This window comes from Neofelis nebulosa, chromosome 1, assembly GCF_028018385.1.
Source record: "Neofelis nebulosa isolate mNeoNeb1 chromosome 1, mNeoNeb1.pri, whole genome shotgun sequence".
NCBI lineage: Eukaryota > Metazoa > Chordata > Mammalia > Carnivora > Felidae > Neofelis > Neofelis nebulosa.
The window spans coordinates 128,999,236-129,543,575 of record NC_080782.1 but is presented as its reverse complement, the minus strand read 5'-3'; the positions used below and the strand labels follow the sequence as shown (position 1 = coordinate 129,543,575).

Below are 544,340 nucleotides of genomic sequence, written 5' to 3'. Positions count from 1 at the left end.
TTTATTTTTTAATATATGAAATTTACTGTCAAATTGGTTTCCATACAACACCCAGTGCTCATCCCAAAAGGTGCCCTCCTCAATACCCATCACCCACCCTGCCCTCCCTCCCACCCCCCATCAACCCTCAATTTGTTCTCAGTTTTTAACAGTCTCTTATGCTTTGGCTCTCTCCCACTCTAACCTCTTTTTTTTTTTTTCCTTCCCCTCCCCCATGGGTTTCTGTTACGTTTCTCAGGATCCACATAAGAGTGAAACCATATGGTATCTGTCTTTCTCTGTATGGCTTATTTCACTTAGCATCACACTCTCCAGTTCCATCCACGTTGCTACAAAAGGCCATATTTCACTTTTTCTCATTGCCACGTAGTATTCCATTGTGTATATAAACCACAATTTCTTTATCCATTCATCAGTTGATGGACATTTAGGCTCTTTCCATAATTTGGCTATTGTTGAGAGTGCTGCTATAAACATTGGGGTACAAGTGCCCCTATGCATCAGTACTCCTGTATCCCTTGGATAAATTCCTAGCAGTGCTATTGCTGGGTCATAGGGTAGGTCTATTTTTAATTTTCTGAGGAACCTCCACACTGCTTTCCAGAGCGGCTGCACCAATTTGCATTCCCACCAACAGTGCAAGAGGGTTCCCGTTTCTCCACATCCTCTCCAGCATCTATAGTCTCCTGATTTCTTCATTTTGGCCCCTCTGACTGGCGTGAGGTGGTATCTGAGCGTGGTTTTGATTTGTATTTCCCTGATAAGGAGTGACATTGAACATCTTTTCATGTGCCTGTTGGCCATCCGGATGTCTTCTTTAGAGAAGTGTCTATTCATGTTTTCTGCCCATTTCTTCACTGGGTTATTTGTTTTTTGGGTGTGGAGTTTGGTGAGCTCTTTATAGATTTTGGATACTAGCCCTTTGTCCGATGTCTCATTTGCAAATATCTTTTCCCATTCCGTTGGTTGCCTTTTAGTTTTGTTGGTTGTTTCCTTTGCTGTGCAGAAGCTTTTTATCTTCATAAGGTCCCAGTAATTCACTTTTGCTTTTAATTCCCTTGCCTTTGGGGATGTGCCGAGTAAGAGATTGCTACGGCTGAGGTCAGAGAGGTCTTTTCCTGCTTTCTCCTCTAAGGTTTTGATGGTTTCCTGTCTCACATTCAGGTCCTTTATCCATTTTGAGTTTATTTTTGTGAATGGTGTGAGAAAGTGGTCTAGTTTCAACCTTCTGCATGTTGCTGTCCAGTTCTCCCAGCACCATTTGTTAAAGAGACTGTCTTTTTTCCATTGGATGTTCTTTCCTGCTTTGTCAAAGATGAGTTGGCCATACGTTTGTGGGTCTAGTTCTGGGGTTTCTATTCTATTCCATTGGTCTATGTGTCTGTTTTTATGCCAATACCATGCTGTCTTGATGATGACAGCTTTGTAGTAGAGGCTAAAGTCTGGGATTGTGATGCCTCCTGCTTTGGTCTTCTTCTTCAAAATTACTTTGGCTATTCGGGGCCTTTTGTGGTTCCATATGAATTTTAGGATTGCTTGTTCTAGTTTCGAGAAGAATGCTGGTGCAATTTTGATTGGGATTGCATTGAATGTGTAGATAGCTTTGGGTAGTATTGACATTTTGACAATATTTATTCTTCCAATCCATGAGCAGGGAATGTCTTTCCATTTCTTTATATCTTCTTCAATTACCTGCATAAGCTTTCTATAGTTTTCAGCATACAGATCTTTTACATCTTTGGTTAGATTTATTCCTAGGTATTTTATGCTTCTTGGTGCAATTGTGAATGGGGTCAGTTTCTTTATTTGTCTTTCTGTTGCTTCACTGTTAGTGTATAAGAATGCAACTGATTTCTGTACATTGATTTTGTATACTGCAACTTTGCTGAATTCATGTATCAGTTCTAGCAGACTTTTGGTGGAGTCTATCGGATTTTCCATGTATAATATCATGTCATCTGCAAAAAGCGAAAGCTTGACTTCATCTTTGCCAATTTTGATGCCTTTGATTTCCTTTTGTTGTCTGATTGCTGATGCTAGAACTTCCAGCACTATATTAAACAACAGCGGTGAGAGTGGGCATCCCTGTCGTGTTCCTGATCTCAGGGAAAAAGCTCTCAGTTTTTCCCCGTTGAGGATGATGTTAGCTGTGGGCTTTTCATAAATGGCTTTTATGATCTGTAAGTATGTTCCTTCTATCCCGACTTTCTCCAGGGTTTTTATTAAGAAAGGGTGCTGGATTTTGTCAAAGGCCTTTTCTGCATCGATTGACAGGATCATATGGTTCTTCTCTTTTTTTTTTGTTAATGTGATGTATCACGTTGATCGATTTGCGAATGTTGAACCAGCCCTGCATCCCAGGAATGAATCCCACTTAATCATGGTGAATAATTCTTTTTATATGCTGTTGAATTCGATTTGCTAGTATCTTATTGAGAATTTTTGCATCCATATTCATCAGGGATATTGGCCTGTAGTTCTCTTTTTTTACTGGGTCTCTGTCTGGTTTAGGAATCAAAGTAATACTGGCTTCATAGAATGAGTCTGGAAGTTTTCCTTTGCTTTCTATTTTTTGGAACAGCTTGAGAAGGATAGGTATTATCTCTGCTTTAAACGTCTGGTAGAACTCCCCTGGGAAGCCATCTGGTCCTGGACTCTTATTTGTTGGGAGATTTTTGATAACCGATTCAATTTCTTCGCTGGTTATGGGTCTGTTCAAGCTTTCTATTTCCTCCTGATTGAGTTTTGGAAGAGTGTGGGTGTTTAGGAATTTGTCCATTTCTTCCAGGTTGTCCAATTTGTTGGCATATAATTTTTCATAGTATTCCCTGATAATTGTTTGTATCTCTGAGGGATTAGTTGTAATAATTCCATTTTCATTCATGATTTTATCTATTTGGGTCATCTAAGGGCAGAGCTTTAAAATAGATTGTTACAAATTCAGGATCATAAATATAATCACATTGTAATCACAAAGAAAATATAGGATACATACAAAAGTCAATGAGAATAGATTCAAAGCAGGTCACTACAAAAAAAATCAACTAAACACAAAAGAAGGCAGTAAATAGAAGAATGAAGGACAAAAAAAAAGTATAAGACATACAGAAAAAATATACAAAATAACAGAAGTCCTTCCTAATCAGCAATTTTTTTTAAGTTTAATTATATTGAGAGACTGTGTGTGCACACACACAGAAGAGAGGCAGAGAGAAAGGGAGCGAGAAAATCCCAAGCAGTCTCTGCACTATCAGATTGATGTGGGGCTCAATCTCACAAATCACAAGACCATGATCCAAGCCAAAACCTACAGTTGGATCCTCAACCAAATGAGCCACCCAGGTGCCCCATTATCAGCAATTATTTTAAATGTTAATGGATCAAACTTTCCAAGTGAAAAGGCAGAGATTGGTAGGATGGATGTTTTATTTTAAAGCTTTATCCAAATACATGCTGTATAAACAAGAGGTTCACTTTAGATCCAAAGACATCAATATGTTGAATGTGAAAAGACAGAAAAAGATATTCCTTGCACACAGTAACCAAAAGAGAGCTGGGATACTTATAGTGATATCCAAAATACATCAAGTTAAAATTTGTTGAAAGAAACAAAGAAAGGTATTATATATTGAGAAAAGGGCCAGTTCAGCAAGAAGATATAACAATTATAAACATATATAAACCAAACAACAGAACCTCAAAACATATATAGCAAACAACAGAATTGAAAGGAGAAATTGACAGCTCTTCAATAACAACCACTTTCAGTAATGTATAGAGGGGCACCTGCCTGGCTCAGTCAGTAGAGCATGCAACTCCTGATCGTGAGGTCATGAATTCAAGCCCCACACTCAACCATAGAGATTACCGAAAAACACATACATACATAAAAATAATGGATAGTCAGACAGAAGATCAATAAGGACTTGAACAACACTGTAAACCAATAAAATTTAACAGACATATATAGAACACTCTATCCATCAGCAGCACACACATTCTTCCCAAGTACATATGGAGTATTATCCAGGAAAGACCAAATATTAGGTCACAAAACAAGTCTCAATCAACTTTTTAATTGAATTTAAACAAACTATTTTCCCAACCACAATGGAATTAAGCTAGAAATAAATAATTCAAAAAAGAAACTGAAAAAATCACAAATATGGAGAGATTTTAAAATATACAACACCAATGGGTCAAACAAGAAAGTACAAGAGAAATTAGAAAAGACATAAAAATGAATGAAAACGACAAACAACATACTCAACATATGGGATGCAGAGGAGGCCATGTTCAGAGAGAAAAGTATAGATGTAAATGCTTGCATTAAAAAAGAAGAAAAATTTCAACTTTATACCTTGAAGAACAAAAGGAAGAAGAAGAAGAAGAAGAAGAAGAAGAAGAAGAAGAAGAAGAAGAAGAAGAAGAAGAGGAAGAGGAGGTAGAGAAGGTACAGGAGGTGGAGAAGGAGGAGAAGGGGAGGAGGAGGAGGAGGGGAGGAGGAGGAGGAGGGGAGGAGGAAGGAGAAGGGAAAGGGGAAGAAGGAAAAGAAGGAGGAAGAGGAAGAAGGAGAAGGGGAGGGGAAAGAGAAAGGGGAAGAGGAGGGGGAGGAGGAGAGAAGAAAGAGAAGAAGAAAAAGAAGGAGGAGGAGGAGGGGGAAGAAAGCAAATTAAACCCAAAGCCAGCAAAGGGGGTGTCTGGCTGGCTTAGTCAGTACAGCATCTGACTCTCGATCCCAGGGTCATGAGTTCAAGCCCCATGCTGAGGGCAGAGATTGCTTAAGAAAAAAAAAAAAGCTAGCATAAGGAAGAAAATAAAGATTTTAAAAGAGGTAAAGAACAGAAAAATAATAGAATCAATGAAATTAAAATTCCATTCTTTGAAAAGATAACAGAACTGACAAAACTTTAGCTACACTGACAAAGAGAAAAGAGATAAGATACAAATAACTAAAATCAGAAATTAGGGAGGGGGAGTTAAGATGGTGGAGTAGTAGGGGGACCCTAGTCTTGCCTCACCCCTAGAACACAGATAACTATCAAAACATTCCAAACATCCAAGAGATCAATCTGAATGGTGAGAGAACAAACTGCAGAACTAGAGAGAGAAAAGAAGCTACATCATGGAAAGGTAGGAGGTAGGGAGTCGTGATTCCAGGAAGAAAAGAATCTAGGGTGCTGCAGAGGGGAGGGAGCCTTGATCTTGGAGAGAGGAGAGTGACAGAGACAGAGAGAGATAGAGAGAAGGCAGCATGCAGGGAACTGCATCAGAGAAACACTTACCTAAAACCATTGACTGGGAAGACTAGGGCAGCTGAGGATTACAAATGTTTACAAGCATTGGAGCCCATAGTCTGAAGTTTTTGAAGTCTGCACCACTGCTGGGTGGAGCCTGGCAGGCAAAGTGGTGCTCCTATGGGGAGGGAGGACAGAGGCCCAGAAGCAGACAGCATACTTCGAGGATCCCCTGGGTCTCAGAGGGAGAAACAGTTCCCCTTTGTGGATTTGGTAGAAGTGGCAAGGCCTCTCAGGAGACAAGAGTTGTCAGGTGCCAACTTGTGGCCCCACTTATTAGCTTAAGAACAGAGACATCAGGGGAACCTGGGTGGCTCAGTCAGTTAAGCATCCAACTTCGGCTCAAGTCATGATCTCACAGCTCGTGGGTTTGAGCCCCGCATCGGGCTCTGTGCTGACAGCTGGGAGCCTGGAGCCTGCTTTGGATTCTGTGTCTCCCTCTTCTCTCTGCCCCTCCCCTGCTTAGTCTCTGTCTCTGTCTCTGTCTCTCTCTCTCTCTCTCTCTCTCAAAAATAAATAAACAAATAAAATTTTTTTAATTAAAAAAAAAAAACGACATCTGCTGGGGACAGTAAACCTTGGTGCCAGCTTTTTGTTCCACTTTACCATAAACTCCCACTGCTGCACAGTCATGCAAACTGGCACCAGCCACAACATGGTAAGACCCTCTCCCACAGGATCAGCATAGGTCTGCACGTGCCAGTTCCTTAAAACTTGGAGTCTGGAGTTTTGAAACCCAGCTGGACACCCAAGATAAAACACAGCACTGTGCTTCCTGGCAGACAGCTCAGACACAGACAGGGTGAAGTCAGGGATCTGACTGAAGCCAGGACACAAGAGGGATGAATGTTTGCTCTTCTATGAAGGCTTCCTGAAGAGTGGCAGGGTACAAATTCCCCACTCCAAGGAGGAGAAAACAGGCAACACCATTCCCCCCACCCCGCGATCCCCTATCAGCACTGACCAACTTCAGTGTGCATCATAGCACCACCCAGTATATGCCTGAGGTGCTTATACCAAGCCCCATTCCCCTGCACCCTGCAGATGCATCTCCACAGGGCAAGCCCACCCAAGAACCAGAGCACCAGGCCCCTCCCGCAGAAGACCAGCACAAACTCCTCTCACACACACCTAGTCTACTGATCATAGAGTGCTACAAAGCTTTAGCTCTAGAGGAAACAGGATCTAGCTTTTTTTTTCCTATTTTTGTTACTGTTTTGCTTTGACCTCTTGTCAATATAGCCATTACTCTCAGGAGAAGGAATATAACAGGCTTTCCCTAAAAATCACACACACACACACACACACACATACACACACACACACACACACACACACACACACACACACAAACAGTGACTTAGGGGCTCTTGGGTGACTCAGTCGGTTGAGTGTCCACTTTGGCTCAGGTCATGATCTCCTGGTTAGTGAGTTAGAGCCCCATATCAGGCTGTCTGCTGTCAGTACAGAGCCTGCTTCAGATCTTCTGTCCCCCCCTCTCTCTCTTGCTTGCTTGCTCACTCTCTCAAAAATAAATTAACATTAAAAAAATAGTGACTTAGACAAAATGACAAGACCAAGGAATTCATCCCAAAAGAAAGAACAGGAAGAAGACACGGCCAGAGGTTTAATAAAAACAGATATAAGTAAGATGTCTGAACCAGAATGTAAAACAACAATTATAAGGATACAAGCCGGGCTTGAGAAAAGCACAAAAGGCACTAGAGAATCCCTTATCCCTTACTGCAGAGTTAAAAAGTACTAAAAATTAGCCAGGCTGAAATTAAAAGTGCTATAACTAAGATGCAACCCAACTGGATGCCATGACAATGAGGATGAACAAAGCAGAGGAAAAAATCAGTGATACAGAAGATAAAATTATGGAAAATAATGAAGCTGAAAAGAAGATGGAAACAAAGGTAATGGATCACAAATACAGACTTAGGGAACTCAGTGATACCTTAAAGCATGTAACATTCATATCAGCAGTCCCAAAAGAAAAAGAGAGAGAAAATGGGGCAGAAGGTCTATTTGAGCTAATGATAGCTGAAAACTCCCCTAATCTGGCAATGAAACAGACACTGAAATCCACGAAGCACAGAGAACTCCCATTAAATTCAACAAAAGCCAGCCATCACCAAGACATATCATAGTCAAATTCATGAAATACACAGACAAGGAAAGAATCCTGAAAGCAGTAAGGGAAAAATGTCCTAAACCTACAAGAGAAGACAGGTTCACAGCAGATCTGTCCACAGAAACTTGGCAGGACAGAAGGGAGCGCCATGATATAGTCAACATGCTGAATGGGAAAAATATGCAGCCAAGAATACTTTATCCAGCAAGGCTGTCATTTAGAATAGAAGGAGAGATAAAGAGCTTCTCAGACAAACCAAAGGTGTTCATGACCACTAAACCATCCCTGCAAGAAATATTAAAGGGGACTCTTTGAGTGAGGAAAAAAGACCAAAAGCAACAAAGAGTAGAAAGGAACAGAGAACATCACCAGAAACACCAACTTTACAGGTAAAACAATGGCGCTAAATTCATATCTAACAAATAACTCTGAATGTAAATGGGCTAAATGGTCCAATCAAAAGGCATAGAATATCAGAATGGATTTTTTAAAAAGACCCATCTGTATGCTGCCTACAAGAGACTGATTTTAGGGGCGCCTGGGTGGCTCAGTCAGTTGAGTGGCCGACTTCAGCTCAGGTCATGATCTCACGATCCGTGAGTTCAAGCCCCGCGTCGGGCTCTGTGCTGACAGCTCAGAGACTGGAGCCTGTTTCAGATTCTGTGTCTCCCTCTCTCTGATCCTCCCCCATTCATGCTCTGTCTCTCTCTGCCTCAAAAATAAATAAACATTAAAAAAATTAAAAAAAAAAAGAGACTGATTTTAGACCTAGAGACACCTGCAGATTGAGGGGATAGAGAACAATCTATCATGTTAATGGACATCAAAAGAAAGCCAGAGTAGCCATAATTATATCAGACAAACTAGATTTTTTTAACTTTATTTATTTTGAGGGAGAAATGCACTCAAGCAAGGAAGTGGCAGAGAGAGAAGGAAAGAGATAATCCCAAGCAGGCTCTGCACTGTCAGCGCAGAGCCCAACACAAGGCTTGATCTCACAAATGATCGTGACCTGAGCCAAAATCAAAAGTCAGACACTCAACCAATTGAGCCACCCCAGCACCCCTATATTTTAAAACAAAGACTGTAATAAGAGATGAAGAAGGGCACCATATCATAATTAATGGGTCTATCTATCAAGAAGATCTAACAAAGAAGGGGGGTACTGGGTGGCTCAGTCAGTAAAGAGTCTAACTTCAGGTCATGATCTCATGATTCATGGATTCAAGCCCCACACTGGGTTCTGTGCTGACAGCTCGGAGCCTGGAGCTTGCTTTGGATTCTGTGTCTCCTGTTCTCCCTACCCGCTCTGCCTCTCTTTCTCTCTCAAACAAATAAACATTTTTTAAAAATGTAACAACTGTAAGTGTTTATGCCCCCAACTTGAAATAACCCAAATATATAAATCAATTGATAAGAAACATAAAGAAACTCATTGACAATAATACAATAATAGGAGGGGACTTTAAAACCCCACTTACAACAATGGAAAGATCATCTAAGCAGAAAATCAATAAGGAAACAAAGGCTTTGAATGACACACTGGACTGGAGGGACTTAACAGATATATTCAGAACATTTTATCCTAAAACAGCAGAATACACATGCTTTTTGAGTGCACATGGAACACTCTCCAGAAGAGATCACATACTGGGTCACAAATCAGCCCTCAACAAGTACAAAAAGATTGAGATCATACCATACATATTTTCAGACCACAATGCTATGAAACTTGAGGTCAACCACAAGAAAAAATCTGGAAAGACCACAAATACATAGATGTTAAAGAACGACCAATTAAACAATGAATGGGTTAGCCAGGAAATTAAAGAAGAAATTTAAAAATACATAGAAACAAATGAAAATGAAAACACGAAAGTCCAAAACTTATGGGATGCAGCAAAGGCAGTCCTAAGAGGGAAGTATATTGCAACACAGGGCTACTTCAAGAAGCAAAAAAAGTCTCAAATATACAACCTAACCTTACACCTAAAGGCGCTAGAAAAGGAACAGCAAATAAAGCCGAAGCCAGCTGAAGAAGGGAAATAATAAAGACTGGAGCAGAAATAAGCAGTATAGAAACAAACAAAGAAAACAAAACAAAACAGAAAACAATAGAACAGATCAACAAAACTAAGTGCTGGTTCTTTGAAAGAATAAACAAAATTGATAAACCCCTAGCCAGACTTATCAAAAAGAAAAGATAAAGGACCCAAATAGATAAAATCATGAATGAAAGAGGAGAGATCACAACCAACACCACAGAAACACAATTATAAGAGAATATTATGAAAAATCATATGCCAACAAACTGAGCAATCTGGAAGAAATGGACAAATTTCTAGAAACATACAAACTACCATAACTAAAGCCGGCAGAAATAGAAAATTTGAACAGACCCATAACCAGGAAAGAAATTGAATTGGTAATCAAAAATCTCCCAACAAACCAAAGTCCAGGGCAGGTGGCTTCCGGGGAGAATTCTACCAGACATTTAAAGAAGAGTTAATACCTATTCTTTTCAAACTGTTCCAAAAAATAGAAATCAAAGGAAAACTCCCAAGCTCATTCTACAAGGCCCACATTACCTTGATTCGAAAACCAAACAAAGAACCCACTATAAAGGAGAATTACTGGCCAATATCCCTAATGAACATGGATGCAAATATCCTCAACAAGATACTAACACATCGAATCCAACAGTATATTAAAAGAATCCTTCACCACAATCAAGTGGGATTTATTGCTGGGCTGCAGGGGTGGTTCAATATTCACAAATCAATCAATGTGATACACCATATTAATAGAAGAAAGGATAAGAACCAGATGATCCTCTCAACAGAGGCAGAAAAACACAGCAGCCATTCTAGATTAAAAAAAAAAAAAAACCCTCAACAAAGCGGGATAAATGAAACAGACCTCAACATCATAAAGGCCATATATGAAAGACCCACAGCTAATATCATCCTCAATGGGGAAAAACTGAGAGATTTTCATCTACGGTCAGGAACAAGACAGGGATGTCCAGTCTCACCATTGTTATTTAACATAGTCCTGGAAGTCTTAGCCTCAGCAATCAGACAACAAAAAGAAATCAAAGGCATTCAAATTGGCAAGGAAGAAGTCAAACTTTCACTATTTACAGATGACATAATACTCTATGTAGAAGCCCTGAAAGACTCCACCAAAAAATTCCCAGAACTAATACATGAATTCAGCAGTTTCAGGATATAAAATCAATGTACAGAAATCTGTTGCATTTCTATATACCTATAGTAACACAGCAGCAGAAAAGGAAATCAAGGAATCAATCCCATGTACAACTGCACCAAAACCAGTAAGATACCTAGGAATAAACCCAACCAATGAGATAAAAGATCTGTACTCTGGGGGTGCCTAGATGGCTCAGTCGGTTAAGTGTCCGACTCTTGGTTTAGGCTCAGGTCATGATCCCATGGTTTTGAGCCCCACATCCGCCTCTGTGCTGGCAGCTTGGATTCTGTTTGGGATTCTCAATCTCTCCCCTACTTGTGCTGTCTCTGTTTCTCTCAAAATAAATAAATAGACTTTTTTAAAAAAAGATCTGTACTCTGAAAACTATAGAACACTTATGAAAGAAATTGACGAGGACACAGAAATGGAAAAGCATTCCATGCTCATAGATTGTAAGAACAAACATTGTCAAAATGTCTATACTACCCAAAGCAATCTACACATTTAATGTAATCCTTCTCAAAACACCACCAGCATTCTTCACAGAGCTTGAACAAATAAAAGACCCTAAATAGCCAAAGCAATCTTGAAAAAGAAAAGCAAAGCTGGAGGCACCATGATTCCAGACTTCAAGCTATATTGCAAAGCTATAGTCATCAAGATAGTATGGTACTGGCACAAAAAAAGACACATAGATCAATGGAACAGAATAGAAAACCCAGAAATGGACCCACAACTATATGGCCAACTCATCTTCGACAAAGCAGGAAAGAATATCCAATGGAAAAAGACAGTCTCTTCAACAAATGGTGCTGGGATGGCAACATGAAGAATGAAACTGGACCACTTTCTTATACCATATACAAAAATAAATTCCAAATGGATGAAAGACTTAATTTGAGACAGAAAACCATCAAAATCCTAGAGGAGAACACAGGCATCAATGGGGAAAGAAGTCTGCAGGAGCGACTTCTTACTACACACATTGCTGGAGGCAAGAGAAACAAAAGCAAAAATCAACTACTGGGACTTCATCAAGATAAAAACCTTCTGCACAGTGAAGGAAATAATCAAAAAAATTAAAACACAGCTTATGGTTTGGGAGAAGATATTTGCAGATGACATACCTGATAAAGGGTTAGTACCCAAAATTTACAAAGAATTCATCAAACACCAAAAAAAAAAAAATCATCCAGTAAAGAAATGGGCAGAAGACATGAATAGATATCTTTCCAAAGAAGACATCCAGATGGCTAACAGACATATGAAAATATGCCCAACATCACTCATCATCAAAGAAATACAAATCAAAACCACAATGGGATATCACCTCATACCTGTCAGAATGGCTAAAATTAACAATACAGGAAAAAACAGATGTTGGTGAAGATGCAGAGAAAGGGGAATTCACTTGCACTTTTGGTGGTAATACAAACTGGTGCAGCCACTCTGCAAAACAGTATGGAGGTTTCTCAAAAAGTTAAAAATAGAGAGCACCTGGATGGCTCAGTCGGTTAAGCATCTGACTTCAGCTCAGGTCATGATCTCACAGCTGGTGAGTTCGAGTCCTGCATTGGGTGAGCTTGAGCCCTGCTTTGGATGAGCATAAGCCCCACTTCAGGTGAACACAAGCCCCACTTTAGGTGAGCCCCACTTCTCTCTCTCTTTCTCTCTCTCTCTCCCCCCACCACTCCCCTCCTCCCACCCCTCTGCCCCTCATGGGATTCCCTCTCTCTTTCTGCCCCTGGCTCATTTGTGCCCTCTCTCTCTCTCAAAAAAAAAAAAAAAAAAAGTTAAAAATAGAACTACCCTACTACCTAGTAATTGTACTACTTGATATTTACATACAAAAACACAGACTCAAAGGGGTACATGCACCCCGATGTTTATAGCAGCACTATCAATAATAGCCAAACTATGGAAAGAGCCTAAATGTCCATCAACTGATGAATGGATAAAGAAGATATGGTATATATCCACACTGGAATATTACTCTTCCATTAAAAAGAATGAAATCTTGCCATTTGCAAAGACATGGATGGAGCTAGAGTACATTATGCTAAGTGAAATAAGTCAGTCAGAGAAAGACAAATACCATATGATTTCACTCATATGTGGAATTTAAGAAACAAAACAGATGAACATAGCAGAAGGAAAAAAGAGACAGGGAAGCAAACCATAAGAGACTCTTAACTATAGAGAACAAACTGAGGGGTGATGGAGGGTGGTTGGGGGTGGGCTAAAAGGGTGATGAGTATTAAGGAGGACACTTATTATGACGAGCAGTGGGTATTATATGTAAGTGATGAATCACAAAATTCTACTCCTGAAGCCCAGATTACACTACATGTTAACTAACTAGAATTTAAATAAAAATTTAAAGCAACTTTATTTACTTACTTACTTACTTACTTACTTACGACTATTAAAATGTAGTTTTTAAGCTCAATAGACTTGGGGCAAACAGGTATTTTGAATAATCAACACCTCTGAGACCATATGCCAAGTTTCAATGGCAAAAATGGCTCATTTATTGTGGGCACAGAGATGACCTTGTAACCACTGGACGCAGTATGCGTGTATGTGGAATGCGCCATACCCAGATGGTTGATACCTATTCTGTTTACTAAACTGTAAAGGTCTGAAATTCCTCTTATTACTTTGCCATGACAAAATTACTTTTTATTATTTTATTCATAAAAGTTGCTTCTATCATACATTAATAGACAGGTATCAGTTGAATGGATATTCTATCACTCCATAGCTTTACTATAAATAAAACAAGCATCTCTATTTATAAAACGTGCTATTTGACTCATTTGAGGTTTTTGTATATTTTTTTCTTTTTCCCTAATTGTGACAACAGAGTCTTTTTTTTTTAAATACTCTTTCTAAATAACCACAAACAAAAAGTAACACGTTTACCTGAGTCAAACCCATGGCTTTGTATTTATTAGGAACAAACTAGCTGAACTAAATATATTAAGACACCCACAATATGTATACAATATAAATACAATTAGATAGATAGATATGATTGTCAATATGTCTGCTAAATCTCTTTTATTCTGTTAAGATCATCCTTATCAGAAAAATAAAATAAATTATTAAATTCAAAAATTCATTCCTCTGATACACATTCTACCCCTAAATCTAGGAGGGGGGTGGGAACTAACAATTTTTATTCAATGTTTTTAAAAGCTTCAAATTTAACTCTGGACAAATCATTTTAAAATAAAACTATGTAACACCAAAATAAATAAATAAACAAACCAACAAAACAAATGTTCACAAAGATGTGGAGTTAGAACCCTCATACACTGGCTGTGGAAAAATGGGGCAGCTGTTATGGTAGTTTGGCAGTTCTTCAAAATGCTAAATATAACATTACCATATGACACAGCAATTTCACTCCTAGGTATATACCGAAAAGAACTGAAAACAAGGACCCAAATAGATATTTGTATGCCAATGTTAATTGCAGCAATATTCAAAAGAGCTGTAAGGTGATATCAAGCTAAGTGTCAGCCAACAAATGAATGGGTACACAAAACGTGGTATATACATACAATGGAATATTACTCATCTATAAATAAGAATGAGGTTCTGAGACAGGCTACAACATGAAAACATCATGCTAAGTGAAATAAGCTAGACACGAAAGAATAAATATTGTATGGTTCCATTTGTGTGAAATATCTAAGTAGGCAAACTCATGGAGACATAAAGTAGATTAGAGATAATCAGGGGTAGTGGGGAGCAGTTATCGCTTAATGATGGCAGAGTTTCTGTTGGGATGATGAAAAAGTTTGGGAAACAATTAGTGGTGATGGTTGCACGACAGTGTGAATGTAATTAATGCCACTGAATTGTATCCTTAATGGCTGAAATGATAAATTTTCTATTTTGCCATAGTTAAAAAGTTTGTCAAAAAAATGAGAGCAAAAAGTAAATAATCCAATTATAATATAGGCAAAAGACTGTATAGAATGTAGGCATTTCACCTAAAAGGATATACAGATGACAAGTACATGCAAAGGTGTTCAACATTATTATCTATTAAGTAAATACTAATTAAAACCATAATAAGATATTACTACAGGGGCGCCTGGGAGGCTCGGTCAGTTGAGCATCTGACTCTTGATTTAGGCTCAGGTCATGATTCCACAGTCGTGAAATTGAGCCCTGTGTTGGGCCCCATGCTGTGCTTGGCTCATACTTGTGCTTTCTCTCAAAACAATAAATAAATAAATAAATAAATAAATAAATAAATAAATAAATAAATGTTATCGAGGGAAATTGAGTAAAGAATACACAGAATATGAGCTTGGCTCACATTCATGCTCATTCTCTCTCTCTCTCTCAAAAAAACAATGTTATCAAGGGAAATTAGGTAAAGGAAACACAGGATCTCTATATTACTTCTTACATGCATATTAATCTACAATTATCTCAAAATTTAAAGTTTAGCATTATATATATTTACATTGTATATTTAATATATTAATTATTAAGTATCAGTAAGTTACTAAAATACATCATTCATATATTTAATATCTGTAGAATATATATTAAATCCAGATACAGATATATGGGTATATATCTAGAAACAATACAAATATCCATCAGTAAGAGAATGAATGAACAAATTGTGACCTAGTCATTCAACAAATACTACTCAGCAATAAAAAGCAATGGACTGCTGATAATGCCACAATAGGGGTGGATCTCAAGATACAAAAAAAGCATTATGTTGCCCAAAAGAAGTCAGACACAAGACAATGCATACTTCTTTTCCACCTATATGAAATTCTAGAACAAGCAGAACCATTCTGTGGTGATCAAAATCAGAATGTGATTAGCTCTATTAAATGCATAAAGAAGGGTATGGAAAGAGGCACTAGAGCACTTTCTGGGGTGATGGAAATACCATATATGTTATTTGAGGTGGCAGTTACTCATATATACACAATCGCCAAACGATTAAACTGAACATGTAAAATCTGTGAATTTATGTATGTAAAGTATACAAATAAAACAGCTATAATTTCCTCAAAAAACTTTAAGAACTTCTGTTCATCAAAAGACACCCTTAAGAGACTGCCAAGGCAAGCCAGACATAGAGTAAGAAAATGGATTTGAATAACCAACTAAGGGCTCATATCCAGAATAGAGAACTCCCACAAAACAGGAAAAAAGACGGATACTCCAATAGAAAAATAAGCAAGAGGGGTGCCTGGGTAGCTCAGTCGCTTAGTCGCCTGACTCTTGATTTTGGCTCAGGTCTTGATCTCATGGTTCTTGAGATGAAGCCCCGTGTCAGGCTCTGCGCTGACAGTACAGAGCCTGCTTGCACTTCTCTTTCTCTCTCTCTCTCTTTCTCTCTGTCCCACTGCCCCCTCTCAAGCTCTCCCTCCCTCTCTCCCTCCTTCAAAATAAATAAACATTTTTTTTAATGAAAAAGAAGAGACTTGAATAAGCACTTCATAAAACAGAATGTTCCAGGGGCACCTGAGTGACTCAGTTGGTTAAGTGTCCAACTTCAGCTCAGGTCATGATCTCACTGTTTGTGAGTTCGAGCCCCGCGTTGGGCTCTGTGCTGACAGCTTGGAGCCTGGAGCCTGCTCTCAAAAATAAACATTTAAAAAAAAAAAAAAAACATTCCAATAAACACATGAAAAAATTATTAATAAGACTAATCATTAGAAAAATCCAAAGTCAAACCACAATGCGATACCACTACACATATCCACAGAATAGTTTAAATTAAGGACACTAACAACGCCAAGTGCTAGCAAGGATGTAGAGCAACAGGAAGCCTCATGCACTGCTAGGAGTAGTACAAATTGGTTCAATCACTCGAGAAAATTGTTTGGCATTTGCTGTCCACGTTGAAAGTGTGCATCCAGCAAGTCAACTCCTAGGTATATCCCCATCAGAAATACACACACTGCTGCAAGCAACAAAAGACACATATATGTGCAAGAACATGGCTAACGGTGTCATCTGTAACAGTCTGAAAGTGGAAATAACTCAACCATCCATCGACAGTAGACTAGAAAAATACATTGCAGTATACTTCACAACAGAATACCATGCAGCAATGAAAATGAATGAACTAACATGATCAATCTCACCATCAGAACACAGAATGAAAGAAATCAGTCCAAAAGAATATATACAATGTATGCTATGGGATTCCAATTATATAAAAATCCAAAACTGCCTAAATTATGGTGTTAAGGCATATGTACTTAGGTGATGAATCCAAAAAGAAAAGCAAGGTAGTGATTGCCACAAAGGTCAAAATAATAGTTCCCTATGGGGACAGGAAAAGGATAGTTATGAGGAAGGGGAGCGTGGGAGCTGGCAAAGGTTTATTTCTCTGTCTGGGCGATTAGCTACACAAGCATTTGCTTTGTAATAATTGGTTAAGCTGAACATCTGCCTGATGCATTTTCCTGTGGTATATTCTGTTATATTCATAATAAAAGTAATTTTAAATGAAAGAAAAAGAGAATACACCTAAATGTTTAGGGCCTAAGGGGACAGAAACTCTGGATACTTTTTCTTCTTACTTCTCTGTAGCTGTCTCTTTTTCTCTAACAACAGGCAAATTAGTGATAAAGAACAAGGAGTCTGGAGTGTGACTTTATCTAAATTCAAATCCCAGCTCTCCCTTATCAGCTACAGGACCTCAGGCAAGTCACTTAACTCTGTAGGCTTCTGTTTCCTTATCTGTGAAATGGGGGTAATAACAGTAAGTACCTTATTGGGCTGGTGTGCACACACAGAACGAAGAGTGCCTGGCCCACCAGGCTGCTATTACAGTGCTAAGTCTAAAGTGAAGAAACACAAGTGAAATCCAGTTTTTGGTGTGTAATACTTTACTGCAATTTCTTAATTCTTGTCTTCTCTGACAGTGAGCACCGTGGGTACAGAGACGGTGTCTGTCTAGACCTACTGTCATCCCCGGGGGCAGCACAGGGACACCGTGAGAAGAGCCCAGGTATTTTGCTTTTAACACAATGCTCTGGTAATGGCATTATGTGGACGCCTGACAGCAAACCTTGGCACCCAAGCCCTGCCTCTGTCCTTGCTCCCCCGGGGGAGGATCAAGCCCCCTTAGCTCAGGCATACTAAGTGGCCTAAGAGTAGTTCTCTCCGGGGTCCTGGGTCCCACTGCCTCTAAGCAAAAGTTCTTGGGAACAGCCAGAGCATGGTGAGAAGGACCCTTTGGTCTTGATTCAGGAAAAGGATGAGGATAGGGAACAGGGAATGGGGTTGGGAGACTCCAAGGAAGCACCAAATGTCACCTAGCAAACTGAACATGCCTGGATGATTTGGGGTATACCCAGCTCTGATAAGCTGCATGCCTCAAGGGAGCTGGGAAGGCAGTCCCAGGACTGTGGGCAACTGCTGAGCAGCTCCATCAAGCTCTTGTTCCTTGTTGGGCCCAAGCCTTGAACTGGCTCTTTTGGGGTTGACATGTTGGAAACTCCTCCCTCTATACAAAGTCCTTTCTCAAACATAAATCCATTTTCTCTTCCTGACAAACCTGTGAGCTACTCACCTGTCTATTTTACAAGGTAGGAGGTTGATATAAACACAAAGAGCTTAGACCAAGGTCATCCAGACTTGACCTCATCCTACACTCCTCTTTCCCTTGTTCCATTTCTCCCCAGGTCTTCCTAGAAAGGCAGGTAGGTGCAACATGGGCCAGGACATCTTAGCCCCAGCAAAGCCTAGGGCATTCCACTTAGCCCTCAAGACCCCACACCGTTTCTCACAACCAAATGTATCAAGAAATGTGTTTGGCGTCTCCCTCGAGGCTACAAAATAGGGAGGACACAGCAGAGAGGTCAGGCCCAGACTGTTAATTCAACCCAGACCAGTCTGATTCCAGGGCCCACCAGGGATAGACCCTTTAGAAGGGTCCCACATGGGAATGCTGTCCAACCCATATGCCAAAGGGCGGCCTGGCACAAAAGCACAAAGGACCCTATGAGAAGAATATGCAGGAAGTAAAGGATTCCCAGAACATGCCGTCATCACCCAGCAGAGAAATGCAGCAGCTTGGGGGCTGTGAGAAAACGAAGCATAGGGTTTTAAAGCAAAGATATTAGGGTGTCAGGTGGAGAAACGCTACCTAAGGAGCAGGAATTTTAAACCTGGAGCTTCATCAATAGTGGCAGAGGGGTCTGGGGCTCTTCAGGAGGGAGCTGGAAGAAAGGTGGGCTTGGAGCTTACGGGGTAGAAGTGCTGCCTACTACTCCAGAATCAGGCTCCCTGAGGCACATAATCCAGACAGCAGGTCACTACCTCAGGGCTACTGAGATGGGGGGTGGAGGTCAAAAATGACCCCAGGTCCATTTCCAGAATCTATCCCGGCAACTTGCTCACGTCGAAATTAAAAACCCAGGAGACCATGAGCACTGGGTGGTACATGGAAGTGATGAATCCCTGGGTTCCACTCCTGAAACCAGTACTACACTCTTGGTTAACTAACTTGAATTTAAATTTTAAAAAAGTAACTATAAACCCACAGGTGAACAGAATCCTGTTCACAGACTGGACTTCACACCTCAGGACAGCCTCCTTTTCCATTCCCTTGGAAGACACCTAGCCCTCAGAATCCTTCCAACCTCTTGTACTTCTGCTGGGAAGGATGGAACTGCTCACCGCTGGACCCAGAAGGGAGGCAAACTGTTGCACCAGCAGACCAGGTTGAGAGAGGGCAAAGGGCAAAGTCAGCCAGAGAGAGAGAAAGACCTGAACACTGTGGGCAGCTACACTATCCCAGTAACCTTCTCCATCCCCTTTGCTTCCATGGGCAGCAGCTACTCTGATCAGAACCTGGGATTTGCAGGGAGGACTGAGATCTCACACAATTAATGTGGACTTTAGCTCCAAGTAGAAATGTGGCCGTTCCAACAAAGTGGACACACTACATCTTGGTTCTCCCCCACTGCGTGGAGTTCTGGGTCCCGGATGTCAATAGTATTAGCCCATATGCCAACTACATGCGCCAGAGCTGAGCCTGATACGACTGGATTTCCTCTTGATTTAATTTCACAGAGACATCACTGTACAATTTCCAGGGGCCTAGTAGGAGACAGGCAGTGCTGAATATGCAGCCAGAGATGAGTAACAGCCAGTCCTCTGTTTTCAAGCTTACATTCTGTGGTAAACTATAGAGAGAGCCACCTCTGCACACTTTCTACAAAAGACTGCATTCACCCACATGACATCACATCTAAAATCAAATCCCCGGGGTGCCTTGGGTGGCTCAGTTGGTTAAGCATCCATCCAGCTCTTGATTTCAGTTCAGGCCACAAGCTCACGGTTTGTGGAACCAGGCCCCATGTCAGGCTCTGCACCGACAGTGTGGAGACTGCTTGGGATTCTCTCTCTCCCTCCCTCCCTCCCTGTGACCTTCCCCAGCTCATGCTCTCTCTCTCAAAATAAATATTTTAAAAATGATAAAATTTTAAAAAATCAAAATCCCAGTTACAACATGCCTACCTGCACAAATTCAAAATGTCTGGTCTGTTTCCATCTGTCTCACAAATTTCAAAAGATTCCTTTTCAGGTAAGACACAGAAACAGAATCTAAAGGGTAACCTATTATGCTATTATTTCCAACATTCGGCGCAGAGCACCTAGTCTGCCCAGACTGTGACGTGGAGAGAAGAGAGCAGACAGCACACGTAAGTAGGCTATTCTGGTGCTTTCAGACTCAAATGTGGGTCTTGTTTGCACCATCCAGTTCTATTTGTGCCTCCTTTGCCTCATACAATCCAACAAATTGATTCCAATTCCAATTCCAATTCCAATTTCCAATTGATGAAAAGTTCATCACATTATTTCTGAATCAAAAATTGGAAACCATCGAAACAGGAAAAGAGCTAACTAAATTATATAGCTACTAGATGTTTTTAAAGAATATTAATGAGGGGCACCTGGGTGGCTCAGTCGGTTGAGCGCCGACTTCGGCTCAGGTCACGATCTCACGGTCCGTGAGTTCGAGCCCCACATCGGGCCCCTGTGCTGACAGCTCAGAGCCGGGAGCCTGTTTCAGATTCTGTGTCTCCCTCTCTCTGACCCTCCCCCATTCATGCTCTGTCTCTCTCTGTCTCAAAAATGAAAAACGTTAAAAAAATTTAAAAAAAAATATTAATGATATGGAAGATGTTCATGATTTTTTAGGTAACGAGCAAGACACAAAACCCTAGAGGAGATCAAATTTACTTAAAAGTTGTAACATACACCTGTATGTCTGAATTATATATATATTTATAGCCCAGCAGCTCAGGTGCCTAAGACTTGGACAGCATTTTCTTTTTTAAGATTTTTTATGTTTTTAAAGTAATCTTCACGTGGGACTCAAATTCACAACCCTAAGATCAAGAGTCGGGTGCTCTACCAGCTGAACCCGCCAGGCATCCTACTGGCAGCATTTTTAATCGATGTATGATGCGACACTCCAAACATCAAAGACTACTTGACTGCAGCACACTGGGGCTTAGAACGCAGAGACTGTGCTAAGAGGAAGAGCACAAGAACGCTAGATCCACTAAGAGAGGATGAGCCTCCTGATAGGGGAGCCTTCGACAGGGAAACAGGAAGGCCAGGATGCCAGAAAGTACACACTGATTTAGCTGCTTTACTTTTCTTTGCAATCCTACTTTACCACATTTTCAATAATCTTCACTACTCAGCAGAATATTGGGCCTAAAGTAGGATTTAGAAATCTAAGGGGAATTCATAGAGTACTACTACTAAAAGGAACAAAACCAAGCTGGCTTCCTCCCAAACAAAGCACTACCCCTCTGTCACCACCCATATGAAGGGCTCCATCATGCCATCACTAAAATGAAACACACTTATAAAATCATAGATTTATATTTTTGCCATTTATTTTTAAAATCTTATTCAAAATATTAAATAATACAATTTCAGATATGAAAAGTTACTGCCATAAAACAGTTCAGGTATATTTCCATTGTGCTGCCCTTCCTTATCAGGACAGTAAATTGTCCACCTGAAAGAAATGGTGGACTGCCCCGCTTCTTCCATCTTTACACAAAGCTCATGCCCACTGGCTCACCCGGACTTTCTGAGTGGGTGTTTAACATATATTAGGGGTTATGTTTTCTACAAAGTTGCAGTGACACTTGTAAGTCAACCATGGTTCAAATCACATATATACATATTGATCAATTCTTTATTATAGAAAGACAGGGTAAAACAAAATACAGTAAATAATTTCCAGTTGCTGTGAAAAACAAAACAGAAGAAAATAAAACAAGTACAGGGGGAGAAAAAGTCAGTGCACACATATACCCTCTATGTATACAAACCATTTCATTCAGGTATAATTTTAATTTGAAAGGCCTAGATACAGAATTACTTAAGTGATAATGACCCCTAAAATTTATTCAAACTTACTATAAAGTAATAGACAACATGAAAAAATCTGATATAATTTTAAACTCTGCTCCTTGCTTAGAAGCTTGGAGGAACCCGTGCTACAATCAATTGCTGACTGAAAGCAACTGTATGTGTATTTAATATTTTGCCACAATTTCTACCTCTAAATTTAATTCAGTAATTTAAGCCAAAATATGGTGTCTCTATAACATTTTATCTATATCCACTGCAAACTGCAGAGTCTCTCTATTGCCAGAATTTCTAGAGACATTTATTAATATGTTACCTAAAACTGTGGTCAGATTGAGCATTATCATAATCTTAAGTTATGTTTAAGTCATCCAAAAATATCCAAAGCAATTTTCCTGGAAGAAAAAATGTTACTTATATGCCAAGCGCTATTATACGCATCCTTGTACATTAACAGTTTGGGATCACAAAATGTGTGCTTATAAAACAGTATTTGGATGGCAGAAAGAGAATCGGAGCCAGCAGTACCAGATATGTTAGGATTCAGTTACAAGGTTGGGATCTTGTAAAACTAGTATTACTAACACTTCCAGAAGGAGAACAATAAAGAAATCTAAAACAAAACTAATATAATGCTTAGCTCCACATTCTGGACACCTGATTGAATTTACCTCTAAATGTGTAGATAAAAAATTATATACTCCTTGTTTGTGACATTTCATTTCGAAAGCACCAAGGCAAAATAAAGAGAGACCCACCTCTCATTTAAGTACCAACTGCCTATGGCAAACATCTGCACAATATTATATAAAAAAGTCAAGCAAATAAAGTTACATAATAAGCAAACTCAAATCACAGTGCTTTAAAAAATATAATCATTGGTAATCTTCAGCGAAGGCATTGCCTCATTAACATTCTGGTCTAGACGATGATATTCCACTGTTTTGGAACAAAGACCATCACGCCATTTCCTACTCTGAACCAGAAGGAAAATCTGGAAAAGAACAAAATAAATTAGATGTGGAAAAAACAAAGTGGAGGATATACTGAAAATATGTATAACAAGTGCACTCTCCCTCTCTCCTAGTTTCCTAAATATGGAAAATAAAATAACAACAAAAGGACTGTATTTTTCATCTTGTAAACAAAGTTAAACAGTGCTTCTCAAATTTTATGTACAGAGTGCTTGCTGAAGACTGATTCCTGGGTTCTATCTGCAGAGATGAGTTAGTAGATCACAGTGGAGCCCAGGAGCCCACTTGTTGGCCCAACATTCAACACTGGGTTAGAGTATCACTGGCATTCAAAATAAACATGTAGGGGTGCCTGGGTGGCTCAGTCAGTTAAGCCTCTGACTTTGGCTCAAGTCATGATCTCACAGTTCACGGGTTCAAGCCCCACATCAGGCTCTGTGCTGACAGCTCAGAGCCTGGAGCCTGCTTCGGATTCTGTCTCCCTCACTCTCTGCCCATCTCCCACTTGCTCTCTCTCTCTCTCTCTCTCTCAACAATAAACAAATATTTTTAAAATGATAATAATAAAATAAACGTGTAATACCTTTATAACAAGGAAAAAGTTATTAAAATATCATTAAGTTCAATGCTTAATTAAAAGTATTAAATTAACAATCTTTCTCCACATGTATTCCCACTGAAGTAGCAATGCTAACTTAAGACCTAAGTAGTTTTTTTTTTAAAAACCACTGGGCTTTGGATTTGTTCATTAAAAAACAATTTGACTTCTTTTTCAGAAGCATACAAGGTAAAGCATTCTAATTTGTAAAAATACACCAGAGATTTATATTGATTAGACGTCTTGATATTTTACCATCAATTTAAACTTGACTAAAAAAGAAAAAAATTCTGAATCATCAAAAATATTCATAAGAAATATAACGGAGATAATAAAGGACAAATAGAGGGGATGAAAACCCCAAACTTACCTTCCTTTTGTTGTGATATGTAATGTAAACAACAGCAATACAAAAAGCAAAAATAATAAGATGAAAAAAGAAATGGCTATCTTCCTCTTCAATATTTGAGGATGGGGTCTTAAAAGATCTCACTGACTGTTCAATTTCCATGTAGTTCCTGTTTTCTTCCAGAGCTTCACTGGACTCATCGTCCCTGGGGCTGGTGGTCCAGTCATAGTCTGGTTCTCCATAGTCTCCATTGTCCAGAGTGTCTTTGGCGGTAGACGGAGAACTATTGAGCGTAAGAAGATCCTCCTCCTCTATGCTGGGATCTTCATTGTTATCTGCCTCCTCTTGAGACAGGGAAGTAGTAGGTGAGGGATGAGGGGCCACAGATGCCCCTCCACCTTTCTCTGTACTAGTTGTGGGACGGAGAGTGGCGCTGATTTGGGAGACAGAAAGTTTGGTTTGGTTTTCATGTGTTAAAGCACTCATATTTGGAGCAGAGACATCTGGCTGGAGTACAGTTTGGCTCAGCAAATCAGTCTGTGGTACAGCTAAAATGGTGAATAAAAAACATTAAACGGAAATCTCCAACTTTATCTCCATCAAGCTAGAAGCATATTTGCCTAAATTTTTTTGCTAAGCATTTTTTTGCCAAATCCCTCTTTCTCTTGAGAATTTGTTAATAAGTCTCAACAGCCAGCCATCAGTCACATTTCTTCTTAGTCAATTATTCATCAGATAATAACTCTTTAGCCAGAAAGTAACAACTACATTACACAGCCTGTCACAGAAAGAAAAAGAATAGAGAGGGATGACTTTAGGTCACAATGGTGAAATCCACACAAAGTTGTTATGCATCCCCTGTTCTCATTTCACAAAGAGGTTGGACTCCAGTAATCCTTGCCTAGACTGCACCTCATCCCCAGAACAGAAAGATCGGTGGCTGATCCTAGCTCAAGTAGGTCACAAACCAGATATGGAATGTGAGCCTAAATATTTCCAATACAACAAATTTAAGAGAAGCTATAAGCAAGCTGTAGGTAGCATTTCTAAATGATACTAGAACCAGAACACTTCCTCTCCCAATTTTTTTTTTTTTTTTTTTTTTAAGTATTCTTAGGAAGGACTAAGGGAAAACTCCTGAAAGGGAAGAAATGGAAATTGGAAACTTGAAAACTAAGTGTGAACTAGACTTTTCACGATTGGGGAAGGCAATCCAGGTATGGGAATAACACCAAATACATACAAGCTCTTATTTCCCTGTACTCCTACCCACTCAGTGTGGTTTACTTAAGTGGTTTAAATTATTTAGAGAAGTAACTCTACACAGCAAAAGTTTAGAAGAATCCCTGCTGAAATTTAACAGTGTCTCTAATTTATAAGCTAATGTAATATCTGTTGAAGAACTTCAAGAATATCCATTATATTTGTAAAAAAGAAAAAAATGGGGAGGGGGGCGCCTGGGTGGCTCAGTCGGTTAAGTGTACAACTTCAGCTCGGGTCACGGTCTGGTGGTTTGTGAATTCGAGCCCTGCGTCAGGCTCTGTGCTGACAGCTCAGAGCCTCGAGCCTGTTTCAGATTGTGTGTCTCCTCTTGTCTCTGCCCCTCCCATGCTCATACTCTATCTCTATCTCTCAGTAATAAAATAAATGTTAAAAAATTTAAAAAAAAAAAAAAAAAGAATGGTCACGTGAGATCTAAAAATACACAGATACTATTTTAACATCTATCAAATTATAGTAAAATATTTTATAGGGGTAAAATTAAACCAAATAATTCCTGGGCTTTCACAAACATGTGCATGCACATAAATTAAGAATCTAACAGACCACTCTCTGTTCAAACATGTAATACCTGAATACATGAATACACTCTGGTTTGTGTATCATAGATGACACCTATTTTGTATAGAAAAAATAAATAGCTAGTATCAACTGGACTGAATGGAATCTCTTAGAAAAAATAATTTAATAAATTGGTAAAAAAAAATTAGTAAATGAGTAACACTCTCTTAAATATTTTCAACAATTGATTCCTTGAAACCTTCCATTAGAAGAAAGGAACAGGGGGGCGCCTGGGTGGCGCAGTCGGTTAAGTGTCCGACTTCAGCCAGGTCACGATCTCGCGGTCCGTGAGTTCGAGCCCCGCGTCAGGCTCTGGGCTGATGGCTCAGGGCCTGGAGCCTGTTTCCGATTCTGTGTCTCCCTCTCTCTCTGCCCCTCCCCCGTTCATGCTCTGTCTCTCTCTGTCCCAAAAATAAAAAAAATTAAAAAAAAAAAATGTTGAAAAAAAAAAAAAGAAGAAAGGAACAGGGCCTATAAGTGAGTACATTATTCAGAAAATTATTAACAGGAATTTGTTAAAATAATTTTTACATTTGTCACTTCAAATAAGTTATGATTCAGACATTTACAAATTATTATTTCTCTGGTATATTTAAATTTCCTGCCAAAGTTGGTGAAAATATGATTTAAAATATAATTTTTTTAAGTTGGGAGCGAACTAACTAACCTTGACTTTTTTTAAAAAATCGTTTTTCTATACATCACTTTTAGAATAATCATGTATAGTGCTCGCTTCGGCAGCACATATACTAATATAGAATTATCATGTATATCTAAAGGACACAAGCTGATAAGGGTGGCAGTGATTATAATTCTCCCCACCTCCTACCCATCTCCACGTCTAGAAACCCATCCACTGTGCACTCTAGAATTCAGTCAAATATCAGCAAATCCCTTCCTTTATCCTTCACTCTGTTGTGATAACTGAAACCTGGCTCTCCCTTAAAGATACACTTTCCCTGAAGCCCTTTTAATTAACAGCTGTTTTTTCACCCACATCCTTGCACCACTGAGTTTGGAAAAGGGGGGAAACTGTTCTGGGGTGGGGCATGGGGTGTGTGGGGGCAGGGGAACCTTCCAGACTATTCTCCCTTTCCCCTCCCTAAATGCACCAGCCTTGATTCTCCTATCATCAGCTATCACCCACTAACCTTTGTCCACCAACTCCCGGTCACAGTTCCTATTCTTCTGGCTCTAGAGTTCATGCTACCCAGGTGCTCCTGTCTTGATTTCAAATCCTTGCCCCCTCTTCTGATGACCAGCCCTCCCCCTTACCTCAACCTGTCACACCATGGTCACTATCATCACAACTCTTCCATAATCTCAATTTCATGCATCCTCCTACTTGCTGACGTAACCACCTATCCTTCTAATTCATTCCCTGGTATCCTGAATCTATCAGGACCTACAGTTCTGATTCTACCATCTTTTCAGTCCCTCATGGCCACCATCCCACCCTTGCCCGATATCTTTGCCCTCCCTCTTTACCCAGATTCAATTTTATAGTCAGCATTATGCATCCCTTACATATACCTCCAATCCCCATCCCCTTGCTCACTTTGTTCCACTCACTTGGCAAGGCTACATCCCAAGTAAAATCAAACTCTCTGACCACTCCCTGTTGCACCAACTGGCTGAACTTGGCTGGAAATAAATACAAAACCATGTCACCATTTTTATTTCATTTTAAATTCAGTGCCAAAAATTCAAGTGTATGTGTAATGCTACTGGCAATTATACTGTATTTTTCTAGTCCATTCACCCTCTTGCTCCCTTAGGAGACCATTCACAAGTTCCTCTGTTCTCCCAACACCTTCTCTGTTGTCCTCGTTTTCACTGGCATCACTTCCTAACTTCTCAGAGAAAAAGGAAGCCATGAGAAGAGAACTTCCATGAATTACCAGAACTCTAGACTCATAAATCCACTACTACTTGACATCTCCTCTTGATGTCTGACATTCAAATTAACATATTCAAAATGAATTCTTACTTTGGCTTCTAGGAAGATGGAGTAGAAAACTTTTCCCTATTTCTCCAGTGAAAAAACTAACTCTGCATATTATATGTAAAACAGCTTAAGAAGACTGAAAGGTGGAGAGAATACAGCAGAATGGTTAGAGACCTCAAGATTTGAGAAACAACCTAGTAGTGACTTTCCTGGATTTTCTTTTTACCTCATATATTCTAGACTTGTACCTGAAGAAGACAGCAACCTGGAAACAGCAAGGAGTATGGACAAAAACATGCCATCCCCTCCCCCCAAAAAAGCTCTCTCTCTAAAAGATCAGGAGAGACGCAGCCTCGTAAGAAAGAAAACTTCTAGACAATGACTGCTCTACTCGAGGCAAACACCCACAAAAAAACAAAAAACAAATAACAAAAAAAACTGTGGCTCTGCTCACATCCACACCAACAAAGGCCAAGTAGAAAGCCTAGATTTCCACCCTCAGCAGGCTGTAATAAGGTGCCTCTTCCCCTCCACAATAATGTTGTCAGAACAGGCCTAATGGAGAGTCAAGACTTTAACCATCACCCAACAGTAATGAGGCCACTCCCACCACTATGTAAGTACAGGCCATCAGTGGAGACAGAACTCCCATTCTTGTCTAGAAGTAACAAGAAAACTACCACTCTGGGTGACAACAGAGATCAAATGGAGACTCCAGATTCCTACCTCTACCTGACAATAATGTGCAGTAATTCCCTCCTCCCCTGCCAGAGTTATGTCATAAAAAGCTAACCAAAAGAGAAAGTTTAAATAAGACCAGAGTCCTGAAAATACAAACTACTACAACTCACTCAGTATGAAATACATCATTTGAATACCCCTATTATCATTAAGGAAACTGAATCCTTAATTTTAAAATTCCCAAAAAATTAATCTCCAGGCTCAGATGGTTTCATTGCGAATCCTACCAAATGTTTAAAGAAGAATTCTCACCAATTCTACAGAATCTCCTCCAGAGAATAGGAGGGAACATTGTTCAATTCATTTTATGAAGCTAGTATTATTATCCTGATACCAAAACTAAAAACCCTACAGAAAAAGAAAACTACAGACTGGTATTTTTCATGAAAATAGCTGCAAAAGTCCTTAGGAAAATATTAGCAAATAGAAACCAGTAATACATAAAAAGAATGATATTCTATGAACAGTGAGGGTTATTCCAGCAATGCAAAAGTGATTCAATATTCAAAAATCAATCAATGCAATCCACCATATTAAGCTAAATGAACCTTCATATAAGTCTCATATCTTCTACAAAACTTAACTAAAAATGGAACATGGGGGAACCTGGTGGCTCAGTCAATGAAGCATGTGACTCTTGAAGTAGGGGTCATATGTTCAAGCCCCACAGTGGGTGTACAGATTACTTAAAAAATAATAATAGTAATAATTACTAAATAAATAAAAATAAAAGTGGATCACAAATTTAAATGTAAAATGCAAAACTATAAAACGTGTAGAAAAAGACAAAGGAAAATATCTATGGAATCCAGGACTAAGCACAAATTTGTAGACCTGACACCAAAAACACAATACATAAAAGAAAAAAAAACCCATAAATTGGATTCTATCAAAATGAAAAACTTTTGCTCCATGGAAAGACTTTCATGGGAGGATGAAAAGACAAGCTACACAATGGGAGAAATATTTGTAAGGCCCAACCCAACAAAGGAAGAGTATCCAGAACACATAAAGAAATCTGAAAACTCGAGGTGCCTGGGTGGGTCAGTTGGTTAAGTGTCCGACTTCAGCTCAGGTCATAATCTCCCAGTTCGTGAGTTCCAGCCCCGCCTCGGGCTCTGTGCTGACAGCTCAGAGCCTGGAGCTTGCTTCGGATTCTGTGTCTCCCTCTCTCTCTGCCCCTCCCTTGCTCCCACTCTGTCTCTCTCATTCTCTCTCTCTCAAAAATAAACATTAAAAAATTTAAAAAAAAAGAAATCTGAAAGCTCAAAAATGAAAATGGAAACAATCCAATTAGAAAACAGGCAACAGACACAAAGGCACATTTCACTGAAGAGAATATACAGATGGCAAATAAGCATGTAAAAAGGTATTAGCCACTAAGGAAACACAAATTAAAACCACAATAAAGATATCACTACACAACTATCAGAATGACAGTAAAATAAAAAGTAATGACAACACCAAATATTGGCAAAGATGCAGGGAAGCTAGATCATTTCTATGTTGCTGGTGGTAACACAAAATAGGAAAACTATGCCAGAAAACACGTTGGCAGTTTCTTTTTTTTTTTTTTTTTTTAATGTTTTTATTTATTTTTGAGACAGAGACAGAGCATGAGCAGAGGAGGGGCAGAGAGAGAGGGAAACACAAAATCCAAAGCAGGCTCCAGGCTCTGAGCTGTCAGCACAGAACCCAACGTGGGGCTCGAACTCACAAGCTGTGAGATCATGACCTGAGCCGAAGTCAGACACTCAACCGACTGAGCCACCCAGGTGTCCCAGTTTGACATTTTCTTAAAAAACTAAGTATCTAACTACCACATGACCCAGCAATTGCACGCCTGAACATTTATCCCAAAGAAATGAAATCTTAGGATCACACAAAAAATCTGTACATGACTGTTTACTTCAGATTAATCATAACACTCAAAAACTGGAAACAACCTAGACATCCTTCAAAGGATGAATGGTTAAACAAAGTGTAGTGTGGCTACATAATGGAATATTACTCAGCAATTAAAAAAAAAAAAAAAAACTATTGACACATGAAACAACTTGATGAATCTCCAGAGAATTATGCTAGGTAAAAAAAGCCAAGTCCAAAAAGTTATATACCATATGATTTCATTTATATCACATTCTCAAAATGACAAAATTAAAGAAATAAATAACAGATTAGTGGTTGCCAGGATTTCAGGAGGGAGTAGGGAAAGGAAGGACATGGGAGTGACTATAAAAGGGCAACATGAGAGGTTGATGGAAATGCTCTTTATCTTGACTAGCAATGTCAGTGTCCTGACTATGATACTGTACTACAGTTTCTTAAGATGTAACCACTAGGGAAAATGAGTAAAGGGTATACAGGATCTGTATTACTTCTTACAATTGCAAGTAAATCTACAATTATTTCAAAATAAAAAGTTTTAAGAAATGAATTTTACTTCCCACACAAAAAGAAAAAAAAAAAAAACTTGCTCTACCTCCAGTCCAGATTTCAGTTAGTGGCAATTCCTTTTTTCTAGTTACTGAAGAAAAAACCCTGTAATCATTATGTTCTTAATATCCCACAACAAATCTGTTACCCTACCTTCAAAGTGTATTAAAATTTAAAGACTTTTCACCTTTTAACTGGTACTGCCTAGTCCAAGCCACTATCATCTTACCTGGCGTATTACGGTAGCCTTCTAACTAATCTGCCTGCTTCTACCCTGACTCCTACTGTCCACTCTCAACACAACAGCTCGAGTCATCATCACATTTGAGAATGTGATATAAGTTCAAAGTGATTAAGTTTGATGTTGCTCCTCTGCTTAAAACCCTCTGAGAGCTCTCCATCTCTCAAAAGTGAAATTCCAAGTCTTTGTAATAGCCTACAAGATCCTACAGGATCTGGAGCCTCAATCTTTTACTTATCTCCCAAACTCCTCTATCCCTGTTGCCTACTTAACGGATAGCAATCAATGTTTATAGAATATGCTTTTGACCCAATTCTCACCACAAACCCTACACCACTTCTCAAGTAGGATCTTTGCACCTATCACACCCTCTGAAAAGCCTTTCCCATAGTTTCAGCCAGGAAAAACCCACTCATTCTTCTAAGGGTATCGTCAATGTTAACACATTTGTTGTTGTAACTCCAAAACCTAGCACCAAGTAGGAGCAGATTAGTAAGTATTGTTCAAAGAGTAAAAACTTGGAAGTAATACACAGAAAACAAATGAAAAATTCATCTGAAACATTTGATGCAAATTAGATCAACCTCCTAGACCTCCACTCCTTCAAATCAGAGAATATGATCTAGTCAGAAATGAAGGGTATGCAGAACAAAGTGAGAACTCTGACTTCATGGATTTAATTGTTGAGCTTCTACAATCATATACAGTACTTTAGACTTCTAAATGTTCCATTTCTGTCCTTTCCTATTTGATATTACCTCCCTCATTAAAACAACATTTTAAAAATAACTTTCTACATTTAATTCTCTTCTATGGGTCCCTTTAAAAAACTGTCTTAATGGCCTGGCAAGACTTAATCAGAAGGTGATCATCCAGTGATCCAAAATAATGCTTATATTAATTTTTTTAGATTTTGTCAAAATAAAAATGTAGAACTTTAAAATCCTTACAGATTGCCAAGAATATACCTGAGAACTGAAATTTTAAGAAACCTAATATGGAACAAGTTTAAATACATCTAATGGAGTAACTTCCTAACTTTCTATGCTTATTTGAAGTTTGGGACTCAACATCTCCTATCTAGACTATAAGTTTCATATTAAAAGAGTAATTACTTTGAAATCACACTACTCCAAGGCATGCTTACAAAAAACACTTACACTACCCAAACCTTTACAAATGCTATGCTGTACTAAAATGTAGCTGCTTCCCCCTTAGAAGCATATATGTTAGTTTACATTTAAATTATTTTCAGTAGGGAATAATATGAATTTTAAATTGACATAAACACTTAATAAAAAAGAAAAAGATTACCTAAAATGTCCCAGTATGGTTGGAGCAATATTTATGAGGGTCTAATAAGTAAAAACAAAGACAAGAAGACACCTTAATACTCCAAACTACTCCCTCACTTGCCCCTCTCCACAAGATTTCCAACCATCTCTTAAAGGGAAAAGTTCTTCCTGCAACTACAGTTACCAGCTACATATCCCTCAGGCTATATGTCTTTAGCATCTCAGTAAGAAATATAAATGTTTAAATGTTAGTTGTTTTCTTAAATGATTAAATAACCAAAACAATTATGCTACATAAGTACTTTAGGAACAGGAATATCTGCATCGATCAGAGAAATCCTAGTTCTATTTTAGTCATTATTAAAGAGCTTTGGGAAAATGGACCTCAGTTCTTCCCCAGAGACTTACAAATGCTTCTGGGACAGTAGATGCCCCACCCTCAGTGCTGCTGAGGAAACCTAAGGAAGTAACCAGAGCACTATAGCAGAGAAACGTGTAGCTAGACAGCCCCTGTTGGCAAATAAGAAAATTGCTATCCCATTCACCATGTTTTTCATCTGAAAACTGAAAAAAGATTTAAGGAAAAAAGCAGGACCGTGTCTTGGCCTGAAAGAAAAAAGAGATTACTAAATAAAATATTGTTTAATCATTACAAATTCTTATTAATAGATTTGTTCCCCCGAAGTCTCAAGCCCTAGTTTACAGATTTATTTCCTGATAAAGGCTTCAATATCTTCATTCACAATGTAACATTTCTAAGAAAAGAAATATTTAATCATGCAGCATTATTTACAAAAGCCAAGATATGGGGACTCCTGGATGCGTCAGTCGGATGAGCATCCAACCCTTGATTTCAACTCAGGTCATGATCCCAGGGTCATGGGATAGAGTCCCACATCGAGCTCTACACTGAGCATGAAGCCAGCTTAAGATTCTCTCTCTCCCTCTTCCCCTCTGCCCCACTCATGCTCTTTCTCTCTCTCTCTAAATATAATCATAGCCAAGATATGGAAACAACCTAAATGCCCATGGATAGATGAACACATAAAGAATATGTGATATATATATACACACACACACACACACACACACACACACACGAGAATATTACTCAGCCACACACACCCAAAATGAAATTTTGTGACAACATGGATGGACCTTGAAGGCATTATGCTAAGTGAAATAAGTCATAGAAAGACAAATATCATATGATTTCACTTATATGTGGAGTCCAGAAAAAAATCAAAACAAAACAAACAAGCAAACAAACAAGCCATACTCATAGATATAGAGAAGAGACAGGTGGTTGCCAGAGGGGAGTAGATAGGAGGTTGGCGAAATGGATGAAGAGCATCAAAAGGTACAAACTTCCAGTTACAAAATAAGTAAGTCATGACGATGTAATATAAGGCTTGGTGACTACAGTCAATACTACAGTAATGCATATTTGGAAGTGGCTAAGAGAGTAAATCTTAACAGCTCTCATTACAAGAAAAAAAAATCTGTAACTCTGTATGGTGAATGGTAGAGCTGCGGTGGTGATCAGTTCCCAGTGTATACAAATAGTGAATCATTGGGGCGCCTGGGTGGCTCAGTCGGCCAAACTGGCTCAGGTCACGATCTCACTGTCCGTGGGTTCGAGCCCCTCGTCGGGCTCTGTGCTGACGGCTCAGAGCCTGGAGCCTGTTTCAGATTCTGTGTCTCCCTCTCTCTGACCCTCCCCCGTTCATGCTCTGTCTCTCTCTGTCTCAAAAATAAATAAACGTTAAAAAAAAATTTTTTTTAAATAAAAAAAAATACTGAATCATTATGCTGTACACCTAGGACTAACATAACGTAATATGCCAATCATACCTCAATAAATAAAAACTTTCAAATAAAAAAAAGTTTAATTTTAAAACTTTTTTTTTAATTTTAAATAGAAGTTTTTAAATGTTTTAAATGAAATAATCAAATCCTACAACTCTATTAAAAATGAAGCAGTCTTGGGGCTCCTGGGTGGCTTGGTCGGTTAAGCGTCCGACTTCGGCTCAGGTCATGATCTCTGGGTCCGTGAGTTCGAGCCCCGCGTCGGGCTCTGTGCTGACAGCTCAGAGCCTGGAGCCTGTTTCAGATTCTGTGTCTCCCTCTCTCTCTGCCCCTCCCCTGTTCATGCTCTGTCTCTCTCTGTCTCAAAAATAAATAAACGTTAAAAAAATTTAAAAAAAAAAAAAAATGAAGCAGTCTTGCCCAGCTAACCCAGGACACAGGGAACCATGTTTACAAAGAATCTCCCTTGTTGCATTCTCCCTCTCCTCCTCGTAAACGCCTCAGGAGCCCAAAGCCCCAGTATTCTGGCTCTTTACCAAGCACCAGAACCTCCCAGATCTGAGAGATGAAGCAGTACCTTAAGATAGCGTTTTCCCCTTCACTTTTGCTCTCCGAAATATTCCATCAGCTCAGTCTGGTCACTGCCCCTGCCCACCTTGATCTTTACCACTTACCCGCCCCGTTCTGGAAAACCCCCACACTCCCCTGGCCCTGCCAGACCGCTGGGTACCTCCCCCCACCTAGGGAACGTCTCTAGACACCACACCTCCTAACCACGGCCTTCTCCTTAGCATCTGTTCCCTCTGCCCCCTCATAACTCCTCCCTCCAAGCAATTTTGGAGACCCCCCACCACCGCCACTCCCTGTGCAACGCCTTCTTCAAGACTCTGTGGATAACACCACCACTCCTCCCTCACGCCCATCTCCATACTCTGCTGCCCGGATTCCCACATCTCTCAACCCCGCATCTCGGGCCTCTCAGAATCCCCACCTCCTTAGACTCCATCAGACAGCCTACCCTCCCTCCTCGGCGCCTAGAGACCCTGCCCCAACTGGACATCGCCATCTGCTCAGGACACTCGGAAGCGCCCTTTCCCTGGCCAAGCCTGTCTCTCCGCCCGCGCGGCCCTCCCGCGCCCGCCCTGCCGCCGCGCCCACTTTACCACTGGACAAGGTGGCGGACGCAAGCAGGAGCGCCAGGACGAGCGGCTGCGCCAACCCTCCCGGGACCTGGAGGCCGGGCGAGTACCGCAGTTTCGCTTGCACGGTTCCCCTCATCCTCCTCAAGACAGCAGCGGCCATAACGGACTCCGCCGGGAGCCTGCGTTGTTGCTAGGCTCTACGTCATGACATCAGACACTGCGTAAGGCACAACAGCACGTACGTCCCAACGTGATGACGTCGCAGCCCAGAGGGGCGCTCCGGAAACCGGGTTAAAGAGGAAGGGTAGTGGGAGTTTCAGCGAATGGTAGGTCTCGCCCCAGCCCCTTTCGGGTCGAGGTTGTAAAGTGAAAGATGTAGAGAGGTTCAGAGTGAGTCTCTTTCTGCCTGCCACGTGATGGGATACTATTACAGCTCATGAAAGTATTTTAAAACATTGAAGGGTTTTTGTTTTGTTTGTTCGTTTAGAGATTTTATTTGGGGGGCTCCTGGGGGGCTCAGTCGGTTAAGCCTCCGACTTCCAAGGGGGTCATGATCTCAGAGGTCGTGAGTTCCAGCCCTCCATCTGGCTGTCTGCTGTCAGCACAGAGCCCACTTTGGATCCTCTGTCTGCTTTTCTCTCTGCCACACCCTACCCCCACCCCGTCTCTCACAAAAATAAACTTTTTTTTTTATTTTTATTTTTTAAGTAATCTCTACACCCAAAGTGGGGCTCGAACTCACAACCCTGAGATTAAGAGTTGCGTGGTCTACACACTGAGCCAATCAGAGGCCCCTAAAATATTGTTAAAAGGAAGATCCAACTGGGTAATAGACTGGTCTGGAAGAGGAAGTAACCGCCTTCCCTCTCCCAAAGGCAACGGAAACACAGATGTTCACATTTGCCATATCTGGGTGGTGGAATTATAGGTAATGTTTTACTTTTTATCTTTTTCCTAACCATTTATTCCTTCAACAAATACTTAGCACCCTTTCATATTTCATTGTACAGCTGTTAACAATACAAACCACATACCTTTGTGGAGTTTATTTTCTTGTGAAGAAGAGGATAGTGTAAGATATACACTATACAATGGGAAAGGTGTTATGGAGAAAAAGCAGGAAAGCGGGGTAGGAAGTAGGGTGCAAACAGCTTCCAGATTTCCTAAAATAAGCTTGTTACTTTTTAAATTTAATCTTTAAAACCCCCAGCATATGAAAATGCAGATTTAGGAAGTTCCCTCATGGCCTTGGCACATGCTTTGGTCTGTATGTTCTGCAAATGTTTCTTAAATAAATGTCAGTAGGCTTAAAACCATGGAAGTTCCTTCCACTTGATTGATTTCCAGGAAAATCATTGTGGCATGAAGCAAGATATTTGTTGTACGCACAGTTTCACCACTCTGATCTCCATGATTCCCACAGAAAATTGCTACTATCTTCCAGAGACAAAGCTGAGCTGCCCCCCCTAAAGAGAGAAGGGCCCCTGTTCTCCTGAATCTTATTTCCCTTAACATTCATCTGGCCCCAGTGACAGCTCAGAAACACAACAAACTCTGTGTTGTTAAGAAAACTAAGAGGTCATTCATGTCCATTTCCCTAAGCCCACCACAAGCCCAGAGAGACTGAATGGTGCCCTTATTGCAAACCTCACAGGGTATCCAGGATACAAAGTCTTCCCAAATTCCCTTGGAGCTTTCCCTTCTGTGAGTACAGAAACCATCACTCAGTTTAATGAATAAGCCTCTCGATTCTAGCTTCTGCTTATTGGGAGATCCAGGCATAGGCCTTTTTTCTGTAATAAACACACCTTCAATCCTCTCTTCTTTGTTCCCTTTCTTCCTTTGTCCTCACACCAGAGTGTTTCAGTCCTCTTACTGGTGAGATATCATGAACCCAAGGCAGTTGCACAATATTCTGACATGCTGCATAGGCAGATAATATGTGAGGAGGGAAATATACCCTCAAAATTCAGAGGGCCCTGTGTACATTTCAAAATAGCAGTATGTATCTGGCATCTGACTGGATGTACCTAACAACCATTATGTGCCAAAGTCTCTGGACAAATTAAAAAGTTCACTTTGAAACATACAGATCCTCATAAACCTGATGAAGACAGTATGACAAATGCTGAGGCAAGCAAGTTTTGGGTAATCAGTTACACAAAATGTTCAAGTAATTGTGATACTTGTTTGGCATGGTCGCTTCCAAACATACATAAAAAGGAATTCTACCTTGGGACATCTGGCTGGTTCAGTCGGAACAGCATGCGACTCTTAATCTTGGAGTCATAGATTCATGCCCCACATTGGGCATGGAGCCTACCTAAAAAAAAAAAAAAGGAAAAAAAAATAGGAACTCTGCCTAAAAACATACATATTATTGGGGCACCTGGGTGGCTCAGTCATTTGGGATCCAACTTCAGCTCAGGTCATGGTCTCGCTGTTCCCGAGTTCAAGCCCCACATTGGCCTCTGTGCTGACAGTTCAGAACCTAGAGCCTATTTCAGATTCTGTGTCTCCCCTTCTCTCTCTCTCTGCCCCTCCCCCAGTCACTCTCTCAAAAATAAACATTTAAAAAAATGTGTATTATTGAACAGAAAAATGTTCATTTATTGAAGCTTGATAACGTAACAGAGTTTACTCTTCTACTTTGTAAATGTTTGAAATTGACACATTGTCATTTTTAAAAACTAAACATATTGCAGAATTCTAGAACGAACCCCAATGATCCATGCTGTTGTATGATCCCCTGCCCTTGAGTGTGGGAGGAACCTGTAAAAATGATGGGCTGCCACCGCTGTGGTTACGTTATTAAATGGCACAGTTGACTTTAAGAACAGATTTTTTTCAGGGCACCTGGGTAGCTCAGTCGGTTGAGCATCCAACTTCGGCTCAGGTCATAATCTTGAGATTTGTGAGTTTGAGCCCTGTGTCTGAGCCGACAGCTCAGAGCCTAGAGCCTACTTCTGAGTCTGTGTCTCCCTCCCCCTCCCCCTCCCCTGCTCGCTCGCGCTCTCTGTCAAATAAATAAACATTAAAAAATAAATTAAAAAAAAAAAAACAAGAATGGGAGATTTTCGTCAGAGGGCCTGACCTCATCAGTTGAGTCCTTAAAAGGATTGGGACACTTATAAAATGAGTAAGTGGTGAGGATGTCATGTACAGCATGGTAACTAGAGTTAATAATACTGTGTATTGTATATTTGAAAGCTGCTAAGAGAGTAGATCTTAAAAGTTCTTATCGGGGCGGCTGGGTGGCTCAGTCGGTTGAACGTCCGACTTCGGCTCAGGTCATGATCTCTCAGTTTGTGAGTTCAAGCCCCGCATCGGGCTCTGTGCTAACAAACAGCTCAGGGCCTGGAGCCTACTTCGGATTCTGTGTGTGTCTCTCTCTCTCCCCCTCCCCTGCTCATGCTCTGTCTCTCAAAAATAAATAAATGTTAAAAAAAAAATTTTGAAAAAAAAAAAGTTCTTATCACATGGAAACCAATTTGACAATAAATTTCATATATTGAAAAAAATAAAATAAAGAAAAAATAAAGAAAAAATAAAAATAAAAAAACAAAAAAAATTCTTATCACAAGGAAAAAGACATTGTAACTGTGTGGTGACGGATGCTAACTAGCCTTATTGTAGTGATCATTTCACAATATATACAAATATTGAACCATGTTGGGCATCTAATACAATTTTTTATGTCAATTATAACTCAGTAAATAAAATTAAAACTTTTAAAAGGGGAAAAGTATAGCTGGGGCTCTTCCTGGAGGAGATTTCAACTGTGAGAGGGATCTGACAGTAATGGAATTACTCCATTCCAGCTGTGAAGATGGGAGGGGGCCATGCAGCAAGGAAGGCAGGTGGTCTCTATTTGCTGAGAGGAGCCCCTAGCTGATGGCCAGCAAGGAAATAGGGGCCATTATCCTACAACTGAAAGGAGCTGAATTCTGCCACCCATGTGACCTAGGAAGGGGACCTCAAGCTCCAGACGGGAACACAGTCTGGCAGACATCCTAATTTCAGCATTATGAGAATTTTAACAGAAAATCCAGCCATACCATGCTGGAATTCTGACCTAGAGACCTGTGAAATAAATACTGAGTGTTGTTCTTTTTTTTTTTTTAATTTTTTTTTTCAACATTTTTTATTTATTTTTGGGACAGAGAGAGACAGAGCATGAACGGGGGAGGGGCAGAGACAGAGGGAGACACAGAATCGGAAACAGGCTCCAGGCTCCGAGCCATCAGCCCAGAGCCTGACGCGGGGCTCGAACTCACGGACCGCGAGATCGTGACCTGGCTGAAGTCGGACGCTTAACCGACTGCGCCACCCAGGCGCCCCATACTGAGTGTTGTTCTAAGCAACTGTATTTGGGTCATTTGTTATGCAACAACAGAAAACTAAAAATCCCCCTCTCATACACACACAACATACACACATACAGTGCAAACACAAATGCCAAATGCCCTGTTTATTCACACTTTTATTAATATAATAAAAACAACAGAAGGATGAGGTTTCAATATTTTATTCAAGTTTTACTTTAAGTGATGTTAATTACAGCATTTGAAGGGGAGGATCTAATTCCACACAAAATGGAAGACTCTAAAATGTACCCATTAAACTGCTAAAAAATAAACTGAGTGGCGAGAATATAACAGAAGTCCAATTTAGATTCCGAATGTTGTCACCATGTGATTACAGTCACAGAGACTCTTCCCAGCTTGCAGCTGGGACTCTTAGAAGCTATTTCATACTCTGGTGCAAGGGCAAAAAAAAAACACAACATGAGAGGGAATTAAGTCCTGAATTATTGGCTTCATCACATCCACCTTCTCCACCCCAAATGGCACAAAAGAAACAGCTACCAAGCCCTGCAGACTACTTTTGGTGTAAAAGAGGTGATGGACTGGGGTGGAAACAGGTCATGAAAATCTGTCTAAAAAAGTCTCTTTCAGATGATTTTGTACACACCATCAGTGAGTCTCTCCTTCATTAGGGTAGGAAACCAAAGTTAATTCTCAGGAAGTCATAATTTCATCCATTTACTCAATACCAGTTTACAAAGTGCCTACGAAGTCTCAGCTTCCACTTGCAGCCATTTCTAGATAAAAAGAAACCTGACAATTCTAGAGGGCCACCAAGGTCCCCCAAAGTCTACAGCTGAAAGGACTTTTCTTGGAATTGGGTTTCTTCTGTACCTCTGAAAGGGTAACACCTTAAAGCTGAATCATCTTTAACCTGGAGGTCTAACATGATATTTAACAATACTCGCATCCCAGACATACGACATTAAAAGGTACACTAAATTCTGAAGGTAGCTATGCTCAAAATAGTTTAAAATTAAACGATTGTACAGTATTTGTTTATGCCTGAAATTCCAGTCCTAGACCAAGCTTGTGGCCACCAGCATTGACATTCTTGCCATCCAGCAAAGCTGAGAGCGTCAGTTTGATACCTGCAAGGGGAATAACCAGGGACAAGGAAAGGGGAGGGATGGAGGAGAGAAACAAAAAGAAAGGTCAACACAGAGCAGAAAGGTTAACACAAGGAGGAGTACCTAAGCACAATGGCAAGACAACACCAGATTCAAAACCTGCTTCAGCTGTGTGTGATCAGCAGGAAAAAAAACCACACGGCCCATCAGTCCCTGTTACTGAACACCCATCTGATTAATTCCACAGGCTTTCCAAATCCACTTTAGGGAGTCCACTTTCCTTTGTCCTCTCATTGCCCCCTGCTACAATCATCTCTCTTCTAGTGGCACCATGCAGTAAGCTTCTTCAGCAAAAGTGCCTTGAAAGGAAGTCCAACCATAAATCAGACTCTGAGATCTCACTCTCGGCATGGACACAAACACACACACGTGCACGCGACTAACTGGTATTTGAAAGTTTGATTCTTTCATCATGTAATCTCAGATTTGTAGAGGTCAAAGACCCAACTTGACCAAACCAATCCCAAAGTGGTATTATCTCCCGTAGTTCTAACATACTATGGACCAGACTAGCCACCTGTGCAGAGGAAATCGGCACAACGGTTTTACAATGAGGATGACTTATGGGCTAGTTTTAAGAATCTGCTAGAAATAAGTATCAGACACTACGTACACAATGGAAAAACAGATGGAAGAAAATAACCAAAAGTGTAACACTCTAGCCTTGGCCTTTTTCTCTCCTACTTACTACTTCTATGCTCCAAATGTTTTATAACAATTCTGCACACTTTTATAAACATTTAATTATAAAACTTTCTCTCCACTCGTTTATAATGTACTATTCAGGCATTATATAAGCAGTAACATAAAGCAGCAAACCAGCACCACAATTTTTCTTTAAGGCAAAGAAACAATTTCACTAACTTTCAAAGCAACGCTTACCTGGCTTTAGGGTCTGAGTGTATCCTAAACCTATCAGGCTGGAGTTGTTCACTTTAGCCTAGTCAAGGAAAAGATAAGACAGAGTGAAATTGTTAAGTACTTTATGTTTTCATCTCCAAAATGAGTAAGAGCTTTGGAACCAACCAACTCAGACCTTCAGAATCAAATTCTCTTTTTTCATGACCACTTTGATTATGAAATTCATTAAATTCAACATGAAATATATCAAATTTGAGAGCAAAGTCTCAGAAAAGAAACTCAAAGAGTCAACACAACTGTCAGTTAAAGGAAAGTTATGGGGTGCCCGGATGGCTCAGTCAGTTAAGAGTCTCACTTCGACTCAGGTCATGATCTCACAGTTCATGGGTTCAAGCTCTCCATCGGGCTCTGTGCTGATAGCTCAGAGCCTAGAGCCTGCTTCAGATTCTGTGTCTCCCTCTCTCTCTGCCCCTTCCCCGCTCATACTCTGTCTCTCAAAAATAAATAAAACATTAAAATAAAATAAAATGCATCCTGGAGCAAAAGAATGACCTAGCCAGTCACTTAAATTTCAGCATTTTGTGAATGCTAATTAATAATTAAGTTCAATAAAGAAATTGAGTCAATGTTACCCTCATTCCTCTGCCTGAGTTGTAGGAAAATCTGGGCCTCCCCCTGACTCCCTTTCTAGTGAAACAAGGAGAGGTCAGGAGCAGAGAAGGCTCATGTCATGAGAACACCAAGTCCTGGCAAAAGCTGAGGCTGCCAAGGTACGTTTTCCTGCTTGAATGCTGTTTTCAGACCTGACAACTTCCATAAGAAAGAACAAAGCAGGGGGAAAGATTTCCTGGCAGTAAGGGCCCCATCTGGCTGTTCCTTTTTGCTTATACCATCTAATTAATAAGGCCCCTCTTCCTTTGTTTTTAACTGCCTAACTTTAAGGGAGCCAAATTCAGTTCCCATTTCAAATGGGCTGTTTGTAAATTACACAATAACCATCCTGCAACATGAGACTTCCGCATTCCACCCCAAAGGGAAGCAGCCAGCAGTGCCCTGTGACAACAGAGATGAGTTCAACAGGATTTAATGCAAAAATTGTGCAGCAACTCAACCTCGAGCAATGCCACCGAGTCTGCAAGATTAGATGCCAACTGCTAAGTGCCAGGGTCTGGTTTCTTAATATCCAATACAAGAGCTGGCAAGAGGATGAAAAATGAGAAGCATTAAATGAACATGAATCCTGAGGGTCCTCTCTCTCTCAAAAAAAATAATAATAGTAATAATTTTTTTAAGCCGGTGGGGAGATGCCTTGGTGGCCAGTCAGTTAAACAGCCCACTTTAGCACAGGTAATGACCTCACAGTTCATGAGTTTGAGCCTACACCAGGCTCTCCCCTGTCAGCGCGGAGCCTGCTTCGGATTCTCTGTCTTCCTCGCTCTCTGCCCCTCCCCTGACTGCCCTATCTCTCGAAAATAAACATTAAAACAAAAAAAATGAAAAAATAAAACCTTAGGGTTCAAGGTGACCCCCTTTAGAGTCTGCAGCATGGAACATGGGCTGATAAGAGCAGGCTCCAGAGCAAACCAGTGTGGGTCAAGTCCAGGCCCAGCACCCCAGCACTTACCAGATGTCTGCTCCATCTGCCCTCAGCCTCTCTGAATTTCCAGTTCCTCATTTGTGCAAACAGGGTTGGAATGATATTTCTTTTTTTTTTAAAGGCACCTGCCTCAAATAGGTTGTGTAAGAATTAAAGACAGTAACCTACACATAATGGGCTCCGCACAGTGGCTGGCATCTACAGTAAGAGCTATTACTATCATCACTTTCCTCATTTCAAACTCTTTGCATAGAGAAAAAAAATCTCTAGCTCCAGCATGGAACTCCAGCAATCCAGAAGGATTCCATCCTAAGCTTCAGGTGGAGCCTGGGTGATGCGTGATTCCACAGGTACTCACCGAGAAGCAGGCGTCAGGATCAATCTGATACTTGGCCGCTATTCCAAAGCGAGTGTTACTATTTCCTGCTGTCCAGGCCAGATTAACGGCGGTCTCTAACTTCTTGTTCACCTTCTGATAAATGGAGCCACCAAACTCTGTCCCATCGTTTCTGCAAACAATCAGAGCACAGGTGCCCATCCACCCCTGAAGGCAGGCTGGAGCTGGGCACAGTGGTCCAAGTCTGACAGAGGGCAGGGCTGCTATTAATGGACCAAAATGATCACAAAACGAGTACCAAAGTAGGGAAAAGCCTGATAGGAACGGAACAGACACCAGCTTTGGGAAGGTTCAAAGGAAGGGAGAGGCTAGTTTTCAACCACCATTGGGAACACCCAAAGGCAGGAAGCTGAGGCTGCATGGAATTTGAAATCTGCTTCCAAAATATTCTTTAAAATAGAAACAGCAACTAAGAAAATGGAATTCTGGGTGATTTTTTTTTTTTTTTTTTTTTTTTGCTGCTGCTGCTATGTTACCTCTTTTGTCAATGCATCTATCATAACAGTGGTAAGGGAGTAGAAGCAAATGAGAAGAGAACACAACCAGAAATGGTAAGAAAGGGTGGGCCACCCATGTTCTTCAGAAGGTTACAGCCCTTAGCACCACCAACTGCAGCCACTGCTGAGCGGGCACAGCCAAAACCCACCTAGCCCCCTGGAGGGGCAGCAATTACAGAAGAACTTGACCTGCAATTCAGACTTTTCCACCTGTGCAATACTCTTGGCCCAAACTGCAAAATCTCTACAGTTCTGATGGGATGAAAAGGAGACACTTGGTGCATTACAAAATGTTTCCGTCTTTCAAAAATGGAATGAAACCGAACTGGACAAACTCCTTCATCTCTTCCAAACACACCACAGTGTGATTTGGAAATATCCCTTTCCCCTCCTTTCCATTTTTAACATAAAACAATGTCAAAGTTCTGCCTTGTCATTTTGGGTGCTTCAAGTAGAAATGTCATCAGAAACTAGTAAGGCAGAGCCCACGTACTCCGGAATTCAGCAAAGAGCTTAGAACTCACTAATCCAGGGACAAACTGCTGATTCACTGCAAACTCCGCTCCTCACTAATATACTCTCCCTAAAGTAGATGCTCATTAAATACATTCTAAATGCTCAAGTTTTCCCCTGAAATTCAGTGATACAGACCTTGTACTTCCAGAAAGTACAAGGCCAGGACAGGCACCCCCTGATTTGCAGGGAACCAGAAAATCCACAGAACAGCAGCTTGTCACAGACAAAACTAAAGTTTTTGATTAACTTTAGTATAACTGAAATCGGGAAATTTTCTTGGGCTCACATGTGTATCTAAAAAATGTCAGATTTTTCATTATATTCTAAAACCAGCAACACTGCCTTCCTGTTGGGAGCTCTCAAAACCATAAACAGAGGGAAGTCATTGTTCAAATTCATCTACATGAAGCACAGAGCACAACTATGACACTTGGGCCTCTGCAAGCCCTAGGACAACCCAGATGGCTGTGTCGGCAGTTTCCACGCCAGCTAAAAATAAACCGTGTCCACTTAATAAAATCAGGTATGTGAGGCTCAGGTATGTGGGGAAAACAGTAAGGGCCATTGCTATTCCTAGAATTGGTGCCAATTTCCAATTCGACACCAAGGAAGGACTTTCCATTTCAGTCATAACTCTAACTTAAAAAACACTTCTAGGGGCGCCTGGGTGACGCAGTCAGTTAAGCCTCCGACTTCAGCCAGGTCACGATTTCGCAATCCGTGAGTTCGAGCCCCGCGTCAGGCTCTGGGCTGATGGCTCGGAGCCTGGAGCCTGTTTCCGATTCTGTGTCTCCCTCTGTCTCTGCCCCTCCCCCGTTCATGCTCTGTCTCTCTCTGTCCCAAAAATAAAAAAAATTAAAAAAAAATTAAAAAAACACTTCTATTGCTTGTGTCCTTTTTCCTGTGACATTTTTGTATGTTGCCTTTTTTGAATTTATATACCTTTTTTGACTTTTTTTTGGGGGGGTGTACATTTCTATGAATTTTAACACGTGTACAAGATTTGTGTGACCACCACCACAATCAGGATAAGGAACAGCTCCACCACCCCCAAATCTCCTCACACCACCCCTGGGCAGTCACATTCTCCCCCACTCCCACTCCAGAAACCACTGGACTGTCCATCACTCTGGTTTTCCTGTGACTTTTTAGCTTCAAAAAACTCAAAACTGGGGTGCCTGGGTGGCTTAGTTGGTTGGGCGTCCAGCTTTCAACTTCGGCTCAGGTCATGATCTCGCTGCTGTCAGCTAAGCCTGCTTTGGATCCTCTGTCCCCACCCCCCTCTCTTTCTGCCCCTCCCCCCCTCTCAAAAATAAACTTTAAAAATAAATAAATAAATAAATAAATAAATGGGGTGCCTGGGCGGCTGAGTCAGTTAAGCTTCTGACTTCGGCTCAGGTCATGATCTTGCGGTTCATGGGTTCAAGCCCCGCATCGGGCTCTGTGCTGACGGCTCAGCTCAGAGCCTGGAGCCTGCTTCAGATTCTGTGTCTCCCTCTCTCTCTGCCCCTCCCCCACTCACGCTGTTTCTCTCCCTCTCAAAAATAAACAAACATTGAAAAAATAAACTCAAAACTTATTATAATAGATCTGTTATATCATATTAATTCTGTTATGTTAACATAAATAAATAAACTCAAAATAGATCTGTTATATTAATTCTGTTATGTTAAAATAAATAAATATAAATAAACTCAAAACTCAAAATAATAGATCTGTTATATTAATTCTGTTATGTTAATTATACTAATTACAGTAGCCCTTCCCTATCTGTAGGGGATCCATTCCAAGACCCCTAGGGGATGTCTGAAACCACAGACAGTACTGAACCCTACATATAGGCTACATTTTTCTCCTATACATCCATACCTATGACAAAATTTATAAAGTAGACGCAGTAAGAGATCAGCAACAATAACTTTCATGATTTTAATAGAACAATTATAACAACATACTGTAATATAAGTTATATGAATGTGCTCTCTGTCTCAAAATACCTATTGTACTATGTATGGCCTTGTTATGATGATGTGAGATGATAAAATGCCTACATGATGGGATGAAGTGAGGTGAGTAACACAGGCCTGTGACGTAGCATCGGACTACCGCTGACCTTCCAAAAATACATCAGAAGGGGGATCATCCACTTCTGGACCGTGATTGACTATGGGTAAGTGACATCGCAAAAAGTGAAATGGCAGTTACGGGGGAACTACTGTATAAAAATTTTTCAAAAAACTTTGTAAGTGGAAATGTTATTAAATACTATACATGTACCACTTAACTTTAAGAAGTCACTTCTTTAGTGACCTCTAGTGGAAAGAAAGAAATCCGAAAAAGATGTCCCCCAATTGTGGCATCGGGATTTTAGAGATGAAACATCAGTTTCCCTTCACCTACATCAGCACTCCACTGCACTCCAATTCCCAAGCTTAACTACAAGGGGCTCTCTAAGCCAATCTGCACTTTTCTCTTCCCTTCACTGTACTATCTGGTAGTTAGTCAACTTTTGCATGCTCTGCCATGAGAAGACACTGTATGGAACTGAGATCATCATCCCCTAACCTGGTGTCTCAGATCTGTATTTCATTAAGCATGGCAAACTGACCTCAGGCTTCATACAGAGAAAGAGGGGCAGCCACACCTTTCCCCACTATTTTGTTACTAACAATGAAAGGAGTTCCAATGCCCACAAAGGGAAGGGACACTCCACTGGACTGACGTCATGCCCTTGCTGTAACTGATCAGTCATTCTGTACCAGTGACAGCTCCGACCGTCTCTAGAACACAAAGAGCCCAAACCACTTCCAGAATTGGACAGGTGGGAAACAGAAAAAGACCAGCAGGCCATGTGGCTTATGTGATGTCAAAACACTCACTTTAAAGTGATTAAAATGTGAGCTTGAAAAGCAATCCCCCTCCCGCACACACTTACACATGACACTCACGTACTTACACGTTAGTGTGGAGCTGGAATTCGTCAGTCTTGTAGCCAACTGCAAAGTTGCTCTGGGTCACTCGAGACTTTGCAGTCTCAAAATTCATCTGGTAGCCAGCCAGCCAGCCCTCATAACCCAGCACCAGAGCGCCCCGGATCGAAGGGCCGGCGATGTCGAAATCCACGTCACAGCCCAGGTTGATGTGCTCCCGCTTATACCCTGTCTTGATTTTAGCATTTTTTTTCCTGAAGGAAAAGAAATTGTATTAAAGTCATAAGCTAACTCACCTTGTGACAACGATACCAAAAGAATGCAAAAAAAAAAAAAAAAAAAAAAGTTTTAAAGCTCAGGTTATATACAGGGATGGAGGGCAAAGTCAGCACACCCCAGATCTCCCTTAAGCAGCTGCTGTGCCCCAATGGAAGAACACAACCTCTCTTCAACCACAAACCCATCTGCAGAAATGCCACAATAATCAAGTGAGAACATAGGCAAGGGGGGCACTAAGTAATTTTCCTTTACTAACCTCTCCCTATGCCTAATGTAAGAGCCTACACAGGCATTTATTAGGTAGAGCGCTCATGTAATTATGAAACAGATGTATCTTTGCTATTCTCCAAGTCTATGAAAAAGACACATTATATCTGTCATGAAGGCATCTATCTAAACAGCAGCTTTTTTTTTCAAGCTTTTATTTCAAGAGATACAGAGAGAGCATAAGTGGGGGAGGGGCGGAGAGAGAGGGAGACTGAAAATCCCAAGCAGGCTCCACACTGTCAGCATGGAGCCCGATGTGGGGCTTGAACTCACGAAACCCTGAGATCAGGACCTGAGCCAAAACCAAGAGTCGGATGCTTAACCAACTGAGCCACCCAAGCGCTCCTAAACAGCAGCTTTTAAGGAGATGGTTGCTTTCTTACTTTGTGGTTCACTTAGTAAGTAAATAAAGAAACAAATACTAGGTACATCCCTCCTAAGTAAATATGACAGATAGCTTTTAACTCGGTATTCATGAGATCCCAATGAGCATGTATTTCAGAGACCTGGGTACAGATGTAGAACCCGGGACCCTGTAGTCATGGGGGCTGGGAAACCTCAGAGCCTGGAGCCTGCTTCAGATTCTGTGTCTCCCTCTCTCTCTCTCTGCCCCCGCCCCTGCTCGAATTCTGTCTCGGTCTCTCAAAAATGAATAAACATTAAAAATTTTGAAAAAAAAATACTGGCAATGGATTGAAACATATCAAATATGTTTAAATCTATGAATTCATTCATACTGACACTTAAAACACACACATTGGGCATCTTTAGAGACTAGAGAACCAATGTGTTACTTTGAAACAGTAAATAAAAAGGAAGCAAACGTTTACTACCTTTGATACACTATCTCAGAGTAACCAATAGTTTAGAAGTTTCTTTTTATCGAAATAGTCTACCTAATAAATGAAGAATGAATGATTAAAGTGGAATTATCACCAGTCTGTAACCCCTGAGTGAACTGTGAATAGCACTAATGTACAAATAAAAAACCCAGCCTTCTATGCACATCCAATGGAAGCATACGTCACCACTTTTATTCTACCCTCTCCCCTCCCCAATGGAATCTAAATGCAATGAAGCCTGTAGACTTACCAATTCACAGTAAATATGAGGGACTGGGTAACAAGTTAAATGACCATAGAGAGGGGTGCCTGGGTGGCTCAGTCGGTTAAGTGTCTGACTTCAGCTCAAGTCATGATCTCACAGTCTGTGAGTTTGAGCCCTGCACTGGGCTCTGTGCTGAGAGCTCAGAGCCTGGAACCTGCTTCGGATTCTGTGTCTCCCTCTCTTTCTGCCCCTTCCCTGCTGATGCTCTGTCTCTCTCTGTCTCAAAAATATATATAAATATTTTTTAAAAAAATTTTTAATGACCATAGAGATACACACAGCATAGTTTAGTCTATGTGTAATCTTATGGGACAAATGACCTACTTTAAACAAATAAGTTAGAAGGGGGGGAGAAAAAGGCAGAGGAGAATCTAAAAATTAAAGAGATTTAAGGAGGCAAACGACCCAATTTTCACAATTTTGCACAGACAATTTTTGATTCTATAAATTAAAAATGAAATCATGTAGGAGCACCTGGGTGACTCTGTCAGTTAAGTGTCTGACTTCGGCTCAGGTCATGATCTCACAGCTCAGGAGTTTGAGCCCCACATCAGGCTCTGTGCAGATAGCTCAGAGCCTGGAGCCTACTTCAGATTCTGTGTCTCCCTCTCCCTGTCCCTCCTCCACTTGTGCTCTCTCTCTCTCTCTCTCTCAGAAATAAATAAACATTAAAAAAAGTTTTTTTATGAAACTATGTAAATTTGATCGGACTAGAGATTTAACAATATTAAAGAAAGATGATTAATTTTTTACAATGTAATCATATTGTGACTAAACTTTTTTTAAAAAATGTGTGCCTCAGCAGCACATGTATTAAAACTGAAACGATACAGGGAAGATTAACATGGCCCCTGCAGAAGGGCGACATACAAATTCGTGAAACGTTGCAAATCTTTAACTACAGAGAACAAGCTGACAGTTACCAGATGGGAGGGGGCCAGGGGTTGGGTGAAATAGGTGATGGGCTTAAGGAGTGCACTTGTCATGATCAGCACCAGGTAATGTATGGAATTGTTGAATCACTATATTGTACACCTGAAACTAATACACAAGACTGTTAACTACTGGAATTAAAATAAAAACAAGTGGCAGCTGGGTGGCTCAGTCAGTTCATCTGACTCTTGATCTCGGCTCAGGGCATGATCTCACAGTTCATGGGTTCAAGCCCCATGTCAAGCTCTGCACTGATGGCTCAGAGCCTGCTTAGAATTCTCTCTCCCTCTCTCTCTGCCCCTACCCCACTTGTGCTCTCAGAATAAACTAAAAAAAAAAAAAAAAAAAAAAAAAAAAAGAATCATCATTTAAAGATACATATTGGGGCACCTGGGTGGCTCAGTCAGTTAAGTGTCCGACTTCAGCTCAGATCATGATCTCACAGTTTGTGAGTTCGAGCCCCGTGTTGGGCTCTGTGCTGACAGCTCAGAGCCTGGAGCCTGCTTTGGATTCTGTGTCTTCTCCTGTCTCTGCCCCTCCCATGCTCATGCTCTGTCTCTCTCTCTGTCTCTCAGTAATAAATAAACATTTAAAAAAAAATTTAAAGATATATATTAAAACATCTACAGATGAAATTATGCAATAACTGTTATTCAAAATAATCTGAGGGTGGAAGAGACTGATTGTGAGTGCATAAATAAAACATAATTAGCTATGGGTTGATAATTATTAAAGCTGGGTGATGGGAACATGATGAAGGTTTATTTTTTTTTTTTAATGTTTATTTTTGAGAGAGAGACAGAGAGCAAACAGGGGAGAGGCAGAGAGAGAGGGAGACACAGAATTCAAACCAGGCTCCGCGCTCTGAGCTGTCAGCACAGAGCTCAAGGCAGCGCTTGAACCCAAGGACCGCAAGATAATGACCTGAACTGAAGTCGGAGGCTTAACTGAGCCACCCAGGCGCCCCCCTGATGAGTGTTTAATATGCCAGTCTTTAGTATGTTTGAAATTTTCTATAACAAAAAATTTAAGGTTAAACATTCCAAGTCATCGAGGAGATGAGAATTTCCAAGGTCATGGTTGAAAATAAAGCCAACACCCTTCACAAGTGACAATGATGCTTACAACTTTTGTTCAAGTTGCTTTGGTACATTTTCACAAGCTTTGAAGGAAAGGAATAACAACCAAACAAATTATCTGTCAATAAGAAAATCTCAAAATAGGGGCACCTGGTGTCATGATCTCATGGTTCGTCAGATCAAGCCCTGTGTAGAGCTCCAAGCTGACAGTACAGAGCCTGCTTGGGATTCTCTCTCTCCCTGTCTCTCCCTGCCCCTCCTCTGCTCATGCGTGCTCTCTCTCTCTCTCTTTCTCTCAAAATAAAATAAACCTCTTCTGGTCTGCCTACCCTTTGGAGGAAGCAACCTGGGTTTTGGCTTCTCCAACTGGCACCATGCTAGTGGGGTGATTGATGAAAGGCAGCTGCTCGGAGGCTGACATTTAGGAAGGGAGGGAGACCAGCACTGTAAAAATCAGGCATCTTATAACCACTGGGTAAAAAGCTGCTGCTGACCAAAGCGTGCTGCTTGTGGCAGGGCCTCTGACCAGTGGTGTGGACCAGCCATCCCAGACCATTTACATGGTGCCTCCTTACCCTGTCTCAATGAATTCTGGCCAGGAGCACAAAGTCCCCAGAGAATAGGCAGTGCTCAGGCAGTGACTCAGGTTTCTCTCCAGGCTTCTGCTCTAATGCAACACTCCACGTCTTTGGAGTTTTCCCTCTTTCAAGTATTACTGGGATTTTTTTTTTTTTAAGCTATTTAAACAATAGCACTAACTTGACAAGCACCTGAGAGAGGCATGACTCTGATATCCAGTTAACGATCTGGTTTTTCTGTGGTAGGTGCTCAATGTGGGGGCTGGTCCCTAGAGGAGTTTGCAGCCTCATCCATTTGTGGTCTACACTCAGCTCCTTCAGAAGCCACGATGCTTTCCCAGGCTATCCGCCTCAGTAGGTTTGGAAAGCCAGCTTTCACTTCCAATCTCCATAAACCGTCAAAACCTGCCTCAAATACCCAGGAGCAATGCGGACACACTGTGCCCACCATCTTGGTTTCTATATGCCATTCTTCAATAAAAGGAAATGAAGCTCCTTGCAGAAATGCCTGATGGCAGGACTAGAGCAAAAGATGAGCCTGCTATATCTTCCGAAGTAGAGCTCAAAAGAAGTGACAGGGGATTATCAAAAGCACACTTGGAGACACGCCCAATGGCCATATCTGAAACAAATGAGGAATCAAATATATTGTGGTAATAGGTTATAACCCACAGAATAAAATAAATGTCGGGGCGCCTGGGTGGCGCAGTCGGTTAAGCGTCCGACTTCAGCCAGGTCACGATCTCGCGGTCCGTGAGTTCGAGCCCCGCGTCAGGCTCTGGGCTGATGGCTCGGAGCCTGGAGCCTGTTTCCGATTCTGTGTCTCCCTCTCTCTCTGCCCCTCCCCCGTTCATCCTCTGTCTCTCTCTGTCCCAAAAATTAAAAAAAAAAATAAAAAAAAAAAAAATAAATAAATGTCTGTGGATCCATATCAATATAAATAAATGATTCAATAAATAAATGGAGAAGGAAGAGCTCCTCCTTAGAGTAGAATCCCAATTAATAAATGCAGAAGGCATGATGGGAAGAGAAAATCTTTACCAAACATAATAGTTGCAGGCAAGAATCACTATGCATACTAATTTTGTTTTTCAAAAAGTAAGAAACAGAATATTTACATAGTCTCACAGTATCTCCCGACATACCCATTTACAAAGAGAAAAGTAACTTCATAGAGAAACCTGGCAAAGACCACTTTCATCAAGTGATCAAAGTTAGTATCACCAGTAAAGAATACTGACATATACATCCTGATATCACGCACAAGACAGACCCAACATCACTTCTGTGGCTGTATAACAGAAGTGTTATAAGATAATAAAATAAATAATATAACAATAATATAACATAATAAAAATGCATAACCTGAGTTTGACCATGAGGAAACATCAGACAAATCCAAACTGAAGGATTCTACAAAATAATTCATCAATCCTATTTAACAGTGTCCAGGTCATGAAAGACAAAGAAAGACTACGTTCTAGATTAGAGGAGACCAAAGAGATTTGAGGACTAAATGCAATCTAGTATCCTGAAATGGGTCATGGACCAGAACTAAGACATCAGTAGGACAACAGATTAGTTAACTGTATGACAGCCATATAAATTTCCTGGTTCTGATAATTACATCATAGTTATGTAAGATGTTAACATTAGGAGAAGCTGGGTGTAGGATGTAAGGGAACCCGACATGCTATTTGTGCAACGTGTCCCATCTAGTCACTTTGAAAAGCACCAGGGGCTGAGGCAACCAACACACGGTCTTGCCTCCTGATGAGCCCAATAACAGTGAAGCATAATTGGTTTGTGGCTGGGGGACATGGGGCAAAAAGTGCAGCCTCAGGAGCCACGTTGCACTTAAAACCCATCTTCTCTCAGTGCTCCTATGTAGAAAACTGGGGAAAGGGCCCTCCCAGCCTGAAAACTGGGGCTGGCAACAATGATCGCTCAAGACACTGCTTCCCAACATCGCCGGCTGCCTACAGCCTTGGCCGCTTACATTCCCAGCAGCCTCACTCACATGAAACACAGCATTACTGGACCACACAAATCTTGTAGCCCTCCACAGATGAAGCCAGGATGGCCACAACACGCAGCACAGAATCTCACTATAAAACACTGTTAGGGGTGCCTGGGTGGCTTAGTCAGTTGGTTAAGCGTCCAGCTTTGGCTCAGGTCATGATCTCACAGTTCATGAGTTTGAGCCCCACGTCAGGCTCTGTACTGCTCAGAGCCTGGAGCCTGATTTGGATTCTGTGTCTCCCTCTCTCTCTGCCCCTCCCATGCTCATGTGCGCTCGCTCTCTCTCTCTCTCTCTCTCTCTCAAAAATAAACATTAAAAAAAATTTAAGGGGCGCCTGGGTGGCTCAGTCGGTTGAGCATCCGACTTCGGCTCAGGTCATGATCTCTCGGTCCGTGGGTTCGAGCCCCACGTCGGGCTCTGTGCTGACAGCTCAGAGCCTGGAGCCTGTTTCAGATTCTGTGTCTCTCTCTCTCTCTGACCCTCCCCCGTTCATGCTCTGTCTCTCCCTGTCTCAAAAATAAATAAAACATTAAAAAAAAATTTTAAAAACAGAAAAAACACTGTTAAACGTCCTTGCTAAGAAAACACGTGAGATTCTTACCCTGTGTTTGGTGAGAAGGATGAATCAAAGGTCAGCTTCAGTCCACGCGCAAGCTGAACAGAAAAGAAACGTGCCAGGTTTAGTCAAAGGCAGGGCAGCAGAATAAAACTGTGTCTCTTCGCAGTGACCACCATTACCTGATCCTCCACAGTAATCTCTGTGCCTAATGTGTTGTCAGTGTTCCATTTCTCCGTAAACGTCAGACCATATTCAGTCCATCTGTACTTGGTTTCCAGACTGCCCGTCACTTTGGTGGTCTCAGTGTTGGCAGAACCTGAGCTCGTAAATTCCTGTAAAGCAAAGAGAGAGTCACGGCCTGTTCCCCAGGGCTCCACTGAAGCATCCTAAATGGAATGGACTTTCCTTTATGCAAGAGGTGAGACCTGAATGCGTGGAGGCAAAGGCTACTTCTACTATTCAATTCAATATTTAAATACAGATGGGATTAAAGAGCCCTGTTAGTTAAAAGACTCTTACAGGGAATTCTCTGTCAGGAGAGAGCTTCCTTCCGCCCTGGTAATACATTAGTCTCGACAGGAAGACAATCCCGCTTCCACAATACTTCCAGCCAAATACAGACCAAAACCCCTGAGCTCAAGATGACACTGGAGTACATCAACCCCAAAACGTCCTCCTTCCAAAAATCCTCACACACACAGTCTAAAAGGGATTACTAATTTTTTTTTTTTGATAATCAGGTGGCATTGAAAACAGCTCAATTTTAAAAAGAAACAAGGAAAAATGAAACAGAGTTTATTAACTCAGTGAGTATTAACAGCTGCTAAACTAGGGACCTATCAGCAGCATGCCCCTGGACCACCCATCCCATACAGGATGCGATGAATGTGACAACCACAAACTGCCACAATCAAAAAGGTCCTTTCAGGGCACCTAGGGGGCTCAGTTAGTTAAGCGTCCAACTCTTGATTTGAGCTCAGGTCATGATCTCACGGCCGTGACATTGAGCCCCATGTCAGGCTCCTTGCTGAGCATAGAGCCTGTTTAACATTCTCTCCTTCTCTCTCCCTCTGCCCCTTCCCGACTTATGTGCGCACTCTCTCTCTCTCTCAAAAAAATAAAAAAATTTTTTTAATTTAAAAAAAGGTCCTTTCATTGGACTCTGCCACCCAGGACACGGTAGTTATCCTCTCCACTGATCTACGATAAACCCCCATGCTCCGTGTCGGTCAGACAACTTACGAGTCCATTCTCAGATTTTGTCTTCAAATCGAGTTTGATTAAGCCAAATCCTAAAGAAAGAACATGGGAACTGTTAATAGGCTAAATAACTAGCTCAAGAGCAGCATCTCTGCCTCCCTTCTCCTGTTTCAAGATGCCGTGAGTGTGCAGGGTGCCTGTCTCCACTGTTGCCTGCCTACGTGTGGAACTTTGGCTACCGAACAGTGGCTGTGCGCTCCCAGCAGAATGACAGGGAAAGGTACGGGACAGTGTGAGCACAGGCCTAAGGATGGGCAACACTTAGAAATTGCACTCCATGACCACGGCACACACAGAGCTGCTCCCGCCTGTGGGAGAGGAAACCAGGGCGTCCACTTGTCTGCAGCGATTTGTAAGCCTGCCCTTAGCAGGTATACAAACCAACACTGCTTTATTAGGCATAGTAGGCTTGTCTTTTTTTTCCCCCGACATCAAAGTTCTGAGAGTTGACCCACCCAGGCCTCCCGAACTGTGAGGGGTAAAATCCCAAACATGCCAACCCAGCCCATTAGCTCCGAAACACTCACCATAACCCTTGGTGAAGACATCCCTGGCACATTTGCCAAGATCAGCATACGTGGGAGGTACAGCCATCTTCTGCTACAATAAAAGAATCACCAGAAGACACACATCAGTAATTAGGGAAATTAGTTTTCCATCAATAAAAATTATTAGCTATAATTAACCACCAATAAAAATCATCAGCACAGAGTCCCAGGCACTTTATTCTCCCAGGTGTGCACAGAGAAGCCTTGCTCTCTCGTGCCTCCTCATGTCGAGAGGTGGAGACACCCAGGTAAGTTCTGTCGACAGCAGACCAGCCTGCCTTTAGACCTCTTCTTCCTTGGCACCCCCAGACTGAGCACAAGTGCAGAATATAGCAGCAGTCGGTAAACATTTGCTGAATGAATTAACTGTCAAAGACAAATTCCCACGAGCCAGCTACTTTACTGAATCGCAGGACTCTTGCCAATAAAACATATCTTCTTACAAAATGTCGGCTGCTATGGCATTCAGTGTACTGAATAGAAATCAGAGCTTTTCAGGCCATCCTATTTTCCATATGGTTCTGATTTCATCCATTACAACAAAATACTTACAGAGTACCTACTATGTGCCAGAATAAATGCAACTTTTCAAAAAACTTTGTATTTCAGGGGACCCCATTTTTTTGAGTATCAGATTCCTCACAGAGAATACAGTAAAACCTAACAATTAGGCAACTCTTCACATGGAAGGAGATATAACCACATCGCCTTGCCCCGCCAAAAAAAATCAATTCAAACAAACATCTATTGAGCTACAATGTGACTTTATTTTTTAAAGTACTACTTGAAATTGTTGCATATCACTAAGTCAAAAAGCATTTATTAAACACCTCAGGGTTCAAGGAAGGCAAGTAATTCAGAGTCCTTTCCCTAAGGCCACACTGTGTCCCTGAGAGGCTGTATTCTGACGCATTACATACACAGAATTAAAATCCTAATCCAGGACAGCACGAGCACACACGCACACGCACACACACACACACACACACACACACAGTGTGCTCCATCCAGGAGGAAAGGAGTCATGAGAAAGCACCATGATCTGCACCTTCTCCATTTCCCAAATCATCTGCCCTAATTAGCAGGAATCCAATTAACCCAAGGATGGTTCCATTAATTTTTAAAATATAGTATACCTAAATTTCCAAACTGAGCCTGCATATATCCCACCTGAAGTCACCGACGTATGCACTCACACAAGCAAACACCTGCACGGCATGTTCCTGGTAAGTGGGAACCCAACGAAAAATGTCTCAATCGGGACGCCTGGATGGCTCCGTCGGTTAAGAAAAATAGTTCAATCGGTCCCAGGGGGAGCAGCATCACCACAGGAAGCTGCATTCCTGACATAAGCTTTAACATCCTAGATGCTGCAAGGAGCCCACAGAAGCAATGAGTACGCTATAAAACAAACAATGACAAACTTCCACCACTTGAAGTAATAAAATTGTGGTCCAGGTCCTATGGTACTTTTTTCAGAGGTTCTGCTAATTCCGCCTCCATTCACTTTTTTGTCAGAGCAGAGTGGAGCAGCCCAGCGAGCTGTTTACGATCCTCTTTGTTGCTCTTGTTATCTCTTGCACGTGATCAGGCTGGAACCATGGACAGCTCAGTCCACATTAGGATCAGGGCACAAAGAGCATGGGGGAAGATCCATTTCAGGCTGTCCCCATTGGCTGTTTCAAGTCTGGGGACCCCCCCCCCCTCGATTTGTCCCCCTTCCACCCCAAGCGAACCTCACAGGCACATCCACCCCAGGGACAGCCAAAGAAACCATCCACCAGGTCATGCAGAATATCCCCAGCCTAAGGCGTGGATATGTCTCAGCCACAGATGGCCCTGGCCCCTCCCAGAAGCAAGGAAACAAACCTGCATCAAAGGCTGAGGTGATGGAGCCCCAAGGAAACTTGCAGAACATCTCACCAAAAGATCCAGAACATTCTCTACGGCCACCAGTGCCAACAGGTATCAGTGGACTGAGCACCCCTCTTCGGCGCTGCCCTTCCCCAGCTGGACTGCAAACTCAGCCCCAGGGTGAGGAAAGAGCAGTACAGTGGCAACCTCTCTGGGTCAGCCAAGACCTCCCTGTACCTCAGGGGCCAGGGCGTTCCAAAAAGTACCCTCTGCTGTGGCTCTAGGACCCACCTCACCAGACACGAACAGCTTTCACATCAGAGAAAAGCAGATCACTCATCATTTAATGTTCCCCAAATGCTCTCACTCATCACTAATCCCCCAAAAAAAGAACCAGCAAAACCACCTGTCAAAAAACACTCCACCACCGACAAACATCACCCTAAAGTACATGGCCACTAAGGAGATTACCATCCAAACACAAGGGAGCTGGGAGGTCAGAGGGAGCTTGGATGAGGCCAGGTTCTCCTTGCGGCTCCAGCTCGGCACCTGGCAGGGAAGATGCACAGGAACCCCCAGCTGAGCGGAGCCAAACCCACTCCTGGACCTGAGTAAACACCCACCCAGAAGCCAAGACGCTCCCTTCACCACAGGCCCACACCTGCTGTGCAACTGTAGCTTCCCCTAGGCTTTTGCTGCAGTCTTCTCTTTCCCCACCCAGTCGCCTCCTGCATTTATCTGACAGGACTGAGGCAAGGCCTGAGGCAGTGTGCCTCTGAAAAGCTCCGCTTTCTTACAACTGCCAACAGCGCCTAGAAAATGCCCATTTTTACACAGTTCTCAGCACCCGCTGCAAAAATCATCTTGTAGAAATGATTTCCATTCATGTTTTCTCAGGCCGGGACCGGGGGGTGTGAAAGAGACCTCAGCATCCTGCTTTCTCATTTAACACGCTGCCTGTGCTGATTCTAAGGCTGAACCCTGACCCCCTGGCCCCTACCTCCGCCTAGATCAGCTCCAAATCGCTCCAAATCGCTCACCATCTGTCTTGGTGGCATCCACCCCATGTGCCTTCAGAAGCCCAGCCTCTAGAGTCTGAGCGTGAGGCGGGGCACTTTGACACAGGAAAGCAGCCAGCCCTGGACAGATGGGAATCAGAAGCCGGCCTGAGTGAAGGCTTCAATGCAGAGCTTGCGAGCATGGTTCCCAAGGATAAGTGGAACATGAGGGACGGACAGGACTGGACTGAGCAGACCTTCCCACAGTCACTGATGACTTTGAGAAGGACCAGTAAGTCACAGTGGGAGACAGGAGTCCCTTGTTTCCCTCCACTGCCTGTTCGCCTACCTACCCAACCATTCGCTGGCTGACCTTGAACAGATTATGCAAGCTCCACTCCAGCCGAGGAATGAAAATCCAGCCCATACTGGAAACTCAGAGGGGAGAGATAGTATATCGCCCAGCACAGTCTGCATAACACTTACGTAACCTCCACCTTGGGGGGACATATCTTCCTTGACTCATCAGTTGCCTGTCAGTGACAGCTGCTCTGCTTCCAGCGCCCCCACCACACCCACATGTGCACACCTACCCCCAACTCACACCCTTGAACTCAAAGCAGCCCAGAGCCTGTCATGCATAAATTTATCCAAAATATGTAAAAAGCTATGTGTCAAAGATGACAAGCCCTGGCAAGTAGCAGGTATTCAATACAAAGGTCTGTTTAATGAGAAAATGTGCAAGGAGCATGAAAGTACTTTTATAGTAGAAGGAAAAAAATAGAAACTTAGTATCTGACAAGAGTCTAAGTAGACGGCGATGTCACCAAGCAGCAGGAGCGCCCTCTACAGGGAGGCTGCAGCACCGCCAGGAATGGGGGGTGGAGACAGCCACAACTAGTACCCTCTCCACCCGCCTTGGCCTAAGGAGAACTCAACTCGGGCTGATGAGACCACCAGGCTTCAGAAGGGAGCAGGGCCACTTACTACCTCAGAACAAGGTGTGGACTTTACTCTAAGGGCCTCAGGGAGCCACTGTAGAGTGAGTGACACACCTGTGTTTGAAAGGCTCACTCAACAAACAAATCAGCAAAAATGCAAATGAAAACATCCACTATTGGTGTGGAAAATGGTCACCCCTGTTCACGCCAGTATAGGACAGCCCCTTTGGAGACAACTACTGGCCAATGCGTAAGTGGGCATGCATTAACCTAGAGACAATTCGACTGCTAGGAACCCAGCCAAGGTCCCCAGAGAGGTGCACACGAGGATGCTCACTGCAGCATTAGTTCTGTAACACAAGCCAGAAGAAATCTAAATGTCCACCAATGGGGAAATGAATGAAAATTAAGGTACTTACAAAAACTAAAGAGCACCATGTGGTAATCAAAAAGAATGAGGTGGATTTATGCAAGGTGCCATAGAAAGCTATCTTTGACACATGGCTGACCCTTGAAAAACAAAGATTTGAACTTCGCAAGTCTACTTATATGTTGGATCTTTTTCAATAAATACAATACTGTAAATGTATTTTCTCTTCCTTATGATTTCGTTAATAGTATTTTTTCTCTAGGGGCGCCTGGGTGACTCAGTCAGTTAAGCGTCCAAGTTCAGCTCAGGTCATATCTCGCAGTTTGTGAGTTCAAGTCCCGCATCAAGCTCTGTGCTGACAGCTCGCAGCCTGGAGCCTGCTTCGGATTCTGTGTCTCTCTCCTTTCTGCCCCTCCCCTGCTTGTGCTCCATCTCTCTGTCTCTCAAAAATAAATAAACATTAAAAAAAAAATTTTTTAAGAGTTCTTTTCAAAAGTAGTAATATTTTTATCCAGCTTACTCTATTGTAAGAATACAATATATAATATATATGTATACATAACATACAAAATATGTGTTAATTGACTGTATAATATCAATAAAACTTGAGGTGAACAGTAGTAGTTAAATTGGGAGGGAGTCAAAAATTAGAGAAGGATTTTCAACTGCATGAGGAGTATGCACCCCTAACCCCCACAGTGTTCAAGGGCCAACTGTAACTGTAGTTCACTGCACAAAGCAAGTCACAGAAAATGTATAATTCTGCATTATTAGAGGAAAACCCTTTCACACACACGTTTATGCGCTCACACATTTGTGAATGATGGGAAAGCATGTAGGAAGGCTACAAGCCCATCTGTACATTGTGGCTGACTGGGAGCTGCTTCTGGAAACGAAGGGGGTTTAGGAAAGGAGGAGAGTTAAAATAGGATTTTCATTTCTTATTCCACTTTATTAAAGTTGTTTGTACATACTGATAACTTTTTTAAGGACATAAAATTTAAAAACCCAACCAACGTGTCTGAAACTGAGCTACGCTGCCTTCACGATGCCACAATAAGCCACATTCTAAAAGACTGCTGCAATAGAGGTGCCAGAAGGAAAAGGCCACGTGGGAAGTATCTATCCGGGTTCCAAGAACAGATTCCAACTACACTGAGATGGCAGGGTTAACAGGCAACGCCTGCAGGGGGAACATTCTACCCCCAGATGACCACCTGTGGCTCTGGCCACCCTGCCCAGGAGGCAGGAGTAGGGCAGGGCTCCCTAACTTTAATGTGCATGAGAAAGGCCTGAAGCACTTGTTCAAAAGCCTCCTTCCCTCCCTCTTAGCCTTTCGCAGCCTAAGAAACAGGCAGGACAGCACTTCTGTCGACAGAGGTAGAATCCTGGCACCGGAGCCGTGGTACCCTCAAAGAGCTAACAACGACTGCGGTGGGGGACACAGGGAGCAGAGTGGCCTTAAGTTCCCAAGACTCAGTCTTGTGAGCAAGGTAACACCTAATGGATTAAGAGACACAATCTTCAAGGGCAAGGGTACAACAGCACTAGGACCCAAACACCAGGAGCCACCCTGCCACGGATTGTCACAGCACAACTGGGTGCCCATGCAGCAACGCACAGTGACTATGAGAAGGAGCTATGAGCCTGGCAGAGGATTTACCAGCACCAGCCTTTACTAGCTGTGTAACTTTGGACAAGCCACTGATAACTTACACTCCCAGGGTCTCATTTTGCTCACCTATAAAATGGGGCTAACACTAGTGCCTTTCTACCAGAGCTACTGCAAAGATTAAGTAAGTTAGGTAGGCAGAGCACGTAGGAGTATCTGGCACACGGTGAGGGCTCCATAAATGGCAGTGCTAATCACAGTCCATTATTCTGGATATTCTCTGTCCCTTCAGATCCATTTTTCTCCTCCATCCTGCTCTGTGACCCAAGAGCTGATCACTATGGACTGCTATCAAAGGCTATGTATCGTTGGTTTTGGCCAACAGGAGGCACCAGCAGGAGATGGGAGAGAGAGGCTGGAGTGCTCATTTCCCAAGCTCCCTCCCTGCTGGGCCTCAGGTGGGCAGTCACTACTTTCCAAGGCCACAGCTCCTGCCAAGGAGCTCCACACTCTACTCACACCTTTGCAAATGGCCCCTTCATTATGCTTTCCTTTATCACCCCATGTAAGTGTGCAACTGATTCGTGCAAGGCCCCTGACCAAGAAAAGAGGGTAGTCACCTCCACCACCATCACCATGACCATCCTGGATTTCCCTTAGAAAGGGAAAATTGTAGGAAAGCCTTTGGTTCTGCTGTTTCTCTAACATCATTTGAGGTGGTTTGTCTGAGCAGAACTGGGCCAGCACATAGGAGAAGCACCAGACCAGCCAGGGATTAGAACAAAAGCACCTCCCCCTAACTCTGGGGACCAGGAAAAGCAACTTCCCCAGCAGGAGGTTAGCCCAGCTCTGAAAGCCAATATATCAAGCCAACACCATCAGAAGCCTCCTCACACCCCTATCCCTATCTCACGGAAAAGGCAGCCCCTGGTTATGTCTACCGGATGCTGGCAAAGCCAGTGACCTGTGCTCTGAAGCAAGTCTGTGCTCCCAGTACAGCTGCCCTCCCCTCCTACTCCACGAGAGGCTCACACGGGGGAGCCCGGCTTCCTAGGCATTGCTTCTATTTTAAAACACTCTGGGAGCTAGGCCACCACCAGCACAGCCTTCCATAAGAAGCCTCAAGGGAATGTAACTGACTTGGGGGCAGCCTGCAGGCCCACCCACCCATCAAGGGAAGAAAAGCCTGGGCTGGCAGGCAGCATGGCAAGGTCTGGGTCCCAGGTGCACCCAGGGCTCCTGTCTGACCTCAGACACCTCACATTTCCTGGAACCTCGCTGCCTGGCTTGACCCAGTGGGGTTTAAATAGACAGTGCTTGGGCAAGTAGATTTGAGAGTCAAGCAGCCCTGAGTTCCAATACCACTCCACGACTCTCCAGATATGGGACCCAGGGCAAGTCACAATGTATATGCATTTCACGTTTCTTCAGCTCGAATATGGGGAAAGAGTATCTGTCTCAGTATCACCGTGAGGACTGCTAATATGAAATACTTAATACAGTGACTGGTATGTGGTAAGTACACAACGACCAGAGAGAGGATTTTATTACAGGTTTACATTTTATAGATTTCTTAGTATAATTACCGCTGCTGTGCAGGTTATCAAAAGGCCACCCTCAACCACAAGGTCCAGAGTCCTCCCTGACCACATGAGGTACTCTTGAGCTGAATACTGTCCAGGTAAGTCCTGGAAGAATGTCTCCTACCTCATCCCAGTAAAAACTGACCTTTCTCCTGATAGACACTCAGTGTCACTGTCCTTGCAACAAAGAGGAGTGACTCCACTGATTACAATCCACTGCCAGGCAGCCTACACATAGCCATACACACGTTCACTCTGCTCAGCGTGAAAGGAGAACACTTCCCCTCTGAACAGCAAATTCGACCTTTCAAATGCATCCACATCTATTAGCTGGTGGCAATGGCCCCTTGCCGTGGCAACTTCAGTGTGGAATTACCAGCACTAGAACTAGCCAGACCAGGTCCCAAATCCCAACTCTGGGCTCAAGCCTCCTGACCCATGAACAAGAGTGCCTCTCTCCCAGGGTTTGCAGGATGGTACATTCAACGTCACACATATGTTAAGCCCCCGCAGAAGGGTGCTGAGCAGGCCCTCAATAAAGAATGACTGTGACGACGATGATGATGGTCACACTTTTATAAAGGAGACACTGAGGAACAAGACAGTGAGTTGACCTGTACTCAATCCTGTGGCTCTTGTCAGAGCTGTGTTGTGAGCTCAATCTGCTCCCCAGGACTCTTTCCAGGACAGTTCTGGAAAAAGGGCTTAGAAGCCCACTCACCCTCACCTCCCCGAGAGCAATCAGTAAAATGGAGGATTGTGCCCAGGCCCAGCAGAGGATCCCATTGCTCACTTTTCCTCAGTGGATACCAGAAGAGTCTGTGGGGAGCCCAAGGCCACAGACTCTGAGTTCCCTGAGGGGGCTGCCTGCAGGTTTGGGCTGCTGGCTCTCTCTCTCTCTCTCTCTCTCTCTCTCTCACACACACACACACACACACATCTCCCCCAGTCACCACCACCAACGATGTCAGGCCATTAAAATTCCATCAAGGGCAAAGTGAACTTCAGTGCCTTGGGAGCATCCCATCAGTAAAGATGGCGGGGGGGGGGGGGTGGTCAATGTCCCTCATTACCACCAGCTTGAAGGTTACTGTCCACATCTGCCCAGGGTCCAGCAGGATCGGCAGCCCACAGGCAACTCCTCACTATATGGTCTCCCGGAGCCCCTGTGTTTGTGTCTACAGACAGCCCTTGCCTCTACCCAATAGAATAAAAATAAAGAAATAAAACTAAGCAATCAACTGAGAGCAGTACCCCCCTCCCCAAGGTCAAGCATTTTATTCAGAACAACTCCAGCAGAAGTTATCGACCCACCCACCACCCACCATCAGAGAAGGGAAAAGCACTTAGGAGAATCCCATTCACCCTGGTCGCCCTCCCCTGCAGGCCCAGAAACACCAGTTCTACAACTTTCCCACAGGACCTGGTAAGTCACAGAATGAAGATAGCACGTTTAAAGCAGTTATGTCAAATTGGGAAACAGTTTTGCGTCTCAGTGCTCTAGGGCTGTACTTTCCGCAGGAGCTCTTTAAACAGGCGTGACCCTTGGCTAAGCAAGACTATTTTCTGGAAGTGAGTGAGATAGATGTGTGTGTCCCTCAGAAAGGATGTCCAAGATCAAGAGAATATGGTCTGGGGCTGCAGCCACTACATATGCCCATTCAATAACTTCACAAATACTTAATGAACAACTACTACAAGACATATGCTGCAATGGTAAAAAAACAAAAAACAAAAAACAAAAAAACAAAAACCACAACTATCCTCCTATCAGTAAGGGTAAGGTGACTCTTGGATAAAAAGGAAGAGCACATTTACCCCCACAGACCCTTCTCGAGTACCTACTGTGAGCCAAATGGCACCACCCCAGGCAATGAAAACAAAGCTGCAAAGGGCTTAAGCCTAACCCTGGAGAACTCATTCCAGAGCTGGGGTGGAGAAACAAGGCAAGCCCTGGGCAGCCTGCCCTGGCCTTGCCAACAGCACATTAAGGCAAAGTAGGGGCCCATTCTCTACCTCCTCTGCGGAGGTAAGGCTGGTCAGGGTGATGGAGACCTCAGGTGAAACCTTCCCTCAGGTCTGCACGCACTTCCTGCTTCAACCTGACCTTGTCCATAAACTTAAAAGAATTTTTCATTAATGATCATGGAAGTTACTCAATGCCTGGCACAGAAGTGTTTAGTAATAACGTTTAAAATAACAGGGGCTATATTTATTAAACGTTTTCCAGAACACCAAGTGGAGTAGAATGGTCTACAGAGGATGGGCTAAATCCTCCCCAAAAGCCTCAAGTGTCAAGGTTTCTACTGAAGGTTTGGCGTTCATCAACTCATATCATTCTTCCCAAAGATGAACGGCCGCTACAAGGAGAGCTACAATTGCTCCTATTGTACAGATGAGAAAACTTAGGCTTCGTATCGCCTCGGCTGTGTGACCTTGGGCAAGTCACTAGGATTGCAGCCCTGAAATCCAAGGGCTCCAATCAGTGTCGTGAAAGCACAGACGCACTCGGTGAATGAATGAGCAACAGAACCAGGATCTCTCCTAAGGCCAAGGAGGCCACATCCGCTCCCCGCAGGGCGTCCTTTCCCAAGGCCGAGCCTACTGCACAGGCTCCTGCGGCCTAAGTCGACTCTCAGCCTCTCGTTCCGCCCGGCAGGGAGCTGGCACGCGCGGAACAGCGCCGGGCGCCAGCTTCTCCGGGCGTGGACCAGACAGGCCGGACAGGGCGTGTGGGGCTGGGAGCGGGAGGCCGCGGTCGTCACAGGAACTCATGCCGGCGGCGACAGCGTGGCCCGCACAGATCCGTGCGCCCAGCCCGGTGAGTGTGGGGGCAGGCGGTTCCCCGCCCGACCCGCGCTGGCGGGATCGAGGGCCAGAGGGCGCCGCCGGGAAAGGTCACCTAGACCTGCAGCCGGCCTGGCCTTCACGCGGCGGCCCGTGCCCTTCCGCCCGCAGGTCCCCGAAGGATCGAGTCCCAGCCGCAGGCGCCCCCGGATGTCCGGCCTCCCGCTCCCGCGCCCCGGCCCGCTTGCCGCCCGCCTGTGCGGCCTGCTCTGCGCCGGGAGCTCCAGCTCGGCTCCTGGGGCCCGGTCCTCAGCCCCTCGCCCACGCCCGCTCCTCCCCCCCCACCTCCTGCTCAGCTCCCCAGGGCAGGGCCCGCGACCCCAGAGACCGGCAGATCGCGGGCCCATGTCCGCAGCGCCTACCTCGGGGGCGGTGGCGGCGGGCTCGGCGGCTGCTACCGCGGGGGCTGCAGCGCGAGGAACGGAGAGCAGCGGTGGGGCCGAGGGCGGGACAGCGCGGACGGCGGCGGCGCGGACCCGCCCCGACCCTGCGCGCCCGGCCTGGCGAGCTCCGCCCCTGGGCCCGCCTCGGACACCGCCCAGGCCTGGGCCCGGGTCCCCAACCAGCTCCTGGCCAGAACCCTTACCTTCCTGCGCCCTCAGTGCCCACCGCGGACGCGTGTGCCCGCGGGCGTGTGCGGGCACGCGTGGGTGCTGCGTGCGCCCGGACACGGGACCGGGGAGGCGTGGGGCTGACGTGTACAAGATGTGTGCGTGCGCGGGGACACGCGTGCCAGCCGCCCACGGGAGCCAGTTTTGGCTGGAAACGCGCCAGGTTGAAGCCCGCGTTGGGGGGCGGGGGGGCTTCCGGTTCTCTTAGCCGTGGCCCGGGGCCTCCTGCGCTAATGGAAGACGCACGGGATCCTGGGCCCCCCAACCGGTTATCGGGGCTGGGAGACAACGGCCCACCCCCAAGAGACGATGTGGCGTGCGGTGCCGGACCAGGACCTAGCCCGGTTCGACTAGTTGATCCCCGGACCCCCCACCTCGGCAAAGCCCGCACGGGTTGTTAAATCGGGCTCCGAGCCCCCGGGGGCGGTCCCTGGAGCGGAAGGTGGGAGGGACTGGGCGCTGGAGGCGCCGCGGATACGGAGGAGCAGCCACGACTGTCGCCACCCCCCCCCCCCCCCCGCTCCCGGCCCTAGGCTCCCAACCCAGTGTTTCCCGCGCCCCCGACACTTCCTCGCGCCTCTCCAGGCTCGCCGGAACCCTGCGGCCGCCGTGGGCGAAGCGCTGGGAAAACTCCCCTGTGCGCGGAGTTTGCGCTCCACATTAGCAGTTTTCCCCTGCAGCGAAGCTGCTAGTAGCCATTTTCGGAGCATTTGAGAAGTGAAAAAAGTAAATTGCGTTTTGCCAGAATGTCCCCTGCTCGGTCTGACAGCGCGCAGACGTGACGCAGGTTCCGGCCAGTGGAGGGCCCCTGGGGGAACCCGGGGCCTGCCTCCCCGCGGAGCTCGGTGAAAGCGTGTGTCGTCTCCGCGTTAGGCCTTAAGTGGGTGGTTTCCTTCACCAAGAATTACCACTGAGTGTCCCCAATATTAAACAATTCGTGGCTGGATGAAGCTTCTGCACCTCTTTAGACTCAGCCAACAGACGTGAGGCGTCTAGGGGCCCCGTGGAGGAGGCGCAGGGCTACAAAATCGGGACACTCGCTCCCAATCAGACGTAGCACAAATTCAAGGAGTAGGCAACTGGGGCGTGGGCAGAGGCAGTCAGGACAGGCTGCTGGAAAGAGATGGCAGCTTAAATAGGAAAGGGCACCTGTTCCAGTGGGGGCGGGATGTTGAGGAAGAGGGGAGTTTGGGGGGGGGGGGTTGCAGACAAGGCGCACTGGGCTCTGTAGAGGTCCCTAGTCTAACTGGCCACGTGAGCAGGCACAGCTAAACCCCTTGAGCTCATTTAGCGTGGAGGACGGATGCTAGAACTCTCCCCCGGCCCCCTGAGCTACTCCATGGCCAACTGGGAACTCGGAGCTTTCCAACCTGGTCATTCCCACTCTGCACACAAAGGCCTCAGCACACTCCGGGAGAGGGTGGGGCAAGGAAAGCCAGTGAGTCATCCATGAGTGCGGTAAAGCAGAGTTTGGGAGGGCAGATCCTCAGGGAGGCAGGGCAGAACCAGATGGCTCTGCGGGAAGATGGGGCTCCAGAAACCGCACATGAGCTAGGAGTCTTGCACTGGGTCAGTGAAGTCCAGATGTGATGCTTGGCCCAAATGTCCAAGGTGCTCCCTCCCCTCCAGCACCTCCTTGCCAAACCCCCTTTCAGGACCCTCAACCCCCATCCCCCACCTGCTCTGGGTCTCTTCTGGGGCTCTCCTCCGGGCTGCTTTCAGATTAATCACCTGAGTGCCATTTGAGTCACTGGCTGTGTGACTCTGGGCAACAGACCTAACCACTCAGCTGCAACTTCAGAGAGTTGTGGCAAGTCTAAAATGGGAGGCAAAAGGAGTAAGCACTCAGGAAACAGTGAAGGAATCTGGTGGGACATGGAATCAGGCCCTACTGTTGACCCTCCCCACCATAGCCCCAACAGAAGAGCTGTACAAGGCAGCCTGTTAACCAGGCTTAGCACCCCCACCTCCAGCCCCACCTCCACTCTGTCTTCCAGGGCTTTGGGCTGGGGGGTGGGCACCTGACCCAAGACTGATTGGCTAATCAGGTCCTCTCTTGCAATTATGAACAAATACACCCAGGTCAGGTCCAACAGTTTTTCTTTGGGGGTAATAACCACTTTCCCCTCCTCCTGTCAGTCCATAAGCTTTGATGGAGCTGACTCCACTCCAGGGCCTTTCTTGGATCAATCAAAGCACTGCACTCATAGGGATGGACCAAAGACCCCGGTCAGACTTCCTGGGCCTTTTGAAAGGCAGACCTGCCCTAAGAATGAAGCCAGCCCACAAAAGACAGACATAGACTAGATTCTGAGAACATCCCAATAAAATTTTTTTTCTCCTGCATATCCAGAAACATAAGGTGACCTAGATCTAAAACAGTTCCAAGATGTTCCAACATAATATCCATGGTTTTTAAAAATTATATGTACGTACACAGAGAGAGAAATATTGGAAAGAAATTTATTAAGCATTAGTGAAAGTTATGTTTCAATTTATGGGACTATGTGACTCTTGATCTCAGGGTTGTGAGTTCAAGCCCTGTGTCGGGTATACAGATTACTAACAATAAATAAACTTAAAAAAGTCATTTTATGGAACTATGAGTGTTTTTTTTCCTTTGCCCCTTTCTGTATTTCCCACATATTCTGTAATGAGATATAACACCTTTACTATAAAATGAGATAACTTTTTCTTAAGAAAGTCAAATGAGGGGAGGACGCCTGGTTGGCTCAGTCAGTTAAGTGGACTTCGGCTCAAGTCATGATCTCACAGTTTGTGGGTTCGAGCCCCACATCAGGCTCTGTGTTGACAGCTCAGAGCCTGGAACCTGCTTCGAATTCCATGTCTCCTTCTTTCTCTGACCCTCCTCTGCTCGCTCACGCTTGCTCTCTCTCTTTCTCAAAAATAAGCATTAAAAAAATAAATAAGTAAATTCATAAATAAATAAGAAAGCCAAATGAGAGGACACCTGGGTGGCTTAATTGGTTGAACGTCCAACTCTTGGTTTTGGCTCAGGTCTTGATCTCATGGCTCGTGGGTTTAAGACCCTCATGAGACTCCGCACTGTCAACGAGGGGCCTGCTTGGGATTCTCTCCTTCTTTCTCTGCTCCTCCCCGACTTGCACACTTCCTCTCAAAATAAATAAACAAACAAACAAAAAAACAGGGTCCCTTGTGGCTCAGTTGGTTAAGTGTCCAAGTCTTGATTTCAGCTCAGGTCATGATCTCCCAGTTCGTGAGTTCAAGCCCTGCATCAGACTCAGTACTGACAGTGCAGAGCCTGCTTGGGATTCTCTCTCTCTCCCTGTCTCCCTATGCCCCTCCCTGGCTCGCTCTCTCTCTCTCTCTCTCTCTCTCTCAAAATAAATAAAATTAAAAATTAAAAAAAAATAGGCCAAATGAGGTTGATTAGGAGAGGTAGTATAAACTGATACAATTCTGGAAAGCAATTAGACAATATGAAATAAGAATCATAAACCCACTCCTTTGATCTGTTCCCAGGAACCTATGTTAAAGCAATCCCAAGTAATGGGAATACTAGCTTCAGGAAGATGTGTTGCAGCCCAGAATGGAATACAGCCTGGTTTCTAGCTTGAGCAAATTGTAGCTTATACCCTCTACGGATCATTCACAGCCTTGAGGAAAGAAGGTTACAAAGACTTCCTGTGGGGAAATATTTCTGTTACAATGCTAATTGAAGGCAATCATGTATTACTATTACTGCAACCACAACATTAAAAACTGTAGAGACAGGGGAGCCTGGGTAATTCAGGTCGTGATCTCGAGGTTCATGGGTTTGAGCCCCACGTCGGACTGCTTGCTGCTGTCAGCACAGAGCCCATTTCAGATCCCTCTGCCTCTCCCCCAAATGCACTCTCTCAGAAATAAATAAACGTTTTTTTAAAAATGTAGAGGGGCACCTGGGTGGCTCAGTCAGTTAAGCATCCAACTTCAGCTCAGGTCATGATCTCACGGTTTGTGGGTTTGAGCCCTGCATTGGGCTCTGTGCTGACAGCTCGGAGCCCAGAGCCTGCTTCAGATTTTGTGTCTCCCTCTCTCTCTACCCCTCCCCAGCTCGTTCTTCCTCTTTCTCTCTCAAAAATTAGTAAACATTAAGAAAAAAAAAAAAAACGTAGAGATAAACAGTGGTAGACTGTTTTTCATTATCAGAATTTCATTATCAGAATAATGATCCCCCCCCAAGATGTCCACATCCTAATCACCTGAACCTATAAATATGTTACCTTGCTTGTCAGAAGGAACTTAACAGATGTGATTATGTCAAGGGTCTTGAAATGGAGACATTAACCTAGACTGTCCAGGTGGGCCCAATGTAATCACAAGGGTGTTATGAAGGAAGGCAAGAGACTCAGAGCAAGAGAAGGTGATATAACAACAGAAGCAGAGACTGGAGAGAAAGATTGGAAGATGCTTCACTCCTGACTTTGAAGGCGGCAGAATGGGCCATGAGCTACATGATACAGGAAGCCTCCAGAAGCTGAAAAAGACAAGGAAACAGACTCTCCCCTCAAAAACTTCTAAAAGGAACCAGCCCTTGCTGACGCCTGAACTTTTGCCCAGTGAGACTAATTTTGGACTTCTGACCTCCCGAACTGTAAAATAATAAATCTAAATGGTTTTAAGCCACTAAGTCTATGGTTTTTATAATACCTGAGGAAACTAGTGAACAAACCTGCAGGAGACGATACTATAAATGGTTTGTTAGAACGGTGTCTTAGCTCAGAATGCTGTAACAGAAAACCACAGACTGGGGGGCTTAAACAACAGGCGTTAGTTTCTCACCGTCTGGAGGCTACAAGTCTGAGACCAGGGTGCCAGCATGGTCGGGCTCTTGGTGAGAGCCCTGCCTCCGGGCTATGTCCTCACGTGGCCTTCCTTTGTAGGAGGAAAGAGAGAGAGGGAGAGGCAGGGAGACCCCACCTCCTTTTATAAGGGCATTATTCACAACATGGAGGCCCCATCTAACCCTAATGACCTCCCAAAGGCCCTGGCCCCTAACACCATCCTGTTGGAGGGGGGGCGGGGGTACGATTTCAGCATTTGAATTTGGGGGAAGACACAAGCATGCAGTCCACAATAAATGGCAAGTTTCTAAGTGGTGGGTGTTTGTTTTTTGTTGTAGTTGTTGTTTAATTTTCTCTAAGTTCCATCTTTTTTAAATAGCTTTCTTTTTAAATGTTTATATTTTTGAAAGAGCACATATGGGGGAAGGGGCAGAGAGATGGGGACAGAAGAGCCGCAGCAGGCTCCGTGCTGACAGACTGACAGGCTGACAGCAGCGAGCCCCACATGGGGCTCGAATTCAGCAACTGCGAGACCATGACCTGAGCTGAAGTCAGATGCTCAACTGACTGAGCCATCCAGGCACCCACTAAATTCCGACTTTTAAGCACTGTGGTAAACAAATTGAACTCAATCATGAAAAGAGGCAGGGAACCCTGCCTGCCGTACAAAACTACCTGTGATTTGGAATCCGAATCTACTATTATTGTATGGCAAACCTGGGCCTCAATCCAGGTCCAACTCTGGTACTTATAAAGACCCCTGAAAGGGACATCAATGTGTGCTCATGTGCACATGGGTGTGGGTGTGGGTAGGTGGGTTTCAGGGTGCTAAGGACAATTGACTTGGGCTGGAATCCTACCAGAGACTGCTAAGCTAAAAGAAGGCAAGAGTTTCCCCAGTGCTCAGCGTATACTGGGTCCTGCAAAAGATGAAGAAAGCCAGGAGAAGAATCACGTAGGATACCCTTTTATTGCAAGGAACAGGGAACCCCTTTTCTGGAGCCCACCAGTAAATGGATGCATGCAGTTTGCCCTGAAGACAGAAATAGAAATGCCTCTTGCCCTTAACTCGCACACACTGCTCAAGGATCTGGGACTTGATGAAGAATTTCCCAATTTCTGCACCATGGCCTCTGCTAACAGGCAAAATATTATTTGAAACGTGGACGAAGTCAGATGGAATTAAAATGGCCTGTACCTGGTACCAACCTGGTAGGACTGCCCAGGGGTGTTGCTTCCAGATGTTGTCTGTCCAAGGCTGCCATGTTGAGTCATGTGGCCTACACACTGCACCAGCACAGGCCAAGGGGATGTGTGGGACTGAGGTCCTGTCTCCACACAGCTCATGAAGCCCGGGGTCCTGACAACATTCTTGTCAGCCACAAGGAAGCAACTATGTTTCTGCTTCCAGGTGCCTTTCACAATCTGTGTGGGGGCATCAGCTGGCAGCTGAGGCCCACGTGCCCTGCACCAGACATGCTCCTTCTGCTGGCTTTTCCCACAGCTGGTTCCTTTCTCATTCTCAGCTAACATGGGACCTTCTCAAAGCTGCCTTTTCCTGCTTTGCAGTTAAAAAGCAGATTCTTTTCTCCTCTCTGTCCGTATTCTGAGATCAGTCCTTTGTTTATTTTATAGCATGAGCACACTTTAAAATTATTTAACCATGGGTTTGCTCTTTATTCTGTGTCTCCCTCCTTAGAATGCTGTTCATGTAGCAGGTGTTCAGTAAATGGGGAGTAAACAAATTTCTAAATAGATGGTGAGTGGCACACAGCGTAAAGGAGGTAACTGACTTGAAGTGGCTTACTCTCACCTCTATGCAGGGGGCACACTTCGGGGACAGCTATTCTCAGTCCTACTGTCCAGACAGCTAGGAATCGTGCCTGTGAGATGTCAATCATCCAGGAAGAATGGGATGACAGCCTTGTTGTGGGCTGTGGGCTGTTTAGTCTGCCTTTGTAATAAAGAATTTAACCAGGGGTGCCTGGGTGGCTCAGGCAGTTAAGCAGGTTATGATCTCACAGTTCATGGGTTAGAGCTCTGGATCTCTGCTTGGGATTCTCTCTCTCCCTTTCTCCCTGCCCCTCCCCTACTTGTGCTTTATCTCTCTTTCTCAAAATAAATAACTAAATAAACGTAAAAAAAAAAAAAAAAAGAAAAAAGGAAAAATAATTGAACCACACCTCATCCAAAGAGAGATCTGGAACTTGTCCTTAGCTTCTGGAAAATAATCTCTGAGCCCTTGCAAAGTCATGCCAGATAGGGTGAGGGCTGGCCACACAGGATAAAGTAACAATGTGATTTAGGGTGTGGACCAGCTACTAGATAAAGTAATAATGTGATTTAGGGTGGGTGCTTTGAGTCACACCGTATCAGCTGGACCTCCAGAGGGACTGGAAACTGATGTCAGCTCCGTGGACAGTTGACCACGGAGCCCCCAATAAATTTCTGGTCACCAAAGCTTGAGTGAGCTTTCCGGCTTGGCAATATTCCAAAACCGTAGTTGTGAGTACAATGGTCCTCGGTGAGTTCTATGAGTCTTTCTAGTAAATCGTTACATGTAAAGGTGACCTTGGAAACCCTGAAACTTGCAACTAGTGTCAGTGGGGATGGTTTGGGGGACTGTGCTCCCTCTCATGTTGCTTGTCCCTTAAACCACCCCCCACCCCACTCACAAACACATGTACAAACAGATATACTCTAAAGGAGGAGGACTGGCTTCTCCTGGTTTCTCCTGGCTGACTTAGGTCTGCTCTCAGACTAGGCTTCTGCCCCAAAGACCATGCTGCCTACTGCTCTTATTCCCAAAGGCGTCCTCCAGGTGCTCCAGGACAAGAGTTGTTTCCTCCCTGGCCCCACCAGCAGTCCTTCCCCCTGTGTCCGAGCTGCTGGGGGGGAATTCCCTGATGATGTGGGCAGTGACCGGTAGGTAGGCAGGCAACAAACCAGGTGGGCTACTGACCCCAAGTGCCCCTGCCATTGTCCCCACCCCAGCCTTTCATGCCCCACCTCCACCCCACGGCCTACTGTAGTCTTTGCTGGAGGAGACATTGTGGGGGTTGGGCTGACCATCAGGGTATTCTCTGGAAATGCCACAGCTTTCCTAAAACTAGTTAGGTGTCTCCTTCCTCTAATGCCCACCATCTCCCCCAGCTGCCCAGGTGGAGACCATGGGGCCAGAGACAGCCCTTCTGGCCAGGGCCAACACAGCCCAAGGGAGCAGCAGCCCAGATGCCTCCCGAAGTTTAGAAGTTTCAGGTTCAAATCTAAACTTAGCAGCCCTGCTGCCCTGGGATTACAAAACAAGTTCTTCCATGACTCTTACATAAGAAGATTAGGCCCTTTATCCCTCCCTTTCTCTCCCCAGTTCCTCCTCTCCCCTGGGGAAATGCTGGCTTCCCATTAACTGTGCCAAGGACCTCCCCACATCAAGGACCCCACCCCTTCTCTCTCTAAGCACCAGGCACAAACCTCATAATTTCACATAGAGTAAATCTACAGAAGGAGAGACCCAGTTTTCAGCTTCCTTTCTGCTTCTTGTAGTTTAAGCATGATCCTGCCCAACCACAGGGGATTGGACCATATGACCTCTCCATGACCCTAAGCATCAGCCTCCTCAAAAAGTAAGCAAACATGCCTCATTTTCCAGGGATTAGGGAACAGACTGCTTGTTCACAAAGCCTTCTGAGGGAAATAAATAAATAAAGCTACCAAGGACTCAAGAGACACAAGTGGTCTACAAGAAAACTCAGCCCCCAAAAAGCCCAAACATCGAAAACAGAAATGGAAAGCAGTATTTCTGAAAACACGGTACACATGAGAATCACCTGGAGGGCTGCTGGTACATGCAGGTGGTGGTGCCTCCCCCACTCAGGGCTCTCCATTAATATTTTTGTGGTGCGGCCAGCATCTGCATTTTTCCCAAGCACCGCTAGTGGTCCTGGAACAGCAGGATCAGAGAGATGCTGTGACCTTCCATAACCTCAAAGAAAGAAATTCAAGGTGTGGCTGCTCTGAACATCAACACCCTGAGGGGGTTAAAGAATATCAAGTCAGAACATTTTTTTTAATGTTTTTTTTTTAATGTTTATTTATTTTTGAGAGAGAGAGACAGAGCATGAGCAGGGGAGGTGCAGAGAAAGAGGGAGACACAGAATCTGAAGCAGGCTCCAGGCTTTGAGCTGTTAGCACCGAGCCTGACACAGTGCTCGAACCCACAAGCTGTGAGATCATGACCCAAGCTGAAGTCAGACCCTTAACGGACTGAGCCACCCAGGAGCCCCTCAAGTTGGAACATTTTTTAATGTTTGTTTTTGAGAGAGAGAGAGAGACAGAGAATGGGGGGGGGGGGGGGGCGGGCAGAGAGAGAGGGAGACACAGAATCTGTCTGTACAGAGCTCGTCGCAGGGCTTGAACCCATGAACCGCGAGATCATGACCTGAGCTGAAGTCAGAAGCTTAACCACCAAGCCACCCAGGCGCCCCAAGTCAGAACATTTTTATTTTCTTCTTCAAGATCCAGGGTCCATGTGCTGTAAAGAGGAATGACTTCATGGGAAGACACTTCACTTTTTGCCCTGAATCCTATCCCTCCACTCAGTGTTCATTCATTCAGCCAAAGCTCATGGCAGGTTGCTAGTTTCCAGACACTGCCCCCAGAACTGGCAATTTAACCTAATGGTGGATATAAACATACACTGTTCCTTTCTTTGTGGAAAAGACAGACTTTGCTCAAATCTCTATACAAATAAACACACAACAATGAAATTTGGTAAGTCCTATGGAAGAAAATTTCTTAGAAACATTCATTCAGGGGCACGTGGGCAGCTTAGTCAATTAAGGGTCTGACTTCAGCTCAGGTCATGATCTTGCTGTAGGTGAGTTTGAGCCTCATATCAGGCTCTGTGCTGACAGCTCAGAGCCTGGAGCCTGTTTCAGATTCTGTGTGTCCCTCTCTCTCTGCTCCTCCCCCACTCGTACTCCGTCTCTCTGTCTCTCTGTCTCTCTCTCTCAGAAATAAATATTAAAAAAACGTTTTTAAAAATTAAAAAAAAGAGTGCTCGCTTCGGCAGCACATATACTAAAAATTAAAAAAAAGATAAAAAGAAACATTCATTCATCTGACAAACATGTATTGAGTTCCTACAATGAGCCAGGTATTCTAGATGTTGAGGGCTCAGCACTGAACTCAACAGACACAATCCCTCCCCTCTTGGGGCTCATTGTCGAGCGGGCAAGACTAAAAGTTAGTCAATAAAGATGAACTATAATGTCAAGTGCTGGAAAGTCCTGTAGAAAATTAAGGCAGTGTAGGGACAGAAACCAATGGGGAGAGTGTTCACACAGGACAGTCCGGGAAGGCCTCTCCAAGGAGGTGACTTTTAAACAGAAATGAATGAAGTGAGAAAGTGAATCTTCAATGGAGAGGCTGACCTGACCTGAGGGAGGTGGGTTTGGTAGGTTGTCTGCAAAGATGGTGGCCAATTCCTCCCAACCACTTCTCTCATCAAGAGCTAGAGTCTTCTCCTCCTTTTTAAACTTGGCTGGGGGCACCTGGGTGACTCAGTTCGTTGAGCATCCAACTCTTGATTTTGGCTCAGATCACAATCCCAGGATCATGGGATCAAGCCCCACATCTGGCTCTATGCTGAGCATGGAGCCTGCTTAAGATTCTCTCTCTCTCTCTCTCTCTCTCTCTCTCTCTCTCTCTCTCCCTCCCTCTGCCCCTCTCCCTGCTTGTACCCTTTCCCTCTTTCTCTCTCTCTCTCATAAAAAAAATTAATAATTTAAAAATTAAAACTTGGGGGCACCTAAGTGGCTCAGTCGGTTAAACACCCAACTCTTGGTTTCAGCTTAGGTCATGATCTCACAATTTCGTGGGTTCAAGCCCAGCATGGGGCTCTGCACTGACAGTGTGGAGCCTGCTTAGCATTCTCCTTCTCTCTCTCTGCCCCTCCCCAGCTCACTCTGTCTCTGTATCTCTCAAAATAAATAAGTAAACTTAAAAAAAAAATTAAAACTTGGATGGCCTTCAGGCTCTGCTCTGACCAACAAGATGTGGTGGAAGGAACACTATGCGAGTTCCAGGCCCAGACTTGAGAGGTCAAGCAGCTTCCCTTCTCTGTCTTTTGTAGCCCCAGTCCCCCAAATAAGAAGTTCAACTACCCTGCAGGAGAGGGAGACTGGCCTGCTTTCCCACACCCACCCTCAGGCCCAGGTACCAGATATGTGAGTGTAGCATTTAGAACATCCCAGCCGTGGCCAAGCTTCCAGCTAAATGCAGCCACAAGTGTGACCTCAGACAACACTAGATGCATCACAACAGTCCAGCTGAGCCACTGCACTGGGATGAGCGGGGCTCAGACAATGACAAGAACAACAGTGGGGAGGCAGGAGAGTGGGTGAAGTAGACTGATAGTGGAACCTGTAGGAGTCAGTGATGGAGGGGGTGTTTCTCGCTGTGTAACTAGGGCTAGTACTGTCCCTATTGAGCTGGGAGCACAGGAAAGGGGCAGGTGTAGCAGAAGATGGTAAGTTTGGGTTTGGCCATTGGAGATGCCAAACTCCTGCCTTCCCCCCAACCAACCCCTACCCCCTAATCCCCCCCCCCACTCCCTCCTACCCCCACAAGGGCAGCCTGTGGGAATGGGCTATCTCTGGGATGACCAGCAGTCTGGCCAAGGGAAGTGATTGAGGAGCAAGAAGCTGGGCATGACTCCATCTCAAAGTGTCCCTGCCCTGACTGAAACCCTTGAGGGCCAGGCCCAAATCAGAGAATTTCAAAGGAGGAGGGATCATAGTGTCATCAAGGGAAAAGGAAGAAAGAAAGAATACGTTGGCTTGATTTTTTTTTTTTTTTAACAAGTACATCATGAAACATTTGACCAAAATGATAGGAAAATGTCCTGTTCCCACCTGGCTATTCTGGTTGCTGCACACCCTGGCTGGCCTTATTGGGGGTTTCCCTGGCCCATTCTTAAGGAGAGGCCCTTAATGGCCAGCCCCACTGCCCCCACCTGCCAGGCAAGTTTGTGTTGTCGTGGGTGCACTCCCAACAATCCACCAATAAGTGGCAGCACAGGCTGTGCCTGTCACCCAGCCGGTTCTGAATCAAATTCTCCAGAGAGCAGTTCCCACGTAAGACAGGCATTAGCATCCTTCTTTTACATCCCCAGCTCACCTTTATGCAAAGATTTCAGGCCCACTAGGATGCTGGACAGGTTTTCTGACACAACTCCATGGGCAATCCCCAGGGTGCATTTGGCAGCCTTTGGAGATATTTTTAATTGTCACAACAGGGGAGGATGTGGTATTGGCCTCTACTGGACAGAGGCCTGGGACGCTACTACACATCTTACACAAGACAGCCCCCCACAACAAAGAATTATCTAGCCCAAAACATCAACAGTGCCAAGGTTGAGAAACACTGATGTAATTACATGTTCAAGTGCTAGCCCATGAAGACTTAGACATCCCTGGATCAGAGCCCACTGAACTAGGCTGATCCCAGCCTCCCCACCCCCAACGAGCTGCAAGATGTCCCCTTGCCTCCTTCACCTGCAGCATCTCCCTCCTCCTTCCTTCATATCTCACCTCACTCAGGCCTCAATTAACAATTCCTGGGCAGCAAGCATGTCCAAGGCACTGTGCTGGCCCTAGAGAGACCATGGGGGACAAAAGCAGACAGTCCCTTCCTCTCTTCAAGGAGCTCTCAAGCTGCAGGGAGAAACAGATTTGCAAATGTGACAAGGGCTATATGGGCACAAACAAGGCACTAAAATACCAAATAATTCAGAGGAGACCAGGAGTGCCTGAGTGGCTCAGTCGTGGCTCAGTCGGTTGTGTTCCACTCTTGATTTCAGCTCAGGTCATGATATCACGGTTCATCAGATCGAGCCCCAAGTTGGCTCTGTACTGACAGAGGAACCTGCTTGGGATTCTCTCTCTCCTCTCTCTTTGCCCCTCCCCCACTTTCAAGCCCCCCCCCTCGCTCTCTCTCTCTCTCTCTCTCTCAAAATAAATAAATAAATAAATTTAAAAAACAGTACAGAGAAGACCAGCTTTAGCCAAGAAATTTGGAAAGGTCTCAAAAAAGGTGACAGGTGAGCTAAGTTCTGAGGGAGGAATGACCCTCTTTTATTGAAAAGACAACAGAATAGACAGTAATATGCATTTCTTTAAATTATTCACTGTCCAGTCCCGACCGACCTGCCATAACTGTAGTTGTGTTCTTTTTTGTATAATAAATGCATCTCCAGACTTTGTCCATGTATTGCTACAGCATTTCAGCCATTCCTCAAGTGTGTGCGTGTGTGTGTGTGTGTAGTAGCATATCTTCCCCCATTTCGCTATATGGTTTGGGGATGATCGTTCGTAACAGGGTTCAATATGATGCAGTGCAGTGAGGATTTTCTTTTTTTTTTTTTTTAATTTTTTTAACGTTTATTTATTTTTGAGACAGAGAGAGACAAAGGATGAACGGGGGAGGGTCAGAGAGAGAGGGAGACACAGAATCTGAAGCAGGCTCCAGGCTCTGAGCTGTCAGCACAGAGCCCAACGCGGGGCTCGAACTCACGGACCGTGAGATCATGACCTGAGCCGAAGTCAGACGCTTAACCGACTGAGCCACCCAGGCGCCCCAACAGTGAGGATTTTCTAAATGGTTCCCGGTTGTTGTTCATTTACACCACAGTATGGGACATCCATACAATCTAATAAAGCTTCAGGAATCATGCTCAGTTCACCGGTTCTGCTGGCCTGGAATCACCCTCCCTCCTCTTGCCTCCTGTGAGTGTCTACGGAAATAGATGAGGTGACCACCATCTCATGGTGGGAAGGGACTTTGAGGCCAGGCAAGCCAGTGATAGGCACACCAGGGGTCATCAGGAAATCTTGATAAAGTACGGATTCCCAGGCCCTGCTCCCTTTGCCCCACCAGGATCTCAGGTGTAGGCCATTGTGGAGAGTTTCCAATATGTCCACCTATCCCTTCACAATCCTGCCTTTAAAAAGGTGAATCCTAATCCCCCTCTTCTCCAATGTGGACCAGAGTTTTCAGGGACTTGCTTCTAATGACAAAACGCAGCAGAAGTGATGCTGTGTGGCCTCCAAGGCAGGTCTGAAAAGACACTGGAGCTTCTACCTTGTTCTCTCTAAGATTACTGGCTCTGAGAGAAGCTGACGGCCATGTCACAGGACAGGCCACTAGAACAGCCTTGTAAGAGGCCCACGTTGGGAGTCCTCCCATCAACAACTGTTCCCATTTGTCTCAGACAGCCCCACTTTTCACAGCCAAGTCCCACAATTCAGGCAACCTCTTAGTCTAGTCCTGCGTAAATGGAGACAACTGGTAACCCTAACAGCCAGCACTCATTTGCCAGCCACGTGAGGAACCACCTTGGAGGGGGCGCTCCTCCAGCCCAGCCATGCCTTCAGATGACTACAGCCCTAGCCAACATTTTATTTTATTTTATTTTATTTTATTTTATTTTATTTTATTTTAGAGAGAGAGAGCACGCATGCAAATGGGAGAGAGAAGCAGAGGGGCAGAGGCAGAGAAAATCTGCAGCAGGCTTCATGCTCAGTGCAGAGCCCGACGTGGGGCTTGATCCCATGACCCTGGGATCAAGACCTGAGATGAAATCAAGAGTCCAACACAACCAACTGAGCCACCCAGGCACCCCCACCCTAGCCAACACTTTACTGCTACTTCATGAGAGACTCTGAGCTCAATAACACAGCTGAATCACTCCTGAACCCTGACCAATAGAAAGTATGCAACATCATAAAGGTTGTTTTAAGCCACAACCTTTAGGGATAGTTTATTATTATGTACTAATAGGTAAGTAATATACTCAGGACTCTATTTCATCACATTCCTGGGTAATTTGTCTATGAATCAGCATTTGTGAATCACGGATCTAGTCTTATTCCCTAAAGTAGCGCTTTCCAATAGAACTTTCTACAATATTGGGACAGTCATATATCCGTGCTGTCCACTGACTGTCACTGGCCACCTGTGGCTACTAAGCATTAGAAACGTGGCTAGTATGACTAAGGAACTGAATTTAAATTTTGATTTAATTTTAATGAATTAAACTTTAAATAGCCCATGTGGGGGCTCCTGGGTAGCTCAGCTGGTTGAGCGTCTGACTCTGGATCGGCTCGAGTCATGATCTCACAGTTCATGGGATAGAGCCCCACGTCGGGCTCTGTGGTGACTCTGTGGAGCCTTCTTGGGATTCTCTCTCTCCGTGTCCCTCCCCCACTACTTCTCTCTCTCTCTCAAAATAAATAAACATTTTTAAAATAAAAATAAAAAATAGAGGTGCCTGGGTGGCTCAGTCAGTTAAGCATCCGACTTCAGATCAGGTCATGATCTTGCAGTTCCTAAGTTCGAGTCTCACGTCAGGCTCTGGGCTAACAGCTCAGAGCCTGAGCCTGATTTGGATTCTGTGCCTCCCTCTCTCTCTGCCCCTCCCCTGCTCACACTCTGTCTCCCTCTCTCTGAAATAAATAATCGTTGAAAATTTTTTAATAAAAATAAAAATATAAACTAATACATAAGTAGCACATGTGTGTGATTCCACTAATGTAACATTCTCAAAATGATAACATAATGGAGATGGGAAACAGTAGTGGTTACCAGGGACTAAGGGTGGGTGGTGGGAGAAAGGGTGGTAGGTGACTCTACAGGGGTGGCACGTGGGAGAGCTCTGTGGTGATGGAGTAGTTCTATATCTCCATTACGGTGGTGGTTACTCAAGTCTATACATGTAGGAAAAGCACATAGGACAATGCACACATTGTAGCAATGTAAAGTTCCTGGTTTTGATATTGTACTACAGGAATATAAAATGTAACCATTGAGGGCAACTGGGGGAAGGGTACATGAGACTTCTCTGTACTATTTTTGCAATAATCTACAACTACTTCACAAAAAAAAGTTTTTAAAAATGTAAAAATGACATAAGCATAAAGCATCAGCTAGCACGTGGCTAGTACCCACCATGTCGGACAGTGAGGGCCTAAATAATGTACAGGTTCCCCCAGAAGTATCTCCTGGTCCTTTAGCGTCTGTTCAGAACTTCTTGTGACAGGAAACTCACTGCCTCACAAGGTTCTATTTGGCAGTTCTAATAATAAGAACGTTCAGACTAGCAGGTCTCAGGGTAGAAAAGCTTTCCCCTCAGTTCTTTGTTTGTGCTGGAATCATGAATTAGGCCCAAATTTGCTGGAGCAGGACCTCTTCCCTAGGGAGCCCAAGGACCCAAAAGAAGATGCTCCAGGGGCACCCGGAACTCTCTCTTTGAAAAAGAGAGAGAGAGAGAGAGAGAGAGAGAGCAGGGGAGGAACAGACAAAGAGGGAGACACAGAATCTGAAGGAGGCTCCAGGCTCTAAGCTGCCAGCACAGAGCCCAACCAGGGTTCAAACTCATGGACCACCAGATCATGACCTGAGCCAAAGTCGAATGTTTAACCAACTGAGCCACCCAGGCTCCCCAAACAAACTTTAAAATAATGAAAACTTGCAGTAAATCTATAGGGATTACATTCAACCTAGTTCCAAAAAGCATTCATTACCTATGGTGAACTGAATAATGTCCCCAAAGATATCGAGGATCCAATCCCTGCCATCTGTGAATTTTACAGATTCCTTTTATATAGCAAAAGGGACTTTGCAGGTGTGTTTCAATTAAGGACCTTGAGATAAAAAGATTATCCTGGATTATCCAGATGGATCCTGAAGGCCATTGCAGTTGTTCTTATAAAAGAGAGTCAGAGCGGGGTTCTTTACAGGAGGAGGCCATGTGACAGTGACAGTAACACGCTGCCTGCTGGCTTTGTTGATGAAGGAAGAAGCCTGAAGCCAAAGAACACAGCTCCAGACCCTGGACAAGACCAGGAAACAGATTCTGTCCTAGAGTCTTGGAGGGAGCATGGCCTTGACAACCTTTGTTTGGGCTCAGTGACACCATTTCAGAGTTCAGGTCCCCAGAACCAGAAGATAATCAATTTGTGCCATTTTAAGCCACTAGATTTGTGATGATTTGTTATATAGCAGCCTTAACAAACTAATGGGTTACCTCACAAACCTACATCTGCACTCACCTTTTGACCCAACAACCAACTTCCAGGAATTTACTCTGAAGACCAAACTTCAACAACACAAATATGCATGCACGAGGCTATTCATTGCAGAATTATTTGTAGTGGCACAATACTGGAAACCACCTAAACGTCCATGAGCGGAAGAGTGGCTGCATAAACTATGGTAGGACCACATAGTGCAGCAGCTTGCAGCCAGAAAGAAAAATAAGGAACGTAATCCAAATAGATTCCCAAGAGATATTAAGTGAAAACAAGAAAAATGCAAGAGTACCTATGGCATACTACTTTTCATGTGAGAAAGAAGGGAAGTGAGTATAAGAAAATATGTAAAAACATCTGCTCATGGTGCAAAGAGAAATTGAGGAAGGAGAAACTGCCAATTCATGAGACTGGTAACCTATGGGAGAGAGTGGAAACAGTGGTGATAGGGAGGGAATGACAGCAGGCAGGAGTAAAGACGGCGGAGTGCTACTTCTTTGAGCCAATCTTTTTGCCTAGTTCTTTTTTTTTTTTTTTAGTGTTTATTTATTATTTTTGAGAGAGAGAGAGAGAGAGAGAGAGAGAGAGGGAAGGAGCAGGGGAGGGACAGAGAAAGCAGAACAAAAGATCTGAAGTGGGTTCTGTGCTGACAGCAGTGAGCCCCAATGTAGGGCTCAAACTCAGGAACTGCAAGATCTTGACCAGAGCCAAAGTCAACCAACTGAGCCACCCAGGAGGCCCTGTCTAGATCTAAGTCTTAAAACCATGGTAATACTTCACATACCAAAAAATAATAGTGATAATCATTCACATCAACCAGGATGCAGGGGAACCCCAAATGGAATAAAGATAGTAAGAAATTAATTTAATTCTTTTAGAAATAAATAACAAAGCCAACCACACCAGAGGAGTGGGGAAGAAAAAAGCTGGTCCAAGTAACTTTGGAAAGCATGATTGTGATAACACATGGTAAGACCAAAGACAAAAAAGAATAGGCACCCATATTTTAGTAAGTGAATTTGTTCTTCAGAATATTATGTGCAATTCTAAAACCATTTAATATGTGGGGTGCCTAGTTGGCTCAGTCAGAAGAGCATGCAAATCTTACAGCAGATGTTGGCGAGGATGCAGAGAAAGAGGATCTCTTTTGCACTGCTGGTGGGAATGCAAACTGATGCAGCCACTCTGGAAAACGGTATGGAGCTTCCTCAAAAAATTAAAAATAGAACTACCCTACCACCCAGCAATTGCACTACTAGGTGCAATCCAAGGGATACGGCATGCTGTTTTGAAGGGGCACATGCACCCCCATGTTTATAGCAGCACTATCAACAATAGCCAAAGTATGGAAAGAGCCCAAATGTCCATCGATGGATGAATGGATAAAGAAGATGTGGTATATCTATACAATGGAGTATTACTTGGCAATCAAAAAGAATGACATCTTGCCATTTGCAACTACGTAGATGGAACTAGAGGGTATTATGCTAAGTGAAATTAGTCAGAGAAAGACAAATATCATATGACTTCAGTCATATGAAGAATTTAAGATACAAAACAGATGAACATAAGAGAAGGGAAGCAAAAATAATTAAAAAAACAGGGAGGGGGACAAAAACATAAAAGACTCATAAATATGGAGAACAAATAGAGGGTTGCTGGAGGGGTTGTGGGAGGGGGGATAGGCTAAATGGGTAAAGGGAACTAAGGAATCTACTCCTGAAATCATTGTTGCACTATATGTTAACTAACTTGGATGTAAATTTTTAAAAATAAATAAATAGAAAAAAAAGAAAAAGCAGAGCATGCGACTCTTGATCTCTGAGGCAGTGAGTCTGAGCTCCATGTTGGGGGCAGAGTGTACTTAAAAATAAACAAACAAACAAATAAAAAGTATTTTTTAATTAAAACAAAATAAAACTACTTTATGTGTGTAGGATATTGAGTTGTGTCCCCCAAAAGGATATATCTGAGTCCTAATCCCCAGCGCCTATGAATGTGGCTTTATTTGGAAAGGGGGGGGTCTTTGCAGGTGTGATTAAGTTAAAGATATTGATGGGGCGCCTGGGTGGTTCGGTCGGTTAAGCGTCTGACTTCGGCTCAGGTCATGATCTCACAGTCCGTGAGTTCAAGCCCCGTGTTGGGCTCTGTGCTGACAGCTCAGAGCCTGGAGCCTGTTTCAGATTCTGTGTCTCCCTCTCTCTCTGCCCCTCCCCTGTTCACGCTCTGTCTCTCTCTGTCTCAAAAATAAATAAACGTTTGGGGCGCCTGGGTGGCTCAGTCGGTTGGGCGGCCGACTTCGGCTCAGGTCATGATCTCGCGGTCCGTGAGTTCGAGCCCCGCGTCGGGCTCTGTGCTGACAGCTCAGAGCCTGGAGCCTGTTTCAGATTCTGTGTCTCCCTCTTGCTGACCCTCCCCTGCTCATGCTCTGTCTCTCTCTGTCTCAAAAATAAAAATAAAACGTTAAAAAAAAAAAAAAATTAAAAAAAAAAAAATTAAAAAAAAAAAAAATAAGTTAAAGATATTGAGATGAGATTGGGCCCTGAATCCAATGATTGGCGTTCTAATAAGACAAAGGAGAGGGATATTTGACACACGGGGAGAAGACCATCTGCAAACAGGGCAGAGATTGGAGTTGTGCATGTCCATGCCAAGGAATACCAAGGGTTGCTTCAGTCACCAGCAGCCAGGAGAGGCATAGGATGGTTTCTCCCTCAGAGCCTCTAGAAGCAATCACCAACTCTGCTGACACCTTGACTTTGGACTGCTGGCCTCCAGAACTGTACAACTCCAGAAAACACAATTCTGTGTTAAGCCACCCAGCTTGTGGCAATTTGTTGCAATAACCTTAGGAAACAAACACAATGTATATACACTGAGATTGAGCACATGGGCTAATATATATGGATGAGGAGGGCCAGGTTTCTCACTTTTGAAGAAAAGAGTTACAAATAAGGAAAGGGGAAACGTTAACATAAGCCCATGGATACTGAACTGGGATCAGAGGTATGAGTATAAATTCAAGATTTTTTAAGAAAGAGAGAGAAAAAGAAAGACAGAGAGAGGAAGGAAGGAAGGAAGGAAGGAAGGAAGGAAGGAAGGAAGGAAGAAAGGAAGAAAGGAAGGAAGGAAGGAAGGGAAAGAGAGAGGGAAGGAGGGATTGGGCAGTCTACATGGACGTGTATTTCCCAGCTCTGTCCACGGAGAGGACCTAGAAGCAATGATGCTTCAGTAACAGCGAGTCCGCTTAGGAACCAGATCTTGGTTTCTACACACCATGCTCCAATAGACGAATCAGGGCTCCTTGAAAAAATGGCTGGCCCCAGGGCTGAGGCAGAGAAATTATAAGATGAGCCTGGTATATTTTATAGTTCCAGAAATTACAATTTTGCAAAGGAAAAAAAAAGGAGTGGGGGATAGGTGTGCATGGAACCAGCCTGAAACAGCACCCGACTGCCAAACGTGGAACAATTAGAGCAACAAAATACTTAATGATATTAATAGATTATAACCCACAGAATAAAATAAATATCCATGAATCCATACTGATATAAATAAATATTTTAAAAAATACATGGGGGAGAAGGGACAACTCTTCCTTACATTAGAATCTCCAAAAATAAGTTAATCATGGAAACAGAAAATCACCACTTCCAAGGGCACCTGGCTGGCCCAGTCGGTAGAGCATATGACTCTTGATCTTGGGGTTGTGAGTTTGAGCCCCATGTTGGGCATAGAACTTCCTTTAAACAAAAAAAAGAGTAATATTAAATCACATCTATGTGCCAGGGACTGTGCCAGAGATTGGAGGCATTGTAGTAAATGCTAGATATGGCCTCTACCCTCAAGGAGTTACAATGCATGGGGTTCACAACCCCAATAAACGATACATTTCGAATAGTGAAGAGTGCAATGGAGAACACAAAATGAGGAGAATTAGGCGAGGGTCCTAATTTACTTAGGATGGTTAGGAAAGGCCAGAGATGAGGTCTGAAAGGACTCAGAGAACACACCATGTAAATATCTGGGACAAGAGTGGTCCAAGCAAAACAAACAGCAGGTGCAAAGACCCTGAGGTGGGAACAAGTCAGACATGTTTGAGAAGCAGCAAAAAGTTGAGTATATGTAGAGTGAAGCCAGGAAGGGTGAAGTGGTAAGAAAGGAGATTTGAAGGAAGGCAAAGTGAGAGCCTACAGGGGTTTGCCTGCCATGATCAGGAGTAGTCACTTTATTTCTTGTCCAAATGCCTGTGACTTCTCCTCCCCATCCCACACAACATTCACAATGTGAACACATATAGGACAGCATGGGGCAGGTGATTATGAATTCAAAATAACTACAGTGTAGTTCTGAAAACATGAAAGGATTTTTGAAAAGCTGTCTCAATTCTCCCAAGCCCTTTCTTGGTTCAAAGTGCTATAAAACTTTCATTTGCAGAATGTTCTGGAATGTTCTCTGAGCTTTCACCTGATTCAAACACACTCTGCACCAATTAAGTTCTTTCACTCTTTGCTAATTACCCCACAACAACTAAAGTAGTTCTGTTTGGCATAAACATGATAGTAAGTTCCAAATCAACCTTGGATACCAAAACCTTGGGAGGGAGAGTTAGTTAATCGTCATCCAGGTAATGCAAGGTGTGTCTATGTTGACTTTTGAAAATTTTCACCGAGATAAGACACAAAATGAGCAAATGATCATAGAAACCCTGTGGACCTCAATGAAATGTCCACAGACACTAAGGCTCAATCACAGACAGAGTTCTTTATTCACAACATTCGCCATTGTGGTGATCATGACTCACTGGTCTTCCTGTCTCGGAGTTTTCAGAGCACTGAAGCGGGTCCGCACAAAGGGAGTGAAGCACGTTCTTCAGAAAATCTCTGGAATTTCGCCCACCCTACCCATCCTTCCTCACAGGTTAGCACAGGACCGGGGAAACAACCAACTGGTGCTACCGATTATTCCTAACCGGGGCTTCACTTTGGTATTATCTGGAGAGCTCTAAAAAACACTTATGCCGGCCCCACCCCCAGAGATGATGATTTAATTGTCCTAGGATGCCCCCAACAGGAGCATTGTGAAAAGCTCCCTCTGGGTGATTCCACATAGCAGTCAGGGTTGAGAACCCTCTGCAGCCAGGGGCAGACCTGGTTGCTATGAGAGAATAAGCCACCAGGTGGCGCTAGAAGCCGACCAAAGAAGTTTGATTGGGTTAGCACCTGCACCCCCACCCCCACCCCCAATCTGAGTCTCTGGGAGGAGGCTGAATCTTCAGAACTAGAGACGTCCGCACTAGCCTCTGGCCATTGAGGTTTTATTCACCCTAACAGTGTGGGATGTCAGCCCAGAGGCGTTTCCCCTAGATTTCTTTTTTTTATTTTTTTTTTTTCAACGTTTTTTATTTTTATTTTTGGGACAGAGAGAGACAGAGCATGAACGGGGGAGGGGCAGAGAGAGAGGGAGACACAGAATCGGAAACAGGCTCCAGGCTCCCAGCCATCGGCCCAGAGCCTGACGCGGGGCTCGAACTCACGGACCGCGAGATCGTGACCTGGCTGAAGTCGGACGCTTAACCGACTGCGCCACCCAGGCGCCCCTCCCCTAGATTTCTAAGCTGTTCCTGGTGGAGGCTCAGTGGGGGCTGCAAGGGGTCCCAGAAGCAGTACCCCCAGTGCATGCATAGCAAATTCCCAATCATCTAGGATCTGGTCAACTAAGAAAACAAAAGGGGCGGGGTCCCTGGCTGGCTTCATGGATAGAGCATGCCACTCTTGATTTCAAGGTTATGAGTTGGAGCCCCATGTTGGGTATAGAGATTACTTAAAAGCAAACTTAAAGCAAGTAACTTTGTTACTTAAAAACAAAAAGCTTGGTGAAGGAACATCAAAATAGACCCCTCGCAGGGCCTAGGGGTCAGGGCCTCCTTTCCTTGGGTCCACAGGAAAGTTACCTCCCTTTTGGTAACCAAGAGAGAGACTTCTAAGCAGGCACCGCACATCTTAAAAGAAACAACTGGTTCTACATCTCTCTAAAATGCCCTTTGAAAAAAAACCCAATTACCCCAAATGAGAAAAGGGGCACCTGAGGAAGTCATTTCTCCCTGAATTACCTCAACTTCCTAAAAGCTCAGCTTGAAGGTGTGTGAACCGCTTTAAATCTGGTGCAATATTCTATGTGCATGGTTTTTTTCCCCCCTTTTCTTTCTTTTTTTTTTAAGTTGATTTCTTTATTTTGAGATGGAGAGAGAGCAGGGGGAGAGGCAGAGAGAAAGAGAGGGAAAGAGAAAGAATCCCAAGAAGGTTCCACACTGTCAGTGCAGAGTCAAATGCTGGGCTCGAACTCACCAACTGTGAGGTTATGACCTGGGCTGAAGTCGGACGCTTAACCAACTGAGCCACCCAGGTGCCCCAATGTGCGTGGTTTTTTTCTCCAAAAAGAGAGCCTATAGGTTTCACAAGAAAGATGAAAAACACAAAAGATTAAGAACTTTACAAACAGATGGATTTTAACACAGAAATTTAAAACACTTAGGATCCAGTTAATTTATTCTGGAATAAATGTGCTCACTTTGTTCATCTCATTGCCACAGGCCCCACAGGAGGGGAAACTCTACACCCCTTCCCTTAGTGGTTCAAGGACTTGGCCAGCCTAGGACCCCCTTCTGAACATCTCCGGTCACCTGCAGGCTCTAGACATGATGGAGATCATTTTGCACAGGTGACTTCTTTCCTTGGGAGATGTCAGAAAAGAGACTTCTCTGCCTGTGGGCTGAAACTTGGACTAATCTTTTGTTTCAGGAAACTGTACACCCTACTGGAGGGGTCACGGGCCTAGTGGGGCACATCCACGGATCATAGACCCCAGACAGGGTGGGGGCCTCTACCAGACCAGAGGGAAGATGGTGAAAGGGAGCCTGGGCTGGAGGAGAGCAGATCTGATGGCCAAGGTCCCAGCAGATGTAAAGTGCTTTCCAGTGGGCCTAGGACTAGCTACTCCGGGTGGACCCTGGAAGTTGGTGTCATGAGTGTGTACGAATCAGTGGTGCCTCCCCTGCCCCCCACTAGGACAGACACAGGGTGGAACAGAGCCTCGCGGCTCATTTTACTAGGAAGGAAGCTGAAGTTCAGAGAGGGGCAGGCCTTGCCTAATGTCACACAGTGAGGGAACTCAGAGCCGTGACTCTGACCTAGGCCCCCTCCCTTCAATGTGGGGTCCTTTTGCTGGCCCCAGGGGGAAATCTCCAGCTCCCAGTATCCCTGTTGATGGGGGAACTCCATGGGGCAGAGTCCACCTGGGGTGGGCTGGCCAGCCTGCCCTTCGAGGGATGGGGACACCACCCCAGCCACCACCCACTCCTCCCTATACACCCCCACATTCCCTGACCGACCTGGCCACCCTCGAAGCTCCTGGTGTGACCCATTTCCCTCACTTTCCTCTCAGCTTCAAAACAAACCAAGATGCAGACCAACATCCTTTGTTTGTTTTGGGGGATCAGAGAAAGGGGAAAGCAGCTCTGTGGGTTTGTACTTAAAAACAAAACTGCTCTGAGCTGCCCAAGCAGAAACCAAACCAAAGGTGAATTCAGAGGCCAGAAACCCTCATGGCAATGCTGTCTCAGAATGAATCAAAGAGGGTGTGGCAGCCTCGGAAACAGGGCCGCCCAATGACCCAGCGCTAATGACTCGGGGTCAGATGGCTGCCAAAGTGGGCCCAAGGCCACAGCGACCCTGTGCTCACCCTGAACGGTGTGCACTTGGCAGAGGACCAGGCCCTGTTAGCACCGAGAGGGGAGGAGATGGGGCATGTCAAGGAAAACCAAGCCCAGTGAGTCTGAGCCTCACAGCCCCCACCTACCCCCATCTTAGCATCCCTTCAGCCCACGAGCTGGTGCTGAGTGCCCAGGAGCAGGTGAAGTGAACCTAGGCCCTACTGGGTGGGAATTCCTGGCCAGCAGGTGAGACAGCAGGGGCCCACCCAGCACTCAGCACTCAAAGGGGGATGGCCAGACACTGCCTCACCGCCTTGAACTTGTGTTTCCTGATGAAGCTGGACTCCCCCCGGCCCCATCTCCAGGAGGGAGCACGCCACAGGGCAGAAACCAGGCTGCTCCAGGCAGCTGAGGCTCTCCTGTCTCAGTACCCGACGTGTGCAGGCCCTGAGAGACAGGCCTAGGGCAGGGAAGGAGGCACTCTGCTTGGGCCTCTTTCTGAGTTTGGATGAAGGAATGGGAGTCTCAGAAGGCTGACCCACAGAGGCCCAGCTGGTGCTGTCAGATCCTGTCAAGAGCCCCGATGAGCACCTATGAGCCAGTGTGAGATGACAGGAGAACAATGGTCACAGAGAGACTCAGGGGGCAAACGGTGGGTCAGCTGACCTAGCGGAGTGGGATCATCATTATCTCATGTCCAAGAATGGCCAGAGATGTGCCCAGCTGAGTGAGAATTCCTTGCTTCTCCTGAGAGTTTCAGATACACAGTCTCATTTGAGCTTCACAACCCCCCAGGCTGGAGATGATGAGGCAACTGGGGTTCAGAGAGGCAAAGCTATTTACTCAAGGTCACCCAGCAAGCCTCACCAGGTCAACATGGGTTATACCCCTCCCAGAACCAACCCTCTCAGAGCAGGATTCTAGACTGTGAGACTGACTGGGGGGAATCAGGAGAGGACTGGAGAGGACTCCTCACCTACGCCCTGGTTATTCTGATCTAGGATAGGGTGAGTGCCCTTGGGTCAAGTGCCTCTATTTTCCTGAGCTACCATTTTTTAGCTGCTTGGCAATGAGCTGCTTGACTCTCATTCCCTCACCTAATCCTCCCTCAGCCCTGACAAGTAGGTACTTTCATTAGTCCACTTCAGAGATGATGAAGCTGTCTTTTCTGTTCACTACCTGCCTCCCTTCCCTATCTACCCCTTTACAAGTGGGATTTTAGCTTGCACCTCCTCCTTTCTAGGATAATTGCCCCCAAAGTTGGGCCTCCTCCAGGATCCACATGAGCAGTGATTCAGGATCTAAACTTCAGAGGCTCGTCTCCCCATGCAGGGAGGCAAACTCAGACATCTGTGCAGGGCCCCCAGTCCCCTCTCCATCCCTAGCTCCCACTGTATGCAGGTGTGTGTACCCACCAACGGCAGCCAGCATCTGGCTACCCACCTTCTATCACTGGGGGATCTGCCCCATCCTTCCTGCCTGGGTCCTCCTCAGCTGCTGGGCCCCACAAGGAAGCCTCCAGTGACCATGGATGTATTAAAACTGCCAAGGCCCTGCTAAGCGGCCTGGCATTTCAACTCCCTCCATGGGACAGGGTCCTGTCTTCCTTCAGATCGGGGCTCAGCACCACGTGTGTGCACACCTCTGTGCTGTGTGCACGTTCCTGTCTGAGCATGCATTTGTGTGTGCGCTTGTATGCAAGTGCAGGTCTAGGTTTGTGTGTGGGTATAGAAATGACTCTGATGTGCCCGAGCCGTGTGTGTCTCTGAATCATTCATTCATTCAACAGACATTTCTTGAGCACCTGCTCTGTGTAAGGTGCTGTGCCGGTGCTGGGAACACAGAAGAGGACCACATGGAGCTCAGAGCCCTCATGGAGGCACCCTCAACCCCAGGCATTCTGGGGAAGAGAGGCTGTAATTCTGCTCGGGAGCCAGAGGGCAGTTGGGGCCTTTTGAGGGGGGGAGTCTCAGGACAAGGCCCAACGCAAGGACCCAGCAACCCCCAACCACGCCTGCTTGGCAAAGCCATACTGTTTTCCTCCCCTGTGGGGTTTGGCCTCCTGAATCACAGGCCACAAGACACAAAACAACAGTTCCTTCCACAGAGGATAAAGAACAGCCAGGGATCGAGACTCCTAAACAAAGTCCACAAAATCATCAAAACAACCCCAGGCCCTGTGGCTGGGACTTGCAAGGCCTATGGAAAAAAGCACAGTGTGTACGTGGCCATCTGGCCAGCCACTCCACTTGTTTATAGAGGGGACAGCTGAAGCCCAGTATATTCATTTCCTGTTACTGCTGTAACTAATTACCACAAACTTAGTGATTCAAAACAACACAAATTTATCATCTTACAGATCTGGAGGTCAGAAGTCCTAAAATCCAGGTGTCAGCAGGCCTGCATTTCTTCTGGAGGCTCTAGGAGAGAATAATGTCCTTGCCTTTTCCAGCTTCTAGAAGCTGACTGCATTCCTTGGCTGGTGACCTCATCCACCATCTCTAACACCTGCAGCAATGCCAGCACGTTCTCATCTCTCTTAAACCTCTCCTTTTCTTGTCCCATCTCTTCTGACTGACCCTCCTACCTCCCCCTTGAAGAGCTTTGAGATTACCCTGGCCTCACCTGGATAGTCCAAGATGCTCTCACCAGCTCAAGGTCCTTAACTCATCACATCTGTGAGGTCTCTTCCATGTAAGGGAACATATTCACAGATTTTAGGGATTAGGACATAGACATTTTAGGATGGTGGGGAACATTATTCTGCCTTCCACAGCCAGAAATGGAAGGACCTACACAAGGTCTGAGGGGGGTGAGGCAAGGCCAGAACTCAAGCCGCAGGCTCCCCAGTTCTGTGTCCTTTGGGGCAGCCCCTCGAACTAGAGGAAAAGAGGCCTCTCCCAAAATCTAAGCTGGTCTCCGAAAATACGCTATGCAGAGTGGTCAGAAGCACCAGTTGTTCTTTTCATCCTGACTCCACCACCTTCCTAGTGGATGATCTTGGGGATGGAGCATAATGTCTCTGGACCTTGGTTTTCTGATCTGTGAAGTGGGGATGATGATAAGGAGCCACATTACCTGATTTGAGGGTGCACTGAGCCTGTGTTGTGGCTGCGCTGTTAGGGCTGGGTCAGTGACCTCAGCCACCCCTTCCCCCAACACACCCGTTTGGAAATGAGGGAAGTAAGTGCCCTGAGAAGGAAGGGACACACGCATGTGTACCCAGCTGGGCTGGGAACCAAGACCTTGACCCTTAAAGCCCTTCTCCTGCCCCTCCCCAGAGCAGTGGGGCTGCTGCTTTCCTGAAAACTCCCCAGGGAATGAAGCTTTTGATACCTAAGTAGGTCATAGAAAGGGAACAAAGGGATGCTTTTTGCCTGCAGAGCCACCTGCTGGGGCAGGGTAGAAACCTTGGTTAATAAAGGAGCGGAGTGTTGCGTGACTGCAGACACACAGGCGGGAGGTCCGTGCGGTGCCCCAGGGACAGGACCCACTGAGAGGCAACAGAGGTTTGTAGGTGTCCCCACAGCTTGAAGGGAGAGGCAAGGTCAGACAGGGGTGCTGCCAAGGTCTCTCCAAACAGGAGGTCGGGATGGGGTGAGGTTGGTCCCCGGGGGACCAACCGACAAGGCTTCCAGGACTGGGGCATGAGCAGGGCCTCTGAGGACCATACCTGTAGGAGAGAGAAAAGATGTGCTCCCCATCTGTCTCCACAGAGTCTCCATTCCGCCCCCACAGGGGGAAACTCAGGGCCAGCAGGGGCTACGGGGCCTCCTGATGGCCCCATGATGCTGCCTCCTGGCTGTCATATGGCCAAGAAGTATTTTATCAGCTCATGGCAGACCCCGCCATCAGCTACAATTCTTTGGAGTGTTTACTTTTTGCCTTGCTGTTTTCTGTTTTGATTCTGCACACTTTTTGTGCAATGTAAATATATTCAAAGCAAATCAACACAAGTGGTGTCGTTCCCTCATGGGGCAGTAAGGCTGGCTTGACAGTGCTGGGGGACGTGTGCGGGGGAGGGGGGCGGGTCTCAGAGGCACATCTCAGCATGGTGCCCTGCCTTTCACAACATCCACATCACAGCATGATATTGGGCCATAAAAGGCTAATCAACATACACCAGCATTTTCCTCTTTTTTCAATACATAGGAACTTCATTACTACTCATAAAAGAAATTCATACTCATTAATGAAAATTGGGTAGTAAGGACCAATCACCCAATGGCCTCACTACCCAAAGACAATTAGAACTAATATCTTGGTTTATTTCCTTCTAGTCTTTTTTTCCCCAGGCATCTTTTTATTTTTAACACAGCTGTGCTCAAGATGCATGCACACTTTCTGTTTCTTTCATTTAGCATTAACTCATTTACTATTGTAGCTCCGTACTTGGCACAAATATGACCTCAATAAATATTTGCTGAATGAATGAGTGAATGAATGAGCATGGATAATTGTCTACCTTATACAAAAGAATAATAATCATAACATGTGACAACTGAGGGCTTCCTTAGTGCTGACTACTTTATATATATTATCTCATATCATACAATATCCCTATGAAGTAGGTACTCTTATTGTCCCCATTTTGTAGATGTATACACTGAAATGTAGACAGAGATTAAGTCCCAAGTTTATACAGGTAGCCCCTGATTTCTATGCCAGGTCTGGCTTAGATCAAACCTATATTTCTGTTGCTATATGTCACTACCTCTCAGTGAACATTTTTATTATTTTTTAAGTTTATTTATTTTTAAAAATCTCTACACCCAACGTGGGGCTTGAACCCACAGCCCCAAGATTAAGAGTCACACATGCTTCAGGCTAAGCTAGCCAGGTGCCCCAAACAGTTTAGAAACATCATTTGAAATGATTTCAGGGGCACCTGGCTGGCTCAGTTGGTAGAACATGTGACTGTTGAACGCGGGGCCGTGGGTTCAAGCCCCACGTTGGGTGTGGAGATTGCTAAAATAAAATCTTTAAAAAACTCAAAAATTCAGGGGCACCGAGGTGGCTCAGTCAGTTAAGCACCAGACTTCGGCTCAGGTCATGATCTCTCATCTCATGAGTATGAGCCCCGCGTCGGGCTCTGCGCTGAGAACTCTGAGCCTGCTTCAGATTCTGTGTCTCCCTCTTTCTCTGCTCCTCCCCCGCTCGTGCTCTCTCTCTCTCAAAAATAAACATTAAGAATTAAAAAAAAATGCAAACATTCAAAAATAAAATGACTTCATCACATTCTTTTAAATGGACCTAGCCATTCCTCCATCACTGCATATGTAGGCTATTTTCTGTTTTTCTTCCCCCTGCTGTCATAAATAATTCTACAATAAACAACTTCATGTCTAACTCAACTCCATATTTAAGCGCTATTCATTAGCAGAGACTCAGTGTAAGTTGAACTACTGGTTCAAACAGTGCAAATGTTTTTAAAGCTTTTGAGGCATGTTTCTCCCTCAATTATGTTTTGTTTTGTTTTGTTTTTACACATGGAAATTTAGACGAATTAAATCTGCTATACCTTCTCTTTTATAATGTCATCCACCGTTTCCAGCTTTGATACACCTTCCCTTTCGAGACAAGTTAATAATTCTATTTTCTAGTGATCATACGGTTTGCTTTTAAATTATTCAACCCTTCAGTTCTTCCGGCATCCTTTGGGGGATGCGCTGCAGAGAAACCCCCATTTACACTTCCAAGCCCCCCCCCCCATTCCTCTGGGCAGGGGCAGAGGTAAAAAAGAATGTGAAATAAGGAGAGTGTCAAATACAGAGACTGCTGTTTTCCTAATTACAGGGGAATGATTGCCCTTCTTCTACACATGAATGACTTTCTCCCAAGGTCTTCCATTTCTTCTTAGAAGCTTCTAAAAAGCTTTTTTGGTTGACCTGGAGCTTAGGCAGAACTGTCCTGATGAGAACCGACTTAAGAATCCTCTGGAGGGGCGCCTGGGTGGCTCAGTCGGTTAAGTGTCTGACTTCGGCTCAGGTCATGATCTCGCAGTCTGTGGGTTCGAGCCCCGCGTCAGGCTCTGTGCTGACAGCTCAGAACCTGGAGCCTGTTTCAGATTCTGTCTCCCTCTTTCTCTGACTCCCCCCTGTTCATGTGCTCTCTCTCTCTCTCTCTCTCTCTCTGTCTCAAAAATAAATAAATGTTAAAAAAAAATTAAAAAAAAAAAAGAATCCTCTGGAAAAACTCAAAAGATGCAAAATTTCTTCCAATAGAATATTAGAAATAAGTCAAATTGGGAGTGGGGATGTTGCTGGGTATATTGATTTTGGTGAATGGGCTTTGGGCATGTGGGTGGTGCAGTCAGGATAAGGAAGGAGGCTGTGACCCAGATGGATAAAGACTTCCTCCCACCCCAAGCAAAAACTCCATGGGAACATCTGAAGGATCAGGGAAGCCAACCCACACCCACCCACATCCCTCCATGAACGAGGCCTGTGATGGGATGTATAGTCCTGGCTCAGGAATAGTGGGCAGATCATACCACATGTATGGTCTCTGGGTGATGCCCTGCATGAGGGCACATGGTCAAGGGAGTCGTGAGGCTGAAATCCAGCCAAGAGCCTCCAGCTAGGAGGATAGGGCACCTTCTTCCAGTTCTCTCAAAGGTGCCTAGGGGGCTAGTGGCTGCCTGGGCTGTAGCAGTGAACTCTACAAGGAGCACTGGACCAGGAGCCAGGAGGCTGGGCCCTGACTCCAACTCGGCCATAGCTCTCCAGATGGGAGCCCGAATCACCCACTCTGTGCCTCGGGTTCCCCAACTGTCTAGCCAGTTCCACTGGTCCCAACAGTTCTGATGCTAAGAGACCGTAAACAGCTCTTGAGTGTGCTCAGCTGCCTCTAGAAGGAAGACCCGAAGTGTGCTACCACAGGATAGGGTGACCAGGACAACCCACACTTTCCAGCACAGACTGTTGCAAAGTAACTTGCATTTTGGGTCTGGGGTCAGAGCTCCCCACGTTGCCTTTCCTGTTGGGCTCCTTTTCAGGGGTTTGATGATTTGTGAGAACTCATTGATAAAGTCAGCGGGTGCCCTTTGCTCACCGTCTGGATGTGGCACCAATCTGTTCCAATTTCTATTTCCCCTTCCTCTAAACCCAGTTGAAATATCATTGACAACCAATACCAATCAGTTTACTGAGCACTGCCCGTGTGCCAGTCACTGCGCTGGCTGTTTTATGAGCCGGCTCCTGGAAGCCCTGACCTCTGTGCCCTGAGGCCCGCTCCCCATTCTGCAAGGTTAAGGAAGAGAGGCCCCCAAATCCCACAATATATAACCAAGCAGGATTCAAACTCAATCACTCTGCTTCCAAACACAGGCCCTCCTAACACTTGAACTGCTTTCCTAGTTAAAGGAAACAGAAGCAAGGGGTGGCTGTGCCCCTTCCCCAGTTCAGGCAGCAGGCCAGCAAAAAGATACCTTCACTTCCCTCCATAAGACCCTTCAATGCCCCCTCCGAAGCCTGGGAGGTTCCCACGTTTTGTCAGTTTCCTCTGGATCAACAGACCTGCTGCCCAGCCCTGCACCAATCTCTAGGCTCCTCCCACCAGCCATTCCAGGGCCAGGTGCTCAGGGGAGAAGACCTGGCAACCATCCTGTACAAAGACCGGCTCAGGGTTCCTGCACGGAGTCACTCCGCAGGAGCTGGGTAGGGAGGAAGCGCTGTGGGGCGGGGTGGGTGGGAAAGAGATCAGGTCGTGCGTACTTTATCCTGCCAGCCACAGGGCACATTCCCAGAGAGCCTTGCCCAGGCCACCCAACACTGCACGGTGGTTCTCTCCAAAATCCACTTAGCTGGGCAACTTGGGGGAGTCACTCAACATCTCTGTGCTACCCTGAGGCCCCAGCCCACCCACAGCGGCGGATACTCAACCAATGCCTGCCACAGCCTCACCTGGGAACGAAGCGTTTTTTCTAAACCCCTAGTCAACCAGTCAGAAACAGGACTTCTTCCCATTCTTAATCTTTATGGTGGATTCCTCCCAGAGCTGGCATGTACTCATACGTATTAAAACTGCAAAGAAAAGAAGTACAACAGAGAAGTTATGACTTCCTGTGCATTACGGAGCCAAGAGAAGGGAACAATTAGCTCCTTTGTTGCCAGGGTTCCTGTTTGTCACTAACAATGGCATTCTTCAGGAATTATGATATTAAAGACTTAATAACCTTTTGATACATGCAGTAAAACATTTCAATGACGGCGTTTCTAGAAAGTGCTGTCCTCATCTATTACAGGAATTTACCAAGTTTCTTTTAATTAAGTCGGTTATAAATGAGACATGTCCTCAGTGAGGTAATTTTGTGAATGAAGCTACCCTGAAGTACTAATTAGTTTGTTTTTAATGCTTCGTTTACCCAGCCGACGACGTGGTGGTTAGGGCGGGGCTGTCCCGCTCCGACTGATGAGGTCCCGCAGGCAGGTATAATATGCAGCAGGCGGGGGGGAGGGGCTCTCCCGGCTGGAGAGAGGGTGGTATTGCATTTCGGGCTGTGAAGCTTCACAACTGCCTGCTGAACTGACCACAGACTTTACATTTACCTGGGAAACGCTGGAGCCACGGCCCCTCCCCATGATGAACGCAGGCAGCCGCTTACTCTGCATAGGAAGGGCCAGTGAGCTGCCTTGGACAGCAGTGGCTGCCTCGTCCTTGTGGGTGTCGGCAGAGGCATCTGGGCATTAGAGGGGAAAGTGGGCTGAGTGATGGCAGGGGTCCCTTCCCCCAGCATCCCTCTGCTGGCTGCTTTATTATCCATTCTTATATCACTCACCACGAACTTAACTGAGGCCCCTCTCTGTGCATATGAATGAAGAGCAAAGAGGGGCAGAATCCCACCTTAGCTGGTGCTGTGTGGGAGTGCAGTAGGGGGTAACCAGTGTGAAATGGCCACAAAGGAGATAGGCAGAGCGTTCTGGGAACACAGGGTGGGGGTACGCTCCCCCACCCGCCACCAAGGAAGCTACAGGGAGCGTTGGAAGGTGGAGACGGGAAGCTGTTTAGGAACGGGAGTTACACTTGGTAGTGGCACCCACTGGGTGATCTGACCTGAGGGAGGATGGGCTCTGGGAAGAGTTTTCAGCCCTGGGGGAGGCAGGAGGAATCTGGAATCCTTCCCCTATCTTGCATGCGTGTACATGTACGTACCCACACTCACATTTGGGTCCTCATCATGCGTGTAAGGACAACTGTTCATTTTGTATTCAATTTTTTTCTTTTTATTTAATTTCTTTTTCTTTTTATTTTGTATTGCAAAAATGTAACACAATAGGGGAATATAAAGATTACAAGTGGAAGTCTCCCATTATCTCAATCATCAAACTGTTCCAGGGAAAACCACCATTAGCAGCCTTCCAGACCTTTTCCTATGTGGATTTGTAATCCATGCACACGCACGCACACGTGTGCATACATGGGTTTTGCTTGTTTTACAGGAACATATTCCACACATGGTTTTGGGAGTTGTTTTTCACTTTATATCATAAACATCCTTTCTTAACAGTCAGTAATCTACCTTGTTCTTTTTAACAGCTGTGAGTATGCAAAAGTAGAGTCTAGTTTATTCATACATCACTCAATTACCCAATTAATGGTCATTAACTGTTGCTTTTTTTTTTTTTTTTTACAATTGCAAGCAAGAATACAGTGAGCATTCTTGAACATAAGCTCTTGTGTTATACACACCTACAGAGCTACTTGGAATTGCAAAATGTTTTTGTCTCATTTTCTAAGTTTTTTTTTTAAATGTTTGTTTTTATTTTTGAAGGAGACACAGAGTGAGCGGGGGAGGGGAAGAGAGACACAGAATCACAAGCAGGCTCCAGGCTCTGAGCTGTCAGCACAGAGCCCAACGTGGGGCTTGAACTCATGAACCATGAGATCATGACCTGAGCCGTAGTCAGATGCTTAACTGACTGAGCCACACAGGCACCCCAAGTGTATGTGTCTTTTAAACATTAGCAGGTACTACCAAGTGGCCCTTCCGAAATAGGCTCCTCACTCCCTGCCATTTTCATATACCAACACCACCTGTTTCCCTACATTCTTTCCAACACTGGGCATCATTAGTCCTTTTAAATGTTTTGCCAATCTGATGAGCAGAAAAAATTAAAAGCTGCTCCTCACTGTTTTCACTTCTGTCCTTATTTTCTAAGTGAATAATGAAGGAAGGTCAAGGGAGTGGCTGGGGGACCCAGGTCAGCAGCCTTGCTGTCCCCGTCTGACCCAGCATCCAGACTCTTAGGACCCTGGGCAGACTGGCCCAGCGCACCAGCCTTGATGATGGGGGGTATGTTCCAGTCAGGGCTGATGGGGAGCACAGTCCCAGGGACAGAGTGGACCCAAGATGACACAGCAGCACTGGCCTGGCTTCACACTTCTTCAAAGGGCTGTGGCCGCAGCAGGCGGGCTCTGCCCCCCATGAGCTGAGGCCAGCTCCACCCAGCAGTGAAGAGTGGGCTTCCCGTGCCCCTGCCGGTGCCTTTGGAGGGGGCTGCCCCACCCCTGGCACTCCTCGGCAGAACAGGCAAGCCCCAGTGACTCAGCACTGCCGGTGGTCAGAGACGGGCCATGAGTCACAAATTACCAGCCTTCTGCCCAAGCAGGCTTTGCCAGCCAGTGAGGCGGCAATGCTGGCAGGGAGCAACAGAGCTCTAGGCTTGGGGCAGCAGGGAAAGAGAGGCCGGCAGTCTTACGGCTTCCATACCTGCCAGCCAACATGAGGCTCTTGGGCTCTCGGGCCGCAGAGCCAAGGCTGTTTCAGGGATGCATGCCTGGGTGGAAGGCTTGGGCATGCTTGGACTCAGGTCTTCCTTGGCTCTTGACCAGGAGGAAACCAGCTGGCACCAAGGCCTGGTGGAGTTTCAAAGACGGCATCTTCCAACCAAAAGGGAGAATTTAATGCCAGGGCGCCTGCCCCGTGCAGTGGGTATTGGGTCCCAGGAGGCAGGCACTGCCTTGCCCTCCAAGACAGGCCCCACACCCAGAGCCTAGAGCAGCCTTGCACACAGTGCCAGGAGGCTAGGTTCAAAAGCTCCCCACTAACGGGAGCTGCAGCCTTCTGAGTGTTGGCACATCCTCCGGCCATTTTAGCATGGAAGGGCTTCCAGAACTTTCAGAGAACCGGATGATTCTTTTGTGCTCAAACAATGAAGCCAGACACACCCGCACCGCCACCCCCCTCCAATCCTGTCCCACACAAAATTCTTTTAGTTCCAGAACAGTTTCTCAGCAACAGCAAACCTAAATGCCACCCAGGTTTGATGTCTTGCTCATTTTCTTGTGTTACCCATATTTGATTATGTGGCTAAAGGTGACACAGAGAAGCACAAACGGCAAGAAATGAGAGCCAAAGCCAGGCCTGGGCAGAGGCCCTGGGGACTCTGTGTCTACTTCAGGAGCAATCACACCCCTGCCAGGGCTCCATCCTTCATCCCTGGATCCACGAAATCTACGGGCCTCCCTGTACCCTACATACTCTCCGGTGCCAGGGCTGCTCCACTAAGGGCCTCTGCTGGTGTGACTCATTTACACGCCGGGCCATGTGGAACAGGCTCAACACACACTCTAATGAACACGTGCTGGGAACAATAAGCCAAAGGCAGCTAATGAGAGACTGACTCTTTATCTTGGAAGCTGAAAACCTTGTGCCATTTCTCAGAGCCAGGAATAATAATGGTCACCTGTGCCGCAGCCACCATGCTTCACACACATTATCCCAGCCAACGCCCCCCTACCCACTCTGACACTAGGAGTCTGATCCTCCAGATCCGGCACAAAGCCTAGCACCAGGGAGGTGCTCGCTCAGGAAGTATTGTCCAATGAATAGTTAAGTGGTACAGATAAGGAAATGAAAGCTCTTCCCAGTACTCTTTCCAAAGAACCCCTTTTTTAAAGTTTTATTATGGGGCACCTGGGTGGCTCAGACAGTTAAGCATCCAACTTCGGCTCAGGTCATGATCTCGTGGTTGGTGAGTTCGAGCCCTGCATCTGGCTCTGTGCTGACAGCTCAGAGCTGGTAGCCTGGAGCCTGCTTCAGGTTCTGTGTCTCCCTCTCTCTCTGGCCCTTCCCCTCTCGAGCTCTGTCTCTGTCTCTCTCTCTCAAAAATAAATAAACATTAAAAAAAAATTTAAGTTTTACCATCATCATCATGTTTTTTGGTAATCTCTGCACCCAACATGGGGCTCAAACTCACAACCCCAAGATCAGGAGTCACATGGTCTTCCAACGGAGCCAGCCAGGTGCCTTCCAAAAATGCTTCTGAAGAATTATTTTTGAAAATCACTTTTCTTTGGAAGATTTTCACAAGACACCTTTGGCCACATTAATTGCCTTTTAATTTTGAAGCATTTCAAACACATGGAAAAGTATAAAAACTAATATGATAGATCAAACTCCATTTTAAAAAAGTAAAGAATTTATGGGGCACCTGGATGGCTCAGTCAGTTAAACATCTGACTCTTGATTTAGGCTCAGGTCATGATCTCGCAGTTTATGAGTTCAAGTCCCACATCAGGCTCTGCACAGACAGCATGGAGCCTGCTTAGGATTCTCTCTCCCCCTCTCTCTTTTCTGCCCTTCCTCTGCTCTCTCTCTCTCTCAAAATAAATAAATAAACTTAAAAAAATTTAAAGTAAAGAATTTATAAATGCAACATTCAGAATAGGGCTTACTTTTGCACTAAGAGACAAGGAATAAGGAAGGAGGACACAGGCAGTAAAATGGTGTTGGTAAAATTCTAGTTTTTCAGTTAGATGGAGGTGTGGTAGGGCTCATTTTTAAGTTATACTTCATAAATAGCATATATGTTGCATAAGTCATTGAATGTGTGTTATGTATATTACATAGAATGGTTTTTAAAAGAAAACAATGTAACATACTTGTACCCATCATCCAGATTTAACAAAGGAGACTATTTGTTTTGGATCTCCTCCATCTTTCTTTCTTTTAAGAAACAAACTTTATACATCTCAGGGCTCCTAGGTGGCTCAGTCAGTTGAGCATCTGACTTCGGCTCAGGTCATGATCTCACAGTTTGTGAGTTCAAGCCCCGCATCAGGCTCTGTGTCTGACAGCTCAGAGCCTAGAGCCTGCTTCTGTGTCTCCCCCTCTCTCTGCCCCTCCCCTGCTCACGCTCTGTATCTCTCTCTCTATAATAAATAAATGTTAAAACAAACAAACAAACTTTATACATCTGGCTAAAGACCATCCTTCACCCCATTCCCTATCTTCCCTCTGGGAAACAATTAAATGTTTTATATCACTTTTTTTTTTATATTAGCCTTATATGCAGCCATTACTGAGTGCTTCTTAGTTCAGTTCACCTGTAGATTTCCTTGAATATTTTATGTAGGTAATCATGTCATCTGCACATAAAACTGCAATTTTTTTCTTCCATTGTAATTTGTATTCTTTTCATTTCTTGTGTTACTGTGCTAGTGCTGATACCGTATGTTAAAGGAAATACTTCTGATATTGTACCATTAAGGATATCCATTGCTGTAGGTATTTGATGGCTATTTTGTCTCAGGTTCAGGAAGTTTCCTTCAATTCTGAGTTGGTCAAGAGTATTTACAATGAGTGATGTTAAATTTTTAACAAATGCTATTTCTGTTTGTATCTATTAAGATGATTATATGGGTTTTCTTTTTTACTATGTTAATATGATAAGTTACTTGGGATTTTCTAATTTTAAACTATTTTTGTATCCCTGCTGTATCAATTATATATATATTCAGTTTGCTAATATTTAGGATGAAGTAAGTGAGATTGGTGTATAATTCTTTTTTCATATTGTCCTTGACCACCTTGCATATTAAGATTATATTAACCTCATAAAGTTAATTAGGAAGCATTACTTCTTTTTCAATTTTCTAGAACAATTTATTATTTTTTAAGTTTGTTTATCTATTTTTGAGAGAAAGAGAGAGAGTGAGTGTAGGAGGGGCAGAGAGAGAGAAAATCCCAAGCAGGCTCTGCACTGTCAGCACAGAGCCTGATTTGGGGCTCAGATTCACAAACCGTGAGATCATGATCTGAACCAAAAACCAAGAGTTGGTTGCTTAACTGACTGAGCTACCCAGGAACCGCTAGAACAATTTATTTAATTTTTAACATAATTCTTTTTAGAAATAATTTTATAATTTTTTTTATTGTTAATTTATTTTTGAGAGAGACAGAATGTGAGTGGGGGAGGGGCAGAGAGAGAGAGAGAGAGACACAGAATCTGAAACAGGCTCCAGGCTCTGAACTGTCAGCCCAGAGCCCAATGTGGGGCTCAAACCCAGGCACTAAGAGATGATAACCTGACCCAAATTTGGATGCTCAACCAACGGAGCCACCCAGATGCCTCCAGAACAATTTAAGTAAAAGAGGAATATCTATTCCTTGAATTATTTGACAAAAGTCACCTGTAAAACGATTTGCCCAGCTGTTTTTCCAGTATGTTGCAGGACTGCTAGTTGTTTAAAATACACTTTTAATTTTGAAATAACTTTGATTTACAGTGAAGTTGTGCAAAGATTGTTAACAGGGTATCTATCACCTAGCTTCCCTTAATATTAATAGTACATAGGAGGGGCACCTGGGTGGCTCAGTTGGTTAAGCGCTCTACTCTTGATTTAAGCTCAGGTCATGATCTCAAGGTTGTGAGATCTGAGCCCCATGTATGGCTCTGTGCTGACAGTGCAGAGCCTGCTTGGGATTCTCTCTCTCCCTGTGTTTCTGCCCCACCTGCATTTGTGCCCGGGCTCTCACTCTTTCTCTCTCTCAAAATAAATAAACATTTTTAAAACATCTCTACAGGATTGGGGCGCCTGGGTGCCTCCCTCTCTGCCCCTCCCCCATGGGCACATGCTCATGCAGGCTCTCCCTCTCTCTCTCAAAAATAAATAAACATTTTTAATCTCCATAGGATCTTTTATTACATTCACTTTTTAATTATTTTAAATTAATTCAATTTGTAAATTAATGTAGTAAATTAATCAATCTAGTATTACTTATTCCTTTTCTCTTTTTTGGTTGGTCCATCTTGCTGGAGGTTTGTCTTCATCTTTTCAAAGAACTAACTTTTGCTCTTATCTGTCTGCTGCTTCTTTGTTTTTATTTTGCTTCCATTCTTATTTCCCTTTCTCTACTTTCTTCAGATTGTTCTGTTGTTTTTTTTCTAGTTCCTGTGTTGAACTTATTGTACTGAGCTTATTAATTTTTTAGTCTTTCTCAAATATATTTTTAAGGGATACAAATTTCTCTCTAATCATTGTTCTAGCTGACATTCCACAACACAAATTTTCTTATGTGATGTTTCCATATCCTCCACTTCCAAATATTTTGTAATTTCCTTTATGATTTCTTCTTTTCCATGTGAATTATTTGGACGTGTTTCCAAATGTAATGGGGTTATTTGGACTATTTCTTTTATTTTAATTTCTAATCTTATTTTGTTAAGATCAGAGAATGTGGTATGATCATTATTTTTTGATATGCCTTATGACATGTGGGGCTCATCTGGAATGGGGGAAAGCACCAGATGTGGGGTGCTCCAATCAGGTGATGGCCAGTGGGGTGGGGGTGGTGCTGGTGAAAGGATTCACCCAAGGCAAAACAAAAGAGATAGAAATTTATTGAATACACCCCAAGGGTTTAGCAGGCAGGACAGCAAAGGAGAAACTGTCCTGCGAGGAGGCAGGGCAGGAATGGGGGAGGAAGGTGGGGGCAGGCACAGTTATAGGGCAGAATGGGGAGGTATGGGAACGTATCGAATTTTCCCTTTTTCTGGTCACTATGCCTGGTTGTAAGTAGCCCATTGGGTAGGTAGAGCCTATGGCTACGGGTCTCATCATGAGGCTGTTTGCATTCAGCCCGGGGGTCACCGTGGGCCCTTTTTCCTTCCTCAGGCATTGCTCAAGCCTGTTGCCTAAAGGCAGCCTCTACATGACCTAGTTCAAGGGCCATCAAACTTTTTCCATAAAGGACAATGTAGTAATTATTTTTCACTTTGCAGGCCGTACAGTCTCTGTTGCAACTATTCAATCCTGGTAATACACTGTGAATATACATAACAAGCAAATGTGGCTGTGTTTATTTCAGTTTTGTTTTATTCTGACCTGAAAATCATTGTCTTTTAACTGGTGAGTCTAATTCATTCACTTTTACTGTACTTTCTCACATATCTGCATTTACACTTAGTAAATTAGTAAATTGATTCAGCTGCTTTTGCTAAGGTGTCAAATTTAAAATGGCTTAAACAACATGGAAATCTTTTTACCTTTTTTTAATGTTTATTTTATTTTTGAGAGAGAGAGAGAGAGACAAACAGAGCGTGAGCTCTGAGAGAGAGGGAGACACAGAATCTGAAGCAGGTTCCAGGCTCTGAGCTGTCAGCACAGAGCCCGACACGGGGCTCGAACTCACAAACTTTGAGATCGTGACCTGAGCCAAAGTTGGATGTTCAACCAGCTAAGCCACCCAGGTGCCCCATAATCTCCCTTCCTTTCAAATGGCAACCTACAAGTTGCAACATCACTTCTGGTCACTTGCCATCAGCCATGTCTATAATTAAAGAAGGATGAGAGATGTAGGTTTTAAATTCTCTTGGTTAAAAATTCTGTTAGCAAAAAAACTATTTTTAACTATATGTAGTGATGGATGTTAGCTAGACTGTGATCAGCATTTTGCAATATATACATACGCTGAATCATTATGTTGTACACCTGCAACTAATAGAAGGTTGTATGCCAATTACATCTCAATAAAAAAAACTTTATTATCAAGTGACAATAGGGGAATCTTTTTTTTTCTCTACCAAGTTAGAAGTTATGCATTTTGTTCCTTATACTTTCAGGAGGTCATCTTTATGTTTTGTTTTGTTTTGTTTTGTTTTTAATTTTTTTAAATGTTTATTTTTGAGACAGAGAGAGACAGAGCATGAACGGGGGAGGGGCAGAGAGAGAGGGAGACACAGAACCGGAAACAGGCTCCAGGCTCCGAGCCGTCAGCCCAGAGCCCGACGCGGGGCTCGAACTCGCGGACCGCGAGATCGTGACCTGAGCCGAAGTCGGACGCTTAACCGACTGAGCCACCCAGGCGCCCCATATGTTTTTAAAAATTTATACAACTCTTCTAATAAAATCATAAATAGAAAACATTAACCCTGGGGTGCCTGGGTAGCTCAGTTGGTTAAGCGTCCAACTTCCGCTCAGGTCATGATCTCACAGTTCATGGGGTTCAAGCCCCACATTGGTCTTTCTGCTGTCAGCACAGAGCCTGGAGTCTGCTTCAGATCCTTGGTCTCCCTCTCTCTCTCTCTCTCTTAAAAATAAAAATAAAAAATAAACATTAAAAAAAAAGAAGAAAAAGAGAACATTAACCCTACCCCAGAGGCAGGTCTAGGTCTTATGGAACCTGAGACTTATTCAACTTGGGAGACTTCTTTAAGAAAAAAGAGGCAAAAAAAGAAAAAAGAGTACACAGGCACCTGGGTTAGGCATCTGACTCCGATTTGGGCTCAGGTCATGATCTTGTGGGCATGGGTCCTAGCCCCATGTTGGGCTCCTTACGGAGCTTACTTGGAATTCTCTTTCTCTCCCTCTCTCTGCCTCTCAGCCCTCTCAGAATAAATATATAAACGTTAAAAAAGAGAGAGAAAGGGCGCCTGGGTGGCTTGGTCGGTTGGGCGGCCGACTTCGGCTCAGGTCACGATCTCATCACAGCTCGTGAGTTCAAGCCCCGCGTCAGACTCTGTGCTGACAGCTCGGAGCCTGGAGCCTGCTTCAGATTCTGGGTCTCCCTCTCTCTCTCTCTCTGCCCTCTCCTGCTTACACTGTCTCTCTCTGTCTCTCAAAAGTAATAAAATAAACATTAAAAATTTTAAAAAAAAAAAGAGAGAGAGAAAAGAGTACAAAGAATTGGCCTGCAGCTTACGCTCTCTTAGCATCATGATAAATTCACTTTCTATTCTACCCTCTTCAAAAACAACCAAAGAATCTTAGAATGCTTTACACCAATGACCCTGTCCCATCCTTTTTGGTTTTTTTGAAGATTTTATTTTCAAGTAATCTCTATACCCAACGTGAGGCTCGAACTCAAAAATAAGAGTCACGGGTTCCACCGATGGAGCCGGACAGGCACCTGCCCTGTTGCATCTCGTCATTATTGTTGCCTTGTACTTGATCCTTTCTTGTTTTTAAATGCTCCACAGTTAGTTGCCAGTTTTATTATTGCTGCTTTTTAGATACAGGCTTACTTCAATTTATCCACATGCATGCTTTTTCTCCATGTTGCTTTTCCCCTTCAATTCCTTCCTTCAAGGATTAATTCATTTGTTTCTGAGGAATATCCTTTAGCAGATCTTTCCATGAGGGCATGTAAGAGATCACTGGTTTTTGGGGGGGGTTTTTTGGTCTGAAATATCTTTATTTTGCCCTCATTCTTTTTTTTTCCATCCAAGATTTTATTCAAATTCAAGTTAGTTTAACATACAGCATAGTGTTGGTTTCAAGAGTAGAATTTAGTGATTCATCACTTACGTACAACACCTGTTGCTCGTCCCAACAAGTGCCTTCCTTAATACCCATCTAGCCCACCTCCTACCCTCCTCCACTACCCTCATTCTATTTTTTTTCTATAAATGTTTATTTATTAAGTTTTGAGAGAGAGTTTGAGTGGGGAAGAGGCAGAGAGAGAGAGAGGGAGAGATTAAATCTCAAGCAGGCTCCGTGCCATCATCTCAGACCCAGATGCAGGGCTCGAACTCACAAACCTGCAAAATCATAACCTGAACTGAAATTGAGAGTCAGATGCTTAGCCGGCTGAGCCACCCAAGGCGAGCCCCTGCCCTCATTCTTGAATAACAGGTAGTTTAGCATAAAATTTTAGCATAAAAGGGCACTTATTTCCCTCAGCACTTTGAAAATGGTATTCTTGTCTCTCATTGCTGATAAGAAGTCTGTTTCACGGTCATCTCTTTGTAGGGAATGTTTCTTCTTTCTGTGGTCTTCTTTATGGATCTTCTCATGGTCTCTGGTGTCATGACCTTTCACTACAATGTGGCTGAGTATAGAGAGATTCCATTTTTTCTGCTCAGAAATCCTTGTGCCTCTTCCATCTAAGGATTGAGATATAAGCGAACTTAGAACACAGAAAAGTTCTCCGGGAGGTGATTTTGTGTGTTTGAGTAAAAGCGAATTTTACTTAGTAGCAGTACCCTCTGGGGGCCCCAGCAAAACTCCCTCCCACACAGACACCCCCCAGGTTTTACTGTGCTTTCAGAGGAACGCAAAGATGAATGTTAAAGAACTCAGAGGCATAGAATGACTTATAAACTGCCAAGTTAGAAACAAGAACATCAAAAGATCACCAAAGCTAACTAGAGAAAAGGGAAATTTTTTTTAGTGTTCTCTAAACCTTATGATGAAGACTGAGGGGCCCATTTCAATGCCTGTAGCCATTTCACTGGGGCTCAAACCCTCTGAATACATCCCAAGACAACAGACCTCTCCTCCACACTTGTCCCCCCACCAGCCGTCCCCTGTTCTTAAAGTGGATGAGAGAGACCAGCCATAATGGATGGGGGGAGGGGGAGGGGATGATGACCTCACTGAAGTGGAGGGACTCTCCCACAGCTAACTAATTTTTTTTTTAAGCAAGCTCCATATCCAACGTGGAGCTTGAACTCATGACCAGAGATCAAGAGTCATATGCTCTACGGACTGAGCCAGCCAGGCACCCCAATAGCTAGCTAATTTTTTAGGAAGAAAGCTGACTAAAAAAAAAAAAAAAAAAAGAGGGGAGGGGGGAAAGGAAGAAAGCTGAATGTTTGACAAGTCCCAGTCTGGTGGAAGCTCCCTCCATCACCCTAAGGTCCCCTGAGTAGCGTCGGACCAGACCCAGGACATCTGAGAGACTGGACCGTGGTCTGGGACTCAAGTTCCTTTGCTTTAACACTATCTAATAATTCTCTTCATTTCACCATTGTTGCAGATTCGGTTGCAGTGGGGTGGTTTGCATGCTGAAGGTGGTAGGGAAGCCAAGAATGCTTGGGTCCTGGCCACACCCTGATGGGGCACCTGGCCTGTGGCTCTGGTCTGCACCCCACCCCTCCCCATTTCCACTCCATGACTCCACGTGTGCTCTGCCAGCTGGAAGGAGTTTTGTGCTGTGGAAGAACACCAGGTCTGGCCCTGCGCTGCCCTATACCTATAAGCTACCCATTACCTCCCAAGGCACCAGTCTTTCCTTCCTTGAAATGGGAATAATAATCGCCCACCCATCCCACAGACTGAATGCCTGTTTTGAAAAGAGAAAAATAGGGGTGCCTAGGTGGCTCAGTTGGTTAAGCATCTGACTTCAGCTCAGGCCATGATCTCACGGTTTATGGGTTTGAGCCCCATGTCAGGCCCTCTGCCTGCTGTCTACAAAGAGCTTGCTTCGGATCCTCTGTTCCCTCTCTCTCTGCCCTTCTCCTGTTCATGTTCTCTCTCTCAAAAGTAAATAAACATTAAAAAAGAAGAAGAAGAAGAAAAGATGGGGTGCCTGGGTGGCTCAGTTGGTGAGCAACTGACTTCAGCTCAGGTCATGATCTCACGGTTGGTGAGTTCGAGCCCGGTGGCAGGCTCTGTGCTGACAGCCCTGAGCCTGGAGCCTGCTTCTGATTCTGTGTCTTCCTGTCTCTCTGCCCCTCCCCCACTCATGCTCAGTCTCTGTCTCAGAAATAAATAAACATTAAAAAAAATTTTTAAAGAGAAAAGAAATTACTGAGAAGCCTGGTAAATTTTTGTTTTATAATCTTAAAACAGTAGTTTTATTTAAATAAAAATTATCTTAAAATACATGATTATGGCATGAAGCATAAAGAATCTCAGGAAAGCCTACAACAGTAATAGTCATCCTGTATCTCAGCATCCAGAGAAAACTAATAAGCTGGTATCCTATATTCTCCAGTCTTTTTTCCATACAGGGATATAGTGTTATTGCTTTTATTTAATATCAAGAGCATTTTTGGGGTAGTAAATATATCATCACTGCTAATGATTTGAAGTGGATTTTTCCAACCGTGTATGACCAGTGGTAAACTAATTAGAGAATATAACCAATCTCTACTGCTAGATATTTCCACGGTTTCCCAGTTCTAACTTCTTCGCACACATCTATGGTTGTTTTCATAGCAAAGGACTTGCTAGATCAAAGGTCTGCACTGGTACAACTATGTTGCCAAAAGGGCCTGTTGGATTTTCCGTTGAAAACTAGTTCCCGCATACCCCACAGCCCGCCCCATTTCCTCCAGAGGAGCCACTGAGGGACTCCGAAAGTCCCGCCCTAAGTCGGGAGGAGGTATTTAATCATGAAAGAAGCATGAGGGGGCTAACTGTACACACCTCGACCTCGGCACCCCGCAGGCGATCCCCCCTCCCCCCCCCCCCCGGAGCGGCCCCAGGGCTGGGCCTCCCCGGGGATGAATTTACAAAGAGTGCCCAGCGGGTGCCAAGGGCGCATTTCCATGCAAAGCACTCGGCCACTGCCAAGGTGCGGGCACAGCGGGGGCGGCGCCGCGAGGGGGAAGGGGGCTGAGAGCGCGGCCACTTCAAAGCGCTCCGTTTGGGGCGGGCGGAGGAAGGGGCCGGACTCGGAGGCCCACAAAGGGAAGCCTCCTAGGGCTGCCCCTTCCCCACCGAGCAGGCGAGGGGCGCGCGTGGCCGCCAGGCGTGCAGGCTCCGCGCAGTTGGGGACATCCTGCTCTCCCAGCCTCGGGGGACACCCTCCAAGTCCTCGACCCAGTCCCACTCGGGACCCCGACCTGCAGACTCTCAACGCCGTTCGCCCGGGGCGCCTCGGATCTGAGATCCGAGCTGCACAGGACCAGCCAGACCCAGAACAAAAGTAACACTCTGAGCTTTTCCACTGTGCAGAATTCCCCCAGCCTCGGCTTTCGCTTTTTGGGTTAGGAGCGGGTGTCTTGAAAGAAATCAGAAGTTAAGATTTGAGTCTGAAAGGATTAAAATTCTCTCCCTCCCAACCCCCCAGTTCCAGTATTACTGCAGAGTTAGCAAGTTAAGGCCGGTGGCTGATGGGATACTGGACAGAGCATGGCCATGACCGGAGCTCACGCCGCCAGAATAGGGCTCCCGCTGAGAGCCACTCTACCCCCTCCGTGGTGTCCCCTCTCCCACTCCCCCTGTGGTTAGGCCTGTTCCAGGGTAACCCCTGCACAGGCCACAGAGCTTGCCCAGGGCTCCTTTCACATCTGAGGTTGTGCAGTGGTTGTTCCTGCTGTGGGACTCAGACCCCCAACAGCTGCAGGGGTGCAGAGAGGGCCTCAAACAGCTTCCTAGCTGGCCCTACCATCTAGCCCCCATATCCAGGGATTGAGCAGCCTGAGCCCATCCTGCAGACACCTTCTAAGTATTATTTTACGTTCATTATTCACGCATTCAACAGACTGTGTTAGGCACTTACTATGTGCCAAGTGCTGGGAAGACAACCATGAACCCATCAGAGAAGGTATTCAAGATTTTAGACATCACCCCCGCGGACACCTGGGTGGCTCAGAGGGTTAAGTATCTGACTCTTGATTTCAGCTCAGGTCATGATCTCAGGGTCATGATCTCAGGGTCGTGAGATCAAGCGCCATGTCAGGCTGTGTGTTGACTGTGTGGAGCCTGCTTGGGATTCTCTCTCTCCCCCTCTGTCTCTACTCCTTACCCACTCATTCTCTCTCTCTCTCTCTCTCTCTCTCTCTCTCTCTCCCTCTCACATTTTGTCTGTCTCTCTTTCCCCCCAAGAGAGAGGCACAAAGGCATACCAGCCTGCCTCAAACAACATTTCTGCACTGGATTAGAGTTGGATCCAAACTTTGCCCCCACCAGAGAGGGGCCCGGAGCAGCTCTCCTGAGCTCCAAAGGAGCTCCCATCCCTCCCACCAGATGTGTGGCACAGTGGCTAGGGCTTCTTCTCTCCTGCCTTCTGGTAACTGCAACAGACAAAGAAGCCAGAAGTCTAGAGGAAGCTTCTTTCTGACGATCAAGGTTGCTGATGTTCATGAACAATATCCCAGGGGTCAAAGGGTAAGGAGACTGGTGGGCTGCAGGGTGTCCAAACTCAGCTCTAGCCAGAGGCACTGGCCAAATGCCTCTGAGGTCTGACCTTCAGCCTACAACTTGACCATCCTCAAGTGCAGTTGTGTCCCTCTCAAAGTCACCATGAAGGCCCAGGAAAAAAGGATGTTGTTAGTTCCAAGGGTCAGGGTTCCAGGTTCCCACACCCCCACCCAGTGATGCTTCCTCCCAAACCCCAGAGTGACCTCATGCAGTGCAGCAGGGAACAAAGAGTGCCTGGATGTCCTGAAACCTCAATGCCTTTAGAAGACCCTCTCTGGAGATGTGGTCTCCTGTCCTTTCAGGTCTCCTGTCCTTTCAGAGCACTTCCTCACCAGCCTCAGCCTTTCCTTAGGCTCCAGAGGGGAGAATGGGGTGAGGTGCAGGGGTGGGGGGTGGTGCCCAGAAAGGGCTGGCCTCGAAGGCTGTATCTAGAGATAAGAGGCTCTAGGCTTCCAGAACCAGCCAGAACATCTGCGGGGACAGCCTTGCTAGACAGATCTCTGGACCTACTACCAGTACCCTGAAGGGCCCTGCCACCCAGAGGGAAGCCAGTTGGAACACTCACTTCTCAGTAGAGTGAGAAGCCCAGAGTGAATTCTCCCTGAACATTGTCTCCCTAGGGTAATATGACACTTTAAGCAAGTGGAAGCCAAGCAGCCAACACCTTGAAGACAGTGATTCTCAAAATAAGTTCCCTCACCCAGCAGCCTCACCTGGGAACTAGTTAGAAATGCATATTCGCAGGCCAGCCCAGACCTCCTAACCCAGAAACTCCAGAGGTCTGGCTCAGCAATTGGTAGCTCAGAAAGCTTTCCAGGTAATTCTCATGTACAATAAATTTTGAGCATCACTGTTCAGCAGTGGAGAAGGCATGTCATTTCACCTTTTACTTGAATACCTCCCCTAACAGACATCTCATCACCAAACAAGACAGCTATCCTCGAGTTGAGCTAGGCTGAGAGTCATATACAAGTATGTTTGTCACAGTGTTGCTTGTGATGGTGACAATCCAGAAACAGTATAAATGAATATTCATCAGTGAGAGAATAGTTAATTAACCTATGGGAGTACACACTTGGGAAGACTGTGCTGTCATTATAAAAGAATGAGGTGGGGGGCACCTGGGTGGCTCAGTCGGTTGAGGGTCTGACTTCAGCTCAGGTCATGATCTCGTGGTTTGTGAGTTCCAGCTCTGTGTTAGGCTCTGTGCTGACAGCTCAGAGCTTGGAGCCTGCTTCCAATACTGTGTCTCCCTCTCTCTCTGTCTCTCTCTCTTTCTCTCTCTCTCTCAAAAATAAAATAAACATCAAAAAAATCATTTGAAAAAAAGAATGAGGTGGGTTTACATACAATGATGTGCAATGATGCTGTTAGAAAGATCTTCAAGATGTACTGTTAAGTGGAAAAAGAAGTTGCTAAATAATACACAGAACTCAGATTCATGTTTAAAAAAAACAGTATACCAAACAAACTATCTATCCTCATTATCTGTATACATATAAATGAAAAATGCGTTGAAAAGACTGGAAGAAGACCCACCCAGCGGGTAACTGGCAGGCCGGGTACTGGAATGGGAGAACCTTCACTTTAACCATGTTTCCCCCAGCCCTCAATGTCTGTATTACTTAAATCAGTAAAAGTCAATTTTAAAGAATGAATGAAAACTTTGAGGGGCACCTGGCTGGCTCCATCGGTATAGCATGTGACTCTTGATCTCGGGGTTGTGAGTTCAAGCCCCATGTTGGGGCATAGAGCTACTTTAAACAAAAATTTTTTTTAACTTTGAAATTAAATCCGATTTGAAAAAGGAAGTCAAACCGAGAAGCAAGCATGCAGGGGTGGGGGTGTCCTGCAACCTGATGTCAGGCAGAGAACCTGGGTGGGAGTCAGGTGCCAGAGTTCTGACGCCAGCTCAGGAACGCCAGGTCATTCTGAGAAGAGAGAAGTGCTGAGTAGTGTGAATGGAAGGCAGGACGTTTTGTTGCCTGAGGGGCTGCTGGTCAGGCCGAGTCAGTTTCACCTAGAAGGTGATTGTAGCAGCCTTACCCCTTCAGCTCCTCGTTCCCCCAAACCCACCTCCATCACTCCGTGGTGGGAAAACTGTTAGTTCCCTTTTCTGAAGAGCACTTGGAGTCTAAAAAAGAAATTAGGGAAGAAGGATGCTTACCCCACCCTGCAAAGAATCATGTGCTGATGGAGGGAACTCCAAGCAGGTAAGCGGAGATCTGGTATTTGATCATTCTCACATAAGCTGTGAAAACATCCACCAGGAAGCCTTGTTTTCCATGCAAACCTAGATGGAGCAAACAGAACAGTCATGGGTGTCGTGGTGACTGTCCCCAGAGGCCAGACCAAGCCCTTGCCCTCTTCCCCAGGTCACCTGTCACCTTGCACTATTGACAGTGCAACTCCTCCAGCTTTCCTTCCTTTCAACAGACCTCAGAACCTTTACACACACTGTGTCCTTGGCCTGCAATGCTTTCTCCCCAAACTCCCATTCACCAAGATAACTCCTTTGCAGGCTTTAGATCTCTGCTGAACAGTCACTTCTTGCGAAGTCCTTCTTGAGTCCCCAAGACGAGGTCATTTCATTTCCTGCTGAAGTCAGCACTTACTTTAGTCTTTTTGTGTGTGTGTGTGTGTGTGTGTGACCTCTAAGCCCAATGTGGGGCTCAAACTCATGATCCCGAGCTCAAGAGCCTCATGTTCTACTGACTAAGCCAGCCAGGCACCCAGCCTTCATTTTAGTCTTGGAAATCTCTTTTGTTTGTAGCACATGTTGCAATGATACGTTTATGTGTGCCTCATATTTGTTCTATGTGCATTTCCCCATTTTCCCTACTTGGTCCTGAGCCTTGGGCAGGCAAGGCTGAATCAGCTTTGCTCATCGCTCTCTCCCCAACACCCAGAACAGACTGCTACCTGGTGGATTCCACTCCAGGGAAGATCCATGGTATATGGGAGGGACTCCATGCCCAGGGTGAGAATTCTTACACTATGGCAGCCTTCGCAGGACTCACGACATGCCCTTCCTTCCATGTTGGCTGTGTGCCTCTAGTTGTGTGGCAGAGGGCTGGACCAAATAGCCTCTAGGGGCGTCATCTCATCTAAGGACACAAGGCCATTAGGTACCGGAGGCTAAAGAAGAAGCAGGAGAGACAACAAGAGAATCAGGTTGTCTTAAAGAAATGGCAATCTGCCCACTCTTAGCCCAATCGGGGCCTATGGGTTTACCTAACTGTTCTGGGGGGAGGTCTGACTTGATGGCCAGATAATAATTATTACTGATTAGCACTCCCCATATAAATAAGCACTTGAAGTGTTTCTTCTTTCAAGAGATTAAACCTCCTTAGTCTCCCATTTGCCCAGGAAAGCCTCCCTTCTCTGGCATAGGAGGAAAACCTCAGCTTGGTCTGAAAAATCAAAAACTCTAAATTCTTTCAATACACTCTTACTGAGTATCTACCACATGCCAGATGCAGCCTTTACCCCCCTCACAGAGCTGATTCCTCATGAGACAGGGATCTACGGCTCAGCCCCCTGTCCTGCCCTCCCCGCATCATGACTGTACATCTCCTACCGTGCTGGAATGCCCACAGGCCTTTGCCTTCATCGTCGTCATCATCATCATCAAGACCAACATACAGCAGTAACCAACTAACTAACGCTAACTAGCACTAACTAATGCTAACTAGCACTAACAAAAAGCATTTACTGTGTGTGCACCTCTGCTTAAGAGCTTACACGTATTCCCTCATTTGTGAGGCAGATACTCCCCATTGCACAGATGAGAAAACTGAGGAGAGAGAAGCCTCCCCTTTGCCTTCCCAGGTCCCGTACAGCTGAGGATGGGGGCACCTGTTTCTCCAGGTTTCTCTAGAAATACTTTCTTTGGAGTTTGGCAAAAATGGAATTTGGGTTGTCTGAGTGTTCCAGCATTGGCCACAGGTCAGATGTGCAGCTAAAGCTGGAGAAGGACATAAAAGGCATTCAGTGTCTGCAGAAAGTCCCCTGGAAAGAGACCCTTCCCCTTTGGCCCTGGCCCCTAATTATCAATGCCACAGGATGTGTTCCTTATAAAGCGAGCTGCAGCAGGGAGTCTGGGGAACAAGGGAGAGGTAGGGAGCTGCTGTCACATGCCAGCTGTTTCCAGACCTGTCAGATCCCCTGAGGTTATGAAAGGCACAGAAGTGGCAGTCCAGCACATAGCTGCCAAGCCCTCAGTCTGTGCTACACCCTCCTTGATGAGACAGGGCTGGGTGGCCTGCAGACACAGGGCTAAATCAGAGCCCTGCCCTCAGAGGCTGGAGATATACATGGGTAGCACATGCAAAACTGAGCCATATGCACATGTACAAGAGGGAAATCAACTCTCGCTCTCCCTCAGGAAAGGCAAAGGACTAGGGGAGTGGAGCAGGGCTCTGGGGTGACAGCTTTTACAGTGGAACGTCCAGGACAGGCAGGGACCTACTCAGAGCATGATGCAAAGCCTGGGGAGCCAGGCAGACTGAGGCTTGCTTAGGGAACCCCACATGAAGTGGCAGGGTAGCCTCAGCACACGGAGATCACTCTGGGGGCAAAAATGAGTCCTGAGAGATGGGAGGCCACCTTGGGCCTTGCAGGCCACAGTAGGGACTTGCGATTTACCACACAGGGTGTGCAAGGATAGTAAGCAAAGAAAGTCCATTTGTGATGTGGTCCGTCAAGCATCTAGGAAGGATGGCTCTGGCCACTGTGTGGTCTGTGGGTGGAATGGGGCCAGGTGAGAAGAGAGTGACAGCAACAGGCAAAGGAGGCCAGGAATCTGGATTCAAACCATCACGGAAAAGATGGGGAGGAGGGGACGGAGTTTGGAAACACCAAGGAGGACAGACTTAGTGTCCACCTGAGGTGGGGAACGAGGGGGCAGAAAGCCAGAAAGCTGCCTGCAGTGTGTCTGGCCCAGGTGAGCAGGGAGATGTTGCATTTGCTGGGTCAGGGACCTAGAAGGAGCTGCATTTGTTTGGGGACCTAGATCAGCTGAAGGCCCACTGTGTGCCTGACCAGACGTTCCCTTTGTTTACAAAGCCATACATGAACTAGGTCATTTTATCCCAGACTTTCCCAGGTGAGGAGCTCCTGGCCAAGGAATCTGCTGCTGGGGCCCCAAGAGCCACTGACACCCCAGATTTTCACCCCAAGAAACCTCCACAAGAGAGCCCAGAGGCCAGAAAAGAAAGAGAGAAATAAAGGCTGTTGTTGACATGAGAGGAAAAACCAGGCTTCCTGTTTGAACTCAGGCAGGTACTGGAAGCTGTGAGTAATGTCGAATCTTGGCCTGCTCCGAAGGCGGTCTGCGGTGGGGGCTTCTCACACTTGCTGTAGAGTGGCTTTGAATCACCCACTTGCAGGAGACCTGGGGCCCGGCCGAGGCAGGCGGTGTGTCAGGACTGCTGCATCCACACGGGCAGGCCGCAAGGGAGGCAACATCAACTTGCACTGCTTGCTACGGTCAGTTGTCCTCCATAAGGATCCAACACCAAATGCTGAGGGCTTCTCACATCTCGGTCCCCAGTGGCCTTGGTTCCTGCCAGCCACACACCATTCCCAGGTCCTTAGAGGCTGGGATGGGCCCCTTTGCCCCACCTGAGGTTAGACCAGTGCAAGATGCCATGGGGCCTGGGGTTCACTCTGGACCAGGAAAGCTGGCCTCCACTGCACAAACTCACCGTGGGACCTAGGGCAGAGTCCTTGGCCTCTTCCACCCCCGGCCCCTGTCTGTACAGGGACCTCATATGGAAGTAAAATGTGCAAGCCATCTACAGAGGTAAAATACCAGATGCTGGGCTAATGCCTTATCTCATGTGAGCCTCACAACAGCATTCCTGGGTCACAGACAAGCAAATCTTTCTATTCTAAAATGTACATATTTTTCAGTGTTGATGAGGTATAGCTGAAGTATACGAAACTGTAGATATTTAAAGTATACAATTAAGTTCTGACATGTTTACACCCATGCAATCGTTACCACAATCATCGTAACAAACGGTCCCATCTCCCTCCAAGTTTCCCGTGCCTGTCTGTAATCTATTCCTCCTTCCTTCCAACCCAGTCCCAGGCAACCTGTCCTGCTTGCTGACAATATAGATTCCTTTACATTTCCTACAGTTTTCTATAAATCCAGTCATAGAGCATGTACTCTCTTGTCTGCATTTTCTCATTCAACAGAAAGGTTGTGAGATTTAGCCACATTGTTACCTGTATCAACATTTAACTCCTTTTTTTTAATGTTAATTTATTTTTGAGAGAGACAGAGGCAGAACATGATTCGGGGAGGAACAGAGAAAGAGAGACACAGAATTTAAAGCAAGCTCCAGGCTCTGAGCTGTCAGCACAGAGCCCGATGGTAGGCTCATGGACGAAACTGTGAGATCATGACTTGAGCTGCAGTCGGACGCTTAACGACTGAGCCACGCAGGTGCCCTACTTAACACATTTTACTTGCTGAGTAGGATTCCGTTGTATGGATGTACCACAATTTGTTTATCCACTCACTTATTGGTGGACATTCGGGTTGTTTCCAGTTTCTATTTGTTACAAAATAAATCACTATAAGCATTTGAGTATACGTTATTGTGTGCATACGTTTTCACTTCTCTTTCATTTCTCTTGTAAAAGTGGTTTTACAGTCCCATCAACAGTACAGTTGATTCACATCCCCAGCAACACCCGACATGGTTAGTGTTGGGGTGTGTGTTTTTTTTTCAACCATTCTGATGGATATGGTAGTGGTATCTCACTGTGGTTATAATTTGCATTTCCCTAGTGACTAATGATGCTGAGCACTTTTTCATGTGCTTACCAGCCGTTTGTATATTTTCTTTTGTGAAGGGCCTTTATAAATCTTAACATCTTTGAAACTGAGATGCATCTTACAGTTGATGGCTTACTATCCTTTAACTGGCGGTGAACATTTTTTCTTAATTGTTAGGACATAAAATACGGTGCACCTTATGATAGATGGAGCCTTAGATTGATAAAATATGTGAAGTCACTTGCCCTGGGTCACACAGTGGATGTAGGACAGAATATCTAACCCTGACCCTGTGCTTTAAAACAGCACATTATTCTACCCAGTTAGAAGAATCAGGACCAAGTGAGTGGTCAACGTGAGAAAAGCAAAATGGGTTATGCCCTGCACTACTATGCTGTAAGTGCTAGGCCCCAGAGCCCTGGGACAGTCAGTGGCCTGGCCTCGTGGGACCCACTGGAAAGAGAAGCAGCCCCCAGGTGTAGGCCCCGGCTGGCCTTGGTGCCTCTCTGCACCACAATTCCTCACCATCTGAGCCTTCAACTGACAAGGGGTTACCAAGACTCACCATGTGCCAGGCAGCTGTGTAGAGTAGATGGCACCTGCAGGCCTCAGGGCCCAGAGAGGGAGTCAAGAGAGATTCACGGAACACACACTGTGCAGATGCTCAAAGTGCTAAGATAGAGGGGTGGTCCCCAGCTGCCTTGTGAATGGGATAAAATCATTGTTGTATGGTACCTTAGGGTCCAGAATGGGTCTTTTAAGTCATAAGGTTCAATTCCTGGCTCCAGCCCTTACTAGCTGTGGACCTCAGGCATGTGGCTTAACCTTCTGTGCCTCAGTTTCCTCCTCTGCAAAATGAGGGATAAATGATATGACCATGGGTCTTTCTATTCCTTTTACAAATAAATAAACAGGATTAAATAAGTAAGTGTATGTAGAGCGTTTGGCTCAAAGGAGGGCTCTTTGGTCTAGGCTTTAAGGATAGCTAGGAATTCAAGAACAAAGAGAAATGAGGGAATCAATCCCCGGATGGGAAACCTGTTTGATCCAAGGCAGGGCACGTGGACACATAAGAAAAGGACTGAGGTGGGAAGAGTCAGCTGGAGCAGGGATTCCTCTGCCTCTGCCTTGGAAAGACCCTACCAGCTGCCTCAGAGAGAATCGCCTGAAATGCTGTCAGGTGTTCAGTGGGTGGCTGAGGGTCTGGCAGTAGAGACGCACATTGCAAGGATGCACAGAGGGCCAGGCACTCAAAGGCAGATCCAGAAGCACACTGGCCTGCCTCTTAGTTCCTCCAGGGATCCCTTACCAAAGTGCTGCACCTCAATTTCTCCATCTCTCAAACAGTGATATAAAAATATGGCATGCCCACCTGCCCACCACACAGGGCTGTGGCTGAGATCAAATGAGTTGCTGAAAGACATGTGAAAGTGCCTCGAAGCCGGGAAGATGCTGTGCTTATGCAAATCCAGGGCAAGTCACAGAATCACAACGCCAACTGCCATGCCGTGGGGCAGGGACCCTAGAGAGCTTTTCCTAGGACACCCGTGCTTTCCTGACCAGGAAAGTGAGGCCCAGAGAAGTAAAGTAACTCACCTAAAGTCACATAGCTGGTAAGCCAGATTCGAGCCTCAGTTTGATCCTAGCCAGGCTGAATCCCTCTGGCTCCCGAGCCAGGTGTCTCTGTGATCTCTGGGATCCCTGGGCACAAGGCAAAGCTAAAAATGAAATCGAGACAGGGCACCTGGGTGGCTCAGTCGGTTAAGTGTCCAACTATAGCTCAGGTCGTGGTCTTATAGTTTGTGAGTTCAAGCCCGGCATCAGGCTCTCTGCTGTTAGCACTGGGCCCACTTCGGATCCTCCGTCACCCTCTCTCTGCACCTTCCCTGCTCTCTCTCTCTCTGTTTCTCAAATAAAAATAAACATAAAAAAATAAAAACAAAAATGAAGTTGAGAGCCAAGATGGTCTCTCCTAAGAGACTTGGGAAGCCACTGATTCCTCACAAAGTTTAGAGGTCTTGAAAATGCCTGTTCTTTGCAGACACAATTATGAGACCTCCACTGAAAAGCCCCTCCTTTGGCCTTGGGGTATTTTCTGCATTTGCCTCCCTAGTCACTCTTACTTCATCTGTAAAATGGGCACAGTATGACACTTATTGTGGTTTGTGCTGGCCGCCATGTTGATATCAACCTTCTTCACCGGGAGAGGAGATAAGGGATATGAAGTTGCTTTGAAAAACCAACCAAGGCTTACACAACACAAGGGTCTGTTTCTATCGTGATGTAATGACTCCAGGTGTGGGCAGTCCTTGGTAGATGCCAAATATTGATAAACTAACAGAAGAAGTCAAATTGAATGGCAGGAGATGCCGTGGCTGATGAATCCAGAACCTCAGGACCTCCCCAGGAGCATGCAGACATTCCCAAACCCTCTGGGCCACTTAACACAGCCTCACGGAATCTTTGCAATTAAGGAAAATTGATGGGCATGAATGTCCAGATTCTTGGCAACTTTTGTAGAGGGAAATAGCTCTTTCTAGGACTTGCCCCCCGCCATTTCTCCTCTCATAAAACCCCCTTCTGATCAGTGCCTGATTCTTTTTTCTTTCCTCTCTTCCCTCCTTCCATCTTTCCTTCTTTCTTTCTTTCCTTTCTTTCTTTCTGCATAATCTCCAATACATGCAGCAGAGAGAAGAATTCATACTCAGCACATTCCTATCCCACTTCTCATAAGTTCAGGCACCTGATTTTCCCTTGTGACGCGCATCCTAATGGTGAGCACGAGGTACAGTGAGTGGTTTTGAAGGCAGCTCCTTATCGTGGAGCGTTATCTGAGCCATCAAAGTACACTTTAAGAAAAAAAGCAGTTTCACCATCAAACTTGAAGGTTTGACTGTTAAAAGGAAGAGCCGGGACAAAGCGACCACAGCTTTTATCGCACATTTACGAGGGCGGCATGCGGTGGGAATACTATATATTTTGGGCCTGCTGCTGAGAATACCTCCATGGGCTTTGAACAGAAAACAAACCATGCTATGGAAATTGCCGGTAATTGTCTTTACCTACAGTTTCAGAGGGCGCACACCCGGCCTTGCGGTTGTGGGCGCCGTTTCATGCTGGGGTTCGCGTCCCCAGCTCTGCTTGGCACAAAGAGAGTGGAACAGATCAGGGCCTCAGATCTGTGCGCACCTGTGGTCGCTGCAAGAAGGCGAGGCGGACTGCCGCTAGATAAGGCAACAATGGAAAGTTTCTCACCTGAAAGGTCCGAGGAAGAGCCCGGAGGCCTGGGTGCTTTGGGGAGAATCATCTGCCCCCAGAAACAAGGAAGAGGAGGAAGCCAGCTCCCAGAGCCCAGCCCCCTCCCTCCCAGGAACCACCCCCCACACACAGAATTTATTTTCTTATATGGTTTCTTCAACACCAACATTGAGGGATTCCTTTTACCTTTGAAAGGCAATACCTGCCTTCATCTATCAATAGTTCTCCTTGAAGAAAATAAACAGAGTGAACAGAACTTTGAAGATCAGAGATTTGTTTTTCAACAAGCATGCATGCTCTATAGATCTGCCCTTCATTAACAGTGAAGGTACTCCAGGGTGTCCCTCAGAGACAGCTGATACTGTCAGGGCGGATTGCTGCCAGAAGCTACTGGATGGCCATCCCCAGAGGTCCTCTGGTCCATTTACTCAGCCTGCAGGCACTTCCAGAGTGGCCCGGGGACCCCACAGAAGGGGCCCCACAACTCCTGAGCTTCCGGGCTCTCTGAGGGTCAGGGAGCCGCCCTGGCCTGAGACCCCAGGGGTGCCAAGGAAGGTCTGGGCCTGAGCCAGTCTGGGTGGGACACTGCGGAGGGGGCTGACCAGAGGCACAGGGACCCTTGGAGAAAAGTGTGTTGGAGAGAAGAGGCAACCTGGGGAAGGCAGTGAGGGCTATGCTCCGTCATTTCATTAGCTCTGCTTTTGTTGTCTTGACCTTTTTTATTGTGATAACACATTCAGAAAAGGACACAAAGCATAAATGTACAGCATACGGAGTTTGGGTGAACACTCCAGTAGCCCCTCTAGGATCAAGAACTAGCAGGTGGCCTGCCCTGGGAATCATGCCCCTTGCCCCGCCCGACCCCGTCCCCTCTCTCCTCAGCAAAGCTCACCACTCTATCCCAGATTTTAGGGCAAACCCTTCCAACTTTACTTTTATCCCCTGAGCTTACCTCCTGTAACATTGGAGAAGAGTTCATTTTGCCTGGTTTTGAACTTTATGTGAATGGAATCAATCATACGTATTCTTTCAGTTTGTCTCGATCGACACCACGTGTTTGAGACCCATCCATATTGTTGCACGCAGCTTGGGTTCATCATCGCTGCAGCCTGCCTCCTGGCCTGCTCTGGTGCACTGCCTCCCGATTTGCAAGAAGCAATGCATGGGGGAGCCCAGAGTCATTGCTCCCTTGAACTAGCCTGTGGCGCCAGCCTATTGGGAGTTTGCCCAGATTCGGTCGTCTCCAGCTGGCTTCGCTCTGTGGGGACAGGCAAGGACAAAGAGCAGTGTGCTCCCCACTTCCTCCGCAGAGCTTCACATGGAGGCACACCGGAGGCTGTGAAGACTCACAACAGAGGTCCGCCCCGGCCTCGGCACAGACGCCTGGCAAGGGCAGTGATCCACGGCTGGCCTGCCACCTCTGAAACCCAGCTGGGCACGGGAAACCAACAATAAACCAAAGCACATCCCAAATGAGAAGCAGGTGGCTTCCTGGGACCAGATTGCTTAACATTCCATCCTCTTGGTTTACCCCTTCTCCAATGTGGTTCCCATTTGAAGGAGTCTGAGCCTTTGGAGCCCAGAACCCATATGAAAAATGATATAAATTATAGCTCACCATCCCAGCCTGGCTGTTTGGGAGTTTGGCATAAACATTAAGGAAAGGGCCACCCTGATTATAAGGTAGAGGCACTGGGGAGGGTGGGGAGGGCCGGGCAGCCCCCCAGCGTGCATTTCTCTGTTCCCCTCTCAGTGCAGGGCTTAGCCAGTTCACCTCTCCCAGGCGCCTTTGAAAATGAGGTTCAGTAGGAGTTGGTGAGGCCGGCTCTGAAGTGCTGGGAGCATGGGCAGGTCGCCTCCTGTCTCCTGCCCTGCCTCCCCAAATACCCCTCATTCAGGCCCAGCTGGTTTCTACCTCTCGGCCTTGGCCCACGCAGTCCTCCCACCTACCCAAGTTTAACCCTTCCCATGCCCCGGGAGCTATTCTCATTCTCCACAGACTATTCCTGGACACTTGGTGCAGAGAGCCACTGATGTCCTACTCCCAAATGCCTGGCATCACTCCTCCCCCTTCCCCGAACCGCACCAATTAGCTCTGATTGCAGAATACATGCATTGTTCTCTAACGGTTCCGTGTGTGCACGTCCTAAACCCCCAGATGGGAGTGGGGGTGGGGTGGACATTGGCCAAGCCCCTGCTCCTCTCTGGGCCTCAGCGTTCCAGACTCTGAAGGGAAGAGATGGAACCAGAGGTCTCACAGCCCCCAGCCGGCACACCCCTCTCCCCCCCACCCCCTGCAACTATATGGCCTGGGGGCTCTGGTCTTCAGGACAGCTACGCCTGCCACCCTCAGCCTCCATCCTCGGGTCCTCCGCCAGGAGACCCATTCCCACCGAGCCTCAGCTCAAGGTGGGAGCTCAAGGTGGGAGCCCTGGGCCTCCACTCCCAGCCACACCCCCTGCCACTGAAAGGCAGCGCTGGGGCAAACATCCTAAACCACTGAGTACTTCTAAAAATACGGTGTTTTTGTCAGAGAGCAACCTTCCACTTCCTTCAGACTTTGATCCCCATGCAACCCACAGAGGAGAAGACACACTTACAATAACAGTTTCCAGCTTTCATCTTCCTTCGGGGGCTACCTCTCAAGGGCTTTGAACCCCCAACTGCATGGTGGTACCCCGTGGCCCTTCTGAGCATGCTCAGATGCATCTGCCCTTGGCTGGGGGATGGGAGACTAACACATCTGTTCCCCTAGGTGGGTCTGTGCTCAGGGAGAAAAGTCCAGGACAGAGAGGTTGCCGGGGCACAAACTGGCCATGGAAACTTATGCAAGTTTACAAGGCCCTTTACTGTCTAAAATCTGGAGAGAAAATTAATGCTAGGACAGGGTGGAATAAATAAGGGCTCAAGTACAGACATGGGATAGAAAAAAAGAATGGAGGGGTTGATGCTAGCGCCGTGCTCGGAAAGAAGTAGGCACTCAATAAATATTTGTCAGACTTCCAGTGAATGTTTCTGACTGGTGAGATCAGGAAAGCTCTTCTCCCAATCTTACACCCTGCGGCTTGGAAGGATGCTGATAGGTGGAGACGGAAAAGTAAGGATTTCCTGGCTAAGAACAGCCTGGGCAAAGGCTCGGCCACCTGTTGAACAAGCAAAGTGCAAATTCACACCATATTTGGCTGAAACAGAGTTATGCAAACTCTTCCACTAGCTCTGTAGTCACATGAGCAGTTGCCACCCTGCAGAAAACAGAGGTACAGGCAGAAAGAAGAGAATAAAAGCAAAGAACAGTGGCAAAAAGGGTCATCTATGAGCACCAACTGTAAGCCAGGCACCGTTCTGAGCCCTGAACACGGAGGTCTCTGCAATAGACCTGTACTGTCATTATCCCCATTTAGTTTTCCTTCAGGGAAACAGCCCCAGGGAGGAAAAGTCCTTTGGCCCCAGGTCAGCAACAAAGGTGGATTTGAAGCCAGGCAGCCCAGCTCCTGACTGATAAGGGCAAGCAGACTCTGCCTGAGGCCTCAGTGATTCTGGCTGGTTCTCTGCTTACTGAGCAAGACCCTAGCCTTCCTGCTCAATCAAGTGGCCAGCGAATGACCCCAGTGCCCATTTACTCACGCCTCCTAGAGGCCACTGGCTCTCTGCTTCTGACTTTATTTTGTCCCCACCCACCTTTGAACTAAGTGCAGCTGTTAGTTACTAAAACCAGGTGAGGAAACTGAGGTTCAGACAAGTTTACTCACACAGTTAGCAAGAGACAGAGTGGAGCCTTGAACTCAGATCCATCTGACTCCAAAATCTGTGTCCCCCAACTTCTCTGCAGCCTCTCTGGGTTTCACCCCCTGCCTGGGAGTTCCAGACTGTGAGTAATTCAAACATGTCTGAAAAAGTCAAAATCACTATAATTTCCTAAAGACTTTAATGGAGGCCGAACATCTCACTTCAAAACAAAGAATTTATCAGCAAAACTGCCACGGAGGCCTCTGAGTCACTGTCTTGGGCTTCTCTCTGTTTTGGAGAGGGAGCTGTGTGTAGAAGCTCCAGCAGGGGGGCCAGGCTCAGAAAACCAACGTTGGGATTTGCCCTTCAAATGCCGTTCAGTCCTGGGGTAATGTCTTGAGCTTTCCGGCTCCGTGTCCTCATCTAGAAGATGCGCAGGTCTCTCGGGGTGATCTCCGGCACTGACTCTAGACCTCACAGCTCATGCCTGTTCCCCTCACTCATCTCCACTGCTCCCCTGCCACAGAACAGAGGTGCTGTACCTATAGCATGGACGTACGCTTCAGTACATTCATTCCCGTGCCTCAGGTTATCAGGGATTTTCATTTGAACCTTCTTTCCTGGTTGCAGCCTTTGCCTCTTCTCAGAGACCAGCAGAACTGCTGGAATTTCCCTGTCGGACGGTTCACAGATTTGACCAGGGTTTGCCAAAGACACCTGCAGCAAAGGCCTCTTTCTAGCTCCCGCGCAGTCATCCTTCCAGGGGATAAAGGTGATTTATGGATTCCCCGTCCTGAGTCATAAATCTGCTAGCGAACTGCTGTATTTGGGAATGGCAGTTGCCCTGGCCCCTGGCAAACCTGAAGGCACGTGAGTCATCAGAGCACAGGTGCACCTCACTGGATCGAGCTGCAAAGTTAGATGTAAATGGAATCTGCTTCAACTGCCCTGAGGGAAGCCATTTACTTCTCCTGTGGGTAAGATCACTGCCTAGTCTTCATCAGGCTGGACTACCACATATCGGGAGTACTGAAGTAGATTGAGGAAGTTGTACACCGTGACGAGACTGACACATGTGCACGGGTGTGTGTCCCCTACATGGTCACATGTGTCCCCTGTGAGCAGTACCCACAGAACTGCCACGATCGCCCTGCGTGTATGCACAGTGTGTCCACAGGAAAACAGGCCAGGCCGAGGGACTCCAGGCTGGGCCAGGTTGGTGCTACACAAGGCAGAGCTGAGAATCCCATCTAGTCCCAAGCCCTACAGACCTGTAATTGCCCAGAGGGCCTGACCAGGTCTCCTGGATGTGACTTTAGACTTTCCAAAGTCAGCCACAGGAAGCGTTCCAGAGTTCCCACTAATGTCCTTCATATCAGGCTCAGAGTAGTAGGGTGGGCAGGAGAGAATAGGTCTCCGTGCAAGGCAGAGACCTGCACGCACACAGTTCTAGGTGGAGTAGGGGTGACGGCACTCTCACCTCTGCCAAGAGGGGGATAGAAACCTCCAGAGAGGGATAGAAAGTGGCCACAGCAGCCCCTCTCCTGTTGGCCATTCCCTATTTTGGGAAACACTGTGGGAAACCTTTGATCGTGCCCCAGCTGGAATCCCCTGCATCATTTGAGAGTAACTGTTACTTTCCCGTAGTCCCAAGCTCCAGGCCCACTGAGGTGTCCCATAGATGAGGGCTGTGTGATCCCAGACCACGGGGGCCAGCGGAGACGTGCTGCTTGGTTTAAAGCACAATCAACAGGGCTGGGCACCACCTCGTCCCAACAAGAACGAATCATCTCCAGCAGGAGCTCGTGGACCCTCCTTGCAGGGACACACGGATTTAAGTCCCAGTCTGTTCTGGGCCTCGACCTCCAAACTGCCTACCTGGGCAAAAGGCGTGAGCACTTGACATACGCCTTGCCTGCTTCTCCTCTTTTCTCATCATGGTCCAAACAGCGCAGACACTGGGACAACGATAGAGCTTCTCCTAGTCCAACCTCCTTGGTCAAAGCCGTAGGATTGAAAAGACATGGGATGGGGTGGTTGCCTCTGTGCTTCCCACAAGAGAGACCCATGTCCCCACACTCTAAGGCAGGTGAACAGAGTGGGAAGGAGCTGCCCCTGGCCCCATAGCTGCCATGTCCAGGGCAGAGCGCACAGTGATGGGGCCTCTCAAGGCCACTGCTGGGTTTCTGGCCAGACTGGGAAGGGCTGTGACAACCCAGAGAAATGTTTTCAATTTTAACCAAGACCTCTGGCATTTCCTACACACAGGTGCAGGAACCAGGGGTAGCCCCATTTGGGAGCACTAGTTTCTCTTGGAGTCTAACCCCTTCCCCAGCATTTCAAAAGTATTCAACAGACGTGCCTTATAACAATGTAGTGCAGTTGAAAAAAAAAAAAAAAAAAAAAAAAAAAAATATATATATATATATATATATACTATAGTCAAATACATTTGGAAAATTGGAGCTTAAATAAAACCAAATGAGCTTCTTCTGAACAGAATATCTCAGAGCTTTTATTTAATGTGCTAATATGCATCTCAAAAATCTAAGAGGTCGGAGTAGGTGTTTCCTGGATTGCTTCTGACCTTTATCTCATGGAGTTTTTCACAAGACTGGGGTTTATTGAAATCACCAGGGGACCTGCTTCTATACCTAATGCGGCCATCCCCTCCCATTCTCCCAGGGCCCCAGTGTGCTGGGAGAGGCTGATGAGGCACAGGGACCAGAGCTGTGCTTCTCTGAGTAGTAGCCACTAGCCATGTGCAGCTCTTTTCACTTCAATTCATTAAAATTAAACCTAATTTAAAATGCACTCCCTCAGTCACACCAGCCCCATTCTAAGTGATCAGAAGGCACATGTGGCTGGTGGCTACCATACTGGATGGCACAGAGAACATTTCCATCGCTGCAGAAATTTCTATCGGACAATGCTGATGAGAGTCTCAGAGAGCCCAAGATATAAGCCCAGAGCCACACAGTAATTCCAAGAAAGAGCCAGAGCAGCTCTGGCCTTCTGCCCTGACCAGGGAATCTGACCACCACCCTCCCTTGAGCCCTAAGCAGCCATCGGACACTAGTTACCGAGTCAGACTCTACCCAAATGGAACAGAGGCTTGTCACTGGAACTTCAGTGAGGGGCACGCTTTCTCTGGAGAGGGCCTGACTCCCACACTGACTCTGGTTCCTTCTCAGGGCCTTCCCTGCCAGGCCCAGGGTGCCCTCACTCTTCATGCCAGGTGACAAGGCACCTAAAATGTTGCCTCTGCCTCCAGCCCAGGCCCCAGGTCTACAGCTTGACTGAGCAGCATTAGCTTTGGGATTTGAGGCAGGTTCCAGAAGCCATCTCTGCCAAGGCTCTCAGCATTATGAAATCCCTAGTCTGGGGGCTGGGCAGGGGTGTGGAAGGAGTGTGGGAGGGGTTTGTGGGCCATTTGTCTCCCATTCATGCAATCAAGGATACTCTGTTTTCATTGCCACAGGCTTTCCACCCCACCCTCCCATGCTGGCTTTTTCGGGAACATAGAAAAGGGGTTTTGGCTTCCCTAGGGAGTTCCACACCCTTTGCTGCCCAGGGCAGTGCTGCTCTGAGACTGGCAGGCCAGGTGGATGGGGAGCCGGTCTGGGGGTTAGCCTCTAGCAAGGCAGCGAAAGACCCCCTGCCCATTGTTCTCTCTGCGCATCTGGCAGGTCCAGGCACAACTGGGCTTCTGCTGAGGGATACTCTGGACTCCAGGACTGGACAAGCTGCCCCTACTTGTCAGCTCTCTGTGGACTTGGGACACACACAAGGCCCAGAGCAACCATCAGATCTACTGAGGTCTCCCCTACCGCCCACCAAACCCCCCCCCCCCCCCCCCCGCCCTTTCTGCCAGTTCTCAGATCTCAAGGCTTCCCTAAGGCGTCTGTCCTGCCTCAGGAAAAAGGATCGTGGGCACTCCCTTCCAGGTGAACTGGCAAGGCTGGGAAGCTAATCTCTGCAGGAAGCCAAGCCCACAACAACATAGACACCCCATGTGTCTGTCTTGTCCTGCCAAGATGTAGGTCAAGGCACCCATGAATATGAACTTACCCTGGCTGGAAGTAGGTCCTCAGGAAGTGACATGTCCTGCCCAGTCACAAGAAAGCAGAGACCAGTTCTAGCTGCCCATAGCTTGCTCCACTTGGGCCCAATAGGGCCACTGTGTCACATAACTCCAGGGGGCACCATTCACATTACAGTCTATGTAAATGACACTCCTGGAATTGTGCCTCTTACAGCAGCTTGGAACCAGGCTTGCTGTCTGTATTGCACGATGGCTAGTTTGACTTTTCTCCCTAGGAGTGGCTGTTTCAACCCAGAGTCCAGCCCTAGAGCAGGCAGTCCCAGGGCCTCCTCTCAGGGCCTCACCCAGTTCCTCATTGGGCCCTTAGCAGAGGCCTTCAGTAGAGGATGAGGGGCAGGGCACAGGCCTGGAAACTCATGCCCTGTGGCTCTTTCTCTAAAAAAGCATTTTAATCATAGGCATATTCCTGTATTTCAATAAGCACTCTTATGAACTCATAAGAAGTCTGCCAACCGCCCCAAAAATGGGCAAAGGATATGGGGGGGGGGTGGTGATTCACAGATAAGGAATTAAAAAATGGTTCTTAAACATACGAGAAGATTCTTACCTTCGGTACATGAGAGAAATGTAAATATAGCACAACGCTGTCTTTCCACTGTCAGAACCGAAATGACCAAAACATGTTATAAAAGTAAGCGTTGGTGAGGCAGTGGGGAGCCGGGACCATCCTAAGGGGGAACTGCCCATCTGGAGGCAACTTGACCATTGCCATTACAGTCAGAAGCACTCAACTGCTGGGGTGCCAGCGTGGCTCAGTCAGTTAAGCGTCCGACTTCGGCTCAGGTCATGATCTCAGGGTTTGTGGGTTTGAGCCCCGTGTCGGGCTCTGGGCTGACAGCATGGAGCCTGGAGCCTCCTTCACATTGTCTCCGTCTCTCCGCCCCTCCTGTGCTTGTGCTCTGTCTCCCTCTCAAAAAAAATAAACATTAAAAAAAATTTTTTTTTTTTTAAAGGAAGAAGGAGGAGGAGGAGGAGGCGAAGCACACAGTCTCTGTGACCTGGCATTTCCACAGCTGGGAATTCATCTCCAGATATACTTGCATGTGTGGGAAGTGCTGAGTGGACAACACGATCCACGGCCAGCACTGCTTGTCACCACAAATATGGAAACAACCTACATGATGATCCAAAGAGTCCTGAGTCATTAACGGAAAGTTCACGGACACAATGGAATGATCCGCCACTCCTGGAGCAGATCGACTGTCGCTCTGCAGACTGATAAGGGCATGATCTCCACAATGTGTTGTTAAGTGAAAAAAAACCAAAGTGCAGGACAGTATGTTTAATACGCTATTTGTGGCAGGAAAAGAAGATTGCACACAATGCAAACGCATATGCTTGTAGGTGCATGAACTATCTCTGAAAAGATATACAGGAAAGCAGAAAGAGCGGCAGCCTCAGGGAAGAGGTGGGGCGGGGGTAAGGGGTAGAAAGGAAATAATTTTCACTGCATAATTGTTTGTACCTTCTTTTTTGTACCTTTTGAAGTTTGTCCCTTACCTATGTCGCCTTCTTGTAAGATAAATGAAATAAAATGCAAGAAAAACTCCTTTGAGGCACACATTTCCCATTTTCCAGCCCCCAGGCTGGTCCAAGCTCCACCCTCTCATAGATTTCCCCCAGACTGTTTCTTTTCATTTTATTTTTTGTTTTTTTTTTAATGTTTATTTATTTTTGAGAGAGAGAGAAAGAGAGAGAGCAGGGAGGGTCAGAGAGAGAGGGAGACATAGAATCTGACTGATGCAGACTCCAGGCTCCGAGTTGTCAGCACAGAGCCCGACGTGGGACCCGAACTCGGGAACCATGAGATCATGACCTGGGCCAAAGCCAGATGCTTAACCAACTGAGCCACCCAGGTGCCCCCCAGGCTGTCTGTTTCTGTCTGGTCCCTGGAAGACCCTTGCCAGTGACTTGGAACATCGGTCTTTCCACAGCACCTGGACACCCCGCAAGGCACTGGGTGGGGGGTCAGGTGGAGGAGTGTGTGTGGTGTTACCCAACTTCAGGAAAAAGAGGCCAGGCCAGAGCCAAAAGCATCCTTTTTTCTTCTCTTGCACCTTTCAGACCTCCATAATTGACTGTTTTCTCTTCACATTATTTTTTATTGTGGTTAAAAAAAAAAAGCATAGCATACTGGGGTGCTTAGGTGGCTCAGTCGGTTGAACGTCTGACTTTGGTTCAGGTCATGATCTCACAGTCCGTGAGTTCTATGAGTTCGAACCCCACATCAGGCTCACTGCTGTCAGCATGGAGCCTGCTTCAGATCTTCTGACCCCCTCTCTCTGCCCCTCCCTCGCTTGTGCACTCTCTCTCAAAAAAAAAACAAAAAACAAAAACAAAAAACACATAAAACAAAAAAACAACTTTAAAAAACCCCACATAACACAAAATTGACTATATTAAGCATTTTAATTGTACAGGTCAGAAGTGTTCGGTATATTCACATCATTGTGCAACAGATCTCTAAGGCTTTTTCATCTTTCCACACTGAAACTCTATGCCCACAAAACACTGATTCCCCTCCTCATTCCTCTAGCCCTTAGCATCCACCTTCTTCCATTGGGCTTCTGTGCCAGAAGCACTCTCGATCCCAGCTGGGAAGATGGGCCCAGAACCAAAGGTCCCAGGGGGTCCTCGCAGAGTATGCACCCGTCCTTCACACACAGGCAAACCCACCCTGCCCTCCTTTAGAGACAGCATAGCTTCAGGGTTGAGAGTGTGCACATTCCGGCTTTCCACTCACAAGGCTGTATGTCCTTGGGCAAGTCTCAGCCTGTTTCCAGCCCAGTAAAATGGCAACTCGCTCAGATAATGGTACCTTTCTCTCCATCGGGTTGGGTGATGCAGAGCACAGTAGGTGAGTAGCCCAGCCCATAGTACAGGACCAGCCAGGGCGGGCTTTGTTCAGCATTCTCATGCTAGAAGCTCAGCTCTCAGTCCCGCTTCTCAGGATGCAGACATCTGGCACCCATCCTCTACTGACGTTGCTGTATTGTGAGGGAGGCACTGTCCTATGTGAGGTCAGAGCCTTCCCAGGGTCTTGACAGATATTCCTGGAAGAGAGAGGGTAAGACTCTAGGTCACCACAAGTCCCCAGAAAAATCCCTGCCCTCTGAAGTTCCTAACTTGGGGTCTGTGGAATTGAACGCACAGCTGGGCAGATGTGGGTGTTTTCCCTGAGAAAGGCTCCTGCCTCCCTGAGACACTCGGAGGGCCCGCAACCCATCGCATGGTCAGAGCCCTCCTTCCCCTGCTACCTGGCACCTGAGAGCTCCTGGCTGCCTTGGCCCACCCTGCACCCCCTCCTTGTGATGTGGGCTCTCTGCCAGGCCTGACCAGCAAAACCCAAGGCCATGCAGAGCACAGCCAGGGCTCTGGGCCAGGTGGAAACGGAGCTGGGGTGATATGATTGTAAGCAGCGCACTAGTGTGTATATGTGTCACTCCCCGCAGATCAGCTCTGGGTGATCACACCGGTCCTTGCACCCTTAAAGCTTACGATGAGATCCCACTGACGCTCCCCTGAAGAGGGGAGCTTCCAACAGAGCTTGAAAAGAAGGTGCAGCAAGGAAGCTCTGGCAATGAGGGGAGCTATCCACCGCGTAGCCTGTGCCTTGGCAAGTTAGAAAACAGCACACTCTGTGGCCTCAGTTTCACAAAAAGGCAAAAACACATACATGTGTGGAAGAGAAAGTCTGGAAAGAAGTACGTCAAAATCTTAACAGGGGTCAACTCTGGATACTGGAATTACAGATTACGTCTTAGTTTCGACAATAAATACATATTATTATTATTTTTTAAGCTTATTTATTTTTGAGAGAGAGAGAGGCAGAGTGTGAGCAGGGGAGGAGCAGAGAGAGGGAGGGAGCAGGCTCTAGGCTGTGAGCTGTCGGCACAGAGCCCAACACGGCGCTCAAACCTACGGACCGTGAGCTCATGACCTGAGCTGAAGTCGGATGTTTCACCGACTGATCCACCCAGGTGCCCCTAAATATGTATCATTTTTTAACTCAGTGGTTCTTAACTGGGGGGTACATCTGTCCCCAAAGGGACATTTGACAACATGTGGAGATAGTTTGGGTATCACAACAGTGAGGGAAGGGGTACATGTGTGCTACTGGCATCTAGTGGGTAGAGGTCAGTAATGTTGCTAAACATCCTACAACACACAGGCCTGTCCCCACAACAAAGGATTATCTGGCCAAAAATGTCAATAGTGCCAAGATTGAGAAACCCTGAGAAAAACAGCAGAACTTACCCTGACGGACAAACAGAGCTGGAGAGGCAAGAAGCCTTCAAGTGATTTAGCCCATCCGACTGCCTAAGCGGCCAGCTTCTCATCCACCTCACCTTGTTTAGTTAGACGTTTCATGGGCTCTCCAGCAGGCAAACCGAGGCCTGGCAAAGGGGCTGGCAGCCCCCAGTCAGGAAGCTGTGAATCTCCTGGGGCCTTGCCCATAGCTGGAAGGTCACAGCCCCCCAGCACCCCTTCCCCAAAGCCTCTCGAGTTTCACCTCCTCCCAGAGCTCATCCCTGTCTAATAAAAAGATGTCACCACACATTAGTACTGACTGCCAGGACCCTTAACATCATCGCAATCAATGAAACCCCCAAGTTCTCAAACATCCTGTTCCCAACATTATGACAATGACATCCTGTTTTCTTTGGGAAGGAAACCCAGGTTGGATTGATTAACAAATACAATCATTATTTAACCTCAGAACTTGGTTTTGAAATTAATTTACAATAAAAGAAAACGTCCATGCTAAATAATCTCTTTAATTATATGTTAAGGGTTCAGAAATGGAAAACATTCAGGAACACAAAAAGGCCCAATCGAGCTCATTAACTTTGCTTTGCCTCTAAAGTATCTCTATGGTAACTCACAGAGGGTGGGGGTGGGGGTGGGGTGGGGGGGGGTGGGGGGGAGAGGAAGGCTTTTAAAATCAGATCACCAAGAACTTCACCCAGAGCAGCCACAACACAAAACTCTTTTAAATAAATCTTCAAATGATGAAATGGTGAGGGTGTGTTTCCAGTTGCAGCTGGGCACAGGCATAGGGAAGCCGCCTCTTCCTAGAAGCCCTCTAGGTGAACCCTGGAGAGGTCAGTCCAGTGGCTGCTCTTTACACGCCCATCTATGGTGGAGAGGCTGACAGTGATTGGACCTCAAGGCGCTCCTCAGGGCTGAGGGAGAGGACAGGAGCAATAGTGTGTTTGTCCAGAATGAGGCCAACAGCCTCTGGAGACGATGGCTGCATTTTCCCTGCAACTGTGGTCCAGGGTCCTAGGGACTTTCCCATGGGGACCCGAACAGGACAGGTCTGGCCAACCCCAGCATTCTTTTCTCTTAGACCAATCCTTTGCCAGCTTCTGCCAGCACTCCCCTTTCACCCTCCAGCCCTCTGTGCCTGGACAGATGGTGATGCCCTGTGTGGGCCTGACCACGAGCCCCATCCTTGTCACAAAATGATCCTTGGCTCCAGGCTCCTGAAGCTTTCTGCATGAGCTTGGCCTGACTGTGTCATCCGAGCTGTCTGCAGCCAGCACGAGTAGCGGGTTAAGGTCATGATAACCAGCACCAGCCCAGCCCGGTGCCCACCCTAACCCCTGGAAGTTCAAATAGAAAGACTGGGGCACTGGGGAGGGGGCAAAGTCCAAACGGGGCATGTTTTAGTCCATAAGGGGCAGGAGAATAATCCAGCCAGGTTGGAAGTAAAAACTGCCCTGGATTTAAAGTTGTGATGTTGGTGTCTATGCAGCAGGAGTGAGCAGGCCAGGCCGGACCATAGGCTCTGATCCTGCAGCCTGATAAATAAACAAGGTCAGGTGCTCTGGGCCTGCCTGAGCTGGAGCAGGAAGGCAGGGTGGCGGTGGGGGTGGGGGGTAGGGTGGGGAACTCTGAGGCAGGAGAAACAGACCCTCGTGGAGAGAAGATGGCGGGAAAGAAGAGAAAGGAGGAGGGGAGAAGCAGACAGGCAGGAAAGACAGAACTCCTTGAAACTCACCAGCTCAGGGCTGAGTGTGCTTCAAGTAGAGCCCAGACTCTGAGAAGGAAAGCTGTTTGGAGGAATAAAATTTGGGCCACTAGAAAAAGCCAATATCTGGCTGGGCCTGGTTTGTGGGACAGACTATATTTTGACCTGCCCTTTGGTTGCCACAGAATTACCCTTTGATGAGACCTGCTCCTTAACTTCCCAGAAGTTAAAGCTTGTCTGGTTCTCTAGGCCCCGAAGGTCCCCTTCAGATATATGGTGAGGAGGCCAGGGCCCAGGGGTCTTTTTCACCCCCTTCTTCTCCACATTCCCTATTGGCTTATCTTCCCTGCACTGCCCACCCCACCACCCCTGTCTGAACAGCCTGGGACAGCCTTGGTAGAGCAGGATATCATGTGCGGGGAGTTTGCTGGGTCTCTGCCAGTTGCTAGACAGCCCCCATACCCCCTCCCTGGAGTCAGCTTTTCCCACCCTCCTTCCTTGTCTCACCAGAATCTGTGGGTCCGGTCCAGGGTTTGAGGCTGCATGGGAAGAGGGCCATCCCACATCTCCCAAGCTTTGCTGGGACATCCTGGCCCTTTGGCTGGCCCTGTCCATCCAGTAGGCCCTGTGTGCCCAGCCCTGTGCATAGGCCACAAGTGGAGAAAACAGAAGCATCAGGATCCTTTTTATTTGGTCATTTAGACTTTAAGCCCTACCTACTTCTCATAAAGATTTGAGGCCCCTGGAGAGTACTGAGTGCCCAGGGGTACAGACCCAGGCAGGCTTCCTGCAGGAGGAGGAGTAGGTGGCAGTGGATAGGCCAGAGGCTGTGGCTCTCCCTGCAGCCAAGTGGAGTGGACGGAGCGTTTTCTGGAAGGCACAGGCTAACCAGACTCACATCCCCTTCACATTTGACCCAGCAGAAGGGCTTCTAGGGCATAGGCTCATTGCTATGTCATTTGCATTCTGCTTTCATGTAATGCATAGGATGGAAAATCCCCCTCAGCACTGGGCCCGAAAATTATCGTCCCTAATGCCTTCCTCCCATAGCTGCAGCACTGGCTGGCAGATGGGGAGTCCTGCCCGTTCTCTGGGCCTCCTGCCTTGAGGTGGCAGCTGCTGTGAAGGTGGTGGCAGCAGCAGACACAGGCTTCGCAAAACAAGAGACTTTCACATGTGACTCACACTCCCTAGGACCAGAAGCAAAATGACGTGTGAAAACCAGAGCCGCCTGAGTCTTCTCAGGGGAATCCCCTCAAGTTTCCTCCCCATTTCACTCCTTTAAAAAAACCCTGGCATGGCCCAGCACTCGAACCCTCCAGGAAAGTGCCACATTCTCCCAGCCATACTGGGCAGGGGCCATGCCATCCAGGCTGGCTTCCTCGATGTTCTCCCCCAGGGTTCTAAGGTCTTGGGAAATACGTGGAAACAGAGAAATAGTGGGAAGTGGATGGGTCCCCAGGGGGGAGCCCAGATGGGCCCTCCTGAGCAGTTGTGCCTTGCAAGTCCCAGGCAGGGCTGCTCCATCATGTTCCCAGCCTGACTTCCTCCTCATGATCCATTCTGTGAGCCACCCCTTATCCTTGCAGTAAACTGCACTTCTGCTAAGACCCCTGAAGGGGATTTCTGTTGCTTGTGCGCAGTCATCTCATGGCCCATGAATGCAGGATGCTCCAAAGCCGTTAGCAAAGGCCACCTTCAGCTCCTGACATGCCTGAGGCTTTTCTGCCACCCTCAGTAGACCAGCCTGGCCCAAACCTTGCTCCTGTCAGCGGACAGTGGCCGGACCTTGGGGAGGCCCTTCCTCCCCCTCTAAGTCCCTGGTTCCCTCACCTGTAAGGAAGCTGGTCATGCAGAAACTGTAAAGATTAAATGAGATGATAGACAGCTGACATATCAGTGGGAACGCAGCATTTGATTTCCTTTAAATGTCATATCTCTTTTTTTTTATTAAAAAAATTTGTAATGTTTCTTTTTGAGAGAGAGATAGAGAGAGAGAGAGGCAGAGTAGGAGCAGGGGAGGGGCAGAGAGACAGAGGGAGACACAGAACCCGAAGCAGGTTCCAGGCTCTGAGCTGTCAGCACAGAGCCCGACACATGGCCCAAACTCACGAACCGTGAGAGCATGACCTGAGCCAAAGTTGGGCGCTCAACCAACTGAGCCACCCAGGTGCCCCACTAGTGATTTTTCTGATAGTGTCCTCTCATTATTATTTTCATTGTTATCGTTAGAAGCAAGAACAACATGGTGTTCTCAAGCATTATCCTGTGAAGTAGCAAAGCAGCCCTTATTATTCCCCACTTCACAGGGAGGGAAACTAAGATCCAGAGAGAGTGGGTTAGTGGTGGGCTCCCAAGTCAGGCTCCCTGGGTTCAAATCTCATCCCCATCACCATGAAGCTGTGTAACCTTGGATCAAGGTACTTGTCCCCCCAGAGTCTCTGTTTCCTCCTCCAAGAAATGGGGCAATAAGGCTGCCCACATCACGGGCCACGTATTAGAATAACACCAAGGAATTATCATTCACTTTTTGAGGAAGTGATGATGGCTTTGTGGTTATGTAAGAAAGTATTCTTATTTTTAGAAATATATACTGAAGCACACAAGGGTGAAATGACATGATGTCTGGGATTTGCTTTGATGTATTTAACTAAAAAAATTTTTTTTTAATGTTCATTCATTTTTGAGAGACAGTGTGAGTGAGCAGGGGAGAGGCAGAGAGAGGGAGACACAGAATCCACAGTAGGCTCCAGGCTCTGAGCTTTCAGCACAGAGCCCGACGCGGAGTTTGAACTCAGGTACTACGAGATCATGACCTGAGCTGAACTTGGATGCTTAACCGACCGAGCCACCCAGGTGCCCCTTTAATATACTTAATTTAAAAGAAAGAAAGAAATGAGCCAAACATGTGTGGCAAAATCTTGACAGTTGTGCAGTTGGGATGATGTGATTTATGTGGATCTATTCTCTCTGCCTGTGAGATTCTTCATTAACAACAAAAAAAGACCGCCTGCCTCATGGAGCTGTGGTGAGGCCTCCCCGGTGCCGGCCCCAGGAAGCACCTAGTGAACATGAGCTACCGTTGTGGCTACCGTTATCCTTGTCACTGTCCTGCCAGCCTGAGAAGGTGAGCCAGGGTACAGTCAGTGCTCCTGAACCCCGTCACTCCCAATGACACCTCGCCCTGCCTGTCACTATGAAGCCTCACCAGCTGTGTGCCAGGGCTCTGTCACCAACACTGAAGGCGGGGCTCAATCATGAGGTGTTACCCCCCTATGCCCCGTGTGAGCAACTCTGTTCTAAAAGACCCCCTTCAGGGGGAGCCTGGGTGACTCAGTTGCTTCAGCATCTGACTTAATTTTAGCTCAGGTCATGGTCTCCCAGTTCGTGAGTTCGAGCCCCGAGTAGGGCTCTTCACTGACAACGGCATGGAGCCTGCGTGGGATGTTCTCTTTCTCTCTCTCTCTCTCAAAATAAATAAATAAACTTAAAAACATTTTTTAAATAAAATAAATAAAGACCCCCTTTGGCGACTCACTTGAACCAGAACATCTGGTCACCAGGCCTCCTCCAGAGCCCAGATGAGAACCCTGTCACAGCTCCTTCATGAGGAAGATGAATTCTGCCAATCAGTCCAGTGCCATCCTCTGTGCAGTGGTGACAGCTGTGGGGGAGGCAGGGGCCCCGTGTTCAACTGTCAGCCTCCTTACTTTCCTGCCCTGCAGTTCAGACACAGCCTCTTCAGAGCTAGCCACCAGGGGGTGCTCTCCAGCGGAATCACAATCTCCCGGGGTTCCAGAGCCCTAGAGGCTGTGGAAGGAGCCACCTGGTAACACTGGGCTGAGGCAGTGAGCAAGTGAACTGCTTGTGATGGAGCGAGTCCCAAGCCCCCAACCTACCCCTAACGTTTTAATTTCCACCAGCATTTTTAAATAACGTTATGTATTTTGGGCATTTTTTGTTTGTTTTTGTTTTTGTTTCCAATAAAAGTAACTAATGCTTAACATGCTAAATGGGTTTTGAATTTCTGTCTTTTGTTGCTGCATGTTTGAAGATTTCCTGAGCTTAGGGCAGATGGCTCCTAAATTCTTGGGCTATGAAGCAGAGGAAGGGGAGCTCCAGCGGCCTGTGAGACCCAGGCAGATCCCTGGCCCCTCTAGGCCTCAGTTTCCCCTGTCTGCACGTTTGGGGGTGCTGGCTCACATTTCTCTGAGCTCTAGCAGGCCGGCCTTCCTCAGTGTTCAGGGCTGGTCTGGGGAAGGTGGGACAGGGGAGGCTCACCCCTCAACCTTTCTCTACAGGGCCCCCAACTATCTGCCTCCCAACTCACTTCCTCTTCATTGTGCAGTTCCGGCCCCTCCTTGGCGGACCCTCCTGACCACTCTGGGCTGTGCTGTTCTCCTCCCCTCTGAGGGGCTGCACGACCTTGACTCTGCCATTCGGGGCACCTTGTCCATACGGTATAATCTCTAACTTCCCACAGATGCCTGTTCATTCTCTGGGAGTTCTGGCCCCAGAAGTGAACAAGACAGGTCTAGCCTCGCCTGCGCAGGCATCAGAGCCCAGCTCCCTGACTAGCATTGCGAGCTGGCGCCCAGGGTACGTTTGGTACTTTCTACGGGTGCAAAGGAAAGGCCAAGACAGCATTTTCCATGCCGGGGTGCAGGCATGCCGTGGCTTTGCCTCGTGTACAAGTCCCAGCAACCAAAGGGGTTTTAAGAGCTTTCCCCCAGCAAACCTAGCTGGAGTAGTTCAGGGACAAGCCAGGCCCCACCCCTACCATTGTGTAGGAGCAGGATCAAAAAGCTTTGGGACCACACTTTGGGGTCCTGGGTACAGGGCTTAGCAGGAGGCAGGGAGCATTTCTTTGACTCCAAGGCTAACGTAGACTGGTGGTTCTCAGGTCTGCAGGCCTGGACTCCCAGAAACCAACTGCCAAGCACTAGCCCCACAGTCAGGAGGGAAAAGCTGTCTCAGCCCCGGGCCTATACCTAGAAATCCATTGCATCAGGTCTGTTGCTGTGGCCCAACCCGCTGCAACTGAAGAAACCCCCACTCAAACCAGAGGGGCTGTGAATTCCAGAAGGGGAGTTTTTGGCCACAGACCTAGTCCTACTCTGAATCAGGATGCGAAGAGCCCCGTGAAAGCCTTTTCTTATCCCCCAGTTTGTCATGTGCCCTTTTTCCCAGGGCACTATAGACCCCAAGAAGCAAGGTGACTTGTTTTTGGTCAGCGGGCTCAGCTGTGCCAGAAACTTCTCCAAGCAGGGAGGGCAGCCCTGAGAGGGAAGAATGTTGGAAAGAGAATGAATGGGTCAGGGCACAATGTGGGCTAGAGGCACCAGAACTCCCACTCAGAAAAGGAAAAAGAGTCCCCAGATCAAAGAGGAGGGTCCATCCTGGGGGCCCGTTAGGTCTGCTGGTAGCAGGGGCAAGGAGATGAGGGCTATAAGAGTAAGTTGCTTTGGAACCAGCACGCCCTGGGGTACCTGGGGGGCTCAGTCGGTTGAGCATCCAACTCAATTTTAGCTCGGGTCATGATCTTAGGGCTGTGGGATCTAGCCCTGTGCTGGGCTCTGTGCTGAGCTTAGAGCCTGCTTAAAATTCTCTCTCTCTCTCTCTCTCTCTCTCTTTCTCTCCCCCCCCCCCCACACCATTGCACTCTGTCTCTCAAAAAATAAAATAAATCTTTAAAAATAAATAAAAAAAATAACCCAGCCCCCTGCCTACCTCCTGCTTCAGCATCTTCCAAAACCATGGGTTAAGAAGAGAAAGAAAAGAGGGAGAAGAGAGAAGTTCTCAAATGGTAAGAACAAAGACCAAGCTTGACCAGAAGGGGAAACCCTTTAAAAGATGTCAGTAATAATAGAGCGTCAAACAAAAAGTAAAAACAGCAAAGCTGACAAAGAAAACCGCAGTAGTCAGCAGAGGCCCACCAGTGACCCAAAGGTGAAGAGAGGCACTTTCACCCCTGCAGAATGGAGACTGACTTCGGGAGCCACCCCCAGGTCCTAGCACAGCTCCAGCGGCCGGAAGCAAGAGAAGGGGGATCCCAAAAGGTTCTCTGGTGCTCTGTCTCCAGAGAGACAGGTGATCCACCTTTGGGACAGTGACTTGGACCCACCTCCCTGATAGAAAGCCCGAGGGCATGGACCTGTCTGTCCTGGCACCCAGGAGAGGCTGGGGAAGACCGTGGTACGTGAGAAAATGACCCCGGGCTACCTGAGGAGCGCCCTCCCCCTCCTGAAGCCCTGGAGGCTGTGACTCTGTCCCCTTGGTAGCCATTTCCCATTTCTGAAGAGTCTTCTGAAGGAGCCAACACCAACTTGGGGTTCCTTCTGTCCCGTCACTGTCCTCACACAAGGAAGGGGAAGACATCTCTGTGCGTTGCAGAGCTAAAGTTAATTTGGAGCCCCGAGACGGAGACCAGGGTTTGAGCTATGTGACCTTGGGCGAGTCACTTCCTCTCTGGGAGCCGCAGTTTCCTCATCTGTAAAATGGGGTTAAAAGATCTACCTCTCAGGGCTGTTGTGAGGATCAGATGAGATAACAGATAGGAAAGAGTTCTGTAAACAGTAGAGTGCCATGCAAATGTATGGAGATATTCTTGGGTCTAACGCATATTTATTGGACATCTGCTTTCTGCCAGATCCTGGCTCAGCCCACGGGATGTGGTCTTGAGTAAGACAGAGGGGTCCTACTAATACAGCAGAGAGAATGGGAGTGAGCAGGATACCCTAGAACGATAGCCTCACCCACACCCAGAGAGATTGTATAGGGAACCCAGGCCTCCCAGCTCCTGTCCCTGTGTCTGAAGGCTGTCTGGGGTGGTCCATCCCCCCTCAGCAAGATCATCGCCAAAGCAAACACCACCAGTCTGGAGCTCCAGCGGCTTCCAGAACCCCATGATGGAGATTACTCAGCTGGAGGAAGCAGGGTTGCAATTTGTAATTAGAGTCACCCAGCAATGTTGCCACAAATTAGTCCGAGAAATCTCTCCTGGGCAGTAGCAAGGAGAGGGGACTTCCCGCCTAAGAAGGGGCAGGGGGCTTCTCTGACCCCCTCCTGCCAGCCGATATGTTGACCTGCTCCGGAGGTCATTAAACCTACCTTAGAATGGCTACAAACCCTTGGTGCAGTTGAGCTGAGTGAGTGGTTGAGAGCCCAGGTCCAGGAGTCAGACCATCCTGACTTTAAATCTTAGCTTTGCTTCTCACTAGCTATGTGACCTTGGGCGAAGAACTTGACCTACTCAGATTTACTTTCCCTAATAATAGTATTTTCAACTTCATTAGCATTTTGTAAAGGCTAAACAAGACGATTGCTGTAAATCTCCGTGCATATAACTAGGCTAGGCATACATGAGTTGCTCAATTAATTTTTACCGTTTAACAAATATTTATATGGTACTTAATATGGACCACAAACTATTTCAAGTACTTTACAAACAATAACTCGCTTAATCTTTACAAGAACCTAGTGAGATAGGTATTATTATCGTTCCATTTTACAGATAAGAAAACTGAAGTGTGCGCACAGGCACACACACGAAAACTGAAGCACAGAGAGGTTAAGTGACTCGCCCAAAATCACAGAGCTAGCTAGTAGCAGAGTGGAAACTGAAACCCAGGCTCTCCTCTCCTCTGCTTCTTCCCATCTTTCTCCTTCCAGCCCATGGTTTTAGAAGTTGAAGCAAGTGAGGGAAAACTTATTTAAGAACAAACCCCCTCCTCATCACCAGTCTCTGTCTTCCTAGACCTCAGTAGGCCTAGGGGAAGCCTGGGCACAGATTGGGCTCAGGCTCCGTGCTGTCAGCCACTAGCATTAAGTTGCCTCCTGCAAAAGGTGATGTTGTTATTACCCTCCCTTGAGATCAGACCCCTACAACAACACTCCCCTGCAGCCTCCAGCCTCCAGCCTCCAGCCTCCAGCCTCCAGCCCCAATTTGGAGCCGGAGATGTCCAAGCTCTGCTCTCACATTCACCTCAGAGGCTGCCATAGCTTGGATGCCTGCTGTGGGCTCCACTGAGCCAAGTGAGGACCAAAGCTACATGGAAGTATAAGGGACTGACCACAGCCTCGGAGGAGCCTCAAGGGTAGAAACCCTCCTCAGCAGCTTCTCTCCCTTGGGAACTCCCAGTCTCTGCTCACACACCTCTGGTGACAGGGAGCTCACTGCCTCTGTTGGCAGCCTGAGCAGGCCACAGTTGGCCAGCTGTGACTGGTAGACGTGTTTCCTCAAGCTGAGATGAAATCTCTCCATGTAATTTCCTCCCATTAGTCCTGTCTCTGCCCTCAGGCCGCGCAGGCCAGCCGGCTCCCTCCAGCCTGTAGACATCTGGAGATGGCCATCTTTTGGCAGGAGGAGCCTCCTCTGGAGCTGAACACTAGGCAGCTTCAGGCTGGCCTCAGAAGGCAAGGTTCCTGGTGCCTTCCCCCACCCTGGTCCCCACTTTCTCACACATAGCAAGACTGTAGGGTTGAGGGACAGTCCCTTCTAAGGGTCTGGTCCTGAGCACAGCACTTCTGGGTGGGAGTGATAATAATAAATGACATTGCACACCACTTAGCAAGTACCTACTCTTCACTAGATCCTGTGCTGAGTAGTCTGCAAGCAAGAACTCATCCCATCTTCCCGGCACTTTGACTCAAGTATTATTATTGCCCCCACTGAACAGATGAGCAAACAAGGGCTCTAAGAGGGAGGTGACTGGCTCAAGTTCCCAACCACAATGAGAAGGTGGAGGATCCCAAGCTTACACACAGGCTGTGAGCCTCAAGTCCAGCTCTTGACTACCAGACGACAAAGACAGATAGCAGTGGAAAAACAGGAGACTCACTCCCAGGAAACAGAGAGAGAAAAACTCAAGAGAAGTTGAAAGACTCCAATTCTAAAGATGATGGGACTCTGGAAGGGATAGAGATCCCTGTGGACAGGAGCAGGTGGGAAAGTTTGCCAAATGAGGGAGAGACCAGAAACGAGCCCTGAAAAAATGAAGCATCCAGCCCCTTTGGAATTCCCAAAGAACAAACCAATAGGAATAGCCACCTCCCCCTGCCAGCCGCCTCCCCTCCCCACCACCCGCCCCCCCAGCTTGAGGAACCAAGTTGGGTTGGACCTTTCCACAACAGCTCCACCTCATGAGCAGCAAGCATTTATTAAGCACCACAGTATGCTTGGTCCATGTGAGCCCTCAGCAAGGACACAGATGAAGGGTTCATGATCTCAAGAAGCTGAGAATGAACCCAGTAGGGCAGGAGTGAAGCCCGGTTAGAGTGTGATGACCAGTGTGGGACTCCACTATGGCTAATTTCTTCCATATCGGGGACACAAGTTGGAGTCTGTTTTGGATAGGGAGTGCTCTTCCCTGCCTTCTGAAACCAGGGATACCAGCATTCCCCAAAAGACTTCCAGAGGAGGGGGGCACATGGGTGCCTCAGTTGGTTAAGCATCCCACTCTTTTTTTTTTTTTTTTTTTCAACGTTTATTTTATTTTTTTTTTGGGACAGAGAGAGACAGAGCATGAACGGGGGAGGGACAGAGAGAGAGGGAGACACAGAATCGGAAACAGGCTCCAGGCTCTGAGCCATCAGCCCAGAGCCTGACGCGGGGCTTGAACTCACAGACCGTGAGATCGTGACCTGGCTGAAGTCGGACGCTTAACCGACTGCGCCACCCAGGCGCCCCAAGCATCCCACTCTTGACCTCGGCTCAGGTCATGGTCTCACTGTTCGTGGAATTGAGCCCCACATTGGGCTCTGTGCTGACAGCATGGAGCCTACTTGGGATTCTCTCTATTCTCTCTCTGCCCCTCCCCCCACTCTCAAAATAAATTTAAAAACTTAAAATATATACATTTTTGAAAAAACTTCCAGAGGAATTAAGTTCTTGGGAAAATTATACATCAAAAAATAGTTTTATGGTTAAATCAGTTTGGGAGACACTTGGCTAAAGGAGGCTAGGCAGGACATTGCTGGTGCATGGCCTCTCAGAATCTTTACTGGCTGTGCACATTGGGACTGGCAGTGATTGAGGATCTGGCGTAGGCTCTCCTCAAGTCCTCCATGCCCACCGTGTCCCTTCGGTCTTTCTAGCAACACCCCAGGTTCTAGGAATAAAGGGGGTACTCTCCAAGTGGAAGATGGAAGATTATGCTTCCAGGAGTGTGTTCTACAAGAGAGGACAACCAAGGAGAGCTAGTGTCTGGGGAGGGGCTACTTGGGAGGAATTGTCCCAGGTGGCGGGGGTGGGGAGACTATGAGGCCTGGGACATGAAGATGTGACATTCTGGGTAAGGCGCCAATAGATGGCCAAACTCTCCCCCAGAATCCTGGCTCACCTAAGCTCCAGAGACCCTATGGGGTCAAAGTCCATCATAACCCAGCATATGCTACCACCTTGCTTTATCAAGGCTATGTCCTCTTTTATTTTTTTTTTAAGTAGGCTCTACACCCAACATGGGGCCTGAATTTACAACCCCCAGATCAAGAGTCACAGGCTCCACCAACTGAACCAGCCAGGTACCCTACCCCTGTTCTCTTTAATTCTACTTGCCTCCTAGCTTGACCTTCCTCCTCCAGGAAGCCCTCCCTGACTGCCAGGTATATGGCAAGACATATACACAATAGCCATATTTCTGAGCCCCTGGCTCTTAGAAACTCTATCTGGCTTGATGTCTCCCACAAGAATTCCTTGAAAGCAGGTACTCAGCCTAGTGCCTCCTCTCCGGATTTTAAGTGATCGTTGCTGTGAATGATTCAACCATCTACCCATCCATCCATCCATCCATCCAGTCCAAAAGTTCCCAAGCACTGCAATTTGTCAGCTCTGTAACAGGCCCAGGGAATAAGCAACAAAGCCCTTACAACCCTGTCTCAAAACTAGATATCTAATGGTATTTTCCTAGTAAGACATTCCTATGTCACTGTGGCTAGGGCTGTTCCTACAATCCAAACACAAGTTAATATGGATACATTCCTCTGTGAAACTGCAGGCAACTCCCACATGGACACTGGGCCTCAGTGTCCCCCACTTCCTGCTGCATTTGTGAGGCTGCTTTTCTCGCCTCTGGTCTCATTGTTGTGGGCTCCTCACTGCATCCCTGAAACTAGGTAAGGGGCACTGAGCCCAGAGAAGGCAGAGGACTTACCAGAGTTCACCCAGCAGGTCAGGGGGTGGTACAGTGACCAGGACACAGACCTCCCACTACCAAGCTCTTTTTTTTTTTTTTTTTTTTCAACGTTTATTTATTTTTGGGACAGAGAGAGACAGAGCATGAACGGGGGAGGGACAGAGAGAGAGGGAGTCACAGAATCGGAAACAGGGTCCAGGCTCTGAGCCATCAGCCCAGAGCCTGACGCGGGGCTCGAACTCACAGACCGTGAGATCGTGACCTGGCTAAAGTCGGACGCTTAACCGACTGCGCCACCCAGGTGCCCCACTACCAAGCTCTTTGAAGACCCATTCACTGATGGCACAGAGCCTGGCATATGACAGCCACTCCTGGCTTGCCTTTGCTGCTGACACATTGGCGCCTCTGAGTCCAGACCCTTTCCTGTGGAAACCCAGGATGATTTATTCCTCCTGGTGAGTGAATACCATCGCCACTCGCTGGGAACAGTGGCTGGCACACTGTGGGACATTAGCCTGCAGGAAACTGCCGTAACAAGCCCTCTAAAGCTGAGGGGCAGCTCTCTGTAATCGCACCACCACCCCTCAAGCCAATTTCACCAAACTTCCCTGGGGTGTCATCAGGATTAGCTAATATCCAGGTTTATCATTAAATTTTTTTCATTAAATTTTTATTTTAAGAGCAATTCTCAGTTATTGCATAAAGTCTAGGGATTGGGGTGGGGGGAGAACCCAGGGAAGGTTATAAAGAAGGAAGAAATGACCCCAAACCCTTCTTGCTTCATTTTATTTTATTTTTAAAAATGATTTTTATTTTATTTTTAAAAATTTATTTATTTAAGTAATCTCTCCACCCAACGTGGGGCTTGAACTCAAGATCCCAAGATTAAGAGTTGCATGCTCTACCAACTAAGGCAGCCGGGTGCCCCCTTGCTTAATTTTCTTTTCTTTTTCTTTCTCTCTCTTTTTTTTAAGATTTTATTTTTACATAACCTCTGCACCCAACGTGGGGCTCCCACTTACAGCCCTGAGATCCAAAGTTGCAGGCTCTACCAACTGAGCCAGTAAGATACCCCCTTGCTTCATTTTAAAGGCAGCTGCCTAATACCTGATCCAGAGCAGTCGCACCACAGAATTGTGTGTTTTTGCCATTCTGCAGGCCACAGCCACCTACCTAAGAACACACACACACACACACACACACACACAAACACACACACAAACACAAACATACAGTGAAACTACACAGTTTCCAGAGAGCAAACTGTGTTTCTAGTAACAAACCACAGTCTGCCTCTAGGACGTGTGGCCAGGCTTTGCCCTGAGAGAGGAGGCTTGCACGCGGAAAGTGTTCCCGCCCAGAGCCAGCAGCCAGGCCTCCAGGCTGCACTCGGTAAGCCCCAGCAGGATGCCAGGAGGGCTGGCAGGCAGGAAGACACGCTGCTCCGAACCTCTCCCCGTTGTAATTGACCAAACCCATCTGGGGCTCCTTTGAGTTGTTTTCTGGAAACACCACATTTCAAGGGTCTCCCTGTTAGAAAAGGTCATAGAGTTCACACAGGCCTTTCATGTTAAGGAACTTAAAAGAAAAGGAAAGGAAAAGTACATTTTTAGCCTTAGCTGTGATGAGGTGGGCCCGGGCCATGAGAACACTTAGATGACTTACATGACGTTACATGAAGAGCCAATTAGCCTAACAACTTCCGAAAACTGTCTAGCTCAAGAGCACCCATTTATTAGAGTGCATGGAATGTGCCCGGCCTTGTACTCAGCTCTTTTCCAGGGTGCGGAAATCATCTCAATCTCACTCAGTGCGCGGCAGCCTTGGATGTGATACTCATTTTACCCAAGAGGAAGCTGAGGCCCAGAGAAGGTCAGTGATTTGTCTGAAATCCCCCAGCTGGTAAAGAGTAGGGCAGGGAAACTCAGATAGGCCTGCCTAAATCCAAGCTGGCGCTCTTGTACTCAGACCCTCAACCCTTGTGAGCTCTGACTTTGTCCTATCTCCAGCCTCTGAGGAGAGCACACGTCCACCTGGTTTGATTGCATGAAGATGAAGACTCATGCTATCTTCAGCTCTGACCTGAACATCATGAGTCCAGAAGAGTCTGGGTCCTCCCTCCAGAAGATTCTGGCCCTCCTCCGGAAACTCCCTGGTCACCCCCAGAGGGGCAGCCGCAGCAGAGCTCACCCCCCATTCTGTGGAAGAAGCCCATAGTCACTGTGTGTGGGCCCAGAGGAGAGATGGTACAGACTGAAGTGTGATTCAAGGGAGATGCTCTGGGCCCTCCTACCTAGCAAAGGGCTTGAGCCATCTTATATGGACCAAGCAGGGAGATTCCCCAATCCTCATGCACCATGAGCCACCCAGAAAGCCAGGACTCTATTAGTAGCAGCTCATTCATCAGCATTTGCAGAAACCACAGAGCAGATAAGAACCGCACCCCCCACGCCCCCCCGGGACTTTAGAGGTCATGACAGAACACTAGAGTGTGGTAGTTAGAGTGTGGGCTCAGGATCCTGTCACTGTCAAGGTTTGGAATTCTGATACTCTCACTTCCAAGCTCTGAGATCCTAGGTGGCTTATTCAACCTGTCTGAGCTTTGCTTTCCTTGTTCATGAATGAGGATAATAGCTCCTATGTCATAGGATTTGTATGATGATTAAATGAGATAATGTGTGTGAAGCTCTTGACATGATGCCTGACACACAGCAATCACTCACTAAGATGAAGTCATTGAGAAGATGATAATAATGATGATGATGATGCAATCAGTGCCAACCAGACAAGGGGCTGCTGAGGGCCACACCTGCCTTCTTCCCTTTGTGGACAAGCCTGAACTCCTTTAACTCTCTACTGCTCTGAGCCCTAGAGAGCCTTCCAGGTCCAGATGAAGTCTGCCTCCTCCAGGAAGCCCACCTCACCACCCCAGCCACATTGATTTCACCATATCTGAGCTCCTTCTGCCCATGGTCTGTGTAGATGAATCACCAACAAGCTTGGCTCTAATAACTTCTCAGCTTCTCAAGCAGTGACCCCTGGAGAACAGGACCCCCTCCACTCTCTCTCCCCTCTCCACAGCTTGAGTCTGGATTAGGTACACACACAGTCAATTCTCCCTAGAAGGCATTCAACCTAGCTGTAGATGTCTGATACTCAGCTGGTTTGTCCCTGCCTTACTTCTCCTCCTCATTTCCCTATTCTCCCCGCTCTTCTGCCTCCTCCCCTGGTTCCACACCACAGGGCAAGAGGTTAAAGCCATGACCTTGTACAGCAGTGGTTCCCAGACTTTGGGATTTCACAGCTTTATAAAATGTCCAAAGAGATCTGGGGTGGGGGAGCGAATAGAACGGCCAAGTATTTCTTTTGCCAAATAAGAACATTTTAAAAAATCAATTTTCACCATTATTTTAGCAAAGAAAAGCTGTTTTTTACACCAAGAAAGCAGAAAATCCATAATCTCTGATTAAAAGTTAATACTTTAAGCTGAAAAAATTCAGCCTTATTGAGAAAAACAAACCACCTCACTGTTGCCCTGACTTCTCTCCTTTCTCCATGGACTGGAGATAACAACCCCCACTGTTCTATGTTCACTCATGGGTCTGGGGACCTTTTTGTCCTGGAGGAGGCTCCTGCTAAGCTGGGATCACTCTCAAACGCAAGAAGACCCCCAAAGCCTTTGAGTTGGGCAGATTCATCTTCCCATACAGCTTTCCCAAAGGAGGCTCATCCAAGCCAGATCCTATAACCTCAGAAGCTGAAGTGGGGGGGGGGGGCATGGGCCCCTCCTCCTGTACCCTTTCCCCTCCCTACTGGGCTAAGACTTGCTGGAGCCTCCCCCTAACCCCCACCGCCCAATGGGGACAACGTGAGACAGTAGCAAGCTCATATCCAGAAACGGAGACTGGGGGAACATAATGGGCAGGACCTTCTCCACATCTCCGTCGCCAAACTGAGCACTAGGAACCCCCAGCCCCCAACTCCCGGAAGGGAGGAAAAGTGGGCACTCCAGTCGTGAGGTAGGAGGCCGAGCCGCCCCGCTGAGCGGGCGCAGATAGAATCTGAACGCCGAGAAGGACGGCCCTGGCTCTTTGATCCGCAGCCAGCCAGGCTGGGCCTGGACCGGGAGGGGCGGGGCGGCCCTCTTCCGGCCCCGCTTTGCGCTGCTGCCAGGGGTCTTGTGGGGCTCTGAGCGGGAGAGGCGTCCAAGACACCGTCCCTCCCTAATACTCTCTGCCCCTGTGCCCTCGGGAGAGGTGGGAAAGTCGACACTGAATCCAACTCAGAAACCTGCTGGGGGCTGCGGTTCACTGCACAACGATCCTAAAGGATCTATGTTTTAACCAGATACAGTGGCCGAGCCAAGGCCAAGCGTCCTGTGGAGGCCCGAGTGGACATGACCCCGGGTGCCTTGTAGATGCGATGGAAGCCGGCACACGTTCCCGCGCTCCTCTGGCTCTAATAGAGCCTGCTGCTTGGATCTTGTAAGAGTCCGCCTGCGTCAGGCTCGGGGTCAATTGGCCCCATGGGAATACGACTTCCCGTGTTGAGTTGCTTCGGACGACCCACCCCTCGTCGGAATCCCGCGGCCCACGTGGCTGCCCAATGCCTCGCATCCCTGCGCTGCAGATTCTAGGCGTGGAACTTAGTTGGGAGGGAGGGAGGGGTGGGGGGCTGAAAGATCGGCACCGGGTTTGGGGGATCCTTCCTCCTTGTCCTCTTGGCTGTTCCACGCCTCAGAGATGCCACAGGGCTGAGAATCACGTCACAGGGTGTAATGCATTAGCACCGCATGCAACAGGCGCTCAGTAAACGTGTGAGGGGCATAATGCTTGTGTTCGCACTGTATGTGGGCAGCCTGGAAGGAAGTGCCAGATTGGTTTAGGGTTGCAGAATAGGGCAGAGAATGGGACTTTGAGGAACCTTAACCCCGCCAGCCGGTGTTGGAGAACAGCTTCGAACAGCCTTCAACCTCTAGAAGTCCCCATTTTCTTTTTTTTTTTTAATTTTTTTTTTCAACGTTTTTTTTTATTTATTTTTGGGACAGAGAGAGACAGAGCATGAACGGGGGAGGGGCAGAGAGAGAGGGAGACACAGAATCGGAAACAGGCTCCAGGCTCCGAGCCATCAGCCCAGAGCCTGACGCGGGGCTCGAACTCACGGACCGCGAGATCGTGACCTGGCTGAAGTCGGACGCTTAACCGACTGCGCCACCCAGGCGCCCCAAGAAGTCCCCATTTTCAAGCCTTTGACGTACTGGCCGACGCAATTCACACCTTGGCTTGCGTTCCAGGTCACTCCCACGGCCTAGGTGGAGAAACCTGGGCGCAGAGCGGGGAATCCCATATTGTAGGTGAGGAAGCAAGGTCAAGAGTCTCGTTCAGGGTCCCCGCGTTTCAGAAGGGTGAAGCCTGTCGGACGCCTCACAGCTACGCCCGCGAGAGCTAGCCCTTTAAGATTGCGCGCGCCGGTCGCGTCCCGGCCTCTCCGAGGAGAGGAGGGGCGGGGCGGCTGGCCACGCCCCCGGCCGGGCCCGCCCCCGGCGTCCCCGCCCCGCCCCCCGCACTGAGCCGGCGGCGCCTTTGATGTTCGGACCCGCCAGCTCCCGGAGCCGCTCAGCCTGGCGCCCGCGCCCCGCGCCCGCAGCCCGCCCAGGCGGAGTCAGCCCGCGCTCCGCCCGCCGCGCTTCGGGCTCGGAGGTCCGGACTCCGGGCTCGCCGCCTGCCGGGCCGGCTCCGCGCCCCGCACTCCCGCGCCCCGCGCCCCCGCGGGCGGAGCGCACCATGCCGCAGTTGGACTCGGGCGGGGGCGGCGCGGGCGGGGGCGACGACCTCGGCGCGCCAGACGAGCTGCTGGCCTTCCAGGACGAGGGCGAGGAGCAGGACGACAAGAGCCGCGACAGCGCCGCGGGCCCCGAGCGCGACCTGGCCGAGCTCAAGTCGTCGCTGGTCAATGAGTCCGAGGGCGCGGCGGGCGGCGCGGGGGTCCCTGGGGCCGGTGCCGGGGCCCGCGGCGAGGCGGAGGTCGGGGCCGAGGTGAGCGCCGGCCGTCGCCCTGCGCCTCCCGCTCGCCAGCCGCCCCCCGTGCCCTGCTGGCCCCGCCCCGCCCTCCCGGTCCCCTGGGGTACCCATCCCTCAGACCCCTCCTGCCCCGGGCCGCGAGCCCCGCGCCCCTCACGCCCCTCACGCCCCGTCTGGATCTCCCCGCAGGCTCTCGGGCGGGAACACGCTTCGCAGAGACTTTTCCCCGACAAACTTCCAGAGTCTCTGGAAGACGGTGAGTTACCGCTCGGTTCCCCTCCAGCCGCTAAGGCCCCGGTGGGAAAGGGGGTGGCACGGAGGACGAGGGTGGCGGGGGGGTGCACCCCGCACGGCAACTAAAGGAGGCGGCAAAACCGGGGGGTGGGGTGGGGGCGGGTTTCCCGGGCGCCGCCGGGCTCGAGTCACTTCCGGTGCCCTGACCTTTATAGGAGTAAACAGACCCCCGCCATCTCCGCCTCCCCTCCTGCCCAGGTGACTGACTAATCCCCAGTCTTGAGGAGAAAGCGTTGGCCCAGGTTCCTTGGCCGGCGGGCGGGCTGGGGGTCAACTAGGGGCCGCCCAGGGGAGGCCTGGACGCGGGGTCCTTCGTCGGAACTCGGTACCGAGGCACTCCCGGCGCTTTTTTTCTCAAGTCCCACTTGAACGGGACCCCTCGGCAGTTCTTACTCTGGAGAGCAGACCCCTCCGGCCCTGACAGCCCCTGCGGGCGCGTCTGACCCAGCTGTGGTTTTTCCAGGCCTGAAGGCCCCGGAGTGCGCCAGCGGCATGTACAAAGACACCGTCTACTCGGCCTTCAATCTGCTCATGCACTACCCACCCCCTTCGGGAGCAGGGCAGCACCCCCCGCCGCAGCCCCCACTGGTAAGTGGCCCCGGCATCCCGCAGGCCTTGTGCCTGCTACCTCCTTGACCAGGTAGGTGAGGCATGGGCAACAAGTGTCTTGTGCCTAGAACAAAATAGATAAGTGAGAACTCTTTTCTGGTGTCTTTTCCCATATACACCCAGTGGGATGGGAAGCAGGAGAACTTTGCTGAAGGAAGGAGAGACTGCCCTAGGCACCCCCTTCCCTCCAGCTGTTGGCCTTTGTCCTCCCAGCTTGCTCACAAGCAGGTGCAGGCCCTGTCTTGATGCTAGGTAATGCCAGGGTAGAGTCTTTTCCGAGAATTTTTGAGCTGACACCATTCCCTCCCCTCCTGAGGTGCTGGTGTTCTGGTGTGGTCTGAACTGTGAGCTTTGCAGTTGGCCTTTTCCCGGAGCCTGAGCCCCAAGCCTGGGTGTTTGGAGGAATGGGCAGAAATGCTGGTGTGCTTCAGAGCTCCCGGCTGTGCAGGACAAACAGACTCGACTCACTCTGTCCTTCTTGCCATGAATGCACTATTGCCAGAGAAAGACCACAAATGCAATGTGTAGAAAGTAGGTTTTTATGAGGCTGGTTTGCTTTCCTATGCACCAGGAAGGGCCTGCAGAGGTGTTTCAAATCAGTGGTGTGGGTAAGGGAGCTGTTGAATGATTTTGCTAATTAAATATATTTAAGCGCTTTGAAAGATTCCATGATCGTTACAAACCATGCTTTTCTGCCTCATTGGTACAGATGACCTGAAAGGTAGAAGAGCCTATTCTGAGTGCATTGGAGCAGTACAGCTGCACTTAAAAAAAAAAAAAAAAAATTGAGATTAGTGTTTCAGACTGTTCTCAGCTGGCCTAAATCAGGGGTGAGATTAGAGGTCCTACAGTACACTAAATGTTTGGGGGCTTGGGGCTGCAAGTGGAGGCCTCGTGCAGGAGGGGCCGGCAGGTAGGAGGCTCACATGGCTAGTGGGGGTCACCCTGAGGGAGGAGGGTGACTGCTGGGCCATTTCAGATCAGAAGTGAGGAGAGTTGGTTCTGAAAGCTGTTTTGATGCCGGAGCCGGTGGGAGGTGAGAAGACAGATTCTTCTCCCCAGAAACTCAGAATGGAAAACCTGATAAACTGTTGACTCTAGAAATGAGCTCCTTGGCCCTTGGACTCCCCATTTTCTCAAATGCAGAAGGAGCGTGATGGTTGAATGGTCTCTCTGCTCTAGGGTGGCTCCGTCTCTGAGGTGTTTGCTTCCTTCACGTCTGTGAGGGAGGTGGTTGCCCTTTGACCTCACCATCTCAGGCAACACCTCTTCCTAGAGACCTCCACCCTGCACCAGCAGATGCTTAACATAGATTCTTTTTGGGTCTCCTACAACAGGTAAACTCTTAGGTTTTGGGGCCAACTTGACATAACACAGCACTGCCAAACCACCGGCAGGTGAATTGCTTGGACAGGGCGCTGTGGTCACTGTGACAACCATGACTAGACAAAAGACCTAAGACCAAGAACAGTCCTAGGAGGGCAGGCTGCCCTCCAGCCTCTTGTGATTCCACAGTGCTTCAGGAAGGCGGTTGGATTTCTGTGTTCCTTTCATGGCCTGCGTGAGTGCAAGAGAGCCCAGAGTGGGAGGGCCCCCTTCTCTGTAAGGGTGTGGTGATGGGACCATTTGGTCTCCTTTAGCTCACACTGGTCAGAGTGTAGGCGGACGGATGGCCAACTCCAGCAATCAGGATTCTTGGTGGGGGGGGCGGGGAGAGGGGGCTGCTGAAGCAGGCACATCACTCTTCCCCTAGCCTGGGTCATTTGTTTTTTCAACCTCGGCATCTTTCTCTAGCTATAGCAGATGCTTTTCTGTCTCTTATACCCTCTCGTGTAGAGGTAAGTCCCCTTGTCCTCCTCCCCACCCAGCTCAGCCTCCCACTGCCTGGCTTCCGGGAACACGGGAGGAGGAAGACAAGGTCTGGAGATGACTTTCTTTGTGCTGGTATCAGCTGTTCCATGGGGCTGGGAACAAGGACAGAGGCATGGGCCTAAGTTGGGGTCACACTGGGTGAGGAAGATGTACATGAATACAAGGGAGGAGCCTCTTTTAAGCAAACCTGATAGTTAAAAATGAATAGCAAATAGAAGTAATTGTTGGTGTTACCCAAAAAGTTGTTGGACATTTAAATTAGGGCTGGTTTTAAAAGCAAAATTGATTGACTCCATGTTTTGGGAACACATTTATCAGAAAAGATACCCTTACAGTGGGGCAGGAGTCCATTGTAGGGGCCCTGAGGAAGAACTGCCTTGGGAGGTTTCTTCCCAAGCTCTGCTTTCCTGAGCCCATGGGACAGATGACACGCTGCCCAGCCCCTGCCCTTGAGCCTTAGAACTAGGCCCCCTCCCAGCTTTGCCCCCTCTGAGGGAATCCAGGTGGTCACCAGTTGTGCCAAAGAGCTTTTAAGGCCAGTTGCTTAACCTCCCCAGACAGTGGGAAGAGCCCATGCCGGGGTCGTCCTCTGCGCATGAGTGAGTAGCTACCATGTGGGATGCCTCAAAGCATGCAGACTCAAACCTTGCCAGGAGCGATGAACCAAATGACCACCTCACAGCCAACTGCCAGTGGGGAGAGGGGGATCTTTTACCTAAAAGGGTGCTTCTTTTTAGTACATGGCTTCTTGTGAATTCTTGTGAATTCTCCTTTTGGGAAAGGAGAATTGGTCAAAGTTTATTTCATGGCTGATGTTTGGCAGGCATCTAATGTAGGCTTGTAGACAGATCCTGGCCTAGACCAGTAGCCACGGCTTGTTTTTGTTTTGTTGGCTTTGTTCTGCTCTGAGATTGGGAGGGGGAAGTGGGAGGGCCAACTCTGGGCCTGGCTTTAAGGGAATTCTGGGATGAGTAAGGCTTCGCTCCCTAGGGAAACTCAGATTCTTGGATGTGCGTGACTGCCAGTCTGGTGTAAATTCTCTTCTCAAAAAGGATAGGAAGCCCCGTTGTTCTTGTGGCCCCTTCCATGGCTCCACTTGGAGTCTTGGGCCTGGAAGATTGCTGAGCCTTTTGCCATTTAGGTGAAGTGTCCAGAATAGGCAAATGTATAGAGATGGAACATAGATGAGTGGTTGCTAGGGACTGAGGAAAGGGGGGAATGGGGAGTGGCCGCTAATGGCTATAGCGTTTCTCTTTGAGGTAATGAATGTGTTCTGGAATTAGATAGTGGTGCAAGTTATACAACCTTGTGAATATGCTAAAAGCCACTGAACTGTATACTTTAAAACACTGAATTTTATGATATACAAATTGGATGTCAATTGAAAAAACAAAAAAACAGCTGAGCCTTTTGGCTCTTGCAGGGACTGGGGGCTGTTCCCCTGTGCCTGACCTCCACGGCCATCCTGGTGTCTGTGCATGCCCCAAGCCAGGGGTCAGGCATCCGTTCCAATGTTGGGGAGCCCAGTGGAGACAGTGGACTCTTGCTTGGACTCCTGACCGTGGAGCTCACATTTCTGGACTCCAGGGTTTGGGGTTAGATGAAAGCTGTGCTAATGAGCCCTGGGGGGATTAGGAGGTGCAGGTTTGAGCAAGAATTGAGCAGGGGAAGGAAGTGCTGCTGACCCATGGCCACTATGTCCAGTGAAGCTCTGCGGAGATATACTCAGCCAGCCCTCTATAGCCTCAGAGAGAGGGAGCCAGTGGGCCTTGCTGGGGAGGGTTAGTGATGGTTGATCACCAGCCCTGATTGGAGTGAAGCCTGTTAGGAGGAGTCTGGCACCAGGCTGGGCACCACATAGGTCACAGCCAGCCTTTCTGTCTCTGGGAATGCCTCGCTGAGTAGAAGAGACAGATGAACAGACTGGAACCAGGCCCTGGTCAGAGGAGTGCTGTCTCAGAAGGCCCTGCTGGGGCATCTTGGGTGGAGCCGGCCCTGGCTCCGACGTGGGCGGTGGGCTGTGGAGAAGGATCTGCCGGGCAGCTTTCTGAAGGTGCAGAGTTGGCCACCAGATAAGGACAGGGTACTTGGGCTCCCTTCCAAACATGCCAGATCTCCCACTTCTCTACCTCAGTTGCCACCCTAAAGCCCACACTGTCGCCGTCACTCACCCAGAAGGCGGTAATGGCTGCTTCCAGCCTCTCTCTGCCTCGACCTTGGCCCCCACCTGAACCCATGCCCTCACCCCCAGTCCAGGTTCCACATAGCAGCCAGGCATCAATCAGATCTCATTTCTTGCCTGATGAGACCCTGTAGTGGCTTCCCATTGCTCTTGGAGTAAAATCCAAATCTCACACCACAGCCTGAGTGCCTGGGTGGTCGGCCTCTGCTGACAGCCCCTCCTTCTCATCGCCATACTCTATCTCCATAGATAGCTTTAGTGTCCTGGCCTGTTTTATACCCGTCAGGTTCTTTCCCACCTCAGGACCTTTGCACTTGTTTCCTCAGCTTGGAACTCTCTTCCCTAGCTCTCATGTAGCTGCCACCTTCTCATTCCTCATTTGGGGCCTAATTCAAATATCACTTTACCAGAGACACCCCCTGTGAATATCCAGGTGGGACCTCTCTCATCCTCCCAGGCATCAGCTGCCTTGCCCACCTTGGCAGGTCTTCAGGCCGTGGTGGTTGGCATTGCTTTATGATGTACTCGCTAGTTATGCTTAGACCAAAGGCAGCCCATCTGCCAAAAGTATCTCTCAGCCTTAGTTTCCTCATTTGCACAATGGGGGTGGCGAGTCCTCTTCCCAGAGTTGGAGTGTAGACTGGAAGCAGCAGTGCCAGGGAAGTGCCCATGAAGGTGCCAGTGTGTCCTGGGCTTGAGAGGTAGCGGTTTGGTTGTGAGCGGTCCCTTCTTGCTCTCCTGGCTCCTCTGGGTTAGTGGTGGCTCACTGGTAGGCCGGACATAGACTCATGTCTGGAGGGCCGTATCTCTACTTTGGGCCACAAAGCTCCAGGAGTCTGAACCCTGGGGGCTGGCTCTGGGGTGGGGACTTAGGTATACAGGCCCATTGCTTGCTGCCCTACCTCATCTAGGGATTCTTGGGAGGGGAAGTACCATTCTTGGAGCCGGGATGGGAGCTCTCACTACTCACTCTGTCCTGAGATCCTCTCCTGCCACCTCTAGAGACTTATCTGAAAGAGGTCCCCCCTCCCACAGCCATGTGAAAGCCCTTTATGTAAGATGTCTGGGGCTTAAGCTGTTTTGTCAGAAAAATAGGGAAAAGGCCCATTTGTTTCTTAGCCTCCATGCCTCGCTCAGACCTTTTCTCACACGGTCAGCCCTGCATGCACCCCCTCATGTCTTGACCCAGTGTTTCCCTTTCCCCTGGTGTGAGGGTGCATGTTTGCAGGCCCTCAGACGGTGCCCACATATAGCATCTGTGTCATCCCTCCTGTAGCTTCTAGTTTGCTCAGAGCTTGCCTTCATTACAGCAGGAACTATGATGTGTACAAATCATTTCTTAGTTATTTTTTGATTTTTTTCCTGGAGCAGTACATTTCAAGAGAGTTATGGGGTCAAAAAGGAGGAGGAATCAGGGGCACCTGGCTGGCTCAGTTGGTAAAGCATGCAACTCTTGATCTCAGGGTTGTGAGTTCGAGTCCCACCCTCGAATCTAATCTAACTCAGGGTAGAGATTACATAAAAAAATAAAATCTTAAAAAAAAAAAATGTAGCAAGAACCATAGCATTTTGCTCCTCTGTGACCCCAGTTTGCAGCTTGTTCCTTGCAGTGCCTAAGTGTGCAAACCCCAACATGGAGTTTCTTCTTTGTTGTTGTTCGTTTAATAGGTTCATGGTGGGCAGTGGGACTTCAGAGTTCTTTTGACTTGCATTCCTTCCTGACTTGGAAGGCTGTGTGGTATTGGCTGTGGTGTTTGGAAAACCTGCAGTCGCACCCAAGGTGCGACTACCTTCAGGGCGCCCTTTTGCTGCCTTTCAGGTCCAAGACAGCAGCACCAAGGAGGCTCATCCCAGAGACTCTCGCCCCACTCTATCCCCAGGGGCTGGAGTTAGAAGACTGCCTGCCCACTCCTCTAGCTCAGCGGGGCGTAGGGACTGACCCAACCCTAGGTGACCAACCTAGGCCCAGGAATTCTTCATCCCACTGTACCTGGGTCTCACCACGCCAGTTTCCATAGCCAACAAATGGGGATGTTCCTACCAGCTCTGCCTACCTCCCCACGTGCCCCAAGACAGGTGTGAGTGGGGTTGAAGAGGGGAGGGCTTGGTGGTACCTTCCCTGAGACTAGCAGCTCGTGGCCTCTTGGTCTCACAAGACCATACCCCACCCCTTGTCTGTGCAGGAAAAGCGGTTTAGCTGAGCTCTGAGAAGGGGCTGCAGGGGCCCTGGTTGCAAGTCAAATGCCTGCGGAGGTCAGGCTGGATTAGGGTGGGTACAGCTGCATGAAGGGATAGGGGGATGCCACCGCCTCCCTGTGAGCCTCCTTAGGCAGCTGTGATCCTGAAGCCATAGTCACACTCTCTCATGCCTTGTGACTGGCTGCTTCCTGCCGCTGTGTACAAACAAGACTCTGGTGGAGGAAACAGGTGTTTTATCAGGTCACAGGGCTCCCCCTTCCCCAACAGTATAGTGCACAGATCTTTGAGTTACTACCCTCCTTCTACTGGTGGGGACAGGAAGGCCAGGTCAGGGAAGAGATCTATCCAAGGCCAATTAGAGACATGGAGAGGGAGGGCATTGTCTGGAAGTTCCACCCTCGAACACCGTATCTGCCACTCTTTGGCCGAGAGGCCCTGAGTAAGTTACTTAACCACCGGGAGGCTGAGTTTCCCCATCTAGAAATGAGGAGAATGAGGGTTCTGACCTCCTTGGGTTCCTGGGGCATGGAAGGAGGCACTCACTGTATATGGGTTCCTGCTATGTGGCAGATGTTGTCATTGCAAGCACTGGAGTGAACAGCTCTTGCAGAGGGTGCCGTGCCGGGTGGGTGGAGCACTTCTGAAGCCCCCACGTTTGCTCTTCCTCAACTCAGCAGCCAGCCCCCCTGCAGCAATGTGGAGCACAGCTGTCCAGCCTGTCTGGCCTCATGGCCTCAGCTGGCTGGTGACAGAGTGCCTCCTGTATCTAGAACCCTGGTTCCAGACCCCTACTGGAGTTTCTGGGCCCCTGCATGCTTGGCCTTGGCTTAGCAAGAGGGGTGGTAGTCTCTACCCTCCCAGAGGATCTCAGTCCCAATGAGGTAGAGATGCCCTCCAGGGCATTCACAGCTGGCTTTGAGGTTCTGCCCAAGTTGGATGAAGGGCAGTGAGGAGGGAGAGGCCAGTGGTGGGCAACCCGGAAGGCTTTTTGAGAGGTCACGGTTGCAGCTGGCCGGGACCTGCATAGGTGAAGTGAGAGAACGCTCTGCGGGGCAGGGTCAGAGCAGAGCAGATCAGGAATCAGTATGTTCTTGGTCATTGGAAGGGTGGCCCAAAGCCCAGGGTCTGTGAAGACTACAAGGTGAGGCTGGAGAAGAGCCAGCAGGGAGGACCCAGCAGGTGACCTTGATATGCAGGCAGCTCTGGTCCCAGAGCCTAGGAGTGGCTGGTAGGCACATGCATGTGTTGGCAGAATGAAGAGCCAGGTGGTGACCATTGGCGCATGGTTTGAGTTGGGCATGGAGGGGGAGGCAGGCAGAGCCAGCAGCTGGGGCAGTGTGGATGCTGGGAGGCCCAGAGCTGATAGGCGGAGTGTGAGCAAGGCCAAGGCAGGGGGTGGGCTTTGGGCAAGGGAGACCCAGCATGCTGGCACATGCAAGGCAACAGAGACTCAGGGGTGGAAGTTTCCATTTTCATGTTGTTTCATTTGTCTTTCAGTCTCTAGAGTCGTAGGTCCAGGGTCTTGGCCCCCTGTTTACTGAGAGGAACTGAACCCCAGAGGTCAGGTCCCTCAGCACATTGGTGATGTAGCCACAATGTAGAGAGCGCCTCTTACCAGCATCATCTTTAAAATTTTTTTTTTTAACGTTTATTTATTTTTGAGACAGAGAGAGACAGAGCATGAACAGGGGAGGGGCAGAGAGAGAGGGAGACACAGAATCGGGCGCCACCCAGGCGCCCCGACCAGCATCGTCTTTAGCAAGACTGTGAGGCCCCAGCAGTCTAGGGAGGGTCTCTGAGAATCCAGGACATTGTTAGCTTCTTCCTTCAGGCAATTTGATGCCTGTTTACAGGTCCACGAAGCCTGGGGTTTGGACCTGTCATCACCTCCCTCCCTAAAAAAATGTGGCCCACACCAGCCTTAGCATACACAAAGTCTCTGAACTGCAGCCTGGGTGGGTTTGTCTTGGTCATAGCGTTGTTTCCTGGTGCTGCTAGAACCTTGGGCTCCCCTTAGCACAGTCCCCTCATATGTGAGGGATGGTCCCTGCTGGGTAGGGGTCATGGCCAGGTGCAGAGCCAAGATGGGTGTGAGTCTGGCCCTCTCCTGTGGGGAAGCTGCCCATGGGAGTTTGTCCCACGGAGGTCGACTGCCTGGGCTTTGCCAGTACACACGGCTTTACCCCCCTGAGGAAGATGGGCATCACGGCTGATCCACAGCCAGAGTTCCCTGCAGGGCAGAGGAAGCAGACGTTCTGCCAAGTAAGCTTGCCTTACCCCTCACCCCTCCCAGTTGTTTCTCTGTCCAGAGACAGGAAAGTTGTCTGGGCCCTACACTATCTTCTTCTCAATGACGAGTGTGTGGCTGAGGCGTGGACAGGCAGGACGTGGCCTGCCCCAAGTACAGTGAGCTTTGGGGGTTGGCGTAGTTAAGCTGCCCCAGCCCACCATATCCGGGCTGGCCCACATGGGGCTGACAGATTCCCCCCTCCCAGAAAGCCCAGTTAGCCCGTGAGGGCAGGGAACTGTGATGGGCAGGGAAGCCAGAAGGCAGGCCCAACTTTTCTCCTTGCTGTGTGATCTCCAACAAATCTGTTAATCTCTCTAGGTCTCAGTTTCCTTCTCTCAGTCAGGAGTGGGGATCCCTGGCCATGAAGGATTGCTGACATTCAGATAAGTGTTGGCTGGAGACACTTGCTGCTCAGGTGGGCATCAGGTGGGGCTTGCTCGGCATTGCCAGGACTGCTCCAGGGCCAGCTTCCCCATCAGGCAAGAAGGTTGGGAGGGACAGAGGGACAGGTGATGGGAGTTCAGGCTGAAGGCATTCTGACTAACTCTGACCTGGCTCTGGTGGCAGAGGCCCAGCCTCCCGATCCGCTGGGCCGCCATCTGAAACGCATTACCAATGCTTTGTAAACTCTACATCATTTGGCCACATGAAAGCCTAGGATCTAAAAATAGCCACTCCCAGAGGACGCCCCGCATTGGTGGGGCTCAGCTGACCTCTGCACGCACACCCACCACCGGGCCGTCTTCCTTGCCAGGGAGCCCCGACTGGCAGGGCCACACCCACCCACCCTCCCAGTGTGGGCAGCTACTGCCTGGGGCCACTTTATCTGGGCACAGATCTGATCCAGCTGGTCAAAGCTTTAGGCCCTGAGGCTTTACCCGGGGCAGAATGTCTGGAGGAGCCAGAAGGGAGGCAGCTGAGGTTGTGTTGGTGGCCCCGGGACCCCTTTCCTAGTCCTGTCACATGCCTGGAATGGCTGCGGGAGGCTCATTGGGAAGCCAGCAGAACCGTCTTACAGATGAGAACACTGGGCCCCATGCAGGGGGAGCACGGGAAGGCGGACTTGGCCACTGTTAGGTGGTGGACAGGAGGGCTGCTGGCTGATGTGCTGGCATTTTGGAGGTCAGGGGCCTACCCAGGGCCCTGTAGTGTCTGTGGAAAGCCAACCCCAGCAGGAAGGCAGGATGGCTATGGATCTCCAGGCTGCTATGGTTGACTCTTTGCCCTGCTTTCTGTGGGTTCCCTCTCCCTATGGTCTCTATGACCAACTGCAAACCACTCTTTTCCCTAAAAATAAACATGCTTATGGGATTGGGGGAAGCTTTGTAGCTATCAAAGGAAATAATAGGGTGTTTAAGAAAATTACATTGCGTTTTAAATAACCAGCATGAAAGTCATTAAGTTTGAAGTTTCATTCAAATCAGATGGCTCTGTGGCTGGCCCAGTGGCCAGGCAGGCAGAGGGTGGGTGGGCCCTCAGGGATGCAGAGAGGCAGCCTGTGGAGAGATTTGTGCCAGCAGCAATGAGGTCTCTGTTGGGTACAGCCGGGGTCCAGGCAGGGCGGCTGCTTCGTGTGTGCCAGGCTGCGGCAGCCTCCCCACAGCGTGCTGGCCAGCTTTAAGCATTGTGCGGGTGGGAGCCGCCCAGCTGTGGTGGGCAGCCCCATGGGTGGGGCTTGGGGGGGACTGTAGTCCACAGGGTGTAGGGACAGACGACGCTGGGATTGCCGAGCCCACAAGGGGTGATGGCCATGTTGAGATGGGGTTTCAGGGATGGTGGTTTGGATCAGAAAGGGCTGGGGAAGATGTACTGGGCCAGGCCCATATCTGGCCTCCTTGCTGCGGGGATCTCAGTGCCCCACACAGGGTGTGACACAGAGTAGGTGCTCAGTAAATAGTTGTTGGGAGAATAACAACGGCGACAATTGTGTATGTGTTGAGAACTTCCCGAGTGCCAGGTCTGTGCCTGGGGCTTTCAATCCCAGTATCAAGGTCCTTGCAAGAAGCTGAGAAAATAGATGCTATTACTGCTCTCATTTTACAGATGGGGGATTTGAAGCTCAGAGAGGTTAAGAACATGCTAGTGCCTGGCATCAGGGCTTGGACTTAGTCTATTTTACCTCAAAGCCCATGTTCCCCATTGCTGTGCTCCTTTGCTCTCAAGTGTGTGGTGATGGGGGCACTGCAGGCCTCCAAGCTGAGTGGTACTCCCACTCCTGTTGTGTTCAGGAGCTGAATCCAGCTGGATTCTCTGACCCCAAGGACAGACTTGGCCCTCAGTGCCCCTCCTGGGCATGATGACATCACAGCTCTGGGCCTGGTCAGGGATGGATACTTTCCTCCTTGGATGTCTGACAAGGCAGGGCTTTTAGGACCAAAAGGGTTGTGTTTCTTGGTTGGAAGCAGGAGCCCAGGGTTTCCAGAATAAACATTGCCCTGGAAAATGTTTCCACATAACAGTTAAGATTGATCAGGTTTGATGCCTGGCAAAAGGATGCAGGATGATGCTTAACTGTCCATTGGTGGACCCCCTCTTCCATTGCTGGTCCTGGCTTAGGTTGGAGCTCACTGTTGGGTGTGTCTGTATCAGGTGCCCTCCTCTCTGTGACGTGGGGTTGGGCTGGAGGGTGTCCTAGGCCCTGAGTCACTGGGAATGGGCTGACTGAGGAAGCTGAGGTGTCCCTGGGGGTGTGTGGTGTCTGTTGTCATTGTGTCGTCTCACACCGCACCATGGGCAAGCCCTCCCGGGGCATTTTTTCTTGGATCGCCACCCTTCTTTGCCTCCAGTCCCCTGGCTCTGGTCACTGAAGGCCGGTCAGGAGCTCAGCAGTCTGGCCTGATAGCAATCAGGCAGGAGTCCAAAGGAAGTCAAGGACCGCGGCCCCAGCCTGGCACAAAGTTGGCTTTCCTGAAAAGCCTTGGTCTTTTTTTCTTTTATTTTGTTCCTTATTAATTTAATCCCAACGTCAACCCCGTGAGATGTGGACGGCCTACAGATGGGGAGCCAAGGCATGGGAAGACGTGCACCTTAGAAGTGCTGGTGGAGTGATTTGAACCCAGGCATGTGTTTCCTGCCCTTACCTCCATGCTCCCTTGCCTCTTAGACAACATATCTGTGCACTCCTTTTTGAAAAAAATGGGTTTTATAGCTCCAGCTGGGTCCCCTTGGCTGCCCCTATCCCCTCCCTCCCCACTCCTCACCCGCTCGGAATTTGGTATTTCCCTGTCTCCCATGTATTTTTATTCTGTTACACCCAGGTGAGTATCTGTAAGAACTGTTTGGTGTGGTTTTTGGAACCCCCTAACTAATCTCATTAGGGGGCTCTGCCTTCAGAGGGCCGCTGTGGCAGGTGGAGCAGCCCTGCCTCCCTCCCTGTGCGGACCCTGGGCCTGCAGGGCTTGGGTGTGAGCAGCGAAGCCTGCAGCAGCTCCTTTCCGCTCTGTGCCTTGTTTCCCTTTGGATAAACCGCTGGATTCGGTCCAGGCAGAGCCCCAAGGGTCTTAATTGGCAGTAGCTGTAAAAGTTAGACCCAAATGAGCTTCCTGACCATGGCCCCAGGGCAGGACTGTCCTCCTGGGGCTGGTACAGAGAGCTAGTACAGACCAGAGACCTCATCTTGTCTTTGCTCCTCAGAAGCTGGTTTGAATTCATCAGAGTCAGAAATGCAGGGCTGAGGCTGGGGACAAGATCTCCAAGTCTCCACCCCCGCCTGCCTAGGAGGTACCATCGCCCTCCGCCTTTCTGGGCTCTGCCTAGGCTCTCCGGCCTCTCCCTCCTGGGCAGTGCCAGGCCCTCGTGAGAGCCACCTCAGTTGCCAGCAGCTATCCTTACCCCCTGCTTTCACATGTGGAGGGATGAGCACAGGCCAGACCCTGTGGAGAGATGACCTCTCACATTTCCTTTAGTCATTGATGACTGAGAAACTGAGTCACCTCCTGTGAGGACAGGGTGAAGACATCCTTCATACAGGCTAGGTGGAGGTCACAGCCATACCACTAGTCGGTTTGTGCCAAGAAAGTTTCTTGGCAGGGTGTTAACTGGCAAAGTCAAAGATCCCAGGCCCCTATGGGCTGGACGTCTGCGTGGGGAGACCGAGTGGGGGAAAGGGAATCTGGGGACCACTGGGTTCACATGTGTGGTCTCCATGCTGGCACACTACCCCTGGACTGTGAGGCCTCTTGCAGAGTGGTGAAGATCTCTGGCCAGGAATCCCAAAGGGCTGGATTCCAATCCAGATCTGTCGCTACTTGCCATGAGGCGTTGGGCAAGTTGTTTAACCACTCTGGGCTTCCCTTTCCCCATCTGCAAGATCTGCACGTGTCCTAAAGTGACAAGGGAAGACTGGTCAGACTCTGGTCAGGGAGTAGAACTCGGTGTGCTGGGCATACAGCAGGCTGTTCCTAATGAGGGCTGCCATCTCTAAATGAGCATCTCTGCTCTTTTCTTCCTACCTTTCCTACACAGCCTGTTGGTTTTGCTCCTATGGGGAAAATCATCCTTGAACTCCTCTAGTGCCCCTTCTGCAGAGCCTTGCTTTCCCTACTGCCTGAGCTCTGAGATTGTCCTGGCCTGCCTTGGCCCACGGTGGGCTCCTGAACAGCTGGGCACTGAAGAGGAGCTGGCTAAGAGACCTCCCCGGGGCTGGGAGGGCCGAGGGGGCAGGGATGCCCAGCCCCAGGGCTGCTGTAGAATCACCACATACGGTGTGTCGGTAGCATCAACTAGCAGCTCAGCTGCAGCAGCTCCCGGAAGCTTATATTTTCCTCTAAAAACATCCTGTCCTGAGGGGCGTTCACCTCAAAGAGGAAGAAGGAAAGCGCAAGTAAACGAATGCATAGAAACCACTGGAGGCTGTGGGCCAGGCCACTCAGCTCGGTGAGGTTCAGCTAGCTCTGAGGGTGCCTTGGGGCCAGGCTAGGTCTAGAGCAGGCCTGTGGTTTGCCAAGGCCTCATGCAGGGACTCTGGTCCTCACCTCTGCTGTGGCAAGGCCCTGTTATCTGATGTTGAGGCCGGGCGACTGGTAGACTGGCCACACGCACCTGGCAGGGCTCTGTGCAACCATGGCAATGCACCGTGCTGGCAGGTGGGACCCAAGCCTCCTGGTCCACAAGGGTGTGGCCCAGCCACCCCCCAGGCCTCCAGCTCAGCTGACCAAACGGCCACGGCTCCGTGCTCTGCGGCGGGTGTCTGGCACAAGGCGTCCGGCACGCTGTGGGTGGGGAGCTCGCGGGCCGTCCTCTGGAGAGCACCATGTCCTGGGCATTAGGGCCCAGAGCGGGGGCTGGGGATAAAACCGCATGAGCCCTGCTGGGGTGTATCTGTAGAGGGAGGGTCTGCAGGAATCCACAAATCCGGGCTCAGTTGATACGTAGACAAGTCTCCTCTGGAAAGTCTTGGGGGGCTTGCTTTCTTCTGGGACACTCATCTTCCAGGTCCCAGGCCTTGAGGGAGCATCCCACCAGCAACTGGCCAGACTCCTTGGGACTTAAGCAACCACTGGTGCTGGACAGTGGGTCCCTAGCTCCACACACAGGTCTGAGGGAGCTGTGGGGCTACCTGGTGGGCCCTAGAGCTGGGAGAGGAACCAGGAGGAACTGATCAAGGTCAGAGTGTATGCTCAGGGCCAGGCCCTAGCTGGAGCCTGGCTCTTGACAGTGTGAGGAAGAGAAGGGAGAGCTATAGGGGGCTCTGAGCACGGCCAGTGTGTGGAATTGTGCAGGGCCGCTGGGCCACGGAACTGAAGCCCAGGCTATACTGTATCAGTAGCCCACCTTTCTGTCCAGTCAGCTTCTGCCCAGGAATGAGCATGAGGCTTGAGGTGTGGATCTGCCACTCCTGTGGGCTCGTCCCCACTGGCCTCTCTCCAGCTCCAACACAGGCATAGGGAACAAGGAGCCAGGAACTGGGTGACTGCAGTCGGCTCCATGGCAGATGAGTGGGTGGGGCACGCAGAGGTTCTGGAGCACCAGGGACTCCAGAGGCCTTCCCTCTGCCGAGTACGGAACCTGGACAGGTGGAGATGACTAACAAGCCAGTGCTGCCCTCCGGCACCCCCAGGCCCACCTCTGCACCATGTGGGCACCTCTGCCTGCTGGGCTGTGGATCCTCTGCCAGTCATTTGCAAGTCTGACCCTTAGACTGAGGTCAGAATGAGCAGTGAGGCTCGCAAGGAGCCGGAAGAAGCATGGAAAGTCATGAGGGGAGGAGGAGGGGTGGGTAAAGGCGCTGAGGCAGAGAGGAGCTAGGCACCAGGGCGGGAGAAGGGCAAGCCAGCGTGGCTGGATGGTGGCTGGTCGAGGATGAGTGGGGCGCACGTGCACTAAGGCCGGGGAGCCATGTCCAGCTATTGCCACCAGGCGGGCTCTTGGTTGCCAGCAGCCCTGGCAGGTAGGTAGGCAGGTGGTGTGGCCAGAACTCCCAATCCCAGGGGTCCCAGAACCCACTGAAGCATTTTTAGGGTCAGGGAGGGAGGCACTGGTTCAGGGAACTCTGACCAACCAGGCTGGAGAAAGGAAACTGGGGTGAGGACTGGCACGCCGTCCCCTCTACCCCCAGGTTTTGTCCATGACCAACCATAAGGCCTTTGTAGCACAGTAGGTAGAATCCCAGCTCTGCCACTTATTGTGTGATCTTGGGCAAGCTGTGTGACCTCTCAGTGCCTCAGTTTCCTCATCTACCAAATGGGTGTAATATACCTATATCCTAGGTTTGTTTAAAAGCATAGGAGTTAAACTCTGTAAGGTGTTCAGAACTGTGCCTGAGACATGGTAACCACTCATTTATCATTGGAAAATGTTTTTCTCTCAGCCTGAAACATTTTTTTGGCTGGCACACAGGCACTCAGTGATGAAAGCAGACTGAATGTGTCTGCCAGTTGTAATCAACAGAGAATCTGGGTGTGTGTGTGTGTGTGTGTGTGTGTGTGTCAGTGGGTGGGGGAACAGGAGGGCGGGAACTTCTGGCACCGTCTCTGCCACAGGGAGGCTTGCTGGAGGTGGCCAGCGCGGTGGGGGGGGGGGGGCACTCAGGCCTCACACACTCCCCCACCCCCAGGCGTGAGGCCCAAGGAAGCAGCAACTTTCTTCACTGGGAAAGTGTTGTGGGGCTCAAGCGTTTGGGGGTTTTCAGAGTCAACCGTCAGAGGTGAGGGAGTTTCTCTGCTGGTGGTGGCAAGGGCTCTCAGGGTGCACACAGCCTGTGAGCAGACCGCTGCGGTCTGCAGGGAAAATGCCGACTGTGTTTATTTTTCACCTGAGCCTGCAGGAAGTAGGGGGGCGAGGGGGTGAGGCAGGGCAGCCCAGCTGGGCCCAAGCTCAACCTCAGAGCAGAAGAGACCTATCCCGGAGTCCCTTATTTCTCCCTCCTCCTGTCCCACCCTACCTTTGGACGCCCCCCCCCCCCCCCCCCCCCCCCCCCCCGCCTTTCCTGGTTCCTGCCTACTCAACGAGAGGAATTTCTAGCCATGGGCTAATGAGAATGTCCCTGAAGGCTGAGAGCCACCTTTGGGACAACAGATTGGGAGTTGGAGTGGCTAGGAGCAGTCAAAGCAATGCAATAGCAGGAGGAATAGCAGACACAGCCTCCCAGCCCTAGGGTCTCCGGGTCCTGGCCCCGCTCTGTAGTGCTGCAGTCTGGCTATGTGTTTGGGGGGGACAGGGTGCAGACACAGGCAAAGAAGGGGATCCTGGAGTGTCCTCACCAAGGAGTATGGGCTGCTGTTGAGTCTTTGATTTGCTGATGAATTCCACCATGCTGCGAATACTTCCTGAGTGCCCAGGTCTATCCTTGGCCCTCTACCCTCACATAAGAGAGGTGAGGTTGTATAGTCGAGATGCTCAGGGCCCCATGGGGACAGTCAACCCAGGCCTGCCAGGCAGGTATCATCAGAGGGAGGACAGGAGAGGAGCTCCAGTCATCAGGTTCCTCATGCACATGCTAGTCCCCAGGCAACCCCACCTTGTCTGGGCAGCCTGGCCCCAGGACAGCCTTGTGCTGAGGCCGTGGAGCGGGACGTTCCACTGGCTGAGGGGGGTGTGGGGCACCAGGCCCTATGCCCGACATTCCCCCTGGCTACCACCACAGACACAGGGGGCCAGGGAGTGTGAGGCTGGGGGGCAGCATGCATAAACGTGGGAAGGACTGGCCGAGCCAGTGCCCTCCCCTGGATCCCTGGCCACCTCAGGGCCTCTAGCTGCTGGCATGTTCTCTGCCCCACCCCTGCCTACCTGGCATCTCTCCTGGGGTTTGGCTGCAGACTCCTGTTTAATTAGAGGCTTTTCCCCAGTTCCCAGGGAAGGCTGGTGGACAGGATAAGCCCTCTGACCATCGGGCAACGCCTCCTACCTCCCACCCCCTCCATACCCGTTGTCCACCTTCATCCCAGGCCAGAGACCGTAGGCTGAGCTGGATTCTGAGATTTCCAAGCCTGGCTGTGCTGCAACCTGGGGCTTAACCAGCCTGGCCAAGGAGAGTCAGCTCTGGTCCTCCCTCAGGTGAGGGGGCTCTCCATGGTTTCTTGGCCAAAGCTAGCTCTCCCCAAGAAGGGTGGTTTGCTGAGAAACGTACTGTGGAGGTACCCTCTCCTGCCTGGAAGCAGGCTTCCCTCCACCCGCCCCCCCCCACCACCACCCTTTTCCTAGGCAGAGTGGGACTGTCCTCCTGTAGCTGGCACCTTGGACCCCAGGCTCTGGTTCTAAGACTTCCTTCCCACGGTCCCACTCCCCAGCCAGGCTTACATTCCTGGGGGCCAAAGAGCCAGAACCAGGACTTAGATGGCAAGGCCTTCTCTGAAGCAGGAGCTTACTTACACTCAAAAGCCCCCAGGCCGGAGGGATCTTTGGAGGAAGTTCATTCCAACTAATGGGCCAGGGCTCCAGGCGTGGCAAATGGTGGAATGCCTTCTACCAGAGTCCCAGGTTCTTGAGGGAACGGTCTCTGCCCTGTCTCCCTGTCTCAAGGCCTGGTCAGGGCTGATGCTGTCTGGCTATTACTGTCCTGGTTGCCTATCAGGATAAATTGGTCCCAGAGGCTTCCAGGAAGCTTCCTAGGCCTTCGGCTGCTGCTCTCCAAAATTCTAACATAGTTTTTGCATCTGTGATCAGTGAGGTAATCAGGGCTGATTTTCTCATCGCTTTTCAAGGGGCATAATGACCCAGGATTCTATAGTGAAGAAGTTGATGTAAAGGTCAGGGAGCCTTAGAGCTAGGCTTCCCAGCCCACTTCATTGTGGCTCACTTAAAAATTATCACTAGACTGGGGTGCCTGGGTGGCTCCGTTGAGCATCCGACTCTTGGTTTGGGCTCAGGTCATGATCCCAGGGTTGTTGGATTGAGCCCCACATCAGGCTCCATGCTGAGCCTGGAGCTTGCTTAAGATTAATTCATTCTCGTTCTGTCTCTCCCTCCCTGCCTCCCTTCCTCTCTCACCCTCCCCCTCTCTCTCACCCTCCCTCCCTTCTCTCCCACCCCGCCCCTCTCCCCCCACTTGCATGTGCATGTGTTCTCTAATAAAAAAATTAAAAATATGTATCCTTACACTAACTGGAGAAGGAGGCTGGAGGCTGGAGGCTGAAGCACACATGGGAAATGCTGGGCATAGTGAGCAGGGAAGAGAGGGAGGCAGTCGGGTTAGGGAGAGAGTGGGCCTCACCACACACAGTTTTGTAGGTCATTTAAGGCTGTTTCTGGCTCTGGGCAGGGGAATGGTGTGATCTGAGGCACGGGTTTGCTGGATGGAAGAATGGCGGAGGGCAAGAGGCTACTGGAGTTGTCTGAGTGGGAAGCGACTGGGGCTTGGACTGAGTTGGGGATAGGAAGAAGTGGTGGGCTCTCAATTATCTTGAAAGTAGAGCCATTAGGATTGCCTGACAAATTGGAGATGTGTGTGAGAGAAGAGAGTCCAGGATTACTCCAAGATGTCTGAGCATCTGGAAGGACAGCATTGCCAGTAACTGGGGAAGACAGAGAGGAGCATTTGGTGCAGCACACCAGAGGCTCTGCTTTGGCCATAATGGGTTTGGGCAGCATTTCTGACTTTTGGGTAGACTTGGTGAGTATGCATTCGGGGAGGGGTGTTCCCTAGGGGAAGTAGGGGCTGAGATAGAAATGTCAGTAATCAGATGAGGACATTTAAAGCTACCACTCTGGATGAGAACACTCTGGAAAGGATGGTACATGGAAAGCCAAGGGCCCATCTTGGGTGGGGTCAGGAAGAAGATGAGGAGCCAGAAATTAGCCCAAGAAAGAATGGCCTCTGAGCTTGGAAGAAAATAGGTCAGTGTGGCATTCTGGAAGCCAAGCAAAGGAAGTCTTTCAAGGAGGAGGGAGAAATCGGTTGTGTCCAGTGCTGCTGAGAGGTCAGGTAGGAGGAAGACTGAGAACTGACCATTGAGTTCAGCAGCGTGGCAGTCACTGGGGACCTTGACAAGCACCATTTGGTGAAGTGATGGGGCAGGGGATTGGCTAGGCTGACAGGAGCACAAGACTAAGAACAGGAAGCCGAGGATGGCGATGGCTCTCCTGAGGTTTGCAACAAAAGGGAGCAAGACATGAGGTGGTGGCTGAGGAAGATGAAGATTTACAGATGGGAGAAATGGCAGCCTGTTGGTACCCTACTGGGAATGAGCCTGGGCTTGCAAAGTGCTTGGCACAGTACCTCACAGGTTGCAGGCAGTCAACACGTGAAGGATTCCACAGGTGTCCACATACCCCACAGCCTTTCGAACCCACTCTTGCCAGCCCGAGGATCCTACTTTCTACCTTCCATTCCTACACATACTCTGACTCTGACTCTGCGGTCACTTCTGGGGATAAAGAAGGCCAGAGTGTGGCATGAGCCTCTCAGCTTGCTCAGGAAACCTTAGAACAGGAGCAGTAAAGTCCCAGTACCCAGGGCCTGGAGACACCATGGCCTCCCCGGGTGATGTTGCCAAGTAGGCTACCAGGTGGGTCTTCCGTCCCCAGGCAAATCCCCTCCAGTGGATTCAGACCAAAACCGTCTGGCCCATGTGAGGCTAGCACCACAGGGCCAGGGAAGGACTGTGAGTAGCATTTCTTTGTGCAGGTAAGGGGCTTCCAGAACGTCCCTTCCTCGTGACTCTACACCTGGGTAATAGAGCTCTTGGGTATCCTGTGGCTTTACTCTTACAACAACCCTATGATCATCTCCATTTGACAAGAAAACAGATGCTCCGGTATTACAGTAAGTTCTTAAAGGCCACACACGTTAGAACCAGGATACAAACGTGGTCAGCTGACTCCTCCTCAGGCTCACAGTGGGGACTCCTTCCTAGGCTGCCCCAGGAAGCCAAGAGAAGGCTCCAGGGAGAGGTGCTCAGGAAGGGGTTGTGGTGCCACACATCCATGCCCACCACAAAGCTGCCACTGCTTTTGGGACACCAACCCCTGTCTGAGGACAGAAGGTCCTGGTATGTAAGGTTCTCAGTGGGCAGATGAACGAGCTCGGGATTGAACAGGTGGGCGGTGTCGGTAACTTCCCCAAGCCCTGCCGGGAGGGATGCTACAACTTGGAACCCAGCCTCAAGCTCCCCTGGAGGCAGGAATGTGGGGAAGAGGGCAGCCAGGGCAGTTGCCAGGAAGTGTGGGAGCCTGTATCCCCCTGAAGCCTCACACCTTGGCTGAGTCACAATTCATACCTGGCCTTTTCTCACCTCACCCTGGACCACAGACTGCCAAACCCAAGGGACCTGTGCCTCACCATAAGCTACCCTAAGCTTCCCCAAACCTAGTGATGCAGGGAGCGTGAACCCCATCCATTACACAAGAGAGGAAACTGAAGCCCAGAGATGTTAAGGAGTCTGGCTAAATTCACCCACAGGATGGCAAGGAGCCCAGGCCACAACCTCTCATGGCTGTCGTGCTCCAAAGCTGTCCCGTTTCTTCTGTGCCAGGAGTCAAAAGACACTTATCTGTGCTCCTAGCCAGCAGAATCCCCCCAGGTGAACTTTTCCAAGTGGAAGCTGAGCCTCAATTGTAGATGATGTTTCCAGGGTCCTGGACTGTGCAGATGTGCACTGGGGATGTGCAGAGCTGTGCCTTGGCCCCAAGCAGCACCTCCCTGTGGCTGGGTCGTACGGGGAGCCCCCTTCCCAGCATGAGTCATCTCCTGACAGATCCATGTGACTAGTGAGAAAAGTAAGAGTCCTGTATTGCTGAGGAGACAGGAAGTGTGGGGGCTGGGTGGGTCGGCCCTGGAGGAAGCCTGGCCCCACCTGACCCACCTGCTCTGAGTTAGAGTGCTAATGGGAACCTTCCTTGTGCCCACAAATCCTGTTAAGCTTGAGGTGGAACAGAGGGTCAGACTTAGGACCCCCAAGTCTGGGGGTGGAGAAGTAGGAAAAAGAACTCCAGGCTGTCTTGGGGTAAGCCAGGTCTTCAGACCATTACCTGGTGTCTGGGGCTGGAGGGTATGAGAAGCGCCCCCATACAAGCCACAGGGCCTCAGAGAAATGGGGGTGGGGGGTGGTCTCAGACCTAGAGGTAGGAAATTTCCTGGACAGGAGAGGTGCACCTCCTGGAACTGAGTATACAGAAACCAAGAGACTCTGTAGGTGATGGGATTGCTTGAGCAAAGTCTGGGGGGCTGTGGGCAGGGCCACTAGACATAGGATGTCTTGAGTGGTGCCCCTTCCCCTGAGGCCTGTGGTTTTAACCACCCCCACTTTCCTTTGACATTTGGGCTACCCACACAGCTAAAAGGGGCTCTGTTTATATGTATGCCCCCAGCCCTGTGCCTTCCTCCTTCGGGTCTCCCCACATTCACACCCTCCCTCCTCATTTTTCAGCACAACAAGGCCAGTCAGCCAGCCCACAGCGTCCCACAGCTCTCTCCTCTCTATGAACATTTCAGCAGCCCACACCCTACACCTGCACCAGCCGACATCAGCCAGAAGCAAGGTATGGATCTGGGAAGGGGAGGGGCCTGCCGGTCCCAGAGCCTAGGGGCCAAGTCCTAGGCTTCTGGGTCCAGGGGGGTTAGCCCCTTTTTAACAACTGGAAAGCCTGGGGCTGGGCAAACTCAAAACCCCAAGAAAAATGCCAGAAAGATGGCCTGGGAGCCTGAGAGCAGGTGGTACTAGGTCAAACTTGGAAGGTTTCGGGTTGAGGTAGGAGCCCACATCCTGAATGACCTCCCAGTGCCAGTATATGGGAGCAGGAATCTATGTAAAACTGAAGACTGTAAAACCTGTATCCTTCCCTCCCTGCCCACCCCCCCTCAATGAGAAAATGGAAAGTGGTGGTTGTGATGGCTGATTCACCTCAGCCTCAGGGAAAGTCATTCTGAAATCAGCCATTGTCGGCTGTGGGAAACCTGCTGACTCAACTCTGGGGAGCCAAAGGGGGCGGGTGGAACCCTGGCTGTCCAGGCCAGGGGGCCTGCCTCCTGCCCAGAAAGCCAGGCCAGAGCCCCCAGCTTAGAGGCCCCAGCTGAAGACCAGCAGCGGGCCGGGGCATGATGAGGCCCAGCCATCCCACTCCTGAGTGACTCCAGCTCTCCCACTGGCAGCCTGTATCCTTAGGCTAGTCACCCTGCCACTCTGCCCTTGCTTCCCTAGCCTATAAACGGGGTACCATTATCACACTGGAACAGTCCTCAACAAACCAGTATGTCTGGTCCTCTAGCTAATGGGAGGTGGGAGAGGCCCCACAGGAAGGCCTAGGAGGCAGTAACTAGCAGAAGTGGCTTCCAGGTCAGGATAGATCACTTACTCGGCCCCTCTCCACTGTAGGAGTTCACAGGCCTCTGCAGACCCCTGACCTCTCTGGCTTCTACTCTCTGACCTCAGGCAGCATGGGACAGCTTCCCCACACTGTGAGCTGGTGAGTGTGAACCCAGTGGGAAGAGGGCACCTTGCGCTGGGGAAACCCGTACCTGCCGTTTCCTTTTCCTTCTCCGTCCTTCTCACAGCACCCCGCTGCCAGGTCTTGCGTCTGTACCAGGAGCTGCCCGGCAGCTCTGTTCATTGCCCATGTAGCCCAGCACGCTGCCCTTGGCTCCTGGTCGAGACCTCCTGCATTCAACATCTGCCTCAATGTCTGAGAGACTTGGTAGGGGTGGGGAGCACCAAGCCACTCAGGGTTAAGAGAGTATGTAAGGAAGAAAAGGCAGGCCCACCTGAGCAGGGAGGGGCATTATGAATGGTCCCAAGAGGCTGTTGCCTCTCAGCCACCTGGTGGGCAGGGGGGATACAACACTCATCCCATTGCCTACTGGGGACTGGTCCCTTGGCTGAGCTTCCTGAGGAACAGTGTTCTTTGCCCCCTCTGGTGCCTGCCTGATTCCAAGCCCCTGGCCGGCTCCTTGAAAAGCTTGCTTAGAGGGTCAGTGAAGGCTGGGCCAGCAAAAGCCAGCCTGAACCTCGAGTCAGTAGACCTAGGTGTGGGCCAGAGGGCTGGTCTGGAGCTGGAGCCAGGTCTTGGCGGGCTGGTTGGTCCTTTGCTCATCAACCACAGTGTGTTCTGGATGCGTCTCTAGCCTCTCCAGGGTGGGGCAGCACCCCACAGCAGGAAATCTTGGTTTCCCGGGAAGGTAGGGAAGCCCAGAGGTCCAACCTGAGGCCCACCTGCCCTTTTCCACTTGCTCTTTATCCATATTCAGCTCACTCTTCTATTCCCAGATTCTCCTTGGACAGTGCTCCATCCTCAGTACCAGTCAGGAGTATACCCACAGATACTCCCAGGATTGGGGTTTGCCAATCCTTGGGTGTACTACCCAGGTCAGGGACCCAACAATTACAGGGCAGTATTAGCAGTGCTTTTATTGGGGACTGTAAGAGCCCAGAGGGGTGCCTCATCCAGCCTGGGATTTCCAGGGCTTTTAGGAAAAAAAGTCATTTAGCTAAGCAAGAGCTGAACAAAGACCAGGAGTTGAAAGGGAACAAAGCGGGCAGAACAGTCAGTGTCAACAGTGACTGCAAAAGCCCTAGGACAGGTATCAATGCTGTGCTGATGAGGAAATTTTAGGAAGTAAGGCTGGAGGTGAGCTGGAGGTAGGGGAGGTGGGGGGGGGGGGTGGTCTACTGAGCTGGGTCCCAGGAGAATACTGCCATTTCTGCCCTTTAAGCACCAGTACAAGTCTGTAGAGGGAAGTACATGCAGCACAGGTTGCCCTCTAGTGGCAGATGCTTCATATACATGCTGGAGGAGTCCTAGTGGAGGCCAAATTGCCGTACCCTATGGGTCAAGCAAGGTGGGGAAGTCTTTCCCTACATCTGGCCAGTAGCCAGACTGCTAACAGCTGTCTCTCCCAACCACAGGCCCAGCCCTCCTCTCTACCCCCTGTCCCCTTCCTGCGGATATAGACAGCACTTCCCTGCCCCCACTGCAGCCCCTGGCGCCCCCTACCCCAGGTGAGTCCCATACCTTGCAGCCAGGCTCCTGCTTCCTGTTGCCCAGGCTTCAGAGCCCACATGAGGCCGTGCCCAGGCCCGTGCTTGCCCTGTGCTAGTTGTCTGTCCATCCGTCCGTCTGTCATTCTGCAGCCCCCTGCTGCCCTGTGCCTGAGAATGAAGCCGGTGGGAGAGCCAGAGGCCTCAGCCCAGGTCATACCATGCAGCCGAGCACCCTAGAGCAGCCAGGGCCAGTGAGTGCACACCCGTGCTTGTGCTCCTGCCTCTGCACGTGTGAATCAGCCCATGTGCAGGTGTGTGTGCACTCACCTGTGTTGTGCATCCCTGCTGAAGGGCGGGACAAGCCAACTCTCCTGGGCATTCCGTGAGCTCTGCCCAAGCTGAGGCATCACCTTTTACATGGGTCTGTGACAGTAGGCCCTTGGGGACTGCCTGCTCAGAGAAAGGAGCAAGGGCAGGGTGGTTTCCACAGAACAACAAAAAAGTGAAGTAAAAGGTATGTGTGTATACGTTTGTGTCCCTTCACTTTGCACACTCCCTCAGTAACAGACTCAGACCTGGTGTGGAATAAGGAACTCAGCAGACAGTTCCAGCCCTATTGGAATTTACAGCCCAGGGTGGGAGGTATGGACCTAGCACTGACAGCTGAATGGGCTATCTGGGAGACGGGAAAACCCTAACCAGACCCCAGCCAGGGCAGGGACACAGATTGGAAGAACTTCATGACATCTGAGCACAGGGGACAAAGGGAACAGCACTAGTTGGGGATGGCTAGGAATGGAAAGTGATGGAAAACAGGGGAAAAGATGGAGCTAAGAAGTGTCAGCAGAGACGTTCATTCAAGGCAGGGCAGGTCCTTCGGAGGAGCCTGGGTTTTATTCTGTGAGCAACAGGGGGAGTTTCAGCAGGAGGGGCCAAGAGCACTCAAGTGTTTAAAAGGTCACTCTGGGAGTTGTGTGGAGGCCTGCAGGGCTCAAGCAGGAGAGTAAGGAAGCTCACGGGGTAGCTACAGGTTCAGGAGGCTGAGCTGGTGAAAGCACAAGGTAAGGGAACAGATTCAGAGCTACTTAGGACTTAGTAACCACCTGAATGACATGTATACAGATTTCTGCGGTGTCTGTAACATTCTGGAAGCAGGTGTTTGTGTTGGTGTGTATCTGTGTACTCGTGTGCCAGCCACTGGAGGTGGGGTGTCTGTTCATCTGTCATCGTGTACTGTGCAGGCGGCTCCGTGTGTCCAAAGCTCTGGACTCTACATTCCTGGCTCAATTTTAACTCTCCTTCTGCCTTTAGGTTCACCCACCCATCCCTGATGCTAGGCTCCGGTGTGCCTGGTCACCCTGCAGCCATCCCCCACCCGGCTATCGTACCTCCCTCAGGCAAGCAGGAGCTGCAGCCATATGACCGTAGCCTGTGAGTGAAAAGGCCCACAGTGTGGAAGAGGGAGGGGAACACGCGAGCAGATCTCAGGCTCCCATCTGTTGATCTGCCAGGGAAAACATTCCTCGTGCCAGGCTCCATGCCTGCTGCCTAGAAACTCCAGGGACTGCCAGAGAGGGCCTCTGGTCAAGCCATCTTGTTCTTGCCACTGACCAGAATTTTATTTTGTTTCAGTTTATTTATTTAAGCATCTCTACACCCATTGTGGGGCTTGAACTCACAACCCTGAGATCGAGAGTCACACACTCGTCCGACTGAGCCAACCGGGTGCCCCTGACCAGTGTTTTTTGATCCTTAGAAGCAGGAGGGAATGGATGGGGTGTGGAACAAAGATTTAGTTTGAGCCAACAGGGGAGGGGTTGTGAAGTCCTTAAACAGGTTTTTCTTACTTAGGTGCAGTATTTCTGTAAGGAAGTTACTTAGTTTTGATCACCCATTTTGGAGTAACTAACAAAGATACCATTTACAAAACCCTAGTTTCTATGCACTGGCACACACATTGGACACATGCTAGAAGAAGGTAGTAGCTTTAGCTGGATACTGGGGGCTCCTGTGTGATCTGGACTTGTGCCTCTCAGGAAGACACAGGCAGAATCCAAGGCAGAGAAAGAGGCCAAGAAGCCAACCATCAAGAAGCCACTCAACGCCTTCATGCTGTACATGAAGGAGATGAGAGCCAAGGTCATTGCAGAGTGTACACTCAAGGAGAGTGCTGCCATCAACCAGATCCTGGGCCGCAGGGTGAGGCCACGGGCAGGTGGGCTGGCAGGGTTGTCCCCTGGTGCTGCCTGTTGACTCCCTGATGCACCACCATCTCTACCTCTCCTTTCCCGCTGCAGTGGCACGCGCTGTCTCGGGAAGAGCAGGCCAAGTATTATGAGCTGGCCCGAAAAGAGAGGCAGCTGCACATGCAGCTCTATCCAGGCTGGTCGGCGCGGGACAACTATGTGAGTGTCCGATGACAGACAGGGATGGGTAGGGGAACCTTCAAGATGCCATGCCCCGGGCCACAGTCTCAACGGGGAAAGGCAGACCACTGTCCTGAAAGCACAGATACAGAGGGCAGGTGCAGTATAGGGCTCAAGGCCTCACCTGGCCAGCTCCGAAGCCAGCTAAACAAGGGAAGCTGCCCTAAAAGGCAGGCCCATGCCCTCTTTTCCACCTAGGACATACTCCCCCCACTCAGGGCTGTTGTGCAGCATTTGGCCACAAAGGCAGGAGGGGCGTATGGGGCCCTGTAAGTCTTCTCCATTCAAAATGGAGACCAGCATGGGAGAGGGAGGAGTCGTCTCTAACTCCCATGGTACCCTGGTAAAAATTGCAGTCAAATACTAGGCCTTCCATGTAGAAGGGATCATGTACCCAGAATCTCAGCAACAGGCAAGCAAGGCTGCAGGTCTTCCAACCACTCACTCAATGGAGTTATAAAGGGACCACCTGCCAGATCCAAGCATCCCTCCCTTTATTCCCTGCAGGGGAAGAAAAAGAGGCGGTCACGAGAAAAGCACCAGGAGTCCAACACAGGTGAGGCTTTCCCTCAGCAGTGCACACTCCCCTCCAAGCCCACATTTCATGAGCACCCTGCTCTGGCCCAGAGGGAGGGACAGAGTACTGAGCCACATACCTTCAAAGGCCTGGGCCCTTTGGAAACAAGGCCCACTTCTCGTAAGTCAAATACCCTTGTGAAGAATAGCTGTACTGAGTTCTTTGACCAGAATTAACACTGGTGTACTGCCTTGCCACACGTCTACTACCTTTGGTAGCGCTGCTAGGAGAAATGGACTCTACGATTCTGCCACAATGGGCAGCAGTCTGTATGGGTGGAGGTGCAGCCATGTCTAGGTCCAGAAGTCACACAGCTTAAGTTTCCATCTGAAAATGTGTGTAGACTAGGTTTAAGCTACAGCAGGAGGGGGATGTGGGTCAGGCAGATTGCGCAGGGAGTTGGGGGAGGGGGGCAGTGAGGCAGAAGAGGCTGGATCACCGTGGGCCTCCCTGGGCTCCTCTCCCACTGCTCCTGTGCTGCAACCTGAGAGGAGCCAACATGATAGGATCCCCTCCTTCCCCCACCTCCACCATTCTTCCCACTGCCTCTACCGCCTAGCTAGGTGTCCACCTTTCCTGATACCTTGGCTCTGGGTCTCGGGGCTCCCACCGGGGCTGGCTGTGCCATGGCGAGGCCCTGTGCCCATGGGACCTATGGGGTATCTGTGACTGGCTGACACTGATGTTACCTCTTCTTTCTGGGCCCTGCTCTGCCCTGCTGCCTGCCTGCTCGCCCTCTGCCCTGCTCTGCCCCTCTGGCATGGCTGTGAGCAGACCCTGGCTCGCCTAAGAAATGCCGTGCTCGCTTTGGCCTCAACCAGCAGACGGATTGGTGTGGTCCGTGCAGGTGGGTTTGTCCCCACCACCATCCTCCCTTTGCTTCAAGCTGCTTCCCCGATTCTGCACATGTTCTGCTAGGCCTGTAGCCCTCATTTGGTACCCCATCCCATCGCATACCACACACTGGGGAGCACCTGCCCTCCGAAGGATGAGGTGGAGAGACAGATTCAAGAAGGTAGTTCTGGTGCCTAGTGCCTGGAGTCCTCTGTTAATGATGGTCTGACGCTAAGCTTAGCATATCCACAGCAGGCCTTATCATCCACCTCATTCAGGTGACCTAAGCCCCTGCTACCAGGCCTAGAACTCACCATGGTCCACCAGTTCCCTCACTTCTTCAAATTGGGATTCCTGCTTGTATTATCCGGAACCCTTAAATCTAAGAAAATCAAGGTGACTGTAGTAGAGAACCACCTGGCTTGTACTGAGACCAAAGGATGGGAGAGGCAGGGAGACAGGAACAGGGGTGCACCTGGGCTGTCCTATCAAAAGGGCCATACCAGGCTCTGGGGCACTAAATGTGTGTTTTGCCATACAACAGAGAAATGCCTGTGTGAAAAGAAGGTATGCTTACCACATGGCAAAAGTTTGCCTGGTTGAGGCCAGGCCTGGTAGTTCCTCATGGACTCTAAGAAATATTGCCCAGTCCCTCAAAGTGCCTACATGCTCCTCTCCAAGGGCAAAAAGGAATTTGGGGAGTATGTGTGTATATGTACACACGTCGGGAGGCTATTTGTGTTGCTCTGCCTGAGCACCACTATGAGCACTGCAGTCCTTTGCCTTAATGCAGATATGAGCCCCACAAACACGTGAAGCAGGGGCTCAAAGGCCCAAACTAGGAGATGGCTCCCCTGGAAAACACGAGGCAGCCCACAGGGCTAGCCTACAGAAGGTTCCTGGGCCACCTTGTGGCTGCGCTGGGAACTGCACCTGTTCCAGGTTTGGGCCAGGCCCAGCAGAATCACAGTGCTACTAGGTGTGAAGGCACAGGCACATCACCCAAGTCCTGGGGAGGGGGGACAAGAGGTCAGGCCTGTGCAAAGACAGCATTTTCTGGTTGTGGTGTATGACTATGAATTCACCCTCTGTTTACAGATAACTCTCTTCACTATTCCTAGGAGGAAAAAGAAATGCATTCGGTACTTACCCGGAGAAGGCCGCTGCCCCAGCCCAGTTCCTTCCGATGACAGTGCTCTAGGCTGCCCCGGGTCCCCAGCCCCCCAGGACTCGCCCTCATACCTCCTGCTACCCCACTTTCCCACAGAACTGCTTGCTAGCCCTGCGGAGCCGGCGCCTACATCACCAGGTCTCTCGGCTGCTCTCAGCCTCCCAGCCCCCTGGACCCCAACAGGCCCCCCACAGCGTCCTGCAGAGTACACAGCTGCAACGACAGGAATCTCAGAGACAGGCAGCCTAGCATGTACAGGACACGTGGCTGCCACCAGGGGCTCATCCTCTGAGAGGAAGCGACAGAGCCCCAAAGCACGTGGGAACTGGCCAGAGGCCCTGTTACCTCCCTCTCAGGGACCGGGCCCAGGAGACTTCCGAGGCTGCACAACTTCTGCCTGAACCCCGGGGCCATCAGTTCAAACTACGCCAAATGGTGGGAATCAGATCTGCATTGTGTCATCTAATTAAGGGCATCCCTTGTGCCTACAGCAGCCTGCATCTGTTCCTTTTACCCTCTATCTTGCTGCCCAGATGCCCCTGCCTCCCTTGCTTTTCTACTATAGGTCACAGATAGGCTGGACTAAGCCCAGCTGCTTTCCCCACCCTACACCTCCTTGGTCCCATCACTGCCACACCCTCCCCATACCACACACTTCAAGGACCAAGAATGAGCTGGTTTACAAAACCACATGTGAGCATGGTCACAACCACATGCTCAAGACAATGATGCTTCTCTTAACCTGGAGAAGCCCTGTTGACAGAAAAGGAGTTATTCATAAACTGGACCAGAGTAAGCCTTTTGCCGTGTCCTCAAGAGCTTACAAGACTAGGAGGAAATGGAACAGGTTAAGTTTAGGCCTATTACCACAGGCACTAGGAATAACCTGACACTACCTTATCAGGCAAGTATGGGCAGTGAGAGGTATCTGGCTCTAGTTCGTATTACTTGGATATGTTTCCAAGAGCAACTCAACCTCCCAAGAAGCTCTGATACCAAGGTCCCATGCCTGTTACTAGTGACTGAACTCAAAAGAAATTATGGCCTCAAATCCAGCATGCATCCCTCCCTTACACCAAGAGCCTCTGTCACAGTTCTAGCTCCTGCTTGTCCAGGTCAGTCTAGCCAGCTCTTGGGCAGTTTTAAGAGGGCAAACCAAACCTCATGACCCCCAACGCTCACCTTACAGCACTGAAATCGCTTCAGCTTCACTTTCCCGAAGGGGCTGCAGGAAGGAGGACCATCAACATCCAAGCAAGGAGCCCAGAGAACCTCTAGTGGTGGTCAGTGGGTTTTCACCACCACCTAGTTTAACCCATTTCTGAGCCAAGCTTCAAGCCTGAGCCTTAAAAAACAAACTTTTAATTTAACTTTTTTTGTCTCCTCCTCACTGTATATAGCCTGAACCCAAAGAAAAAGGGCTGTTCCTATACCCACACACCCCTCAACAAAAGCCTTCATAGTTCCTACTTTAGCCACTGGCTTCTCAGAATCCAAAGATCATATATTCTAGTATAGTGTTGCAAGAAGTCTTGAGAAAAAGGACTATTGTAGTGTTCAAAATATTTTTGTATTGTTAATGCATCATACAAAAACTTTTTTTAACATGAGAATAAAGATACTTTTTACTGGGTTTCTTTTTCAAAATTGACCCTGAGGAATATGCTGTTTCAGTAACAGAGCATACAGACTACTTTTCTTCCCCACAGCCATAAAACTTGGGGTTTATTCTCTATTATGCTACACACATTCTAAAGACTTTCAGTCCACCTCACCTCCCTGCTGCAACCCCGAGAGCTAAGCTCATTCTAGGTGTAAACTACTAATCCAAGCCTTGGTCCTAACTCCCCAATCCTCGGACCTCACAAGTGATGCAGGTGCAGGCTAGCCTGCACAAGAGATTGCGCTGGAAACTGCCACCACGGACCCACATGACCACCAGGCTCCATCTTCCCCCTCCATTTTCCTTCCAAAGACTGAACACAAGTATACATCCTATTTCAAGGAAAACCAGGAGTCTTCTATAATTTGGGAGCAGAAATTTCAAAAGGGCATTTTAACAGCACCCTTTCTTCCCCAAAACTATTAAGGTGCTTGAGATATCTTGGTATTTTTATACAAAGCCTCTCCAGTTTGCTAAATCTACAGACTTTTATACAGCAGTTTCCATCATGTTTAAGAATACAGCTAACTCCTAAAACCCAACATGAATGTAAAAGGTGTCATAAAGCCACCTCAATAGGTCAATCAACTGTTAGATACAAATGCTGGACAAGAACATCACAACAGCCAGCCACTGGGCCACAATCATGCATTGTACTTTTCACTGAGTTCTATTTTTGGGATTTTATGTTTGAAAATATTTATAAATAAAGTAATCTTCCAGAGTAGTGTCTATTAAAGTAGGCCACTGGAAGCTGTAATCCCAGATGGGCTTTTTTCTCCAAAGAGTTAGAAGAAACCATTCTCTCCACATCTGTCCCATTTAAAGAATTCCACTCTGGCTAATGGCCTAGTTGTTTCAAAAACTACATTTTAAGGCTTATGCAAGACTGGGTTGCTACATCTGATTTGGTGTCTTATTTAGAGCACACTGGGTACAGGAACAATGCACCCTTTGTGTATGTGAGGGTGAAGAGGGGAGGCATTGGCAACTTTGTTACAATCAAACCAGCCTTTTAAAAGAAGTGATTTCAAAGAGGAAACAAATCCTCCCAGATCACACCAGCAAATTCCTGAGGCCACAGGTGACTTGAGAGTGTAGCCCTAAATTCAACTTCAAATAGCACACCAGTTCCATCTCACTGCGAGCCAAGAACTAGTCATTTTTAAGACCTCAGACAAGATACCTCAACCTCCCTTACACATTTCCCAGAAAACAAGCAAGCGGGCTTGGCATACAGATCTTGACCCTTCCCATGTTTCAGATGCCCCTCCTGTGCTCCTAATACGGTGAAGGCTCAGCTCAGCAAGCTGGCAAGACCTGCCCAAATCTCTCAGTTTGAACATGTTTCCCCTTTTTATAGAGGAAGCCCTGTGGCTATACTCTTCTAGCTGTGTGTTTTGAATGTCCCCAAAGCACTACTGCCCTGCTCTATGCAATGTACAGGAAGTCTGGCTAGGAAAGCCACAAGTGCCGGGCAGCAGACTGATTCTGTGCATTATTCCAAAGAAGAAATAAAATTGGTTCCTGCATGCATTTCTAGGAAAAAAAACAAAAAAACAAAAAAAAACAGCATAGAAAGGGCAAAGGTAACAAAGACCTGCCAGGTCTATATATCAAGTAAGATTTGAGACCAAAAACTAATTCCTTAATAAAAAAAGCTGACTGGCTTTTGTTTCAAGTTAGAAAGGCTACTTTATCAGGACTTTCTCAGGTCTACTCAGAGCTTACCACCCAAGGAGACCCTGGTTCCCAGGAACTCCCCCAGATCTCTAACTCAGGCTCTTGGGCTCTCTACTGGGCCAGGGCAGCTAATGGACCTTCACTGGTCTACCTGTACACAATGGGCAGGAGGGGTCTGAGAGGAGCCCTAACTGATGTAATTAAGACAGTGGAGAGACGTTAGAAGGGGATATTCCCATAGTCAGTTTGCTAGAATAAAAGGCTAGCTCAAGGCAGGACAGATTATGAAATTAACGCTAGTGTAGGCACAGAAGTAACTGGAAAAAGCAAATTCTGTGCTAGGGGTAGGAACTATCCTATCACCAGCAGTTGTCAAGAATTCAGTCACTGGCAATACAAGGTAAGAGGTATCTCATCAGCTATGAATTCTATAGCAAATAGTTACTAGTTCAAGTTGACACATTTTTCAAGTTCACCTGGGGCTCGGGACCAGGTCTTTCTTCTCCATTCAGATGTTCTTTCATTTCTTTATCTGAAGACTTGTTCTTTTGAGCATGTACAGTCAATCTCTGGGGTATGGGTGAGGGAAAGGGAGAAATGTGGAGGGGGAGTAAGGAGTAGGAAATGAAGGAAGAGAAGGAAAGGCAGGCCACCCTGGAAACTCCTCTTAAATATAGTTTTGTGACAGTGTAGCTCTCTGTATTCCCACCCATCCTAACAGCCTCCTGGGACACAATTATCTGCAAAGCAATTGAAATAAGTAAAAGAAGTTGTAGAAAAGCACACTCAGCACAGAAAGGTGCTCAGTAAGTACTTCTGAAATTTTTAAGTTAAGCAGTGTCAAAAACTCATGGGAACCACAGAATGTAGAAATAGATACTGTTGTAAGCAACTATATTCTATACGCTTCCCACAAAATGCCTCTCGGTTTTGGGACACAGATCAGATGTAGCCAAGGTGTAAAATACTACAAGGCAACAAGTATACCATCCAGGAGTTACATAAACTATCACTCAAATCAAGTCCCACACTGGAATTCCATCCAATAAGAGCATCCTGACCAACTCTTTTATGCCACCAATAAGGCTCATATCCACTGACAGCTCAACAGTAAGGACAGCATTCAGTCTATACTGCTTAGATGTCCAAAAGGCACTATGTTGGGCCAAGGATTATGTTCTAAACTTCCCACACTATCAGTCTTGATATGCACATCTCGTTCTCACTCTGCCTTGCAAAGAGTCATTTTTAACAGTAAACAAAGCATCAAATAAGACTGTCAAGCTCCCAAATTCACAATCCTTTAGTACAATACTAAAAAAATGTTTTTGTTCAAATACTCAAGAACTGCACTGCCTGACATGGGTCTAACTAATTACTACTCTTCCCAGAGTATCACAAAATTCTGTCAGCCCTCATGTCTCTTTTCAGCCTATATTCTCCAGCAGACCTACTGACACCCAACCTTTTGCTGGTAGTTCCACACTGAACACTGCCTTCCCCTCACCTTGGCATCACTCCACTCCCAACCAAAACAACTTCTGAAACCAAATTAGTTTCTCTCACAGCACTTTCATAGACTCTTCCAGCCCTGGGGCCCCCATTTACTCATTAATCTTGTTCTGTACAGGAACATTTTTTTTTTTTTTTTTAATTTTTTTTTCAACGTTTTTTATTTATTTTTGGGACAGAGAGAGACAGAGCATGAACGGGGGAGGGGCAGAGAGAGAGGGAGACACAGAATTGGAAACAGGCTCCAGGCTCCAAGCCATCAGCCCAGAGCCTGACGCGGGGCTCGAACTCACGGACCGCGAGATCGTGACCTGGCTGAAGTCGGACGCTTAACCGACTGCGCCACCCAGGCGCCCCGTACAGGAACATTTTTAATAGTTACTCATCCCCTCCTAGCAGTATTTATGCCTTGCCTCATGAGCTACGCCAAAAGCTCCCAAGAGGGCAACCATCTCTTACACTTCCTACAAAAGAGAAGCCAGAGGCTACACTTCAGGGATTCAATCATTTCAAATGTTTTCCCTTTACTTGCAGTCTTCTCCCTTACTCTCTTCTGTCCTAGCGTGAAATCAGTTTTCATACAAACCAGGTAACTGAAGATTACCATCTTTATAAAGCTCAAGTAACTTCTAGGGAGAACATTTGTTTGATTCCATTCCATTTAAATGTATAATGAGCTTTAGAACAACAAAGACTAGAAAGATCTTCAAGTGGAAGTGGTGGCACAAGTTAAGCTTGGAAAGATGAAAGTTTCTTAGGCCATGGATATGGTAAAGGGTACTGCTGTTCTCTCAGTTCTTTCCTCATGCAAGCCACTTCCTATCCCTGTATAAACTGCCCTAGTAAGAGTCTAGGCAACCTATACCTCATTTCATTTTTCTTCAGATATGGTATATATTCTTTTTTAAGTTGGAGGGAGAGGGAGAGGGAGAGAGGGAGAGGGAGAGAGGGAGAGAGGGGGAGGGAGAGAGGGGGAGGGAGAGAGGGAGAGAGAGGGAGAGAGAGAGAGAGAACACATATCCCAAACAGGCTCCACACTGGGTGTGGAGGGGCTCAATCCCACAACCAGGAGACCATGACCTGAATCAAAACCAAGAGTTGGATGCTTAACCGACTGAGCCACCCAGGCACCCCCTAATTTCTTAATTTACCCTGGATCAGCCAGCTATAGGACTGGCCAGTTTTTAAGTAAGCTAAGAGACCATGTGGTTTGGAATATCTGCCTGCTCTGAGTCACATGTTCATAGGAATTCATTGTTACTCTCCTCCTCCTCCAGCTAGTTCCAGTCTAAGCTCAGCATTACCATTAACTTCATATTACAGGGCTGCAGTCCTAACAGTGCACCAAATTACAGTATAAATCTTAATTCCAGGAGCTAATGTGTTCAAACAGTTGCAGAATAAACAAATCACAGCTATAATGCCACTCAATCTGTAACAATGTTAGGATGTCTCTGTGCATCTTTGGAAAAACATAAAAACTGCAAAGCAGCACCTACCTTTTGTATTAAAGATAGATTTATGAAGGCAAGCTAATAAAATATAGCAGCACTTCAAATGACATAACTTGCTTCTACAATACAACAATTATTAGAATCTGTTTGAGGAGGTATATATCCTTAATCCATGGCTATGTCAGGGAAAAAGAAGTAAGCGAACATTCAGAAGTAGTTTGGTTTCCTCTCAATCCTAAGTAACACGGTCAATGAAAAGCTGAGAAGCCAAAGAAATTACCATTTCGAACTTACCTAAGGACAGGTAGGCACTAAGAGGCAGAAACGGGGTCCGGCCTCACAGTATGACTTTATTCCACAGTTTTAGTTTAGAAAAGCTGGGAGAGTGGGAAAGAGTTTATCTCTGAAGATAGGTTTGGTTACTGTGGATAAGGAGAAAGGGCCACTGACTTTCCCTGCGTAAGGTAAGGGCACAGAAACTCTTAGTAGGCATATTAAAGAAATATTTATTGAGTTGCCAGCAGGTTAGAAGGAGTAAGGTAGGCCGAGTGCTGCAGCCAGCCTGAAGTGCCTCTGAACACCATACCTATGACTTCTGTGGGCACGCAATGTCCACAAATGGCCTATTTTCTATTGGATGAGCTGTCAGACTTCTATTAAACCTGAGAGTTTAACATTATCAGGATATTTTGTTTAAAGCCTAGGGCCATAATCTACACAAAATCAGGAAGGCGGCAAAAATCTTTACTATATTGTCTACTCGAGTCTTACCTATTCAGAAAGATCCTAGTGTCCTTTAAATATGGGTAGTGGTATTATTTAGTCCTGTAATTCCAACAATTCTTGGGGGTTATACAGACTGAGAACAGGTTTTGTTTCCCAGAAGCGGGTATGTTTCCTTCCCAAACTAAACATGGCACATGTGCTAACAATCCTGAACTTTCAAGAGTTTTGTTTTTCATAATCTTGCTAGGGATAGAATGGGGGGTGGGATTAAGCTTTTTACAAGAACTGACAGGCAGGAATTAGCAGAGGAGACACTGCAGCTAGGGTTCAATTCTGCCACCTTCCCAATTAAAACTAGGACAAATGGAAAACAAGTTTGATCCCTGGAATGAAGGGAGCCAGGGAGCCAGAAGTAGTCACAAAGGTTGGCAAACTTTTTCTCTCAAGGGCCAGAGAATAAACTTTTTAGGCTTTTTGGTCAAATACAGTCTCCTATATTGATTTTTTAACAATACTCTAAAAACATAAAAAACATTTTCAACTCAAAGACTGCAAAAACAGGCTGTGGGATGGATTTCACCCACACATGGATTGTAGCTTGCAATCTCTGGTACAGGCAACGAACAGGAATTCATGTAACACAGCATACGGGACTTTATTAAATAAGACAGACTTGGGGCAATGAGAGGTGAAGTATAAGGGCAAATTACTGTCAACAAATAATCTGAGCCAAAAAAGCTCACAGTAAACATGAAGAGAATGCAGGAAGATTACATGTGAATACAGGTGATGCTAAATGGGAAAGGAAGAAAAAAGGGAGCACATGGGAAGAAAGAAAAAAGATGATAAAACAATTTGTGAGCCATCTCAAGCCATCAAGAAAATATTCTACCGTAGGGCAGAGGCTGGCAACAAGATCAGGACATGCAGTCCTGTGTGGCCATGTACACAGATTAAGAACTAAAGCACTGGCAAAAAATAAAATAAATAAAAAATAAAGCATTGGCTCTAGCAAACCCTGTCATTGGCAATCAGAAAAGACACAAGCCTACCAGAACCCAATTGTTTTGTGAGCAGCCTCCAGTGAGTCAGGACACAAACTGACTATAAGCTGTCTCCAGCTACAAAACCATTCGTATATTTAACTCATTTAATAACAAGTGAAGAGACACAGTTAAGTACACAAAAGCAAACCATTTACCATCTACTATGTAACTTACTTTTTATTGAAAGTATCTTGCATTCATGATGGATACCTTCTAGGTTTTGCCAGACATTTTAATGTTAAAGGTTAAATTATTTTTACATGCAAGTAGTGTGACGTTTCCCCCACATGGGATCACTGATTATAAAAAGATGACATATCACACAGGTTATTTGTCCTTTTTAATTGAAAAGCTAACAGACCATCTAGTTATATTTCCCCCAAAACCACAAACTGAGGAGTAACTGACTCTCTAGCCAACATAGTCAAAGCTGAGGATTAAAAATGCAAAAACAAGTCCTTAGATCCAATTAAAGGAGCCCTGCTACATACAGGCTCATCAATACCAGTGGCACTCTTTGATTCCAGGAAACTGGAAGACATCCTAATAATCCCACTCAAAACATTTACCTCAAGTAGCCTTTTTCCAGTTTCCAACTCATGAATAAAGATAATACGTTGTTAATTCTAGTTCAGAAAACTTTTTGCAACTTGTTTTATTTACAATGCCAACTTTTAAAAGGTTATTAAACTAACATTAAATGACAATAAACTAGGTGGAAAACATTTTACAGAGAGGGAAATCCCAAAATGCCACCTTCTATAGCGAACCCACAGTTGAGTTTTATTCAGAGTGAAGAAACAAAAACTTTTGATCATACTGGAAGAAACTCAGCCATAAGTTTGGAATCTGTACTCAAACTACACATGCAAGGAGGACAATATTCTGCTAAAACAACTGATTTGCTGCTGCGTTTGTCTACGGTTTGTCTAATATTAACAATTATAAACAGAGCAGTGCAACTAGTATTTGGAACAATCCTTACAGTGTTACAGTGTCAGGCATAACATTTCACTTCTCTTCACACCACTGGTTCTCTTTGCGTACCTAGAAGAGACAGATATAAGGAAGCACCCTTAAGAAGTCTTTCCTCAGACTACTACCTAATGATTCATCAACAGACTATGAAGAGGGTCAGAAAGGGACAGACAAAAAACTGGAAAAATACCAGGTTACAAGTACACTTCCTGGTTATCCTTCTTTGCCTCCCCAGGTTTTTATTCTACCCTGCTGAAATTATCAAAAAAGCAAAGGCAATGGGCATTAAAGCTTCAGTCACCAGACATGACAACAAATTCAAACAGTTCATGCACATTATTTCAGTTTGTAGCTGTGTCAACATTCTGATCTTTTCATTCATTTCTTCCCCCACTCACTAAGATGCTCATAAGTGTCCTGGCCTAACACCATCCACAGGGGTTGCTTTTCTGAAGTCAAATATTTATGGCTTGCTTACATGTAAGGTCCCAGGTGCCAAAACTAGTAACTGCAAAGGAGTAAATATCAAAGAGCACCTATGATTGAAAACTAATCGTTCTTATGCTTAGGCAAGAGTGGTATTGTGCAAGTGTTTAGACTTAACAGACCACTCTCAAAACAAAACGAGTATTTTTATAACACAGAAGGTACCTACTAACCCTCAAGTAAAAGTCAAGATTCCCTGATAGACACACATCTTTTCTGAGCATGTCTGCATTTCATTCTTTTTTAAAAAGTGTGTGATCAAGAACAAGCTGTGAGCAACCTACCTGGGCTTCCTCTTCTTCAGTAAAATCATTTTTGATATTGAAGGTCTTGCGAATCTCCTCAGGAGTTTTCCCCTTGATCATATTGGCAACAGTCTTGCATGTAACATCAAGCAAACCTTTAATGTCTAAGTAGTTCGCAGCCTGTAAAGTGATTGTTTTCATTAAAGAATTATTTGAGGTTGTAACCTAAATCTAAAGGTAGTGACTGCCAATCCATATCTAATTAACTAAAATGCTAGTTAATTTTATGAAATTAAAGGGAAAATAAATCAGATTCTTTTGTGAAATATTTTTGTAAGTTCTTCTGTTATACCTTCTATAATATGGAGTCCTGCTGCTGCCTTAAGCGAACTACACTACCTCTAATACTAGAGAAGAGCCGCTACTTATGGGCGTGTATGTTTGTGCTCATGGGTGCACAAGCATATGTCAAATCTTGACAAAAATATTTCAAGAGGCAAAAGCAGTAATAGCATTACATTTTACTGATCTCAAACAATTTCTTTGCTTTCTTTGGTTTTCTCTATTTTCTACTCTTACCTTCAATATTCCCTTTCTTTGGCTTTAATTTCATCTTTCATTAGTTTAAGGTAAAAGCTTAGATCAGTGATCTTTTCCAATACAGGTGGTTTAGTGCTATCAACTTTTCTCTGAATACTACTTTAGCTGCATCTGCGATTTTTTTGTGTTGGGTTTTATTTCCATTCAGATCAAAATACTTTCTGGCATACAATTTTTAATTCTTTTCTAATTTTTCTTTTGATTTCTTCTTTGACTCATGGGTTACTAAGAAGTGTTAAGTTTTCAAATATTTAGATTTTCCAGATAGCTTTGTTACAGACTTCTCATTTAATTTCACTGTGATCAGATCACACAGTGTATGTGCCTTGACTCCTTTCAAGCCTTGACTCCTTTCAAAAATTTGGACTTTTTTCCTACCATTAACAGGTCTATCTTAGTAGTATACTTTTGAGAAGAGTATGTATTCTGCTGTCATTATATTTAACATACTAGAAATGTCCATCAGGATAAGTCAGTCAATAGTGTCGTTCATGGCTTCTACATCCTTACTGATTCTACTTGTTTTATCAATGAAGTAGAGACACGTGTTAAAATCACTAGGATTGTGGATTTGTCTATCCATCCTTTGAGTTCTACTGGTTTTTGTTTCACTTTTTGGAAATTCTTTTAGGCAATAAACACTTAGGACTATAATGCCCTAATAATGAACTGATCCCTTCATCATTATGTAGCAACCCTCTTTAATCCTGGTTGATATTCTTTGCTCTGAAATCTACTTTAATATAGTCACTGCAGTTTTTTTTTGATTACTGTTATCATAATTTAATCTTTTTCCACCCTTTAAATCTGTCTCTTTAAAGTGGGTGTTTTGGACACAGCATAGCTGAATTTTGCTTCTTAAAAATTCAATGTGACCATCTCCACCCTCTGTTGCATTTACATTTGATCACTTATTTAATATGGTTCTTAATATATAAATTCAAATATAGCACTGCACTGGAGTATATAGAGAATTAAAATTCAGTGTCAATGAATTTAACAAATTTAACTATTACAAGTGCTAGAAATATCTTAAAGAATGTATTAAGAACATACCAGAATAAGTTCAAAAAGTGTTCCTTGGTCAACTTTCAGGAATTCTTGGTCCCAAACAGGGATATCATCTGTTCGCTTTTCTTTGTTCTCATCATCCTCAGGAGGAGGGGGGTCATCCTTGTGGTGGGTGCACCATTGAATGACCTGTAACAATGAAAGTTTATTCCTCTGTGGCATTACATCACAAGGTACTCATTCCACTACTGGGGCAAAGTTATTTTTACACTGGGCTAAGAACTAGCTAGAAGTTGACTTGAATAACCAAGTTAGTAGTCAAACTTGAAAAGCAAAACCGAAGCTTGAGGAATCTTCATAACCCTAGGGGTTAGACGATCTTAAAAGCAAACATGTAGATAATTATACTTGACCACACTAAAAAGTTCCTGTGCAAAAAATACATAAAGTCAGACAGGACAATGACTAAAAAACACAAGCAACATGAGCAACCAGCAATGGATTACCCTCTAGAATATAAATCTTAAAAATCACTACAAAGTGGGGCACCTGGCTAGCTCAGTCAGTAGAGTATGTGTCTCTCTCTTGATCTCAGAATAGTGAGTTTGAGCCCCACACGGGGGATAGAGCTTACTTGAAGAAAATAAAAAAAAACAAAAAAAAAAACACACTAAAGAAATGAGCTACAGATATGAACAGGCTATTCACAAAAGAAATCTCAGGAGAAAATGCTCAGTCTTATTAGATGCAAAAACCAATACTACAGTTACTACTTGAGGCTGACAAAAAAAAAAACCTCAGGATTTTGATACTAATCTCTGGCAATAGTGTGAGGATAACATGAACCTTTATACTGGAGAGTGAGGTAATAACCCCTTTGAGGGGTGCCTGGGTGGCTCAGTCAGTTAAGCATCTGACTTCGGCTCAGGTCATGATCTCATCGCTTGTCTCTGTGCTGACAGCTCAGAGCCTGGAGCCTGCTTCAGATTCTCTGTCTCCCTCTCTCTCTGCCCCTCCCCACGTGTGTTCTGTCTCAGTCTCTCAAAATTAAATAAACATAAAAAAAAATTAAAAAAAAAAAAAAACCCTTTGGAAAGTAATCTATCAAATACTAGTGAGGATGAGGATGTGCACACATTATCACCAAGAAATTCTAAACATCCGTGAGATGCGCACAAGACTACTGGGCATAAGAACAAAGCAAGAAAAACCCACATGTTCCCTTAGAAGGGGAATAAACACATATAAAGTTTCAGAGAGTTGGTTAGACTCTATGTACCATCATAAAGACCAAAATCAACACTGAAAGAGTTATAGGCTACAGAATCTAGGTGGTAAATGGGTGTTTGCTGTATAGTTTCACTTTTCTGTATGATTAAAATTTATTCAGTATAATACTGGAGGAATAAGCAATGCTGAGAAAAAATGGCAGAACTGACAAACTATACTGCCAGGATGTATGAAAAGGAAAGAACTATTTCTAGAAGGGAAAGTCAAGCTATGGAGTTTTAATGAAAGAAACAATAGTTTTTTAAGTATTCCAGTTGTATAAGAAAACAACAGCAGTATTTGCTTACGTAAGCATTAAAAAAACTGGTAAGTATATGTAAGAAACTAATGTTGACTAGTATTACTTGAGGGGGTTGAAGGTTAGACAGAGCCAAGGATGAGAGGTTTTACCATATACTTTTTTGCAGTTTTGGATCATGCAGTTATTCAGTATGTAAGTTCAAATATTCCTAAGAATAGGCTTAAAAAACTTATTCTCTGAAGTGGCCCCGTATCACCCAGACCATTAACTCTGATCTTCTTTACTAACTCCTTCCTTGTTCATTATGCTCTAGTCACCACAATTGCTGCCTTCCCACCTTTCCTCATAGTAGAACATGCTCTTGTCTTAGGGTCACTGCACTTGCTCCCCATGCCCAGAACTCTCTTCCCCCACATAATCATATCTTTGTTCAAAGATCGACTTCTCAGTAAGGCATTTCCTAACCACCTTTATTTTAAAAATAGCTAACTCTCCATCGACCAACCCAGTTATGCTCCACAACTTTCTCATCTGACTTATTTATCTTGTATGTTTCCCCCACACCTTTCCCCCACACCTAGGGATGTTAATTCCCTAAGGGCAGACATTTGGTCTCTGGTTACTGCTATAACTCCAACACCTAAAAAATGGCATTTGAGGGGCACCTGGGTGGCGCAGTCGGTTAAGTGTCCGACTTCAACCAGGTCACAATCTCGCGGTCCGTGAGTTCGAGCCCCGCGTCAGGCTCTGGGCTGATGGCTCGGAGCCTGGAGCCTGTTTCCGATTCTGTGTCTCCCTCTCTCTCTGCCCCTCCCCCGTTCATGCTCTGTCTCTCTCTGTCCCAAAAATAAATAAAAAACGTTGAAAAAAAAAATTAAAAAAAAAAAAAATGGCATTTGAATAAAGTCCTTTTAGATGCATTTTACATTAGGATAAAACAGAATGTTTATTGCAATACCCAGAAAAAAAAATCTAACTAGATAAAATATAAAGCTTCTAAACCATAAAACACTATTAACTGACTTAAGTCAATGCAAAGTGATAGAAACACCACATAAACAACTCCTATAAAAAGTCCACTAGATTACAAAATGGATGAATCTTGAAAACATTATGCAAAGCCAGACACAAAAAGACAAATATCGTATAATCCCATTTATATGAGGTGCCCACAACAGTCCAATTCACAGACACAGAAAACAGTGGTTAACGGGCTGGAAGGGGTTATTGAGGAGTTATTGTTTAAGGAGTACTGAGTTTCAGTTTGGAATGAGGAAAAATTCCTTGAGATGGTGAGTCGTGGTGGCTGTACAACAGTGCAAATGTACTTAACGCCACTGAGCTGTAAAGTTAAAAAAGTTAAAATGGCAATTTTTAAAAAGAAATTTTAATGTTTATTTTTGAAAGAGAGAGAGCAAGCAAGCATGAGTGGGGGAGGGGCAAAGAGAGGAAGACACGAAATTCGAAGCAAGCTCCAGGCTCTGAACTGTCAGCACAGAGTCTGACGCAGGGCTCAAACTCATGCATGAACCGTGAGATTATGACCTGAGCCGAAGTTGGACGCTTAACCGACTAAGTCACCCAGGTGCCCCTATTTATTTATTCTTGAGAGAGAACAAGTGGGAGAGGGGCAGGGGGAGAGGGAGAAACATAATCTGAAGCAGGCTCCAGGCTCTGACCTGTCAGCAAAGAATCCAACACAGGGCTCAAACTCACCAAATGCGAGATTATGACCTGACCCAAAATCAGACACTTAACCAACTGAGCCACCCAGGCATCCAAAAAGGGTAATTTTTGTTATGTGTATTTCATAACAATTTTTTTAAGTTTATTTTGAGAGAGGGAGAGCGCATGCACGTATGCTAGCAGGGGAGGGAGGGAGGGAGGGAGGGAGGGAGAGACAGGAAGACAGAGAGACAAAGAGAGAATCCCAAGCAGGCTCCGTGCTGGTAGTGCAAAGCCCAACACAGGGCTACATCCCATGAACCATGAGATCATGACCTGGGCCAAAATCAAGTCAGACACTTAACCAACTGAGCCACAAGGTGCTCCTACAACAATTTTTAAAAAGCCCACCAGAAAGACACGCAAAGGAAAACAGACCAAGCAGAAAATACAAATGGCCAGTAATACATGCCAAAAAATGTTCAGGCTTAGAGAATCACTTTTTACCCAGTCTAGGGCAATTAAAAGAAATGCTAATCACTAATTGTGGTAGGATATGGAAAAATACGCAGCACAGCTGTATCTCACACCAGGATCAAGAGAAAGCATTAAGATGAAACTGCATATAGCCAATGACTTTTGAAAATCTCTGAGCAAAAGGCCAACTGGAACCAACCATTCTCGTCTCTAAGCCTAACTAGTTTCCTCCACTTTATAAAACTCAGTGCTATTTCTTCAGATGAGCATCCAATTAAATGGCTGGCTCTGTTAAGGAGCCATGTACCCTGAAATGCTAAAATTCTATTCAGTGTGAAGAGCCTTTTATGCTTAGACACAAGGTAAGGTGGTCAATGGTGTGGGTATATTTATTCTCAAGCTCCCCTTGCAGCGTATCTAACAAATAATCACAGGACCTAGTTAAATAAACATAACAAATATTCAGAGTCATAATCAGTCGATGTAAGGAAGCGATCTATGTAGCAGTACAATAAGATCACAAGGATGTTCAATGAAAAAACAAAAGCATATATACAAATATACAGTTTGTTACCTTTTTTAATATTGCTGCATTAACATTTGGTAGAGGAACTGGGTCATCATCTCCTTCATCATCCATTCCCAAATCTAAGAAAACCAGAAAAGAGTTGCCATTATTCCCATTATTTATACCAAGGAGGCTATGTCTCAAATGAGTAAGTTGTAAGACGCTGTCTATGACTATGCAAACTACTCTACTAAAAATAGTTCTCTTATGAGCATTTAAAGTTAGTGGTTCCCAACAGGTCCATAAACCACCCAAAACTATAAAAAGTTGTGGGAGTAGACAATTTTAGGATTATTACACAAAAAGGATCCTTAATGAGAAAGAAAAGTCACTTAATAAGTGGGACTGAGATGACTGGTCAGCCATTTAGTAAAAAATTAAAGCCAGACCCTTAGCCTTACTCTTAATACCAAACTCTCTAGATGGGCTGCATTTAGAAAGACAGAGGAAAAAGTATTCAAGTAACAGAATCTCCATCTATTAAAATCTGAAGCCCAAAGATGTATATACACACACACAAATCATGCAACCACTGACAAAAATAAGGCAGGCAGCTCCTTATGTACTGGTATGATCTCAGGATTAAAGTTTTTAAAAGCCAGGTGTAAGAAAATAAGTGTTATCTGAATAAAAATGGGCATATACTTAGATATTTAGATTTAAAATATCTTCACAGGAATACAGAAGTATTAACAATATTCTGTGTAGGGAAATTAACAAGAATGTGGGTTGAGGGACTCAGTTTCAGTGTATACCTGTTAAGAGTTATTCATCACGTACATATTACCTACAATTTTGAATCTACAGGTTGTCCTGGTAAAAACACCTAACTTTCAGATTCTCAAAGTAGTTGGTGAACTCCACGGAAAAACCTTAAAAATAAAATCCCTACGTTAAAGATTCTAAATAAGAGTATTTTTCATGCCAAATGGGTCCATCCTTCAGTCTCTACATGACTAAAAGAACGGCCAAAGTTATTTACTAGTTAGCAAGTACCAAGATTAGTGTCCCAAAGTTACTTCAGCACTATACTGGTTGTAGCAAAGAATTAGTTATGCTGACATGGCCAGTGGTGAATCAAATCATTTCAGTTCCTGATAAGTTAACAGGCGTCCTAGGCAATGGCGAGTCAGCAATGAACACAGGAGGATGCAAAGAATTGCTGCAATTTTAGATAGAACTGCTCAAACATGTCTTATTTAAAAGATGACACCTGAGTAAAACCCTAAAGGAGACAGAACACCTAAGCAGAGGAAATGGCAAAGGCAAAGGCAAAGGTCTTCTGATAGGAAGGTCTAGCATGTTCTAATAACACAGAAGGGATCCAGTATTACTAGAGCAGGGTTAGCAAGGGTGAAAGCAGATGAGACCAACAACAGAGGACCTGATAGTAACTGGGTACTGTGCATTTTGGCTACTGTATTGGGAATAGGTGGCAGAGACCAGGAGAAAGAAGGAAAACAACTATGAGGCTGGTGGCTTGTACAGGTTTACAGCTATGGAAGAATGATCCCAATTCTGTATGTATTTTGATGGTTAGAGGCAAAAAGGTTTGCCAACAGATGGGAAGTAGAGTTAAGAGTCAAGGAAGACAAAAGTTTATGACATGAGGAACTGGATGGATGAAAGTGCCACTGGAGTTACCATTAACTGATATGAGCAGAGAAGTGTTATTCTGAAGGGCAGGGAATTAAGAATAAGAACAATCTAGTTAGTTGTCTAACTAACTAGACAAAGTTAGTCTAGTTCCCTAACTTTGAGGTACCAATTAGATCCCCAAGCGTAGACCAACCAGTTAAATATGTCAAGTGTAAAAATTAAAAGAGATCAGAATCATAGGTAGTTTGGGGAACTGGTGTACAGACAGCATATAACACTATGAGACTAGATGAGATGACCAAGGGAATCAAGGAGTACATATATTATGAAAAGATCCAATGATTAAGCCAGCCTTGAGGAACTACAGACTTTAAAAATGGGAAGACAGAAGGGTGCCTAGGTGGCTCAGTTAGTTAAGCATCCAACTCTTGGTTTCAGCTCAGGTCATGATCTCAGTTTCTTAAGTTCGAGCCCCACACATCAGGCTCTGTGCAGTCACCATGCGGAGCCTGCTTAGGATTCTCTCTCCCTCTCCCCCACTTATGCTGTCTCAATCAATCAATCAATCAATATTTAAAAATGAGAGGATAGAAAGCTGTGAGGTAAGTACTAAGTAAAGTATCCTGGAAGTCAAATGTAGAAGGGGATGATCAAATGCTGTCAACAGGTCTAGATGAGAAATGAAACAGATCACGCACTTGACAACATGGAAGTCACTGAGCTTAACAAGCAGTTCCAGTGGAGTGGTAAAGATGAGAGTAGACTGAAAAATTATCTTAGTTTCCTGTACAGATGGATCAATCCTGTCCCCTCTCCTCCTTTCTACCAATGTCATTCCCTGATCCCATCTCGACCTAGAGTAAAAGTACAAAAATGACTATCCCAATTTGCATTAAGCCACTTTTGCTTTTCCTGTTCTAGTATGAAGTATTTTTTAAATTAATTTATTTAGGGGCACCTGGATGGCTCAGTCTGTTAAGTGTCAGACTTCAGCTCAGATCATGATCTCATAGTTCAAGAGTTAAAGTCCAGCATCAGGCTCTCTACTATCAGGAAGAACCTGCTCTGGATCCTGTGTCTCTCTCTCTCTCTGCCTCTCCCCAGGTGCTCCGGCACAGGCTCTCTCAAAAACAAACATTGGAAAAAAAAAGGAAAGAAACTTAATGCCTTTTTAAAAATTTATTTACTTACTTACTTAGTTACTTACTTATTTATTTAAAGTAGGCTCCATGCCCAATGTGAGGCTTGAAATCATGACCCTGAGATCAAAAGTCACATACTCTACTGAATGAGCTAGCCAGGTGCCCCTAGTGTGAAGTATTTTTAATCAGAAGGGAGAAAAAGAAGTTACAATATATAAAATACTTGAGGAACCATAATACAGAACACCAACTTGTTTAGATCCAAATGTTATTTGGAAGAAGGTTTAAGCCCTGTTAAAAACAAGGGCCTTATTGGGGCACCTGAGTGGCCTCTGGCTCTTGATTTCAGCTCAGGTCATGATCTCACAGATCGGTTTGTGGCATTGAGTCCCACATCAGGCTCTGCGTTGAAGGTGTGGAGCACGCCTGGGATTCTCTCTCCCACTCCCTCTGCTCCTCCCCATCTTGTGCGTGCACAGGTGCTTGCTCACTCTCTCTCTCAAAATAAATAAAACAGTTATCAAGGATCACCTCCCTAGCATTTAAACTAAGGATGTACAATGTCTTTTCCACTTTTAGACTGACTTCACAAGTAGCAACAGTCATTCCTTTAAGCTATTTAGTTTCAAGGACTTCTGAAAGACACCTGTATCCTGATACCACATCCTGAACCTGAACAAATCAGTAAGTCCATGTGCACACATGCCAAGATTTTCAGTTCTGATTATACTGTGATTAGGTTTTATTTTTGTCTTCTAAGTCACAAAAAACCCATAATCAGAGATACTGCAGATGCAAAACAAAGAAAGCAGTAAGCTGCCAAATCCAATGGGCTCCAATCCTGATGAGCTAGAATTTTATATAAACGACTGGTACTTAAGATAAAAACAATTCACCTATGATGCCCAAAGGCTATGAAAGCAAAGAATCATTTAACTGTTGCTATCACTCCACTTGCTTCAGTGATCAAAAGAGGCATGGATAACCTTCACGGAGCCCTATGTTCTTATATGGGCAAATGCTTTTTGAAGCAGCACAGGACAGATTAGTGTGCCAGACACTACTAAGATGAAATAAAGAACACTTTCATCGCCAAAGCAAGTATTCAGGCAGCAGTTTTGGTATCAGTTCTACATCTTCTAGATAAAGCCTTACTCACCTGCCTTTAGGGACACTTGGAATGCTTTCACACTCTTTATTAGTGACCATACCATAGTTCTTCATTCAACAGGTACTTGATGAACAGTGACTGTGGGATGTACCAAGGGGTTTACAACTTAATAGAAGTGATCTATGTATGTATGTACCAGGATACAGGACCGTAAGTGCCACATGATTGGTACCAATTACCAAAAAGAATTACATGTTCAGCTTTTATCAGCAAACAAATTACCAGCTTAGAAAACAGAAGACACACCCTCTGTAATTTAGCTTTTGCCTCTACCAAACTTAATATGTGCAGGAAGAAATCCTCTTACTATGAAATTCCAAATAACCAGTCTGTAGATGAATGTGATAATCACTCTGGTCACCTCAAAATGCCTCCCTTGACTTCCACAAATCTTATTCCACTCATTCTCCACTTCTGACTTCTACTGTCTTAACTCCACCTGTCTCCCATTCCAATATGGCTGACTGCCAACCTCAATTTACTCCCACAGATAAATACTCCTATAACCCACCACACAAAGTCTATGTATCCCTAGTAGTCTACAGCTCAGGGATCAATCCACACAGTCAACTGTCTAGTAGACTGTTACAAAACTCTTCTGGGCGTGGGGTGGGGAAGGGACCAAACATACATAACATGTTCAAGCTCCAAAGTCACATTCTTTCCATTTCTCTCAAGCCCATTCTTCAGCTCTACCAACTAGAGTATCACAAGCTCACCCCACACCAATAAACCCCAACTAAAAGCTTCAATTTTACTTTTCTCTAACACACCTTGTCCACTTTACCTCAGAATAACCTCCCAAAACATCCTAATTTTACTAAATTTGAAATATCGCCTCACTAGTACCACCCACTATAGTCTCTACCCAAGCCTGAAAAATAACATCAGCCAAGATATTTCCCCAGCACCTCTTGGCACATTTTATCAATGCACTAATTATACCATGTGACAGCGTGTCTTGTTTGGTGTCTTTCTCTCTTCCCAGTTTATAAATCCTTCAAGGGCAAAGACGGTTTCTCACTTAGCTTCCTTTCCCCAGCATACAGCTAGTGCTTGGCATGTAACTTTTCTCTTAGCTGAAGCATAAGCTACATAAAAAACCTTTGATATTTGAATACAGAACAACATTCTTCTATTAATTTTTTTTCACCAATGCAAGAAATTGATTTGCATTGTCTCCATATACTATTAATTAATGTCTACCAACCCACTGGAATAGTAAGAAAAGATTCAAGTGAACTAGTACAAGTTTCAAAATGTTTCAGGACCTGTTTTGTAACCTTACTTCTTTAACGTGCGGGGTCTATGCTTTGCAGCAGTTTCAAAGGAACGACAAAAAAGACAAAAAGGAAAACGTGGTTTAAAAAAAAAAAAAAAAAAAAAAAAAAGACCAACATCTCAGTTTACCATCTACTCAGCTTACTCCCCTGCTGAAACAAAGTACTCTATTTAGCTACCATATAGGGAGGTATCTCTTTTTCCGGAGGCTTTTATTTTTCTCATTACAAACAGCGAACCCAAATTTACTTCAAAGAGAATTGGGCCATTATTGTCTGATGCTGGGAAATCACTTCAGTATTAGTTTATGGCCTTACCTATTTAGCAATGGGGAAGAAAAAAAAAAAACCTCATTAATTCAGACAATACAGCAAGGATGTCCTGTATCAGAAAACTGTAGTTTTTAATTTAAAAAATGTAAACTTTATTTAGCCCTCATACTCTTGTGCACTTAATGACAAATCATGCTTTGTATAAATTCAATGTTCACAGGTTATCTCCACCTAAATATTACTTCTACTTTTCCTTCACCCAGGTTTTCTAATAAACTTACCTTCCAACATGGTCTTGATAGTCACAGACTGTTTGGCAATTTCAACATCAACTTCAAATATCTCTCCATCAGAACTCTGCAACTTAATTGAAGGCATCTAAAAAAAAAAAAGGTATTATATTGAACTTGAAATTTAAGAGATATTAGTTCTATGCATTTGGTCAACTATAGTCTGTTAGAAGACCTCTATCTTACTAACTACAAAATCCTAAGGACCCGTACTATGTAAAACCCCTGTTAAACACTTCAAGTGGTTATTCACAGGCTAGCATAGAAGTGTTGACAGAAAATTTTTTCAAAGTTTCAAATTTTTTATAACTCATAGGAACACAAGCTTTTAAGGCCTGCCCTAATGAAATTATTACTGGAATAAATTTAAGAGTTACATTCTACACTTCTAATGCAAAATATACTTCAAATAAACTTGTTTATTTTGTCTTTGCCTGCTTTTCTGCTCTTACTAAGTACTGATTACTCTCATCTGAATAATTAACTGCCACAAAAAACTGCAAACCTGAGGGTGGTCAGTCCTAAACAAACAAAGCTAACAACGTACTCATTTTCCAATAGTGAAACTTAAGTGAAAAATGAGTTCAAATCCAAGAAGTATATGAGAATATACTTACATATGTTTGCATCAATGTAAAATATGCAAGATAATGAAATATTTAAGGATAAATAATCAATCTAATTTACAAAACCAAATAAGGTACCTAAATTTAACAGTACTTCTTAGCTTTCATTACAACTGTCCAGGTTTCCAAGTTTGAGTTCTGCTAAAATCCTCAAAGAAATAACCCATTACTTGCTCCAAAAATGTATTTATTACCTCAGATAAATTATGAGTCATTGGGAAAAAGACACTTCTTAGATAAAAATTAATTAAGCAATTAACTACAAAGGACTTGAGTTCTGACAAAAAAACAACCAAACACTTCTTTAAAATTAAAAGTTCTAAGCCATCAATTTCTTATTTTCAGATTGTTGGCAAAGGCACTTGGGGGAGGACTCTCAAGATTAATCCACGATCTCTTCAAGTTTCAAGTACAGAATTGAAAGGCCCTTGCTTCTGAGTATTCATAATCCTGCAATGTCACTATTAAGTTGAAATTGCAGAGTTTGGCATTTAAAACATTCACTGCAGGGCGCCTGAGTGGCTCAGCTGGTTAAACGCCCAACTCCTGATTTCAGCTCAGGTCATGATTTCATGGTTTGTAAGTTCAAGCCCTACATAGGGCTCTGTGCTGACATGGAGAATCTACTTGGGATTCTCTCTCTCTCTCAAACACTAAAAAAATTTCAACCATTCACTGCACTTATTGTAGGATCAAAGACTTCAAACCCATGAAATCAGTTAAAATATTCATTCGCCTTTTCCCAATTATCTCCATTCCTCCAAATAAACAAAAGAAAGGAAGCAAAAATGTTTTAAAACCAGCCACTGAAATATCCTGCTCTCACTCATCAATGGTTAGAGACAATCTCATTTCACTTTTCAGTTCACAAAGATGTCTGTTCCTCCATGATGCTTAATGCTTGCCAATAATGCAGTTGTTCTGTTCAACAGAAAAAGGCCCAGTGCAGAGAACCTTCCCTGTGACAGGGCAGTAACAAAAAGTAATCCCAAAGGAAATACTTCAACGTGAACTCAATTTTTTTTTTTTTACATAACATTCTACATTCTTTTTACATTCGATAGTACTGGAATGAACACTAAAGAATGACAAGTCTGGGACTTCAGTTGATAAAATTAGTTTTAAGGAAGGTGACCATTTCGTATTTCTCTCAAATAACTCTTGGCAAATAATTAGATCTGCTTAGTCATAGTCAAATTCCTGTATTAGGTTACTCTTAAGGGAGTTGAGATCTTATTAAATAAGCAGGGAGGCAATCTGTTAATCTGTAATCGGATGCACTTTGTGATGCCAAACTTAATACTTAAAGAGAACTTTTTTTAATGTCTTAGAGCTAGAATTCGGTGCAAAACTGCAATAATAATGGACGAGATTTTGATTTGACAGGTTTTCAAGCAATTCTTTAAGTTCCTCATCTTGAAAATTAAATCCCCCTCCATGACTGGAATGAAGCAGGTTCTGTCAACAACATAAAGAAAAAGCTGTTTTAAGGGACCCGAATTCTGGCACCTCCTTTTGGAGAGGAGAGCGAAGTCTGCGTTGCTCTGTGACAGATACATTCTATTGTGACGCTCTGATACATTCACTATCCCAAAACCCAAACGTGAGGTCCTATCCAGGTGAACATTCTAACCCTGTAAAACATGACCCAAAGCGTCTGGCTTTTAATGAGTTAGGCCTCCCTAAAAGTCACACCACCATGACGAGGGCATCTGCTATTTCAACAGTTGTTTCAGCAACTCCAAGCTGTGGCAAAAAAATGGCGAGAAATATTCTGAAGGAGCAAGCGGCTATCTGCAAGCATGCGGCCCAAACACAGCCAGGACCCGGGACTAGTGAGGGCAGATACAAGGGAGAGAAGGAACGCGAGCCAAAAATCCAGCGCTCCCAAACTCCCACCGGCCACGCTCCCTCCGGCCACCAAAACAACAAACACGCACACCACGCCCACGCCCGCCCAGAGACCTGCACTGAAAGCCCCGCCGCCACCCACGCCCAAGAGAAGCCCAGGGCCGCAGCCTGGGCCTCGCAGCCGAGCTCTGCGCCGACTGACGCTCGCCCCGTGCGAGGAACGACCAATCCCGGGCCCGGCTCGCACCTTCTCCCGCCCGCCGGCCTGGGCGCCCACGAGGCGCCGTGAGGACGCGCGGCCAGGAGAGACCTCGCCGTCGGGGGGGATGGGAGGGAGGGGGAGGTGGGGCGGGAGAACGGGAGCCAGCGACAGGTTCCACTGGGCCTGAGGGACGTAAGGCCCAGGTGCCTCCCGCCTCCGGCAGGCCAAAGCACAGCGGTGCGGGCACCCAGCTCGAAATCCACAGCGCTACCGCCCCATTCCGCTCGGCCTGCGTCTACTCACGGTGCTCGGTCTCAAGGAGACTGCGGGCCGGAGGGTGACAAGACCAGGGCAGGGGGGCCTCCGCTACGAGAAGAGAAAGGCAGAGAACAAGGCCACTACGGCGGCGCGGCGCGGCGTCGGCCTTTATAGAAGCGGGCGCAGGCGCCGAGGACCCCGGAGCCGGAGGCGTCACAGAGCCGGCGGGGCTGGCCGCCGAGATCGCCTGACGCAGGCCGAGGACGGTGGGGCGGAGAGGCGGCGGGCGCGAGGCGCGGGGGCGGGGTTTCGTCCTTACCCTCCCGCTCCACCCCACCCCACCCCACCCCCGAGAGCGCGGCTCGCTGTCCTGAAAGCAGGAGCGCGGGCCTGGCTGGGGTACTCCGCAGCCAGCCAGGGTCCTTCAGGCAGGGGCTGGCCTAAGCCGAATTAAAGACCCCAGTCCTGAAAAACCTAGAAACTGCTAGTGGGTGTGGGGGGGGAGGGGAGGGTTAGTGTTCGGGAGCCTTTCTGGCTTCCCTTTCCTGAAGGGGAAAGAAGGCTCAGGCGAAGAATGGCAGATGGGCGTTGCAGTCACCGCCCTGAGATACCGCTGGGTGCCTCGGCGTCATCCCCTGTGCCCAGCATGCGTTAGTTCTCTCTCCATAACAACCCATGAAGTGAAGTTCTGTTACCTTTTCCCCTGCTGTATACCTGAGAACAAATTCAGAACGACACAGTTTAGTGTTCCTAAGCGTTGTTTCCTACTTGTTTTCTGAAAAGGCCTCCAGGCCAAAAATAACCATCGTTGCAGGGAAACCGCAAGTCCAGGCCCCTCCCGCAAACGTGTATTGAGCAAAATGTGCATGAAGCGGTGCTGGGGGATTCTGGGGTGAACCAGGCAGTCAGGGTGCAGCCTGCGCAGAACTCTCGTCCGGGTCCATAGGATGGAACCAACGCTACAGGAAAGGGGTTAGAGCTTGGCAAAGCACTGCGCCCAAGCCCCATGCCACCCAGTCAGGGCCTTTTCTGGGCTCCACCCTTTTGCTGCTTCGTGAACCTTGCCACCCCTCCCTAGGAGACTAAGGCGCCTGGCTCACCTAACCACCAGGCATGTGATGGGATTCCTGACGCCAGGGAGACAAAAGAAACTTCCAAACAGGGCCCCCTAAAGAAATCAGAGGCCTACAGCTCTTCTGGGATGGGACTGGGCAGGGAGGCCAAGCAACTTCTTGGGTTACCAGGCCTTTGTCTACAAGCTGTGGTATCCAGTGTCTGCCAGGTGCCACAACTGATGGCAGGGAGATGAAAGGACCTACAGCCCTCATACTTTTTTCCCGAAACACAGCCCTGCCTCAGCACCTCCAGCCTCAGGTTCCCTAGGCGAGTCCCACTGGAGCTCCTTTGCCCCCTTGCCTATGGCACACAAGGTGGAACCTTGTAAACTCTTGTTAAGCATCCTAAGCAGGACTGAGCAATGCCGGGTCACACATCTAGCCTGAGGACCCTGCATGAAGTACGTGTATGTTTTTCCAAATATGTCTGGGGACCCCCAATATTAGAATCATCAAGATATGCTTGTTTTTAAAACGCAGATTTCAGTGGTGCCTGGTGGCTCAGTCTGTTAAGCTTCCGACTTCCACTCGGGTCATGATCTCCTGGTTCGTGGGTTCGAGCCCCGCGTCTGGCTCTGTGCTGACAGCTCAGAGCCTGGGGCCTGCTTCATATTGTGTGTCTCCCTCTCTCTGCCCCTCCCCTGCTCATGCTCTGCCTCTCTCTCTCTCTCAAAAATAAACGTTAAAAAATTAATAAAAACAAAATAAAACCTAGCTTTCATGTATTCATATATACTCTATTATATTCATAGATTATCTCAGGAAACATACACAAGAAATTGCCTTGTTGGGAGGGGAACTAGGTGACTGGGGGACGGGTTGGGGTGATTTGTTCACTTTATAACCTTCTCTATCTTTTGAATTTCAATTCATATGAATATGTTACATATCAAAAATGTTTTACCTCAAAAAATAAGTTGGCATCAAGTCAAGAAAAACAAAGATTCCCCGGTCCACTCTTGATCTAATGACTCCGATTCCCTGACGGCAGGTTTTTCTGCCTTTTAAACAAGTTTTCCAAGTGATTCTTAAGCCCAGGCTAAGTTGAGAAATCTCTGTAGTAGGGTCTCAGTGATGAAGGACTGCTAAGAAGGGGCCAGCAGTGTCTGTCAATGGTGACTCATTCAGCTCCACACTTTCTGAATCAACCCTACCCTCCTTCAAACTGTCTCTCAGGATCGACAGGGCAGCTGCAGGACCTTGGGGTCCAGGCTGGTGATCCTTCATCCCCTCTCATGTACACATAATGACGAGCCCAGGTCAGAAAGGACTGGCCCCCACATATTCCCTTTGGCAAGTAAGAATGCGAGGAGAAGGAGATTCCTCTGGCTTCAAAGCTGGCCCTGAGACAGCTGCGGTCTTGTCCTAAGTTCAGTTACTCCACATACCACGTAATCAAAGCTCCTTGTTCTATAGATGAAGGAAATGAAAGAGAAGAGACTTTTCTGCTGCCATACAGCCACTGCAGAGCAAGGTTGATGCTTCAGCCCCAGCTATGCTTCTGCCACCAGAGCGCAGGTATTGAATTTTAGCTACATCCCTCAAATGCCAGGAATATTTGCTAATTTACTGTTACAGGGAAGCTAAATGGCCCGCATTCAAGTCCAGATAGGAAAACGGGCCTTTAAAAGAAAATTTTTTTATGTTTATTTTTGAGAGGACGGGGAAGGGGCAGAGAGAGAGGGAAACAGAATCTGAAGCAGTTGTCAATGTAAAGCTGGTAGTGGGCTGGAACTCACAAACCCCAAGATCATGACCTGAGCCAAAGTCGGACACTTAACCAACTGAGCCACCCAGGCGGCCCTGCTGCTTTTTTTTTTTTTTTAATATTTATTTATTTATTTATTTATTTATTCATTCATTCATTCATTCATTTATTTGTTTATTTATTTTTGAGAGAGCAAGCATGCACACGTGCAAGTGGAGGAAGGGCAAAGAGAGGGGGACAGACAATCCAAGACAGCCCAGTGCTGACAGCAGCGAGGTGGGGCTTGAACTCTTGAGAACCATGAGATCATGACCCCAGCCCAAATCAAGAGTCAGACACTTAACCGACTGAGCCACTCAGGCGCCCCTGAAAAGCTGCTTTTTATAGTGAATTCATTTCCAGAGATGATCTCCCTTTGTAAATCAAGTTTCATGGCTATAAAGTGTTCATAGGAGAATTCCTATGAGGACCAGCTCCCTCAGTGCATCTAAAATGGGACTCTGCTGCCCAGAATTCAGTTCACGCTCCCTTTGTCAGGCACCAACCCATGGGATAGACTCTGAACTCTGGATGTGTGTTCCAGCCTATAGGACAGCATGTAACCTAAGAAATAATCCAGTCCCCAGGAGATCTCTGGCCTTCCTTCTATCTTTTTCCAAACTCCAAGTCTTCTGTCTAAAAATCAGACTACCTTATTATTCCAGAAGAGAGAATGCTGAATGCAAAGAAAAAACTCAAATTCTTGGATCTTGATTCGCAAAGTGAACCCTTAGAATAAATGGACTTTTTAGCGCAAGATTTTTTTGAGCACTGAAAGCCCAAGAGGCTGAAGGACTGAAATCTTAAATTTTATACTAGCAACAGCACAGTTAGGAAACATAAGATGTGATGATGCCAGAACCAATTTTCCAAAATGATAAGTGTGGGGAAAAAATTGAAGCAAAGGAAGCATTGCAGTCAGCTACTGGGGTGGGTGTCTGAGAAAGGACTCTCTCCCACTCTTTCCCCTGATCCTCTCTGCGCAGGGATAAGGAGAGATTAGGACCCGCAAAAAGGTTTGCAGGCTCTGAAAGTAGAGAGAATCTATGCCTCAGTCTGTGAGAAAGGTCTCAAGTCTTCCATGAAGAGAAAATATGGGATCAGTCAAGTAGAAATGGCAGGTGGGTGTGCCTAGGCACGTGGGCCTGGAAGTGCCCATGCCTGAGGTTCATGTGTGTGGATCCCAAAGAGCATCTAAATATGTCCTGAAGCCCTAAAGCAGCATGGAAGTTGCTTGAAGAGGGATAGATGATCAGGAGGAGGCTTGTGGGATGTAATCAAGAGAACCTACATGAACCTAGGTGAACCTACACCGACCAAGTCAGAAGCTATGGCACAAATTCAGCCATCTGTGGGCACAGCAGAAATCAAGGATGACACCTCACCACCGGCGGGGGTAGAATGTGCCTGCCTCCTTGAGCAGTAGAGGAAGACAGATGAAGACCAATAACCAGACAACCTCCAGCCCCCTCACCTCTCACTCCGTGCTATGACCACATCAACTCTGCAGAATGAAGCTCTGACCCTAGATAGCAGAAGAGGGTATCTATCTGAGGGTACACACTCAGTCAAATGGAGTGTGTACCCCTGAAATGACTGAATGACCATATACTCACTTGACTTACCGTGCCAGGAAGTGACCAGATTACATTTCTGCTACAAAATGGAATAGATAGACAGAAAATAAGAAAATGAAAGACCTATCATTTAGGCACACCCATGTTTTCTGACTTTTAAATCCCATCTGGCCACCAGTGCACAAGGATCGTGCAGATCTGCTGCTGCCCACCTGCTGCTGCCCACCTGCTGCTCACATCCTGTATTATCTGAGCAGGATAGGTGGTGTCCCCTTTCTAGCCTCAGTCTTCTTGTCTATAGAATGGGGTTTATAGTGGTACCTACCTCATAGGATTTTTGTGGTCATGAATTATTTGAGTCACCAGAGGGGTCAAACTGAATACAGTGACAATACCAAGTGTTAGCAAGGACATGGAACAATTGGAACTCTCACATGTTGCTGGTGAGTGTCCAAATTGGTACACCAGGAAGTTGGCAGGATCTACTAAAGCTAAACATACATATACCAAGTGGCTCAGCAATTCCAATTATGGACAAATACCCAACAGGAATAAATTCTGTCCACCAAAAAGTATGTTTAAGAATGTTCACGGCGGGGGCACTTGGGTGGCTCAGTCAGTTAAGCGTCCAACTTTGGCTCAGGTCTGATCTCACCGTTCGTGAGTTCGAGCCAGTATCAGGCTCTGTGCTGACAGCTCAGAGCCTAGAACCTGCTTTGGATTCTGTGTCTCCCTCTCTCTCTGCCCCTCCCCTGCTCACACTCTCTCTGTCTCTCTCTTTCTCTCAAAAATAAATAAACATTAAAAATTTTTAAAAAAGAACGTTCACAACAACTTTGAACAAAGCAAAAAAATAACAAACCCACCAAATGTAAATGAAAAAACAACCTCGTATATTCACAGAATGGAATGATCGTAAACAGCAATGAAAAAGAAACTATCGATGTCAACAACAGCATGGATGAATCTCACAGACATAACGAGCAAAAGAAGCAAGACACGGGAGTATGTACTGTATGAGTCCACTGAAATGAAGACCAAAACAGGCCAAAAACACCCTAATTTAGAGAAGACAACATAATAGTTACCTTTAGCAGATAAGGGAAGCTTCTGGGATGCTAGAAACTCTCTATCTTGATCCAGGTAGTAGTTTCATGAGTGTGTGCATATATAAAAATTCACTGAGCTGGGGCACCTGGGTAGCTCAATCGGTTAAGCGTCTGACTTTGGCTCAGGTCATGATCTCACAGTTCATGGGTTCGAGCCCCACATCGGGCTCTGTGTTGACAACTCAGAGCCTGGAACCTGCTTCATATTCTGTGTCTCCCTCTCTCTTTGCCCCTCCTCTGCTCATGCTCTGTCACGTGCTCTCTCTCTCTCAAGAATAAACAAACATTAAAAATTTTTTTTAATTCACTGAGCTATAATCATATTTGTGTACTACATACAGGTAATATCTCAAGTTTTAAAAAAATGGGGGGAGGGGTATAAAATGTGACAGTGTGTGTTGCATGCTTAGCATGGTGCCACTGTCAATTCCCCAAAGATCTTTGAGCCACTGTAGCCTCTCCTTGCACATGGTTGCCCTTCACAGTCAAGGTTGGAGGAGTAAAGGAAGATGCTGGGAAGGTGGTGGGAGATAGTTGTAAGGCCCCTGTGCCCAGGGAGGACTTATCTGCCCAGGACCCAAGAGTCCAACTGAGTCCTTGGACAAAGCTGAAGAAAAGGCCACTCATCAGCTTCCTTGCTTCTCCCTCAGGCAGCCAGTGCAGTGCCTCCACTGGAAGGCAATGGACCCATCCTCAGGAGGAAGCTGCTGTGGAAGCTCCAGGCAGAAGTGCCATCCACACCTAAATGGAAGAGGAGAGAACTTCCTGACTCCTATCTGTGCCCGACACCATCAGACCTCATGGGCCTACGCTGGATTGAAAGGTTATCACACAGGGGGGGATTGAAAGGTTATCACCCCAGGCCACATGGCAGGGAGGTGGGCACTGAACCTAGGTCTGTCTGACTCACCACAAGGTGAGTCCATGGATTACCCTCTATTCCAGCCTCTCCAAGAGAGAAAGTCTATGGTGATACGTGGGTACCCTCTGTGGGCTCAGAGTGGCTACACAGGGCCCAAAGAAGGCAGGGACAGGGATGGGTTGCTCTGCAGTGTAGTTCTGGCCAATCCCCAAGCACTGATTGGCTCTGGCCAGCAGATGGTGCCAGAGGGCCAGACAGCCATCCAAAGAGCATTTCACTAAACCTGCTCCCTCAGAGATGCCTTCAGAAGCTGCCTTCTCTCTTCACCAGGACCAAGAGTTCTGTCCAGATCCCTGGTATGACCATCAGAGACTGAATGCCAGTACAGCTTGACCACATGCACACAGTGTGACCTTGGAAGTAGCCTTCAGCCCTGTGGGCCACAGCATCCCTCTGTGAAATCAAATTCATGCACAAGTCCTGGCAACAGGGGCCGGGTAGGCTCACTCAAAAGTAGGGCAGCACAGGCCATCAAGGGCTCTTTTATAGATGACATAATCATGACAGGCATGACCTACTATCTCCCACTATATCCTCCTATGGGAACCCAAGGACACCAGCGCCAGTATGGCATCTGGAGCCAGCACACTGGAGCAAAGACCACGAGACGGCAATCTGTCTGAAAGGTCCATAGCCCACCCTGCCAGCTGACTGCCCAGGGATCTCCAGGCCAGGACCTGAGATGCTGAACATTCCAAGAGCCAGACTCTGGGCAACATCAATGAGGTGAAGGCAAGTGTGACTTTAATATCTCTTACAAATCAAGTGCTAATTTCTGACTGCTGAATGCCTAGTTAGGAAGGCATGTCTTCCAAGGGGCCACTGATTGGCAAGGGCATCCCCAGGAGAATCTCTTGAGTACAGGCCCAACCCATGACCCACTAACTGGCCCAGAAAGCTGCCAGTCAATCCATTATTGAATATTTACCTAGTATTAGCCTCTCCACCCACCATGTCATAGGCAACGATAAACAAGACAGAAAAAGGACTTGAGTATCAGGGGGTAAGAGATGAGAAGCACATACAGAAAATGGTATGTAGATAAGTATTGTGAAGAAGATAAAAATTGACCTAGAAAGTGAAGTGAGGGAAGGCAGGGGCAGCAATACATGTAAGCAGAAACCTGCTGAAGAAGGCACAGCCATGGAGAAGTGGGACAGCTATTCAAGTAGCCTAAGTACAAAGGCTCTAAGATAAGAATGACCTTCATATGTTCCAGGAACAGCAATGCCAGCATCGTCAGTGCTTAATGGGGGGAGAGTGGAAGGCAGTGAAGGTAGAGGAACAGGCAAGAACCAAAGCATGAAGAGCTTTGCAGTGAAGACATCATAAGCAAGTTGGATTTTATTTTATTTGCATTTAGCAACCTCAGGGGATAGAGGGTAAACATCAAGTGACCTGATCTGATCCACAGTTTAGAAAGATCATTCCATGGGGCACCTGGGTGTCTCAGTCAAACATCCAACTTCGGGTCAGGTCATGATCTCGCAGTCTAGGAGTTCAAGCCCCATGTTGGGCTCTGTGCTGACAGCTCAGAGCCTGGAACCTCCTTCAGATTCTGTGTCTCCCTCTCTCTCTCTCTCTCAAAAATAAACATTAAGGGGCGCCTGGGTGACTTGGTCGGTTAAGCGTCCGACTTCGGCTCAGGTCACGATCTCACCGTCCGTGAGTTCAAGCCCCGCGTCGGGCTCTGTGCTGACAGCTCAGAGCCTGGAGCCTGCTTCCGATTCTGTGTCTCCCTCTCTCTCTGCCCCTCCCCTGTTCATGCTCTGTCTCTCTCTGTCTCAAAAATAAATAAACGTTTAAAAAAAAATTAAAAAAAAAAAACATTAAAAAAGTATTCTGTGACCGTGTGGAGAACGTAGTTGCTGGGAAAAAGGGAAGTAGTAAGATCCTTCAGGAGGCTTGAACCAGGGTAGTGGCAGTGAAGGTGAGCAGAAAGATATATTTGGAGGTATAGCTAATGGCTTACCTGTGGAAAATAACTGCATTCATTTATTTACTAAGACAGGGAGCCCCAGGAGTTTGGGTGAGAGATCAGGAATTCAGTTTGAGATGCATGTTAGATATCTGAGTCATGTCAAGGTGGCAGCTGGATATAGAACTCTGAAGTTCAGGGGAGAAAATGGGTTAAAGATATAAACTTGGGATTCTTCAGCATACAGGTGGAACTAGATGAGATCACTTAGGTAGAAGAGAGATAGAGACCTAAACATTGGGTCACTCTCCTATTTATCAAAAAACTTGGGAAGTAGCAGTCAAAAACATAGGGCAACAAGCACATCTAGTGTCATGGTAGACAAAAAAAAGAAATTATTTCCAGGAAATTGTTTTGGTCAATTGCTTCCAATGCTAAAAACTGTAAAAACTGGGTTTTTTTTTTTTAAAGTAGGCTTTATGCCCAGCATGGGGCTTGAACTCCCGACCCCAAGATCAAGAGCTGCATACTGTACAACTGAGCCACCCAGGTGCCCCTGAAAACTGGAATTTATTATAGTCAGAAAAACGTCAGGGTGCCTGGGTGGCTCAGTCGGTTAAGTGTCCAACTTCGGCTCAGGTCATGACCTGCAGTTCGTGGGTTTGAGCCCCACATCGGGCTCTGTGCTCACAGTTCAGAGCCTGGAGCCTGCTTCGGATTCTGTCTCCCTCTCTCTCTCTGAAAAATAAACATTAAAATAAAAAAGAAAAATGTCTAGTATACTTGGCAATGTAAAAATAACCTTGATAAAGCCTGTTATTTAAGTGGAGTTATGTGTCAGGAAGACAATGTAAGAGGAGATAGAGAATACCTAACAGTTCTTTCAAGTTTGACTAAGAAGAGGAACACAGAAAAGGGGCAGACACTTAAGGGAGATTGTGAGGTCAAAAGAATTTGTTTTCAGGATTGAAGATACTGGAGCCACGCTTGTATGCTGTTGGGAATATTCCAGTTGAGGTCAACATTACATATACAGCTGCAGAAAGGTTGGTGGAGGTGGTGACAGGAAGAAGAAAGTATAAATTGGCAAGGTCATCAGAGTTCTGGAGTTTAGGAGAGGAGATGCTGGCAATCTGAGAAGAGACCATGTGAATCAGTCCTCTTGAAGTCTGAGAAGGAATCTCAGGAAGCAGAGGGGATTGTCTGGCACTAACTACGATCACTTTGACATTTGTATAAATGAGTCCCTACCAGTACAGTTGCATCCATTTCTCTAGCCATGTCCTGTTGCTCAGGGACAGGTGTCAGACTCTGGACATAAAATCCTAGCCTGGGCTACAACAGGTTCCCATCTCGCAGCTTCCCTTTTGATGCTCTTGATCTCCTGCCCCCCTGCAGGTGAAAGCAGAAATCTCTGGAGATGTCAGGTGATGACCAGTTTTGGTCTACAAACTATACTCGTTTTCTCTTTTATTTTTTTAAATGTTTATTTACTTTGAGAAGGGGGGTGGAGAGGAACAAAGAAAGAGAGACACAGAATTCAAAGCAGACTCCAGGCTCTGAGCTGTCAGCACAGAGCCCGACATAGGGCTCAAACTCACAGACCACGAGATCATGACCTGAGCTGAAGTATGACGTTTAACTGACTGAGCCACCCAGGCGCCCCTCTACTTTTCTCTTTTAAAAGAAGCATGGTATGAGGCTCCTTGGTGGCTCAGTCATTTACGCATCTGATTCTTGGTTTTGGCTCAGGTCATGATCTCATCATGATCTCAGGTTTGTGAGTTTGAGCCTGGCATGAGGGTCTGCACTGCCCAGGAGCAGCGTGCTTGAGATTCTCTCCCTGCATCTCCCGGCTCTTTCTCTCTCAAAATAAATAACTTTAAAAAAAGAAAACAAGAGTGATCTTGTGATAAACAGTGTCTAATACAGCCTGGTGAGAAATAGCTCCTTTTCATCCTTTGGGTCTGAGCTCAGTGTCATTTCCTCAGAGACCACCAGCCTCATTACTAGCCTGATCAGTGCATTGTTAAATGTTTGACATTTCCAATAACTTTCACTGAACCTTTCTCTCTGGTCGGGTCTTCAAAGCAAGCACTCTTAACTCCCTTTCCCCCTTTTTTTTTTTCAACGTTTTTTTTTAAATTTATTTTTGGGACAGAGAGAGACAGAGCATGAACGGGGGAGGGGCAGAGAGAGAGGGAGACACAGAATCGGAAACAGGCTCCAGGCTCCGAGCCATCAGCCCAGAGCCTGACGCGGGGCTCGAACTCACGGACCGCGAGATCGTGACCTGGCTGAAGTCGGATGCTTAACCGACTGCGCCACCCAGGCGCCCCCTTAACTCCCTTTTCCATCACAATTCTAGTCTTTGACTTCCACAAATGGGCAATGAACTTCCTGGCAGCTATAGCTTACCACTGAACTAGGAAACATCTGCTAATCATCTCTTGAAAGAACACCACTGGGTACTGTCCATGGAAGACTAAATGGACCTCACCAATGACAATACTGTGGATGGCTCAAGGCTATCTCCAGAGAGATTCCCAGGGGGTCTAAACAGCAATAGGAACCACATGTTGCATTATTAGTAGCATTTTAGGGAAAGAAAACTCAACAGTCTATGTACTTATCCCAAACCTGTTGAGGATACAAACTACTTACAAACTTCAGCTACGAGATACAGAGAATTGATGGTTACCAGAGGGGAGACGGGTGGGGGGTGTGTGAAATAAGTGAGGGGGATTGAAAGCACACCTACCTTGATGAGCATGAGTAATGTATAGAACTGCTGAATCACTGTATTGTACTCCTGAAACTAATAAGACACTGTATGTTAACTACACTGGAATTAAAACAAAACAAAACCTTCAGCCATGAGAATCTGTGATTTGCTTTAAAAAAAAAGAGAGAGAGAGAGAGATAGAGAGAGAAGAGTGCCTGGGTGGTTCAGTCAGTTAAGCATCCAACATCAGCTCAGGTCATGATCTCACAGTTTGTGGGTTTGAGCCCTGCGTAGGGCTCTGTGCTGACAGGACAGCAGGCTAGAGCCTGCTTTGGATGCTATGTCTCCCTCTCTGCCCCTCTCCTGCTTGCGCGTGCGCTCTCTCTCTCAAAAATAAATATTTTTTAAAAATTAAAAAAATAAAAAAGAGAAAGACATGGCCTTTTTTCCAGCATTTAATCACTATCTATCTCTTTTACCTCTGGGAGAGGAATTCTGGTCCAGGTGTAACAGGAATCACAAATCTGGGATTTTTTGCTCATTCCACTTACTTGGTCATCACTGACCTTTGTGCGTTCAACTTTTAAAACAAATCTGTACATTATAAATATCCATAATTATTTTCTTTTCCTCAAATTTATATACCAGCTGCTAAAAACATCATAACATATGTACAGGATAGCACTAGGACGGCAACAGTGCCATTTCAGCAAACATCCCATTTTTGTCTACATGGCAGTACCTGTATAATTAAATATACAGAATAAACAGCAGAAATAAAATACACTTATAGTCCTAAAACACAGGCTTAAACTAAGATTGAAACAAATACGGAGATCATCAGGAAAGCCTGAGATAATACATCAACAACCTTGGTAAACTGTACGACTGCGAAGGGAAAAACTTAAAAAAAAAAAAAAATAGGTGCACCTCATTTGAATAGAATCCACCCCAAAATAAACAAGCCCATCATAAAACTTTAAGGTCCATTTCTAGGAACACATTAGGCTGAAAAGTAAGGGGAATGCTTATTATACAGGACAGGCGAAAGTCACTATTGAAACAGAGTCCTACAGTATATTTTAATTTTACCAAAACCCACAACCACCAATTTTCCAAAATTTGCAGCTGGAAAACTGAGCAGTGATTCTTAAATCTAAATGTAAATTAAAATCACTTGAGAAACTTAAAAAAATATGCCTACATATGCCTCCAAACAATTTAAATCAGATTTTCTGTGGGCACCAAGGCTGAGAACCACAGAAATAACCATCCTTATCCTACTCATCTAAAGCTAAGTCTTTCCGAAAAATAATTTAACTATTCTTCCATTTAAAACATATCTACTGCAACCAAGAAAAGGAAAAAAGTCATGTGTGTTTGCTTAGAATATTCAACCTAAGAAATGAGCATACCATTTTATCATTCATTTTACCCTTAAGAGTTCCAAAGCAAACCCCTGTAAGTTCTCTGTTCAGAATACTCAAAATACATATTTTTAGTTGACAAGTCTTTAAGGAAAAAAAAAAGTTTTCTAAAAAGTTTATTATAAAAATTCTTTTAATCTGTTACTAATTGACAAATCAGCAACAGCAATTACTTATTATTATTAAAGGAAATTACTATACTTACCAATGCATTTTTTTAATTCATTTCATAGGTAGGTAACTAACACTTCCCAGTTAAGATGGTTAAACTCCAGTCTTTCTGTACAACTAGAAAATTAGTTGAAATTCTGGCAATCATTCTAAACCCAAGCCATTCTGGCCACGAGCCCTTTTCTGCTAACCACAACAATTAGAGAATTTGTACACCTGAATGATAGTACCACATGTCAATTTGAAGATATGCATTCCTTTAAAGCCAATTCTGTTACCACAGTACCTGAAAACCAGCTGCCTGGTATCTAAATTACTTGGACACTGGGTTAAAACTATGGCACACAATAAATTATTTGTTCAAAGAGAAAGGGCATAAAGTGACAAAGCAAAAAAAAAAAAAAAAAAAAAAAGATACATGTATTTCTTGTGAAAGCATGAAAAGAATAAAATGGAATGCAGACATAGAAAAATAGGGCTTTTTGCTTTGGACCATCAATTCCACAAGCCACCAAAAATACTGTCAATTAGATCAGAGGACAGATAAAAAAGAAACTAGACCATTTTTAAAACAGAATGTGTGTGGGGTGCCTGGGTGGCTCAATCTGTTGAGCATCTGACTTCAGCTTAGGTTACGATCTCATGGTTCAGGAGTTCCGAGCCCCACATTGGGATCTGTGCTGAGAGCTCAGAGCCTGGAGCCTACTTTGGATTCGGTGTCTCCTTCTCTCTCTGTCCCTCCCCACTTGCACTCTGTCTCTCTCTCAAAAATAAATAAACATTAAAAAATAAAAAAATAAATAAAATAAAACAACAGAATGTGTGAGTATTTTACTCACATCTTAGATATGAGAAAACTTCCTTGTCAGTTCCAAGTTCAACACAATACAAAGCAAAGGAACTTTTATTACTACATTCACACAAGTAATGATCAAGTGCCCTGAAGTTTACCCTCATAGCTTTAGATGACCAAATAGTAGTTTCCACAGAAGAACTGTTTTAACTTCCTAATCCTATTGAAAGGATAAAAGGGTGTAAGGAAAACTCATTAAGTGCTTAGCCCCGCCACTTCATTTCAAATGCCATTTTAGTCCTTGGGTGAATGCACATAACACTAAACCAAGATCTAGCAACAGTTTTCTAGTTGGTTTAACTAGTTTCACTTAAAGAGCTTAATACAGGATAATGCTTTAACAGCTTTTTTATCTGAGACAAAATTAACTCTAAGATCACATGACAAGCAATGTACAAAATCTGTCATTTTAGAGTCCATCTAACATACATAGCAACAGGATATTTACCATCAGAAACTGCACTGACTGATAAGCAGACACATTAGTTTGTTAAGCTCCACCTGAAAACATGATGTTTTATTAAAACAAAAACCAAACAATTAAACACAGTTGGGTCTTCCTGAAGTTGCACAGATTTCCCTTCTTGCAGGCCAGTTAATATGCAGGAAGAACGCACGAAGAGCACGATGGCTATCTGACAAATTGTACTATCTGGATTACAAGTCCTGAAAATCATCTGAAGAATGTCAAGGAGTTAGCAGAGAGATTATATAGTGACCTTAGTTTTTATTTTTCTTTACCTAGAATTCTACAAATTCTAAAATTTATTAATTGATGTATCTTTTAAATAAACAGCACCAGTCTTGCCCATTGATACAATTAAAATTTGACTTTCTCAGTTCTTAGTTCACAAGTTTATTATGAAAAACACTGCAGTGCTCTTGTGCAGTAACATCGTCTTATAGGAGGGGGGGAAAACAGTTCTGTTCAAAACAACTCACCAGGTTCTGACAATAACAAAGAACGACATGAGGCTGAGATTTGAGAAGGGAAAGAAACTGAGTGAGACAAATCATACAATTAAATTAAACGGTATCCCTGAAAATAAACAAAACGATTTCAAAACTCACAAGTAGAGGGGAGGCCTTGGTACTTATTTTAAAAATGTTCATTAAGCTCCAATGATTGTTTGCTGCTATCCTTATCTACAGTCATGCTGAGTAAAGCTATAGCTAAATGGAAGTTAAATTGTATTCACGAGGTGTTAATGTTTACATCTTATTATCTGCAGTCTCTCAGAGAAAGCAAAAGTAACTACAAATAGCGCTATGCCAGAAACTGGTTTCTTGACCAACAATGTCGCTTCAGCATGCAATGAACTGGTTCATTCTAAAGTGGTCACGGCTGTTGATGACAAGAGGCTCTGTATTTTTATATGGCACATCTTTTGGTCCGTGTGAAAACAAGTTTTTTGAATGTTAACTATTCTCTGACACTTTGTGGAGTTACTGTTGCTCTTCCCATTTCCATTAGGTCAATATATGGTTCATGGCAATACTGTACAAGTTTAAAATTTCATTACAGGAAGTAGTCTGGGGTACGACGAGTAACATGTGGCTCGCCTCTGCGAGGTGCTGGGTCAAACTGCAAGCTGAAAAAACAAAACATTTTTGTTTATACGGCACATTACCAATGTACCGACAATCAAAATCAAGAACATTATTCTTTCAGACTTTATAATTTTTTTCCTGTATGATTTAAGCTTGCCTTAATGGAAGAGAACCTTAATTGCAGCCTAATCATGCATTTAATAAGAGTCTTGTAGTGGCACACCTCCTCGAAGAGCTGATGCAACTTCAGATAGAATTTTTACATATCAGAGTTCCTTCTAAGATTATATGAAAGGCGGGTTCCACTGAATAAATAAAATTTAAAGAGCCCAATGTACTGTATTTGTAATCTAACCTCAGGATATATTTTATGAATTCCACATTTAAAACAAGTGTTTAAAAGTTAAAATCCTAATAATTCACACATCAGAATCTATACAGTACCAGGTTTCTGTTGATGTGTTTCAACATATCACAGGTCTGTTCAAAAGGAAACATAAAGATGGCCTGAGGGACTCAGTCAAACTCCCAACTCTTGGGTTTCAGCTCAGGTCACGATCTCATGGTTTGTGCAATCAAACTCCACATCGGGCTCTGTGCTGACAGTGCAGAGCCTGCTTGGGAGTCTCTCTGCCCCTCCCCCCTCCATAATAAATAAACATTAAAAAAAAGGAAACAAAAATCAAATTGGAATCTGAATTTAGCATGAACCCTTCAATTCTTACACACCACCCCCCCCATTCAAACTATACAATTTGACTCAACTGTAATGGCAGCCATCTACTCAGGTGTAAATACTTACAAAGAGTATTTTAGAGTATCATCAAGTTCCATGATTGCAGCTTGATTACCACAACGATAACAATAGTTTGGAGCACTGAAAATTGTTACTACATTCCGGTCATGGCACCAGTTATACCCCTACAAGGAAAAGTGATAAAAACCTATTTTACTCCCTTATTTACAATTAAATATGACTCAAGAGAGAAAAAAGATCTCCCCTTCCCACAAAGCTTGAAGAATACTAATGTTTTGTTTCTGGCTAATTTAATACCATATTAATTCTTAGTCATAGGTGAAGGTCCCCACGTTGATCACTGACCAGGTACAAAGAAAATAGGCCTCTAGGATCTCCAGCCTCATTTTGTTGAAGTCCATCTGAATACGTGAGTTATGTTTTAAGTACTGTACACAAATATCTTTCCATATCTCTAGTAAAGTCATAATTTTATAACAACCACTTAGTATTAATCTAAATAGGCCCCTAATATTATAAATATGCTAATCAATGTTCTATACTAAGAACTTAGCCCATCTCCCCTTTGGTTTCTTCTTTAAAATCACCTATAATTCTACCATCCAAAGGACCAGTGAACATTTTTCTATTTCATCTCAATCTCCCCTCCTTACATTTACCTGTTAAATACACAAAATAAACAGAATTGAAACCATAAAATACTACATTCCCTCCTCTCCTGTTCCCTGAATCTTACTTTCCCACTCTAAAATCCCAAGCACTACCCAGTCATTAAAAACATCTCTGAAAGTATGTCAACTATGAAATTCACTCTGATCAAAAGCTTGAGATTTTAATTCTAGTATGCATCTACTGAAAAAGCTCAGGCAAATTTATTGGAAGGAACACATGGAATATTCTCATCATTAATATCACTAACTGATCTATCCCCTTCCAAAAAAAAAAACAAACAAACAAACCCAAAATCCATCCCTAAGATCTTCCTTAAGTTTACTTAAAAAAACAAGTAAGGGGGCGCCTGGGTGGCTCAGTCCATTAAGTGTCAGACTCTTGATTTAGGCTCAGGTCATGATCTCACAATTCATGAGTTCGAGCAAAGAGCCTGTTTGGGATTTCTCTCTCCCCCCTCCTCTCTCTGCCCATCCCATGCTCATGCCCTCTATCAAAATAAGTAAATAAACATTTTTAAAAAATACATAAAAGGAAATCAGGTTTCAAAGAGGAGAACATACCTCCATCACCAGCTGGTGAGCTCTGGACACCAATGTGAGGCCATTGGCATGATTAAATGTTTCAGAAATGTCTTGCCCAAAGGTGTAACCAGCTCCTCGAGGAGATATACCCCAACCACCACGATCATCTGGATCTGACCACAGCAAGTCACACATTGGACCCTAAAAAGCAAGTTTTGTTTTGTTTATTGCAAGTTAAGTTTTAAACAGCCTCTTGCAAAAACGATTTGAGTAATTCATCAGAAGCGGCACCCTACAAAGTCACATTTTTTGAGTGATATTTGCTTCAAAAAGCTTAAGGTCTGCTTTGAAGTCAAATATGTGTGTCAAGTAAGTAAGAAACTATTTCCAGATGTTTTTAGAAGTACATCCTACATCAATGAGCCCCAAGAGCAACAAACCCTAACGAGTTACTAACCTACCTATAGTACGCAAATTTCAACATTAGGCAGTATAGTCCAGTAATGAAAGGAGAGCTCTGAAGACAACTACCCAGATTCTAAGGCCAGTCCCAAAGGCACTGTTATCTTGGCAGGCTTCTTAATATTAGCTTCTTCTGAAGAATGAGGTTGCTGTTCGTACCACATGGGGTCATTTTTAAGCATTAATGTAGAGAATACATAAAAGAAATTAAGTTACAATTAAATTTTCCCTCTCTCTACCAAATAAGAGTCAATACCTCATGAGGAACTTCTTGTAGGCGATCAAGTGCTCTGATGTGATCCAGTGTATCTATGGATGGTGACAGGCCGCCATGTAGACAGAATATCTGAAAAGAGTGGTTTATAATGTTAACCTCATATAGAAGAAAATTCACACATTCTGGATTCGGTCAGCCCACATCACTTGGTCTCACTAGGGTTTCTGTGTTCTGCCAGAACCAGGCTTGTATCTGCAGGGTCAGTCTTTCTTCCAGCCCACTCTCAACTATTGAACATACTCCCTTTCTTCCTGATAAATCATTGCTACTACACCTAGACTCCACTTCAATCAGCTCCTCCAAAGAAACATTTTTCTGACCTTACCCTCACCACAGACTACCTTCCTTCTCATAGAATTTTCTTGCAATTTCTTCTGTGCACTTCTCTACCTCGTGAGTAAATAGCTAATTACATCTTCAAGACTTGTCCAGAAACAACTTGAGAGGATGGATGGGCTACATCTTCTATCCCTGTGGTCCCAACTTAACAGTTGAGTCAATGCTTGATACAGAGAAGGTACTTTAGAAGTCTAAAAGGGATGTGAGGGTGGAAAAATGATTGGCCCTAAACATTAAGAAAGCAGATTCTTGGGGCGCCTGGGTGGCTCAGTCAGTTAAGCGGCCGACTTCGGCTCAGGTCATGATCTCACGGTCAGTGAGTTCAAGCCCCGCGTGCGGCTCTGTGCTGACAGCTCAGAGCCTGGAGCCTGTTTCAGATTCTGTGTCTCCCTCTCTCTGACCCTCCACCGTTCATGCTCTGTCTGTCTCTGTCTCAAAAAATAAAGGTTAAAAAAAAAAATTAAAAAAAAAAAAAAAAAAAGCAAGCAGATTCTTGAAAATAACCAGCAATATAACTTTTAGTAAGACCTACATACCTGCCCATCCACCAAGGCTGTAAGAGGAAGATAGTCAAAAAGATCTGTGAAATATTTCCAAACATTTGCATTCCCATATTTCCTTAAACACTCATCATAGAAACCATATACTTGTGTGATCTGTCTGCTCTCATGATTTCCTCGAAGAATGGTGATGCGCTCACGGTAACGAACCTAAAATGAGAAAACAAAACATATGAACACCTGGCTCTTTCAAAAACCAAATGAAAGTTCAGCAAACTCTACAAGAAAATCCAGAGTTCCAATTTTGGTAGTGGTGGGGGGGACCCCATGCCCCCACACCACAGTAAAATGAAATCCCAAATCCCACATCTATAGTTATTTGACCATGGAGTATCAGCAAAGCCTATCTCAATTAAAATCAAACTCCTACGGGGGCGCCTGGGTGGCGCAGTCGGTTAAGCGTCCGACTTCAGCCAGGTCACGATCTCGCGGTCCGTGAGTTCGAGCCCCGCGTCGGGCTCTGGGCTGATGGCTCGGAGCCTGGAGCCTGTTTCCGGTTCTGTGTCTCCCTCTCTCTCTGCCCCTCCCCCGTTCATGCTATGTCTCTCTCTGTCCCAAAAATAAATAAAAAACGTTGAAAAAAAAAATTTAAAAAAAAAAAAAAAAATCAAACTCCTACGACTACCAACTTTTACACAAAACATAATCATCAGCTGTAATATTCCAATCATGAAATTTCTGTCTACAGTTAGATGACTTTTGGTAAATTTACAGTTATACAAAAACCATCACAATCATTTTAGAACCTTTCCACCAGTCCAAAAATATCAGCCATAGGCTGTCCAACTCCTACTCCCAACCACTGACTTAACTTTGTCTTTTGAGATTTGCTTTTTGTGGAAATTTCTTAAAATGGAATAATACTTTTTTGTGTGGCCTCATACACTCATCAGAATATCTCTGAGGCTCATCTGTGTATGAATCAGTGGATTATTCTGTTTTTTTATTGCTGTACACTATTCCCTTGTATGGCTATTATACCACATTTTGCTTATTTATTTACCAATAGGATGAATACTGGGATGGTTTACAGCTTTTGAGTATTATGGAAATGTTGCTATGATCATCTTCCATTAAGTTTTTGTACAAAGTTACAATCTACTTGGGGCACCTGGGTGGCTTATTTGGTTGAGCACCCCACTCTTGGTTTTGGCTCAGGTCATGATCTCATGGTTCGTGGGTTTAAACCCCATGCTGGGCTCTGCACTGACAGTGCTTGGGATTCATTCTCTGGCTCTTGCTCTCAAAATAAATAAAACTTTAAAAAAAGTTATAATATACTTTCATTTCTCTTGGGTATATTCCCAGTTCACTATAACTGCTTGGTGTTATGGGTACAAGTATGCTTAATTTTTTGAGAAACTGCCAAACTATTTTTCAAAATGGTTGGTGTATGAAGGTTCTAATCTCTCCATAAACTAAGACTTGATATTATCAGCATTATTATTGATGATAGTCACTCTAATGAGTGTGATTATGACTTTAATTTACATTTCCATGATTAATGGTTTTGAACATCTTTTCATGTGCTTTTCTACTATTTATCTTCTCGGGTGAAATATCTGAGTGTTTTGTCCCTTTTCGTCTTATTGAATTAGAATACATTTTTATTATATGAACGCAATTTTTTTTTCTTACTGATGTCTTTTGAAAAACAAAAACTCTTAATTTTGACGAAGTCCAATTTAATAATTTCCTTTGGGGGGGTGCGCCTGGGTGGCTCAGTCAGTTAAGTGTCCAACTTCAGCTAAGGCCATGATCTCACAGTTCGTGGGTTCGAGCCCCGCATCGGACTCTGTGCTGACCGCTCAGGGCCTGGAGCCTGCTTCTGATTCTGTGTCTCCCTCTTTCTGTCCCTCCTCGGCTCATACTCTGTCTCTGTCTCTCTCTCTCTCTCTCTCTCAAAAATAAACAAACATTAAAAAATTAAAAAATAATTTTTTAATGGACTATGCTTTTCTTATCCTATCTTGGAAATGACTGCCTAACCCAGGGTTATAAATATTTTATCCTGTGTTTTATTCTAGAAGCATCAAAGCTTTAGCTCTTACATTTAGGTGTCTGATTTTGATTCATTTGTACGGTATGAGGTATCTAAGTCTTTTTTTTTTTTTTTTGCATATGGATAATCCAACTGTCCAAGCATCACCTGCTGAAGTTTCCTTCCCCCGACTCCCCGATTTGTGTGCAATGTACAGCAAATGGGCAGCTTAAACAACAGAAATTTATTTCCTCACAGTTTTGGAGGCTGGAAATCCAGATCAAAGTGTGATTAGTCTGAAGGCCTGTCTACATGGCTAACAAATGGTCATCTTCTCCACATGTCTGATCATTTTCACTTTGTATCTGTGTCCTAATGTCTTCTTACATGGACACTAGTCATACTGAATTAGGGCTCACCCAAATGACCTCACTTTCCTTTAATTACCTCTTTAAGGTCCTATCACCAAATACAGTCACATTCTGAGGTACTGGGGGTTAAGACTTCAACGTATGAAAGGGGCTGGGGGAAGGGCATGCAGCACAATTCAGTCCCACAACCTTCAAATATGAATTATTTTTTTAATTAATTAATTTGAGAAATAGAGAAAGCATGAGTGGGAGGGAGGCAAAAAGAGAGGGGGAGGGAGAATCCCAAGCAGGTTCCACACTATGAGTGCAGGGCCCAATGCGGGGCTCGAACTCACAACTGTGAGATCAGGACCTGAGCCAAATTTGGACGCTGAACCCACTGACAGGTGCCCCGCAAATATGAATTCTTAAAGGCAGCATATTCATTCCTCCTCTGAGCACTGGGATTCATCCTGGGCTTTGCGTACAGATTAGTTTGCAAGGTTGTTTTCACAGTATCTAGAGTCATCATAAATTTTTAATCCAACATTTAATCTAACTGCTTCATTTTACAGATGCGGAACATACTATCCTCCAAAAATGTTTTGTAGCACATTACATGATTCAGACTAGTAGCTACATAAACACATACATTGTATTAATTGCCTACAATTCAGCTCTTGCCAAAACTACATTTTACCACTTCCCCAATATTATAAGTTTCTGGCAGCCATTTTATCACTGTGAATGTTCTTTTTCCCCCCTTATTTAAACCCAAGTTAATTAACATATAGCTTTTTCAGAATTTAGCAATTCATCATTTACATATAATACCCAATGCTCATCCCAACAAGTACCCTCCTTAATGCCCATCACCCACTTAGCCCACCCTAACCACCCACAGCTCTTCCAGCAACCCTTGGTTTGTTCTCTATATTTAAGTCTCTTATGGTTTGCCTCCCTCTTGGTTATCTTATTTTTCCTTCCCTTCCCCATGTTCATCTGTTTGTTAGATTCCCCATGAGTGAAATCATACGATACTTGTCTTTCTCTATTTCCCTTAGCATAATACATTCTAGTTCCCAATGTGAATGTTCTTTAATAGAATCTCTCCTAAAAGTAAAGTCATACTTCCTAGAGGAAGACAGAAGCCTGCCATTCTAAAAGCTATCGACCATTCTACCACTGTTTTCACTTTCAGATCTTTGTATATTTCACAAAGCTACAACTGGTATAACGCAACTTGCTTTTCTAGATTGTCAAGTTTTAATGGCTGCAAACTATTCCACTGAGATAAATCTTAATTTAGATATTCACTTTTGTTGGCTTTTTAGATCTTCTTTTTCTGGTATTAAAAATAATGTCACCGTTAAGGTTTTCAAGTAAATGAAGCTCTTTTCCTCTTGAATTTCTTCTTCAGTAAAAGTCTAATTATAGGATTACTGTGTCAAAAGATGTAAACATTCTGACATTTAGTATATTTTATTTCAAAAGCATCTAGAAAGATAATTATGTTACTTCTCCACATCCCGATTAACTAAAGTTACGTTTCTATTAGACCAGCCCTCTAACATTTTTCAAATAACCTGCATAATAACCTTTTTACTTTTATTCTGTACCATCCCCTTATTCAGAATGAAGACAGACCTGTGATTTTTAAGCCCCAAACCTGAATACTTGCATTCCTAAATATGGAGTTTTATCCTAAAACTGAACATTCAAAGAAAATCACAAATTACTGAGGAAAAGAAGAACATTCAAGACTGTCTCACCCAGTACAAAATGCCAAAACAAAACAGAAATTACCTTAAGAGCTACAAGCAGAGTAACGGTTTCAACTGAGTAATATCCTCTGTCAACATAATCTCCCATAAACAAGTAGTTTGTATCTGGTGATTTGCCACCAATTCTAAACAGTTCCATAAGATCATGAAATTGCCCATGCACATCTCCACAGACGGTGACTGGACATCGAACCTCTTGCACGTTGGATTCTTTTGTCAGGATTTCTTTAGCCTACGGATGGAGAAAAAAGAAACCAATACATTTGGCATGAAACATTAACAAAGATATCAAAGATATGTTATTTACACTTAATGTAGCATAAGGGGCAGACTCCATAGAAGGTGAAAATGTGGGCATTGGTAATCCCATTAACATAAAAGGGCAAGATATGGCCAGATTCCATCTATTTGCTATCTCACTCCTGACACTTAGGGGAAAAAACATGTATCAAGATGCACAGTTCTATTCTTCTCATCACTATCAGTTTTTACGCCAAGCAGTTACTATCTAATTACATGCTAAACAGATTATTATTAGCAGCCATATAAGATTAATGAAAGTGGAACAAGACATTCAGGTACCTATTTCCTTAGCTTTAATGTCTAATTAAAATATGCCAGCACTTCAAGATTCCAGGCTATGAGGAAAAGTTTCTAATTTCCGCTTGAACTTTTTTTTTTTGAAACACGAAAATTTTGCCTGTATTTTTATATTCTTTATACCAAAAGATAAACTTTCTGTTTTATAATTGTTAACTATTCAATATACGTGGTTTTTTTTTTTTTAATTTTTTTTTTTTTTCAACGTTTTTTATTTATTTTTGGGACAGAGAGAGACAGAGCATGAACGGGGGAGGGGCAGAGAGAGAGGGAGACACAGAATTGGAAACAGGCTCCAGGCTCCGAGCCATCAGCCCAGAGCCTGACGCGGGGCTCGAACTCACGGACCGCGAGATCGTGACCTGGCTGAAGTCGGACGCTTAACCGACTGCGCCACCCAGGCGCCCCTCAATATACGTGGTTTTTATAAAATTGTTTGGTAGTATATGCATTCCCCCATGTAATCACAAACTCAAACATTACTTTTAAGGGCAGCATAACATTTCACTCAACAGAAATCCTATCAGTCATTCAACACACATTTATTATTAATCATTTATCATATCCCCAAAACTAAAGCGCACTGGGAGTCAATCGTTCGTTCATTTGCTCAACCATCTGAGTGATACTACGTGCCAGGCCCTGTCCTAGCCACTGGGGGCATAGTGTACAAGATAGGTCACTGGGGGCAGAGGACCACAAACAAGTAAACAAGTAACAAAGTACTGGCTGTGTTAAGTGGTGAAAAGAAAGGGAAAGAGTAAATGGTGGGTAAGTAAGACATCACAACAAACCTGACAGCCTATAAAAGCACAGTGGAGCAAGAGAGGCAGACAAAATGATCAGGCCAAGTGCTAAGACATGCTAGAGTAAGCAGGAGTGTTTCAGGATCACAAACACTGGGAAAGCTAGGAAAACTGCCTGAGGTCCAAGGAATTGGCAGGAGTTAGTTATAGAAAGGGGACAGGAGTAGGAAATGGGACAAGGTCCAAAACAGACAAGATGCAATCATGTGTATCAATTTTCAGGAAAAGGCTAACAGGACTGAAGCATACCCCACAAGAGTAGACAAGAGGGAAGACAGGTAGGTGTAGGATGACCAAATTACGCTGGTTTCAGCACTCAAAGTCTGGCATCCCAAGAAATGACTCAGTTGTGCTCAGGTAAACCATGACAGTTGGTCACCCCAAGCACAAAATGTAGAGGGGAAATAGGACATGGACTGAAGAACAAGTCTAATTAAAGTAGTATTAGAACAGGGGTGCCTGGGTGGCTCAGTCTGTTAAGCCTCCGACTTCAGCTCAGGTCACGATCTCACGGTCCCCGTGAGTTCGAGCCCCGCGTCGGGCTCTGGGCTGATGGCTCAGAGCCTGGAGCCTGCTTCCGATTCTGTATCTCCCTCTCTCTCTCTCTGACCCTCCCCCGTTCATGCTCTGTCTCTCTCTGTCTCGAAAATAAATAAACGTTAAAAAAAAAAAAAAAAGTAGTATTAGAACAAAGATTCCCTGTCAGAAAACCTGATAAGTGAATTTATGATTTCAGAGGTAGGGCTAGACATGTGGATATCTGAGACAGAGTAGAGCTTAAAGGCTACTAGTATTAAGCGACCAATCCATCACAAGTCTGGTCTAGTCTCCCTCCAAAACATATGGCAAATCAATCAGCTTTTATTTATGCTTTTTTTGCCACTACCCTGGTCCAAGCCACCATTACCTACCTCACCTGGATTACTGTGCTAGCCTCCATACTGAACTCCCTGCTTCCATGTTTCCTGACTCTAATCTATTTTCCAGGCAACTGTCAAAGTTAAGAGTTTAAAATGTTCACTAGATTCCTTCAATTCACCATCATGTACACAGCACCTTGCTAGAACAATGTCTGAGATGTAAAAGGCACTTAATGTGTATTTTTTGAATGAATCAAGAACTTAAACTGGGGTACTCTTAGAGAGGTCATCTTGAGGGAAAAACATGGATGTCTCTCAGAACAACATCAGAAGTACATGCCTAGAAACTGGTACCAAGTTCTCTGAAGAATGAAGAAATAATAGGTAACAGTAGTAAGGAAAGGTGCTTGGGTATTTGGTAGAAAACAGAAACCTGAAAAACAGGGAATTCTATGCTAGAGGAAAGCAGCATCCATCCATTTATCTGGGAAGGCTATTAGAGAAATACACAATTTCCTGAGAAGAGCCAGGTTTCAGTTAAGCCAAGAAGGTAAAAGAAATTTATTCTGAGAATGGATTTAAAGTATTTACCTCAGACACTCAACATTTATTGAGCATTTTCTTCTCTGTACAGCTAGCACTATGAATGATGTTCCAGAATGTACAGTGGGAGGCTGGGTGAGGGAAGGCAACACACGAGAACATGAAGGTGAGAACTGTTGCTAACTTAATTGCTCATTACATTTTGAGAGACAACCAAAGGTAACAAGGACTGGTTTTAAGGCAGTGGTATGCAACCTTAGCCACACTTTAAAAATCACCTGGGGGCAGGGGGAGGGGGGCCTGGGTGGCTCAGTCGGTTAAGTGGTTGACTTCAGCTCAGGCCGTGATCTCACAGCTTTGTGGGTTCAAGCCCCGCGTCAGGCTCTGTGCTGACAGCTTGGAACCCGGAACCTGCTTCAGATTCTGTGTCCCCCGTCCCCCCCGCTCCACCTCTCCCACTCACACTCTCTCTCTCTCTCAAAAAATAAACACAATAGGGGCGCCTGGGTGGCTCAGTTGGTTAAGCAGCCGACTTCGGCTCAGGTCATGATCTCGCGGTCAGTGAGTTCGAGCCCCGCGTGGGGCTCTGTGCTGACAGCTCAGAGCCTGGAGCCTGTTTCAGATTCTGTGTCTCCCTCTCGCTGACCCTCCCCTGTTCATGCTCTGACTCTCTCTGTCTCAAAAATAAATAAAACGTTAAAAAAAATTAAAAAAAAATAAACACAATAAACAAATAACTAACTAGCTAACTAACACCTGAGGGCACCTGGGTGGCTCAGTGGATTAAGCATCCAACTCTAGATTTCAGCTTGAGGTCATGATCTCAGGTCATGAGATCAAGCCCTCATTGGACTCTGTGCTGACAGCAAGGAGCCTGCTTAGGATACACTCTCTCCCTCTCTCTCTCTCCTCCCTCCCCCTCCTGGTTGACTCAGTCTGTCCGTTAAACGTCTGACTTCAGCTTAGGTCATGATCTGGAGGTTCTTGAGTTTGAGCCCTGCTTTGGGCTCTGTGCTGACAGCTCAGAGCCTGGATCCTGCTTCGGATTCTGTGTCTTTCTCTCTCTCTGCCCCTCCCCAACTCTCGCTCTCTCAAAAGTATACAAACATTAAAAAAAATCACTTGAGAAGCTCTTTGAAAAAAATAAAATAAAAATCCAGGTGCCAAGGCTACTCCTCCTTCAATTAAGCCAGAATCTTTGTGAGTGGGATCCAAGCATCAATAATTTTTTAGTCTCCCCTCCTCACTCTATTCCAGTGCTTTCTTAGGTACAACAAAGTTCAAGAACCCTTATTTTCAAGTTTTCAAACACTTGGGGAGCCTATTTCAAGACAATGACCAACCACTGACATCCAAAAATTAATCATTCATTTGATCTAACATTTTATTTAAAAAGCTTATTTTAAAGTTTATTTATTTTTGAGAGAGAGACAGGGCAAGAGTGGGGGAGAGGCAGAGAGAGACAGGGAGACACAGAATCTGAAGCAGGCTCCAGGTCAGGGCTCAAACTCATGAACCATGAGATCACGACCTAAGCCGAAGTCAGATGCTCAACAGAATGAGCCACCCAGTTGCCCCTAACATTTTAAAACTTAGACCACTGTGTCTCAAAGAGTGATATTTCTTAAAAAATATATAGAATCCAAATTGCTAGGGTAATTCCAATCTCCCATGATTTATTATTACTAAAAGGCAGAATTTCAGTAGGTATATTCCATGAATAAGTCTGTTTGGGATTAATACCATGTCCAGTGTTTTTAGCACCTAGCACATGGTAAGGAAAATAGCTGCAAATGAAATGATAGGTCCTACTTCAAAAAAACTTGCGAGTTATTCAGAAGTTTTAAAAGGACAATGACATAATAAAACAGATGGTCAGAACTGTACAAATCTTACAATTCTGTAAGAAGTTACATTCCAAAATACATCCCTTGACACTTGCTTACCCACAAGGCTATTCCCTGTATGAAAAATAAAAAGTTGCCACTCATGACTGCCTCATGTCCTTATAACAACCTACTCAAAATTTCCATTCAAATCCTAAAATGACATTTAAACCTAAATGCTATTTGTTCCTTTTATCTCAATTTCAGCAAATCACAATCATCAACAATGTATCTTTACTTTTACTTTTAAAACTGTGAAGGTTATAGTGACAACCTTTGGAAAAAATACTTTGGAGCAGATAAAACTAAATGTTCCTTTGGGAATTTGGGAACGTTCCCTTTGGGTGACTCGGTTGAGCTTCTGAGTCTTGCTTTCAGTTCAGGTCACGACCCCAGGGTCAAAGGGACCCCAGGGTCGAGGGATCGAGCCCCCACACTGAGCATGCAGCCTGCTTAAGATTCTCTCTCCACCCCTACCTCGCGAGTGCATGCTCTAAAAATAAATAAACAAGAAAATAAAACTTAAAGACCCCCAAAAACAAAAAAACCTAAATGTCCCCTTTGACCACTCTCCACAATCTCACTCCCCTTGGGCAAAGTAACCACCAACAGTATCCTGATGTACATCCTTTCAAACCTTATTTACAAATTTTACATACATATTATATGCCTACAAAAACATACTCGTTTTCCTTTGCATTTTTAAACTAGTAAGAGTATTGGGGCGTCTGGGTGACTCAGTCAGTTAAGCATCCGACTTTGCCTCAGGTCATGATCTCACAGTTCACCTCCTCATCTCCGCCATCAGGCTCTGTGCTGACAGACCAGAGCCTGGAGTGGGCTTTGGATTCTGTTTCTCCCACTCTCTGCTCCTCCCCACTTTGCGCTGTCTCTCTCACAAATTAAATAAACATTAAAAAAAAAAGTATTATTCAGCAGCCTACTTTTCTAACAATCTATCTTGGAGATCATAATGCATATATATTCATTTGGTTAATTTCTCATGCTGGATGTAGAGTATTCCCTGAGGGATTATAATATGGGGCGGGGGGGGGGGGGGGCGGGTAGCAGGGAGTTGGGGGAAGCAGTGCAATGTATATCCTAGTATTGGCTCCCTAGTATACATATACACTTTTCCTGAAAGATACCATGAGGTGGACCTATTAACATATTTAACAGCTAGCTTCTCTTTATGTTGATGTTACCAACTTATCCTCTAAAAGGGAAAGGACACTGTATTAAGTGAACTTTTAAACTTCTAAATCTGGGAAAGCCCAAACTCCTTCCCTTCCTACCAAATTTCAGACTAGAACAATTATAATTAAATCCTGCAGAAAAGAGTATTATGTATCAGATGCCATCAAGCCAACTATTAAGTATATTTTAACAATAAAAATTCAAGCTTACAAAGAATTTAAGTATAGTTTGTTTGTTTTAACCTCAACTCACCTCTAAGATGATAACTACACCAAAATACACTATCACCAGAACAATAAAGGTTGCAGTGGTTCTCACTGAGGATTATTTTGCAGTCAGGAAAAACTAATCCCAGAAAAAAAAAAATGAGAAGTTGTGCTATCACATGGAGTCAGGCCTTTCTACCTTCAGAAGCACCTAACCAAACCCCTCTATGGATCACCTAATGAGACCTCTAATGAGTCACCTTTAGAACTTGCAGGCCTTCACCATCAGTTTTTCTTTGCTTTTCTTTTTTTCTTTTTTAACCAACCATCAGTTTCTAAAGGTAGCTATACAACTTCAACTCTCTAGCCTATACTCAAAGTAAATGGGAGAACCAGATTTACAAAGCAACTTAATTAACATTAGAAATATTTATACATTTAATAACTATCTTTTCACTTTCTGAAATTGATTCCTATAATTTAAAACCTCATATCACCTGAATTAGGCCCAGAAACAAAAGAAAAAGACACACACCCCAAACTTTTCTTGCTTCCCTAAAACACTTTTCCAAAGCTTCAACAGGCTCAGCTAATAAACTGAAAGAAAATTAAAGTTTTTAAAAATAGTTTAATTAGCATCATATTGATTTTTTAATTTATTGGAACCCTACTGAATTTCAGTCAAATGGCAAAGACTGAAATCAGTGAATTTAAGGAAAAAAGATGTGATCTTAAATTTCCTAGAATGGGGCGCGTGGGTGGCTCAGTCGATTAAAGCATCAGACTCTTGATTTTGGCTCAAGTCATAATCTCCTGGTCCATGTTGACAGCGCTGAGCCTGCTGTGAAACCCCAGAGAAGGGGATTCTCTCTCCTCCTCTCTCTGCCTCTCCCCCATTTGAGCAGGCCTACTTTCTCTCTCAAAATAAATAAACCTTAAAAAAAACAAAAATAAACAAAACCTTCCTAGAACAAGATTAAAACTAGAATAGGGTAATCCAGTAATAAGAACTTAACCGTGAAAAGTTAAAATGTTCTACTGTCCTAAATTAAAAGAATTTGGAGATCCACTTGAAGAAAAGAAATCTTTAGAGCATTAATTTATTATCAATGTCCTCTCTGTATTCTGAGCTCAGATTCAGAAACCTTAAAAGTTTATTTTTCAAATTACTGTAAAAACAATCTGGTTTCTTGGCATATGGGCTATCCCTAACCACCATAATAACATGAAATTACAAAAAAAAAAAAAAAAAAAAAAAACAAAAACCCAAAATTTTAAAATAAGAAATACTGTCTTTTAAAAAAATGTTTATTTATTATTGTGAGAGAGAGAGAGCATCAAGTGTGCAAGTAGGGGAGGAAGAAAAGAGAGAGATTCCTGAGCAGGCTCTGCAATGCCAGCACAGAGCCTGAAGCGAAGCTTGATTCCACAAACCACAAGACCATGACCTGAGCTGAAATCAAGAGTTGGACATTCAAGTGACTAAACTACCCAGGTGCCCCAAAGCAAATTTAAATTAGACTCCACAAATCATTCAAGTCAAGATATTTCAAGGAAGACAAGTAAAAAGAAAAAAGAAAAACAGGGACCAACAATGATTCGCCAACCATTTATATATTAATTTCCTTAAGGGCACACAATAGCAGTATAATTTCTATTTAACATGTACTGTCGAAAAAGTCATGGACTATATTAATTCATTTTTCTTATTAAACCAAGCAAACATTTAAAAATGCAGAACGATTGCAACTATGTAAAAATTCTTTATATGAGAAGACTTGAGAACATTAAAATGTTAATAGATTGTGGTAGTCTTAATCCTACCACACCAGGGGCGCCTGGGTGGCGCAGTCGGTTAAGCGTCCGACTTCAGCCAGGTCACGATCTCGCGGTCCGTGAGTTCGAGCCCCGCGTCAGGCTCTGGGCCGATGGCTCGGAGCCTGGAGCCTGTTTCCGATTCTGTGTCTCCCTCTCTCTCTGCTCCTCCCCCGTTCATGCTCTGTCTCTCTCTGTCCCAAAAATAAATAAAAAATGTTGAAAAAAAAAAAAAAAAATCCTACCACACCAAAAACTACTCACAAACAGACTTCATGCTTCAAATTGGCTAACATCTCAATTTGTGTACTAAAATTCATATTCATGGGGCACCTGGGTGGCTCAGTGGGTTGAGCGTCTGACTTTGGCTCGGGTCATCATCTCACAGTCCGGGAGTTCGAGCCCCACGTAAGGCTCTGTCCGGACAGCTCAGAGCCTGGAGCCTGCTTCAGATTCTGTGTCTCCCTCACTCTCTGCCCCTGCCCTACTCACACTCTGCCTCTCTCTCTCTCAAAAATAAAATTAAAACATTAAAAAAAAATTTTAAGTTCATATTCATGAACCCAATGTCCTATAGCATTATAGCGATCACTTTAAACTGCTGTATAATATCTTCCCAAACAGATCTATACATGTATTGTTTATTTAATTTACTTTCAGGAAATTTTCAATTATGGAACTACAGAGTTAAATATACGAACATTTTTTGTTACGTATGTACTATATAAAGCTCAATTATGCCCAACTTGAATACAATAATAAATGGAAGAATGTACCTATTCCCATCTACTTAAAATATAAAATGCTACATTGTGACTTAACTAGTACTCTTCATTTTGGAATTCAAACTTTTTATTCCATGTTTATTTATTACCAGTTATTTTTCTCTTATACAGACTGTCCACACAAATTCTCTGAATATCTATTGACAGAGAGCTAATGTTCTTAGATATTTTTCTATTAAAAATCTGGTTATTAATTCAAATGTTCACTGGAACTCTACTTCACATAAATTAAACATTCAATACTTTAATCATAGTTGAGTATTTCTTCTACCAATATAGCCATAAAGGCATAAGAGAAGCAAAGCTGAAAAAAATGCAGTAATTAATTTTTGAATTTTACTTTTTAGTTTCAGAATTAAAAACATTTGAAGGTTTATTTTTTTTTAATGTTTATTTATTTTGAGAAAGAGTGGGGGAGGGGGCAGAGGGAGAGGGAGAGAATCTCAAGCAGACTCTGTGCCCAGCACAGGGAGCTCAACGCAGGGCTCGATTTTACAACAGTGCGATCATGACCTGAGCCAGTATCAAGAGTGGATGCTTTGAGAGCCTGGGTGGCTCAGTTAAGCATCTGACTTCGGTTCAGGTCACGCTCTCACAGTTTGTGAGTTCAAGCCCTGCATTTGGCTTTGTGCAGATAGCTCAGAGCCCGGAGCCTCCTTGGGATTCTGCATCTCCCTCTCTCTCTGCCCCTCCCCCACATGTGTGCGCATGCTCTCTCTCTCAAAAATAAACAAACATTAAAAAAATAGAGTCAGACTCTTAACTGAGAGCCACCCAGGCACCCCCATTTGAAGACTTTTTTAAAAAGTAAATTCACAAGAAAAAATAAATTTTTTCAATACTCTAAGAGAATTTTATTTTGCTTCATACTGCTTTTATGAAAGATAAATGGAAGGTTTCCCGGATTTTCATAACTGCAAAAAAAAAAAAAAATTAAGGTTCATGACAAACTAGTATATATGGACAGATTTTTATTTTCGTGTGATACATAATATAGGACATACTACTAGCTGTGGAAGCAAACAAATTTTGAGTTAATTACCATAATCTTTCTTCATATTATTTGCCTTTTCTTTAATTATTCCGAAGAGATGCCTCTAGTGTATGAAACATTTTGGTCTTCTGTATGATTATACTGTATACATACTATCAGTGTGATTATACTAGAAAAGTACTATACCCCTCCATGTAATGTTCTAGGAACCAGTAGTTACTATTTGATTAGTGTCTAACCAGAAGAAAAAGGTCAGGGATTAGGGAAAATTCTAAAATTATATTAAAAGAAAATACTACATAGGCTGATGTTTTTCCATCTCTGTCAAATAATCATCTGTATCTTTGAAGAAAATGTATGTCCATATTCTTCAATGACCACTGAAGAATATGGACATTCATTTTCTTCAGAGACCCTATGTTTCCCATGCAACACACTGGCCCAGGTCTTTACTAACCAACCTACACATATGCACGAATTAAACATTCCCAATCATGCCTGCAAAGGAGAAAAAATATATACAACCTACTAAACAGAGAAATGTTGGTATATATGTAGTTGTTTAAAAATTCTCACCACAACACTCCATATGGACAATATTCAGCCACTCTGGGCTCCTTCATCTGTACCAGGTGACTTGGCCTAAATGGTCTTTAAGGTTCCTTCTATCACTAAAATTTTACTAAAGCAGTTCTTAAGCCTTTTCATTAAGTCAGAGCCACCCAACAGAAACAGGTAGTGGGGAAATACTCTCAGCTGACAAACAATGGGTGGCAAAGAAATAAAATTCACTTGATCACTATTAACACATTCTAAAACCTTTCCTATCTATAGAATTTACTACAAACTCAACCTCCTGACTAACATGAAACTGTACTATTAGAGCAATGAACTAACATCCCTAAAATAATGCTATTTAGACAAAGCTAAACAGTGAAAATGAATAACACACATAATGGAGGCTTAATAAATTTTGACTGAATGAATTCCAAAACCAAATGTACACCGTCACATAGCACCACTGACATGCGACAGTCTAGTGAATTACACTTATTATACATCTCTAGCTAAGTAAATGAAATGTTTCCCAGGAACACTCTAGAAAGAGGTTCTCAGTCTTCTTTCAGCCCCCTCAACATCAGCCATACTCCCATCTGTAGTAACTAAATGACTAAAGCAGAGGTAAGGACATGGGAGTACCAGAGTGACTGGCCAACTGGTCACGTACACTTTAGAATATACAGATTCATTTTTATTTGAGAGAGAGTGTTCCCACGAGTGAGGGAGGGGGGCAGCAGAGCAGCAGCCTGCTGAGGAGCTTGATCCCAAGAACCTGGGATCATGACCCGAGCCAAAATTAAGAGTTGGATGCTCAACCGACTGAGCCACCCAGGCACCCTGAAAATACCCAGATTCAGATACACACATTTCTGTCACTGCCTTGTTCATCCATTCTAAATGCTACACCAATATGTAAGGAGGCAATAGTAACTTTGTAACATTAAGAAATTAATCAGTTAATTCCAGATTGCTCTTTACAATTCTTTCAGAACCAATCCCCCATTTACTGGCAGCCAGACCTCTCTCTACTTGAGCCTCCTCTACCACCTCTGCTCCAGAAGGTGAAAGAAAAGGTATTTAAAACAACAAAAACAAAATCTTCCCCCTTAATAGTTCTAGTCCAATTCATAGCTCACTTGTGTAGGAGAGTGCAGGTTTAAGTTTTTTTTAGGCAAAGATGGTAATGAGAAATAAGTAAAGAAAAAAAGAAACAAGAGATGGGCCAAAAAAGTAAAACAAGGGATTCTCTGTCACACTTAACTTTTCCTCCCTTCTCAGTACCTTTAAAAAAGACCCTCCCCCTACCATTACCTCAATCCAAACCTAATGTCTCCTGGCTTTCCTTGTACATCTCCTCCAAACTAAACACATACTCCACAAATAACTGACAAACGACTTACACCACCACCAGCAATATCTGCTGCCATACAAAGTGGAGGTGGGGGTGGTGGAGAGACACCTGACCCATGTTACAATTATTACATACACTCCTCCAGTGCCTATCATGCTTTCTACAGCATGGGTTTCACCTGCCAATATTTGCAGAGAGAATTCTTGGCTCTGACAGAGAAAATAAAAGGGGAGTCAGGGGACTTGTGTGTGTGAATAGTAGGACTGTTCACCTTTTCAATGTTTCCTCAGTAAGTCAACCCAAAACCAAGTGCATTACTGCTTCATGCCTGGGAGATCACGAAACACACAAAAGGCACAAATAGGTCTGACTGTGGAAGCTATGATAAAAAGGGATTTTACAAGCTGTAGTGATTTTACAAGCGTAGTGTACAATATAAAGGTCACTTATGCTTTCCTGGAATATTTTAGATTTCACCTTCTAGATCATGATTTGCACTGAGGATACACAGAAAATGAGCTGGCATTTTCTTCTCACTAATGGTATGTGAGGGGAAAATGCAGTGAGCCACATCCAAAATTCAAGAATTATTACTGTTTCTTCCTCCAGGACAAAGTGAGACAACAGTGTGTGACATGAATAGGAAGCCTTTGAGCAATCGGAATAAAAATAATGTTTTATTTTACAGAGCTGCTGATTCTACAATACAATTTGACCCCAATTCACCTCCATCTTTCATTATTAACACTCCCTAAGAAAAGAGAGGGGAGGAAGGCTGTGAAGCAAGACTAGAACACTGGGCACAGAATCCATAAGCCTATGCAATCCCACTTTAGCCCCTGAAGTCAAGTCACTATACCTTTGAGTCTCTGGTTTCTATCTATAACTGAAGATAATAAATGTCTCATAAACTTAAGAGAACTGTATATGTGAAAATATGATGAAAATAATATTCTGCATCATGCTTTCCCATTTGTTTCCAATATTCAAATTACTTTTATGGAAATCAGCCAAACAACCTTTTAAATTAAGCACACATACAGACTCATAAAAATGTATCAGCCACTTCATATAGAAATTTAACCTTGATCAAATATCTTGCAGCTCATCCAGTTTAGAAGGGTTTGCTTTTTCCCATACTCATGTAACAAATGTGAAGACTTAATGACTGCATTTTATTTATAGTGTTTGCAGAGCAATGGAAAATAGCATACCTAGGTAAAGAACTCCTTTGGGGAAAGGGGGGGGGGGGGGAAACTGGCTATCAAACAACATTCTCCACAAGTTTGGTAAGACCTGACAACACAAAGCCAAAAATCATACCTAAATTAAACCACTGCTGAAGCCACATAATAAAAGAGTGTTTACTGTAGTTAATGCAAAAGCAAGTTGATACTATTTACTTCTTCCAATCTGTAAATGGAAACATACCAGTCCAGTCATACAAATGTAGTAATGTTACTGACTATAGAAGTGTACTTAAGACAACACTGCATTCACTCACCACAAATTTTTCAGCAATCAACTAAAATTATGATTCCCAAAATGACAAAGTATACTTCACACAATCATCTTGGTTTTGATATAAGCCTTGATCACATTTTGGGGGGAAAAAACCTTAACTAGTCAATTGCATAAAAACCATATTCACCTTTGTCTAATTAATACACACCTGGATTCTCTGCATTTTGAACATCCACTGTTAATTGCTGATAGGATACTACAATAATGCTCTCTGAATTTTTTAATCACCATACCTCTAATGGTATATTCTATCTTTACCATTTAAATATTTCATTCAGATCAGGCATGCTCAGGAAGATGGAAGGCTTTTAAATTATTTTTCCTTCTTATAATGAAAGAAATGATCAACTACTACCAAGTACCTGTCTCCAACAAGAATTTTTTCTTTAAAAGGAAATAAAAAACTATTATACTAATGTAAACATGTTTCCCTTAAGATTTTCAAAATATGTAGCTTTCACTATATGTGCTTTGGCTAGTCAATTAATAGTGAAAAGAGAACTTTTGTGTTAACTTTTCTAGTACAAAAAATCATTTCGAGTCATGCATCCTAACTCATTTCATATGCCTAAATAGCTGCCTTTAAGTTAATTTAGTTTGCAAAATTAATATACTTCCAGGGGCGCCTGGGTGGCGCAGTCGGTTAAGCGTCCGACTTCAGCCAGGTCACGATCTCGCGGTCCGTGAGTTCGAGCCCCGCGTCAGGCTCTGGGCTGATGGCTCGGAGCCTGGAGCCTGTTTCCGATTCTGTGTCTCCCTCTCTCTCTGCCCCTCCCCCGTTCATGCTCTGTCTCTCTCTGTCCCAAAAATAAATAAAAAATGTTGAAAAAAAAAAAAATTTTTAATATACTTCCAGAAGTTGAAATATTTACAAGTTAAAAAGAGTATTAAGACTGTATAATATTCCCCCTCAAAGGATCCATTTCTTGGAAACTTAACTTCAAACATTATTTCCATCTTTTTGACTCTAAGAACAAATATCTGGCCACATTGGATAACCAGAGGGGATCTAAGTATAAATTGTTTAATCTCACTATATCTTAGTTTTACAAAATTGTGGACAAGAATCAACATTTACCAAATTATCAAGCTTTTGATAACCAACCTTAGCCCCCAGTATTATCTCCTCTGGTCTCTAACACAAACCCACTACTTCCCTGATTCATCTACTACTGTTTTCCAACTAGATTTAGACTCCCCGAGAATAAGCATGATTATACTTCATTGCTTTTCACTTCTTTCATAAAAGTTAGCAATCTTGAATAGTCATTAGATATTTAATATTTAAACACAATGTATGCATCTAAATTGGATGATATAATTTCATAGTAGAAGGGTCCCTGGAACATCTGTTTTTAAGTCTTTAGTTTACAGACAGGAAAATGTGGACTAAGTGGTTGTCCCAAGGTCAGTCACAATTACTCTGTGGCAGAAAGAGGACTAGTGTCCAGGTCTAACTTGAAGTCCAGTGGTCTTTCAATTACATCATTACCTCTCTTTCAATGTTTTCTACACAAATGACTAGTCATCTAGCCAACTGCTGACTCAATGTCTTTATATGAAGTACTGATCTTTAAAAATCATTAAAATCATCACTTAGAGCACCTAGAAATTAAGGCCCGACAATATACATTAAGTTTCAGAAGCCTATTTCTAAATCCTTACTACATACACCATTCTCATTTGATGAAAGAAAATTAAGGGTAAAAGAGGAACAAAAGACTCAATACATTGCTAACAGTAAAACTGAACTCCAATAGGTAATGTGCCACCTCATCAACTAGTAGGAGAGTTGTTCAGGCTTAGAATAAATCTGAATTTCACTCATTTAAATTGCACTTATTTACAGCATTTCTGAAAAAGCCTGCTTTAGAAGTAAATACATCAAACTCATGAACCCAATTTTCCCATCAAAACCACAAACGAGTCAGCATAATTGCTCTCTAATAACTCTCTACACTAACACAAAATGTGAATATGGTATTCTGCAATTCTGTACTAAAATGAAATGCTGCAAAGTTAATTTTGACAAGAGTGAAACTATTTATAGGAGAGATAAGCATTTTCTATACATTAGAAAGCTGACTTCTAAGACTTCAAAAACACCACACAGCCAATAGTTAAATAGACTACCTGTTTCCCCAACCCCTAGGGAAAACCAAAACGGAATTAGGTAATTTAAAATCGACTTACTAAAGCAACTACAGCATTCCATTTACAACATCTGAAAAATATTTAAACGCTAAGCACAATGTATGGGACACAATAAAAGCTCAATGTACAGCTATCGTTATTATTACCACCATTACTTAAACCCACAAAAATATCAACAAGTAAGTTTTCAAACAAAGAGCTGGGATACAAAATTTGCTGCTTTAAATTTACGCTGTTCATTTTAAAAATAGATGGCAAAATGCCAAGTACGTTCAGTTTACAGAAGGGTTTCAGTTACCCAATTTGAGTCAGCATATAAATCATAGATTAAATTGACACTTGATTTCCAATCCGAAAGCTCCTTATGTAGTATGACTCACCAAATTATCCATTTGTTCCAACTATGAAAAATAAGTTGTACTCCTCCCTCCATCTACCACCACGACCTTTGCAGAAATTAGGTTAGAGGTATATTTAAAAATTTTTACAACACACAGTTTTAAGTCTCTGTCAAAGATTGCTCAATGAGTTTAACACAAACCACCGAGAATAGTACTAAAGCTGTGTGACCTTTAGACAGGTCTTGGTATGTAACCTACGAGCCTGCCTTTGGAGGATCCTCTGGACAGCTCTGGACCGAAGAGTTAGGCCCGAGTACAAGTAAAAAGCCTCTGACCCACCTCAGTAGAGTCACAGACCTCCTTCCCAGATCTTAGAACCCAAGTCCTCTTACATCCATCTCAAAACCGTGCCCGACCCTAACACACAGGGTCTATGCTCCCCCAGCCACATTTCCCGGCACCGAAGCTGGAGGCTCGGAAGCCCTGGAGTCGGGTGAACGGCGCCATTTTAGGCGGCGGTGGCGGCGACAACCAATCCCTGCGCAGGAGGCAGGGGGCGCCGGGTCGCCCGGGAGCCGCCGCCGGGCCGCGCCGGGCGCCGGTCTGGGAGGCTCGGGGGGCCCGGGCCGACGGCCTCCGCCATGTTGCACTCTCCCCACAGCCGCCGCCTCCTCAGTGGGCTCGGCCCGCGGCGGCTCCTGCAACCGGAGAGAAGCTCACCTTCTCGCAGAGGCTCTTGACCTGGGACTCGGACAGCTGCTTGCACTCATTCAGCTGCTCGATCCACTGGTCCAGCTCCTTGGTGAACACCTTCTCGTCCATGATGCCACCCGCCCGAACCGGCTGCCGCTCCGCGCTACTCCCGCGCCGCCGCCCGCACACGGGCCACACGCACACGCCGCCGCCGGTTCCCGGGGTACTTGTGTGGCTACTGGCGGCTGCTCGGCGCTAGCGCGAACCCGCGAGTTCTCCCAGAAGTACCCGGCCGCCGGCCGCTGTCCTCCTCCGCTCGATCTAGTCCTGGAGCTCGGCTCTCTGTAATGGCGGCCACCGGCGTGGTGACATCACGCGCGGCGTCAGGAGGCGGCGGGGTGCGGCGGGGTAGAAGGGCCGGGACAAGAGCTGCGCAACTGCAGAGCCAACCCCGGTCCGCCGCCAGGCCAGAGTGGGGGGGGCGGCAACCAGGGGCCACGGCGCAGGCGCAACGTAGCCGGCTGGTAACTGAGGCACCTTCGCTTTTAGGGCGTGGTGGTTCAGAAGGGAGGGGGGGGCGGGGAAGGGAGGACCGAGTCCGAACAAGCGCGACGCCTGCAGCAGGAAACTGGGCTAATTCCAGAGCACAAAGTCCTGCGCGGCGCGGGCGCCTGTTTAGCGCAGGCGCAGTCTGGGGCTTGGGAGGTTGAGGAGAGCCTGCCAGTCCGAGCTTTTCCTCTAAGGTGAGACGGTTCTGCGCTTCGCCCCGCGTTTGTACTCAGGTTACAGAAACTAGAATTGTGACCTCACGGTGCGCTGGAATTGTATGGGATTCCTAAATCTTTGAGGGCGGGAACGGGTGCCAAGTGGTAGCCTCTTTGGAGTGGCCACCTCCGCCTCTGGGCGCGGCAGGCACCTTGTAATTAGGTCACTCGTGGGCGGAGGAGGGTGTGTCTGCCCTGGGAGCGCGGCGCAGTGCACCTGACTCCTTGGGCACACACCTGTCTTTGGGCCTAGGTGCCTGTCGGCCTTGATGCCTGCGCCCGAGCCTTAGGCTTTTCTCTAAGCTTAGGACCTCGATCCTAGCTTCCACAAGCCTCGCGCAGCCTCACCCATTGTCGCCTTCTCTCCAGGTGTGCGCCTTCCTCCCACTCGGGTTCCTCCGGAGAATGAGGAACCCCTTCGCCCCCCACCCGTGCCCTCTCTGGCCTGACGAAGTTAGAAGCGGCTACAATCCGCGCTTTAAAGAAAGCTCGGATATCTGAGTATCGGACCTCGGTCTGGCTATGAATCTCTTTGATGTTTGCGAGATGTTTTTACATCCCATTATCTCTGCAATCACAGAAATATTTGGCTCAGTAGAGCATCAATCATGTGCTGAATCCCATCCTTAGGAGAGAGAGTGGTCAACCAAACAGACAAGGTTTCCTGCCTCGGTGGAAGCTGGTATTCTCCCAGTAGTGTAGGACTAGATGGAAGAGAGATTATCATGTCCCCAGGACCTGAGAGATACAAACTTTCCAAAGGACGTTTAGAATTTTTTTTAACGTTTATTTATTTTTGAGAGAGAGACAGGGAGACACAGAATTGGAGGCTTCAGGCTCTGAGCTGTTAGCAGGGAGCCCGACAGGGGCCTCGAAATCATGAGCCTTGAGATCATGACCTTAGAGGAAGTCAGATGCTCAACAGACTGAGCCACCCAGGAGCCCATCCAAAGGACTTTTAAAATGCAAGGCAAGAGCTGAACCTAGTCACTTGTCTTCTAGATTTCCTATCCCCAATAGCAGTTGACCCTGCCAAATCCAGGCTCACTCTGCAGCTCTGAGGGCATCGTCCCAACCAATAACCTGAAGAAGGATCTAGAGGCCTGGATGAGCCAATGATGGGTCTGAAAATTCTCCTTCATCAAAGAGAACTTGCTTAGTGAGGTCCCAGACTGAAAATGGCAATTCTGCTTTTCTTTCATACCTCCCAGCAGCGTCCCTAGAGGAAAGTCTCTCAGATCTTCTCCCCTAAAAGCTTATACTTAATTTGCCAGACCGGAAAAAAGTTCTTTTAGCCCAAATTCTGACCATGTTTTATAGTTAACATCCCCCAATAATAGAGGAGTAAGGAGTTAAGACCATGTAGAATGTATAAGGAAAAAACCATCACTTAGTGCTCATGACTATAAAGTCATGCCTAGTGTGCTGTCATCTTATTCTTCACTGTTGCCCTGTACCTGTGTGAGAACTGGTCCTGTCTTACAGGGCAACAAGCAGACAAACAGAAAAGAGAAGGGACTTGCCCAAGGTAGTAATCAGGATTTGAAATTTGATACTCCCAAGTGCAGGGCATCTGCCACACTCACACAACTGACCTCTAAGAACTGAAATACAGAACAGGGTCAATGTGATTTCCCTTTGCCTGAGTTCTCTTATCTAGAAAGGTTGGGTGATGTTAGTTTGGTTCATTAAAGAATATTGAACACCCTAAGGGCTGCATTCTTTCATGTTTCAGACAAAGCTCCTGAATGGGTGCAAACGTGTACTGAGGACATCAAGATTTTATGCATCTGCAGCAGCATTTCTAAAGTAGTTTCCTTGGACCATGATTCCCATGAGAAATTCCTTTCAAAAGGAAATTTACAAAATGATATATTCTCAGAAGTCGTGTGATTAAAAAATCAAACAATAAAAACCTCATGAGTTTTATCTACCCTAAAAAAAAAAAGTATTGAGCACCTACTATGTATTAAGATTATAATGAATGGGTTTTTCCAAAGTGCTGTGAGCTCCTAGCTGGTAGCCCTAATGTAGGTATTACTTATTTTCTCTTGATGCAGATTACTTGGCTCACCACCACCACAAAATGGTGGGAAGATATAATTATATATACTTAAAACATCCTGCCAAATAATTAGATGCCATGACTTCTCAAGCAATGAATTCTAGGAAGCTCTTATTAGCTTTCAAGCCATGAAGTAAAGCATATGTGATTATAAACAATACAGAATTAAATCAGAATGTCTTTTTCTTTAGAAGGAATCTAGATTGTTTTCTTACTCTGCAGAACTCATACTCACCGACGGATCTGAAACTTCAGATTGATTGATCTGGTCCTGACTCAGTGGGCCTGACTGTCTAAATTCTAGAGCTGAGGAATGCTTGGAACAAAAAAGTAAAAGCAAACCAAAAAAACATTGTCCTTTTAATTGCTTGGCAGAAACCAGAAAGTAAATAAATATGCTTTGAGAAAGAAATCTTTGCTCAGATGGCAAATTCAGTATACAGCAAGTCTAAGTGTTGCCCATGATGTTTAAACATAGCTATAAAAAAAAAATCATCTGAGGGGCGCCTGGGTGGCGCAGTCGGTTAAGCGTCCGACTTCAGCCAGGTCACGATCTCGCGGTCCGTGAGTTCGAGCCCCGCGTCAGGCTCTGGGCTGATGGCTCGGAGCCTGGAGCCTGTTTCCGATTCTGTGTCTCCCTCTCTCTCTGCCCCTCCCCCGTTCATGCTCTGTCTCTCTCTGTCCCAAAAATAAATAAAAAACGTTGAAAAAAAAATTAAAAAAAAAAAAATCATCTGATGATGGGGGTGGGGTTGAAGGAAGATGACCTTGAGCAAATAGCTTGATAATAGGTACTCTTAGCCAAAGTATAAAAATTGACATCAAATCTTAGAGGAAGAATGAGATACATCGTTTTGTCAACAATTCTCTTGGCCTCACATTAGGTTTATTTTGTTGTTATTCCTTCCAGTTGCCTGATTTCTAAGCTTTACTGAGACAGAAAGTAGAGCCAGATAGGTAAGAAATGGCTCTGGAATCAGATGGACCTGGTTTGAATTCTGGTTAAGAAGCTTGGCAAGTTACATAACTTTTCTGAGTCTCCATTATCTCATGTATAAAGTGGGGATAATTATAATTGCCAAATAATAAGGTTCTTATGAGAATTCAGTGAAATTATGAATGTAAAACACAGCATATAGTAAATGTCCAGTAAGTATGAGATATTCTTACTTTTAATAGTTCTAAGTGGTCTCTGGTCCTACATATCCCCTAATGCCAGTTGGAGCACTTCATTGCCTGCTATGGAAACAGAACATAACAGTATCAAAAACATCATATACACACAAAGCCATCAGATGAAGTGAAGATGGAGGGGGGAGGGGATTCAAGAAAAGAGGGTTGAGATGGAACAAAAAGAACATCCCCTCTCTTCCCTTGACACCGTGCAAACATTCAGAAGGCTTGTTGTGTAGAGAAAAAGTCAATGAGGAATAAATTCAAGAAATAATACAGTTGGTTAGTCTTATGTTCCTGTTGTGTCAGAATTTTTTATCTGAAAAGGGTGCCATATCTGATAACATGCACTTTGCACCAAGGCCTTTTATGCCCCAGAAATTCCAACATAAAGACCTAATTAGTCAACATTAGTGCCTATGCCCATGAGAAGCCTGCCATGTTCTGGCCAACTGGGCCTGCCCAACGACTGGAAGATTTTGGTACTCGGGATACACAAATACTTGCAACTCATTGGTAGCTATCCCTGTTTTTCTCCTTTGCAGTTTTCTGAACAATTAAACTTAACATTTCACCTGAAATTAGCATTTTATATATGTGGCCAAAATTTTGTGGCCAGGAATTTTGCCACAGATATAATACAGCTCTTTCCCTCACCTACTACAGTTTGGCTAAAGAAAAAAGAGAGAGAAATGACCATATTATCCTTTGATAATGTCCCTGACATCTAGATACTATTCTCAGTTACAGAGGAAATATTTTTTACCCTGTTACAGGAAAAATAAAATCTCTGAAATGAAAGGCAAAGTTTATTACCAGAAGGCTGGATAAACCTTAAAAATACTGTCACCAACTTTGCAGGTATTAAAAATCTTATCATAGAAATAGGTTTATTGACATGGAACATTATGCACAATATAGTATTAAGTGACAAATACCTTATAAAACAGCATATATGATATTACCATAATTTTATTAAATATATGTTTATGAGACTTTAGAAATCCATACAATGAGGTACTAATAGCAGCTGCTTCTGGTGAATGGAGTTTTTCTTTTTTTTCTTTTTATGTACTTGATTCTTCTGTAATGAAAACATATTGCTCATAATTGTGAAAAAATCTTCAGATATCCTGAGTAAACATGATTAGGGGAGTCACAGGCCCAAACAACAAGCAGCCAATAGTTATGTTAAATATTCCACTATGCCCTGGAATATTACTCAAGGGCCCCAACTTTCTTGTGAAAAGAAGTCTCACCTTCCTCTGGACCTCTTGCATGGCCTCCTCACACGGCATTTCAATATGGCCTTTTCTTCTACCTTCCCTCTCATTAAAAGATCTTATCCTCAGCTCAGATGGCCCTCTTCCTCTCTCAGACAAATACTGTACTCATCCACTCCATTCCTACTTTCTCCTTTGCTCAACATGTCCCATCTCCTCAGACAGCCACTTGTATCTATAAGAACCCTGGCATTCAAGACCAGTTCAAGCCCCACACTCTCTGAAGAGTCTTCTCTGATGGCTGTAGGTCTCTCTTGATTGGGAGTGCCTACAAGAGCAACAGGAAAACCTCAGAGTCTGGTGGAACAGCACAGAGACCTGGCACCTGTCAGAGCAGAGGGGTAAGAATGGAGAACTTGTTCGTGAGCCCATATGAGTATTCCCTAAAGACTCTCAGAGATGCTGTAGAAGATGAGGGGGCATTTTGCAGGGAGCCAGAGGGAAAATCTGTTTAGTGTGTTTATATTTTCCATATTAACAAGTTTACCAGTGTTCTAGCTTGACTCTAGGCAAGATTTAGAAATCACACCCCCCCCCCGCCGCCAAAAAAGAAATAAGGTTCTCCAAAGCAGATGAATTTGCAAGTACAACAGCATCTAAGGAGTACTTTGAAATTAATTTTCAAAGATAGGAAGATAGGACCATACTGCTCTTCTGTCTGATGGAAAGAAACACTCTCCCTTGACAGGAGTGTTCATTCCCTAAGCTGTTAGAAGGCACACCAGACAGGGAGACACCCCACCTCCCCACACACACACAATGACCAGGTATTTATATGCTCATCTTTAAATTGTGGTGGATGGTGATAGAATTAGGTCCACAAACAAAAGAAGGAACAGACATTGTGTGCAGAAAAGAGAAAACTCATGGGTAATTTAGTGCCTACAGGTTGGTGGATGGTTTTTAAAGGAAGGATGTTAATCAGTTTTCTCCATCTTTGGAGGAACAAGGAATAGGAAATGAGTCTCTGTCAAGTAGTTAAACAGTTATAAGGCCAGCATTTATTAAGCACTTATGTACTCTTCCAAGTACTTTACGTATATTGTATCCCTCCTCCCTCACAACTCCTGAGTGAGGTGCTATTATTATCCTCATTTTACAGATGATGAAACTGAGGCACAAAGGGACTGAGTAACTTGTATAAGGTAAAATAACTGGTAAGCAGAGGAGCTGAGGTCTGGCTTCAGTGCCTAAAGTCTGAAGTCCTACTAGAGAGCCTTTAGCATCAAAACTCAAATGATTTTCATGAATGGAAGATCTTGACCACTGAACCATCTGACACTTTCAATGCCTAGCAATCTCCAAGGATAGACCAATAATCCATGTCCTTACAGGTTGCAGCTTAGTAGTGAGTGGCCTGTGATCCAGCCCACCCCATCGCTCCTATTCCCTAAATACATCCATCTCGTCCCCTCCACTATTGTCTTCTTGTACCATGCCCTTCTGCTCTCTTTTCTCTGATGAACCCTCATCATTTTTCTTCTCTTTCTCTCCTCCTCCTCCATTTGTCCAGCCTGCTTGATTTGGCTCTTTATTATGCAGAAGCAAAAAGCCTGCCAGCCCCTGAGCCACCTTCTTTGGAAAGGAGATCCTTCCCGATCCATAGGCTGAGCATAGGCAGCCTAGAAAGCCATGAGAAGAAAAAAGAGACCAAACAGTTCTGAAAATGAATTGCCCTGCTTTCTCTCCACAACAGGAAATACCAGGTTAGCTTTGCCTTTTAGTCTAGTAAACAATACCAACTGGACAGCACTCTCTTCCTCCCAGAAACCAGTTGCAGTGTAAGGAAAAGAGTGCTGGGCTCATCCTCACCTCTGCCATCAACAATCTGTATGACTTTAAGCACATCTTTACCCATCAGTTTCCCCATATAACAACGTAGAGATTGGACTATACTGGAGATCTCTTAGTTCAGGATTCATAGGTGGATTCATGGGGACTTACCAACTCCCAGAGGATAATGTATAGGAATTTTCTTCTTTACTGAAATTTTTATTGAGACAATTTTAGATTCTCATGTGGTTGTAAGAAATAATACAAAGAAATCCTGATTTCCCATTGGTAACCTCTTGCAGTACTAGAGTACAATATCACAACTGGGATATTGATATTGATACAACCTACCTATCATTCATATTTCCCCAGTTTTACATGCACTCGTGTGTGTGTGTGTGTGTGTGAGAGAGAGAGAGAGAGAGAGAGAGAGCACTTACTGCTGTACAACTGGGAGTTTTCTTTTGTATATGCTTTTTTCACTGGGGAAAGAAAGGTTCTTAGCTTTTATCAGATTCTCTCAAGTATTGTAGATGCAAAAAAGGGTTTGATTCCCAGCTCTGAGAATTCTAGAAGACCACACCCAAGCCTTTATACCTCTCTGTTCCAAAAGCAACATTTAATTGGCACTTACCACATGACAGGCATAGAGATGCATGTGGAGGACAGGTGACGGGAAGAAATACAGGAATAGTGGGGAAAACCCAAAGACGCATAAAACACAGTCCACTGAACTCATGGTCCAGCAGTGGAAGACGGACATTCCTACAGGTAAACGTATTTATTAAACATGTACAGAAGAGGAACAGCATCGTTACTTGGGGCAGCTTGGGAAGTACTTCCACAGAAGCTGATGCTTGAGCTACATCTTAAAGGATATCCAGAATTCCTCAGCTGAGAAGAGAAGAACTGGCTGTTAAAGTCAGACAAGAACTCCCTCTTAAATCATATCTATTTTAGATGCTTTTAAGAAAACATAGGAAACTATGCCTACATTTGTTTATTCTACAATGTTAAGGTGTCAAATTCTTCAGCTCCTGTGTGTTGGTGTTGAGGCCAAGGGATTTTTTCCCCCTGAGTCTATTTTCCACTGTCTTGTCCAAATTGGATACCAGATCCTGCCTGCTTAGCTTGAGAAAGGCATTTTATCTCTGGCGCCTTGATCACATCAGAGCTTATATTTAAAGCATGAGTGATGAAAAGAGACCGCGGCTCAGTCCTGGCTCTGTCCCATCCCTAGAGCACCCTCGTCTCCACCGAAAGCTCTAGAGGCCAATCCTACAGTGGCTGCTGGAGATGAGAGCTAGTCAGAGCCATGAGTAAAAACATCTCTGCTCTGGGATCTCCCACAGGGGCTCTTCAGAAACCCTTAGAGGCTGGGTTTCCTGGCTTTCCAATGTGTGCCCCCCCCACCCAACCCACATTTGATGGTTGGCTGCCTTGTGTTGGCTCAGGCTCAGAAACCCCTTGGGGGCCTCTTTCTGGGTGTGGATTGCAGGTTCTACATCAGCCTGTTCAATTCCCAGTGTTGCTCGCGGGGAGATCATTGTCTCTGGTACAGCCATCCTGCACCAGGGAGACCAATAGCCTACAATCAGGCCCACCCTTTGAAGAACCTCCTACAAGCCTGATTCAAGGCACAACTTCTTAGGGCTTCTGTGTCCTCAAAGTTATTTAACCCCCTAAACATCAGTATTTTCATTCATATGATGGGGATCATAATAGGACCCCCATAGGGTCCTAACCTCATAGGGTTATTTTAAGCCTTAAATAAATGAATCCATGTAACGCTCTAGTACATAACAAGTACTCCATCAACATTAGCTATTATTATTAACCATTTTTATAATAAAACTATTTCTGGCTGTAAAAGAATTAATGATCACTGCAGAAAATTTGTGAACTGCTGGCAAGTTTCAGGAAGAAACAATCATCAGATCCAGAAATGAGGGCTATAATCATTTTGATATATAGCCTTCTCAGCTTTTCTTGGTGTGCATAGATATATATTATCAGAAATTAAAAACTGTGAACTAAAGTTCATGTTGCATGTGTCTGTTCTGTATGTATCTGTTTTCCCATATAGTTAAATACTCCTTGAAAAGAATATTTCTAAAAAAAGTTTTCTTAATGTTTATTTTTCAGAAAGAGAGAGAGAGACTCTCTCTCTTAAGTCAGGGAGGGGCAGAAAGAGGGAGACACAGAATCCGAAGTGGGCTCTAGGCTTCCAGCTGTCAGCACAGAGCCCAATGTGAGACTCAAACTCACTACCGAGATCATGACCTGAGCTGAAGTCAGTCGCTTAACTGACTGAGCCACCCACACACTCCAGAAAAGAATGATTCTAAAAGACTACCTAGTTTTCAAGCATATCAAGATTTATGTAACTAATCTCTTAGTTTGGTAATTAGATTGTTTCCTATTTTTATAAGTACCATGGTAAGTGTCCTGTTTACAAATGTCTGTGTGCATCTTTATTTATTCCTTAAGATAAATGCTTAGGCGTGGAGTGACTGTGCCAAAGGATATATACTCTGTTTTTGTTTTGTTTTGTTTTAATGTCTGGCATAAATAACTGGATTCACCATAATCCTTTGTTCTGACACTCCCATAATTGGTACTGGATGGCCTGATCTTGTTAATTTTGGTGGTAAATTCATTAATTTTTAAAATTTATTTTTAAAGTTTATTTATTTATTTATTTATTTATTTATTTATTTATTGAGCACAAACAGGGAAGGGGCAGAAAAAGAGGTAGAGAGAGAATCCCAAGCAGGCTCCACACTGTCAGTGCGGAGCCCAGTGAGGGGCTCGAACTCTCGAACTGTGATATCATGACCTGAGCCGAAACCAAGAGTTGTGTGTTTAACCAACTCAGCTACCCAGGCACCCAATTCATTAATTTTAATAACATATTCAGTCCCTGTCAATCCACAACCCAAAACAAAAGCTAGGGCCTCGGCAATAACCAATACTGAAGCATAAGGCTTTCCACACCATCTTCCTGTGTTCCCCACCCAAGGAAACCATTCTGAATCGCAAGTTCATTTCCTTTTCTTTTGATGTGGTTTTGCTCTATGTGTATATATTCCTAAAGAGTAAATTTTCAGAACTGTCCTTAGCTTTATAAAAAGGACATCAAGCTGTATGTCATCTTTTGGGATTTGTTTTTTCCATTCACTTTGCTAAAATTCATCCATGTACGTGCATTGTTTCTAGGGTTTAGCTTTTGTTCACACTGCTGCTATGAATGTTATACTATAAATGTTCCCTGTTGTACATGTACAAGAGTCTGTCTACAGACCCAATTTACACTCCCACCAGCTATAAACAGAGAGCCTCCAGATCCACAGCCTCTGGTATACCCCAGTTCCATGTTGTCAGGTTGCTCTCCAGGTGGTTGGCTCAGTCTACCTCCCTCCAGCAATACACAAGAATGCCAATTTCCACAAACTCTTTCTAACCCTAGGGATCATCAAAAATTTTTGACCATTTGATACATCTCCCTTTTGGGTAACTTTGTTGCAAGGTACTGACTCCTCTCAAAGCTAAGAGAGAAGGGGTTTGGCTCAGAGAATTGTTTCCAGTCTGATAACTTCAGTGACATTTCTGGGACTGGTTCCTCAGTGGCTCAGCTGCTTTCCCATGTCCTAAAAGAGGTGACATGGTTGGAAGGAGGGAATGAGGGGAGCCAGGATGGGAAACAAGCCCAACTCACTACAGTGTAAGCTTGTCTCTTGGTCTCAACCCCTGCCAGTGTCAGATCACTCCTTCTCCTTGATGAAGCAGGCATTATCTCTTCCCTACCCACCCCCTCCCACCCCCCCCCCCACTCCCCGCCCCAGAGAAGAGCCAGTATAATGCTTCCCTTTGTTATTTGAATTGATAAATTTAAACCTCTTTCCCTGCTCTGCAGTAAAAGAACTTTCTATTTTGGGCTTAGTGACATAGCCAAAGCCAAGCAGAGAGCAGCAGGCTGCAGCATGAGTTAATACTCTTTATTCAAGGGAGGGAACCTGCAAGCAAACAGAAGGACCTTCCAAAGTACATCATCTGTGTAGCAACATGCAGCCTATTTGCCTGTCTTTCTGGTGACAGATATATTTTAAAGTTTAAAATCGAACACTCCTTAACCTTCAGAGTAAGCTAATGAATGCATCCTGAACAATGAATTTTCTTCAATCAATTCGCCAGGAATTCATGGATGTCCCCCTGTATACCTAGGGCTGGACTGGGTATTATCAGAGAAGAGAATACTGTCTTCAGGGGGAGTTCCAGCCACCCAAAGTTAAACTGATTTGAGGAGTGCCTAAAACATTTATTTGCCTGAGAATATGCTTTCTTCCTTAGTCCTGAGATCTGCCTGAAATCCCACATGGGTGAAGGGGGTGAAGGGTCCCGGGTCTCAAGAAGCCTCCAGCAGTACACAGAGGTCTTGCTTATAGGAGGGGCAATCTATTTAAATCATTGGCACCTGTTAGCACATAACTACAGCCTGGGAGAACAGGACAGAGGACAAATAAGTTCCTCCTGAGTCTCACCCTAGCAAAATTTTTATGGGAAATTTCAAATATGCACAAAGGTAGAGATAATAAACCTCCATGTACCTATCACCTGGCTTCAACAATTATTAAAATGTGGCAATCTTGGGGCACCTGGGTGGCTCAGTCAGTTAAGCATCCTACTCTTAATTTCGGCTCCAGTCATGCATGATCCCAGGGTTGTGGGATCAAGCCCTGTGTTGAGCCTGCTTAAAATTCTCACTCTCTCTCTCTCTCTCTCTCTCCCCCCCCATCTCTCTTTCCCTCTCCCCAAAATTAAATTAAATTTAGGGGTGCTTGGGTGGTTCGGTTGGTTGGGTGGCCGACTTTAGTTCAGGTCGTAATCTCAGGGTTTGTGAGTTCGAGCCCCATGTCAGGCTCTGTGCAGACAGCTAAAGCCTGCTTCAGATCCTGTGTCTCCCTTTCTCTCTCTCTGTGCCCCTCCCCCACTCATGCTCTGTCTCTGTCAGAAATGCATAAACGTTAAAAAATTTTTTTAATAAAATTAAATTTTTAAAAATGGCAATCTTGTTTTATCTGTACCCTCCCCTCCCCTCGTTTCCATTTTAAATCCAATTTAAAGCAAATCAAATATTTTCATAAGCAAATACATCGGTATGTATCCATAACAAATAAGGACTCATTTTTCAATAACCACTTTATCACATCTTTAAAATTAACAATAATTTTTTAAATATCATCTAGTATCCAGTCAGAGGTCAAATTGCCCTGATTTTCACAAGTGTCTTTCTGTCATGGTTTATTCTAATCTGTCACTTGTATTTGTTGATATATTTTGTCTGTATCCTGTAGTTTATAATTTTTTAATTTTAAATTTAAATTAAATTTAAATTTAAATGTATTTAAATTTTTAATTTTAAATTTTATAAGTTTCCTCTCCTTTTTTTTATTCTCCTTCTTGGTGTTATCAAAGATAATAGGTATTTTAGTTACTATTGCTGTGTAACATAAAACAATAAAATAAACCAATTTATGGTGCTTGTGGATTCCATGGGTCAGAAATTCAGAAACAGCACAGTAAAGATGGCTGCTCTTTGCTCCAAGGTATCTGGGGTCTGAGCTGAGGAATTTCAGAGTGTGGTGATGACTTCAAAACTGGGAGCTAGAAGCATCTAAAGTTTGTTTACTCACAGGTCTGGTGTCTGAGTCTGGAGCACTCAAAAACTAGGACTTGTGACCACAGGCCCTACATACAGCCTCACCATGTGGTATGGCTTTCTTGCAGCTTGCTAGTCTCAGGACAGTCAGATTTCTTGCATGGCAGCTTAGGGCTCCAAGTTCAAGTGTTCCAGCCAACAAGGTGGATGCTATATCACTTCTTATAACCTAACCTCAGAAATTACATCGTCACTCGTGTTGTTTTGTGTTGTGTTGTGTTGTGTTGGCGGCAAGCAAGTCCAAAGCTTACCCAGACTCAAAGAGAGTAGAATCAGACTCCAGCTTTACAGAGGCAAAGGCAAAGTTCCAGAAGAGCATGTGGGATGGCAGATACTGTTGCTCTACTTGCGACTAGGATGGTCATTCAAGCCTGCCTTTCCAACACCAACCAGAATAAAGTTGCAAATCATGGAAACCTAGTGGAAGAGAGAAAGGCAGGGAGCTTACTTGTGTGCAGGGCCACGTCCTACAGCTGTGTCAATTATACCCTTAATAACCAATGAGGTTACTAGTCTTGCTACACCTGTGCCTGACTGTGGGGCTGTGTTGCTGGGAAGAAGAGGTACCTTCTCTTATACATGTAAGATACCACAGGGGCAAGAGATGTCCCTTAATGGATAGCAAAAGGGCATTCAATCTAACTTAACACTTACCAGATACCTACTGAAAGGGAACTTTCTTTATGCCACTTTGAAGAATATTAGGTCTTTTTTTTTTTTTTTTTTTTTTTGTTTAAGCTACACAGAGTGGACCAAGAACTATCTCAAAAATGGTGCTGGAGTTACTCATATATTTGTTAAATGGTGCAAGTTTTATGCATCGGGTACTTTTTAAAAAAATTTTTTTAATGTTTATTTTTTGAGAGAGAGAGAGAGACAGAGTGTGAGTGATGTGGGGCTCAAACCCACAAGCTGTGAGATTATGTCCTGAGCAGAAGTCAGATGCTTAACTGACTGAGCCACCCAGGCGCCCCCATCAGGTACTTTTTGATTACATTGATTTAGAATGTTCCAGATGAATCTTGAAAGAAACTTATACACTGTGTCACAATGACGATAGGCCCATTTTGACCCATCTGCTGCAAGCCTTGGCTGAATGCAATAAGTGAAAACCAGGCCAAACAGAATTCAGGGTTTTTTTTTTTTCTTCTTTGTAGTTACTATTCTTCATTAACATAGCTTTTATAGATTGATTAAATTCCTAGGGAATCGGGTGCCTGGGTGGCTCAGTTGGTTAAGCATCTGACACTTGATCTCAGTTCAGGCCTTGATCTCAGGGTTGTGAGTTCAAGACCCCTGTTGGGTGCCATGCTGGACAAGAAGCCTACTTTAAAAAAAAAAAATCCCTAGGGAAGTAAATGCTTTCATTTCTATTTATGACTACAAGAAAAATAAAATAATACAGATAAGGCAAGTTAACTTCCAAGGATTTTTAAGGACCAGGAGATAGCAAACTCAAACCTGAGTTTGATAAGGACAGCTATGTTATAATGAAGCTCACACAAGTCCAGATATAAGTCTCTGTCAATGAGATTATTAAAAAGCGGTGATCATGCTGATCTAGCCATGCTGGTGGTCAATAGCTGGGGTGAGGAATGCATTAAATGGCAAGGCCCAGGGCACCTTATTTTTTAAAACTTATTAGGCCTCAGGTGTAGAGTGCTAAATTAATTGCACTTTTCAGTTCATGGCACATTACCTTAATTGGTCCAGACAAGTCCACTCTTTTAGGTATGTGTATCTACATTTTCTCCTATTCCCACTCCTCACTCCTATCCTTCCTTCCTGCAAGGAACCATTCTAATACATTTAATTATATTTTTTGGCTTGTATGTGTTCTTGTGGATGTGTGTTGATGACTGGTTTGCATGTCTTTTAATTTACACAATAGCATTGTATTACAGATCTCACTCTGTCTTATTGTTTCCACTCCACACTTTGTTTTTAAGACCTATCCACATTGCTATGTGCACATCCAGTCCATCATCCCTGACTGCTGAATACTCCAGTAATGGGCACCCCCAGTGCCTATAACTTTCTAGCACCCAAAACAATGCTGCCATGAGCAGCCTCATAGGTGACCCATTTTGGGCCTGTGTAGCAATTTCTTTAGACAACCTCTTGCCCACAAGGTGTCTTTAAGTGCATTAGAAAAGGTGCCTCTTCATCTTGGAGAAAACTGCCCAGTGGTTAAATGTAAGGTTGGGCAAGATGGAGCCCAGACTGAGTTTCAGCCCCAACTCACCCCCTCAGTTGGGAGTCTTGTTCAGGGTACAACTGTAGGAAGTGGCCCTGCCAACAAACATTCCCCAGTTCTCACTTCCACCAGATTTCAGCTGTTGGCAACATCACTCCTGGTTGGTACAGGAAAAGGGAGGGTGTCAACTGACCACAGAAATCTCATCATAGGATCTGTGTCTACTTGATTTGATCAAGCAGTGCTACAGTACCTGGGCACTTTATACTTGGGCTGATGCAGTATGTGGGAGCGCCATGGCTACTTTACGACCTGCACAGGAAATGGGGAGTCAGATATGGCTACAGTACACGGGTGATAGTGCAGATATACCTGCCTGAGGCCAAGGCAAAGGGCCCAAGTAATTCAATCCCTCACTTTGTCTTGGAGATGGGAGAGAAACATCTTTTCTCTTAATGCTGTTGTCACAGGACACAGGTGAAGGGGCGGGCCTCGTGTCTGCAAGGCAGCAGCTCTGAGTGGCTTTGCCACAGATAGTGGACATCGGGCCCTGAGCCATCTTGCCTTTGCCCCTTGGTGAACGTCCCGGGGCTGACACAAATAAGAACTGTCAGTTCTTTCTCAAGGTCACCTGGATAGGTCAGAATTCAACTAGGATTATTCAATCCTTTAAGCAGGTCAGGTTTCAAATCCATCAGAAATTCTTAGTGACCATTCAGATATATCTTAACCCTCTTAATTTTTTTTTAATTCACTTCAGCATTTTTTTATTGTTTGCTTATTTTTGAGAGAGGGAGACAGAGTGCAAGCAGGGGAGGAGCAGAGAGAGAGGGAGACACAGAATCCAAAGCAGGGTCCAGGCTCTGAGCCGTAAGCACAGAGCCCGATGCAGGGCTCAGACACAGAGCTCAGATGCGGGGTTCAGATGCAGAGCTCGAACCCACAAGCCACGAGGTTGTGACCTGAGCCAAAGTTAGACGCTTAACTGATGGAGACATCCAGGTGCTCCTATCTAAACCCTCTTAAAATAACCCTCTGTGGAGGGGGCACCTGGGTGGCTCCGTTGATTGACCATCTGACTTTAGCTCAGGTCATGACCTCATGGTTCATGAGTTTGAACCCCACATGGAGCTCGCTGCTGTCAGTGCAGAGTCTGCTTGGGATCCTCTGTCCCCTTCTCTCTTTGCACCTACCCCCTCACTCTCTTTCCCTCAAAAATAAATAAACATTGTGGAGGTAAATGAAACACCTAAGTTATAGAGAAAGTTGTTACTTTCATGCCAATGTTTTTTCAGCTGTCCAATGAGGATAATCATGATGAGAACTTCTAGAAGACAGAAGTCTTAATTCATAATTTTTTTCAGAAAAGAGTCATTGGAATTTTCAGATTTCTGGAAGAAAGGCAACCTCAGAAATCAACCTATTACTACATTTCTGGATTATGCTTGCAAATTAAGAACTACACTTCAGTATTTATAATAAGCCTGGATAGGGCTGCCTGGGTGGCTCAGTCAGTTAAGCATCCAACTTTGGTTCAGGTCATGATCTCATGGCTTGTGAGTTAGAGCTCCGCATCCAGCTCTGTGCTGACAGCTCAAAGCCTGGAGCCTGCTTCCAATTCTGTGTCTCCCCCTTTCTCTGCCCTTCCCCCTCTCACGCTGTGTCTTTGTCTCTCAAAAATAAACACTAAAAAAAATTAACAACAACAAAAATAAGCCTGGATAACAGTCAATCACACAAGGATGTGAGCCACACTGTATACCATAGTGATTACTGTTAATGTGTGCCCTTGTGAATATGCAACAGTGGGCTTTGAAACAATGCAGAAGAACAAAAGTACAAATCAGTTGTATGCATTAACAAACATGAGGGTCTGGAAAATATGGAACACTAAGTGGGCCTGTGACATAAAAACCATAACATAAGCTTCATATTTGGGAAGAGGAGCACATGGGACACCTTGGTGGCTCAGTCAATTAAGCGTCCGACTCTTGATTTTGGTTCAGGCCATGATCTCACAGTTTGTGGGATTGAGCCCCAAGTCAGACTCCATGCTAAGCATGGAGTCTGGTTGGGATTCTCATTCTCTCTCCCTCCCACTTCCCTGCTCATGTGTGCACATTCTCTCTCTCTCAAGATAAATAAATAAACGTTAAAAAACAACAACAAAAAGAGGAGCACTGGTTAAAACCTAGAGATGGCTGACAAATGTCAGGAAAGATACAGAGATTCTCAAATGGCCTGGCTGCTTCACATAGGACAAGGTATCCACCACCCACTGAGACCTGACTCATCCTTCTCAAATGGTTCCAGCATAACTTCATCCTTTCCATCCCTCCCACCAGAAATACATGACCTCATTGGGGTCCTGGAGCTTACCTGTACCCACAGTGTCTCTTGGTTAGCTCCCCATCCCTATATCATGGAGTCAGTAAATCACATCATTGGCTTGTTGATGTTTAATGACCTAGGAGGTCTGGGGTGCCTTCTACACAATGTGAATTCGAAGTCAGCATCCCTCCCTGCCCTGTCAGCTCAGGCCCCTGCTTTTATCATTTTTTTTTTTTAATTTTTTTTTCAACGTTTTTTATTTATTTTTGGGACAGAGAGAGACAGAGCATGAACGGGGAGGGGCAGAGAGAGAGGGAGACACAGAATCAGAAACAGGCTCCAGGCTCCGAGCCATCAGCCCAGAGCCTGACGCGGGGCTCGAACTCACGGACCGCGAGATCGTGACCTGGCTGAAGTCGGACGCTTAACCGACTGCGCCACCCAGGCGCCCCAGCCCTGCTTTTATCATTAAGAATGATGGAGAGGGGTGCCTGAGTGGCTCAGTCAGTTAAGCGTCCGACTTCGGCTCAGGTCATACTCTCACAGTTTGTGGGTTCGAGTCCCGCGTTGGGCTCTGTGCTGACAGCTTGGAGCCTGAAGCCTGCTTCGGATTCTGTGTCTCCCTCTCTCTGTTCCTCCCCCACTCACACTCTGTCTCTCTCTCTCTTTCTCAAAAATAAAGATTAAAAAAAAATTAAAAAAAAAAAAAAAAGAATGATGGAGACCAGGGGCGCCTGGATGGCTCAGTCAGTGAAACGTCCTACTTCAGCTCAGGTCATGATATCACGATCCATGAGTTCGAGCCCTGCAATGGGCTCTGTGCTGACAGCTCAGAGCCTGGGGCCTGCTTCCGATTCTGTGTCTCCCGCCCTCTCTGCCTCTCCCACACTCATGCATGATCTCTCTCTCTCAAAAATAAACATTAAAATAAATAAATAAAGCCTTTATTTTTTTATTTTTTTTAACATTTATTTATCTTTGAGACAGAGAGAGAGAGAGAGAGAGAGCATGAACAGGGGAGGGTCAGAGAAAGAGGGAGACACAGAATCGGAAACAGGCTCCAGGCTCTGAGCTGTCAGCACAGAGCCCGACGCGGGGCTCGAACCCACAGACTGAGATCATGACCTGAGCCGAAGTCGGATGCCCAACCGACTGAGCCACCCAGGCGCCCCAAATAAAGCCTTTAAAAAATAAATAAAAGTATCTTTCTTCTGAGAAGCTCAAGCTCATAAGAAAAGTTTTAAGAGGGACGCCTGGCTGGCCAGTCGGTGAAGCATGTGACTCTTGATCTTGGAGTCATGAGTTTGAGCCCCACTTTGGGCATAAAGATTCCTTAATAAAAGATAAATAATAAACAACCTTTTATTTTTTTAATTTTTTTAACGTTTATTTATTTTCGAAACAGAGAGAGACAGAGCATGAACGGGGGAGGGGCAGAGAGAGAGGGAGACACAGAACTGGAAGCAGGCTCCAGGCTCCGAGCCATCAGCCCAGAGCCCGACGCGGGGCTTGAACTCACGGACCGTGAGATCGTGACCTGAGCTGAAGTCGGACGCTTAACCGACTGAGCCACCCAGGCGCCCCAATAAACAACCTTTTAAAAAAACTTAAGGAATACCTACCTAGTAGTGATGGAGGGTGGGGTATAATGATCAAGAAATTATTGTATCACCAGACAATTAATCAAGAAGAAACTGGCCCAAATTAAGGCAAAGGACATTTGGGTTGGCTCCTTCCTGGCGAAGTATTTGACAAAAGAGGAAAACTAAGGCTGGATTGGGCTATGGGCAGGAAGATGGGAACTTCATTTCATTCCACAGTGCTATTCTAGACTCAAGGCATGCCTGCCTTCAAGGAGGGAAAGGCCAAGCAAAGTTCCTCATACATGAGGTAACACTTCAGATGAATGACTAGTTGTTCTTGCAAGCTGAATTTTTTATTCCTAACAACTGAACAAGAACCTATTCCTAGAGGAAAAATGAATGCTGAGAGCCTGTCTAGGATTCCAAGAGCTCAGAAAACCTGCTATGTCTCCCCTCCTGAGCCCCCGGAGAACGGATGTGTTCACTGTTGATTTTCTTAACCACTTTTTTTTTTGTTAACGTTTATTCATTTTTGAGAGACACAGAGAAACAGAGCATGAGTGGGGGATGGACAGAGAGAGAGGGAGACAGAGAATCCAAAGCAGGCTTCAGGTTCCAAGCTGTCAGCACAGGGCCTGACACGGGGCTCGAACCCACAAACCGTGAGATCATGACCTGAGCTGAAGTCAGATGCCCAACCGACCGAGCCACCCAGGCGCCCCAATTTTCCTTCAAGAGGAAGGGGAATCTTAAATGGTAATGTCCATTTGGCGGCTGAAACACTCAAATAATCAAACAAATCTTAGCTGTTGTATCAGAGCTACATTTGGCAATTATCCACGCAGAACTAGTATAAAAGGTTTCTCCTAAAGAAAACTTCCTGGAGGAATTGAGCAATGCTGGAGAAGACACGAGCCCGCCGCAGTTGCCAGGGAGCTCCTTGGAACGGAGCACGCAGAGAACGCCGGTGAGTGGGTCCATTCTGATAACTGGCAGTTCCCGGCCCTTCTCAGCTGGGGCCTAGCGTGTGCATGAGAAAGTTTCCTCCTGTTGCTTCAATCAACAGCTAGAGAATCGAGAATCCCAGCTCCGCATACCAGGCTATTTAAGCAGTGATGAATCTGCTTCACTTCCTTCTTTATTTCCTAACCAAGAATGTAGTTCCAGTTTCAGTGTGGAGGCCAGAAACGGCTGAAGACATCACCACGTCCCTTCACTCAGACATCTCCGCAGGTAAGCCACCTGCCGTACACTTCCTTCTGAAGGCCCAAGCTAGAGATCATAGCTCTTAAACAGGGCACTTAACATATTGCTTGACTCCTTACTGGACTAAAATTTTCAAAACAAACTTCCAGGAGGTGGGGACTTGGCCAATAGTGCTGAGACCTAATGTCTACCATGGGCCCTGTGGGGTAATTATATGACCTGGAACAAATCTGTGCACATTCAGGGCCTTTGGATAACCTTTAAAATGATGCTTTAACCTTTCTCTGCAATAAAAATTTCTACAACTCTAGGCTAAAAGAGGAAAAGGGGCTGCAGAAGACTACTGGCAACAATTTCACCTACCTAGAAGAATTAGAGCTGTGTTAGAGCCACACCAGTAAGACCAGACCCAATGCTGTAAGCACAGCCTCTGGGGGGCAGGTCCATGGTCCCCACCGTTTGGGGATGGATTCTGGAATAATCACTGGCTCACTGGAGAACTCAGCTGCCATTCTCATCTCTGTTTCCTTCCCTTTTCCCTCCCTTCTCTACCCTGAGACCAAATTACTTCTGATTTACAAGAAGAAAAAGAAGGATGTATTCCCTCCCAGCTTCAGGGAGAATCACTGTTGTGTCTGAATTGGACTCAGATGTTCATGACACATAAGCCAACATTTAGATAATCACCATCCCTTTGCAAGCCTTTTGAAAAATATTCGCTTACACTATTTGATCTCCTTTCTTTAACATTTTACTTTATCATTCTTGAGAAATCATACTATGATGGATGAAGGGCTGGTTACATGGAAAGTCATGCCATGATGAGATTACTAATCTAAAGGAAGAGACAAGGCAGAGTAGAAAAAGCTCTAAGAATATAGATAAAAGGCACAGGCAAATGCATAGGAAAATAATCACAGCTATACAGAGTTAGTGTAGGCTTGGAGACTGGGGACAGACTGGTGCACTATGCATTGAGAAGAGCAATGACTATGTATGCACATGTTTCTAGAAACAATTCATCAATATTTCTTTTTCATTGTAGTACTCGATCCAAAATCTAAATAGTGATCATTTAAAAATTGTGTATAGTTTCAAACATATGCAAGTAAACCTTTTGCAAAGCTAATAATTGTTCACTAATTTATATAGTGAATAATATAGCGATCCCCCATGCATACATTATCCAGCTTCAACAATCATCAGCCCATACCTATCATTATTTTATCTGCATCCCCACTGACTTTCTCCATCCAGTGTTATTTTGAGGCAAATCCTAGACATCATATAATTTCATGTATAAATATTCAATATGTATCTCTAAAAGATAAAAACTCATTTTATACATAATCACTCCCATACTTGGAACTAATAATACTATAATGTCACTTATAGAATATATAAGTCATGTCAGAATATAAAAAGTGTTGACGAGGGGACGACTTTTGATCAGTCAGTTAGGCATCCGACTTCGGCTCAGCTCCTGATCTCCCAGCTCATGAGTTCTAGCCCTGCATTGGGCTCTGTGCTGACAGCTCAGAACCTGGAGCCTGTTTCGGATTCCGTGTTTCCCTCTCTCTCTGCTCCTGCCCCACTGGCACTCTGTCTTTCTTTCTCTCAAAAAATAAATAAGTAAACAAACATCAAAAATTTTTGAGGAAAAAAAAAAAGATGTTGACCAGTGGAGAGGTGTGAAATACTGCCATTCCCACACTGTAAAATGAAATGGGACTTATTTCTAGCTTATCCGATAAAACTTCAGAGAGTGGGTGATGGAATCTCATAGTCAACCTAATATTTATTATTTGTTTATTCTGCACTTCAGGGTGGGGAATCATGGATGAAATCCCCTGAAAGGAAAATTAGAGAGCCTCCATCCTCATGAGCAATTCTCTTGGATAAGAGGAGGCTCCATGTAATTAGCCAATGTCATGGTGTCATACACACTGTCTCAGACCTATACACAGAGCTCAGGAATGTGAGTGAACACCGTGGACGAGGAAATTGCTTGCAAATCCAGCGCCCAATCCAGAAGCAACAGTCTATGAGAGTTTTCCAATGCCGGATTCTACTGGTTTCTGTTTCTTTGGAAATATTTTAGGAATTTATCAGACCTGTAATAACCTCAGTGTCATTCACAAGGAAATGAAGAGAAAGTAGAGTCATGTACAAAAAAGGGGGGAGGGGTTGTGAGGGATATATACATACTCCCTATATTCCTTTGTACTGATTGACAAATGTTCCTTTGAGAATGTTACATAAACACGAGGGAGCCTGGGTGGCTCAGTCAGTTGAACGTCCAACTTCCGCTCCGGTCATGATTTCACAGTTCATGAGTTTGAGCCCTGCATTGGGCTCTATGCTGACAGCTCAGAGCCTAGAACCTGCTTTGGATTCTGTGTCACCCTCTCTCTCTAACCTCCCCCACCGCTGTCCCACTCACACTCTGTCTCTCTCTTAAAAATAAACATTAAAAAAAAATTTTTTAAAGAATAATACATAAACACAAAGGTTAGTTTCTGCAGTTCCCAAAGATTTATGTGCAAAAAAAATTCTTTAAATCAAATCCTATCTTTAAAGTTTCCAAAAGAGCACATTTTGTAAAGCTAATTCATGTTCTCTCTCATGTTGTGAGACTAGAGCTTTGAACGTTTTATTTTCTTAAAATGAAACAATCCCAACTAGACTCGCAGGAGGAAATCACATATTCTTGGGGCTGTGCATGCCTTTTCACTCCTGCACCACTACTGCAATAGTCGCCTAACTGGTTTGTATGCTTCTCCTCCTCCCCCTTCACACTGAGCTGTCTTCTTAAGCACTTATCTAGTCCTGCCACTTCACTAATAGGCATTTAATGCTTCCATCACCTTCCAAAAAACCCCCAGGTCTTTAGGATAGCATTCCAAGTTCTGAGATTGGTCTCTGACTTACTGGAACAACCTACTCCTCACTCTCCTACTCTCCACATACTCTATTTTCTGGCCGCATCAGCTAGTGAATGTTTTAGAACATAAGCCAAGTTTTATCAAACAATGAAACACTGAACTCACATCTGAATGTAAGGGATGGGATAGCCCAGTGTTTAAGAGCATAACCTTGGGGCGCCTGGGTGGCGCAGTCGGTTAAGCGTCCGACTTCAGCCAGGTCACGATCTCGCGGTCCGTGAGTTCGAGCCCCGCGTCAGGCTCTGGGCTGATGGCTCGGAGCCTGGAGCCTGTTTCCGATTCTGTGTGTCCCTCTCTCTCTGCCCCTCCCCCATTCATGCTCTGTCTCTCTCTGTCCCAAAAATAAATAAAAAGCGTTGAAAAAAAAAATTAAAAAAAAAAAAAAAAAAAAAAAAAAAAAAAAGAGCATAACCTTCATGTCAGACTGGTTGGGATCCTGGCTCTGTCACCTACCAGCTGACTGACTTTGATAAAATCACTTACTCTGCCTGAGGCACAAGTTGCTTCAACTCTAAAATGGGAATGATTAAAGCACCTTTCTTGTAGAGTTGCTAGGAGGATTAAGTTAGATTAAGCAGTGCCTGGTACATAATAAATATCCAATATATTATAGCTTTTATTTCAGTTGATTAAGGTCTTTCTATCTGTCAAGAGACACCACCCCATGAAGCCTTTAGAGTTTCCCCAGTGGAAGGTCATCTCGCCTCTCTGATCCTACAGACCATTCATACCTCTTTCTCAGCACAACTTTCTATCTTGTATTATTTTTATTATTCTGATACACATCTTTGCTGTCCTATGCTGTTGAATCCCTGCCATGTACTAAGTGCCATAGGGAATAAAAAAAGGAAGAAAACTTGGTTCTTTGCCATGCAAGTAGTGCTCAGAATCTAGTTAGCAAACAGACATTGGCAACCCAAATACAACTCACTATTGTTTGTTCAATAAAGATGTGGTTCATTATTATTATGATGATATTGTTTTCCTAAGGTCCTCTTACAGAAGAATCTCAAAGTATGAGCTACATTTTAACACAGGGACCATTTCTCCTACTACTAAACAGAATTTACTTCTAGAGAACAAATGTAGTAAAATACAATTGAACACAGCTGAGTTTGAGGAACTATCCAGGGAAAGGTACTGTCAGTGATGTTTAGAGATTGAAATGATAGAATCCAGCTAGGACTTCCTCTGCTCCCAAAACTTTTGCCAAAATAAATACACAAAGTATTAGGCTTAAGATATGGCACAGAGCTAGAAGCACTTCTAGCCTCCTTTCCCTGGTGATGAATTATGATATGCATTCTTGGTGTATGTGTAATCCAAGGGCAGAAGAGATGGTTAAGGCCACACAACCCCTCAATGCTGCATCACGTCAGCCAGCCTAGAGACCAAAACTGTGAGGTTAACGACTACAACTGGATCTCAGCTGCAGAAAACCAGCAGTCCTAATTGCTGAATCTAATCTGTCTTGTACTAAACGAGGTTTTAGGTCAGGGCCAAGTTCCCAATGTCAACAGGACTTCAGGTGAGACTGCCAGGGTTCCTGCCTCGCCCAACTGAAGATGACACCCACAACACCTGCTACAACAGGAAACAATGCAGCTGGACAGCATATTTTGACCACGTGGCTGGGCACGTGTCATCAAGATGGCTCCTCCTCAAGTAACTGCTCTGGGCAGCTAAGCAAAGAGGAGTAGCTTATTCTCCTGGATAGAGCAGACCACGCCCCCCTTTCTCCCACTGTCCCCCACTCCAGGCTGGCTGAGCAGTACAACCTTGTGGGGGTGGGGCAAGGCTGGTTTCCTCACTACACCTCCAGGATTCTAGGTCTGTGGGGAACTGTGAGAGAGGAAGCATTATTCAACTAGGGGCAGTTTTGTGTTTCTGAAAAGAGATGCAAAAGTCAGATGTTTGGTCAAACAATGTAAGGACAGTTCATTCCCAGAAAGCTAAAATCATTATAAAATCCCTAATTACATCTTGCATTTTAATCATAGTATTGAACAATTTATTTTCCAATATTTGTAGTTTTTCCTTTTTTTCTTTTCTTCACAACTGAGCGTGTCATCTGGCATGTGACTAAGAGTCCAGATGGGACTAAAGGGTCATGCTTTTAGTACCCCTCAGGAACAGCTTTGTCTTAATGTTGTCACATTCAGAAAAGTGATGCTTCTAATCACTAGCATCAGTAACCTCATGTTTCTACTCCAAATAATTTCTATTTTTACACACAAAAAAAGAGTAAAATATTCAAGTTGTCACATAGGCACCACTGTGCAAACAATGAGAGCACCACTTTTAAGCCTGCATGATGGACCTGGCAGAGGAGGACAGACTGCATTAGTCCAACTGATGGATGAGAGTCTGAATGTTGGACAAGTGGACTAAGGAAAAGCTGTAAGTATAGTGAATACAGAAGTAAAACATGTGAGAAATGAGGGTGGCTAGTTGTATGAAAACTATACCTTTATAGAGTATCTTCTGGGTTATAGTCTACTTTCATGTACATTTCCTCATTCTGTCATCACCTCACACTTTCGTCTCATCCCACACCCTTCTTTAGTTTCAAGAAAGAACAAGAATGATAAGATGACAAAATCAGTATTTGCTTAGCATGAAATACTAGTCAACAAAGAAGTATTATATTTAGATCTTCCTTGATATGGTAAATATTGAGTAACTGCATAGCCATTTTATGGGGTGTTAAGAATAAAAGTATGTTACAGGAGGTCTTGACACAGGTGTATAAAGGGACCAAAACCAACTTTAGCACAGAGTTAAACAATTACCAGTCATGTAGAAAACAGGTATCTGTGGAAATGGCTGCCAGTTTCCACAAGTCACCTGAAGAAGTTTATATTCGCACCCCATCAATGGAGTGAGCCAGTTGCCCTCCACTCAGAATGAGATCTTCAGCTCAACACATGTTCAACAGAACTTCACTCAATGTCTTGTGCAGAGCAGCTGATCAACAATTTAAAAAATTAAAACAAAGGCTTGATTCAAACAGAATGTAAAAATATGAGACATATATTTGAACACTGATTGAATAGTTGATGGTATTAAGAAAGTGTTAATAACTGTTATAAAGACATAGAATTATGTCTTTGTAGGAAGAGGTCTTAGCTTTTAGAGATACATATTGAAATATGTAGGGAAGGGTTAAATGATGCCTGGGATTTGCTCCAAAATAATAAAGGAGGGGAAGAAATGAGTGGGGAAATACATGAAACAAAACTGACCATGTGTTGATAATTGATAATCTGGGTGATAAGTACATGGAGGGCCATTGTGATACCCTGTCTACTCTTGTATATATTTGAAATTTCCCACAACAAAAAGTTTTTTAAATTTTGGAGCATTAGAAACATAAATTAAAACTGGATGCAAAGAATCCTGCCGGGGTGCCTGGCTGGCTCAGTTGTTAGAGCATGAGACTTTTTATTTCAGAATCATGGTTTTGAGCCCCACATTGTGCATAGAGATTACCTAAATAAATAAACTCAAAAAGAAAAAAAAACTTGCCACATCAACATGAATAAACATAAAAAAATGTTGGGGAGGGGTGCCTGGGTGCTTATTCCATTAAGTGTCGGACTTTTGATTTTGCCTCAGGTTGTGATCTCTTGGTTCATGAGATTGAGGTCTGCGTTGGGCTTTGTGCTGGCAGTGCAGAGCCTGCCTGGGGTCCTCTCTCTCTCTCTCTGTCAAAATGAATAAACACTTTTAAAAAATGCTGGGGAAAAATGTGTTGCAGAAGGATATATCCTGAAAAATGTCATTTATATAAAATTCCAAACATGTCAAACAATACAAGTGATACAATACAAACTCCTAAGGTTACATGCAAAAACCTAGAAAGACAAGCATGGGAATGACAGATACAAATTTCAAAACCATAGTTATTGGGATGCAGGAAGGGGAAGGTAATTGGGAAGGGTTACACAAGGGGCTTCAACTATTTTTACATAAGGCAGTAAACATATGTGATTATCATATTATTCTCTATTCACTTTTGTATTTTTTGAAATATTTAACAATAGAAGTACACATAAAAATTAAAATTAAAAAATGAAACAGAAATTGGATAATCATTTGTGGGGATGTTCTGGAAGAGTCCTGCACTTCTTGTATTGACTTCCAAGAACAATATCCATCGCCACCCTATTCCTCAGCTTAGGAAAATTGCTTCTTTTTTTGTTAAAATATTTTTATTATAAAAAAATCATACTGACAACAATATAATTAGCATATTTAAATAATAATGATGATAATGATAAAACGAACTCCTTTGAACCATGACTCAAGAAATCTGACAGTACTAGGACCAATAAAGTTCCTGGTACAGTCTCTATTCACATTCCCAGCAGACAGAGCTGCTATCCTGAATTTTGTGTTTATCTTTCTTGGACTTTCTCTGTAACATAATCATATATTGTGTATTTAAGATATAGTTTTACATGTTTTTAACTTGTGCATGTGGAATTATACTCTGACTTGCTTTTTTTTTGAGGAGAGAGAGAGTCAGAGTAAGAGGGACACAGAATCTTAAGCAGGCTTCACGCCCAGTGTGGAGCGCAACGTGGGGTTTGATCTCACGACTGTGAGATCATGACCTAAGCCGAAATCAAGAGTTGAATGCTTTACTGACTGAGCCACCCAGATGCCCCTTGACTTATTTTAATGTGAAATATTATGAAATGTATTGATGTTGATGCATGTGTTATAGTTCATTCATTTTCACTGTGTGTGTACTAAATTATTTATTTATCCAGTCTATTGCTGATGGACTTTTGGGTTGTTTCCAGTTTTTGCTATAATAAACAACACTGCTGGACACATCCTTATACTTATCTCCTGAAGTCTATGTGCAAGACTTTCTCTACAGTAAACACCAAGGAAAGGAACAGTTGGGCATAGGGTAAGTCCATCTACAACTTTACCTAGATAATGCCAGATTTTCCACAGTGGTTGCCCCAGTGTGCACTCCCACCAGCAGTGTGTGAGAGATTCCAGTGCTCTGTATCCTCACCAACACTTGGTATTGACAATTAGTTTGCCTACTGAGTGAGGTGAGAACTGGAATCTATGATTTTAATTTCCATTTCCCTGCTTATTAATGAAGCTGAGTCTCTTGTCATGTTATTCCCCACTCATCTTCCTGCTTTTGTGAAATATCTGATTCCATCCTTTGCTCATTTGTAGGTATGTTGTCTTTTTCTTATTGATTATTAAAGGAATTTACTATATATTTTAGATATAATAATATAAATTATGTAATTTCCCAATTGTGACCTGCCTTATCTAAAATAAATGTGTTTCCTCCCTTTGATCTGTTAGGGTAGTAGACTAAAGCATTAGACTTCCCTACCAACCTTGTGTTCTGGGACAAACCCAACTTTGTTATTAAACAGTACCATTTTTTATATTCTGGATTTTGCTTGCTAATATCGTGTTTAGGATTTTGCAGCTGTATGTGAGATTGGGCTGTTACTGTCTTTGTTTTATTGACCTTGACTGACTTAAGTTTTAAGACTATGCCACACATCCATTCACTGAACAAAATTTTTTTTGAATGCCTACTGTATACAAGGCACTATTCTAGGCATTTGGACACATCATGAACAAAAGAGAAAAATATCTCTGTTCTGGTAGACATTACATTCTAGCCTCATATGATGAGTTAGGGTATGTTTCCCTTTTTTTTTTTTTTTTTTTACTTTCTGGAGGGGCTATAAGACTTGGGAATTATCTCACTCTTAAATGTTTGAAAGAACATACTGTCGGGGCGCCTGGGTGGCTTGGTCGGTTAAGCGTCAGACTTCGGCTCAGGTCATGATCTCACAGTCCGTGAGTTTGAGCCCCGCGTCGGGCTCTGTGCTGACAGCTCAGAGCCTGGAGCCTGTTTCAGATTCTGTGTTTCCCTCTCTCTCTGTCCCTCCCCTGTTCATGCTCTGTCTCTCTCTGTCTCAAAGATAAATAAACGTTAAAAAAATTTTTTTTTAATTAAAAAAAAAAGAAAGAACATACTGTTTCGTTTTTGTTTATCTTTTTAATTTTTAAGTAAGTTCTACATGCAATGTGGGACTGGAACTCATGACCCTGGGGTGAAGCGTCACATGCTCTACTGACTGAGCCAGCCAGGCGCCCTTGCAAGAACATATTTTTTAAGCATTCTGGGCCTGGTGTTTTAACAATTGATTCTTTTTTTTTTTTTTTAATTTTTAAAATGTTTATTTACTTTTGAGAGAGAGATAGAGTGTGAGGGGGGAAGGGTCAGAGAGAGAGGGAGACACAGAATCTGAAGCAGGCTCCAGGCTCTGAGCTGTCTGCACAAGAGCCCAATGTGGAGCTCGAACTCACAGACCATGAGATCATGACCTGGGCTGAAGTTGGACACTTAACCAGCTGAGCCACTTAGGTGCCCCAACAATTGATTCTTTTTCTTGTTTATAGCATCATTCAGGTTTTCTATTTTTGAGTCAGTTTTAACTAATATTTTGTAGAAATTCTTCTAGTTCATTTAAAATGTGAAATTTACTTGCCTGAGGTTGCTGGCAATGTTCTCTTACAGTTTTTGTTTTGTTTTGCTTTTATCTCAACTGCGTCAGTACTTATGGCCACCTTCACATTTCTTACCTGGCCTGCTGCCTCTTCCCCATTTTTCTTGATCCATTTCACAACAGGCTTGTCAATTTTACTAGTCTCATCAAAAAATTAACTTGTGGCTTTGTTCTCTATTGTATTATATTCTCTATTATATCTCCATTTTTCACTTCATGAATTTCTGTTCTTCTAGTTATTACTTCACCCTTTTTATTTTGGTTTTATTCTGTTCTTTTAAAAATTTCTTCAGTTGGTGTTTAATTCATTCATTTTCATCTATTCTCTTCTTATAGAAATATTTAAAGTAACATATTTCCTTCTTAATGTCACAAGTCTTCTTTAACTTTTATAAAAACCATAACACACATACACACAAATGCACAAATCATAACACTTCAGCGAATTATCACAAAGTGAACAGAACGTGGGTGACTCCCATGCAGGTCAAGAAAGAGAACATTACTAGCCTCTCCCAGTCCAGTCTCCTGCTTTACAGAAGGTAACCACCATCATGACCTCTGTCACCACAGATCAGTTTTAGCTGTTTCTGAACTTTATGAAAACAGAATAATGTAGTATGTATTCTTTCTTATATTTGGCTTAATTCTTTGACATTATATTTATGGGATACATCTAAGTTGTTGTATGTGGGTATAGTTTGTTCACTTTGTGGCTATTTATAATATTTCATTATATGAACACACTAGTGTTCATTTATCCATCGTACTTTTGATGAACATTTGTGAGGTTTCCAGTTTGAAGCTAATACAAACAATGGTGATGTGAACACTGTTTCATTTTGAAATAATTTCAAACTTGTAAAAAAGTTACAAAAAAAGTACAAAGAATGTTTTTTCCTGAACCACTTGAGACTAAATTGCTGGTATGATGCCTCAAATAACTTAGAATTTATACGCAACTCCTGTGAACAAGGGTATTGTCTTACTTAACCTGAATACAATAATCAAAAGCAGGAAATTAACATTAATATACTACTATCATTGAATCCACAGACCTCATTCAGGTTCTTCCAATTCTCCCATATGTCTTTTGTAGCAAAACCCTCCAGTCAGGGATCACATGTTATATTTGGTTTTCACATCTCTCTTTCTCTTTCAATGTGGAGGAGTTCTTCAGTCTCTCCCTGACTTTCAAGGACTGACTCTTTTGAATGTTTCAGGCCAGTTGTTTTGTATAGTGCTCCAGATTTTAGTTTTTCTGACATTTCCTCATGTTTAGATTCCAGGTCATGTATTTTTGGTAGGAATATCAAGGAAATAATGTTGTTATTTTCAATGCATCCTGCCAGGTGGTAAATTAGGTCAATTTGTCCCATAACTGTGAATGTTCACTTTGACCAATTTACTAAGGTGTTTTCTAACAAGTTTCTCCTCTGTAAAATTACTCTCTTCTGTTTGTAATTAATAAGTTATCTTGTGGGAGACATTTTTTTTAAAAAATTTTTTTTTCCAACGTTTTTTTTTTTTTTTTTTTTTTTAATTTATTTTTGGGACAGAGAGAGACAGAGCATGAACGGGGGAGGAGCAGAGAGAGAGGGAGACACAGAATCGGAAACAGGCTCCAGGCTCCGAGCCATCAGCCCAGAGCCCGACGCAGGGCTCGAACTCACGGACCGTGAGATCGTGACCTGGCTGAAGTCGGACGCTTAACCGACTGCGCCACCCAGGCGCCCCTCTTGTGGGAGACATTTTGACACTATGCAAATATCTTAGTTTTAGCATCCATGAATGATTCTTGTCTGTGATAATTATTAGTGTGATGTCAAGTGATGATTTTCTTTTTTCATCATTCCTTTTACATTTATTAAATGTAATTCTACTATAAGAAAGAGCTGTGTCTTCTCCCCCCGCTTATTTATTTTTTTCAAGTATTTATTTATATGTATATGGACTCCTAGATAGTGATTTGTATTTATACGTTATACTCCATTGCTGTTGTTATTTGTTTTGTTGCTCCTATTGTCTCAGAGTTGACTGTTAAAAGCATCTTCCAGTTGGAATCTGTGTCCTTTAAAAAAAATTTTTTTTAAGGACTCCCTTACTTTCTGGCACAATAAGATGTTGCAGGCTCATCATCTACTTTCCCTACCCCAGCCCTGGAGTCAGCCATTTCTTCAAAGAAAGAAAGGGAGACATAGAATCTGAAGCAGGCTCCAGGCTCTGAGCTGTCAGCACAGAGCCCGATGCGGGGCTAGAACTCACGAAGCATGAGATCATGACTTGAGCTGAAGTTGGATGCTTAACTGACCAAGCCACTCAGGTGCCCCCAAAATACTCTTTTCTAAAGTTATTTAGGTTAGTTCTTTCCTTCACTACCCTCCCCAGTGTGGCTATTTTATTCATTTGTTATGATTTGTATTCAATTTTGGTTCCCACCCCCAACACACACACACACACACACACACACACACCCTGGTGTCAAATCAATTAAATGGAAGGAAGGAAAAGTATTTTTTTTAATGTTTTATTTATTTTTGACATGGAGAGAGACAGAGCATGAGCAGGGGAGGGGCAGAGAGAGAGGGAGACACAGAACCCAAAGCAGGCTCCAGGCTCTGAGCTGTCAGCACAGAGCTCCAGGCGCTGAGCACAGAGCCCGAAGTGGGGCTCAAACCCACAAACCGTGAGATCATGACCTGAGCCGAAGTCGGACGCTCAACCGACTGAGCCACCCAGGTGCCCCAAAAGGAAAAGTATTTTTAATGAATGGTAATAGAATAATAGGATATCTGATGGGGGAAATAATGAGCTTCAACCTCCATTATATTCCATATGCAAAAATAATTTAAGATTAGATCTAAATCCATCAAATATTACTACTGTAAAACTTCTAGAAAATACATAGGAGAGTATCTTTGCAACTCTGGGGCAGGTAAAATTTATTTAGCTCATAGAAAGCACTAGCCATAAGAGAAAACATTGATAAGTTGGATTTCATCAAAATTCAACATTTCTACTCATCAAAAGATACCATTAGAAAGATGAATAGGCAGAGGCGCCTGGGTGGCTCAGCCAGTTAAGCGTCGGACTTTTGATTTCAGCGCAGGTCATGATCTCACATTCCAGCCCCACACTGGGCTCTGCACTGACAGCACAAAGTCTGCTTGAGGTTCTCTCTCTCCTCTCTCTCTGCTCCTCCCCTGCTCATGCTCTCTCTAAAAAAAAAATAATTAAAGGGGCGCCTGGGTGGCTCAGTCGGTTCAGCAACTGACTTCAGCTCAGGTCATGATCTCACGGTTTGTGAGTTCGAGTCCCACGTGGGGCTCTGTGCTGACAGTTCAGAGCCTGGAGCCTGCTTTGGGTTCTGTGTCTCCCTTTCTCTCTGCCCCTCCCCCACTCATGCTCTGTCTCTCTATCTCAGAAATAAATAAACATAAATAAATAGAAAGAAAGAAAGAAAGAAAGAAAGAAAGAAAGAAAGAAAGAAAGAAAGAAAGAAAATAATTAAACTTAAAAAAAGAAAGAAAGAAGGGGGCGCCCGAGTGGCTCAGTCAGTTAAGCATCTGACTTCAGCTCAGGTGATAATCTCACAGTTCGTGGGTTTGAGCCCCGTTTCGGGCTCTGTGCTGACAGCTCAGAGCCTGGAGCCTGCTTTGGGTTTTGTGTCTCCCTCTTTCTCTGCTCCTCCCCTGCTCATGATCTTTCTCTCTCCCTCAAAAATAAACATTAAAAAAAAATTGAAAAAAAAAGAAAGATAAATAGGCAAGCTACATACTTATGTACTGGAAAAATGTTCTCTATCAATAAAGGATCTGTATTCAGAATAGATTAAAAAACCCTATAAGTTAACAAAAAAGACAAAGAACACATTAAAAATGAACAGAAGTCTTCAATGGGCAACAAAAACACATTACAAATAGCCAAAAAGCATATGAAAAGGGACTCAGTCATTACTCATCAAAGAAATGCAAATTAAAACCCCAATGAAATACTACAACATCCCCCCTAAAATGGTTAAAAGAAGAGATGATAAGCCCAACATTGGTAAGAATATGTAACAACTTAAATCTTCGATCACTGCTTTGGAAAACTCTTTAGCAGTTTTTCTAGAAAGTTTAATGTACATATCTACTCTATGACCTAGCAATACTACTCAAAGGTATTTGCCTGAGAAAAATGAAAACATGTCCACAAAATATTTGTATAAACATATGCATAGAAGTATTAAAATCTGGGTGCCTGGGTGGCTCAGTTGATTAATCATCTGGCTCTTGATTTCGGTTCAGGTCATGATCTCACAGTTTGTGAGTTCAAGCCCCACATTGGGCTCCGTGCTGACAGTGCAGAGCCTGCTTGTGATTCCCTCTCTCTCTCTCTCTCTCTCTCTGCCCTTCACTCTCTCTCTCAAAATAAATAAATTGATTTTTAAAAAAGTATTAAAATCTGTCAGCAACTGAAAGTGAAGAGATGGAAAAACTTTTCTCATGAAAATTGAAGCAAAAAAAAAAAAATCCAGGATAGCAATATTTATATCAGACAAAATAGACTTTAAAACAAAGACTAGGGGTGCTTGGATGGCTCAGTGGATTAAACATCCAACTCTTGATTTCAGCTCAAGTCATGATCTCATGGTTTGTGGGATCGAGCCCCACATTGGTTTCTGTGCTGGTAGCAATGTCAACGCAGAGCCCATGCAGGACTTGAACCCACAAATCGTGAGATCATGACCTGAGCCAAAACCAAGAGTCAGAGGCTTAACCGACTGAGCCACCCAGGTGCCCCAGGAATGAACTACTTTAAGTGGATAGATTATATGGTTTGTTAGACATATCTCAAGAAGGCTATAAAAAAAGGAATGAATTGAATATACATATACAACATTGATGAATCTCAAAAACACTGTGAAAAAAAGAAGCCAAGTACAAAAGAATATCTACTATATGGTTCATTTACATATATACTATATGATTCTATTGATATAATATTCAAATACAAATAATACTAATCTGTGGTAACAGAAGTCAGAAAGCGGTTGCCTCTGGTAGGAGATATTGACTGAAAAATATATAATTGTTTATTTGTTATATATTTTGCTTTGGGTGGCTGTTCTATATTTTGATATAATTGTTCTATATTTTGCTTTGGGTGGTTGTTACATAAGTATATTTGTCACAACATATGAAGCTAAACAGAATCTGTGCATTTTATTTTACGTAAACTATACCTTAAAAAGAAGATATCTTTTTTTTTTTCTGGTTCAAAAGGTATCTACATTTTTATTTCTGATAGGTATTTTCAAAGTGCTACAAAAGTCATGCACCAATTACACTCCCACTAGCAATGCATCAGATTACCTACTTTATCCAAAGTCTTCCCCGACAAAATGTTTTCTAACTTGGATTTGTGACAATTTGCTAAATTCAACAGTTTTCTCTCCAGATACTTTAAAAATACATTTTCTAATAATCAGTGAGGATGAATTTGTAACTGTTTAAAAGCGAATTCTAATCCTAACCACATGCTTTTCATCTTCTTCTTTTCTTTAAAAAGAAGATATCTTTTTTTTCAATATATGAAATTTATTGTCAAAATGGTTTCCATACAACACCCAGTGCTCATCCCAAAAGGTGCCCTCCCCAATACCTATCATCCACCTCCCCTCCCTCCCACCCCCCATCAACCCTCAGTTTGTTTTCAGTTTTTAAGAGTCTCCCATGCTTTGGCTCTCTCCCACTCTAACCTCTTTTTTTTTTTTCCTTCCCTTCCCCCATGGGTTTCTGTCAAGTTTCTCAGGATCCACATAAGAGTGAAAACATATGATATCTGTCTTTCTCTGTATGGCTTATTTCACTTAGCATCACACTCTCCAGTTCCATCCACATTGCTACAAAGGGCCATATTTCGTTCTTTCTCATTGCCACGTAGTACTCCATTGTGTATATAAACCACAATTTCTTTATCCATTCATCAGTTGATGGACATTTAGGCTCTTTCCATAATTTGGCTATTGTTGAGAGTGCTGCTATAAACATTGGGGTACAAGTGCCCCTATGCATCAGTACTCCTGTATCCCTTGGGTAAATTCCTAGCAGTGCTATTGCTGGGTCATAGGGTAGGTCTATTTTTAATTTTCTGAGGAACCTCCACACTGCTTTCCAGAGTAGCTGCACCACTTTGCATTCCCACCAACAGTGCAAGAGGGTTCCCGTTTCTCCACATCCTCTCCAGCATCTATAGTCTCCGGATTTGTTCATTTTGGCCACTCTGACTGGCGTGAGGTGATATCTGAGTGTGGTTTTAATGTCTATTTCCATGATAAGGAGCGACGTTGAGCATCTTTTCATGTGCCTGTTGGCCATCCGGATGTCTTCTTTAGAGAAGTGTCTATTCATGTTTTCTGCCCATTTCTTCACTGGGTTATTTGTTTTTTGGGTGCGGAGTTTGGTGAGCTCTTTATAGATTTTGGATACTAGCCCTTTATCCGATATGTCATTTGCGAATATCTTTTCCATTCCATTGGTTGCCTTTTAGTTTTGTTGGTTGTTTCCTTTGCTGTGCAGAAGCTTTTTATCTTCATAAGGTCCCAGTAATTCATTTTTGCTTTTAATTCCCTTGCCTTTGGGGATGTGTCGAGTAAGAGATTGCTACGGCTGAGGTCAGAGAGGTCTTTTCCTGCTTTCTCCTCTAGGGTTTTGATGGTTTCCTGTCTCACATTCAGGTCCTTTATCCATTTTGAGTTTATTTTTGTGAATGGTGTGAGAAAGTGGTCTAGTTTCAACCTTCTGCATGTTGTCCAGTTCTCCCAGCACCATTTGTTAAAGAGACTGTCTTTTTTCCATTGGATGTTCTTTCCTGCTTTGTCAAAGATTAGTTGGCCATACGTTTGTGGGTCTAGTTCTGGGGTTTCTATTCTATTCCATTGGTCTATGTGTCTGTTTTTGTGCCAATACCATGCTGTCTTGATGATGACAGCTTTGTAGTAGAGGCTAAAGTCTGGGATTGTGATGCCTCCTGCTTTGGTCTTCTTCTTCAAAATTACTTTGGCTATTCGGGGCCTTTTGTGGTTCCATATGAATTTTAGGATTGCTTGTTCTAGTTTCGAGAAGAATGCTGGTGCAATTTTGATTGGGATTGCATTGAATGTATAGATAGCTTTGGGTAGTATTGACATTTTGACAATATTTATTCTTCCAATATGTGTGACAAAAGACTTCTATCCAGAATATATCAAGAATCTCTAAAAACTAGCAACAAAAAAGCAAACATTCCAGGGTGGTTGGGTGGCTCAACTGGTTAAGTGTCTAACTCTTGATATCTGCTCAGGTCATGATCTCATGGTTCGTGGGATCAAGCCCTGTGTGGGGTTCTATGCTGACAAAGTGGAGCCTGCCTGAGATCCTCTCTCTCCATCTCTCTCTGCCACTCCCCTTTGTGCACACTCTCTCTCATAAGAAGCAAACATTCCAATTTACGATGTGCAAAAAATGTACAAAATATATGAACAGTTAACAAAAAAGATATGAGGATGTCAAATAAGCATGTGAAAAGATGTTTAACATCATTATTCCCTAGGGAAATGCAAATTAAAACCTCAATGAGATGCTAATATACATCCACTAAAATGGATAAAATGAAAACAACTTATAGTATGAAATGTTTATAAAGATATGGTACAACTGGAACTCTTATCTATTGTTGATGGGTGTTCAAAGAGTTCTCTCATTTTAGAGAACTCCTTGGTAGTTTCTTTTTTTATTTATTTATTTATTTATTTTTTTAAATTTTTTTTTCAACGTTTTTTATTTATTTTGGGGGCAGAGAGAAACAGAGCATGAACGGGGGAGGGGCAGAGAGAGAGAGGGAGACACAGAATCGGAAACAGGCTCCAGGCTCCAAGCCATCAGCCCAGAGCCCGACTCGGGGCTCGAACTCACGGACCGCGAGATCGTGACCTGGCTGAAGTTGGACGCTTAACCGACTGCGCCACCCAGGCGCCCCCTTGGTAGTTTCTTAAAAATTGGAATATATACCTACCCTATGACCCAGGAATTCTACTTCTAAGTATTTTCCCAAGAGAAACAGTGGTTCATATCCACAAAGAGGCTTGTGCAAGAAAGTTCATAGTATCCTTAATCGTAATAATTAAAACAATCCAAATATGTGTCAACAGGAGAATGGATAAGGAAACTGTTTGATTTTCATACAACAAAACACTACATAGCCATAAAAAGTAACAAATAACTGACACCTGCAAACCATGGATGAATCTCAAAACATCACACCAAAGTATACACACTGTATTCTATTTATATGATTCAAATTTCAAAGTCTGAAAATGGGCAAAACTAATTTATGGTGTCAGAACTCAGAAAGTGTTTGGATTAAGGGGGAGTAGAAAATTCGCTGGAAAAAGGACTAGGGTAATGGAAATGTTCTAGATCTTGTTTCAGGCAGTATTGCATGGGTGAATACAATTGTCAAAATTCACTCAACTGAAGACTTAAAATCCATTTCAAAAGCCCTAAAATGAAAATGAAATAAAGATATTTTCAGAAAAACATAAATGTGTGGCTTTTTCAACAACAGGTCTACATTAAAGGAAGTATGAAAGGGTAGTTTTCAGGCAAATTTCAGTAAAATGATCCCAGATGTAAGCTTGGAGATTCTGGGAGGAAAATACATAGCAACAAAAATGTTAAATATTAACTGTCTAAAACAATAATAGTGTATTGTAGAACTAACACATACATAATTAAAATACATGACAAAAATAACACATAAGTCAGGAGAGAAGTATAAGGAGTAAAGATAATCTCAGGTCCTTTCATTGTCCAAAAACAAGTAAAAGTACTAATTTTATTAAACTCTAGTAAGTCAAAGATGCATGTGATAGTCTACAGAGAATTGTAAAAGAGTATAATTAACAAATAAAAGGGAAATATTGAAAAATAAAAATACTCGGGGCGCCTGGGTGGCGCAGTCGGTTAAGCGTCCGACTTCAGCCAGGTCGCGATCTCGCGGTCCGTGAGTTCGAGCCCCGCGTCAGGCTCTGGGCTGATGGCTCAGAGCCTGGAGCCTGTTTCCGCTTCTGTGCCTCCCTCTCTCTCTGCCCCTCCCCCGTTCATGCTCTGTCTCTCTGTGTCCCAAAACAAAAAAAAAACAAAAAAAAAACAAAAAACGTTGAAAAAAAGAAAAATAAAAATACTCAAAAAATCCAAAGAAAGCAATAAAGGGAGGGGGAAAAAACAGAACAAGTAGAACAAATGGAAAATGAACAGTAAGCTGATAAATTTAAAACCAAAGATAGCAATAACTAAATTAAATATAAATGGCTCTAAATAAAATCCTTCAAATAAAAGACATGAATTGTCAGACTGGATTAAAAAAAATTAAAATTATGCTGCTTATAAAAGAACCATTTAGATGAGATATAAATACATAGGAATATTGAAAGTCAAAATTAAAAATGTACCATACAAACTCTAAACAGACAAAGCTAGTGTAGTTGTATTGATAACAGATCAAGTAGACTTTATGGCAAGAAATATTTCATAATGAACAAAGATGAGAGATATTTCATAATCAAAAAAGGTAAAATTCAGCAGGAAAATGTAATAAATCTATATTTTTGCACCTAAAAACATACACTTAAATGTACATAAAGAAAAAATAAAATTAAAAGGAGAAATAGAGAATTCCATAATCATAGTTTGAAATTTTAACACACACCTGGTCGATACCTGTTAGAATAGGCACAGCCAAAGAATAAGAAATGATTTGAAGATCTGAATAACACAACGGTCTTGAACTGACACCTGGAGAATACTGTACCCAATGACTAGAGAATACACATTATTTTAAAGTTAAAAAATTTACTATATGCTGGTACATAAAACAAGTCAATAAATTTCAAAGGACTGAATTAATACAGATTGTGTTCTCTGACCACACTCTAATTAAGGTAAATAGTAATTTCAAAGATCCTCATATGTTTGGAAACTGAGAATTACATTTCTCAGTAACTCGTGGGTCAAAGCAGATATCACAAGAGAAATTAGAAAATACCTTTTACTGAACAATAATGAAAATACTACATATAAAAATTTGTGTGACACAGAGGTAAAAATTTGTGCTTAGAGGTAAACATATCACTTTAAAATGCTTATTATAGGGGCGCCTGGGTGGCGCAGTCGGTTAAGCGTCCGACTTCAGCCAGGTCACGATCTCGCGGTCCGTGAGTTCGAGCCCCGCATCCGGCTCTGGGCTGATGGCTCGGAGCCTGGAGCCTGTTTCCGATTCTGTGTCTCCCTCTCTCTCTGCCCCTCCCCCGTTCATGCTCTGTCTCTCTCTGTCCCAAAAATAAATAAAAAAACGTTGAAAAAAATAAAAAATAAAAAAAATAAAATGCTTATTATAAAAAGAACAGTGGCTGATAACGATTTAAGTTAGAAAATGAACACAAAATTTATGCTAAAGAAAGTAGAGGGAAAAAATTAAGGATAAAAGCAAACATTAATGACCTAAAAAACAAGCAGAGAAAGGATCATTTTCATTGAAGACGTAGAAACTAATAAATCTCTGTCAAAACTTACCAAGGAGGGGCGCCTGGCTGGCTCAGTAGGTTAAACGTCTGACTTTGGCTCAGGTCATGATCTCATGGTCTGTGAGTTCGAGCCCCACATCAGGCTCTGTGCTGACAGCTCGGAGCCTGGAGCCTGGTAGGATTCTGTGTCTCCCTCTCTCTCTGCCCCTCCCCTGCTCATGTTCTCTTTCCCTCTCTCTCTGCCCCTCCCCTGCTCATGTTCTCTTTCCCTCTCTCTCAAAAATAAACATTAAAAAAAATTACCAAGGAAAAATGAGAGAAAATAGAAATTTTCACTGTCAATAATCAAAAAGAGGACTTCACTATAAATCCTACAGATTTTTATAATAAGAGAATATTACGAACAACTTTATCCTGACAAATTTAGAAATTTAGGTGAAATGGACAAATTCGTAGAAAAACAACAAACAAGTAGCAGCAGCAGCAGCAAAAAAAAATCAATTAATTAATAGGATCTAACTTTCAAATAAAAGGAGTTGGTCATTAAAAACTTTCCCACACACTGCTGCTGTTGCCAACACGATGTGAGCCCCTTGGATCCTTGGATTCTAATGAAGTCAGGTGATGCGGCAGAATGAGAGACAAGCCAATTTGAGGGAAGTTTGGATCCAGCCTTATCTAGAATTAGGATTAGGGGCGCCTGGGTGGCTCAGTCGGTTTAGCGTCCAACTTCAGCTCAGGTCATGATCTCACAGTCCATGAGTTCAAGCCCCGCATCGGGCTCTGTGCTGACAGCTCAGAGCCTGGAGCCTGCTTCAGATTCTGTATCTCCCTGTCTCTCTGCCCTTCCCCCTGCTCATGCTCTGTCTCTCTCTGTCTCAAAAATAAATAAAAGCGTTTAAAAAAATTAGAATTACGATTAGGCGTTTGATAAAAACAAACTCATCTAGATGCAAAATATCTTGATGCATTTTGCCAGTGGGAGGACAGAAGTGCCTGCCTGGGGAATGATGAACTCATGAAGAAGTGTACTAGATATTCAGTTCAGAAAATCTAGCATAGTACCAAAGCACAAGACCTCTAGCCTATATCAAGTAATAATGTCCTCAGCTCAAGGCCAACGTAAAGCCCATCTTTTTATTTTTTTTTAACATTTATTTATTATTGAGAGACAGAGAGACATGCGCATGAACAGGGGAGAGGTACAGAGAGAGGGAGACACAAATAATAAGAGACATTATTTCCCTCTTCTTCCTGATATAAATCAGTCTCCTAGATACTCCAAAATTCACAATTAAGTAGGGCTTGTAGCAACAGTGATGTTGTGCTATTGCCACTGAAGAGTTATAAGTATATTTGGATTATAGTTTTTTTATCTGACATTAGTTTGTGTGGTAGTAGCACAACTTTAGAAAGAGTACATAATGGACTTAAAAAAAATTATAGACAAGTGGGGCACCTGGCTGGCAGGCTTAGTTGGTAGAGCATGTGACTCTTGATCTCAGGATTGTGAGTTCAAACCCCATATTGGGTATAGATACTACTTGAAAAAAAAATCTACTGCTGAGTTTCTTTAATAACCAAAGAAGAAGAAGAAGAAGAAGAAGAAGAAGAAGAAGAAGAAGAAGAAGAAGAAGAAGAAGAAGGAAAAAGTATCTAATTCACAGCCCAGATATTAATTTATTCAGATGTATGAATACTTCATTATGAAACAAAACCATGAAAACTAAATGAAAGGAGAGAGAGGTCAAAGGGAAGGAAATGCGGAAGACACTCCCACAAAGAGAACTCCAGGCCCAGATGGCTTCACCGATACATTTTATCATTTTAATAAGAAAATAATCTGGGGCACTTGGATGGCTCTGTCAGTTGAGCATCTGACTCTTGATTTCGGCTCAGGTTATGATCCCAGGGTCGTGGGATAGAGCCACAGCATTAGGCTCCTCACTGAGTGTGGAGCCTACTTGGCATTCTCCCTCTCTCTCTCTCTCTCCCTCCCCCCACCCCCGCTCCTCTCTCACTCGCTCCCTCCCTCTTTCTAAATAAACAAACAAACAAACAAACAAACAAACTTAAAAAAACAAACTAATCTTACATAAAATCTTTCGAAGAATAGTGAAATTTTGCTATCTTACTCTGTGGAAACAAATAATCTCTAAGTCTCGGTGATTCAAAACAATGAGGATTTCTTTCTCATGTTACGCTTCAGATGCAACAGATTTGTTGCAGCTCTTCTCCAAGCTGTGGGTATGCTGTGGCTCACATCCCTGTGATCCGAGCTGAAGGAACTATTTGGGATTTACTGTTATCATCTAATGTCAGAAGATAAAGAACAAGAGAGATGGCACAAAGACATAATGGATCCTTTCAGACATAGTGTATGGCTTGTCCATTTACATGTCATTTCCAAAGCAAGTCAGATGTTCAATCTCTACTCAGTGGGTCAAGGAAATGTACCTCCCTCATAGGTGCTACTACAAATCACAAAGGCAAGGATGTATGATCTCTTAGAGAAAAGGGGAGTGAATATCTGAATAGCTATATAGATTGCACAGTTCCCAACCAATTTTACTAAATCAGCATGATTTGATCGAAAGTCTGACAAGGACATTGTAAGAAAGGAAAATTACAGTTCATTCTCACCCATGACATAGATGTGAAAGTTCTAAGTGAAATACTAGCAAATTGATTTTGGCAATATGCAAAAGTATGAGAAAGTTTTTAACAACCTATTTTCTGTCTGTCTCTATAGATTTCTCTGTTCCAGGCATTTCATAGGAGTGGAGTCATGTAATATATGGTCTTTTTGTGACTGGCTTCTTTCAGCAAAATATTTTCAAGGTTCATCCATGTTGTACCATGCATTGCTACTTTAGTCCTTTTTTAAGGCCATAGAATGTTCCATTGCAAGGAAATGCCACATTTTGCTTATCCATTCATCAGCTGATGGACATTTGGGTCATTACTACTTTTAATTATTGCTAATAATGTTATTATAAATATTTGTGTACAAATTTCAGTGTATATAGATATGTTTTCATTTCTCTTGGGTATGTACCTAGGAGTAGTATTGTTGGGTCATAAGGTAACTATGTGTTTAATTATTTAAGGAACTGCCAGACTATTTTTCCAGAGTATCTGCACCATTTTATATTTCCACCAGCAGAGTATAAGGGTTACAATTTCTCTACATCCTCTCCAACATTTGCTATTGTCTGACTTTTGGATTGTAGTCATCCTAATGTGTGGGTGTGGAGTGGCACTGAATCTCTGGGGGTTTGATTTGCATATCCCTGATGATTAATGATGTTGAGCATATTTTCAAGTGCTTATTGGCCATTTTATATATTCCTTGGAACAATATCTGTCCAGATCCTGTGTTAGCTCAGGCCACTATAACAAAATACCATAGATGGGGTGGCTTAAACAGCAGAAATTTATTTGCTCACAGTTCTGGAGGCTGGTCCAGGACACCAGCATGGTTGGGCTGTGGTGAAGTCTGTCTTCGTGGCTTACAGACACCACCTCCTCACTGTGCCCTTACATGGCCTTTCTTCAGGGCATGCACATGGGGGTTGGTAGAAGTAGGAAGAGAAAGAGAGAGAAAGATCTCTGGGTTCTCTTCTTAAAAGGACACTAAGCTTATTAGATCATGGCTCTACCTTTATGATCTTATTAACCTTAATTATTTCTATAAAGGCCTCATCTTCAATACAGTCACAGGGGGGTTAGGACTTCAACATATGAATTCTGTGAAGGAACACAATTCAGTCTACAGCAGGTCCTTTGTCCATCTAAAAAATTGGGCTGACTTTGTATTATTGAGTTTTAAGAGTTCTTGATACACCTTGGATACTAGTACCTTATCACATATGTGATTTTTCTCCTATTCTTTGGTTTGTTTTCCTCTGCTTTAAAATTTTCTCCATATCCCTGCATATTAATCATACCTTTTTATTTTCTTTATTTTTGATGCTTTGGCATTCTGAGATCTTACTGACCCTGAGGAGACTGCTCCTTCCTAAGGCTAGTCAATTATTAGAGATAGTAAAGAACTCACCTGTCAGCATGCTTTTCATATGCAATATCCTAACTACATCCTTTATCAGGCTCTTACACTGCAGGTTGCTATTCCTCTGCTCTAATCACCCCAAGGCCAGGTATGAGACAAATAAGGACAGTCCCCAAATCTCAGAGCCTGCTGAAATTACTCAAACTAGCCAATCCTAAGACTGCTTACCCTGACTTGCACATTTCTTCCCATAGAAACCAAGATAAAGGCTCTTTCCCAGGTTCCCCCCACCCTTCCCTCTGCTTCCTGACCAACGCTGGTGCTTTCCCAGGTGTATGCCCAGGTGGTCCCCTGTGGCATAGAGTGATCCCTTTCTCTTGAGATCTAAGAATATAACAAACTATGTTTTCAATGGCAGTCTCCTCAATTGTTGGCCTCACCCTACCTGGATAGTAATAAATCTTTGTTTTAATACATCCTGCGTTTTGGCAACTTATTATGTGCCTTGCTGGAATTTTGTGTTTATCCTGTTTGGCATTCATTGACCTACCTGGATCTGAGGATTTATAGTTTTTATCACATTTTTAAAAAACATTTCACAGCCACTCTTTTTTTAAAATAATTTTTTGGCCCTTTCTTCCCTCTCTTCTATTTCTGGAACTACAATTACATGTGTCAGAATGATTAAGATTGTCCCACTGTCATCATTTTGGTTTTATTTCAATTTTGTCTCATTTTACTTCAATCTTCCTCTATGCTTCAATTTGGATGGTTTCTATTGTTATGTCTTAAGGACACTGATATTTTCATTTAGTATCTAATCTGTTTTGGACTCAATTCAGTGAATTTTCACTTCACTTCAGATATTGTATATTTTAGCTCTAGAAGTTCCATTTAGATTTTTTTTGTATTCCATTTCTTTCTTCCTTATTTTTATGTTTTCCTTTAAATACTTGAGCATTTTATAATAGCTGTCCTAAAGTCCTTATCTGCTAATAATCATCATTTCTTTATCTCTTTTTATTGACTGATTTTTAATTTTCATTATGGCTTACACTTTTCTGGGCTGTTTTCAAATCTAGTAATTTTAGTTTGAATGGCAGGTATTATGACCATTGCATGACTGAATGTTAGGATTTTTTGTTTTAGTTGTTCTTTAAAGAGTTTTAAGTTTGTTTTGATAGGCAATTGACTTACTTGAAGATCAGTTTGGTCCAATAATGCTTGTTTCTGAGCTTGCAAGAGAAGATTTAAATTGGCCTTTTTCTAAGGCTAGTTTAACCCGAGTACTAAAGTATAATCCTTCTGGGAACTCTATGCCCCAGCTATCCAGCAAGATCTTTCCACAATGGACCTCAGAAACCTGAGTCATTTCTAGCCCTATGTGATCTCTAAGAATTATTTGGCTTATAGCTTCCTAGTAGATTGTCTTTGGCCATGTAAGTTTCACTCTATGCATGCCTTGTCAGACTGGATACTCCAAAAACCAGATGCCAAGAAGGGGATTTGACATGTAGCAGATTTATTGAAGTAAGTGCCTTTAAGAAAAAATAAGGAGCCAGGGTTTCCTAAGAGAATTATAAGATTGCAGTGCAGATATGACCTTCAGAAAGAGAGAGGAATGAAAGTCAGATTGAGTGGGAAACTATTCTAAGGAAGTTTGGAAAGCTAACAGGGAACCTTCACACCAAAGTCGCCCATCAGAGAAGTCCTGAATTTCTCAGGAACAGTCCTGCCTCACACCCCTGGTGAACTCAGTCATTAGCTAGGATTAACACGTGGGAAGTGTGGCTTTATTGTAAATGTGGAGCCAAATTTCAGAGTGCAGCAGCTGAAGCCACAAGTCAATTACGCTCCGCACAGTCAGAGATCTAAGAGGTACATTTTTGTGGCCACCAGAGATTTGCCCATTGCACTACACAGATATACTTCTCCTCACCAATTAGAGAAAGACTCCTCCATGATTCCTGTTATCCTTTATTCCTGAGAGGAAACTCAGAATTTGGAGGATAATAAGACAAATCACAGCCCTCATAACTGTAATAGATCTCAGGGCTGCTATTGTACTCATGCTCTCCCATGATTCATTCTGAATTTTCCTCACCTGTACCCATCATTTTGGCAGGTCTTGGTGCTCTATTACCTGGGAGTGTGACCCAAACCAGCACTCCTAGGAAGTCTAAATCCTTGGAAATCATACATGTGTCCATTCTCAGTCAGACAGTGGCCACATGTGTCCATTCATGGTTAGAAAGTATAAGGAAGTACCAGGAGGCACTCAAATGGATAAGTGGGCTTAAAACATATCCCTGCCCTCTTCCTGTAACAGCAGTCCTACCTCCTCCTGCTGATCAGGACCAATTACCTCTATCAATGTGGGGATTCTTCTTTTTGACCACTAGTCACTGGTCACAAGGAATCCAAAATTCCATAGTGGCAGCTATAACTTTTAGTTCACTAGCAGTCTTGCTGTGGCCTCTAGCAAGAACGTGCTCCTTTTGAAAACGAAGAACTCCAGTTTCACCAAACCCCAAAGCTGCAAGGATGAGAAATACAAAATCCCAGAGTAGGTCATTGGAAGTGATGCTAAGTGGAGCCTTTCCTCCTTCCATGCCTTGGCTCCCGGATCCATGGAAATACAGCACCCAGATATTTCTGTTGGGATACAGCATTCATAAATATCTCTGATTTACTATATAGTCTACACCCTGAAGAACAGCACATCATCCTTTCATAAAACTGCCTCTGAGCTGTCACTTCAGTTGCACCTTATAAATATTGGTCCATTATTCTATGAGGTTGGCTGCTTTGAAATGGTACTGGATGAATACTACACTGATTCCCATGGCTATCAGACCATTCCCACATCTTCTTCATCGTGAAGTGGTTGGATGCTACACTGTGTGTATTTCCATGCTTGTGAATCAGGTATTCTGAAGTCCCAGGCTACTGAAAATCTTCAGGCAGGAAAGCATATATATATTCACAATAGGTATCCATCTCTGTGAAAATGAAACCCTAGTCCTTCAAGGATGGAAAAAGCCTGATATACTTGACTTACCACCTAGTAGCTAGTTGGTCTCCTCAAAGAATAACCATATGTCAGGAGCTTGACATTAGCCTCTATTGCTGCAGTTTTCAGTATACAAGTCTTACTTGTCCTTTCTCTAGGACCTTAGTGAATGATGTGTACCCTGGGTCCCTACCATGTAACATCATTCTTTGGTTGGTCTTTTGATCTTACATAATTTATTCTAGCAAGCCCATTCACTTAGCCTCTTTAATCCATCTGTAAGGGCAACTCAGGCATTACTATTTCCATGGGTGCTGGCCATAGCTTTTTCCAGGCTTCTAATAGTCAATTTGCTACATCCCCTAAGGTTCTCATAGGGTGTTATATCTCATGTTCTGAGGTGGTGCGCCCAAGTCAATGAATTCTTCCTTATCTGGACTTATATTCCAGTCCCCTTGATCAAATACCCTAAAAATCAAATCCCAGAGGTATTTCCCTGGCTCCTTTTGGTAAGCTAGCTAATTCTTAAACTTCTTCTGGCATAAGGTCAATTACACTCTCTGCATTTGGAGCTCTGAGAGGTGCATCTTCATGGCTACCACACACTCAAATATTATTATCCAGACAAATATTGGAAGGGAACCAATACAGATTTCTTTTTTTTTTTTGTATAGACATACAGCTTTATTTCAGCAGCACCAGATGAACCAAGCAGACTAAAATAGCTCCATAAAGGCTCTAAAAATTAAATAGGTATTGAAAACACAGACTGCAAAATTAGGCCACAATCTAGGGACTGTCCCTAAACAGGTAACTATCTTTTAAAGATTTTATTTTACTTAAAAAAATTTTATACAGTTAGTACTATATTAGTTTCAGGTGTACAATGTAGTGGTTCAACGATTTTATACATTACTCAGTGCTCATCATGATAAGCATACTGTTAATCCCTTTCACATATTTTGCCCATCCCAATACCCACCTCCTTTCTGGTAACCATCCCTTTGTTCTCTATAGTTAAGTGTCTCTTTCCTGGTTTGTCTCCCTCTCTTTCTCTTTGTTCATTAGTTTTGTTTCTTTTTTTTTTTCCTTTTTTTTCATTTTATTTTTTATTTTTTAAAATTTACATCCAAATTAGTTAGCATATAGTGCAACAATGATTTCAGGAGTAGATTCCTTAGTGCCCCTTACCCATTTAGCCCATCCCCCCCCCACAACCCCTCCAGTAACCCTATGTTTGTTCTCCATATTTATGAGTCTCTTCTGTTTTGTCCCCCTCCCTGTTTTTATATTATTTTTGTTTCCCTTCCCTTATGTTCATCTGTTTTGTCTCTTAAAGTCCTCATCTGAGTGAAGTCATACGATTTTTGTCTTTATCTGACTAATTTCACTTAGCATAATACTCTAGTTCCATGCACGTAGTTGCAGATGGCAAGATGTCATTCTTTTTTATTGCCGAGTAATACTCCATTGTATAGATATATCACATCTTCTTTATCCATTCAGCCATCCATAGACATTTGGGCTCTTTCCATACTTTGGCTATTGTTGATAGTGCTCCTATAAACATGGGGGTGCATGTGTCCCTTCGAAACAGCACACCTATATCCCTTGGATAGATACCTAGTAGTGCAATTTCTGGGTTGTAGGATAGTTCTATTTTTAATTTTTTGGGGAACCTCCATACTGTTTTCCAGAGTGGCTGCACCAGCTTGCATTCCCACCAATACAGATTTCTAAGCTCCTTCTCTACATAGCTTTCTCTTCTCTAGTATGCTGCCTTGTAAATTGTAGCCACCTTGGCCTCCCTGAGCTTATCTCCCTACCTCATCAACTCAGAAAAATTAACAGGCTCTCCTTGGATCACCACCTCCTTATCCTGTGATCCAGGAATTGTAAAAAGCCTGTGTGATCATAGTGACCACTTCATTTTCCTTCTATGAAGGAAATGATTCATAAGGAAGGAAATCATTCATTCAGGGATGATTGTCCTGGGCTGCCTGTTGCCCAACATCAAAGACAGCTGTTTCATTTTTTTATATTATCTTACCAATTGCCTACAATAAAGCAAAACTTTTGACTTGTTAGACTTTAATATAAATTACTACTTTCACTACTTATCTGATAATGCTAACTGTAAGGAAGGCTAGGAAAAGTAGTTTTTATTCCAGGCATTCATGGTTCAGTTACAAATCAGGACTTTTATTAATTTTTTTTAATGTTTTAATGTTTTATTATTTATTTTTGAGGGGGGGAGGGGCAGAGAGAGAGGGAGACACAGAATCCGAGGCAGGCTCCAGGCTCTGAGCTGTCAGCACAGAGCCCTACACAGGGCTTGAACTCACAAGCTGTGAGATCATAACCTGAGCCAAAGTCTGACACTTAACTGAATGAGCCACCCAGGCAACCCACAAATCAAGACTTTTATTACAAAAGAAGAAGCAGAGAACTGATATTGGGAGATGACTATTAATCTACTTCAGTATTCCAGGGTTATAGCTATTTTCTCTTGGTCCATGGAAGGTATCATTCCAACTATTTTCTGACCTCCACTGTGCTGTTGAGAAGTCAGTTGTAATTCTATGTATCATTCATTTACAGGGCTTGGTCTTTTTCTCTAACTGCTTTTCCATTTTTTCACTTCATTGGTGTTGTGTACTTTCAGGGTGATGTGTCAGAGAGTGGATTTCATTTTCCTTATTCTTAGAATTCACTGGGATTCCTGAGTCGTAACCATTCGTTTTTTATCAATTCTGCAAAATTATCAGCTATCATTTCTTTGAACATTTCCCTCTCTCATTCTTTCTTTTTTTTTCCTTTCAGAATTGTATTTAGTCATATGTCAGACTTTCACACACTTCATCCATGTCTCTTAACTTCCACTTTATCTTTTCTACTTCTTATTTCCCTAGGCCGTTATCTGAGTAATTTCTTTAGATCTATTTTTCATTTCACTTATTCTCTCTTTAGTTCTAATTTACTATTTGACAACTCCATGAGGATCCTACTTGTAATTATTTTTTAAAATTTATTCATTCACTTTGAGACAGAGACAGAGACAGAGCACATGAGCAAGGGAGGGGCAAAGAGGGAGGGAAAGAGAGAATCCAAAGCAGGCTCCGCACTCTCACTGTGAATCCCAACATGGGGCTCAAACTCACAAGTTTGAGCTGTCAGCACGGAGCCTGACGTGGGGCTTGAACCCACAAACCATGAGGTCATGACCTCAGCCGAAGTTAGACACCTAACCGACTGAGCCACCCAGGTGCCCTTAACATCCTACTTTAAACTGCATTCCTCCAGAAAGGATTTGCGTTTGCTTCCACCAGCCACCTGGTTTCATCACTTATCCATTAGTACTTTCAGCTACATTCTCACCTTGGGGTTCTGGAATAATACAGGCAGTGTGAATTCTGACCCTAAACCTGTGTAAAGGATGGTTATGAGTTCTCAAGGGAAAGGTTGTTTGTTGTTTTGTTTTGTTTTGTTTTGTTTTGTTTTGTTTTGTTTTGTTTTTGCCATCCAGAGCCAAGGACAAGGCAGATAAACTTCTCTACAACCTCTTCAAGGAGTTGGCTTTGTCTAATTCACTCTTTACTAAGGGTATCACTTTTCAAGGACTCAGCTTTATGTGCAGTTTCCAATACAACTTTGCATAGGCCCAGACTTTATCTCCTTTCACTTGAATGACCTGCTAAAACCATACTCTAAACCACCAGTTTAGACATGAGCTTCTATAACTGGAATTTTTTAGGATATCCAGCACACATGTTGTCAGATAGCTAGGATGCATACTGTCAGAAATGAAAAAGGAGACTTGTTTTTGATCTAACAATGCTGAAACTTCAGAAAAGCTTCAACTGCACCTTTGTAAAGGTAAACAGAATTGTGAGTGCTCTGAAGTTTGGGAAAGGAACTGTAGCATGACATCACTAACTCCAATCCCAAGATTTCTTCCAACAAGCTTGCTCAGTGACAACCATGCCTCAGATTCTTACTAATCATTTTTAATATCATTCATTGACTCTTCAGCAAGTGTCCAAACTACCCAGGTTGTTTTGAATTTATTTGTTCCATACATATTAAGGTACATAATTATATAAAGACACTTGGGGAGGAGTGATAGTTACAAAGATATAATTTAAGAGATAACTAGCATCATAAAACAGGATGTGAAACATATAATATTTGTTTAGATATATATAGTATAAGCAATTAAAAAAAATGGGAGTCTACAGGAAAAATAAAGTCCCAATCATACAAGAGAGGCTCATAAACTTAAACATGAAAAGTTAATACAATATACAAGGATCAAATGAGTTATAAAGAATCAAGTACTCCTGATACCCTAATGGCTATCAGATACATGGAAAATGAACAAAAAAAAATCAAGTTGATGCCAAGTTTAAACCTGAGGAAACCATGGTACCACTTTTAGAAACAAGAAAATCCAGGAGGGAAAAGAAAGATAGTTTGGGGAGAAATGAATCCAATATAGATATGGTAAGTTTGAAGAAACAGCAAAACAATAAAGTGGAAATATTAGCAAAATGTGGAGATCAGAAAAATGTCAGTTCAGAACTAAATATTTTGGAAGAATATCCTCTAATACCCTCTGTGGTGGTAGTCAAGATAGAAGAGCAGCACACTTTCCTCAGGAAAACAGGGAAGAGTAGAAGGCTTAAGAAATGAACTTTAGAGGATGCTGACAGGGAAAAAGGTAGGAAGATAAATTATTAGTAGAACAGAAAAGTGTTTGGAGGTGAGAAGAAAACAGTGGTGTGACCAAAAAGGTGAGAGTGTTTCAAGAAGAAAAAGATGATTCATGGCATCAAATGCGACAGAAAATCAGGGAAAATAAGGACTTTAAGAAAGCCACTGAATCTGACAACTAGGAAATAATTGATGTCCATCAAAAGCAAGGTTTTATTGCTGTGGTAAAAACAGAAGCCAGACTCAATATGTAATGAATCAAATTTTAATTTTATTCTTCAAGGTGTTAGGGTGCTTCCCTATCACTGTGACTATATCCTTTGTTCCTTCCTCCAGATGAAAGAAAATAGGTGCCACATGGCAGCAACCCTCTAAGCTATGAGTTGTAACCTCTTCCACTTACAACTCCACCTGGTCAAAGGACTGGAGCCAAGAGTCCCAATTATCACATGGATATCTACCCAATAGATTTCAAAACTTGACTCAGTTGATTGCCAACTCAGCTGCCACTGTCTTTGCCATAACCCACTTCTTTCCGTGACTTTTGGTAGCCACAGGCAACCAAGTCATGGCAATCCCATCAGCCTTGTATAGGCTCACTCCAAGGCCATAAGAATAGCCCTAGCAATATTTTTATTGCAATTCTGTGTTCTTTTTCTCCAAAAAGGGTCCTGAGATATGAAAGCATCAAGCTGCATAATACCTGGATCTCCCTATATTAACCAGTAACTCATCCTCTCCAACACCCTAACATAGCCATGTTTGTGACATCGCCTTACCTGCTCCACTAATGTACAGACTTTGAGAAAGTCCAATATAGCCTCAAAAGATGAAAGCTGGGAATTGCTAGTCTACACTTCGTTTCCCCAGGATGGAACAGAACTACAATACAGGGGTGCCTGGGTGGCTCAGTTGGTTGCATCTGACTCTTGATTTCAGCTCAGGTCGATTCCAGGGTCGTGGGATCAAGCCCCACATCAGGTTCTGTGCAAGATTCTCTCTCTCTCTCTCTCTCTCTCTCTCTCTCTCTCTCTCTCTCTCTGCCCCTGTCCCCTACTTGTGCTTTCTCTCTCTCTCTGAAAAATAAAAAGAGCTCCAATACAAGTATCTCTCATTTAACATAGCACAACTTTAAAAAGTGCTGCCAAATCTGCAGAGATTAATTTTTTTCTTAACTACAGAAAGAGATATGTTATACAGTTCTCTTTTGAAGCTCTAAATGCCATGTTTATTCTTTTTTTTAAGTCTTTATTTACTTGAGAGACAGAGAGAGAGAATGAACAGCATAGGGACAGAGAGAGAAGGGGACAGAGGATCTGAAGCCAACTCTGTGCTGACAGCAGAGCCCAATGAGGCACTCAAACTCACAAACCTGAGCCAAAGTTGGAGGCTTAACCGACTAAGCCACCCAGGTGCCCCACCATGTTTTTTCTTGTATTTAATGGAACATTTATACATGAAGAGCAGGTCTTTGTTGTATTGCTGCCAACTTCTTACCTAAACAAATGAAGAACAAGGCACAGATACCCTCAGAATTTTCACAGGCAGTATGCAACAAGAGTAGAGAGTACCTCCACACTGAATGTATTATCCAGGGAATGAAGTCAGGATACATTGAAACAACTAGGACAACAGAACTAAAATTAAAGACCATTATTCGGCATTTTTGAATGAGACTCCAAAGGTACCATGAACAATTAAATTTCATCATGAAAACTCACTATGCCCTGTGTATTTTAAATCTTATCCCAGTAAGTCCTTACAATATGTCTAAGATAAGTTACTCTTGTTCCCATTTCCGAGGTAGGAAAATTGAGGCAACAAAGCACCACACGCAAAATCACCAGTGAAGAAGTGGTTTACCACAGCCTTTAGACCATCATTCTAATTCAGGTAATCTGATACTAATCTGGACTCTATTATATCATATGGCTTTTAATAAAAATCGAATGTTCATTCAATAAATATTTTTAAAAAGATAGAAGCCCCAGAAGTTTATATAATTTCAGAAAATATTCTGACACCACCACATACTCTTTTTGGAAAAAACAATTTTCTGAACTCAAATCTATCAAAAAACAACAAGGAAGATTATTGATGACAGAATTATCCATAATAAATCTTGTTTTTAAAGGTTTTCACAAGGCGTCATATGCTTTAAAGATTTTAATAATACTGTTCAATGTAATAATTAGTAACCACAAAGAAATTATTCAGAGAAGCCCAAGAGATGCTGCCTGAAATGTATATAAATAATCTATGGCTTAGTTTGTAATGTCCTAAGACTTTGGAGTCATTCATGTGAAACAGCCCAATACCTAGCATGCATTTTTATTGTAGCTCTCTCCTAGAATACCAAGAACCATTGATGTGGAGCAAAAAACATTGCTGTATTAGTGCCCCATCTTCATCTCCATACACTAGTTCGGTCCAACAGAGGACCAAGTAGCTTATCCTCTATTAAACCAGGGCACATAATGGCTCCAGATCCTGGAAATGCTGGACCCTAAGCTCCCTCTGCAGGAGGTTGGGACTATCAGACTTCAAAGAGAACCTGATAATCATTTTTACTCTTGGACAAGAGGGACATATAGACTATGTAAAGCCACTGGACACCTGTAATCTATATATTGCTATCTATTAGATGAAAGCTACTTGTGAAGAGAAAGAACCTTAACCAAAGACGGTGTGAAAGTCAATCTAAGGCAAAACTCATTTTATTTACTGCTTTGAGTTATACATTTCACAGGATCATTAATTCTTTCAATGCCATGTGTATCCATACATTTAGGTAAATAAGTCAGGAACTCATGGAGCAGGGATTTAGTGTTTGACTCATTGCTGTATTCCCCATGACTGGGAAGGTGCCTGGCATATTTTAATGGAGGGAGACCATTAAAAAACAAAACAAATAAGTAAAATATGTAGCTTGTCAGGTAGAGAAATGCTATATGAAAAAGTTAAAAAGGGGAACAAGAATGGGAAAAGTCGTAATTTTAAGTAAAGTCGCCATTTATGAGTAAAAATCGGTAAGGAGGTTGTCTTGAACAATTGGTAAGAAATATTGTGCATAGTAGTAGAAGAGTAAAAATTAGTCAAATCCTGGAAATTCTTTGAAGGTATAGCTGAAAGAATGTAGGGGATGAGAGAAAGGGAGATGTCCAGGATTATTCCAAGATATTTCTGCTGAGTAAATGGAAGAATGGAGTTGCCCTTAACTAAGATGAGGAAAATATGGAGGAGCAGGAGGGAGCGAGGAAGAGATCAGGATCTTAATTTTGGACATGTTAAGTTTGAGATACCTATTATGTGTTCTGGTGGAGCTGTTGAATGGACAGTTGGAATCTGAGTCTGGAGTTTAGGGGCCAAGTCCAGGCTGGAGATAGAGAACTGAGAGTCATCAGTATGTAAATGGTATTTAAGGCCATGAATCTGGATGAGCTCACCAAAGGACTACACAGAGAAAAGAGAAGGTCTGAGAACTGAGCCCAAACGCTTTTTGATTATTTAAACCACAAAATCATTATATCTCCTGCTTTCCCTTTGTTTACAGGGTTCACTAAACTATTATTAAGATAAAGTAATCAGATAAAATAAATTCATAATGATTGTCATCCACTATTCTTCCACAAAGCTATAAATCAACTGTCTAGTGATTCTTCCTAGGTCATCTTCAGGTTTCTTTTTTTTTTTTTTTTTTCTTTTTTTTTTTATTTATTTTTGGGACAGAGAGAGACAGAGCATGAACGGGGGAGGGGCAGAGAGAGAGGGAGACACAGAATCGGAAACAGGCTCCAGGCTCCGAGCCATCAGCCCAGAGCCTGACGCGGGGCTCGAACTCACAGACCGCGAGATCGTGACCTGGCTGAAGTCGGACGCTCAACCGACTGCGCCACCCAGGCGCCCCGGTCATCTTCAGGTTTCAAAATTAAGGTAAATAAACTGTTGTTTTGGGGGCACCCAGGTTAAGCGTCTGACTGTTTGATACCTGTTCATGTCATGATCTCACAGATTCCTGAGTTTGAGCCATACATTGGCTGTGCACTGATAGCATATAGCCAGCTTGAGATGATTCTCCCTCTTTCTTTGCCCCTCCCCCACTCACACACTCTGTCTCTCTCAAAATAAATAAATAAACTTAAAAAAAATAAATCCTTTTTTTTTTTAAACACTTATTCATTTTTGAGAAACAGAGAAAGGCAGAGCATGAGTGGGGGGAGGGGTAGAGAGAGAAGGAGACACAGAATCCAAAGCAGGCTCCAGGCTCCAAGCTGTCAGCACAGAGCCCAATGTGGGGCTCGAACTCACAGACCATGAGATCATGACCTGAGCTGAAGTCAGACACTTAACAGATTGAGCCACCCAGGCGCCCCAATCTGTTTCTTTTTTTTTGCCCATAAGATTTTAAAGAAGGGTGGCTCAGTCAGTTAAGTGTCTGACTTTGGCTCAAGTCATGATCTTGCAGTTTGTGGGTTCAAGCCCCGCATCCAGCTCTGTGCTGACAGCTCAGAGCCTGGAGCCTGCTTCAGATTCTGTATCTCTTTCTCTCTCTCTCTCTCTATCTCTCCCCCCCCCGGCCCCGACTCATGCTCTGTCTCTCTCTGTCTCAAAAATAAAAACATTTAAAAAAATTTTAAAAAAACTAAACAAACATTAAAAAAATAAAATAAAATAAAATAAAATAAAATAAAATAAAATAAAATAAAAGAAGGGTGCTACATTTATCTGCCTTCTGAGAGGTTTCCCAAATAACCACTTGTAACTAATCGATAGCAACTATTTCTCAGCAATCCTAGGATGAATGACAATATATTTACACAAGTTTTTTTGTTCCTTTGTTTTTTTGTTTTGTTTTGGACAAGTTTGAATACACCACAGCTTTAACTAGTTTTACCCTCTTCTCTTTTAGTTTGGCTTTCATCGCACCCATTGTAAGTACATACTTCAGGTTATCTGACTTCAGGATTACTTTTTTCAGAAAAGAAGAAAAGTTATTATAATTCTTTGCCTTTACAGAGTCATCAGTTATCATCGTTTCCTAACAGTGTAGGAAGAATATGTAGGCAGTTAGGACACTAGCAGGATAGTAGGACATTTTCCTTGTTTCTATATTTTTGCTTTTTATTAAAATGAAAAGAATGATTTCTTGTTGTCATCTTGTAACATAAGTTTCCTACATCACCAAAGATTTCTTGATCATTTCCTTATGCATTTCTGCTAGTAGTTTTACTAACATGGGCCAATTTCCATTTAGGGCCCTTTAATTTATACTTTGGCAAAGAGTTCACAGAATAAATTAGCATTACAATAACCAGAATAAGAACAACAAAAACAAAAGGTATAGGCTCCTATTTACACATAAGGGAGCAAATTCCTGTCTACATATTCATATCCTTAGGGATGGTCTGAAACTAAAATAGAGGAAAAAAGGGACATTTTATATACTATAGAGCTATAACTTTTGATAATGACTAAAGTTTTTTTTTTTAATTCTTAAGATAAATAGCATATGTTATTCAATACAATTCCATTGCCTAAAATAGTGACTGTATCTCCACTACCAGAACTCTTAAACTGAACTTCTAGTTCCAGCCATGATGGAGTAACAGGTACTGGTCTTACCTCAAACAACAATAAAACTGGACAAAACACATAAAACAACTGTTTCAGATACTGGACAGCAGATCAGGTCAATTTTATCAGAAATAAAAAGGCCCTAAATATACATGCACTTAATAACAGAGCTTCAAAATGTATAAAGTAACTACTAACAAAACAGAAAGGAGAAAAAGACAAATCTAAAATTATAGTTGAAGATTTCAATATTCCTCCCTCAGCAACTGATAAAAGAAGTAGACTAAAAATCAGAAAGATAAGAAACCTAAATACAGTATCAACAAACTTGATCTAATTGTCTTTTATAGAACACTATATTCAACTTCAACAAAATATTTATTTTATTTTTATTTTTATTTATTACAGAGAAACAGAGAGAGTGTGAGCATAAGAGGGGCAGAGATAGGAGGAGACACAGAATCCGAAGCAGGCTCCAGACTCTGAGCTGTTAGCACAGAGCCCCACACAGAGCTTGAACTCACAAACTGTGAGATCATGACCTGAGCCGAAGTCAGACGCTTAACCAACTGAGCCACCCAGGCACCCCAAGATATTTTTTTTCGAGAATACTTATTTTCAAGTATACACATTCATTTTAAGTTTTTTTCAACATTCAATAAGATAAACCATATGCTGGGACATAAAACAGGTCTCAGCGGATTTAGGACCAAAATAATATATTCCCTGAAAATTAAATAAAAAATTGATAATAGTAAGATATTTGGAACCAACCTAAATAGTTGATAATTGAACAACAAAAGAAATCATAAAGGAAATTGGGAAATATTTTTAACTGATTGAAATAATACTATTTAAATTTGTGGCATACAGTTAACATGGAAATTTAAAGCTTTAAATGTTCATATTAGAAAAGAGGAGGGATGCCAGGATGGCTTAGTTGGTTCAGTGTTCAATTTCGGCTCATGTCATGATCTCATGGTTCATGGGTTCCAGCCCCACATCTATCTCCCTCTGGATTCTGTGTCTCCCTCTTCTCTCTCTCTCTCTCTCTCTCTCTGCCCCTCCCCTGCTCACACGCAAGCTCTCTCTCTCTTTCTCAAAAATAAATAAACATTAAAAAATTTTTTTTAAATAAGAGATGAGAAGTCTCAAGTCATGACCTCAGCTCCACCTTTCAGGAGCCAGAAAAATAAAAGTTAATAGAAAAACTGCTTCTTCTACTCATAACACTTCTGACACTACCTGGAGTTAGCCCACAGCTGAAGGGCTCAGTGCAAGACTGTCCCTCACTTCAGACTCCAGTCACAAGTCTGAGCCTCTTCTACTTCTTACCAACTGGCTGTAAATCAGGAATTGCCACAACCTCTTTCTTGGGTCTAATAATTTGCTAGAATGGCTCACAGAACTCAGGAAAGTGGTTTACTTGCTATTATCAATTTATTATAAAGGATACAATTCAGAAAGAGCCAAATGAAAAAGATGCATAGGAAAAAGTATGTGGGGAGGAGTGCAGAGTTTCCATGACTTTTCTGGGTGCATCATCCTCCCAGGACCTCAATGTATTTACCAATTGGAAAGCTCTCCAAATCCCTTTGTTTAGGTTTTCATGGAGGTGCCAGTATATAGACATAATCGATTAAATCATTGGCCACTGGTGATGAACTCAATCTCTAGCCCTTCTCTCCCTAGAGCTCAGAGCTGAAAATTCTAATCCTCTTGTCATATTGTTAGTTCCTCTCAGAACCAGCCCTTTTCCTCTAAGAGGCATCTCATTAGCAAAAACTCAGATGTGGTTGAAAGGGGGCTTCATTATCATAAACTCAGGTATGGGGGTGTCTGGCTGGCTCAGTCAGTAGAGCATGCAACTCTTGATCTTGTGGTTGTAAATGTGAGCCACACATTGGGTGTAGGGATTATCTAAAAATAAAATCTTTTAGGGCCACCTGGGTAGCTCAGTTGGTTAAGTGTCTGACTCTTGATTTTGGCTTAGGTCATGATCTCACAGTTCATGAGTTCAAGCCCTGCATCAAACTCCATGTTTTTACAGAGCCTGCTTGTGATTCTCTCTCTCCCTCTCTCTCTCTGCCCCTCCCATGCTCACTTGCATGCACACACACACACACACACATACACACTCTCTCTCTCTCTCTCTCTCTCAAAATAAACAAATAAACTTAAAACATCTTTTATTTTATTTTTTTAATTAAAAAAAATTTTTAATGTTTATTTATTTTTGAGAGAGAAAGAGTGTGTGCAGCGTAGGAGCAGAGAGAGAGGGAGGCAGAGAATCCGAAGTAAGCTCCAGGCTCTGAGCTGTCAACACAGAGCCCAAGGCGGGGCTCAGACCCATGAGTGGTGAGATCATGGAAGTCAGATGCTTAACCAACTGAGTCACCCAGGCACCCCAATAAAATCAGCAACTTTGATGAAATGAATAAATTATTTGAAGGAGGCAAATTACCAAAATTGACACAAGGAGAAATAATGGATGTGGATATCTCTTAAATAAATTGAAGGAAATTGAATTTGTATATTAAAATATTTCCACAGAGAAAATTCCAGGCCTTGTTGGCTTCCCTGGCGTTTCTTTATTGTCCTTTCTTTTTTTTTTAAGTTTATTTTAATTTATTTTTGAGAAAGATGCAGAGAGCAAGTGGCAGAGGGGCAGAGAGAGAAGGAGACAGAATCCCAAGCAGGCTCCACACTACCAACACAGAGCCCTATGCAGAGCTCAAACCCATGAACTGTGAGATCATGACCTGAGCTGAAATCAAGAGTCCAACACTTAACCGAACTAAGCCACCCAGGCACTCCTTCCCTGGAATTTCCAACAAACATTTAAGGAAAAAAGAAAATCAATCTTGTAGAAAATAGACGAAGAGAGAACACTTCCCAACTCATTTATAAAGCAACCTAACACTGACACCAAAACCAAACAAGTACAATATAAGGAAAAAAAAAAGGGCTAAAATTCCTCCTTAACATGAATGTCAAAATCCTTAATAAAATATTAACCAACCAAATCCAAAACAAAACATAAAAAGGATCAAGTGATATTTAATCTCAGGAATGTAAGGTTGATTTCACATTCAAACATCAGTTAATATAATTCACATTAACATAATAAAGAAGGAAAATCCTAAGAACATCTCAGTTGTTATGGGAAAAACATTTAACAAAATTTAACATCTGCTTGAGCAAAGAGAAAGGGAAGAAACCTTCCTCAGTGTAATAAAAGTCATGTACATAAAACCTGTAACTAACATCATAATGGGAAAAAGCTGAATGTTTTCCCTCCAGTACAGGAAAAAAAGCAAGGATGTCCATTCACTCTCACTACTTCTGTTCAACATTGTCACATGTTCTAGTCAGTGCAATAAGGCAAGAAAAAATAACAAAAGGCATAAACATTGGAAAGGAAGAAGTAAGACTATCTTTATCTGTAGATGTTATGATTGCCTATCTGGGAAATCCTAAGGAATATAAAAAAAGAAGGAAGAAAAGAAGGAACAAATGAAATTAGGAAACCTACTAGAATAAATTAAGTGAATTTAGCAAAGTCTCCGAATACAAGATCAAGATAGAAAAACAAACTGTACTTCTGTATATTAGCAAAACCAACTGGAAAATGATATTTAAAAACAATACTATTTATAATGCATCAAAAAAACAAAATACATAGAAACAAATTTAATGAATGACGTGTAATACTGGTATAAAATATTACAGACAGAAATTGAAGAAGATCTAAATAAATGGAGAGTTTATCCTCATGTATTGAAAGACTTAATATTGGGGCGCCTGGGTGGCTCAGTTGGTTAAGCGTCCAACTTCAGCCAGGTCACGATCTCGCGGTCCGTGAGTTCGAGCCCCGCGTCAGGCTCTGGGCTGATGGCTCAGAGCCTACAGCCTGCTTCCGATTCTGTGTCTCCCTCTCTCTCTGACCCTCCCCCGTTCATGCTCTGTCTCTCTCTGTCTCAAAAATAAATAAACTTAAAAAATTTTTTTTAAAAAGAAAGACTTAATATTATTAAGATATCAATTTTCCTCTAACTGATATATAGATTTAACACAATCCCAATTAAAATCCAAGTAGACATTTTTTGTACAAGTTGAATCCTTTGATATTGATGTAGGATCAACAAATACCCAAATGCAACAGGTAAGAGGCAGACTTCTATCTGTTGAACCTACTACAGGGAACAACTCTTAATTTCCCTGGAGGAGATGAGTTGCTAAAAGTAACAGGAATTCTATTAGAAAAGTAAATTATGTATAATAATCTCAGGTATTAATTCCAATCAAACTTAAGATAAAAAGAGGGGCACCTGGTTGGCTCAGTCAGTCAAGTGTCCAACTTTTGGTTTCAGCTCAGGTCATGATCCCATGGTTCGTGAGTCCGAACCCTGCCAGCTCATGGAACCTGCTTGAGATTCTCTTTCTCTGTCTCTCCCTTTGCCTCTCACCCACTCGTTCTCTCTGTCTCTCTCTTAAAAATAAAATAAAAACTTAAAAATAATTAAAATAAGATAAAAAGTATTACAATACTGTAATAAAGAAATTACGTTTTCCTTTGTTTCTCATGTCTATTTAATAAGTACCAAATCAGGTAAAGCCCTGGTAAAATACCAGATAATGCCACTTTATTATTGTTGTTGTTGTTTTAAGAACAGGACAATCAAGAATTTTAGTGGTGTACCTCTTCCAGGTTGTACATATCTTATGGAATAGAAAAAGTCTGTACCAAATAAAAGGCACTATCAGATGGAACAAGGAAACTGGAAGAGTGCTGGGAGTCATTCAAAAGAATAAAAGGATTATTAACTAAGTGGAATTTAAGTGAAAACAAAACAAAAAAGAATAAAACAATTTAAATAACACTTGAATATCATACAGTCTTCAGGTATTTTATAAATATTTTAAATGCTTTTACAGCTAAGAACATTTTAAAAAAAATTTTTAGGGGCGCCTGGGTGGCGCAGTCGGTTAAGCGTCCGACTTCAGCCAGGTCACGATCTCACGGTCCGTGAGTTCGAGCCCCGCGTCAGGCTCTGGGCTGATGGCTCGGAGCCTGGAGCCTGTTTCCGATTCTGTGTCTCCCTCTCTCTCTGCCCCTCCCCCGTTCATGCTCTGTCTCTCTCTGTCCTAAAAATAAATAAAAAAAAAAAAAGTTGAAAAAAAAATTTTTTAATGTTTATTTATTTTTGAGAGACAGAGACAGAGCATGAGCGGAGGAGGGGTAGAGAGAGAGGGAGACAGAATCCGAAGCAGGCTCCAGGCTCTGAGCTGTTAGCACAGAGACTGACGTGGAGCTGGAACTCATGAGCTGTGAAATCATGACCTGAGCCTAAATTGGACGCTTAACTGACTGAGTCACCCAGGTGCCCCAAGAACATACTTTTAATCATGTAAGGGTAAGAAGAGCTTTTAAAACAATGGGTCAGATATTTCATTAAGAACTCACTTCAGGAAGCCTGAGCATTCTAGGAGATAAAAGAGACTTCAGGTTATGTGATTAGCAAAGAGCAAATATCAGAGTATGTATACTGTGTGTCGTATGACAGGATGTGTTACGTAACTCAGTAACCATGGCAAGTAAAGAAGCAGGCGGAGAGGTAACTTCATAATTCTAAACTAACAGAATTCTTAGAAGAATACAAAACACTGAATGGTTTGCTAACGAAACAAAGTTGGATGATGCTAATGCAAGATGCATGGCTGTCTTAATAGCTCATGTTACATTTCTATTGTACATAAAATAAGAGGAGACTTGCCAATTTGTATTTTTAAGATTTAAAAGAAAGAACACTACCAGAAAAAAATTTGTTCCTCTTCCAATTCTTCCCCTTAAAATGGCCATCTCCACCCTAAAATCAGAAACCAAGCCAGTAAGACCAGAAATAAGAACTTAATTACATGCTGCCAAAACCTTGACTGTATTAGTGTTAAATTATATGTAATAATATGTTTTATATAAACTACTAAATGATAAACATGCAGGTCAAGCCAAAAGATTTGCTTCAGTGCTGTCCTCAATTTCAATCCTCTTAAATGACCTTCATGATATGTTTAAATGCTGTTCCAGAATATTTAGTGTGGAACCAAATCTTATTTCACGCTTATCAAGTGTAATTGTTTGCTCAGAAATGTTTGGTGCTATTAGACATTGGGATCTCGTTTTAATACACAATTAGAAACTTTTCCTTCTATAATTATAAAGTTCTGAACCAAAGCTAAGAATGACCATTGATTATACAAGACTAAGACAACACAACATCAAATAAAATTATCTGACTTCATGTAAGTTGCAGTTTTATTAGAATGTACCAGTTGGGCAATTTCTATAACTTAGTGTTTAAATTAAGAAAACATGAATAATTTAAAGACTAATAAATTTTTAAAAATTTCAGTGAATATACACATAACTACACAGGATTTATGGTGTATCTGTAGGATTCTCTAGTCAGCATTCGTTGTGCGTGTAATATTAATAAAAAGGATTTTTTTTTTAACCATACAATGATTCTGGGATTTCCTGAATTTTCAGCTGCTGCATTTTCTACTCTACACCTGGCAGGTTCTTCTTCCTTGCAGTTTGTGCATTTCCTGTATTCTAAAAAGTAAATAGAAACAGGACCTTAATTGAGGAAATGGTGAGTCTTTGGCTAAGGAAATATAGCCACAGATAAGTACTTATACTTTGCACCTGGGGTTTGTTTTATACGGGACACTCTTTAGCAAAGTGTTCCTCATGATCATCATGAAACAGAACTGAAGGTGGCTTTTGTATGGACTCTTTTCTCTCTTGCCTAACTCATCAGCAGTAATTTAGAGTTTCTCTTAGATTATGTTGTCTATTCAATATATGTATGTTGATATATATACATAGATATATATATATAGATATATGTGTGTCAATATGTACACTAGTTCAGCATACATTTAAGATGCCTGAAGGAGTTGAATGTACAACTGGGAAGCACATGGATCTGACTAGATAATTCAAAAACAAGTCATTGGCACAGCCAGGAACAGAACAAGAAAGTTGCTATATCCTATCTTGCATTTTTAAAACCATGTCATACTCTATTGTGCCCTAAAATAATAAACTACCAATTCAAAGTTTAGTTTCTTAATTCTGACATTAACATATTATGAATGGGCACATATTGTGAATGGGCAGCACAAATAAACGACAACCATCACTGATTACTTCTCTAATAACTATAACTGTTTCAAGGTCACTCTTGAGAAGGTCAACTTTTAAGCATTCTACACCACAGGAACAAGAAGGGATTTTCCCTTCCTATTTATTTTTTTTTTTATTTTTTTTAACGTTTATTTATTTTTGAGACAGAGAGAGACAGAGCATGAACGGGGGAGGGTCAGAGAGAGAGGGAGACACAGAATCTGAAACAGGCTCCAGGCTCTGAGCTGTCAGCACAGAGCCCGACGCGGGGCTTGAACTCACGGACCGCGAGATCATGACCTGAGCTGAAGACGGACGCTTAACCGACTGAACCACCCAGGCGCCCCCCTTCCTATTTATTTAAATGAAATCTTTAAATGAAAGAATTAAGAGTTCCTTTCTTTCTGCATTGGAATATAATTTTAGTTCCAGAGGCTCTCATGGGACAGTGGGATAAATACATGCAGCACGTTACCAGGAGCCTAATACACAAACTCAGGGAACTAATTTAGTCAGTCATTTGAAGAATGTGCAAAGGGTGTGCTACTCAACAAGCTGCGACATCAGTAAGTCACCCAAGTTTAAAACTTAAAGGCCACCTCACTACTTTCTACGGTGAACTAAAAAGTGACTATTAATGACTTTCTTGTTCTATCTAGAAAACATCTCTTTTCTGCAAAGTGGATTGTGGAGTTCTTAACAAGTTCTAAGCTAAAAATAAGGCCTAAGCATCACTTTGAAGATATATCTAACAGTATTTGATAACTCTTTAATCCAAATGATGTAGCAATTGAACAGACTTGGTGAAAACACCTTCTTACATGGTTTCAAAGTCTCTCTATTTTGCTAATTTCTTCAAATTTCCTTAATAAGTATGTGCTAATTTCATCATGAATTTAAAAATATAATCAATTTTATTTATAACATGAGAAACTGATTTAATGAAGTTGCTCACCTTACAAATGTGTAGCATAGAAGGCCATTTCTATGATTTAATTCAGTGGGTGCTGAGCACCATACCCTTTTCTAAAAGAATACCTTTAGAGAGTATACATTTGGATACTGAGGATCTTGAAGATTTCCAAATAAATTCAAGACTCTCTCTGGGAGATAGGGGTTGGGATATTTCAACAATATTATCTGATAGCTAGCTGAGAACAAATCTTTGTAAAAATAGAACTATTGGTGGAAAGCAAAGATGGCAGAATAAACTGAAGAGAAAACAGGAAGAAAGGGGCCCAGCATTACATAATACACTCAGCATACATAATATTTTCCCTGGGTACCGTATATTCTAATCACTCAACGTTCAAATGAGGGTTAGTATTAATTACCCCAAAAAATAATTTCTAAAAACTTTTATTAATATGTTACTTTCAGAGAATATAAATCTGTTTCTCAGGTTCAAAGATTACAGAATTTTGAATGTTTATGTAACTTTTAGTAATAACTAAATTTACACACCAAGTCAAGGGTTCCAAACAGCACTCCTTACTAAAACTATAAACAAAAAAGGTTTTTTTGATCCTTATTATGTAAAGTTGGTATTTTAGTTGAATCTGTTTTCTTTGATTCCCTTTTCAGCACTTTTATCTGTTTAACTTTTGCAAAAATATATACAACAGTGACAACTTGTTATTCCTACCTTGAAATTTTACTTTCCTTTTTAAGAGTTTCAAATAGAAATTGTGATATCCACTAGAGTCAGTTCCTCAATATATTAAAATGGAACTTAATAAATCATCAGCTATAGTGGTAAAACATGCCAATCATAAATGATTTGTTTTACCACTTTACAGATAGCCTTACAGGTATTAAAAGAAGACATTTATTTTTTAAATTCTGCATATTAAGTGGATCAGATAATTCCTCTTGAATTACATTCAAGTACTATATTCTTGCTATTATAATAACTTTTCACAAGGTGTCACTGTTCTTCAAAGAAACAAAACATTTACTCTGTAAAAAAAAATGTGTTTCATTTTAAGAGCTCAATACATGTTACAAATCTTAATCTACTGTATCTTCGGATGTCAGAAGTACATATATCATTCCTACTATTGTATGGGCAAAAATCATGGAGAAACAAAGGAAACTGATTTACTCCAGGTCATATACGGAACCAAAATCACTTTCCTCAAATACTGTACGAACATTTCAACAATACTGAGCTACTGAAAAATTTGTCTTTTAAAGTTTTCTTAATCCTTCTTTAAAAGTATCTCCTTTAAGACTTACCTCTTCTTTGACTATGAGAAAAGAAATTCTCATCAGCTGAAAATATTTTTCAAAGCAATCTATTTTCTATCTAAATTATATTATAAATGTAAGCTATCTTACAAAAAAAAGGTCTTGTATAAGATAACATCTGGAAATTTGTAAAGCTGTGCAACAGATATGTACCTTCCATTCCTTTCATCTCCTTGGGCTGTATCGTGAAAGGCAGTTCTGGGAAATGGAATTCCTTCCTGTCAGATCTGGAAAAATTCAGCTTTCTTTTGTTTCCATTTGCTATTTGGTCATTTTGACCTGTTCGCTCATTAAATATACCCTTCTCCATTTGGCTCTAAACAAACAAATAAGTAAGAGTTAATTTATTTATTTATTTTTTTTTTAATTTTTTTTTTAACATTTATTTATTTTGAGACAGAGAGAGACAGAGCATGAACAGGGGAGGGGCAGAGAGAGAGGGAGACACAGAACCGGAAGCAGGCTTCAGGATCTGAGCCATCAGCCCAGAGCCCGACGCGGGGCTCAAACTCACGGAACGTGAGATTGTGACCTGAGCCGAAGTCGGACGCTTAACCGACTGAGCCACCCAGGCGCCCCAGTAAGAGTTAATTTAAAAAAAGATGTGTAACTATTTTTTGAATCATAAGCCTAAAATTGCCAGCCATTTGGAAGGTAATAGGATAGTCATAAAAGGTCTACATTTGCAAGGTTATTTAATAATTAAGAAGTAGAATAGAATACCATTAAACACATAAACAGATCGAATTCCAATAAAAGTTTCATGAAGCAAACTTCTAAAGATATATTGGATAATCTGAGAATACTAGTGTTGATCATGAGAAGCATAATCTTAACTTTTAATTTATAATCCTACTCATTGTACTCTGACTTTGACAAACTGCTTCAGTTCATTTTATTAATAATTTATTTTCCATTTACAAAATGATGTACTCTGGACATATTGAAAACCTGAGAACCCAGAACTCTAGAAATGTGTTACCTATTTTCACTCATTTGGCAACAGATGACAAAAAATCTGCTAAGTTAATGAACACTCTACCACAATGTAATATGTAGTATGCCACTGTGTAAATATATATTAATGTGCTTAATGACTTGCTTGCTCTTAGATAGATTTGTGTTGTTTTCATTTTTTATTATTATAAATAACATTATGCTTCAATTTTTAATAAGCTACTTCCCTATGTAAAACAGTAAGGCAATGAACTACACTGATTGCATTTTTCTTTAAAATAATTTTTTTTAATGTTTATATATTTTTGCGAGAGAGAGAGAGTGTGTAAGCAGGGGAGGGGCAGAGAGAGAGGGAGACACAGAATCTGAAGCAGGCTCCAGGCTCTGAGCTGCCAACACAGAGCCTGATGTGGGGCTCAAACTCGTGAACCGCAAGATCACGACCTGAGCTGAGGCTGGATGCTGAACCTACTGACCCACCCAGGTGCCCCACGGATTATATTTTTCTAGTGAAAAGTTTGATGTGTCTATTTGGTAATTGCCTTTAATCTATAAATAAGATATTAAAAACACTTTGGGGGCAGTAAAAGACCAAAAAGTCTTGTGCCTTTTTTTTTTAAGATTCTATTTTTTTTTTTAACTAATCTCTACACACTACGTAGGGCTCGAACCTATGAACCAGAGGATCAAGAGTCACATGCTCTTCTGACTGAGCTAGCCAGGCACCCCAAGTCTTGTGACTTTTAAGGGTGAAAATCTTAACTTTTTTTGTGCAAGTCACACACATACAGAAATCAAATTATAAGAAATTAACGAAAACTGAAAGCACTAAGGAAATGATGGCCTATTTTCATCTCAGGAGGGAAAAAAAAAGGCTAAAAGCACATTTTTTAAAATGTTGGAGCCCTAAAGATAGAAAAAAGGATTGAATGGGGAGGGAGTCAAGGATAAAGTTTAAAAGAGGCCATGTTTTAATGACTAGGTTCTTGCCTTACTTGAGTGGGACCTACATCCTCTTGCCTGCTATTAGACATAAACTGTACAATAGATTGTGAAGAAGTATGTCTCTTTTTCACTCTTTCAGTCAACCTATTATTTAAAAATGAAGGCAAAGTTATTAGAACTCCCCATAAGCACTTCTGTTTTAGCTTCAGTAATGAAGTGATATCATGGCAGTCTACAGTTTGAACACTGAGTGCCAAAATGCAGTCACATTGTGTAAATGCCAATTGATAGAAGTAGGTGAAAACAGAGAGACAACTTGCTCATGGCTAACATCAGTGGTAACAACCATGTTGTGGGCTCACTCCAGCTGGCCTACTTGGTTTCTTGTATTTGTTCTAAATCTGGATCTCTTAACTACTGGTTTCTGAATTTCTGAGCTTGGTTTCCAAGGCTGGCTTACAACCATGGTTATTGCAACTAGGGTTTTGGGGTCCTCTCAAGAACAAATGGGCTCTTGCTGTCTGTAGACTGTTGTACCTTTGGACTGACACAGAAACGTCCACTGGCCCACTGCTGTAGCCATTGAGCTTTACAACTTATAGCTCAAATGCTAGTATGGGCTTGGGATGCTGAATGTAGTCTCCTTCCTAACCCAGGTTCATGGTAGTGTCCCTAAGTTTAAAGGTTTTTTTTTTTATTATTTTATTTTAGAGAGAAAGAAAGAACAGGAGCATGGGAGAGGACAGAGGGGGAGAGAGACAGACAGACAGACAGATAGACAGAGAATCCTAAGCAGGCTCCACACTCAGTGTGGAGATTGGTGCAGGGCTCCATCCCATGACACTGAGATCATGACCTGAGCCGAAATCAAGAGTTGGACACCCAATCAACTGAGCCACCCAGGCGCCTCTCCCTAAATTTAAAACTATCCCTGATGCCTTACTAAATAGACCCTTGCTATATACATCACACTGCCCTTGATTAACCAGACTCATGGTACCAGTCTTTCAATCTGTATCAGTACCTAAATCTACAACTGGCCTAATATGTTGTTTTCCTCCCCAAATACTTGATCTTCAAAGGCTATTTGACTATAAACGATTATTTTCAACTATTCTCCTCCATTTAGAAAATCTGCTATGATACAGAAAAAAATGCTTACTTTGTTATACCAAGGCACATCAGTCCCAGAACCTAGGTCATATCAACTTTTTCTTCTTCAAATGGGAAGAAATTATCCTGAGGCTCTTGTTTTTAAAAGTGAGGTTTTTCCCAAAGGCATAAGTGGAAAATTAGACATCTATATAGGTAAGAAAAGTTAATTTCTTCTATGGCATTCTTAAGAAACACTCAGTAATGTCCTATTATTATAATTTCAATATATCCTCAAATTCAGTTTATATACAGACACTATGAACTTGATTCCTTGAAACACCTTTATATAGGAATGTTGTATCACTTAGGTTCATTTCCTTCTGTCTTTTTTTGTCACAACTCACCTTGGAGTGGGAAAGATTTGACATGGGATTTGAAGCCACCAAATTACTGCTAGTTAGATTGATAGGTGGCATCATCATACTACCTCCAGCATGTGGATCATTTTTCATTCCATTAGAGTTAGTGCCGGGATTGACAGGGTTTGGTAGTTCACTGATTACAGATTTTGTGTCTTGAGATATAGTATGAACATTTTCAATTGCATCCTGTTGACAATGTCCACCTTCACACTCTGTCTTTTTTGATTCTAAGATATCTCCTTTTCCTCCTTTGACTTTAATAACTCTGACTTTGATCTCCTTGGGCCTTTTCTCTTTTTCCATTTCCTGGAATAGGAAATATCCAAACATCCAAAATCTCAGTCAGAAGAACAGTTATTTTTATCATTAGAGTGCTACTTATAATACAGTTATATTGGCCAGAAAGAGAATAGTCTTTACCTTTCCCAAAATTGGAGTACTTAACAGTGTATTGGTAGAAGTTGTTTTCCTTTCATCTTTCCTAAGTTCATTTTCTTTAGAATTCTCTTTTGGCTTTATGTATGAATTGACTTTTGCTTCTTGTAGTAATTTAGCTCTCAGTTCTGGTATAAATCTGATAAAACAAGCAATTATCAACCAATAATCTTTTATTTATATAAAGTATTTTATCTTTAATGTACCAGTTAATCAATTAATTTACGTGCTAACTACAGCATAAATAAGTTATTAAAAATGCACGTGTGCCAAGAGATGGTACAATATTTATTTAATACAAATTGCTTCCTGGTAAAGATAAATCTTCCAAAAATTTTGGCATGGGAATTTACTATATAAAACTTTTAGAAAACTTTACTCAATAAAATTATTTTTTTAATTTTCATAAATGTATTATTCTTTCCAAGGAAAACCCAAACCATTTTGTCCTTTTTGTGTTTCTTCAAAGTAACAGTACTTAAAAGATGAACTAATTAGGGGCGCCTGGGTGGCTCAGTCTGTTGAGCGGCCGACTTCGGGGCTCAGGTCACGATCTCGCGGTCCGTGAGTTTGAGCCCCGCGTCAGGCTCTGTGCTGACAGCTCAGAGCCTGGAGCCTGCTTCGGATTCTGTGTCTCCCTCTCTCTGACCCTCCCCCGTTCATGCTCTGTCTCTCTCTGTCTCAAAAATAAATAAACGTTAAAAAAAATTTTTTTTAATAAAAAATTTTTTTAAAAAAGAACTAATTAGTTTCTGAAATCTTAGTCTAGAGAAATATTTTTAGTACAAAATGTAACAGAATACATCAATATTAAAGGGAGATGATTTTGGTTTTAGTTTGATTTTTTTATGTTACTTATTTTTTAATAGAAAACCATTCACATGGCTCAGAACGTAAAAGGCTGTATTGAAAAGTCTCCTTCCTACCCTGCCCCTGAGTTGCACAGTTCCCCTCCCTGAAGCAGCTATTATTATCACTTTGGAGAAATTTTATTTTCTTTATTTTTTTAAGTGGCTCTACACACAATTGGGTCTTGAACTCACCCCCCAATTTCAAAAGTCACATCCTCCACCAACTGAGCCAGCCAGGTGTCCCCTAGTTTGTGGAAACTTTAAAATACCATTCCATGAGTAAATTCTTCCCTAGTTCAACCCAATCTTGACAGGGCTGTGCAGGGTACATGTCTAGTAAAGGGGAGTGTGAAGAGACGAAGAAAATAAACAGTGTGATTCATTTGGCTGAATAAGAAAATGTCATACTTCTGCCAAAACTCCTTTGCATTGCAGAAGGCTCTGTGAAAGGGAGAGGTCACTTATCAAAGGAAAAGGTCTTCTCCAAACATTTTCTGAGAATTCGATCATTGGAATTCAAGAACTTTCACCCCATCATGCTAAAATCCTAGTATCTAAGTATCCAGGAGAAATCAACTTGGTCTATGGAGAAGTGATATAAAGCAACTTTTTAATTCAATAACTGGCACTTTTTTCATCAATGGATTTTCAATATACCTTCTTTACATTTTTTATTTTATATTAAAATTCTTAAAATGCTTAAAGTTCTAAGTACTCTAAAGGATTCTCTCTTCTTTGCCTTTTTCTATTATAGTGTATCTTCCATGGCAGTTCCTGGAACTTTCCATGCCTAATCTTAAATTCATCACATTTTCAAATGATGTCCATATTTTCTGACCTCACATCCAAAGACCAACTGAATGACTCTGTAATTAAAGAAAAAAATCTTCTTTCAAAGCCCAAATAGAAAACGGTGGGTTTTCTTTTAAAGAAATACAGCTGATTTATAAATATACACTGTCATTATATGTTACATATACAATGTTGGACACAGAAGGACTAGAGGCATGGTCCCTACGTTCCAGAAATTTCCATTTTGGTAGGGACAATATGACAACAGGGACTGCAATAGAGAATAAATAAAGCAGAGGGAAAAAAATCATTTGGGAAATAAATGCCAACTATAACATATAGATCAGAGAAGCTGTCAGAAGAGGAAAAACCAGACTATTCTGAGTCAGAGGTCCAAATGGGAATAAAGTTAAACAGTACTGATTGTTTATTTACTATCTTCTGGCCTATGATTGCCATTGAAAATGTGTGTAAAGAGCTTAGCATACTGCCTAGGACATAGTAACTGTAATGAATGTTAACTACAATTATTTTTATTACAATTTTCATCATAACACCTGTGAACCTACCATACACCTAGTCAATAGCGAGGAACTCAGTAAAGTTTTTGTTAAATTGAATTTTCTGTGTGTGTAACATTAACCTATGCAGCAATTCTCATGCTACTAAAACTTCCTAATATAAAACACTATAAAGTCCATAATCACTCAACATGCTTACTTTTCTATAAATCCATCTCTAGTAAAATACTCATGATGCAGAAGATCAGTTGACGATGTCCTCTCAGCAGGATCAATTTGTAAACAAGCCTAGAAAATGAAAAAAAAAAAGATTCTAACATTAATAAGTTTCTAACAGGGCTCTATAAGGTAAAAATTAAATTGACCTATGTAGAAGTTAACTAATTACCCAGAGCTAAAAAGATTCTTAAGAAGATGGAATTAGACCTTAGAAATTTCTGACAGTGAGTTCTGACCATTTATTTCCCTAAGAAATTTGTACTTGTAAAGCATTATTACAGGTTAAACGTCCTATGATTCTAGCCAAAACAGAAGTCTGTTTGTTTCAGCTGCAATTAGCAGAAATTAATTTGTTCTTTTTGATCCTCTTATCAGCACCATAAGGTGAAAAGTTCATGGATTATTATTTCCCTTTTACAGTACTAGAAGCATAATTAGTGATTTACCATATGAGGATTTTAACTCATTGTCTGAATCCTAATCCAGTGCTCTTCCTATAATACAACTTAACAAACCTTCAAGCACTCAAATCTTTCAATAATCCATTATAAGAACAGCTCTTTTCTCTTACCCTGTTTTGAGAATATTTCAACTGAATAGAGATTTAAAAAAAAAAACCCACAAAACAAAAACAGGTGATAGAAGTAAGAGTTTTAAAAATAAATTGAAAGGAGCCTGGGTAGCTCAGTGGGTTAAGCATCCAGCTTCGCTCAGGTCATGATCTTACTGCTCATGGGCTTGAGTTCCTCATTGGGCTCTGTGCTGACAGCTCAGAGCCTGGAGCCTACTTCAAATTCCGTGTCTCCCTCTCTCACTGCCCCTCCCTTGCTCATACTCTGTCTCTCTCTCTGTGTCTCTCTCTCTCAAATATAAATAAATATTTTTAAAAAATTAATCATTTAAAAATAAGTCGAACATAAGAAATCTTTACATGGTTGTAAATAGAAGATATTTTATTAATATTAATTATTATTAATTAATTAATATATTATTATATATAATTATTTGTATATAATATTTATAATTAATAAAGAATATATTTATTATTTAATATAATAATATAATATAATTATATTATATTATATTTAATATAATATAATAATTAATTAATATATATTATATAATTATTTATATATAATATTTATAATTAATTATATGTAATAACTAATTAATATAAATTAATATTAATTTATTAATATTAATGGTAGAATTTGAATAAAATTCATTTGCATCATAATTTTCATTCTTCCTTTTAAAAAAGGCAAAGAATAATAATAATTGGTAACTTTTATTGATGTTTACTGTGTGCCACACAACACTCCACCTAGCTTTTTCCTATTATTTGATCCCAGCAACAACCCTACAAGGTATATATTATTACTCCCATTGCACAGATAAAGAGACTGAGGCCCAGAGAAATCAATTTGTCTAAGATCTAATAAATAAAAGTGTAATTAAAATCCAGAAAAACCAAGGTAATTGAATATAATATTACCTTTTCATTTATGTCCAAATATGTATGTTTAAAGTGATTCACAAAAAAAAAGTTGTAAAGATCTGCTATACAACAATAAGAATATAGCTAATGTATAGCTATACTATACATTTTGAAATTTGGTAAGACGGTAGATCTCATATTGTGCATTTTTTACTGTAATAAAAATATATTGAGTCACAAAGCAAAACTGAATTCATTATCCACTTTATGATGCGGGAATACCCATACCCTTAAAACTGCAACTAGTTAAAAATATATACTTATTTTAGAGTGTAACAGTAATCTGTCAATAAAATTTATTAAGAAAAATGTTAAAAAGTCTGCCCAAGTCATAGCCTATTAGAGGTAGACTAAATTAGTCCTTCTCTGAATAATATAACCAGAAAATTTAAATCTATGCCCTAGTTTGGAAAATGTAAAATATGATACTTTGAGAAACAGACTGGCAGTTTCATTAAAAATCAAACATACACATACCTTAAACCCACCCACCATTTCAGTCTTAGATATTTACTCAAGAGAATAAAACTATACATCTACACAAAGACATATACATGAATGTTCATAGCAATTTTATTTGTAACAGCCAAAAATAGGAAACAACCCAAAACAAGGGAATAGATTAATAATTGTTACAGATCCATACAATGGACTATTACTCAGCAATAAAAAGGAATCAACTACTGATACACACAAAGCCATGAATGAATCTCTAAACCATAATGCTGAGTTGAAGAGTACATACTATGTAATTCCATGTATATATATTCTAGAAAATGTGAACGAATCTACAGTGACAGAAAGCAACTCAGAGGTTGTCTGGGAACTGAAATGATGGGAAAGATAGATTATAAAAGGACAAAAGGACATTTTGTAGGGTGATGGAAATGTTAGATATCTTGATTGTGGTGGTGGTTTCATAGGTGTATACACCTATCAAAACTCATCAAATTGCAAATTTTAAGTATGTGTAGTTTACTGTATATAAATTATGTCACAATAAACTTGCTTACAAAATTTAAATCTAGGAAATGATACATGCTTTGCCCAAATATTAAGATGTATTTTAAAGTTGCAATAGTCGGGGCACCTGACTGGCTCAGTCAGTGGAGCATGTTACTCTTGATCTCAGGGTTCTGAGTTAAAGTCATATGTTGAGTATAGAGATTACTTAAAAATAAAACCTAAAATAAAATAAAATAAAATAAAAGTGGGAAGGAGTAATTAAAAACAAAAATAAAGTTACAATAATCAATTAAACTGGTACTTACGCTAGATTAAAGAAAGAAATCAATGAAATAGAAATAGACCCAAGCATGTATAAGTATTTTGTCTATGATAAATGTGGCAAACCAAGTCACTGCATTATTCAAGTTGAAGAAAAATATTTACAACATCTATGATAAAGACTAATATGCTTATTACTTCACAAATCTATATGAAAAAAGATGGTCTAATTGACAAATAGTTTAATCATTCTTAAATATTGTTTATATTATTTCTATAGATTTATATTATATATTATATACTAATAATTTTTCATTATTATGACCAATTTATATTGTATTATATTAATAATAAAGGTAAAATATTCAACCTTTCCTGTAATCATATAACTGCAACTAAAAAAAAGATGCTATTTTAAACTTATTAAATCGGCAAATATTTTGTAATGCCTGGCTGGCTCAGTCAGTGGAGTATGTGACCCCTGATCTTGAGGTTATGAGTTTGAGTGCCACATTGAGTATAGGCGTTACTTTTGAAAAATAGGCAAATAGGAGCATGTGGGTGCCTCAGTCAGTCGAGCATCAGAGTCTTGATTTTGGCTCAGGTCATGATCCCAGGGTTGTGGGATCGATCCCCATGTCAGGCTCCGCACTGGGTATGGAACCTGCTTAAGATTCTCTCTTTGCCACTCCCCTGCTCATGGTCTCTCTCTCTTAAAATAATAATAAACATTTTTTAAACAATAAAAAATAGGCAAATATTTTTAAAACTGTAATATCCAATGTTAGATTGAGAGTGGGAATTTATATCCAATGCTGCTTGGGAGTACTTGAGTATAAATCAGTAAAACCTTTCTGGGGGAAAATATAGAACAATATATCAAAACTTTTGAAAAATGGGGCGCTTGGGTGGCTCAGTCGGTTAAGCAGCCGATCTCAGCTCGGGTCATGATCTCATGTTTCGTGGTTTCGAGCCCTACATCAGGCTCTGTGCTGACAGCTCAGAGCCTGGAGCCTGCTTTGGATTCTGTATCTCCTTCTCTCTCTGTCCCCCCCCTCCCCATTCATGCTCTGTCTCTGACTGAGTCTCTCCCTCAAAAATAAACATTAAAAAAAAATCTTTTTTTTTAATTCTGAAGAAGTGTAAACCCTGTGGCCTGCTAATCATAATTCTAGGAATTTATCCTAAAAAAATAATAAAATAAGTTCATGGGGCGCCTGGGTGGCTCAGTTGGTTAAGCAGCCGACTTCGGCTCAGGTCATGATCTCACGGTCCATGGGTTCGAGCCCCGCGTCGGGCTCTGTGCTGACAGCTCAGAGCCTGGAGCCTGTTTCAGATTCTGTGTCTCCCTCTCTCTGACCCTCCCCCGTTCATGCTCTGTCTCTCTCTGTCGCAAAAATAAATAAATGTTAAAAAAAATTTTTTTTAATAAATAAATAAAAAAATAAAATAAAATAAGTTCAAAAAGACATATTTAAAAGATGTTCACTAGGCTGCCTGGGTGGCTTAGTCACGTGAGCATCTGACTGTTGATTTTGGCTCAAATTATGACCTCATGGTTTCAGGGGAATCCAGCCCCACACTGGGCTCTGTGCTGATGGTGGGAAGCCCGCTTGGGTTTCTCTCTCTCCCTCTCTCTGCCTCTCCCCTGCTCATACTTTCTTGCTCTCAAAATAATAAATATTTCAAAATTAATTAATTAATTAATTCAATAAAAGACATTCACTAAAGCATCTTTACCAATAGTGACAGAGAAAACCTGAAAACAAATGTTCAAAATTGTAGGATCAGTTAAACAAACTATATTATAGTCATACAGTGGAATACCATGTAACCATTGAAAATTATGATATAGTTCCATATTTACTGAGATGGTTACATAACAAACAGGTCACACAACACTGTGTGAAGTATGACATCTTTTAAAAAGCATAAATTTCTATGCACGTATTTGGTTGACAAAAGCCTAGAAGTATATAAATCGAAATATCAACAGTAATTTTTCCAGATTTTGGGAAAACCTTAACTTCTTTTTGTTTATCATGTATTTTCTACTTTTTCTATAATCATTATGTATTCTTTGTAGAATTAAAACTATGATATATAAAATAAATTCAATTCAAAATGTAGTAAATAAATCTGATTCTTATGAAATTCTAGTTCTCTCCAGATACCAATGAAATCATTTTTTCCTTTAAGAATAGTCTTTAGATGTTACATATCATACGGTTAGTAAGTTTACCTAAATAGCAAAAGCAACAATTAATATTAACATTTGTTGATAGTTTATCAAAGGCCCTGTGCTCAGAACATTTTCACCATTACCTCATTTAATTCTCCAGCCCCAGAAAATGAAGACTGTTAAAGCTGTTTTATAGCCCAGTAAACTGGGGCACAGAGATTAAGTGACTTTCCCAAGGTTACAGAGCTAATTAGTGACACAGCTGAGTTTTAGTCTATGTGATTCCAGAGCCCCTTCTGATGAACACTACACCATATTTGCTTTGAAATTTAGGTAACCACTTTTTTTAAAGGGCTATACATCAGAAATAAGATACCTCACTTGACCTGGGAAAGGAAATTGGCTGGATAGAAAAAATAAACAGAAGCAGATTTAACTTTCCACAGTAAATTCTCTAACTTTTTGAATTTTGTACTGAGTATATTGGCATATTTATTACCGAGTTTAAAACAAAATTTAAATTTTAAAATAATTAGAAAGTGCAATACAGTATAATGTTTTTGTTTTCTTCAAATTCAGGGTGAATTTATAAAATTAAAACTGCAGCTGCCAATGCCTTGTAGATATCTTACGATACCAGTGTACAAGGAACAGATCCCTAACTTGGGTAGACTGGCTGTTAAAAGGTGGTGATAAACACTGCAAGTCCTTTGAATTTTTCCAGTTTATCCCTAATTATCATTAAAATTGGGATAAACTAAAAATAATGGACAGGATTATCCTAGGGAGCTTTCAGTTTTATAGTCTATGAATTTTAATTTCTCTGGACTAAAGACATAAAGACAGAGGAATATAATAACTGTTAACAGTTAACATTACGAATCCTTTTGGAATTTCATTAAAGTAATATCCTAAAACTGTATTATAATTTATGCAAATTTCCCCAAAATATGTCCTTAATTCTTAACCTACATGAACTATATCTGCCAACAATCCATTTAGCTTTGGGTATTTTTTTCTTGCATTTTTGGGGTGTTGAACTTGAGGAAGGACCACCCCAGCAAAAATGGGACTCTTGGAAAAGATATTCTGTAAATGAGGTGTCAAATTGCCTGGAAAGAAAAAAAAATATGAATATAAGAAAACAAGGAAATTAATCTAAAATCAAAATAAATTGCTATGTGACTTGCATTAAATTACTAAAAAGGGAGAATAACAATTATGTTAATTTTTTAAGGTTGAAGAAGGCACTATCTGAATACAGCATAAAAGTTCATAAGTTTCCCCAGTAATCTGTTGATAGCAGGTAAGCAGTAGAAAATTTAAAACCACCAGGTTCGTTTTCATTTCCCAAATTATAAGACATAATATATGATGCTATCAAGAAAAGCGCAAACTTTTACATATTTCCATATGGGCATCTAAATAGCTTAACTAACAAGTGTTCGTCAGCAAAGCCTTACTCAAAACAGCTAAAATATCTAAATTATTTAGAAATAGCAATATTGCAAAGAAGAAACAAGGCTATGGAGTAGTAGTAGAATGGAAAGAACTATAAACAGCAGTGGAGAAAGCTAAGTTCTAGCGCCAGTTTTGCTATAACTAGGGCTGTGACCTTGGGCAAATCTCTTTCCTTTCTATGCTTCAGTTTCCTTATCTATAAAAGGACAAAAGTAATCCTATCATCTCTAGGGTTTTTTTCTAACATTAATCTAATAACGAGAACTTTAAAGATGACCCAAAAAAGTATGATGCTCTAAGACTCTGAACTAAATCTTTAATTAATATTTATCCAGATTTCATGATTTTTATGGTTGCTCACAGTATCTTCTTCATGATCTGTAATTACATGTTTATGTATAGCCTCTCTACCACAAAAGGGGCTCCTCGAACTCCTCATTCAGAAATACATAAAAAAACAAATCATTGAAACTCCATGAGCAAGGCTAACCATCAAAATGTTTGGATAGTCAAGGCAGATCATCATAATTCAGCTCTCATCAAGTGTATTTTTAATTCTTTTTTTAATTTAATGTTTATTTATTTTTGAGAGAGAGGCAGAGACAGAGTGCGAGCAGGGGAAGGACAGAGAGAGAGAAAGACACAGAATCTGAAGCAGGCTCCAAGTTCTGAGCCATCAGGCACAGAGCCCACCACAGGGCTCGAACTCACAAATTGTGAGATCATGACCTGAGCTGAAGTCGGATGTTTAACCAACTGAGCCACCCAGGCACCCCTCAGCAAATGTATTTTTGAATAAGTTATTTAGGTACCTGGTTATTTATTGTGGCTAAAAAAAAAAAAAAAAAAAAAAAAAATTCTCAGTAACTTTCTATCTCCAACTACTTTAAAAGACATCTATCTAAATTGGGGCACCTGGGTGGCTTGGTCAGTTAAGCGTCCGACTTCGGCTCAGGTCATGATCTCACGGTCCGTGAGTTCGAGCCCCACGTCGGGCTCTGGGCTGACAGCTCAGAGCCTGGAGCCTGTTTCGGATTCTGTGTCTCCCTCTCTCTCTGCCCCTCCTCTGTTCATGCTCTGTCTCTCTCTGTCTCAAAAATAAATAAACGTTAAAAAAAAAAAAGACATCTAAATCAACTCTATTATTTAAAAGTCCTCTTTCAGAGATGCAAATATTTATAGAAGCCAAAACTTTAGAACAACTTTCAGACAATTTGAAGCTTCCTACTGTACTATTTTTCTTACTATCAATCATTAGCAAATGTCTTAGCTACTTACATCCTAGCAAAGAAAACATTATTTACAAAAACAGAGAATTTTCTACTTTCTTTATCAGCCCAAGGCATCCACTTGCTGCCATCTACCAAAACAATATGCTTCCCTGTTCTTATAAAGAAAAAACTGAATGTGAATATCAAGCAGATGTGATCTGGCAATATCTATTTCAGGCATTTAACAGTATATTTCAGTAGTACCTACCTACTTTTAAAACAATTTTATGAAGTAAATCCAAATCAGAGCTGCTAGGAAGATAGGGATTTCCAGTGGCCATCTCAATGATCATACAACCTAAAGCCCAGATATCTACAGGTCTGAAACAACAAGAATAAATTGCTTTTTCATGGAGAAATACATACCTTTTCTAAAAAAATTTTTAAATAAAGTTGCAGCCAAAGAAAAAAGAATAGTTAAGTGGTATCACTTATAAATTTTCACCTTAGTATCATAACCCAACTTTAGGATATATATAAACATCACATTTTATTAATAATATTAAATAGCTTATATTTAAATCACATGAGAAGCCATGTAGTAGTCCAGATGAAAAGTAACTATAATTCTAAAATTGTTTCAAATACTTATATAAGGACATTATGATAAATGGTTTATTAATTAGAATAATTGAATACCAAAATCATCTTGTTTTTTAAGGAATATAAAAAATCTTAAATATTTTACCATTTACATTTACTTATCTTAAGGTGTTGTGAGTCATTCATAATTCCAACATTTTCCCAATTAATCAGTTTTTCTTTTAAGTTTACTTATTTATTTTGAGCAAGTGAGTGCAAGCAGGGGGAGGGGGCAGAGACAGAGAGAGAATCCCAAGCAGGGGCTAGGGGCTCCATCCCACAAACTGTCATGACCTGAGCTAAGATCAAGAGTTGGACATTTAACCAACTGAGCCACCCAGGCGCCCCCGACATAACCAGTTTTTAAAAGATAGTTTATATTACTAAGACTTTTAAACAGATAAAAAGCAGCCCTATCTCACATTCAGAAGAAATGTAAACACTACATTGAGGAGGTACTTGGGTGGCTCAGTTGGCTAAGTGTCCTACTTCAGCTCAGGTCATGATCTCGTGGTCTGTGAGTTCGAGCCCTGCATCGGGCTCTGTGCTGACAGCTCAGAGCCTGGAGCCTGCTTTGGATTCTGTGTCTCCCTCTCTTGCTCTGCCCCTCCTCCACTCATGCTCTGTCTCTCTCTTTCTGTCTCAAAACTAAAAAAAAATAATAATAAAAATTTAAAAAAAAACGCTACAGTAAGATATATCTTTCTCTAACCCAATTGATAAAAATTATAAGATTCAGTAACTGCTGTATTGGTGAAGCTATGGAAAATGAATACTCCCATGTACTGTTTTGGGAGTGTAAACTATACTTATTTGAAGGGAAAATTGGCAAAAGTTATCAAAATAAAAAATGTACATACTTTTGGGGCACCTGGGTGGCTCAGCTGGTTAAGCAACTCACTCTCAATTTTGGCTCAGGTGTTGATTGCATGGTTGTGAGATCAAGCCCTGCATTGAGCTCTGCACTGGGCGTGGAGTCTACTTGAGATTCTCATTCTCCTTCTACCCGCCCCCCCCCCCAACTCCTGCTCATTCTCTCTCTCTCTCCCCTTCTCAAAAAAAGAAAAAAAAAAATGTACATACTTTTGACCAACTTTATTCCTAGGAATTTATCCAAAGATCTGCCCACCCTTGAACACAAAGATAAATGATAAAAGATAAATAATAAGCACTATTTGTGGTAGAAAAAAAAAAATGGAAACAACCTAAACATCCATCAACAGAAGAAAGGCTATGTAAAATTTTGTACAATACACAACAAAATATTATTCACCTGTTTAAAAAGATAAGGTATGTGGGGGCGCCTGGGTGGCGCAGTCGGTTAAGCGTCCGACTTCAGCCAGGTCACGATCTCGCGGTCCGTGAGTTCGAGCCCCGCGTCAGGCTCTGGGCTGATGGCTCGGAGCCTGGAGCCTGTTTCCAATTCTGTGTCTCCCTCTCTCTCTGCCCCTCCCCCGTTCATGCTCTGTCTCTCTCTGTCCCAAAAATAAATAAAAAACGTTGAAAAAAAAATTTAAAAAAAAAAAAAAAAAAAAAAGATAAGGTATGTGATAATATAAAGTGATTCTGGGGTGCCTGGGTGGCTCAGTCAGTTAAGCATCCGACTATATATTTCAGCTTAGGTCATGATCTCACAACTCATGGAATCAACCCCTGAGCCACTGCTTGGGATTCTCTCTCCTCTCTCTGCCCTTCCCCCTGCTCATATGCTTGCTCGCTCGCTCTCTCTCAAAATGAATATTTTAAAAAAATTTTAATAAAAATTAAACAAAAATAAAGTGATCTCCAGGAGGGGCCCCCGAGTGGCTCAGGGGAAAGAGCATGCAACTCTTCATCTCAGGGTCATGACTTCAAGCCCCATGCTGGGTGAACAGATTACTTAAATAAATAAATATTTTAAAAAAAATTTTTAAGTGATCTCCAAGATAAACTCTCAAGTGAAAAAAGCAAAATTCAGTAAAGAAATCCTGGAAGATCTATATAAATGGAGAAATATTGTATATTCATGAATAGGAAGACTCAATATTGTCAAAATGTCAGTTCTTCCCAACTTGATCTATAGATTCGGTACAATCCCAGTCAAAATCCATTTTGGATACCAACAAACTGATTCTAAAGTTTATATTGTTGGGATACTTGGGTGGCTCAGTCAGCTGAGCCTCCAACTTCAGCTCAGGTCATTATCTCGTGGTTCGTGAGTTCGAGCCTCATGTTAGGCTCTGTGCTGACAGCTCAGAGACTGAAGCCTGCTTTGGATTCTATGTCTCCCTCTCTCTCTGCCCCTCTGCCACTCACGCATGCGTGTTCTCTGTCTCTCTCTCTCTTTCTCAAAAATAAATAAATATTTAAAAAATTTAAGTAATATTTAAATTTATATTGTTTATACATAGTTTAAAAAGAGACACCATGCTCAAAATTGAGTCACTTGTGCTAAGCCCACATCACCAAACTGAAGCTTAATACTTAACTTAATTTGCTTCAACTTATCCCAGAAATGGGATATTAAACTAGTCAGTCTGGAATTACCTGATCAGCACTCCCGAGAGTTGCCTGAGTTTCTGCCAGACAGAACCCTGCCATTCTCTAAAGGAAGGTGAAAAATAATCTGTTCTTTACTAGTAACTTCCTTGCCTTGCCCTCTTTTGCCTATGTAAGTCTTTCTATTTTGTACAGCCCTTTGGTGTGCCTTTCCATCTGCTAGATGGAATGCTGCCTGATTCACAAATTGTTGAACAGAGCCATTGAGATTTTTTTAATGTTTTTTTAAATTTATTCTTGAGAGAGAGAGAGAGAGAGACAGAGCATGAGCGAGGGAGGGGCACAGAGAGAGCAGGACCCAGAATCCAAAGCAGGCTCCAGGCTCTGAGCTATCAGCACAGAGCCTGACGCAGGGCTTGAACTCACAAGCGGTGATATCATGACTTGAGCCAAAGTCAGATGCTCAACCGACTGAGCCACGCAGGCACTCCGAGCCATTAAGATCTTTAACTTTTACTCAGCTGAATTTTGGTTTTTAACAATATGGTAAGGCAATAGACCAGAAGAGCCAACACAGTGTTGAAGAAGAACAAAGTCAGAGGAAAGATACCCCTTAACTTCAAGACATATTATAAAGCTACAATAATCAAAACACTGGTATTGGTGAAAGAATAAACAGATGAATAGAACAGAATAGAGTCCAGAACTAGACTCACAAGAATAACTAAACTTTAACAGAGGAGAAAAGACGATTTAAACTGACAAAGGAGAAAGGACAATCCAGTAGAGAAAGGAAAATCTTCAACAAATGATACTAGAACAACTAGACATCCGTATATGGGGGGGGGAAAAAGAAGCTAGACACAGATCTTAACATTTTCACAAAATTAACTCAGAATGGATCACAGATATAAAAATTATATACAAAACTATAAAACTTCTAGACAATAATATAGGAAAAAATCTAGATGATCTTGGGTTAGGTGATGAGTGTTTTTTTTTAAGATTTTTTAAATGTTTTTTATTATTTTTGAGAAAGAGAGATATAGCATGACCGGGGGGGAGGGGGAGGGGGGCAAAGAGAGAGGGAGACACAGAATCCAAAGCAGTCTCCAGTCTCCAAGCTGTCAGCACAGAGCCCAATGTGGAACTTGAACTCAGGACTGTGAGATCGTGACCTGATCTGAAGTCAGACGCTTAACCAACTGAGCCACCCAAGGTGCCCCTGAACTGTATAATTTAAGTGGGTGAATTTTATGGTATGTGATTCATATCTCAAAAAAATTGTTGTAACAAAAGTGTAGATTAAACTAAGTAGATGCACTTATGGAAGTAGATAAAACTATAAAGAAATATGAGGAACTGAATATAATAAAAATCAACAGGATGGTTACTTTTGGGATAAGGGAGAGTGATAAAATTGGAACAGGGAACATGGAGGGCCTTCAGGGGGGCAGAAAAATTCTATTTTTTTATTCAAGTGTAATTAATATATATTAGTTTCAAGTGTATAATGTGATTCAACAATCCTATACACTATACACTACTCACTGCTCATCATAAGTGTTTCTTAATCCCCTTCACCTATTTTAACCAACCCTTAACTCCCAAATTCTATTTTTTGATCTGTTGCTAAGACTGTACATTTGTTGTGCTGGATTTTTTGTATCTCTGTGTTGTTTCACAATAAAACGATTTTTTTTTTAAAGATGCACTAGTAAATTTATTTCAGACATAACGTGAAGTCCCATAGAAGCCAAATTTACCATGTACAAGTCACCAATTTTGGCTCTGTGGAATACAAGAGATTATACCTGTTTTCAAGGAAATTATCTTTCAGCAGGAAGCATTTTTTTTTAATTTTTTTAAACGTTTATTTATTTTTGAGACAGAGAGAGACAGAGCATGAACGGGGGAGGGGCAGAGAGAGAGGGAGGCACAAAATCCGAACCAGGCTCCAGGTTCTGAGCTATCAGCCCCGAGCCCGACGTGGGGCTCGAACTCACGGACCTCGAGATCGTGACCTGAGTCGAAGTCGGACGCTTAACCAACTGAGCCACCCAGGCGCCCCAGGAAGCATTTTTTTTTTTAAAAAAGCTAGAACTAGATCATATTAGTATTAACTGGCACAAAATTTACACACAATGAACAAGAAGATTTAGAAGGGGATATGATTTGGGGGCAAGGGTTAGGAATAGCAGGTGCATGAGAAAAGGAATTTAAGATATCATGAAGAGAGGGTAAAACTGGGACACAAATCTTATGGGGCTACACTTATTGAGTATTTATTATATTTTAATCTTTTTCATTCATTTAGTCATTTGATTCTCACCACAAACCTATGAAGCTTGTCCTATTATTATTTCCATTATACAGATAAAGTAACTGAGGCACAGAGATGGTGTACGTAGGGATCAGTGGGAAGTATAGTTGAAAAGGTACTTAGGGGTGCCTGGGTGGCTCAGTCAGGTTAAGTGTCCGACTTCGGCTCTTGTCATGATATCACAGTTTGTGAGTATGAGCCCCACGTCAGGCTCTGTGCTGACAGCTCAGAGCCTAGAGCCTGCTTCAGATTCTGTGTCTTCCTCTCTCTCTGCCCTTCCGCAGCTGTGCTCTGTCTCTCTCTCTCTCTCAAAAATAAATAAACATTAAAACAAAATTTTTTTAAAGAAAAGGTACTCAGGAATGACCTTGGGCCAGTTAGTTTACCTGTGCTTTATATCCTTTTATTTTAAATGGGGATGATGAGGAGGATGGGCAAAATGGGTGAAGGGTAGTAGGAGATACAGACTTCCAGTTACAAAATGATTAAGTCACAGGAATAAAAGGCACAGCATAAGGAATATAGTCAATAGATATTATGATAGTATTTTAAGGTGACAAATGGTAGTTACATTTGTACTGAGCATAGCATAATGTAAACAGATACTGAATTGTTGTATTGTACACCTCAAACTAATGTAGTATTGTGTGTCAACTATTTTCTTTCTTTTTTTTTTTTTTTAAGATTTTATTTTAAGTAATGTCTACACCCAACACGGGACTTGAACTCACAACCCTGGGATCAAAAGTCACATGGTCCACAGGCTGAGCTAGCCAGATACCCTTCAACTATAGTCAAATAAAAAATATTTTAAATAAAATACCCATATTGTCATTTATAAAAATTTTAAAAAATAAAATAAAACAAAATGGGGATGATAACAGCAGCACCTTATCACAGAGTCATTGAGGAAATAAAATTGTTTAATGCATGTAAAGCATTTAGAACAGTTCCTGGCCACGAAGTAAATACTCATTAAAGTTAGATATTATTGGGGCGCCTGGGTGGCGCAGTCGGTTAAGCGTCCGACTTCAGCCAGGTCACGATCTCGCGGTCCGTGAGTTCGAGCCCCGCGTCAGGCTCTGGGCTGATGGCTCGGAGCCTGGAGCCTGTTTCCGATTCTGTGTCTCCCTCTCTCTCTCTGCCCCTCCCCCGTTCATGTTCTGTCTCTCTCTGTCCCAAAAATAAATAAAAAACGTTGAAAAAAAATTAAAAAAAAAAATAAAGTTAGATATTATTGTAAAAACAGAATAATGATTTCTAGAAAAGGTGTTTGAGAATTATCCATGCCCCCCACCCCACCGCCAGTTCTTGTATTAAGTTGGACTACTTGGTCCCTTTATGCACATCAAGATTTGTTATTTATATATTAGATTGCCATTTCATGTACTGCTTCTACTGTTTCACAAAAGACTGAGATAATGCTACTTTCTAAAGTATCTAGAACAGCACAATCTAAAAATTGTTTGCCAGACTTTGTAAACAGGGTGCCATATTCTGGAAAATAGGAAACTTGGCAGTTCCTATGGTAATGCCAGCAGAGCAAGGTAAATGATTTTGAAATCTTTGCAGAATGTAGAGGTTAAAGAGAAACAGACGTCACTCTGCCATGGTGGGGGCACAGCTTAAAGCAAGCACGGATACAACCTGAGGGATGTCAGCACAGGTCACCTGGGGTTGGGGCCACTCAGCAGCAGAGGGCAAGAGTGGTAACACCATTATCTAGCAGGGCAGGTGCCTACAGGGTCTGTCTGTTCTTTTTAGAGGCATCCCTTTCTTATTTCCAACCCAGAAGCAGAAAGCAGAGGGTGTCAATAGTAGCGGTGACAGACACACAAAGGGAAAAAAAGAGATGGCCAGGAAAGGCCAGACAGGATCCCAAAATATACGTACTTTCCATAAGAGGTATCTTTTAATACTAATTCTGGAGCTCTATACCAGCGTGTGGCCACATAGTCCGTATAAATGTCCCCAGGAGCTGCTAGAGTTCGTGCAAAACCAAAATCACAGAGCTTAGTAATTCCTGACTGGGATACTAAAATATTCTCAGGTTTTATATCTCGATGAATGATCTAAAAAACAAACAGAAGATGCAATACATTAAAATGAGAATTCATTATCTAGAGGATCACTCAAAAATTATACAGAGATAATCTAGCTAATTAAGACAGTAAAGCTATTTTCTTACCGCAGGCAAAGGATTAACTGCACAATGCAAAAGCTAAATAAGTACATATTTTAAATTCTTGTCATCTCAAAATGAAATGAAGCCAAGAAAACAGATATAATACTAAAAAGGAAAATCACATTCTTAAAAAGAAAGGTAATCAAAAGAACATAATGAAAAACAGGTTAACTTTCCTTTAACACTGTGCCATTCTAGATACAACTGCCCCTTCTCTCATTCCTTCACAGCTAAACCTCTTGAAGACATTATCTTTACTAAGTCTTTTTTTTTCTCATCACTCATTTATTCCTTAAAGTAATATAACCTTAAAGTATATAAAGTAATATAAAGTAATATAACCTTAAAGTAATAATATAATATTCCTTAAAGTAATAATTCCTTATATAAGGAATATAAAATATTCCTTAATGTCATTTGTTCCCACATTCTATCAGACTGCCCCAATATGTATCTTACTTGACATATTAGAGTAAAAATGTTGCCAACTAATCCTCCCTTCCTGATTTCTGGGACCTAAAATTCTCCCAGTCCCTTCCATTTCGGTGGCAGTTCCTCTTTCTCTATTTGTCTCTTAAATGTAGGATTCTGGTCTCAGGCTTTCTTTTCTCACACATCCTGTTCCCTGGGCAATGACATCTACTCATTGGTTTTTTTACCACTTTCGTCACCTATCATGGAGACACCATATTCTCTTGGCTTTCTTCCCACCTCTTGGCTGCTCCATCTCAATCTCATCTACACTTCTAGCTTTAGTAACAATACACTGATAATTTCCAAATTCTATCTCTAACCAAGATATGTCTCCTGATTTCCACAAGGATTGGAAGTCCACAAGAAGTCTGACAAGGCTGACCCACACACAGCTCAAACTTAGCAAATCCAAAACTGAATGCTTCATTTTCTCCCCAAAACCTATGTTTTCAACAGTGCTTTAGTTCCATGGATGGAAAAAACATTGACCCCATATCTCAAGCCAGAAACCAAAATATTTTTCTCCTTCAGCTCCAATATATATTTTTGTCGCTAGTTCAAGTCCCCTCAACTCTCTCACCAAAATTACTACATTGCCAAATGGTCTCCCTGAATTCATTCTGATCCCCTCCAATCCACTGTCACAGTACTATTTTATTTTATTTTATTTTATTTTATTTTATTTTATTTTATTTTACTTTAGAGAGAGAGATCATGAGCAGGGGAGAGGAGCAGAGGGGTAAGGAAGGAGAGAGGGAGAGAGAGAGGGAGATTGAGAGAGAGAGAGGGAGAGAGAATCTCAAGCAGGCTCTATGCTGTGTGGGGCTTGAACCCACAACCCTGGGAACATGACCTGAGCCCAAATCAAGAGTCAGACACTCAACCAACTAAGCCATCCAGCTGCCCTCAGAGTACTATTTTAAAATCACATGTGTGGGCACCAAGCTGGCTCAGTTGGAAGAACATGTGATTCTTGATCTCAGGGTCATGGGTTCGAGCCCCACGCTGGGTGTAGTAATTACTAAAAAAAATAAACTTAAAAAAAATTACATGTGTGATCATGTCACTTCTCTGCTTAACATTCAACAAGGATTTCCCATCCTATAGAACAAATTTGAAACTCCTTAAAATGGCTTATAATGCCTTCTAGAATTTGGCCCTCACTTCCCTAGCCTATACAATATTCGTTTCCTAAGTTTCCAAGGTTTGTCTCATCTCTATGCACTTGCTGATGCTGTTCCAATTGCCAAGAACGCTTTGCCTGGCCACCTATTTCCTTAGGTCATAGCTTATATATTTATATTAGTAATATAAATTTATGTTAGTATTTAAGTAATCTCTACACCCAACCTGGGGCTTGAACTTACAACCCCGAGATTAAGAGTCACAGACTCCACTGACTGAGCCAGCCAAGTGCCCCTATTTAATGGTATTCTTTATTTCAATTTCTGATTGTTGATTGCCAACATGTGTTCTCACATCATTCTGTACTTCCCCCATTACATTATTTGTCATGCTATTTATTAATTGCCTGTTTACTTGTTTGTAACTCCCACTAGACTATAAACGCCATGAGGGCAAGATTTCTGTTATTTAAGCTATATCCCCAGTGACCAGTACAGTGCCTAAAACAAAGGAAGCATTTAAAAATTTTATGAATGAAGCATATTCTCATCACTAACAAAGTATCATAGCACAAGTGAAAATATCTCAGTGACAGAAATCTGGCATCTTTCCTTGTTTATACAACTTACTGCTATAAGTGTTTGGGATTGGCTCTTGTTCTGACTCCGTTTCCCTCCATAAGTGGCCAAAACATTAACTTGGGGTAATGAGACACCTTAAATGTACCATATATAAAACTATATTAATCCTTTTTTTAAGTATGTTTATTAGTGGGGGGGGGAGGGGCAGAGAGAGAGGGAAAGACAGAATCCAAAGCAGGCTCCATGCTCTCGGCGCAAAGCCCCACACGGGGCTCAGTCTCACCAACTGTAAGATCATGACCTGACTGAAATTAAGAGTCAGACGCTTAACTGACTGAGCCACCCAGGCACCCCTATATTAATCCTTTTTTATTTCTACAACTTTTATTGAATGAGTAGTATATGCTAGGCATTATGCCAAGATCTAAGGATACAACATGAGCAAAAGCCGACATGGAAAAGCACATTAAGATACCACTTCACTATTCTGCCCACCAGATATCTATCACTTTCCTCCTCAATCTTTTAAAAATGAGGCAGAAAGATGCACTCAGTTGATACGCTTGTATTTTCATTCTATTCAACAACTAAAACCATGACAACATGTGGAATTTTGTTATCCTTGAGAACCAAGCACACTCTAAATCCCAACTTGTAAAACCTGTGTTTGACTAGATCCTCCTTGGCCTTCTACTATCACACTGTGACCTCTATAAACACAGTATTTCCTTCAACTTGTTTAGGTCTTCTTTAATTTCTCTCAATGTTTAGTAATTTTCAGGTTATAGTTCTTATACATCTTTGGTCAGACTCTCCCTAAGTATTTCGTATTTTTGAAGCTGTTTAATGGCATTTTTTTAAGATTTTATTTTTAAGTAATCTCTACACCCAACCTGGGGCTTGAATTTACAACCCCAAGATCAAGAGTCACAGGCTCCACTGACTGAGCCAGCCAGGTGCCCCTATTTAATGGTATTCTTTATTTCAATTTCTGATTGTTGATTGCCAACATATAGAAATACAATTAATTTTGGTATATAAATCTTATATCCCATAACTGTGATAAATTTACAAATTAGTTCTGTTAATTTTATTGTAGATTCCATAGGGTTTTCTATGTAGATGATCATATCACTTGTAAATAAAGACAATTTTACTTCTCAAAAAAATAAGGCACCATTTCACACCCACTAGAATAGCCACAATTAAAATGACAAAAAACAAGTATTGGGGAGGAAGTATATTGTTGGTGGGGATGTAAAATGATACAGCCACTTTGGAAAACAGTATGGCAGTTTCTTTCTTTCTTTCTTTTTTTTTTTTTTTTGAGTTTCTTTAAAAAGTTAAAACATAAAACCTATGACACATGTGGTATTTTTTTACGTAAGCTCTACACCCAACATGGGACTTGAACTCATTACCCCCAAGAGCAAGAGTCACATGCTCTACTTTTGGAGCCAGCCAGTCACTTCTACCCATATAATATTCTTAACTTGACTTATTTTACTTCTTTCTCCCTAGTTCCTGGTAGTTTGGTAAACCAACAGTCCCCCAAATCATGGGGAAAACCAGAAGCCTAGCAGCTCCCAGAGAAAGAAGGACAGTGTCTTATCTCCTCCAAAGCCCCTTTCCCAGGTAGCTGTCATTATTTGATCTGACAAATCACTGAAAAATCCCACTAGAAGCCTTCCATTTATTTGATTGAAAGTAGATCTTGCCCAGTGCAAAAAGCCTTTCTCCTGGGGCCTTGGTCAGAAATAATTAGCACACCATAATTAGAACACTATCAAGAAAGCAAAAAGACAACACATAGGAGAAAATATTTGCAAATTCCATCTCTGATAAGCACCTAGTATCCAAAATATATAAAATGCAACTCAACAATAAAAAGACAAATAAGCTAGTAAAGCGGGCACCTGGGTGGTCCAATCGGTTGAGTGTCTGATTTTGGCTCCAGTTGTGATCTCATGATTCGTGAGCTCAAACCCCACATTGGGCTCACTGCTGTCAGATGAGCCCACTTCAGATCCTCTGTCCCCCCCGCCCTGTCCCTCCCCTGCTCGTACTCTCTCTCTCAAAAATAAACATTAAAAAAATGTTTAAAAAATAATAAAAATTAGTAAAGGACCCGAATAGACATTTCTTCAAAGAAGATATGCAAATAAGAATTTGCCAGTTCTGAATGTTTCATTTTAATGGAATTTATGCTGTGTGGTTTTTTACATCTCAATTTCTTCATTTAACGTGAAGTTTCAAGGAGCTTTCATGGTGTAGCACGTATCAGTACTTAATTCCTTTTTATGGCTGAATATATTTCACCATATGGATATTCCTGGTTTGTTTATCCATTCATCAGCTTGATACATATTTGAGTTGTTTCCACTTTTTAGGTATTATGAATAATGCTGCTATGAATATTCTTGTGCAAGTTTTTATGTGAACACATGTTTTCCATTCTATTGTGTAGATACCTAGGAGGAGAATTGTTAGGTCACATGGTAGTTCTTTATTTAACCTTTGGAGGAATTGCCAAACTGTTTTCCATACCATCTGCACCATTTTATACCACCACCAGCAGCGTATGAAGGTTCCAATTTCTCTACTTCCTCGCCAAAATTTGTCATTGTCTGCTTTTTAAATTACAGCCAGCCTGGTGGGTGTGAAGTGACTTCTCATTGTAATTTCGATTTGTATTTTCATAATGACTAATGACATTGAGCACATTTCATGTGCTATCAGCCATTTATATAGCTTTGAAAAATGTTAAATTGGGTTATCTTTTTATACTTGAGTTGTATTTTGCATATCCTGGATATTTATCAGATATATGATTTGCAAATATTTTCTCCCTTTCCTGTGAACTTTTTACTTTCTTTTCTTTTTTTTTTTTTTTTAATGTTTATTTACTTTTGAGCATGTGCACATGCAAGGAGGGGACGGGATCTGAAGTGGGCTCTGTGCTGACAGCAGAGAGCTGAATGTGGAGCTTGAACTCATGACCCGTGAGATCATAATCTGAACCCAAGTCAGATGCTTAACTGACTGAGCCACCCACGAGCCCCTGAACTTTTTATTTTCTTGATAGTGTCCTTTGATGCGCCAGGGTTTTAATTTTGATGAAATCCAATTTATTATTTTTTCGATTGCTTTCGCTTTTGATGTCATATGTAAAGAACTATTGCCTAGGGGCGCCTGGCTGGCTCAGAGGGCAGAGCATGCAGCTCTTGGTTCACACATCACATTGGATGGAGAGATTACTTAATAATAAATCTTAAAAAAAAAAAAGTATCGACTAATAAATGGTCACACAGATTTTCACCTACATTTTCTTGTAAGACTTTTGTAGTTTTACCTCTTATACTTAAGTCTTTGATAAATTTTGAGTTAGTTTTTGTACATAGTGTGAACTATCAGACCTAGAATTCAAACAAGGAGTTTGCTTCTCCTTTACTTTGTGGTGGAATGTACCAGAACTACATAAAATTCCATACTGAAGTCTGATTTATCACCTGAAACTAATATTACCCTGTATGCTAAATGGAATTTAAAGAAATTTAAAAAGAATTTTAAAACGTAAAGATTTTTATTTATATATTTTTTCAAGTGTCTATTTATTTATTTTGAGATTGAAAGAGAGACTGACCGGGGGGGGGGGGGGGGGCAGAGACAGAGGGAGGGAGAGAATCTCAAGGAGGCTCTGCTCTGTCAGTGCAGAGCCCAGCATGGGGCTCAAACTCATGAACTGTGAGATTGTGGCTTGAGCCAAAAACAAGACTGAGCCACCCAGGCGCCCCAATGAAACTTTTTTTTTTCAATGTCTATTTTTTTTTAATGTTTTATTAATTTTTGAGACAGAGAGAGACAGAGCATGAGCAGGGGAGGGGCAGAGAGAGAGGGAGACACAGAATCCGAAGCAGGCTCCAGGCTCCGAGCTGTCAGCACAGAGCCCGACGCTGGGCTCAAACCCACAAACCGTGAGATCGCGACCTGAGCGGAAGTCAGACACTTCACCGACTGAGCCACCCAGGCGCCCCATCAGTGTCTATTTTTGGGAGAGAGAACAAGTGGGCGAGGGGAAGGGGGGGGGGGGGGGAACAGAGGATCTAAAGAGGCTCTGAGCTAACAGCAGGGAGCCCAATGTGGGGCTTGAACCCATGAACTGTGAGATCATGAACTGAGCTGAAGTTGGATGCTTAACCGACTGACTGAGCTACCCAGGCACCCGCTCCTCCAAAAAAGATTTTTTTTTTTTTAATTTTTTTTTTCAACGTTTTTTATTTATTTTTGGGACAGAGAGAGACAGAGCATGAACAGGGGAGGGGCAGAGAGAGAGGGAGACACAGAATCGGAAACAGGCTCCAGGCTCCGAGCCATCAGCCCAGAGCCTGACGCGGGGCTCGAACTCACGGACCGCGAGATCGTGACCTGGCTGAAGTCGGACGCTTAACCGACTGCGCCACCCAGGCGCCCCTCCAAAAAAGATTTTTAAAAATCTGATTGATTTATTTATTGTTTTTTTATTAAAAACATTTTTTTAATCTTTATTTTTGAGAGAAAGAGAGAGAGAGTGAGTGGGGGAGAGACAGAGAGAGAGGGAGACACAGAATCTGAAGCAGGCTCCAGGCTCTGGGCTGTCAGCACAGAGCCAGATGCGGGGCTTGAACTCACGAACTGCGAGATCGTGACCTGAGCTGAAGTTGGATGCTTAACCAACTAAGCCACTCAGGTACCCCTGATTTATTTATTTATTTATTTAATGTTTTATTTATTTTTGAGAGAGAGACAGAGTGTGAGCGTAGGAAGGGCAGAGAGAGGGAGACAGAATCCAAAGCAGGCTCCAGGTTCTGAACTGTCAGCACAGAACCTGACACAGGGCTTGAACCATGAACCATGAGATCATGACCTGAGATGAAGTTGGATGCTTAACCAACTGAGCCACCCAGGTACCCCTAAAAATCTGATTATAATACTTCTGTTTATACAGTCGTGTGTGCTTAAATGTTAACACTCCTCTGAAGAGAGAGTTCTAATTTCCCTATCATCTAACAGCCTCAGAAAACCCGATTTTAAGTCACCCAGAACTTCAATTAAATAAACTTTCCAGTTGGATGTTATACAATTAAATGCTAATGTGCATATGAAAAAATAAGCTAGTAGTTTCCAGAAAAAGGCTGAATAGGATGTCTGAGGTAGACCAAAAGACTGGGGATTCCCTTATGCCCTAAAAACCAAATGGAATCCTTGACTGAATCCTGATCTTAATAAATCACTTTAAAAGACATTTAGGAACAATTAGCTACATTTTAATATAAATTTGGTATTAGATGATGTTAAGGAATTATTTTTAATTGTGTAGATGTAATCATGATTCTGAAGTTACACAGGAAAATTTGCTTTTTTAAAGAGATAGATAGTGATGTATTTAGAAATAAAATGTCGGGGCGCCTGGGTGGCGCAGTCGGTTAAGCGTCCGACTTCAGCCAGGTCACGATCTCGCGGTCCGGTCCGTGAGTTCGAGCCCCGCGTCAGGCTCTGGGCTGATGGCTCGGAGCCTGGAGCCTGTTTCTGATTCTGTGTCTCCCTCTGTCTCTGCCCTTCCCCCGTTCATGCTTTGTCTCTCTCTGTCCCAAAAATAAATAAAAAAACGTTGAAAAAAAAAATTTAAAAAAAAAAAAAAAAAGAAATAAAATGTCAGGGTACCAATAATTTAAGATACTTCAGAAAACAAAATAGATGAAGCTCACGTAGCAAAATATTGTTAAAACATATTACATATTAAAATGTTAAAAATAACATTATTCAAATAATAACAATTTCTTATTTGGAAGACTAGGAGTTTAAAATCCAAAGCAGAGTTAAGAAAACTATGCAGGGGCGCCTGAGTGGCTCAGTCGGGTTAAGTGTCTGACTTTGGCTCAGGTCATGATCTCGCAGTTTGTGAGTTCCAGCCCCCCATTAGAGTTGCTGCTGTCAGCCTGTCAGCACAGAGCCCGCTTCAAATCCTCTGTCCCCCTCTCTCTCTCTGCCCCTCCCCAACTTATGCTCTCTCTCTCAAAAAATAAACAAAACAATCCTTAAAAATTAAAAAAAAGAAAAAAACTATGCAAAAGTGGCCTAAATTTAGGAAAGCAGGACTTTGTGGAGTAGGAGGTGGCGTGGGGCTAAGAAAGATTGACAGTGCTTAGGTATTAGTCAAAATTATTTATAATTCATAAAGGTTACTGAAAACCGAATAAAATTTAAGAAGCTCCATATGGGTAGGCGCTAAGTCTTTTACTCAAGGTTCCATCCTCAACTCCCACTACAATCAATGACTGTTACTGGAAGATGCTCAATAAATATTTATTGAATAAATGGATGAGGGGACAAATAACCATGTCTTCCCCATAAGGGCCAAATATTTGCATTTACACTTTGCTTCCAAAATGGTTTCAAAGAAACTTTTTTTTTTCAGGATTCACAAAACTTTATTCATTTAGAATTAACAAGCTGTTCACATATCACTTAATATTGTTTCACAAGCTTGTAGGACATGGATTATCTTTGAGGAATTATTTGATTTGCATGAAGTTTACAACTTTGTGCACAGTATGGTATTTTCCCTGCAAGTAAATAATAAGCAGTCTGAATTATCACATGAATTCTAAAACTTTGAGGGTTTTTTTAAATTATTATAATGAAATACTAGCATGGTGAGATGTAATGTTTACAGTTTTAATCTGTCAGACCCATTTCCTCTAAAATAATTAGCTGAAATTATATGACATCACACTCGCTTCCATTAAAGCCAGACACAGGCAACTCTCATTTGTGTGTTTGATAGTGGGCGACCAGTGGTGCATGTCACCACGAACAGCACATAATCTCACGCTACATTGTTTGGGTATTTTATAGTATATTTTCAAAATTTTTTATTCAAATATAAATTGACACACAGTATTACGTTTGTTTCAGGTATAAGAGGCTTATACTATTAAGCAGATCAAAATTTTAAATTATAAAAACAACCAGAATGAAAAAGATAATTAACTAGTTACTGTAACTGAACAGTAAATTTTTATTTAAGCTGCCTAAAAGCCAATATAGAAAGCATATTTTCTATATTCTATAAAAAGAAAGTAAACGAGTACTTCTGGAGATAAAAAGCCTTTACTGGTACTGAACTATATCTGACTTCATAAATTCTTATTAAAACTAACATGGGGGATGCCTGCGTGGCTCAGTCAGTTGAGCATCCTACTATTGATTTCGGCTCGGATCATGACCTCACAGTTTGTGAGATTGAGCCCCATGTCAGGCTTCTGTGCTGACAGCGCAGAGCCTGCTTGGGATTCTCTCTGTCTCTCCCTGCCCCTGCCCGTGCTCTTTCTCTCTCTCAATATAAATAAACGTTACAAAAAAAAGTAACATGGGGTATCACAGTAGATAATATCTCAGACATTTCAGTTATATAAAAAACCACTCAACTGAAATTTGGAGATACTAGGAAAATAAAGTTTTCCTTTAAGTTTTCCTTTCCTTTTTGTCAACATGAAGATAACCTTATATCAAGGCCAGAATCCAGATATCCAGATAATAAGCATAATAATATTCTAATGAGCCACTTCACTCATGGCTGCCTTAATTCTCAAGGGTTACTAATTTTACAATATTCTGTGAGGTGAGAGACATGCATAATTTTACTTCAGGTCCTAGCTAAGACAAAGAGAATAAAAGAATTTAGGTGCTTCTGTCCAGGCCTTTTTCTCTGCTGCTCCAACAACTCTATGGGTATTCTTCCATACTTGGTACTGAGGACTTTTTCTTTCTGTTCCTTGGAGAATAATCCATCCTTACCTCTTCAACCAAAGTCTCTAAGAGGAAGATTCCCAAATCCCAAAGATACCCAGTTCTGACAACTTCCTAGAAAGACCATGTTAAATAACTGGTCAACCACTATTTTTACTTAGAAATTCTCACTGTCTTTTAAAATATACAATATTTCTAAAAGCAATTCCCTCTTCTAAATAAAACCAGTGACTGTCAATGGTACCAAAATTCTTCTGCTCTCAAATTAAAAACCTTGTAATTATCTTTGATTTCTCATTTTATTCACATCCCTCTCATATCTTAGTCCCCACATCTTATAATTTCTTTTTGTTTTTTGTTTTTTGTTTTGTTTTGTTTTGTTTTTGAGAGAGAGCAAGTACACACAGGGGAGGGGCAGAGAGAAAGGGAGAGAGAGAATCCCAAAAGGAGTCAGTACTGACAGTGCAAAGCCCAACGCAGGCCTTGATCTCACAACCTTTGAGATCATGACCTGAGCTGAAAGTCAAGGGTAGGATGCTAAACCAACCAAGCCACCCAGGTGCTCCTCATTTCTCTTTTGAAGTCTCCATTCTCTCCCTTTGCCATCCCTCCTCTACCTATTCCAAGCCCTTACCATTTCATATCTGGATTATCACAACAGCCTCTCACCTGATCTGCTTCTACCCATACTTATCCTCTACACTTGCCAAAATAAGCTTAGGTTTTATTTTCATCCTGTTACAGCCAGGCTCAAAAACCTTCCATAGTTTCCCAGTATCCCCGGAAAAAGTCCAAACTCTTTGAGGATGAATCTCAGGACTCTGGAAACCTCTCCGCAGGGCACCTGTGCAATCTTATCACCCTTTACCTATCTATGCAAAGCTCACTTATCACCACTCTCTGAGTCCCCTGCTCAGGCCTGCCACTATTCTCACAGTAACACCCCGTCTGAATTTATTTTTTCTTCTATTCCAGTGAAATCCTAGCTACAATTCCAAGTTCGACTTACTTTAGTTTTACTTCCTCTTTGAAGTCCTCTACACAGAGTATAGCACATAGTGGTCTCTCCCTTAATTCAAGAAACATTTTATTTATTTATTTATTTATTTATTTATTTATTTATTTTTAAAATTTTTTTAACGTTTATTTATTTTTGAGACAGAGAGAAACAGAGCATGAACGGGGGAGGGGCAGAGAGAGAGGGAGACAGAATCAGAAGCAGGCTCCAGGCTCTGAGCCCTCAGCCCAGAGCCCGACACGGGGCTCGAACTCACGGACTGTGAAATCGTGACCTGAGTTGAAGTTGGACGCTTAACCAACTGAGCCACCCAGGCGCCCCACAAGAAACATTTTAAATAGATAAGGCACTATAGGTACACAGATAACACAACTATTCCTGACTCCTTACCAGCAGTACTTATTAAGCGCTTAAAGTATGCTTGACACAGTGCTCAATACTTTATACATACTACCTAATGTCAACCTTTACAAAAAATCTGTGATGTACTACTATAGTATCATTTTATTTTTATTTTTTTATTTTTTTTTAAATTTTTTTTTAACGTTTATTCATTTTTGAGAGACACAGAGACAGTGTGTGAATGGGGGAAAGGTAGAGAGAGAGGGAGACACAGAATCCAAAGCAGGATCCAGGCTCCCAGCTGTCAGCACAGAGCCCGATGTGGGGCCCGAACCCACGAACTGTGAGATCATGACCTGAGCCGAAGCCGGACACTCAACCGACAGAGCCACCCAGGCACCCCTACAGTATCATTTTATTGATGAGGAGGATGAGACTCAGAGAGGTTAGATAACTTTCCTGGGACCAGAGAGTAATGGTGCTGCCACCTGTCACTGTGCACTACTGCAGTGAGCTGTGAACTGCACAAGTTGTGTTGTTATCCATAGCAGAAAAACCTAGGATAGTCTGATTCCACAGACTGTGCTCTTAACTATTACATTATACTGCCTTCCCAAGGATCCAGCTGGCAAGGAAATTACAATCTGAATTCTGGTTGCTATCACAACCACATTTTTCTTTTTTTTAATTTTTTTTAACATTTATTTATTTTTGAGACAGAGAGAGACAGAGCATGAACGGGGGAGGGGCAAAGAGAGAGGGAGACACAGAATCGGAAGCAAGCTCCAGGCTCTGAGCCATCAGCCGAGAGCCCGACACGGGGCTCGAACTCACGGACCGCGAGATCGTGACCTGAGCTGAAGTTGGACGCTTAACCGACTGAGCCACCCAGGCGCCCCACAACCACATTTTTCAAAACCATAAAGTGAAATACACTATTAGCAAGACAGATAACTAGAAATTAAGATATCCAAGAAAGCCTAGGATATATAGATGCTATATCATTTACTAATAAAACTATTTACTAATAAAACTACTCTTACTGAATATATCTATCTAACTTTCCAGAAAGTAGAGCTCAAGTTGGGAACAAAAAACTCCACAAAAACCTGCTGAGCTCAGGGCTCCTGGGTGGCTCAGTCAGTTGAGTGTCAGACTCTTGGTTTCGGCTCAGGTTGTGATCTCAGGGTTTGTGAGATCGATCCCACATTGGGCTCTGTGCTGACACTTGTCGAGCCTAGTTGGGATTCTCTCTCTCTCCCTCTCTCTCTGCCCTTCCCCTGCTTGTGATATCTCTGTCTGTCTCAAAATAAATAGATCAACAACAACAAAACCTGCTGAGCTAAACACTTACTCGGCAATGCTAAAGGCAACATTAAAAATCAGAACAAGTGAGGGGTGCCTGGGTGGCCCAGTCGGTTAAACGTCCTACTTCAGCTCGGGTTATGATCCCGTGGTCTGTGAGTTCGAGCGCCACATCAGGCTCTGTGCTGACAGCTCAGAGCCTGGAGCCTGCTTCAGATTCTGTGTTTCCCTCTCTCTCTGCCCCTCCCCCACTCATGCTCTCTCTCTCAATAATAAATAAAAGTTAAAAAAAAATTTAAATCAGAACAATTGATCTTCTTTCCTGTCTTACTTTTTTCATGTTAAACAAGGCTCCATACCTCTTAGCCACTTTATTTTTTCTTTCTTTCCCTAAAGGTATTGACATTCACTTGCCATTACACTGTCCTAGTTTCCAGTTCCTATCTCCAAACATCCCTTCATTTGAGCCAGCCCAACATTTTAATGTACTTTCCACAATAAAAGGTGTCCCAATTGACTGTTGATTCTTCCTTATGAAATTACTGATACTTTAATATTCCAACTTGGTTTGCCCTATTGTTATAGTTATAGCTTTATTACTGTGTAGTCAATATGTTTTACAATTCTGTAACTAAATTTTAAGGTAGTGACCCCAATTCAATTAATATTGTACAGGAAAATAAATTTTAAATCTTCATAAAGGGCATTTATGATTCATATACAGCCTATAGTTTGGCTTACTCTGAAGCACTTACATTATTATTGTGAAGATATTCAATTGCCCGAAGGATCTGGAACAGGTATTTTCTAAGTCGTTTACTCTCCAGTCCGTGACAATAATGTTGTAACTCATCTAATACTGTGTGGTCAATAAATTCAAACACCAAATGAATTTTCTTTTTCTGTCTAAAAACTTCAATCAGATTGACCAGGTTTTCATGATGAAATTGCTATTGACAAAAGAAACAGATTTTTAATAAATTATTATGTGCACAATAATTTGTACATATAACACTTATATAATTTTAAAGTTTATTTATTTTGAGAGAGAACATGCATACATGTAAGGGATGGGCAGAAAGGGAGGGAGAGACAGAATCCCAAGCAGGCTCTGTGCTGTCAGCAGGGATTGATCCCACAAACCATGAAATCATGACCATAGCTGAAATCAAGAGTCAGATGTTTAAACAGCTGAGCTACCCAGGTGCCCCAAGATCTATGTAATTTTAAAAAGCAAAAATATTCTTAGCTTCTTTTACTCCATGCATTTCAATAGAAAATTTTCAACTTATTTGCTTACATTCCTATTTTCTAAAATGCTAAACTTGGGGCACCTGTCTGGTTCAGTTGGAAAAATATGCAACTCTTGATCTCGCAGTCTTGAGTTTGAGCCCCACGTTAGGTGTACAGATTACTCAAAAAATAAACTTAAAAAAAATTCTAAACTATTTCATAATTAATACATATAAAACGAGGGGAAATGTACTGCCTTACTTGAGGTTGGCATTTGATTGCTTACTAAAATCACTTGGTTAGTGTACTATAATACAACTTGGTATTATCCTTTAACCTGGTTTATAGTTAAATTTAATATCTGAAATTTAAAATGTTCTTACATCTTTGGGCGCCTGGGTGGCTCAGTTGGTTAAGCATATGACTTCAGCTCAGGTCATGATCTCACAGTTTGTGAGTTCGAACCCTGCATCGGGCTCTGTGCTGACAGCTCAGAGCCTGGAGCCTGCTTCGGATTCTGTGTCTCCCTCTCTCTCTGTCCCTCCCCTGCTCTGTGTGTGTGTGTGTATGTGTGTGTGTGTATGTGTGTGTGTGTGTCTCAAAAATAAACATTAAAAAAATTTTTTTTTTAATTTTTTTTAACGTTTATTTATTTTTGAGACAGAGAGAGACAGAGCATGAACGGGGGAGGGTCAGAGAGAGGGAGACACAGAATCTGAAACAGGCTCCAGGCTCTGAGCTGTCAGCAAAGAGCCTGACACGGGGCTTGAACTCACGGACCGTGAGATCATGACCTGAGCCGAAATCAGCCGCTTAACCGACTGAGCCACCCACGCACCCCTAAAAAACATTTTTTTTAATAAAATGTTCTTACATTTTCAAGCGAGCATGGATTTCAGTGCCATTCAGTACATGATATGAATTTTAAGAAATTATTTTATTAGTTTGATCCTAAAGTCTCAAAAGTAAACATAAGTTCCAAGTGGACAGTATAAATTAATAATACTATAACAAGAGCATCAAAATATCTAGAACCCTTTCAGATATGTGAAAAAACAATTTATAGCTATAGGAACTTTATAAAAATATACCATTGTTTGTGGATACCTTTTTGTTCACTGTAGTATTCTATTAAGCAATAAAACATCTTTTTAAACTAGTAACACTGTTAAAATAACTTCCAAAGAGTAAAAATGGCATGTACCAGCCTAACAAATCAGGCTCCATATTTTATGCTGCTTATTTTAGTTTTTTAAAAAAAAATTTTTTTTTCAACGTTTTTTATTTATTTTTGGGACAGAGAGAGACAGAGCATGAACGGGGGAGGGGCAGAGAGAGGGAGACACAGAATCGGAAACAGGCTCCAGGCTCCGAGCCATCAGCCCAGAGCCTGACGCGGGGCTCGAACTCACGGACCGCGAGATCGTGACCTGGCTGAAGTCGGACGCTCAACCGACTGCGCCACCCAGGCGCCCCTTATTTTAGTTTTTAACACGCTGAATTATTACCAAATATTCTCAAATATTTAACATTTTCAAATTACCAAAAACATTTATTCATTTCGCTAAAAACTGAGAGGTACAGGAGCTCCTGAGCAGACTCTTGATTTCTCAGGTCATGATCTCAGTTTCATGAGATCTAGTTCCACATCGTGCTCTGTGCTGACAGTGCATGGAGACTGCTTCTGATTCTCTCTCTCCCTCTCTCTCTCTGCCCTTCCCTGCTCACGCTTGCTCTCTTTCAAAATAAATAAATAAACTTAAAAAAATTTAATTGAGATGTATATTTTCAATGTTAGATTCATTAGAAAACTATGCTTTTATGAAAAAATATTTGCCTTTATTCTAATGGCACAATATCAATTTTTCGACTTATCTGTACTAAGACCTAAGTCCTTAAAATATGACCAAGAGAAAAACATGCCAGAATATAATGCCAGATTCCCTTCCTATTTTTGTTCCCAATTTCCCTGATTGGCAAGATGCCAAAATGCTGCAGTGACAGCATGCCGGCAGTATCAAGAACAATTGACTGGTTTTGGACACTACTCTACTAACCCTTCAACTAAGGAAAATTACTGTTTCCCTGTCCAGTCTTTATTTTAAAGGCAAAAGCAACAAAGAGTTAATGTGAATTAATAAGCACCATGGAAGATCCACCCAGGGTAAGGAATCAGGTGTTTTCTCAGATAAACCATGAAACTCCTATAAATGCTCCAATGTCACTTTTCAAATTGTTTACTTTTTTTTTTTTTTTCAACGTTTTTTATTTATTTTTGGGACAGAGAGAGACAGAGCATGAACGGGGGAGGGGCAGAGACAGAGGGAGACACAGAATCGGAAACAGGCTCCAGGCTCCGAGCCATCAGCCCAGAGCCCGACGCGGGGCTCGAACTCACGGACCGCGAGATCGTGACCTGGCTGAAGTCGGACGCTTAACCGACTGTGCCACCCAGGCGCCCCTCAAATTGTTTACTTTTGTCTTCCTTCATAATCAGATAACTTTTCTACAGATATTATCACTAATTATTCTAACTGTAATTTATTCAACAAAATTCTAGAAGATAATTTAATTCAAATAAATAAATCACTATGGCAATCTTTTTAGACTAAAAATGTGAAATAATCCAAGAACTCTCTCTTGTTGGATTAGATCAAACAAAAACTTCTGTAAGAAATAAGCCAATGAATAAAAAATTTTTTGAAAAAAAAATAAGCCAATAGACTATGTTGTGAAAATCATAAACCTTAAAACATCTAGACAAATTCCAATAAATAAAATATGTAGATTAAAAATTTTTTTTAATCACTAGTTTTGTACCCAATCCCCAAAGAATGATAATCCTCCTTTCTTCACACTCCTGAGTTCTTCCCCCTGGGTTGACCTGTCATACCCACACAAAATTCTATCTTCTGCCCCCATCTCTAAAAGCACACTAGTCATTTTTACTTAAATATATTCCTGTCAACTCAAATTCAACATTTCTAAAAGTGAACTACTTCCCAGACCATTTCTTTTTTGGGTCTTTCATATTTCCATCAATGATAACAGTCACTGAATTTCAATTCTTTTTTTCTCCTCCCTTTGTTTCCTTCTACATCCTTTCATGTATTTTCTTTTTGAAATGTATTCTATTTTAACTTTACTTTTCTCACTTTAAATTCAAATTGCTGCAATCCAGCAAGGGCTCTCATGATATTTACCAGGATTCTTGAATTAAATTTATGAGATCTCGCTATTTTTACTCAGTCTTCCAATCTATTCTAAAAAATAGTGCTAGATTAATTATTTTGAATTCAAAATATTCCACCTCTTACAAAATCAAGTTTTGTCCTTTTTTTGTGTGTGTGAAATGACATCAGTTTTTTTTTTTTTTAATGTTTTGGTGGGGGTTTTTTGTTTGTTTTGTTTTGTTTTGTTTTGAGACAGAGAGAGACAGAGCATGCACGGGAGAGGGTCAGAGAGAGGGAGACAGAATCTGAAGCAGACTCCAGGCTCTGAGATGTCAGCACAGAGCCCAACGTGGGGCTCGAACTCACGGACCACGAGATCATGACCTGAGCCAAAGTCGGACACTTAACCGACTGAGCCACCCAGGCGCCCCAAGTTTTGTCCATTTAATAAAAGACTTGGGGCACCTGGATGGCTCAGTGGATTGAGTGTCCAACTCTTGATACTGGCCCAGGTCATGATCTCATGGTTGGGGGATGGAGCCCTGCATCAGCCTCTGTGCTGAGTGTGGAGCCTGCTTGGGATTCTCTCTCTCTCTCTCTCTCTCTCTCTCTCTCTCTGCCCTTCCCTCGCTCTCTCTCAAAATAAATAAACATTTAAATAATTTTTAAAAAGACAAGACTTTAAAACCTAACTCCTGTTTACTTCTCTAATATCATCTCTTTCTACTTCTTTACAAAAAAACTCTACAGGCAAAAGTCTCTGGTCTCTCCTCAGAACTACTTGGGCATCTCTGAGTTTATGTTGTTTCCTAATGTGGAATAAATTAGTTTCTCTCTCCTGCCTAAATTCTGTACATGCTTTAAGGCCAAATTCATGTTCTATTTCCTCCAAGAAAATTTCTCTACCCAACTGGCCTTTATTATAAGCCACTTTCTATTCAGTATGGTTTTCAAGTGCCCTCTCATCTTTCTGATTAAATAGTAAAAAGTTCTGAAAAGGAGGTACTGCATTATAATCTCAGCATCTGGCAAAATGCCTTTCACAAAGCAGATATTTTTACTAATTATTATACCTGCATATTTCTGAACAAACATTTCACCACATTTGGCATAACTTTTGTTACATTATACATAAGCATATATATCTTGTATTGCTATAAAATTTCAGAATACACACAATAAGGTAGGGTACCACATTTTATGCCTACTATATGTCTTAATATATGTGTTAAATAAAATATTCCTTTTATAATTTTTTACTATATAACAATTCCTCTTTGACTTAAAGCAACCAAGGTAAAAGAAACAAACCTTTAAAAACTTTATTTCTCTCGTTGCAATTTTGTTGACAGATTTTTCTGGTTTCTCATAAAATACTTTAATGGCCACTATCTGCCCAGTATCCTTATGTTTACATTTCATGACTGTTCCATAACTTCCCTCTCCCACTTTTCCGAGAGTTTCATACATCTCCATTTTCAAACCTGGATTCTTCTTCATAAAAAGAAAGAAAGAAAATGTTAAGCATTTGTACTTTTATTTATTCAAGCTGCGCAATGCATTTCCACAATAAACCCGTATTTTAAAATACCTAAACATAAAAAAATATTAATCTTTTCCACAGACTCTTGTTTGTCTTTGGGACTCTGCCACCTGCAGACAGTAGGGTGTCCTTGTGGGGCTCCAGCCTCACCAGAACTTAGAGATCTTCCTGCTCTCTCGGTCATTCCCATGAACACTAAGATTGAAGATTCCCTCACTACATGTCACCCATCAGGAGTGGGGTCCGCACACTTCCTGTCATGCGCCCGTCAGGTACGGGGGTTCCCAAAATACTGCAGTCGCCTACAGGTCAGACACCGGACCCAAGAAAACCTCAGCCCCACTCGCTCCTCAAACCAGACACCCGGACCAGTGTCGCGCCCTTCTTCCCGAAGTCGACCTCATCCAGTCAACAACCGACGTCTCAGCCCATTTTGTAATGCCGCCAGCCAGGTTCCGCGCACACCCAGCGGGTCAACTAGACACTGACCCTACTTATCTCGCCTGCCCAGCTAAATCCCGGCAGGCCACTACCATGGCAACGATGCAGCTGGCCTCACGCCCCGGGCTCTACTGCGCAAGACCGGAACATCGGCCCGACCCCACCCGACCCGGAAGAGCAAATGAGGCGAGGTGAAAGCGCTCAGTGAAAGCTTGCGTGGGGTGGGGTGGGAAGTTTATGGATTGAGACCAACTTACAAGGTTGGTTTTGAGCTGAGAGCGGGAGGACCCCCATTTTGACAGCACCCAGGGTCTTCACGTCTTCTAAGGAAGGGCCACAAAGGCGCCAGCTTGCCCGACCAGCTCTTAGATGCCTCCGGGCCAACGAACACCTGCCGCTGGTGCTGGGTCCTAAAAGGATACCTGGTGTCATTAAGCGGAGTCATCTTGTAAAACAAGTCTTTCCAAGGAAGTCTTGTGTAATTACAGTTTTCTAAGTTACCTAGTTACCTTAAATTGCGTAGACCTCAGTTCGACCTCAGCCATTGACATACATCCTTAAAACGCAGTTAAGATGGTTCAAGAACGTTTCTTTTTTTTTTTTTTTAATTTTTTTTTCATTTATTTTTGGGACAGAGAGAGACAGAGCATGAATGGGGGAGGGGCAGAGAGAGAGGGAGACACAGAATCGGAAACAGGCTCCAGGCTCTGAGCCATCAGCACAGAGTCTGACGCGGGGCTCGAACCCACAGACCGCGAGATCATGACCTGAGCCGAAGTCGGACGCTTAACCGACTGAGCCACCCAGGCGCCCCTCAAGAACGTTTCTTGAACACATATGCTTGAAAAAAAATTTTTAATGTTAATTTATTTTTGAAGGAGAGCAAGCGTGAGCAGGGAGAGGGGCAGAGAGAAAGGGAGATAGAGAATCTGAGGCAGGCTCCAGGCTCTGAGCTGTCAGCACAGAGCCTGACGCAGAGCTCAAACTCACGGACTGCGAGATCATTACCTGAGCTGAGTCGGATGCCCAACTGACTGAGCCACCCAAGCGCCCCTTTTGAATTTTTTTTGAACTCGTACTCCTTCTTTTTAAAAACGCCCTCTTGGGGCGCCTGGGTGGCTCAGTCGGTTGAGCGTCCGACTTCGGCTTAGGTCACGATCTCGCGGTCCGTGGGTTCGAGCCCCGCTTTGGGCTCTAGGCTGATGGCTTGGAGCCTGGAGCCTGCTTCCGATTCTGTGTCTCCCTCTCTCTCTGCCCCTCCCCCGTTCATGCTCTGTCTCAAAAATAAAAAAGAAAAAAAAACGTTAAAAAAAAAATAAAAACGCCCTCTTTGGGAAAACAAGTAATTCAAAATTGGATAGACATACCAAAATTGCTTGACATATAAGGGGACAGCAAGAGGAAAAAAAAAGTTATTTAATTGCTTAAGAACTAGGCATTGGGTTCTGCTGGCCTGCCAGCCTCCATAAACTGTCAATTTCCATAACAGTTATACATTGCTAGATAAATGACATAACAGGGATTTTTTTTGCAGTTTATCCTCAGCATTTTCCTGCATATAATCCTACCTATATGTCTTCATCTTTAGCTTTGGGGAGAATTATATATCAGGAAGACAAACAATATTCAGTTTTTGACTTACAGAATCACATGTGTGAATGCATAGTAGAACCTATCAAGAGTTAGGCCTGTCTGCCTTGATCACCAAGGCAGTTATAAAAACAAAAGATAAAATTCACTGTTTCAAGAAAAGGAGGTAGCAAGAAAGTGGGTGCAATTAACCTTTTCTGGTTCCATGGAACTATTGGCAACTTCATGCAATACTTCCATTCTGCTTTGAGCTGAACAATTAACCCAAAGGGTTATACAGTGCTGAGAGTCCTGCAGACCTTTATTGGCCCTGAGGCCAGGCATTAAAGGAACTACAGGGAGGGAAATGTCAGAATCCCCAAGAATCAACACCTCCTGAGCTCCCAGATGGGCAACAATTCAGGCCCATTTGCACCTTATTTGCTGGTTTACAAAACCTGAAACCAGTTATCCAGGTTAGATTTATAACCTCCCCCCCCCCCACCCACGTCTGCAAAATTTCTTCTTCACATCTGAGTCATATTTTTAGGCTTTCTTGACAACCAATCACACTTGGAAGTGCTCTCTTGAGATCTCCTCTCCATGTACCCCATCTTAGCCAAATCCGTGGACTTTTACACAGTTTGACACAAATCCTCAAATGAGTGCAGCCCCGTGTTCAGAAAATGTCTATAGAGATTGTGAACAAACTTTTAAAAAATCTGTATACCATACTTTTTTGTTCTCAGAATTTCCTACCCTAGAAACCCCATTGTAATGCATGTGCCAGGGTATTTGGTGGCCTAATGGAAGCATTTCAAGGGATTTTACGTGGTGTGTGCCTCAGCATTCAATGCTGCACTTATTATAAAAAGCGGAGGTCCTCTCATTCACCCATGTATCAGATTTGATAAGCAGTTGAACTAACCACAAAGGATTTTAAATCCATATTATGTCTGACTTTGTTTTAATGAGTTAAGCAAAACGAGCTTTTGCTTAGGCCACAATAGCCGTCCCTGTTCAAACAAACCTTAGGGAAAACTAGTAAAAGTTTCTCCCGGCCCTCAACCCCTTAAATTTAACTACCGGCTCCAGAAATCTGACCGAGCCTCCGAATCTGGCGACACTCCCACGTGATGCGTTCTAATCGCGTCACAGGGACACGTGGTTCTAGATACTTCGTCCCCTCCCCCTCAGGGGTGGATTGTTGACAACGCTGCCGGCAGTCACGTGACCTTACGTCATCCCACCTCCTTTCCCTGAAATCTCTGGCCCCGGATGCGTCTTTCTGTCCCCACCCGGTCCAGTTTAAACTAGTGAAAGGGGGAGAAACATAATGGCGTTTCAGTTTTGGGATCTCATAATCCACAATTTACATCTCTATATCAGACAGAACTAATTTATCTATTATATCAGGAAGCCAAAATGGACAGAATCCTGCTAAAAATTCCCACAACGAGCTCTCATACGCCCCGTACCCTTTTACCACACCCCTCACTCCGTGGTAGTGGCGGAGGGCGGAGGGATCTGGAGGCGGCGGAGGGAGACGTCATTGCAGGGTTGTTTGTGCAGCCTCGGCAGCGGTGGTGACCCACAGTGATTCGGCCGACGCGCCGGGGGGTGGGGGGGCTGCGCGGGACTCTTTTCTTTCAGACTGACCGCGGGGCAGCTGGGGAGCATGTCGACTCCGGCGCGGAGGAGGCTCATGAGGGATTTCAAGCGGTAAGGCCCCTCACCTTGGCCTGGGGGACGGCTCCTCCCCGTGGCTGTGGGGCTGCTGGGCGGGGATCCGGGACACCTTCCTCTCCTAACCCTAAGAGGGCCGACTATGGGCCCAGTGGAACCGACGGAAGCCCATTCCTCGTTCGCACTCCCCATCCTTCCTTCCTCGGTCTTCCTATTGAAGAAATTTTGATATCCCCTCCCCCAAAAGTAAAAAGATGGCTATGGACTATCCTAGGATGCCCCCGCTGCTCACTTGGGTCAGCTGCCGACGTCTGGCCCTAGAGCTCAAGCCTCATTCCCCCCGCCCCTGCACCCTGCGGTGCCTCGTCCCCCAAAAGCGAACCCTTGCAGTCTTTTTCCCTGCTTGTTGCATCAGTTAGTTTTGCTGGATGGCCCTGCAGTCTTCTCTGAGGGGCAGGGTTGGGACGAAAAGCGCCCCCCCCCCTCCATTCTTTCTGCAGTGAGGGTGGGGTCTGCAGCGCGAGGTCCGGAGGTTAGTAACCCATCCTCCGAAACCCGACTCCCCCTCGCCCGCCCGAAAGGACCTTGAGAACTGGCTTAGAGACCTGGGACTCGGGCTGGCAGCCCAGGCTGCCAGTGCCTTCTGGAACTCAGCTCTGTGGCTTGGCGTATAAAGCCCTATCTATAGCCTCCAAAGTCTGGAAAAATGCCTTCCTTGAGACTGGCGCTAACCTGATACTCCCTGGGTCTCCTTTTGTAAAATAGGGTTTTGTTAAGAGGTGTTGGGGTTAGTGAGGAAGAAGTGCCTTTTTCTCAGTTGTTTATCTTTGATACTCGGAGGTACGGGGGGAAAAAACGGAAAACTGCACTAGATCCACTGCATATTTTTAAGTGATTTTCTGGGGCGACCTGCCCTGGTTGAGACAAAATATCCAGTAGCTGCTCAGGAAGTAACCTTTCAACTTCGCCGTTAGAAAGCCATAGGTGAGGCATTTGGAAGCCATTGTTTTGAGCTTTGGATAGTTTATCATTGAATATATTCTAATTTAGCCGTTTACCTTTGGTGGACATGAAGCACCATAATTCCTTTAAGGGTTCTGGTCATCGTGGCTTAATCAGATTGACTGAAAAGAACTATTTTTATGTAGACTAATTTGAAAGTATGTTACCTGACAATCACTACAGATTTATGTCTGTATATAAAATGTCTCGCTTATTTTTTTATTGAAATGACAGTCTGTACAAGGAGGTGCTCTATTTGGTGCAAAAGTTGTCTTCTGAAACTTAAAACCAAATTTCACGTTCCGGTGATTGAAATCCAAATAATAAAAGTTCAGCTCCTTTCCATTGTTACTCTGGTTTCTTACTGCACTTTTCTGTTTAATTCTGAGTTGAACACATGGCACCTTTGGTAGTTTTCCAAGGGCTTCATGTTACAAGAATTTGATTATGACATGTTGGAAGGTAGCTTTGTATTGAGTCTCTTGATAATGAGAGATAGATTTAGCTATATTGCAGGTCTTTAAAATAGGGATTGATGAAAAAATCTAATTGAAGCTTGATTTCTTTAAAGGCTGTTGCTAATTGTAACAAATGAGATAAAGCTATTCTCCTGCCTAACACTAGTTTCCTGATTAAATTGAATATAAATGTTTTCAGCCATTTAGTGTTTGCCTTGAGGGTCCTTTTGGGGGGTGGGGGTGCTGTTGCACAGGTAGCTGTGGTTAGGACTCACACAGTCTCAGCATGTTTATGGCAGCAAAATTGATGGTGCGTAAAAATATTTTTTGCATTCAGGGCTTTTAGTTTTTGTTGTTGATGGCAGTCTGTACTTATCAGTTCTCGAAGATATTTCTTAACTTTGAACCTTGATATTTGAGGAGGGATGACTCCAAAGCCCTTTGGAATTTTAGATAATTTGAAGACGTATTTAATAAGTATATACCTGTTAAGTTGTTTTTTTTTTTAAGTCCTATGGTTTATTACACCTCAGCACAAGAACAAGGAGATGGATTTAGTTTGTATTACAGTAGATCGTACAGACCACAGGAGTTCTGTTTGGCATTCTTAGTGACTTAAAGCTGTTCAACTTTGGAAATTACTACTCTGGATTTCTAGATTGCAAGAGGACCCACCTGTGGGTGTCAGTGGCGCACCATCTGAAAACAACATCATGCAGTGGAATGCAGTTATATTTGGGTGAGTGGAAAGGTATAACAAATGATAGGTGTAGTAATTCTTTTTAAAAAGTGAATGTATCGGCTAGGGAAAGAGACTGAAGTGGAACTGAGGAATCTTACAGAAACTGCAAAGTAAATTAGAAAAAAAACCTGCCAATAAGTGTTTTTGTAGTTATGTAAAATTTGTTTGCATTGGTGTTACTGTCTATGACTTTCTAATCCCTTTGGGTTTTACCTGATAAAAATATCATTCGAAACTAAATGAGCAAAGGTAAATTATTTTGTACAAAGTGTACCTACAAGTGTTTATGGTTGCATTCTTTGGTAACTAAAAAAGCTAGGAGTAAAAAATACTGACAACTTGGAGTGTGGTAAGAATTTAAATAAAAATGTCTCACACCTTGGTGTGAAATAACTGGAGCCTTTTGAGAAGCGGTCTATGTTTTATATATTATATGTATTGCATACATGCTTCTTAATTTAGAATTTTATTATGCTTTCTTTTGTTTTCCTGGATTTGATCTTTTTTCTTTCATACTTTTTAAACTTGGGTTTTACACTCAAACTTTAAAGGAATACCTTCATAAACAATTGAGTTGCAATGAGTTGTAAGAGTTCATGTTAAAAACTAGTGAAAACAATGAGTGTAGTTCGCTCTTTTACAGGAAAGAGATTAAATTCAGACTAACATGCTTTGAGATCCTGAATGCCTTGAAAGAACTAATTAAACTTGATAGTGCTGCTTATGAAAGATGAAATTGGCATATGGAGGCAGGGAAGAGATTTGAGAAAAAAAAGTATCTTTCTTGGTTTATATCAGTTCTGTCTAGCTGTTTGGAACAAGAGCTTTACTGGGAAGCAGAACACTGGTGTTACAGTTTTCTTTAAAAGTGATTTCCATCTTACTGATGTAAATTGAAAATACAACTTTTTCTCTTAAGAAGACACTGGTTGGTATTTATGAACTTAATTCTTCTTCTAAGGTTGTGACCCCCCCCCCTTTTTTTTAATTTAAAACCAGCCTAAAATGAAAACTTTGAAAATAGTTACCCTGTATGCCTATATCTCTAAAAATCTAGGGCTAACATGACAGTGAACCAACACTATCTTTAAAACTTCACAAATCAGTAGAATGAGCCCCTCCTTCTCTGAGTTTATCCTTTTCACTCTTAAAAATCAGGAAGAGGCAGAATGAAAACATCTTTTAATCAGAAATCTTCTTGTTTTCAGACCAGAAGGGACACCCTTTGAAGATGGTAAGTCATTCTCATTATGTTTTCTGTAATATTAGGACACTGCTTTTTAAGCAGGAAGTTGTAACAACAGCATATCTAATTTAAAACTATTTTCTGTCATTATTAGGTCATACTAAAACTAGTGCTAAGAAGTCATAGTTTACAGAGGACTTTCTTTCCAAGTCACTTTGATCACTATCCATTGCAAGTTCTTTGTGTTACTTTGGTATTTGGCTGTAGAACTATAGGCCTAGTTGGTAGGTTAAAGGAGGATAATTGTGCACTTTTTTCGGGGGGGGGGGGGGGCGGTGGGGAGAGAGAATCCCAAGCAGGCTTCACACTGTCAGCGCGGAGCATGATGCCAGGCTCGAACTCATGAACTGTTGAGATCGTGACCTGAGCCGAAATCAAGAGTCAGATGCTTAACCTGATGAACCACCCGGGCGCCCTTGGTGCTTTTTTAACATTGGTATCTATGCTGATGGGGTGTTGAGCCGAAATTGCTCTTAAACACACATAGCTGGGGCACCTGGCTGGCTCATTCAGTAAAGCATGCGAATCTGAATCTTGGGGTTATAAATTTGAGCCCCATGTTGGGTGTAGAGATGACTTGATAAAAATAAAATAAGAAATCTTTTAAAAAATGGCTACCAGTAGTTTCACACCTAGCTAGCATTTGACATCCATAAATAGGATTCTGCATGATCATTTGTCTCTTAAATTTAGTATTTTCACCAAGACCCAGGTCCTTAGATTTTTCCCTAATTATAGCATGGATATTAAGAATTGTTGAACAGGTTTGTTTTAATTATCAAAATGGTTTCAGAATTAAGCCATTGAAGATAATTTGCACAGATACACTGATTGCAGTACTGTTTTTAAAGAGAGAACCTGAATGCCAGTAGGGGAAATGGTTAAGTAAATTATGATATATCTAGATTCTAGAATATTATGTACCCGTTAAAGAATAAGGTAGATCTGGTCGTACATTTCAAGACACAAAAAAAGTTTCAGAATAACATATATTGTATTACATTTTTACTAAATATATACATGCAGGTGTGTGTGTATTAAAGGGTTTTATACCACACTTACCAGTGGTTACCTCTGGGTGGGGGTAAAGAATTGAAGAAAAGGACTTAAGGACTTCAGCTTTTTACACTTTATCAGGAGGTTCTCAGGGCTCCCTTAAAGTCCCTGAAACTGTTTCACGGATACCTTGTGATCAAAACTGTCTGTTTATACCAGGGTGTCTGGTATGTGTCCAGAGTTAAGTGTCCAACTCTTAATTGCGGCTCGGTTCATGATCTCTTAGTTCATGAGATTTGAGCCCCGCATTGGGCTGTGTGCTGACAGAGATTGGGATTCTTTCTCTCCCTCTCTCTGTGCCCTTACCACACTCACTCACTTTCATTCTTTCTCTCTCAAATAAGTAAACATTTAAAAAAATTTCATATCACTAGTGAGGCACTATTTGCCTTGTTTATTTTATTCAAATTAGTACTAATGGTACAAAACCTTTAGTAGTTATAAGTGGACCTGTGCAGTTTAGCATCTTGGCACAAATCAAGATGGTGGCTCTATACTGTACTAACAGTCATTGCATTCTTTTTATTTATTTAAGAAATAAATGTATTTTAAAGATTTTAATTTTTAAGTAATCTCTACATCCAAAATGAGCCTGGAACTCCCCACTCTGAGATCAGGAGTTGCATGCTCCATCGGCTGAGCCAGCCAGACACCCCATATTCTTTGTAATTTATTGATTGATTGAGGAGGAGACAGAGAGGGAATCCCAAGCAGGCTCTGTGCTGACAGAATGGGGCTCGAACCCAGGAACATTGAGATCATGACCTGAGCCAAAATCAAGAGTCATTCACTTAACTGACTGAGCCACCCAGGCAACCCATTGTTCTTGGCGTTTTTTAAAGAGATGTGCTGTTTATTATTTTTTTTAATCTTTATTTAAATTCAAGTTAATTTCTTCTGTGATTTTAAAAGTTACCAATTTCACTTAAAAACATCTTGATGACAAAAAAGATACATCTTGGTAAAAAAGTAAATATTAATACTATTGAATTTTGAACCTTGGGGTGCCTGAGTGGCTGGCTCATTGTTACACATCCGGTTCTTGATTTTGGCTCAGGTCTTGATTTTAGGGTTGTGAGATCAAGTCCCATGTAGGATTCTGTGCTGGGCTTGGAGCCTGCTTGAGATTCTCTGCCTCCCTCTTCCTCTCTCCCTCCTCCTCTCCCCCCTCCTCTCCCCCCTCCTCTCCTTCCTTCTCTCTCCCCCTCCCTCCTTCTGTCTCCCTCTCCCTTCTCCTCCTTCCCTCTAAGCCCCTCCCCTGCACCCCCCCCCCCCCCCCGTCTCTCTCTCTCAAAAAAAAAATTCTGACCCTTTAGTATACATTTTTAAAATCTTCTGTGTGATTAGGTGGGAAGTATGCATAAAACACTTCTGTGACAATTGTCTGGAAAAAAAGCACTTGTGCAGTTGTCAGAGTTGCAACATAAACTGCTTTTCTTCATGGAGCATTTCTACTTGAATGAATGACTGAGAGACGAACTGTCATAATTTAGATTTGACTGTATGGCAGACATACTTAAAAGTGATGAAGTGAACTGTACTTCAAGACTTCTCTGATAAGATCAGTAGGTGGTTACCTAATTGTGATTTGTTTTTTGATAGTATATAATGAAATGTGGCAGAATTTACATTTGTATAAGTCTGTATTTTTTTTGTTACTAATGTATGATACTAGAAAATTATGGATGAATAAAAGATTTATGCATTGTGCAACAGATTTTAGTGTAACTGATGCAAAACGTTTATTGATACGGTTTCAGATTCTACATTGCAATTAACCTTTAAAACCCTACCAGTTCTTTAGTAATCAAAAAAGAATATCTACAACTATCTGAAAAAACAATGAAAATACTCTACTTTTTCATTTACCGATTTTATGAAGTCTGATTTGCTTCCTATCCCTCAACCAAAACAGCATATTGTAACAGATTGCAGAAGTAGCTAAGAAAATCCAGCTGTCTTCTGTTAAAGCCAATCATTAAGGAGACTTGCAGAATTGTAAAACAGTGCTACACTTCTCACTATCTTTGGCGGGGGGGGGGGGGGGAGATAATATTATTTTTAATTTAATGTGTAGGTTACACATATACTTAGGTTTCATACTTAGGTTAATGTGTAGTGAGTTTACAGTAATTAATATTTAAAATTTTTCTGAGTTGGGGGAGCCTGGCTGGCCCAGTCATTAGAACATGTGACTTTTGATCTCCAGGTCAAAACAGTTAGAACCCCATATTGGGCATAGAAATTACTTCCAAAATTTTTTAGTTCAGTCCTCTAATATAAGAAATACTGATAGTTAGAGACACCTGGCTGGCTCAATCAGTAGAGCATGCAACTCTTGATCCAGGGTTGTAAGTTTGAGCACATGTTGGGTACAGAGATTGCTTAAGCAAAAAATCTTTAACAAAAAAAAAAAGAAAGAAAGAAACACTGATAGTTAAATCCAGTAGCATGCTGGAAGCAGTTTGTACCGATTCATGACAACAGAATGTTAAAAACTGGGGGAATTGTTGGAAGCTAGTTACTAAAGAGCCAATATTTTTAAATGAAGTTATTTTTCATTTTTGGTGGAAATATATAAAATGGTATGCTATCACATGTATCTCTCCCCATCTTAATATTCCGTTGACTTCCCATTGGAAACATGGCTGTGGTTGGGAATACGAGTATAAAGGGGTCCTGAGACTCCATAAGGTAGGGGAAAATCTTGAAAATAGGTTTTCTAGGGGCACCTGGGTGGCTCATTCGGTTAAGCATCCGACTTCAGCTTAGGTCATGATCTCACGGTTTGCCTTGGGCTCTGTGCTGACAGCTCAGAGCCTGGAGCCTCCTTGGGATTCTGTATCTCCCTCTCTCTCTGCCCCTCCCCCATTCATGCTGTGTTTCTCTCTGTCTCAAAAATAAATAAACATAAAATTTTTTTTTAAAAAGCTGTTCTGTATTTGTGTAGCCTGAAATTTTTACATTATACTTTTTTTAATTAAACTGTAAACTTTCAAAATACATTATTAGACATAAGGCTGCCTTCACCATTTAACTGTACATTTCATAATACCTCGATTCAGAATATGAAATAGATAACACATTTGATTTTGCTTTTATCTTTGACCTACCTAATCCCAAATGGCAAAAAAAAAAAAATGTAAAAGAGAGGTTATGTACTAAATACGTAAAGGTAAAATACAAGATAGAATAAATAGAAGAAAGGATTTTTGTTTTGCTTTTTAAAACTGCATTGATGAATTAAGGGAAGAACCTTGTAGAAACATCTGGAATGGTTTAAACTTCTATTGACTTCATTAGGAATAAGGCTCAATTTACAGAGTATTACAAATACTCAAGGGTTGTAGTTGGAATGCCTCTTCAACCTTTGGGAAGATTTCCTCAAAATAAAAAACTGGATAGTATATAAACAGAAAAGTCTAGAAAGACAAAACCACTAATAATGGTTATTTCTGCATAATAAATTTGGAATTGGAATTGAGAGTTCTTAGTACACTGTGAATAGACTGACTTTGTTAGAAGTGCATAAATTTTTTAAAAACCTATGCTTGTACTTACCATAAAATACTGCTTTACACGGTGTACCACTTTGGTCTGTAACCTAAAATAGGCAGTTACACTAACACTAGTGATTCTTGGCATATTTAAGTGAACAGATTCGTATGGGGACAGAAGAGACCTTTCAGATTAGTGTCCATGCCTCCAGTCTAAGTCATTTGTTGTGTGGTAGTTACCCTCTCTCACAATCCTTTGGCATACACCCCTGTAAGCTATAATAAACTAGCTGTAGTTCCCCAAATGTACATTTTAAACTTTGGTAGCTAGGGCCAAATTGCCTTCCAAAAGTATGGCAGTTAACATTCCCACCGATAGCACTTGAAAGTGTGTGTTCCCAAGTGCTTGCCAGTGTTGTGTGGTAACCAGTCTAACGTAAATCAAAGTGTTTTTAGTGTGTTTTATGTACTAAGCCAAAATTGACATTAATTTTTGTGTGGTTGTGCAAAAACACCAGTATTGGGTTGGGGATTCGTTGATGAAGAGATTAAAAATTTTGCTTGTCTTTACTATAATTATTTTGGTTTGTTTTCTATCTAGGTACTTTTAAACTAGTAATAGAATTTTCTGAAGAGTATCCAAATAAACCACCAACTGTTAGGTTTTTATCCAAAATGTTTCATCCAAATGGTAAGTAACATTTTATTACACTTCACAAATGATGAGGGGAGGGGGGAAAGAGTGGCAGTGGCTTCCTTCCTGTTAGGCCTTCCCTTCTACTTCTCACTTCTAGATGTTGCTTCCATGTCAGTATTAGCTATGGTTTTGTATCCTGGAATCTTTAGAAGGTTCCAAATTTCAAGTAAAGTTGTTTTGTTTTAATACTTCTGATTTTAAAATAATATCCTTTTTATTCTTTTTTAAGAGAGGTGCTTTTTTTTTTTTTTAAGTTTATTTATTTATATTTAGAAAGAGCATGAGGAGTGGGGCAAGAGGGAAGGAATCCCAAGCAGGCTCTGCATTGTCAGCAGAGCCCAGTTTCAAACTGTGAAATCATGACCTGAGCTGAAACCAAGAGTTGGACTCTTTAATTGACTGAGCCACCCAGGTGCCCCTAAAATAATACCTATTTATTTGTAGAAATGTGAAAGATACCAAAAATAATTTGTTGCTTAAAATTTAGCTTTTAAATAATGCAAGTGCTTGTTCAAAACTGAGATTGTTCTATATAATTTCTTTATAGATACTGTGATATAATTTTTTATATAGATATATAGGTACTGTGAGTACCTTATTAACTATTCTTTTACATCCTTTTTTTTTTAATTTTATTTTTTTATTATTTTTTTAATTTACATCCAGATTAGCATATAGTGCAACAATGATTTCAGGAGTGGATTCCTTTAATTCCCCCTACCCATTTAGCCCATCCCTCCTGCCACAACCCCTCCATTAACCCTCAGTTTGTTCTCCATATTTATGAGTCTCTTCTGTTTTGCCCTCCTCCCTGTTTTTATATTATTTTTGTTTCCCTTCACTTATGTTCATCTGTTTTCTTTTATATCCTTCTTAATGGCTGTAGAATGTTTTATGAGTCATAATTTATTTAATGTGTCCAGTTGGTGATTTTCAGTTTATAATTTATTTATTTTTAAAGTTTATTTATTTAGAGAGAAAGTGAGGGAGGAGCAGAGAAAGAGGGAGTGAGAGAATCCCAAGCAGGTTCTACGCTGTGAGCCCAGAGCCCAGTACAGGGCTTGAATTCAAGAACTGTGAGATAATGAACCGAGCGAGATTAAGAGTCAGATGTTTAACCAACTGAGCCACCCAGGCACCCCAGTTGGTGATTGCAGAACCTGACTTGGGGCTCAAACTCCTGACCATGAGATTGTGACCTGAGCCAGAATCCAGAGTAGGATGCTCAAGGGACTCAGCCACCCAGGTGCCCCTTAAATAGCACTTTGAACATTCTTGAAAACCTTCCCAAATACCCATACTATTGTTATAGAATATAAGCTTTTACAAGTGGGATTATTGGGTCAAACATTCATATGTTTTCAAGGCTTTTTTAAATACAGTTTTCCATTTTTTCTCTATTCCTATTTTCACTTGTAGAAATTACTGTTTTCCATAAATGATTGCTGAGTGACTCTTTATAATTAAATTTGCTCTTCTGTGATCTCTTATTTATTTCAAATATATGTATATTCCTGGATTATAAATACAGTATGAAAGATTTAAGTTTTCTTTTTTATAACCTTTGTTCATTTAAATATGGTCTTCTCCATCAGTTCACTTAATTCCAGAAGGAGTCACTTAACATTTATTCCACTTTTATCTTAGACTTGTTATCGAATCAAATTCACAATGTGGTAAGAAGGCTCTGTAAATCAAAGTGGGAAACACTGTATAATGTGCAGGGGGGGGTGGTGGTCTATGTGTGTAAGGTGTGTAGTATTTTCAACCTTAGGGAAGCATGTATTACATTATTTCTCATCCCTTTGTATTAATAACATGGTTTCCCTTTTTTCTTTTATCAGAATTTTATTTTCAGTTTATTTATTTTGATAGAGCAGGAAAGGGGCAGAGAGGGAAGGAGAGAGAGAGAGAGAGAGAGAGAGAGAGAGACCCAAGCACGCTCAGAGAGAGAGAGAGAGAGAGAGAGAGACCCAAGCACGCTCCACAGCAGCAGCGTGGAGCCCAGTGTGCTCAAACTCCCCAACCATGACCTGAGCCAAAGTCAGATGCTTAACTGAACCACCCAGGCACCTTAGTATTTTATTAACTTTCTGGTCTACTTTTTAAACATCTTTATTTGAAGTATCATTCATGTATCATGCTATTCATTCATTTAAATTGTACAGTTCATTGGATTTTAGTATATTCACTGAGTTATGCAGCCATCACCATAATCACGTTTAGAACATTTTATCTCTCCCAAAAAAAATCCCATGACAACGAGCAGTCCTTCTCCTTTGTCCCAGCACCCCAGCCCTAGGCAGTCATATTTTCTGTCTCTATGTATTTGCCTATTCTGGACATTTCATATAAATGAAATCCTATAATTCACGTGGGCTTTTTGTAGCTTTCAGCTAGCATAGTTTTCAGGGTTCATTGATGTTTTAACCGTACTTCATTTCCTTTTATTGCTTCAAGTGAGATTTCATTTTATGAATATACTGTATTTTGTTTATCCATTTATCATTTGATGGATGTTTGTGGCTTCTAGTTTACTTTGGGATTACTTTAAATAGTTACTACTTTGAAACTTAATCTATACTTAAGTGTTTTGTTGTGTAGACTTGCCAAGTTTGATGTTCCTGTAGGATAGATAGTAAGCCACTGTAAGCTGCTTTAAAGCGGAGAGTTAAATCTGATCTAAAGCTAAAAAGTAGACATAGCTAGCACATGGATGGTCATTGACGCCATGAGAGTGGATAACATCGCCCAGAGGGTGTATACAGGGCAAGAAGGAAGAGGATGGAGATTAGAACCCTGAGAAATGACAGCATTTATGTATAATTTGCCCCTCTCCCCAAAAAAGCCTCACTATTCTTATCTTTATGTGGAGTGATCTGGCTGGTTCCATGAAGTTTTCCAAAGTTTGGCAGTATGTATAACATTTAAACGGATTTACCCTTTATCAAGACAGAGTTCCACTTGTGGAAGTTTATCATGTAGACATGTAGTCTCACAAGTGTTCACTGGGGTGCCTGGGTGGCTCCGTTGGTTAAGCATCCTACTCTTGATTTTGACTCAGGTCCTCATCTCACACTTCATGAGTTAGAGCCCCGCGTTGGGCTCTGCACTGATGGCATGGAGCCTGCTTAGGAGTCTCAACATTAAAAAAAAAAAAAAAGAAAATTATGTTCATTAATTCACATACAGTTTAAGAGGGGAAAAAAACCTCCCAAATGTTAAAGACTTAAAACGTTTTAATCACTTGGTTTTCATTTTTTATGAAAGGAATGCATACTCGTTTTAAAAATAAATCATAAAATACAAGAAAAGGTAAAAGACAAGACCCTTTATAATCCTGTGATTTACAGATAGCCTATACTTACTTTTTGACATTTAGTCTTACAAATGTTTTTGTGACTACACATATTCCAAATGAAAAAATTTAAATATTTTGTAAATTCTTTACAAAATTTATTGTAAATTTTTACCACATTTGGAATCTTACTGGGGCATCTGGGTGACTTCGTCAATTAAGCTTCGACTATTGATACCAGCTCAGGTCATGATCTCACAGACATGAGATTGAGCCCTGTGTCAGGCTCCATGCTGAGTGTGGAGCCTGCTTGGGATTCTGTCTCTTTCAAAATAAGTAAATATTTTAAGAAATAATAAATAAAAATGGAAACTTACTAACATATCATGTATGTCTTTGTATATCATTACCTTAGGGTGGATATATAAGTTGTTTTTTTTTTTTTTTAAGAGCTTTATTTAAGGAATTTAGAAATAGGGAATTTAAACAGATTCAACTCTGAAATTCTTCTGATGAGTGCAAAATAGGAGAACACTGATTTTTCTGTGAGACAGGGTTTAGTAATTAATGTTCACAACTTCTGATGGGGCCAGGCATTCTATTTGTAGTAAAGATTTCTCTTTAACTGTTAAGTATGATAAAGTTAATATGTAACCAGTTTTAGTGTTGTCTTTGCAGTGTATGCTGATGGCAGCATATGTTTAGATATCCTTCAGAATCGATGGAGTCCAACATATGACGTATCTTCTATCTTAACATCAATTCAGGTAAGTGTGTGTTAGGATGCATCATGATTTTTCAAGATTGTGCGGGATATAGTCAGCTTCTTTTGGAGCACTCTAAAGACCCAAGTGAGCAAACTAAGCTTCCCAGCACCCAGGTAACCAATGGCACAGCTTGGATAAAAACCCATGATTTTTAGACAGTTGGTCTGCTTTTTTTGTTAGTGACCACACTGGACCAAATCCATGGTCATTTTCCTGATCCTTGTGTAAATAAAGTGTTCTCACAGGTCAAGCATGAGTTGTGCCCAAGAAGCATAGCCAGAGGATGTGGAGAAGGAAGAAAACTCTTCTTGGAGATAGAGAAAGATGATTGCTTATAAAAACCATAGAGACCTCAAGAAACTGCCAAGTGCAGAGAAGCAGTCATGAGTATGAATATGTTATCCCATCCGAGAAATTGTTTAAAAAAAAAAAGAAGAAGAAGATAGTGTTAACCATCTGTCAAAACACTCTGGTGGGTTCAGAGTTGACCTTGAATGAAAGTTTTGGAGAGAGGTGGACTGAGGGTTATTTTAGTTTATGTGGATTTCATAGAATCACAATTAAATTTTTGCTTGAGACGTTTTTAAAGCTTTTTCTATCACATTTCTTTTTAATTCAGATCATTTTATAAACATTGTTTTCAGCTATTTCTATTTCTTGGCTAATGGTTTCAGTATGTTGAAGAATATTCTTTTCCAATTTCCTTGAAATTAGAGGTCTTAAGACAATTGAGAACTATGAGTTTTGGAAGTTTAAGTTTTCTAGCATCAGGAAAGTTATTACAGTGATCAGGCCATTTCTGAAACTATTTAAGACCTAAAAATACAGAAGATCTATCTGCCATTTCATTAGTGAATAATTTGTTGTTTTGTACGACTCCTGTGCTTCATATCTAACCCACGTTAATGTAAAGAATAACTTTGCAAATCTTTTTTTTCTTTTCTGTCTTTCCATCTAGTCTCTGCTGGATGAACCGAATCCAAACAGTCCAGCCAATAGCCAGGCAGCACAGCTTTATCAGGAAAACAAACGAGAATATGAGAAAAGAGTTTCGGCCATTGTTGAACAAAGCTGGAATGATTCATAATAGACAACTGGTCTGTTAATTTTTTTCATCATTGTTGTGTATAATTTACCTCTCAGTAGAAAGGCTAACACATTTTAAGTGCCACAGGTTTTAAGGATTCTGCAGAAAAAAAAAGTCCTTCAGTTTAGAACCTACAAAAGCTTGTGTATCTTGATTAATGTACTTTTTATTGCATGGTGTGAACTAAGTTATTGCTTACATAAATTTGTAATATATCCTGTTTGTATTTTTTTCCAAGTGTATAATGTTGGTGTGGAGTTTTCATGACAGAATAATACACATTTTGTAAATCTGTACTTTTTTCAAATATTGAATGCCTTATTTTTGAATTCTTTAGATTTTTAAATTGGAGAAAAGCACTTAAAGTTTTTTATATATGAATATTACATGTAAAGCTGTTAAAATACATAACTTCAGTGCAAGAGACTTTGTCACTTATTTCCTTATCTGTGTAGGAGGGGTTAATAAGTCTCTAGCTCTCCCATCAATTGATAGTTTCATTTCCAATTTCAAAAGAACAGATTGATATTTTATCAAGAAATTCTTCAAATTTGATTCTAAACACCAATTATAATTTCACACTTTATTTTGAATGAATGAAACTATATCAGTTTCACTTGAGCAATCATAGACATAACTGGTTTGATTCTGTCCCACTCTGTATTTAGGCCACTTGTTACTGTTTCTTCCTGCACTATTTACTGTTAAACTGTACCTTTTGCAATTCCACAGTTTGTACCTCTACGTGAGGAATTGGCACCTCTACCTGGAGCACAGAGCTAATGCAATTTATTTTGCTGCTTGATAGCACTTTAAAAGTTTTTTGATAAAGTAAAACTGTAAACACTTATCAAAACCCATGCCCCACTATTAACACTGAATAAGATTTGATTGCATTGGTTTAGCAAGGCAGATATTTGGAAGGAATCTTGGTGTAACTTAAAATATTTGAAAACTGCCTTTTAATGCAATTGCGTATCTGTTTATTCTGGAAAATTGTTTTAATACCAGGACCTGCTGAGTTGCATTCTCTTGTGGAGATTTTTTTTTTTTTTTTTTATCTCCTAAGTTGTATAAAAGTTGTACTGCATCTTAGTTTACTGGATAAATTTAAAACACAGTATTGTAGAAAGCTAATACAAAGCTATCCTATGCCTTCAAATAGCACAGAAAATGGAAAATATACAAGTAAATTCTGTTGAACCACCTGTGTAGTCTTTCTAGTTCAGTTAAAACAGCTATTGAGTAACCCCAGTAGTTTCTTGTCCTATTCTTAACAGCTTAGTAAGCTAGTAGCTGCTTCTCTGTTGGAAGACTGTAGGATAGCAACATGTACAGCTTCTATTAAGCAAAGTTTAACACTGGAAGGATGTTTCCCTTTAAAAGTTATTACTTGGCAAATTTTGGAGTAAGTATGATCTTAGGAAGCTTTTCATACAAATGAGAGTCCACTCACTGGAATTAATGGCCAAAAAAAAAAAAAAGTTTAAAGGTACTTTTTGGTCACATCAAATGTGTGATGCTTTCATATTCAGCTCTCAGACAAATTATAGTTCCCGTAGACATTACTCCAGTGACTGACTGACTCTTATTTTTAAATACACAGTAGGTATGAGAGTCTCCCCTCTTATTTCATTAAATGCTATTTGGTTACTGCTTCAAAATTTATTTTTACCTTAATCTGTTTTCCTCTTCCCATCTAAAATTGAAACATTTCAGGTATTGATAATTATAAGAGGGTTACATCTCACTTTGCAGGGAGTCTGTGAGCTCCAAGTCCTAAATTCACAACCTAAAACTCCTACCATGAAACTCAACATTCCCAGTAGAGAAAATTCTTAGGAATATTCCTCTCCCAATTACCCCTCAGGTATTTTCTTCAGCCTTGGAACAGAGTCCTATTTCTTTGGTTGAGTACTAGATGAAAACCCTCTATTTATAAGGTTAGATCATACAAAAAAATGTGTAAACTAGGTAAATTTTATAAATGTATGGCAAGAGGCTAGAACTAAGTTACTTATTTTGGTATGAAGTTGGATTCATGCTGAAGTTTAAATCCATTTATGATGCATTTTCCTCTGTAAAAGTACTTTTTTTTCCCCCATATTTATTTATTTTGGGGGAGAGCACAGCGGGAGAGGGGCAGATAGAGGGGGACAGAGGATCGGAAGCGGGCTCTGTGCTGACAGTGGTGAACCCGATGTGGGGCTTGAACTCCCAAAATGTGAGATCATGACCCGAGCTGAAGTCAGATGCTCAACCGACTGAGTCACCCAGGTGCCAGCACCCTGTAACAATGGAATGCTCTACATGCATGGCATTATTCAAAACACTTGAACATATGATCACTTTCAAACTCACAGTAATCCTGTGAGGGTAGCTAACCATTATGTTACAGATGAAGAATTAGGTACACAGAGATAAAGTGACTTGGTCTAGGTCAACCAACTAGCAAGTGATAGAGCTGGGATTTGTACCTGGCCAATCTGGTCTTTTACCCAAGAACTGTACTGCCCCTTAGGAAATATTAAGGAATTAAGTTCACAGTTTTAGAAAATCTATAATACTTTAGTTGATTTAGAATTATGTACAGATTTATATCTATCCAGTGAAGAGGTTTTCTTGACCATTATTTTCTACCTCCCCCTTTTTTTTTTCTTTTTTGGTAAACAAGTAAAGTCTGGATATAGGAACACTTTCTGCTCTCTGATATAAAAGACTATGACTTAACAATAGAGCACATTTTAACCCCTTCATGGAACTATTCTTGAGTCAGTACTCTCCCCTCCCCAACCCCAACCACCCAATAAAAAAGTTCCATGAATAACTTCTGAAACTGATGTAAAAATTCTGACTCCTGTAGGTAGAAGGTACTGGAGAAGAAATCTATTAAAGGTGCCTTAGTTAACAGTATTTTGTGCTGAGTAAACAAAGTCTACTTAATTTATTCATTTAGTACGCTTAAGAAAGAACCCCCTGGGGTTTATATAGCAGTTTAGAGTTTTGTTTAAGGTATTTTGATCTCTCAATTCCAGATTTTAAAAGATAGCAATCAACTTTTTAGGTCTTGGTGGTATTTATTACAATTCCTTTCTATTGCATTTAGCAATGCAAAGTCCCAAAGGAATCTCAGTTATGTGAGGATTATTATGTAAATTAAAAAGTCAGTGGTTGCACAGCTATTAAAGGTAAATGAAATTGTCCATAGGGCAAGGGCCTTGTGCCAAGACAGTAGCCCTGTTACTTCAGTTCCCATCTAGTTAGGAAAAAACTGAGCTGTTGTCAGCTAAGAGTAAAGATTAGTTACCTTTAATTATTCAAGTATATGACATATTAGAGGAAAGAGATTAGAAACAAAGTTTTACTGTTGAATTTACTTTTTTCTCTGTCCTCTGAAAAAGAAGATACAAGTGCGTGTGCCATTCCTCTTTGAGTCATTTCTCCACCTCCCCTATCCCTCAACTGCATTGGTTTAAAACAGTTTTGTTAATAGTGTCTTGAGGTTTGTACATTTCCTGTCATAGCATGGGCTAGGGCTTTTTTTAGTTGGCCAAAAAGACAAATGAGCTGTGCCTTTTGCAAACCTTTTTGAGTATATGACTCATGTCAAGCTCAACATTAGTGCTCCTTGCTGGTTGAAATCAAGAATCCTGGAAGGAAGGGCTTCAAGCTTCCTCTTTGGCATATGGAGAATTCAGACTTGGGTAAAAAGCCCGAATGGAATGACTTTCAGGAACTGCCAGTGATTTGAGTGCTAAAGATTGGCCACATAATGCTTTTGTTTATCGGTGACATGTCAGTGACACTTTTGAAAAGACTCCAGAGTGTGTACTGTGCTGAGAAAAAGCAAATAACCTTTTAGTTAGTTAGGTCTTTATATGGTGATGGTGTTGGTTACAAGTATGATGCCTTCTGCAGGCTTTTGGGGGGAGGTTAGCTATCTAAACTCTTACCTGAAAGACTGGGATCCTTAAAGTGCCACGGGGTTGAGTACTTGTCTAGAGGGAACCAGAGCCTATCTCTGAAAGGATCTCCTCAGGCTCCATCAACCTGTACCATTTAGTTGTCATTCTTCCTGGAATGCAGGACAGATTCTGTGGTGTCTTGAAGGCTGCCAAAACGCAAACATAAGAGCACTTAAGGCAGACCTCTTAATGCTGCTTCCTGTCTGAAGCCCAAAGTATAAGTTGCCCTTTCCTTTCCCCCTTTACAAACAAGGCTTTTTGCCAAGAATAGCACAGCCCACCTAATGAATTAGACTAGCTTCCCTCCTGAGTTGGAGAATGTCAAATGCAGAGAGACTTGCAGCTCTTTGGCCTCTGTACAAAGTCATTTTACAAAACTGAGTTAGGAAATTTTTATGTTACTGTGGTGGTGTAAGTACAGAGACCAATAAGAACTGGAAACTTGTCCTGATAACATCCTGGGCAGAGAATAGGAAAAGAATCCACAGAGTCCAGCCCATGTCATCAACTTCAGCAAAAGCTTGGAATATCACCTCCAAAGGAAAGCTGGATTAGTGACCCTGCTGGGTTTTAGTGGGCTTTGGTTAGAGAACTGTACCTGTACAACACATAAGGCTTTGGTTTCAGGTGGAGACTCCCTGGAACAACAGCTGGAAGGTTGCCTTTAGAATGAAGACTGTCAATCCCAGGGATGGGTACAAGGGATCTTTTGCAAGCCAGAAAGATCAGTGAGAGCAATACTGGGGCCTGATGACGGTGAGGTTGATGGCCCATTTTTTCAGGGAGAAAGTTTCTCTGGCTTTTGTTAGCCCTTACACATCAGTTAGTTGATGGACTGCCCATTCTTTTGCACAGAGCAGCTTGAGAACACAGTCACCATGGCACCCTCTCAAGACCAACTATGAGGGATCAGGCTATAAAAGCAACAGTACAAGTACAGTTCCAAAGACTGGAATGTAAATCAAATACTAGGAACTCCTTTCCAGACAGCCTCTGGCAGTACATGCACAAGCCTAGGCAGGAGGCCAATAGAACAGCAGAGGACCTCCAGGTTCCAAGCTCCAGATCCTCTGGAGACACTGATTAGCAGGTTTCTGGGTTTTGTTACAAAAGTAGAACACAATCATAAAAAATAATTTGGTAAACACATAGGTAGAAGGAAGCACGAGTCACTGTGAAGTTGAAAACAGCTGGCTCAAGGGGAAGTGGGGCTGTAGGTGGTGGTCCAAGCCCAACTGTTTGTCATGTGGAGCCTGTAACTCACACCAAGTTTTAAGGAATCTCCTACAGCTTACAGGTGAGACTCAGGCAAGCCTACCACGCAGCCAGTGCTAGAGCAAAGGCCACATTCATGGCGAAAGGAGCACACCCATAGCCTTTGCCGGACATTAAATTAGGGCTGCATGGTTCAGTGCCTGCTGCCATTGAGTTTGCCAGCATTGCTACTGAGTACCTACTGTGTGCTAAGTCACATCTTTGGTCGTACTCTATAACTTCAACTGATGTGTTCTGCCCTTCTGCAGCCCTGGGGATGGAGTCTGACCTTGTGGGGGTCATTGTGAGTGCTAATTTTTCTTTTGTGTAAATACAAGTTAGTTGAAACATTTCATATTTTCCCAGTTTGTCCTCAAAGCAAGAGTAGGGTAGGAATGAAACAGGGAGAACTCACTAAATGCCAGGTACTTAAAGACAAATTTTTCCACTGAATCCTCCAATCAAGATCAAAGCAAGAATCATCCCCCACTTTGAAGACCCCTACACTGAGGAGTGAAATAAATCAGGAGGAACGAATTCCCTACTGCTTCACAAGTTCAATTAAATTTTTTTTAATGTTTATTTTGAGGGAGAGGGAGAGACAAAATCCCAAGCAGGCCCAGTGCTGTGCTGTGGGCAGGGAGCCCACGCAGGACTCCATCCCACAAACCATGAGCTCATGACCTGAGCCGAAATCAAGAGCTAGATGCTCAATTGACTGAGCCACCTAGACAGGCACCCCTCAATTAAATATTCTTAATATGAGAAAATGTCAAAGGGAAAGGAAAATGCAGCCCAACAGTGAGATTGTGGTGCTAGCATTCACAGCAAAGCAAGGGCTTTAGTCAGTAGGCTCAAACAGTCCAGGGTCAACCTTATTGTTAACTGCCCTTTCACCAAACCAGGGGAAGACCAAGACCTGCCTCCACATGCCCTCACAGCATTTCTCTCAGGCAAGTAGGCCAGAGGGCCATAATCAAGGATATTTTGGGGTCATTTGCCTACTTTTCCTAGGCTGAGAAAGAAGGATGGGACTTGGGCTGGGACTACTTGGGTAGTTTCTAAAGAGCCACCCTTGACTGACAGTGCTGTCAAGGAAAAAAGCTCTGGTTCACATGCCCATGTTTAGGATAGATTAAGAATTCTAGCTTCCATCTAATGGGATTTTAATAGTCTCAATTTTTACTTTCTTTTTGATTCCCAAGGGAATCTGTTCAGGTAATACATTCTTGTTCCCTCCACCTCCTCAGCTAGTCCTCTTGTCTGTGGGCAAGGCTTCAGGCTCACCTCCCTCTGTGATGAGCACATGTGCAAAGGACTCTGCCCCTACTGCTGACATTGTGAGAAAAACTAAACCAAAACGAGAAGGGCAGCCAACACACTGTCACCACTAGGCCTGGGAGTCCCAACTTGCAAGGAGCAGAGTAAACTTGGGGAAAGAAACAACCTCCTCTGGTTTGTTTTTCACTTAAATAAATAAATGGATAAACAGGCTCTTTCGCTTCATTGCCATCTATTTTAATGACAAGCAAGGCAGGAGAGATTCTTTATTTTCCCCAAACAATGTATGTGTGTGTATCTATATATCTCCATGAGGGCAGAGATTTTTTTAGTGTGCATTCAGTATTCATTGAAAGAAGCAATTTCCATATGACCACAAACCTATTTAAGTTCTAAAACTCTTGCCTCTAAGATTTGTTTAGTCTTAACTCCTACAGAAACAAAAGGTGTCCCTGAACTAGTCAACAATGAGAGTCGTGACTAGATGACAGGATACCTAGCTGACAGTCTCTTTCCAGACAAAAGGGTACCTCACAGAGACTTTACAGCTGGACAGCAAGGAAACACTTAGGTTATCTGACATTTAGAATAATATAAATCTCATTTCAGATGCAACAATGTATTTTCAGTGCTGTCTACTACAAATAGCAAAGGATCAGAGGATGGGCAGTGATAATGATTCCTCCCAGTGCCCATGAAATAGGTAAGCCACAGGTCCACATGGATCTTGGAAAATCCTTGCCTCTGCCAAAGCAGAGAATTTCATCAGCTGGGCTATAGGCTCTAAGGAATATTGGAAAAAGGAATTTTCTGGGTAACATAAAAGGGTGTCATGGTTAAGTGAGCACCCTACACAGTACTGTTATTACTTGCTTCTCACAAGGTCTTGAGACTTAAGTCTTTGACAGAAAAGATACTCTCTAGTTATGATAAGGACAGTTTACCATGTCCTTCCTCTTAATCTCATTTGATCCTTACCCCATGTTAGACAGGAATGCACATACCAAGGCAAGTATCTTACAGCAAACTCCTGTTTCAACACTAAGAGTGGGCTGTTTTACCTACACTACAAGGACTGCTCCAGTGCAAAAATTTAGATTTCTGTGCTACTTTCTATTCCAGAAAAAGATAAAGGATGAAATTCTAAAATACTGGTTCATTTTTTAGATGAGAAGAAAAACAGAAAGCTTAAGCTGAGGAAATAATGAGATAAGCCATTAGAAAATGGTTATCAGAAAATTTACTTTTGGTTAAGTAGAGAAGTCTTCAAAAATAAACTGAAGAAGAATGTTGGGGGGCGCAGCGGGGCGCAGGCATGGAATCTGTGCACAGATTAAGCTTGGTTTATGCAATGGATACATTCCTGACAGGATATTGCTATTTTACTGGGGCATTATATCTTACAGTGGAAATGGGATCCATGATGAGAAACTTGTGAAAGATGCATTAAAGTGAACAGCCCCACTCTGGTATTTCCCACTTTATAATTTGGTTTTTAAACCTCACAAATTTGTACAGGTAAGCAGAAAAGAAAGAGGCTAGGCCATATTTGAGGAAGGGGCTGAGGCTCACTGAGCAGTGGCTTAGCCCTGCAACATCTTCATCTCTGCCACATCCGTCTGGTAGGGATTTCTATGATCTCCATTTCCCAGGTAAGGCCAGGGAGAGACATGGCTGATCCAAAGTTCTATCGGAGGTCTTGAGCTCACTTGGTCTACCCTAGTGATCGCTACAGATTAGAGCCACAGGATGCACAGAGATGAGTTCCATCCAAGATGTGATGGTTAGCCTTGAGCAGTGAGAGCCTTCCCACTTCTCTGTTGCCAGAGAAATGCTCCCACAGCCAGCTCTCTTCAGCATTTCTGGGTTTTTAATTTCCTGAATTTACTAGTAGGCTAAGCTAAGACAGGGTTCACTGTCTTTTTCACCATTACCCTCAATACCAAGCTCAGTGATGAGTGAATCCTGCTGTGACTATTATATTGCTGACCCCAAATGAAGTCCCTCTCTCAGGATTTATGCCTGGATATTGCTTCTTGGCATTTTGGCTAAGATCAAGGGTCGGATTTATGCCTGGAGGTAAGTACTTAATTGTGGGTATTAAATAAGAAAGAGAGGGCACCTGTCTGGCTCAGTAGGTAGAGCATGCAAACTTTCATCTTGGGGTTCTAAGTTCAAGCCCCATGTTGGGTGGAGAGGTTACTTAAAAATAAGTCATAAATAAAATTATAAATAAAATGGAAGAGGGAGGGGATAAAGAGCAGATATATTAAATAAAAGAGGGAAATTAGTATGAGAACTTCAGAGCAAAACAACATTGCACTAAAGTATTTCTTCAGGGGATATGTGCAAGGCAATCCACAAATATACAAGACCAAAACCCTCAGGGTCCCTCCAGAAAAAGAGAATGTGGGTTTTATTCAGCAGCCTAGGAGACCTTCTAGAGAATCTATAAATCAACTGGCTGCCTGGACCAAGCTGTGGCATCTGGTATCAGTTTTAAAGGCCAGATGCCCTTTCAGAAGTTGCCTCTTCCCATGAGTTGGCAGGTACTTGAGGCCTACGATTTGATTCTCACTCATCTCTTAAAAAAAGATAAGTGTGTGTAGCAATGGCCATAAAGATGGCATAAACTTCAGAAAGAAATAAGGAAATAAAGGCTAGTCTGCCTCAGTTTGGGGGGGGGGGGGGGGGTGGAAGGGAACACCATAAAACAGAATCAGACTTGAAGATACATTGTTGAAAAATCCAAATTGTAAAATTCATTACCTACAATTATTACATCAACATAAAAAAAATAGGGATTTTTTAACAAAAAGTTTGACATTCAAAAAGTAAGAATAAAAAAAGGCATGATTTATAAATCCACAAATATCCATGCACACTTTTAGAATGATAGCTACTGGAAGAATGAGACCTTTTAAAACTCCAATCTAGACAAGACTATCTGTCATTCCAACTGCCTCTTGATTTCCTACAGGTTGAAATACCAGGAATCTTAAGAGAGCTGCCGTGGTCAATGTCACATTCATCCCAGCCTCCTTCCTAAGCTGATGTTGAAAATGTGATGAATCTTCTGCATTAGCTTTGATGCTGGGGGGAAAAAAAAGAAAAGGTTATTGAACTATGTAGTCCAGCCAATCAAATCCATAAATTAAAATACAGCAGTGATACACTATGTACTACCTACGTGGAAAGTACACTCAGAAATTATTTTACTACATATAGAAAACTCAACAAAACAATGAACATAACCATCCATTTGGAACCTAGAGCCTAATTTTTTCTCTTGTCACTCGTGATCTATAAATGTCACAATGAAAAGTGATGAGAAATACTTGAAATATAACTTTTTTCATGGCATGCTCTGCAGTGAAGGGTTCTAAAAGCAGAATCACACAAACACTGTTCTAAATTAAAATCAGTTGAATCCAGGTAGTAATTCACAAGATTTCACATTGACTCTGGATAGTTAGGAGATGTGAAGGTTATTTATGTATTTCTGGATTTCGCACTATTAAAAACTGTAAATGCATGTCTTCAAATAGTGGCAAAATGAAGCAAATATATTCTTTCTGGGTGCTCTCTAGCACCTTTGATAAATTTAAACTTGGCTTTAGACAACTTTTAAGCTGGGTGTGAAGAAATCATTTTGGCTGTCACCTTGTATTCGGATTTCCTTAACATTCAGCAATGTGAGTGAATCAATCTGAGAGTCTTTTCAGTAATCAGAGTTTTCAAGGTATGACCTATTTCCTAGCTAAGCCTGTCACTTCAGTCTTTCTGAGCAATGAAAAAGCAAAATTCCTTAGGAAAAGCAAAATATAAGTCTTCCTCCTGTTAGAAGAATACAACATCACTTAAAGAAACCATCTTTAGTCTGAAGGAAAAGAAAACCCCCTAAGATATCTTTCAAATTTCCAAAAGGACAGACCAAGACGATAGCAGCACAAGCTTGCCACAGCTTTGGCTGCTGCAAATACGGTCTTTGACATAAGGTGTTAGCACATGATTCTCTCATCCTGGGCACCAACCAGGCGACACACTGACCTGTGGGGTCAGATAAAGCTTTTCTTGCTTTTTCTATTTCTGGTGGATAAAGGGGGAAATGTAACTCCACTAATCTGACAAGCTGCATTTGTTTTACATTATTATTTTTTAAAGATTTTTTTTTTTAATGTTTATTTTTGAGAGAGGGAGAGGTGCAAATGAGAGTGCAGGAGGGACAGAGAGAGCAAGACAGAGAATCCCAAGCGGGCTCTGCACTGTCCACACAGAGCCCGACAGGGGACTCAAACTCACGAGCTAGGAGATCAAGACCTGAGCTGAAATCAAGAGTTAGACACTTCACCAACTGAGCCACTCAGGTGCCCCTGCATTTGTTTTAATGCTCACAATTAACTGCTGCCTTAAAATCACATCTCCTTTCACCAAGGGAGTGGCTGTTCCATTACCTTAGAGCTTGCCAAGACTAGACACAATGCACAGAAAGAACTTCTTGAAATGCAAGCACTCTTGTTTTCCTACTTTCTCTTTCACATTTCATATACAGTCACTTTCTATACTGCCATGTTCCTTCTTGGATAAAAATGTTCTCAGGAAAAATGGGCCAAGAAATTCAGTTGACAAATTCTATGAGCCAAGAATGACAGCTTCCTAGTTAATCACTCCTCTTTCTTCTTAAGACCATGGTCTGGAAATATTAACTCTGACAGTCAGAGTAATAACACCTTTCCTGAGTGAGCTGCTGCTCTTTGTTAAGTATTGCTCACTAATGGATAAAGCTGGTCAACCACAAAGGCTGCTAGTAAGTGGCCAGGGATGGCTGTTAAATAACAGATTGTGTGCTCAATATATTTGTATTTGAGTCAAAAGAAAAATCATACCCTCCATCTATTTGATATACCAATGCTCATTTCTTCTCTGGGACCAAAATAGTTAAGAGCTGGATAGACTACAGAGATGTATTTGCTTCAAAAGTGCAGAATAACTACAAAATATTTTTAAATCTTAAAGACATTATGTCCTAAATTATCTTCACTGTCCAGTCTCAAGATACCAACAATTCCAGTTGATTCATTTCTTTTTGCTAGCCAGCTTCAAAACCCACCTAAATTCTAATTTCAGAGCTTAAGATCTATTCTGGGCAGAACTACAACAGACATTTTCAGTACATGGCTCAATATCAAGCTTTTTCGGTCTCTGGGCTGGCATTATTGTTTAATGTTTGCTAGCCTCTATCACATGCAAACACCTCAGGCAAGAGACAAAAGAACGGCGAAGTCCCCACAACACTTTCCAGGAGCCTCTCCGGGATATCCTTCAACACCACACGAGTCTGTCATAGCACACACATCAGAAGACTTCTTAGGATCGAAGTATCTACAAGAGTCTTTTTTTTTTTTTTTAAGTTTATTTATTTATTTTGAGAGAAAGCATGAGCAGGGGAGAGGGGGAGAGAATCTCAAGCAGACTCTGTGCTGTCAGCGTGGAGCCTGACATGGGGCTCCATTTCACGAACTCTGAGATCATGACCTGAGCTAAAATCAAGAGTCAGATGCCTAACCAACTGACATTTTATTTGAAGGAAGCTGAGACACACATATTCTTAAAAACACTCTAGAAGTATAGGCTCCCCGCAGGCCTCTTCCAGGTGACAACATGAAAATAATTAGTCTGCGGGCAGAGCTGCTTTCAGGGATACTGGGTTCATGCCTGAGGACTCTTCTCTGGATGTTGACACTATGAAATAACACTGTCAAAAATGAATATCACAGGGCAGAGGATCCCTACATTTTTGAGGTTCAAGACCCCTTTACAATATTAACAGCTTCGAGAGACACCCTGGCACAACACACACACACAAATTTCTGCACACCAGTCTATGGTCATACCAATCAATTACAAAACCTCCTTTGTCTCTCCTGATCTGCAACCCAAACACCACGAAGGGTCCTTTTTTGTTTTGTTTTGTTTTTTGGTCTTTTTAAAGTTTATTTATTTTGAGAGAGAAAAAGTGCAAGTTGGGGAGGGGCAGAGAGAGGGAGAGAGAGAATCCCAAGCAAGCTCCACACTGTTAGCGCAGAGCCTGATATGGGTGGGGCTCAAATCCATGAACCATGAGATCATGACCCAAGCCGAAGTCAGATGCTTAACTGACTCAGCCACCCAGGTGCTCTTCCATGAATGGTTCTGATCTCTCATAGTCCAGCATGACTGGAAAGACTATGTACACTATTGTATACTAACTACACTACTACACTATTGTATAGTTACATACAAGACAGAGAAGTGTAACAGAAAACTGATGTGAAAAGTCTTTAGGGAGGGCACAATACCTCTTGGAAGCAAAAAGCAAGGAAAGAATCTGCCACAAGCAGTTAGTTAGTAAAAGCTCATCCTACTCCTCCTGCCTACGCCTCCCCATGGGGTGCACTCAAGTAGCCATCAACTATCTAGCTGCTCCGTGACTGAGCTCCAGGAACCTCACCACTATGGGACATTGAAGCACTGACTAGAGATTTTTTTTAAAGTATTACAGAAGACGATCCAAAAAGTCAAAAACTTCCAATTCCTGACTTCCAACTTCAGATTAAAAAAGAATATGAATATATATATGAAAAGAATAAAAAAGAATATGAATATATATATATATATATATATATATATATATATTTTTTTTTTTAGCATAACTATCTGAGTGGGGTATGATGTTTGAAGCTGAAGTACTTTCTGGGAAGCTGAAGTTTTGATTAGTTCCTTGATACCCACATAGAAGGGAACCTCTTTATATGCTCTGCCTCCCAAAACAAGACCCAACTGGGGCAAGGCAAGGGCTTACCTATGTTTCTGAGGATAGGACTAAAACAGGGGGCATGAGTCTTTCACTCTATCGGTTTGGTCAATTTTGTAAGTTTTTTCTGAGCTGCTCTAGGGTAAGCCTATACTAGGTTTTAGAGACAGAAGGACTAAAACTTTAGGCACCATCTCTCCCCTTGAGAAGCTTACAATCCTCTAAAAGAGGCCTGAGTAAAGTGCCAAGGAAACAAACTTTGGGAGAGGAAGCAATTAATTCTACTGCCTAAAAAGGCCAAGGGAAATGATAAAAAGCATGTTTGGGGGGGATTTTGAAAAGCAACCAGGATGCCCAGCCCCATCATCTGAGCTGCTTTCTGCCACTCTCCAGGGCCCCAGCACCAGGACCCAGATACAAGGCTCCACAGGCAACAGCTCACCATATAAAGTGTACAACTTCAAATCAGACTAAGCCCTACAGAACAGGGAACACCTATATGTGAGCATTATTCCATCTACATTCCCATCAGCAAGTCAGAAGGGCCAAACAAGTCTGGTTAGACTCTCACCCACTGGGGTAAAAATGTTACCAAAAAGATTTTTTCAATAAGTGTAAAAAAGTAGCACTCTAGCCAACATTTTCTTAAAAAGTAAGCAAAAAGCTCAAAACAATGTTCATAAAGGAAGTTTGGAGGAGTGCTTGGCTGGCTCAGTCAGTGGTGCATGTGACTCCTGATCTCAGAGTTGTGAGTTCCAGCCCCATGTTGGGTGTAGAGATTACCTAAAGATAAAATGTTTTGGTTTTTTTTTTTTTTTTAACGTTTATTTATTTTTGAGACAGAGAGAGACAGAGCATGAACAGGGGAGGGTCAGAGAGAGAGGGAGACACAGAATGTGAAATAGGCTCCAGGCTCTGAGCTGTCAGCACAGAGCCCGACGCAGGGCTCAAACTCACGGACCGCGAGATCGTGACCTGAGTCGAAGTCGGACGCTTAACCAACTGAGCCACCCAGGCGCCCCAAGATAAAATGTTTTAAAAAATAAAAAAGTTTAGAGGTTGAGTTGATGTATTACTCCACCAAAAATGTGTAATTTAGTTATCTAGCTGTGAAAAGGTTTATACCAATTACAGAGAAATAAAAGTGAAAAGGCACATAAGTGTCTATGGATAAATGAAGGGATAAAGATTACATGCTATATATGTATGTGTGTGTGTGTGTGTGTGTGTGAGAGAGAGAAATGGAATACTACTCAGCCATAAAAAAAGATCTTGACATTTGCAACAACATAGGTGAACCTAGAAGTTATTCTGCCAAGTGAAATAAGTCAGACAGATGAAGACAAATGCTGACAAATGATTTTACTTATATGTGGAATCTAAAAAAAATGAACAAATAAAACAAAAAGATTCGCAGACATAGGAAACAAACTGATGGTTACCAGATGGCAGGTGGGTACTGAAGTGAAAGGGATTAAGAAGTACAAACTTCCACTTATAAAATGAATAAGTCATAAGGATGTGATGTACAGCACAGAGAATACAGTCATTAATACTATAAAAGCTTTGTGTGGTGATAGATGGTAACTAGACTTCTCATGGAGATTATTTTATAATGTAAAAAAACATTATGATGTACATCTGAAACAAATAGGATATTGTAAGTCAATTATACTTCAGTAACAAATTTTTAAAATTTTTTAATGAAAGGGCTTAAATCCTCGAGGAGTAAACAAGAACATTCAGAAAACAATATACTCTAACATATATCATCATAAAGGCAGGGTCCATTAACTCTATACCATTTCAAATGCACTGAGAAATCCTGTTTACCTTTTTCATTAATTCACTTCTGGTAGTAAACTGTGGCAGGTCTTCCACTTCAATCCCATCAGCCATTTCCATCACTTTGTCTAAAAGGTCTTTGTTGTAACTGCACAATAAAAAGTAGTAAGATAAAAACCCTGGAGGAATTACTTGTCACTGTGGACTAATAAGAAATTGCAAGTAGCTGGACTGTGAACTCGACTCTTAGAGCTCTGATGTGATACTACAGGAAAGGGACACATGTTCAACAGTAAATTTGGAAACAGTTCTTCCAGCTTGTGGACTCAGAAGTGGCTCTAGGAATGCCAATAGAGCAGTCTTTTCAAGACTTCCAAACCAAAAAAGGATTTACGAAAATAGACGCACTATACATCTGGCAGTACATATGCATGGATACAGTATGAGGACCAAATTTTATTTTTTAAACACATGGAATTCTGGTCTAATGTAATCATTATTTGTTCATTTGTCCAATTTTCTGACATTTACCTAATCTTGGAACCCATTACCCAGGATTTCCCAGGGCACCTAGAAAATAGAGAAAAAGCCTTTGGCACTGCTTCTTCAAACCCTGTTCTAATAAGCCCCAACATCTAAAAGCAAAACCAAGTGTCTAGGGGTTGGAGGGGCCGTGTGACCAGAGTCAGACATCCATAAGGTGCACAGAAAGCAGGACTAAGCCGAGTCCTCTTATTATCCTAACAATTTCAGGACGCTAAAATAAAAGGATGTGGAGCTTCAAGATTTGACACCTTCTTCAATGAGCGGGTACAGGCACTTCAAAAGCAGTCTCTTGAAGGCATCTGTTACTTTTATATCTGTAAAGGCAGAGAGGCAATGGCTGGCTCTTCCTAAAGGTCCAACAGAGGGGAGAGTGGAGAGAAAAAGCCAAAGGCCACAAATTACATCCTGCCATAATTGGTAAAATCCACTAATCCTGTCAAAAACCATCCGGCCCTCTCTCAGCTACTTCATATGTAAATTGGAGACCTCAGTTTCTGTCTCTGCACGTTTGCCACGTGGGTGGAAGGAGCCAAGGCACTTAAAAAAGTACTTGGCAAAGATGATGGTTTAAATTAATAGTAATAATACACATAACAATGGCATTTTAGAGCCCACCAAAGGTTGAGCTCTTGCTAGATAGCAGCCTGTGCTAGGTGCTTTTTTTTAGTCTTTAACATTGCAGTCATCACAACTCACTTTCCAAATGAGAAAACTGAGGCTCAGAGGTTAAATACCTTTCCAAAAGGGCGGACTAACGTGGTCAACAGCCACAGGTTAGAGCGCCAGGAGGTTGGGGGCGGGGTCAGCACTGGCAGGGGGGGCTCAGCCCGAGGGGAGGGCTGCAAGTCTGAAGGCAGGGGACAGGGTCAGCCAGCCCGCAGGGGTCCGCACCTGCAACCCAGGAAGAGGTGGTTGGCCCACACCATGGAGAGGGACAGCAGCTGGTCCAAGCGGCCACCACCATCTGGCGGGTCGCGGTAGTCGGGCAAGTGGCGCAGGATGAATTCCATGCGAGCCTTCCATTGCTTCTCGCTCTCCGAGTAGGAGCGGAACTGCTCCGCGAAGTCAGCCGCCTGCCGCACCCCCGAAACCAGCTCCGCCACCGCGGCAGCCGCCTCGCCACCGACCATGGCGCCCTCCGCCGCCGAGGGCCGCACCCGCCCGCCGCCTTCCCGACTCGCACCGCGCCACTTCCCGGCGGCTAGAGCGGCCCTAGCGGCGCGCGACTGCTAGGGACGACCGGCCTGGAGCGCCCTCGCCGGGAGCGGCGGCCTCACCGGCCCCGGCCCCGGCCCCGGCCCCTCAGACTTCCGCAGTCCCAGGCGCCTGGCGTGCGTCCACCCAGGAGTCGCAGGGGCCGTTCTCAGTCGACCCGCGGGGAACCGGTAGGGAAATGGAGGCCCCAAGCACAGAGACGGAGTGCCCCTCTCCCATTCGGCAGCTCGGTACCAGCCACAGCTGTGCTGTGTCCTTGCCCTGGGGCTTTCCCTGGCACCCAGCCCTCAGATGGATGCGCTCAGTTCTGAGGGCTTTTATGTGTAGCTACTTAGGGTCTTTGATTAATTCCCAAAGGTCTCGACACCCATTCAGGTTGTGGCCCACCTTCCCGGAGCCAGCCAGCCAGCCAATACCTGCCAGGCCTTTTGCTAGATGCTGGGGATGCAAGAAAGCAAACTCAAAGCCCTGCTTTAATGAACTTTGCTGTCTGCTGGGGGAGGCAAACGTGAGTGAAATAATTGCTTGAGTGAAAATATTCAACGTTGGCAGATGTTCATAAGAAGGCCCAGAGTGTTAGGAGAATGAATAAGCAAGGGACCTGATCCAGACGTGAGTATCCAGGAAGTGATATAGGAGAGCAGAGAGATGAACAGGAGTTAACCACGTAAAGAGACATAGGCCATGGTAAGACCCAGTCTGGCCTGGTAAGAACAAGCCAAGATCTGTGTGACAGGGTTCTACAGTGGGGGACAGTGAAGGAGATGAGGCAGCAAAGATCAGCAAAAATAGCTGGCCATGGTAGGGACTGTGGTCTAGTTCCTAAGAGGAATGGGGAGCCTCTGAAGGATTTTAACCAGAGCAGTGACACCTCTGTTTCCAAAAGATGTTGGAAAGAATTGAAATGGATGTGTCCACAGGAGCTGAGCAGGTGAACTAGCATAACTCTGGTGTCTTGTTCAGGCGTCAGGTAGCAGATCCACTGAGAGAAGAGCTTACTTGTAAGTAGTGAATTTCCTATCCCTGGAAGCATTCAAGCACAGCACTTGGGAAATCACTTGAGCCCCCTTCAGCCTTGAGAGATTATTGACCTAAGAGGATTCCCCATCATCCCTTATCATTTGGTACAGAGGTACAGAGCTGGGCCGAGAATCCAGGATCCAGGGCTACAGAGTAGGGTCCAAAGGCAGAGCCATCTGTGATGTCTGCTGCTTCTGCAGTTTCTGATGGGATGTTAGGACCCCAGCAGGCAGAAACCTCCACACAAAATGGAAATACCAGGCAGTCTAATGAGGACATTGTGTTCACAAACCCAGTACCAGACTCAGTGAACTCCCATTATGGCTAACAATAGGGAGACATAGTACTCTCACCCCCTCAAGCAGGGAGAATGTGAACAGGGGTGTAAAACCAAGACAGTCTCAGCTTCTCCACAGCAGTCAGGAATAGGTGCCCACAGCCAGGGCTCTCAAAATTGAGTGCAGATCACATCTCCTGAGGGGCTTGGGGAAATAGATTCCCAGGCCTCTCGCTGGATGCTCAGAATCAAGGCTCCAGGTAGTTGATTCCATCTGGCGCTGAGCAAACTTTGAAAAACATTGATCAGACTTCTCTGAACCAACTTCTTGGTCACCTGATACATAGTTGAGAGGCTGGCCCAAAAATTAGAACCCAAGTTTTGTTATCAGCGGCTGTAGCTCCACAGCTAACTTGGCCACTGGGGTGGGGAAAAGCTAAGGGGTCCTCCAGCAACTAGCTTATTTAGCATCGTTTTTGATAATGAGTCATAAACATATATGTATATATACCTACATACAAATATATTCATACATGCATGCAAATCGGAAGAACCCAAAAGTATACAAATAGGTATTATAAAAATAACATAATATTGTTACATTACTCTTTCAAAATGTGAAGTAGTCTAAAAATGTTGGTATTAACATTTTATAGGACCCTTTGGTCTTGTAAATTATTGCCAAGTTTATTATTTCTTTTTTCCCCCCAGTTTATTATTTCCAACTTGTTTTTATGATTCAGATTTCCTCAGAGTGGAGTACTTACTTATATAGACAAGGATCAATTTTCCTACGTCATCTTTTTTTTTTAATCTTTATTGAGATATATTTCACATACCAGAAGATTTCACCCATTTATAGTATATAATCCAATGGTTTAGTATATGCACAGATTTGTGCAACTAATCAACACAAACTGAACATAGAACATTTTTGTCACCCCAAAAGAAACCACATAACCATTAGCACTTGTTCCCCACTCCCTCCAGCACCTGCCAACCACAAATCTACTTTTTGTCTCTACGGATTTCCTGTTCTGGACATGTAACATAAGCGGAATCATGCAATATGTGATTTTTTGTGACTAGCTTTCACTTGTATAATGTTTTCAAGGCTCATCCATGTTGTACCGTGTTATCAGTTCTTCATTCCTTCTTATGGCTGAAAACCACTACATCATATGGATATGCCTCATTCTCTTCATCCATTCATCATTTGATGGACATCTGGGTTATTCTTACATTTTGGCTATTATGAATAATGCTGCTATGAACATTCATGTACAAGTTTTTGTGTGGACATACATTTTCAATTTTCTTGATGATATAGTGGATTGCTGTGTCTAACTTTTTGAAGAGCTGACAGATTATTCTCCACCATGTCTGCACCATTCTCCATACTCACCAGCATTGTATGACTTCACTTACTATTTTCCCTTTCTTTTATTACAGTCATCTCAGTGTGTACAAAGATGGATCTCATTGTGGTTTTTTATTTCCCTAAGAACTAATTATGTTGAGCATCTTTCATGTGCTTATTGGCCACTTGCATATCTTTGGAGAAATGTCTACTCACATTCCTTGCCATTTTAGAAAAGAGAGATACTTTTTTTTGGTTTTTGTTTTATTTATTTATTTTTAATGTTTATTTATTTATTTTGAGAGAGAGAGCTCCCACATGTGAGCATGAGCAGGGGTGAAGCATAAATAGAGGGAGATAGAGAATCCCAAGCAGGCTTCGCACTGTGAGCACAAAGCCCAATGTGGGACTCGAACTCATGAACCAGGGCTCAAACACAAACCATGAGAATCATGATCTGAGCGGAAACCGAGTCAGATGCTTAACCGTGTAAGTGAGCCACACAGGCGCCCCAGAGACTGTATTTTAGAACATGTTTAGATTTACAGAAAAATTGAACAGAAAGTGCAGTATCCATCTCCTTTTCTCCTCTCCCTCCAGCTTCCTGCAGTATCAACATCTAGCATCAGAGTGGTATATTTGTTACACTGACACATCGTTATCATCCAAAGTCCATAGTTTACATTAGGATTCACTTTTGGTGTTGTACGTTCTATAGATTTTGATGAATGTGTAATGATGTGAATCCACCATTATAGTAACACAGAATAGTTTTGCTGCCCTAAAAATCCTGGCTTTTGAAGAGCAAGAGTTTTATATTTTGATGAAATATAATTTTTTTTTTTTCTGAGTCACACTTTTGGTCCTTTCTAAGAAAACTTTGACTCACCCAATGACATGAAGATTTTCTGTTCTCTTCTGGAAGTTTTATGGTTTTACGTTTAGATATATGATTCATTTCAAATTAATTTTTGCATATGATGCAAGGTATGGATTGTCAAGAGTGATAAAGGGTATAAAATTTTACCCCACTTGGAAGCTAACAAGTTACTGTGGCCCATTTTCAATGGCTGCTGGAAAAAGATCTAAGACTCCTATGATAGAGACAAAGAACTTGATGACTCACAGCATAGGGGGAAGCGTGGGCTTCAAGTTGATGTTGGTTCCCTTGTCCATAAGTCCCACGGTGGGCTATGCCAAGGGGCCGGGTGGAGAAAGTACAAAGTACGCACAGTGGGTTTGTGTCACAGCTGAGGAACCCTAAGCTTAGGGAACAGCAATCTTTTATAAAGGACTGCAAGCAAACCTGCCCAACCTTTGACCCAGAACAATACCTTATCTTTTTTTATCTGGACAGTAAACAAACTTGCCCTTTACTCTGAAGGTGGACACTATCTCTAAGCTGTTTCATGGACAAACATCCTTGAAAAGACAGTCTAGAACAAAAGGGCAGTTAGTGTCTAACTCTTAAAATGTGCAGATACATGAGAGACCCACTGAGAAATTGTTTCCCAACATAGGTTGAGATTTTTTTTTTTTTTTTTTTTTGGCTGTGTGGTCACCTAATTGGTCCAGTACAATTTGTTGAAAAGACTATCTTTTTTCCATTCAATTACCTTGATATCCTTGTCAAAAATCAATTGACCATATTTATGTGAGTCTATTTCTGGACTCTATTCTGTGTCATTGATCTATGTGTCTGTCTTTTTACCAATACTATACGGTCTTGATTAGTGTGACTCAGAGTTAGCAAAGTTATTCTGTAAAGGGGGGCTGCATATAACTCCTGTTGCATACTTTACTTTGTTTCTTTTTCCAACTATTTAAAAATGTAAGGGGCGCCTGGGTGGCTCAGTCGGTTAAGCGTCCGACTTCGGCTCAGGTCAAGATCTCGCGGTCCTGAGTTCGAGCCCCGCGTTGGGCTCTGGGCTGATGGCTCAGAGCCTGGAACCTGTTTCGGATTCTGTGTCTCCCTCTCTCTCTGCCCCTCCCCCGTTCATGCTCTGTCTCTCTCTGTCTCAAAAATAAATAAACGTTAAAAAAAAAAAAATTAAAAAAAAAAAAAAAATGTAAAAAGCATTTTTAGCTTGTAGGCCTTACAAAAACAGACTGCAGGCTAAATTGTGCCCATGGGCAATAATGTGCCAACTCCTGCTATAGCTTTATAGTAAGTCTTTTTTTTTATTAAAATTTTTTTTATGTTTATTCATTTTTGATAGTGTGCACATGGGGGAGGGGCAGAGAGAGAGGGAGACACAGAATCCAAAGCAGGCTCCAGGCTCTGAGCTGTTAGCACAGAGCCCAACGCAAGATCATGACCTGAGCCAAAGTCAGACACTTAACTGACTGAGCCACTTGGACGCCCCTTATAGTAAGTCTTAAGATCAAATTGTTTCAGTTCTCCAACTGTGTTCTTCTCCAAAATTGTTTTGGCTACTTTATATTATGCATATATATATATATATATATATATATATATATATATATATATATGAGTGTGTGTATATATATATGTGTGTGTGTGTGTGTGTGTATATATATATATATATATATATATATATATATATATATGTATTTATATGGTGCTTGAATTCACAATCCTGAGATCCAGAGTCCCATGCTCTACCGCCCCAGTCAGCCAGGCACCCCTTTTGGCTATGTTAGTCTATTGTTTTTTAATACAGATTTTAGCATTAGCTTGTCAATTTCTACAAAAACAGGCTGCTGGTTTGGGGGGTTATTTAAAAAGATTTTTTTAAGTTTATTTATTTATTTTGAGAGAGCAACAGTGAGCAGGGGAGGGGCAGAAAGAAAGAATCCTAAGCAGGTTCTGTGGTGTCAGTGCGGGGCTTGAACTCACAAACTGTGAGATCATGAACTGACCTGAAACCAAGAGCTGGACACAACAGACTGACCACCCAGGCACACCTAGGCTACTGGGTTTTTAATTGGGGTTGTACTGAATCTATACATCAATTTGGGGAAAATTAACATCTTAATATCAAATCTTACAATCTGTAAACAGGGTGTATCTCTGCATTTATTTAGGTATGTTTGTTGTTAGGTATTTTAAAACCTGATCAAACATTTGATTAATACATATAGTCACTACTTTATTTGTTCTTCATTCCTTCTCTATCTATACTTCCCATATGGTATCATTTTTCTTCTACCTGAAAAATTTGTTATTTCCTTTAGTACAGATCTGTTGGTGACAAACTCACTTTTTGTCAATCTGAAAATGACTTTATTTTGCCTTCTGTATTCCTTATATGGCTGCATAACAAGTTTCTCTGAAACTTAATAGCAAAAAAAATAAACATTTGTTATCTAACAATTTCTATAAATTCACAAGTAGCTTTAGCGGTGTGGTTCTGGCTCAGGGTCTCTGATGATGTTTCAGTACATTTGTTGGTGGGGGCTTCATTTATGTGAAGGCCTGTTTAGGGGCTAGAGGAGCCACCTCCAAGAATGCTGTTGGCCATAGATGTCGCTTCTCACTACATGGACCTACCTCTCTACAGGGCTGCTTGTGTGTCCTTCCTCACAGGGCAGGGGTCTTTCTTCAGAGTTTATGAACCAAGAAAAAGCAAGGCCAGAAGCCACAATATTCTTTATGACATAGACTCATAGGTCACCTACCATCACTTAGAACTTAACTCTGTTCACTAGATGTAAGTCACTAAGTATAGTACACAATTGAGGACAAAAGAATTAGGCTCCATCTTTTGAATGGAGGATCAAAGAATTTGTGAATGTATTTTAAGCCACTACACTTTCTTTTCTTTTTTCTTCTTTTTTTCCTCTTCTTTCTTCACCTTCTTCCTCTTCCTCCTTTTTCTGCTCCTCTTCTTTCCTTCTTCTCCTCAGATTATCTTCTAGAACCTTCCTCACCAATTCTTTTTATTGTGGCCCTGAAAACCTTAAGAGAATTCTAGAAGATACTCTAGAAAATGATCTAGAATGTTTCTTTTCAATTTCTTTTACCACTAATTTATTTCTTGTGTCCATACTGCATTGGTTACTAAGTCTAACATATTCTAAATATCTGAGTCTCTAGTGTTCCCCTGTTAAGTAAACTGTTGCTTTCCATTTTGAGGATGTATCCATTAATTTCCATTTTACTGAATGTCTTGTCTTTAACTGAGAGTAAATATTTAGTCTTATCAAATGCATTTTCAGTACTTATAAACACAGTCATATAATTTTATATTTAGAACTATTGATATGATTTATAATGACTCTTATTAGTGGATTTTCTAACATTAAACTTCATTTCCATTTCTAGAATAAACTCCATTTGTTCACAATATATTATTCTTCCAATATGCTTTTTTTAAATTTATTTTGAGAGAAAAAGAGAGCGTGAGAGTTGGGGAGGGGCAGAGAGTGAGGGAGAGGTTGAGAATCCCAAGCAGGCTCTGCACTGATAGTGCTGCCAATGCAGGGCTAGAACCCACTAACTGAGAGATCATGACCCCCCACTAAAACCAAGAGGCTGATGCTCAACTGACTGAGCTAACCAGGTGCCCTCTTCCCAAGTGCTTTTAGATTCTATTTACTAAAATTTTATTTAGGATTTTTGCACTGATATTTGAAAATGATACTGTCCTATTTTTTTCATTGTTATTATACTTTGGTTTTAGTGTACTTATATTTGCTTTATGAAAAGAAATTGTAGGGGCACCTGAGTGGTTCATTCGGTTAAGCGTCTGACTTTGGCTCAGGTCATGATCTCGCGGTTTGTGGGTTCGAGCCCCGCGTCGGGCTCTGTGCCGACAGCTCAGAGCCTGGAGCCTGCTTCCGATTCTGTGTCTCCCTCTCTCTCTGCCCTTCCCCTGCTCACACTCTGTCTCTGTCTCAAAAATAAATAAACATTTAAAAAAAAAAAAAAAAAGAAAAGAAATTGTAAGTTTTTATTCTTTTTCTCTTTTTTTTAAGTTTTTTTCTTTTAAGGGAGAGAGAATGAGAGGGGGAGGGGCAGAGAGAGAGAAGGAGAGAGAATCCAAAGCAGGCTCCACACTCCACACTGCCAAATTACTTTGAAAAAATTCTATATTGAAATTAATATTTATTATATTTTGTATAATACTACATCCGTATATATTTATCCATAATATTATTTTTATTCAAATTATTTTATGCACATTAGTCCCTTTTGGTTTTCTACTTTTAGCATTCTGATAAAATTGTACATTTCATACATGTTTTAAATTTATTTGCATAAAACTGTATAAGATATTCTCTTATGGTATTTTGTGTGCTTTTTTTAAATTTGTTTTTTACTTTCCAATGTTTGTGTGAATCTTTCCCTCCCCCTTGTAATTTTTTATTTTGGGTGTTTGTACATTCTCTCTCTCTCTTTTTTTTTTTTTTTTTTTGAGATTAGTTTGTGGCTTAACTAATTTATTGAATTTTTTCTTTTTTTATGTTAATTTATTTTTGAGAGAGAGAGAGTTGGAGGAGGGCAAAGAGAGGAGACAGAGGATCCAAAGTGGGCTCTGCACTGATAGCAGAGAGCCCAACATGGGGCTTGAACTCATGAAACATGAGATCATGACCTGAGCCAAAGTTTAATGCTTAACTGACTGAGCCACCCAGGTGCCCCGAATTTTTTTCTTTTTTTCAAGCTTTTATTTAAATTCCAGTTAGTTAACATGATTGAATTTTTTCTAAGAATAAGCTTATTTATTAATAAGTTCCACTATAGTTTTGTTATTTTAACTGATTAATTTCTGTATTTATATTTATTAAATTTTCCTTTTGCTTTCCTTTGGCTTATTTTAAAAATATTTTTCTAGTTTTTTAAGCCAGTTTAATCCATTTCTTTTTCTTTCATTTATGTTGATATAATTATTTAATGAAATGAATTTTTCTTTGAGTACTACTTTAACTGTACTCAGAGATCCTTCTATATGGTATGTTCATTATTGTTGTTTTCTAGAAATTATGCAATTTTGAATTTATATTTTCCCTTTGATTATAGAGTTATTTAATATAGACCCCCATATATATCCAAAGAGCACAATTTTTGTTTTCTGAACATGTTATAAATGTCAATGATTCTTGTGTCATTATTATAAAATGCTATCTGCATTATTTTTACTATGGTAATGAGGTCTGGTTTGTGGCCTAATATATAATCTTTTGTGTGTGTCTAAGTGTATGTGTATGAATATTCCAGAGCACTCGAAAACATAGTATGTTTTCTATTCTCAGAGGACAATGTTTGATCCCTATCAATAACATCTGCCTTGTTGATTGTGTTGCTTGGACTTCTAGATCATCATTTAATTGTGACCACTTGATCTGTTCTGGATTGGGAAAGGTAAATCAAAGTCTTTTAGGGGCACCTGTGTGGCTCAGTTTGTTAAGGGACTGACTCCTGATTTCAGGTCAGGCCATGATCTCATGGTTCCTAACGATCAAGCCCCAAGATGAACTTCCAGGCTAACAGCACAGAGCCTGCTTGGGATTCTCTCTCTTCCTCCCTCTCTCTCCCCTCCCTTGCTCTCTCTCTCTCTCTCAAAATAAATAAAATAAACTTTAAAGAAAAAATAAAGTTCTTCTGTTATTAGTGTGTCTCTGTCTAAATCTCCTTATATCTCTATAGTTTCTATTATATGAAAGTTCTTGCTATATTACTTAATGCATAAATATTCATAACTTAAATTTTTATAGTGAATTGTAGTCTTTAGCTACAAAGATTACTTCTCTTTATCTTGCTTAAAGCTTTTTGCCCTGAATTTTATGTTGTCAGATATTAAGATTTTTAATGTTTATAATTTTTTGGTATGCCTTTCTTTGCCCATCCATTTATTATTAGCCTTTCAGAATCATTTTATCTTAGATGTGTACAGTTTAGAGTTGGATCAAACTTTGAATTCTATTTTGAAAACTATTTTTAAAAAATGAGTTATGGGGTGGCTGGGTGGCTCAGTTGGTTAAGCGATTGACTCTTGATTTCGGCTCAGGTCATGATCTCACAGTTGGTGAGCTCGAGCCCCACATCAAGCTCTGTGCTGACAGTGCAGAGGCTGCTTGGAATCCTCTGTATCCCTCTCTCTGCTCCTAACCTGCTCATGTGCTCTCTCTCAAAAATAAATACATAAACGTTTAAAAAAATAAAATAAAAAATTAAAAGATGAATTAAACTCATTTATAGTTATTGAAATGACAGATATATTTGTTCTCAATTGTGTCATTATTTTATGTTGGTTTTCATAATGCATTTTTGTATTTCCCCTTTTCCTTAATGTAGTTTTGCTATTAAGAAGTTTTGTATTTTTATTCTAGAAGTTATCTATGTAAAATACCCTTCATCCATTTTCTTTTGGCACTGTATCTTTTGATTCCCTACCATGAGCAAAATAAAATTATCTTGTAATCCAATCCTTTCCCCCCCCCATCATATAATCATAGGATTATCAATTTTAGTGTTTGTATTAAATATGCTTAAGCTTCTACTTGATTTAGAAACTTTAAATACTATCCTATGAATCCATTGACTCGAGGCAATTCGTAAGCTCATTCTTATTCCTATCTTCTCTCCAGAAATTTCTACATTAAGGCATGTAACATTTGAATTCTGACCTGTCACCCTGATTTCTATATTTGTTTTACTCTTATGTCTATAGTTAGATGCATTCCATACTCAAGGAAGGTCCTTTTACCCTGATTTCATCAGGCTTGCCACGTGATGTTAAGATTGCTGTTTTATGGTTTTAGTGGGTTCTTCAGAAAGGGCTCATGAAAATAATATTCCCTGATTTCTTACATGTTTTAAAATGTTTTTCTCTAAACTTGGGGCACCTGGGTGGCTCAGTTGGTTAAGCATCTGATTCTTGATTTCAGTTCAGGTCATGATCTCACGGTTGAGCCCCTAGTCAGGCTCCAAGCTGGGTGTGGAGCCTGCTAAAGATTCTTTCTCCCTCTCTTTCTGCTCTTCCCCCCGGCTTGCTCTCTCTCTCTCTTTCAAAATAAAAAATATATAATTATTTTTAAAAATATCTGTAGGCTTTATACTTGAAGATCAGTTTGGTGGATAGAATTCTTGGCCCATACTTTTCTTCCTTTGAGTGTCTTGCTGGTGTTGTTCCACTGTTGCTGGTAACAGTTTTTACCCTAGAAATGTGGTGGAGGGGTGGAGAGGTGGGACCAAGGAAGCTCTCTCTGTTATCACAGTGATGGATCTCAAACATGACTTCTGTGAGAAGTCACCTCCTCTAGATTTCAGTTTGGTTGAGGAGAGCTTCTCTGTCCATTTGTCTCCCAGAATTTTTTACAGCCTTTGTTTCTAAGAGTACTTTTAAAAGTACCTCTCTCCCCCATAGTGCTTTCCAAGAGTTTCTATCATCCCCAGCAATCTTGTTTTGTTTAATTTAGGCCTTGTCCTTGTAGTTCCCTTTCAGAGTAGGATCCTCCCCTTCTGGAAGGGAATACTTGCTGGAGAAGCTCTATTTTCCCTCCTCACTCAAGAAGTTTGACCAGATATTCTGCTTTTTTTCATCTTTAGCAACATTTTTCTTTTTTTTGTAAGTAGGTTCCAACGAGGATCTTGAACTCCCGACCCTGGTACCAAGACCTGAGCTGAGATCAAGAGTCGGGTGCTTAACCCCAACTGAGCTACCCATGTGTCCCTGTCTTTGGCAACTCTTATCAACACTTTGGAGGTTGTATTTTTCTCCAGGTTTCACCAAATACATAGTTGGCAGATTTGTTATTATCCTTGTTGAAGGTGACAGTTCAAAGCCAAAACACTTCTGTGTTCCTTCTGAAATGGGACGTTCCCCTACTTTTAAGTTATGATAAAAAATTTTAGTCAATGCCAACATGACTTATCCTTTCAACTGAACTTCTGTGGATATCCAGGTTTGTTTGTGTTTCCTTCTGATAAACTTCTAGAAGTGAGGTTCCTGGTTCAAAAGAGCCTGCACAATTTTTTTTCTTATTTTTTTTTAATGTTTATTTTTGAGAGAGAATGACAGAGAGACAGAGTGCAAGGAGGGGAGGAGCAGAGACAGAGGGAGACACAGAATTTGAAGCAGGCTCCAGTCTCCCAAGTTGTCAGCATGAAGCTCAATGTGGGGCTTGAACTATGAGATCATGACCTGAGCCAAAGTCAGATGCCGAACCTACTGAGCCACCCAGGTGCCCCTTGAACACGCACTTTTAAAGCATTTACTGTATTTTGCCAAAGTACATAGTAGAAAGTTTGTGCCTAAACTTGTACCAGCCACGGGCTTCCTTCGTCTTTAAAGCCATTGCGTAGTTATTGCAATCACAGCTCTCACATTCTTGAATTTCCATACTCTCCTGAGCAAAATCTTTCTTCTTTTTGTGTAGCCTCCCACTTTATGACTGATGTGCTGAAAACCCCCAGCCTAGGGCCCCGGCACAGGAACAAATATCTGGAGAAACAGCAAGTTACTTACTATTAAGAACACTTTAAACTCTTCGATTCTGATTTTGGTCTTGAAGAGGGGGACCAATGCAACAGGTTAAAACACTCCTGGAAATGGCTCAAAAAGGCCTCCTGAGGGTGGTCAGATGAGAGCACTGAACTACAGACACCAGGGTTTTCTATTTCTTCCCACCACACGTAAGCTCAGCACGTAACCCAAGTTTACAGTGGTTCTGGAAGTGTCAAGGGGAAAAGCTTACTTATTTTCCCCTCTATACCTGAAAAAACTGTTTTAAAGTAGCCAAATGGACTGGAGAAGCAGTTTTACTCTTGCTTATCCTACCTTGGAAAACCTGAAAATGTAGGTGCATTTAAAATATCAAGTGGAGAGAGCTCTCAGAGCTCTTCAAGCTGGCTTCCCAGCATCTGCAGAAAAGAAGGTTTTACCAGCCCAAAAGCTGGGAAACATTAAAAGCTTTGAAACCTTATGATTCGAGGCTATTAAAGAAGTTTCTAAATTCTGAATATTCCTCTCCTATGGCCTCTCCAGTATCCTGACTCGCCAACAGCCCAGGGCTTCCACAAGAACAAATAATATGCAAAACTTTTTTTAGTCTACTTATGATAATTGCCTCAAATTAACATCACAAGGCAGTGGAAATTACATTCCCCAAAGGCTTCCTACTGCAGGAAGTTACTGTGCAAAGGTAACTGAGAGGTAGTAACATTAAAATCAGGTTAGCTTCTGTTGTGCAAAAGTTTGTCTGTTAATCCATTATTTATATTCATATAAGATGGTGTTTCTGTATCTAGATGCATGAATATTTTAATCTGTTGTAAGTGTAAGCTTAAGGTTTTTTTCTATTGAATTAGACTCGTCTCTCTGCCAGAGACCATAAAGTTGATGTTCTTAAAACAGCGATCTAGCGGCTGCTTTTACCTAACCAAATGAATTTTCAGCATTCAGATCACAGAAAGTTACAGTTCTTGCTATTTTGTACGCCTCAGGCCATACCAGGAGTTCAGTCTGAATGCCTCATTTCAAGCACACATTGATGAACTAGTGCTCACCAGGAAGGAGATGGAGGAGGGGAGCTGGAGACCAGGTGGCATATGGCAGCAGAGGACACAATTGTGAGGACTGCCTTCAGATCCTTGAAGGGCTATTTTGTAGAAGATAGCTCATTCTTTGCTTTTCAAGGCAGGCATAGGGCCAAAGATTGAGAGAGCTATATGAAGTCAGATTTCATCTTTAAATAGAAAAACTTTAAACAATTATAGTTGTCTGAAAAGTAGAAAATACTTGCTTGGGTTGAACTGAGCTCCCAGTTATCTCACATCTACAAAAAATTCATGATTGACCAAGATACATAATTAAGTATTTTACCATTAACAAAAAATATATGGCCACAGCTATTTGTTTTTAGAAAGCTTTGAAAATGCTTAAGCAAGGCGAACTCTTTTGTCATTCTCACTGCTAGTTTTGTAGAATAGGACCCTATAGCTAATAATCTTAATCCCAGACAAATTTCTGAAAACTGTTGCCTGCCTGGCTGCCCTTGACCTCTACTCACATAGGAATAATTAATAGCAAAACAAAAACGCTTTATGTTTTGTGTTCTTCCTCAGATTATAGCTGATTTTCTTTATATACATTTATGTATTTCCAAATTTTATGTTTTCATATTCCAGAGATGATTTTAGCTGCAGGAGGACTCGCATATCCTTAGTGTTACTTCTGTTAACCCCAAAGAACACTTTCCCCAGCACAAAAGGGAGAAAATGATTAGCTTCCTACCATTAGTCAGTGGTGGTGGAGACTCTCCCCATGGTTCAAGAAAAAAAATCCTCCTTTGAGAGAAACTCTTAAGTAAGCACACTACAGACAAGATTGGGCATCCGTGTAAGAATTTGCTTAAGAGACAGTTTTTGTTTTGGGGTTTTATTTTTAAGTCTCTACACCCAACATAGGACTTGAACTTACAATCCCAAGATCAAGATCGATGCTTTAGAGGCTGAGCCAGCCAGGCGCCGTAATAGCTAGTTTTTTAATAAAAAGGAAGAAGGATGAAGTGTGTGGTCCCACTCCTGAATTTAGATAAATTGAAGTCACTTCTCATCCTGCCCACCCCCTCTCTGGTGAGAAAATGCTGCGGGAGGGATGATGACCACCGCCAGGAGCCCTAGGCCCAGCTCCCAAGCCATGAGGGACAAATAGAGGGAGAAGTTCCAGGCTTTGGGCCCATGGGGGACCCAGCTGCCAGTCACAGGGCAAGAACTGCACTTCTTTAATATACTTCTTTAATATACTCACAGAGACTACGTTGGCACCATGCCATACACATCTTGACTGTGTAACAAATCACTGCTCAGCATCTGACCAGGTAGTTTTGTTAGTTTCTATACCTGTCTCCCGCACTGTGAATATTAATTGCGGACGAACTTTCTCATTCCGCTGTCTAGCCCTAGGCCTAGCCTGTGGGATAAGCAAAAGGAGAGGCCACATTTTAGAATGACAGATTTAGTGAAATAAAAGTACTGAACACCTGACTAAATTTGAATTTCAGATAAACAAATCATTTTTTTAGTGTAAGCATATCCCAAATGCATTTTCTGCTGGCCACCCCACCACATTTTCCCATCCATATTTAAGACTTTGAAAGAAAATAAATGAATGCATGGATGAATGAAGAGGAAGATCAACAGGACAGAAGAAATCACAGAGATGTAATTAATGAATACCTGACATGTTTTTGTCCATTGAAAATATTTTCTTTTGATTTTTCTTAAAAAAAATTTTTTTTAATGTTTTTATTTATTTTTGAGTCAGAGAGAGACAGAGCATGAGCAGGGGAGGGGCAGAGACTGAGGGAGACCCAGAATCCGAAGCAGGCTCCAAGCTCCAAGCTGTCAGCACAGAGCCCAACGCGGGGCTCGAACTCATGGAGTGCCCCGCTTTTGATTTCTCTCTTTTTTTAACGTTTATTTATTTTTGAGACAGAGAGAGACAGAGCATGAACGGGGGAGGGTCAGAGAGAGGGAGACACAGAATCCGAAACAGGCTCCAGGCTCTAGGCTCTGAGCTGTCAGCACAGAGCCCGACACAGGGCTTGAACTCACGGACCGCGAGATCATGACCTGAGCCGAAGTCGGCGGCTTAACCGACTGAGCCACCCAGGCGCCCCTTGATTTCTCTCTTAAAAACTTTTTATTTTTTGTGAAAATAATGTATACACACAAAAAGTCAAATAGGACTAAAAGGCGTATCGTGGAAAATAGCAGTTCCCCGGGGCGCCTGGGTGGCTGAGTCGGTTGGGCGGCCGACCTCGGCTCAGGTCATGATCCCGTGGTTCATGGGTTCAAGCCCTGCTTCAGGCTCTATACTGACAGCTCAGAGCCTGGAGCCTGCTTTGTGGATTCTGTCTCCCTCTCTCTCTGCCCCTGCCCAGCTTATACTCTCTCTCTCAAATAAATAAAGCATTAAAATTTGGGGGGGGGGGGGGGAAGAAGAAAATAGCAGTTCCCTGTCCCACATAAACCCAACCCCAGGCTGATACCCAGAGGTACCCAGTTAAATAAATAAATAATCTCTTTCAGCTGTTTCTGCCAGTTTTAACCACCTCCTCCATTTCTCTAAATAATATGCTTATAGTGTTATTTTGTTGATTTGTCAGTTTTAGACATTATCCATTTTCTTGCAATTATGGGAGATGAGGCTTTGCTTCTTTTATCCACTGCCACCTGCATCCTCCTTCCCTTTCCCCCAGCTTCTCAACGCTGTTTATTACAATCTCTGGTTAAATCAATAATCTGTGTTTACATTATTACTGTGGCTACGTAAATTTTCTTGGTCAGCATTTGTTTGCTTTCACAGTTTATGTGTCATGGGGTTTGTTTGTTTGTTTGTTTGTTATAGGTTGCAATAGCTCTGTGTTTTTTATTTACTCAGTTTTTTTATAAACATATTGCTAACTCTCATAACTGTCTAATAGCCCCTCAATATAATTTTCCACTTGGGCATACTGGTCAGGTAATCTGGCCATCTCTCACCTGAAGTCCTCTATCCTCTGGCTCAGAGGGGAGCTCTTGCCCCTGGGCCTTCTGCCTTACTGTCATCCAGGCTCTCCTTCAGCATCACTATGGGCATCCCTTTGCCCTTTCCTGGGCATGTCTTCCTCATTCTTGGACTATTCTTTTATTTGGGTAGAGATCTTCCTGAGAAAGGGAGTGTGAGAGGCACATTATTTGTGGTCTTTTGGGTCTGCAAACATCTCTTATTCTACCATTTCCCGTAATTAATGGTTTGGGTTTAGATGTCTAAGCTATAACTAATTCTCTTTCAGAGTTCTAAAGGCCTGACTCCATTATCTCCCAGCTTCCAGTGTTGCTGTTGAGTAGTCTGGTGCCATTCTGATCCTCAGTCCTCTCAGTTGACCTGTTTTTCCTCTCTGAGTCCTTTCAGGGTCTTTTCTTTATTATCCCTGGTGTTCTGACATTTCATGGATAATGAACCTTGAAGTAGAAACCTTATTTTCTCTCCCTGAGGATTTTATAGCATTTTTAAAGCTTTCTTCTCCCTGAACTTAGGCATTCTTCCTCTCCTCCCCTTCCCCACATACCTGTCTCTCTTGTCTGAAGCTTTCCTTAAATGTCTGAGGATCTCAGCTATCTGATAATATCTCAGAATTATGCTTTGATCAGCATGCTTAGATGGAACTTGTCAAACAGCAAACTTCCCTGTAGAGGTAGTTGGTCATGAGCTGGCTCTTCCATTGCAGGTTTGTATCCATATCATGTCTGTATCTGTAGGTGTTTCCCTTGAGTTTGCTCAGCTTCTATAGAAGAGGGTTCTTTAGTCTCCATCCTGGGAGTAAGTTCTGTGTCTGGCTGCATGAGGAAAAGGGGCTGGGATTTTACCTTTCGGTATCTAGACTTCGGCTGTTGTCTGTATTCTCTGCACTTTATTCACATCCTCCACACTGCCTGATGTGCTGATCCAAATTCCCCAGTGAGCACCACAGGTGCCCTACAGGAATGGGCAAGGTGTACAACCCCTTTGCCCCTGGGGACTGTGCTCTCACACAGCCTCCACTAGCCCTCCCATTTGCAGCTCTGTCCTCCTTGTCCCCGACAGCTAAACAGCTAGGCCTGCCTCTCCCCTCAGAGCCCCTTTGCAGGAATCAGGCCTTCAACCTCCCCCGGGCTGCCAGGCTGCTGTGTGACTCACCACTCCTTCCTGTGCTTCCCACCTTCCAAAAATGTGCTTCCATCCTTTGTCTGCTGCTGTCTCCCCGCCTGTTCTCATAGACCTTGTGGATTTGTAACTCTTTTTACTCCTTTATAGTTGTTTTTAGTAGAGTTTTGGGAGGGAGCAGATGGAGATTCATGAGAGGCTCTTCTGCCACATTTACCCAGAAGTTCTTTTAGGGTTCATTTTCACTCTGAAAGCTCTTGAGGGGAACAATTTCCAGACCCCGTTCTGAAAGAATGCCTGCTGTCAGTCAACACAATCACTTTTTATTTTATTTGGGGGTAGGCATTTCTTTATGGGAAAGGATTTCAAAGTCCAAACACACACATTGTTTAATCGTTTTAGTAAAACACTCTTGACCTTTTGAACAAGATCCAAATGCGGTCCTCTGCTTTTGTCTGGGACTGGGGGACAAAAAAGCATGAGAGGCATTTTGAAACATAGCCCTGGCCCCAGTGCTTACCAGACCTGCTCTGTCTCCGACTTGAGTAAAAGCAAGGAGAATGCTGAAATGCCATGTCCTTGGAATCAATCACAAGCCCCACCTCTCCTGCTATCCTGTGTTTACACATTACTACTTATTGGGTTGTATCTGCTGGCTGATCTCCTTTCATCTGCAGGCCACACAAAACTCTCTTCACTTAAAATTGCACACAAGGTACTTGAATCAAGAGAGGCATTTTAGCAATAATTCCTCATTCCTTTTATTGGAGGACTCAGCGTCTTAAGGAGGGTTCACTGTTGTTTCAGTGTGTTCTGCTGTGCCCAGCTGACACCTAAAGTCCAGATAAGCAAAGGAGAGAAAGCAGGGCCAGGAGACTGACTCAGGGAGAGGTGGCTGTATAGGGTGGGGCATGGGGTAGGCAGGAAAATGAGTGGACCAGGATGGAGAGGGCCTTGAACACCACACTAAGAATTTTGTGCTTTCCTGCAGGCAGCATGATCTACTCAAGGATTTTTAGCAGGAGAATGACATAAGATAAACTATGCTTTAAGAAAATCAAACTGATAGCTGTGGTTGAGAGGGTTGAGAACAGAGAGATGCTGGAGTCTAGGCAGGCAGTTAGACTTAATCCTGGCTTCATAGATCACTGGAAGAGCTGTTTAAAACATCCTGATCCGGGGGCGCCTGGGTGGCGCAGTCGGTTGAGCGTCCGACTTCAGCCAGGTCACGATCTCGCGGTCCGTGAGTTCGAGCCCCGCGTCAGGCTCTGGGCTGATGGCTCGGAGCCTGGAGCCTGTTTCCGATTCTGTGTCTCCCTCTCTCTCTCTGCCCCTCCCCCGTTCATGCTCTGTCTCTCTCTATCCAAAAAAAAAATAAAATAAAATAAAAAATAAAACATCCTGATCCTGGCCTCTACCTTGAGAGATTTGACTTCAGGTGGTCTGGGCCAAAGGAGGGAGGCAACCAAGAATCTGTGTTCTTTTTTTTTTTTTTTTTATGTTTATAATTTTTGAGAGAGAGAGCAAGTGGTGGAGGGGCAGAGAGAGAGACAGAGACACAGATTCTGAAGCAAACCCAGGCTCTGGGCTGTCAGCACAGAACCAGGCACAGGGCTCGAATTCATGAGCTGTGAGATCATTGACCTGAGCTGAAGTCAGACACTTAACCAACTGAGCCACCCAGGGTCCCCAAGAATCTGTGTTCTTAAAACATTCCCCAGGTGCAGCACTGAGCTGGAAAGCTATTGTGACAAACCAATAAAGGGGACCAGGCCTCAAACTTTTGAGGCAGAGGAGGAAAGAGATTACAGGGAGGCTGCCACCTGGAGAAGGGAAGGAGGAGAGGGAGAGGGAAGGAGTCCCACCGGATCCTTGCCTATTTCAGGGCCTCAGGGGAGGAAGATATGAGGAAGACCATTACTCTGAGCTTGGAGAGCCAAGTGGAAGCTGGTGCCTTCCCACAGGAAAGCTAGGAGAAAGTCAGATTTGGAAGAAGATGGTGACAGGGGACGTTCTGTGTACTAAAGGAGTCTGGGAGTCATGAAGTGCATAGAGTTGAAGAAAGGAGACTACAGTTCACTTCCCACTGGTCACCCAAGTACGTGGACACCCCAACATTCCTCTTCTGCAGGAGTCAGAAAGTGTGGTGGTTCAGAAATTGGGCTCTGGAATCCAGCAGCCCTGTCCCTGTGACTGTGGGAGCCACTGCCTCCTCACCTGCAGAAAGCCAGTGATGGTAGAGTTGACTCCAGTATGGCTATTGGGATGACTTAATGATATGCTGCCTGTGAAGGCTGGGCACAGAGCCTGGCACACAGGGAACCCTCCATAAATGGTAGCAGTGAGTAATACTAAAACATGTGAGCTCACTTCTCAAGCCAGGGAGTCGTAAAGTATTTCATTCAGTGTCTCTCACTTCTGCAGCTGGCGAGCCATAAAATATTTCATTCAGTGTTAGGGGACAAGTCCACAGGAAGGCATGAAACCTTTCATTTGTTGCTACCCGCTCCAGGTGGCTTTCTCTGGGTGTGTTTTTGGTGACTCTTTTGCCTTTTATTTCTAGGACTCCTAAAGAAATGACAGTCCCTTGGCACTGATTTAATTGGAGAGGAGCTCAGATACGGGAGATTATAATTATGACGCCTGAAATGTCAAGCTCTTCAAAAGTCTGCCATTGCCCTCACTCTCACCCTGAACAGCTCTGGGAACCCAAACCATGCAGTCCCCCAGAGCAAGCCCTGGATCTCTCAGCCAGGCCTCACCTGGGAAATCTGAGTGACGTTGACACGCAGGCAGCAGGAAGACTCACAGTGAACTGAGAAGCCTGTGCTGAGCTCAGAAGAGGTGAGTTGATGATCTGCTATTTATAGCCCCACTAAGAGGCTCTGGCCGCCAGCTCCGTGTGAGGCTGCTGGAAATGATGCCTTCACAGAGCTGAGAGCACAAAATGCAATTGGTGATTCATGGGCAGCAGCCACTTGAAATCCAAACATTCCTGTGCCCCAGCCCCACTGGCCTTTCAGATGCCCCCTTTGGAAGCATATGGAACAGATTTGCTAGCCTATGACCTTCTTGTCTGCTTGCGTTTGGGCAGACAGTGAGGATGGACAGATTCTGCTCCAAAAAGGGGCATGAGAAAGGAAGCAGCACTCCTCGGAAAAACACCAAGAGCCTGAGCCCGCCCCTCCCAGAGGCCTTGGCCAGAACCCAGGTCAGGCTGAGTAAGAGCCAAGCCCTGGGCTCAGGAGGCCACCCTTGGTGCTGGGCCCCAGAGGGACCCAGGGTCAGAGAGAAAGGACAGTTCCTGCTGCTGCCCTCTGTCTTCAGGGACAACACTTGTAATAGAGCAGCTTCCTGATGATGCTTGTTCTGTTGAACAAGCAAAAAATGTACAATGAGGAAATCCTGGTAGCTTTTTCATTTTTCCCCCAATTTCCTAGCCCAGCACCTGTCATCTGAAATAGCTGTTGTTTATTTTCTTTTGGTAACATCTTGGCTTTCAGACCAAAGTCTACTTGGAGGCCCTGCAACACAACTCACCCTATGCGAGGAACGTGCTGAGGGTCTCTTAGCTTCCTGCAACCAAGACCAGATTGAAAGGACCAAACCAGGATAATGAGGCCATAAACCAACCAGGCTCTGGAGCCACATTGTCTGAGCTCAAATTCCATCTCCATAATTGCCAGCTACTGGGCCTCCATCACATTCCTCCCTAAGACTCAGTTTTCTTGCTGGTAAAAAGGGATGATAACAGAAACTGCCTCACTGGATTGTCTTATAGACAAAAGGAAGAAACGTATGTAAAGGGGTCAAGCCTGGTGCCTGGCATATGGAAGTCTCCATTAGTGGAAGCTGCCGCTATCATGGCCACTGCTGTGATTGTTTTTGCTATGATGTCTTGGCCCCTATCCTGACATCATGCCTATGGCAGTCAGGCTCCTCATGGAGGTGGTGCCCTTGGGTCTCAACAGGAACCCTCTATCCAATATGAATATACCACTCACCAGGCTGTTGAGCAAGATGGACTCCACCACTGAGTAGTTCAGCCCTTTGTGTTGCCTGCCCCTGCCCTTGCCTAGGAATCAGGTGCCTATCCCTCGGGCTTGGACCTTACCCAGCCTTGACCACCCCACTCTTCTGCCCTTCTGCATCCTGGGTGGCTGTTGGGGCCGTCCCGTGGAGGACTTCACCGGAGGGTCCCAGGTGCTAACTTGAGATCTGTAGCCAGCAGGTTGCCCACCTCACCTACCAGCTGGACATGTATTACAAACTGCTGATTCATGAAGGCTCATGTGGCCTTGGTTGTTTGTACATTCTCTCATCTCCAGCTGTCGGCCAAAACATAATTGTAGCTGTCACTTTGGCAGTGAGATGCTGCGATGTGTCCTAATACAACTGCCTCTGCTCCACAGCAGTGAGCTTTTAGGAGGTGGGAGGAATCTGCAGCTGCTCCTGTGGAGAGAGCTATTCTGAAAAGTGGTCTGTGTGATGTTCACCCAGGTGCAGCCATGAAGGTAGTGTGAGCACCAGAGTAAGGCCCTGCATTTAAACAGGCACTGGCGTGCTTTCATCTGCAGCTATAGTAATGCAATTCTGATGACATCAATTAATAAGAGAGACACTGCCATTGAAATGAGGCATTTTGAGCATCTGTAAGAGCTTGGAAAACACTGTTAGATGTATATGCAAATTGGACTCCAGTGTTCATGGGATGAATGAATGGTTAAAACACTGAGGTCCAGGGGTGCCTGGGTGGCTTAGTCAGTTAAGCGTCCGACTTCGGCTCAGGTCATGATCTCACGGTTCGTGGGTTCCAGCCCGGCGTCAGGCTCTGTGCTGACAGCTTAGAGCCTGGAGCTTGCTTCAGATTCTGTGTCTCCCTCTCTCTCTGCCCCTCCCTGGCTCACACTCTGTCTCTCTCTCTCTCAAGAATAAATAAACATTAAAAAACAAAAACAAAAAACACTGAGGTCCATGGTTTAGGGAGATGATGCCAGAGATATAGCTGGGGCCAGATTGGAAAGCAAGGGACCTGAAGGCCAGGCCATGGAGGTTGGACTTTATCAAGCAGGCAAAAGGGAGCCACTGAAGGACTTAAGGCAGAGAGTGATGTAGTCAGACGACAGTGGGAGTCTGGGCTCAAACACCCCTAAGTAGTAGCAATAAGGGTAAGACTCTCCCTCTGTATAACGTAGGTATGCTTGGGAAAGTTTCTGGAGTACCTGGAGCACTGGCTCCTGGATTCAGGGGTGGCTGTGACTTCATGCTTAGTGGGTAAGTGTCGGAAAGGCCAGCCCTAGTCAGGCCAGTTAAGTGTGCAGTCAGTAAGGGGACATACAGGGCTCATGCCATGTCCTTTTTCCTCAGTCCTTCCAGGCCAGAGTTCATTAAGGAAGCGCTTGTGTGCTGATGTGCTAAATTCAAGAGACTGCAGACACTTATGCCAAAGGTCAGGGGAGCCTCCTGGGGCTGAGAGATGGTTCCACTGCCTGTGGGTATTGTCTCCCCTATCGTACATACATACTTAGAAAACAGCAGATATATATCCAAGTTTGGTTGATGGAGCCCTTCCTAGAAGAAAGGTTTTATTCTCTTGTGCTTAAATAAATACCAGTTTAAAGGATGGTTTCATGAAGACAGAAAAATATGAAGCGTTGGGACCATGACCAATGGGGAGCCACCCACGATGATGGAAGCCAGAGCATATCTGGACCATCGTGTAAGTCAAGAGGAAAACAGGATTCAGGGGACAGAAATTTTGTGTCCCTTTCTCAGAAGGGGATTGTTTTGCAAGCAGGGGTTTGGCAGTGATTCTCGCCTTTCAGCTGTAAGCTGGCGAGGGCAAGATGCCTCTCAGGTTGTCAGGGGAGGAACGGCAGGAGGAAGAAATTCCATTCTGGCATGATCTTCCATCCTTGTTCCCTGAACTGTGCTACCAGGGGGGCAGGAGGGAGGAGAAGTAGCAGGTGTGGAACAGTGAGGAAGTCTCCTTACCTGAGCAGCTCCTGACACAGGTGGCTACAGTGGTGGGTGCCTGGAACCCGTTTGCCTATGGGTGGAGCCTGAACCTTATCCTCTTCCCTGATGGCAGGCAGCGCATCATAACCACCTCTGGCTACCCTTGGCTGGCTTGTAGCAATATGCCCAGATGTAGTTTTACCCTATTTCGTTTGCTTTTTCTTCTTTTTAAATCTATTTTGAGAGAGAGGGAGAGCAGAGGAGGGGCAGAGAGAAAGGGAGAGAAAGAATCCCAAGCAGGCTCCGTGATGTCAGTCTGACATGGGGCTCAATCTCATGAACTGTGAGCTCATGACCTGAGGCAAGATCCAGAGTCAGATGCTTAACCGACTGAGCCACCTAGGCACGCTTCCAGTGAAATTCTTTTAATGTGGGACTGGAACTCAGGACCTTAAGACCAAGAGTCACACGTTCTAACCACCTGAGCCAGCCAGGCACTCCTTCACAATAAATTTTTAAAGTATGCAGTAATGCCTCTCCTCAAATATAAAATGAATGTGTGTTGAAGATTTAACTTAATTCATCAGTTAATAAGAGAAGCACTCAAATATCACAACTAATCCAAACATTTATTTATTATTTTTGAGAGAGAGCACAAGCAGGAGATGGGCAGGGAGAGAGGATAGGAAGCAGCCTCTGCACTGACAGCAGAAAGCCTGATGCGGGACTTGAACTCATAAACCGCAAGATCTTGACTGAACCACCCCGGTGCTCCTATCGCAACGAATTCAAAGGAGAACTCAAAGTATCGCTCATGGTTGTCAGATAAGGGATGCTGAAATGATTTTAGAAATGGGTGCAAAACTAGTCAGTGCCCACAAGGCAACAGTTGGTGGTCCTTGGCCAGCCACAGTCTGTGTTTCTGAGAACAGGAATTACATTACTCTCAAACTTCTACAACTTCACTTCCATCTTTAGAGACGAGAACTGTCTACTCAAAGACAACAGAAGGCAGAGAGAACATAGGTGGGTTAGTTACTCGGGACGCCCACTAAATTTCAAGATCTTTCACAGTTGTTCCCTCCACTTGCAATTGGCTCCCTACCTACATCCATCCTAGGATTTCCTCTGCTCATCACCTCTGCTTCCCTGTTTGTATCAGCTCACCCAATGGCTTTGCCCATGTTCCAGGTGATGAACCTGGGAAAACAAGCTATCACCTGGGTGAAGCTGGCTGAGTGTTCCCCAGGCTCCAACTCTGCTTCTGTGGTGGTGGGCCTTGGAGGTGTGAGCCAGGCCATCTCAGGGCTGATAGTCACATTGGGCCTAGTGTGGGTAGTCACATTAAAAAATGGTTAAGGTTTTGTGGAAAAAGATCAGATTAGGAATGCAGAGAGAAAAGACCTACGGTCCAGCACAAAAGACAAAGTGTTTGTGTCATGACCATTGAGTTCCCGGGATGATTTTCTGCATTTGGATTCTGTGAGAATCCTCCTTTATACTTGGGTGGGTGTCTATTCCAATAATTTCCTATCTAAGAGAATAGCTGACATGCAAGCTGTATTATGACTGAGGGGCGTGGGGTGGTGTCTGAGGGTTTCCCACAGAGCCCACCATTTGTGTTGGCACCATGGAGCACTGTATCAGCCCCAAAGGGCGGGGGACAGAGTGGTCCATCATATGATGGAAAAGAACAAATATCTAACTCACCTTGCACCCTTGGACAATCACCTCACCTCCTAAGAACAAGTTTTCTTTTTAAGTTTATTTATTTATTTAGTGATCTGTAAATCCAAAGTGGGGTTCGAACTCAATGACCCTGAGATCAAGAGTCTCATGCTTTTCTGACTGAGGCAGCCAGACACCCCATGAACAAGTTTTCTTATCTTAAAAATGGGAGACAATGCTCCTTTCTGGCTTGCCTCCCAGGGCTGCTATAAGGTTCCTGTGAGAGGCATGGGTATGAGCTTACTGCCAAGGCCAGTCATGTGGTGGGAACTGAGCCCACAGCTCTGGCAGGATGGGAGAGCTTGGTCCCTCTGTGTAAAGTGCTTTGGGAGAAGAGGTTTTGTGCAAATGGGCAGTCATGATTAATTGATGGGGAGGCTCTTAGGCAAAGGATCAAATTTCATAAATATATATATATATATATATATATATATATATATATGTATGTATGTATATGCGCGCACGCACACACACACACACACACACACACACACACCTTGGCTATCCTGAAAAATAAATGTTCATTCAGGGTAAGGCAAGCATATCTAAATGAAGATTTTCCATACCTTCAACAGGTACCTTCTCACAATCTTCATTCATTCACTGAGCACCTATTGTGTATTGAGCACCTACTGTGCTCTGATAAGCACTACTGATAAGCACTGTCCCAGGCACTGACATACCAAGATAAAGAGTTAGTTCCTCCCTTTATGGTCCTGGGAGGCCAACATACAAAAAGATTTACCAAGGAGAGTAATAAGCACAGGCAGAGGGTGTTCTAACAGTACCAAGGAGGGGCACCCACCCAAAACCCCAGTGGCTTCAGGGACCCTCAGAGCATGTACAGAGTAAAGTCAGGCTTTGCTGGGGTGCCAAGGGAGGTGAGAGGCTGGCTGAAGTGGGCAGTGGGGCCAGTCATGTGGGGACTTGGGGGCCTCAGAGGAAATTCTGTGCTTGAGAAAGTGAGTGTTATGGTCAGATTTGTATTGTAGAACAGTCCTTCTGGCTGCCCACGGAGCACACGTTGGAGGGGAACATTCTAGAGGCATAAGACCTATTAAGAGATGATTACAGGCATCCAAACAAGAAGCAATGACCTGGGAAAAGGAGTGCAGGGAACTGACTCAAGAAACGTTTGGGCCAGCATTTAACCAGAGAAAAGAGACAGCAATGACCTTCAGGTGTGGTTAGGGTGGTGCCATGATAGGAGAAAGAAACCACAGGAGGAGAAGTAGGTCTGGGTGGGGGTAGGGGGCTGAGCGATAAGGATTCAATTTGAGACATGGTGAGTATGAAAGACCTGTGCACATCCAGGTGGGAGCATCCAGGAGGAAGATGGATACACAGGTCTGAAGCCTAGGAAGCAGTTTGGGCTGGGAAGCTAGGGTGACTGCAAGCACAGAGGCTTCTAAGACTGTGGCGGGGAGGAGAGAGCAAGACAAGTGGAGGGGGCACCATGCCCTTTGGCCCTAAAATGCTCTCCTGCTGAGAATGAGGGTGGGAGGAGGGGATGAGGGCAAAGAGGAGGTGTTTGGAACCCTTGTTATGGGAAATAGGAAAGAATCTGACCCAGACCTGGCAATACATCACTGTACTGCCTTTGGAGGTGATGAATCTGCTTTAACACTGATCTGTCGCCCTCAAGGTTTTCTCCAGGATCTAAAAGCCAAGAAGTCAGGCTGGCCTATAGTACCTGGGCTGCAGTCTTGCTGAGGTTGTGGCAGAAGGAAATAAAAGGTGTGGAGCAGAGGGGTTGCCTGGGTGGCTCACAGACTCAGGTCATGATTTCACGGTTTGTCCCACATTGGGCTCTGTGCTGACAGCTCAGATTCTGTGTCTCCCTCTCTCTCTGCCTCTTCCCTGCTCATTTTCTCTCTCTCTCTCTCTCTCTCTCTCTCTCTCTCTCTCTCTCTCTCCCTCAAAAATAAATAAACATTAAAAAAAGAAGTGTAGGGGCGCCTGGGTGGCTCAGTCGATTGAGTGTCCGACTTTGGCTCAGGTCATGATCTCGTGGTTCACGAGTTCGAGCCCCGCATCGGGCTCTGTGCTGACAGCTCAGAGCCTGGAGCCTGCTTCCGATTCTGTGTCTCCCTCTCTCTCTGACCCTCCCCCCATTCATGCTCTGTCTCTCTCTGTCTCAAAAATAAATAAAAATAAAAAAATAAAAAAAATAAAAAAAAAAGAAGTGTGGAGCAGAGGCAGCTAACTGTTCACCAAACACAGTCATCCTCTGCCCTTCTATAGAATAAAGTTGAGGATAGGAAAGAGTCAGCACAGACTACATTTCCCAACACACACCCTTCAGCTCACATCCGTTGCATCTGAGAGGAGTCAAGTGACTTGTTCTTGGCAATAGAATGTTGATCAGGGATGACATGTGTCATTTCCAGCCCAAGATAGTTAAGCAGCAGATAGGCCTTCTCCACCCTGCCTTTCTCCTTCCTCCATGTTGAGATCCTCTTGGAAACCACATGTTGGAGAGAGCAGAACCACAGGTGGGAGGTTCCTTGTCCCTGACTTATCACTTACAGGAGAGATGCTACTGATCAGAAATACCCATTTGGGTTTTATGTGAGCAAGAAATTCACTACATTGTCTGAGGCAATACACGTTTTGGGATTTGTTTGTTATAGCATTTAGCATTACCCTAATTAATATAGGGCTTAAGAAAATTTTTGGTTGTTCAGATGGCTATGATGGGACCAGGATGGGGAAATAATTGAGGCCTCTAAGGGTACAGAAGGTTTTTGTTAAAGTCCAAGAGCGGGAGTAGAGAGAGTTCTGGAAAAATCTAACAAGTAGGAGGTCAAGTCCTCTGGTAGAATTCAGGAGGCTAAGATTTCAGAGGGAATCCATCCCACTGTGTGGCAAGAGCCAAGTGGGAGAAGGTGAAGAACGTTAAGAAGATCCAGGAATTGTGATGCTGGGGGTCAGGAATTATGATGGCTCGTTGGTCCACTTGAATGTCATAGTCTGTTATAAAGCAGGATGTGGGGTAGAGAGGAAGCCTCTACCCCAGAGGGCTGGCCATTGTCTTACAACCAGGGCACCAGGAAGGAGTGCTTTCTTAAAAAGAAAAGACTAGCAGGACTGCCATCATTCTGTCCAGTCAGCTGCCATGGCTGACTGGACCTGAGCAGGGCATCTCATCACTGCTTAGGAATTGCTCAGTAGGCTACATGAGATGCACACCTGAAAGCTGGACCATGAACAGAACGTCTATAAATGCTGGGGTAGGCTCACGCCATCTAGAATCAGCCCAACTTATAGCAAGAGTGTTATCTTCAGTTGGTAGAGAATCTTGGCACTCTCCAAAGTGCTTATTTATAAATCTTTTTGAACCTCATGGACATCCAGGGATACCCGTATGAAGACAATGTCACTCTGTGCCAAGTATGGTCACCAAAATATTAAGTGAGATCCCTCAGGAGGGTATAGAGCCAGGATCTCCTAATCCCTGTCCTGTGGTTCTCATTATAAAATTCCTTTTAGAGACATTTTTGCACATTAACTGCCCTTCATCTTAGGAAGATTTAGGCCGCAACATACCGTTGGCACAGGCATGGCTGAGATGGTCTCCAACGGCACATCCAGGTAGCAATTCCCAGAAGAGTTTCTAAATGAGTGGTGCCAAAACAGGAGTAGTATAGGAACGACAGAAAACTCAAAATAGTAGAAAGTAAGAGTAGTTTATGTCTCTTTAAAAAAAAAAGTCTTCAGTAGATCAAGGGTCAAGGTTGCTACAGCCCTCCACAATTTCAGAGGCCAAGCCTCCTTCCCTTTTGTGGCTTTTCTATTGCTCTGTAACAAATCACTTCAAAACTCAGTGGCTTAAAACAACAATAAACATTTACTGTCTCCCACTTTCTGTGACATATCAGGAATTCACAAGTGACTTAGCTGCATGGTTCTGGCTGGAGCTATGAGATTGCAGTCTGGCTGCATGAGATTGCAGTCAGGATGTCAGACAGAGCTGTGGTCATTTGAAGGCTTGACTGAGACTGCAACACTCCTGGCAAGTTGGCTCTGGCTGTTGACAATAAGCCTTAGTTTCTTACCACCTGTCATCCTCCATAGGGTTGCTTGAGTGTACTTACAACATGGCAGCCAGCTTCTACACACCTAGAGCAAGTGATTCAAAAAGAAGTAAGACAGAAGCTGCAATGTCTTTTACGATGTAGTTGCAGAAGCCACACCATCATTTCTGCAACATCCTATTGATTACACAGGTAGTGCTATTTAATATGGGAGGGAAGTAAATAAGGACATGAATACCAGAAGTTGAGAATCATTGGAGGCCATCTTGGAAGTTAGTTTACCACATCTGCCATCCTCAAGGTGTGGCTTCACCCTCATGTTCCCAGATGGCTGCTCTAACTCCAGCTATCACATCACCAAAGGTGCTTTTTAACTAGCACAAAGAAGGGAGAAAGGAAGAAAGCATGCCTTTTCCCTTTAAGGATACTTTCCAAAGGTTGTATACACCATCATACTTATATCTCATTGATCAAAAATTAATCACATAGCTGGAAAGGAGGCCAGGAATTTTAGTACCTATGTATGTATTTATTTGTTAAGTAGGCTCTGTACTCAACGTGGGACTAGAACTCATTACCCCAAGATCAAGAGTTGCATGCTCTACAAACTGAGCCGGCCAGGTGCCCCGAGTATTTATTTTTGATGGTCATGTGCTCAGATATTGGGGGCAAGTTGGTAGTCTCTGCCACATTAGCAATGTTCCCACATTTATTTCAAAGGATAGGGGGAGGAGAGGGGACCATAGAGACCATCACTATTTTGGGTTACTGCCTGACTAAGGACTTATGACCCATCTTGTCTGCTTGGCTGGGAAATAAGTGTGTGTGTGTGTGTGTGTGTGTGTGTGTGTGTGTGTGTGTTTCAGCCATGGGGGAAGAGTGCAGATTAGTGCTTTACCCTATAATTAGTGAATCTCAGTGTAAAGAGAAAATAGTCCTTAGAAGAGCTCAGGAGACAAATGAGTGTTAAAAACAGACCTAGTGCTAGAAGCCCAGCCAAGGATCGTCCCAAGAATGAAGATGATCCAGAAAATGAGAAAATGAGAAGATCATCACAGGAGGCTTCGTGAGGGCAGCCACATTCTGTACTCAGACCTGTAGGTTTAAATAAATTCTAGGCAGCTCAATTTACTGATCCAAATGCAGAAGCACAGATGGGCCACTCTACCAGCTGTGTTTTTAAAAGATCATATGATTCCTGATCAATGAACCGAAGAGACCAAATGCAGACGTGTTTAAAGCTGAGCTGCAGATTTGCCCAGAGACCTCTTAGAGACCAGAGCCAGGACTTGAGCAATCAGCTGGGTGCTGACTCAAGCTGGGGTGAGGGGGTAGGGAGGGTGGTGCTGGGCATCAGAGCCTAGCTTAGCAGAAGATGAGCCATCAGCCAGCCAGCAAATTCTAAGGCTTGAGAGGTCCACAGAAAAGCTGCCCTGGTAGAAGTAGGGCAAGGCACTGACTTGGCCAAATGGCCAGGGACAGGGGGCACTGTCGTTCTAGAGGAATGCAAAGTCTGAAGCAAGAAGCCTGGGGCCGAAGCACCCAAGAGGACAACTAGTACTGCTAAGGCCCTTCTGACGGGGGCTGGATTTCTCCTTGCTACACAGCTTGCCTGGGCAGCAGATCCTTATCGTGAGGGTGAAAGAGGTAGACTGAGGACTCAGAAGTACTTGTTTCATGGAGGGTGGCTAAGGGTTTCCTACCTGCCTGGCTAGTCTCACATACTCTGCCCATGGCCCAAGCTGAATGACATACTGGGTCCTGAGTGCCCACCTGGCCATCTCCAGGTGAGGTTGGCAGGACACCTGCCCAGGCAGCATACTTGGGCTCTGTATTGCATCTGGGCTGTCAATCATAACTGTATTGCTGCTATAAAAGAGTCCATTTCCAGAGCAGTGAGGGGATCACCAAAGTTTCCAGCCTTCCCCACTCTGCTTTCGCCTGAGTCCCAAGTTCACCAAGAACCTGGGGGACCACTACAGCCTCCTAATTTGAGGACCATTTCAAGAGACATAACCTCCAGGAATGGCCAACATCAGGCTCCAACCTTAGGCAGAGCGGGAGGTCCCTGGAGACTAAGGGTGGGCTGGCAAGAGGGCTAAACCATCTTGAAGTGAACTTGAAATGGCTTGGGAAATCTGGGACTGTTCTTCATGGTTCTGTCACACCAGTGATCACTGAGCATCTGCTCAATGGAGCAGACATTAGGCTACCCCCTGGGGACACAGAGCAGAGGAAGGTTCATATGACATCACTCCAGACACATAAATAAAGCAAAATAGCAGAGGGTACAATGTGCAGTGATGGGTACAAGTACAAGATACAGAAATAATGGTGGAGGGGAGTGTGCTAGTAGAGCAGTAAAGAAAAGCTTCACAGAAGAAGAAGTTCTTTCTTGCAAGAAAGAACAGGAGTTTCTCAGCTGATAGTGGGGCCAGGTGAGGAAAAGCATCCAGGTAGAGGGAATAGCAGACCCCAGAGCTCTGAGCTGTGAAACTGCCTGGAGTAGAGGAAGAGAATTTCCTTGCCTGATGTGTTTACAGTACTCTGAAGCTTCTGGGCCCTTTCAGGATGCAGTGGGGACTTGATCTCTTCCACTAAGCTGCTCAAAGGAGTCAGAGACAGGAGAAGATGCTTCTTCCCTTCAGAGTTTGTTGGGTTTTCTTTCATCTTTGAGTCCTCAGTACCTGGTCATGAGAGTGGAGGTACCATAATTAAGAAGGAAGCTTTTCTGATCTTGGAGAACCTGTCCAAAACCCAGTCCTTCTGCATGTTAGGTCTCCAAGTAACTTTGGATGGCTCCTTAGGCATGGCTGTCCCCAGTAGCTTCTGATGGGGCAGGAGGCAGGACTGGGAGGTGCACAGGGCTTCCCTCGTTGGTGTCAGACCCAGTCTCTCAAAGTGTATAGGTCTCTCTGGGATCCTTTGGAACCCCCAGCATTGCTAAATCACCCATCCTGCCTCTTGCAATTGGCTCTGGACTATGGGAAGCATCATCTGGCTTATGCTGGCACATCCTCACCACTTATTTTGCGGTGTACAAGCTAGCTTTTCCTCCAGGACCCAGGAAAATGTGATATGCAGATAAATCACCAGGTGACCCAAAACCAAATAGCTAGTCTGAAGTTGTTCTATGAAGACAGAAAGAACTGGATGCCCCAAGAGGTTCAGTGGGCACCACCCCCTCTCTGGGTCAAGGTGGGAAAGTGTAACTGAAACACACCCGTGCTAAGATGCTAGCTACCCTGTCTCCAGCTCCAGGTGGACCAGGAACCTGAGGCACAGAACTACCACTGCCTAGTGAGGCTTTGGAATTCTCCATACAAGGAGAGGGTGGGCCCTGCCCTCAGTATAAAGGTCCAGACCAGACCAGCTCATTCATTCCCCTGATTATTGCTCTTCTCACTGGGATGCACAAATAGGCTCCTGGCAACCCTGGCCTTTCTCTCACCTTTGCCAGCTCCAACGTCAAGACCTAGCTCAGATCATATCCCTCTGGCTCAAAAACACCTTAATTACATAAACTCCTTGGTCTGGCGTTCAAGGCCCTACCCACTACAGTACTAACTTGCTCCTCACCCTGGATCTTGCCTTTATCTGGTCCAGATGCCCCCTTGTTGCTGCTGACCTCCTGACCAGGCCCAGCTCCAGTGCCGTGCCACCTATCAAATGTTCCTTTTTACCCTCTGCCCTCTGAACCCATGGCCTAAGGGATGGAGCTTTTTACTAGATTTGCATCTTTAATTACAGGAGTGATACATGCTTGTAAAAACATTCCCACATTACAGACGCATACATGTTAAAATGAGTGTGTCATCCCAACTCTCCTTTCCCTAGAACTGGTCCCAGTTAACAGTCAGGCAGGCCCTTGGGTACCCATTTTACCCAACAGGAGAGGGGCCTTTGGAGGCCTTCCACAACCGCTTGACATGATGGTGGCAGGTGGGGGCAGAAATGAGTGTAAATGAGGGAAGGTTTCAGAGGTGGTGATTTTGGTTGACTTTGATTTTTTTAATGTTTATTTTTAAGAGCAAGAGAGACAGAGCATGATTCGGGGGAGGGGGGCAGAGAGAGAGGGAGACACAGAATCAGAAGCAGGCTCCAAGCTCTGAACTGTCAGCACAGAGCCCAAGGTGGGGCTCAAACTCACGGAATGTGATGTCATAACCTAAGCCGAAGTCAGACGCTTAACCAACTGAGCCACCAGTGCCCCAGGTTGACTTTGAAAGAAAATTTTCAAGGTCAGTCTGTGAGACCCCTTGATTTCTTTCAAAGAACAGTGCCCCAGAGAAGCATTTCCTGTTCATATGGGAATATCCATTCTATTCTAAGAACCAGAAACTCAAGTTCAAAAGGCAACCAGGCCTCTGTAAAATCCTCGTGGCCTAGCACTACTTCTACTACAAGCCCGGGCGGAGCTGAACTGGAAATCTGGCTGTGGTTGTATAATTGCCTAGGTGTGCAAACCCTAGAGCTTTGTCCAGTGGCCAAGGGGAATCAATGAAAAAAGTTTGCAGAAGAAGAGTAACATTTTAGACACAGACCATGAGCAGGAGGTGATAAGTTTGGAAGAAGTGAATCCCTTTGAGTGAACAATAATGGTGGTTTGGACTTGGGCAGACACAGTGGAATATGAGAAGAGGGAGAATTCAACACAACAGATGGGGGTGAGGGGCAGGAAGCAAACTCTAGCTCAGGTGTTGTGGATATGGGTTCCAGATTGACAGTTGTATTTAGCAAACAGTTGTTAACTGGATTGGACTGAGAGTGTGAGGACCTAGGTGTCCCTACAATCTTTCATAGATAAAGAATCAACGGCAATAAATACTCCCAGTCTGGCCTTCTAGATGCTTACAGAGGACTAGTCAATCAGTGCAGACCTGACTGGTCACCCAGATCTTGATTCAAGCATGTCAGGTACACACAGAGGCTGCTAGACACCATAATCTTGAAGCAGATGTTCCAGGTACACAGCTGACCACTTCCAGCCAACCCACTGCTCACCTGACCTACAAACCCAATATCCCCAGTCAATCAGCAACACTCAGAAACTTTGCTTTTTGAAAACAGAACACAGATAATTCATTATTCCATTTCTTCTCCCTCCCCAACCCTGAGCCTTAGATTCTCTGCTGGAATAGTTTCTCTGTTTGGTGGTAAAACTTTTCCACTCAGCCCTCAATCTTTAGCCTCTTATCCTATCTCAAGCCAGAGGCTCCCACCAGCTCCCACAAAGTTGAATATACCCTATATGTTCTTTGCACAATTCTGACATTCTTCACTCTTTGAGCTCTTTCGTCTTTGAGCTCTCCTGGGTACCTGGGAGTGCAATGAATGGCCCAACAGGAGCCAGGGGTGTTGTGTGAGGCCAGGAAGCTTGCAGGGTTGGGGGCATTGGGCTGGGGTTTGGGGGAAAGAATATAGGTAGGAATTCCAAAGCCTCAGTTCTGGTCTCTAACTCCTCAGGTATCCTTTCTTCTCTGGGCCTGTCCCTTCTCCAGCCCCCAGGCCTTTGCACAATGCTTCTCTTTCTGCCTGGAATACTCTTCTTTGTTTGGCTCATCCTGCTGGTCTCTGCTGTCTCAGGGAAACCTCAATGACTTCTTGGTTCAGATCAGATTCTGTACTTAAATATTCCCATAGGCCCATGTTCCATTACGTCTTTCCCTTCATTAGGGTTTTGTTGTTGTTGTTGTTGTTTGTTTTTTGCTACCATCTGTCTTCCCCACAAGACTTTGCCTTCCATGGGAGAGAGGTTCTGTCTTGTCTGACTCACTGCTGTATCCCTAGCCTATAGCTAGGAACCTGTCCAGGAGTAAGCACTGAATGAATGAATGAATGAATGAACCAAAAGATGGACAGATGGATAGATTTCACCTGGTAAAACAGAAAGCCTCAATTGGATAGGATTGTCTCCAGTACTGATATAATTTTCTAGGCCTTTATTGTTTCATCTCTGAAATAGGAAGAATGTTCCCTCCTTGCTGCTTCACTTCTATATCTAAAGTGACCCCAATCAGTCTCATAAAATTTGAAATGCTTTAAAAACAACTTGGGTAGAGGCTCCCGTTTGGCTCAAGAACCTTATTGTGACACCCAGTCACATTTATGTGACACTTGAAATAGAAATTCAGGCTGTGGGGCACCTGGGTATCTCAGTCGGTTGAGCATCCGACTTCGGCTCAGGTCATGATCTCACAGTCCGTGGGTTCGAGCCTTGTGTTGGGCCCTGTGCTGACAGCTCGGAGCCTGGAGCCTGCTTCTGATTCTGTGTCTCCCTCTCTCTCTGCCCCTATCCCGCTAATGCTGTGTCTCTCTCACTCTCAAAAATGAATAAACGTTAAAAAAAAAATGAAAAAAAAGAAAAAGAAATTCAGGCTGTGCCTGAAATCCCAGTCCTCACTGTCAGAGCTGGACTTAGATGGCATCTTCCAGGGCAGGATGAGTTTCTAGAAGCCCCAGCCACACCTCCTAGAGTTAGGACAATAAAGACTCTTCTGTGTCCCCACAGCCAGGCAGGTAAGATAGGTGAATGTCACAGCTCAGAACTGGGAATTGTGCCCCATGAAGAGACCAGAGTGCTCTGCTTGTTTGTCCATCTGTCTGTCTTCAGTAATGGACTGAGTGCAGAAGTTTTTCTGAGGCAGAGCCAGAGGTCTGGCATAGGGCCCAATGAGTCATCCCTCAAGAGTCTAGGCTACACGAGAAGGCTGCCTGTGCCCTCCTTTGCTTTTGCTGCTACAGGTGGACCTCACTTACTGGGGTCTGGGTCTGCCTGTAACTTGTACCAGGATAAGGAGAGACCATCTCTATAATCTTCACCAAGGACTTCTGTCCAGCCATCCTCTCCCAAAGGGCCAGGAACTGCTCATTCCTATCACCCCTACCCCAGTCTTGAGAAACATACCCCTCCCAGAAGGGATAGTTTGCTGGACTAAAAGGGTGACCTGTCCAAGGGCTGAAGTGAGACAGAGTCCCAGCCACATAAAAAATAGCACTACTGCTCTTAGAAGCCACGATAGGGAATACCAGTTCCTAGCAAACCAACAAGGACATCAAAAGCCTGAGAAAACTCAATGAGGGAAAGGAGGATGTTTTTGATTCTGGAAGAGACTTTTCATTGGCTTAGGAATGCAGTGTCCATTACACAGATAGGTGAGCTCCTTCCCATAGAGACCAGTCTTTGATGGAACCCTGGGAAGAGCCAAAGTATTCGCTATTCTAAAGAAGGGTAGCCTCTTGACCTTACTCTTTGATGTGCCAATCTGTGCTTTCCCCTTCTGCTCAGATTTCTATTGATTCTCACTGTGCTTGCTGGTTCCTGGTTACTTTAGGACACCCTAGCTGGCCCAGGCCCTCCTTAAAGTTCCAAGGGTCCATAAATCACTATCAAAATTACAACAGTGTCTTTTGTTGTTGTTTTTTTGTTTCCTGGGTTTTTGGTTTTTTTTTAGATAGAGAAGAAAAACCCATCCTGAAATTCAAATGGAATTTCTCAGGGGCACCTGGCTGGTTCACTTGGTGGAGCATGGGGCTCTTTATCTTGGAGCTATGAGTTTGAGCCCCACATTGGGTGTAGAGATTACTTAAAACAAACAAACAAACAAACAAAAAACCACAAATCAAATGGGATCTTACAGAATCTCGAATAACCAAAACAATGTTTAAAAAGAAAAAAGTTAGAGGTCTCATATCTCCTGAATACAAAACTTCAGTAATCAAATCTACAGTAATCAAAACAGTGTGGTACTGGCACAAAGACAGACAGACAGACAGACAAATAAAGCAGAATGAAGTGCGCAGAAATAAATCCTCACATATATGGTCCAATACTCTTAGACAAGGGTGCCAAGACCATCCACTGAGGAAAGGACAGTCTTTTCAACAAGTGGTACTGGGAAAACTGGGTATCTGTGCACAAAGGATGAAGATGGGTCCTCACCTCACACCATCAACAAATATTAAGACAAAATGGATCAAAGACCTAAACATGAGAACTAAACTATGAAACTTGTAGAAGAAAAAATAAAAGAAAATCTTCATGACATTGGATTTGGCAGTGATTAATTGAATATGACACCAAAAGCCCAGGCAACAAAAGCAAAATAGATGAATTGGCTTTATCAAAGTGAAAAACTTTTGTACATTAAAGGACACTACCAACAGTGAAAAGGAACCCTATGGAATGGGAGAAATATTTGCAAATCATATACCTGATAAAGAGCTAATGTGCAGAATATCTAAAGAACCCCTACAACTCAACAACAAAAGAAACCCAAATAGCCAGATTTGAAAGTGGGCAAAGGACTTGAATAGACATTTCTTCAAAGAAAATATACAGATGGCCAATAAACACATAAAAAGGTGCTCGACGTCAGTAATTATTAAGAATATCAAAATCAAAATCCCTATGAGATGCCACATCATATCCATTTGGATGACTATCATTAAAAAAAAAAACTACACAGAAAATAACACGTTTTGGCAAGGATGTGGAGAAACTGGAAGCCCTTGTGCATTGCCAATGAGCATGTAAAATGGCGTCACTGCTGTGGAAAACAACACCTCAACAAATTAAACACAGAATTACCATATGACCCAGCAAATCCACTTCTGGATATGTGCCTAAATGAACTGAAAGCAGGGACTTGAACAGATGTTTGTACCCTCAAGGGCATAGCACCATTATTCACAATAGGCAAAAAGTAGTAACAATTCAAATGCTCATCAGTGGATGCATGGATAAGCAAAATGAGGTCCAGATTTACAATGGAATATTACTCAGTTTTAAAAAGGGAGGAAATTCTGGCACATGCTACAACAGGATGAACCTTGAAGACATTATGCTGAATGAAATAAGCTGGACACAAAAAGACAAATACTGCATGATTCCACTTGTATGAGGTACCTAGAGTAGTCAAATTCATAGAGACAGAAAGTAGAATGGTGGTTGTGGACTGGGGGGGAGGGGGGAATGGAGAATTATTAATCAGTTTGGAATGATGAAAAAGTTCTGGGGATGGATGGTGGTAATGGTTGCACAGTGATGAGGTTGTACTTAATACCTCTGAACATACATTTAAAAATAGTTAAAGTGGTACATTTTAGGTTAGGTGTATTTTATGATAATAAAAAAAGAAAAAGTTGCATGGGTATGAGGCACTTAAATTTGTAAGTATTCTCCTCTGGAAGCTTACTCTTGGGATCCTGGGAGATAGTGGGGAAGGTGACGAGGGCCAGAAGAAGGGGGCTATGTGGCCCCCATCCTCCATCACCAACCTCCCCTTATTTCTGCCTCTCTAACTCCTGCCCATCCTTCAAAGCCCAGCTCTGGTCCTCTCCCACTTCCTCTGAGATGGGACCTCCAGCCCTCACTGCTCCCCCTCAGAGCAAGTATTGAGTGTCCACTCCCTCCTATACCAACAGTCCTGCTCTCCTTGTCCTGGGCTCTTTCCTCAGGGGACTGAAGCCTCTTGGGCCAAGGCTGTTTCTTTCCCTCCAAGGCTGGAGACCAGCAGTAGTTACTCAGTGTCCTTGTCTGCACAATGGGACTCTTGATATCTACTTCTCATGGTTGTTGTAAGTGTCCAACAAGATAATAAATATAAAGCTCTTGAGCACAGTGAAGGGTCCATAGTAAGTGCTCAATATATTATTACTATTAGGAGTATTCTTCATACTGGCCTGGACTACTTCTCCTGTGCCTGTCTACCAGTTATTCCTCATCCCTTGAACCCCAGTTCCATTCCTACTTCTACCACAAAACCTTCCTATCCACCTCAGGCCACACTGACTCCCTATGGGGCATCTTGGAATTTAAGGCAAATCTGACTTCATAGGATTTTCACAAAGATTAAATGACTTAATCCACATAAAATGCTTACAATAGTACTGGGCACCTACAATGTGTTCAGTAACAGTGAGCAGTGATGATGATGATATCATTGATGATGGGTTGTGGTCATTTCACATGTCTGTTCTATTGTTGTCTTGATTGTGGCTGTCACTCTTAAGTAGGTAGATTTCAGAGTAAAGATGACAGCATGAGGTGATAGGTATTGGGGAGATGGATTCAGGTTCAGCAAGAATTCTCAGAGCCTTGGAGCGGGTTGGCAGACCAGAAAGTCTTCCTGGTCTTAAAAAATGAGTAAGTGACAGTTTAAAGTCCAGGAAGATGGGAGAGTCATGGTGAAGCTAGGGGCATGCAGAATGAGGTCACTGTGTGGCTGAATGTTGAGTCAAGGTAGCAGGAGATGTCCTGGAGCCAGACTGGGCAGGACCTTTACCCAAGGGGATCATAGTCCCCTGGAGGGTCTGCAGCAGGAGAGAGACCCCTTTGACTTAAATTCTGAGTTCACTCTGGCTGTTGGGTGGAGAATGGACAGCAAGGGCATGGATAGGAGCAGGCAGACAGGGAGAGGTTGCTACAGGCATCTACAAGAGGGGTGGTGGTGGCTTGGCCTGAGTAGTAGCAGTGGAGGTGGAGGGCTAGGGACTGTTTCTGGAGATGTTTGGAAGGAAAAGATGCTGGGTTGGCCATGGGGCTGAAGGGCTCACTGCCCAGGGGGCTTGGGTGGATAGGTGGCTGGCATTGCCATTTCCTGAGATCTGACCAGTGGAAAAAACAAGTTGAAGGGACAAGGCTGGCATGTGGTTGTTGAGAGTTGAGTGATTAGTCTACCTTCTCACACCTCTGCTGGTTACACATCACAGCTCCTATATTCAGAAAGTTCTTTAAGTCTAGCCCGGACTTCCAGCTGCAACTTGAGCTCAGGCCATTCTCTACTGCCCTTGTTGAGTCTGCTTGGCACTGAGAGGCAGTGGGACTGAGGCATGGGCTGGGGGCCAAGGGCTTGGGTGGTGGACATGCCTGTTGCATGACCACCATCAAGCATGCCAGCCTCTGGTGCCTGTCAGACTCAGACCCAGGGAGCCTGTGCCAGGGTGCGTGGGATGGAGGACCTGGTCCAGAAACCTCCTGCCCCAAGTGCTTCAGGTCCACACATGCCCCTCATCCTGCCTCTGGAGCCTTCTCAGATCAGAAGCATCCCCCAGGGCCCTCAAGAAAGCCCTTCTTCGTGAATCCTTCAGAGGTAGGAGGTGGAGAGCAAAATCTCTGATCTTGATGCCAGGCACAAACTCCCAGAAATTACTCACCAGAGGGTAAGGTTTCAGAAACCTAGGCAAGGGACCCTGCCCCATGGTCTGATCAGAATGGCTGGTCAGCAGGGGCTGTGGCACTGGGGAGCTTTCATGGGTGGGGCCAGAGCCCTGCTCATGCATACCTCCTTCCAGAACTGGGCTGCCCTACACCTCATCTTACCAAACTGCAGGTGGGGGACTGGGGCACCATGTTGAGCACTCCTTGGTCCTGCCTTTCTAGCTGACCAGTTGGGACCCTCAAAGCTCCCAGACCTACTGAAGACTGACTTAACATGTATTTGGGGTCCTATCAGCAGCTTCTTCATCCCTGATCTCCATTTTGTCCTTCTGGAAGCATCCTGGAAGTCTGCCTCCCAACACCCTCAGGAAAAGTGTCCCAGTCTTGGCCTGTCATAAACTCCCCATCCCCAGGAGCTAGAATTGCATAACCAGCTTGCTCAAGTTTCCTTCTTCTTCCCCCCACCTGCCACTCAGCTCTCTTGGGCCTGGCTCACATCCATGTCTGGTGCAGTCACAAGTCTGCCAGGGGGTACAGAGATGAGTACCAGGAAGGGAATCAGGTCACCTGGGTTCCAGCTGGCTGGGACACAGCTGGGGACTTGTCCCAGCAAAGGTAGCATTTAGGAAGTCATTAAATCTGGAGGGGCAGGGTGAATTAATGAGGGTAGTAGCTCTCCCTCACTCCTGAGCAGAAGCTTGTCTGGTGGAACCTTAAGAGGCAGGTTGCCAGGGGAATAGCCCTGTGACAATGTACTCTGTCCCCATGACAGAGCTTTTGCAGCTTGAGTGGTGAGGATACCTTCCTTATAGGAGTGGAGTCTCTAGGATCCTCAGCCCCAGGCCTGTCTCTGCCCTGAAGTTACAGAGAAACACCTGCCATGATCCCCCTCCTCACAATTCTATGTGTCCCCCCAAACCACTCTCTCCTGGCTGGGCTCCTGGATTTGCTCCAGAGGGCTGGATGTGATGGGAGTAGTCTCACAAAGTGTGCAGGGTCTGCTTCAGCCCTACACACTGGGAGTGTTTCCCAACTTCCTGCCACTTCCATGGAAGTCCCAACTTCCATGTCCAGATAGGGACTCTGGCCAGGGTGACCCCTCTAGCCCCAGGGACCTCCTCTAGGGCTTCCGAGAGGCCAGGCCATTTGACTATGTTCCTGGTACTGCCCTGTGATAGGAACCCCAAATTTCCCAAGGATAAAAGATAAGGCAGTCAGGGAGAAATGGGGGAGGACACAGTATAGAGAGAAGGAGTGATCAAAAGGGTACAGACCCTTTCCTCCTCATTCCTTGTGCACACCCCTCTCTGGCCAAATGATCCTTTCACTTGGCACGACAGCAGGGATCTCTGGGAAGAAAGAGACTGAAATCTCTGAGGGGGACAGGGTCTGGATATTTGGGTACATGGGGTCAGAGATGGCAGGATTGCTAGGAGAAACCCCCAGAAAACAGGGGTGACCTAGGAAGGAATACCCATGGGCCTGTCAACCTAATCTAAAACTAGATGGTCGGCAACCTCTTTTGGGGGCCTGAGGGATGCCCACTCTTTCAAAGGATCCTGAACTTTGCTGAGTCCTGCAGGGTCAGTCTAGCAAGAGCCTGGTACAGCCTCCCACACTGCTGTGAAAAGAGACCTCAGGGAGTCAAACAGCTGGATCTCAGTGTCACTTTGGCTGTTTGCCAAAGCTTTGTGAGTTTCTGCCCCTCTTTGAGCCTCATTTTCTGTGTCTGTAAAATCGGTATCATCATTCCAAGGGATCAAAGGAAGTCTATTTTATTCCTAAATAACTCCCTTCTCTGCCTGTTGTACATTCCAAAAGCCCCACTCTCCTTACCAAGTTTGGGTTAAGCATTGCCCTAGTCAGATACTCTTGAAAGGTGGCTGGGGGCTCACTAAGCTTCTTATCTTTGGGGGTAGAGTGTATTTTTTTGATGCCTTTGTGCCCCTTTCTCCCGAGTTGGTCATGCTGCCATTAATTAAAATCTCTAGACAGCACTCTTACCTGCTGCCCCTGTGCTATGCCCAGATGATTGCAATCCAATGGACTGGAGCTTGGGCAAAGATGTCAACACAATGTTCCTTGGCCTAAGCTGTCATTGGCCCAAGCAGGACTCTGACACTCAGTCACACCACCCTCTTGCCCCACTCTCTTTGAATCAACACCTATTGGCTGAGCCCTTATTTTGTGCCACACACCTTGACGGACTGAGAGGCAGGGAGTGGGCAGAGGGGAAGGTTAGCCATGCCATTGCCCCTGGTGGTGTCCACAGATCAACAGTATCCTTATAACATAGTACTAAGATTCCATCCAGCAAAATCCTCAAGGAGGGGACTTGTCCTTGGGAGCCAGGTAGGGAGGGCATGAAAGTTTCAGCCAGATCGCCAGTCCTCCTTACACCCTTAATGAGATGGCAGTGCCATCAGATGTCTGGTCTAGCAGGATAAACAGAAAGTGCAGTCTCTCAGTTTAGGAAAATAGAATGTTGGGTTTGCTATCAGGCTCAAAAGCAGAGAGCTGGCAATAAATCAAGCATTGAAAAGCGATGTCAGTGCTTCCAACTAAATTTCCGAGCCCGGGAAACAATTGCACATTAAAATCCATCGGAGGAAAAAAATCTATTAAAACTTCAGGAGAAGTGCTTTGCTATAAATTAGATTTTTCTGCCAACCAGGATAATTCAATAATTTCCCCTTGACATTCTCAAGATTGCTCTTTGGGGGGGATTATAATGCTTTGAAGTTGGGAGCAGTTTGTTTCCAAGGACAGAGGAAGAGTTCCTTGGGAGTGGAGGTGTGAGGGCAAAGAGGGGGCTCTTCTAACTAAAGGTAGGGAACCCATGTGGGGCTCAAAGCCACTGGACAGAGGTTTTCCAGACCTCCTGGTGATACAGGGCTTTGATCAGGGAATGCCCTAGGCTAGGTGATGATTCTGACAGGAAAATTAGGTGTGGGGGACTTGAGGTCCTCCAGTATTACCTCTTAGTTAGGGCAGCCTCAGTCTTACAGCTTCCTTGATGACCATCTAAAACCTTCACTTGATGACCATCTAAAACCTTCGCTAAAACTAACGCTTATGGAACCATAGCTGGTCTGGTAACAAGGTGCCTAAGGTCACTTCTTAGTTCTGAATTCAGAGTGGGTAGGGGTGGCTCCTTGCCTCCCAGTCTTCTTTTCTTCCTTTGCTGTGCAAAGCTGAGCACCAGGCAAGACCTCTCCCCCATACCCTGTCTCCTGTCATTTGGGGCTTTGATCCTAGTCCCTGTCTCTCTGTACAAGGTACAAGGTACAAGGTATAACACTGTCATGATGCCAGACTCAGGTTGACCAGCACTGTTCTGGGTGGACAAGGCAACTGGCAGAGAGAGGGTGCCAGGCAAGGGCACGGACCTTGGGGAACTGGGCACAATCTGCTGGGCCACCGGGTACCAGGCCCTAAGACAACTGTGGGGGCAGTTGAGGAGGGACCTGAGTCAGGAGTTGGGTAGGACAGGGCTCCAGAGCCAGCTTGCCTGGGTATGACTCCGTGCCCCTCCGATGACAGCTCACCTAACTTCTCTAAGCCTTGCTTTTGCTAACTATAAAATGGGGATGGCAACACTACCTGCCTTGTAGATAGAACTAAATATGACAATGTTTGTGAAGCACCTAGCACCATGCTGGACCACAGAGGCAGTACTTAGTATCTTTAGGACACAGGTCCACTGACCCCAGACCATAGCTCTTCCTGCTGCAGGAGACCCATCCCCTGCAGCCCCTAGTCACGTCCCTTTCTCCCTCCTCTCCCATCCAAACTGGCCTGTCTTTGGGGACTTATTTCCTCAGACAGAACCATGACGAATGATGTCTGCTTGTAGAGCTGGACTGCCCACTGGGCACAGGCACAGAATTGTGTTTCAGATGACCTTACCCCCAGCGGTCACTCACTGTTGCTACCGACAACCCTCCCAACAAGGGAGGTTGATATTAGAGTTCTTTCATTTCACAGAGGCCCTGGGAGATAAAGTGACAGTGCTCAAGATCTGATATCTAGGGGAAAAGGATGGAGCTATGACTGGGGCCAAAGGTCAAACCAACTCAGCCACAGAAGCAGTCCCCGGTCTCAAGATTTCTCTCTCGTGGTCCTTCTTTCCTTCCTTCCTTGCTTCCTTCCTTACTCCCCACAAGTCAGAGCCCTCCCAGAGCCTACATAATGGCCGCTGAGACAGAGTAGCAAACTGAGGCAGGGACATGTGGCAGTGATCTCCTTCCCAATACTTCCCGAGTCTCCAGGAGAAAGGTCCCAGGTCCCCAAAGAAAAAGGCCAAAGGGGAAGAAAATGAGAGTCTGGGAAAGTTTCTATGTGAGTGGCTGTCACAACAGGCCATTCACTTGGACACTGCCTGACTCACAGGAGAGAGGAATTTGGGGTTTCAGAGGTCATCTCATCCCACCCTATTTTTGAATCATTTCTTCCACACCACATAACATGGAGCTCACTAGCTCCCAGGACAGCCCTAGGGTACAGATTGCCCTTTGCTCCTTGACCTCTTCTGTGGCTCAGACTTGGCTTTCTGTGGCACTGTCCTGTCCTTGACCGCATATGGTCAGGGCCCAGCCAGCAGCAGGGGGGTGGTGTGCACCTGCTGCTTCTCTCTTGGCAAGGTCCCAGGGTTGGGAGACTAATCTGTAAGCAAGATAGGGGCTTTCTGGAGACTGCATCTCTCCAGAGGGCAGGGCTAAGCGTTGGCGTGGCAGTGTTCCCTGGGGGCCCAGCCCTGTGCCCAGGAGTTTCCGTCAGAGTGGGGGTCAAAGGGAAACTTAAGGCTGGGGAATTTTGCCACCATGTGACACCAGGCTGGGAGTTCAGGACACACGTAATCAATATCACTGAATTTGCCCCAAGATAAATATTTGTAATGTGTTAGCTCCCAACCCAGGGGATGTCCTGGTTCCTTAGAAAGGCCCAGAGGACCCGCTAGCAACAGGAAGGTCAGGACATGGTACCCTAAGGGGTAAGAAGTATCTGAGGTTTTGTAAACTCTGGCCCCTACCACTCAGTAGCTGTGTGACCTTCAGTAAGTAGCTTGACCTCTCTGAGCCTCGGTTTCTTTCTCTAGCAGCAAAAGTGGTGCCCTCTTCAGAGCCTTGCTGAAGGTCACAAAAGACAAGATTCCTGCTAAGTACCTAGCACAGCGTGAGCGCTCTGCAAACGCCAGCCTTTGTTACTATTTGCAGCAGGTGGGGAAACCCGTGGGAAATCCGGGCGCCTCTGGGAAGCTGGGGGTGGTGGGCAGGCTTTCCCGGAGCCAGGGGGCGGGGTAGGGGCGGAGCAACGCAGTCCGGGTCCCGCCTTCCCCCTCCGGCTCCTGGGGGCGCCCGTGGAGCTTCCCTGCAGCCCAAGGCAGCTGAGTCACGGTGGCCTGTCCGGCCGTTGGCCTTATCTCGAGACGTCGCTGCCCCCCGAAAGCCCCCAGCCTGCCCGACGGGTTACATCTAATTTGCGCCAAGTCCCTCTGGTAGTTCTTGGAAAAATTCCCAGGGGCCCATGAGTTTGGGGTCCCAAGGAAAGAGAGATCCTCCTTCCGGGCTGTCTGGAGGTATCCAGGAACCCCTTGCCTAGAAAACTCTCCCTGCGCCTGCCGGCTCAGTGTCTTACCTTTCCACCATTAGCTAAACTTTCCTTGGAAGTAAGCGTTGTCTTTTGCAGATTTCTCTTTTAAAAGGCGCATTCCCACCCAATGCTTTTGAAAGGGAAACCAGAAGATTGGAGAACCGGCGGAGATAGACCCTAGGCGCCAAGAAGGGGAAGAGGATTGAGGGACCAGACTGGGATTTGGCTGCCTCCTAGTCTCCCTCAGGCTCCGCCTGCCCCTCTCCCAGCCCCCAGGACTCTAGGGGAAGTGCCGGGTGGGGGAGGGGGAACAGAGCTGACAGATTCTGTAAACAGAGCCGGTTTGGGCCTCGGCCAAGGACGGGGTGTCCTGGCCCAGCCTGGGTGTGAGGCCCATCCGCGGCTCTCCAGGACACCCCGCCCTGCCCAGCTAGCCCGGGGGTGCCCAGCCCACAGCCAGCTCCAGCCAGGATGTGTCGAGTTTTGGGAAGTGTCCAGTTCCCTCGTGGAGAATGTGCCCCCACTAGGGTCTGGAGGAGTGGGGGCTTCTAAGAACTGTCAATGATCATTCACCAAGTGCCAAACTTAGGCATAGGGACGGTCCTCTGATCCCTGCCCATGGGAAAAGCTGCTACTGGATTGTGGCCACATGCCCATTTCCACCTCTGATCCTGCCTTATACCCTGCTCTTCTGCTACCTGGGGCAGAATCCCTATGGGGTAGAGAAGCTGAGAGAGGGGACTCAGGTTCTGAGAATACTTCAAAGCCCAGTGCTGCTGCCTTGGCTTGTTGCCAAATGTGGTGTCTCATGCCCATGGCCTCACAGGGGCAACCCAGAGAGCTAGGGAATAGGGATAGGGAAAGGACAGGCATACTCAAGGATATTCAATGTTGGAAGCAATACCCAGCTGTGGGTATGAGGTGGGGAGAGGGGTCTCTGTGTGTTTAAGGGAACAGGTGACTCAGAGATACTGGCACCCCAGCAGGTAGAGATAGCTGTGGGCTATGCCTTAGAGGAGAATATGTAAGATACAGAGAAGGGTCCTGGTGGAGGAGGAGAGGTTGGCCATTGAAATTTGTAGGCCGGGCCACAAGTGCCAGTTACAGTTTCTAGACTTTTTTGTTGGGGTGATGTGTTCCTGGATGATAGTGGATGGGGTAGACAAAAGGTCCCAAGGACAAATATTTTTGGGAAACACTGTGTTCAAAAAAGCTAAGCACCATTTACTGGGCTTTATCAAAGCCTTTATTTCATATGACAATTAACAGCATTTTTCTTTTCCAAGAGTGGGGAGGGTATAGAGAAGTCCCCGGCACACCTTAAGGCCAGCCTCATGGGGCTTGTGCTCTTCTGAAAATACTGGGGCCCAAGGCTTAATAAGTATGTCTTTCTTGCTGACTCTGGCCCACATGGAATGGGTGGGCACATGTAGGCTTTCCTAGAAACCATGGCTTCCTAGAAACCCACATTCAATGACCATATCCTCAAAGAGGGGCCAGCCTATAGAAGCCAGGCATGGGTGATGGTCATAAGAGAATGTTTTATTAATGAGTTTGGCAGGCTGAAGGTTCTGGGTCCCAGGCTCTAGACAATATCCTACTCCCCAAATCAGGTCACCAGGACAGCATTGGTGAATCTGGAATACCTGGTCATGTAAGGTAACAATATAGTGATGACATCTTGTATGCAGTGTGAAAGCAGGCTGAGAAGGGAGAGGTCAGTGGGAGATGGCACCTCTTGGGAAAGGCTCCAAGATGAGGTGGGGTGTGGTAAGCCTTTCCAGGTGGCTAAGTTTTAGTGGTATAGGAAGAGAGGACTGGCCTGGCCGGTCTGACCAGCATCAGGAGAGAAGGCTGGAAAGGCCCACAGAATCAGCTTCACTAGCTTCTTGGATGAGCTAGATCGCAGGCTGAGGTATGTAATGTGACTCTAAAGAATACATACTCCTGAGCCTTCTTTTCCATCAAGTCTCACTTCTGCCTTCATGGCCAGATAACTCTTCCAAGTCTTTCCCCTGTATTTTCCTTTCTTCCTTGTTCACATCATTCCCCATCCTGCCAATTTCCAATACCTGACCATGACACTGAAATGCTTTTGGCTGGCTGAGGGTCATCAGAGTCCTCCTGATTCTCAGATCCATTAAAATGTATTTATTTTTTTATTTAAGTAATCTCTATAACCAACATGGGGCTCAAACTCATAACCCTGAGATCAAGAGTTGCATGCCCCATCGACTGAGCCAGCCAGGTGCCTCTGATATATATTTTGTTAATAAATAACTTGATTGACATATAATTCACATACCATGCAATTCATCTATTTAAGGTATAGGATTCAGTAGTTTTTAGTATATTCACAAAGATGTGCAATGATCACTGCAATCACTTTTAGGGCATTTCATCACCCTTCTCCTCAAAAAATCATACCCATTAGGAGTCATTTCACTTTTCCCCCTATACCCTACCTCCAGGGCATTAGATAACCACTAATCTACTTGCTGCCCTTTTTTTAATTATTATTAAGTAAACTCTATGCCCAACATGGGGCTCGAACTCACAACCCCAAGATCAAGAGTCACATGCTCCATCTACTGAGCCGGCCAGGTACCCCTATTTTCTCTTTATGGATTTGCCTATTCTGGATATTTCATTTAAGTGGAATCACACAATATGTGGTCTTTGTCACTAGCTTCTTTACTTATGTAATGTTTTCATGGTTTATCCATGTGGTAGCATGTATTAGAATTTCTTTCCTTTTTATGGCTGGATAATATTCCATTTATTTGGTTTATCCGTTTATCAGTTCATGACTCTTGGGTTGCTTCTACTTTTGGAATACTATGAATAATGCTGCTATGGACATTTATGTATAAGTTTTTCTATAGATATATGTTTTCCTTTCCCTTGAGTATATCCCTAGGAGTAGAATTTCTGGATCATATGGTAACTCTATATTTAATCTTTAGGGGAACTGTCAGATTGTTTTCCAAAGCAGTTGCACTATTTTACATTTCTACCAGTAGTGTATGAGAGTTCTAATTTCTCCACATCCTTGCCAACATTTGTTATTATCTGTTCTTTTAATTGTAGTCATTCTAGTGGTATGTATGATGCAGTATCAGAGTATGATTTCATTTGCTTTTCCCTGATGACTAATAATGAGTATTTTTTCATGTGCTTATTGGCAATTTGTATATATTCTTTGAAGCAATGTATATTCAGATCCTTTGCCCATTTTTAAATTGAGCATTTGTCTTTCTACTTTTGAGTTGTAAGAGTTCTTTATATATTCTAGATAAAAGCCCTTTGTCAGATATATGATTTGTAAAAATTTTCTACCATCATCTAGATTGTCTTTATACTTTCTTAATGTTGCTCTCTGTAGCATAAAATTTTTAATTTTGATGAAGTCCAAGTTTATATGTTTCTTTGGTTGCCTGTGCTTTTGGTTTCATGGCTAAGAAATGATTGCTTGATCCAAGTAACAGATATTTACATCTATGTTTTCTTTTAATGGTTTGAGTTTTATTTCTTACATTTGGATCTTTGATTTGGTTTGAGTTAATTTTTAGGTATGATGTGAGGTAGGGATCCAACTGCATTCTTCTGTACGTGAATATTCAGTTGTTCCAGCACTGTTTTTTCTTTTAGCCCATTAAATTGTCTTGTGCCCTTGTTGAAAATCAGTTGACCTTGAATGTAAGAGTTTATTTCTGAATTTTCACTTTTATTCTATTATCTGTGTGTTTATTCGTTATGCCAATATCACATAGTCTTGATTTCTGTAGCTTTGCAGTAAGTTTTGAAAGCAGGACATGTGAGTCCTCCAACTTTTTGGTTTTTACCCAGATTGTTTTCATTGTCTTGAGTCCCTTGCATTTTCTACATGATATAGGATCAGCTTGGTAGTTTCTGCAAAGAAACTCATTGGAATGGGGATTGCATTGAATCTGTAGGTTACCATCTGAACAATATTGTCTTTTGATTCATGAACATAGGGTATCTATTCCATTTATTTAGGTCTTCTTTAATTTCTTTTTTCCCTTTAATTTCTCTCAAAAATGCATTATAATTTTCAGTATATAAGTCCTATATTTGCTTGATTATATTTATTCCTAAATATTTTATGTTTTATACTTTATGTTTTATATTTTATATTTGTACTTGATTCTATTTATTCCTAAATATTTTGTATTGTATATTTTATTAAAGAGATTGTATCAGTAATTTAAAATCTTTCCACAAAGATTTCTTTTTTCCAGATAGAAAATACCATTCATATACAAACTTCCACAAGTTTAGAAGTTTCTACTCCCAAAGACTAAAGTTATCCTTCTAACTCATTTCATGGATCTAATATGTCCCTGACCCCCAAATCTAACAGGGTCAATATAGGAAAATTGAAGGCCAGTCTTGTTTATGAACATGCATATAAAAACCCTAAACAGGGGCGCCTGGGTGGCGCAGTCGGTTAAGCGTCCGACTTCAGCCAGGTCACTATCTCGCGGTCCGTGAGTTCCAGCCCCGCATCAGGCTCTGGGCTGATGGCTCGGAGCCTGGAGCCTGTTTCTGATTCTGTGTCTCCCTCTCTCTCTGCCCCTCCCCCGTTCATGCTCTGTCTCTCTCTGTCCCAAAAATAAATAAAAAACGTTGAAAAAAAAATTAAAAAAAAAAAAAAAACCCTAAACAAAGTATTATTAAAATTTATTGGGGCGCCTGGGTGGCTCGGTTGGTTAAGCATCAGACTCTTTTTAAATTTTTTTTTTTTTTTTTTTTTTTTGGGACAGAGAGAGACAGAGCATGAACGGGGGAGGGGCAGAGAGAGAGGGAGACACAGAATCGGAAACAGCCTCCAGGCTCCGAGCCATCAGCCCAGAGCCTGACGCGGGGCTCGAACTCACAGACCGCGAGATCGTGACCTGGCTGAAGTCGGACGCTTAACCGACTGCGCCACCCAGGCGCCCCATGCATCAGACTCTTGATTGTAGTTCAGGTCATGATCTTGGGGTTTGTGAGTTGGAGTCCCCTGTTGGGCTCTGTGCTGACAGTGTGGAGCCTGCTTGGGATTCTCTGTCTCTGTCCCTCCCCTACTCATTCTCTCTCCCTCCCTCTCTCTCTCTCTCTCCCTCAATAAATAAACTTTAAATTAAACAAAATTTAGGGGCACCTGGGTGGCTCGGTCGGTTGAGCATCTGACTTCAGCTCAGGTCATGATCTCAGTTTGTGGGTTTGAGTCCCATGTTGGGCTCTGTGCTGACAGCTCAGAGCCTGGAGCCTGCTTCACATTCTGTGTCTCCCTCTCTCTGTAGTCCTCCCTGCTCGCATTCTGTCTCTTAACAATAAATAAATGTTAAAAAAAAAAAAAAACATTTTTTAAATAATAAAATAAACAAAATTTATCATCATATAATAAAAAAGATAGTTCATATGACCAAGTTATAATTATCCTAGAAATTTCAGCTTTGTTTAACTTTCAAAAACCAGTCAATGTAATTTATCACATTAATAGATTAAAGAAGAAAAATCCTATAGTTATCTCAGTGGATGCAGAAAAAGCATTTTATAAAATGCAACATCCATTGAATCAAATGGATAAATAGTGGGGGAAAAAAACAACCTTGAGCCAAACTGGAACTGGAAAGAAACTTCCTTAATTTTAAAAAGGCTGTCTTTTAAAAAATAACTAATGCAAGCATCATACTTAGTGGTAAAACATTGGAAATTTTCCCTTTGAAAATTGGAACAAAACAAAGATATCCATTACCACCACTTTTATTCAACATCATACTGGAGATCTTGGCCAACACAGTGAAGAAAGAAGAGGAATAAGGACTGGAAAAGGAAGAAACAAAGTTTCCTTTATTTATAGATGTTTTGATAGTATACAGAGGAAATTTTTAAAATGCTCTACAGGTAATTAGAATTATTAACAAAGTCCAGCAACTTTCTTGGATTTAAAAAAAGTAAATATATACAAATCAATGTATTTAACAGCAACAAAAAGGAAATTATATTTTAAAAGGATAGCACTTAGAATATCATTTTAAAATATCAAATCACTAGGAATAAAGCAATAAAATTTGAATAAGTCTCCAATGCAGAAAAATTTACAGCATTATAGACAGAAATTAAAGATCTTAATAAATGAAGCTATAGTGTTCATGGATTGGAAGACTAAAATATTACAAAGATCATCAGTTCTTCCCAAAGTGATCTATAGATTCAATTTTATTTCTATAAAGTCTCATGAGGATTTTTTGTGGGACTGGACAAGATGATTCCAAAATTTATGTGGACATGCACAAGGCCAAGAATAGCTAAGTCACTCTAGAGGAAGAACGAGGTTAGAGGAATTGCTATTACTATATCAGATTACTATAAAGCTATAGTAATTAGGAGAGGGCCTGGATTTGGGGGATAGGCAGTTCAATGGAATAGAGATGAGATTACAGAAACAGAGCTGCACATATCTAGATGCTTGGTTTTTGACAGAAGTGGCATGGTACAGCATTGGCAGAAAGATTCTTAATAAACTTGGCTGGAACAACTGAGGATCTATATAGGAAAAGAATGAAATTGAACCCCTACTTTACACCATACACCAAAATCAACTTCATGTGTATATGGACCTAAATAGAAAAGCCAAAATTGTAAAGTTTTAAAATAATAATGTAGAGGGGCACCCGCATGGCTCAGTGGGTTAAGCATCCAACTCTTGATTTTGGCTCAGGTCATGATTTCACTTTTTGAGATCAAGGCCCACATTGGGCTCTGCACTGACATCATGGACCCTGCTTGGGATCCTCTCTCTCCCTTTGTCCCTCCCCCACACATGTGTGCATGCACTCTCTCTCTCTCACAAAATCAATAAACATTAATAATAATAATAATGTAGAAAAATAACAATGTAGAAGAACATCTTCATAATCTTGGGTAGGGAAATGGTCTTAAACAAAACACAAAAAGCAATATTACAAAGGAAAGACGGATAAAATGAAGAATTTATATTCATCAAAAGACAACATTAAGGAGTGAAAAGGCAATCTACAGAGTAGCAGAAGATAATAATAACAGATAAAACTATCAAAGGCTATGGGGTGCCTGGGTGGCTCAGTCAGTTAAGCGTCCAACTTCGGCTCGGGTCATGATATCATGGTTTGTGAGTTCAAGCCCCACATCAGGCTCTGAGCTGACAGCTCGAGGCCTGGAGCCTGCCTCCGATTCTGTGTCTCCCTCTCTCTGCCTTTCTCCTGCTCATGCTCTGTTTCTCTCTTTCAAAAATAAATAAAACATTAAAAAAAAATTTTTTTAAACTATCAAAGGCTTTTATCCAGAATATATACAGGACTCATGAGAAATAATAACAGAAGACAACCCAGTAGAAGAATGTGCATTCCAAACTCATCAAGCTATATACATTAAATATGTATAGCTTTCTGTATGTCAATCATACTTTAATAAAGTGGTTTTAAAATAAATGAGTAAATAGTACAAAAAATAGAATAACTTGGGAAAAAGAAAAATGGGCAAAAGATAGGCACTTTGAAAAAAAGAAACACAAAGGCCAGTAACATAAAACTGTTCAAATTTTTTGGTCATCAGGCAAATGTCAATTAAAATCACAGTAAGATATCACTACATACTTACCAAATTGAATAAGCAAAAACATTCATCTATATAAATTTACATAAAGATGTACAAACATTTTGGAAAACAGTTCAGCATTATCCAAGTAAGCTGAAAGTAACATACACTACGAGCCAGCAATTCAATTCCTAGGCAAATATCCTACAGAAAAGAGTGTTAATAGGACAGGAAACATGGACAAGAATGGTCATAGGAGCTCGGTTTGTCATAGCCCTGTCATAAATCTGGTTCCCAGGAAACAGATGCTGAGATGGAGTTTGGAGCACAAGATATTTATGATGGACATTAGGAATCAACATCAATGAAAGGAAGGGAGAGGAAGCAGGATTGAGCAGAAGAAGTCCAACTGTGATGCACATTCATTGACGTCTAAGCCAAGTTGGCAGGGAACTCTGGAGCAAATATTGTGCATCTGGATTGTCCCAGATTGGATTAAAATGGCCCAGCCTCTATATCCCTGCTTTGTTCGGTCACTGGATGCCAGCTGCTCTGAAAAGGGGCAAGGCAGCCCTCTGCAGCTCAGGCAGACCCTGAATAAACTACTAGCTGCAGGTTTCTGCTTATCACACTCTCTGCAACTGGACAGCAAATCCTTCCTTGAGGAAGGATCTGGGTGACACATCTTTGCGTCAGCCACAAGCCCAAACCGGCAACAACTGAAATGTCTATCAACTGAGCAAATGAAGGTTAAACTCTGCTTTGCTCATACAACATACCCATAATTTCCCCGTGTTTCCTCATGGCACTTTTGTGTTCCATCCGTCCCAGGGCAACCACAGTTCCCATCCTTGCCAGTACTTGATTTGGTCGGTCTTGTTAAATTCTGATCCTTCTAGTGGGTTCATAGTTTTCATTTATATTTTCCTAATGACAAAAGATGTTGAGGGGCGCCTGGGTGGCGCAGTCGGTTAAGCGTCCGACTTCAGCCAGGTCACGATCTCGCGGTCTGTGAGTTCGAGCCCCGCGTCAGGCTCTGAGCTGATGGCTCGGAGCCTGGAGCCTGTTTCCGATTCTGTGTCTCCCTCTCTCTCTGCCCCTCCCCCGTTCATGCTCTGTCTCTCTCTGTCCCAAAAATAAATAAAAAACGTTGAAAAAAAAAACAAAATAAATAAAAAACGTTGAAAAAAAAAAAAAAAAGATGTTGAGCATCTCATGTCGTTTATCTGTTACCTAAATAACTTCTTTGGTAAAGTCTTCTAAAATTCAAGTCTTTTGCCTGTTTTTAAATTGTGTTGAATATAATTTTTGTATAAAATTTGTATATATAATTTGGATATGGGTCATACATATAGGCCTCTAATCCATATCATATAATTTTTATATATAGTATAAATGATATATGTATGTGGTATGAATTTTACATATGGCTATCCAATAGTCCCAGGACCATTTGCTGGAAAGATTGTTTGCTCCCCATTGAGTTGCCTTGATACTGTTTTGGTTTTTTTGTGGTTTTTTTCCCCCCTAAGTTTATTTATTTACTTTGAGAGGGAGAGAGAGAGAAAGAACACAAGTGGGGGGAGGGGCAGAGAGAAAGAGAGGATCTCAAGCAGGCTCCGTGCCATTAGCACAGAGCCTGACGCAAGCCTTGAACTCATGAACTGTGAGATCATCAACTGAGTCGAGATCAAGAGTCGGTTGCTCAAATGACTGAGCCACCCAGGCGCCCCAACCTTGGTACTATTTGTTAAAAATCAGTTGATCATGTATGTGTGGGTCTATTTCAATCTTTATACTAATATTACATTTTTTACACTAGCTTTTTAGATCACTTGAATTCATTTAGTGTAAGATTTAAGGTAAAGATCTGGATTTATTTTTTCTCAAATAGTGACTTGTCCCTGGGGCAGGGGGAATCATGCTTTTTATCTCTACTGTTTTGAGGGCAAACTTTATTATATAGAGATTTATTATGCCATATGTAAGACTCTATTTCTGGATAACTCTCTTTCATTGATGTGTCTGTAGTTTTATTTTTCGGTTCTATGAAGAGAGTTTTGAGTAATATTTCTATGTGGGAGTAAAGAGGGAGCACAGGCCTCTACCTGCTCTGGGAATACTGCTCTTCCTCAAACCTCCAGACCACCATCAGAGGAGTGAAGAGGGCTCCCGACAGGTGCTCTCTCCTCTCCCCTCCCAACAAACCCAGTCTGGCCACCACCCTCTGCCTTGGGCTCCTCGGGGCTGCTCTCAACAGCCCCTTTATCCCTGTTCATACCAGTCCCACATGAAGTCCAGAATTCCAAAGGTATCCTTCACTCCAGGACTCTAAGCCCCATGTGCCTCTGCATTACCCTTTTCTGACCTCATCGACTACCCTACCCCATGTCTAGAAATCCTTTCACTCGTCTCTGAAACTCATGGTCTGGCATCAGTGAATTTCCCCATATCCTCAACCCTCATTTCAGAATGTCATCTTTGCTTTCTTGCTCTAATGGAAAACTGCCTCTCCTGTAAGGACTCCGCTTTCCCTTCAGCCTCTCAAGTGATGGCTCTTTCCCCTACTGTGGTCCTTGTGTCCCTGGTGGGATCGGGAATGACCATTTTGCTCCTCAGTGTCACAGTTTGCCCTCCTCCTTGGAAATACCCATGTCTGGAAGCCATGTCATCAGACAAGACCACCCGTTCCTCCACTTTTGACAGCCATTGACAGGCCCCCTTGGTCTCTCCCCCTTGTTCTTTGAAGATTTTAGCTCCTGGCCCATCGTAGTTCCCCACCTTTCCTCTCCAGGGGCACTCCTGCCTTAGTTTTTAGTTTCTCCATTCATGTAAATGAACCAGCTCTTTCAGCCCCTTGGCCTCCTCTTCACAATCTTGGCTTCCGTAGTACCTCAGCCTCTTGCTCCAGCAGCCAGACCTCCAACTGGTGGTTATCTGTCAGTACAGTACCTTCATTGACTGGGTGATCTGCGTCCCCTCTCGGTAAACAGTACCTCTCTCTCCACCTCACTCCTTCTTGTGCCCCCAATCCAACAGCTGTCTTGGAGCCTACTGATCCAAGCAAATATTCATGTTCCCTTGCCCCCTCAGGCCCCCTTCCCTTCTTACCCAGCTCACATTCCATGGTCCGATGCCATACTCTCTCCCTCTCCCCTCCCTGTAGAATGGTCATCTGGCAAAACCACAGCCTTGGTTAAACTCAGCCCTCTATCTACCCTACACCTGCATCCACAGACTGCCTGGGACAAATAAAAACCCACAATGGGCTGACCAGTCTCACTTTGAATTAATGAACCCAAGCCTCCCTCAGTGAGACCTACAGGCTGCCCAGAAATCGTACTACACCTCCAAGGGCACTTACACCCTCTCTCTCAGCCGACTGCCTCACACCTCCTCTTCCACTTCACTCTCAGCTGACAACCTGTTCCTAGCTTGCTAAGAAAATAGAAGCCCTCACCAGAGAAGTTCCACGGGCTCCACCACTACTTCCCCCACCCACTTGCATCTGTGCTCATCAACTCTGGTTTTCATTTTGCTAATATGGGTGAACTGTCCATGCTCCTATTTAAGGACAGTCCCCTTTTTTGTACACCAGATGCTATCTCCACCTGTCTACTCAAGGACTTCACTCCAACATTTATCCCTTTTCTCACCTACATCATCAAAATTCCCTCTCTCCAGGATTATTCCCATCAGTACACAAAAATACTGTGATTTTTCCATCTTAAAGAAAAATCATGTCTTGGCCTTATATCCCCCTCAAACTCTCACCCAATTTCTCTGCTCCTTTTTATGGCCCAACTCCTAGAAGGAATGGACTCTTCTTGCTGTCTCAAGTCCTCTCCCTGCTTCCTTTCTCCCATCAGGCTTTAGCCCCCACCACTACAGCAAAGCTACCTCTGTCAAGGGCTCTCCATGTTCTCAAATATCAGGCTTCACCTTGCTTGCTTCTCAGTAGCATGTAAGAGTTCATCTCTCCCTCCTTGGCACCTGGATCATCACCACCCTCTCGTGGTTTCCCTCCTACCTCTCTGGTCACTCATCTTCTGTCTCCTTTGCTGGCACTTCCTCATCTCCAAGGCTCAGTCCTGGGACCTCTTTTAATCTCTTATCTTCTCGCAGTCCCTTGATAATCTCCTCCAGTGTCCTGGCTTTAAATAACATTCCGTTGCTGACAACTTGCAAATTTATATCCCTGGCCTAAGCTTTTTTCTGAATTCCAACTTATATTGTCTCTAGGCAGACTCCCGAAGCTGAATCACGGCCGCCCCCCGCCAATCAGTTTCAAGCTCACTAGCTCTCCCCCATCCCATAGCTGGCCCACTTCCCTGTAGATTTTGAGTTTTGAACCCAGATCTAGAGGATGAAGATTAAGACTTTCCTTTGCACAGGCCTGTGGAGTGAGGGCAGTTGGAGTGGGGGCCAGTGGCTCTGTGCACATTGCAGGCTGCTTGATTCTCAGTCCATTTGGGGCTGGTGAGCAGCTCAGTGTGAAGCACTCCTGGCTAGTTCAGGGTGGCCACTCAAGGTGGCATCTCATGGGCATACAGGTACCTAACCACCCCCCCTCCCCCCCTACACACACACCTGTACATTTTGCCTGCTCTGTGTCTCCTTCCTACCTTCCTCTCCAGGTGCAAGGACACAGTGACCTTCCCAGAAGGCCCGATCCTGAGGACACTGCCCATCCATCTTATGGCCTCCATCCAAGCTGGGACTCTGGACTTCATAGCTCTCTGGGATCCCATGGGGACCAACCCAACTGGGGAGCTCTGTGAGGCCCTTCTGGTTTCTTTCCCACCTTCTCAGGGCTCACTTCTCTGGAGCCATACCTGACCTGGGAAATCCACCTGGACTCTCAAGGTGGATTACCTCCCCCGAGCCCAGTACCCACAAATAAGAGACCAAGAGTGTGGTTCACTGCAGCAGGAGGTGTCTGTCCCCAAAGAAGCTGCCTGAGTAAGCTTCTCAGCAGCAGCTAGGATGAAGGGCAGTTTACCCCTCCCCATACCACTCAGGGCTGCAATTTTGCAAACCAGGAATTAAAGGCTGGAATACTCAACGCCCTGTGGTCTCCCGAAGTGGGAGGACTCTAAAGGAGGATCAACTTCCCTTAGAAGCCAGGCACGTTGGCAAGAAGTACGGGGTAAACAAGCAATCTTGGGGCAATGCTAATCTGCTTTTTCCTCTTCTTCAGAGTGTCTGACTGTGTCTAAATTGAATTATTAATCTAGTCCTGTGTGCCCGTGTCACTTTTCCAGACAACCAGTTTATTCTTGACTCGCCCACTATCAATTTCAACATGCAATTTGCAATGAAATTTGACTGATCAGCACTACCGTAATTAGTTGCAAATGTCTGTGCTTGTATTTGTTTGGTGTAGGGGCTTTTTCATTAAAGTGACGGAGGCCAGTAAACACCATGACTTTGCTCTGGGACACAGGACTAGTGGCAGTTATGTTTTGGGCCAGGGCTAGGCTGACTCACAAGAGAGGGTGGGCATTTGGAGTTGTAGCACCAGGAACTGTGTTTTCCCCTTTAACACCCTTGTGTTCACAAAGAGCACTCACTCTAGGTTGGACAGATGATAACATGTGCAATCCATGAGGAAGAAGCGAACTGGAGTTCCCTTGCTTGGTCTCTCCCTTAAGTCTCCCGAGATCTGCTTGCACACCTCCAGTAACAAGGGGCTTTTATCTGGTAAGGCAGCTCTACTTGTGAGAAAGTTCTTCCTTGCCTGGGCTCCCACCTGCCAGCTGTAGGACTGTCCCACCTAGTCCAAGGTTCTGGTCTCAACTCACAGACTGTCACATTGAATGAACTTGGGCCGGTTGCTAAGCCTTATTTTATCCATCCGAGAAAGGGAAATTATCCAGTGGGTTTGTCTCCAGGATTGTAACAGTCAGAGTTTCTAAATACAAGCAACAGAAATTGACCTTTAACTTAGGCAAATTGACTTAACTGACTTAAGCTAAATTGATTTAAGCAGAAAAATAATATTGAGCAGCTCAGAGAATCTCTTGGCAAAGCAGAAAAGCAGCCCTGCAGATGACGTGAAAAGACAATCATACTGAAAACTGGCTCAGTCAGGACCTCATTGTTCTCACTGTTGCCACCACCATCGTGCACTAGACCCTATAGGCTGGGCTGCTGTATCCTGCCCAGGTTCTGTGCTGTCACCATCTCCACCACCACTGTGGGTGGCCGGCTGCACCCACAGTAACCACCAAGGAGAACCCTCTGTGATCCCTGCTTCTTTGGGTCACTAGTTCCTGGGTCACTGTCTGGAGCCTTTGTGCCTGAATGGCAGAGCCTCAGTCATGGGCCTTCACCCAGCCACGGGGAGGCTGGGAAAAGTATGCACAGGGCACTTTTAGCCTCTGTAGTGGGAAGTGGGCTCTGCCTCAGAATGAGGGGAATTCCCCATCACAGGAAGAGGGTTCAGATCCTGGGTAGCCAAAAAGAAGAACAAAGAATCAAATAATAGGGTAGATGTTAAAAGAGGTTTGAAAAGGTATCAAGCTCAACATACCTACCCAAGATTATTATTCATTCTATTAATATTTCTGCAGATACAGAGGGAAGATAGTTATGATTCCTGCCCTCAAAGCACAGCACAATCAGGGAGTAAAAGGCACGGGCCAAAGGACTCCTGTTCTAGGCAGGGGACGCCCCTGTTGAGAACTGTTGTCGTTTCCCTGCTTAGTTACTGTCCCTCCTCTTCTGGAAATAGCAAACCAATTTTCATCCAAGAAAGTACTCCTCTTATCATTTTCAGCTCATGTACTTCAGGTGGAGTAACTCCCTGGCTTGAGAGTCACAAGTGAATCAGGCCTGGACAATCAGAGTTGCATAGTGCATTAGGCCCTTTGCAGGATTGCACAATGGCTGGTTTAGGGCTGAGCATGGGATGTAAGCCGAGCCATGAGGTCCAATCAGAGCCAATACTAAGTATTTGAGTATTCTAGGAAAAGATGTTGTCCTTTCATCTGGACTTAGAGATGTGAGGGTGTCAGCTTGGAGCTGCTGGCAGCTGTCTTGTCACCACACTTTAAGAAAAGGGCCAATCCTTAAGGAAGCAGAAATGAAGAATGCCCTGGTCTGGATGACATAGTTGAGCCCCTGGGTCAAGGTGTGCCTGAAGCCCCTGAATTTTTCCATTATGTAAAACAACCAACCAAACAAACAAATAGTTCTCTTTTGCTTAAGCCAATTTGGATGAGTTTCATATAACTTGAAACTGAAAGAATTCTAATTGGTTCTCCTACATACACCCTGCCTCAGCATCAGCCTGGAACCAATTCCTGTGGAATGTCCACAATGAAATCACCAGGGGGCCTTCTCTCTGGTATTGTTCTTTACAGCCCCCTCGTAATGGACAAAATTATCCCATTTTGTATATGGGAACACAGGGGCACAACTGAGCAACAGCCTGGGGGACTCAGGATTGACCTAGAGCCCAGGTCTCTGAATGAGGGGACTCTAGTACCATCTCCAACCTCTCCTTATCTCAGCAATAAGTCCACAGAAGTCAGTATGGGAAGTATGGCCTGGAAACAACCTGATCACATGGCTGATGGAGTAGTTGGTAGGATATTTAGTCAAGCACACCCGTTGTCCATGTAGAGCTAACAAACCCAGCCTAGGTCCATGACAAAATTCTTCCTGGCATCAGGGTAATAACCAAACTGGCCCAGGTCTTCTCCAGGATATCTCTAGGGCTCTCTCTCACACTTCCTCACAACCTGCCTCCCCCAAGGGGGCTGTGAGTACTGCCTTCATTATTTCCTACAATGTTTAGTAAGCTAACCATGGTGTTTGCTCTTAATGATGAGTCCTTCAAAGTGATGGAGAGCATTGCTCAAGCCTTAAGGAAGCCACTGTCTTTCCCAAGTAAGACATGGAGGGAGGTTTCTTGCAGAGATGCAATGAGCTCTGTTCCTTCTAAGGATTGAAAATCTGGGCCAGGGAGAGCAACATGAGGGCATAATCCACCTCTGAGAAACTCTCCTTGCAGGTGTTACCAGTGGGAAGGAATCAGGGTCCCATGAACTAGAAGCTGCTCAGAAAGGAATCAGATGAGGACCTTCCGTACCAGGCTCTGGGAACAGCCTGCCAGTGCTGTTGCAGCCCTGAGCTGCTAAGTCAGTTACACAAGTAGATTGGCTCTGGTACAAGTGGAGAGACCTGCTCAGGCACAAGGGGCCTCTGCTGTACTTATGGCACTGTGTGACAACATTAGGATGCTTGAACCTACATGGATCCTTACTGCTTTTGTCCATGGTCAGAAAAGTGGGTTTCATAAGATGGTCCCAGCTTCAAATATGCCTCCTAGTTGTCAGCCCCCAAGTTTTGATTTGAGGTCTTGAAACTACAGGTCCCATGGATGCCTAAACAGGACTCTGTGACCTATAGGCCAAGGATCTGGTATTGCATGTGTCCTGCAGGCCCCAGTGTCCCCCATAAGCCCATGAAGCACAATTGTTAGCAGGCGGAGGGTACATCCCATGGGTGTATGGGCATCATTTGTGAACCAGTTTTGGAATCGGGCTGGCAAGTGTTTGCAGCCTGAGAAATGGGTTGAGACATTACCTGTCCCCAGAAATGTAAGTAGTTCTAGAAATATCTATCTGAAGTTTTAGCCTGAGCTTTTAAAAAATCCTTTGAAAACTATCAGCAAGTAGGTATGTTTTAAAGCTAAACATAGGCATGTCTGATATCCCAACAATTCCACTTCTAAGTACATATACTCAGCAAGGGTACATACATGTCCCAAAAGACATGTACTATTGCTGGAAACAACCCAAATTTCCATCAACAATGATATCAACAAATCAGTGGTGGTACATTCATAAAACAGAGAATAGCAATGAAACTGAGCAAACTATTTCATAGTCAATAACATGGGTGAATCTCACTGAGCAAAAGAAACCAGACATAAAAATAGCACATACTATATGATTCCATTTATATAAGTTTTCAAAAATAGGCAAAACTAATCTATGGTGACAGAGGATACCATAGTGGTTATCCCTGGGGTCAGTAACTTACAGAGGGCACTAGCAGTTTGGGGGGCTGGTATTGCTGTTTTTGGTCACATAGGTAATAGTTACAGAGGTGTGTTCACAGGAGCTGTGAACTTATGAGCTGAGCGCTTTTCTCCAAGAATATTAGATTTCAATTAAAATGTTTATTTAAAAAAGATAAATAACCCCTCTGACCCAATCAATCCCAGCAGAAATTTCAGAGAGCCTGGAAATTGAGCATCTGTTTCTGTAGTACCTTCCCCTGATCCTTAGTTTTTTGGGTTCTCAGATGTCCTATGCATTAAGGTCAGCCACCAGAGCTGTGGGGACAGGGGCAAAGAAGAAGAAGGTGGCTTTGTGCTCCGAGGGCACAAAGGTCTCCAGAAAAGACCAGACAGACCACTGTAGGTGCTTAGCCGGGGCTCACGAAGGTCCACACTGAGGTCAGCCCCCCGCAAGCCTTCTATGAACCAGATAAATTCCTTTCCCAGCCCTCTGAAAGAGAAAAAGGGAGTACATCTTGTTGTAGGGCTAAGGCAGGGAAGAGGCAGAGGGGTCAAGTTGATGCCCACTTTAGACTTGGCATTGGGTCCAATTTCACTCGAGTCCACATTGTTCAAACTCTCCCAGATTGTCAACTGCCTGCTGGCTCAGCTTAATAGCACATAGTACATGACCTGGCACTTGAGAGGTTTCTAGTGTGTTCATCTAAGAAGAGGGGTCGTGGAGTCAATTGCTCTATTGCACCTTCTCTTGGGGAGGAGAGCTCCCCACCTCAAATGACTGGAAGAAAGGGAAAGAGAGGCTCCTTGGACCATTCCAGTATTAGGAGGCCCTAAAAGTACCTTTCACATAGTAGGTGCTTCCTAAGCTTTGTTGAAACATTAGTTAGTTAGGATGGAATTTCCAGTCCTGGGAACAGGATCTGGGTCTGCCTTAAAGCCAAACAGGCTGTGGGCTATTTGTGGCTTAAAGCCAAATAGGCTGTGGGCTTGGCCCAGAGGGAGCAGGACCTGCTCTGCTCTAGGCCACACAGAAGTCCTGGAGTGCCTGAGTCATTGGAGAGGACTGTGTCAGCTTAGAGGACTAGGCACTGAAGTCAGAGAGATGCAGAGCCTACCTACCTTCACCCCACAGTGCAAAGGGGCAAACTGAGTCTTAGAGAAACTCGGTACCTTGTCCCCACCTCACAGCTAATCCAATAAATCCTGGATTAGTGCTGTGCTATGAAGCCTCCTCTATTCTCTCTCTCCTCTAGCTCTGAGTTTCTTCACAGAAGCATCACTGCCCCCTCAACACACACCTACACCTGGTGCACCTCAAGCATTCCCACCTTCTGTCTGTTTCTGGAACAGGGGTCAACAAACTGTTTGTGTCAAGGGTCAAACAGTAAATACTTGAGACTTTGAGGTGGTCTGTGTGTCCATACAGTCTATGTCACAGCTCTTCAACTCTGCTTTGTAATAAGAAAACAACCAGAGACGATATATAAGTGAATGGACATGGCTGTGTTCCTTGATTTATGAACACGGAAATTTGACTTTCATGTAACTTGCACGTGTCATGAAATATTATTCTTCTTTAATTTTGTTTTCAACCATTAAAAAACATAAAAACTATTCTTAGCTCATGGGCTGTTCAAAAATAGACATAGGGCCAGATCAGGTCCTCAGACCATAGTTTGCTAATTCTCTGTTCTAGAATGTGCTGTCCTGGGGCCCATGCTCCCAGCGTCACTGAGGTGGGAAGTCGTGTCCTCCTGAAATGCAGGTAGTAATAAAGTAACCAACCGTTCTGGTTTGCCCAGGGCTGAGGGGTTTCCCAGGATGTGGAGTTTTTGGTGCTAACACCAGGGCAGATTTAAAAAAAAAAAAAAAAAAAAAAAAGATAGTTTGTCACCCTACGTGGTAATCATTAACCCAAAGAGGAGACAGGCTTAAGGAAGCACCAGCCAGGGTTCTAGCATGGCCCCCTAGGGGCTGCCCCACGCACCACCTAGTCCCTGTGGTTTGTGGTGGAGACTTGACCCACTCTGCCTGGCCCAAGGCAAGGAGATGCCCCCCTCCTCCAAGAAAGAAAACCTCTGTGGTCTGGGTGCTCTCAAAAGGCAGGAAGTTGAATCATCAGCTCCGGTAACGTCTCCGTCAGCCTGTGGGTCTGCCCAGGGAGTTCAGGGCTCTAGGCCCAGGGGGCTGGCTCTACACTTTGCTGCTTTCTCTGAACAGGAAAGCTCCAGAATAAGGTTTCCAGTGAGACTTCTGAAGAAATGAGAGCTGTTGAGTCAGACAGTGAGGAGAGTTGGATGGCAGGTCCCCTGGGGCTCTAGCCCAGCTCTGGCCTAAGCTTTCTGTGTAGCCTTCAGTGACTCCCTCACCCTCTCCGTTTCTTGGCTTTGTCTTCTACCACAGAAATGCTCATTCTTGAAATCCCCTTGAATTAAGAATGTGGATGGTGACCTAAGTGAGAGCGTTCTGGGTCAGTGGACAACCCATTCTAGGCTCTACAATCAGAATGCTCAGGCACACATCCCTGTTTCCCACTCACCTGGGAGCAGGACCTGACCAGCTAACCCCTTTCAAACTGGAGAAGCTTCTAGGAAGGTGACAATTATGGATTTAGGGGGCTAAAGGGGAGGAGCAAAGGAAGAGAAGCAGATTAAAGAAGGTTACCCACAGATAATGATGATAATCATACCACTTGTTTATTAGACAGTCACTATGTGCCAGCCCCTAGATGATCTTACTTGATCCTCACAATGACCCTTTCAGATAAAGACTGTCATTATTTCTACTTTATAAGTGAGGCAAATGAAGCTCAGAGAGATCATCTTGCTCACAAATAGCTACCAAGTGGTGGAACGGCCATTAACAGCTTTGTTAGACTGTACTTTTGAGGTTCTGGGACTCAGGAAGCCCACAGGGGGGATTAGGGAGGGATGAGCTTCCCAGAGAAGTCAAGGATCAGGTGAGGGAGAAACTATTCTTCCCGGTGCTGCGCAAAGACCTCCAGAGAACACACAGAAGTCTGGTGGCTGATGACCTTGGGGATTGTACCCCTGGCGGAGGCAGATCATGCTCTCACGGATTCCCCAGATGGTCTCTGAGGGCCTGGTGAGGAAATAGGACACACAGCAGGATTTTGCTGCTAAGAGGGAGCTGAGCATTTATTTCCTGAGCCAAGGCAGCCGGCTCTGCTCCAAAGGTGCCCCCTGAGTGTCTCTGTATGCTGTTCCCCATCTTAGCATGGTGCTATGCTAAAGGTTCAGAGCCTTGCGGCCCATAACACACACTGCCTGGTTTCCCTCCTTCTCTGTGAGAGAGGGAACAAAGAATTCAGCAAGCCCAAGAGGGGCCAGTAAGGCCATTGACAGGGGCTGTTTCCCCAACTTGGCTGTCCTTGGTAACCCAGCAGGTAGATAATCCTGGGCAAAGAGGCCAGCCCAGCTGCCCAGACTACTGACTGTACCCCCCAACATAGGCTCAGGTCTGGCCTGGAGATGCCTTCTCTCCCATGAGCAGCAGGTTCAAAGCCAGACAGCTATACACTTGACCATTCCTTACCCTCTCTGGGGCACCATGAAATTCTCCACACAGCTCTTAATCTAGAAAGTGCTCTATTAATGTTTGCCATGTGGGTACTAACTGGACAGGTAAGAGTGGGAATTTGAGAGGATTCATTAGCCTCAGGATCTGGTATGGGCTAGGCCTGGACTGGTACCTTGGGGTGGAGATTGAGGCCTGGAATTTGGATGCAGGGGTTGAGGCCACCCTCCTGACCCCAACCTGGGCCTGCACTGGACCCCAGGCCTTAGGAGCCAAGCCATCCTTGCAGATTTTTGGCTTCTATACCCGGCTATTTTAGGCAGCCTAAAGCTAGACTTGATTGTGTCAAAACTGAAATAGCTCATTATTAGACATGGCTGGCTCACCCTTCCAAAGAAACCTTTCTGGAAGACTTGGGGTCTTGTAGTGAGCAAAACACCCCCCATCCCCCCACCCACCCCCCAGCCCACACCATCCTATCCTTCAGTCCCTCTGGCAGGAAAGGAAGAACAGTCCAGGCAGCCCGGCCTCATCCAGAGCTTTCGCACACAGTGTGGGCTCCATGGGCACACGTGGGACTAAGGGCCCCTGGCAACACAGTGCCTCTGTCCAGGTCTGGGCCCTGCCCCCAGCTCCTCCCCATGGGAGAAAGGGCAGAATAGGACTGGCCGGTTGAGGACACTGTGGGACTGTGCCCAGGGAGTGACAGTTCTGGGCCTCTCCCTGCTCCTGATGATTGCCAGCAGGGGTGTGGAGCCCAAGAGGGAGGCCCCAATCCTTCCCCAGTCCAAAGGCCACTAACAGCCCAGTGGCTGGGAGTATGTCGAAGAGGCTGGGTCTTCAGGCGGGGAGGTTCAGGACAAAGGAGGATGGGCAGGAGAGAAGGAAGAGGCTGGGCTTAGTTCATATCCTAGGGCCTGAATGCATCTCTGCCTGGGTCAGGCTGGGCTTGGAGCTGCCCTCAGCTGCCCCCCACTGTACAGCCTGCAGGCTCTGGACAAAGCTCTGCATCATAGCCTGTCTTCTTTGGCCCCTCCTGCTCCTGGGTGGCAAGTCTCCTGTAGGACTTGAGTGAAATATCACCAGATTTCCAGGTTCCGGAGGCATGTTCCTGCCTAAGCCACTCCCATCAGAGAGTATCCCTGTTCTGCCCACCCCCTTCCCCGGGAAGGGATACTTGTCCTCATTAGGGGGTGGATGCTGTCAGACTTGCCCATGGTGGAATTTCTGAGCCTGGGCAGTTAGGTGAGAGAGATCTTTGGGTCAGGGAGCCCTTTGTGAGCCCCTCAAATTGAGTCAGCTAGGCAGTGCTCCGCTACAGCCCTGTTCACTGTAGGGGCCAAGTGGCCTTCATAGGTCCCCCAGTGTTGGAAGTGGGGACACCTCAGAACTCTCAGGGAGCTCCTAGCAGATGCAGTGTGGCCAGAGCAAAGGGGACAATTCAACAGCTAGGGCCATTGGTGCAGAAGTCAGAGCTCTGCCTCCCCCATCACAGGGACACCCAGGCTCGGTCAGAAGCCTGGGCAGAGATGGTGATGAGGGGAATATGGAAATAGCTGAAGGGCTACACTCAAAGCCTCTGGCTTCCTGATGCTAGGCTTGGCATGGGGTGGGAGGAAGCTGAAGAGGACAGACTGAGAATCTCAGAAATCAGAGAAAGATTTCCTACAGAGACAAGTCTGCCGCATGAGATGGAAAAGCTGTCGAGATGGGGGGAGCTGGGAGCAAGTCTGTAGGTGGAGACATGCTAACAGGTGTATGGACCAGTGAGCCGCCCCCGGGGGAAACGTGTACAAAGCTTGTGATGAAACAGCAAGCAGCAGAGTGCTCTGGTCCTGAGCTCCAGGCCCTTGCAAGTCTTCACTGACTGTTACGGGTTGAATTGTGTCCCACCAAAAATGTCCTAATCCCTAGTACCTGTGAGTATGTCCTTATTTAGAAATAGGCTATTTGCAGATATATGCATCCAGTTCAGATGAGTCATTAGGGTGGGCCCAAAGCCAATATGACTGATGTCCTTGTAAGAAGAGGGGAATTGGGACACAGTCACAGGCACATGTGGAGACACACAGACACAAAAGGAAGAGACCATGTAAAGATGAAGGCAGAGATCAGAAGGATGCAGCCACAAGCCAAGGAATGCCTGGAGCTACCAGAAGCTAGAAGAGGCAATGAAGTATCCTCCCCCTTGAGGCTTGGGAGGGAGCCTGGCCCTGTCAACACCCTCATTTTGGACTTCCAGCCTCCAGAGTTGTGAAAGAACAATTTTCTGTTGTTTTAAGCCATTCAGCATGTGCTGCTTTGTTATGGCAGCTCTAGAAAACTAACACACCAGGCTGATTCTACTGCCTGGAATGCCCTTCTAGCTAGTCTGGTCACTGCCGTCATACAGGCAGCCGAGGGTGGCTTCTCTGTGAGCCCTGACAGCGAGCCCTTGTCCAGTCAATCGGTAAGGTCTGCATGCCAGCCTGCCTTCCCGACTAGACTGTAAGTTCCTTCAGGGCAGGGCCTGGCCTGGAGTAGGGCAGCACAGTTCCTGGTACACTGTCGGTGCTCAGTCACAGAGAGGTGACTGAAGGAATAGTTGAGGGGTAATGAGTGCCTTTCAGACTGGGGCATGTCATCTACTCCTCTACAGCCTGTTCTAGCTTGGGTGGGAACAGGGCAGTCCACAGAGAGGTTATAGCATCATCCCCACAGGCCACTCCCAGCTCTTCTACTGTCCAGCCCCCTCCCAGCCTCGTGTGAGCCTGAATAACTTGGGGAAATTCCTAACCTTCCCTTTCAATCTGGCCATTGGCTCTAAGAGTTTGCCACAACATAACTTCTCAGGTCCCTCCAACAAGGGGACTGTGTCTGTGGCTCGATGACTCATGCACACTGCTCCATCCCGCAGCCTTGGGCGGGACCCAGGGCTGGGGATAGTGCCAGCCAGGGCAGGCTAAGAGCTGGGACATCCCATTGCACCAGCGCAGTCCCCAGGAACGGAGTGTGCTCAAGGCTTCAGGACAAAAATCTGGAAGCAGGGAGGCAACACTCATTTGAGCTGAGATCTGAGAGGCAAAAAGCAGCAGACAGAGGCAACAGTGAGTTCAAAGGCCCTGAGGTAGGAGTGAGCTTGGTATGATCAAGAACTGAAAAGAAGGCAGAGGAGGCTGGGGCATGCTGAAAGAGAGGTCATGGGTAGGACATATGATTAGACTGAGGTCATCTGGGTACTACAGGGTAATGTCTCCATCTCAAGGCCCTTGATTTAATGTTTGCAAAGTCCCTTTTGCCATGTAAGGTAATATATTCCAGGTTATGGAAAGCACACCATAAACATTTTGGGAGGGCATTATTCTGCCCACTGCAGTATCTCGCTCATCCTCTTATCTGCCTCTCACTCCATTGCTACATTTCTGTTCACCTATCTATCTACCTATTTGGATTTGACCATGGATCTACTAACTTTGTCACCTGGCCACAAATTATCTCCCTTCTTACCCCTTTATCAAGTATCAACAAGTTATTTATCAACCTATCATTCCTCCATGGCTTTCATCATTCAATCTGATAATTGTATGATCCCCCAGCCATTGGTCCAATAAACTAATTTTTAAACTCAATCTATCATTTGATAGTCCTCTGTACGTGATGAATTATCAGTCATCTAGCTCCATATTTTTATATGTGTCACATATGTGGACATTCCTTCTAAACACCTACAAATAAATTGAATAAATATTCATGACTGCTTGCCATGTGCCCAATTCTATGTCATGTGTGGGTGAGATACAGGGTTGTTCATACCCCTGGTAACCATATTGGGCCCTTTTTCATCATTGTCATCATCACTGTCGATGCCATCACTGCCAACCTATGCACACTGTCCAGTTTTGTTATCCACGTAGGGATCGTTTTTATATGGACTTACCAGCCAAATCCAGGCTGTTCTAGTCTGCCTTCTGCTCACTAGCCATCCTGTGTATAAATAATGCAGACCCATTTTAACTTGATCTCAGATAAAGTGTAGGTAGAAAACTGTATCTGCTGGGCAAGCATCTTATGCCTCGAATAACAAATCCTAAAGTTAAATGGCAATTATTTTTAGGTTGTCTAGGCAAATAGCACAGAGGATGGGGACTCTAGACAGGCTACATTAGGTGTATCTGGACACATGCAGACACACAACACACACATACACATGAGCATGGGTACACACAAATGCACACATGCACACAGTCTTTCTTCTGCTCCCACATAGTGAATCCTTCCTGGCTCATTCACACCTTGTGTGTATGTGCATACACATGGCCAAAGTGGACACTTGAACACTGATTCATGCCCTAACCCATCTTGTTTCCAATCTAGGAATCTCACCTCCCCACCTGAGCTGTGAGGTTTTCCAGAGCAAGAATGGTACTTGCCGTTCCTTGGGCATGCCCTCCCAGCCTGGACAGCCAGCAGACTAGACACTTAAGAGCTGTGTGCCTTTCCTTGAATTCTAAGGGCAGCTGGGGATCAGAAAAGTAAGCAGCTAGATGCCCAATGACAGAGGGTCTTCAGGGAAGTCCCTTCTGCCCCTTAAGAATCTGCCTCTCTTGCCCCAGCTGGATGCCAGTGTCTACAGGCTTTCCTTCTTCTGTAGAACTTTCCTAGAGCCTAGAGGAACTGTATTAGGTGGATAATCTTCCTGGAGCTGGCCTAGCTGGGGATCAGCTTGACAAGAATTCCCTTGTTTCCAAGCATGTCCATTGCACAGGCATCCAGGGCCAATTCCTGTCCAAGTCTCTCCCCAGGGCCCTGGCTGGAGATCTAGTACATTTTGAAGGAGGTTGCCACCTGCCAGAGCTGCAGGTCCTGGATGTCCACCAGTTACAGTGGCTAAGGCCACCCCAGGCTCACAAGTCACTTTGTCCACAGCCATAAGGGAGGAACAGCTTGCTCACTAGTGCCTGCAGGAGGCTCCCAAGGCAACCACCTTGGACTCTGGAGCACTTCCCAGCAGTGGGAAGCTGGTCAAGGCCAGGACACCATTAACGAAGCCTTGACTGGAGTGAGGCATCTCAGGGCCAGCTGCCCTTGCTGCTTCTGGTTCCACGCTGAGGCTAGATTCTGTCCACATACTTGACCCCATCCAAATCCAATTAATGCCCCTCCTCCATCCTGTGGTATCCTCAGGACAGGGACTTCATCTAACACATCTCTGTAAACTGAAGCTAGCCTAGACCAACCGTAGGAATTGTATCTGCACCTGTGCACAGCTCACACCAACATCCTGTGGGCCCAGAGCCCAAGTCCTAGCCTGAAGCAGTCTCCACTTCTGCCTCCCAGTCCAGAGCCCTCACTCAGTGGGTTTCATTAACTGTTTAGAGCCCAACATGTAATGAATAATCCCCACATTTGTTTCCTGAGGAACCAAGCTGGGCCAGGTATCCTCAAGCCAAATGTTCTGGGAAGAAATGGTAGTCCATCTGTCAGAGGAGGGAGCTCCTCCAGGAGGCCGTGATGCTCAGAAACCTCCTTTCTCACACTGATTCCCAGTCGCAGCCTGGCCCATGTTTAAGTCCCAGCAGGCCAAAGGCCAAGTGGAGCTTTTCCATGCCCCTGCTGGAGCTCAGTCTCCATGAGAAGGCTCTGGAATGAACTTAGAATCCCAGAGAGACCCTAATGCTGGGGCCCAAAGAGGGCCAAACAGGCCCCAGGCCACCAGGAGTCAGGACTGGGGCTAGACCAGAGGGCAGGCTTCCTGGACAATGCAGTCCATGGTTGGGCTGGGGAAACATGTCCTGCCACCCCCATGATGCTTTTGTCTCTGGAGAATTCTAAGCACCTATGGTAAATGCAAAGGGCTTCTTAGGGCTTCCTCAACAACCATGGGGTTGACTCTTCCTCTTCATCTTCACAACTCCTACGTTAACCCTTCACCTCTTCCCAACTTCACTTCTTACACTACAACACAGGCAACTCATCAACAATTTGATGAGTATCTTTCAGATGCTTTGTTTTCTCTATGAAATTATGTATATCTGTGTGTCTATGTTCAGATAAAAATGTAGGTTTTTTAAGGTGTTTTTTAATACAGATAAAATCTTATTATACATATTACCCCGAAACTTGCTTTTTGTTTTCACGTGTACAGCATAATGATCTGATATTTGTATATCCTGAAACTTGCTTTTCACTTAACACTTTTATTAGAACTTTTTCCACATCAAACACACAAAACCACACAATGCTTCTTTCTTTGCTGCCTTCTTTTTTTTTTTTTAATGTTTTTATTTATTTTTGAGAGAGAGAGAGAGAGTGCGCTAGCAGGGAAGGGCAGAGAGAGAAATCCCAAGCAGGATCCACACTATCAGTGCAGAGGCTGACTCAGAGCTCCAACCCATGAACTGTAAGATCATGACCTGAGCAGAAATCAGGAGTCAGATGCTTAACCAGCTAAGCCACCCAGGTGCCCCACTGCCTTCTTTTTGACTGTGGTTTATTTAGCCAGTGCTCTAGTGATGGACATTCAAGCCATTTCCAGTTTTTCTTTTTTCTTTATAAAGATTGTATTTTAGGGGCGCCTGGGTGGCTTGGTCGGTTGGGCATCCAACTTCAGCTCGGGTCACGATCTCATGGCTTGTCAGTTTGAGCCCCATGTCGGGCTCTGTGCTCACAGCTCAGAGCCTGGGGCCTATTTTGGATTCTCTGTCTCCCTCTCCCTCTCTCCCCCTCCCCTGCTCATACTCTGTCTCTCTCTGTCTCTCAAAAATAAATAAACATTAGAAAAATAATAATAAAATAAATATTATATTTTATTTTATTAAAAAAATTTTTTTAGTGTTTATTCACTTTTGAGAGAGAGACAGAGCGTGAGTGGGGGAGGGGCAGAGAAAGAGGTAGTCTCAGAATCCGAAGCAGGCTCCAGGCTCCGAGCTGTCAGCACAGAGCATGACGCGGGGCTCGAACCCATGAACCATAAGATCAGGACATGAGCTGAAGTCGGATGACCAACTGACTGAGCCACCCAGGCATCCCAAAGATTTATTTTATTTATTTTTTTTAAGTAACCTCTACACCCAATGTGGGGCTTGAAATCATGACCCTGAGATCAAGAGTCTCATGCTCTACCGACGGAGCCAGCCAGGCACCCCTCTAATGATATCTTAAACAGATCTTCTTGTGCCCACATCAGAGGGTCTCTCTGGGGTAGATTCCTAGAAGTAGACTGCATGTTCTCATCTCCTACTTCTAACTTGGGGCAACTGGTGGTTCTCACCTTTCATCTTCCACCAGCTTACTAGTATATTTTCCTGTACAAAGGGCAGTTCTCTCTCAGAAGGCAGTTCTCTCTCTCTCTCTCTCTGCCTAGAACCAGTTATTAGCATCATGTTCTATGCCCCCACTGCACTGCTGTGCACCAGACAGACACATTTCATCTCTCTGTATCATTCTCCCCGCCACCCCCCCAACTCATCAAAATTTTTATCTATATGCAGGTCCATCTCCAGACCCTTCTCAACCTTTCTGTATTATTCCACCCCACAGGCTCCCCAGATAGCTTGCCCATCCTGCATATACTTAAGGATTTGTCTTCCTAAATGGGCCGAAACCCCTCTAAAATAGGATCTGAACCTGGAACTCACTGCCCTAAGATAAAGCCTTGTTTGTATAGGTGCTTGTTAAATGCATGCTATTTCTAATAAAACCAGGTTACCTCCAGCATGGCTACGAATTCATCAGTAAATCCATGGGAAGGGTCTTTGTAAGACTGCCAGATGAAGGGAGATTTGCTTCATTTATCAGAAACCCTATGGAAGGGGAACCTGGGTGGTTTAGTCGGTTAAGTGTCAGACTTCAGCTCAGGTCATGATCTAGCAGTTCGTGTGTTTGAGCCCCATGTCGGGCTCTGTGCTGACACCTCAGAGCCTGGAAACTGCTTCAGATTCTGTGTCTCCCTCTCTGTCTGCTCCTCCCCAGCTTGTGCTGTCTGTCTGTCTGTCTCTCTCTCTCAAAAATAAATAAACATAAAAAGAAAGAAAGAAAGAAAGAAAGAAAGAAAGAAAGAAAGAAAGAAAGAAAGAAAGAAAGAAAGAAAGAAGAAAGAAAGAAAGAAACCCTAGGGGAAAAGGAAAGGGTTTTGCTTACCCTGTTCAACTTGACTTGGAGCCAGCACCTTTGGTTCTTGATGGTTCTTGGACAGAGCCGGGTCCCTCAGCTCCACGCGGGGCGTCTCACACTTTGATGAGTGTCTGGTCAAGCTGGCCCCTGACTTGGCCGGAGTTACTGCCTGCTGCCAGTTTCTGGGGAAGTGTTTAGAAGCCCCAGGGATCTTCTTTGCCTTCTGCCATCTGTGGCCACTGGGCTGAGTCTGAGAGTCTGAGAAGAGACAGGTGGCCAGGCTGGCACATCATCCAGACATCTCCTACGGCTGGTCAGTACCATCTCTAAACCAGCTGGCAAAGGCTCCAGAGGGGTGCTTCTCCCAGGCATGTGTTTGTAGCACCACAGAAAGTAGCAAGGCTGGCTCTTGCCAGGGCAGTGTCTTAAGCCGCAGATGCAGCCCTGGGCAGCTTTCCTATCTGCCCAAACCCCACCTGCAGCCCCTGCCTGGAGCCTAGGAGGCAGAGCTGCTGGATCTGTCCTCTCTTGAATGCCAAATTATGCGCTTTGCATAGGGCTTGGCACAGAGTAGGCAGCCAGGAAATATTTACTGAATGACCAAGAGAATGAATGTTCACCCTCCCTTAGAGGAGGTCACCTAGTAGCACTGACTATATTTGGGAGGGTGAGGATCAGATTCCAGAAACAGAGGAGATGGATGAAAGGGTGAGCAAAGCTCACATGTGTGATCTTCCCAGATTTCATTTTGTCCCTTTAGGATTTGCAGAAAGTCTCTAGGAACTCTAATGTTAGGACAAGTATTGTGATCCAGTTTTCCTAACTCTACTACATCAAGTATCATCTATGGACTGGCACCATCCAAATCATCTAGCAGCCCGTTAGAAATGCAGATTCTCAGGCCCTGCCCCAAACCTTATGAATCAGAACCTTCATGTAAACAGGAACCCAGGTGATTCATGTTCATGTTATTGTTGTACAAGTACTGCCTTAAGCCGCTAGTGAGTGAACATAGGACTTCTCACCTGATACAGTTTGGCTGCTGGAGAGTGTGGCTAACTTCATGTGGGGCTTCTGCCTATCCTGATGACTCAAACAAATTATTGAGTCATATATTGTTTGTCTCTCCAGCCCTTGAACACTGTTAGAACAGAGTAAGCATTCAATAAATAAATGTTGAATGATTCTCATGCTCTTTTCTACATTTAGGGTGCTTAGGGTATGCTGGACCTCTGGTTCTGGATATAAATCACAAGGGATTAGAACTTTTGTTCCCAGTAGGGACCCCCGGAAGAACAGCTATTGTCTGATGAGCAATTACTGAGTGCCAGGCCAATGCTTACAAAGTGTGGTTCAAGGCCAAGGGCATCAAGCATGACTAGGTACTTATTAAAAAATGCATATCCTTGGGCCTTGCCCCAGACCTGCCCGTTGAGAACCTTTAGGGATAAAGCCTAGAAATCCACATTTTATTTTTATTTTATTATTTTATTTTATGTTATTTTATTTAATTTATTTAATTTTATTTAATTTTGTTTATGTTTATTTATTTTTGAGACTGAGAGAGATTTTATTTTATTTTATTTTATTTTATTTATGTTTATTTATTTTTGAGACCAAGAGAGAGAGAGAGAGAGACAGCACAAGCAGGAGAGGGGCAGAGAGAGAGGGGGACAGAAGATCCAAAGCAGGCTCCACACTGACAGCGGAGAGCCAGATGCGGGGCTCAAACTCATGAACTGAGAGATCATGACCTGAGCCAAAGTCTGACACTTAACCAACTGAGACACCCAGGCGCCTGGAAATCCACATTTTAAAAAAATTTGAGGGTTGGCGGAGAGTGGCTCCTGGGTGGCTCAGTCGGTTGAGCATTAGACTCTTGATTTCTGCTCAGGTCATGATCTCATGGTTTGTGAGATGAAGCCCTGCGTCGGGTTCCACAGAGCCTGCTTGGAATTCTCTCTCTCCCTCTCTCTCTGCCCCACCCCCTGCCCGTCTCAAAAATAAAATAAATAAAACTTTAAAGAAATTTAAGTTTTATTTCTTTAAGTAATCTCTACACCCAACATGGGACTTGAACTCATGACCCTGAGATCCAGAGTCACAAACTCTTCTGACTGAGCCAGCCAGGCACTCCCAGAAATCTCCATTTTTAACAAGCATACCAGGCACACTGAAGTTTGGAAATTATTGCATCCCTAATTACAGAGGAGGAAACTTAGGCACACAGAGGTTGTACAAAGTCACAGAGCTGGTGAATGGTGGGGACAGGACTCTATCCTAAGACCATATGAATGTGGAATCCACAGTTTTAGCCATACACTGAAAAAATTGATGCTGGGTCTGACTGTGCATATTTAGCCATATACATCACTTTGTGTCCAAGTGATACAAACTTGTGTCCAAGTTTGTTAGATTATGAACTCTTGTGAAATACTGGAAGGCAGTTAATGTGTTTTCTTTCTCTCACTTATCTGTAGAATCCATTAAACATGCCTAGTACCTGGAAGACCCTCAATAAAAATCATTTGAATTGAACTCCTACAGATACATGATTATCTATTTCTATAAACATACGTATACAGAGGACTTCTCATTTTCAAGTAGAATCTTGGAACAAGGTATAACAACTATAGACTTTCCCACTCTCTCTTGAACCCACTCAGTCAAACTTTCACTTATGCCAGTGTGTTGATGTGGCTCTTATCAGTATCACCAGTGACTTCAACGTGGCTGAAACTAATGATCAATTGTCAGTCTGTATCTAACCTCATTCCTCTTGGTAGCTTTGCACATAGAGCTTTCCTCCCTCCTGAAACACTCTTATCTTGTCTTCTAAGACATTCCTCCTATCTCTCTGGATGCCACTGCTTTCTTTTTACTTTTTTCCCCCAATTAAAAAAAAATATTTTTATTATTTTTAAATATTTTATTTTTAAGGAATCTCTACACCCAACAGTAGAGCTCAAACACACAAGAGTCCCATGCTCCACTGACTGAGCCAGCCAGGCACCCCTCCCCCAATTTTTTTATTGTGATAAAATACACATAACATAAATTTTACTATCTTAAAAATTTTTTTTTTTCAACGTTTTTTATTTATTTTTGGGACAGAGAGAGACAGAGCATGAACGGGGGAGGGGCAGAGAGAGAGGGAGACACAGAATCGGAAACAGGCTCCAGGCTCCGAGCCATCAGCCCAGAGACTGACGCGGGGCTCGAACTCACAGACCGGACCGCGAGATCGTGACCTGGCTGAAGTCGGACGCTTAACCGACTGCGCCACCCAGGCGCCCCAAATTTTACTATCTTAAACATTTTTAAGTGTACAGTTCAATGATATTAAGTACATTCACACTGTTGTGCAACTGTCACCACCCTCCATCTCCAGAACTCTTTCATCTTGCAAAACTGAAACTGTGCCTGTTGAACTATGAGTCCCCATCTGCCCTCCCTGCTCCAGCCCCTGGCAAACACTGTTCTTTCTGTCTCTATGAATTTCATCACTCTAGGTATCTCGCACAAGTGGAATCATACAGTATTTGTCTTTTTGTGACTGGCTTATTTCACTTAGCATAAGGACCTAAAGGTGCATCCATGTTGTAGCATGTTGCAGAATTTCCTTCCTTTTTAAGGCTGAATAATATTCTATTCTATGTATATACCACATTTTGCTTTACCCATTCATCCATTAACAGACACTTGGGTTGCTTCCACATTTTAGTTATCGTGGATGATGCTACTATGAACACAAGTACACAAATATCTCTTCAAGACCCTGTTTTCAATTCTTTTGAATATATATCCAGAAATGGAATTGCTGGATCATATGGTAATTCTATTTTTAATTTTCTGAGGAATGGCCATACTGTTTTCCACAGTAGCTGTACTATTTTATATTCTCAATGATAGTGCACAAGTGTTCTAATTTCTCCACATCCTTGCCAACCCTTGTTATTTTGTTTTTTTTTTTAAATAGTAGCCACCCTATTGGATGTGAGGTGGTACCGTATTGCACCTTTGATCTGTATTTCCCTAATGGTGAGCAACATTGAGCATCTTTTCATGTGCTTATTGGTCATTTATATTTCTTCTTTGGAGAAATGTCTGAATATTTCTTTTTTAACAACATCTTACTGATTCCTTTTCATCTTCCAGACCTCTTAACCTTGTAGTGGCCAAGGACATCCTCCTTGGACTTCCCTTTCTACACTCAATTCCTCAGTGATTTCAAACAGTCTTATAGCTTTAAATACCAGCAACCTGCTGACCCTTCTCAAAAGATACCTTCAGCCCCGAACTTACCTCTGAGCTGAGGCTACCATTTCTAACTGCCTACAGGACGGCTGCACTTGGACATCTAATAGGTATCTTAACCTTACTATGTCTTAATGCTGAGCTCCTTATCCTCCCCCGAATCTACTCCTTCCATAGTCTTCACATATCTTTTAATGGCAATTCTGTTTTTCCACTGGTTCAAGACAAAACTCTAGTCATCCTTGAATTCTTGTTTTCTCATGCCTCGTCAACAAATCCTGTCAAAGCTATCTTCATAAAATATATTGACTTTGACCACTTCCCCTGCTACCACTCTAGTGTACTTTAACATCATCTCTTACCTGGTTTATTTCAGTGACCTCCTCACCTGTCTTCCAGCTTCAGCCTTTCCGCTTTCAGTCTGTCCTCCATATGACAGCAAAGTAACCTGTAAAATCCAGTGTCAGATTATGTCACTCCTCAGCTCAAAACCATCTTTAGTACTCCTAGCAAAAGCCAAATTCCTAACAACGGCCTATATCATTTCTTTCTTCTACATGTACACAATAAGCATCTTCCTACCTCAGGACCTCTGCATTTGCTGGAGACCGCAAATGGTGGAGACAGTGGTTTCTTTTACTTTGTGCCAGGGACCCCTGTGGCAGTTAGTAATGCCCATGGATTCCTTCTGAGTACAGTATCTTTAAATCCATAAAATAAGTTTCATAAATTTTAAAGAAAACCAATTATGCTGAAATACAACTCTCAAAATATTTTTAAAATGTGTAATAGAGTAATATATGTGTCTCTTATTAATTCATTAAATTACAAGAGCTAGCAGCATAATTATGAAGTAGTGATAACTGTAATGATATTTTAAGATATTTGCAGCAACTATAATGTGCTATGAAAATATCTGATTTCTACTAGCAACAACATCACAGGTGCTGCTAATAGCACTGTGATTTGCTGTCTGCATTCATAATTGAAGAACATGCCAAATGTTAATTCGTGAAAATAAAGATAACATTTTTTCCCTATCTGAAGTCAAGACTGTGAATTCTATACACAGATCTCTGGAGGAGAGTGTCTGCGGACTCCATGTTAAGAACCCCTGCCTTAGAATGGTCTTCTCCCATAAGCCCTCACAGCTCATTCCTTCACCTCCTTTAATTCAAAAGCCACCTTCTCAGTCAGCTCTTCCCTGAGGACTCTATTTAAATTGCATGCCCACGTTCCCTATCCCCCTTTCCTACTTAATTTTTCTGAACAGCACTTACTCACCTTCAAATATAATATTTCACTTAAAAAAATTGTGCATCTCCTTCCACTAGAAAGTGAATTCCATGGGAGTAGGCATTTTTGTCTGCCACTTTTGTGCTGTGTCCTCAGCCCCAAGAATGGTACCTGGTATACAGGTGGCACTCAGTAAATATTTGTTGGAAAAAAAATGAATAATTACATCTCCTAGAACTCTTATGTTTCTTCTCTTTTTTTTTCTGCAGTAAGTTCATGATTTGTGAGACTTTTACTAAATATTAAAGAGTTATAATTATCTCCTTTCCTATTATTCTGTTAACATTATCAAGGTTAACCTTAAACAGTAGCAGAGACCAGCAGGAATGCAAGGATTCTGATGGAGCTTCCAGTCCTAAACAAGAAGTACCTTCCAAGGACTCCTTAGGGGATCTGTGTCTCACCCAAATTCAGGGAACCACCTTAGAGGCAAAGTGCTACCCATAAAATTCTTTCTTGCTGTTACAGCAGTCAGGCCCCCATCCCCAATCAAACCAATAATTCTCATACCTTTTAATTCTGGCAGCATGGTAAAATGGACAACACATAATTTTGGGGGCATCCAAACCCGGTGCCAACTCTGCCACCACTTCCTAGCTCGTGTGATTGTTGGTGAGTCACGAAACCTTTCTGAATAGATAAAATGGGATTTTTATGAGGATGAAATGGGATGGCTGGCATAGTGCACAGCACAGGAGATGGTCATCTTCGCCCTTTTCCATCTCTCTAGGTCATTTTATAACTGCCTGCCAAGGCTCACAGGATCTTGATGGCTAAGAGGAGGAGCCTGTCCAGTCCTTTCCTGTATGTAAACCCGCTATATCTAGACCCAGAGTGCTTCCTTTGTACTGTGCCACTGTAAATTGGTGCCTCCATTCCCACTTCAGATGTGTGGTTAAGACTGCCATCTGGACCTTGACCATGAAGCCTACCATCTAGCACAGTTTTTTCTCTTCTACTTCTTTTTGCCCTAACTGGGAGATCTTGTATATGTCATCATAGAGGACAAGATAGAAATCATTGTTCTCCAGTATTTCCAGTGTTAAGAGCTTTCAGGGAGCATATTCACCTTTCCAAAACACAAACACCAGGGAAAGTGCTAATGTGCACTGTGCACTCTGAGCCAGGCCCCTGCTTTACACATATAGAATGTATGCAAACATATATGCATATATGTATATATACACACGGCTTCAGGAACCCTCCAACCATCCTATTCTATAGAAGAAAGAGACCCAGAGAGATGAATGCGCTTGCCCACATCAAGTAGCTTCTCAACTGCAAAGCCAGGATTTGAATCCAGGTGTTTGACCATTTTTGTTACATGCTAACAGCTTGTGACATCTGTTTTCTGGCACTGAGTTTAGGCTTGGGAAAATCCTACCAACTCAGAGCTAGAGTCAGGTCTGGAGGTGGTACCCCAGTTCCTCAGTCTTGCCAAACAAGCCTTCCCAGACTTTGTGAATGAAGGCCAAGGAAGAGAAACGCTGCTGGGACTCCCTTTGAGCTCATATTTCTTTCTAGTTGCAGAAAGGGCTTATTTCCACATTCACTATCTTCCTCTTTGTTGTGTAGACCATTTAACCCGTCAGAGGATTTGTGCTGTTAGAAGTTTGTTTATTATTAGATTTATTTCTCCTATAAGCAAATGTGTTCACAACATTCCATGGGGGAATCTTTTTAAGTGTCACATAAATGTCATCTTATGTAAATTAAGTTTTTGTCTTTCCATAGAAGGGGGTGGAAGGGAAAGAAAGGAAGGATAAACAACCTTCAGTCTCGGAGAGGGAAGGCGGTTCCTGTCCCAGTTCACAACTCACCCATGTGCCTTCAAAGCCAAAGGTGAGTTGCAAAAATTATTGGATCATCTTTGAGGGGCAGCCAAAAGGGAGGGGGAAGGAAAAGTTGGCAACGATGCTTTGGGGATGTTGAACCAGGTTCCCAGGTCTCCCCAACAAACCCCGCCTGAGACCAGACCACCCTCTCCCCAATTGGGAGCATTGGGAGAAGGCTGCAGCTTGCCCCCGACACCTCCCCATCCAGGAGGCTAGCGCAGCTCCTTCCTCGAGAGAAGGTGAGCACCGCGGGCGCAGCGGGTTGGGTGGGTGTGGCCCGCGGCTCTGGGAACCGACCCAAGGCCCCGCCACCGCCCGCGAGCCGCCCGACAGCCCGCCTGCCTGGCGAGCGCAAGCGCTTCTTCCAGAAACTGCGAGGATCCGAGCGCACTGTTTGTGCACCACAAGGTCAAGTCGGGAAGTGGAGCCGGAGGAGGAGGGGCGAGGAGGCGAAGGGTGGGGAGAGGGGCGCCCCGCTTCCTCGCCAAGTGCCAGCCCTTGGAAGTAGCCCCCTCGGTTTTTAACCCTTTAGGGGGAATGGGAAGGACGAGCTAGGGGGGAAGGGAACACCTCGGGGCAAACTCCTACTGGGGCCAAGACTTGCAGCTACCCACCCACCCAACACTGCGTTCCCCACCCCCCGGAAATGCGGGGCAGAGCTGGGAGACTGTAGGCACCCGAACGGGGGAGGGGGGCAACGAACCCGAGAGAGACCCTCTCCACGGACTGCCCCTCCTTCCTGAGGTCGCCGGCAATTTCAAGTTTCCCCCGCCCGGGATGTTAGTTTCCATCTACTGTGGGTGGGGGAGAAGGGACGCGCCCCCTCCCCCAGACTCGCGCGCGTGCCCCTCCCCTCCGCTCCTGCCAGCACTTTCTGCTCACTTCTGGCGCTGCAGAGCGCCACGCGATTTATTCGGTTCGCATTTTTAAACCAGCGATTCGGGAGCAGGGCCTAGGGCGAGGGTCTTCCAGCGCTGGAGCCCCGGGAGGCGGGGTGCTCGGTGCAAACCTCGTTCCCTCCGCGAGTGTCGCCTTCAGGCTGTTATTTGCAAAGAAACGTCTTTTTGACGCAGGGAGAAATGGCAAATTTTAAGTACGTCATTAATATGGCGCCAAAAGATTTTTTTAAGTATAAGCTTGCTTTTTTTTTTTTTTTTAAGGTTGCGGGGGGCGCCGCCCGGGTCTGGGGCTCGAAGGGGGCGGGGTGTGAGCAGAAAGTGTGAGAGAGTAGAGGGGCGGGGTATGTGTGTGAGTGTGTGAAGTGTGAGCAGACCTGATGGGACTTGCACGGGCGCAGCCGCCGCTCGGGCCCGGCCCTGGGGACAGGGCGGGCTGGGGGCGCCCCAGAGCCCATGGGGAGTCTGGGCCCGAGGTGCGGGCAGCCGGGCAGCCGGGCAGAGCACCCTCCCCGCCCCCCCTTCCCCCCCCCCCCCCCGAGGCCTGCAACCCTACCTGGACCCGCTGCCGGAGCCAAACAACCGGGCGGGGGGTGGGGCGGGCGATGGGGGGGGGATGTCAGGAGTGGAGATCCGAGTGAATAAGAAAAAAGTGGCTACTCCCCCTCCCTCGCTCCTCCCGCCCGCCCCCACCCCACCCCCACCCCAACACATTTTTTTTCTAAAGAGATCACAAGGAAGTCTTGGTTTAAAAAGAAACAGAAACATACACAGGGGGATTGGTGAATGGTGCCGACCGCGGCCATCGCAGTTGGAGGCTATTTTTTGGGGAGGGGGGTGAGTAGCGTCCATGGAGTTACTTTGTGCCCATTCCTAGCGGCAAGGGCTTACATCCAGCGGGCTGACCGTCCCCAGCAGGGGTGCGGGGCCGGGGACGCCGAGGGCCCGGCAGCCTCCCTCGCCGCGACCCCGGATGGATGCGCGCCCCCCGCCCGCCCGCGCCGGCCCCAGGAGCTCCGGGTTTCGGGAGCATCCTTCCAGCGCCGGCCCCCGCCGCGGCGCGTAGTCCAGGGCAGCGCCCCTCAGAAGGGCACCTCGGAGGAAGGTAAGATCCTGCCCCCAGCGATGGGCCCTGCACATCTCCACGGCGTTATTTTATGTTTTTGCAACAGATCTGCCAGCGCTCCTCGCTCCCTCGCTCGCGCTCTCTCTCTTGCTCGCTCGCTCCCTCTCTCTCCTGCTGGCTGCCTGTTCTAGGAAGCCAGGGCGCGGGGGGGTGGGGGGGGGGAGATGCACAGCACCGGGGAGAGAGATTGCGCATGTTGGTCAGTCGTGTTTTAAAGAGTACATTGCGGGGAGGCTGAGAGGGGCGCATGCAACAACAACTTTTGGAAGGGTGAGCTTGGCGACCTTCTTTATTAATGACTGCGGCAAAGCGCCCCCGGGCCGGTGAGGGGGCGCGGGCGGGCGGGGGCGCGCCAGGGCTGCAACTTGCCCCGCGGGCTCCGGCCGCGCGGAGGGGCTGCGGCGGGAGACCGCAGCGGAGGGGAGGTCGTTCTGCCGGAGACGGGGGTTCGGAGGACCCAGAGCTATCTGCCCTCCTGTCGCCCTGAGTTTCATTTTGTTGATACGCAGCACGTCCGGCCGCCGAACCGGGCTGAGCCGGTGCACATGACTCCGCGCTGGGCTCACGTGCAGCCGGTCCGGTCCCAGACACCTTCCGGGGGCCACCGCCTCCGCCTTGTCGCCCCCTCTCCGGGCTGGGTGCACGCGGGCGCTGCACGCGGGGGCAGCATGCTCAGCTCCCCGGCGCGGAGGCTCTGCACAAATTAAACAGTGTTTTGGAGGGGCGGGGGACACCCTTTCCAGGTGAGTATGCCGGGTGTGCAGTTCCGGCGTACGGGGCGCGGGCTGGGGTCGGGGGCAGTCCCCCCTCCGGGGCTGCGCGGGAGTCCGGCGGGGGAGAAGCGCTGGGAGAGTGGAAATATACCGGCTGCGGCCGGAGCGGCGGGTGCGCGCCCGCGGGGCGACGGCAGGGGGCGTGGCCCTTGTTTACCTTCTCCCAACTCTGCCGGTTCGCGTCCCGCTTCGGGGACGGTACTGCAGTCCCCTGCCCTCCGCCTCGGTCCCTGCGCCCTGGGTGGTACTGGGAAGATGTAAGCAAGTGGCAGTCCCAGCCTGGGACATACACACCTGACCCTCAAATAAGTGACATTGCAGCCCCAGCCCCCACCAAACACCGCTGCAGTCCCTCTCCCGGATCCCGGGCCCCGCCCCGCCCCCGGCAGTGGCATCTTCCCGGCCTCACCTCCTTCCTCCCTCTCTCCCTCTCTCCCTCTCTCCCTCCCTCCTTCCCACCCACTCGCCTGCGCCTGCGGAGCGGCTCCCGCCCGCTTCCTCCCCGCCTGGGTGCAGACTTGTGGCTCCCTCCGGTCCCTTCCCGCCTATCACTGGGCCTGAGACACTCTCATCTCCAGGCCAAAGGATGAGAGGTCAGCCTCGCGATTCGTAGCTGTTACATCAGAAGGTGGGGATATCTGCGAAACAGGGAGGAAGGCTTCGCGGTGGCTTCCAGAGGCCCAGGACACCCCCCCCCCCGACACACACACCCAGTCTCCCCCCCCCCCCCCCCCCCCGAGCTGCCCACTTCCTAAGAGGCTCGGCTCCTCTTACCCGCTTCACCTAAAGACCTCTCCCCCGCCCTGGACGTCAAGTCCGCAGTCCCCGGCCCGAACCGCCCCTTGCCCTTCCTTTGCCTGGGCCAGAGCCCCCCGCAGCCACCTCCGGCTCCTCCTCCCGGCTCCCGCGGTCGGAATCACGCCGGCGCGCCTCCAGCCTGCTGTCCCGCGGACTGCCTCCAGGGGCAGGCTGGAGGCGCGCGCCACCCCCTCCCAATCCCCGTGGCCATCGCCGCGGGCCGGGACGCTTTTTTTTTTTTTTTAAACCACCTTGGCTGCAGGTCTTATGCCAGGGCTGGTGGGGGCGGGAAGGGCAGTGTTTCCCCTTGCCCTGAGCCAAGGGCACGGTGCACCCGGCGACTGTGGTCTCTGCAGATTTCCAAACCTTGCTCCCGCTTTTAGCAACCCTCGCTCATCTACTGCGGGACATAAAGTTTTACCCAGAGGCTGAGTTTGCAGGGGTCATCAGGAGGCATCTTGTTTTTGCTCAGAGTGGCGCTAAAGGGAGTTGGGGAGAGACTAAGAGGGCACGGGTGGCTTGCCGCCTTGCCTTTGTTGGAAGGGGGAGGAGCCCTGAGTTTTGAGCCTAAACTAGCTGTCAGGATGTCCCCTTAACGTTTATGTTTGCAAACTGAATCAGGGTCCCGGGTCCGCCTCCTGGTCCCTCCTCTCACGGTGGCATTGACTCCCTCCCTTCACTGGTAAAATTCCCAGTAGGACATTTGGCAAAAGGGCCATGCAAGGAGCTGCCAACCGGGCCTGGCCCTGTTTCCTGGGTTCCCAGGGTGCTGGCTTCTCCCCTACCCTGACTTCCTCTCTCACCTTAGGGCCCCAAGTGAACGCACCATCCCTCCCATCTCTTCTTCCTCAGGCGGGTTGGGACTTGCAAAGCGATCTAACAAGCAGAGGAGGAAAATAACAACAGAATAACTGTAAGGGGAAGGAATGAGTAATAAAGCCGACCCAGGCAGGGAGGAGGGCTTTCATGTTTAAGAGATGCTATTTGCTTTTTAGGTCACAGGCTGCAAAACAGGCTTTGATCCGAAGTGGGCGAATAATTTATTGAGAAAGTTTGCATGGTAGGGGAAAAAAAAGGGATGTTTGTTTGATCTGGAGCCCTCTCAGTTGTCCCAAGTGCTGTTGGCTGTTGTTTGGAGTGGAAAAGCATTTGGTTCTACAGCAAATGCCTCGCAGAGGGAAGTCCTCGCCCCAGGCAGCAGGACTTGCAGTGAATATTGGTTTTGAAGCTGTTTGGCCAAAGGTCTCTCCAGCACTTTTGGAGATGAAGTGTTTAAGGACAAAGTTGTTTGGACTCAGGATGCAGCAAATGTTTCCAGAACATTTCCCATCCAACGTGCTTTTTCTTTCCCTAAATTTCATGGCTAAATGGCCAGTAATATTATTCCAAGAGAGCTTCCACTTGCCTTTCATTGACAGGTGAGGTGGGACTGCTGGTCCCAGCCCCCAGATGTACCCTGGAGTCTTGAGGGTAGACCTCCGACACTGACTACCACATCCTTGACGGGGTAGGGGGACAGCGGGGAGCAGGGTGCTCTAGTTAACCGGGGTTCCAGGTAACAGGAAGGTAGTTGTCTTACACCCAAGACCCAGTTCAGTGACTTCCAGTCCAAATTCTTGACAACTCATCCACCAGGCTCTTTGCAGGCCTTACAGTTAGTTCTGTGTTTAGGTGCTCCAAGGAAAGACCAGGTTGTGAGGAGGTATTCCTGGCCTGCTTTGTGCAGATCCACATAGGATCCTGACCGTGTGGCTTAAAGTTTAGGAACCCAGGAAGGTTCTCAAATAACCCATAGGAATCTGGAGTACGTCAGCCACACTCTGGGGTTGTAGGCCTGTGCAGGTTAGCCCCGGGGCGGGGGGGCGGGGGGCGCATGGTATACCACCTGGAGTCAGAAAGCCTGGGTTCGAATGCTAGCTATGCAGTCACCAACTGTAACAGTGCTCTGTGCCTCACTTTCTTCATCTGTAAGTAGGGTTAGTAACAGTCTGTATCCCATGATTGGTGTATGGATTAAGCAATATATTGCATAAAGAAGATTAAACCCAAAGCCAGGCATGTGGTAAGCACTTGATTAGCATTAGCCATTTTTACTATTATTATTAATGATCTGCAGAGGGCCCAAATGCAGCTTTGACCTTTGATCTCTCCCCTTTAGGCTAGGCCAGAGAGCCAGCTCCCTTCTCTGAAGAAGGGACGAGAAGGACCCTGCAGTTGCCAATGGGCAGCCATCTGTGGGAGCAAGTGGACTGAGCATTGCCCTCTGAGGTGGAGGGTAGGGTGAGAAGGTGCCGAAGGACAAAGTAGACAAAGCCCCTTTTCATTCTTCCAGGATCCCCTAGGTATGTCCCCAGAACTGGGTTTGGAGGGTCGGTGTGGGCAGCGTGTTCCAGGGAGCTGGGTGCCCTCAGGGACACTTGGAATTGCAAGTGGGCAGTGATGAGCATTGGAGGAGGGTTCAGGCTCCCCTCTGCTTGGAGAAGCAAGTTTGAGGATCTGTGTGTACAAAATCATTTTTTGTAATGGCAATTACTGTCCCTCAGAAGGCATTAAAGTTAATGAGAGATAGGAAAGACTGGGGCTCTGACCCCCGTTTAAAGCTGGTTTAAGAGTGTGCAGCTCTTGTTTTCTGAATGTCTGGCCTTCCCGACACAAGGAGGCTCTGAGGACAGGTTTTCCAGCCGAAATATCATTAAATTGTATTAGCATCTTATTACACACACGCCTAAGCGGTCTGCCTCAGACAGGGAGACTTTTTGTTTCTCTTTGAAAGATTGTGTCTGGAATGGTAAATTGCCTGCTTGAAAGCCGTTTTCCCCCCACCTTTTTAAGGAGGAAGAAGAAGTCCTGCTGTGTGTGGTGGCGGGCAGGGCAGGCCTGGTGGCCCCCAGAGAGGAGAGGCCGGAGGCCAGGTTGGGGTGTTTTAACTGCCCAGGGAGCGGCTGCACTAGCAGGCCTGAAAGGCCCACTGTTCCCAGGGTCAGCTGGAAGGGCGTTAATGGAGGCCCAGGGTGTTTATTTGAGTTTATTTGTGGAGAGGTCTTTAAAGGGGGCTGGCATTGGGCATTGGTGTTTCAAGTCCAGACCCGAGGCCCCCACTAAGACCAATGGCTAGTGCTGCCAAGAAAACATCTGCCACCAAATTGCTGCCCTATTACTGAGTTGACATTGATCATTAGCCAGGAGCCCAACCAAATAAAGCCTCCTGGAAAATGTGTGAGGTTAAGATGGGGAAGGCAGGCTGTGAAAACAGGACGAAATCTTGGCCTGGGGTGTATGTTCCTGCAAGCTGCAGGCCAGCCAGCTGGGCTCTGTGCACCCCACACTTCTACAGGGAGGGGACAAGAATGCACTCAGCATCCCTGTGTATCAAACCCCTATTGTGTGCTGGACATAACACGAGTGGGCACTGGAGCTCCAGCAGAGATCCAGACAGACATGCTCCTTCCTCTTTTCTCCAAAGAGGACATTGAACAAGTAGCTCAACAGACACTAATCATGGTGGATGCTCTGAAGATGTTGAATAACCAGGTTGTGGATTTTCTTTAGATAAGGTAACTGGCATAAACCTCCTTGACCTTTAAGTTGAAATGTGAAGGATAGAAAGTCAGACATGCATAGACTACTAGAACCTTACAGCAGAGAGTGCAGCTTGTGCACTCGTCCTGAAGCATGGAATATTTGGCTTGTTTCAGGAAATGAAAGGAGACCAGTGTGGCTAGAAAGTGGTGAGGAAGGGGATAGTGGTCCATGTGAACTTGTTGAGGTAGGGAGGGGCCAGATCATGTAGGATATTGTGGTAAAGAGCTTGAATTTTGCCCTTTGATCAGCAGGAAGCCTTTGAAAGATTTTAAATAGGGGTATGACATGATCTGATTTATGTTTCTTTAAAGGTCATTTTGGCTGCTGTGTGGATTCTAGATTGAGGGGTGGAGGGGAGCAACAGTGGAAGGTGGGAGATGAATGAGGAGTCCAGGCAAGAGATGAGACTGGTTTGGACCAGTGTGGTAGCAGCAGAGATGGGGAAAAGTGGATGGATTCACAGTATGTTCTGGACAGAGAGCCCCCTGGACTTGCCAGGGGACTACTGTGGGGGCAAAGATTGCACAGAGAGGCTCTGGAAACTCTAGGACACCCACGCTCCCGAAGGAGAGCTTCTGCTCTCTGTCTCCAGGCTGGGGATGGTGTGGGAGGTGCAAAGGGAAGGAAAAGGGGACCCTTTTCTGGGGGTCACCTTTATCCCCCAAAGCAAATGCCTTGTGACACTGGGGTGTTTTTCCAGAGCAGACCTTGCTTTGGGAAAGATGGGAGGGGCCAGTGGAGAGAGAAAACCAGAGGCCAAGACCAAAGTGTCAGCAGCCCCCCCACACACCCCACCTGGATTTCAGCTTTGGGGAAGGAGTCCTCCCTGTCTCCTAGCTGAGTTGGGGGTGGGGAGTCAAGGGACAAAAGGCTGTCCCACAGGGAAACCCAAGCCTCATTTGGAGCTTCATTAGCCACTAACAGTGGAGGTTCACCTGAGGCAGGGAGGCCTTTGGAACAGACTTGGTTCAAAGGAAAGGAACTTCGCTAACAAAAAAAGTAGCTTCCCTCTGAAGCCTAGTTATTATTCCAATTAAGCCACACAAAATCTCCCTTAATAACACCCTACCCAGAAGAATTCTGGGGTGTTTTCACGGAGGGAAGGTTGGACTGGGAGCAGGCTGAGGGTGGGGTGTAGGTCTGAAAGCTGGCAGGTTACCTGTTGGTCCTTGGGCAATAGGAAACAGCATCACGAGAAGGGTGCTGGCAATCGAAGAGTCCTGTTATAGGAGTCCTTCCTTGCTGTACAGGAGCCCCTCAGGGCATTGGTAGGAGGACCCCTTACCTGGCCCAGGGTTCTCACGATATGACTAGCACTTATATGGAGAGCCAGCCACTGTGCTTAAGGTTTTACGCTGCTCTCATTTATCCTCACCAGCCGATTCTGGCCCACGGATGTGTTTAGTTTGGCCGTCTCAAAGTGTTTTTAAAAATTCTGAATCAGTTGCCAACATTTGAAGTTCAAGAGACTTCTGTAAAAATCCAGATAGAACCTTATCCTTTGGGAGGTATGTCTTTTCCAAGGTCTCTGGTCTCTTGAGGGGTAAAGCTAGGATTTGAACTCAGCACCCCTGAATCCAGAGCTTCTGCTTTTCTGCTTTGGGAAACGCTGTCTTGGAAGTGCCCTCTTTACTGGAAGTGGAGAGACATGGGCAAGACTTCAGGAGAAAACCGGTAGCTTGCGTTTATAGCACTTCTCCTCGCCCTGCCCCACCTGTGAGAGCACTGGGCTGGCAAGATGCAGGCTAGAGTCAGGGCCCTATCGAAGTCATCTTGTCACACTCAGAACCTGGAGGACTGTAAAGATGACAGCTGTGGGTGGCAGAGCATTATTGCCCCATTCAGTCCATGACCCAGGCCATGGGGCTGAAGTCTAAAGGTCAAGGGCACGTGCTCACAAGCTTTACAGTCTTAGGAAAGTCACTTAACCTCTGTGCTTCCTTTTCCTCATCTGCAAAAGGGAAGCAGTCATCATGCCCACTGGCACAGAAGGGCTGTTCTGAGGGTTTCGTGAGGTCCCTGTGTAGCAGGGCATCCCCCTTTTTCTGCCACAATGAGTGTTGAGCTATTTAACCTCCCTGGCACCCATGCCGCCCGTGTCCTCAGACCTCCCCCCTGCACCTCTGCACCCTCTGGAGAGCATGTTGCCTGCACCTTTGGAGCTGGCAGCAAGCAGCCCCAGTGAATGTTTTTGTCATCCTGATCCTACTGTTGGACACTGGAGTGGGGAGAAGCTCCTGACTAAGGTCAGGTCTGAGGCAGGAGCGTCCTGGCTGGCTCGGAGGTCTGGACAGTCATGCCCCTGCCCTGGAGAGCTAATGTTCCCTTGTCTCTGCAGGGCCACAGTAAGATAAAGGGAAACCCAGGGCTCGGCAGGAACGGACTTGGAGGGGTTGGCAGTGGCAGGCAGCCCATGGGAAGGTGGGGAACCTGGTTGGCCTGCAGCCGGGCTGGGCAGCAGGGGTTTTCTCTCTACTGACACTGGCTCCTTGCCCTTTACTGTGGGCAGTGAGGCAGCCCAGGTTCCAGACTAAGAGGGATGTGGTGGAAAATGCTTTGGGTCCTGAATCCCAGATCTCTTCTCACATTAGGACTCCAGCCACTGACTAAGCTGTGAGACCCAAGGCAGGTGAACCAGCCACTTGGTGTGCCTCCCCTCCAAGAGGAGTCAAAAGCAAGCTCTGCCACTCTGGGTTCTGCGGGATTCGAGGAAATGGTGGGTGGGAAAGCACTCCCAACAGGCAGGAGCTCACAGGGCACAAAGGCAGCTCAGTGTGGGCTCAGGGATCAGACCACATGAATTCAAATCCCAGTTCAGCCAGTTACTAGCACAACAAGGTCCTGCACCACTCCAGAAAGGGGAGCCAATAGCTCGCAACTTCCGGGTTGTTAGGAACACGAGCTGAGGTAGTGTTGGTAGAGGAAAGAGCTCAGTATGGAGAGCTTCCCTTCTTACTTTTAAGTCAAATACTATAGTTGAGATAAAGTTGGTTTGAACTCTAATGTGGAGAAGGACATTGGGGGAGGGAGGGCAGCCCAGCCTAGGACCAGTCACCCTGGGCCTGGTGTGTCTCAGGGACCCAACTTGGAGCCATTCTGCCCCTACCCCTTTTCCACACCCCTCTGGCCACCACTCTCAGGATGTGCCCTTAGTGCTGTGTGAGCTGGCTTGTCTCTAAACTCACATGGCAATGGTCCCTCTGGAAGAATCTTGTTTCCTCTTCCTGCCCCTCCTCGGCACCCTGCAGAACACCAGTTATAACTCGATGGGAGTGGATTCACTGGAAGGCCTGAGTTGCCTTGAGTGGAAGCTGGGGCTGGGCAGGCCCTAATCATTGTTCTGGGGCTGCTGACCCTCTTGCCCTCCTCCCTCTGTCGTCTTTGGCCAGACTCCTGCTCATCTGAGGCTCTGAGCTCAGGAAGTGGAAGATGCAGCCCCCTGCCCCACCCCCAGGAGTCCTGTGGGTGGGTGGGGAGAGGGCGAGGATGGCTGGGGAGAAGGCTAGGGCAGCACCTATTCTCATTCTTCACTGCAGCAGGGGGGAGTATGGGGAGGTAGGTGATCAGGCAATTTTCTGAGAGATTGAGGATTTCCTGTGCCTCCTGTAAATGTAATGGGGCCTGCCTTTTGTTGCAGATGGAAGAGAAGAGGCGAAAATACTCCATCAGCAGCGACAACTCTGACACCACTGACAGTAAGGCCTTCCTGCTTGGGGCTCCTACAAGGAAAGCATTTAAATAATTAACAGGCCCACAGGCCCAGATTGGGGGAGGCTGCCCCATGGTCTCCATGTTGACGAAAGCATAAATCAGGCCAGGTCCTTGTGCTCCTACGAAAGTCTCCACACCCTGTGGCCTCCAGAGCCTGGTGTTCTATTCACCCTGTACCCTTTTATCCCCTAGGTCTCAGTCCCATGTGTTTTGATCTGGTTGGAAAAGATCAAATCCCCTCTGGGTGTTTGCATATGCTGCACCTGGCTCCTCAGAACACTTCCCGTTCCCTCTGGCCCTTCTGTTAAATCAGGGCCCTGTAGGAAGTCTCTACACAACGGACAGAAAACCTGTTTCTTTTTATTATAATTACCCGATATGAATATCATGTCCTAACGAGCCCGTAAGCTCCTTGATGAGAGGGGTTATGTTTGGCTCACTGCTGTATCCCCAGCTTGATCCGGCACATAATAGGTGTTAAATAAATGCTTTTCGAGGGAGTTAATGAGGCATCTTGGCAGTAGAATCTCAGAGGTAGACTTGTGTATGGGCTGGGTGTGGAAGCTGGATGTCCTGGGGTCAAGGGAGCCTCAAAGAAAAAGGGGTCAAAGAGAAAAGGGAGCTTAGGGAGCCTCTTCTCAAATTTGGGGGAGGTAACGGAGGTTTGTATAGGGAGAGAGCTTTTCTCTGGTACCAAAAGGCAGCTCTTCCCAGATGCTGCAGGAACCTGGGCCTGCATGAAATAGCCAAGTAAGGAGTTCTGTTCTGCCCTATGTAGGAGAGGTGCGCTGCCAGGCAGATCCCACCAACAGTGCATGCTGGTGGGAGCCCAGGCTGAGGAAGAGGCTGAACTAACTGCCAGGGAGGCTGGGCCTGGAGCCCTGTAGCTCTAAACCTCAGTCTGTTCATATGTGGTGAGCAACTGGGATTTGGGAGATCTCCAAGGCCCCTTGGAGCTCCTGGAGTTTCACAGCCCCCCAACAGCCTGAAGATAGATGCACCCAAGATGGCCAGTCCACCCCAGCCCCTTCCCTGCCTCCAGGTCTCGTTCACTGTCCTTTGGGGTCTGTTTGCTCAGCTTGGCTCTGGTGTCTAACCTGGCCAGCCCTTCTTCCCTGCAGCAGGAGATCACAGCATCCGGCCCTCTGTGGCCACAACCACACTGCCTGTGGCTTGTCTCAGTAGAGCCAAGAAGAACCGCATCCTCCGCTTCTAACTCCATTGCAGACGAAGGAACTCTTGAAGGCCAGGCACCTGCAAGAGTGGCTGTCTGGGCAGCTGCATCACAGTTGGGCAAGGGTACTCCCTTCCCACCAGCCCCCACCACTGTACACCCCCATGGCTGTTGCTCCTTTGACCCTTGGGGTGGAGGTCACAGTCTTTGAGTCCAGTAAGGGTCTTAGACCCTAATGATAATCGCTAATATTTATGGAGGCAGTGGTCTGTGCCAGGGACTGTACTGACACTTTACAGGCATAATACTATTTCATCCTCCCAACAACCTTTTGCCCCCATTTTAGAGAAGGGCAAACTGAGACTCCAAGAGGGTAAGTCATTTGCCCAGGGTGACAAGTTAGGAAATGGGTCTACTTGTAGCGTAGCGTTCTTCCCACCTCCCTTTTGTCCCTCTTTATATCCACTGGGCATCATCCCAGAGTATCTAAATCTGGGGCAGGAATGAAGAGTGGCCACAGAAGGCTTATTCTGGTCCTCCTTCACCAAGGAGGAAGCAGAGGACCAAAGAGGGCAAGGAACTTGTCACGGGTCATACAGTAAACTAATACTGAGTCCTGGCCACTGCCTTTTATTTCCTAAGTCCCTTATGCTTGGTGAGTGGAGGAAGTATTCATGTCCGCATTCATCATTGATGAAGCCCAGAGCAGGGACAGGTGCTCACAGAGGTTTCCACCTGCTGAACATTCAAGCCAGACCCTTCCTTACAGGCTTCCTATCCTTGGATGTGGGTGGGTGGGTGGTGTTCCCTGCCTTCCAGGGGCCCCTAATGGGCTGTGCTCTCTCTGCAGGTCACGCTACATCTGCATCAAGATGCTCCAAACTGCCCAGCAGCACCAAGTCGGGCTGGCCCCGGCAGAACGAAAAGAAGCCCTCCGAGGTGGGTAGTGACAGGTGTCCAGAGAAAGATGAAGCAGTGGTGGAGAAGCCACAGGAGAAGAGACCTGTGGACGGTTAAGGGAATAAAACTCTGCAGATGTATGGGAGAGACCGTTCCTGGCAGAGGGTCCAGTCACCAGAGCGAGGCCAGAGCGGTTGAATAGAATGAATGGGAGGAGGGGGGTGTGGATGCCAAGCTTTGTAGGATGTTGTAAAAATGTTCCAAGTGAGCTGAGCAAGAAGAGAAGCCTTTCAAGGATCATAAGCAGGGTAATGACATAGCCTGATGTTTGTTTTTTTTTTAATTTTTTTTTAATGTTTTTTATTTATTTTTGGGACAGAGAGAGACAGAGCATGAACGGGCGGGAGAGGGGCAGAGAGAGAGGGAGACACAGAATCGGAAACAGGCTCCAGGCTCCGAGCCATCAGCCCAGAGCCTGACGCGGGGCTCGAACTCACGGACCGCGAGATCGTGACCTGGCTGAAGTCGGACGCTTAACCGACTGCGCCACCCAGGCGCCCCAATAGCCTGATGTTTTAATAAAAGGCCCCACTGACTGCTGTGAGGAGAAAGGAGGACTCTTTTGCAGTTGTCCAGAAGAAAAGCAGTGGTGGCTGAGAGCTGAGTAGTAGCAGTGGAGAAAGAAGTAGTAGGATTTGGGAGTTCTGGTGGCTAAGCCAAGGGTGATGGGATGTGCTGATACAGGGGTGACGGCTGTGGTCCTCGGGATCACCTATCCAGTTAGGTCATCTGCTCCTTATTCTTCCTGTTTCACCTGCATTCTAAGTCATCCTTACTCTGACCTGGGATGTTTCTTGTGGCAGGTAGAGGTGTTTGACTTCTTGAACTGTGGAGAAGTGTGTCAGGGGTGGGTAGTGCTGGACACGCGGGGCCATCGTGATCCTGCTTCTTGTGGCCACTGACAAATCACATCCTAGGGCCACATCACTCTCTTTTAGGTCTTCAGTGCATTGCACTGGGGACAGCAGATGCCCTTGGCCCAGACGCAATTGAAAGAGCATTGAACACCCAAGAAGCAGGGGGTTTGAATCTGGGCCTTAAGAGAGACATTGTTCTGTAGCCTACAGAGTAGCCAGGAGCTGGGCTGAACACTTGACTTTTTTAATCCTTAAAAGTAACTTAGGGTTCTCAATCCTCCTCTTACAGTAAAGAAATTGAGGATCTGCATAGCCAGGACTTGACGTTCTTGAGGCCAGTAGTGCCAAGGGTAGAAGGGCCTAGAGTCTTGAGGCAGAGCTCCTGACTTGGAGTGGGGGAGGGTATCTTTGTTCTGAGTCTGGAGTCCTCTCTCCCCACTAACCACAGGGGCATTCATGACTATGGGGGCCAATCCTGAGCAGCAGTAGTTAGCCAGCCCCTAGGATGCAGTGGAGGCATCTTTTGTAGAACCTTGCATATAAAAAATAACTCCCCAGGTCCTGGAGCTGACCTAGCCTAGGACTTTTGTATGTTTGGCGGGGGAGGGCAGGTAGTTGAGACCCGATGTCTCCCATCCCCATCCTTTAACTTAGTGTCTTCTTTTGGCCCTGTGGGAGAGGGGTGGAGATGGAAGGAGATACCTCTAGGAATGCCGTGAGGACTGGAACAAGAGGTGGGCAGGAGGATGCTGTTTTGAGATTCTTAGTGCCCTCGTGGACTAGCACTGCTCAGTGGCTATATGGGATGTGCTCAAGGGCACTGGGACATAAGAGGCAGAGTGTGCTCTAGAGCCCTGGGAGCCTCTGGGGCTGCCTTTCTGCTCCTCCACCCTTATTCCCCACCTGTCCTCCCACTCTCTTCTTAGAGCCACAGGGGCTCCCCAGTGGCTATGGTTGAATTAGTAAAACAATAGCCACCTATATGTGCCTTCCAAGTACCTAGGAAGCAGGAATTCTCTTCCCATTTTGGAGATGAGGATTTTGCCTGCCCCTGCTCTCAATGTTGGAGAAGAGATGGGCAGTTCTGGGGAGCTCCTGGGGCTGGCTGGTTCCCCAGACTCTGCCTACCCTGCTTCCTCCAAGCTCCAGGAGGAGGTGGGGCCATTTCTCAGGGTAGAAATCCCAGGGGCAGGACTGCCATCTCTATCCTGGATAGGCCAGGGGCTGGGAGGAAACAGGTGTCTGCAAAGGCCGAGGGGAAAGAGTGATTTGCATGGGGTTGAAAATTCCCCTCCCTCTTGGGTTTTCCAGCGCAGAGCCTTTGAACCTTTCTCCACCTAAAAATAGAGTTAAATCATCAAAAGGCCGTTGATGCCAGCAGGCCTTGCTGGCTACTGGTTGTGCATGGCTCTGAGTTCGAGCCCAGGGGCCTCTGCAGGCAGCTCTGAGGCCTGACTGGCATCACCTGCCCTCAAGTCCTGGGCTCCAGGAGGCCCTCAAGTCCTGGGCTCCAGGAGGGCTGAGGAAGTCCTCACTGCCTTGAACTGTCGCCAAGGACAAGCTTTTCCTCCCACAGCAGGCTGGAGTGCAGCCTGTGAGGTTTCCCTTGTCCCCTAAGTGAGGAGGCTGAGCCATAGCCGGCATAAATTCCAAGTGATCATGGGGCCGAGAGGAAACCATCAATGAAAGCTTCCAAATTATTTGGCTCATGAGAAGGCAGAGATGAAAAGCAACGATTTGGCGGCAGATAACGTTAACACTAAATCTCCTCTCTGGGCTGTTCCCCTCTCTTTCTGTGAATGGGTTGGAGAGGCGGGCCTTTAGAGTCTGCTGGGCCTGGGGACCAAGCGCTTTGGTCGCCCTGGTGAAAGGGGATCTGGGAGTCCCAACTCTCCAGTACTCTAAAGTAAGACACCTGTGGCGTAGTTGTCAGTCTGGCCCACGGTCCCAGCTACAATGTTTGCAAATTGATGTGCATGGTGCATTCCCCTCCCTGGTGGGGAACCCTTGGTTCCCTTTGTCTCTTCATCTCTGAATGTGGACAGTGATGGCATGGGGGATTTGAGGGCCAGGAGTATATAGCATAGCAGCAGTACCAACACCTAGTTAAGCCAAAAGCCACAGAAAGGGCTGGGCTTGGGTTTATGCCAGATGGGCGACTGGCCCTGTGATGCCCTGCCAGGGGCTGCACTTCCCAGTGCACCCCAAGGTATAAATCTCAGAGCCCCATCTACACTGGAGTAAGGTGCTGTAGGGCAGAAAAAAGTGTTCGGATCAGGAGTCAGGACCCTGGACAGGGCTGAGGCCTTGAGACCCAGCTTCCCCTCTGGCCTGTAACCAGTGGGTGGCCTCCCTCAGCCAGGGGGGGGGGGGGGGGGAAGTACAGGTCTCAGTACTGGAGCTGAAGGGACAGGCCCCGGGATTCTTGAGAGGCTGGATTTTTGGTGAAAGTGAACCAAGTCTGAAGCTGGCCCCTTTGGTAGTAGAAGGAAAAGGTAGTGTTGACCCCAAGGACACAGGCTGCCCCCTTCCTCTGTTCTGCCTGCCTATAGGATCCCAACAAAGCTGAGATTTGTCGCTTAAGGCTTAAATCCTGAAGGAGTAGAAGGGATTAGCCTGCCCTGGGAAGGTGGTACTAGTGTATAAACCATGCTGAGGCCTTGGATTTCTGGCTTGGCTTGTCTGACCAGATGATATAACCATTATTGGTGCTTAACACTTTGTGGGACCTATTTCTGAGAATCTGATGGAATCCCAAAGATTATTCTTTTAAATACTAATACCGGGCCCCCATCCCACCTCACCCCCAGGAATTCTGACTTAAATGGCCTGGAGTGTAGTCCCAAGTATCTGTTCTTTTTTAAAGCCCTTTTGTTGGTCTACTGCCACAGACCTTTCTCCTTAATTTACTAAGACAGGAGGTCCTGGCTTGATCCTTCCTGGAAGGACCCTGAGGTTAAAGGAGGAAGAGGAGGCTTTCCAGCCTGTTTCAGTGAACTAAGCAAAAGCAGGGAGTGTGGTTGAGGGCAGGCCCCCAGCTGACCCCTACTCACATAGTGGCCAGGGGGACAGACAGGTTTCCATCGCCCTGGCCGAGCTGTGAAGGAGTTCTGGAGGAGAAATGAGGCCAGCCCCCTGGGTTGGAGGCTGCTGTTTGAGGCTGTGTCTTCCTCAGGCCTGGGCAGAAAGGTAGAAGGAAGGGCAGGCCGAGTGGTGGTGTTTCCCCCCCAGACAGGGTTTTCAGGAAGTCTGAGTCCCCAGAAATCAGCCAGTGGGCAGGGACATGGGTCTCCAGGACCCAAGGGCTACTGATAATGATTAAACTCAGCAAGCACTTGAGAATGCCTGATAGGCCCAGCTGAGTGCTAGGGGTACAGAAAATGCAGGCCCTGTCCCCGGGGAACTGGTCCTTTGGCAGCAGGATGCAGGTGCTACACAGGAAAGTGTCCGTTATGGGAGGTGCAGCCAGCTTTGCCACTGAGGAGCTCTGTGACTTTGGGCAAGTGACTCTATCTCCCTGAGCCTGCAAGTCGTTATCTGTAGAGCCCTGTCATGGAGTTTCTGTTCAGTAGATAGGACTGTCCTTTGCTGAGGCCTCTGAAGCCTGAAGGTGGAGGAGATCCCAGAAATAACTGGAGGTAAAACTGGCCTCCCTGGGGTCAAAGCCTTGATGGTCCCAGAACAGGGTAGGTAGGAATTGGGACCTGACCGTCAGCTTCCTTTGCAGGCCCTGGTGACAAATCAGTATATCCCTAGAGGAGAGAATAGGGCCTCTCTGCGGGTTCCACAGGGGCCCTTCACCAATGCTCAGCTTCTTGCCCTAGGGGAAGAAGGGGCATGCCAGAAAAAAGTGATTCTTGTGAACAGTTTCTGTCACCACTGAGGTGTCTGCCAGAACCAGTGTCCGTGAAAGTTCCTATAGAAGTCTCCCCCACCCCTTCCGAAAAAGCAGCAAGTGAAGAGCAAGGATGAAGCTTATTGGCTTGACCTGTTGTTTCTAAAAATGGGACCCTTCTACCTTGGGTGAAGGCACGGGTAGCCAGAATGTGTTGCTGAGATGCAAAACCACAGGATAAATAAGATGTTTTCCTGGAGGAGTACAGGTGCTATGCAGATGTTTGAAATGACAGATTTTATATTAAAACAGTGATGGCATATATTGTAACAAAATGCCCATAATCTTGAGAGGTCAAACAGGAGAAATCGAAAAAGGTTTCATGTTTGCCCTGTGGTCTTAAGCTATGTTTATAGCCAGCGGCTCCTCTGCCGCCCCATGAGGCAGTAAGGCAGCCAGGCGGGCGATAAAGGGGAGCCCTTCCACTGGGTTAAGTGCCTACTTTCTGAGACTCTCACCACCTTCCTCTGGGGTGGGGGGCAGAATCCACTGCTAGTATACTTGGAAACACCACTGCTCCCACCAGCTGGAAATTCCTCCTGGCCTCTGGGGCTTCTCTTGCAAAAGAAATGTGTGTAATAAATTCTTTAAAGAGCAGGAAGTGCTGTTATCCTTGTGAAAGAGAAAGAGGGTGTGTGTGAGAGAGACAGAGACAGAGAGAGAGGAGGGGGGAGAAGTGTCTGACCAAATTAACCTAGTGGTAGCTTGGATGGGACTGGGCAGAGTGTGGCTATGCTCAGAGTGCTTCTCTGATGTTTTATGCCTAATTTAAGTTTGTTCTTGGCTTGAGATATTTTTATCGTGTTCCAGCCCAAGAAAGAGTTCTTTTTTTTTCCTCATATAAAAGTATCCTATTTATCTCAATGACAACTATAAAGGAATTAAACTACACACTAATAAAAATATTTAATTGATAAAAATTCAAACAAAAATTCCCAAAAAAGTAGTAAGGCCAAGGAAATACCCTCATCAATTAATCTCAAAACTTCACTGTAGAAGTAGTCTAAAAAATTTTCATTGCAAAAACCTCATATAACGTTACCTACTATTATCAGTATTATCACTAATTACCACTTGACTACATTTTATATCATCTAGTCTAGCACAAGAAGAAAAGTTATTGAAGATCAAAACACATGCATATGCTTCTTCAATATCAAAGTATTATCTGTATTATTAGGAACTTCAGGTTTAAAAGCAAAGGGTTCTGATAAAATAAACTGACCCAAAGAGTCTTAACAATCCCCTCAGCCTATGAACTGGTCTTCTTTCTGACTCTAGGCCCTGGCCTCTCTTTTCTTAGAGCATTTTCTTTTTTTTTTTTTTTTTTAATTAATTAATTATTTATTTATTTATTTTTAATTTTATTTTTTAAAATTTACATCCAAATTAGTTAGCATATAGTGCAACAATGATTTCAAGAGTAGATTCCTTAGTGCCCTTTACCCATTTAGCCCATCCCCCCTCCCACAACCCAACCAGTAACCCTCAGTTTGTTCTCCATATTTATGAGTCTCTTCTGTTTTGTCCCCCTCCCTGTTTTTATACTATTTTTCCTTCCCTTCCCTTATGTTCATCTGTTTTGTCTCTTAAAGTCCTCATATGAGTGAAGTCATATGATTTTTGTCTTTCTCTGACTAATTTCACTTAGCATAATACCCTCTAGTTCCATCCACGTAGTTGCAGATGGCAAGATGTCGTTCTTTTTGATTGCCGAGTAATACTCCATTGTATATATATATCACATCTTCTTTATCCATTCATGCATCGATGGACATTTGGGCTCTTTCCATACTTTGGCTATTGTTGATAGTGCTGCTATAACATGGGGGTGCATGTGTCCCTTTGAAACAGCACACCTGTATCCCTTGGATAAATGCCTAGTAGTGCAATTGCTGGGTCGTAGGGTACTTCTATTTTTAGTTTTTTGAGGAACCTCCACACTGTTTTCCAGAGTGGCTGCACCAGCTTGCATTCCCAAAGAAAAAGTTCTTAAAAGAAGAAATACCTGGCTGGTTCCTTGGCAGTATTGCAGTGATTAAAGTACAATGCAGGCCTCAAATGAGTGGTTTACTTCTTTGAGTCTCAGTTTTCTCTGTCTGTAAAATGGGGGTAATATGAATTAGGTGAGGTTAAGCGCGCGCGCGCGCGCGCGCGCGTGTGTGTGTGTGTATGTGTATGTATATATCACGTACAAAAAGCATTTAGCGTGCACCTTGTTTTAACAGGACAATGACTTTTCAACATTAGCTATTGTTTCTAAAGAGATGAAGTGCTCAGAAAAAGCAATTGTGATTTAAAATGAGGTATTTGGAGGGTGCCTGGATGGCTCATTCAGTTAAGTATCCAACTTCACCTCAGGTCATGATCTCGCAGTCCATGAGTTTGAACCCTGTGTCAGGCTCTGTGCTGACAGTTCAGAGCCTGGAGCCCGCTTTGGATTCTGTCTCCCTCTCTCTCTGTCCTTCCCCTGCTTGCATTCTCTCTCTCTCTCTCTCTCTCTCCCCCTCAAAAATAAACAAACATTAAATAAATAAACAAACAAAACGAGGTATTTGGTGGTAATTTCACTTGGCTTTTTCAAGACAGACCCTCCATTTTGGGGGAGATTAGGAGGAGGGTGCCACTCCTACCTTTACTCCTAATGTGGGCAGAGGTCAAGGAGAGGCAGGCACTCTTGGCCAAAGCTGTTTTCATTGGCTTTGGGACAGTGACCAAGACCAGTTCCTAAAGTCCACCTGGAGGGACCTTTCAGTTCAGCCCCCTGCCTCCACTCTCCCTACTAGGCAGGACAGGAAGCTTCAGAGTTTAATCATACTTAGACAAATCCTTGGGTTCATTCATTCATTCATTCATTTGTTGTAAACCATTTCTTTTTCATTTTCTTTTTCTTGTTTTTTTTTTTTTTTTTTTGAGAGAGAGAGGGGGCAAATGAGTGAGGGTGGAGTGAGAGAGAGAGAGAGAAGTGGGGCTCACCCAGTGCAGGGCTTGAGCTTGCAAACTGTGATTTCATGTCCTGAGCCAAAGTCAGATGCTTAACTGGCTGAGCCATCCAGGTGCCCTGTTGTACCCCATTTCTTGAGTACCTGGTGCATGCCAGGCACTGTGCCGTAGAGAGGCACCATGATAAACCAGACACATGCAGTCTCTGCTTTTCTCAGCTTAATTACTAGAGGAGATGGACATTAAACAAATTATTACACAAATAATCATATATTATAATTATGACAAGTGCTGGAACCTTTCCTTAAGTAACTGAACTTCCTCTTGGTGTCTCTTGGTCTGAAATACTCTCTGATACAATAATTCCCCCTTGAGAAAAGGAAACAGGCCAAGGTCCTAGGATGAAATATTCAAATAACATCCACAAGTCTTGTGATCACATACAAAATACGAGAGCTCTGTGCATAGCATAGTGAAAGTTGCCTGTTGTCACTGTCTTTGCTTCAGGAGGTCGTACCAGACTCCACTGATGGTTTCTGGCAGAGTCTGTTTGGGGTTCTTCCTGGGGAAGTAGGTGTGGAAAACCAGACAGATGGCTCAGTGGCTGTAGTCTTCAGTCTCAGGAAAAGGAAATGGAGTTCAAGGCCATGTGCATTGTTGCTAGATCTGGGGAGAACACCGTCTTCGGCTCCCTCCAGAGCCATGTTGGCACTTTGGCATTCAGACTGGTTATTAAACATTCTTCATACTGTTTGAAGTTTTAGACCTTTAACCATTCTTCATACTGTTTGAAGAAGCTACAATTAACATCTCCCAGGCAGCTCAGAACTTGGTTGCTAGGCAGCAGACCTTTAAAGACAATTTGTCATTTTCTGCCATAAGAGAAAAAATAGTAAACATTCACATTCTTGGAAAATTGCTGTTTTCCAACTTCCAACTTTCTCGTCATGACAAGGCCTCCAGTTCATCAGCGTCCATTTTATTCTTTATTTAGTTTTCATAAATAATTCAAAGGCATTTTAGGAGAGTAATTGAGCTTCTTTCAATCCTGTTTAGAACAAAAAGGATGTTTGGGTGATAGTTGGGTTGCCATATTTGTGGGCAGGTTTTATATAAATGCACAGAGGCTCCTTTGGAAGGTACAGAGTACCAAGGTGCCCAGCTTATATGTAGCCTTGGGCAGTAACCCAAGAAAGTGGTGGTAGATTCGTGAAAGGCTTTTGAGTCATTCAGCCTTTGTTGGCACCTCACATGTGCTAGGCCCTATGTACACTGTTGGGCCCCAGCCTGTGACCCAGCTGGACCTCACTGAACTCACTTCCTTCATGTGGGGGCTATGGAGTAGGAAACCAGGGGATTCCAATACAGGACCTGTGGGAGTTCACAGGAAGCCCAGAACCCAGCCTGGGATCCGGGAAGGTTTCCCAGAGCACATGTGGACCCGTCTGAGACCTCCAAGATGAAACAGGCCAGCCCCACTTTGGCAAGAGACAAGAGCGTCCCAGCAGGGTCCTCCCATGTGCCAAGAGTGAAAAGTGCTCAGGAGACTGAAGTGTATTTGTGTGGCCACAGGGCCTGGTAGGCCCTACAGCTCAGCCTGAGGGAACAGTGGAAGGCCATTCAAGGGCTTGGAGTTTGCAAAGGCCACCATCTAATTTACATAGTCCAGCCTTTGGGGAAGCTATCTGATTTGGCTTCTGTGCAGGCAATGAGCAAGTGGCCAGAAGGGGCAGAGGGGCTGTGGGGGGAGTGTTGGGTGGCTCATGGCCTAGGATCCTGTGCCACTTGCAGCATATAGGACCTTGTGTAGGTTATTTAACTAACTTTAGTTTCAGAATAGGGATGATGGTAGCATCTACCTCACAGAGTTAGTGTAAGGACTCAAATTAATTGAAAAACTGCCTTTAGACTGGTGCTGAATACCCAGTGCACCTTAAGTGCTGGCTGCTACTATTAGGATATTGCTCCCCTGCCTGAATTTCCATCAGTCCCCTGCCCAAAAGGACCACTGTGTCCAGTCTGCCACCTGCTACCTAAGTGACCTAGGATGAAACTTGGAACTGTCTTGGGGCTAGTCCCTCTCTCTTTCTCTCTCTCTCTCTCTCTCTCTCTCTCCCCCTTTCTCCCTCCCTCCTGAATCTCTGATCCAGTTGAGCCTGGGGATCCCTTCCTGCAGAGTTCCAGTGCCACTCCTGTTCCTACCTCAGGGCCACCTCTCCCCTGCTGGTGTGGCTTGGCATTCTGGCTTCCCAGACTCCAGCTTGGGTAGTGTGCTGGTCCTTAGGCTTTGAGCCCTGCTTGGGGATTTCAACTCTGCATATATCCGTGAGGTATCTCACCCTGTTAGTGCGTGTTCAAAAAGCTCTGCCAAGGGGCGCCTGGGTGGCTCAGTCGGTTATGCGTCCAACTTCAGCTCAGGTCACGATCTTGCGGTCCGTGAGTTCGAGCCCCACGTAGGGCTCTGGGCTGATGGCTCAGAGCCTGGAGCCTGCTTCCGATTCTGTGTCTCCCTCTCTCTCTCTGCCCCTCCCCCGTTCATGCTCTGTCTCTCTCTGTCTCAAAAATAAAAAACGTTAAAAAAAAAAAAAAAGCTCTGCCAAGGAGCCAGCTGGGGGTCTCAGACTCCTCAGATAATTCCCCAGAGAGGGCCATTCATTCATTCTTTCATTCATTCATTTCATTTCATCACTATTTACTAAACACCTGCTAGGTGGCAGTCTTTATGCCAGGCACTGAGAACATAGCAGAACACAGGACTGCTTTGGCAGGGGAGATGGCAACAAACAAACCACAGGAGCACACCAGTTAATTGTGGGGGTGTTAAGTGCTGGGATGAGAGGCAGGATAACAGGGTGGAACATGGCTCTGTGGGGCAGTTGGTGCTCCCTGAGTCAAGGTGATCAGGGAAAGGAATCCTGAAAGAGATGATGCCTATACTATAGCACAGGATGAGAGAACTGCAAAAGGTTTCAGGCTTACCCGTGCCTTTTTGGAGGGGCACTTAGTGACTGTAGTGAAGGGTTGATTTCTGGAGCAAGGTGATACGCCCTCCTGGGTGGGAGGCTCCCCATGGCATTGGAGTGACAGGGCTTCGACCTATACCACTTGGCTTACCTGGATCAGGAGAATTTGGAGGCAGTGACGAGCTGACTATGGGTTCCATTCACCCCACCAGGTCCTGTCCTGGGGCCCAGAGGGGAATAGCCCAGCTCCAGCCCTGCTGGGCTCGTAAGAGGCCTTAGCTGGGAAAGACCCAAGCCAGCAAAGGGGGACTTGTGAAGGACAGACAGCACAGAAGCACCCACTGCCTGAGTTTGTGTTCTTGTATCAGCTGCCTTACTGCTTGCTAATAAGATATGCAAATTATCAGGGCTGTGAAATCTTCCCCACATTTCATCTTCTGCTTAATTAGCATTTAATCGTAATCTCGTTTTAATTTTTTCACACTGGCACCCTAATTAAATGTTAGGGTGTTAGTCTTAACAATTAAATTATATTGGCAAATAGAGTCTTCAAGAAACTTGACCTTTTTCAAGCCAGGGCGCTCTCTAGCTAGATGCAAATGTTAATTAGATTTCTGGACGATGTTGCCTCGAGCCCCCTTGGTGCACCCATTTCAGTTGTTTTCTTGCTGTTGTGGCCCTAGATTCAAATGAGACACACACAGCCAAGTGATTTGGGCCCCTGGCAGGCAGAGGTTGCCACTGAACGGGTTGGTCATGAACCCCTGGAAGGCCAGTGATGCTGGTTTTTCTGGGGAGTGTTTGGTTTGGAATTTGGTCAGAGGCCTAGAAAACTCATTGAAGTGGTTTCTCAATTTGTGATTCTGATTTGATAATCACTGGGAAAGTTGGTGCCTAAGCAAGTCACATAGTGTCTGGAGCTGCCACCAGGTCCTGCAATATCCCTTTGTGGGAGGCCACAGTGAGGTCAGGCAACTGGACAAGAGAGGCATTGCTGGTGTCAGCTGGGGCTGGGCTTGGAGACTGTTCCAGGGTGGAAGGCAGGGAATCGGAGTTGGGTGGGTGGGCAACAGACAGAACATTGGGAAAAGCAGATTCCCCCTGAGTTCCCTGTAGCCCAGAAGAAAACCAGAGCATGAGGGTGCAGACATTCATGGCCTGGTCCTGAGAAGTTTTGGATGGGCTTGACTAAGAAGGAATGCAACCTTCTCTTCTTCTTACTCTGTCACACACAGAGGATGGTACTTTGTTGCCCCGGCTGAGCAGGAAACACAGTGTCCTTGTTCTTGAGGGACGTTGGAGTCCCTGGCTCATGGGAAGCTATTCTCTGAGCTGCCCCTGGGGATTGGCCTCTCCCTCAGCTACTTATGTAAGATTCTGATATTTGCCTGGGGTTGGTGCCCTGTACTTCTTCACACCTCCATTTGAGCCTGTGGTTGCAGTACTAACATAATTTTAAGTTTTTATTTATTGATTTTGAGAGAGAGAGAGAGAGAGATTGAGGACATGACCAGGGGAAGGGCAAAGAGAGAGAATCCCAAGCAGGTTCCATGCCGTCAGTTCAGGGTCTTGTACTCAGTACCATGAGATCATGGTCAGACGCCTAACTGACTGAGCCACCCAGGCGTGCCCCCACCCCCAGCTTTTTTAAGTTTTTATTTATTTATTAAAAAAAATTTTTTTAATGTTTATTACTTTTGAGAGACAGGGACAGAGCAGGGGAGGGCCAGAGAGAAAGGGAGACACAGAAACTCAAACAGGTTCCAGGCTCTAGCTGTCAGCACAGAGCCTGACACGGGGTTTGAATTCACAAATCATGAGATCATGACCAGAGCTGAAGTCGGCCGCTTAACTGAGGCACCCAGGCACCCCTTTATTTATTTATTTATTTATTTATTTATTTAGAGATTGAGGACATGAGCAATGGAGCGTAATTTTAAACCTTCAGTAGAAATTCCCCAAGCAGTCACTTAATGGCAGTATTGCATTCACAGAAGCCTTCCTACCATCTGATTTTTCCCTTAGGTTTTTGGCCTTTCTCAGCAAGTTTTTCCTCTTTCCTGAGTTCCACTCCCATCCATCATTCAAACTCTGTTCTTTAACAGATCAGAACACAGGTGAATTCCATTCAGCACATTTATTGAACATCTCTGTGCAGAGCCCTGTGCTGAGTTCAGGGAAGGTGTGTTAATGTAATTATTGCTTTTGTGTTGGCTTCTTACTTTGAAGTAAAGTGGGGCAGTGCGGCGCGGACAGAAAGCCCACTGGAGTTGCATTTGCCTTTTCCTGCCCTGGCTGTGGAGCAGACCACCCTGAGGCACTCTTTCCACTCCTGCTCCTGACAGGTGTTCCGGACAGACTTGATCACAGCCATGAAGATTCCAGATTCCTGCCAGCTCAGCCCGGATGACTACTACATCCTGGCCGACCCATGGCGACAAGAATGGGAGAAGGGTGTGCAGGTGCCGGCTGGAGCAGAGGCCATTCCAGAGCCTGTGGTGAGGTAAGTTGGGCAGCCCAGGCTGGGAGACCCTAGACAGGGGAGGCTGGGACAAGGGACCTTTGTAGCCTGTCTCTGTTCTTAGATTCTTTGGTCCCACAAACTATTGAAAATTTCCAGAAATACTGGAAGTTTGCCTTTGAGGCTGAGGGCCCGGACTTGGGCTCAGCTCTGGAGCCAGATGGCTTAGGTTCAAATTGCCACTCACATTCAGTCTGACATTGGGCCAGAAACATAACCTCCCTGGGCCTTGGTCTCCTTGTCTGTGAAATGGGAATGCCGATGGTACATCTACCCCCATGGTGGTTGAGATGACATAGGGAAACGACACCTGGAAGACATTTGGCATGGGACCTGGCTCACGCAAGCACTCAGTAAAAACAGGCCATGAGTTGTCTTCACATCAGTCCCAACTGGGTCCCACAAGCAGGTCTTATCTGGGAAATCTCCAGGCTTTTAAATAGTCTTTAAGTCAGGAATAAGCCATGCTCTTGACTTGTTAACTCCTTTTTGAGAGTTCTAAGTGGGAGGGAGTTGAATGCTGACACACAGCAGATGCTCCGGAAGCAGTTACTTCCGGAATCCCAGGAGGATTCCCTGCCAGGGCAAGGTAGGAGCTAGGTCAGGGTATATCCTCTCCAGGCTTTGTAGCCTTCAGGTCTGTGGATCACAGAGACCTGTGGTGCCTCATGACTGTGGCCTTGCCTCCCGCAATAGAGGTCAACCAAGTGATGCTTTCTGCATGCTACAAAACCCTCTAAGTCATGTCTCTGGGTAGAGGGACCTGATGTCCTGACCTCCCCGGCCCACCAGCACTCTTGGCCTTGGCAGCCCCATGGCTCTCACTTAGGCCCATTTTGACCAGGCCTGGGGCAAAGATTCCAGCCCTGACCTCCCTTGACATTGGCACTGTTGCTTTCCAGTAGCCACACCTATGAGTGCCCGCCTGGTGCCAGACCTGTGCTGGACATGGAATTACAGAGGCAGATAAGACTCTGAACGCTGCTTATGTGCTCTGTGAGGACTGGGGGCTGGGCAGGGCTCATCCTGTGGCTGCTGAGGGCTGAGTGCTGGGCCCTCTGACAGTCAGGGGAGCTCTAGTATTCTCTGGAAGGGAGAATATGTGGGATTTGGAGAGGAAATGTATTCTCCACATCCCCTCCCCAGGGCCAGAAATGTGGATTAAGCTCCTAGCCAGTTTGACACCTTTACATCTGCAGACTGTGCAGACTGAAGAACTACCACTAACCTATTTGAACTAGTTTTCTCCTCTGTAAAATGGGCCCGATAACAGTAGCTGCCTAATGGTGTGGCAGGGATGAAATGAGAATACACATGGCAAGGGCCCAGGGCAGTAAAGGGGAGGGGCAGGCCACCAGCTGGGCCGAGAGGGGATTCCTGATTAGGCTTGGCCCAGCTGTCTGTCCTCCCTCCTCGATGTCAATGTGAGGTTGTTCCGGAAACATCCAATGGCCTGGGTAATTAATTGCAGATGCTTCCATACCAGTAGCTTGGCTTCTGTCTGCCTGCATGGTGCTTTATCTGTTGACATCAAGAGGAGAGCACGTGTTCAGACTGCTCTGGCTTTTCTAGGTGCATTCCCTGCATATGCTCAGCTGCTCTAAGCTGACAGGAGCCAGGCACTCCCCTCCTGTCTGTGCTCTTTGGAGAGGATAGACTAGAGGTAGGGAGGGGCTGTTTCCTTTGCAAAGTCTTCCCTATCTCCCTCCAGCCCAGTCCCGCCATCTTCCAGGGCACCTCCCATTGCAAGGCCCTTATCTGGAAGCCAGCACAGCAACCACCATGGTCAGAACTATTAACAGCAGTGCTTCCTGAGGATTCACTGTGCTGAGCCTGCTATGTTCATCTTCTCATTTAATTACCATATCAGCCCTATAAAGTACATCTTACTGTCCCCATTTGATAGATGAGGAAGTTGGGAAATTCTGGGGAATTCCCTGTATGACCACCAGGGCCTAGTGGGCTGGGCCAGGAAGTCACAAACCAAGGGAACAAGCACTGGGTTGCCCCTGTGAGGCCCAGAGAGAGGCTGTGCCCCCATCACGCTGTCATGCTGGCTTTCATTGCTCTTTCCCCACTGCTACCCCAGCCCCCTCTGTCTCCCTTTTTGTCCATTCTTCCCTGGCCCTTTGGCAGGTCTGCCTACCTCATGGTCTGAAATTTATGTGGATAATGAGAACCTGTCTCAGCCCCTGATCATGAATTGACTGATGGCCTGTGCTGCTCCCTCATTGTGTCCAGAAGATTCAACCTAGGGCAAAACCAGCCTCTGGTGTAGGTATAGGCTTTTGAAGTAGAGACCCTCCCCCAGATTCCAGCCCAGGCCATCTGCCTTCTTCAGCTGATCTGTGTCCTGCTAGCTAACAGTCGAGACTGAGACCTTGGCTTAGGGTCAGGTGATCCCCAGCTGGTAGAGATAGCTTCTTCCATAGCCAGAGCCAGAAGAGGTGTAACACTTGAGGATGAGATCCCCAGGAAACACAGGAAATGCCTTTTCTGGTGTGAGCCCCTTAACCCTAGATTCTCAGACAAAGAAAGGAACTTTCTGACTGAGAACACAGGTGTCGGTAGTTACACCAGTAGGTAGTAGGGCACTCTAAGGTTATATCCAAAACCTCATTGAGCATACGCTGGGGACACAAAGTAGCATCAAGACAAAATTAGTTTTTAAAAAGTATTAATTCCAGTAAGATCTTTGTGAGGAAAAGCAGGATTTTATAGGACTAAGAGTATCAGTATTACATCTATTTAGAATGACCTATTTTACGGGGGGGGGCTGGATGGAGTCACCATTAGTCATTACCGGAGGCCTTCCTTAATCTGGGCCTCTCGTGTGGGAAAAGGTGGCACCAAGCACTTTCCCTTTCTCCTTACTCCCCTCAACCTTCTCTGAGCCTCCTTCCAGGTCTGGAGGCCATTTTCGCCTGTCTCCTTCATCCTTCCTGCCCCTCTGGCTGACACCTGGGGCATGTCCTGGAGCCCAGGAATCCTCCCCATAGCTCAGCCATGTCCCTGTGCCATCCTGCCCTCCCCTCCCGTGTCTGCTCTGAGTACAACCCCTGGCAGCCCTGCCTTCGACCCCAGGAGGCTCCTCGGGCAAGTAAGGGCCTCTCAGCCCCTGGGAGGGCTGGCCAGATGGAAGCCAGGCTCCACAGCAATAACCATGGCAACCTGTGGAGGGTGGGAAGAGCTGGCATTTTGAACTGGCATCAGGAACTGAGGGGCAGCACACAGCTGAGCCAAGAGGGGGAACTATGCCCTCCCCAGATAAAAAGCCCTCCAGTTCCATCTCAGAAGGAGCAAAGTGATATCTAGAGGTCTTAAAATACACACTCACACACCTGTAGTGCTTACTGTGTGTCAGGCACTGTTGTAAGAGCTTTCCACATATTCATCCATTTAGTTCTTATCAACCATAGAAAGTAGAGTACTGTTATTATTAGCTTATTTTTTTGGATGAGGTCACTGGTCACAGACAGGTTGGGCAGCTTGCCCAGATTACACAGTAAGTGGTAGATCAGGGGGCTCCTGGCTGGCTCAGTCGGTAGAGCATGCGACTCTTGATCTTAGAGTTGTGAGTTCTAGCCCCACGTTGGGGGTAGAGTTTACTTAAAAAACATATAGTGTATCAGGACTTTGGGTCCACATTTTGCAGCCAGGACCCTTCAAATGTAGCTGCCTCAGGGAGAGCCATGACCCAAGGGAGGGCTGCCCTGGAGTATGATTCTGGGACTGTAGTAGGCCCATCCTTACTTATATCCAGGGGAGGAGGCCTCCATCTCGCAGTGGGGGAGGGGATACCATGGTGAGAGACTGACTGCTCAGGTTATGTCATATTCAAGGGAATGATAAGGTATGTGGGAGACACTGTCTTCTGGGAGTGTAGACCCTTTATGTGGAAAGGGCCACCATGAGCTACAGCAGTGTACCCAGGTAAGGCTCCTTCTCACCCTAGAGGAGACCCGGCCTCACTTTCCCCTGTGGGGACATGGGGATAATCTTGGCCTCTCCCTAGCCTTGAGGGGTATGCTGAAGGACCTGAAGCCCCACTCGCTCTTTCCCCCTTGTCCCACAGTGGCCAGCACTGGGCATTGCCCAGTGAGAGCACATAGGCTGACTCCTATAGGCCCAGGCGGGGCAGATCTAGATTATGGAGCTTTAGCTAAGGCCCAGATACCTTCATGAGAGGACCAGTAGAGTGCTCTGGGCAGAATGGATGTTTATGGGATGTGTAGGACAATAGGTCAGCACCCACTCCCCACCCACACTCTGCCCTTTGGTCTGCTCTCCTGCTTACCTATAGTGCTTTGAGTCTCTGCAGGGTGGGCAGGCAAGAAGAGGTAGTATAAGGAAGTAGCATCAAAAAATCACACTTGTCCAGCAGCTCCTCATCTGGGCTGGTCGACTCACTGGAGGCTGCCAGACCCAGTAAGGCTGGCAGGCTGAGGATCCCTCCCCTCATAATACCCTCTCTTGATTTCCTAGGATTCTCCCGCCGCTGGAAGGCCCCCCTACCCAGGTGTCCCCTAGCAGCTCTGAACTTGGTGAGGGCTCCCAGCCTGATTGGCCTGGGGGCAGCCGCTATGACCTGGACGAGATTGATGCCTATTGGCTGGAGCTTATCAACTCGGAGCTCAAGGAGATGGGTAGGTGACCTGCCAGGCTAAGAGTGGGATCGGGGCAGGTCAGGCAGAGTTTTCTTCTGAATGCCACCCTCAGAAAGGTAGTGGGCACAACTGGGCTTTGGCACTGCATAGACAGGAGAAAGTCCCTGCCGTATTAGTGATTGGAGAAGTTATTTGGTGTGTCTGTGCCTCATTTTCTGTAGCTGTCAGGTGAGTGCACTAATAGCATGCAATTTCCAGAGTTGTTGAGAATATTGTTAGTAAGCCTGACTATTATACGAAGAGTAAGTGAATACATTAATGAGTCTAGGATGATAAATGAGGCTGAGGACACTTGATATGGGGCACTACTATCTCCTAGGAAGGTTTCCCTGAGCCCCCTGCCATACACACAATTCAAGCAGTGGATTCCGCATGCACACAGCTGTACCCCAGAGATACTTCTGTGTTATCTGCATGTACACGTGTATGTGGTCACAAGCAGGGTGTCTAAAGTCAGAACACCATAACCAGCCCCAGGGGTCTTTGAGATTGAATGGTCCAGCCCATTCTGTTTCCAGATGTTGGAGCTGAGGCCCACGACAGTGGGTGCATTTCCCCAAGTCACACAGTAAGTGGGTGGAGACCCATCCACACGTCTGCCCTGATAGACCAGGCTCCTAACACCCTCCCCTGCTGTCCTCACAGAGAGGCCAGAGCTGGATGAGCTGACGTTAGAGCGTGTGCTGGAAGAGTTGGAAACCCAGTGCCACCAGAATATGGCACGGGCCATTGAGACACAGGAGGGGTTGGGCATTGAGTATGATGAGGACGTCGTCTGTGATGTGTGCCGTTCTCCCGAGGGCGAAGATGGCAACGAGATGGTCTTCTGTGACAAATGCAATGTCTGTGTGCACCAGGTGGGCATCCTCTCAATCGTTCTCCCCCATGCTGCTTGGCCAGGCTGCTGCCTAGAACTGGTCATTCTCGCTGTAGGAATGCAGTAGCACTGTGGGCGTAGGCCCCTGAGAAGGGCAAGGGAGGAGGAGGGAACGGAATGAGTGCCCCATGGCTCAGTCCTGTCAGCCAGACTGGAGTGAATGTCCACTGGGTTCTCTTTCCATCCTTTTCCTGTGGGCCTCCATCAAATCCCCTCACTGAACACCCTACCCCCTGCCTCCGTGCCCCTCTTCCTCTGCTCCTCACCGTCCTGAAGTTCTAAACAGGCAGCACAATGCAGTGATGGAGAGCAAAGCCTGCAGCCAGGGTTCCTGATTTCAAATTGTGGCCCTGCCCTTTACAAACTATGTGACTTTGGGTAATTTCTTAATCTCTCTGGACCTCTATTTTCTCAGCTACAGATGAAAGTAATTTCTTGTGATGACTAAGATACTTCTAACGAGCTATTTGCTGAGAACAGTATAGTACGAGCTTTAAGTATTTATCATTATTGATGTTATAAATCAGGAGTTGTCTGACATGCCCCCCTCTTGATCTTGGGCCCCAAAGCTCCCAGGTGTGGGGTGTTTCTGGGCTTTGTTTATAGAAGACTTGACTGGAACCCAGTGGATCCACTCTAGCAAACACACGTACACACACACACGCACACTCACATCTCCTTATCCACCGGTTCTGAAATATTTCCTAGGGAGCTCAGAGGGGCTTCATCACTTGTCTTTGTACCCCCCATTCATTCTTATCCTTATACCCAGTAGCTCTTAGATCCATAAGCCCTAGGCATGACCAGGAGGAGCCCCCTTCACAAATCTCTATGAAAAAAAGTAGAAAGCTCTGGGCCTTGTCCTCAGGCATCATAACATACCCAAATGTATGTTCAACTTGCAGGAGTTCATAGACACTTCTGAAATCCATCACTCACTATGAATCTCTGGCCAAAGTGACTTTCCTCCCAACAGAGGGCAGAGCTGAGCCCTTCCACAGAGGACTGGCATCTTTGCCTTAGAATCCTTCTGGAGGCCTCCTTACCAGAGCCTACTAGCAGTGTGGCCCTGTAGCTTCTAGCTCGGGCTGGGGCTGAGACCATTTGCAGCTGAACCCTGACCAGACGCAGATGGCCATTGCATCTAACTTGTGACCACTCTGCTCTCTTCCCAGGCATGCTACGGGATCCTCAAGGTGCCCACGGGCAGCTGGCTGTGCCGGACATGTGCCCTGGGTGTCCAGCCAAAGTGCCTGCTCTGCCCCAAGCGAGGAGGAGCCTTGAAGCCCACCAGGAGCGGGACCAAGTGGGTGCACGTCAGCTGCGCTCTGTGGATTCCTGAGGTGGGCAGACAGGGGGATGGGGCAGCCCTGGATAAGAGGGTCTGCTACCAGAACTCTGGTAGCAGAGCACTGGGAAAGAAGGCCACAGGTTTGCATAAAAAGGGATATCTCACGTGGCACCTGAGAAGAACTGGGGCAGCGACCCACAGAGAGCTTTGCCTGTGGACTTGGACAGAACTCAGGTGGTAGTTTCTATGGGTAAATGGGATTATGGACACTGGGGGATCCAGGTGGTAGGTCTGAGAGCTGGGCAGATGCCAGGCCACGGAGTAGAGGTGAAAGCATGTTGTGGGTCCTTCCAAATCCAGGCAGTGGTTCCAACCAGTGTCATACACCCTGTTTAAAACAAAAATAAGCCAGCTGACCTAAAAGGAAATCAGGCAATCAGGCAGAGAGCTCATTAGAAGTGGATAGCTAACTGGCTGGGATGGAGGGGTCAGCCTGGGTCTGAGTCTGGGTGGAGGGGGACTTGGGCAACAGGCTTTGCCCACTCTGAGTTAGAAGCCCTGGGCTCCTGGAAGGTCATGCTGTTTTATTTGAAATATGAAATGCTGACATTCACCAGAGTTTCTGACCCAGCCCTGCTGTGTCCCCGGACTCAGACTGAAGCCCCACTCTGATGCTGCCTTTGCCTGGAAGCAAGCCAGGTGGCCCTGTCAGCAGATGCCTCTCCCCTTCGTGGGCTTCTAGTCTGAATGTTCTTGCAGGGACCCACATTGTGGGCTTCTGTGGTGATAGTGGTTGTGTTGACAGTGGCATCTTTCTCCCAGATCAACATCTTGAAAGCTGGGACTACCTCTGAGTGTACCCTGGGCTGGGCACAGCGGAGACAGGCAGAACCAACAAGGATTTCTCCCCACCATGGGGGCCCTTTGGTTTAGGACCTCTGGACAGGAGCCCTTCCTCTATCTTCAGACATGGGCAGTAGGGAGGCCAATGCACCCTCTAGGTCTAAGAGGTGGGCTGTGCCCAGAAGACTTAGGCATGGTTGTTGGTTTCTCCCCATAGGAGGGATAGGAAGAGCTAAATAAAGGCATATCCCTATTGGCCAGGAGAGCTCTGGAAGCCCCCAAGAAGAAATGCTGCTTTGGGGTATTTACTTGTTGCCCAGAAACATAAATTAAATAAATACATGTTACAATAAGTAATCTTTGTGCACGCACACACACATACACAGTTACACAGACTGCTGTGCACTCTCATACACAGTCACAGTTTAAGACTAGTCACAGGTGAGGAAACACCAACACACTCAGTGGTCAGCCTGGGATAGTCATGAAGGTCTTGTGATTCAGGGGCTCTCCCATTGCCCTGTGCACACACTCCCTGGTTTCAGCAGACACCTCCCATTTGGGGGATCCCTAGAGGCAGGCTGGGGATGAGAGGCCTGATGGAGCTCCCTGTGTCCTGCCTAGGTCAGCATCGGGTGCCCTGAGAAGATGGAGCCCATCACCAAGATCTCACATATCCCAGCCAGTCGCTGGGCTCTGTCGTGCAGCCTTTGCAAGGAGTGCACAGGCACCTGCATCCAGGTACGTGGCCCGTTCACCTGCTGTCACCCAGGAGGTCTCCTGCATGTACCATCTGCGTAGAGGGGTGCTTCTGGGACCCTCTGGAAAACACACAGCTGCCACCACCCCCACCCTACTCCCATAGTGCTATAGACAGAACCACTGATGGGCCATGGAGACCTGGGACTGGAGCCAGACTCAGAACCTCACCTGAGAGGCATTCCTCCATCCCCAGTCCCTCTGGGCATGGGGTAGAGTGCAGAAGCAAAGGCTCACCACATCACTGCATTGCCAAAGGATTCTGGCTTTCCCCAAGAGCGACTGTCTTTGGGGTTAATAAATACGATGACCTCACATCTGACATCAAACATGTGGGAGGGGTAGGAAAAACTTTTCGTCCAACTGAGCTAATAGGCTCTCCCCAAACAGGACAGGACTGCACCAGTCTTTCCACAGCATTGGTTCCCACATTCTGGTGTGCGTCAGTAATACCTGGAGAGCTTGTTAAAACACGCATTTCTGGGCCTATCCCCAGAGGTCCTGTTTCAATAGATCAAGAATGGGCTGAGAATTTGCTTTTCCAGCAAGTTCCCAGGTGACCCGATGCTGCTGGTCTATGGATTGGAAAGTGGGGGTCATCTTTTGTCCTTCTTTCTCTAGCAAACAGTTGTCATTGCAAACACTAGATGTGCCTCCACCCATTTGTAAGACTTTCAAAATGACTTGTGAGTGCGACATAAGTGGTCGTTAATAGTTGGGTGGGGTATTCCTGAAACATTTATCAGTTGATCACAGCCATCATCCAAGGCTGTGAGGGAGGAGCAGTCCCTGAGTCGGCCCTAGCTGCCTGGACAAGAGAAGGAAGGGGTTCCTGTCCAGCACCTCTTCCCAGAGGACAAAGGAGGGACATGACTCCCCATCTTAGATGATGTTGCAGAAAGGAGGCAGTGACCCGCCACCAGCCTTTCTTTTGATGCCTCTTGTTCCAAAGTCATTTTGCCCACATACTTATGCAGCTTAATCCCCAAAGGATTGTCAAATCACCTGACCATTTCCCCAGGATATATGGTGCTGAAACCCATTTCCTCTCAAGCTCCCCCAGAGTTCCCCCTTCCCACATACCACAGCTCCTTCCATACCCACAGGATGTTGGGGGTCCATGCCATTTTATATAGGGTCTCACCAGCATCCTGGGTTCTCAGTGGAACCCTGGAGAGTGGCCTACATCCTTCTTCCTTCCTACCAGGGCTCCCCTCATGCCTGATATTTCCCCTCCTCTCCCTCTAGTGCTCCATGCCTTCCTGTGTCACAGCATTTCACGTCACATGCGCCTTTGACCATGGCCTGGAAATGCGGACTATATTAGCGGACAATGACGAGGTCAAGTTCAAGTCATTCTGCCAGGAGCACAGTGACGGGGGCCCTCGGGGTGAGCCCACTTCTGATCCCGCGGAGCCCAGCTCAGCTGGTGAGGACCTGGAGAAGGTGACCCTACGCAAACAGCGGCTGCAGCAGCTAGAGGAAGACTTCTACGAGCTGGTGGAGCCTGCTGAGGTGGCTGAGCGGCTGGAGCTAGCTGAGGCACTGGTTGACTTTATCTACCAGTACTGGAAACTGAAGAGGAAAGCCAACGCCAATCAGCCACTGCTGACCCCCAAGACTGACGAGGTGGACAACCTGGCCCAGCAGGAGCAGGATGTCCTATACCGCCGCCTGAAGCTCTTCACACACCTACGACAGGACTTGGAGAGGGTGAGTCCCCCTGTCACTTTTCCACCTTCTGGCCTGTCTGGTGGGCATCCTAGGAGGTCTTTCCACCCCATGTACACTGCCCTACAGCAGCCATGGCTCTCCAACTCCAAATGGTGATGTCTGGCCAAGTGGCTGAGGGCTTCCAGTTCCCTGACAAGGTGGGGGTAACTTATACTATGCAGAACAGGGAAGCCTCTAGCCCTTGGATCTCTGAGCCCTTCTGGTCCCAACCCTTTTATGGGCCTGAATGGTAGGGGCCCTGCTGTGTTCCTGAGGCTCTAGGGCATCAGACCTGGGGCACAACCCAGGCTTCGAGCTTCTGTTGGTCTCTGTCCCCATTTGTAGCCTGTTCCCAACACATGAACTTCAGCTTGGAATCAGGCAGGGGAGAAACTGGGAATTGCAGCAAGTTGTATTAGCCCACCAGGCATGTTCTGGACCAGGGCAAGGAAAACAGGTATTAACGTGGGGCGTGGGGGCATATGGGTGGGCTGGAGACACAGTCAGCCTGTGTGGAGTAGAAGGATGAAGCTGAGTGGGTGGACCAAAGTGTGTGTGGAAGCTGCAGGATGTTTTAAGCAGGGACTGTCCCTCTGGCTGCAACTTCCAAACAGTCACTGGGTCTACTGTGGATGGGTTGGCTGAAACTACCCCCAGCTGTGTACTAAGGACATCGGTGGTCTTGGCTTGGTCCAAGGTGGTAGTTCTGGGAGCAGAGTAAGATGAGGAGACCCCATGGCTTTGGGGTGAGCTGTGGTGGTTAAGGGATAGTGAGAGTTGCTTTCTGCCTGGAGCATGGGAGCCCCCAAAAGGTTCCATTCCCTGCTACTACCCCAGAAGAAAAGATGAGGAGATTACACCTTCCACGGAGAATACGCTTGAACTTGACTTTATTTTCCCACTGTATTTCCTCCAACGCATAAAGTACTACCACCAAGTTGGAGGCAATCTAAAGATGAAACCAGATATTCTCTGAACCCCAGGTGCTGTTTTAGGGACATTCAGTTCTGGGGTTCGAGAGCACATGGGATCATGTCATAATGTCTTTCATGCATGAGCACAGACACACGTCTGTTCTTTCCCCAGTCCTTGTAAGGAAACAATCCTGAGTGAAAGCTTTGAGGGGGATTTGTATGACCCGAGGCAGCTGTTTTTCTTATGTCCATCTCGTTGGCAAGTCTGTAAAATGGGTAGAACAACTTCACAGATGTTGTGCCGTGTTGAAGGGAACCTGAGGTGAAGCCTCTGAAACTGGACCTGGCTTCCCCAATCTCCTTCAGCCGTACTCCTCTGCCCTGAGGCCTGGTCAGGGGGAAGTGACCCCGATGGCCTGAGAGGGAACCTTACCGCCTGGCAGCCAGCCTGCCACCAGATCAGAAGGGGGAGGTGGAGAGTGGGGACACCAGATGTCCCTGGCTCCAGCCAGGGCAGAGAACAAGGCCATCTACATTGCAGCCTCTACTTCCTGGGCAGCCCAGCCTCCTGTGTCATGTGGCAGTGGCATCAGGTACATTTGGACATCGAGTACTTTCAGAGACCAAAGCTGCATCCAGAGTTGTCCTCAGGCCACCTCTGAGTCTGCAGGCTCCAGGCCTCCAGTGCAAACACCCTGCTTTTACTCCGCTGTTCTCCAAAAGATCCCTCAAGTCTGACCTACCCGGTCCTGCTGGTCAGCCCACTGGCTCCGCCTGGACAATGCAGGGAGGCCAGGGGGCAGGGTTACTTATTTAATCATTATCTTGAAAGTAGAGGCAAAGTAGATTCTCCTGGCCCTAATGAGCAGGTGAAGAAACTAGGGCTCTTGAAAATGAATGACAGAAATATTAGAGGAATGTGTGTTTTCTAGGGTTTGAGTTGAATTTGGGCTTGGATGGGGGATGGGGTTTGTCACCAGGAGAGATGTTGGCTTAACCTCCTATTCTGTACATTTCCTAAGCAAAAGCATCCCCCACCCTCTTGCCTTCATTGTCAGCTGGTACAAATGTGGCTAAGGGGCCAAGGTCAAGGGCTAGGATGCCAGCAACTTCCCAGGCAACCAGATCTGCCATGCAGAGAGGCCTCTGGTGGGACTCTCCACAGTCAGGTGTGAACCAACCCACTCTTCCTCCAGGAAGAGGAGACAGGGCCGACTTTGAAGGGGTGCCAGCTGAGAGTGAGGCAAGGGCGTGTGCAGCCCTGGTAAGCTGTGGAGAGTCAGAGAGCCCTGTGCCAGCTTGATCCCCTCCAGGTCTAGCCTCAGGGCCTTTCAGAGCCGCGTTGGTGGCTTGCTTGAGTGAACAGGGCTGAGAGCTCTGCCACAGGGGAGGCTTTCTGCAGAGACCCATGACTGTTGGTGGCCTGGTCGTGGCCCAGTGCCAACGGCCAAGAGTATCCAGCCTCTGACTGGGCACCAGGCCAGCTTGGGCTGGATTCATCAGGGAGGCAAAGTCGGGGTTGAGACTGATGCCTTGGGCAGTTGTGGGTTTGCATTCAGTTCCAGCATTTCCCGGCTCTGTGCCTTCTGAGTTTCAGTTTCCTTTCTGTAAAATGGGAATAAGGAGCCAGCTGACCTTGGAGTCACAGTGGTGGTGGGAGCACAGTGACCTCTGCTGTTCATCGTGGTTATTGTTGCTGTTCTGGCTCTTAGAAGAGTGGGCTGCTTGCAGAGAGGGGCTCTGTGGAGGACTGAAAGTGTGAGCCCAGTGCTAGGACCTGGGAATGAAACGGTATCTTCCCTGATCGACGTGTCCCCCCGAGGCCAGGCAAGAGGTTTGCTGAGAGAGCAGAAGGCAGGGCCACTCTGCTGCCACTAGCTTGAAGTCCCACTTTATGGTCAGCCTTTATGTGTTTTCCTTAAACTTCAGCCGCTGGCCTTGGCCCCAGCAGGCAGCTCAGGAAGGCATGGCCACTGCTGTCTCCCAGAGTTATTCACAGCTGACAAAAAAATTGCGGTGCCGATGAGCAGCCTGTCAAACGCCGACTGGTGTCCCCTAGCAACCGTGCTGGCAGTTCGGGCTGTGCAGGGCCTCTGTGCCTGTGGCTCTGGATCCAGTTACTAGGAGTTTACTCAAGAGCATGACCCGGCCTGGGAGGGTGGGGGCAGCTCTCAGACATCTGCCCCCCTCCCTGAGGAGGGACATGTGGGATCTTCTCAAGGCCCTATTTCTTCTACCAAGGAGAAGACCTTGCCCTCCCCATACTTGCCACCCACCTGCTTCCTTGTCAGGTTGGTCATACCCCATTTACTCTGTCCTCAGTGCCCAGATCATGTTCTTCTTGGCCTCCCACCAAAGCCTACCTTGTCCAAGGCAGCCTTGGCTTCCAGAACTCTGGCTCCTCAGCCCCCATAGCTCCCATATCTAGAATGTTTCCAACCCATTAGTGTCTGCATCTCACTGAAACCTAATCGCCACCTCAGAGTGCTCCCTCATCAGTAACACTGTATCCTCAAATCCCCCTTCCTACTCAGCCTTCTGTTTCCCTGCTCAGTACCACCTCCAGGCTCCCCACTCTTCACTGTCCCTGTTTTCTTCACCCCCACCCCATGTGACATTATTAGCTCACTGCCTGTGCCCTTATCCCTGTGTGAAGACCACATACCTGGCAGAGCCTTACCTGGTAGGAATCCTATAGTGGTGAATGGATAAACCCCACCAAGGTTCCTGTCAGCCAGCCTTGTTCTGGGACATTCTAGACTCCCCAGCCTATCACCTGTCTGCACCCTGGCTCCACCTCCCTCAAGGCTCCCCCTTCTGGGCCCTCAGTCTTACCTCCTGTTCATCAGACCAGACCCCTCCAGCTTCTCACCTGTAAAGCCCTCCCTATCGATTTTCTGCCCTTTTTCCCCCATTCCCCCTTCCCCCAACACACACCCTGCAGCAAGGGAGTCGGCCTTCCCTTCATGCCTGCTCAGTCTCCCAGATTTGAATCTGTTTCACCTTCTGCCATCTCCAAAAGCACATCCTCCTTTCATGTGTCCTTCCAGGCATGGGACCCTCTGCCCTAACCCCCATCTGTCCCTTCCTGTCTTCCCTCACTGCTTCCCACTCCGGCCAGGCTCCTGCCACCACCATCTACTAGGGCCACCAACAGCTTCCCATCACCTACATCCAGTGGCCACTTCTCCATCCTCATCCTCTCCCTTCTCAGCAGTGGTTACCACAGTCAGACATGCCTTTGGTATTGAAATATGTTTTGTGTGGATGCTTTGACCAGAACCCCCCTTAATACCCTCCCGTTCTCTGCTCTCTGAGTGCTCCCTGTCCCCGGTGATCATCAGTTCACCACACTCAGTCTGACCTCTCAGTGGTCTGCTCCACAGCTCTGCTCCCCATCAGGAGGCTGGTCCAGCCCACACTCCCTTCTGAACTCCAGCCTCTCGTGCCCAGCAGGCCCATAGGTCCAAGCCTGCCCCCCACAATCTCCCTAGTCTCCACAAATGCCCAACACTAGTCCAGTCTAGCTCAGGATAACTGGCTGGGAGCGCTCCCTGGCCCTCCACCCTCCTCACCCACATTCAGGCTCACTCTGTAAAACTTACTGATAACAAAACAATTTCCTCAAAATGTAAAGCCTGCTTTTATTACCAATCTGTAGTTTGGGGGGACTTTGCTACTTGATTCATCTTTTTTTACTCTGATTTTTTTTTAATGTTTAGTTATTTTTGAGAGACAGAGAGCACATGTGCAAGAGGGGGCAGAGAGAGAAAGGGACAGAGGATCTCAAGTGGTCTCTGAGCTGTTAGCACAGAGCCGGATGTGAGGCCCAAACTACAAACCATGAGGTCATGACCTGAGCTGAAGTCGGACGCTCAACCAACTGAGCCCCCTGGCACCCCACTCTGATTTTTTTAAAGAGAACTTCCTATGTTTATAATCAGAAAAAACAATAATGACAAGTGTCAGGAACCTAATAGCCTGGATGAACTTCTAAGGTGATATTAATACTTCGTCCCCAAAAGCCATCACAGAAGTGGAACTCCACAACATTCAGTAACATGTAGCTATGTAACCAACAGTCTTGAGAGAAATTAGAGAAGTCATCGATGTTCCCACCTCACCCTGGAACCAAGGGGTCACATCATGACCAGTGTACCAACCACAGAAGGTGGGTATTGTTGGGATTCTCACAGAAAGAAGCATTCCTGTCTTCCCTAGCAGGAATCTCCAGATGGTACTGATTGTGTCATGCATCTTATCAGGAAAAACATGGAGCATTTACCTGCAATATATTGTATTTTTCATGCCTCATTCATATCTACAACTGTATATCATGAAACAAACATAGTCAAAATTTCTAATTGGATCAAAAAATATACCAGTACTTGCTTTAATATTTCCTTCCTGTGCCGTAATGAACTATCTAAGTCAGTAGCCTATGCAGCTCACTTTGGAGGCCCCTGGCCTAGGGCAGTAATTCTCAGATTATATAGTGCTGTATAAAATCTGTTTGAGGACACAACCACCAGAGACTTTCACACTCCCCCAAGCCTGGAAATTTGTGTTTCTAACCAGCCACCCAAGGGATCTTGATGCCAGTAATTCATTTGGGTTTGCCGTGAGAAACCTTTTTGTAAAGTTTCAGGTGAAAGAACAAAAAATAAATAAAATAAAAATCTGTATTTTAATAGAAAGTGATGAAGTAAGTAGTGGTTTCTTTGAAGGGGACGTCTGCACCTCTAAAGCTCATGTCATTGTTAAGGATTAACGTTAGAGTAAGTTCGATGGTGGAATGTTTGGGAAATTTTTTAAAAGCTGGACTTTGAAAAAAAAAAAGCTGGACTTTGAACTGTTTTTAGGTTTGATGTATTGACTGGTTTGTTTTGAGGCCTTCAAAGTCATGAGTCTGTCTACCTCTCTTCACCTCCATGGTCCCCATGCACACGAAGCCATGTGACTCCTAGGAGGGAAGCAGACCAGGTTTCAGGGAGAATAATGCTGAGCTGCTTGGATGCAGTGGACAGGGAAGGCCTTCTGGAGGTTCCTTTTTTTTTTTTTTTTTTTAATTTTTTTGGGGGAGAGAGAGACAGAGAGAGAGAGACAGAGTGCTAGCAGGGGAGGGGCAGAGAGAGAGGCAGACACAGAATTTGAGGCAAGCTCCAGGCTCAGAGCTGTCAGCACAGAGCCTGACACAGGGCTTCAACTCACGAATGGTAAGATCAGACCTGAGCCGAAGTCGGATGCTTAACCTACTGAGCCACCCAAGTGCCATAAAATATGTTTTCTTACAGTTCTAGAGACCAGAAATCCAAGATCAAGATGTTGGCAATGTTGATTCTGTCTAGAGACTCTGAGGGAGGATCTGTTCCGAGCCTCTCTCCTGGCTTCTGATTGCCAGCAACCCTTAGCATTTCTTGACTTGTAGACCCATGATTCCATCTCTGTCTCTGTTGTTACATACCATTCTCTCTATATGTGTCTTCACATGGCCTTTTATGAGGACACCAGTCATTAGATTTAGGGCTCATTAATATGTGGTATGACCTCATCATAATTGATTATATCTGAGGTTCCAGGTAGACAAAATTTGGCAGGAGGCACTGTTCAACCCAGGAGGGAAACCAGTGGAAGTGTTAACAGGGGGAGGATTTACATTTCAAGAAGATGATCTGGGATAGCAGAGGGGCCAGAATGCCTAGTTGTCCAGATGGAGCCAATGCAGGTGACCAGGAAATGGAGGGAGCTGATGGGAAAGAGTTATGTTCATCAGGGACTGATGGGATGGCTCTGGGGGTGATTGAGGAAGAGCTGGATCCTGAAGGGTGATGCCAGGGTCTCAGCATTTCTGCCTCACCCCACCTTACCCCCAGCTGCCCTTGGCCTAGCATTGTAGACACAGGGACTTGCTCTGCCTCTCCCCTGCCTGGCCTTACTCTGGATCTTCATCCCCAGCTGATGCACTTCTGTGTGATCAACATCCACTCATCCTGTCCCTTTGTCCAGGAAGCCTTCTCGCCACCCCCAGGTCTGGGTCAGGGCTGCCTGCTCCTGTCAGTACTTGCTCTGCATCTCTCTGCCCTGCTGGGCAGCAAGCCCTCAGAAAAAAGGGACCTGATGGCATTGCCCACTGCTGAGCCAGGGCGAACACCATGTGAGTTCCCAGAGCTGAAGCTGGTGCTTAGAAATGTGTGATTATGAGGAGCTCCTGAGGAAGTCCAGGATTTGAGAGGAAGCAAGGGCTCTTAGGCTGGGGCCAGGCAGCTGCCCCTTTGGGGAGGTGTTCACCTTGAATGGCCATGTCCATGGTCTAGGCTGGGTACACACATTCTAAGGGTGGAATGCTCCTTAGAGTCCGTACAGAGCCTGGAGCCAACATTCTGAGATATCCTTCACCACTGAGCTCAGGAAAGAAGGGAGGACATCCATGTCCACAGAGAGGTGTGATCACAGCTACCCCCAGGCCAAGAGAAATGGAAGTCATGATAACAGGCAGAGGCTCTGGAACCCATAGGTCTCCCCCAGGCAACTCAAGGTCATGCAGCCTGAACTCAGCTTTGAAGATGGAACCCATCTGCAGACGGAAGTACTGGCCTCAGCTGCACAGACCCTGGTGGGACCCAGAATTCCAGCGCACAGCTTCTGGCCATCTGTCCCTGCTTTGGAGGCTTCAACCTGAGCTAAAGACCATGGTGGAACAAGGAAATGTCTTGAGGGAGGGCCCCAGAAGTGTGATATACTCTGAGAGCAGCTGTGAGGGGATGGCACACTGGGGAAAGGCACCAGGTGGATGGGGAGCAACATGACCCATCCTTCAGGTGCTTCCAGAACAGCTGCAGAGTGAGCTTAAGCAAACCGGTCTCCAAGGGACTAAACTCTCTTCCTAGCTGCCCTTAAGCAGTCAGAGAGGCCCCTGCCTTTCCCCCTGAGAACTTCTGTCTCAGGCTGAGTGAACATAGCCATGTGGAGGGGCCTTGGCCAGAGCAGACATGGGCTTGGCTCAGGTCTTAGTGCAGCAAGTGGACATGGCACACTCAGCCCCAGGGGTCAGAGACTGCCTGACTACTCAAAGCTGCTCTGCTGGAGCTCTCTCTTCTCTGCACCATGGCCATTTGTGTCTCAGGATAGAAGTTGGCCTTGTCATGGTGTTTTTGGCTGAGGAATATCTTTGATGGACAAGAGTCCTTGGACAGGAGGCAGAGGGATGGAATTGGTAACCTTACAAGGCCCCACTGAGCCTTGGGGCACTGTGTAGGTAGGGGGAGGGCAGCCATAGGGGCAGCATGGCAGAGTGAGCCAGGAAGTTCATGCCTAGAGAAGGCAGGTAGAGTCACCAGCCTGAGCTAACTGGATGCTCTCCCTGCCTGCTCTGGCCCAGGCCCAGTGGGAGCCGCAGGATCAAGGCTGTGCTTGGCCTGTGTTTTGGACCAGAGAACTGTGGCTCAGGGCTGAGGACACACTCAGGGCTTGGGAATTGATTCCTAGATGTCCAAGGCAGGTTAGGCAGCGGTGCCCCCCCCAACCCTCTCCCCAGGGCTGGGAGGTCAGGTGTGGCTGCCCATGAGTAAAGTGGAAAATCTCTCTCTTGTCTCCTCAGGTTAGAAATCTGTGCTACATGGTAACAAGGCGTGAGAGAACGAAACACGCCATCTGCAAACTCCAGGAACAGATATTCCACCTGCAGATGAAACTGATTGAACAGGACCTGTGTCGAGGTAGGCATCTTCCCTGCCCCCCGCCAGCCACCGCTCAGCATGCACACTCTCGATGGGCCAGGTCCCAAGGAGGGTTTGTGTATTCAGGTCCTAGTGGGGGCCACTGGCCCATACACAGACCTTCCAGAACCAATTAAGTAGGCCAAGATGGGACCTACTAGGGCCTCAGTTGTATGTTGGTTGGCAAGGAGCCAGAGATGGGAATGTGGGCATCAGGCCTCTCCTGAGGAGGCTTTCTGGTCCACTGGGGATACGTAGGTAGTTCCAGGGCCATAGTGGTGCAGGAGTAGATTGCACGTGCACAGTAGCTCTAAGCTGGTGTTGGGACAGGAAGGGGCCAGAAGCTAGAGAGCTTCCCTGAACCCCTGTGTGGCTTCATGTTGATCCTGAATCAGGCAGCTGCTCCAGAGATGGAAGATGACCTCTGTGTTCTTTCTCTCTGACCTCATCTGATAAAATTTGGATGCCTACTAGCAGTTCTTTTTGTCTGTTTTCTTCTTTTTTTTTTAATTTTATCTTTTATTTTTTAACATTTACAACAGTGATTTCAGGAGTAGATTCCTTAGTGCCCTTTACCCATTTAGCCCATCCCCCCTCCCACAACCCCTCCAGTAACCCTCAGTTTGTTCTCCATATTTATGAGTCTCTTCTGTTTTGTCTCCCTCCCTGTTTTTATACTATTTTTGCTTCCCCTCCCTTATGTTCATCTGTTTTGTCTCTTAAAGTCCTCATATGAGTGAAGTCCTATGATCTTTGTCTTTCTCTGACTGACTGATTTCACTTAGCATAATACCCTCCAGTTCCACATAGTTGCAAATGGCAATATGTCATTCTTTTGATTGCTAAGTAATACTCCATTGTATAGATATACCACATCTTCTTTATCCATTCATCCATCGATGGACATTTGGGCTCTTTCCATACTTTTACTATTGTTGATAGTGCTGCTATAAACAAGGGGGAGCATGTGTCCCTTTGAAACAGCACACCTGTATCCCGTGGATAAATGCCTAGTAGTGCAATTACTGGGTCGTAGGGTAGTCCTATTTTTAATTTTTTGACGAACTCCATACTGTTTTCCAGAGTGGCTGCACCAACTTGCGTTGCCACCAACAATGCAAAAGAGATCCTCTTTCTCCACATCCTCGCCAACGTGTGTTGTTGCCTGAGTTGTTAACGTTAGCCATTCTGACAGGTGTTAGGTAGTATCTCATTGTGGCTTTGATTTGTATTTCCCTGATGATAAGTGATGTTGATTGTCTGCTTTCTTCTTAAACTCTTCCCGTGACATGTATTTAAGAGATCTAGAAATCTAAGGCCAAAGAAGCTCCAGTGTCGCTGTTTTCTGCTAGTTGTGTGGATATTGCCAGACACAGGGCCCTTCCCAGAGTGTTTACATGTTCAGAAGAGCAATGCTTAACTCAAAAAAGGTCCTCTAATGTAGAATTACATGCAGCTCGGTGGCAAGATATATATATATATATATATATATATATATATATATATATATATATATATTTTTTTTTTTTTTTTTTTTTTTTTTTTAAGTTTATTTAAGATATTTTTTTTTTTTTAATTTTTTTTTCAACGTTTTTTTATTTATTTTTGGGACAGAGAGAGACAGAGCATGAACGGGGGAGGGTCAGAGAGAGGGAGACACAGAATCTGAAATAGGCTCCAGGCTCCAAGCTGTCAGCCCAGAGCCTGACGCGGGGCTCGAACTCACGGACCGCGAGATCGTGACCTGGCTGAAGTCGGACGCTTAACCGACTGCGCCACCCAGGCGCCCCATTTATTTAAGATATTTTGAGCCAGGGGCTGCCACTGCTAGTTCAGCCTCTGGGTCAGGCTAGGCCTGCAGTGGAGAGGAACCAGAGCTGTTGGGCCACCCCCAGAACGAATGACTGAGGACCTGGTACCGCCCCACCCTTGCCTGAGCCAAGCTGCCTCATTTGCACTTTGGGATCACCACCTACTCTGGCCCAAGAAACCAGCCCTGCCAAAAACAAGTCCTGGGTGAGGCCGGGTCGTGTCCATGTAAAGGTCAGAGCTTACCATGCATCCCCAAGACTGGCAGCTTCCTGGCTGCCAGAGCTCTCCAGGCTCCTTCTCCTCTGTTGATTTTTTCAGCGAGTATTAAAACTGAGTGTAGATAGGATGCCAGGCCCTGTGCCGGGTACTGCAGGGCACGCTGCCATGGGCGGAACGGATAGGCTTCCTGTCTTTGTTTTAGCTCACCATCTGGAAAGATAAAGGAAAGTGGTGCCCAAGGGGCTGCAGTTGGCACCAGTGCAGGTACAGAAGTGCCAGAGATGGCTTCACAGCAGTGGTGATCCTGGAGCTATGTGTCTGGCTTCTTAGGACCTCACTGTGGTGAGAGGTCCAGCTGCAGAAGGAGAGGCCCACAATCAGGGTAACAGAACGTGGCAAGGCCTGTAGTACCCTCAGGCACAGGATTCCAGAAATGAGGTCAAGAGCCAGGTCTGCATCCCCACACTGAATCTGGGGACGTTTGCAGCTCCTGGAGCTGAGTGGCAGCATCAGGCATCCTTTTGTTCAGAGCGAGACACGAGGGGAGAAGACTGGTTTGCCTCTGCCCGAAACTGATGACCCCTGGGATGGGCATATGGCTACAAGCATATCGTCGAGGCCTGTCTGGCCGGAGCACTGGAGAAGCCTTCCTGTGGCAGTTATATTTAGGCCATGAACCAGTTGAAGAGCAGTACAATTTGGAATCCTAGAGGCCGGAGCTTGTCTTTTTAGAGAAACTGGAAGGAGGCTGGCATAGCAGCAACTTGGGCAAAAGGACCACATCTCAAGTGAGGTTGGGGTCTTGCTAGGATCAGATGTGCAAGGTCTTGTAGCCTCAGAAGGAGCTCAGACTTTCCTGAGGGCACTGGGAAACCTTAGAAATCTCCCTCCAGAGCATGTAGGCAGGAGTGTCATGTCAGAGATGAGGATTCTGAGGTTGCACAGGGGATTAGCAGCACAGCTAGGGAGAGTCCATATCCCTCAAATTTCTTGTAAACCTTTATCTGAGAAGCGCTCCAGACTCCTGCTGAAAACCTTAGGAGAAGATTTCTGGCAGCTGGGCCTCCCCCTGCAGATGTCCCTCTCCTGCTCCAGTGTTCTCTGTGGCTCCCTAAACCTATGTGGTCACGGACCAAAAGGATATAAGGGCCAGGTGTGCACCCCGAGTCTGCTATCTGCTGTGTGACCTCGAGAGCAGACCAAGAAGCCAAGGCAGGAGACTTGCTCATGGGACTGACCACTATGGCTGGACTAGAACCCACATCTCTTGACTCCTCAGATAGTCCTCAGACTTCTCTCCACATCCATGTCTGGCCGCTCGGCCTAGCATTGAAGGCCCTGACCTGGCCACTCACCTGTAGTTACCCTTTGCACCCACCAGGACTCCCACCCCGCCCCGACATCTATAGGCCATGTAGATGTCAGACTGCATTCCAGGTCCTGGAGGAGGGTCCTCCACCCACTTTGTGGCCCTGTGCCCTCCCCAAGCCACTCAAGGGCAGAAGTAGGCACTTACCTTCTGTTACCCACCAGCTGTCCCTGACTCACAGGAGCCCCATTTATCCCAGGTCCTGGGGCTCTGAGCCTAGGACACATTAGCAGGGCAAAGTGACCTGGAAGTTGAGGCACAGGTGATAGAGGACTCTCATATGGATGGCCCATAGTGATCTTGGTTTTGACTGAGCTGCTCGGGTTAACCGCCTCCCTCCTGCTCTCTCTTTCCCTGGCAGAGGGGTCTGGGAAGAGAGCAAAGGGCAAGAAGAGCGACTCGAAAAGGAAAGGCCGTGAGGGCCCGAAGGGCAGCCCCGAGAAGAAAGAGAAAGTGAAGGCGGGGCCTGACTCAGTCCTGGGGCAGCTGGGTGAGTGAGTGGCCACACTGGCCTGGCGGACATGGCCAGGTTTACACCATCACTCCACTTGCAGCCCCGAACCTAAGGCCAGCAAGGTCCACCAGCACTTCTGTTGCACAGAGTAGGAAGCCCAAGAGGGCTAGCCAGGCCCTTCCATGCCCAGGTGCTCATACCTTTTAACCATAAAGGAAAGTAGATAGGGTCTCTGTCCCATCTGGCATCCCAAGAAATTCCCCTTTTGTACATCTGGACGCTGGGCCAGGGTCTCAGGAGCTGCCCTCACATTCTCTTAGCCAGACTCCTAGAGGCCCCAGGGGACATGTGGGCCCTCTGTGCCCTTACAGAGTGTAGCCCTATGCTGGGAAATGAGGGTCAGCCAGAATTCTCCATCCTGGTCCCGCTCTGCTGGAATTTCTCAAATGAGCCCTCCCTTCAGCACTAGGGAACCTTCCTGGAGCCACCCAGAGAGACCCAAAGGAGTGGCCACAGGTATTGGCCCAGTACATGGTCAGTCACAGACTCCTTAGTGCTCCTACATTAAGCAGAACAGCCCTTGAACCCTCTACCCCCCACCCCCAGCTTTGGGCTTTCTCCCAGGGTATCACATGCTTCCCCTAGAACACTTCCTCAGGGATGACAGTGGAATTATCCAGACCTGTCTCCAGCAGGGAAGCCTCATGTCATCTTGTATGTCCCTCATTCTCAGGAATGGGACCACTTGACCACTTGGGTATCACAAGGAAGGCCCAGTTTCACCTGCTGGCCCTGACATCCAAGAAGGACCTTCTACACAGATGCACTTGGCTACTCTATCCAACTTCTCTGCTTCAGAAATAATTCTCACAAAAAAACATCTCCCCCTAGTGGCCTGAGGCGTTTTCCTTCATTCCTTCATCCTCTGCGTCCCCGGGATGGGAGAGGTGCAGAGCCGGCTTCATGGGTGTGTGTACCTGTGCAGTCTCAAAGGGCTCTTGCTTGGTTTAATGCTCTACTGTTGTCACCTTGAAATACCTTAATAATTTTTGAACAGGGAGCTCGCATTTTCACTTTACATTCTGGGTTCCAAATCATGAAGCCAGTTCTGGGAGTAGGTTGTCCTGGGGAGAGGGGTATATGGTGTGGACCCATATGGTCCCTCTTTGGTGGTGTTGACAGGAGGGATCAGCAAACAAGATGGCTTATTTGGGTCTGGCAAGAGGAAGAGAGGGAGGGAGGTGCACAGTGGCCTGCTGGGGAGGGTCCAGGAGGGCTTCCTGAAAGGGTGGGATACACACCTACGAGCGTCTCACTTGCTTCCTCTCTCCCCTTGGCCAGGCCTGTCCACCTCATTCCCCATCGATGGCACCTTCTTCAACAGCTGGCTGGCGCAGTCAGTGCAGATCACAGCAGAGAACATGGCCATGAGCGAGTGGTCACTAAACAATGGGCACCGCGAAGACCCCGCCCCGGGGCTACTGTCAGAGGAGCTGCTGCAAGACGAGGAGACACTGCTGAGCTTCATGCGGGACCCCTCACTGCGACCTGGGGACCCTGCCAGGAAGGCCCGTGGCCGCACCCGCCTGCCTGCCAAGAAGAAGCCGCTGCAGGACGGGCCTGGCTCACGGACGACTCCGGACAAATCCCCCAAGAAGCCCTGGGGCCAGGATGCAGCCAGCGGCAAGGGTGGGCAGGGCCTAGTGGCCCGGAAACCAACGCGGCGAACACCTTCCCACCTGCCGTCTAGTCCCACAGCTGGGGACTGTCCCATCCCAGCAGCCCCCGACAGCCCCCCTCCTCTGGCCCCCGAGACCCTGGACGAGGCAGCCCCAATGGCTGCCGACTCGAATGTCCAAGTGCCTGGCCCTACAGTGAGCCCCAAGCCCTTGGGCCGGCTCCGGCTGCCCCGAGAAAACAAGGGAACCCGGAGATCGCCAGGTACCAGGCCTGATGCTGGGACAGGACCGCCCTCTGCTGTGGCCGAGAGGCCCAAGGTCAGCCTACACTTTGACGCTGAGACTGACGGCTACTTCTCTGATGGAGAGATGAGCGACTCAGATGTGGAAGCTGAGGACAGTGGGGTGCAGCGGGCTCCCCGGGAAGCAGGGGCTGAGGAGGTGGTCCGCATGGGGGTACTGGCCTCCTAAGTCACCCCCACCCTGTCCCAGGCCCTGCCCTGGTCCTCCCACGAGGCCTCAGCCCAGTCACAACTGCCATTTCCAATCTCTGCTGAGTGTCTCAGATCCTTGAGACTGCCACTCTGTTGTGGTTTTATTTTTAATATAGAGAGAGTTTTGAATTCCACACTGTTGTCTTTCCTCTGTGCTGGCCTAGGACGTTAGAATTCCTTCCACGGCTCTGGCCACAGGGGCTCTAGCAGGTCCTGTGCCCCACCCCTGCCGCGGCAGCACCCCGCCCCAGCCCACGCGGCATTGCTGGGCTCCTGGCTAGATGTAGGCGAGGCGAAGAAGAGCTCAGGACTCCAGCCCGCTGCCACTGGGTGACACAGACCGTCGTTTGGGCATTATTTCATGGCAGATGGGCCAGCCCAGGGCCTGCCCCGCCTTGCCCCCAAATTCTACTGGGGTCCATTTGGGGGGTCCTGCTGCACTCCACTGATCCCCAAGGAAGTATACTAAGTGATCCCCAGCCAGAGTCTACTCACTGTCACAAGCACAACGAGCTTATACAAGAAAGCACTGAGGGGGTGCAGAGGGCCCGCTGGTTCCAGAGGAACCACCGCTGTTCCTGATCAACCCACATCATCTGAGGCCTGCCCGCCCACCCCGCGACCCTCCACTCCCTTGCTGCTCCACCCCTGCCAGTGCCCAGCCCGGCGGCTCTGAGAAGGGGTTCCTAGAATCCTTCCTGAGCTGTGCCATTTACTCAGGGGACTCCCAAACAGCCAGCCAGCCGCCAGTGCCGGTGGAGGGCTGCAAGGGAGGGCCAGTGCCCAGACAGGGGCGTGGGGCTCAGACTCCCCCCGCCTTAGAGAATTGCTCTGGGGCTCCAACTTCCTTCCTTCCTTTGGGGCCAGTCTCGGCTGACGTCTGGTCACTCCCAGACAGCTGACCTGACCAGACCAGACCGTTTGCCTTTTCAAATTTTCCAATCCTGCTATGAGATGAGCTTCTTCCTCAGTTTCCTTTTGGAAACTCCTCCTTCCAACAAGCAAGTGGGATCCCGGGGCCCGGGGCAGGCCGTGTTGGCCTGCTGTGGCTGTTTCAAGTCTTGCTGGATGTTCCTGGTTCCTCTGTCCCTGTGAGCCGTTACCCCCTTCCCTGGTTCTGCCCTCCCTACCCACCACCACCCACCCACCTTTTCTGTCCCATCCCCTAGGTCCCAGGTAGTTGCTCTGATGAGTGTCAGTGGAGTGGCCCCAGGGTGATAGCTCAGGGAACAAACAATAAAAGGAATTCAGTGAAAACATGTTTTTTTTTGTTTTATGAATTACTCCTGGGTCACTTCCACCACTGGTGAAGCCAGAACTTCTCCGACAAGAAATCTTGCATAAGTCCAGTGAATCAGTCGAATCATTCTGTGGATGCCAAAGAATATTTTGACCATAATACAGCACAGCCTGGACCTGACAACTTGTCGCTTGGACTTTTTTTTTTTTTTTTTTTTTTTGACGAGTTCTTTAGCAACAAAGTGTAGAGAGACATGTTCATTGTACACACCCAAGGAGAGGAGCCCAGGCTCTTGGAAGAAGATGTTGTTCTGCTGCTGAACCATTGGAATTGGGACGCGGGAACCAGGTGTTGGGATTCTGGTCCTGGGCTGGGCCCACTGTGAGCTTTCCTAAACTCTGAGACTCACAGAGGGAAGAACAGTGACAGCAAAACCAGCATGGCAAAGGTCTTCACCATGTGGTTCTCCCCACACAAACACTCAACGTGCAAATCAGCGGGATGGGCAGCAGCTTGACCACCCACCCCTGACTCCAGAACTTCCAAGGTACGACAGTGGCATTGTCATCGACGCACGGTTTCATGTGAATTTTAGCAAAATGGGAAACAAAGCTAGGACTCAGTTCAGAAGATCAGGCAAATGTGTCCAGTTGGAGTGGACTCGGGGCGGGCTTCAAGGATTCTGGGCATTGGAATGGCACAAGCTACCATGTGGAATTTAGTCTGCCTGCCGTCTTGGTAGTAACGGCCAGTGCAGTGTCCACACCAGCGGCCCATCCCTGTTCTCTGTTTACTGCCTTTGAACAGTCCTCCTTCCTTCCCCATGCTTTGGGTCACAATCTTGTCTGTGCCAGATTGCCCAGTCTGACCTCACAGGGAACCAAGTGAGGAGCTTAAAGAACAACCAAACTCTGCCAGGGGGAGAGGTGGGGTCCCAGGAATGGCTCCTGCCCAGTAGACTCCACGCTTGTCCCCCTCCCACCGCTTCATGCATACGGAGGCGAAGTCTGGGCTCCCTGGGGGCAGAGGCTAGGGCAGGAGGGCAGGAGAGAACGCGGAAGGGAATATACTGCAGCGTGTCTGGCTGGGGTCAGGAAGGGCAGCCAGCACCCTTCAGGGGTACTCCACCCAAGTTGGCCTCTGGATTCCCTTCTGTGTTGGCTCTTGCCTTGGACTGGATTATCCCTGGGGCTGTGTCCTGCGCAGGGCTCAGGGATCTGTTAGGCTAGCTGGTGGGGGAGGTGGCAGAACCTTAACTCCCAGACCTGGCCCTAGAGCTGTTTTTGCCCCGCAGCTGTCCACCTCTGGGATGTCCAGCAAGACCACACAGAGGACAAGGATACTGGTTCCCACCATTAGCCACAGCCCTTTTCACTCTTTTTCCCATCTCCTGTCCACAGTGTAGACAGCTTTGCCAACCCTGGGGTCGAGGCGGGAAGCAGGGAACGAGACAGAAGTCCTTTTGCAGGCCAGAGGCTGAGGCAGATCTTTTGCTTGAACACCTCTGCCCACCATACTCACTGGCCCTCTCCCAGGAGGGAGAAGCTCCTATTACTCCTCCTGGCTGCCATCCACCCTTCTCCTGGTCCTGGCTGTACAGTCCTCCTCCTCATCACAGCCAGGAAGGATGAGGTGCAAGGAAAGTATTTTTATGGATCACAAATGTATTTTAAAGTCAATAAGGAGAAGAAAGGTAGAAGGGTTTATTTTATTAAATGAGCTCTGACTTTGTGACAGTGTATGAGCATTTGCTATGTCAGGGTCTCGGTTTCCTTAGAGAAGCCACCCGGGTTTCCGGACGTGGGTGCCATTCTGTAGGTATGTATGTGCCAGGGCACGTCTCGTGTGTCCACGTACGTGCTTGTCTGTGTGTTGCGTTTGGGCATACCGTGGGACCTGCTGGGGCAATTTCTAGAGCATCGACTGCCCGATGATACTAACAGACATTGGCAGCAGCTGAACTTGGCATTTCCTTGCTCACTGCCAGATGTAGCCAACCTCTGGCCATGACTGAAGCTCTGCAGAATGGTCTGGATGCCTGTACCAAGGCCCTTGGGGAGGCCACTTCCCATGCCCCTGGCCCAGCTGGCCACATTGGCCAAAGAGCCAGGGCTGGAGTCTGGGACTTTTGGTTGTTCTTTAAGGCACTTCCTGCCACCTTGTCCCTCAGATGCACAACACTCTGTGCTCCACAAACGGCTCGGGGTGGGGGGATGATATGAATGTCACAGGAGGAGACACCTTCTGTCCTTGTTTCAAAGAAAGTGATGTGCCATTTGTTAATATACAAGAGAAATATTGAAAATATATTGAAAAGAGCAATTTTAAATTATTTTTGGCTTATGTTGCAATATTTATTTTCTTGTATTAGAAAAGATTCCTTTGTAGAGAAAAAATGTATTTTTCATTAACGCAAAGACCTATTTCTCCTTTTTGTACATTGTCCATGTTCGCTACCCTTAACGAGCAATAGAATGTATGGCCGCTTTGCCGTGGCCAGTGCCCGCCATGCCCTGCATGATTCTGTGTTGCCGCTGCTGCGTAGCTCCTAGTCCCATCCTGTCCCACTCACTCATGAGGGTTTCCAGACCCTGGCCCCGACCAGGGCCTGTGTCTCAAGGAGCCCTTTGCACTCCTCGTGTGTTGGCAAACGCAGTTAATAAAGCAATGTTTTCTGTGCTGGCTGGTGTGCGGCTCTGTTACATTCAGTGGAGGAGGGGGTCCACAGCCACCAGCCGGCTAAGTGAGTCAGCGAGTGCTCTCAGCGCGTCCCTCGGAACCTACTGCTACCTCGTAAAGAGTGCTAATAGGGATGGGCATATCGCTCAACACCCATACTGTATTTCAGGGCAGTATTTCATTTGTTTCTCGATGTTGGCATCCCCCAGAATTCAGAGCCGGTGAGGGAGGTACCCAAAGCCACACCTCTGATAAGAAGGGAAATTCAGTATCACCGGCTAGACTGCTGTGCTCTTCCCACCTCCCGTGAGCCACCTTCCTGGGACAGTTGGTAGGTTCGCCAGGAACCTTGGGCATCTGTCCCTACATCAGGGGAGATGATGGCCCAGGTGTGTGTTTTCCATTCATTATTTCCTGAGCACCTGCTCCATGCCAGGCTCTGGAAAGTGTTAGGAATGTAGCTACCATCCCTGCCTCCCAGGGCAGCTCACAGACCCAACAGGGATGCAGATGATGAGGGAACTGGGAGATATGGAGGCCTGGGCTGATTGGGGGATGGGAGGCTTCAGGAAGAGTTTCCCTAAGGAAGAGACACCATGCATTCATTTGGCCATTCAACAATGAATCTATCAGCCATATACCTCGTTCTGCCAGTGTGGTGGGTTGTATACCACTAGGGTCCTGCCATCTAGAGCTTCCAGGCAGTGGAGACCTGAAGAATAAACAGTTGCTTGGTCAAGGGCAGCTGGATTAAAGGAAGGGACAACAGAGTTCCTGAAAGGGCTCGGCATGTGCAAAGATGCATCAAACTGCAAACTAGGAAGGGGTCTTGAACCTCCCCTGAGAGCCCCAGGGGAGGCAGTTTGGAAAGGGGGTTGAATTGGGACTCCAGCTTCTCGGACCACTGACTTGGTTGTTTGCTGTTTTGTCACTGGTGCAATGGGCAATAGGTCCCCAAGGGTGCCTCCAGATCCAAGGTTCTGTGACTCCACACAGCAGAACACATGGGAGCCAACCCAACTGGCTGGGCTTTGGAGCTGTCTGCTCTCTGGGCCAGCTGCCCTGGGCTCGGCACCCCAGCCTCCCCCTCCTCCCTCCGCCAGCATGACGCCAGGCTCACTGGGCCACCATGGTCCAGATGAGTGCTGCAGGGGGCCTGCTGCAAGACCCACACCTGAAAGCTGGCCTAGCTGATAAATGTGGAGCAGGAGAGGTCAAGACACCTGTGCATCTAAAGCAGCAGTGTTCAATAGAAATCAAGTGCAAGCACACATGTAATTCTAGTAGCCACACTTTTTAAAAGTAAAAATAAACAGGTAAAATGCATTTTAATTAATAATTGTATTTAACCTATTTGATCCATGTACACTTAAACATGTAATTAATATAAAACCATCATAATGAGATATTTTACATTCTTTCTTGTGCTAAGTATTTGCAATTCAGTATGTATTTCATACTTGTAGTGCATCTCAATTTGGGGTTTTGGGGGCGTTTAAGATTTTTTAAAAATGTTTTCAATGTTTATTTTTGAGATGAAGAGAGACAGAGTGTGAGCAGGGAAGGGGCAAGAGAGAGAGGGAGGCAGAATCTGAACCAGGCTCCAGGCTCTGAGCTGTCAGCACAGGACTTGAACTCACAAACCATGAAATCATGACCTGAGCCGAAGCCAGACAGTTAACCAACTGAGCCACCGAGGTCCCCCTAGCAAATCTCAACTTGGACTAGCTACATTTCAAGTTCAATAGCTATGTAGCTAGTAGCTACTCCACTGGCACTGTAGCCCTACAGACCATCGGCTTTCTCCTGGGTTGCTTCTATGGGGGAAAGCAGAGGAGTAGACCTGGCCTTAATTCCCAGCCAGGTCCCTCTGGGCTCCCTATCTTCACCCATTCAAGTCCATACAACTGCTTCATGGCAGGGGTCCCACAGCTGGTTGGTGACCCTAGGCCTTTGCCCCTGTTGCCTCTGCTGTCCCTGCCTACAAGGACAGGACAGGATGAGTGTGGACCAACCTGTCCACACCCTCGTGAAGGGCCAGTACTCTCCCAGTATCTCCCAGGAAGGGTATGGCATTTATCTACCCTTCCATCTTGCCTGAATTGATTCTGTACTCACTGAGCACCTGCTACTGGGCCCTGAGGACATTAGGATGACCATATGTCCCTATGGAGAGACCAGGCCAGTGTGGGAGACAGACTTTAATCATGTAACCCCAGAGCAGTGTGCAATTACTCATTGAGACCATATTGTGAGTGTAAAGCTGGGGGGAGGTGGTCTCTGAATTTCCCTTGTTCTCACCAAATTTCTATCTGCAAGATGGGGTATGGGGTGCCATCTGCTGCTTGCCTGGCCCCAGCCCAGATGCCTCCACCTCCAAGTCCCAAGGCACACAGGGCCAGGACCAATCCTGCAGTCTCTAGTCTCAGAACCCTAGACCCCTTTGTCCCCAGGACACCAGTGACCCCCTCTCCATGGCCCTTTGGCCCTTCGTGAGCCAGCACAGAGAAAGATCTTTGCCTTCAGGAACAGGGAGGCTGTTAAAGGGACGAGAGCCCTCCTGAGAAGATAAGGCAGTGATTTAGGCCTGTGGGGCGTCCACCCTGGGTAGGGTAAGTGAACCAAGGATTTCCAGGCCCTGCTGTCCCCTAACTGCTAAAGCAAGGAAGGGAATCACTAGTGGGTTGCAGAGGGAATGCTCCGTGTTCCCAGAGACGGCCTAAGTGCCTCTCCTTGCACCTCTGGCTGTGCCCAGAGGTGCCAGAGGCAGCCAAGGCCCTTTTCTAGGAGAGAGTTTCAGGACTCGGAGTCACTGTGGACCCATGCCAGAAATGCATGGTCAAAGTGGTCTCATGCTAGGCTCCCCTTCATATGAGACCTCCACACTCCAGCCTCACCTGACCAGGCTCTTGAGGGCATCCATAAGGGCCAACTCCTCCACACTCTGAGCTGCAGCTGTCCCTGTTAGTGTCTGCCTCAGCCACCCACTCTTCATTACTCTGAGGAGAAGCACAGGCAGGACACGAGGCATAGTGATCACTATTTGGGGGTTGCTTGATAAAAGAGAAGATCATGAAATAGGGATTTTAGGGCAGCCTTCTGGGGTTCAGGCAGACTTACTGCCAAGAGTCAAAAAGGGAGAAAAGGTGGGCTCAGTCAAGCAGGCAACTTGGGCCAAGCTGAGTATATCGGGGTGGGGCTCAACACCCAGTGCTCCAAGCCAGGTCTGGATTTCAGAAGCATCCCTGCCATCCATTCTAAAGGCAACTGGGTTGGGACGCTAAAGCCCTGGTCCTGGTTTGTGAGGGAGACCTTCAGTGGGTTAGAATGTAGAGTTGCCAGATTTAACAAATAACAGTTTTGGACACACAGTGAAATTAGAATTTCAGACAAATACTGAATAATTCTTTAGTGCAAATATGTTCTTTATAAAAAAATGTTTAATGTTTATTTATTTTTGAGAGAGAGAGAGAGAGAGAGAGAGAGAGAGAGAGAGAAATACAGAATCCGAAGCAGGCTCCAGGCTCTGAGCTGTCAGTGCAGAGCCTGACGCGGGGCTCGAACTCATGAGCTGTGAGATCATGACCTGAGTCGAAGTCGGATGTTTAACCACATGAGCCACTCAGGCACCCCAAGTACATGTTCTAAATATTGCATCCTGTATTTTACCTGGCAATCCTAGTGTGAGCCTCTTGTCCTCCAATTGTACTGGGTCCCAGGTAGAGGAGCAGTGTGGTGAGTGATTTGCCATTGTGTATATACACTGAAGCAGATCCAAGACTGTCCCCACAGCCCTGAAATTCTCACCCTTCAAGTTCGAAAGCAATGGAAAGGGGGATGCAGCCACGGGCAAGGACATCCAGAACCCATGCTGCACCTGTCTAACTGTGCTACAGCCCCCTTTACATCTCACATGCCAACCCAAGGCTGAACAGAACCTCAAGGTGTCCTGGAAGGGATCCTGCTCGCTAGGATTTGAGGCCCACAGACCATTTATTTGCTGACTCAGGTCAGCATCTAAAACGTTTATGTTGTTTGCTATACTATTTGCTATAGCCAAGAGCTACAGCAACCCATGTGCCTGTCAAAAGAAACTGTGTTAGATTTATGCACTGAAACATATCCGGTCTTGAAAAGGAAGCAAATTCTGACATACGAATTTGAAACACATTTTGCCAAGTGAAATAAGTGATTGCAAAAAGACACATACTACATGATAGAACTTCTGTGAGGTACCTAAAGAAGCCGAGGGGTGGGCGCCAGGGCTGGGGGCAGAAGAGGTGGGGGTTGTTCAGTGGGTATGTTAGCTAGGACCCAAAGGGGAGTTATTTGGATCAAAGGGCTGCAAGCTGTCAGTAGGAAGGAAGAGGGGGGAGGAACAAAAGCAGGGAAAGATTGTGTCTGTTTTAGAGAACAAGCAGTTCCCACCAAGGAGATGGAGGACCAGGTGTTCCACAGGATACTCCATTGTAGGAGCAAGTTTGAGCTGAACTGGAGCTGAGGATTTGCAGAGAAGCCCAGTAAGTTGCCCTAAACTTACCATTTACTCATTCTAATATGAAGATTTCCTATGGGTGGAGGGCTTTTCAGCCAGTTTTGAACATACTATGTGTGCACTAATGTTGGGAAATTCTAAGCATGTGCAGTTGAACCAAAGTGTCTAAGTCACAAAATATGCGTAAGTTCCTTAATGTATCAAGCTCCCTGCCCTCGTTCTGCAGCATACTGAATAAAAGTCTCCTGTACTAACCCTAAGGGGAGACAGTGCTTTGACAACTATCTCCCTGTCTCCTTACTTGTGACAAGTTTTAAAAATTCTTTGACATTTCCTTGGGTTGTGTTCAAATTAATGCTCCCCCAGCAGCAAACCCCGAGTTGAGTTACATGTGTGGAGGCAGGATAGGGGGTTCTGGGGGTCTGGTGCATGGCAGTGTGCATATGGTTGACAGTAGTGTACTTTACACTTAGAAATTGCTAAAAGAGCAAATTTTATGCTATGTGTTTTTTTGCCCCAGTTAAAAAAAAAATAGAGAATACTATTGGGGGGGGATCCCAGCTGCATTCAAATGAAGAAATGGAATCTGGGGGGCTGGCATAGTGGAGAATTAAGAACCTGTATTTTGGTCCTTTCTGGGCCTCAATTTCTTCATTTTTTAATGAGGATGAGAGTTCCGGCTGGGCCCTCCATGCAAGGTGTCTGAAAAGTGAAAGTGGGCATAGGCATCAGGTGGACAAAATGAGAAGTCACTGAAGGTGTAAGGAGAAGAGAAGAGGAGGTCTGACCGATGTAGCGTTGGCAGACTGACCAGAAGTGAGGATGCCAGAGGGATCTGTTTACTAACTCTCACTTCCGGGAATCTGAGCCGGCAAAGCCTGGTTGTTTACAAGTTCTCCTGGGCCTCCCTACCCCCCAGCCAGGACAACTGTGGTCTGGGGTCAGGGAAGGGACTGACCAAGTGCCACTCTTTGGGTGGGGGCTGAAATAGGGGGTGGTTATAAAACATCTGGTGGTCATCAGAAAAGCAGCCCATGTGACACCTGTGACAGTCAGCTGCCTGGGCCTGAGTTCTTTGGCAGCCATCCTGTACACCTGAAACCTTGTAACCCAATAATTAGTGAATAGGACATCCCTTCTGTCCCCCACCTCCACCCCTTTGTGCAAATAAGGAATGGTCTATTGCTAGGGACTGGAATGTTGTGAGCAACTTATTAAACTTGTAAGAGCAGCTGGGGTTTACAAGAGAAGCCAAGGGAGAAAAGTGACTCAGCAAAATAAACCTTTACCCGTGGGTGTTCCGAACTCCCATTTTGGGGATATGGGTGGTGACTGCCTGGTTCCAGTGGCAGGTGCTTCAATCCATAGCCTTGCTTCGCATGCCAGCCATAACATTCATGCCCTTAGCATACAGAAGGAAACCTAGGAGGCTTGGGAAAGAGCTCAGGCAGGCCTAATCGCTGTCTCATCCAATGTTAAGTCTCAACAATGAGTTAACATCAATGGAAGAGCAATGTGTCCTGTAGAAGCATCAGGAATCAGAAGGATGTTCAAATCTCAGGGACTGCCCCCACCCCCATAGGAGCACTTTCTTCTAGTCAAGAAAGGGTGTGGGACTGGCACCAACTTGCATCATTAATCCTGGCTCCTGCTTGGCCCTCTTCTGAAAGTCTGCATCTGGGTGACAGGACCTCAGAGTTTGGGAGTGGTGCGATGTGAAACCTCATGTTACAAACCACTTGTGTAGAAAACCTCTGAATTTTAATGACAGAGAGACTGTCATTTTAAAAAGCAACCCAGTGCTGGGGTACCTGGGTGGCTCAGTCAGCTAAACCTCTGACTTCGGGTCAGGTCATGATCTTACTGTTTGTGAGTTTGAGCCCCATATTGGGTGAGATCGAGCCCCACTCTGGGATTCTCCCTCACTCTGCCCCTCCCTCACTCACACTCTCTCATAAATAAAATGAAATGAAATGAAATAATAAAATAAAAGCAACCAAGTGCTAAATCATCAGTGCTAAGAAAGTCTTCCTTAAATTCAACTATAATTCTCTCCTTGAAACTTGATGTTCCAATTCACAGGTCCCCCTGAGCACTGGAGCCACAGAGATCAGGTATAGTCCAGTGTTCACTAGATAGCCCTTTGGGCTATTTGATTAAGTTATCATGCCCATCTGACACTTCTTTGAGTTCAGTACTTTCCCAGGGGATTAGAATGGGGGGTATGCTCCTCCTTACCCCTACAATGACAGTTGTATTGCTTGATAGATGGAGCCACCAGATCCCCACACTTTTCAAGCAAAACCAGTCCCGGGTCAGAGGTTTGCAGAGAGAAGGGTCAGATGGGACAAATCCTGTCTCAGCTCCACCCCCACCCCCACCCCCACCCCCACCCACTGCCAGCAGTATCCTCAGCAATTGATACCAGGGCTCAGTCAGGTGTTTTATAGGCTGGCAATCTCTGCTGTCTTAACAGCTTCAAGCTTGTTTTTCAGTTTTACCTCAAATCAGCATCTTCCCTGTTGTCAGTGCCACACACTCCCGTACACGTGTTCAACAATCAGTGTGGCATTTGAAGAAGGACACATCTATCCAGCTGGTCCCAACTTCAAATAGCATGTCCTGATCCTGATTTGATGGCCCCAAGAGCAGGCTATCCTGGTGGATCACTAGCTCCTACTGTGGGTTAGAAAACATGGTCATACATCATACAATATTGGGTTTTGGAACTGGTGTTAGAAATAACATACTTATCATTACAGGTGAGAAACAGGTCGGAAGATGGGAAACAGGCAGCCCTATTTTCCTGCTTCCTCCTCAGGTCAGGCTTCATGCTCTCCAGTCTTTCCCTCCACTCTTGCCTTCTCCTAATACATTCTACACACAGTCCCCTTCAGGGGTCACCAGTCCCCAAAATTACAATGTGGCCTTTACTGCCATGCCCTTGTATTTGTTGGGTACCTACTTGGCACATCCTCTCTCACTCCTCCGGCTAACCAGTTTGTACTCCTTCTGGTGGTGCCTGCTTTCTAGAAACCTTCTTTGTAATGTTTGAGGGCCTTTTCCTTTGGCCTCCCACCATGTCTTGGGTATGTATGTGAAGCCAGGTGCCAGCAGGCAGGTGTTCAGGAAATGCCTGCTGACTAAAGGAAAGGCAGACAGGAAGTGGGGCTAAGCACCCAATCTAACACCAGCACAATACTTGGCAAGTGCCTGGTGATAAGTAATGGTTTCCCATATGTAAAGCTTTGTGTGTGAGAGGGACAAAAAAAAAAAAAAAAAAAAAAAAGAGTGAGAGAACCCTAGTAGGGACCCTCCCTATTTTGCCCAGCCCAGCACTGGCACATGGAATGGTAGGCAAAGGCTGTCCAATCATCAGGTAATCGGAAGGGTCAGAGCATTGCTTCTCCAAGGAGGGTGGCAAAATGAGGCCCTAGAGAATCCAAGAGGGGCCCCACTGCCACCCAACTTCCAGAGGACTGATGATACTTTTTTTTTTTTTAGTTAGTTAGTTAGTGTATGTATGTATGTATGTATGTATTGATTGAGTGACAGAGCACAGGTGGGATAGGGACACAGAGAAGGGGGAGAGAGAATCCCAAGTAGGCTCTGCACCGTCAGCACAGAGCCAGACACTGGGACACGAACTCACGAACTCCGAGATCAGGACCTAGGCTGAGATCAAGAGTCCGATGCTTTACAGACTGAGTCATCAAGGTGCCCCAAGACTGATGATTCTGAGCCTGGCCCCATATAGAAACTGAGGTGGAGGAAAACTCGGGCTGTTCTCTAAATAGCTTCGTGCTCCTGCCATCTGCTGCCAGGCAGTCAGGAAAGAAAGCATCATTGCAGTTTCCTGCAGGAGCTGTCAGAGCTGTGTCCTTGTGCAAAAATCCTACAAACAAGATCCTACCTACTTTGCTTCTCTGGCGCTAGAGCTCTCCAGCTCAGCCCCTTACCCAGTCTTGCTAGCAGATGTTGTCGAAAGTGAAGTCCCCGCATCCTACGTGCTCCCCGCCACCCCAATGTCCCTCTCTCCTAGGCTCTGAGGGCTGCCCGCCGCCCCGCCCCTGCCGCTCGAACGCCTCTCCCTCATAGGCCAGAGCTATCCGAGGTGCCCGGCCCCCGCCGCCTGAACGCGGCTCCCTCATAGGCCGGAGCTCTCCCCACAGTCCCGCTCCGCGCACTGGTCCCGCCCCTGCGTCCATTTAAAGAGTCTTCACCCACACCACCCGTCCCTTCCTTGCCGAGTGGCTTGTTTTGTGCGACGCTTCGTAGCTGCTCGTTTCCGCCCACGGCGCGGACTTCTTTAGGTAGAGGGACTTTTGGCCGCCTCGCCGGGCCCAGGCGACAGAGAAAAGAGCCAACGTGCGTGTGCTCCCTAGTGAGACCTCCAGAGGGAAGGGCAGCAGGCCGAGACCCACACAGAACAGATTTGTACGTCCCCTCAGGTAGCCTGACGCCTTTTCTTAGGACATCCCCCAATTCCTTGTCCCTAAATCAAAGCCTTAACTGCCCTAGTGGTTCCTCGCCTATTTTGGTTCACGAACTTATTTGAGACCCTGATGCAAACTATCGTTTTCGCAGAAGAATATGCCCACACAATTCAGCACGAGGTTCTGCATCAAATTTCAAGAGGTTCAGCTCATTCTGGTAAGTCAGCAACCCCATGTTAGGACTTGAGGCGCCTGAGTGGCTCAGTCGGTTAAGCTCCAACTTCGGCTCAGGTCATAATTTCACAGTTAGTGAGTTCAAGCCCCGCACCTCAGGTCATGATTTCCCAGTAAGTTCAAAGCCGGGTCGGTTCTCTCAGAGCTTAGAGCCTGCTTTAGATTCTGTGCCTCCCCTTTCTCTCTCTCTCTCTCTCTCTCTCTCTCTCTCTCTCTCTTAATCAAAAAATAAAAAGACCTAGCCTGCCCTGAACACTTTTGCCTTTTTGGGCATAAGCCAGGGGCTATATTTTGTACGTAAATGTACATTATTAAATATATGGCTACCATTTGTTGAGTGTTTAGTACATTTTTGCAGTACATTTTCTTAATTTTTTGAAATGTATATTTACTTTTGAGAGACAGTGCCCAAGTAGGGGAGTGGCAGAGAGAGGGAGACACAGAATCTGAAGTAGGCTCCAGGCTCTGAGCTGTCAGCACAGAGCCTAAGGTGGCCTTCAAACTCACAACCCATGAGAACTCATGAGCCATGAGATACCTGAGCCAAAGGCAAATGCTTAACCCCTCAGGTGCTCCATTTTTGTAGTACATTTTCTTAATTTATCCTTCTAACAACCTCTAGAGGTGGGAATTGTAATCTCCACCTGGAATTAAAAAGGTTAAGTCATTTGTTAATGCTAAAAAGAGAATTAATGGTGTTAAAATTCAGATCCCAGGAATAAAATTTAGGCCTTTCTCTATTCCTCCCATATTGAGAGAGGACAAGTGTTTGACTTTCCTCTTTCTGTTGCAACACAACTGAAGCATATCAGATGGTAGCTACTATTGTGGGTATAGAGTTGTTGAATCAGTGTGTTGTACACCTGAAACTAACCTAACATTGTGCATCAACTATTCTCGATCAATCAATCCGAAGCATAGGACCCCCTCCCAAAGCTAACCGTGGTTCATCATGCAGTTATTCACAAGTAAGGCACTAGTCCTGTTACCCTGTGATGTCTAAACCCCTTCCTGTACAAACTGCCTTAACAAAATGTGCTTCCTCAGCTGAAGTTAAATGTTTTCTGTCTTCTTGTAAATTACACTAATTTACTTAGTCTAGAGAATCTTTATAACAAAACAGGGTGGCTAGAGGCAATGTCTTCCGAGTCCAGGAATTTATTTTTACAGAGGTGTCACAGACGTGTCTCAGAGGTGACAGAATTTTATTTGGGTCTTGAAGGTGAAGAATTGGGATAAGGCAAGTGTGTCACTCCAAGTGAAAGGAATGTAGGCCGGAGGGAGGCCAGGTGTGGGGCATAAAGTGGATTAAGAGGTACAAACTTCCAATTATATAATAATTAAATCACAGAGATGAAAAGTACAGCATGGAGAATATAGTAAATAATATCATAATAATGTATGGTGACAGATGGTGACTAAACTGTGGGGAGCATGAAGTAATGTATAGAATTGTCAAATCAGTATCTTGTATACCTGAAACTAATATCACATCCTGTGTCAACTGTACTTCCATTTTGTTCATTAAATGTTTATTTTTGAGAGTGCAAGTGGGGGAGGGGCAGGAAGAGGGGACAGAGGATCAGAAGCAGGCTGTTTGCTGCCAGCAGCGAGCCCGATGTGGGGCTTGAACCCATAAATTGAGATCATGACCTGAGCCGAAGTAGGAGGCTAAACCGACTAAGCCACCCAGGTGCCCCCAATTTTTTTTTTTTTTTTTTAAGTGAAGTGCCTAGAATAGACAAAAGTCACCTTGCTTTTCTCCAAACTGCAGTCAATCTGGGATGGCTTCCCAATCAAGATATAGGTCTAGACAGACTTCAACCCCAACCCAAAGGCTAGGAGAACCCTAAAAATGGTTCTGTCACTTAGTAATGTTTGTAATCTCTGGAGTTTCTGAAATTTTGCTAATCCCAGATGAAATGGGACTATAATTCCACTACTGAGTTCACCTTTAGTTCCTTTTTTGCTCTCTCCCTGTCCTCCTGTACTTCACCTCTAATGATTTCTTCCTCTTTTTTACTTTTACAGCCATGAAATGTTTTTGACTAGAGGAATGTTTCACCCATTAACCCAAGCCCTTGCAATACAGTCAAGAAGGAAAGCCCTTCACTTCCTTTTTTGCAACGTAAAGAGCTTGTTTTTAGTGGCATATTGCCATCATTGAAATCAGTGACTTTAATAAACATTTTAAGTTATTTGTTATGATGCCCCACATCAAAATCCACATTCTAAAGCAAGGGTTACTTTGTTTATCAAGTAACAGCCAGAAAATTATTGATCCCTGAGGTCTAATTTTTTCTTTCTTTCTTTTTAATTTACTTATTTTGAGAGAGAGGAAGAGAGAATCCCATGCATGCTCCATGCTCAGCCTGGCATGGGGCTCAAATCCATGAACCTTGAGATCATGACCTGAGCCGAAACCAAGAGCCTGTTGCTTAACCGACTGAGCCACCTAGGTGCCCCTCTTTATTTATTTTTTTAAAGTTTAAGTAATCTCTGTACACAACATGGGGCTTGAACTTACAACCTCGAGATCAAGAATCACATGCTCTTTGAACCAGCCAGGTGCCCCCTTCATGTCTAATTTATTTTTAATTCTTTTTTTTAATGTTTATTTATTTTTGAGACAGAGAGAGACAGAGCATGAATTGGGGAGGGTCAGAGAGAGAGGGAGACACAGAATCTGAAGCAGGCTCCAGGCCCAACACGGGGCTGCAACTCACGGACCGTGAGATCATGACCTGAGCCAAAGTCGGACGCTTAACTGACTGAGCCACCCAGGCACCCCTAATTTTATTTTTTAAGTTTATTTAGAGAGCGAGAGTGTGCACGTGTGTGCATACATAGGGAAGGGGCAGAGAGAATCTCAAGCAGGCTCCACACGGGGATCCATCTCACAAACCATGAGATCATGACCTGAGCAGAAATCAAAAGTCAGGCACTGAACCCACTGAGCCACCTAGGCATCTCTGATGTCTAATGTTAAATTGAGGTAAGAGGCTTTGTAAATATAGGCCCTGACCATGGTTAATGAACTGAATTCCAGTTGAACCTGGTATAAGGGATGCCACAGAAACAGGGCCTTTTCTTGGGACCTTTGTTTTACAGCTTTAGGACTTATTTTTAGTTACCAGGTTTTTAAGCAATGTCTTACCTTTTTTTTTTTTTTTTTTTTAAGTTTATTTGAGAGAGCTTGAGAATGTATGCATGCATGCGAGCTGGGGAGGGACAGAGAGGAAGGTGGAGAGAATCCCAAGCAGGCTTCCCACTGTCAGCACAGAGCCCAACGCAGGGCTAGTTCACACTATGGGATCGTGACCCGAACCAAAGAGTCAGAGGCTTAACCGACTGAGCCACCCAGGCACCCCGAGCATGGAACTCTTGATCTTGGGGTCATGGGTTTGAGCCTCACATTGGGGGCAGAGTTTACTTAAAAAAATAAATAAACTAGGGCACCTTGATGTTGATAAAACCAACTGATTGCCCTATTTTTCACCCTTCAGTGGGGTCAACATTGTAACAGTCCTACTCCAGTTTGCCCAGAAGTTGTTTTCAGGCAAATTAGGCCTTGGTACTTAAGCAGATTCTTGAGAATCTTTGTATAAAGGGAATGTTCTATTATCTTCATAATTTCAAGTCCAAGAAATTTCTTTTTTTTTTTTTTTTTTTTTTTTTCAACGTTTCTTATTTATTTTTGGGACAGAGAGAGACAGAGCATGAACGGGGGAGGGGCAGAGAGAGAGGGAGACACAGAATCGGAAACAGGCTCCAGGCTCCGAGCCATCAGCCCAGAGCCTGACGCGGGGCTCGAACTCACAGACCGCGAGATCGTGACCTGGCTGAAGTCGGACGCTTAACCGACTGCGCCACCCAGGCGCCCCTCAAGAAATTTCTAATGAGCAAAATGAAAATTACAGCTGGATGATAAAAATGGAACTTGACACTCGAGTTTTTCAAAGACCAGGCTGGCATTTTATTTTTCTATTCCCAACACTCAAATTCATAGGGGGTGAATGATAATAGAACATAATCAAAACAACATACAAACACAATTCAAGAACATTTAACTATCTACTGTAGCTGTTCTTTGTAAAATACATAAAGGTAAACAGAAACATCTTTATATAAATTATACTTAACAATCTGTATACACTATAAAACCATTGTTAAAATTCACACTGAGATGCTAGTGCAAGCAGTGGTGTACAAAAGTGCAAACAAGGTTAGTGATGAAAAACTTATCACTGACTTACCACTTCAAGAAACTCTGCATTCAGTCAAATACTGAAGGCCTCACCATGGAAAACACTTTGATCACTTTTAAGGAACATGACTGCATTAACCCTGAGTGCTCTCGCCTCAGCATGGCAACTGACTGCAAGTTCAGCTTAGGAGCAGCACCAGGGAATAGAGAAACGCATGTGAAGTTGGCCGTTCTGATGTGAATCTTCACACTTGATAACGATCACAATTCAAAAGGCAACTTATATGTCAAAAGCTGTAGGATTATCACCCCCCTGTACTCCAAAATATTTAAAACTTAAATTAATTTGAATCCTCCCTTCCCCATTAAGATGTATGCTGAAGAATTCATCCACTCGTGCAGCTTTTCTAAAATAATTGTGTGAAATCACTCAAAATTCTGCACTAAAATCCATTTGGTTGGGGACACTCCTGAAACAAAGTTTACTTTGGATAAATTTGCTTACTCGAATTACTTTTGATTCTATTTAAAAATGTGGTCAAAGCCCTGAACAGTATATCAGTGGTATTAAAATGCACTAGTTATTTAATGTTCTAAATTATGAGAACAAATTAGTTCGTTCAGAACTGCATCTTCGATAGATTCTGTAGATTCCCTTCATACTTTTTTATCGAGGTATGGTGTGGGGGTGTGTGAGGGAGGATGGTTCCAGGATTCAGGAGTGGAAACATGGTTTTAACAAAATCCCAATCACTTTACACAGAGGCACAGTCCCATATTCTAAGACCTGTTAGCTCTTTCTTTTTTTGTTAAAAAGCACTAATTTGCATTTCAAAAGAACAGGGATGGAAGCATCACCATGTAGTTTTGAGAATTCAGACCTTAAATGAAGATAGACCGTTCTTCAAACACTTACATTTACAGCCAAAAAATTACTTTATAGAAAACATTTAATTCCTTATTGATTTTGCATTCAGGAATTTATATTTACTGATCTCTATTTTTTCATGCTTTCTTGGAGATTTTTTTGAAGCTTCATCAACTTTTACCTAGGTGTAAATGATCCAAACAGTATATTCTAAATAAAATGAGTACAAGACACCTTGAAAGAGTTCACTTTACATTAGCTATTCTCACTGTACTCTGGTCAAAATATATTTGGCAATGAAGCCTTGCATATTTTCATCATGTGACTAACGACTGAAATGCCACAGTGAGTCACAACCAATACAGTTTCAGAACACATAAACCTTTCTCCTGAAACTCTCAAATCATGCCAACTAGAATTCTACTTCTTTTAATGCTGGAACTTGTGAAAATGATGGGTTTTGAATGTGGCTGATAAAATCATTTTGCGGAAGGCAATAAACACTATTATCACAGCTATTACCCTATTTTAATGACTTACAAGTAGATGGTGTTCGTGTGAGCCCGCTGGAAACTAACAAACACCATTGTAAACAACATTAAATTTGTACATATACATAGGCACACAAAACTAAAATTGACATCTATGTAGGCAATATCTGAATTCATACATCTTTGGCACTCAAACATACTGGGTCAACCAAGCCAATGGTGAAGAGTATTTTTTCATATACTTTACAAAATGTCTTGCCCCAATTTTTAAAAATGCTGTGATCTCCATTCTAAAAATTAACTGAGATAAAGACAAACTGGAATCAATTTAAAAAATTATCCGAGGGGCGCCTGGGTGGCCTAGTCGGTTAAGCGTCCGACTTCAGCCAGGTCACGATCTCGCGGTCCGTGAGTTCGAGCCCTGCGTCAGGCTCTGGGCTGATGGCTCGGAGGCTGGAGCCTGTTTCCGATTCTGTGTCTCCCTCTCTCTCTGCCCCTCCCCCGTTCATGCTCTGTCTCTCTCTGTCCCCAAAATAAATAAAAAACGTTGAAAAAAAAATTTTTTTTTTTAAAATAAATAAAAAAAAAAATAAAAAATTATCCGAAAGCATAATTAACAGCAGTCCCTGAAACAGGCATGGGGTTAAGAATTTCATTAAAAATGAAAAAGTGGGCTGAGACTTAGTCTTTTAGACTTTTAGACTTAAGATTTTAAGACATCTTTTGAGCAGTGCCTGATATATATGGAATCCAATCTTGTATACGGCAGTGTTAACAACTACATTTCACACCTTACAGTGTAAGGTACAAAATTAACCTATGTACCCAATGCTACCGTTTATCCCCAGAATACTCTGCAGGTGGACCTACTTGCACAGACACATACACAGTATATGTTTTCCCCGTGTGCTTCTACTGTTTTTTGCCATTCTCTTAATTTGCTGCTCTTCAAGGGGAGCAGTGACTCAGTGTATGGACTCTGAGGAGCTGGAAGAGCAAGATGGTAAGCCCAATGGCTTGGGGACTCTGCAGGCCCATCTCTCTCGAGCTGCGGGAAAGCCAGGTGCTGTTAAGTGCAACGTCATTTCTGGATGTTCAGACTGTAAGAATCTTACATCACTGGAAAAAATATCCACAGTTTAGCTGTGGTCCACAAAGTGACTTTGTTTCTTTGATCCCAATGTTAGAACTAGAATGGGAACTCTGGAGCAAGATATTTGGTACCAGAAAGCATTTTTCCTCTTTAGACAAACTAGTAAGCTTTTTCCTTTATACCAGTTTATGATACAGGTAACTGACTTTTCAATATCACAACATAAGGAAATAGTTGAAGAAAAGGTGTGTCCTTGTTGGTGCTGAAGACAGATACCAAAAATGAGAGGCAGGTACCTTTAATAAGGCCTAGTTCTGTTTAATCAGGACACTTGAAATGAGTACTTTATTTAAGTAAGCTCTATACCCAACACGGGGCTTGAACCCACAACCCTGAGATCAAGAGTCACATGCTCTACTGAATGAGCCAGCCAGGCGCCCCTAGAAGTACTTTAAGCACAGGTGGCAAAATAAGCCAGGAGGTTGATACATCATTTTGTACTTGTCCCACGGTGCCACTGAGGATTCTAAGCAGGGAGGAAGCTCATATTTTTCATTTGGAAGGAAGCTTAAAGTGAAATAGAAGAGCCAAATTACTAAAACCAAATGTGAAATGACCTTATTGGTTTGGCTACTGGTAATTCCTTCCAGTCATATTCATCAATCCTTATCTATCTACCTCGTATCTTACCTCATTGATGACAGAAAGGACTCTAATACATGGTTTGGAAAACAGCTACAGAAAACACTAATTCTGATATTAAAATTATTCTTGATGGAAGTGGAGCAATCTATTCTCAAAGGAATTGGTTACATACACTATAAAATCTTAGTTTATAACCAAGAAAGAACTATCTTAAGTTTGAGAGTCTTTAAAAATACATATTTGGCACTTTCAGCTTATTTGAGTAATTATGAGAATCTCTGACATGGGAAAAAAAAAAACCCCTCAGTTTCTTAGAAAATTGAAGTGATTTAAAAAATTAAAATTTTGTTAGTAAGTCTATCAGGCTTGCAGACACTATCACACCACAGGCATTACATCTAAAACAAAAACCTTGGGGCGCCTGGGTGGCTCAGTTGGTTGAGTGTCCGACTTCAGCTCAGGTCAGGATCTCGCGGTCTGTGAGTTCGAGCCCCGCGTTGGGCTCTGTGCTGACGGCTCAGAGCCTGGAGCCTGCTTCAGAGTCTGTGTCTCCCTCTCTCTCTGACCCTCCCCCGCTCATGCTCTGTCTCTCTCTCTCTGTCAAAAATAAATAAAACATTAAAAAAATTTTTCAAAAAAGCCTTTGTGGGAGGGGGGATGGGCTAAATGGGTAAGGGGCATTAAGGATCTACTCCTGAAATCAATGTTGCACTATATGCTAACTAATTTGGATGTAAATTAAAAAATAATAAAATTAGTTAAAAAAAAAAAAAAGCCTTTGTACTATAAAGTAAGAGCTGAGAACAATTAAGAAAAAAGAAAATGAAATACAAGTATTCATTTATTTCTACCAAGAAATAAAATGTGCCAAACAATGCAGAAGAGCTATAGATAGGACCAGAATCCTCACCCATCTCTGACAACTGGAGCGGAAGAGGCTTTCTTTTTCCTCACACATACAGGCCTCCACAATGAAACTAGGCACAAGATCCTGCTTGTCCCCCACCCTGGGAGTACCATTATGTAAAAGGGAGTGGGGAGTACCTCTAAACGTGGGGAGCCTGGTGCCTGTCACTACTTTTGGTCAAAAGGCACAAATTAACAAAT

The 544,340-nt window shown here is 44.6% G+C and overlaps 9 protein-coding genes, 3 long non-coding RNA genes and 2 other non-coding genes across 45 annotated transcripts; 6 read left to right on the top strand and 8 right to left on the bottom strand.

Annotated features, from left to right (window-relative positions):
• Positions 1-21,544: 21,544 nt before the first annotated feature.
• C1H5orf15 (chromosome 1 C5orf15 homolog) lies at positions 21,545-35,636 on the bottom strand. 2 transcript variants are annotated; one of them, XM_058736336.1, is made up of 4 exons: positions 35,447-35,636; positions 27,386-27,457; positions 23,993-24,519; positions 21,545-23,044 (listed from the first exon to the last, which is right to left on the bottom strand). In XM_058736336.1, exons 1-4 carry the CDS (start codon positions 35,583-35,585, stop codon positions 22,913-22,915), a joined length of 870 nt encoding a protein of 289 aa, XP_058592319.1. In that variant the 5' UTR covers positions 35,586-35,636; the 3' UTR covers positions 21,545-22,912. The 2 variants fall into 2 exon arrangements, with proteins under 2 accessions (XP_058592319.1, XP_058592330.1); XM_058736347.1 differs by lacking the exon at positions 27,386-27,457 and having other exon boundaries at positions 35,447-35,633.
• Positions 35,637-39,937: 4,301 nt separating this feature from the next.
• Positions 39,938-67,273, bottom strand: VDAC1 (voltage dependent anion channel 1). Of its 2 annotated transcripts, none has more exons than XM_058736317.1 (9): positions 67,145-67,273; positions 56,333-56,405; positions 55,788-55,837; positions 54,725-54,877; positions 54,588-54,640; positions 47,747-47,974; positions 43,739-43,889; positions 41,805-41,862; positions 39,938-40,883 (listed from the first exon to the last, which is right to left on the bottom strand). In XM_058736317.1, the coding sequence occupies exons 2-9, from the start codon at positions 56,397-56,399 to the stop codon at positions 40,792-40,794; spliced, it is 852 nt and encodes a 283-aa protein (XP_058592300.1). In that variant the 5' UTR covers positions 56,400-56,405; positions 67,145-67,273; the 3' UTR covers positions 39,938-40,791. The 2 variants fall into 2 exon arrangements, with proteins under 2 accessions (XP_058592300.1, XP_058592307.1); XM_058736324.1 differs by lacking the exon at positions 67,145-67,273 and adding an exon at positions 66,921-67,064.
• On the top strand, positions 50,167-50,269 carry LOC131489450 (U6 spliceosomal RNA). Its single transcript, XR_009250565.1, has one exon. It is a non-coding gene; the product is annotated as a U6 spliceosomal RNA (small nuclear RNA).
• Positions 67,274-96,663: 29,390 nt separating the features above from the next.
• On the top strand, positions 96,664-96,736 carry TRNAN-GUU (transfer RNA asparagine (anticodon GUU)). The gene has a single exon. It is a non-coding gene; the product is annotated as a tRNA-Asn (tRNA).
• Positions 96,737-135,146: 38,410 nt separating this feature from the next.
• On the bottom strand, positions 135,147-142,538 carry LOC131515886 (uncharacterized). Of its 2 annotated transcripts, XR_009263729.1 has the most exons (3): positions 142,272-142,538; positions 139,241-139,358; positions 135,147-135,809 (listed from the first exon to the last, which is right to left on the bottom strand). It is a non-coding gene; the product is annotated as an uncharacterized LOC131515886 (long non-coding RNA). The 2 variants fall into 2 exon arrangements; XR_009263728.1 differs by lacking the exon at positions 142,272-142,538 and having other exon boundaries at positions 139,241-139,973.
• A 12,913-nt stretch (positions 142,539-155,451) lies between these two features.
• Positions 155,452-187,322, top strand: TCF7 (transcription factor 7). Its single transcript, XM_058736292.1, is given in 13 exon segments — positions 155,452-155,900; positions 156,075-156,141; positions 156,643-156,767; positions 178,135-178,246; positions 179,080-179,170; positions 181,993-182,112; positions 182,718-182,880; positions 182,979-183,086; positions 183,615-183,663; positions 184,459-184,531; positions 185,640-185,808; positions 185,810-185,863; positions 185,865-187,322. Coding segments are annotated over 13 exon segments (1,500 nt in total). The 5' UTR covers positions 155,452-155,648; the 3' UTR covers positions 185,982-187,322.
• Positions 187,323-193,937: 6,615 nt separating this feature from the next.
• Positions 193,938-210,284, bottom strand: SKP1 (S-phase kinase associated protein 1). 3 transcript variants are annotated; one of them, XM_058736272.1, is made up of 6 exons: positions 210,072-210,284; positions 207,081-207,177; positions 201,341-201,414; positions 197,139-197,282; positions 195,522-195,662; positions 193,938-194,820 (listed from the first exon to the last, which is right to left on the bottom strand). In XM_058736272.1, exons 2-6 carry the CDS (start codon positions 207,175-207,177, stop codon positions 194,785-194,787), a joined length of 492 nt encoding a protein of 163 aa, XP_058592255.1. In that variant the 5' UTR covers positions 210,072-210,284; the 3' UTR covers positions 193,938-194,784. The 3 variants fall into 3 exon arrangements, with proteins under 3 accessions (XP_058592255.1, XP_058592258.1, XP_058592266.1); XM_058736275.1 differs by lacking the exon at positions 210,072-210,284 and adding an exon at positions 209,814-210,028; XM_058736283.1 differs by lacking the exons at positions 207,081-207,177; positions 210,072-210,284 and adding an exon at positions 205,235-205,305.
• A 13,339-nt stretch (positions 210,285-223,623) lies between these two features.
• On the bottom strand, positions 223,624-249,542 carry PPP2CA (protein phosphatase 2 catalytic subunit alpha). Of its 2 annotated transcripts, none has more exons than XM_058736264.1 (7): positions 249,188-249,542; positions 232,867-233,076; positions 228,706-228,879; positions 227,810-227,899; positions 227,131-227,292; positions 225,944-226,062; positions 223,624-225,182 (listed from the first exon to the last, which is right to left on the bottom strand). In XM_058736264.1, the coding sequence occupies exons 1-7, from the start codon at positions 249,287-249,289 to the stop codon at positions 225,110-225,112; spliced, it is 930 nt and encodes a 309-aa protein (XP_058592247.1). In that variant the 5' UTR covers positions 249,290-249,542; the 3' UTR covers positions 223,624-225,109. The 2 variants fall into 2 exon arrangements, with proteins under 2 accessions (XP_058592247.1, XP_058592250.1); XM_058736267.1 differs by lacking the exon at positions 249,188-249,542 and adding an exon at positions 248,860-248,882.
• Positions 249,543-256,984: 7,442 nt separating this feature from the next.
• Positions 256,985-357,058, bottom strand: CDKL3 (cyclin dependent kinase like 3). Of its 13 annotated transcripts, XR_009263713.1 has the most exons (13): positions 356,581-356,677; positions 355,860-356,042; positions 350,898-351,092; positions 337,218-337,396; positions 330,150-330,262; positions 328,182-328,321; positions 322,283-322,371; positions 319,905-320,058; positions 319,467-319,790; positions 316,219-316,381; positions 312,439-312,493; positions 262,189-262,354; positions 256,985-257,112 (listed from the first exon to the last, which is right to left on the bottom strand). XR_009263713.1 is itself a non-coding variant. In XM_058736260.1 (12 exons), the coding sequence occupies exons 2-11, from the start codon at positions 356,022-356,024 to the stop codon at positions 312,474-312,476; spliced, it is 1,542 nt and encodes a 513-aa protein (XP_058592243.1). In that variant the 5' UTR covers positions 356,025-356,042; positions 356,581-356,677; the 3' UTR covers positions 256,985-257,112; positions 312,439-312,473. The 13 variants fall into 13 exon arrangements, 10 of the variants coding, with proteins under 10 accessions (XP_058592243.1, XP_058592242.1, XP_058592241.1 ...); XR_009263712.1 differs by lacking the exon at positions 312,439-312,493; XM_058736260.1 differs by lacking the exon at positions 262,189-262,354.
• Positions 357,059-359,653: 2,595 nt separating this feature from the next.
• UBE2B (ubiquitin conjugating enzyme E2 B) lies at positions 359,654-374,059 on the top strand. Its single transcript, XM_058736250.1, has 6 exons — positions 359,654-359,823; positions 361,906-361,986; positions 363,198-363,223; positions 368,390-368,479; positions 372,462-372,550; positions 373,509-374,059. Exons 1-6 carry the CDS (start codon positions 359,780-359,782, stop codon positions 373,635-373,637), a joined length of 459 nt encoding a protein of 152 aa, XP_058592233.1. The 5' UTR covers positions 359,654-359,779; the 3' UTR covers positions 373,638-374,059.
• CDKN2AIPNL (CDKN2A interacting protein N-terminal like) lies at positions 366,009-390,448 on the bottom strand. Of its 4 annotated transcripts, none has more exons than XR_009263709.1 (5): positions 390,153-390,448; positions 388,764-388,863; positions 383,128-383,230; positions 377,591-377,748; positions 366,009-367,180 (listed from the first exon to the last, which is right to left on the bottom strand). XR_009263709.1 is itself a non-coding variant. In XM_058736251.1 (3 exons), the coding sequence occupies exons 1-3, from the start codon at positions 390,389-390,391 to the stop codon at positions 383,219-383,221; spliced, it is 351 nt and encodes a 116-aa protein (XP_058592234.1). In that variant the 5' UTR covers positions 390,392-390,447; the 3' UTR covers positions 382,527-383,218. The 4 variants fall into 4 exon arrangements, 1 of the variants encoding a protein (XP_058592234.1); XR_009263708.1 differs by lacking the exon at positions 366,009-367,180 and adding an exon at positions 370,585-371,624; XR_009263707.1 differs by lacking the exon at positions 366,009-367,180 and having other exon boundaries at positions 374,670-377,748.
• Positions 390,449-390,537: 89 nt separating this feature from the next.
• Positions 390,538-526,764, top strand: JADE2 (jade family PHD finger 2). Of its 10 annotated transcripts, XM_058736248.1 has the most exons (14): positions 390,538-390,646; positions 410,294-410,574; positions 471,743-471,847; positions 482,653-482,710; positions 484,751-484,839; positions 497,864-498,021; positions 502,525-502,685; positions 503,352-503,563; positions 504,759-504,926; positions 506,342-506,458; positions 507,725-508,189; positions 516,701-516,818; positions 520,580-520,708; positions 522,014-526,764. In XM_058736248.1, the coding sequence occupies exons 4-14, from the start codon at positions 482,653-482,655 to the stop codon at positions 522,820-522,822; spliced, it is 2,484 nt and encodes an 827-aa protein (XP_058592231.1). In that variant the 5' UTR covers positions 390,538-390,646; positions 410,294-410,574; positions 471,743-471,847; the 3' UTR covers positions 522,823-526,764. The 10 variants fall into 10 exon arrangements, with proteins under 10 accessions (XP_058592231.1, XP_058592232.1, XP_058592227.1 ...); XM_058736240.1 differs by lacking the exons at positions 390,538-390,646; positions 410,294-410,574; positions 471,743-471,847 and adding exons at positions 472,158-473,841; positions 477,592-477,775; XM_058736243.1 differs by lacking the exons at positions 390,538-390,646; positions 410,294-410,574; positions 471,743-471,847 and adding exons at positions 472,165-472,248; positions 477,592-477,775.
• LOC131515709 (uncharacterized) lies at positions 419,365-473,349 on the bottom strand. 2 transcript variants are annotated; one of them, XR_009263710.1, is made up of 4 exons: positions 473,293-473,349; positions 469,072-469,157; positions 464,480-464,710; positions 419,365-419,538 (listed from the first exon to the last, which is right to left on the bottom strand). It is a non-coding gene; the product is annotated as an uncharacterized LOC131515709 (long non-coding RNA). The 2 variants fall into 2 exon arrangements; XR_009263711.1 differs by lacking the exon at positions 419,365-419,538 and adding an exon at positions 421,539-422,140.
• An 8,256-nt stretch (positions 526,765-535,020) lies between the features above and the next one.
• Positions 535,021-538,134, top strand: LOC131515544 (uncharacterized). Its single transcript, XR_009263620.1, has 3 exons — positions 535,021-535,710; positions 535,847-535,912; positions 537,961-538,134. It is a non-coding gene; the product is annotated as an uncharacterized LOC131515544 (long non-coding RNA).
• The last annotated feature ends 6,206 nt before the right edge of the window (positions 538,135-544,340 follow it).

Excerpts from the sequence above, each read along its gene's own strand:
- C1H5orf15 (XM_058736336.1), bottom strand. The coding sequence starts at position 35,585 with ATGGCCGCTGCTGTCTTGAGGAGGATGAGGGGAACCGTGCAAGCGAAA. Across the intron at positions 27,458-35,446 it reads GTCCGCCACCTTGTCCAGTG|CCAAGTTCAGCCAGTTGGTG; the intron begins GTAAAGTGGGCG and ends ATTTATTTCCAG. Across the intron at positions 23,045-23,992 it reads CATATCACAACAAAAGGAAG|ATTTTCCTTCTGGTTCAGAG; the intron begins GTAAGTTTGGGG and ends GTTCTTTTCCAG.
- VDAC1 (XM_058736317.1), bottom strand. The coding sequence starts at position 56,399 with ATGGCTGTACCTCCCACGTATGCTGATCTTGGCAAATGTGCCAGGGAT. Across the intron at positions 54,878-55,787 it reads CAAAATCTGAGAATGGACTC|GAATTTACGAGCTCAGGTTC; the intron begins GTAAGTTGTCTG and ends TTTGCTTTACAG. Across the intron at positions 41,863-43,738 it reads ATCCTGACGCCTGCTTCTCG|GCTAAAGTGAACAACTCCAG; the intron begins GTGAGTACCTGT and ends TTCCTTGACTAG.
- SKP1 (XM_058736272.1), bottom strand. The coding sequence starts at position 207,177 with ATGCCTTCAATTAAGTTGCAGAGTTCTGATGGAGAGATATTTGAAGTT. Across the intron at positions 201,415-207,080 it reads TATCAAGACCATGTTGGAAG|ATTTGGGAATGGATGATGAA; the intron begins GTAAGTTTATTA and ends TGGTTTTCTTAG. Across the intron at positions 195,663-197,138 it reads CACTTTTTGAACTTATTCTG|GCTGCGAACTACTTAGACAT; the intron begins GTATGTTCTTAA and ends ATCACTTTACAG.
- PPP2CA (XM_058736264.1), bottom strand. The coding sequence starts at position 249,289 with ATGGACGAGAAGGTGTTCACCAAGGAGCTGGACCAGTGGATCGAGCAG. Across the intron at positions 227,900-228,705 it reads CAGCCTTGGTGGATGGGCAG|ATATTCTGTCTACATGGCGG; the intron begins GTATGTAGGTCT and ends CACTCTTTTCAG. Across the intron at positions 225,183-225,943 it reads GATACTCTAAAATACTCTTT|CTTGCAGTTTGACCCAGCAC; the intron begins GTAAGTATTTAC and ends TTGTTTTTTCAG.
- CDKL3 (XM_058736253.1), bottom strand. The coding sequence starts at position 356,024 with ATGGAGATGTATGAAACTCTCGGAAAAGTGGGAGAGGGAAGTTATGGA. Across the intron at positions 316,382-319,466 it reads CAAATCTTTCCCACTCCAAG|AGCCAAATGGAGAAGGGTAT; the intron begins GTGAGTTGTGAC and ends TTGTTTGTTTAG. Across the intron at positions 313,240-316,218 it reads GGAGATGAAAGGAATGGAAG|AATACAGGAAATGCACAAAC; the intron begins GTACATATCTGT and ends TTTACTTTTTAG.
- UBE2B (XM_058736250.1), top strand. The coding sequence starts at position 359,780 with ATGTCGACTCCGGCGCGGAGGAGGCTCATGAGGGATTTCAAGCG. Across the intron at positions 368,480-372,461 it reads CAAAATGTTTCATCCAAATG|TGTATGCTGATGGCAGCATA; the intron begins GTAAGTAACATT and ends TTGTCTTTGCAG. Across the intron at positions 372,551-373,508 it reads CTATCTTAACATCAATTCAG|TCTCTGCTGGATGAACCGAA; the intron begins GTAAGTGTGTGT and ends CTTTCCATCTAG.
- CDKN2AIPNL (XM_058736251.1), bottom strand. The coding sequence starts at position 390,391 with ATGGTCGGTGGCGAGGCGGCTGCCGCGGTGGCGGAGCTGGTTTCGGGG. Across the intron at positions 388,864-390,152 it reads CACCTCTTCCTGGGTTGCAG|TTACAACAAAGACCTTTTAG; the intron begins GTGCGGACCCCT and ends TTTATTGTGCAG.
- JADE2 (XM_058736248.1), top strand. The coding sequence starts at position 482,653 with ATGGAAGAGAAGAGGCGAAAATACTCCATCAGCAGCGACAACTCTGAC. Across the intron at positions 484,840-497,863 it reads ACGAAAAGAAGCCCTCCGAG|GTGTTCCGGACAGACTTGAT; the intron begins GTGGGTAGTGAC and ends TGCTCCTGACAG. Across the intron at positions 504,927-506,341 it reads GCGCTCTGTGGATTCCTGAG|GTCAGCATCGGGTGCCCTGA; the intron begins GTGGGCAGACAG and ends TGTCCTGCCTAG.